Source organism: Panthera tigris, chromosome D3, assembly GCF_018350195.1.
Source record: "Panthera tigris isolate Pti1 chromosome D3, P.tigris_Pti1_mat1.1, whole genome shotgun sequence".
Classification (NCBI taxonomy): Eukaryota; Metazoa; Chordata; class Mammalia; order Carnivora; family Felidae; genus Panthera; species Panthera tigris.
In genome coordinates this window covers 685,247-1,228,370 of record NC_056671.1, presented here as the reverse complement: position 1 = coordinate 1,228,370, position 543,124 = coordinate 685,247, and the positions used below count along the sequence as shown (strand labels likewise).

At 60.2% G+C, this 543,124-nt stretch overlaps 9 protein-coding genes, 2 long non-coding RNA genes, 1 other non-coding gene and 1 pseudogene across 46 annotated transcripts; 9 read left to right on the top strand and 4 right to left on the bottom strand.

Moving 5' to 3' along the window:
* The first annotated feature begins 81,611 nt into the window (after positions 1-81,611).
* On the top strand, positions 81,612-150,373 carry LOC102952551 (splicing factor SWAP). Of its 2 annotated transcripts, XM_042961369.1 has the most exons (18): positions 81,612-81,964; positions 84,581-84,750; positions 85,330-85,461; positions 89,827-89,912; positions 95,073-95,298; positions 96,718-96,830; positions 97,271-97,403; positions 111,854-112,091; positions 113,260-113,391; positions 114,373-114,466; positions 115,382-115,553; positions 121,702-121,932; positions 122,963-123,153; positions 131,584-131,849; positions 138,341-138,466; positions 148,504-148,668; positions 149,869-149,941; positions 150,085-150,373. In XM_042961369.1, the coding sequence occupies exons 1-18, from the start codon at positions 81,747-81,749 to the stop codon at positions 150,148-150,150; spliced, it is 2,832 nt and encodes a 943-aa protein (XP_042817303.1). In that variant the 5' UTR covers positions 81,612-81,746; the 3' UTR covers positions 150,151-150,373. The 2 variants fall into 2 exon arrangements, with proteins under 2 accessions (XP_042817303.1, XP_042817304.1); XM_042961370.1 differs by lacking the exon at positions 81,612-81,964 and having other exon boundaries at positions 84,589-84,703.
* Positions 150,374-155,773: 5,400 nt separating this feature from the next.
* LOC122232608 lies at positions 155,774-164,074 on the bottom strand. 3 transcript variants are annotated; one of them, XR_006209969.1, is made up of 4 exons: positions 163,737-164,074; positions 163,137-163,280; positions 156,108-156,549; positions 155,774-155,969 (listed from the first exon to the last, which is right to left on the bottom strand). It is a non-coding gene; the product is annotated as an uncharacterized LOC122232608 (long non-coding RNA). The 3 variants fall into 3 exon arrangements; XR_006209967.1 differs by having other exon boundaries at positions 155,774-155,950; XR_006209968.1 differs by lacking the exons at positions 163,137-163,280; positions 163,737-164,074 and adding an exon at positions 158,876-159,012 and having other exon boundaries at positions 155,774-155,950.
* MMP17 (matrix metallopeptidase 17) lies at positions 157,988-185,703 on the top strand. 3 transcript variants are annotated; one of them, XM_042962288.1, is made up of 11 exons: positions 164,635-166,597; positions 167,205-167,337; positions 168,082-168,211; positions 168,613-168,896; positions 169,135-169,311; positions 170,860-170,959; positions 171,883-171,965; positions 172,057-172,209; positions 177,360-177,617; positions 178,242-178,438; positions 185,199-185,703. In XM_042962288.1, exons 2-11 carry the CDS (start codon positions 167,298-167,300, stop codon positions 185,373-185,375), a joined length of 1,599 nt encoding a protein of 532 aa, XP_042818222.1. In that variant the 5' UTR covers positions 164,635-166,597; positions 167,205-167,297; the 3' UTR covers positions 185,376-185,703. The 3 variants fall into 3 exon arrangements, with proteins under 3 accessions (XP_042818221.1, XP_042818222.1, XP_042818223.1); XM_042962287.1 differs by lacking the exons at positions 164,635-166,597; positions 185,199-185,703 and adding an exon at positions 157,988-158,131 and having other exon boundaries at positions 178,242-179,798; XM_042962289.1 differs by having other exon boundaries at positions 164,635-167,337; positions 168,139-168,211.
* An 11,273-nt stretch (positions 185,704-196,976) lies between these two features.
* On the bottom strand, positions 196,977-198,248 carry LOC122232648. The gene is made up of 3 exons (XR_006210021.1): positions 197,767-198,248; positions 197,321-197,415; positions 196,977-197,096 (listed from the first exon to the last, which is right to left on the bottom strand). It is a non-coding gene; the product is annotated as an uncharacterized LOC122232648 (long non-coding RNA).
* A 1,813-nt stretch (positions 198,249-200,061) lies between these two features.
* On the top strand, positions 200,062-221,746 carry ULK1 (unc-51 like autophagy activating kinase 1). 2 transcript variants are annotated; one of them, XM_042961601.1, is made up of 28 exons: positions 200,062-200,223; positions 200,579-200,671; positions 200,755-200,796; positions 208,736-208,768; positions 209,098-209,134; positions 209,838-210,011; positions 210,102-210,175; positions 210,394-210,495; positions 211,415-211,473; positions 211,558-211,640; positions 211,898-211,948; positions 212,205-212,293; positions 212,930-213,083; positions 213,876-213,936; positions 214,072-214,161; positions 214,714-214,836; positions 215,550-215,698; positions 215,823-215,909; positions 216,229-216,497; positions 217,013-217,206; positions 217,500-217,609; positions 217,704-217,847; positions 218,234-218,427; positions 218,510-218,682; positions 218,785-218,903; positions 219,111-219,268; positions 219,947-220,082; positions 220,163-221,746. In XM_042961601.1, the coding sequence occupies exons 1-28, from the start codon at positions 200,113-200,115 to the stop codon at positions 220,216-220,218; spliced, it is 3,165 nt and encodes a 1,054-aa protein (XP_042817535.1). In that variant the 5' UTR covers positions 200,062-200,112; the 3' UTR covers positions 220,219-221,746. The 2 variants fall into 2 exon arrangements, with proteins under 2 accessions (XP_042817535.1, XP_042817534.1); XM_042961600.1 differs by lacking the exons at positions 200,062-200,223; positions 208,736-208,768; positions 209,098-209,134 and adding an exon at positions 200,406-200,510 and having other exon boundaries at positions 220,163-221,745.
* A 2,873-nt stretch (positions 221,747-224,619) lies between these two features.
* PUS1 (pseudouridine synthase 1) lies at positions 224,620-234,672 on the top strand. 3 transcript variants are annotated; one of them, XM_042961604.1, is made up of 6 exons: positions 224,620-224,659; positions 225,015-225,246; positions 226,189-226,326; positions 230,073-230,175; positions 232,495-233,186; positions 234,408-234,672. In XM_042961604.1, exons 2-6 carry the CDS (start codon positions 225,025-225,027, stop codon positions 234,435-234,437), a joined length of 1,185 nt encoding a protein of 394 aa, XP_042817538.1. In that variant the 5' UTR covers positions 224,620-224,659; positions 225,015-225,024; the 3' UTR covers positions 234,438-234,672. The 3 variants fall into 3 exon arrangements, with proteins under 3 accessions (XP_042817538.1, XP_042817537.1, XP_042817536.1); XM_042961603.1 differs by having other exon boundaries at positions 224,640-224,677; XM_042961602.1 differs by lacking the exon at positions 224,620-224,659 and adding an exon at positions 224,758-224,925.
* A 5,139-nt stretch (positions 234,673-239,811) lies between these two features.
* EP400 (E1A binding protein p400) lies at positions 239,812-337,904 on the top strand. Of its 16 annotated transcripts, XM_042962446.1 has the most exons (56): positions 239,812-239,908; positions 250,610-250,773; positions 251,514-251,565; positions 253,465-254,825; positions 256,853-256,963; positions 266,587-266,677; positions 268,222-268,329; positions 268,795-269,177; positions 271,165-271,455; positions 272,383-272,568; positions 274,470-274,610; positions 275,063-275,141; positions 275,846-275,895; positions 276,265-276,322; positions 277,040-277,129; positions 279,434-279,541; positions 280,558-280,742; positions 280,986-281,163; positions 283,569-283,705; positions 284,558-284,727; positions 285,034-285,208; positions 285,303-285,439; positions 287,504-287,690; positions 289,182-289,348; positions 290,731-290,900; positions 291,665-291,874; positions 293,688-293,852; positions 295,352-295,507; positions 296,939-297,033; positions 297,494-297,765; positions 301,052-301,254; positions 301,568-301,737; positions 302,963-303,159; positions 306,234-306,345; positions 306,519-306,662; positions 309,893-310,033; positions 310,242-310,325; positions 310,663-310,797; positions 311,016-311,060; positions 311,140-311,293; positions 311,454-311,695; positions 311,805-311,978; positions 313,833-313,969; positions 314,087-314,143; positions 316,558-316,636; positions 316,798-317,049; positions 318,022-318,070; positions 318,145-318,254; positions 322,900-323,107; positions 323,237-323,430; positions 325,046-325,264; positions 327,032-327,227; positions 327,693-327,817; positions 329,703-329,849; positions 334,151-334,228; positions 335,005-337,904. In XM_042962446.1, the coding sequence occupies exons 4-56, from the start codon at positions 253,500-253,502 to the stop codon at positions 335,275-335,277; spliced, it is 9,351 nt and encodes a 3,116-aa protein (XP_042818380.1). In that variant the 5' UTR covers positions 239,812-239,908; positions 250,610-250,773; positions 251,514-251,565; positions 253,465-253,499; the 3' UTR covers positions 335,278-337,904. The 16 variants fall into 16 exon arrangements, with proteins under 16 accessions (XP_042818380.1, XP_042818382.1, XP_042818383.1 ...); XM_042962448.1 differs by lacking the exon at positions 251,514-251,565 and having other exon boundaries at positions 266,590-266,677; XM_042962449.1 differs by lacking the exon at positions 251,514-251,565 and having other exon boundaries at positions 318,025-318,070.
* Positions 302,601-302,731, top strand: LOC122232855. The gene has a single exon (XR_006210263.1). It is a non-coding gene; the product is annotated as a small nucleolar RNA SNORA49 (small nucleolar RNA).
* Positions 337,905-341,249: 3,345 nt separating the features above from the next.
* NOC4L (nucleolar complex associated 4 homolog) lies at positions 341,250-367,989 on the top strand. 2 transcript variants are annotated; one of them, XM_042962463.1, is made up of 16 exons: positions 341,250-341,691; positions 343,106-343,287; positions 361,995-362,115; positions 362,809-362,915; positions 363,194-363,301; positions 363,513-363,662; positions 363,735-363,834; positions 363,949-363,983; positions 364,388-364,438; positions 364,542-364,653; positions 364,889-364,949; positions 365,167-365,277; positions 365,375-365,535; positions 365,907-365,989; positions 366,123-366,236; positions 366,316-367,989. In XM_042962463.1, the coding sequence occupies exons 2-16, from the start codon at positions 343,276-343,278 to the stop codon at positions 366,436-366,438; spliced, it is 1,449 nt and encodes a 482-aa protein (XP_042818397.1). In that variant the 5' UTR covers positions 341,250-341,691; positions 343,106-343,275; the 3' UTR covers positions 366,439-367,989. The 2 variants fall into 2 exon arrangements, with proteins under 2 accessions (XP_042818397.1, XP_042818396.1); XM_042962462.1 differs by lacking the exons at positions 341,250-341,691; positions 343,106-343,287 and adding an exon at positions 361,645-361,780.
* LOC122232863 lies at positions 341,616-341,746 on the top strand (annotated as a pseudogene).
* On the bottom strand, positions 356,095-361,501 carry DDX51 (DEAD-box helicase 51). The gene is made up of 15 exons (XM_042962461.1): positions 361,204-361,501; positions 360,962-361,113; positions 359,889-360,039; positions 359,429-359,574; positions 359,264-359,335; positions 359,067-359,173; positions 358,801-358,909; positions 358,570-358,715; positions 358,203-358,395; positions 358,010-358,125; positions 357,797-357,913; positions 357,520-357,621; positions 357,352-357,415; positions 357,123-357,257; positions 356,095-356,901 (listed from the first exon to the last, which is right to left on the bottom strand). The coding sequence occupies exons 1-15, from the start codon at positions 361,499-361,501 to the stop codon at positions 356,875-356,877; spliced, it is 1,935 nt and encodes a 644-aa protein (XP_042818395.1). The 3' UTR covers positions 356,095-356,874.
* A 22,214-nt stretch (positions 367,990-390,203) lies between the features above and the next one.
* On the bottom strand, positions 390,204-496,759 carry GALNT9 (polypeptide N-acetylgalactosaminyltransferase 9). 6 transcript variants are annotated; one of them, XM_042962363.1, is made up of 12 exons: positions 494,366-496,759; positions 446,432-446,612; positions 431,472-431,638; positions 429,723-429,897; positions 425,814-425,901; positions 425,704-425,741; positions 419,794-419,911; positions 400,291-400,476; positions 397,358-397,495; positions 396,309-396,404; positions 393,323-393,490; positions 390,204-391,004 (listed from the first exon to the last, which is right to left on the bottom strand). In XM_042962363.1, exons 2-12 carry the CDS (start codon positions 446,554-446,556, stop codon positions 390,858-390,860), a joined length of 1,446 nt encoding a protein of 481 aa, XP_042818297.1. In that variant the 5' UTR covers positions 446,557-446,612; positions 494,366-496,759; the 3' UTR covers positions 390,204-390,857. The 6 variants fall into 6 exon arrangements, with proteins under 6 accessions (XP_042818297.1, XP_042818295.1, XP_042818296.1 ...); XM_042962361.1 differs by having other exon boundaries at positions 425,704-425,901; XM_042962362.1 differs by having other exon boundaries at positions 419,830-419,911; positions 425,704-425,901.
* A 27,958-nt stretch (positions 496,760-524,717) lies between these two features.
* LOC122232652 (mucin-1-like) lies at positions 524,718-536,981 on the top strand. 6 transcript variants are annotated; one of them, XM_042962557.1, is made up of 9 exons: positions 524,718-525,097; positions 527,108-527,282; positions 528,611-528,755; positions 529,116-529,309; positions 529,413-529,510; positions 530,276-530,449; positions 533,909-534,210; positions 536,278-536,440; positions 536,533-536,981. In XM_042962557.1, the coding sequence occupies exons 5-9, from the start codon at positions 529,431-529,433 to the stop codon at positions 536,867-536,869; spliced, it is 1,056 nt and encodes a 351-aa protein (XP_042818491.1). In that variant the 5' UTR covers positions 524,718-525,097; positions 527,108-527,282; positions 528,611-528,755; positions 529,116-529,309; positions 529,413-529,430; the 3' UTR covers positions 536,870-536,981. The 6 variants fall into 6 exon arrangements, with proteins under 6 accessions (XP_042818491.1, XP_042818490.1, XP_042818489.1 ...); XM_042962556.1 differs by having other exon boundaries at positions 528,087-528,755; positions 529,152-529,309; XM_042962555.1 differs by having other exon boundaries at positions 528,087-528,755; positions 529,418-529,510.
* Positions 536,982-543,124: the final 6,143 nt, after the last annotated feature.

Below are 543,124 nucleotides of genomic sequence, written 5' to 3'. Positions count from 1 at the left end.
GGTCCACTGGTGCCAGATGGAAAGTAATTTCCTGCAGGTGATGCAACAAGTTTCTCGTGATCCCAGTACAATATCTCGCTAGCTCACCTTGGGCGTTTTCGCCCTGTTGTGGCAGCTTTCTGCTCTAAGCTTTAACCCGTTTACGTAAACGTAGGAATTCCTGAACGTATTTCCCGACAAGCACGTGTGCCAATCAATCATTTGTAAAAATAAGTGTCCTAAACAGAATGAAAGCTAGAACACAGGGCCATCGACGTGTGTTTAAAGAATATGCCCACAAAACAGCAATGGGCATTTTGCAAGAGCACTTTCAAATAAAAAGGTAGGCATAAGCCAGTTCAAGGATTTCCTAAGAATGAAATCTTAGGAGTCTCAAACACCCTCAAAACCATAACATAAAAATTCAATGAAAGTAAAAAGGATACTATTAAACACAGCTTTACGGTTTCCCAAGGGCAAGAGTGAATGCGTAATTAGGAGTGGAATAGAGGCTGGTGGGGGGGGTGGGGGGAATGTGCCTGCAGGCAGCTGCTGCGCATGTGCAGAGGCAGCCGCGTGATTCCCCCGCCCCTTTCCCTTGAGGTCCAGCGAAGGAGATGCCAGGACAGAAGCTGGGAGACGCTGGGAGGCGGTCATCACTTTGCCTGTGCCATCCCCAGGGAAGGACTGTGGGCCCCACCCTCCGGCCTGGCCCCTGACCAGCCTCCCCTGGTCTCCTCTAGCTCTGCCATGTGCAGCCCCGCCCTTCTGCCCTAGCTCCACCCACCGCCTCTAACTCCCACCCTCATGTGGCCCCACCCCTCTGCTCCAGCCAACCCTCTGACCCGACCCCACCTTTTCCCTCTAGCCCCACCCTTGTCTGGCACTGTCCCTCCTCTCCAGCCCCGCCCGCTGGCCTGGCCCCGCCCCAGGCTTCCACCTGGGCTCATGACTTAGCCACATAGCACACCTGCCCAGAGTACACATCTGCCCGGACAGATGGTCTGGCGATGGCTTGATGGCCTTTTGTCTGTTGGGTGGAGCCCAGAAGCCCCCAGTGATGCAAACCCCAACCCTCCTCAGCTGGCGGGATGCCCGGCTCCGGGCCCCCCGGACATCTGGGCATTGTTGTTTCCTCTCCCTGTGGCCCGGTCTCCTGGCCACCTGTACGGAACCCCAGGAAGGGCAACGTCCTCCTGTCCCCCCCTTCCTGGGGAGGAGCCTGCAGGGAGGGAGTCCCTGGAGTTCCCTCCCTGATGCGCCCTCACCCCTGCCCGGTCCTGGTGTGGGAAGCTTTCCTCAACATCGGGACATTGACATTCTGTGCACACAGACAAGTCTGTGGAAACAGTAACGATGACCGATGGGGGTTGAAGCTCTTTTGCCATCAGCAATTTTTTTCTGCATTTCTCATTTTGGCTTCATTTGGCCTCAAACAGGAAGAGTCAAGACAATGAGGCACCATCCGCAGAGGTGGCCTCGGAAGGAGGTCTGGGGCCAGCAGGTGCGACACCGGACTGCAGGCGGTTCCCTCTCCCGGTTACCAGGACAGGGAGTGATCAGGCCTCTCTGAACCTCAGTTTCCCCTTCTGTGTAACGGGCTCTGGGTCTCCCATCCTAACCCGTATCGAAGGTGTCCACCTTGACCCATCTGCACGGCTGCGCCTTCCCCGCCACCCACACCTTTGCCAGGTTAACTGCATTCCATCTCCTGTGCCTCCGCCCCGCCCCGCCCTCTAAATCACCAACACAGTCACTGCCTCGCCGCTGTGGTTTCCCCTGGCACCCAAGCCTCAAGCGCAGGGATGCCAGCATCTAGACAGAAAAGCGGGACTTGGTCACGCTGATGGTGGCAGAGCTGGAGGGCAGAGGATGACCGAGGCCCATGCGGACATGAGCAGCTGCAGCTGAGCCCCAGCAGAGGGAGTGAGGGGTGTGAGCAGAGCCGGGGCACCCCGGGCGCTGGGCAGGGCAGGACCACCGCCAGCCGTCCTCAGCAGAAGGACCCTGTGTGGGGCAGGACCGTGGGGGCAGGGCACCCGGCCAGGGCTGGGAGCCCCGGAGGGGGCTCTGCAGGGAAGCTGTGAAGCTGGAGGGACACCCCTCTTTCAGAGGCGCCGGCCCCCTGCGGTCCCCACCAGCACCCCTGTTGTCAGGATCTGGCAGGGTCCTGCTCTGGGAGCCCAGGAGCTTGTTTTACAGAGCAGAGGAGGGCGGGGGCTCTGAATCAACAGGAAGCCCCTGCCCCCTGCACCCATACACTCCTGCCCCTCTGCCTGCAAGCCCTCCCTGCCCTGGTCAGTGCCTCGTCACCCCTCGGTCTCTGCTCCAGCCCCTCCCCCAGAATCACTCTTATGTCCCCTGGTCACCTACCCCGGGGCAGTCCCCTGCTTCGTCCCCTCAGCACAGCTGACAAGGGAACGTCAGGTCTAGACTCAGGTCCTTGTGCTCAAGGACCACCCATGCCCACTGCCTGGCACACACTAGGTGCTCATTAAGTGCTGGGTGAATGGGTGGCAGTTAATGGCATCTCAGAGATGTCAGTGACCCCTGGGAGGGGGCAGCAGGCCCGCTCACCCAGGGAGGCTTCCCGTAGTGAGAAGGGGATGCACAGAGGGCTGGGGCCCTGCCTTGGGATCCCAGAAGCAACCGGGAGCCCCGCCTAGAGCACCGCAGAGGCGTCCAAACTCTCACAAGTCCCCCACAGCACCTGCGCCCAGCAGCTCACATGGCCTCTGCCCTGGCAAGTGTGGAAGTAACATTTCCCTAGCTGGTGAGTCTGGGGCTGTCAGGGAAGGGGGGGGGGGGGGGGGGTCGGGAGCTGGTGGCAGGAAGTGACTGGTCCCCAGAGGACAGAGTGGGGTCCCCCACAAGGTGCGCTCCTTCACTCCGGCCGGGAGGAGACAGTGACGGGCCCAGAGGCCCTCTCCAGCCCCGTCCCATCTAGTCAGTGAGGTCTGGTCCACTGTTCCGGGTCCCCTGCTGCTGTGCTGGTCCCTCCCACCTGGGCGACCTCAGTGGCCTTGCTACTGCTGTGTGAGATGTCACTCACCCACGCCGAAGTTTTGGATTCAGACGTGCACAAGAGGGAGGTACCAGGACACGTGTCAGGGGACACACGTGCTGGTGGCGATCCTGTCACCACAGTTCAGGGACAGCCGCTGGGACCCAGTGTGGGTCTCTGTTCCCCCCACGCTATAAAGTCCTCCTTCCCGTGTGGATTCAGACCTCCCAGTGGGCTGTGTCCGGAGCTGGGCACAGGGGGACCTGCCCACAGCTCACAATGTGCCAGGCCCCACAACACACAACACCCGTGGCTTTGCAAAATGCACGTGGAATGGAAGCAAACATATTGAGAATACAACACGCACACCGGGTCGAACTGTGTCTAATAAATGGCATGTGCATTAAAGTGAGTTTCCTGTTCAGGGGGCGCCTGGGTGGCTCAGGCAATTAAGCGACTGGCTTCGGCTCACGTCATGATCTTGCAGTCTGTGGGTTGGAGCCCCACGCTGGGCTCTGTGCTGACAGCTTGGAGCCCAGAGCCTGCTTCTGATTCTGTGTCTCCCTCTCTCTCTCTGCCCCTCCCCTGCTCATGCTCTCTCTCAAAAGTAAAGAAGTAAACGTTAAAAAAAAAAAAAAAAAGTGAGTTTCCTGTTCAGATTGAGTTACTTGTTTCCTGGCCACATGCGTGTTTGAATTTTTAAGAATTAAATGTGGGCAGCTGCTCAATCTCAGAAGAGCCTGCGGAGGACAGGCTCCACTCACCCCTGCAGGGCAGCCTGAGCCTTGGCAGGTGCGTGGCCCCCCTCAGCCATGGGAGACAAGGAAGCGGTTCCCCGAGCTGGGGCTTAGGTGGAGAAAGCCCCAGGGCACTAGGGTGGCTGTGCCAGGCAGGACTGTACATCCTCACCACCCCTGAGGCAGGTTTATCACTCCCCGAGGAGGAGGACGAGAGGCTGAGTAGCCTGCCCCAGGTAACACAGCGAGTGAGAGGGGTAGGACTCAGGTCCGCGATGTCTCCACCTCCACGCAGTCCCCGACCAGACCCCCTTGCACGGTCTCTATCAGTAGTGCAGCTCTAAATAAATACAGGCCTGAGCAGGGATGGCTGGATGGAAGGACGGACAGACGGATGGATGGACCAACAAACACCAGCGAATCGTGGTGCCCTGAGGGGGTGCTTGTGAGCCAAGCTCCCCCTGCCTGGCCCTGGGTCCTCGAGAACATTCTCTGCTCAGAAAAAACTGTTCCCCGGGGTGTGTGGAAGCCTCTCAGCCAGAACCTCCTCTCTCGCTCATGGATCTCGAGTCTCAGAAACGGAAGGCACTGCAGGGACATCCCTGTGCTACAGTCACAGAACGGGTAGAGCCGCCCAGTCAGCCCCACCGGAGTTGACCTAGGCGTCTCCTCTCCAGACTCGCTCCGCAAAGTCCCCAGCAGGCCATGCTGCGCAGGATGGCCGAGGCCCCGACCTTCTTCGAGACCTGGGCCGTCCCTGACCTGAGACCCCAGCGTCCTGCCCACAGCTGCCCAATCTGCCGGGGCCTCTCCCCACTCCCCTGATACCTTCCAAACGGTGCCCGCTCCTCAGTGTCCCCACCCCCCACCTGTGGTGTCCTTCCAACACTCATCCCCCTCCGGGAATACCGTCTAGGATTCCTGGATGCCGGCCTGTGGCTGAGGGGCCGGAGGTGCTGGCCTCTGAGAGGTTCCGGTCCATCCCGCTGACCTGGGTCCCAGGGGAACTCCTGTGTCATTTCAGGCTGACACGCTGACCTGAGGGCCCTGGGGGCAGCCAGGACCCAGACACGCAGAGACGCCGGTCAAGACTCAGCACATCCCAGTGTGTCTGCTTACACCCATCTCTGCTCCCCTGACTGTCCGGGGGGCTCACCCTGCCGAGTCCCCTGTGGTCGGCTGGCCAAGGGAGACAGGGGTGGGAGACAGGTGGACAGAGGGAGGGGCATCTCCCTTCCGCCTCCTGTGGCCCAGCCATCTCCAGGGCTCCAGCACCCCAGGCTGTCGGCACCACCTCCCTCCCAGCCTCACCCCTGGGTCATTGTGGCCTCTCACTGTTGCTACTCTCTGGGTGACACTCTGACCCTGTTGGCCACACGGTGCCTCCGTGTCCTGTTCCTGAATCCCTGCGGTGAGGTCCCCTGGCTGCTGAGAGCTGGGAGTGCCTGCTCTGTGCTGACTCACAGCCCAGAGGTCGGAGCCCGGCTCTGCACAGGCCTGGCTGGGGTGGGGAGGGGTTCACCGTGGCACCTGCTGGTTCATACCACAGGTCAGTGCAGGCCACGTGACAACTGTGACCACTGAGCCCAGAGTGAGGCTGGTCCAAGGTCACCTGGGGTGGGGTGGGGTCCCCTGGATGTGCAGGCCTGGGCTTTCCTTACTCATGGTTGTCTGCTTCGGCTGGGTCCGGCCAGGATTCAATACGGGTGCTGCCTCGCCAAGGTGTCTGCCTTGGGCCAGCGGAGGCCACAGGGCCAGACCCCAACCCGGGGGCTGTGCATACTTTCTCCCCACGTCTGGGTGGCACCTGGCCTTCCCGCAGAGCTCCGTGACATGTCTGAATTCCAGTTCGTAAGGCCAATCTATCCTCAGGGCAGCGCACCCCTCCCGGTACCCAGTCAGCCAGCCTTGAGCACAGGCGCGGGCGGGCGAGGCTGGGAGCTTTCCGGGCAAAGGTGATTCAGCAGAGGTGGGCATCACCTGGTCCCCATGGGGAGAGGAGGTCCCTGGGGTCCTGGGCCGGGAAGAGCCCATAGAGGGTTTGATGCCTCTCCACAGGCTGGTCCTAATCTCATCTCAGAGCAGAAACCTCAGAACTCGCAGAAAGAGAACATTCATTTCACAAGAAATCACGGTGATGTCTCTAGGACAGCTCAGAGCCCACGCTAAGGGAGAGTGAATATTAGTGCTTTTTCTTGCTAAATTTTAAAATTCAGATATTCACAAATAATGTCATAAAATGTGCATGTCTTAGGTCAACAACCTCTTCAAAGCTGTTCTTAACTCTGGAACGATGACACAGCACACGAGGGTAAGGGAATGCTCCGTGCACCGGGTTAGAGCTCCCCTTTCCTGATGGTCTGGGAGCTGCAGGGGCCAATTACAGCAGTCAATTAGCTAAGGCTTCGGAGTCCCTCAGGAAAATAAATAAGGTACTTCATGCAAGCTGTAAAAATAAATCCAAGTGAAACACTGCAGTGGAAACTAATGACTGGCTGCCAGCAGTTAGGCACTAAACCGTTAATAATGGCAACTCCATCCTAGTCCCCAGAAAACAGATCAACAAACGTAAACGAACAGACAGGGTCTTAGTGCAGCCGCCTTTCTCATGGGTGGCTTTTTTCGGGTGTGGACCCGTGTGTGGCTGGCTGTTGTGGTGAAAGACACTGACAGAACATTCCAGAAGGTTCCGGGGTCTGCACAGGGGTGGCTGTGTCTGCCTTCCATTTTCTGTGCAGGGGTGGGTCCCAGCGAGGGGCACATGGCAGAGCTCCCCAGAGGGCATCCTGCTGTGTCTCAGGACAGGGTGAGGAGGGGGCAGGAGGGTCTGAGCGGGTCACCCCGCCCGCCCCCGGATCCCCTCCAGAGGCCTCGTCCCCTCCCACCCACCTCCCATCAGAGCCGCAGGCTGGAATGCTCTGAGATCCAGACCTGGAGGGGCAGACTTCCAGGAGTGACATGGAGAGAACAGCCCCTCCTGCAGGCTGTCTCCTCTGGGGCTTCTGTGGTCAGGACCACAGACTCCCAGCCTGGGGAATCCTGCCTCCGGGGCACGGGGCGGAAACTGAACATGAAAACCCGTCATTTCCTCCTGCACAGAATTACTTCACTTTTAGTTTTTGAAGTGTGGGCTCTGCTTGAAATAGACACCTAATTAGATCACCGGAAGAGGCGTCCCAAGCCACAGGATGGTAACAGTGGTTCCCATCTGTCCTTTCCTCCCATACCCTTTGTAATTCGGCAGCACGCTGTATTTACGGTGGCAGGCGAATCGTGCTGCTGAACATTCCTGAGGGACCCAGGGCTCTGCCAGGAGCCTAGGAACCACGGACAAGAAAGGGGGCTCCTGCCTCCCAGGGGCCCAAGTGCAGCCGGAGGAGGGAGTCCACATCAGAGACAGAAGGTGGGGAGCGGGCCCAGGTGGGTGGGGGTCAGGTCAGGAAAGGCTCAGGGCTTGGCAGAGAAGCTCTGGGGAGCGGTCTCCAGCTCGCAGGGGCAGCGGGCAACAGGACGCTATGGAGGCTTTGCTGGAAATGGGGTCCGGAAACACCAGTCCAACGGCATGCTAGCAAGGGGCTGCGACGGCCGCGTGCTCAGAACGAGACTCTCTGCAGTCCCCTAATTTCTCTGTTCCAAATATTCTCAGGCTCAGGAGACTGAAGCGGGGGTGGGAGGGACAGAGATGGGTCCTCAATTAGGACTCTGTCAGTGACAGAACCAATTTCTGTTTTTTTTTTTTAATTTTTAAAACAATTTAAAAATTTTTTTATTTATTTTTGAGAGAGAGAGAGACAGAGCATGAGCAGGGAAGGAGGAGAGAGAGAGGGAGACACAGAACCTGAAGCAGGCTGTCAGCACAGAGCTCAACATGGGGCTCAAACCCACAGGCCATGAGATCACGACCTGAGCTGAAGTCAGACACTCAATGGACTGAGACACCCAGGTGCCCTCTAACTGGCTTTTGAAAGGGGGAGTGTTACTGGTCCTCTTAAGTGAAAAATACACAGCAATACCTTCAGGCATGGCTGGATCCAGGTGCTCAGGTGATCTCCTGTCTCCTTCACAATTACTGTCTATGTGTAAATAGGACTCCCCTGGAGAACCACCTCTGGGGGATGAGGACAGGCATCTCCATCACGGAGGACAAGAGATCCCTCCCTGTCCTGCAAACAGACCTGCTCATAAACAGGGGAATATGAGCAGCAATGAGAATGTGATGACCCCAGAGCAGCTCAAGTCCCCAGCGGCCCCAAGCGGCAGAGCCCCTGACCATCTCCAGTCAGGTCCTCTGTCGACAGCTTCAGTGCTTGGGGTTGCAGGAGATGCGGACCAACTGGGTGTCAGGCAGCAGGAAGCAAGACTGAGCAAGCATTCATTTCCCAGCATGGCAGAGCCCAGGAGAGCGTGCTCCTTCCTGGAAATGCAGGATCAGGACAGGTGTGGTCTGTGTGACCCTGGCCCAGAGGTCCCAGATCCCAGAGGCCGAGCCAAGGGCACGGACATGGTCCCATCCCTCCCCTCACCTCCTGCAGCCTCTTTATTTCACCCGACTTCCTTCTCTTCTCTTAGTCACTGACTGCCCAGCCTCTTCACCATGGAGCTGAACTAAAAGGGTTTCAAACCCACTTCTGGTGTAGGTGTCTCCCAGCACACACCCAGCTGCAAAGGACGACCCTTCAGTGAGGCACAGTCCCGCACGTGGCCCTAACACAGAGTGCTTTGACCTAAAGGGGTCCCCCAACACGTACACGCACTCACGTACACACACTCACACACACACAATGCATAAACACACGGGTGCACCCCCTTTGTATAAACACACGCACACTCTGTTTCTACACGCTCTATGAACAAATGGGCGGGGCACACACTTCGTATAAACAAATACACGGGCGCACACACACTTCCTGTAACAAATGCACGGTGCACACACTTGGTATAAACGAATACACAAGCACACACTTCCCATAAACAAATACACACACAAGCCCAGATGAACACACACACATATACACTCACAACTGTTTCTAAGATGCTTAGAAAAAATCCCAACCCTTGTCTTTGAAAAACAGCAGAGTGTCTTATAATCTCCTGAAGAATTGGTGATTCTGAAACCCTCAATGACAAAGCGGCAGTTTGTAGAGTGCATCTGAAAACTACCATTTATGTGATGTGTCGGTTTTTATAACTTGTGGATCCTCCCAGCACTTCAAATCTCCTTTTCCTACTGAAGAGGCTGTCGTGCCCGTCTGCTGAGGCCCGTCTTCGCCCGGCTGAAGTCACCTGGCTACACACTGCGGGCCACAGCGTAAGGCTCACGACCTCGATGATGGGCCCAGTTACAGTTACAAACAGGGCCTCTCTAATAAATTACTTCAGGTTATAAGGGTACAATTACAGTGTTTTTACTAATCACATGATCAAGATGGGTAATTACGTCATTACGATATGACATTTCATCTGCCCTTGCAGCAGCTGTTCGTGGTCGGTCACGAACTTGAGGGCCTGGGGCGAGTAGGGCTTTGCCTGGGGCGACCTGAGACCCTAGCACTCTGGTCTTCATTTGGATGCTGTTGCCGTCCTGGGGAGGAGACATTCAAGGAGTTAACGACACAAACGCCCTTCCTCTTGGGACTATGAGGACAAACAACTCTTTTTACTCTAATAGCTTCAATTATCCAGTCAAAGCCTGGGTCATCTTGTCCGAGCACTGCAAACAGTGCCACCACACTGGTGGGCCCCGGGCCTACCATGGTGGGATCTTCTGGGGGGTTCTTCTCGGGAGGTGCCCATCCAGCCCTGTTTGCTAACCCAGTGCTAGTACTGAAGACCCGAAGGGGACGTGGGCTGGGGCCAGCTTCTCTGCAAGGGAGCCCCAGACCACACGCAGAGGGGCGCCCCCTTCGTGGTTCCTGATTTTTGCCACATCCCAACTCTGGCAGGAGACGGACGTGCCATTATGGTCCCTTCCTCGTCCTGGACACCAGCCAGCCTCTCCAAACTGGAGGTCCTCCCTGTGAGAGTTCAGCTTTTTCCGTTTAGCACAGCTTGGAGGTGGGCGTCCCATTAGATCAACAGTCCTGGGCTGGCACCCGCCCAGCAGTGACACTGGGGCTTGGGGGCCTGCTCCTCTCCTGCGCACCCTGGGACCCATGTTCTGCCCACTCGTCGTCATGAGCCAACAGCAGCCCTGCCTGGCACCCTTGACGGTTCAGGAAGGACAGGAAGCTTTAGGAGATTAATGTAATGCTGTGGGCTTGCACGGCCTTTCGTCCTGCATTTAACACAGTGACAATGTAATTACATCCTTCATGGGAAATCTCGCCCGTTTTAACAGCTGTCACCAGCCACAACATCACAGTTCCGTGTGCTTGGCTGCGCGTGTCTTTTCTGAATGCGTTTGCAGAAGAGCCCAGCATATGGGTGTTAAGGCCCATTTCACCTCAGCAACAGGACATGAAGAGGGAGGGACAAAAGGGCACCCTGACTCTCGTGAGATGGCAGCTCACAGAACCTGCGCCCACCTGCCCCCCAGCAGCAGCCAGGCCTGGGCGGGGACCTGGGGCTGCATGGGTGACGATGGGACGAGGGGAAGTTACAGGCAGTTGACCTGCCCTATGAACAGGAGCACAGACGCAGGGAGGAAAGTTCCCATGGAGTCACGTTAACCATGAAGATATGCAAGTAGCTTATGTATCAAAAAAAGGAGTTTCCTCTAAGACTCGTCTATACCCGGGATTTCCCTTTCAATGATGACAGCAGATCATTACGTTGGTTCATTTCTGTCCAGGTTTCCCTTTAAGTCCACAGGGGTGTTACTTTCGGGGGCCTTGCCCGGTGGCCAGGGTTCAGGGACGGCCTACGGGTGAGCTACGTGGGCTGCCACGTGGCGATGCTGGTGCTGGAGGGGGTTTCATGGGCGCAAAGGGGACAGATGGCCTTTGAGTCCAAGCTCCCGGACTAGCTGCCTTCGCTCTTCCCTGCTCCTCTGTCGCTCAGTGAGAATCGGGAACTTGACCGTGAATATTTGCCCAGGTCAAGCCATTGTAAAAACATAATTCTTGTGGGACGAAATGATTGATACAAAGGGAATTAACCTATTCACGGGTAAGCACAAACATCTGGGGATAATTCACTCGGAGACTTTCTGTCCATGCACGAAAACATAAGGCAAACTAAAGTGTGTGCACGGGCGAGACCACGGAACTTTCAGACACTCTGAAATTCACCGCGCGTGCAGATGACTTGTTCGGGATGAGCGCCGCCTGGGTGGTCTTCGCGGGTCTGCGGGGCCGGCGAGACACGTCGACGTGCGTTTCACCACGACGGGGACATTCAGGGGCCATTCTCACCAAGACACGTGCCCAGGGACGAAGGGGCCAGCAGGCACAGCCAACTTCTCAGAGCTGCACAAGGAACGCGTATCGACGGCACCGCAGAGGAGAGCAGGCGAGGCAGGGGGTCCGAGAAGCCGCCCACCCACAGTTCCACCATCGGAGACCCCTCACCCGTAGCAATCAACGCCGCATCTCTTAATTTTACTTTGTCTTAGAAAAAGGCACAGATTCAGAAACTGCAACGGTCCAGAGGGTCAGCACGGCCCTCGTTCAAGGAGGACACGCAAATTCGCGACGCGTTCCATATGCTTACGTCACGGAGACGAAAAGCCCAGCGGAGGGCATACGGTCAAGAAGCCCGGAACAACGCCGTCTGGTGACAGCCGTGCCGACGCTTCCCACGGAGAGCGCCCGGTAGCGCGCAGAACCGCGGAATCACCACGTCGTCGCACACTTCGCTAACACAGCACCGTGTCAATTCCGCTTCGGTCGAAAAAGAGCACACGCCTACCGCGTGGAATATATACACCCCTCCTCACACCTAGATGCAACCGTGTTATAAAGCACATTTCACCACCTGCCCCTGTCACTCCACACCCAGCAGAGACCCCGGGTGTAAATGACACATCTGCACGACCCAGCTAGTCTCTGCAGGGCCTGCCATCGAGCGCTGTCCCAGAGTGCGCTGCACGCTCCCGCTTTTGGTCCTGGAGGACCCCAATGTTTTGATATCACACGCTGGGATGTGTGAGTGACCCCACGGCACACGCGCACCCTTCAGCGTGGCCCGGCAGTGGATGTGCACTGTGCACAGGGACACCTGTGGCCTTGTCTCCTGGCTGCACCGTTTCCATCATGGGGTCCAGAGAGGCTCTGGAAAGTTCCCTCTACACCTTCCCTGTCATGAACATCCTGACACAGAGGCTGGACTTAGGAGGGAGTCAGGACCGGGGACCCGAGAAGGGCTCTCAGGCTGCAGGGTCGAGACCCCACGGTCCCGTCCCCCCCCTCACCCCCACCCCCACTACAGTTGTCCACTCTGCTCTCAGCAGGGGCAGAGCCGGGGCAGGGAGGGTCCCCACCTTGGGCTCCAGCAGTGGACACGGCACCTCCTGCTGCCTGAGCGCCCACACTCCTGTTCAGGGTCACGGCTGCGGGTAGCTCCTGGGGTTTTTTCGCAAAGCTCCCACTACACCCCCTGCAACGTTACTGGATCTTGTCTGAATTCCCTTAGACATTGCTAAATTACATTGTTCGCATCAGTCATAACATCGGCTCAAACATACAATGAGTCCGGTTATGGGAAATAGAGAAATGTGCACCTGGGCGCAATCGGGTCTGTGGACTGAATGTCCCGGCAGCCTGTGGTTCTTCTATCAACTGGGCCACTGTCTCCTTCCCTTGATCCTCCCCAGATTCACTTCCCTGCTGGAGACCCCCGCGGGCCTGCACCCAGACACAGCCTGAAGCACCTGCCCCGGACGTCGGGTCAATGAAGGCAATTCTGCCCGAGGACAAGTGACACGAGGCCTTGTGTGCTGGCCGCTCAGGCCTGCTAATTTGGGGAGCAGACCCACTCGGTCCTCCTGCCGGATCCCCAGGGCCACCCCCGTCTGCCGACTGAGCACCCACGCTCACGTATTTGAGGACGCGGGAGTAGGGACGTCTTCTTCCCCAAACAACCTATGTGTATCACGCAGAACAATAAATTCTCACAGGAGTCATGTGTAGGGAGTGACAAGCTGATCCTAAAATTCATATGAAAAGGCAAAGGAAGAGAACAATCAGAACAATTTTGAGGAAGAAAGAGTTGGAAGGATGCTCTAGCCAATCTTAGTAATTCATATAAAATTACAGGAATCAAGAGAGCGAGGTATCGACAAAGAGTAGGAATGTAATTGAGGGAACAAAATCTACAATCCAGAAACAGACCCGCAATACCATGGAAACTCACTCTTTACAAAGTTGAATAGTAATCCCATGGAGTAAGTATAGTCTGTGCAACTAATGGTGTTGGAAAGACTGGACACTCATATACAAATTGAGTATCAACCAGAAGCCTTGTACCTTTTACGAAAACACGGCAAAAGTAGACCACAGATCAAACGTTCCAAAATTGGATTGTGGCGGCGCTCTGCAACTCTTTAAACTTACTAAAAATCCTTGAATGTGTGGTATGTACATTATACCCCAGAAAGGTGTTTTAACATACCCTTGCGCGCTTATTAGAATGGCCAACATCTCAGACCTGTGACAGAGTGCTGCTGAGGGTGTGAACCAACCAGAGGTCTCATGCCCTGCGAGTGATCCTGTGACATGGTACAATTCCAGAAAACAGTATGGCGGCTGCTCAGATGGTCTCTCTCTCTCTCTCCCTCTCTCTCTCTCACACACACACATGCATGCAACCCAGCCAGTTCATTCCCACATTCTCACCGGGGAAACTGAGAGCAAATGCCTACAATAAAAACACCTCTACAGGGGCACCTGGGTCGGTCCAGGGTCCGACTTCACGCCCAGGTCATGATCTCACAGTTTGTGAGTTCGAGCCATGCGTCTGGCTCTGTGCTGACGGCTCAGAGCCTGGAGCCTGCTTCAGATTCTGTCTCCCTCTCTCTCTGCCCTTCTCCCACTCATGCTCTCTCTCTCTCTCTCTCTCTTAAAAATAAACATTAAAAAAATATATTAAAAAAATAAAAAATAAAAAGCAAACACCTCTACAAACGAGCAGCTTTGTTTGTCATGAGCGAGACCGGAAATAACCGAACGTCCAACCCCAGCTCACTGGATCAACAAGCTGCAGTCCGTCCACACACGCACCTGCTCAGCACCAGAGGGCGAGCCACAGATACGCAACTCTATGGATGAGGTGAAAACCCTTATTTTGAGGAAGAGAAGCCAAAGTGAGTACCAATGGCAGGACTCTGTTCACATGACGTTCTAGGAAGTCGAAGTACATCATGGCGACTGCACGCAGAGCACCTGCTGCTGGGCGGCCAGTGGGTGACAAAAGGGAACGAGAGAAGTTGGGGGGTGCTGAATGTGCTCATCACTTTGACTGTGTGATGGTTTCACATGGATACACACTTGCCCCAATTTATCAGCACACGCCTTCTCTTTTAGATGCGTGGTAACTCAGCAGAGTGGGTAGAAACAGAGAACAGAAGCAAAGTGGGAATTTCACGGCATTTCTCAAAAAAGCCAGGTGCCCACAGGTCCAGCCCATGTGAATTGAACAAGCCCACGCCAGGCACAGTCATTCTGACCCGTGATTTCAAGGAAAGTGTTGGGGACAAAAGGGCCGAATTAGGGAGCATGGGGGCCTGCCCAAGCCCCTGGTTTCCCCATGAGTGTTGTCAGAGGGTGCGGTGCTGCCCTCGGGAACAGGCTGTTGGGGACACATACCCTGCTGTGCAGGTGGCCTGGAGAACCTGCCGTGCCCGAGCTTCTGGAAGCAGGACGAGCAAACCCATCATTCACAAACCTGATCTTAAAAGTGTAGGTTGTGGGGGCGCCTGGGTGGCTCAGTCGGTTAAGCGTCCAACTTCGGCTCAGGTCATGATCTCACAGTCCGTGAGTTCGAGCCCCGCGTCGGGCTCTGTGCTGACAGCTCAGAGCCTGGAGACTGCTTCAGATTCTGTGTCTCCCTCTCTCTCTGACCCTCCCCCATTCATGCTCTGTCTCTCTCTCTCTCAAAAATAAATAAACATTAAAAAAAAATTACACTTAAAAAAAAAAAGTGTAGACTGTGCTAAGTGCCTGCCTTCAGGAGGAAAGCCTGTGGAAGGTGTTAGGATGTCCCTGGAAGGGGACGGCCATCTCGCCAGCGCGCCGGAACGAACTGAAGGTCAACCAATCACCAAGCAACAGCACAGCCTGGCACGAAAGGAAGACCCACCCGAACCTAAACCCAGAACTGCTGCAGCTTAAAAACCCTACCCCACCATACCCGGGCGCGACTTCCCTGACTCCTCTCACTCCCTGAGTCACGGAACCTCGCCCAGAACCTTAGTTCCCAATAAAGCCTTAAACTGCAAAAGTTCTTTTTGACTCTAACTCCTATCTTTACCCCGCCCAATGCCTGACACTAACATTTGGTGCCGAAACCCAGGAGAGGTAGTAGCTCGCCTCCCTTGGCTGAACTCCCCCCTCCTCACCAAGCCAGATGCCAACCACCCTACTCTCAAGAGCCTACAGGAGCCGGTAAGTAGGACAGACCCCTCCTTCCCCCCTCCAACTACGGCCGACACCCATGAGAGACGTCTCACAAGTCAGTCTCCTTTCCTGCGCACGCCAAAAGGCCCGCACGCCAATAGGCCCCTATTGCAACGCGAGGCCTTGCCACACCAATGGGGAGTAACGAGTCTAAACCACCTCGATCTCTTACCCCCCTCCAATGTCTGTTAAAACTTCCGGTTCCTGGGCTTACAAGGTAAACTTCTTTGTAACCAATTCATCCCCCTTTGCACTGTAGTCTGGCCTCAATACAAATTAGATAATGATCCTCAATGGCCACCCGAGGGGTCTTTACAATACCAAATCTTAACCGATCTGGACAATTTCTGCCATCGGCTGGGAAAATGGGGAGAAATACCCTACATTATGGCCTTTTGGGACCTCAGGTCTCACCCCCACCTATGTTCCTCCTGCCCCTCTGCATGCGTGCTCCTTGCCCGCCCACAACCCCCCAACGACCCCACCTCACCAACTTCCCCGATCTCAGACCCGTTAGAGGATCTAGCCACGCCGCCCACCGGCCCTCACCCCCCTCCGTACTCCCAACCCCCAGCCGTCCCGCCCTCGCCTCCCATATCATCCCGAACTCATGCTCAGGCCCCTCCCAGTGAACAGACCCCAGCGGCCATCTTACCTCTCCGTGAGGTGGCAGGACCTGAAGGCCTGGTTCGCGTTCACGTCCCCTTCTCCCTCCAAGACTCGTCCGCCACTGAGAAGCGACTAGGGTCATTCTCAGCAGACCCCACCCAATACATTAAGGAATTCCAGTACCTCGCCCAAGCCTACAGTCTCACATGACACGACATTCATGTGATCCTCACCTCTACCCTCACCCCTGAGAAGAGGGAGCGCATCCAGGCCGCAGCCAGAGAGCATGCAGACCAAACCCACGTGACTGACCCCCTATGCCCGTAGGGGCCAATGCTGTCCCGGTGGCCAATCCCAACTGGAACTACCAACATGCAGGCAATGGTCACCGGCACCGGGACCAGATGATCCAATGCCTACTAGCAGGCATGCGGGCAACCTCAAACAAATCGGTAAATTTTAACAAACTTCAAGAAATAATACAAGACCCCCACGAAAACCCCGCAGCCTTCCTTAGCCGGCTCACAGAGGCACTTACCCAGTATACCAGACTAGACCCTGCCACCCCCGCCGGGGCCATGGTACTGGCCACCTATTTTATTTCCCAATCAGCCCCCGATATTCGAGAAAAACTAAAAAGGGCCAAAGACGGCCCTCAAACCCCTATGGCCGACCTGGTCAAGATGGCTTTTAAAGTTTTTAATGGCCGAGAGGAAGCTCAAGAACAACGGCGACAGGCCCGTCTCCAACAAAAGGTACAATTACAAACCCAAGCCTTGGTAGCTGCCCTGAGGCCAGCCGCAGTAAAGCCCTCCGCACCACGGCCCCCTCCGGGGCCTTGTCTTAAATGTGGTCAAGAAGGCCATTGGTCTCGTCAGTGTCCCCGTCCCAAAAAGCCTACCAGTCCATGCCCACTGTGCCAGCAAATGGGCCATCGGAAATCCGATCGTCCTAACCCAAGGGACGACAGACTCGCAACGCCTCCACGTGGCGAGGCTTCACCCGGATTGGACTCTGCCTTCCAACTGCTGGAGATGGAGGATGACGACTGACGAGGCCCAGACTCAGTAACTCCGGTGACCCACTCTGAGCCCAGGGTAAAACTCCAGGTAGCGGGTAAGTCCATCTCCTTTCTGTTGGACACGGGGGCCACCTATTCCATCCTGCCGAGCTACTCCGGCCCCACCACGCCGTCCTCCGTTTTGTCATGGGCATAAATGGCACCCCCTCCATTCCCCCATGCACACCGGTACTCACCTGCTGCCTGAATGGCTTCCACTTCTCCCACTCCTTCCTAGTCATCCCCTCCTGCCCCGTCCCCCTGTTGGGCCAAGACATCCTCAGTAAATTAGGAGCCTCTATACATTTACCAGCTATCTGCTCCTCTCCCTCCCCCACTCATCTTCTATTGGCTGTTATCACGGACGACACAGACCACAGCCTCAACCCACACCCAGACCTCCCAGTAGACCCAATCATATGGGATACATCCACCCCAACAATCACCACCCATCACCAACCTGTCCTCATTAAACTCAAAAATCCATCACAATTCCCGTCTAGACCCCAATACTCAATCTCTCACACCCACCGACTAGGACTGAAGCCCATCATCGATCGCCTACTCAAGGAGGGCCTCCTAATCCCATGTCATTCCCCTGCAACACCCCGATCTTGCCTGTAAAAAAGCCAAATGGCTCATATAGACTAGTTCAAGACCTCCGAATAATCAATGAAGCTGTAATTCCCATCCACCCAGTAGTGCCCAACCCATATACCCTCCTCTCCCAAATCCCCCCATCCACAACCCATTTTACAGTGCTTGATCTCAAAGATGGCTTTTTCACCATTCCCTTACATCCTGAGTCCCAATTCCTCTTCGCCTTCACATGGCAAGATCCAGTCACCTCTCTGGCCTGCCAACTCACATGGACGATACTTCCCCAGGGATTTCGTGATAGTCCCCATCTCTTTGGGCAGGCCTTGGCCAGGGATCTCCTCAAAGCCCCACTCTCCAGTCACTGTACTCTACCACAGTACGTAGATGACCTTCTACTATGTGGAACCTCTTTCGACCACACCAAACAAGATACAGTCCAGATCCTAAATTTCCTGGCTAACCTGGGGTATCGAGTCTCCCCACACAAAGCCCAAATCTGTACTAATACAGTCACGTTTCTGGGAGTCTCACTCACACCTACTACCAAGGCCCTAACCCAGGATCGTCTCCAAGCCCTCCAGACCCTGTCCCCACCTACCAATGCAGACGAAATCCTCTCCTTCCTGGGTCTAGTGGGCTTCTTCCGACACTGGATCCCTAACTTTGCTATACACACAGCAAAGTTGTGTGTATAGCACAACTATATAAAGCAGCCAAAGAAACCCCCCAAGGCCCACTCTCCAGCCTGGGATCGGTCGCAAGGGCCTTCCAACGGCTGGTCACATCTCTAGTCACTCAACCAGTCCTTTCCCTCCCTAATGTTTCAAAGCCTTTCCTCTTGTACACAGATGAGAGGGCTGGAATTGCAACAGGGCTCCTAACCCAACCATGTGGCCCTAAGTTACAAGCTGTCGCCTACCTTTCTAAACAACTGGACCCTACCATCAGGGGGTGGCAACCCTGCCTCAGAGCACTTGCAGCAGCAGCCACTCTAACCCAAGAGGCACTCAAACACCCTACACTGCCCCCTAACGGTACTTTCACCGCACCGTCTATCTGATCTCCTTACACATAAGGCCCTGGCACACGTCTCCCCATCACGCATACAATTGTTCCATCCGCTCTTTATTGAAAATCCTGAAACATCTCTCCAACTCTCCCGCAGACTCAATCCTGCCACGCTACTTCCACAAGTCAACCCCAAAGACACTTCGCAGCCACCCTTCCACTCCTGCACTGAACTTATAGACATTCTCTCCAAACCTCCATCTAACTTAAAGGACCTTCCCCTCACTTCCCCTGATCTCACCCTATTTGTAGACGGCAGCTCACTAGTTGACTGCAAGGGCCACCAACGAGCAGCATACACTGTAGTTACATTAAACCAAACTCTAGAGACCCAGACACTACCCACAGGAACCACATCCCAGAAGGCTGAACTCACAGCCCTCGTGAGGCTCTCCAATTGTCCCAAAACAAAAGGGTCACGATATACACAGACTCAAAATACGCTTTCCTTATTGCACATACACACTCCCACTTAGGGGAAGAAAGAGGATTCCTCACAACGAAGGGTACCCCCATCATCAACGGGCCACTCATAGCGAAACTCCTTGAGGCCCTCAAACTCCCACAGGAAGTGGCCATTGTCCACTGCAAGGGCCACCAACCCCTAACCACAGAGATAGCTATAGGAAATCACAAGGCTGACAACACTGCCAGACAAACAGCTCTCTCTCTCGACCCAGTTCCTATGGGCATCCTCACCGAAGATACAACTCCCGATTGTACCCCAGATGAACAAAAACAATACATGGCCCATCCCGATGCCCACACCAACGCAGGCTAGATCAGGCTGGGCCCCCGACTGGCCCTCCCAAATAGCCTAGTCCCTTCCTTACTAACAAAAATCCACAAAACCCTACACATTGGGCCGGAGGCCACCTTCCGCTTCCTTGAGCCCATTATGTACCACCCCCCACCTACGACAACTGATCACCAAAACACACCAACGATGCACCACATGCACCGCAGTCAGTTCCCAAGGGAGAATGAGGCACCCAGGCCCCACTCATCAGATGCGGGGCCATCTCCCGGGCAAAGACTGGCAAATAGATTTCACTCACATGCCAAAACACAAAAAATTACGGTATCTCCTTACTATAACTGACACCTTTATAGGGTGGAAAGAAAGAAGCCTTCCCCACCTCATCTGAAGGGGCCTCCACAGTGGCTGAGATCCTACTCAAGGACATCATTCCCCAGTTTGGTCTACCAAGAAGGATACAGTCTGACAACGGGCCTGCTTTCAACTCAGCAGTCACCCAACAGGTCTCCAAAGCTTTGGGCATTACTTGGAAACTCCACATACCATACCACCCCCAGTCCTCGGGTAAGGTTGAAAGGGCCAATGGCCTCATAAAAGACCATCTCACTAAACTCCCCATAGAGACTCGGCTTTCTTGGCCTCAACTCCTACCTATAGCACTCACCCGACTCCAAGCCGCTCCCCGAGGACCCACAGGACTCAGCCCATTTGAACTCCTATACAGGTGACCCTTCCTGTTACCCCAACCCCTACCAAAAGATCCTCCTCCTTTGGCTGCCTATCTCCCTTACCTCAGCCTGCTCTGACACCTGATTCGACAGTACGCTGACCTCACTCTACCAGCTCCCATCCATCTCTCCTCTCCCTCACTATCTGTAAACCCAGGAGACTCAGTGCCCCTTCGACTAAGACAAAAACCAACCCTTGCCCCCCGGTGGGAGGGTCCCTACACAGTCATACTCACAACCCCCACGGCTGCTAAATTATTGGGCCACACCCCATGGGTTCACACCTCCAACCTCAAACGGGCCCCCCCTTTACCCCCTATACCAGAAGAGTCGTGGACCTCCCAACCAACCGGCCCCCTCACCCTCAAACTAACCCGACAGGCCCCTTCATGACAGACCCTTCCCCTCGGTTTTCCACCTTCACACTCACAATATTACACGAGCTACAACTCTCCCACTCATCCGACCCCATCACCCTCCCCTTATTTCTCTCCTGGGTCTCCGACTGTTGGCTTCAGGGAACTCTCTCCGATTTCTCCCCCGTCGAAATCTCCTCCTTTACCTTTTTGCTAACCATACTTATATATCATGATGATACTTCCCTTGTTACTCCTTGTTAACATCATCCCCCTTATGCCCTCACAACCCTCCTGTAGGTGGGTTTTTTACCTATCCGAAACTTTTAACGGACACACCTCTATCATACCCTCTACCCCTTGCCCCCTTGTTGGGTGCCAAAATCAAGTCACCTTTGAATCCCCCTCTTTCAACACCCTCCAAGCCTCTACGTGGATTACTCCCACCATTTGCTTTTTATATGACCAAACCAACAAAATATGCTCCCAAACCTCCCCCAACCAATATGGAGGATGCCCCTATCACTATTGTAACATACACTGGCTCAACCTATACTGCTTCACAGGACCAAGGACGGGCCGCTTCTGCTTAAATATGGCAACTTTACCCTTACTGTCCCTGATCCATGGGATACCCGCTGGCAAACCAGAATAAAGGGCAAACTGTATCAGAACGGCCATTTCTCTAACCCCATCTCCTCTTTAACCATCTATCGAACCTATGAGCCCTGAATGTCTCCTTCCCTCTCCAACCTTAAAGATGATACCCAAGTAATCACAGACCAAGAAGACCAGCTCAACACACAACTACAGACACCCCCGGCACAACATCCCTTCTCATGGCTTACGTTAATCAGACAAGGAGCGATCCTGCTTAACCACTCAGGCTTAACCAACCTGTCACACTGCTTTCTTTGTGCATCCCTCCAGCGGGATCCAGTAATAGCCGTCCCATTACCCACCCCCTTTCCCAACACCACTAACTCCATCAACCACCCCAGAAGTCAAATCTCCCTACAGGTTCCCATCCTCACTGAGACCCCTCAAGGCAACACGTCTCACCCAATATGCTACTCCTCTCAGGCCTCCCCAAATTGCCCCTCCTCCCTGCCTATGCCTAGCCACGACCCTCCCCCAGGGGGATTCTATTGGTGTAATGGCACAGCTTATGAACAAATGCCCAAAAATGCTTTTATCTGTCTCCCAGTCACCATCATCCCCCAACTCACCCTATATGGACAGGAAGAACTCCATCAACTCCTCAAATTCCGTCTCCAAAAACGAGCCGTTTTCCTCCCACTAATGGTCGGACTATCCCTGGCCACTTCCCTAGTGGCCGCCAGGGTTGGGACCGGCTCCCTCGCACACTCCATTACCTCCTCCAGGGACCTGTCAGGCAGGCTCCAAATCGCAACAGAAGCCTCAGCAACCTCCCTATCCACCTTACAAAGGCAGATCAACTCCCTAGCACAGGTCACTCTACAAAACCGACGAGCCCTAGATGTCCTGACAGCAGAAAAAGGGGGAACTAGCCTGTTCCTGAGGGAAGAATGTTGCTACTACCTCAATGAGTCAGGCTTAGTTGAAACCAATATAAAACACCTAAAGGAAATCCAAAAAACTCTAACCGCCCGCCCAGGATCCTCACACCCCCTAACCTCCTGGTGGCAATCACCCCTCCTGACTTGGCTCCTCCCCATAGTCACCCCACTAGTTGCTATCTGTGTAATACTTATGCTCTTACCTTGTTTTCTCCGTTTCATACGGAAACGAATTCATGAAGTTTCCCAGGTCGCATTTCATCAGATGGTGGTCCGGCCCTATTCCCGCATTCCAACCTCAGACCCCACATACTATAGCGTCGCCCTTACACTCGCAGGAAGCAGCCAGATCAGATCTGTCGCCCATTATCACCAATAGGGGGCTGGAATGTTAGGATGTCCCTGGAAGGGGACGGCCATCTCGCCAGCGCGCCGGAACGAACTGAAGGTCAACCAATCACCAAGCGACAGCACAACCTGGCACGAAAGGAAGACCCACCCGAACCTAAACCCAGAACTGCTGCAGCTTAAAAACCCTACCCCACCATACCCGGGCGCGACTTCCCTGACTCCTCTCACTCCCTGAGTCACGGAACCTCACCCAGAACCTTAGTTCCCAATAAAGCCTTAAACTGCAAAAGTTCTTTTTGACTCTAACTCCTATCTTTACCCCGCCCAATGCCTGACACTAACAGAAGGGAGACTGGTTTTATTGTATGTGGGAGGCTTAGTTTATCCGTGTCGTCGTGCTGGAGAGCCGTCACTCAGGGCATTCTCCCTGGCAGGGCAGCAGCTAGACCTGCTCTCAAAGGCCATTTCTGGCTCAGCCCAGACAGCTCATCAGCCTGAAGCCAGGCGCTCTGCACCAGGAGCAGGGGACCCTCTGGGCAGTGGTGGCGGGGAAGATGTAGCTGGAGGGGCACAGGCTGGTGGCCCTCAGGGAGCGCAGTGGGGCTCACCCAGGGGAGGGGGGTGGAAGCGGCTAAGCCAGGTGAGGCTCCTGCTGAGCTGCAGGCCTGGGGTCAGATCCTGTGTCTCCTGTCCTCCTGGGTTAGGGGGCTGGCCGGCAGGCTGTTCTCAGGGCTCACCACAGAGTGCTTTTCTAACTGTGGTGGCATCCCTCTGCAACGGGCCCAAACACATCACGTGGCTGCACCCGATGTCAGGCCCATGCTCGTGGGAGCACGGACAGGGTACTTCTGAACGCTTCCCGAAAGTCCTGTAACGTCCTCCAGAACACAGCGCGTGCGGGCCCGGGGCCTCCAGGCAGCTCTCCCAGCCCAGACCCGCCTGTGTCCTCGGCTGGCTGGGGGGTCCCGGCCCTCACTGCCCCATCACGGGGACTTGATGACGTGGTAGGCTGTGTTGCCGCCCTCCTAGGACGATTGGATAAGCACGAAGATTCCCACCAGGTCCGTACAACCTGCCGCAGGCTCTGCGGCCTCGGGGTCCCCACATCAGTCCAGCGCTGGCGAGGAGGGTTAGAAGTCTCTTCCCCAGGAACGGGACGATTTCTCACCGTCTGACGTGTTACCAGCTTGATCGTCCACCCACTGGGGAGGGTTTTTGAGGGGGAGGGTGGGGAGTCCTGCGTCTGAACATAAAAGCCCGTTGCGATCCGATCCCCTGCTGTGGATAAACACGTTGCACGTCACCGTCCAGGAGGAGGCTTGGTTGGGGACAGTATTTTTTCCCACTAACTCCTGAGCAAAGATAGATCATTCCCATAATGCAGTCCTAAAACCTTCATAAGCAATAATTACGTGTTTATTACAGGAGGTGTAAATTGCCCGTTAAGCGTCTGGAAAGCAGTGGAGCCCGACAGCGCCTGGTATCCTCACTGATGCGGTAGGGAGGAGGCTCCCCCAACTTTTCCAGAGCTGCTGTCTCGGTGGGGTGAGGGGCCCAGGCACTTGTAGGACCGGGACGCCCACGTACTCCTGGCTGCCCGGACTGGAAGGGGGCCCTGTCGGTCAGCCATTGCCACGGGGTATGGCATGACTCTCCCCGAAACAGGCCCTGCAACAGCAGCCGTCTGCCTTCACGGGCCTGCAGACCTGCTGACGTCGGCTAACCTGGGCCTTCCTCGCGGGGGTTTCCAGTGGTCTGGTGGGAGCCACTCACGGGTCAGCAGTGGGGCACCTCTGGCCTGGTCTGAACCCACACCACGTGCCTTGTCTCCCTGGGACCGGCGGGCTAGCCTAGGCCTGTCCTTCTCAGGACAAGAGCAGAGCTGTAAGAGGACCCAGGACACATCCAAGGCGTCTTCAGTCTCAGCGTGAAATCGGCCCCGTCCCATCTGACTCCGTCCATCGGCCAAAGCGAGTCGCGTGTCCAAACCCAAAGTCCGGGACGAGTGAGGACGCGGGAGGGACGAAGACCCGAGAACAGCACACAACTGCCCACGTTCGACCCTAAACCGTCAACCTTCTCCTCAAATGAGCTTGAGTCTCAGTCACAGGGGACGCGGGCAGGACTGAAGGAGAGGAGGCTCAAAGTCCAGACGTGTAAAATCCCACGCCATTCTGAGCTGTGCCGGCTACCCCACGCTGCTAGTGAGCGTGTGTGCACATGTGCGTGCAAAACACCCGCAGTCTTCCTGATTTCATCGTACTCTTGAGGAGTGAGTGACTCTCAGGGGTCACTAAGGGAAGGAAAGAGTTTTTGGGTTATCTGGCCTGCATGTAAGTCATGAGAGCAACATTTTCCCTATAGACGACATCGTCATGTTTACAAAAGTTTATAACATCCCCAGGCTGACACCCAGATTATATTCTAATTTTCCCAAACATTCTCAATAACGGTTTTCTGTGTCCGTGTGTTATAGGCAAGTCCTAGCCAGGACCACCATTACTTTGTACTGATGATTCCAGAGACGGGACTCAGCCACTCCTGCCTCCCAATGGCTCTGCTTCGCAGGAGAATGGCAGCCACCAGAGGTGGCAAACAGGTATGACCAGATACCACTGTTTCACAGCCCTCAGGGGAGCTGAGTCCCTGACCCCAGACGGTGTTTCAACTGGGGAGGAACCACCAGGTGAGATGTGGACGGACAGGACACTCACGTGTGCCTATTTTCCCTGACCCTGCGTTTCCTTCTGGCAGGGGTTCCCCTCCCCTTCTGCCCAGTCTGTGTCCAAATGGCAGCGGATCCCACGGCAACCTCCAGCCGCCCAGCCTGTCTGGGAAGGTCATTCTGATTCCCTCCTGTGACCGGTGGCCCCAGGCTGCATCTCCAGCCCAGTAGGCTTCCCAGACTCCGTTCGGGTCCCACCTCTTCCCAGCCCTGCCTTCTACTGCACCTGTTTCTCCTCAAAATTGGGTTGGGGATATCGGTATTGTGACCAGGAAGCTCCCACACCTGCTGGATGTGCTGGCCAGAGGCAGGAAGACACTGAGTGATCAGGTGGGGTTCGGTCAGAGGCCACGCCCGGGCACGACCAAGGCTACTGCGCACACTGGGTCCAAGTGTCCATTCCATTCTAGGCAATAAACACTGACTTTCGTCCTGGACACAAAACGACAGGATATAGGATAAATACCCAAGAGGGGGTGTAGACACCCAAGATGAGGTTTAGAAGGACCCTGCCCAGGTGTTGGCAGGAAATGAGGCGGCCAGAGCTCTGTCACCACCGAGTCAGAGCGGGAAGGAGCAGGTCCATCCCGGGGCTGGCGGAGCATGGGACAGCGTGACCTCAGGGTCACACCTGTGACCTCGGCAGGAACAACGGTCATCGTGGGGCCGGGTCTGTGCCGGACTGCAACCTCCTCCCACCTGAGCCGGCTCCTTCCATCCCAGGAACCACCGCCGTCTTCTAGCCGAGGAGCCCCGAAAGGGTAAACTCGCCTTCGTAAAATTACAGACCCCCACGCTGACAGCAGACCAGACTGCAGTCGCTTGTGTGAGGTTGTCTCCCTCGTGAAATTCTGCTTATCAGGCGTCTCCCGAGGCCCAGCAATTTCTAGCACCGAGATCAGCAGCAAATCCACCGAAACCGGCGTGTATGGGATGTGGCAGGTGTGGTTTCCGGGCGCTACTCCCAGGTAAACTGACTCGAGCCCACACAGCAGTCCAGCCTCCTCCACCTGCCGCAGGAAGGCCCCTCTGGCAGAAGCCTCCTTCTCAGCAGGCGCCTCCCCAAGACGCCCCACTTTCCACCCCACCCCTGCCTGACCTGGAGACACGCACGGCCCCAGAACAGGACCCAAGGACAGACACCGCCCAGGTGTGAATACATTGAGTGCGCTGACCTCCAGGAACGAGGGCCCCGCAGGGGAGGGTGGACGGAAACGGGACGGCGCTGGGGCAGAGGGAGCTCCCGCTGGTGACAGAGGCCTCCTTCAGGACCGTGTCCCACGGGAGGAGGAGACGGTTCCTGAGGGACGTGCCTCCTGCCTGACGGGACACCAGGTGTGTCTGCAGCCGAGCGAATGCTACACTGGAGCCCTGGCCCTTTCTGACCTCAGGGAACATTCCAGCAGCCAGTGCCCGATTTCTCCCAGAATTGTAGAGACAGACGAAATCAGAACACTGATGAAGGGCATTTGTTTCCTTCCTGTGTCCATGTGAGGCCAGCTCCCCAGCGACGTTCTCCAGGCGGCTCTCCCCACACGCCCGGCTCAGAGGCCCCGAGGGGAGCTGATCGCAGCCAGACTCATTCCCACCGTTAAGCAGGATGAGCCGAAGCTCACCGAGCACCCGCTGGGACACACGGGGACCTTGCAGGTACTTCAGGCTGGAGCCAGGAGGTAAGAGCTGGAGGGACTTTACCGAGAAAGCAACCAGCTCAGAGACCAGGCAAACAGGAGTGACGGGCACAGCCGATGGGCAGCCAGCAGTCAACACGCATTTACCGGGGCCCCGTGTGGACCCCGCTCCGCGTGAGAAACGGGACACAAAAATGCCGGATCCACACCCTCAGCGGCCCCACATTATGTCTATAGGGCTAGTTTATGCAACAATAACAAAAACTACCCATATCTCTAGTCTAAAATAACAGAGACTCAGGGCACCTGAGTGGCTCAGTCGGTTAAGTGTCTGACTTCGGCTCAGGCCAGGATCTCACGGTCCGTGAGTTTGAGCCCCGTGTCGTTCTCTGTGCTGACAGCTCAGAGCCTAGAGCCTGCTTTGGATTCTGTGTCTCTCTCTCTCTAGTCCCATCACTCACCAGTGTGTCCCTTGGAGAAATGAACGAGCACTCTGTGCCTCAGTTTCCTCTTCTGCAAACGGAGAATAAACAATCCCCACCTCTCAGGAGGAGGATCTAGGGGGCTGGTCTTGTACTTAAAGTGCCCACGAGCACGGCCAGCAGTTAGCGTTGTTGACGCTGGTTCCTCCCATCTGCACATTGGCCAGGGGAGACTGAGGGTCCTTCTCCCAGGGCTGGGTCTCAGAGGGGACCACAGCAGGGGTCACCACTTCCCGGGCTGCCCAGGGCAGAGACCCGCTCCCAAGGAGGCTGGCTTTGCTCCTATGGCTGTCAGTGGGAAGCCCAGCTCGGTTTACACAGGCTGTTCTGATTCCATGTCCTAATCTTGCTACAGCAGGAAAACCATGTAAGTTTAGAGAGAGATTAGATTCTCTATAAGATAAAGGTATCTTTAGCAAGGAGATCAGACAGAGAGCTCCCTCTGTTCCCTCAGTTAAGAGGTGTCAGCACAGCCACCTTGTGGGGTAGGACAGGCTCTCTCTGCTTCGATCCCATTCGCTCAAACTCAGAATCTCTCAGCTGTGCACACATCGCATAACTCACATCAGAGCTGTGGGCTCCACAGACTAGCTGGGGCAGTGGATGCATGTCATACCGGAATGACGCCACAGCCACGCACTTTCTGTGGGCGGTGATGTGAGGACGCTTGAGAGACCAGGAATCTCAGGTGGTAAACGCCTCCTCCTTCTCCCCGACCCTGTGCCTTCAGGCCACCATCGGGGCCGCTGCTGGACTGACAACAGGCTGCAGCAGACCTCCTAGAAAGATGCTCAGGGTGCCAGGATGGGTAAGTCTACCCAACTGGAGGACCACCGCCTGGATCCCCAGGACTGTGTTGCAGGTGGCTGTTGTCAGGAGGGGACACAGCAGTGCTGAGAGCTTCTGGGGAGCGACGCTAGGAGGAGCTTCACGGGGAGGTGAACCAGAGGGAGGCGGGAGGACGGGTGCACTGAGAAAGGCCTGGGGGTATGGGGCGGCGTTCTGCAGACAGCCATGGAGGACAACACCCTAGTGACTGGGTGATTGGGACCGGGGCTGTTTGTGCAGGTGGGGGGGTGGGGGGGTGGGGGGAGTGGTGGTGCAGTACGGAGCCGGCAGAGAGCAAGGACTTGGGGCCAGGATGCTGGGTGTGGGTCCAGGTTCTGCAGCTCACCACTTGTGCAACATGAGGGGAGCCTCTTCACCTCTCTGCTCCCCAGTTTCTCCCTTCAAATGGATGATGACAAAGAAATACTACACTGAAAGCCCTTAGAGCCGTGCCTAGGCCGGGGTGAGCACCAGTTCAGTGATGGCTGTGATGGTGCCGGTGACAATACTGATGATGGTGACTGTGATGTTGACAAGGATGGCAATAACAACGACAAAAGCACACTATCCAGGACAAATACCACGTCCTGCCAGAATCACCTTCCAGGACAAACTCTGAGACTCCCAGAGACTCCCAGAAATCCCTGATGGTGCTGCTCACTTCCAAATGCAACATGAGGGAAGAAAAAAAAAAAAAAAAAAAAAAAAAAAAAAAAAAACACTCTCAATAAATAAGACAAAAGGCCTTTATAAAAACAGCCATCCTCCTAAGAACAGCAGGAAATGTAGTTAAATAGTCAAAATTCAATTTCTTTTGGTCTAGACATAAATAATGAAGTTTTAGAGAATTATAATTCGAAGTACAATATACTATACAATGACTCTCTCTCAAATCTGATTTTCTTCCTTGTAATTGATTTGTGGGATAGACTTAACTGAGAATAATTATTTACCCTTATAAAACAAATAGTATTTCTGATTATGGACACAAGCTAATGTTCCCACTAGCTCTGCGTCAGAACTCCCTGCAGAGGCACAAACAGCACAGCTTTATCACAAACCCAGGGTCAGGACACACGGCAGCCCACCCCGCCCTGAGGACAAGTGTGCCCACTGCGAGCACACTGTGCCCGGGGTTCAGTGCTGGTCGCCACCAGCCCCAGCCAAAAAGCCATTAGCGTTTGATGCTTAGCGACGTGCGGCCAGTGGAGCTGAGCCCAGTGACCCCCCCCACCCCCGAGGCAGGAACGAGGACATTCCACCCGGCCTGGGGCTGTGGCCGCTCCTTACGGCACCCTCCCCCCACACCCCGCCCCCGTGGCCTTGTGGGTGTCCAACGTCAGTGCGAAGGTCGGACGAGGGGCATGAGGGGCGGAAGTCCGGCAGGCTCGGGTCACTCCTGCAGTTCCAGGGAGGCGGGGGGCCACGTCACCCCAGCCCGTGTCTCTGTAGCTCTGCCCGTGCGTGTAAGTGAATGAATGTTCCTGGACTGGCGCGCGTGAGTCGTGTACGTGCTCGGGTCTAAGTGTGCAGGGGTGTGGCCCCCGGCGTCCAGCGGCAGGAGGGACACACACAGGGAACACCGGGTCCCCCTCCCCGGCGGGGTCCCGCCCGCGGCTCCTCCGTCATCAGGGTCTTACCTGTAGCGACAGGAGCGCCGACAGCGGGCCCAGGCACGGCGCAGGGCAGGTGCTCCCCGAGGTCAAGGCGCACACGCGGCCCCTGCGCCTGGGGCACACGCGGCCTGGGACGCAGGCGGTGCGGGCGGGTCTGAGCCCGCGCATTTCAACTCGCCCCGGGGAGGTGGCCCTGGGCGGCCGCTGGGGACGTCGGGACGCTCCCGGGCCCGTCGTGGGCAGGGACTCGGGGGCCGCGTGCACGGGCTCCTCCACGGACCCCAGGCTGCCGCTCGGTCCCCGCCCCCCGGGGACACCGTCCCCTCAGGCCACGCGGCCTCACAGACCCGGGCGCCATCTTCCTCCCCGGCTCTCTTCCCGCGCGGAGGCTCACGGGAGGCTTCTGGTTGGCGGGCGCGGGTCACGTGGGGCAGGGCGGCTGCAAGGGCCTTCGGGAGAGCGGCGTGGCTTCCACCCTGGACGTGTCCACGTGGGAAGGGAGTGCCGGGAGGCGCGCGGGCCCGTTCCCGTCCGCGCGGGCTTCTCCTGGAGCCCGAGCTCGGGGACGGGACCTGTGGGCCCCCCTCTGCGCCCACCACGCATGGTCCCCTCCCCGTCCTAGTGCACCAGGCCCGGCCCCACCTGCGTTTCTGGAACTTTCTCCCCACAGCCCCATCCAGGCCTAGCTCCCGTGCCGCACCCCCAGAGAGGCTCCCGCACCCCCGCCGTTGCCAGACACCACACCAGGCCCCGAGCGCTGACCACGCTGCACACGGGGTTCACCACGCCCTCCCTCTTCCAACGCAAGATCAAAACGGGGCACGTCCTCGCTCTCGCAGACGTCAGGACCCCAGCAGACGCCCGCCACGGACGCTCCGGGGCAGCTTCCCAACAGACCAAGGCTCCTCCCAGCAGGGGCCTGGGGATACACCTACCCAGTTTGCTCACAGATCTGCGGTGTGGGGGCCCTGAGTGTGCGGCTCCCTCGGCGGGCGTGGCTGAAGTGCCTTTCTCTCAGGGCTGGCCACACTTCTCCTTGACCCCAACCTCACGTGAGCGTCATCGTTAAAGGGCCCGACCTCCGGCCTACACCGACAACGATGATGATGGATGATGATGGACGCTGAGGAGGTCCAGGGTCAGGCCCTGTCTGTCTGTCGGTCTGTCTCGGGTTAGACACCGAGAATGTGGGCTGGGTTCCGGATGAATGCAGGGAGAGGTCTGCAGGAGGGTGAGGGAAAAGCCATGCTGCATGTCGCCAGCAGGTTGTGTCCCCAGGCTCCTGCCTGGAGCCCGGCTCTGCAGGGAGGCGGGCAGAGCCTGGCCCCTCAGCTGTAGCCTCCCCGTCTACAGAAGGGTACGACGGGCTGAGTCAGCCCAGACCCGTGTGAACCCGTCTTCACCAATGACGCACACTTTCTGAGGCCCACGCTGCCCTCTGCTGAAGCAAACAGTGCAGAGGAGGAAGAAGAGCCATGGGTGGTGATGGCAGCTGGGCTACTGGAGGCCATCACCCTGGCCTCTCAGGACAATGGAGCGTTCTGGAGTCAGCCAGCAGAACTAGTGATGCATCTGCTGGTTTGTCCCCAGGAAGGCCTAGGGCAGGGAGGAGCCCACTCCCTCCCTCCAGTGGGATGAGGGGACAGCAAGGAGAGAGGACGGAAACATGCCTGCACCCCGGGGCACTAGGAACACCTGGGCAGATTGAAACTTTTCACTGAGTTCAGCTACTCGCCTGGAGAGGTCCAGAATGTTCTAATGGTCCCCGTTTCCCTCCTGAGCTTAGGTGCCAACACAGCATCATCCAATTTTTCATCCACTGGAGCCACCTGAGCTGAGCTGCAGTCACCCAAGGAGCTGTAATAAATGAGCTCCTTGTAATAAATGCACCTCTTGGAGGGAGCCGTAGGAAGCCCAAGCACAGTGAGCACTTTGCTATAAATACTAATGCTTTCCACAGACCATGTTTAGAGGAAGAGATTTACAGCGCGGGGGGGGGGGGTGTCTGGGGTCTCCACCAAGAAAATAATAATCTGAATTTACAAAATAAACCTAAGGTGATTATCTACATTGCCATCTGTGAGTGGTTGTGTTTACAGAATGTCTCCTCCACGCAGGTGTATCTAAGTTGTTGGGTTTGGAAACCATGTTGTCACTGTGCACACAGAGGGGTCAGTCAGCAAACTTGGGGGTGCTTGGCCCGGCCCTCAAAACCACTTCACTTGGACTCAACAGGGCCTGAACTTTTTGTAATTTACATGGCTTTCAGGTGGGTCAAGTACTGCCCCCCCCCCCCCACCTACTCTCGTACACCTAGCCCTTTCGTAGGTGTACGTGTCCTGTCTGGTCTCAGGGGACGTGCGGGCTCACAACCACTAGTCAAGAGTCCTCAGCCATTCAAACAGGGGAAGCAAAGAGCCCTTGTCTTCAGAACTATGCCCCATCCTGTTAATCATGCAACTGTTAAGACAACTGTTGTAGGGATGCCTGGGTGGCTCAGTTAGTTGAACATCCGCCTCTTGACTCTGGCTCAGGTCATGATCTCATGGTTCATGGGATCAAACCCCACATCAGGCTCTGCACCGACAGCAAGGAGCCTACTTGGGATTCTCTCTCTCAAAAAAAAATAATAAATAAACTTTAAAAAATGTTGTAGTCCCTTCCTTGTCAGGAGCACATTTATGGCAAAGGGAAAATTCATATTTTTTTTGACTTTGCAATAATTGGGCAGCTTTTTCCTTTGCTCTTTTTTTTTTATTCAAGTATAATTAACATACAGTGTTACAAGTTTCAGGTGTACATTGATTCAACAATTCTATACATTACTCAGTGTGTACCACAATAAGTGTACTCTTAATCCCCTTCCCCTATTTTCACATTTTAATAAAAGATATTAAAAAGTTCAGTAAGTAATACAGGATGAGACAGAGATGGTTTATCTACCAGCATCCATCTACCCCTTCCTTCTTGCCATGAGTCGCCCCTCCCAGTAGTGGCACCTCCTTCAGGAGTCCCCCCCCCACCCCCCAGCTGCTCCTCGAAGTCCGATATCCCCCTCTTCCACCCTCCAAGGGACTTATGAAGCCATTCGTGCCAAGAAAAGCAGAAATGAGGGGTGTATATTTCCACCTACACTTCATCATCAAAGAAATTCTATTTGCCAACTCAAAGCACAAAACACATGCTATCTTCAGGTACAGTGAGGACTGTGAAAATTAAACCTATCTAGAGAAAGCCAGAAGCAAGTAGCAAGTCTCTAGTGTCCGGTAGATGCCTTATGGTGAACGCAAGGTCTCCGGGTGGCATTACACAGCCCAACCTTCCAGCAGTACACAGAGCCTCACCGGGACTCCTCGGTGTGGACAACAAAGTTAAAGAAACAAATCAAGAGGGGTGCCTGGGTGGCTCAGTCCCTTGAGCATCCGACCTTGGCTCTGGTCATGAGCTCACGGTCTGGTCTTGGGAGTCCGAGCCCCGCATTGGGCTCTGTGCTGACAGCTCATTGGCTGGAACCTGCTTCAGATTCTGTTTCCCTCTCTCTCTGCCCCTCCCATGCTCACACACACTCTCTCTCTCTCTCATAAACATAAAAAAACAAAACAAAAAACAAGAGGTCTTTGCCATTGTTGTCCAAGGGGACTCTCCTTCCACTCCTACCCTCCCAGGGTGCCAAGAAGGATGAGGATAAAGACGGCCACCTACCCCCTTCTACCCCACCTATCTCTGCCTCCCCCACCTCCCCACTCCTATCCAACCTCCTCCACCTGCTCCTCCTATCTCCACCTCCCCCACCTGCCCCCTATCCCCACCTGCCCCATTCCATCCCCACCTACCCCATCCTATCCCATAATAGTAGAGATGCTTGCTGTCCTCTGAGCCAAAGACCTTGATCACCATGCTGTAGAGATGCAACCCTTCCACCAGCATCCAGGCAAAGGCACTCAGGAAGAAGTAGTGCAGGAACACGGCCAGCACCTGGCAGGGGACCTGGGAGCGAAGACACACAAGCGGACATCTCTCTGGCGGTTCCTGCGTCCAATTCCGGAACATCTGCTGCTCACGTGCCCTCATTTCCCGGCGAGGCAGAGCGGGGCGGGGTCCTGGCTCCCTTTCTGCCCCCCCCCCCCCCCCGCTTTAGGGTTGGGGAGGGTGACTCCGGCACAGCGATTGGTTCAGGAGAGGGCGGGCGATCAGGCGCGGCCAATCAGCATAAACACGAGAGTGCGCAGCAGGATTGGCTGGAGGCGGACACGTGAGCAGCCCGGCCAATGGGGTGGGCTCTGGGGAATGGGCGGAGCCATCCGGGAGCCGGCGCGCGAGCCTGGGGCTTGTCAGCCACGTGGGCCGCTGGCTGTGAGCAGGTACCCGAGCTGGACCAGCAACCCCGACCGGCTTAGGCCGCAGCGGGGGCGCCCCCATCCCATGCCCGTGTCCACAGAGGCCGGGAAGGGGGCGGAATGATGGGAGGGGGGATATAAATTTATATACTACCTTCAAATAATAAAAATAAGGAGAAAAAAGTAAGAGAATTGAAGACAGAAACGGCATGATTACGTCGGGTGGATTTCAGACACCAGGGGCCCTGGGGTCCCCTCCCGGGGTTATGGGAACCTGGAGCCCCTGCACATCTGCTTCCCCTCCCAGGGGAGGGACAGTTGCACAGGCAGTGCCCGCATCACCCAATGCCTGATCCAAATTTGGAATTCCAGGCCCCTCCCAGAGCTGCTGAACCAAAATCTGTCCTAAGAAAATCCTGTTTGCTGATGCATCCAGAGAATGAGGCTGGCACATACCTGGTCCCTCCACGGTACATGTGGTGCTTTTTAGATGCCCCCCCCACACACACACACACCCCTAAACCTGCGAGGAAGGACTCTGCAGCACAGGAGGGTAGATCTCTCCCTAGGCAGCAGCCCCAGGACAGGCAGGTGGTGGCCGAGGATCCTGCTGGATCAATGTCACAGGTGTGTGCCCTCACAGATGGAGCCACAGGCAGGCAGAGGAGACACAGCCAGCTGTCCAGAGCTGGGCCAGCTCCCCTGGAAGCCCGTCTCTGTGGGAGATGCTCCCAGACCTCTACCTCCCGGAAATCATGAAGCCTCAGCCCCACCCCCATTAGCCAGGAGCCCAAGCCCTTCCGACCCCCTCTTGCTGGGCACAGCTGGTCTTCCTCTGCTAATTGTGCTCTGAGCAATCCTCCAGAAGGAATGAGGCCATCCCACTGAGTTCCCTACATCTGCAATCCCATTAGTGAGAACATGAGGGCAGATGTGTGGCTGCAGAAATGATCCTTCATTTGTCTTTCAAGTTAACTCCTGAGCCCCTCGCTGAAGGTGATTTCAGGCAGCAGGACATTGCTCTTTTCCGGCTCAATGAATCTACATCAACCAGCAATTCAGCCTTTCTAGAAGCTTCCCTGACTTTCCCATTTAAAGACTTTCAAAACTGGCTCCTATCCTGGCTCTCTGTTCTCTTTGTTTTCCTCCCCCCTCCTTCTGGATTTCCTTTAGGAGAAATGACCATTCTCCCAGGACACCAACCAGAGGTGCTATCCCTCGTGTCCCTGCCCCAAGCCAAGAGGTGGGCAGTTGACTCAGGCTGTCACTCACTCACATTACTATTCATGAAATGTTCATTTTTAGCATGGATAACTTCAAACCATTTTCAAATCAACCTTTCCTAGCAATGAGTAGTTGTGATTTGCTCCCACAAAGACACCCACAGACTGTCTAAATCTGGTGTCTTCTACATTGAGTGGTGATAGATTTGGGGGAAAAGATATATTTAATCATAAATCCCTCTGTGACTTCGTTTTTTTTTTTTTTAAACTGATGTCCTGAGCTGCCTCCCTCCTCCCCTCTCCCACTCACAGACTCAACTACCTGCTGAACATTCACCAGCCTACTCAGGCCCACCACCCAGCCGACCTCCCACGTCAGACAGAGACAGCTCGCACTTCATTATCCACATGAAAGGGACCCTGAGGAGGGAGCCCGGCTTGCAGGCCAGCCAGAGTCCTGGGCACTGTCACACAAGGACATAATGCTACCTGAGTGTTCAGGTGGTAAATGACAGCAGACACGAGGGACCCAGAACATTCTGCAATCACCAGCACTCCAGATGGGTAGCAGGAATGTTCCAGAATAACAGCTGCAGAACCTGAGCTGAAACTCAGTCTCTAGACACTGTGTTGGTGCTGGGTGGTCCCCCACACTCAGACCCGGGGCCAGAACTTCTTGGATGCTTGCACCTCACGAGGGACATGACAGAGAAGCCTCATACCTTTTCTAGAATGAGGCCCCGGAGGCTGGGCTCAGGTCACTATCAGAGTGGCCCCCTGTGCAGACTTGCCTGAGCCTTTCCCAGGCCTGGTTCCACCCATCCCCCAACAGCCTGGGAGGACATACCGGTCACAGCGACTCAAGAGCATCTCTCTGATAGGTTCTGGCTGGGGCCTGTGCAGAAGCTCCCCTCAAGTCTGGGAAGGACGTCACTCAGAGGGACGCTCCGCCGCGACTCCTCGTGGGGACGCGGACGCAGAGCGTGTGTAGGGGAGGAGAGCTGAGCCCCAGAAAAGCAGAGGACAAGACCCACTCCCACCATGTCCAGGGGCCCACTCTATCCTGTGTCCTGACCTGCCCTGCCAGTGAGCAAGGAGCCAAGACAGCCCCTCCCTGTGGCCATGGACCACCATGGCGGGAGCCACGGCCACCCCAGGAACGCTCAGCACAAGTGGGAGATGAGCACCGTTCTGTGTGAGCCTGCGCACGCCTTTCTCCACACAGCCCACGAGGGCCCCGGGACCCCACATTCACCGGGTTACCCTCGTCCAAGGAAAGCCATGGGCAGAGCTCCCCTGCAGGGCCAGACAGGGTGGCACCCCGAGTCTTACTTGGGGTGCACTCATGCCTGTCTTTGCTCACGAATTCCTCCGGCTGCCCTCTGGGGGGCCTCCCCCCATGGCCACCGCCGTGCTCAGACAGGGAGACAACTGAAAACAGCAACGACTGGCCTCAGAACCCATGGGCCGTGTGTGTGCATGGGTGCGAGTCGGAGGTGCACTTCAGAGACAGCTGTCCTGCCCCCAGACCGTCAGGAGACCCGCAGTCTCCCCCAGCACAGCCTGGAGGAGTGGAGAGGCAGTGCCATCCTTCCCTGATGGGGTGCCGGGGGACGGCAGCCCCCGGGACAAAGGGGCCCTTGCAGGAGGCACAGTCCGGAGGCTCCCCTCAGCCCTCCAGGGCTGTACGACCCCGGAACACAAGTTTCTCGGTCTTTCCACTGCCCCCTGGGACTCTGGGACCCTCCAGGGGGGTCTGAATTCTCAAGCGCGATCCTCCGTGGCTTCCCACACCCTGTCCCGTTGACCCCCCGACTCCAGAGGAACGGCCTGAGGACCCGGGACCGTGGGGTTCCAGCTCACGGTCCGCCCGTCAGCCGGCTCGGCAGCGGAGGGAAAACAGGCACAGGAACTGCTGGGATGTTCGGGGCCAAAACAGAGGAAAAATCCGGGAAGTCACACGGGGTCTGCAATTAGAACAGGCCCCTCAAAACAGCCCAACGTGTTTTCAAGTCACCCCCGCGCCCAGGTGACACCTAGTCCTGAGGTTCTCAGCGGAAAAGGCGCCGACACGGCCAGCCGGTGGAGCAAACCAGAGGGGCCGAGAGGAGGCAGGAGCGAGGAGGGAGGGCGGCTGTGAGTCCATTTTTTGTCTTGGGGCATGAGCTCCCCGGGGACAGCCGTGTCTCTGGATGTGCCCGAAAACCTTTCATGGCAGCCTCGGCCTGCTCCTCCCTCTACCCAAAATAACCCCCTGGACCATCCTGAAGATACGGGACCTGTCCTTTCACGTGCAGTTGGCCACTCTGCCTGCTGCTCCTGGTGGTGCTGGGGTTGCTGGAAGCCAGGGAGAGGGGTGACTCTGAGGTGGCTAGGGGACACGGTGAGGGGACCTGCCAGAAGGAGAGAAACCTTGGGAGTTCTCAGTCGTAATGAGGAATCCTCCCCAAGGACGGACGGGGAGCATTGACCAGGGAGGCCTTACCCACCCTCACCTGGCCCCACCCCATCAAGTGCCCCACCCCCTCTTGTTTGGCCCCGCCTCCTTTCATGGTGGTCTCTCTCCCTGTCAGTGAACCCTGACCCCCCTCAAGTCACATGACCCGACCACTCCAGTCTCTGCTCCTCCTGAAAGCGGTGCCTGTCCCTGCCCTGTCCACAGTCCCCTGCTCATGCTCAGGGCCACTCTGACCTCAGAGCTCCTCTGATGCTCCCACCCCCTCTGGCACCAAAGCCTGACTCCCCAGGAAGTCCCCATCCCAACTCACCATCACCCATGCAGATTTCCATAGGAATTCTAGAATCAGCTCATCTATTTCTGCAAAAAGGCAGTTGGAAGTCTGATTGCCGTTGCATTGAATTTGTAGATTGCTTTGGAGACTGTCGCCGTCTTAACAACAGTAGATTCTGGAATGACACAGCCTTCTCTCTCTGGATACTAAGAGCAAAAGGAATATTCCAACAGCAGTGAGATGGCCTTCACTTACAATAAAGGATGGGCCTTTGGGGAGGCCCAGGGATTCATTTCCAGGAGAGAGTGCTTCATGCAGATGGCTAGGCATCTGACTCTGAAGAATCTGTGAATTAAGGGAAACTTTGGGATTTAAAATAGACACGGACTCGATCCACCCCACCCCCCATATTCCCCAATCTTTCCTGCACTATTCTCTGCAGAGACAATTGGTCAGGTCTACAGGGTGCTTAAGGGTGCAGAATCCTTGACTAGAAACTAGAAATCACGGGGGATTGGAGTGCAGAGAGGTGATGGGGGTGGGGAGGATTTCCCAGTTCTCTCTGCGCTAATGAGGTGGCGCCTATGGAGACAGTATCCAGGGGACACTGGACCATGAGCACAGGCCAATCAGGTCACCTCTCAAGAACCCAGCACAGACTGAACAGCGTGTCCAGCTGGGTGTCTGTCCCTGCGCTACAACCTGAGGCCACCCTGTTCATCCCTCCACCCCAGGAAGGTGGGTCAGGAGACAGAGGTATCTGGGGGAGTCCAGATATCCAGGTATCCGGGAGCTCCCTGCCGCCTGCAGGACTGGATGCCTGCTTTGAGTGAGGCGAGACAGGAGCCCGGGACGTGCTGTGTCTGTGCGGGGGGCTCAGAGGCTGCAGGCCGCCTCAAGGCTTCGAAGCCAGCACCTGTCCTGCTCTGACTGCGGTTTACTCCAGGACTGACTGACAGCACAGCCACAGGAAGCCACGTAGATGTGTCCCAAAGAGCTGACGGTATAAGTTGGGGGAGTCCCTTTTTAATAGCCATGATTAGTGTTCATTATGTGTCTCCTTGAGGTTTGGGGAAGAACATCATTTTAGTTGCGTATAGTATGGGTTTGCTGGAGACCTGAAGACTGTTTTTAAGGTTAGCCTCTGGGGATAAATGTACAGCCTTGCCTGCTGGCCCCTGGGTATACGGGACTCCTTGTCCGGCTCTGGGTAAAGAAGAGAATGGGGAGAGCCCATGGGAGGCATCCCCCGCGCCCTAAGCTGCACCCAGGCTGCTGAGGGGCTCAGGCCCTGACGCCCGGACAATGCAGCAAGCTGTCAGAGCCCAACCCGACAGGTGGGGTCCCAAGCCTGGCGCTGACACAAGAGCTGTGTCGTCCTGGAAGGGTCCTCGCTGCCAAGGCTGTGGCCTCCTTTTTTGAAAAGCAGGAGAACGGCCCATTCTGGAGGGGTCATATTCAGCCATTCATCCAGCTCCTATAATAGACCCAGGAGGATCCTCCCTCCAGCAGTCTCAGACCACGTGGTCGCGGACTCTCCCCATGGAGGGGGGGAGGCGGATCACTTGACAAGGTCCCAGCCAATCAGCGCCCTGCCCTCCCCAGGCACGTGACTGGCTCAGACACAGGGGTGTGGCTCCATCAGGGCCAATCAGGTGCCAAGACACTTGGCAGCAGGGTCCTGATCCCTAGGTGCCTCCCGCTCCGTCTGCCTCAGCCTGCTCCCCATCCTTCCCTCTCGCTCCCTTGTCCCTCATCTCAGCGAGGCCACCTCCACAGCATCGGAGCCAGACTGTCCCTGCCCTCCCCTCCTGGCCACCAGCCCTCCCCACAGCCACTCCAGCAATCCCATATCCACTTTGGCACAGTGACCCTCCAATTCGGGGAAGGTCCTGGATCCTTCTCTGCTCCCCTCCGACCCTTCCTGCCCCACTGCCTCCCCCCGTCCGCTGCCACAGCCTGGTTCCTGGTCTTGCACCCCCCCTGCCCATCATGGCCCTTAGGGTTCCCTTTGAATTTCCATCCCAGCGCAGTAAGAACCCGGGGCCCTGACGTTCTGTTCCCTCCTAAGTGGCATTTGGACTCTCCCCATGACCCCGCAAGTGTACGTGCTGACCTGTCTCCACGCACAGGGAGTGTTCCAGACTGTGCTCACCTGGGTCTCCATCAGCTCTTCCCCGCTGCAGCCAGGCTCTGAGCACCTGGGAGATCACCTGAGGGCTGGGAGGGGTAGGCTCTGCTGGGGCCCAGGGGCGGGAGAGGAAAAGGAGCAGACAGAGCTCTGGGAGACCTCACAGATGCCCTGGGATGGATGGGGGAGCCCCTGAGGAGGCCGCCTAGGGAGGGGAGTGCCCCCCACTCTAGTCAGGAGATGTGAGTTCCTGCCCCAGGGTCCATAGCACTCTCATTCTGCAGGCAAGGAAACTGAGGCACAGAGAGGTTAAATATCTCTCCTGAGGGCACCCAGCAAATGGGCAGAGTCAGGATTTGAACCCAGGGTGGTCGCTTCAGGGGTCTCACTCACCGTGTGTGGAGCTCACAGGCTAAGTGGGGGGCTACTCAGAATGGAAGGGGGGCGCCTGGGTGGCTCAGTCGGTTGGGCTTCCACTTTGGCTCAGGTCATGCCCTCAGGGTTTGTGGTTCGAGCCCCGCATCGGGCTCTGTGCTGACAGCTCAGAGCCTGGCACCTGCTTCGGATTCTGTGTCTCCCTCTCTCTGCCCCTCCCCTGCTTCTGCTCTGTCTCTCTCTCAAAAAATAAATAAACATTAAAAAAAAACAATTAAAAAAAAAAAAGAATGGGAGAGGGTAGGGTGCAGTCCAGAGGAGCAGGGATGGGGATTCTCTGCAGGAAGGGAGGTGGGAAAGAGGCTGTTACCAGCTAGCTGCACAAGTTCACTTCTGTGTGTAAGGAAGTGTCACTCTTCAGACATTTGCCGCGAGGAAGGGAGCAGTCACATGGAGACACTGAGGCCCGAGAGGTGCAGTGATGTGTTTCATGGACAGGTGGGCAAGTGGCCAAAGGGAGGTGGGGATGGGCAGAAAGATGCCCGGGGCCCCCATCCGTGCTCGGCAACACTGAGCCCTGGTCACTATGGACGATTAAATTGCTTACATCAGGGGCGCCTGGGTGGCTCTGTTGGTTAAGTGTCCGTCTTTGGCTTAAGTCATGATCTCATGGTTCATGAGTTCAAGCCCTGCGTAGGGCTCTCTGCTGTCAGCACGGAGCCTGCTTCGGATCCTTTGTCTCCCTCTCTCTCTACCTGCATTCTCTCTCTCACACAAAAAGAAATAAAAAATAAATATTAAAAAAAAATAAATACAGAGGCACCTGACTGGCTGGCCCAGTTGGTTAAGTGTTGGACTTTGGCTGAGGTCATGATCTCACGGTTTGTGAGTTCAGGCCCCACATCAGGCTCTGTGCTGACAGCTCAGAGCCTGGAGCCTGCGTCAGATTCTGTGTCTCCCTCTCTCTGCCCCTCCCCCCTCTCTCTCAAAATTAAACATTAAAAAAAAACTTTTTAATTACATTGAATGTTCCTCAGTTGCACTGCCACATTTTAATTTCTCAGTAGCACCGTGCCTGTGGCTACATTTGTGGCGGCGTGTGGGACAGCACAGTTACAGAGAGTAGGTGGAGGCCCTGGAGAGTTTGAGCAGGAGGACACTGCATGACATATGCTGGGAAGGGTGCCCCAGGCTGCCATGCGGGGAGCTGCAGGGGTGTGCACAGAAGCGGGAGCTCACGGACCTTGTGCAGGAAGGATCCAAAACAAGGCATCAAGGCATGAGAGAACTCCGAGGTAAGATTATTATCATTTTAATTGGGTGTGATCAAATTTAATTTTTTAAATGTTTGTTTACTTTGAGAGAGGGAGAGAGCACGAGCAGGGGAGGGGCAGAGAGAGAGGGAGACAGAGCATCTGAAGCAGGCTCCGCTCTGACAGCACAGGGCCCGTTGTGGGGCTCCAGCCCAGACACCGTGAGATCATGACCTGGCCAAAGTCAGAGGCTTAACCGACTGAGCCACCCAGGCGCCCCTAGGGTTTTATTTTAATGATTTGCATTTGAGAATGAAATACTGATCTGTTGAGTCACCCATGACAGTAAACAGACCTCCCTGATGGGAGACCTCCCTGCTGACCTGTGACCACCGGTGACTGATGGGCAGGGCTGGGCGGGATGTCACGACGACAGGCACCCTCTAATGGCAACTCCTTGTAACTAGCTCAGGGCTGAGGCACAGGTAGCTTTGCCCTCTGTGGTGCATACACGCCGTCCCTGTAGGAGGCAGACATGAAGCAGAAAAGCAGGAGCCCGAGAGGCGCAGACACCCATACGGCTGAGCTCTCCAAGCTCCGCCTCCAAGGGCCAAGCCACACCCCTCTGACCAGCCTGGGAGGACTGGGTGATCTTTTTCAATAGTCGGGTCCTCATAGAGCAGGGATGGTGTCCCCTCAACCTCCCTCTTGTTGAGCTGGGTGGATGCATTCAAGGCTTTTCACTGTTGTTGGAATTATATAAATCTTGGCAGGCTAATGAGCTGGGGCGGGGTGGGGGGGGGGGGTTCTAGGTGGTTTAGTTTTCAAAAGCAGTCAAACAAAATAGGTATATGTTATGCTTGGCCCAAGGCTAACTTTATAATTAAAACAGACTGCAGGTGGAAAAAAAAAAAAGCAAATAAATACAGCAACAATTATGCATGTGCACATGTGTTCAGAGAGGAGATGCAGGAGGTAGGATGAGGCCCAGCAGAGTGATTGCCTGCCAGGAAATGAGCTCTGGGCTGAGGGTGCAGGTCCCAGAAGCAATGAGGCTACAGGAAGTGGAGGTGCGTTAATGTTCCTGCCATGACCCTCAGAAGGGCAGTGAAGAGGGGAGAGATGCCTGGAGTCTTGCAGGAGACAAGTGTTTGTCTCCAGAATTCTCTGCCCTATGTTGGGAGGTAATGTTTCTTCTCCTCTGTCCTTGTCAGGTAAAGATCGCTCAGTGCATATTTAGGTCCTGAAGGGCCTACCTATGAGATGGCCACCAGGGGAGAGGGGCAGTGACTGTGAAATCCGCCCACACACGTGGAAGATCCCTGACCTCAGCCAAGTTGTGCCCTGGGTAATCAGGGATGAGCCCCCCAAAGTGTATGTTACATGAGGTTCCCCAGGTGGTGGCCTCCAGCCACTCCCCCCCCCAGCCCTCTCTGTCCTCCCAGAAGCCCCTCAAAAGTTCCCTCACTCACCTGCCGACTTCACCCCTGTTCCCCTCTCCCCCCCCCCCCCCCCCAGGGTGGAATCACCCTCAGCAGTTCTGTCCAGGACCAAGTAGCTTTCAGGGCCAGGCTGGCCGTTGGTGCTGTCCAGGGTGCTGAACGCCGCCGGGACACCAGGGTGGGGACAGTACCCCCAGCCCACAGGTGGACACGTGTGGGGATCCAATAGCAGAACTGACTACTGTTTTAGTGTTTCCTTCATGCCCTAAATCCAACCGGTAAGAGCTTGAAAATACAGGATGGAGAGATTTTCTGACTAAAATGCTTCTGAGCTGAAGCCTGGGGAGATAGTGCTTTATCCTGAATGTCCTCAGAGACAGTGCAGATTCTGAGACACAGCACATCACCAGATTCGCTCAGAAGTCTGCAGGCTGAAGATCCGTGGTGGTGGGAACAATGCTGATGTGGTTATCAACCCGCTCAGCAAATGTTTATCCACTCCTCCCTATCATAACACTGTGCTGGGCGGACATTCAGGGGCTCGCAAAGAGACGTAAGGTGGGGTCTGAATCTGGAGGGTTAGAGACAATCGTGAGTCAACATTAAGTATAGAATACTAAAGATGAGGTGACACATACTACAATGCTGTCACCATCTAGCTGGTAAATTTAGGAAGTAACCGGTTTTGTCAGGAACTGGCGTCCTGAGAGCTCGCTGCGGAGTCTGGGGTTGAGAAGTGTTAACAGGACACCTTCATGTTACGCCTAGTTTCCTATCACGATCCCACGTCTCCATGAAGGTTAACCTAAGACTTATTGTTGTTACTGGAGCTTTGGAAGAGGGTCATCCATGAGCAGTATTAGCCTCAAGGAAAGGAGAAAAATGTGTTAGTACTTAGTCATAGTGTCAGATAGCAACCATGTTTCTCTGCATGTGTGTGTCTCTCTCTCTCGGCCACATGCATGCAATCTTCTGCTTCTTTCTATGTGCAAATGTTGACATTCTGTACCTCACACTGGCTCTCCCCCATGGACCCCAGGCACTGACTTCTGTAAAGATTCACACTTCCAACATAATGCACGAGCACATAATAGGTAATGTCCTTCCGTCTTGGTTCGAGTCTAGAGTTCTCCATTTGGTGCAGTGATGTCAGCAGTCTGGCTCAGGCCAATTACCACAGTGAGGAGAAGGCTCTGTTGAGAGGGTCGCAATTAAGTGGTTGGGAGACGCCTCTTCCGTGGTGTCTGACTGTTCCGGGGACACTGGATGATAAACAGTGGCTGCACGAGTGAGACATTACCGAGCACCTGCACGTGCCCCTGACCCAGCGTTTTTACGAGTGAGATCCCGTTTCGTTCTTAAAACATCATTGCGAAGTGCCTCAATTTTACAAGTGATTGATATTCAGAGAGAAAAAGTTAATTTTCCATGCTGATTCGCCCGCTAGGTGGTGGGACTGAGATTCCCATCCAGCTCTTTCTTTTAGTGCCATCTGCCTCCTATGCGGCCAGTGACAAGCACAGTTATTAAACCTCTGCTTTTAATGGTCTTCCTAGGACACTTGCAAGTTGTTCTTTTCCATAATGGCATTTCCAAATTGCACTCACAGGTCTCCTTTGTGATTTTTCATCTGCTTTCTTGTGTACATGGATGGCTTGCTTGAAACCCTTTTACATATTTTCATGGGCTACAGAGGGGTAAACAGTGTCAACCACCTCTATGAACAGCATGTTTCTGTCACAAGGCGAGCCAAAGTGTGTGACCCCTGACCTTTGGGAGGAAAGATGAGCAAACACACACACGCACACTCACACACAAACACACATACGAACACACACCCATGCACACTCACGTATACACATTCATACACATATGCACACACATACACACAAACACCCATGCACAGGTACACACACTCACACAAACACACATGTGCATGCTCACGCACATACAAACACACATGCACACACAGCACAATACACATACACACACCCATGCACACTCACACATACACATTCATACACATATGCACGCACATACACAAACCACCTGTGCACACACACACAAATATACACATGCACACACACAAACACACATGCACGCACATGCACGTATACACATACAAACACATACCCCTGGGCACACTCACACACACATACACATACAAACACAAATGCACACAAGAACACAAACACATCCACTCACATGTACACTCACGCAAATGCACATGCGCATTCACGTAAACACCCATGCATGCACACTCACACACACACGCACACTCACACATACACATTCATACACATATGCACGCACATACACACAAACACCCATGCACGTGTACACACACGTTCACACATACACATACAAACACACACCCCTGGGCACACATGCACACTCACGCACACATACACATAAATGCACAAATACAAATGCACACAAGCACACTCACACAAAAACATGCACATTCATAAATACACACTCACACAAACACCCATGCACACACACACATACACACTACATGCACACTCATGCAAATACCCATGCACACACACTCACACACATCCCCGCTCACACAAACACCCATGCATGCACACTTACACACATGCACACTCACACAAGCACACCATCAACTTCGAGGAGTCACCTCAATATCTTTGGTTCCCCTTCATTTTGAACATGCGTCTTCCTCTTCCCGTGTCTCAGGCAGCCTGGGCTCGGGCACTGTGTCACATTTTTCCCGGAGGAAAGGAGCCAACACGCTCCTGCACCCTGAGCTGGGCGTGGCTGCATGGTTTATCATAAAACCCAAACAAGTCAACGCTTAGCTCATAAGAATGGCTCTCTAAGGGCTGAAGGCTACTAGATAGAGGAAAACAAGACACTACTGGTCAGGAGCTGGGTCTTCTTCTGCCCAGCACCACCCAAACTGGCGATAACTATGTGCCCTGTCCAGGGCTGGTCCTGCGTACCTGATGACACCTTAAAAGCAGCATGGCACCCATGTACATAATATGAGTGGAGGAAGTTCCAAGTTCTGTCAGGGCCCAGATTTTCAGGAGCAGGGGGTGGCCACTGCTGAGTTAGTGCTATGGCACCATCACACCATCCATCCATCCACCCATCCATCCATCCATCCATCTTAATCAAGCTCCCACTGTGTGCAAGGAAATGCTCCGTCCTGCTGTCCAAACAAGAGGAAAAGAACTAAAGCTGTGATGATCAGAAGAGGCCAGATGACTACAGGAATGACAGGTCTGTGGCTTATTCATCGCTCATGAGACATGCCATCAGGGTCACTTGCAGGGAGCAACGCCACGTCGAATGCTGCCAGCTGCTGCGCCAGCAGGAAAGACAGTCCTTGGAGGGGTCTTGCATTGGCAATTAAATGCTCTGATTAGACATGGCACGTGTCATTTCCACTCGCAACTCCTTGATCAGAACTAGTCACTGTCCCCACCCAACCACAAGGGACCTGGAGCGCAGTCCTTCCATGCAGAAGGTGAGAACCAGGCACACCTGGCCGACGTCACCACGATGTCCCCTGGGGGAAGTGGGCCTTCCATCACGGCTTCTCCCCTGTGCTTTCCAAGGCTTGTACCTCACTCAGACCTGGAGTCTGGGGGCTGGGGCACCTTTTTCTGCCAACAGTTTGGTCCTAGGAGCCCTCTCTGTGGAGGATGGGGCCTGACATTGGTCCTTCTCTGTATCCACACTCCTGTAAGGACCAGACATGAGTCCATACAGGGCACTCACTGTGACAAAGGCTTTGGCAACTCCCCACCCGCAGTCCTATGCTGTACAAACTCCCAAGCTGCCCATGAGCGACTTTCTTCCTGGGGCACACGAGTGGTGTCAGGCGACTAGGGTGGACGTATGGAAAGATCTTGCAAGGACCGTGGATTTTCCTGAGGCAGGCAGCCCATCTGCAGTGAGACTTAAATGTGTAAGCCCGAAGACTCTGCAGGCTTCACCTTTAATCTGCGTCCTAACACTTGGTATCATGTTTCTCTGGAACGCTAGATTGAAATGTGTCACTTACTCTTTCACCAAAGAGGAGGCCAGCTTGTGATTGAATATCATGGGACCACCTTTCTGTCCTAATTCTCTCCAATATTTTGGTGGAGGTTCAGTGTGGGGTCTCCTACTGGGGTGGGGGTGGTGGTAAAGGAGCTGCTAAGCCCATTACCTCTAGAAGATGTATGTTTTCTCTCGGCTGCACAGTGCCCTTGGCCGATCTTGTACAGGATTAGGTATGTGAAAAGCGCCAGCCACCTAAGAGAACTCTGTTTAGGGCTAATTATTTTATTTTATTCACAACACCCATTTATTTTCCACGAGTGCCGTCAAACTCACACTATTCACTTCCTTGTACACTGTGTGTGTGTGGGGGGGGGGGTAGAACCGTGGCCCGGACAGCCGACACCCCATCTCATTTGCCTCGAGCCTTGGCCAAACGTCTCACACCTCTTGAGACTCAGGGACCTCCTCTGCTCAGTGACCTCAAAACACATGGCTCTCGGGGCCGCGATGAGAGTTAGAGATGGTGTGAGCTGATCCATGTTGGGTAGATTTCCATCTGTCTTCCCCGTGGCTCTGGCCGGAGAGTTATGGCGGCTGGGGCAGCTCACGGGTAATCCAGGACATCTCTTCAGTTAACTTTCCCAAGAGATAAGGTCTTCTTCACCTTCTTTACGTGACCAGAGTTATGAACATAGGGAGGATGCTCGGGCAACAGCTCTGGTTGACTTCATCCCAATGTCCATGTAATCTGTTCAGGAATTGGATATATCATGTTTAAAACCTTTCAAGGCACTGACCAGGAACACTAGCCAGGGTCTTATAAGCTTGCAACATTCAGACAACTTGTAGAAACTCATTTACTGTCATATTCATGAGAAGGATCGGAAGCTGTCCCACTGAAGTCAAGAGCCTAGTAAAGGTGGCTGATATCACTGGCATGAACGATATTGCATGGGATTCTGGAACACAAGGACAAGAAAAAATGTGTAAATATTGAGAAAAGAGAGACATGATTATCCCTATTGACAGAGTGTACGATTGTCTACATAGGAAACACAATTAGTCAATACCACAAATCGTTAGGACTTAAAGGAAAATTCAAAATACAAAAATGAAAGCTGCCTTCATGATCAGCCATAACCAATGAGAAGATTCAACAGAAAAAGTAAGTTTCCCTTTCTACTAGCAGCGAGACCTTTAAGGTATGTGAGTCAGCCTGGTGAACAGGTGAGGGTTTACAAAGGTGCCTGTAAAATATCCCTGACAAGAGGAAGCGGACATTTGTTGTTTCTAAGCAGAGAGCCTCAAAATTATATCGTTCAACGTCAACACCGTTTCGTGGACATTGACAGATGGATTCCAAGTTCATCTTGAAGAGAAAATCCGAGAACAGTAAAGACAAGAAAGGAAGAAGAGAAAAGAAAGGCGGTGACTCCCTCCCAGTGTCAAATATATAACCAATATGTCATATGTACGATAAGTGCAGTTGAAATAAATAGAGCAGATGTATTAATAGAACATAATGAAAAGTCCAGAAACAGACAGAAGCATGTAAGAAATTAATAGACAAGAAAGGAGGTATTTCCAATCCATAAGGGATTGATGGCAATAAATGGTGTGGAGACACTTGTCTAGCATTGTGGGAAAATAGAATAAAATTAATCTTCAACCTCACATCATTTCCAAAAATAATTTAACATGGATTTAAGACCTACCTATAAAACAAAACTATAAAAAAAATGGGACAAAAATATAAGAAGATGTAACCTGCAGAGACAAAAGATCTTGGACAAGAAAAAAACGCAAAAAGGTAAAATAAAAAACACAGAAGCCTGACTACTGCAAAATTTAACATTTCTATAGGACTAGAGATACAGGCAGGAGATTACTCACAGGCTAGGAGAAAACATTCATACAGCACGGAGCGAAGGGTCCACGTGGACCACGTGAAATCACCCTCCTAGAGTAATCTGAGAAGGATAAGCAACCCAACAGAAATTCAGACAAAGAATTTAAACACACACTTCATGGGAAAGAGATTACAGACAGCCAACAAACATTTTAAATGGTCAGCTCAGCAGGAATGAGGGAAAACAAGTTAAAACAAGGGTTTTTCCCACCTGTTTGATTGGCAAAAATGAGAAATGAGCATTACATGGAGTATTAGCAAAGATGTGTGAACACAGGATTCTTACATTCTGTTGGTGAGCATGTTTAACTTTGAATAGCTTTTGTGGAGAGCAACACACACGCCCTGTGGTTCACCAATCCTGCTTCTCAGAGTCGACCCTGGAGGAGGGTTCACACGCGGGCGGGGGAGGTGAGAATTAGGATATTCCCAATAATGTTGACGGAAATAGGAACAGCCTGGAGGGCAAAAATGGAATCGAATGTCATGATAGGGTTAAATTACAGCGTTTGGTTAAAGGATGATGAGTCTGCTTAGTTCTGGCTCACCTGCTGGGACCGGACAGCCTGGGCCCCTCTGTGGGTGGAATAGTGTGATCTCGGAGCAGGGGCATGGAGGAAGCTGCCCCACCTCACGGTGGCGCCCCGAGGCTGGATCCGGGTGGGTGAGTCCTTCGAGATGGTTTCTGCCGTGTGGACGCTTGAATCCCGGGAAAGGACTGTGTGTCCTCCCCGGCTCAGCCAGAGCAGCACAGCGGGCAGAATTGGCGCTGAGGGTTCTCCCTCACACTTCGCTGGGGATTAGCTGACGTTTGTGGGGGTGAGTGGAGAAATGCCAGGGGTCCAGCCCGTGGGACATGGCAGCCTTGGCCAATGTGGCCCTGACCCGCCCATGCCATCGGCGCACTGAAGACATACGGTCCTCTGCCCAGAGTGCCACAGGGGTCCTCAGCCCTCACATCGGGGCTCAGTGCCTTCACATGCCCACGCTGGGACTCAGATCCGTTCCCCCCAAAGTCTGAGGCAGAGAGACTGGTGAGGATTATGGGTTCCTGTGTCGGAGCACATTTGAAATTGTAATGAGCAGGCTTGGTGATGCGTTGAATGTGTTTGATAGCGACAGGAGAAATTACCCCTTTTCGAAGCCAGCTCTGTGCTTTCATAACACGCGTCAGATCAATGTCTAGAAAACAAATACAGTCACCAGGCGACTCGGCAATGCATCCTCGGGGGAAGCCCACCACAGGAAGTGCTGCACGAATTAGCTGGGGGAACCACGCAGGTCTGTCCTCAGGGGTCAGCCAGAAGGCTTTGCAGAACGGACCCCGAGCGCTGATGAGCTACAGGACCAAATAGGAACCTCCCCCGGGCCCCAGCAGGTGGCCCCCACGGGGAAAGAACACAGGGATGTTTGAGCCCCTAAAGCTTTGCTACTCACACCGGGGTCTGTGGACCAGGAGCACCAGCTCACCAGGAACTTAGAAATGAAGACTCAGGCCTCTTCCCTCCACATCTGCCCCTTCGGGGAATTAGAGCCCCTCCTGGGATCAGGGCACGTGATTGACCAGAACAAAGGCTCCATTTCCCAGCCTCCACTGCAGCCTCAGGTGGCCATGTGACCAGGTCCTGGCCAACGCACTGTGAGCAGAGGTCATGGGAGGAACTTCCAGGTCATGCCCTGAAAGGATGGAGGTGAGCCCTTCCTCCCATTCTTCCACTCCCCTAGCCACATGAGGCCAGTCAGCCTGGGGTCACCACTACTCTTCTTGGCCCAGGAGAACCAAACAGATGGGGGATTTTGTAGGGTTTGGAACAATGTAATTGTTTATCATGTGGTGACCACTTAACTCCCTGTGCCTGGGCTTCTTCAGTCGTGAAACACAGATGATAGTGATGGTGATGGTGATGTTGATGGTGACGTGACAATGATGGTGATGATGGTGATGATGGTGATGGTGATGATGGTGATGATGGTGATGATGATGATGGTGATGGTGATAATGGTGATGATGATGATGGTGATGATGGTGATGATGGTGATGGTGATGATGGTGATGATGGTGATGATGATGATGGTGGTGATGATGATGATGATGATGATGGTGATGATGGTGATGGTGATGATGGTGATGATGGTGATGATGGTGATGATGGTGATGGTGGTGATGATGATGATGATGGTGATGATGATGATGGTGATGATGATGATGATGATGGTGATGATGGTGATGATGATGATGGTGATGATGGTGATGATGGTGATGGTGGTGATGGTGATGATGACGATGGTGGTGATGATGATGATGGTGATGATGATGGCAATGGTGGTGATGATGATGATGATGATGATGGTGATGATGACGATGGTGGTGATGATGATGATGGTGATGGTGATGATGGTGATGGTGATGATGGTGATGATGGTGATGATGGTGATGGTGATGATGACGATGGTGGTGATGATGATGGTGATGATGATGATGGCGATGGTGGTGATGATGATGATGGTGATGGTGATGATGGTGATGGTGATGATGATGATAGTGGTGATGATGATGATGATGGTGATGATGGTGATGGTGATGATGGTGATGATGGTGATGATGGTGATGATGATGACGGTGATGGTGATGATGATGATGGTGATGATGGTGATGATGATGATGATGATGGTGATGACGGAGATGATGATCATGAGGGGGATGATGAGGCCTCCTGCTAGAGAGAGGAGGAGAAGTGATGGAGTTGTGGGAGGATAAGGTGTACCTATTACTATTACCATTACTATTATTAATATCTCACACTCCTAGTGACATGGAGCTTTCCCTCACCCAGCAGCCGTCCCTCTTGTCCTGGACACATCTTTATAAGACAGGAGCTGAGCTCTCTTCCCACCTTCTCCTCAGCAGGAGTCCACCACAGGGGGCATGAACGTCCGCTAGGCAAGGAGGGGACACTGTGGGTCCCCTGACCCTGTACTGCAGGCCCGACTGGTCCAGCATCCTGAGAAGACTCATTAACCACGGACCCAGTTTCCTGCAATAGCCCCAGGACCGGTGGTATTCACACTGCACTTGACTAAGGGCAGTCAGGAATAGACATCAGAGGGCAGGTGCTGAATTGCTTCATTACTGAACCACCGACGTGCCCACCTCCTGGGAAGTTTGTGGCTGCCACTGCAAGGGCGGTGGGGCTGGAGTCCCAAGCTGCTGTCTACACTGCAGGCACCTAAGTGTGGATGGGGAGGGCAGAGAGGGCAGAGCCTGCTGATTATTAAGAAGGCAGGCCACCTTTTCTTGCATTCAGTTGCATTCTGGCATCTTCCACGAGTGCCTGCTACCTACGCCTGCAGACTTTTCCGGCAGGTTCTCCCTGTGCATGGGGTTGGGTGTGGGGGCTCCACAGACAGCGCACATCCCTCACCTTGTCTGGTAAAATGCCAAGCAAGTGTCACTGCTGATCTGCCCGTTGCCTTTTCACTTCTCTGTGCTGTTTCCATGCTTGGTGTGCAGTCCATCCGGAGGCTCTGAAACTCGCTTTCTCTCCGGCGTGTCTGCTCTGCTCCCTCCAGCAACCAGTGGAGATTTCTCTACTAAATTGAGCTCGGGACAAAGCTTTGTAAAACCAGAGACTCAGCAGGAGAAAGAAAGTCTAAATAAAATAATGTTCCTGGAAGAATCTCCATTTTAACACATTGCCCAGGATGGAGTCAAGCTGGAGAGATCTGTAACCAGCCTATTGATTTTTGCCCGGAGGTGGGGGGAGCATTGCTGCTGGGGGGGGGGGGGGCATTGGAGCTCTTTCCAGTGTGCACAAGGGGTGGGGGTAGGGGCTCCGAAGAACCCGCAGGGAACAGCGGGCACTCTGCAGGTCCGAGATGTGGCACTTAGTGGGGGCAGCACAGAGGAAGGTGGGCGGACCCTCTGCTCACCTGCCCCCCCTCCTGCAGGGGCTCAGCAGGGGGTCCACATCCAGGTCTGGGCGGGGCAGCCCTGCACTGGGGGATCTTCCCTCCCCAGCGGCCCGGACCCCCATCCTGGTCCCAGGACGGCACATTCCTCCAGAGCCGGTGTGACTGAAGGCAGAGCATGTGTCCCGGGCAGTGAGGGGCATTTGCGCCCCACTCGTCCATCAGCCCTGACAGAGCCCCAGGGAGCTGGGCTCCTATCCCTGGTCAGCCCACTCCCGGAGGGCCTGCTCTGCGGGGGCCCCTGTAGGTCGTTGGGGGAAAGCTCTGCGGTTTGGGGCTGATTGGAGCCCCGGGGAGGCGAAGGGGCCTGAGGATGGGGGTGACTGGAGGCTCTTGGAACATGGGGCGGGGACATCCCGGGACACTTCCAGCACCTACTCCTGTGCTGAGGCCTCCAAGGGGCCCCAGGCCTGCCGGCTGTGGACACGGTTCCCGCAGGACGTCGGAGGGGGGAGGCCCTAGGAGTCCCCTGAGCAGGCTGCCCCTCCCCTGGCCGAGGGCATCCCCCTTCCCGACAGCCCTTCGAGTCAAGGCAGCGCTGAGCCCAGGTCTGTGGTGACAGGTGAGCAGAGAAGCCGGGAGCCTCTCTGCCCAGGACGGCACCCCCCTGCCCCCCCCCTCTGTCTTGGGGGCCGCTCAGGCACAAGTGGGAATAGTCCCCACGGTTTTCTCGGGAGGGCACCCTCCCCCACTCTCCTACCAATCACACGCTATTTGAAAACAAATTCATGAATTAAAACCTTCAGACAGGCTGGAGTCACGCACGTGGCGCCCGACGAATTAAAACAGAAACGTGAAAAATGTCCCCTTATTTCATCCTGTGTCACAGAAATGAATGTGTTGCTCTCAGGCTCATAAATTTTGGGGAGGAGTTTTTGTGAAAATACTGCAAGCCTCAGAGACGCTCTGTGCCCGCACAGCCGGACACGGAGTCACAGCCGTCCTCAGACCCAGAGACACAGGGACCTTCACCCTGTGCGTCTGAGTGGGGCCCCTGGAGCCAGCACCGGGACGCGTGGCATCCGGGAGCCTCCCCGGGACCCCGCATTCACAGAGGAGCTCGTCCCTGCGGGGAGAGGTCTCAGGAGAAACGGAGGAGAACTTGGGGTGTTGGTGGGTGACAGAGGGGTGCCACGCCCTGGAGAAGCCGACCAGAGAGGGTCGTGGTGGGGGGCTTTCCCCACCTCTCTGCATCCTGCCCACCCCTGAGGCACTCAGGCCGTCCCCTGATTGGACGAGGCCCACCCACATCAGGGAGGGCAACCCGCTTTACTGATACTTCACAGCCAGCCTCATCCAGAAACCCCCTCACGGAAACATCGACCCCGGATCTGGGCACCACAGCCCAGCTGGCTCGACACACGAATTCCCCACCACAGACCCTGGCTCAGGTCCTCACTGACCACCATGTCCCGTCACTCTGCTGGGGCATCTGTTTCCAATGTGAAGCACGGGACAGGGCCCAAGGGATGCGGGAGGCAGGACTGTCCCTGGCAGAGTCATGTCCTGGGGGTCCCTGGGAGGGGCAGAGGAGAAACCAGGCCCGGGGAGGACGACCTGGCGCCGATGTGGGCTGGGCTCGTGGTGGGGGGCCACGTGAACGTCTGCCCCTCTGCTGGCCCAGCTCAGGGACCCCGTCCAGGGGTCGTTCTCTGGCCCTGCTCTTAGCTCAGGGCGGGCTTGGCCCCCGTGTCCACTCATGCCCGTGTGAGTCAGGTGTGAGCACCGCAGGGGCTCATCCACCACCGAGGACGGCTCCTGGCGTGGGCAGGGCACCCATCGGAGCCCATCAGATTCAGGCACCGCCACCCGGGACCCGGGGACCCTGGCGGGCTCCAGTCCCCGCTCGAGACCCTGGGACGATGTGGGCATCGCCTCACCACCTCCCGGATTTTCCAGACCCACGAGTTTAGGACAAGTAAGTTCCATTTTCTTTTCTGAGATGGTAAGTATGAGCTCTTCAGAGCCTGTTCTCAGGCTGGACCAGAGACGATGTCCGTGGGGGGTGACGGTTCAGAAGCTCCTGAAACAAGCAAACAGACAAGCAAGTGTCATCATGATTTAAGCATCATGAGGTCCTGACATCATTGCCCGTTTCCTGCTGCTGCCGTTCATGTTTCAGGGAAGACGCCCCCAAAACTGGCTGCAGAGGGGACCCCTGCAGCCTCCGCCTGAGAATTCACTGTGCCATTATCACAACTGCTCACACACAATGAGCTGCACACGGTGTGAGCACGAGAGCCTTTGTGTGCCCTCATTCCAGCGCGGTGTGTTTGCTAAATGTAACGAGCCAGCTCCGCATCGCTCGCTTGGGGGAAATTTTAATAACGTTTATGTCGGCAAAACGAGGGAGGAAATGAGACATCCCGCTTCCCGCCCCCTCCCCCCGTGCTGCCCCAAGCAGCCCCATTCTTCACAATGACGTCAGTAGATCCGGATACACTGAGAATGAAATCCTAACTCCTCCTCGGGACCTGTGACTCAGGACACGCCTCCTGTCCCACCTCCTGCTGTCTTCATCCCCCCCCCCCCCGGGTCCTGCCATGCTGGCCACTTGGGTCCCTGAGACACCTGTCTCTCTGCCTCAGAGCCTTTGCACCTGCCATTCGCTCTGCCTGGAGCACAATTCCTGCCTGTGGGCAGGTGGCTTCTCTTCACCAGGCAGGTCTCAGTCCCAGGAGCCTCCCAGACGACGCTGGATGGAGACCTCTCCCGGGGGGTCCCTACACAGCGACTTCTTTTCATCTCTTCATAGCCCTGAACACTTTGGATTTGCCTCATGTCTCTGTGTGCTCACTTCTCCACTGTCTCCTGGCTGTCCCGGGACAGGAGCTCCAGCCTGGAACAGCCCCTGCCCAGAGTAGGAGCTGCGGCCAGTGATTATTGAATGAATGAATGAATGAATGAATGAGTGAGTGAATGAATGAATGAACGAATGAACGAACCAGGGAGCTGCAACAAGTGATTGTTGAATGAATAAGTGAATGAATGAATGAGGGAGCTACAGCGAGTGTTTGTTGAATGAATGAATGAGTGAATGAATGAATGAATGAAGGAACGAGGGAGCTGCGATGATTATTGAATGAATAAATGAGTGAATGAATGAACGAACAAACGAGGGAGCTGTGGTGATTGTTGAATGAATGAGTGAATGAGTGAATGAACGAGGGAGCTGAGGTCAGTGATTGTTGAATGAATGAATGAATGAACAAGGGAGCTTCTGCGAGTGATTGTTGAATGAATGAATGAATGAATGAGTGATGAAGGAGGGAGCTGAGGTCAGTGATTGTTGAATGAATGAATGAATGAACAAGGGAGATGCTGGGAGTGATTGTTGAATGAATGAATGAACGAACGAACGAATGAACGAAGGAGGGAGCTTCTGCGAGTGATTGTTGAATAAATGAATGAATGAGTGAATGAAGGAAGGAAGGAAGGAAGGAGCCCCGCGGCAAGTGATTGTTGAATGAATGAATGAATGAATGAGTGATGAAGGAGGGAGCTGAGGTCAGTGATTGTTGAATGAATGAATGAATGAACAAGGGAGCTGCTGGGAGTGATTGTTGAATAAATGAATGAATGAGTGAATGAATGAAGGAAGGAAGGAAGGAGCCCCGCGGCAAGTGATTGTTGAATGAATGAATGAATGAATGAACGAACGAATGAATGAACGAAGGAGGGAGCTTCTGCGAGTGATTGTTGAATGAATGAATGAGTGAATGAATGAATGAACGAGGGAGCTGCGGAGAGTGATTGTTGAATGAATGAATGAATGAATGAGTGATGAAGGAGGGAGCTGAGGTCAGTGATTGTTGAATGAATGAATGAATGAATGAACAAGGGAGCTGCTGGGAGTGATTGTTGAATAAATGAATGAATGAGTGAAGGAAGGAAGGAAGGAAGGAAGGAAGGAGCCCCGCGGCAAGTGATTGTTGAATGAATGAATGAACGAACGAACGAATGAATGAACGAAGGAGGGAGCTTCTGCGAGTGATTGTTGAATGAATGAATGAGTGAATGAATGAATGAACGAGGGAGCTGCGGAGAGTGATTGTTGAATGAATGAATGAATGAATGAGTGATGAACGAGGGAGCTGAGGTCAGTGATTGTTGAATGAATGAATGAATGAACAAGGGAGATGCTGGGAGTGATTGTTGAATAAATGAATGAATGAGTGAATGAAGGAAGGAAGGAAGGAGCCCCGCGGCAAGTGATTGTTGAATGAATGAATGAATGAATGAACGAACGAACGAATGAATGAACGAAGGAGGGAGCTTCTGCGAGTGATTGTTGAATGAATGAATGAGTGAATGAATGAATGAACGAGGGAGCTGCGGAGAGTGATTGTTGAATGAATGAATGAATGAATGAGTGATGAACGAGGGAGCTGAGGTCAGTGATTGTTGAATGAATGAATGAATGAATGAATGAACAAGGGAGCTGCTGGGAGTGATTGTTGAATAAATGAATGAATGAGTGAATGAAGGAAGGAAGGAAGGAAGGAAGGAGCCCCGCGGCAAGTGATTGTTGAATGAATGAATGAACGAACGAACGAATGAATGAACGAAGGAGGGAGCTTCTGCGAGTGATTGTTGAATGAATGAATGAGTGAATGAATGAACGAACGGACGAACGGACGAACCGAGGAGGCAGCCAGCGCGTGTGGCCGCCCTTTCAGGCAGCTGTGGGCTGTGGGGGGCCGTGGGGTACACAGCCGGTCACCCCGTGCGGACAGCGGGTTGGCGGAGCCGGGAGCGGGTCCCGGACCCGCCGCTTCCCACCGCGCTCAGGAGGACGGCGCGGCCCAGGGGCCCGGCGCCCCCCACGCTCGCAGGACGGGCAGGTCCGTCCGAAGTGTGTCCGACTGAACAAAGCCAGAGAAGCAGCCGCCGTGGCCACACGTCCTCCTGAACTGCATTTGCAGGCGGGATCCGGGAGCCAGCGACAGATGAGCTCACGCCACGTCGCGGTGACCCCGCTCTGCTCCCCCCGCCTCCGCGCCCCTTCCCGCAGGGGCTCCGAGTGCGTCGGTACCCGCGCCGCGCACAGGCCGCCGCGGCGCCACGGCCTTCCCGGGACCCGCTGTTCCACGCACCCGCGCGTGCTCGGGAACCGGATCCGTGTCCTCCTGGACGCGGCTGTGAAAACCCTGCCCGGAGGGCGTGGCCCCGCGCGCCCACCTGCCTCTGCTCCCCTGCGGCCCCTTCCCCCCCCCCCCCCAAGCCCTCCTGCGTCTGATTGGCCCCCGGCTGGTCGGGGTGCGTGGGGGGTCCCCACTGGGGGCTCTGGCTCCAGCCTCAGGCTCCACTCCCCGGGCGGGGAGGGGACATCTTGTCCTCCAGGCACCTTCCAGCCGCCCTCTCCAGGAGAGCTGCCTCCTTCAGATAAACCCCCTGGGCCCGAAACCACCCGTGTCCTCGATTTCCTCAGCAGACGCTTCGAAACCAAGACCCCCTCCGTCCAGAGCAAACGTCCGGGTCAACTGGCACCGGAGCCCCCGAGATGCGACCATCACCAGGGGCAGCACTCGGGGTACAGGGCTGCAGGAGCCCCTGACAGGTGTGCCTGGCTGGCACAGGTGTGTTGGTGTAACCTGAAGGTCACTGCCCTGAGGGGGACGGGCCCTGTCCAGGTCTCCACTGTCCCCGACCTTCCCCGTGACTCACCCCCAGCACCTGCTGTCCCCACGTTCCTGTCTGCGCTAAGAACAGCCGAGTTCATGGCCCATCCTGAGTCTGCCTGGGGGCCGAGACGTGCGGTGCCCTGGTTAGGAGCTGTCTGAGGGGGACAGAGCTGCCTGGAAGTGACAGTCGCAACTCTGGGTCATCCTGGCGGGACCCCCCTCTTCCCACTGCTGTGAGCCCAGGAGGTGGCCTTGGGCAAATTACAGGTAGGCCCTTCCTCAGACATGTTACTGCCATCTGCTGGGAAACCATCCCTGTGAGGGTGGGACTCTAGGATGACTGATGGGGACTGTTCTGCCAGACTTGGGCAGTGCACAACCTGGCCAACCGCACCTGGCAGCCCTGCCTCCCCCTCCTCCTCTGACCCGGAGCTCCAGTCACCAGCTGACACTGTGTTTTCTTAGATAAAGTTCCCATCCCTTGAATATAATCTCCAGGAGAGACGGGAGTTTGGTGTGTTTTACTCAAGGTTATGCTTTAGTGTGTGAAACGGGGTGTGGCTCAAGCTAGGGATTCACCAAATATGAGTTGAACAAAGGAATGAATGATTGAAGGGATGATTTCTGCTTCCACCTTCCCCTCTGCCCGGTCCCGGTCGCCAGCAGAGCCCGGGGCGGTGTCCCTGGTTTGTGGGCTGCCCCGACCAGACCCAGGGCGCTCGCGCTTGGTCCGGGGGAGACGCTTGGCGGCTTCGTTTCGGCGGCTCCGTGCGTGGGAAGCCGCGTGCGGGCTGAGCTGCCGGGGGCTCGGTCCCACTCGAGCGCAGCCCCGGGAAAACGAGCCCGATGGTCTCATCACCCAGTGTTCGAACAACCGCACGGGCTCCGAGGAGTGAAGATTCGAGCTCAGGAAACAGGCCTCTGCAAAATTCAGTGTTTGCCCCGAGCAGTGACTTTCCGAGCAGGCGTGGCCGGTCTGAGGCCAGAGACCGTTTCTCATCAGCCACAGGAGCGCGGGTCCCAGCGGTGGGAGCAGGTCCCGACCCCCAGATTTCCACGGGGCCCTGGGGACTCAGCCTGGGCTGGTGCAGGGAGAGCCGGCCCCACCCTGTCCTCTGGGAGCAAGGCTCTGAGGGGGCGACTGCGGGGCACGGCTCATTCTCCCCAACCAGATGGGAGCTGGGGCGGGAGCCGAGCTTCCAGCACCTTCCAGACCCAGCCTCTCCTGCGCTTCCCCATCGTCCGCCTGGGGAGAGTCACACGGGGCCTCCTGTCCAGGAAGGACCTTGAGCAGTGTCGGGGCCGGTCCTGGGGGAGGGAGCGAGTGGGCCCTGCCCTGGGGGCCGGCCGGGGGGAGGTAGGAGCCTGGCTGTCCCTGGACAGGGATCGGGGACGCAGCAGCTCCCGCATCCCGCGTGGCTGGTGGCTGGCGTGGGGCCGGTGACTCCCCTCCAGAGTCACCTCGGGCTCGGCCGCTGGGCGCCGGGGCCATGGTGACGGTGCCATAGCAACCCCCACACGTGTCCCCGTGGAGCAGGTGGCATTAGTGAGTTCAGGCTGATTCAGTAGCAGAACCGCCTGGAGAGTCAGGGTCTAAGGCCACCTCCAACGCTGGGACCCGAGGCTCCCGGACGGGTCACGGTGGGACCGGGAAGGAGCCCGGGCCCCGAGCTCCGGCCCCCACCCCCGTGCGGTCACTGCGGCCTCCGTGGCCGTGGGCAGGTGCACGGGACACTCACACGGCCCGGACCTCAGCCTGGTGGGTCGGCAGGGGCCCCTCCCCCACGGAACAGGCTCCCCAGTCTGTGCCCCTGTCCCCCACCCCCGCTTATTCGTGCCCGAGCACCCGGCCTGCGTCCTGGACACACGGTCTGTCGTGGTCGGTGTTTGCGGCTGCGTGAGGTCCCCACCGCCCGGGCCCTCCTGGGACGTGCCCTCCGTGTCCTGGGCGTCACCTGCGCCCGAGCGCACGAATCACGCGCGTCACACTCACTTCTCCACTGCACACGCTTGTCCGTCTGCCCCGTGCGCGATGCCTCCGTGAACACTGGAGCAGGTCTGTCCGTCTGTCCCTCTGCCCCCAATGCACGGACCCCGTGCAGACTCCTGACGTGGGTGCGGGGTGGCTCTGGGCCACGAGGGAGGCAGCTCAGCCTGACCCCGGGCGGGACACTGCAGCGGCCACAGCGCAGGAGACAGGGCCTGTCGCGGCCACCGCGCGGGGACCTGGGTCCTGAGTGAGGGACACGTGGAAGCTCCCGCGGGAACCTCTCCCGGAGGTTCTGGAACTTCCGGAGCCGACTCTCCAGCCCCCAAGTCCTCCCGCCCCAAAACCCCCGACGTGTCCCGGGTACAAAGGGGACCGGGGCTCCCACCTCCTCCCACAGGGGCTAACGCTCCTTGGCCGCTGTTCACAGGCTCCGGGCCGGGGTGGGGGGGGCGTGTCTGACGGGCCCAGAGACGGCGTGGAGAGCGGGGGAAGGCCGCCCAGCGGGTCCCTGAACACCCTGCGGCCTTCAGGAAAGCTCATTCTCCACAGCTGGCATCTGAGGTTTTCCTTTCCTGCACTCCTGTCCCTTCTAGTGATGCCCCTGTCCCTTCTAGTGACACCTGTCCCTTCTAGTGGCACTCCTGTCCCTTCTAGTCCCTTTAGTGACAGTTCCTGTCCCTTCTAGTGACACCTTGTCCTTCTAGTGACACCCCTGTCCCTTCAGTGACACCTGTCCCTTCTAGTGACACCTGTCCCTTCTAGTGGCACTCCTGTCCCTTCTAGTCCCTTTAGTGACAGTTCCTGTCCCTTCTAGTGACACCCCATCCCTTCAGTGACATCCCTGTCCCTTGTAGTGGCACTCCTGTCCCTTCCAGTGACACCCCAGTCCCTTCTAGTGGTACTCCTGTCCCTTCTAGTGACACCCCAGTCCCTTCAGTGACACCTGTCCCTTCTAGTGGCACTCCTGTCCCTTCTAGTCCCTTTAGTGACAGTTCCTGTCCCTTCTAGTGACACCTTGTCCCTTCAGTGACACCCCTGTCCCTTCTAGTGACACTCCTGTCCCTTCAGTGATGGCCTTCCATTTGGGGTTGACCCCTCCCTGTCAGTCACCCTAGTCCGTGTAGGGCCCAGGCCTTTTCCCACATGCGAACTGCGTGCCCTGGGTCACGTAATAATGCGCAGCGTCCCCGGCCACAGCGTTGGTTGGGTTTGGGCCCGTGACCTAGTGTGGCCCAGGGTCCTATCAGGGCGACTGCAGGAGCTGTTGGAGAAGTCAGCGTCTTTCCTGAGAGCACGTGAGGTCACGGGTTCCGCGGTACTGCTGAGGTCACAGCCGGAGGGGACCGTGGGCTGTCAGGGACCCCCTGCCTGCAGGGCCGGAGGTCGAGGCCACACGGAGGAGGGCGGAGCTAAGGACGAGAGAGGGAAAGTGTCCCGATGCCACCTCCAGAGACCCGAATGCCGCCCACCTGGGCCCCTGGCAGATTCCTTCGCCATGTGCGGCCCCGGGGGGCCAGCAGCCCCGCGCCACACTGTCACCACACTAGGAGCCGACCGCTGGCCTCAGGGTGGGGGCGCTCCTGCAGCCGGCTCTGCCTCCCGCCCCCACGAGGCGCCAAGAACACCTACTCCAGCAAATCCCCTCAGAAGTTCCCAAAGTTTACACCTTGCGATTTACAAATCATGGCTTGTGAGTCCCCACACTGGGTACGAACAGCGGGAGCCGGGCCTGCTGCGGCCTGACCCCAGCGAGCGGGTCTGCAGACGCCCGGCCCCCTCCCTGCAGACGCCCTGCCCTCCCCGCAGACGCCCGGCCCCTCCCCGCAGACGCCCGGCCCCCTCCCTGCAGACGCCCTAACCCCTCCCCGCAGACGCCCGGCCCCCTCCCTGCAGACGCCCTGCCCCCTCCCCGCAGACGCCCGGCCCCCTCCCTGCAGACGCCCTGCCCCCTCCCTGCCCACCTGTCGGGGTCAGCAGTGCCAGTGGGCGGAGGGCGGCTCAGCCACACTGTAAGTTCTGGGCGGAGCTGTCGGTGAGAAGTTTCTTCCGTGAAGGGGCGGGTCTTCCCTGGGAGGATCCCGTGCTCTGTCCCGCTGGCACTGGCGAGGTGGCCAGGACAAGAATGTGACCACGGGGGCCGCAGGAGCTGGGGGGGGGGGGGGGCGTGGAGTGACGATGGTAGCACAGCCAGCAGGGGGCTGTGGTCCCAAGCCCTCCCTGCACGTAGAGGCACACCAGCTCTAGTCGGCCCATGCCTGTTTCTAGCGCTTTCCACCGAGGAAGGAAGCCAGCACACCTGGGCTTAATCACCGGGAGAGGAGACTCACGGCCCCCGCAGGGCTCCCGTGCAGGACCGGTGAGTGGGCCCCAGGGTCGCTGGGGGAGAACACCAAGCAGGCACAGTGAGGTCCTCTGATTTTAATCAAACACAGCGAGCCACATCCCTTGACGAGGGTCACTGAGAAGGGAGTCTCCTCTCTCCCTAGGAAGGAGCACAGAGTACCCCCCCCCCCCCCGGCACGCAGGTCCTTTCCGCACAGTGAGCACAGAAGCCACGTTCACCGACAGTGCACGTCACATAGAGCCTGAAATGTGCCCACCAGGAGAAATATTTATACATGATCAAGGAAATGTCACAGAAAAATCTGTTCAATTGCAGAAAACGGCTCCGTCCCTGGCACTGACCCCAGACGGCAGGAGGTGGACGGGCCCAGAGTCACGAAGCCTTTAGGGTCTCCATCCTGCTCACTGGACATGCGATGCCTCCTTCCCTGCTCTGAAGGCCTGTCCTCAGGGGACACGCTTCCTCCCATCTGGATGGCGTCCCTGCCAAGCAATGGAAGAGAGACCCGGTTTGGGAGATGTGACCCCAATCCTGATGTGCCCCCATCCCGGAAGACGGGCACGTGGGCCCTGGCCTGCCTCGGCAGCCCTGCTGAGGACCGAGCACAGACCGGGCGGGCGTCTTCTGGAGGGACCTGCCAGGTAAGGGCTGGGGGCCATCTGGGGATGGGTGTTCGGGGACAGGGAAAAGACACACCTCTGGGTTTGTCGAGTGATGGAGCCACTCAGGAAGAGGCCGATGTCCTTCCCAAGAAAGCTCCTCCCCGGGGCGTGCCTGTGACACCCAGAGCCGAGATTATGCTGGAATCGTCCACGGCTCATGGTGAGCTGGCCAACTCGATCTCCCCGTGTCCAGAAGCCGTGAGGCAGATGTCACTGGGAGCCCACAGTTAGGGGACACGTAGGGGCACCTTGCAGGAGGGGGGTGCTGCAGGTCTCCCAGGACCACAGCGTGGCCCCTGGGGGCTGACATGGCCAGAGGGGACAGGAGGAGAGTGGGGAGGCAGAGCCTAGACCCCAGGAGGTGACAGGGAGTGAGGAAAGCCCGGGAGGGAACTGGTGGGAGGGAGAAGTCCCGCCCCAAATTCGGACTGGGAGGTCTAATGCACATCTGATCGTCTATATCTGATTTGTCTTCCATTTTAGCCCCCACAGCAGGTGGCTCTCAGGGTCCCGGGTCCTCCCTGAATTGCCCTGTGGCCTCACACCCACAAGCCCGCTCACAGGGGATGGAGGGGGCTTGGCCTCGGTCTCTCTGACCCTAAAGTCGGCGAGGGGCCACTTCCCTCCCAGGGCAGGAAGGAGGGACTAGGCTTGTGCGTCTATCGGTCTACGAGGGCCAGCGGCCGGGGCTCCTAGAGAGATGGCTAATTCTGGGGCTGGGGCGGGAAACACAGAAGGTGAGTGCGGAGTATTGGGTGGGGCCTGAGAGTAAGGAAGTGTGAACACACACACGCACGTGCGCACACTGAGGTACACACGTGCCTGTACATACAGGTGCACACATGTGGGCACACACGCACACACACAGAGATGCGTACACACAGGCACACATGTGCTTGCACACCGATGCACACGCACACACTGATGTGTGCAGGCACATGTACACACAGATACACACACTGACGCGCACACACGGCTATACATACAGGTGCACACACACGCACATCTGCACACACAAGGACAAACAGGCCACCTGAGAGAGCCCCCATGGCCAGAGGGGAACAATTTGAACAGCAAAATGAATGAGATCACGTTGCCTTGTAACTGTAAGCGTGAAAGAAACCGCCATGAAGTTGCACGGCATTGAATACCCAGATAAGTGACGGTGGAATCACTTGCTGAGTAAGTCAGTCACAGGGACGGGAGGTAAGCACGGGGGATACAGTTAACCATACGGTACCCGTGTTGCATGTGATGCGGTAGGAAGGCACGTCACCTCCGTAAGCCCGTCGCCTGGTCCCATCGTGAGACAACCATCACACGAATCCCAGCTGGGGGCCGTTCTCCAAAACACACCGGCACGCCTCACACTGTCCGGGTCATGAAGACCCGGGAAAGTCCGAGAAACCGTCACAGCCAAGATAAGCCCGCAGAGACGGGATGCCCAAACGTCATGTGGCTCCTGGACGGGATCCTGGGACAGAGAAAGGAAGGGGGGCGGGAATGAGGAGGCGTAACCAAGCATGGACGTCAGTTACTACTGGCTCCTTGACGGGCACAACTGGAAGGCGCTAATAATCTCAGCAGCTGTGTTTGGGGTGCGTGGGGATCTGTACCGTCTCTGCAAAAATTCTGTAAATCCAAATCCATTCTGAAATTAGAAGTTGGTTAAAAATTACGTGAGTGTCAACAGGGTGGCCGTTGGGGTTGTGGAATCAGAAGTGCAAGCCACGACCTTCATCACGACCTTCGTCACCTCCAGCGTGGAGTTGGACCCGGGCCTGGCGGGGCGGCTCACTCCCCAGGCGGTTGAGACGCGCCCACCGTGTTCTTTTCCTATGTCAGGTTATGTTTTGTTCACTTCCGCCCCAGATTAAGTCTCGTGCGATGGCCGGAGAGAGTAAAACACGGGACCCAGTGCGGACAGTTTCTCTTCCGTTCCTCTGGCCACAGAGCGTGCTGTCGCCCTCACCAGAGGCGGTCTGGACACGAGCACGTCAGCACCTCTCCACGTGTACCTACGTGGGCACCCACGGTAACACCCTCTACACATTGCATACGCATCTCGAGGGTTCTTCCGCATCGTTACGGCCGCCGCGCCCTCGCCGGGGAGAGACTGCAGGGTCCCCATCGCGCAGATGGCCCACAATGCAGGTGGTTCCTTATCAACAGACATTTATTTCAGCCTTTTGTTACAACAAATAAGCCTACAATGAATGTCCTTGCACAGACGTCCTTGTGCACATTACAGCGGTATTTTTAATGCATGCTTCGGATGCTCTGAGAATATTGCCCAATAATTTACTTAATGGATCCCTATTTTTAAACGTTTAGATTGTCTCCAATTTTTCCACCATTATAAACAACACTGCTATGATCATAAATCTTGGCACATACCTCTGATTACTTCCCTGGGATTGGATGAATTTCTAGAAGAAAGTGCTGGGTAAATACATTTCAGCCTTAAAGCTGCTTCAAGCCCATTTTGCAAGGGCTGAGTCAGGGCCGCCCTGCCTGGTAGTGCAGGTTGCACACTGCTCAAGATGCCCAGGAGGGGGCTGGAGGGGGCTGAGGAGGAGCCCATGGTCCACTGGCCAGGTATCTATGTGTCCCCTGGCGCAGGTGGCTTTTTCTAGTCCTCACGAAAGTGCTGTAGGTGCCAGCAGGGCCAGGGCTGGTTGTCAGAGGCCGAGTCTGAAGTCACAGGACCCCCCTGAGAGAAACTAGCCACCTAAGGTTCTGGAGAGCCAGGGGGCAGGGTCAGCTGCAAGGATGTCCGGTCTCCTTCAGGTGACTCTGCGTCACTCAGGGTGAGAGGCAGCATGATGTCTCTTCTGTCACCACCCCTGGGACTGCCCGCCACCAGCAGGAACGGGGCCCCCACTGGTCACCAGCTGACCCATGTCCATCCAGTCCTGAGGGTTTGCCCCTAAATTAGCCGCTGTGGCCCATCCCTGTTCCGTGGCCTATCCCTGTTCCATGGCCCGGGAGCCTATGGACCCCGGGCAGGAGGGTGGGACCCTGGACAGCCAGCGAGGTGGTGGGGACAGAGGAGAAAGTCCCTGCGCCCTACGAAGCGGGCTGAGGGGACCGGGAGGGTGCTCCCGCAAGCCTGGCCCTGGGGCCGCCACCCTGGTGACACCCAGCACGGGGCGGGACGCAGTCTCAGTGGACGCTGTCCCCCCAACCCTCTGGTCCCCCGGGCCGGGGAGCAGTCCTGTCCCCCAGGGGCCAGGTCTGGGCTTGCGTGGAGAGGCCCCCCTCCCGCCTGGCCCGGCGGCTGCCACATCCTCCCAAGTCCTCACGTTTACGCTTTACCATGAGGCCACGACAGGGCCACAGCAGTGGCTCCCAGTCGTGAAGGTCGAGGTGGCCGCTGATCAACAGAGCAGACCCTGCTGGATGGAGACGGGCTTTGGGCAGTTCCAGGACGGGGCTCCGGACGGAGGGTCAGCCCAACCCGGTGGAAAGGCCCAGATGGAGAGGCCCCGGGGGAGCCGCGAGCCGGGCAGATGGGGCGTCCCAGCCGCCTCACCGTGGAGACGGCAGCGGGGGCAGCAGAGAGCGTTCAGCCCCTTTGTCTGGGGAGTGAATGCAGTGACCTGGGGCAGTTTCAAAGCCCCGTTTGGGTAGAAGCGCCTCTTGTGAGATGATGGGCTTTTAATGATCACCTTTGACCCTGTCAGCTCAGTGACTAAATGTATGAGACAGAGAGAGAGAGAGAGAGACTGGGAGACGGAGAGACAGACAGACACAGAAACAGAGAGAGACAGGGAGAGACAGAGAAAGGGACAGAGACACGGAGACAGACAGAGACAGACGCAGAAGAGAGAGATGGGGTGGAAAAGAGACAGAGGTGGAGAGACAGAGACAGACAAGAAAGAGGGGGCAGCACGAGGACTGTCTTCAGCAGGCTCAGGGCACCTGGCAGGACCCCTGCCCTCTGGTCCCGGGAGGTGGGGTCTTGCACGTTAGTATTTCCTTCCTCCGCACAGACAGGGAACCAAGGCACAAACAGGGAACCAAGGCGGAGAGAAGGGGGGAGGGAGGGAGGGGAAGGGGCGGGTGTCTGCTCTACGACACGGAGCCCTCGGACCAAGTGAGGGCGTCTGACCCACTGAGGGGCCAGCGTGAGAAGAGCTGGGGGGCTGAGGCCGGGGATGCACTCGGCCACCGCCCCCCCAGCTTCCTCCCAGTGTTTACAGACCTGAAGTGCCTCTAGCAGTTGGTAAGTGGGTGCCTCATAAGTGCCCCGCATCTGTCACGTGGGAAACAAAGGCAACAGTCTCCTTACAGCCCATGAGTCCGTGAAACAGGCAGAGTGACCTTCTTCTAGGTGATCAGCTGCCTCCATGATGACACTTTGGTCGGGGCAATCTTAGCCCCGACCTCCCAGGATCCTGTAAAGTCTCCTTTAACATATAAATATTCCTTTGGAAACTTCCTTTATCTCTACTCCCCAAGACATAGGTTGGCAATCATCCTCCAAGCATATGGCACCCCTGATGTACGTGGGAAGGGCCTCATGAGTAAGGTCTTACGAGGCAGTGATAAATGACCTTTCCTAACAGCAACGAGCCCATCAGGGTCCTGGAAACCTTGCTTCCAAATTCCTCAGAGGCATCTCCGTGGCTCAGTCGGTTAAGCATCTGACTTTGGCTCAGGTCACGATCTCACAGTTTGTGGGTTCGGGCCCCGCCTCGGGCTCTGTGCTGACAGCTCGGAGCCTGGAGCTGCTTCAGATTCTGGGTCTCCCTCTCTCTCTGCCCCTCTCCTGCTCAAGCTCTGTCTTCTGTCTCTTTCAAAAATAAATAAGCATTTAAAAAACTTTCAAATCCCTTAGAGATTTACATTATGCCTAACCACCCCCAGCCTGAAGGCATGTGATCAGTCACCCCTCACAGCCCCAGTGCCGCTCATCCTGCCCACGGGTCCTGTCCCCAGGCTTTACTAAAAACCAAAGACGTCTCAGGAATTCTTCCTTGGCCATCGGCTCCGGACTCCCACCACTCCCAAACCGCATCACCTGGATGTCTCCTAAGCCGCCCCCACAGGCCCCTCAGGCCCCGTGTCTAAGGGGTGAAGCCTGGCAAAGCTGAGTGGGGGGAGGGGTGGAATCGCTGTGTGCTTCTCGCCAGAACAGCAACTCCACGCCAGAATCGTGGCCCAAGGTCCAGACATTCCTTGAGAAGCTTCCAAATATTTAAACACTGCCTCAGACTAAAACAAAACAAACGCAACAACCCTCTGTGGACTTTGACCCATCCCAGAGTAAACACAAAATTTAGGGAGAGAATTTACAGGTAGATGTCTCTACTCGAAATCCACCTCTGTCCTTGCGTCGGTGGCATAGCGGTGAGTCCACACCCGCAAAGTTCTGCAAACCGACCTCAAAGGTTTCTCAGGACCCGGAATCCACCGTGGGGTACCTGGGTATTCTGGGTGGGCTGCGTGGAGGCCGGGCCTCCGGAGACCGTGACCAGGGAGTTCTCGGGTGGGTTTCGTCCCAGTAAAACCCCACTCGCTCAGATGACCCTAACGCAGGGCTCGCAGGGAGGAGGGCAGAGCCCGGCCAGCCCAGGAGACAAGGTTTACCGAGCACGTAGAGAAAACAGGATCCAGGTGAGGCTTAACTCCGCGTGAACAAAATGCGTCCCCTGGCACCAGAACCACCACCCGCCAGCCATCATTTATATGCTAATCAGTCTCTCACTGCCTGAGAGCCTCAGCCTTGCCAGGATTCCCTTCCTCCAGCCCTTCTGCGTCTGGTGGCAGTACTTGAACTCTGCAAGCCCCAGCTAGTCAGAGGTTCCCGATTCAGCCCACCCCCCACCCTCTGCGAGGCCAGCCTGGCTGGGGGTCACTATCACACACACCTGCCTCTCCGTCCTTGAGGCAGGAGGACAGTGGTTCCCAGAAACCTCCGCCCACGGTGGGGGGGTGGGACTCTCCTCTGTCCCTTCTCGGGGCGCGCCCAGGGACAGTGAGAAGGGCCGAGACTCAGGCCTTCCCTGGGTTCTGAGGCGCCCCAGTGTCTCTCTGCTGGAGCCCCCGCTTTGAAACGTGTTCAAAAACACCACTGAAAAGCTTTCAGCGCTGAAGCTGCAAAGTGCTAGCCTGAGGGAGAACTGCTTTGTTTGGCCCGCTTTCTCTGACTTAAAAAAAGGTGTGTGGGGGAGGGGAGGATCACACAGAAACCAGACTGCCAGCTGCCCCCCCCCCCCCCCACAAGCCCCTGCGCTGGGGCCCCTGCAGGGCCCGGAAGGTCCTCTTCTAGAGGAAGACACCCTCCAGCCCCAAGGCGTCCCCTTCCAGCACCGAAGGGACCTCCTGTGCATCACGTGCCTGGCCCCTGTAGACACCTGAGTTTAATGCTCCTGACTTAGAGGAAAAGACAATTTGAGGGACCCCTGTAACAATCAGGCTGTTCCAGGAAGATGTAAGGACAGCGAGCCAGTCCACAAAGCGCCTGCTCCTTGTGGAAAGAAATCACTCAGGGGTCAGGCTCTGCTGAAGAAAGCGTTTTACTGTTCTATTTCTGTCCCTGATTTGGAGAAGAGTTTTGGGTGTAGTACAGGCTCGTTTGAGGATGCCCTTGGACAAGGGCAGTTTGAGGCCGCCATTTCGACGCGGTCTTTTTCAGGCTCATTTGACAGACAGGAAAGCCTGTCACTTGGCAACAGAAGGAGCCACTCAAAGCTACCACACCTGCTTCACAAACTGCCGGTGGCCCCCACACACTGAAGCGATCATATGTGCCTCTAAATCGAATTCCCCAGCAACATCCGGGGCCAGATGCTTTCTGCAGTGGTGCTGGCCACAGAGGCGGCACGAACAGGTGTTCACCGACTCATCCCTACAGGGACCCTTGGTCCCACCCCATCCCTGGCCCTGGTTTCCAATCTCGACACCCTGCCGGGCTTCCGCAGCGCAAAGATGACGACGTCAGCTGCCCTGATCGGCATCGGGGTCGCCTGGGTATGCCTCCAACACGTCACTGGGGAGATGCCCAGTGACAACGCGGCCTGGGCCAGATTGGCACGCCCCGTGGAACAGCCTGGCAGTATGAACTCGAGCTGAATACCCTGTAACCCACCAATTCCACCCCGAGGCAAATACCAGCGTAAACATGTGCAAACAGGCACGCGCAAGCACGGTCACGGCCCCACTCTCCGAAACAGTCCCTAAAGGAAACTACTCGAATGCCCATAAACAGTAGAGTAGGTGAACACACGATGATGTTATCACAACCGGATATTATTCAGCAACGAGAATGAGCGAACTGGACAAGAACACTCCATGTTACGGACGACTTGACTTGCCAACCTGCTGGGGAACGAGCCCCCAGATCCAGAAGAGCACAGACTAGACAGTTCCATTCATCTAAAGTATAAAAAACAGGCATGATAAAAATCGGGGTGATAGTTGATGTTAAGAAGAAAACAAATCAGTATATCATGGTATATGGAAAATACCGTAATTTTTAAAATGCTTGTATTTATTTTTGAGACAGAAAGAGAGCAAGCAGGGGAGGGACAGAGAGAGAGAGAGAGAGAGGAGAAAGAGAGACAGAGAATTCCACAGGCTCCGTGCTGACAGCAGCAGGCCTGACTCCGGGGCTTGAACTCACAAACTGCAAGATCATCACCTGGGCTGAAATCGAGAGTCAGATGCCCAACCAATTGAGCCATCCAGGCGCCCTGAAAATATCGTAATTTTTAAATGGGCAAAAGATTTTACAGACACTTCACCTGAGAATGTACCTGAACGGCCGGTAGGCACAGGAAAAGCACCTCAGCATTATTAGTCAACAGGGAAATGCAAATCAAAACCAGTCACCCTGCGACCAAGATGCTCTATGCCACGGGCATAATGGCAGAGGCAGGTGGCCAGCCGGTGTCCACAGTGAGCTACACACCCACAAAATGGCTAAACCCAACAGGACTGAGCACACCGTGTCCTGTGGGACGTAAAATGGTACAGCCATTTGGAAAAGTTTGTCAATTCCCGAGAAAGTTCAATATAGTCACCAGATGCATGAGTTTCCTAGGGCTGCTGTTAACAAATGACCACCAACTCAGTGGCTTAACGCAACACGAACTTTCTTTCTTGTAGTTCTGGGGATCAGAAGTCCAAAATGAGTCTTTAAAGGGCTAACAGCAGGTGTGGGCGGGGCTGGTTCCATCCGAGCCTCGGGAAGATCCTTTCTTGCCTCCCACTTTCTAGAGGTCACCACGTCACCCAAATCTGCGTCCCTATTCCCACAGTCTTCTCCCCTGACTTGGCCACTCCTACCTCTCTGTCATAAGGACACTGAGCCCACCCAGATAATCCAGGATGACCTCCTCATCTCTAGACCCTTAATTTAACCACGTCTGCAAAGTCCCTTTGGCCACACGAGGCCACGCTCACGGTGTGTGTGCCGATGCACTGGCACGTTTAACAGGAAAGACGCGGCGGGTGTTCAAGACAACGGAAGATACGGGCAGCTGTGACCAGGCACGGACGGACCGTAACCACGTACCTGCTCCTTAAGGCCCACAGCGCACCTCGGGCCCGGGTGAGGTCTGACCCCCAAATGTATCGCGATGGCTCCACAGATATGATAGTTCACAAATCACTCATTCTCTCTCCAGAGTTCAACCCGAATATAACACCCATCAGTGAGCGAAACGATGCCCGGGAACAATTTGGTAAGGAGTAAAATACAGGGTCTCATATTTTTATTTTTTTAGTTTATTCCCTTATTTTGAGAGCGAGGTGGGGGGAGCAGAGAGAGAATCCCGGGCAGGCTCCGCAATGTCAGCACAGAGCCCGACGTGGGGCTCGAACTCCCAAACTGTGAGATCATGTCCTGAGCTGAAATCGAGTCAGACACTTAATCGATTGAGCCACCCAGGCGCCCCCATAGTCTCATATTTTTAAACAGTGAATCCATACAGTTGGGAAGTGAAGGTGACCGAAGCGTCGGGAATAACACAGCTGAGCCACACCAGAGCCACGAGCCACCTGCCCAGTCCAGCTACCGGCACAGGAAGGGCCCGTTTCACGCTTGCAACGACCGGTGGGAAAGAATACGCTTCCCCATGACAGTTCGGAGCCTCTCACCCGAAAAACTAGATTTCAAAGAAAGGAGAGGTCCTGGGTGAAGGGATATATCACGTATGAAACCAGCCAGAAAAGGGGGGAAAATGGGACACTGTGCTGCTTACTCTGGGGTTTTATTTTTGTGGTTGTTTCTGGACCCAGCAAACGGTGCTCGTGGAGAAAAAGGAAAAATAAGATCTGTCGGTTTGGTGTCCGGGGAGTTGGTATTAATTGTCACGTTGAAAGAGTGCTTTTTCTTCCTGAGCTTTCCAAGCTTCTGGAAATAACACAAGGGGAGAAGCCTGGGGAGGAAGACGGAGAACCGATTATTAAGGGCTAAGTGCGTGACAGGTCTTTTGTCTTTACAACAAAACATCACCAGCCGATGCACACGCTACGGTGTTTGGCACAGCCCCATTTCATCTTCAAACCAGGTTGTTACAATACCGGCTTGAAGGGAGCCTGAGCCACACCGCGACCAAGATGCTCTATGCCACGGGCATAACGGCAGAGGCAGGTGGCCAGCTGGTGTCCACGGCTCCGGTTTGAGAAAACATCCTCCTGAGGAAAACATCCCCCTCCCTGTGCAACATTCCAACTGAAGGGGCTTTTTATTTTTTTTTAATGTTTATTTTTGAGGGAGAAAGAGAGACAGAGAAACAGAGAGAGACGGGCACGAGCAGGGGAGGGGCAGAGAGCGAGGAGACAGAATCCAAAGCAGGCTCCAGGCTCTGAGCTGTCCAAACAGAGCCCGACGCAGGGCTCGAACTCACGAACCGTGAGATCATGACTTGAACCAAAGTCAGACGCTTAACCGACTGAGCGAACAAGGTGCCCCTTGGACAGGCGTTTTAGACGTCTGTCTCCCAGCATGAGCCTCTCAGAGACAGAGGGGCACAGAGGACATGGGTAGGACAGCTGCCTGGGTGGGGAGAGGCAGAGGCCCCGGGGCAGGCCCCCAGCAATCTGCGGCCTCCGACAGGACGACAGGCTGATGAACATCTCTGTGAGACTTAGTTCAAGTAGCATCTTCTTCAGGAAGAGGCCGTTAAGAAACAAAATTCGGGGTCTATCCACCAAGAAGACCTCACAATTGTAAACATTTATGCTCCAAATGTGAAAGCACACAAATATATAAATCAATTAATCACAAACATAAAGAAACTCCTTGATAATAATACCATACTAGTAGGGGACTTCAACACCCCACTCACAGCAAAGGACAGATCATCTAATCAGAAAATCAACAAGGAAACAATGGCTTTGAATGACACACTGGACCAGATGGACTTCACAGATACATTCAGAACATTTCATCCTAAAGCAGCAGAATATACATTCTTCTCCAGTGCACATGGAACGTTCTCCAGAATAGACCACATACTGGGACACAAATCAGCCCTAAGTAAGTACAAAAAGATCGAGATCATACCGTGCGTATTTTCAGACCACAATGCTATGAAACTCAAAATCAACCACAAGAAAAAACTGGAAAGGTAACAAATACTTGGAGACTAAAGAACATCCTACTAAAGAATGAATGGGCTAACCAAGAAGTTAAAGAGGAAATTAAAAAGTATATGGAAGTCAATGAAAATGATAACACCACAGCCCCAAACCTCTGGGAAACAGCAAAGGTGGTCATGAGAGGAAAGTATATAGCAATCCAGGCCTTCCTAAAGAAGGAAGAAAGGTCTCAGATACACAACCTAACCTTACACTTTAAAAAGATGGGAAAAAACCCAGCAAATAAAATCCCAAACCAGCAGAAGACAGGAAATAATAAAGATTAGAGCAGAAATTAATGCTATTGAAACCAAAAAACAAACAAACAAAAAAAGCCAGTAGAACAGATCAAAGAAACCAGAAGCTGGTTTTTTGAAAGAATTAACAAAATTGATAAACCACTAGCTAGTTTGATCAAAAAGAAAAAGGAAATGACCCAAATAAATAAAATCAAGAATGAAAGAGGGGAGATCCCAACCAACACAGAAATAAAACCAATAATAAGAGAATATTATGAGCAATTATATGACAATAAAATGGGCAATCTGGAAACATGGACAAATTCCTAGAAACATATACACTACCAAAACTGAAACAGGAAGAAATAGAAAATTTGATCAGACCCATAACCAGTAAGGAAATAGAATTAGTAATAAAAAATCTCCCAAAACACAAGAGTCCAGGACCAGATGGCTTTCCAGGGGAATTCTATCAAACATTTAAGGAAGAGTTAACACCTATTCTCTTGAAGCTGTTCCAAAAAACAGAAATGGAAGGAAAACTTCCAAACACTTTCTATGAAGCCAGCATTACCTTGATTCCAAAACCAGACAGAGACCCCACTAAAAAGGAGAACTATAGACCAATTTCCCTGATGAACATGAAGGCAAAAATCTTCAACAAGGTGTTAGCCAACCGGCTCCAACAATATATTAAAAAAATTATTCACCACGACCAAGTGGGATTTATACCTGGAATACAAGGCTGGTTCAATATCTGCAAAACAATGTGATTCATCACATCAATAAAAGAAAGGACAAGAACCACATGATCCTCTCAATAGATGCAGAGAAAGCATTTGACAAAATACAGCATCCTTTCTTGATAAAAACCCTCAAGAAAGTAGGGATAGAAGGAGCATACCTTGAGATCAAAAAAGCCATATATGAAAGACCTGGTGCTAATATCTTCCTCAGTGGGGAAAAACTGAGAGCTTTCCCCCTAAAGTCAGGAACAAGACAGGGATGTCCACTCTCGCCACTGTTATTTAACCTAGTATTGGAAGCCTTAGCCTCTGCAATCAGACAACACAAAGAAATAAAAGGCATCCAAATCAGCCAGGAGGAGGTCAAACTTTCACTCTTCGTAGATGACATGGTACTCTATATGGAAAACCCAAAAGATTCCACCAAAAAACTGCTAGAACTGATCCATGAATTCAGCAAAGTGGCAGGATATAAAATCAATGCATCCTATAATCATTGGATGGAAATGATTGCATTCCTATACACCAACAATGAAGCAACAGAAAGAAAAATCAAGGAACCGATCCCATTTACAGTTGCACCAAAAACCATAAAATACCTAGGAATAAATCTAACCAAAGAGATGAAAAATCTACACACTGAAAACTATAGAAAGCTTATGAAAGAAATTGAAGAAGACACAAAAAAATGGAAAAATATTCCATGCTCCTGGATAGGAAGAACAAATATTGTTAAAATGTCAATACTACCCAAAGAAATCTACATATTCAATGCAATCCCTATCAAAGTAACACCAGCATTCTTCACACAGCTAGAACCAACCTAAAATTTGTACGGAACCAGAAAAGACCCCGAATTAGCCAAAGCAATCTTGAAAAAGAAAACCACAGCAGGAGGCATCACAATCCCAGACTTCAAGCTGTATTACACAACTGTCATCATCAAGACAGTATGGTACTGGCACAAGAAGAGACACTCAGATCAGTGGAACAGAATAGAGGACCCAGAAATGGACCCACAAATGTATGGCCAACTCATCTTTGACAAAATGGGAAAGAATATCCAATGGAATAAAGACAGTCTCTTCAGCAAGTGGTGCTGGGAAAAAGGGACAGCGACACGCACAAGAATGAACCTGGACCACTTTCTTACACCATACACAAAAATAAACTCAAAATGGTTGAAAGACCTCAATGTAAGACAGGAAGCCATCAAAATCCTCAAGGAGAAACCAGGCAAAAACCTCTTTCACCTCTGCCGCAGCAACTTCTTACTCAACACGTCTCCGGAGGAAGATGTGCAAAAGCAAAAGCAAAAATGAACTACTGGGACCTCATCAAGATAAAAAGCTTCTGCACAGGGAAGGAAACAATCAGCAAAACTAAAGGGCAACTGACAGAATGGAAAACATATTTGCAAACGACATACCAGATAAAGGGTTAGTATCCAAAATCTATAAAGAACTTATCAAACCGAACACCCAAAAAACAAATAATCCAGTGAAGAAATGGGCAAAAGACATGAACAGACACTTCTCCAAGGAAGACATCCAGATGGCTGACACATGAAAAAATGCTCAACATCACTCATCATCAGGGAAATACAAATCAAAACCACAATGAGGTACCACCTCACATCTGTCAGAATGGCTAACATTAACAACTCAGGCCAACAACAGATGTTGGCAAGGATGCAGAGAGGATCTCTTTTGCATCGTTGGTGGGAATGCCAGCTGGTGCAGCCACTCTGGAAAACAGTGTGGAGGTTCCTCAAAAAGTTACAAATAGAACTACCCTATGACCCAGCAATTGCACTACTAGGTATTTAAACCAAGGATACAAAAATGCTGACTCGAAGGGGCACATGCACCCCAATGTTGATAGCAGTGCTATCGACAACCACCAAAGTATGGAAAGAGCCCAAATGTCCATCGATGGATGAATGGATAAAGAAGATGTGGTATACAGATACAATGGAGTATTCCTCGGTGATAAAAAAGAATGAAATCTTGCCATTTGCAACTACGTGGATGGAACTGGAGGGTATTAGGCTAAGTGAAATTAGTCAGAGAAAGACAAATATCATATGACTTCACTCATGAGGCCTTCAAGACACAGAAGTGATGAACATAAGGGAAGGGAAACAAAAATAATATAAAAAACAGGGAGGGGGACAAAACAGAAGAGACTCTTAAATATGGCGAACAAACTGAGGGTTACTGGAAGGGTGGTGGGAGGGGGGATGGGCTAAATGGGCAAAGGGCACTAAGGAATCTGCTCCTGAAATCACTGTCGCACTATATGCTAACTAATTTGGATGTAAATTAAAAAAATAAATTAAAAAATAAAAAAAATTTTAAAAAGAAACAAAATTCAACCAACCACATTTTAAAGATCCTTCTGTCTCTCTTCAATAATTCAGGATCGGTGGCATCCAGCCAGCAGACAGACGGGCTCCGAGGAGCCGTGCGCAGACTCCCGCGGGCAGAAGGGGGCAGGAACAAGGCAGTCACCCGACACGGAAACGCAGGGTGGTCATCGCATCTGTTACTTTCCTTCAGGAGACGGCAGGGTTCCGTCGGTCAGACCATGTAACTAGTGCCCACCGGGCGACTCCTGACTGACTGGTAAGAGTCCATTACTGGAAGACCCAAAACTGTGACTGTCTTGGTCTGGTGACGCCAGGCTTAGCCTGTGACTCTACCTGAGCTTCTACTCTACCTGGCTTCTTTCTCACGGGGCCTCGAGGACGAAGTGGGCAACACGCGTGCTCGGGGGTGCCCGTGTCCCCACACCCATTGTCGCCCTCTGCTCAGGGTCCCAGAAGGCTCCTCCTGCAAGTTGTCTCCGGGCTCGGGGCTGCTGGCTCCCACCTCGGTCCGGCCGGGCACTGGAGCTGGGAGGAGGGAAGCCCGAGTGTTTCTGTCCTCGGTTTTGGAAGCATCTCCGGCGTCGTCTTCAGCTTCCTCCTGGGGCCAGCTCTCCGAGCCCCTCCTTCGGTCCCAGCCTCCAGCTCCGACCCCCACCGGGCTCCGATGACGCCACCAGGGACCTGTTCCTCCAGCCCAGAGGGTGGCGGGGGCTCTGGGCTGCCTTGCCTAGCTGTCTGCGGCTCTTCCTAGGCCGTTATTATTTGTTCAGGCGGGAAGCTTCCCTCTGCGGAACCACCTCTGTGTTCCCGATCGAACCGTGACTGATAAAGTGCTCAACGAGGGTGAGCTGTTATTTTTAAACACAGCATTTTCAGGCTCACACATTCTACCCCCCTTTGCAGTAATAACGTGTTTCCAGGTCTTCCCCTACCACCTGATGACACATTCAGTAGGAATGAAGTAAAACGGAGCTGTTGTGGCTGGCTGGGCCACCTAATACCTTCTCTGTTAGTAAGAGGATCTTCAATGCATCCCCCTGAAACCCAGCGCTCTCCCGTCTCTCCTGCTCCTGGAGGACCTCACTCAGTTGTAGAGACAGGAAAACTTTCGTGCACACCGGCAACAGACAAGGGGACACAGCGCTCGCGGGTTCTGCCTTGGAGTAGAGGAGCTCACAGGACGAGGGGAGAGAGATAAAGAACGGAACAAGGGCCAGGAAGAACACGCTAGGATTGAGAAGAAAGTGGGCATCGTTTACAGACCACATGATCGTCTATGTCAGAAATCCAAACCGATCTACAGATAAATCATGGAGAATAATGAAACTGAGCAAGGCAGCCGAACACAAAATCGGCTTTTAAAAACTGTATTCCTAGCAACAAACAATTTGCAAGTGAGGGGCCTAACGGCATCGAGGAGTGAAGTATCCAGGAATAAATCTAATTTTTTTAACATTTATTTATTATTGAGAGACAGAGACAGAGCACAAGCGGGGGAGGAGCAGAGAGGGGGAGACAGAGAACCAGAAGCAGGCTCCAGACTCTTGAGCTGTCAGCACAGAGCCCGACGTGGGGTTTGAACCCATGAACCGTGAGATCATGACCTGAGCTGAAGTCGGACGCTTAACCGACTGAACCACCCAGGCGCCCCAATCTAGGAATAAAGCTAACATGCAGAAGATCTTTGCGGAGAAACCGAGAAAACTTTTGAGACTTTTTGAAAGATTTCTGCCTAGTAAAACCAGAGGAGCAAATACTGCAGAGGCCTCAACTCTCCCCAGCAATCCCAACGTAAACAGACATAGGCTTCTGGGAAGAGCTGGGGAAGCTGATGGAAGATTCATTTGGAAATGCAAAGAAACAACCTCAAGATCTTCTCTTCATGCGTTCGTGCTGGTTAGGAGCCCCTAAGCCGATTTCACGAGCAGCAGCAGACTGCACTGCACCCCACCGTTCAAAAACCACGGAGCCCGTTCAACACCTGCGCCCCCCCCCCCCCGCCCCCGGGCACACAGGCTTCAGTGCTTTCGTTTGAAAACACACTTGGGGCCGCATGGACATCCTGGAGCATCAGTCCTAAGATCTCCAGCAGTCTTCTGAAGGACAGAGTACTGTCCTGCCCCCATTTTATAGAAAAGAGAGGCTCAGAAAGAGAACAAGACTAACTCCAAATTCCACTGGAACTGAAATTAGAGTTAGGAATGCAACCCAGGCCTTCGAAATCCCATGCCAGGCTGAGAAAGCCATCTGCACAGGGTCGGGAGGTTCTTCCAGAATCCTCTTGAGGTCAAAGGAGGAGTGGAGTTTGGCTAGGAGCACTGGGGCTTACTCTGCTCTCTGAACCCAAGGGAAAGCTCAAAGCAAACCCAGCGTCCCCGAGACCCAGCACTTGCCTGGACCAACCAGCTGGGACTTACCAAATAACTGAGAGCCATGGTAGGCCCCCCTCAGTGGCAGCAGGGCACCCTGTGGAGCCAGATAGAATGATGGCTCGCTCACGTTCATTCTACTGCGTGCGGGTGCTACCCCAGGCCGTGGGGATGCCTAGATGAACCCACAAACCTCAGCTTTCCTGAAGCTAACGGGGGAGGGGGTGGTGCTGCATACAGGACGTAATGTGGGGTGGTGGCGTGGGCACCCCAAAGGCAGATCGGCAGGACCGAGCAGTGCGAGACACTCTAGCGGGGACACCTACAGCCTGGCTGAGAAAGGGACAGAACTGAGCCCTGGATGGGGAGCCTGCCACATAAAAAGAAAGAAGAGTGACACCCCCAAAGATATCACAAGGGCAAAGGCCCTGAGGTGGGAACTGCTTGTGGCTTAATTTTTAAAACCCTATTAAGGTCTGAATGCGCTATGTCAACGTTACTAGCCGAAAGACTTGTCACTGGTTTGTGCAGAAGAGATGTGGGTGCGGGAGAAGAACGTCCACGTCACTGCCAGCATCAGACCCAGTGCAGAGAGGGCTCTGGGCCCCAAGGCAACGCTTCTGCACGGCAGCCGCTGACAGTCTAGGGTGCACCAGAAGGAGCCACTCTCCTAATGAAAACACAGGTGGTAAAACCGAGGCCCCGGAGTTGGCTCCTCGGCAGCCACCCCGCATCCAGGTGGCTGGTCTCGAGAAGCGGGCCCCCTCCACCAACCCCGACCACTTTTCTCCCACACGAGTCCACACAAAATCCGGTTACTGCGAGGGGCTTCACGGCCTACTAAGCCCTGTGGTATCCGCTGAGGGCACCTTCCGAAGTAGGCGGGATGAGCGAGGGTCCGGGTCTCCAGGACCGAGAAGTTACCAGAACCTCAGAAAGGTGAAGCGATCGCCCTGGACAGGACGTGGCCCGGGCCCTTCTTCAGACTCCCCCTGCCCCCGGACCCCCAGGCCTGGGCCCCGAGCTGCCTGGCGCCCCCAGGCCCTTGACCCCCGAGCTCCCCGCACCCCCCCCCCAGGCCCTTGACCCCCGAGCTCCCCGCACCCCCCCCCCAGGCCCTTGACCCCCGAGCTCCCCGCATCCCCCCCCCCAGGCCCTAGCCCCCAATCCCCCAGGCCCTGGGCCCCGAGCTCCCCGGCCCCCAGCCCTTCGCCTCAAGAGCTCCACAGTCTCAGAATCCCCCGGTTCCCCGGGCCCCGAATCCCCCCGGCTCCCGACCCCCCAGACCCCTGCCCGGGTCGCAGCGGCCGGGAGAGCACAGACGCAGGGAGGGGCCGCCCCGCCGGGCCGCGCACTCGACCTGCGCAGCACCCGCCCTCCTTCCGCCCAGCGCCCGCCGGCCTGATGCAGGTAGCGCGCAATCCGGCGCCGCATTTTCGCCACTGCTCTGGACAATTGTTTGAGAAAACTAACGCTAAACATGCACTGTCCTCTGACCACATCAGCTCCCACCGTGGCGACGCCTCCGAATGCAAAAGGCTAAAGCCAAAATACTTTCTAGCGGTTCAAACGGCTCCGAAGGGTAGCGAATCTGCGGAAGCTGCTCGCCGGAAGTAGGGCTGCCCGTCGCCGGAAGTTGCGCTTCCTCCATTTTGTTGCCCGCTATGGCGGCGGTGTCGAGTTTGGGCCCGGGATGCGGCGCTTTTGACTGAGGGGGTAGGCCAGGCGGAGGCATTGGGGACATCCGCGCGGCGCAGAAGAGGACCAGCCTGGACGCCGGGGACGCTGTCATGTACGGCGCGAGCGGAGGCCGTGCCAAAACGGAGAGGAAAAGCGGCGCGAAGGAGGAGGCCGGACCCGGAGGTGCCGGCGGTGGGGGGAACCGAGTGGAGCTGCTGGTCTTCGGCTATGCCTGCAAGCTGTTCCGGGATGATGAGCGGGCCCTGGCCCAGGAACAGGGACAGCACCTCATCCCCTGGATGGGGGACCACAAGATCCTCATCGACAGGTCGGTTCCTCCCCCCACCCGTCGGTCCTCCCCTTCCCTCGCCCGCTTGATTTCGTCTGATGTTGACTTGATGGCCAGGACTAAAGAGGGTTTTGTGGAGCCAGCGGGGATCCGGGGGACCCCCTCCTCTGTCCTTACATCCCCCTGGTTTTAGAGGGAGGGGGACGGTGAAACCTGCCCTAAGGCACTGGCTGGAGTTGCGTGCCGTGTCTGTCGCCGGAGGGATCGTCTCTGCTCCTGCAGCCCCTCGCGACCCCTCACCCCTGTCACTGGTTCCAGTTGGCCACTCCACGCGGTGGAAGCTGCCGGTGCCTTGGCCTCCCCTGACCCGCGTTGCCTTGGGGTCGTGCGCTGCCTCCCTACGCGCGGCGCTCCCACAGCTCCGTGTGGTGGGAGGACACCCCGAAACGCCGCACACTGAGGCCGCGCGGTTAGAAAACTTCTCGGGCCCCCAGAGTGCGCCTCGAACCTCGTAAGCCCCCGGCGCCCTCCGTGGAGCGCCCATATTTTGCCGGCGTGACATTTGACTCCGTCAGCCTCCCCCCTCCCCCACCCCGTGATAATCTGACTGGTTTGAGTGATTCAGACCAGGGGGCGAAGTTGCCAATCAGTTGGAAGCCAGTTGACTTCGTGCAGACACTGGCTTTGCTCCTAGAGGTAGTGTTCTTAGGGCTGGTTTCACGGTCTCTTAAAACCGAAGGGCGGAACTGGGATATAGATGTGTTTCTTTTCAAATCAAACCCGCTTTAGGTCATCTCCCCGGAGGGTGTTCAGCCGCTTTGGGCAGAGGGGTACTGGGGTCGGGGACATCTAAAGATGTTTGATTTGAAAAGGATGGCGTTACATGGTGTAGGCCGTTTGCTCCCCTCTCCCCCCCATGTTTTCAGTCCCCCTTTCTTTCCTTCTCCTTCTTGGGGTTTTTGTTGGTTTGGTTTTTTTGTTTTGTTTTGTTTTGTTTTGTTTTGTTTTGTTTTGTTTTGTTTTGTTTTTTGCCGGTTTGGCAACTCTGCTTCTGGGGCCCGGACTGAAAAGCTAAGGATGACCAGCCATTTAACTGTGGAATAGTCTCTCCGAGTGAAGGAAGCCCGTCGTTTGATTAAAGCTGGATTCTACAAAGCCCTGGAACGTGACTGTAGGGATGACCTGTGCGCTGGCCAAAAAATGGACACATTAATGACCAAATAGGCCTTTTTCCACCCCTGACATTTCCGTTTGGAGTTAGATCTAGGCAACAGTGACTCTTGAAGGGAGGGCTGCCGGATCGGTCCGGACGGGACGCCTCGCCCTCCTCAAACATGTTGTGCCTTTAAACCGTAGTTTCTATCGAACGAGGTTGCCTGAGCTGTCAGGCGGCTTGCTTTTCCAAAGCGTTACCTGTGCTATTTGTTATGAAAATTTGGTCAACGGTGAAGTCTGAGCTCTTTATGCAGTTTTCCTTATCGTTCTGTACGTGACTGGAGTTAGGCCTTCCGTGAATGGGGAGCAAACGCCACACATGTACATGTGTAATAGTTTCAAATAATGATCTACATTTGTAAGTTAAGGAGGTTTACAGCAAAGTAAAAATAATTTTGCAATTTAATAAAATGCAATAACTTGGCTACTCTGGAATTTTGGCCTTTTTCTTATAAATGTCTTTTTTGTTCTGTTTTTTTAAGTACCTTTTGGTCCTCATGACAAAAGTCAGCGTTAAAAAATTAGGCAGACTTTTGTGTGTGCCTCTGTCTATTTTTTTGCAACTCTAAACCTGAGTGTTTCTGGCTCTCTTACTCTTTGATGTTGCATGTCGACAGCAGCTTCATTGCATTATTATGTGAAAAATACAGCAGAAAGTGCTCTTATTCCTAATTTGGCCCAAGCGCCTCTTGGTCCATGCAAGTAAACACGGATGTGTCTTCACGTACGTTGTTTCCTCGGGGAATAAAGTTCAGAAGCGAATAAGCCACACCTTCTCATAGTTTTGCTCTGTTTCCGGTGAACCTCCTTAAACTGCATGTATATGTCACTGTTCCTATGTATGTGTGTCTCTCTATCACATAACCCAGCACTTATTTCCTCAGCCAAGTGGCTAGGGGGCGAGCCTAGCCAAGATTTTACCTCCAATGGACGCAAGTTTCTTTGGTGAAGATCTCTCCTGAGAGTTCGGGACTAGCAGAAAGAAGCGAGGAAATTTCGACCGTTGGGTTCTTACGGATAGGTATTTATGTATTCGGTTTGTGTGAATGTAAGCTATGATATTTGACTTTCCAGAAATTTTTTTTTTTTTTTTTTTTTTTTTTTTTTTTTGGCAAATGGCATTGAATGGTTGACCAAACCATAAACGGTAAGCTCTGCCAGTGACGTGGATACCCTTTATGCTATTAAAGGATCGTTTACCTTAATTATAAGTTTTATCATATTATACCGAGGAATTTAGACTTTGTTAAGATAACTTGAGTTTAAAAGTAGGTGAGATGTGATTAGCCAAATTAAATATAGACCCAAGAGGATTTTTTATGTTTGTTTCCTTATTTTTATTTCTCTGTTTTAATCGGTAAGTATACATGTGTGAAACGTCGCACACACACCCATCTCGACGTTACCTTCTTTCCGTTGACCAGCTTGTTCATATTACAGATACGATGGGCGCGGTCACCTGCATGACCTTTCTGAGTACGATGCTGAGTACTCCACGTGGAACCGTGACTACCAGCTCTCTGAAGAGGAGGCACGAATAGATGCCGTGTGTGATGAGGAGAGGTATTTAGCCTTGCATACGGACTTGCTTGAGGCGGAGGCGAGGCAAGGTACTGCTCAGGACAAACTTACTTCAAAGCAACACACTTTACAAAATTTTTTAAGTGTTTAAAATTTACTCCCATTCATTTTTTTATACTCACTCTTTCTGATATTATCTTGACAGTACCCAGTGGATTGGAAAAACAGGAGTCTTTGCGTTCTGAGAGGACCTCAGGATAGTTTATATATAGAGCCACAGAGAATTTTCCCAGCTTTTGAGGGCAGACTGGGATTTGAAAAAACAAAAACCAAACTCTTTAATTGTTCTTCTTTAACAGTATCGTATAAACTAAAATTGATGTTCTTGTCTCTGCCTTAATCTTTAATACGGTTCTTACTCCCCAAATTTCTCAGCAGGAAGAAACTTTCCACAAAAGACGCGTATCCTGCTGTCTGTGGTAAACGTGTACTGGCAAAAGTACATATTGATCGATATGAAGTGTGAATTTCTCAAAACGTTTTTGCCTCAAAAAGAGGTTGACAAAAGCGTGTTGTATGCTTTACTGACAGCTGCAACTTTAGAAATGTGTAAACTTTTTCTCCGTAAATTTCCGCCCTTGTTAACAAAACTCTCGTTTTTGTTCAAGAGGAAGAATACAAGCGGTTGAGTGAGGCACTGGCCGAGGACGGGAGCTACAACGCAGTGGGGTTCACTTACGGCAGCGATTACTACGACCCATCGGAACCCACAGAGGAGGAGGAGCCTTCCAAACAGAGAGGTGAGAGGAGAGGGCTGGCCCGGTGGTGGCGCATGGCCCGCGGAGCGGTCACGGCCAGGCAGTTGGGCCATCGCTGTGACACCAAGCACCGTGGGGCCCCGTCTTAGGGTGAAACCGAGCGAAGAGCTAGACAGTGAGTGTCGGGGCGGTGGAAAGTGCGTCCAGACTTGTCCGCACAAGACTTGGGTCTCGTTGCCTTTTTGCTCACTTCTCTCTGACTCGGGTGACTGGCACTTGCTCAGCCTGGATCCTTCGTTTCTGAGCCGGTCACGAGTGCACTGACATTCGTAGGGATTCGTTCTCGGGGCATTAGAAGGACAGGCGTTCATGACCTTCACGTGAACCTGCTTCACAACCCCCCCCCCCAACCAAAATAATGACAAGTTCCAGTAGAAGGACGCCGGTGGAGTCACTTCCCCCCAAACGTGAAAGAGCACAAGGTAGGCTCAGTAGGACCCGCAATATCCACTTAGCTTGGTGTTTTACAGTAATATTTATGTAAAATTGAAGATTTTAAAATCCTGCTTTTCTGGATTAATGCTGGGAACCTTGAATATAAAAAAAAAAAGTGCTGCTAAACACTCGGGACTCCTGTACTACAGACACAGATGTCCTTTGTCACTTCTGTCGGCCCTGAGTCATTTGGCCTCGTATGGTAATCACCTGTTAATTATCGGTGACAGTAACACTAACCGGGAACTTTGGGGCTTGATCACCGTATTCAGGATATTCTGTTTAGAGGGAAGGAGAACTTTAGGGGGCCCCTGGATGGCTCAGTTGGTACAACATGTGACACTTGATCTTGGGGTTGTGAGTTGGAGCCCCACACTGGGTGTGGAGCCTACTTTAAAAAAAAAATTGATAAAAATATTACAGAGAAGGAGAACTATAACTTTAGAAACCTATTCAGATGTTTACAGTAATAAACTAGAATCACGTCATACAGGGACTTCGTTTTAGAGTTAACAGTCTATTATTTGTTTCTCTTTTTTTTCCCAACTTTTTTTTTTTTTTTTTTTTTTTTTTGGGACAGAGAGAGACAGAGCATGAACGGGGGAGGGGCAGAGAGAGAGGGAGACACAGAATCGGAAACAGGCTCCAGGCTCCGAGCCATCAGCCCAGAGCCCGACGCGGGGCTCGAACTCACGGACCGCGAGATCGTGACCTGGCTGAAGTCGGACGCTTAACCGACTGCGCCACCCAGGCGCCCCTATTGTTTGTTTCTCTTTAAGTTACAAACCCCCCAATGAGTATGAAGTGGTTACAGCAGTTTAACGTTGAAACGTGGTCTGCCCTGCGCGCGGTGCGGCTGCGCTGGGTTCTCGCCCCTTCACTGGGGGCGGGGTGTCTCCTTGATGGGACAGCACGATGCAGGGCAGATTCACCCAGATCCACCCTTGTTGACCTTCCCCTTGTCCTGCTCATGACTCTGTGGGCAGCAACACAGTCTCTGTCATAGTGCGACTCTGTTCTACGTGCTTCTGGAGAGACTTTTCCACTGTCATGGGAACTGTGTTGAGTCAAAACTTTGTTAAGGTATTCCATACCTTCAGAAGTTACGGTGCATTGGAAGTGTTCTGGCAGGTCTAAGCGGTGAACACTCTCATTCCTTTATCCGGAACAAGTTACCTATGTCAGGGTTCTGGATGGCTGAGGTTACATTGTCTTCTTTCTGAACCAAGTATGTAAGTGAAGAATTGAAATTTATGAAGGTCAAATGGCTTTTGCAAGATCAAGTGACAAATCCATAATATTGGAAAAATCCGTAATGGTAATTTCTTAACGCTCTGGATTAGAGATCAGCAGACTACCCCCGTTGGCGGGTTTTTGTAAATGAAGTTTCATTGGCACACAGCTCATTTGTTGATGGTGTCTGTGCGGCCTCAACAGCAGGGTTGAGTAGTTCACCTAGAAACCATCTACAGCCAGAAATGCTTACTGTCTGACATTCAGGAAGTTGCCAGCCCGTTACAGGGGTTAGAATATTGTTTCCATGAAATTAAACTTTGTTATCATTACTGAGTTTTAAGACTTTCAACGTGACTTTGTTTCTCTTTGAAGTTTTAGTATGCTTTCTCTTTAACAGAAAGTTCTCTAGCATTATATACTTTTTTTTTCTTATAATCATATTTTCAGGACTTTGCTTTATATGGTGATTAATTTTTTTAAGGGAAGTTGGGCCCGTGTGAAACTTACAGCTTGACTTTCTGAGTTTAACTTATGTTAATACAGATAAAATGCCACGTATATTTTTTTAACATTTATTTATGTATTTTTATCTTTTAAAATTTTTTTTAATGTTTATTTTTGAGAGAGAGAGAGAGAGAGACAGACAGACAGAATCTGAAGCAGGCTCCAGGCTCTGAGCTGTCAGCACAGAGCCTGACGCGGGGCTCGAACCCACGAACTGTGAGATCATGACCCGAGCTGAAGTTGGATGCTTAACCAACTGAGCCATGCAGGCGCCCCAAAATTTATTTATTTTTAGGAGACAGAGCATGAGCCGGGGAGGGGCAGAGAGAGGGAAACAGAGAATCCCAAGCAGGCTCCAGGCTCTGAGCTGTCAGCACAGAGCCCGACGTGGGGCTCGAACCCATGAACTGGGAGATCGTGACCTGAGCTGAAGTCAGTTGCTTAACAACTGAGCCACCCAGACGCCAGTACAATGCCATATGTATTAAACACACACGCACACAGGCATGTGTACCTGCACGCGCGCGCGCGCGCGCACACACACACACACTAGAACTCAGTTTGTTGCCCAATGCCACTAACAACAAAGTTTCACTTCAGTGTTGCATTATTAAAAAGGGTGTTTTTGTTTCATTTTGTTTTATTTTCGTTTTCCAGCACCCTCAATGTGTCTGAATATTCCTTGATTTTCACAGTTACTCTCGTCCTGGCATTTTTGAACATTTTAGGCTCTGTGCTGCTAACAGGCTTTGTGGTGCCTTTGTGTCAGTGTGTCAGCCCCTCCTCCTTCCGCAGCAAATTGTCTTCGGCCTGGTTCGTGTCCTGCAGATTCTCACAATTTTTTATCATCATTCAGTATCTTTTTTATGAAAAAAGATCATTTGAATCCGAGTATCGCGTTGGTTTTTTATCCTGTGCCGCTAAAGCCATTTTCTGTGAAGATGTGTGTTCAGACAGAGCTCTGTGTAACCCACCTGTCCCCAACAGCCCTTTTGAGTCCGGTGCCTTTGTTTCGTGTGCGGCATCACACTAAGGAAAGCCTGCTCAAGAGGTGAAATTTCCATCATTCTGTCATTTTAGGCTACAGTACAAATTGCACGTTTATACACACGCCTTTGGCCCCACGCCCAAAGAGACTGAGATTTAAAGTTGCTTCTCGACATGTTGCAAACCAGTGTCTCTGGGGTCCCCCAGTTGCACTGTCATTTGGTTACTGGACGCTGGGGTTGCTGACCAGAGGAAGTTTCTAGGCCCCAGTGAATCTCCGGTTCTCAGGAGAGAACAGGATACGTAGGCACAAAACGAGTGGACGGCGTTAAATAATTCGTAACGGATTTTGCATCAGCCTTTTTAGGTACAGGGAAACCTGCTTGAAATCCCTCCTTGGCCTTGTAGAAGAATTAGGTTTGGTGGAAAACCTGGAAGTTGTTCATCTTGTCAAGAAGCTTCATTATACGTGGTGAAAACACTTGTTTTGATGAAGATTCGTGTTTATTTAATGTCAGTTTTTGAGAGGAAACCCTAGGTATTGGAGTCCCTTGCAGTGTTGGCTTTTGTAAGTTTTCTACTATGTTTTTGTACACGTCGTTAATCCTCTTGGTGGGTGACGCCCTGAGTGACTGAGGCACGTAGGTACCTTGTTCCGAAAGTCGCAACGTGCGGTGAGTGCCTCGCCTCCCACACGCAGACAGGTGTGCGCGAAACGAGCTGAGTATTTGCGGTAGGAGGTTGTGGGCTTGGGTGGAGAAGCCTTGGCAGCTGCGCTGAGGGCCTGTACGACTCGCTGAAACCATTCGTTCCCGTTGGAATTGAGCACCCGTGCTGTGCCTGCCCCCGCCCCCCTGGGGTCCTACAGAAACCGCTCGGAGGGGGGCTCGCTCGCTCGGAGGGGGGCTCGCTCGGAGACAGGGCTCAGCAGCGCCACCCGCACACAGATCCCAGAGCTGGGGAGGGGGAAGCTGGCGGCGGACCGAGTGCCTTGGTCAGCAGGGCCCCTGGTGGCGGGGGCGCCTGCGGGGGTGGGAGGGTAGACGGGAATGGGTTTCCAGAGGTAATGATAGGAGGGCAGAGAGCCAGGTAACGCCCCTCCCGGCTCTCCCTCCATTGTGTACTGTCTGTGGCTGCCTTCTTCCCGATGGTTGTTCTGAACTTTTACGTTTTCTTCTGACGCAGAAAAAAACGAGGCTGAAAACATAGAGGAAAACGAGGAGCCTTTCGTCGCCCCCGTGGGGTTGAATGTGCCGCCTGACGTGGAGCTGGTATGTTTTCCACTTCACAGCACCGTCCGTCGTGATCCCTGTGAGTCAGGAGGCACTGCTTGTGCGAGACCCCGCTCGTGGTCATGACGGCTAGGTTTTAAGGCCTTCAAACTATTTGTGAGTTAATGGAGGAAGCCCCTCCCCCGCCCCATTTTCCTCTAAAGAGAGAGGGAGGAATCCCAGCAGAATGGCTAGACCAGCGCAGCAGGGGCTTGAGGAACTGGGTCAGAGGCCACGGGGTTGAGTGGCGCGGTTGGCGGTGAGTAGGCTGTTAGCCACATCCAGACATAAAAACGGTCTCGCTCAAGGCGGCCTGGCTTTCAGTGAAGGTGCCTGGTCCCGGGTTTTGCTGGGGTGGCTTTTGTGGGCCCTTGAGTTGTAGGTCTTTACCTTAGGTGTCCTGGGTGCTCTTGCAGCCAGGCTTCCTGTCCCCTGTGATCAGGGCCCTGGGGCACCTCCGGGCTGCCCTGGCAGTCTGCAGCTAGAGCCGGTGGAGTGGAGTCTGATTCACGCTCACCTCGCACAGCAGCTTCAGCTCGAGCCTGTCCAGTTCGGGCTGAGTTGTAACGGGTGTCACCGAGGGTGGCCTGCGGTCCTGGCGTGCTCCGGCTGCTTGATCTGCCGTGTCGTGAGGCCGAGGACCCTGAGCGATACCTCCTGTTCCCGTTCCCCTCTCACAGGCGAGGGAGAGGGAAGGACGTGGCCGTGCACATGGCAGGCAGGGACTCACACCCCCGGTCCCCGTGCTCGATGGGATTTTTGTGTGTTCAGTAGGGACGTTGGGAGTATTTCTGCTGTGTGTGCGTGCTCGGGAGGGATATTGGCGCTCAGTGTGGCTTTTCTGTGACGTCTTCCTACTGGGTCACTAGGGCCGCGGATGCAGGTGTTCTGGATTCTTGCTCGTGCCCTGTGTTCTTCTGAGCCTCCGGGTGGACAGCGGGCGCTGAAGCTGCCCGTGAGGGTCTCATCCTCTCCACACTCGGCCTGTGTTTGCTGCCCTGGTCGCTCGTTTCCGGGTGATGGTGGCCCGGGACACAGAGCAGCCCTGCCCCCACCCCATCCGTCCTCTGTGTGCGCTCACCCTGCCTTTTGCTGCCTTCTTTCACGTACGAGCCACATGCTTTTGGGTTTTGCTGAACGCAGTCACTACTTACGTCTGCCTCCCCGTTTCCAGCACTTACCAGTTTGTTGTAGCTAAAGCTGGAAATGTCCTCTGAACATCTGATATCCTAGGACTTGTATTAATACGTTTTCTGTGTATCGTTATGGGTTGTATTCTTGTTCTGGAACATGCTCTTTATTCTACGCGAGAGACCCATTAAAAGTGGGTTGCTCCCTTACCTATATTTAATGCTGAAAGCTTTTATTTAAGGTTGACTATGTGGAATTTTGTTTATTTTTATGTGAAAGATTATTTTTAAACTTTCATGCAGGTATAAACACAGAAGCGTGATAGATTTTATCGTGTCGTTCACTTCCTATTAGAATACGTAACGGCTGTATATCCTGGGCCAGCGTAAGCTTCACTGAGCTGTTTAATGGTCTGCTGGAGCTAAGAATAGTCGCTCCCCACTGGAGAGCAGATAGTCATTTGCTGTGTTCCCCTTAAAGAGTCCTTGTGATATTGTTACGGCGCAGCCCCTGGAGCGGGAGATGGTTGGATTGCGTGGAAGCCGTTGAGTGCCCGTCGGGGCGCTGGAGGCAGCGCTGTCTTCCTTTGTGCTGGTGTCGCTCTTGGGAGCACTTGTGATTTGGGGGCAGTGGCTCGTACACGCTGCACGCCGTGATGTCCCCATTAGCGGGCGAGCGGAGCAGACAGAGGTGCCTGTGTCGGGGATTAATGCCGGGATCGCCGGCTCGTACGCAGAGAGGGGATTGCTGTCTCCGTGGGCGGGGGTCGCCCTCGCTCGGTAAAGAAAGCGGGCGCCCTGGGGGATTCTTGACGTTTAAACCAGGCTTTTGGATTAGAGCCTAATGAGTCCAGGCTCCGCGGGGTTTGTGTGAAGAGTGAGGAGTAAGAAGGCACGGCGCCGGGAGGTGCGTGCTGACCTTTGCTCCAGATGGGCCGCCGCGGGTGCTGGCCACCGGTTCTGTCCTCGGTCAAAGCCCGGCAGCCGTCCTGGCTCCACCTCCTGCTGAGCCTCTAGACCGCCGCCCCCGAGTGACCCCACAGCGTTGTGTTCGCTTCTCCCGGTGGTTGGGCGTTTTTTCCCGGGTCGCAGGGGAAGCAAGGACCTGTCTCTCCCCGAGTGTGTAGCCTGGCATCACTTGTCCCAGCGTGTGCTTTCGGCCCCGTGTCCCCTTCTCAGGGACCTGCCTGCCCGTCTCGGTCACCTCCCGAGTCCTGCCCACACCCGGAGCACCGCCGGGAAGGCGGAGGGAGTGTCCCCCAGCCCCCAGGACGCTGCGGTGCACAGGGTCACGTGTCACTGTGGTCAGCCGTGGGGGCTGGCGGTGCTGCCCCGTGGGCCCCGGGAGACGCGCTCGTTGGGGCACACTTGGTAAACCAGAGGACGAGCAGGGAAGGATTCGGTGTGCGATTGCCGTCAACGTGCGGCATTTGCGTCTCTGGGTTAGGGCCAGCGCGTGCTGTACCCGGTGCTTTGCTCGTGTTCTCGCTCCGTCATCGTGGTCCCAGCAGCTCTGAGGCAGGGGCGGCTGTCAGCCCGTTTGCACGGGAGAGACGTTGAGGTTTAGAGTGTGAGAGAGTAACTCTGAGCCGCTGAGTCCGGCTGGATCCATGGTTCACATTAGACTGTTATTTTCATCCTAGTTCAGGGCCTTTGTCGCCACGGGATGGGAGTTGGAGCAAAAAGCAATGTGATTTATTTCTGCATTCCCGAGGAGTTCTTGCCTTTTTCTTGGGACTGGTAGGGACTTTCCGCGCCGCTGAGCACATCCGATGTGTGCCGTGCGCGTGTGCTGCTGACGCCTCTCGCAGAATGAACGTATTTATGAAGTCACACGTGTCATTATGTTCCATTGCGACGTCAGCATTTTGAATCTTGTTTTTGGAAGTCCCTTCCCAACCCTAAGATTTTAAAAATATTTTGCTATGTTTGCTACTGTTGTGTCTATCGTTTTGTTTTTACAATTGAAATGTCGTCCGATGTGATGTGTATTTCGGGCTGAGTGAAGTGGGTATTTCATTTTTCCTCCCCTGATCGTAGAGGAGGAGGGGGCCAGCCTAGCTGCTCCCGGGGGCCCTCACCTCTGTTCCCTGAGGTCCCGGCCCCGCACTGCAGCAGCATTTTCCAAGGCTCTTAGGAAACCTTACACTGATGTGGGCTTTCGCACCACGCGTACGATTCCCCCACTGCCCAGTGTCTGCCCGCAGGTGTTAGAGCCGCGTCTGTGTCAGTGTGATTCAGGAGGAGTGAGGACGTGTCAGCCCACCTTCTTGGGCCCAGTCCCTTCCTTCAACCAAAGGTTTCCCCCTTTAAATAGGACAAGCGTTTCTCCCTTTATCAGTCTTCATGACACAAGCATTTATATATGTCCTCGAAATCCCAGTTTATAGTGGAGACGATCGTGGTATTAAACGGAACAGGATTTATGTAAAACTTACGCGACAGAGCAAAGAATGTTTCCAAACCAGGTGTTGGGATCTCATCCACTTGCTCTGGTAGCAAGTCTGGAAGTATGTTCGTAATGTGCTTCGTTTTTCTGTAGTAATGACTTTGCTTTGTAAGCGCTGTCTTTTTATTTATCTATTTCTGAGAGAGAGAGAGAGCATGAGCAGGGGAGGGGCAGAGAGAGACAGAATCCCCAGTTGGCGTGTCACTGTCCGCGCAGATCCCAGTGCGGGGCTCCCACTCAGGAGTTACGAGATCGTGACCTCAGCCGAAATCAAGAGGTGGACGCTTATCCAACTGAGCCACCCAGGCGCCCCTGTGACCGCTATCTTTTTAACTGCCGTGACGTTGTATCATAAATGGGCCTGTTTTTAAGAAATCTTAAACCGGCGGGTTAGTTTGGTCAGCAGAGAATACCTCTCCGTGGAGGGGGTGGATCATAGTTTCCTTTAAAGGTCATTGTCCTAAAGTCATCATTAATGATTGATGTGTGTGTGGAACACGGTCTCAAAGATTAATCTTCTTGTTAGCCAGAGCCATTGAACATTTGCCTCAGGATCCGTACTTCAGGCACAGTGGGCCTTTGACATGGAATCTGGGTGATTTTGGAATCGGTAAATAACCTTAATTGTAGGTACTTATTCTATTTAAGTGTGAAGGACTTTATTCAGGAATTAATCTGGGAATTAAGGCATTTGTATTTTATGAAGGATGTGGTTCTGAAATTACAACAAGCATCTTGAATACTTCGCGCCCATCTTTAATGAATAGTTTCCCGCTTTATTTGCATGCAATTTCCAAGTGTTAATCTCTTCCTTGTCATTACAAGTATTTTTGGGGTGTGGAGTATGGCTTCCAGCATCTGGTCTGACAGCTCTGGTTGTGGGTGGGGAGTGCCAAGCGCCATGCGGTAGAAGTAACTTAGCGGCAGCGCGAGGGCAGGAGCAGGAAACCCAGGAGACCGGTGGCAGGGTCTGATCCTGGTAGTAACCCCTCCTGGAGGCAGGAGCACTCGCTCTGTTCCGCTCTGTTCCCGTGGGTGAGAGCCTCCCTGTCGGGGCCGGACCACACCCACGTGGTGAGGAGAGGTCTAGGGTGCGGGAGCAGGTGAGAGCAGGCGGCCTTCCCCGTGTCTTCGAAAAGGTTGCTTCCGAGCCATAAAAACTAGTCCTAGCTAAGAAGGAAAGAGGGGGGGGATCCCTAGACTCCCGACAAAGTTGGTGAACGGGTCCCCCCTCCCTGGAAAGATGCCTGTGTGCGTAATCCGTATACCACTTCTGAGGGTTCACAGCCCCTGATAATATGGAAGCACGGTGATTTGCTGTGAAAAAAGATTGCCTCGGGTCAGTTCTGCGGCCGCTGGCATGGCCTGCCTTGGCCTGTGAGTCGAGTCTTCTCCCCGTAGAATGCTGCAGAATCCAGAAGCAGACCACGTGTCGTGCAAACGGGGGCCGGGCTCTCCAGCCGCAGTGTTTCTTCTTTCCCATCATCGACGGAAAAACTGGGGTTAGTTCTGTGTTTTAAGTCATGGGGCCAGTGGAAAAGAGGAAAAATTTATAATGTGAATGTGTGTGTTTTTTCATAGCCACCAACAGCCAAAATGCATGCTATCATCGAGCGCACAGCCAATTTTGTGTGCAAACAGGGAGCACAATTTGAGATAATGCTGAAAGCCAAGCAGGCCCGGAACTCTCAGTTTGACTTTCTACGCTTTGATCACTACCTCAACCCCTACTACAAATTCATCCAGAAAGCCATGAAAGAGGGGCGCTACACAGTGCTGGCAGAAAACAGAAACGAGGAGAAAAAGAGTATGTGAGACTCCGTCGTGCGTGGACGCGGGGCCTGTGCGGGGCGGCCTCTGGGAGGGGTAAAACGGCCCTTGTGCGGAGGGGTGGCCGCGGCCTGCACCTCAGCTGCCCAGAGTGTTTGTGCAGCACCCCCCCTCCCCAGCACGGCGTGGTCGTTACACCTGCTCATGCCCCCGGAGGGTGGTGCCCAGCTCTTCTCGACTGAGTCTTGAGAGCGTATTAGATTCTTACCATTCCCGCAGAGAAGTGAACTATCATTAAACATCGATGCTATCAGAACATAATCACCTGGGTTGGAAACGTTCTTTCTCATTTTGCCTGCTTAACATTTCCTGGAGAAAACAGTCTCCTGCTTCTAGAGCGCGTTCTAGCGGTCCACGTGCGCGTGGGGCTTAGGGGCTGAGGTTAGGTTACGCGCACAAAGATGAAAGGTTACTTTGACTGTTACCGTTTTTTTACTCATCTCTACCTCAAGCTGTTGTTTTTATTAACTACCTAAATTTGGGATTCTTACTACAAAGGCCAGTTAACTGTTGCGAATAATATGCGGGACAACAGTGTGTGTGTTAGCCGTTGAATTTTTTTCTGTTCGGCTGGAACATGATTTTCTTTTTTTTTTTTTTTAATTTTTTTTTTAACATTTATTTATTTTTGGGACACAGAGAGACAGAGCATGAACGGGGGAGGGTCAGAGAGAGAGGGAGACACAGAATCTGAAACAGGCTCCAGGCTCGGAGCTGTCAGCACAGAGCCCGACGCGGGGCTCGAACTCACAGAGTGCGAGATCGTGACCTGAGCTGAAGTCGGCCGCTCAACCGACTGAGCCACCCAGGCGCCCCTGGAACATGATTTTCAAGAACAGTTGTATGAATCTTGCTTACAGCTCTCATTTTCTCCACGTTTGTTAGTTTTTTTAAGTATTTGTTGCTGTTGTGTTCCCTTTCATCAAGATTCTAGCCTTTTTTCTAGAAAATTAAAATAATTTGGCTCCAGACTCCAGTAAACGCTGGAGGGATGTTGCCAGCTGGGCCGAGGGCGTGCTCCTTTTTTTCTGCCCGGTGTCCTGCTCCAGGGGTACTTATCACAGGTGTTTGGGGGCAGATAACCAAGAAACGATTACGTGTAGCTCTGCCTTTGTCTGCTTCTGAGGGTTGTTTTGTTTTGTGTAATATTTATTTTCGGGGGGGTGCAGAGAGACGGGGGGAGAGAGAGAATCCCAAGCAGGCTCCACGCTCCGTGCAGAGCCCGATGCGAGGCTTGAACTCACAAACCGTGAGATCATGACTTGAGTCGAGGTCAAGAGTTGGACGCCTTACTGACTGAGCCACCCAGGCGCCCCTGCTTCTTAGTCTTCACGTCCCTTATTTGTACCTTGTCTCACCGTACAGCAGGATCTTGAAATCTGCTTTTGCTCTGCAGAGTCGGGGGTCAGCTCTGACAACGACGATGACGAGGACGAGGAAGACGGGAGTTACTTGCACCCGTCTCTCTTTGCTTCCAAGAAGTGCACCCGCCTGGAGGAGCTGATGAAGGTGTCCGTCTTCTGTGTTTTTTATGCCGTAACAAAGCTTGCGCTCGCTTGGTTTTGGGAGCTCGTCAAGCTCGCGTGTCTTTCGTGTCTTACTTTATCCTCGTCGAGGTGTATCTTGCGTTTTCGCGTTTTGCTCGGTGCTCCCACTTGTGCCGCGAGTGGTTTCGCTCTGCCCATCCACCCGCCCTCCTTTCCCGAGTGGTCTCGGGGAGGGTCGGAGCGTCTTTCCTTGACCCATCCCCCTGGGACTCACGGCCGGCTACACGGAGGGCTCGGCCCCGGCCCGCCCCTGGTGTGCGCGGGCCGGGGCGTCCTGAAGCCCAGACAATGTGTTCCGATACGCCGTGTTCTGCGGCTACTTGAGCCCGCTCGGCCTCGGAAGAAGTTCTGTGGGACTCAAAACACGGGAAATGGTGTGACGTGCATCCTCTCTGTCTGCAGCCCTTGAAGGTGGTGGACCCGGATCACCCCCTTGCCGCGCTGGTCCGTAAAGCCCAGGCCGACGGCCCCGCCCCCGCGCCCCCCACGGCAGACGGCGCCGCGCAGCCCTCCCAGGTGGAGTACACCGCTGACTGTGAGTACCTCGCTGGGCGCCTGCGGCCTGCAACCCGCTGCAGAGCTCACCCCGCGGGCGCGAGACGGGGGTGCGGGGCCGGCCCGGGTGCCATGAGGGGCGCGGGGCCCCGGGCCTGCACGCTCAGCCCTCTTTAGCCCGCGGCCTCATCCCTTTGCCTGTCACCTAATGTTGGCAGATGGCCGCTCCGCGTCCGGCATCAGCTCTGTACCCGGGAGGGTGAAGGACACGGGCAGGGGCGGAAAGCAGGTGCCCGGTGACTTTGTCCTTCTTCAGAGACCTCCCCGGAAGCCGCGCCCGGCGTCTCCCTTCAGCCCTCACAGACGGGGCGGTCTCGCCCGGTGGCCCCGGCCCGCAGCGGGGGCTGGAGCCTGACCTGTCGCAGCCCCGACCAAAGTCAGAGCTCCGTCAGGAAGCACAGGGCAGTGCACGTTGGGGCCTTGCGGTCCTGTCTGCCGCGGTGGCTTTCCCAGAACAGACACAGCTCGAGACTGTCTGCCGTGCCCCTTAGAGGTAGTTAGTTGCAGCTCCTGCCTCTCCTGGCTGTGTGGTAGCTCTTTGTCTGTTTAATTACCTACAGGTTATTAATGGAGGGCAAATCTTGAGTTTCTATTCAAGGAATTATTTGAAAGTATTTGACCTCGGTCTCATTAACAGATCTTTCTAAGATTTCTGTACCCGGCAGTTAAACCCTGAACGAGAGAAGAGCCCTCAGCTGCAGGGATCTGTCTGCTCATTCTTTACCTGCAGGTCTGACGTGAGGGGCCGTCCGCAAAGCCTGCCCCGTCAGAGTCTGGAAAATCAGCAGGAGATTAATTATTCTCTTTCTTTTTTCTTTTTTTTTTTTTTAAAGGAGTGCTTTTTTTTTTTTTTTTTAATTTTTTTTTTTTTAACGTTTATTTATTTTTGAGACAGAGAGAGACCGAGCATGAACGGGGGAGGGTCAGAGAGAGAGGGAGACACAGAATCGAAAGCAGGCTCCAGGCTCCGAGCCATCAGCCCAGAGCCCGACGCGGGGCTCGAACTCACGGACCGCGAGACCATGACCTGAGCCGAAGTCGGACGCTCAACCGACTGAGCCACCCACGCGCCCCGATTAATTCTCTTTTAAGACGCAGGCTGCTCGCTGTTTAAGCTTCTGTAGGCCAGCAGCCGTGCCCTCCCACACCTCTCTTCTGCTGCGACACGCGGCAGTGTGTGTGGCTGGTGCTCCAGTAACATTGGCGATTCGAGTGAACTTAGTGCATGTGTCCTGGAAAAACCCTTTACGGGACTTGGGATGTGCGGCGCTCACGACGGGGAGTGCTGTGTGCACACACGGCCACACGGGTGAATTCGGAGTCAGGAGTGACCCACGCTCGTTCGCCCAACAGGACGTTTCTCGGCGTCCTTGTGTTCCTTCTTCAGTCCTGTCGTTGAATCCCTGTCCGTGTGTGTCCCCTGGACCCTGAAGCTATTAAACGGTCTTGCACAGGAAAGGGATAGAGGCTGGGGGCCGGGGTGACCATCACCTGACCACTGGCTGTGCACATCGCGGTTGTGAGCACGGGTGTGTACCGAGGGCGGCGGTGGCGCGGGACGTCTGCAGACCCCCGGACTGGGCAGGAGGGCCGAGTGGCCGCTCTAGGACTCGTGCTCACTGCGGGGGTCCCAGAGCCCCGTTTCCGCCAGGCCCTCCATAAGGCAGGTGTAACTGCGCTGGCTCCCCGCTTGGACCCATGACCCCTCTCCCCAGGAGGTGCTCCAGCAGGGGGCACCGGTTAGGACCCCTCCTCGGTGAAGTTCTCGTCTTCACATCTCTGGTGCCTCGCAGTGCAAGAGTGACCGGCAAGTTGTGAGACGGTGCATTTGGGGCTCGTGCCTGGCGTTACGTTTGCGTGGGGGGCTGACCTCACAGCTAAACTGTCTAAGCCAGCAGAGACGAAGAAAGAGTCCGTGCCGACAGGGCCCCTAGCTGCTTACACGTGGATTGCGGCTGTGCCAGAGGCAGAGGCCGAGTTCCAGATTTTGCAGAGAAGCGAGAAATCCAGAATGTTTATGGGAAATATCTCGATTTACAAATGTCAGCGATGAACTCGTATTTTGTAAAAATAGAAGGCAGTCTAAGAAAAAACACAGCAAAGTGGGTGCTGCTTGTAGGCGTCCCCCTGCATCCAGCCTCAGCCGTAGATGTGGAAGGGGTCGTGGGCGTGGGGGTAGTGGAGTGTCACGGAGCTCCTCTGTGGAGACTGCCCTCGGCAGTGGTCAGCGCTTCCTAGAGGCTCGGAAAGGGGGCTGGGAGGTGTCCCGATTTCCTGTAGACCCCTCATTACCGGAAGTGAGAGCAGGCTCACTCTCGTGGAGGACTAGGTGAGGTCAGGTGGGAGGGAGAGGCAGGCCGGGCATGGAAATGTGCTCCTGAGGGAAGACCCCCGAAGTTTGGCTGTGCAGTGGGAGGGCGGGGAGGGGGGCATGCCTGCTGGGGAATGAGCATCCCGTGAGGGCCCCTGGAGAGCATCAGCCCTTAGGGTCACCGCAGCAGCCATCTGTCCAGGGTCAGGGCCTCGCAGGGTGGGGCAGGAGGCCTGGATGACTGGACAGACTGATCCAATTTCTAGGAAGAGCCTCAGGCTTGAATTTGGCTCCAGACCAGAATAGTGCCCAGCAGAGACACACGTGAGGGGCCTGTGTTCAGGTCCTCAAAGATGTTTTTTTATTCTGTGCGCAGATTCGGGGGCTGTCTAAAAAATAGTGAGCAACGATGTGAAAAAAATTTTTTTTTTTTTTTGAAAAATTTGAAAAGGAGGCCCAGTAATGGGAAATGAGCCCCATCAGATAGTCTGTGAGCTGCCAGAAGAGAAGAGCTCTCAAGGCCTGACTAGTTGGTGGTTTAAACCAAGTCTGTTGTAAGAGCAGGTCTGGAAGGGGCACCTACAGACCACGTGAACACAAGGTGTGCTCTGGGCCCTTCGGATGGGGTGTCCCCACCTGCCGCGCCCGCGGTCTGGGCCTTCACGGCTCACGCCCAGCCCCTTGCCCTAGCCTGCAGTCTTGTAAGCACTGGTCTTCCATCCTTTGCATAAATTGTAATTAAAAACTTCGTTACGGCAGTTTACCTGGAAAAAATCACTTCAGACAAGATCTCTGCTGTGAAAGCAAACAGGCCCAGCCTGAGGAAAGAGGAGCCTCCTGACCCTCGTGTGCACTAGTGTGCAGGGAAGCCAGGAGCTACGGGGGGGGGGGGGCGGGCACCGAGGCAGAGCCAGCCCGGATGGACGCGGGGGGTGCCCCTCAGCCAAGTGGTGGGCAAGGCCCTCTCCGGGAAGAGCCTTGGGAAACGGCCCCGGTAGAGCCTCTTCTTTTCCCGGCAGTGCAGCGGCTTCCAGCCGAGGGGCCTGGTGGGACGGCGTGAGGATGCTTGAACTGATGGCGAGTTATTTCTCTTAAGCCGACAGACAACGTTATGTTCCACTAATAGAAAAAGTAAGATTAGTTAGGAAGCAGAAAAACTGAGAGATCAGCCACTTTTACAGTCAAGTAGGGAAGAAGTCCACACAAGCTGCTGTGTGAATGATTCGGGAAGGTCACAATGGCCACGCGGTCTTTTTAAAGGGTTTCCCCGGGCCGCTCACCCAAATGGCATCGTGTCTGCACGCTTCGGAGCCCGAGCCCTGGAGAGGGAGAGGCCAGCGTGTCACTTAAACCCGCCTGCAGCACCCGGGAAGACGGCGGGACTGAAGGCGGAGAGGCCTGCGCTTGCGGGCACGTGAGAACCCTGGAGAGATCGAGTCTTGGGATAAAATTGAGGTTTCTGGGTTGTTTGAAGTGTTATTTCACGATACCAAGTTTGAATTCCTTAATTGTCGAGATGAACTAAAGCACAGGTGAAGCCTGCCGGGCGCGCGATTTTGCGACCTGACGGAGAAGCCAAGGGCCCTTCCTGCCGGTATCCGCACCGAGTGCCCCCGGCCACGGGTTTCTAGTCAGTCTCCAGACACAGGGAAGGCAGGAGCTACAGGGATAGGCCTCACAAGCGAGATTTCTAGTGCCGGTGGAAGACCGAGCCGCCCCACGTGTCCCCGAATAGCCGTCGGCGCGCAGGGGCGGAGGGGCGGGCGTAGGAGGACAGCACTGTGTTGGATTCGGAAGTGGGGGGCAGCGTCCCTGACGGGACAGGTGAGAGATGGCCTGCAGGAATAGGGCCCTGGGGGGGGGCGGGGGGGCTCCGTCACCTGCCCATCTGTGCCACCTGGACCGTGGAGGAGCGCAGGGCGACGTGACGCTTGCTTTGAAACTGCATTAGTGTCCCTAGTGAGTTCTTTGCAGGTCCGCAAGAGCACAGTCCCGAGACCGTCACCTCTGGTGTCTCTCCAGGCCCCGGAGGTCCCTGTCGCCGCTCTTCCTGCCAGAGCTCGCCTTCCCCGCCTTCCCCGCCTTCCCGGTGGGGTCACCATGCTCTTCCAGCCCTTTCTATCAGCAAGTGTTTAACAGGCCCCTCAGGGTATGCGCGGCCGGTCCTCGAGACTGGCTTCTTGCTGATGAGAGGTTTTCCTGGGTTTAGGCAGCCTTGGAAGAAGAGGGCCTATTTTTAGGTTTTTATTATTTTTTTCAAATGATCATTTTTGAGAGAGAGAGGGTGCACAAGCGGGAGAGGAGCAGAGGGAGGGACAGAGGATCTGAAGCAGGCTCTGTGCCGACAGCAGAGAGCCGGATGCGGGGCTCGAGCTCACGAACCGCAAGATCATGAGCTGAGCTGAAGTCCGACGCTCAACCAACTGAGCCGCCCAGGTGCCGCATGCCCGTTTGTCTTCCAGAAGAATTTTTCCTAAAATCTCCTTATACACAGATGTGTGAAACTGACAGGTTTTTTCTTTTTTTTTTTTTTTTTTTTTTTAATTTTTTTTTTCAACGTTTTTTATTTATTTTTGGGACAGAGAGAGACAGAGCATGAACGGGGGAGGGGCAGAGAGAGAAGGAGACACAGAATCGGAAACAGGCTCCAGGCTCCGAGCCATCAGCCCAGAGCCTGACGCGGGGCTCGAACCCGCGGACCGCGAGATCATGACCTGAGCCAAAGTCGGACGCTTAACCGATCAAGCCACCCAGGCGCCCCAGGTTTTTTCCATTCGTTAGTCTGACAGTGACTTCCTGTTACTTGGTCATCTCCTGCCCTGTAGCCATAAATCCTTGCTGAAGAGTGTAGTAAATACAGTTTATGCAGGAAGCAGTAATATTGAAACACTGCCCGCTGGTATAGTAGGCAGTTTCTTAAAAATAAAATGCCAACCCAGGTTTTTTAAGTGTTTCATTCTATAAATAACTTAAGTGAATTAAGCCATCTAATGTGGCTAAACGAGACATTCTCTTGCTTCTGCTCTGGTCTTTTTTAAGTGTGATTTTACTGTTGTTCACAGCATTTCTTTTAACTTGCAAAATCATGACCTTAGGTGCTTTACTTAGTCTCCAAACCCCTTTTTAAAAAAAATGCCTTTGGGGGTACCTGGGTGGCTCAGTCATTTAAGCATCCGACTTCGGCTCAGGTCATGATCTTGCGGTTCGTGAGTTTGAGCCCCGCATTGGGTTCTGTGCTGACAGCTCGGAGCCTGGAGCCTGCTTCGGATTCTGCGTCTCCCTCTCTCTGTCCCTCCCCTGCTCGTGCTCTGTCTCTCTCTCTCTCTCTCTCTCTCTCTCTCTCTCAAAAATAAAGATTAAAAAAAAATTTTTTTAATGCTTTTGTTGTAAGTCAAGAGACATAGGAGGAAGAAAGTAAAAATATTATCCAAGATTCCACCACCCAGAAATAAATATTTTTAGCATTAGGTGAGCATCACTGACACAGTGGGCAATACTGAGGTAATTGTAGTGAAGGAGGAGGACAGTGAGAATCTTCTGTCTGAGGACGCACAGGTCATCTTTATGTAAAATATGGATTAGAAATATGGGTGTAGTGGCACCTGGCTGTCTCAGTCACTTAAGCGTCCGACTTCTGCTCAGGTCACGATCTTGTGATGCGTGAGTTTGAGCCCCACATTGGGTTCTGTGCTGACAGCTCAGAGCCGGGCACCTGCTTCGGATTCTGTGTCTCCCTCTCTCTGCCCCTCCCCTGCTTGCACTCTGTCTCTCAAAACTGAATGAACATAAAAAAAAAAATTGAAAAAGAAATATTTGTGTTAAAGTAGAAATAAGCTTTTTAATCTTACTCGAATTTAATAGAAGAACCTATAATCAATAAAGCGTAGTCATTGCCGAACTTCAGATAAAAGTTTCCATACTTGAAGAATTCAGTTCTAGGGGCACCTAGGTTGCTCAGTCTGTTAAGTGTCCAACTCTGGATTTCAGCTCAGGTCATGATCTCACAGTTCATGAGTTCAAGGCCCACATTGCGCTCTGTGCTGACAGCTCAGAGCCTGCTTCCGATTCTCTTTCTGCCTCTCCCCTGGCTCATGCTCTCTCTATGTCAGAATAAATTAATTAAAGGAAAAAAAAGGAATTCAGTTCTAGTGATTAGGAAATAAAGAGGTTGAAATTGTAGATTCCTTTTAAAGCTCAGTTTTTATCTTAGATGTTATTAACTGTGAAACTAGAGGAAGTTAAAATAGTCCTAAAATCCCTTCCCTTCACCCCTCCTCTGCCTCCTGATTTTTGAGCAGTAGTACTGTTTCTGTTGTAAGAGTAAGATTTACGTTGTTTGTGGACCAAGATGCCACGTGGTCGGCCTCCGTCCTGAGTGTGAGGGTCTCGCCAGGGTGCCTCTGCTCCATCCAGTTCTTCGGTGTTGTGTTGTGTTTTTGTAGTTTATTTTTATTTTGAGAGATAGCAAGCAGAAGAGTGACAGAGAGAGTGAGAGTGAGAGAGAGAGAGAGAGAGAGAGAGAGAGGGAGAGAATCCCAAGCAGGCTCCGAGCCAACATCACAGAGCTCTAACACGAACTGCGAGGTCATGACGCGAGGCAAAATCAAGAGTTGGACACTTAACTGGCCACCCAGACACCCCTCTACTCCATTCTTTGACTCTTCTCTTGGCGATTTGAGTCTCGCGGACACACGTCTTGAGGGTCCTGGTCACATGTTCTCGCTCGCTCGAGAAGCACCCCCTCCCACCTTCGTGTAGAAAGGAAAACTTGTCTGGGTATAAAAGTCTTGGGGAGCGTCTTCTGTCTCCGAGCCCTCTGTAAGCTGCCATCTGACGTGGTCTTTCCTACCCTGAGAAGCCTGCATCGGCCGGCCATCGCCCCCGACCGGTTGCGCGGGTGTGTTAGCTGCTTGGTTTTCACTAATCGCTCCTAGACACCATTCTCTGAGATGTCACTGGCACGCGTCTGTGCCCTTCTCACATAGAGAGCAGCTTGGCGGAGGGTTCCGTGCGCAGCCAGCGGGTCCTGGGCTCGGATGTTGCTGTGGAAACGTAGGGGCCGGCTTCTGACCTGGCCTGTTCCCCAGCCGTCCTGGAGTGATCGGCTTCTCATTTCCAGGGAACTGTGTTCTGTCGCGGCCTCTGGTTCCAGGCGGTGGCACAGGAACAGGCAGCAAGCCCAGCTCCCTCTTCATCTCAGTGGTGGTTTTATTTCCTTTTCTTTGTGCTCCGTGGAACTCTTGTCTCCCCAGATTCATCTGTGGCCCGGAAAATGCAGACACTGTGTGCATTCTCTTTATGTCCAGACTCCTGTCTTCGCCGTTCACGTGCGGTGCTCGGCTCCCGGGTTCTGGCCACGGCGGGCCTGCGCACTTCACCTCTCCCTTGCCGTCTCTCCCACCCACGTTGGCAGCCCTGCCCCGACCTTTGACCCGATGCTGTGGCGCTTCCCCCTGGACACTCGCGTCCCGCCTTCTCTGAGCCCCTTTGTCCTCCCTTTCAAGCGCAGCCTTCTCTGCAAAACCCACTCTCTGCTCTCCTTGGATCCTGAAGCTTCCCCAGAGCAGGTGTCCTTCCGCAGTCAGGGACTCCCAGGGCGGAGCCGCCCTGCAGGCCCTCCCTGCGAGCACCTCCACCCTGCGGCTCGGGCTGCATGCTTGAACCACTCCCCGTCTTCACCCGGAACTCTCAGGAATCTGTTTTTATGTCACAGGCCTCCAGAACCCGATACGGGATTAAGAACTCAAAACTTTTTACGTGGGGGTCATTGATGCCGACTTTAAGCAATGGTTGGAGACAGGCCTTTCGAGGTTTCATCTGCCAGAAAGAGAGCATTGGCTTTTAAACACTGGCCTCACGTTCCTGAGTCACGTGTTCCTGTGTGTAAAATCGATTGGTTCAGGTGCTTCTCCAGCTTTACACACGTCACATTCTTTGTCACTGCACAAGCCGTTCGGGTGTTCCTAATCTACTTTGATGACCAAGAGATAAGTCTCCTGTTGGAATTTTTAACACTGGGTTGTCTGGAGGCCATCAGGGGGTAAATAGAAGATGGCTGGGATGCGTTATGCAGTAATAAGTTTGAAAATAATTCAGACACAATGCAGCGATCCAGATGCTTCCAAGTATTTGGAGAGATGGGAGGGCATAATGTTGTACTTAAACGCTGTCGAGTTATGTTGATCACCATGTTGTACCCCTGAAATTAACATAACGTTGTGTGTCAGCTCTGCTCAGAAAACGATCGCTCTAACACAACTGTGGACTCGGCAATGTTGGGGTTGTTGGTTGGCTTGACTGGTTTTCCTGCCATCCAGACTTGAGTGATGGAGAGCCCACAGGTCAGTGGTCAGAGGGCCCTTCGGGACTCGGGGAGGCGGCCCAAGTCTGGGAGGCGAAGCTGGAAGTCTCGGCGTGGGGTCAGCAGGCTGTCGAGCGGGTGAGAGAAACTTGAGATGGCCAGGTCGTCCTTCCGTTTCTCACACTCTGCTCTGTCCTCAGCCTTGAAAATGCAGACAGCAGCGATAATAGCAATTACTGAATTGGGTTGTGATGCCAAGTGTTTGAACTCCTGTAACTCGACCTCTCCTGGGGTAAAGGTTTTCAGTGAAAAGAGCATGACTTTTTTTTTTTTTTTTAATTTTTTTAACATTTATTTATTTTTGAGACAGAGAGAGTCAGAGCATGAACAGGGGAGGGTCAGAGAGAGAGGGAGACACAGAATCCGAAACAGGCTCCAGGCTCTGAGCTGTCAGCACAGAGCCGGATGCGGGGCTTGAACTCACGGAATGCGAGATCATGACCTGAGCTGAAGTCGGACGCTTAACCGACTAAGCCACCCAGGCGCCCTGAGCATAACTTTTTTAATTGTGGGCAGAAGAAAGTTCTCTCATCAAGTAACAGGCTGTGAGATTAATTCTGAGTTCGGGATCTGACTCTTTAGATACCGAAAGAATCTTTATTAGGGTTTATTTTCAGCAGAAGAGGTAGTCGTGTAGAACTTGATAGTGAAACCATCATGAAAGTTGTTTATCCTGACACTGCTCTGTCAGCTGGGTAAGCACACGAGAGGGCAGGGGAGGGGCAGCTCAGGCGGTGCTGTGTGTGATGCGCAGGTCCCCAGGGCATTGCGCGCATCTGCTGCCTGGTGGCTTCCCCCAAAGTCTAGCTTGAATAGAGATCAAGGAACCTGCCTTGTGATTCGGAAAATTGTCTACAGTATTGTATGTTCTGTGCATAGTGTTACAGGGTGGGGCCTTTCCTGGGTCGCTGTGGACCTAAGTCAGAGATCAGACCCCACGAGTGTTTCGGCACGTGCGTACCATCCTGTCCACAGGGTCCACCCGTGTCTCAGAAATCCCTGAACGTGTGGTCACAGAATGGCAGGGAACACGGCGTACCCAAATAGTGGGAGTAAGGGCAGGCTTTACTCCTGTAACTTTTGTATGTGTTTGAAAATACTTTTCAAGGTTGTCAGCCACCGAGGTTGTAAGAGCATTTCTAAACAGCTCTCCAGAAGAGTTTGACTTTTGAAAAACCTAAATTCCAGTTTGTGGAGGGAAGGGAGGTGTTTTAGCTGGAAACTGCCAGGCGTGCGACCCCGTCCGGGTCTAGGTGCACTGCAGGCTGCATGTAGACCCGGCCGCTGCCTGTGTGTGAGACCATGAACCCGGCCAGTGTGTGTGTGTGTGTGTGTGTGTGTTTGTGTGTGTGTCTGTGAGCTGAGAGCGAGCTTCGCCACACATCTTCACAGCCCGCTGCGGGCTGTGGGGGCAGGCAGGGATCCCAGTCTGTACTCCCTGGTGTGAACCACTCACGAGTGGCCCGGTGGGGTGTGCAATTAATGTGCAAGTTCCACTCGGAGCTGGAGATGGGAATTCTGGAATCCTCAAACACAAGCGGGTCTTAAAGCCCTTGAACTCACGAGGAGGGTCCCAGGGGTGCACAGCCAGGGCCATCCACAGGCCCAGTGGAGGCAGCCGGGGGGCACGGCTGCTGACCTGGGCCTGGACAGGTGAGGCACTGAGGTGCAGGCCGGGGGGCCCTCCTCACAGCTGCCGTTCACACACCCTGGAGGGTCACGCTCTGGCATCCTGACGTCTTGTGTCTTGTGTGAGTAAAATAGATTGTTGTTGTTTTTTTTCTTTTTAAGAATAGACTCTCTTCTCCGTGGCACTCAGGAAAGCCATTTTCATTCTTAACGCGTTCACATGGGGTTTGTCTCTCCTGAACTGGCTCTCACGCAAAAGGGATTGCTCACCGGCCCTGTGTTCGAGAGCCCTTCCAACGCTGGGAGCTAAATCTATATGAGATTAAGGTCACATAAAAGATCAGCAAGGTGGCCCTGGTTTTTGCAGGCCGGTTGAACAGAAGGGCTTTGGAAGGTAGGTAGACGTGTCTGTGTGACCGTGCATCACATAGCTCTGTCCGTTTGTGAGCACGTGCGATTCCAGGAAGGAAGCGCGCCAGAATGCACCTTATGCTTCCTAGCAGCTGGATTTTCTTCACACGGCTATGCCGGCCCTCAGCAAATGTAGGTGCTCCTTGAAACTTCTTGCTTGGGTTCATTCGGAGCAGGCATTTGTGGTTCTCGTGCTAATAATGCCATCGCATTTAACTTTCTGCAAAACCCACTCGCTTCTTGGAAATTCAACCTAGAATCCGGAGAACAGCAAGCCTGATAAGGTGTAACACGAGAGTGTGGTGGGGTCCCTTTGGGAGTCTGGGACGTGACGATGGCTTCAGGGAGCATGGTCTTGGGGCACCAGACCTCTGTCCTGTCTGGGGTCCGGTCCAGCAGTGAGAATCTCAGGGGGCGGGGGGAGGCTGTGTACAAAACACACGCGCTCTGATGATCATTTCAAAGGGTCTTTGGCTTTGAGCGCACGTCTCAGAACCTGTGTAATAGGGTAAGTCAGTGTGCCCGCATATCTGAGCTCCAGGCTGCCTTGGAAGGCTCGTGGGGCCTGCTGTGTGCTGGGGGTGCACCGTGTGCTGGGAGTGTGCGAGCTCCTGGAAGCCAGCCGTGCCCCGACACTGCTGGTGCAGAGAATTGCCCCTGGGAGCATGGTCCCACAGGAGGGCGGAGCAGGGGCCTCCGAGTCGGCCTGGGGCGGGGGAGGTGCCGGGGGTCGGACCGTGGGGGCTGGGGCAGGGTGCGGGGCGGGGGGGGGGGGGGTGTCACGCAGGAGACGCTGCGTGGATGTGCCGGCGTCAGAAGTGAGGGAGGGAGGCGCTGCTCGGCAGTGGGGTCCAGAGGTGCCGTGACGGGCGGGGCGTGGGGATCAGACGGCGGTCCGCCGCTACCATCACACCCCAGCGCCACTGTTGGGGGCAGAGGGCAGAAAGGACCCTCCCCTGGAAGCCCTTCACCCCCGACAGCCCTCGAAGCGAGGGTCCAGCCGAAAGGGGAGCCCTTAAACCCAGCGTGGCGCTCGCCGCGCCCCAGTCAGCCACCACACAGCAGCGTCTCGTCGCTGTCGGCGTATCTGTAGATAAATGGAGGTTGTGAGAGTGTTCACTGTGTGCGGTGTGACCGCAGGGGAGCCTCGCCGCACATGTGTCGGGGTGCGGACGAGGGCTGCCCCTGCGGGTCTGCTGGGGACGCCGGCTCGGCACCTCTCCTCCTCAGTGCGACCCCGTGCTGGGGGCCCCGGCATTCAGGTTCGGGCGTGCCGTTCTGTGTTCGGACCCGGAGGCTCAGCCGTGCACGTGTACTTCCCGCTCTGCCTTCACCGGTGTCTTCTGGGGACGCGCGCCCGAGTGAATGGCCGTCTTGCCAGGAACGCTGTTTTCAACACGTTGCTTCAGGGTAACGTGACGGAGGTTCGGGAAAGTCACGTGCACGGTGAGTCTGCGTGTTCGTACTTTGAGGGACGGTGCTCAGTTCCAAGAACTGTTGATTTTCTCTGTCACGCAAAGGACGTGTTACGTCGACCTCGCGGGACGTGCACCCTTCGCCGAAGCTCGTCAGCTGTTCGGTTCTTACCCGTTCACGTGGCTCACTGCTTGTGGCTGCGGATGAAAACCTGCGGGCGCCTGGGGGGCTCGGTCGGTGGAGCATGTGAAGTTCAGGTCATGATCTCGCAGTTGGCGAGTTCGAGCCCCACTTCAGATCCCGTGTCCCCCGTCTCTGCCCCTCTCTTTCTCTCTTAAAAATAAACAAACGTGGGGCGCCTGGGTGGCGCAGTCGGTTAAGCGTCCGACTTCAGCCAGGTCACGATCTCGCGGTCCGTGAGTTCGAGCCCCGCGTCGGGCTCTGGGCTGATGGAGCCTGGAGCCTGTTTCCGATTCTGTGTCTCCCTCTCTCTCTGCCCCTCCCCCGTTCATGCTCTGTCTCTCTCTGTCCCAAAAATAAATAAAAAACGTTGGAAAAAAAAATTTATTTAAAAAAAAAATAAACGTTAAAATTTTTTAAAATTCTAATTAAAAATAAAACCTACTTCGGCTCGTTTTCAGGCAGGAGGCTGACTGTCCAGGGCAGGAGCGGAGTGTGTTCCTTCCGCTGAGACGTGACTCTTCGCACTGGGGAGGAACAGGAGTCCCTTCCCCTCCCCAGACATCGGGCTGCACGTGGGGCGTTCTCTGAGGGAGGTCGGGGTTATTCTCTGTCCTCGCTGGAGCCACATCATCCCCTCCACAGGTGGCTCTGGAGGCTGAGAAGAAGGTCCCCGATGGCTGGCTAAAGCAGGAGTGGGGGGGGGGGGGGTGGCTCCGTTCAGCAGTGGCTCCGTTCCTGCAGGGACGATGTTATATCTGACTGAGGTGCAGGCTGGTTAGGAAAAGCTTCCATCAGAACCGCTGCATCCGTTTGTCTGTCCTGTAAGCGCTTTTCCCGCCGCCGCCCGCCTCGGCCCCTGCCCGCAGTGAGCAGTCTCGGATCGCCCGCCTCCTTGAGACATGACCCCGTGTTCCGTGCGGAGATCACGCGGTCAGGCTATGGGGCCGCGCCTCTTTCTGGGAAAATTCGGAGTGTCCTCGTGCATGTGGAGCGGCGGGTGGTGTGACATCAAGAGGGAGGGACGCGCTGGGAGCCGCGCATGCGTGTTCACGAAGCGCGAGGGTCGTCTGCGGTGGCTGAGCCCACAGCACATGGGGCTGCACGTGACTCCAGCCAGGGACAGGAGGCCGGCTGCTGCAGGGACGCCTCGGGCTGCTGGCCCGAGTGGAGGGGCGCGCAGTGCCGGACGCTTGATAAATGTGCTTGGTTTAAAGCGAATTAGTTGAAAATCAAAGTAAAAGTCTGTAGTTGGAAAGATCTTGTCACCATCCTCCAAGGAAAAGGAAATTAAATCTCTGTGTCGTGAGAACCATTCGCTTATCCCAACAGGATTAGAAGTGATTCTTAATTGGATCATTGAATCGTTGTTTTTTAAGTTTACTTAGTTATCTTGAGAGAGAGAGAAAATGCGGGGGAGGAACAGAGAGAGAAGGAGGGAGAATCCTAAGCAGGCTCCACGCTGTCAGTGCAGAGCCGAACTCGTGAACCGTGAGAGCATGACTTGAGCCGAAATCAAGAATCGGTCGCTTAACCGACTGAGCCACCCAGGTGCCCCAAGGATCGTTAAATTTTCTGTGATTTCGATAAATTTGAATGTTTTTCAAAAAAAAAAAAATGATGAATAAACTTACAGGACTTTTCACTATTGAAACCGGTATTTGCTTACATCCCCAACTTGCTAGGAAGCTGTTATAGGTCACCCGGTGACAGCAGAGCCGGGCACCTGTGTCCCTCGGGCTGTGGTAAATTCACTACAGCGCACCGTGGCGGGGTGGGCGGGGCTGTCTGGCGACCGAGCGCAAGCAGCTTTACAGACGCCCCTCAGGACGAGGGATGCGTGGTGCCCTGAGAATAACCGGGAAAGGAGTGGGTCACTGAGGCCGGCCTCCTGGGGGAGGTCTGCCGGGGGTCCCGCGAGCGGAGGTCGCCAGCTGCTGCAGAGGGGACGTCTCGTGGGCTCGGTCACCACCCCGTCCCTGTAGTCCCCAGGTGTGTGTCTGCACGTTGCCCGGTCCTTCCAAATCACGTGTCCCGGGGGTGGCCTCTCTTACATCAGAGAGCACAGAAAACGGCGTGGGAGCGGACGAACAGGAGTGACCTTGCACCTGTGTTTTCACAGCGACAGTGGCCGCCATGTATTACAGCTACTACGTGCTGCCGGATGGCACCTACTGCCTGGCTCCTCCCCCGCCCGGGGTCGACGTGGCCACCTACTACGGCGCCCTGCCCGCCGGCGTGGCCGTGCCCACCTCCGCCGGAGTGACGGCCGCGGCCCCGCCGCCCCCCGGGACCACGCCCCCGCCCCCCCCAACCACCGCAGAGTCGAGCAGCGGGGTGACCTCCACCATCACCACAAGGTACGCCCACTTCTGCCCCTCGCCTGGCACTTCCGCGTTCGTGGTTTGGGGTTTTTCATCGGGGTTTGTGGAAGATCTCAGGGTCCAGATCCCCGGTTACAGAGTTGATGGCATAACAGAAATTGTCATGTCGTAAACACTGAGAAAATTGATTCCCGGTCAGCACCCCGCATCACCCCGACCTTCGTATCCTTAGCGCCCCTCAACCCTCGTAACCCCCCGTCCTCGGCACCCCACGCTGCCCCGGCCCCTGTGTCCGGTCTTTCTGATGTGCTGACATCTCAGCTGGGCGGTACTAGGGAAGGAAGACCAGTGCAAAGCAAAGCTGCAGTTGTCAGCAAGAAACAGGCTTTTGTAAGAGTTAACGCAAGTGACTCCCACAAGCCGTAGGCAGATGGGGTTCTGGCTGTCAGACCATCGATCGAACCGCTGACCTAAAGTGACAGTGGGCAACGGGGCGGCGTCCAGGTGTCTGCGGAGTGAGCAGGTGCTTTGTTGGGGGCACCGGGTGCCTGTGCTGGAAGTCGACAGAAACTTGGATGTTTCTGCAAAACGACCTGCCTTCTGACTGTGCTAGGAAAGGGGGCGTGAAATGAGAATGTGGGGCTGCACTGCCCACGTTCTCTTTTTAGCTTGAAAAAAAGTCAACGCGTGATTGACTCTCGGCTGCCTCTAAGAATTAGCTCGTGGGGTGCCTGGGTGGCTCAGTCACTTAAGCATCCGACTCTCCATTTCAGCTCAAGTCGTGATGCCAGGGTCATGGGATGGAGACCCGCATCGGGCTCTGTGCTGAGTGTGGAGCCTGCTGGGATTCTCTGTCCCTCTCTCTCTGCCCCCCCAACCCCAATAAAATTTTTAAAAAAAGAATTAGCTCCTAATTGGAGGGAAATGTTAGGGGTGAACTTGTTTTCATGATTTAAAGTCTTAATTTCCATAAAACCGCCATTTTTACCCACTGGCAATGATATTTTGGTCCCTGTTTTAAACCAGAGGACTTTGGTTAGTTTTTGTGTTTGAGGTCACGCTCAGAGCCGCCCCGTGTGTGTGTCACTCACTGCATGTGGGTGCGGCCCGGGACGCTGCGAGCCCTCGGCAGCGCTCTGCGCCGGTGCACCTGCCGGCGGTCTCAGGAGGCCCCCGCACCGTGTGACGCGGCTCTTCTCCGCAGTGCACTTGCTCCCGTGGCGGCCATCATCCCCCCGCCCCCCGACATTCAGCCTGTGATCGACAAGCTGGCGGAGTACGTGGCTCGGAATGGCCTTAAGTTCGAGACCAGCGTTCGTGCTAAGAATGACCAAAGGTGAGGGGAGGAGTGGCGTGTGGTGGACGGACACGGGTGCTCGGCACGTCACTTAGCTTGTCGTCAGTCTAGCTGTGTTCTTTCTTCACCGCGGTTAGTCCTACGTGTTTACATAAATACGTCTTACAACCACCTTGCTGAATTACCTGCAGTTGCGGGGGGGGGGGCTCGTTTGTCTTGTTTTGTTCTTTAAGGAGGAATGTCGAAGCACCCGAAACGGAGCTGGCACCCGTGCTTTTCAAAACTCTGCCATTCAGGGCACCCGGGGGCTCAGTCGGTTGAGCGCCCGACTCTTGATCACGATCTCATGGTTCACGGGTTCGAGCCCTACATCGGGCTCTGCGCTTGGCACGGAGGCTGCTTGGGATTCTCTCTCTCCCCCTTTCTATGCCTGTCTCCCGATCACACCCTCGCTCTTTCTCTCTCTAAAACGAAGAATCTGCCACTCCGCGGGGAGGGAGGGTGAGGCGGGTGATGGGGATGAAGGATTGAGCGCCGGGCAACCCACAGAGGTGTTGTCACTACACTGTGCTCGGGAAACTGCTATGACTCTGCGTGTGAATTAGGTGAAATGAAAATAAAAACTGAAAAAACATGTGTGCCGGGTAAAAAAAAAAAAATACAAGTTAAAAAAAAGGTGTGTGTTTGTAAACCAAAACCGAAGAAGCAGAAAACAAAAGAATCTGCCATGTAATGAAATCCCGTTCCACGCCTCGGGTGTGAACCATCCAGCGTGAGGTGGCGGTTACAACGTTATAGCACGAGTGTAGGCGAGCCCCGCGCCCTCCCTACGCCTCGTCTCCCTTGTCCACGAGGTGGGGAGGGTACGGCCATTGCCTCTGCCGAGGCGGTACCTGGCTTGAGTGGGTCGCCGGAGGGTGTCGGGGGCGGCGTCTGCCGGCGGCGAGCAGGCAGGAGGATCCCTGGCGCCGGCCGGGGCGCGTGCCCGCACGAGTGACTCACCACCCTCTCCGCTCCTAGGTTTGAGTTCCTGCAGCCCTGGCACCAGTATAACGCCTATTACGAGTTCAAGAAGCAGTTCTTCCTCCAGAAGGAAGGGGGCGACAGTGCACAGGTGTGTGTCTGCAGGGCAGGGAGGCTCCGGGTTCTGGACGCAGCAGGGATTTTGTGCCTACGGGCGGGATGCAGGAACGGGCTCCTGAGCCCCTGGCGCGGACGGTCGTGCGCAGCACATGCCGTCTCTACCCTTCCCCGCCTCTCAGAGGTGAAACCGGTGTCTGGGGTCCGCAGTCACAGTCCACTGATGAGCCGCGTGTCCTGAACACAGCACCCGCGCTCTCCGAGCGTTTGATGTTCCGGTGGCTGTTACTTGTAACTGCTTTGGGTGGAGGCCACATGCCATATTTGTACAACGTCTCCTTCCGTCCATGAAACGTAGACGTGTGTGCACGGCTGACGCGGGAGCTGCGTGGTGCACTCCGGGCCGCAGACTTCGTCCTCGGGCGGCCTGCCCCCGGGCCGCGTCCCCACGTGTGACCCTCAGGCCCACCGGACGCTGCTCCTCCTGCCCTCCGAGTGCTGTCCTGTTCCACCCCCCTCGTGACGTGGCGCCCTCACGTTTCGTTCAGACCCGCTTTGGTAGATGGCGTAGGCCTTGCTCGCTGCCCGTGGGTTTCTTCGGACTTCGCGCCTGTGACCGCTCAGACTGAAGCGTATGGCTCACCTGCGGGCGGTGGGCACGGCCCCGAAGGGGTTCTCGGGCATCCGCGTCCAGAGAAAAGGCCGTGAGCATCGGCGCCCGGTCGGTGTTAGAGCTCTAAGACGCGTTCTGTGCTTCCAGAGGGAAAGCCTCACGCATACTCCCCTTTCCGTTCTGCTGTATCAGACAATGGCAGGTCTGAGTTTCCAAGAGTGTGTTCCTTAGTGTGTGTGAGCGGTAACACGTGGTCCAGCGGAGTCTGTCGGTCTGTCCGTGACCCATCCTGGGCGGTTCCTTACCGAGCAGCTCATGGTCACGTTTATTGTCTAGGCTGTGTCAGCACCAGAAGAGGCCCCGGCAGAATCTGCCCCTGAAAAGCCGAGTGACGCCGGGGAGGACGGTGTGTGCGAAGAGTCGGCCGACGCAGGAGGAAGAGGAGGCCCCGGGGGGAAGAAGGAGGCGTCGTCCAGTAAGACGGTCGCAGACGGGAAGCTGGTGAAAGGTATGCTGCTGCCCGTCTTGGCCTTGCGGGGTTCCTTCAAGTTCGGAGAAAGGTGCCTCTGGCCGCAGGGCAGGGGAGTCACCGCTGGTGTCAGATGGTCGTGACAAAGCTTCCGTGCGCCACGGTGCTCTCCTGATTCGGGCCCGTGTGGACCTGAGCTCACGTGAGGTGTCCCCGTTGTGGCAGTTCAGTGAGAACGTTTAGCGTGTTTCAGACGATGTTTCATATCTCCTTGGACTTCTGACAGCACACTTGGGTGCACACTGTCGTACTAGTGAAATCAGTCGTCTTTATTTGTTCAGTGGCACGTCCCGAGGCCTCTACCGGGCAGGACTGCACTCGCTGCGTTTGGTTGCCTTTTGTGTTCTTGGAGTTCTTCATCTAGCAGGACAGATGTGCATGGAAGGAAGCCAGTAGAATAAAAAGCGGGGAAAAGCTGACACAGGCACGTTAGCAAAGAAGTGAGCGGTCAAGTGTGTGACGATGCGTTGATTCCCGCCGTGTGGAGACGAGGAAGCCTGTGGGGAGGAGGGGTGCACGCCGGTGTCGATGGTATAACGGTGGTCCCGAGACCAGGCTGCCGTCCCCGGTGGAGGCTGTGCAGGCGGGGCTTGGAGTGGCGGGTGGGTCCCGGGGAACAGCCTGGAAGGTGTCCATGGCCAGCTCGTGGGCTCCCAGGGGCCAGATCAGAGGAGCAGCTGCATCCAGTTGGGTAACTTTGTGAGGACACTGGGCACAGGACCGCCTGGGGGTGTTGGTGGGACCGCTGGTCAGTCACAGAGCTGCAGGAAGGGGAGTGGGAGAGGGAGTGGGCTCGTGGGGCAGAGGCGGAGGCCAGGCAGGTGCAGGGTTGGGGAGGGCGGCAGGGCCCGGGGGAAGGCCTGTGCTTTGCATTGAGGGGCCTCGTGGCACAGGATGGTGATCCAGACTAACCAGACCGGCCCCGATGGGTGACGGCGGGGAAAGTCGCCAGACCGGACGCGCACACAAGGGTCTTTGAGCCTCTCGTTCCAGGACTTACCTGAGCACTCGTGCTCAGTCCCTCACCCTTCCCGGCCGCCTTCAGACGCTCGTTGAAGTAACAGAGGAACGTAATGAGTAGAGAATAAAATCTGTTGTTGCTACGGAAGCGGGGGAGGCTCTTGCCGTCCACGTTGCGGGACAAGGCAGCCCGCCCAGAATTCCCACCCAGGGAAGAGAGGGACACTTCAGGACTCGGTGGCAGTGAGCCCCGGGGGAGCACACTGTCAGGCACAGAGGCAACAGGCGGCCTGCCCTTGAGCCAGGGCCACCTCCACACCCCCACGGTCGTGTGGCACCTGGGGCGGCAATGTCCCGCTTCCCTCCCACCCGCTGCCCCAGGCCGTCGGCTCCAGACGGGCACCACGGCTTTGACGGCCCTGGCTTGAACCTCAGCGCGCAGGCGCCAGGAGCCAGAGTGACTGAGTACCAGGGCCCAGTGCGGCTGGCGGTGTGACCTCCGCGTAGCCCGCTGAGGACCAGCCTCCACGTGGTAAGACAGTGAAAGCCTGAAAGTCAGACCCGATGAGAAGACAGGTTGAAAATTGTTCTCCTGTCCCAGGCAAGAGGACAGAGGTGGCAGCAAAGCATCCACAGAGAAGAACAGGCAGTTGTCCCCTGGGAAGAGAACAGGCCTGTTGGTGTGTCAGACCCACGTCTGCACCGCAAAAGCCAGATAATTAAGGTGTGTCTGAAATTCTGAATGAGCAGTATTCTGGATGCTATTGGGCACAGACTTTTACAAAGTAGTGAGAGAAAGTGAGGACGATGAGAATGTTTCTTCTTCTTGATTTTTTTTTTTTTTTCTTGAAGATTTTCTTTTTAAGTAATCTTTACACCCAGTGCAGGGCTCGAACTCCAACCCAAGATCAAGAGCCACACGCTCCACCGACTGAGCCGGCCGAGTGCCCCAGTGAGAATACTTCTTGTCAGGAAATTCTCACACGCGGTGAAAACCTCAAATAAAAACCTCATAACCTGGTGTGCTTATGTGGAGAAACAAAAACCGTAACAAGCCTTCAACTCGACAACCTAGAAAGAAACTGTGAAGTGCATCTAAGGAAAGCAGGAGAAGGGAATCCATAACCATGAAAGTGGGAACCGGTGAGAAACTGGTAAAGACCAGTAAAACGCACCTGCAGGCTTCCTGCAGAGAAAAGCGGAGGAAACGCATGACACGTAGTGCGTGAGAAAACAGTCACAGGCGTGTGCAGTACGTGGCTACCGCGTGTAACTGCATTTGAACAAATCTGGAAATGACTGAAAAAATTCTCTGAGAGAGTGTAAATCGCCAAAATCACCTCAAGAGGCGGCAGCACGACGCATGTGTGGGTCTCAGAGAACTTAGGAAGCGTTCCCCGTTCAGTGGGGACCACGGTGCAAACAGGCAGCCGGCCGGACGGAGTCGAGGCCAAGCTTGTTTCCCACAAGAGGGCGTGAAACCTGCGGGACTAAAGCCACTGCCGCGCGCAGGACAAACTGAGGGGTCCGAGCAGCTTGCTAGCGGCCTGTCGGCCCCTCCCCGAGCAACAGGGACACTAATGCCTCGCCACCCAGCCAACGCAGTCAGCCGTGCGAGCAGGCGAGAGCTGTCCTTTGTCTCCGTCCGTAGGTGCTGAAGAAGCATCAGAGTGTCCTTAGGCGTGGCTGGGAGAGCTTCTTTACCGTAATAACTGACTCTGTCTTGGGGGGAAAACATAGGATTCCAGATAAAGTATTAAAATGTAAAAATAAGTTCAGTAATCTAAGCGTTTGAAAAGACTTTCTAAGAGTTGAAGCCGTAAATCATAAGGAAAGAATAGTAGGTCCGATGGGGGCAGGACCTGAATAAAGGTAAAGACAAATGTCAAAACGTCGATCGCTAACAGAAGATAGAGGGTTCAAATCCGTACCGTAGAAAGCGCTCATCCATTGACACAAGAAGACACTCACTGCAGCGAGAAAACCAGAGACAGAAGATATGAAAAGATCGCTCACAAAAGAAGAAAGATAGATGGTCAGTAAATACATTTTTAAAGTGTACCTTCACTGGCAAATGCTGTTTTTTGCCTCTCGGGTTGGTGAAGTTGGAAAGTAAAGCTCAGCGAGGGAGAGGCTGCAGGGTAACGGGGACCCGCGTCGGCTCGGTGCAGCATGGGGAAGAGGCCGCCCGGCGCAGGGGCCCCTCTCTGCGCAGATGCCCTCCCCTCGGAGCCGTGGCTCCGCCGGGTATCCAGACCAGGAGTTCATCACTGGGCTTGCCAGCTTTTAGAAATAAAACCTTGGCAATGGTCGTGGGAGACCGTGTACTAAATTGGAACCCCCAGACCAAGAAATAATAGTCCTAATTTTAAAAATGATCTTTATGGGAATAAAGATGTGGGAAGATGCTGCCTGGGGAGCAGAAGCAGGCTGGAACACGGTCCAGCGTGGCCCCGGTTCCTGTGTGCCCGGGAACCGTGCGGGTGACTTTCTCCCACATCTGCGCTGTGGTGGATCTTCCGTCCCGTCCACCTGTGGTTCCAAAGTTTTCCACAGAGAACGTAATGACTTGTGAAGGCTGACGCCAGCAGCAAAGCTTGTTCCCGTGCCCCCGGAAGTCTGGGGATGGGGTCTCCTCCACGCGCGCTGGCTGAGGACTTGCTGCACCGGCCCGGCTCCCGGCCACTTCGGTGCCCATGACAGCCCCGCAGCCTGCAGCCTGCGTGAGCGGGCCGTGGCCACGACGCAGACGTGCAGAGGTGTGGAGGAGAGAGGCCCGGCAGGCTTCCACCAGCTGAGGCTGGAGGAGAAAGAACGAAGCAGGTGGAAGGAGGCAGAGGCGGGGGAGGGGAGGCTAGCAGTGGGTAGGCCGCACAGATGGAACCCGGGGCCAGAGCCGGGAGGGCCGGGGGTTCGTCCCCACCGCAGGGAGCCATGGGCGGCCGCAGCAGAGTCCTCAGATGCTCAAGTAACCCTTACGCCGAGCAACGGTTTCAGAGCCCTCGCTCTCTGGCTGAGCTAGCACGGGACACTCCTTGGCCTGTTTCGCCTCGGTTTCCTCATCTGTACGTAGGGAGCCCAGGGGCGTCTCTGCCGGGCTTGTGGGTGTGAGGTGAGGCCTGCAGGCTGCCCCACTACTCCGTTTGTCTTAAGTCGGTCGAGAGTCTGTGCCCGGTCACGGGGTCTGGCTGCTCTTTGGCCTTGAAGCTCACATGCGTAAATACCAGACGTCCACAGTAGGCGTCCTGTTAGCACAGAAAGTGTTCCGGAAGCTTTCGTTGTAAAGTCTCGTATTTGTCGATTGCTGACCTTTCGAATTTGGGGTGACAGATGGTTTGAGAATGATCATTGTGAAGTTATTTTGAGGGGCGCCTGGTGGCTCAGTCGGTTAAGCGTCCCACTCTTGACTTCTGCCCAGGTCACGGCCTTGTGGTTCTTGAGGTCGGGGCGAGCCCTGAGTCGGACCGCGCGGATAGCAGATAGCATGGAGCCTGCTTGGCCTTCCCTCTGCCCCTCCCCCACGCACACACGCGCGCTCTTATTCTCTCTCTCTCTCTCTCTCTCTCTCTCTCTCTCTCTCAAAATAAACCATAAAGCTGTTTTGAGATGTAGTACTGTAGTCTCAAGTTAACGAGCAATTTTGATTAACATTTAAGTGAATTTTTTTTGCTTTTTAAGTTTTGCCAACTCTGTTTATTAAAGAGATCGTATCCCTGTAGGCGATAGTTAACGCTGTCGCCCTTGTTTCCTCACGGAGAATTTCAAGGTGTATGAGAGCACCCCGCCCGCTCCCGCTGCCCAGCCACAGACCAGGCTTGCCCCTGCCGCTCACTGCAGCCCACCCCAGAGCGTTTTCGGAGGGGGTCCCCGGCATCGTGGCCTTTCATCCGTAAATGATTTAATGTATCTCCCGAAGATGGGACTGTTTCCAGCAGAAGCACAGTACCACGGTTAATACTGACTCCCCAGCAGACAGTGTTTGTGACCCCTGTGTGCTCTGTTCTCAGGGGTTGTCGTGCATCGGGGCGCAGTGTGCAGTCAGTCTGAAGCTGTTTTCCATCTGACTTACCAGCTGTGCCTTTCCAAGCGTTTAGGATCTGGGGGTGCTCTCTCTGGGGGTGCTTGTGGACGAAAGGGTTATTGGGGTAGTTACGTGCTTCAAGGCCTGCGTGGTTCTGGAGCCAGAAGTGCAGACGGCGGGACCCTTGGGGGCCAGCTGGGCCACCCCTCCCCACCTGCGGTCACCGCAGACGCATCCCTTCTAGAACCTGCCCTGTTCTCTTGTGGAAAATCCCAAGCACGTGTACACACAGCGTGGGTGATGGAGCACGCCCACCGGATCTTGCTCCCCCTCGGAGTTAGCTGTTTGCGCCGCACTTTAGAATTTCCCTTCCTCGTCGTTCACTTGAATGTCTTTCGTGAGTAATAATTCGTGGTTTTTGAGAGTGAAGTAACACAACGCAACCAATTAGGTGCTAAGAACCAGCGTCTCTGTGTGTCTGGAGGAGGGGGCTCCGTGAGTCAGTGTTGAGTGGGTGGGGGGACGGGGAGGAAGGCCCCTTCCTTTGGGCCTTTGTATTTCTCTTACTGAAGTTCCCAAACGTTCTAGGGGAGGACTTTGAACCACCTAAGCTTTCATTACAGTGGGTTGAAAGTCTTGTTACAGCTGCCGAGTGGTCAGAGGTGACGCCCAGCACAGAGCGGGCGCCCGGTAAACCGAAGAAAGAAACGGATCCCGTCACTCGCTTTGTGAGAAAAGGCTGCCGTGTACGGCTGGGAGTTTTTAGAAATACCTTTTTATAGCGGAGCCACATCATACGTCGTCTGACTGGTACCAACTCAGCCACGTGCTGAGCCCAAACAAGAAGGAAAACCCCAAGAGGAAGTGCCCCTTTACCAGTGCAGCGGCCCTGGATGCCGCTCTGGGCGCGTTCCTCGCGAGACGCGCGTGGCGGGCCAGCCTCCCCGCGCCCAGCGTGCACTTGAACGGCCCCCTTTGACAACGCAGGCGTTGCCGCCGCCCCCAGAGGCCCCTGGGCGGGAGACGCGGCTGCACCGGGGAGGCCGCCCCGCAGCTGGCGCTCGCGTGGACGGCGGGGCCGTGGGGGCTCTGCTCTGTGCCTCCAGGTACCTAAACGTGCGTCACCATGTTCACTTTTCCCAATAGCTTCATTTGCTCCAATAAGCTTTGCGATCAAGGCCAAAGAAAATGACCTCCTTCCCCTGGAAAAAAACCGTGTTAAGCTAGATGATGACAGTGATGATGATGAAGAAGGCAAAGAAGGCCAAGAGAGTTGTAGCGGCACCGCAAACACGACCCCGGCAGTCGCCCCGCCCTGTGCGGTTGTTGAGGAGAAGCGGCCCCAGCTAACCCAGGAGGAGCTAGAGGCGAAGCAAGGTTTGTCAGCACGTTTTACACCTTCTTGAAAGGCAGGCAGTAGCACAGGACTAGCCTCCTAAGCCCGCAGCGCTGGGACCGAGCCCCCAGCCGGGGCACGGCAGGACCTGGGGGCAGCTGGTGCTTGGTGCACGCAGAGAGTTCTCTGTTAGAGCGGTGGGCACTGCCCTTCCTGAGCTCCGGATGCAGTGCCCCCGGCGGCTCGTTCTAGAGAGTGCGTTACTGGGGGGTGGGGGCCTTGGCGCTCTGGGGGCCGCCTCGGGTCGAATGCTCAGCCCGTGATCCCGGCTCAGCTGATGGACCCAACTAGGAGATACCCTTTCTCGTGAGGCCTTCTGCCCACAGACAGACCCTTCGAGAGGACGTGGGCCGGAGCTGGTTTCCAGACTGGGGCTCGTCTTCACAGGTCACAGCCTGGCCACCGCCGGCCCCCGACCACCAGCAGTGTGTGGGAGGGCCTCTCACAGCCTCTTACCCCTAAATAGGTTCTGTTTCGCGCTACAGCAGTTAGCAGTTCCTGTCTGTCCTAACTGGTTCCCGGACGTTGCTTTTCCTGCACGTGCACAGACAGGTGACACAACATTTCCAGGTGCCTCCTAAGCAGGCTCGGGCCAGTGCTCCGGGTCCCCTCGTGCACGTACCGCTGCGCACGGAACCGTGTGTCGGGACGTGCTCGAACGCAGCGCCCCTTGTCGGGCATGAGCATTAGGGACCCGTGTTCACGAGAGCCTAAGGCTTTCTGAGGGTTTCATGACTCCGACTCTCCCTGGTGTGGAATCCCATCCACCTTCCGACTTTGATTTTGAGGGTGAAATATTTAAAATCCTAATAGTAAGCATTATGAACTAACTGCCTCACAATTCAGCCTGCCTGATTTGTTTACTTATCGTGAAATTTGTGTCATGTTAATCTTAGAATAACCACGTTGTATCCCGTGACCCTTTGGCTGCTTGTGAAAACTAAGATAGCGAGGAGTTTATAGAATAGCACTTGTTCTAACCATCACTTTGTTTGTCGTTCGTTTCTTAAGCAAAGCAAAAGCTGGAGGACCGACTGGCGGCCGCTGCCAGGGAGAAGCTGGCCCAGGCGTCCAAGGAATCAAAGGAGAAGCAGCTTCAAGCAGAACGTAAAAGGAAAGCAGCTTTGTTTTTACAAACCTTAAAAAATCCCCTGCCAGAAACAGAAGTCGGAAAAGTTGAGGAAAATCCTTTCGGCGTAGAGGTAAGTGAAAGTCCGCATCAGCATCGCGGGTGAGAGTGGGTGAGTGTGGCGTCCTCTGGCCACTCGGGTCCCCGGCCTGAGAAGGGGCTGTCAGCAGACCCCGCTCTTCTGCGGGGGCCGGCGTGCTTCCGCTGTGAGTTTGGGGAAGACCCCGTTAGGGTACCCTCGGGGGGCGGGGGGAACACATTCCCCTGGGGACGGACTCGTCCAGAGCAAGACCTGTGACGTCTCGGGTCCGCATCAGCGTCAGTACTTGAATTAAAAAAGAAAACAAGCTGTGGTCGCTCCCGCCTTTTCTGGGGAGGGCCAGCACCTCTGCCAGTGTCGCCCTCCGTTCCCGTGGGCTCGCACGTCCACACACCAGCGTCCCCAAAGCGTCTTTTGTAGTGGCCTTTCCCTGGCACGTAGAAGCAGTCCTGCACTCTTTCCCTTCGGTTCCCTTGACATTTCTGAGAGCCCAAGGCCGTTATTCAAAATAGATCTTGGCCGCATGCAGCCGCTTGGTTTATTTGTTTTGCGTGGAAAACAGCTCACAGAGTTCAGGCCTCCCCCCTCCTGTTGAAGGCCGAGCCCACGCTGTCCCCCCTCAGGAATCAGTCCGGAGCCCTCAGGCCTGGCGGGCGGCCTCAGAGCCGGGCTCGGCGAGGAGGGCAGGAGGGGTGGGCTCCTGCGGGCTGTCCTCAGACCGGCCTCGAGTGTGCAGAGGCGTGGGGGTGCCCAGGGGGATGCCGGGACACGGCCACCTCCGCTCCTCTCCCTGCACCCCCGAGGCGGGCCACCGGGTGTGGGCCCAGGTGCCCCCAGTCCTGGGCTTCGGGGAGCCACGGCCCTGCGGTGATGGACCCGGGGAGGCCCGGGACGTAACAGAAGTTGTGCGTGTGGCAGGGGAGCGGGCGTAGGGGGCCCTGGGTGCACTGCCAGTTGCCTGCGTTGTCCGTTGTCCCGGTGTCGTTGGTGCGGCGAATAAGAGACTGAGGTAACGGCCACCTGCATGCGTGGACTCAGCCGGTGCCGCTACACGCTCGCGTCTGTTTCCCAGCGACGCTGTGTTGGAATGCAGACTCCGTCCTGGCCAGAATTCCTCGTCGTCAACGCGGTTTTTCTCAGCCTGCCGTGTTGCCTGGTCACGGCCCCCAGAACTCTCTCCCTGTGAGCGCGAGACAGGCTTCCGCGTAGGCTTTTCTCCTGTGTCTCTTTCTACACGGCCTCGCCCACCTGCCGGGTTTCCAGCGTGTTTTACGTCTGCACCACGTACAGATGGGTGTTTACGCTTCCCGTTTGGTCACCGGGTGGATCTTCTTGCGCATCTAGTGGGACAGATTGTGGGTCCTCAATGATGTGAGCAGGAGTGCAGCGGTAGTAGCAGATGGTAATAAACGTCTAACTGCTTTGAAACAGAAATACTTTAATCACCTTGGCAGTTGTCATAACCGGGATTCAACTGGACGGTAATCTCAGCTGAAAGCAGCTTCTGGGGCCAGGTTACCCTGCCCGTGTGTCTGTTCTGCGCGTACCCCAGGCTCACAGGCGGCACGCCCGACCCCCGCTGAGCAGGAGTAGGATTGTCTCGTGCTGGGGACCTGAGCTCAGCGGGAGCAGGTGGCACCCCGGGTCTGTGTGAGCGGACGTGCGCGGGACAGCATGAAGACACCGCCCAGAAGGCCCCGGGCCGGAACCCGGCAGGATTTTGCTGTGGCTCATCTGCCCCAGGGTGTAGCAGGGTCTGCTTTTGCTGTTACTAAAACAGGACACGCACGTGTCCAAAACGTTCAGGTGCGAGGGACAGGTATAAAACGGAGAGGAAGTTTGGTTTCCTTCTTGTGTGCTGTTTCACGATTCCTATGGAAATTTCCATTTCTTACTTTTATTTTAGGTTTTTATTTTGTAAAATAAACATACAGTTTATTATTATAGTTTCTCTTAAAAAAAATTTTTTTTAATGTTTATTTTTGAGAGAGAGAGTGCACAAGCAGGGGAGGGGCAGTGAGAGAGGGAGACACAGAATCCGAAGCAGCTCCAGTCTCCGAGCTGTCAGCACAGAGCCGGACGCGGGGCTCGAACTCACGAACTGTGAGATCGTGACCTGAGCGGACGCCAGCCGCTCAACTGACTCAGCCCCCCCAGGCACCCCTCGTTTGAGCCCTTTTGAAGCCCCCTGTGCCGTGGCATGAAACACGCTCCTCTCGAGTGCAGCTGTCACTGCCCTCCGTCTCCAGGACTTTTTCATCTTCCCAAACTGATTCCCGGCCCCTGGCGCCCACATCTCTGCTGTCCGTGTCCATCAGCCTGGCTGGTCCTGGGGCCCTGTGAAGGTGGGAGTCCTACAGTGTCTGTTCCTCAGGGACCGGCTTCTTCGCTTCATGGAACATTTTTCCAGGTGCATGATGCTGCATCATGTGTGTGCGTGCGCTCCATTTCATTCTTTGTGGGTTCTCACGGGAAAACGGATCTATTTCTGTGTGTAGATTTAAATGTCGCAGTAACAGGACCGGGCCCTACACGTTATCCTGGTGTTTCCATCCTCGAAGAGCTGTTTCTGTCCACATCGGGGTCGTGCTCGTTGAGGATTTCCTGGATGCGTGACTGTCCGGCCTCTCCCACATTAGCCCTTAACCCGGTCAGTGGTGGGCGTGCACACTGTTCCCGGGGCCTCGCTACCGTGACCGTGACCACGGTGCTGCTCTGAGCCTGGGTCCTGTCTTGCACACTCACTTCGGTGCGCGTGTCCGTGGGGCGGACGCCGGACTGTGGAAACGCTTTTAAGTATCTGCTTTCGTGCCCCCGCCAATGCCACTTATCACCAGCCTTTGATCCTCGTCCATCTGACGGGCGGAAAGACGGCATCTGTGAGGGTTAGCTTGTGCGTGTTCGCTGCGGGGTGCTGAGTGACTTCACAGGCCCGCTGGCATCTTGGGCCCCCGTCCCCTCGTTGCCTCCTGGCTGTCTACCTGTCTCTTTTCTGTCACCAGTGTCACAGACGTTTCTCTTTGTCCACCGGAGTCTGCACCGCTTGGAACTCCTTTGGTTTAAGGAGCACGTGGCTGGACACGACGCATTCAGCAAATCATTCACTTTGCCACTCATTGCACAGGCCGCCGTGGAGCCCAGCCCAGCTCACACTTGCACGTAACCGACCTGCCTGTCAGGAGAGGGCACGTTATGTATCTGGGGGTAACCTGAAATGATGTCCTAAGGCGTGTTGATTGACGGGGACGGAGACTAACAGAACGCTAAGTTTTATATAAGTTTTGTGAGACATAAAGATCCACGCAAGTGGTGCTTAGAAATCCCCGTGAACGTCTCACTTTTGGGGTGTGCGTGTGCTCTTAATTCAAAATGAAGGGAAACCGGGGTCTTCAGTTTGAACCCCCCTTGGGTTATGCAGTCATCTGCACAGCGACAGCACATTTCAGGACACCTTCTAGACACCAGCAGTTTGTTCAAGTTAATGATCCTGCTGGGTTTACAGGCTGAACAGGAGTCTGCGAGGAGGTGGGAACAGGAATCAACCGCGCGTGCTGAGCCTCTGTTGTTTCCAAGGCACCGAGGCCCTCCGGAAGGTGACTTAGAAGCCTGTGTCTTACCCAGATGCCCACACAACCCCTTTTGTCCCCCGGGACAGTCTAGCGGGGCACAGAGCAGCCAACACCAGATGAGCCGTGGGTGATGCCTGGGCCCCCGGGAGGCAGAGGGGCGCACGGCCTGCCGAGGGGAGGGGGTGTCTGGGTGGGGCCTTGAGGAACCCTGGTAAGGAGAGTTGATAGGTTGGGGGGACCCCCAGGGCCAGCGGCGCTCAAGTGGCGGCGGTGGGTGCAGTGCAGCGAGGCCCTGACCAGCACCGCGCGGCACGGGGGGCGGGTTGCAGGAGCCGCGTGCTGGGACCAGACTGGGACGCGGACGAGCAAGAGCGGCATTTCCGTGGGAAGCCCGCGGCGGCCACAGCGCAAGGGCAGGACACGATGGCAGTCCGGGCAGCCGTGCCCGAGGCGGGGACCGCACAGAGAGTCCTCCGGGAGGGAGCACCGCCGGTCGGATCAGGGCAGCTGGGTGGCTTCAGGAGAGAGGGCGCGCGCTGCGAGAATGACGCACAGCCGAGGTTTCCACGTGCAGTTTTAGAGGACGCGATTCCGAGCCTGACATCTCAAGGCGTGTGTGGAATTGCCCCGTTTTATGGTTACTGTAGTGTCGTTTCACACGTGAGGCTTTATCTGGAGATGCGAGTTCGTCTGGTTTCGAGCAGTTCGTTGTGCCGCGGCAGGACGGGACTGGCTCGCTACTGAGCCGCTTAGCGGGCAGGTGCTTCCTTCGCTGTGGTTCAGGGACTGAGCCGCGTCATTTCCGGGGTTACTGGAGGGGCGGGGCAGGGCAGGCAGTCTTGAAATTCTCTCCGTTTCTCACAGACACCACTCAGACCAGCCTGTGCACTGCCTCCCCCGTGGCGGCTTGCCCTCTGGTGCTTTTTGCTGGGGTGTTAACGTTCCACCCCCCACGAGACGGCTCCGCTGGCTTGGTGCTGCCCCGCGCACACCGGTGGGCACCCCTCCCGCAGCCCCATGCGCACCCGTGGGCACCCCTCGGCTGCTCGTTGGCTCATTGATTGCAGTGCGCAGGGCGGCCTGGCCGGGTGCCTTCTGCAAGCAGAGCAGGGAGGTCGGGCCGAGGGGGAGGTGTGGCATCAAGAGGTATGTGAGCCAGGCGGTGGAGACAATCGCGTGCGGCAATCACGTGCGAAGCCGTTACTTTCCAAGACACGCTGTCCAGTACGGTGCACGGTGGCCACTCGCCATCCGTGGTCATTTAAACGTAACCTAATAGGAATCAAATAAAATTCAAAATTCAGGTCCTTGACCGTGCTAGCCACATTTCAAGCGTTCAGTAGCCACACGTGGCTGACGGCTAACTGCAGGGGACAGTGCAGAGACGGCGTCCCTACCGCCGCAGCGGAGTGCGGACTAAACAGCTAGTTGTTTTATTGCGTGGCTGCTGTGGTTGCCCGTGTCAGAAACCTGCCCTGCTGCCCCCACGTGGCTTCAGCCGCAGCAGCAGGACGTAGTGGGGCTCACATTCTGAGTCGTGAGGGCAGCGATGCCCCGAGGATTCCTCTCCAGGCACAGCCCCCCGCCGACCGGCTGTGTCCTCCTGCCGCGCCACCCACGGCCCGGGACCCCGCTCCACACTCCACGCTCACGTGGATGTTCTGGACGGCTCGACCTGGGTCGTGTGCTTCTCCCTCAACCTGGCACGATGACCAAGGAGATGGAACGTTCTGGTCTGTCTCCTGCTCAAAGTGAGCCTCCTCCGGTATTCGTGATGGAGGGGGGAGGGGGCACAGAGGGCCGGCGCCCCCACAGTGTCTGCACGGCTACGAGAGCGGCTGCCAGGCTGCGGAGGAAGCCGGCATCCACTGCTCACGTTCTCCTGAAGGGGGTGGCCCGCTTGTCGGGGTCCCTGACACATGCCGACACAGAGCTTGCGCCCAGCACTTGCACCCTGGGACCCGCTGCTGGGCTGCAGGGACTGTGCGGGTGGTGTTTGTTACCCTTTTAGTCCTTCATTCTCAACTCTGATTACTGGGTTTCTGAATATTCTCTTGTTGGTACCTGTAAGCTGAGGTCATCACAGTGAATCCTCTCCATTCACTTGGGCAGAGGCCCCCATACTAAGGGTGAAGGATAATCGTTTTATTAGGATAAGTAGATCTCCTGACTTCGGCTCAGGTCACGATCTTGGGGTCTGTGAGTTCAAGCCCCATGACGGGCTCTGTGCCAACAGCTCAGAGCCTGGAGCCTGTTTCGGATTCTGTGTCTTCCTCTCTCTCTGACCCTCCCCCATTCGTGCTCTCTCTCTGTCTCAAAAAAATAAAAAAGGTTAAAAAAAAGGTTAAAAAAAAAAAAAGAATAAGATCTCCTGAGTCGATTACAAGGAATGTTGAAAATGTTGGCCTGATTACCTGTTGCACCGAAAGGAGCAGTAAACTTCAGGCACAGTGGGGTACCGCGATCACAGAGAAGCAGTAACGATGCTCAGAGGTAGGAGTTCTTGGGTCAGCAGTAGGAATATAAACAGAAACCCCACCCGTGAGCTGCCGGGCACCCTCCCTGTGTCTTGGCGGCCTGGTGCCTGGTGACCGACAGGGCCACATGCTCCCACCCCTCCTTGGAGGGCAGCGCTGAGTGCTGCAGCTCTGTCCCCTGCAGAGGTCCCCCCCGAGCAGGCTGCTGGCTCAGGCCGGAACGTCTGCCTCGGCTTCCCCGGGAGCCCCCTGCCCAGGCTCAGGAAGGACAGATTCTGGTTGTGGCCCCACGCCCACTCGCCTGTCACACGGCCCTGCGTGCCATCCCAGGGTGCCGGCTGCCAGCTCCGTCCCTGGCTTCAGTCTTGCCCTTTGCACAACTTGTGTCCCTAATTTATCGGGAGTCTGAAAACACACCCCAAGCTGGTTTTCCCACTGCACAGCGGCAGAGTTGGCCACCAGCCGGCACACCGGGGCCTGCCCGCAGCAGGACGCGGGGGCTGGGCAGAATCCCCTCATCCGGCCTCTAGAGCTGCCTGGCGTCCTGCACGGTTTCTTGCGTTCTCGGCTTGCAGTGCCGTTTATTCTGCCCAGCGCCAGAGCGGACGCGGGGGCTCTTAGACATGGAGGTGGTTTCCTGTCGGGTGTTGAGATGGGCTCCCTGAGCCAGCACAGGCCGAGCCTTACAGACATGCGGGCATCGCTGCCGCCTGGAAGGCGGGGAGTGAGGACCAGAGCAGGCAAAGCAAGGTCTGTGCCTTCCTCCCAGCGGCTCCCGGTTCCTGAGTTACTAGACGCGCAAGAACCCGCTTAGGCAGGGCACTTTGGGAGCAGGGGGGCTCTCAAGCGTCTCGGGTTCTGCTCACCCAAGGCCAGGTGGGAGACAGAGCCGGGAATGGCCGAGGGGTGAGCGCGTCTCTTTGGATGAGTGCCTTGCGTTTTCTCTTCAAGCCGAGGAAGCAGGATAGCTTTAGTAGGAAGCGCTGTCCTGGTCAGCCTTGTCCCCGCAGAGCACGGGGACGCAAGGAGAGGAAGGGAGCGGTCGCAGAGTTACACCGACCCTCCCTCCCGTTGGGCTGCAGCACGTGCCTGGCCTTGTTCCCAGAGTCTCCCACCCGAATCCGCAAGGCGCACGGTGACAAATCTCAGGGTGCAGGATTCTGTGCGTGTCTTGAGGTGTAGCGTTTAATGACTGCAGGTAAAGGTCATTCAGAGTGAACTGGAGAGTGACCCTGCTCGGGGACCACGGGTGGGCGGCCCCCGAGCGCCAGGACAATGGGAAAGGAAGGTTTCAGGGGTTCCAGTTTTGATGGGTATTTTTTTTTTTATAAATTCGTTTCTTCATTTTACAATTTGATGTGGACAAACTAATGTCAGTGGAAGTGGGATTGCCGTCTCGTGTTTAAAGGTTGAGCACTATTCCGCTGTCCAGATGCGCCACATGGAACCAGGACCCTGACGCCCGTTACAGAGTGCCGTGACATGGGGCCTCGGGCGTGCGTCTTGCACACTCGGGTGGCTGCTCTTTAGAAGAAATTCCTGGAGATGGCATTACCCTGGGTGAGGCTCACAGCTGACGGATCGCCCACCTCCCGGTCTGTGTGCAGGTGTTCTTTGCAGTGGGGATTCTCTGCGTCGGTTCACTTGGATAAAGGCGTTTGTGGTGAACAGGAGTCTGTCGAGCGTAGTCCTGTGCCAACTCAGCACGTGAGGAGCCTGGCTTGTGCCCGGGGGGTTGGCTGGTTAACGATTGCCGTGTGAACTGTGTTCTCCCCGGGGTCACCGAGCCGTGACAGGCGTGCATCACCACACGTGTGCAAGGTCTCCAGCACGATGACTTCGCTTAGATGTGTTGCAGAACCGTGACCACAGTAGGTGTAGTCAATATCCATCAACTCACACAGATACAGGGTGGAAAGAAGGCAGGGTTTTTTCTTTTGACAGAGTTCTTTGAATCAAAGGGATGTCTTTTCATTCAGATCTTCTTTAAAAATTTTCAGACTGGTGTAGAGATTCATAAAAGCCTAATCATAACTGGAGGCTTAAGAATCTCTCTGTTGATGCAAAGTCACAATTATTTATGAAGGAACAAGTGCAGCTCTTTTCTTCGACAGTGTCCTTGGAGCCACGTTCCCTTCATCAGATCCATCACCGCCGGGTGGGGCTGGTGAACGACCATCTGGGGAGACCGTCGCTCATACGCTTGGTGTTTACAGAGCCACCATTTCCCTGGAGACACTGGGGTGCCGTTTTAGAGCCATAAAAAGGGACGTGGTCTTCTCTAGGAGATGTTAGTACATTATTGGTGTGAATAACGTGTGTGAATAATTTCAAGCCCAAGTTGAAACTTTATACATGTGCATTCACAAGTGTCTTGTTTTCCTTGTTAACATCTGGAGATTTTCTTTTGTTCCCAGGAAACCGGTACTGGGCCCTGTCCTCTACTGACCGGAGGCAGACCTCCGCCAACTTCAGACATCAAGCCCCCCGAAGGGGCCTCCAGCAAAAGTAAAGACCCCCCGAGAGAAGAAGAGAAAGAGAAGAAAAAGAAGAAGCACAAAAAGCGGTCTCGAACGAGATCCCGCTCCCCCAAGCACCACTCATCATCCAGATCCAGGCCTCGGTCCCGCTCAAAGGCCAAGCACTGTCTCCCCAGTGCCTACCGGACGGCGCGGCGCTCCAGGTGGGTGCGCAGGGCGCTCGTGGCACGGGTCTGCCGTGGGCGGTGGGTCCTCCGTCCCCAGAGTGGCAGGCCTGGCGGAGACGAGCGAGCGCGGACCTCGTGAGTGCTCGCGTGTGGATCAGCCTGCCAGCCCGCGTGACGTCTTTTCAAGATGCCTTTTGTTTAATTTGCACGGCTCATCGACTACTGACGGGTTTTTAAAAAATGGATTTATTTAAAGGTTAACGGGTCTTAGAGGCGGGCCCGGCACATCGGTTCCGTGTGTCAAAACTCACAGGGGTGGGGTCTTTTCTTTGAACGCGTGGACTCTCCTATGCTAACTCCTGTCGAGTGCATAAATGTAACGGAAGCGATCCGGCCCGCTTGGGCTGTGTGCAGCCCCTGCGTGTGCGTGCAAGGAGGGAGGCCCGGGCGTGCCCGTCCGCGTCTCAGCTGATTTGTGTCCAGACCTCCCGTCAAGAGGCACTGTTTAGCCAGAAGCCACCTTCACAAGGTGTTCGAGAAAGCATAAGATTTCAAGCCACGATACGAACACGACCCTTAACGAGTCACGGTATTTACTGTTTAGTACGGCCGGGGGTTTTTTTGGTCTTGTTTTCCGTTTTCCGTTTGTTTTTCAAGTGGTTTACAGGAGGTTTGGAAAGCAAACCTCTGGTTTTAAAACCTGCGTCTCACATTGCGATCTGTTGGCAAGTGTTGCTTGGACTTGGCTTGCTCTCTCTGGCCCGACGCTCAGGCTGGCGGGGTCTCGTTTGTCCGCTGTAACTGATGCCGGTTTTCCTTTCCAGGGAAATGATGGCTGCGCTGCTCTTTTGATGCTTAAAACGAAGTACGCTCGTGCACATTTGCCTCTGAATATATCCTGAAAACAACCTGCTTTCCCTATTTTTACTCACACCAGGCCTCAGAGGCTTGACGAGTATTTACACTTACTTATCAACAGTGAAATTGCACTTGCCTCCACGATAAATAATTTTGATCCTTGGTGTCTGCGATTTTAATAGTGCTCTAGAAGTTCCGTCATCATACACACACCCCAGACACGCACATTCATATAGGCACACGCACCACACACGCCCATGCAGATACCCAGACACCCACACACCTTGCCATTTTTCCATAAAACGAACAACTTCGCTGACGTGGTTTCTGTGTGTAGACGCCCCCGGGAATTTGTATGTATACAAAAGACATTTTAAGGTTTCTTTTTCGAGAGAGTTCTTCCTGACGAGCCGCCCTCCAAGCAGGAACGGAACGCGCCCAGTCAACTCCTGGCCGGCTGTCCTTCGCGGCAGGGCTCTGACGGTGGCACGTAACTGACTCCTCATCCCTGGTCTGGGGTCCTGTGTGTGCTCTCGGCGGCTGCGGGCCGTGCGCGGTCCAGGCCGTGCGCGGACCGGCCGTGCGCGGTCCAGGCTGGCGCTAGCCTCCAGGGGCCCGAGCGCGCTTGGTGTTCTCGGCAGTGAATTGTTGACATGTGGAAAATAGTGAAGTTGTAACCGAATATTGACGTTGCTAATGAGACGTCGTGATTTTTCCTTTAACTGTCTATCTTTTCAGGCAGGGTTACCCATTACAGACATCACGTCTGCGTAGGACCCGCCAGGCTTGCTTCTTAAGGCTGGCACACACTTGAATGGGCTGTTCCGTACAGACTCCTGCCAGCCCCAAGCGCTCTGTGTTCCCACTCGTGGTAGGCTGCTGCGGTTGAAACATTTTCTCTTACGTGTTACGTGACTGAAGTTTTGCGTAAGATGTAGAAAGTCAAGGCTACAACGCCCTTTTCTAGCAGAAGTGATCTGTATGTTAGCGCAGGGAACGTTTGCGGGCTGGGTCCAGGGACACATTCTGTCCGAGGCATAGGTGACTCTGGGTCCCCAGAGGTGACTCACTCATAGAGGAATCTTCAGTTTTGAAAACCAACACGTTGCTTCTCAGAAGGCACAGTCATTACAACAGCATGGTGTTTAGTGTCTTTTAAATCAACATTGATTAGAGGAGCCTGGGTGGCTCAGTCAGTTAAGAGTCTGACTTCCGCTCAGGTCATGATCTCACAGTTTGTGAGTTCAAGCCCCGTGTCGGGCTCTGTGCTGACCGCTCAGAGCCTGGAGCCTGCTTTGGATTCTGGGTCTCCCTCTCTCTCTGCCCTCTCTCTGCTCGTGCTGTCTCTCAAAAATAAATTTAAAAAAAAATGTTAAATCATAACTTACTGAAGTATGAGATTTTTCTTCTGTTTTTTATTTTTATATCACATTAGGTTCTCTGCCTTAAGTGGAATGAAGAAGTACTCATATGCTTTATTTATTGCCTAAAAATAAGATTCGGCTTTAATAGCTTAGGTATTTTTTTTGTTGGTAATTTTTTTTATTTTTTTTGTTTTGTTTTTTTAATTGATTTTTTCTTTTTAATTTACATCCAGGTTATTTAGCATATAGTGCAATAATGATTTCAGGAGTAGATTCCTTAGGGCCCCTTACCCATTTAGCCCTTCCCCCCCTCCCACAACCCTCCAGCAACCCTCTGCTTGTTCTCCATATTTAAGAGTCTCTTATGTTTTGTCCTCTCCCTGTTTTTATATTATTTTTGCTTCCCTTCCCTTATGTTCATCTGTTTTGTCTCTTAAATTTCTCGTGTGAGTGAAGTCATATGATATTTGTCTTTCTCTGACTAATTTCACTTAGCATAATACTCTCCATTTCCATCCACGTAGTTGCAAATGGCAAGATTTCATTCTTTTTGATTGCCGAGTAATACTCCATTGTATATATATACCACATCTTCTTTATCCATTCATCCGTCGATGGACATTTGGGCTCTGTCCATACTTTGGCAGTTGTCAATAGTGCTGCTACAAACATGGGGAGGCATGTGTCCCTTCGAAACAGCACACCTGTATCCCGTGGATAAATGCCTAGTAGTGCAATTGCTGGGCTGTAGAGTAGTTCTATTTTTAGCTTTTTGAGGAACCTACTGTTCCTCAGTACTGTTTTTCATACTGTTTTTCAGAGTGGCTGCACCAGCTTGCATTCCCACCAGCAGTGCAAAAGAGATCCTCTTTCTCCGCATCCTTGCCAACATGTGTTTTTGCCTGAGTTGTTAATGTTAACCATTCTGGCAGGTGTGAGGTGGTACCTCATTGTGGTTTTGATTTGTATTTCCCAGATGATGAGTGACGAGCATTTTTTCATGTGTCGGTTGGCCATCTGGATGTCTCCTTTGGAGAAGTGTCTATTCATGTCTTTTGCCTATTTCTTCACTGAATTATTTGGTTTTTGGGTGTTGTGTTTGATAAGTTCTTTGTAGATTTTGGATACTAACCCTTGATCTGATAATGTCGTTTGCAAACATCTTCTCCCATTCTGTCGGTTGCCTTTTAGTTTTGCTGATTGTTTCCTTCGCTGTGCAGAAGCTTTTTATTTTGATGAGGTCCCAGTAGTTCATTTTTGCTTTTGTTTCCCTTGCCTCTGGAGACGTGTTAAGTAAGAAGTTGCTGCAGCTGAGGTGAAAGAGGTTTTTGCCTGGTTTCTCCTCAAGGATTTTGATGGCTTCCTATTTTACATTTGGGTCTTTCATCCATTCTGAGTTTATTTTTGTGTCTGATGTAAGTGGTCCAGGTTCATTCTTCTGCATGTCCCTGTCCCGTTTTCCCAGCACCACTTGCTGAAGAGACTATCTTTGTTCCTTTTTTTTTTTTTTTTTTAATTTTTTTTTAACGTTTATTTATTTTTGAGACAGAGAGAGACAGAGCATGAATGGGGGAGGGGCAGAGAGAGGGAGACACAGAATCGGAAGCAGGCTCCAGGGTCTGAGTCATCAGCCCAGAGCCCGACGCGGGGCTCGAACTCACGGACCGCGAGATTGTGACCTGAGCCGAAGTCGGACGCTTAACCGACTGAGCCACCCAGTTACCCCAAGACTCTCTTTATTCCATTGGATGTTCTTTCCCGCTTTGTCAAAGATTAGTTGGCCATACGTTTGTGGGTCCATTTCTGGGTTCTCTCTTCTGTTCCATTGATTGGAGCGTCTCTTCTTGTGCCAGTACCGTACTGTCTTGATGATGACAGCTCTGTAATACAGCTTGAAGTCTGGGATTGTGATGCCTCCTGCTGTGGTTTTCTTTTTCAAGATTGCTTTGGCTAATTCGGGGTCTTTTCTGGTTCCGTACAAATTTTAGGTTGGTTCTAGCTGTGTGAAGAATGCTGGTGTTACTTTGATAGGGATTGCAGGTATTTTTAAACTATAATCTTGTAAGTCTGAAATTAAGGTCATCTTTAGAAGTTTTGATAAGATCACCTCTGGTGTTTGTTTTTGGTAAGTCAGTCTGTATGCGGCTTCTGAATGGGGGCTCCAGGCAGAGGTCTGTGCCTCGCCATTTCAAGGTATCGGGTGCTGGGTCCACACGGCTGCTCGCAGCCTCAGGGCTTCTGCTTGGGGAGGAGCTGGGGATGAGAACGACATTTTCTAAGTCACATTTAACATTGAAAACCAACTCTAGCCCGCCAAATTGGGGCCAAATTTGTAATTCCTTACCGTGTTCCCCGTGGTAAAGTGCAAAGCAGACCAGCGACGGTAATGAGTTTCACGTCCCGCCCCCGCATAAGGTACCCGTGGCTGACGCTGCGCGAGCTGGTGCCAGCCAGCCGTTGGCCGGCCGCTCTCCTTCCGAGGCGCAGACCCGGACCTAGCGGGCGCCCGCAGGCGGGGAGAAGCCCAGGGTGCTGCCCGGGCCGGTCCGTGCGGGCCCTGGTAGCGGGGCGGGCTGCCGTGGGGAGGAAGCAAGGTTTCGGGAGCAGGGTTTGCTCTGCCTCCGTGTGTGAGGCCCTGGTGATTGCCCCGGACACGGCGCCCGAGCTGCCCACGCGGGGTCTGCCTCCTGCACGTGTTGTGGTAGCCACACGGCCCTCCTGCTGGACAGAATGAAAGCGTCAGCGCTTCTTTAGTTAAACTAAAATCCAAGTGTTACCTGATGGAGTGGACCGCCCCGGTGCCGGACGGGCCTCTTTCCCGGGTAACTTCAGGGCTGCCGGTGACGGCCACCAGATCCCAGTGGTCTGCGGCGTGGCCCTGTGTCAGCGCTCCGGGCTTGCGGGCAGTGCGCACTCCCTCGCTCTTCCTGAGTTTCGGGTCTGTTCTGGAGCCTTCCCCGGGGCTCTGGTGCCGCCCTGCCCGGCACCCCTCGTTCTGAAGGAGAAGCATGTGTCTCCGTGTCGCGGAGCCCAGGCCCGGGACTCTCGAGGGAAAACCTGGTAAAATGTCAGGGCGTCTGACTGACCTCCCCGTTGTAATTGTCACATACAGATCTTGGGATGGGTCTGCAAAAAAAACCAACACTGTTTCGTGAGCTGGAGGTGAGCCCGAGCCCGTGACCGCTTACCTGGAGCGGGCTCATTGCGTGGCGGGTATTTTTCACGCACGGCTCAGGGTTTTCTCTGTGATGCCGGAGGGTGGGATGTGACAAGGAACTGATCTTTAGAACGACAGCGTGTGTTATTTGGGAGGTTTTAGTGCAATTAAATTGATTCTGTGTGGAATCCTTTATGGCAAAATCAAACCGCTCCTCATATTATTTTTGACTGGGTTGTCATAGAAACAGAACAAAAAGAAACGGGGTTTTTTGGTCCAGGTTTCTGCTCACCATACGTCTCCCTGAAACGGTAATTTCACTGAATGAACAAACACTAAAACAAGACTCCAAAACCCATCATCACGGGACCCCCCTCGGGGGGCCTTGGCCCCCAGCGCGCGAGGGTCTCGTCGAGTGGCGAGCTGTCGCTGCCCGCGGGCCTGGCTGCCGTGTGCGGCCCGCGTCGCTGCACGGACAGAGCGAGCGTCTCTCCAGGCACACAGAGAGGAAGAATAACATATTTTAACAGGTGGTTTTGCATCCGGAGAATCTCATAGACTTAGATCGTCCCACCCGAATCCCCACGAGAGGCGGCAGGTTCTGGATTGAGCTGCCACGGCCTGTCCTCGGTTCGCGCTGAGGGGCCGGACGGCCGTTGTGGACGGGAGACGGTTCCAGGCTCTAGTTTCGTGGCGCTCTGGCTTCTTCCCATTGCCAGCACTCAGGACACACAGAAACAACTCGCTTGGATTTCACTGCTGTTTTTACGTTTTTCTGATAGAGATGTCAGTGAGCTGAAAATTGCTGAGGGAGGGAGGGTGCACAAAGGCCAGAGGAAGGCCGAGAAGCCGCAGGCCTGAGTCAGCCGTAAATCACCTGGTCCGATCTGGGGTCGGGGAGGATCGGGGCTGCTGACCGTGGGCACCCGCAGCACATACTCTGGCCGCGGGAGTGTTGCACGCTGGTTAAGTTCAGCACCGGTGTGACAGGTGTCCCGGACGGGGGAGCAGAGTCTGACTCCACCTCGGAGTCTGATCCGGTTCCACGTCGGGAGAGTGGTAAGGCCGGGGGAGGGGTGCCCAGAAGGACAGATGGGGTGCTGGCCAGACAGACAGCAGAGCAAAACGCTTTGTCTTCCTCTGCCCAGGTCCCGGTCCCGGTCCCCTCGGAGAAGAGCGCACTCTCCTGAGAGACGGAGGGAAGAGAGGAGCGTCCCCACCGCCTACCGGATGAGTAACAGTCCGGGCGTCAGCCGGAAGCGGACCCGGTCCAGGTGGGGGTCTGTGAGCTCACAGAGTGTGTACAGGAAGTGTGCAGATGGGGCCCATGCTCGGAGGCGGCCCGGGGACACCCGGCAGCTGTCCCTCGGACACTGAGCCCTTCCGGTGTTCTCCTTACTCCAGGACTCCGAGCACAGGCGGCTCCGTCGTGCCGGGGTCCGGTGGCTGCTGGCACGCCCTGCACCGGCCCCCACATGTAGCCGCTGCGGGCCCCACACGCACCCTGCTGACAGGGAAGGGACTGTGGGGACACTGGACAAGGGAAGTGAGGGAATGCCTGCTGCCGCCCAGGTAGCAGGTGGCCGTGGGCCGGTGCTCCTGAGTGTCGACCCCTCAGCCACCACGCCTGGCCCCGGGGCCTCTGTCCCAACCAGCCAGCGTCCCCAGCTGCCCCCCCCGGGGAGGGACTCCAAGGCCCCACACGGAAAGCCCCTGCGTCCCTTGAAGGGCACGCCCAGGCCATCTGTGCCTCCCGTCCAGCCGGGGTGCTGCCCGCTGACCGCTTTGCGTCACTCAGCCTCTTTGTTTCCGTCCTCCCTGGAAGGGAGCGGCCTCACTGGCGTGTCCCTGTGTGGGAGTCTGCAGCCCCGGCTCCGCCAGCTGGGCGGGGAGCAGCACGCCCGACACGGAGGGGCCCAGAGGGGGCGGGGCAGGTTCCCTAACTGCTGCCGCGGGGGTGTGAGTCCAGACACGCGGGGTCCCTGAACCTCCCCGACCGCAGAGCCGAGTGGCAGGTGTCGAGAGCCCGGCGGTCACCTGCTCCCGCCCTTCTTGACGGCACCTGCAGCGGCCGCGGGTCCGAAACGACGTTTCTACCGGAAACCTGTCCCTGCCACGTGGCGGGTTACGTGACCGCTCCGTTCCCTGGTGAGACGTGATCTCTTGCCCTTCGGGCGGCAGTCAGCCGAGGAGCTGCAGGGCTCGCGGGGTTCGGCGGGCGGGCTCGGGCACGCCCGCTCTGTGCGCTTGCGGCTGCCGCTTCGTCCCGCCGGGAGCACCGGGGCGGCGTGGCGACAGTGGGAGGGCATTTTCGCGGGTGCTCCCTGAACGCACGGAATCCATCGTCCCCCTTGGGGGACGTAAAGGGCAAATAGAGGGTCTCAGGTTAATTCCTCGTAACAAAAGATCTCTCCTGGCAGGTGCTTTCTTGCTCTGCCCTCAGATTAACCTTCACGTTAAATGAGCGATCTCGGGAGAAGGCGCTGGTTTTATCCAGAATCCTGAGACCTCGTGTGCTCACTGCAGCTTTAATGAGTCGTACAGAACAAGTGAGGCTCAGCGCCCGGGCCCGACCCCAGGGGGTGGGAAGCCGTGCCTCGGGCCCCGCAGAGGGCATGATGTGCCCCGTGCCCCGGGCGTGTCAGCGCCACAGCTGGACGGCGTCCCCTCCAGCCTGTGCGCAGAGCAGCTGCGGGGCCGCTGCCGTGCATGGTGGCAGGTGGCCGATTCCCCACCGAGCCGGGGCTGCCTGAATCCCGTCCGGTCAGCCAGGCCCAGGGGGCAGTGCCGCCCCCACAGCTGAAGGGTGGCGGCTACAAGCTGATCACTGAGTGCCACCTTCACTGACTCCTGGCTTTGAAATTTTAATTAAATTTTCAGTAGGCAGTCTTTTTTTTTTTTTTTTTTTTAGTTTATTTATTTTTGAGACGGAGAGAGAGAATCCCAAGCAGGCTCCACACTGTCAGCGCAGAGCCTGATGTGGGGCTCAAACTCAAACTGTGAGATCATGACCTGAGTTGAAACCGAGAGTTGGACGCTTAACTGACTGAGCCACCGAGGCGTCCCGGTTTTTTAATAGATAGTCTTAAACTTCCTCCTTAAAAACCAAACAGCGGGGGCACCTGGGTGGCTCCATTGGTTGAGCATCTGACTCTTGATCTCTGCTCAGGTCATGATCTCCTGGTTTGTGAATTTGAGCCCCATGCAATGACAGGGAGGAGTCTGCTTGGGATTCTCTCTCTTTCCTCTCTCTGTTCCTCCGTCTCAAAACAAATTTTATTAAAAAAAAAAAAAAGAAAGTACAATGAATATCCATATGCATGTAACTGCCAGCTCGATTCAGCAGGGCCCACGTTTTTCTTTTTCTTTTTTTTTTTTTACGGTTTTTATTTTTTCTATTTTTTATTTTATTTTTTTTTCAATATATGAAGTTTATTGTCAAATTGGTTTCCATACAACACCCAGTGCTCATCCCAAAAGGTGCCCTCCTCAATACCCATCACCCGCCCTCCCCTCCCGCCCACCCCCCATCAACCCTCAGTTTGTTCTCAGTTTTTAAGAGTCTCTTATGCTTTGGCTCTCTCCCACTCTAACCTCTTTTTTTTTTTTTTTCTTCCCCTCCCCCATGGGTTTCTGTTACGTTTCTCAGGATCCACATAAGAGTGAAACCATATGGTATCTGTCTTTCTCTGTATGGCTTATTTCACTTAGCATCACACTCTCCAGTTCCATCCACGTTGCTACAAAGGGCCATATTTCGTTCTTATTGCCACGTAGTACTCCATTGTGTATATAAACCACAATTTCTTTATCCATTCATCAGTTGATGGACATTTGGGCTCTTTCCATAATTTGGCTATTGTTGAGAGTGCTGCTATAAACATTGGGGTACAAGTGCCCCTATGCATCAGCACTCCTGTATCCCTTGGGTAAATTCCTAGCAGTGCTATTGCTGGGTCATAGGGTAGGTCTATTTTTAATTTTATGAGGAACCTCCACACTGCTTTCCAGAGCGGCTGCACCAATTTGCATTCCCACCAACAGTGCAAGAGGGTTCCCGTTTCTCCACATCCTCGCCAGCATCTATAGTCTTCTGATTTGTTCATTTTAGCCACTCTGACCAGTGTGAGGTGGTATCTCAGAGTGGCTTTGAGTTGTATTTCCCTGATGAGGAGTGACGTTGAGCATCTTTTCATGTGCCTGTTGGCCATCCGGATGTCTTCTTTAGAGAAGTGTCTATTCATGTTTTCTGCCCATTTCTTCACTGGGTTATTTGTTTTTCGGGTGTGGAGTTTGGTGAGCTCTTTATAGATTTTGGATACTAGCCCTTCGTCCGATATGTCATTTGCAAATATCTTTTCCCATTCCGTTGGTTGCCTTTTAGTTTTGTCGGTGGTTTCCTTTGCTGTGCAGAAGCTTTTTATAGGGCCCACGTTTTTCTGTGTGGCTGTCCCCCTCCCGCCTCCCCCCTCCTTTGCGTGTATTCTGTGACAACTCCAGGGCCAACCGTACTGTGGAGGGTTGGACTTGTCTTACTGTGTCCTCGTGGCGGGGTCCGTGGTGAACATTTTGGCAAGAGTGCTACACAGGTGGTGTGGGACTTCCGTGCGCATCACACCCCGCTGTCACATCCCCAGTGATGGCTGTCGGATGGCTTGGTCGAGGCTGCGTGCCCCACGCAGGGGGTCGTGAGTGGGTAAGGTGGCGGGCCCCTGCAGGCGACCTGGCGGTGGCAGTGTGACAGCACAGACGTCCCACTGATAGCCACTCTCCTCTCACTGGCCTCGGCATCCCCGGTGCGGAGTTGGTTCTGACATCGGTGATGGCAAAACGCTGGCTTTCGGATTCCGTCTTTCCTTCTCTAAAGAAGACACACACACCCTTAGTTTCGGTGCCACTGTGGTCTTTGGGGCTCGGGGTTTGCTTTTCCGTCTGTTGTGCACTAATCCGTTGCCAGGACTAACCGGACGGTGACACCATCTCACATTTGGCCCCGCGGTTCTCCAAGCACTTTGTTGCTTTTTGGCACAAGGTACTCCGGGCTTAGCTGGTGCTTTCCCTGCCCCAGCACCGGGGTCGGCTGTTCGTCCGAGGAACCCCGGTTCCTGTTACTGAGTGTTTGGACGTTAGGATACGGTTGCGTTGAATTTTTTGAAGAGTACAAATCATGGGAGTATTTGGCCACGTTGTATCACAGAGCTTCTCAGCAGGACGCCCAGTGTTTTGTTACAGCAAATAGTCCGTGATTCGTCGATTCGTCAGGGGTTTTGCCGTTGAACTCCTCGTGCTCAGCACACCCGTGGGTGTCGAGTGGGGGGAGTGCCCCGCCGTTACAGGCTCCAGTGCACCAAGCGTCACCGGTCCACGGCAGACTTTGGCATCGAAGGGTGCGTGTCTTCATTCCCTGGAGCAGCCACCGGAAAGAAAAAGGAGCTAAAACCCAACAGAGGACATAAACAGAACCTTCAAAAATGACTTGACTGAAAAGAAAGCAGGAAGTGGGCGAGGGCAGGAAAACTGCACGTGGACGGCGGAAACGGGAGGGTCATCGGGTCAGCGTCGCCCTCACGGATGCAGGGCGACTGGACACCAGCTACGAGGCAGAAGCCTCAGGCTCTGCTGGAGACAACGCCTCGTGCTAGGCCGCTGACAGGGGCGCCTTCGGTGTGCACGTAGGTCGGTCACCGAGAGACGGGGAGAGGCACCCGCCGGTCCGGCTGCTGGGGCACACGCCTCTTGATCTCGGGGTGGCGAGCCCCTCGTGGGGTGTAGAGATGTCTTGATGGGGACAGGTGCACGTGCGGCGCTGTGAGCAGAAGGGCCCCGCGGCCGCGCTGACGGCAGGTGCCAGAGGAGCGCCAGGCTCGCGAGGACGTGGCTTCCAACGTGGGCGCTGAGACTGAGCGGAAGCAGAAGCTGAGGCACCCGGGGGCCAAGTAGACAACAGCGTGGATCTAGAAACTGTAAACGGTCACCCGACTGGCTCGTGCAGTGTGCTGTTAGTCCTTGAAGACTCCGACGGCAGAGTGTGTCGTGTGTTTCCTCAGCACGTGGCAGCAAGTGTGGAACTCTTTACAAAGATACGTGGAGGGCGCCTGGGTGGCTCAGTCAGTTAAGCGTCTGACTCTTGATTTTGGCTCGGGTCATGCACTTGTGGTTCTTGGGATCAAGCCCCGTGTTGGGCTCTGTGCTGATGGTGTGGAGCCTGCTAGGGATTCATTCTCTCTCTCTCTCTCTCTCTCTCTCTCTCTCTCTCTCTCTCTGTCTCTCTCTCTCTCTCTCTCTCTCTCTGTCTCTCTCTCTCTCTCTCTCTCTCTGTCTCCCTGCCCCTCTCCCCACTCGCACACACATGCTCTCAAAATAAACTTAAAAATCTGGAAGATCCCCAAGTATTGGGAAGTTAACACCTTTCTAAATTACCCATAGGTCAAAGACAAAATCACAAGAGAAGGTAGGAAATGTTTTAAAACGAAGGCAGTGAACGTGCAGCCACATCTTTAACGTGCAGGTGTGCGTAGAAGGAAGTCAGTAGCGTTAAATGTTTGTGTCAGAAAAGAAGGAAGGTCTAAAAATAACGATCTAATGTTTTCTAGAAACTAGAAAGCACTAGTTTAGCTAGTGCTAAAAAAGAAAGCACTAGAAAAAGAACGAATTAAACCTAAAGGAGGTGGAAGCAAGGAAGTGATAAAGGGGAGATCAGAAATCAAGAAAATGAAAACTAATAATTTTCAAATTCGTGTGGAACTGTGAAGAGCCTGGATAGCCCAAGCGGGTCCTGAGAAGGAGAAGCAAAGCGGGAGGCCTCAGTCCCAGATGCCAAGTCCCATGAGAGCAGCAGTGATCCAAGCAGAACAGACCAGAAAACCCGGAAATGGACCCACAGTTACATGGTCAACTCACCTTCAACAAAGCCGGAGAGAGTATCCAGTGGGAAAAAGTCGTCTCTTCTGCAAGCGGGGTTGAAGAAAAGGGACAGCAACATGCACAATGAACCCGGACTGCGTTCTTACACTGTGCACGAAAATAAACTCAGAACGTATGGAAGGGGCGCCGGGGGGGCTCGGTCTGTTAAGCATCTGGCTCTTGATTTCGGCTCAGGTCATGATCTCACGATGGAGCCCCACGTCAGGCTCTGCACTGACAGTGTGGAGCCTGCTAGGGATTGTCTCCCTCCCTACCTCTCTCCCTCCCTCCTTCCCTCTCTCTCCCCCTTCCTCCCTCCCTCCCTCCCTCCCTCTCTCTCCCTCTCTCTCTCCACCCCCCCTCTTTCTCTCACTCAAAATAAATTTTAAAAAATGGATGAAAGACCTAAATGTGAGACAGGAAGGTATAAAAATCCTAGAAGAGAGGGGCGCCTGGGTGGCTCAGTCAGTTGAGCGTCCGGCTTTGGCTCAGGTCATGATCTCATAGCTCATGAGTTCAAGCCCCAAGTCGGGCTCTGTGCTGACAGCTCAGAGCCTGGAGCCTGCTTCTGCTTCTGTGTCTCCCTCTCTCTCTGCCCCTAACCCACTCGCATTCTGTGTCTGTCTCTCTCAAAAATAAATAAACATTAAAAAAAATTTTTGTTTAAATCCTAGAGGAGAGAATAGATAGAAAACCTCATTGACATCAAGTACAGCCATTTCTTTCTAGACACGTCTCCGGAGGCAAGGGAAACAAAAGCACAAATGAACTACTGGGACCTCATCGATATAAAAAGCTTCTGCACGGCGAAGGAAACAATCAGCAAAACTAAAAGGCAGCCTATGGAATGGGGGAAGATATTTGCAAACGACATAGCGAATAAAGGGTTAGTATCCAAAATCTACAAGGCACTTATCAAACTCAACTCCCCCAAAAACGAATAATCCAATTTAAAAATGGGCAGAAGACACGAACAGACGTTTCTCCAAAGAAGACATGTGGGTGGCCAGCAGACACAAGAAAAGATGTTGGGGCGCCTGGGGAGCTCAGTCAGAGTGTCCGACCCTGCTCGGGTCATGATCTCACGGTTTGTGAGACTGAGCCCTGTGTCGGACTCCTTGCTGGGTGTGGAGGCTGCTTGGGATTCTCTGTCTCTTTCTCTCTCAAAGGAGAAGAAAAAGAAAACCCACTAATTCAGAGAGATACGTGCACCCTCTGCTCGTAGCAGCAGCAGCAGCCAGGCTGTGGCAGGAGCCCACGTGTCCATCCGTCGGTGAACGAGTAACGATGTGTGTGCACACAATGGGGTGTCACTCTTCTACGAGAGTAAAATCTTGCCGTTCGCTCGGATGTCCCTCGTGTGGGATGTACAAAACGAGGCAAGTGGGCAGACACACAGACCCTGAATACAGAGAACAGACCGATGGTGGCCGGCCGAGCGGGAGGGGGACAGGCTTCAGGTCGTGGGAGGAGGAGGAGGCGTAGGGAGTACAGCCCGTGGCGGCTCTGTCGGTGACCGACAGCGGCTGCCGTCGTGAGCACCGCGTCACGTGGGTCCCGTCACCGCGGCCTGGAGCCGATGTAGCTGTGCCATCTGTACTTTGGTTTTGTTAAGGAAGAGGCAGGGGGAGAAACGGGGAAAGAGACTGGGGGCAAAACCGAAGAGATGGTTCTTTGACAATGATCAGGAAATTGGTAAAGCTTTAGATTGATCAAGAGTGAAAACCTACGGACAATAAAAGAATAATGAGGAAATATATATTTTTCTAGTTGACTTGACAACGTAGATGAAATGGACAAATTTCTTGAAACATCCAAGCGGCCACCATGACAGCAAAAAGAAATAGAAAATCTAAGTAATTCTGCCAAAGAATTTATTTGTAATTTAAAACCACAGAACTCCAGGCCCAGACGGCTTTCATCATTAAATTCTAACAAACGTTCAGGGAAGAAGAGATATGCCAGTTTAGAGACGGTCTTGGCAACACGGAACGTTTCGCTCACCTCGTGAGGCACCACGGCCGTGGCTCCTGAAGAGGCGTGTGTGTGGTGTATGTGGGCAGGGTTGCATATGCGCAGGGCGAGGGAGGGTGAATGGGGACAGGGACATGTGTGGCAAGGGTGTGTGTGGACAGGGGCGCGGGTGGTAGGCGACATCATTCGCGTCTCTTCTCCCCGCTGATGGACCCAGCGCGCCCCGTCAGGACTCCACGGACATCTCGCAGGGACTGGCGAGCGACCGGATGCCCGGTCCGTGCGGAAACAGGGGACCCGGAGCGGCCACCACAGTCTCTCAAAAGGACAGGGTTGGAGGGCGTCTGCTGCCCTTTCCAGACCCGCCAGGAGGCCTCCAAGGAAAACCGGGAGCCATAGCCTTACAACGACAGGGGAGCCACGGCAGCCCGTGAGGAGAGGAGAGGCGGCCTGTGCCGGCCCTGAGCACGCGGAGGCCCCCGGAGGCAGGGAGCGGTGAACGTGACCTCGCTGGGGTTAAAAACCTCACTCTCAAGTCGGGGCTGAGGGCGCAAAGAGGCACCCACAGGCCAGGAGACACTCGCACAGCGCCACCCCCGACGAAGGGGGCAGGTGACGTGAAGGACGTTCCATAAACGCAGGCTGAAGCCGCTGCCCCTGGCGTGGCCGCTGCGTGTGGCCCTCCGGACGCTCGCTCGCCATAGACACCTGCCCACGAGAGCAGCTCCACTTGTGATCGCCCAGAGCGGCAACGGCCCGGGTGAGCGTCCACGGGAGAGAGTGGCGGCGTGGCAATGGGCCCTGCACGGTGCTGCGGCAGCGGTCAGAACAACAGCCAGTCTGTGGGCGGCACGGATTGGGCAGGGGCCCCCAGACTCGGAAGAGCCACGCTGTGATTCCACTGGTGTGTGTTTTCATCGAGGGGACGTAGATCAGAGCAGGGGTCCCCTCTGTGGGTGGGAAAGGGGGCCCGGTGACTGGAGGCAGCAGGGAGGGAACTTTCTAGAACGGTGGCTCCTGATGCCGAGAGGAGTCTGTGCGTCATGACGCCCACACCTTGCAGAACGCCGCCAGCAGCGCTAAGACCGTCGTGTGTCTCTGGATGAAAAGCGCACCTCACGTTTTCTAAAAAGAAGGGATTCGGTCATTCCTCAAGCAGGTGCTCTGGAAGTTTCGTCCGCGACATCACGCTGTTGTCAGACTGAGCCTGACTCACGGGCAGGGATCGCCAGCCTGCCTCTCGTCGGCCCCTGAGCACGGCCACGGAAACCGATCCGACTGGGGGCTTAAACCATCGTGGGCGACTGCCACGTGCTGCCACGTAGGTCATCATCTCTGCTGCTTCCTCTGAGGTCCTAGCGCACGCGTGCGGGCGTAAACACCGCACAGAACTTCTGCAAGTTCAGAAAATAGGCGTGCTGGGTGGCTTCGTGTGTGCCTGTCCAGTTGTGGACACCCTCGTCCTTGCTGGCGCGTGAGGCCGCCTGCCCGAGGCCCTGACCCACCGGGGACCCCGCCTCCGCAGCCAAGCGTGAGTCACTGCACCTCTGGCTTTTTGCGACGACAGCACCGTGGGGGCCAGGCGGGTGGGCGCGTGGGCGGGCCGTGAGGCATCCCCAGGTGGGCAAGGGCCCACGAGCCGCTCTGTGCCCCAGAGCACAGACCTGGGACACCTTACACAGTGAAGACAACACAGGTTCCACGTTTCCTGAGATCCCTTCATCCGTGAGGCCCAGATGGGCACATGTGACAGTGTCATGACCACACTTTCCATACACGGTTCTCAAGCACGTTCTCCACCACCCGCCAGCCACCCGTCACTCACGTGTGGCCAGGCAGAGTTTCCAAACAGCCAGTGACCCCCCTTTCTGGAGGAACCAAAGGCAAGAGAGCAGGGACGCTCGGTGCCTGTCCAGACCACAGGCTGCTCTGACCTCCCGCACGTGCTCTCTTCCTCAGTGTGTTTTGGGGAGTGGGCGGGAGGCCGGTGGGGGCTGGGGGGGCGGGTGGGGAACAGGACGGTTCGGAGGGGTGGTGGGGACAGGGATGGGCTCTGCCGTCACAGGAAGCTCAGGGCAGAGAGAAGGAGCGCTTTTGTGCGCGCGGTACCCGGCTTAGAGAATCCCCCGTTTCTTGCTAGAAGTTCTCCAGTCGGCGTGACTGGATAAGCAGCGTGAGCGGCACCGGGTCGCTCTCCGTGGGTGTCCTACGTGCCGAGTGCTGGCCTCTGGACACGGGGTGGGGACAGACCGCCTCCGGACAGGGTGGCCTGCGTTCCCTCCTGGGTGGCCTTTGCTGCATCTGTCTGTCGGGAGTCAAACAGAATGCTCAGCGCTTCGAAAAGGAGTTCGCCCGTGTGGACAGGTCCCTTGGAAAACACTCGAAACTCCTCCAGAGCCCCGGGTGTCTTTGTCTGAACCTGCTTTCCCTACAGGAGCCCCCACGAGAAGAAGAAGAAGAGGCACTCGCGGTCACGGACCGAGTCCAAGGCCGGGTCCCAGTCGGCGTCCCCGAGCAAGCAGTCCGCACGCCGGCACACGGCCCACTCGGCCAGCATCTCTCCCGTGGAGAGTCGGGGCTCCAGCCTGGAGCGCTCCAGGTAACCCCACGGACCCCTGCCCGTCGCCCGGACGGCGAGCGGGAGGCGGGCGCGGGAAGCGGTCAGAGCTGGGGCCAGGCCTCGGGAGCACCCGTCCGGGAGTCCCTGAGCGGCCTGCTCCTCCGTGGCTCTCCCCGACGTCAGAGACGAGAGCGGGCGTGGGGCGGGCGGGCCACCTTCCTCCGATGTGGAGGACGTCCCACGGTCAGCTCCGCTGGGAAAGCCTGTCTTCACATGAAGGCAGCCGTTCTGAAGCCGCCCGACAACGTTGCCCTTGTTCTCACCGGCACCCACTGGGGAGCCCAGCGTGATCGGTGGGGCAGCTGGGCACGGGGGTCCACGGTGTCCCGGCCCCAAAGGCCACCTGTCGCACCACTCGCTCCAAGCCCCAGAAGTCGGGGGGGGAACCGTCACTCCCGACGGAACAGGCCAGGTGATCTCAGAGGTTGTGGCTGTCACGTGGGTGGCCCCGTCGGCAGCACGGGCGTGGGTGTCCCTGTGGCCGTGGCCGTCGGGAGGCGTTTGCCAGACCCGCCAGCTGCCCGTGCACCCAGCGCCTGGGGAGGGGTCGCTCAGGAGGAGGGTGGCAGGCCCTACGCCTCGGGCCCACGGCCCCCGGGCGGTCACTCAGAACCAAGACGGGAAGGAGCGCTGGCCCGGCCGCCGCCGGCTGTGTGGGAGGTGGCGTCACGCCCCAGCGGCCCCAGCGTGGACCGGCCTTCCGGCGCTCCCATCCGGCCCTGCCGTTCGCTGCGTGCGCCTCACGGAATGTGCGTGGAAAATGTTTCCTGAGTTACCTTGCACTTCGTAGAATATTTCAAACGTCTGTAGCCTGAGGCCTAAAAGCAAAGTGTGTATTTATGACGATGACGTGTCTTTTTTTTTTTTTTTTAATTTTTTTTTTCAACGTTTTTTATTTATTTTTGGGACAGAGAGAGACAGAGCATGAACGGGGGAGGGGCAGAGAGAGAGGGAGACACAGAATCGGAAACAGGCTCCAGGCTCCGAGCCATCAGCCCAGAGCCTGACGCGGGGCTCGAACTCACGGACCGCGAGATCGTGACCTGGCTGAAGTCGGACGCTTAACCGACTGCGCCACCCAGGCGCCCCAATGATGACGTGTCTTTTAAAGACACTAGTAGCGAATACGGTAAAATGCTTAATTTTGAAGCCTCTGACCTTTCTCTGTGTTCGCATTAGGGGCGTTTCTCAGGAAAAAGATGGCCAGATCTCCTCAGCAATTGTTTCCTCCGTGCAGAGCAAAATAACTCAGGTAACGGCCGCCGGCTCCCTCCCTCCCTCCCCCGCCCCGTCCCGAGGGGCCCCTGACCCCGCGGCCCGCGGGGAGCCCACTCAAGTCGGCCTCCCAGCCCCGCACGGCAAGCCATCCAGACCCCTGTGTGTCTCCCCGTGCAGGACCTCATGGCCAAAGTGAGGGCGATGCTGGCGGCTTCGAAGAACATGCAGACCAGCGCCTCCTGAGGCCCGGGCTGCGGAGAGCCAGCGAGCGCACAGACCCGTCCGCACGCCGTCCGTGCTCCCCCGGGACGCCCCGGGCCGTCGGCGGTTTTTGTAAATTAATTTTTGATGACATTTTCAGTTTAAGATTTTTGACCAGCAGTCTCTTACCTGTATATTTGTAAATAATATCATGTTTCTGTGAAAATGTATTATCAAATAAAATGGGAGGAAAACACCTTTTCTAGCTAGCGACTGTGGGGCGGTTTCTTCCTTGTTTAGCCTGTGAGTTTGTTTTTACCCTTTGCCACCAGGCTCCCGGTGGGTGGTTCGCGTTGCGGCCCTCGTCTGCGTCCCCGCCCGGGCCCCCCCTTGGCCCGGCCCCTGGGGACCTCTGGACGGTCGACTGGCATCGGCCTCGGGGATGAGACACGGACCTGCTGCCCTGCCTGGGGTCGCAGGCCAGGTCACACGAGAGAGGCCGTTCCTGGGCCGGGCTTGACTCGCCACACCGAAAGGACTCGCCGCCCGGCCGAGGTCCGAGCTTCAGAGCGGTGCTGCCGTCGCTCTGCAGGGGGAATGTTCTGCTCTGCGCGTGCTCCGCCCGCCCTGCCCACGGCCCGGGCCCGGCCGGACGGAGAAGTGGAACTTGTCGGTTTTCTTTCTTCCGAAGTGGGCTCCTTCCCGGCAGCTGCTGCACCAGACGGTGGGGAAGACCTGGCGCGGGGCGGGGGGGGGGGGGGGGCACGGCTGTGTGCGGGCAGGCGTGGGGGAGGCGGGCGCCGCAGCGGGCTGGACCCCGCCATCGTGTGTCCTTCCTGTGTGGCCAGCTTCATGCCGCGCCCTGTCCTCTGTGGTCTGTGTCGGCCTTTGAGACGCCCCTGTGGCTCCAAGGACCTGCCCGGCCCTGCTCGTCTCCCCCCCACTGGGCCACGTGGGGACTCAGCCTGTGGCCCCTGATGGCGGGCGGGCGGCCGCGTGCGGCACCCTCACGGAGGCGTTACGTCCCTGGCCGTGGAAGGGCGGGTCACGGCTTCGATTTTGACTCGAGCGCCTGCCCGCCATCCAGAAAGCCTCCGCCAAACCATCGAGACCCTCCTGCGCCCTCCCTGGGCAGCGCGACCTCAGATGCCCGTCGCTGCTGCGTCGTTTCTGCGCTTCGGGTGACCTGGAGCGGCCGCTCTGACGTTGGTGCGTCCGTTCGGCCGGCCCCTTGGCCGGCTGTTACCCCCCGAGCGTCTTACCTGTTCGTCTTACCTGTCCGCACAGTCCCCTCAGCCCTTTGGGCGTGATTCATCTTTAAGTAATTTTCTTCCAATTCGTCCTTATCTTTGGTTCTGGTTTTCACGTGCAAACACGGCTGTTACCTGTGGCCGTTCGCTTCTTCCCGGGGCCTCCGGCAGGGCCCGTGCGAGGCGCCGGGAGGCCTGCCTCGTCCCTCCTCACTTGTTTGCGTCGTTGGCGTGCAGGGTGCCATTTCCACTCGCGGGAGTCAGAAACCAGAGTCACAGCAGGGAGGTGACCCCCGGGGGTGGGGGTAGCCTCACGGCCAGGTGGGCACAGCTTTGCACACCGCGCCCCGGAGAGCCCACCCAGACAGCCACGTGGCGTGGGTTGTGTGCTTGGGGGACCGTCCCACGCGGGGAAGTGGGAGGACCACGCAGCGTGGCTTCCCGTCCCGTGGGCTCCGCCTTGGTCCGGGGAGGCGCGCGCTCAGGCTGCACAGACGGACGGGGACCCGTGCCGAGCTCGCCCACCGCGTGTCCTGCCACAAGTCCTGGGCGACGGGACAGGCTTCGGGGCGAACGCGCGACCCCTGCCGTCCTCAGGAGACACAGCCAGTGCGCCGGGCCCAGAGCTTTCCCCCTGCACAGATTCTCCCGCGGCTCCTGGATGCGCCAGTAAGAATGTTCTCCGCAGCGACTTCCCACCTGCTCGCCCACCGGCTCCTGAGCCTCGTGGCGCTCGCTCGGCCGCGCTGGTTCCCCACGTGACCTGCACGCTTCCGGGGCCGACCCCCGGCCGCCCTGCCAGGTTCCCGGGTGAGGGCCCTTCGCCGAACCCGCAGCCCCCGCTGTCAGGTTGCACCTGCCGTTTGGTCACGTGGTTACGTATGCTCTCGTGGGGGCGCCGGGGTGGCTCGGGTGGCTAAGCGTCCAAGTCCTCCACTCAGGTTGCGATTTCACAGGTCGTGATCTCACAGTCGTGGGATTGGGCCCCGTGTCAGCTTCTCCCAACTGTCAGGGTTCGAGCTCCGGCCGCAGCTTTCAGCGGGCACGGCGCACGCGGTCTCCGGGAGGTCGCAGACGGAGCCAGCAGGACAGGCCAGTCCCACAGGACATCAGGTGCCACTGCCCAGAGAAGGTGCGCGGGAGGCCGCCTCCGAGAACAGTTGACCCGCCCCGAGACCGCACACCCGGGGCGGGAGCCGGCGTCCACGCAGCAGGCTGGGCGCCACCCCCGGACGGCCTTCCCGAGGTCCAGGAAACCGGAAGTTCTCCCGGCTTCTCCGCCTTCCCGGGGCTTGCCGGTCAGACGGCCTGCACCGTCTCTCTGTCATAAACGCCGTCGGGGCCAGTGTGGGGCGTGCTTCGCAGAGAGGGGCCAGGGGGCATCTGTACGGAGATGACATGGGGACAGCGACCTGGGGGAATGAGGCAGGGCAGTGCTCACTGGGCCCTGGGCTGCCATGCAGAGGTCCTGAGGCAGGAGTGTGAGTGAGGGAAGGAGAAGGCGGAGGTGGGGGGCTCATGTTAGAGGAAAGGGTGGGATTGGGGGGTCTGGGCAGGACCTGCAGACCCCGCGAGGAGCTGGAATCGTGTCCCCAGTGCAACAGGAGGCCCTGTCAGTATCCACGTGGGGAAGGTGGCCCGCTTCCTACCCACGTGGGGAAGGTGGCCCGGCTGCAACCTAGGGAACAGCCTGTAGGAAGGCAGGGTGTGTGCAGAGGCAGGTGGCAGGCGGGTCGCCATGCTGGGCGGCCATCCCAAACCACAGGAGCCCATCCTCGGTGCCGTGTGCCGTGGCCTCGGGGCCGGGGTGGCGCTCTGAGGGAGACCCAGGCTGGTGGCTGCGTGCGGTCCACGCGGACCCGCCAGGACGGTCTCGTCTCAAGAGGACTTAGCTGCCCCGCCTGCAGCAGCCCTCTCCCAGGATGAGCTGCCTCTCGGGTTTGGGTGGACGCGCATCTGGGGGACACCGTTGGCCACACCACAGGGCGCCGGCAGGAAACCCTGAGGCTTGGGTTCCCAGGAGCGCTGGGCTGCCTCCCGGCCGGCCTGGCTCCTCCAGGAACTGGTTGAGGGAGAGCACGTCGCTTTCCCTGGCCCGCGTCGGGGCGCCTCCTGCCCTGCGGGGGAGCCGGGCCCGCACCCTGTGTGGCGTCAATATCCTCCTAGACTTGTGTGACCGTCATCGCCACCCGATTCCAGAACACTCCACCCCAGCCCCCAGATTAGCCGTCTGCGCTGCGTCTCCGGATGTGCCTCTTGTGGACACTTCCCACGTGGACTCGGGCACCGCCCGGCCCGTGGCTCATCAAAGCGTCACCTCCTGTGCGTCCGTCCGTGGCCCGTGGATGCTGGGTATTCCTGCTCTGTGGCCCTTGTGGGTAGCGCTGTGGTGATGCTCACCGGCAGACGGAAGTTCTCCGCCTGGTTCTCAGTTGGGGGAAGCCGTCGCCCCCGTGCAGGGTGGACGCGAGGACCCTCCGAGGAGAGACCGGCGAGGGGCAGGGAGCGGCTGCGGAGCCCCTCGGGGACACAGGGCACGGGGACGTGGCCGGCGCAGGGTCCAGCTCATACTGAGGTGCGGCGTGGGCGTGAGGAGCTGGGACACGATGGGGTAAGGCCTGGGGATCCCAGCTCCCACGACCACGTCACCACGTGTCGGGACCCTGCCCCAGTGACCACTCACCTTCCGTCCAGGCTGAATTGTGTCCCCCAAACCCATCCGGGGGAGCCCTGACCCCCAGCATGGTGGAATGTAGCCGCGTGTGGAGGCGGCGCCCCACAGAGGTGACAGGCTGAAGTGGGGTCACCGGGCAGACCTGTCCCATACATCTGAGTCCCCACGGGGGGCACAGCAGGACGCAGACACGCACGGGCCTCGACCACTGAGGCCACGGGGAGGAGACAGCATCTGCGGCCCTGGGCCCCTTGCTGGCCATCGAGGACAGTCCCGTCCCAAGATCTTCGACTCAAACACAGCGGCAAAGCCCCTTTCGCCACATAAGGGAACACGCTCTTGGATCCCGGGGGTTAGGACTGGGTGTCTCGGGGCCACTGTCCCACACTTGGGATTCACGATTCATCCCCCGCCCTGGGCGCCAGCCCCGCAAGGGCGGGGATCGGGCGTGCAGCCCGAGCCTCACCGCTCTGAGCGCGCGAAGGCAGGGGCCCCGGTCTAGGGCCACCACCGCCCTCCAGACGCCTGTCTCGGAGAGGGGACCTCATTTGAGTAGGCAACCTTTTGCATCCCGTACACATAGCACACTTCTCCTGTTCTCATTTTTATTGATTTTCAGTTACACAAGCAAACCAGAAACAGCTGCTCCTGGCGGGAATGGAGAACAGGCCGGGAAGCCGAAGGCCTTGGCCCGGGGTGCCTCACCGGGTCCCCGTGACAGTGACTAATGAGGAAACCCACCCTGGAGAACCCGCCCTGGCAGTGGGGATGGGAAGGACAGGGGAAGCGAGAGCCGGCGGCCCGGACGGTGCGGGTCACGTGCACGGGCCCGGAGCATCTCCCTCGACTGGTCATGAGCTTGGGCTGCCCAGGCACGGACGTCCCGCAGCCCGAGGCCCCAGGACGAGGAGCCGCAGGTGCAGGTGGCGGGAGGGAGCGCCTGGGGAGCGTGGGCGGAGCTAAGGCAGCTGCCCCTTGCCCTGCTGCCCCAAGTCATCACCGTGCGCTTCGGTGGGTTCCCTCCAGAACTTTCCCTCTGCTTTCACACGAGCGCAGTGGGAGACGGCGACGAGTGAGTGGCCCAGGCGGCAGTGTCACAAACCCCTGGGCTGACGGGGACAACAGGGGACTTCCTAAAGGAAATTGGAGGTGCTGACGCCACAGAAAGGGAGATGGGTGGCAGGCAAGGCTGGATGAAGGGCTCAGAAAGATGATAGAGACCTAGGTGTTCGTGCGTGCGCGTGTGGTCGATGTAAATACATAGTTGTCTCGTGGCTTTTTTCTGATTACTGTTCTCTTAAAAACAATTTGTTTTTTCACTCAACAAACGTCTAAGCGGCCAACTGGTGCACCTGGTCCTAACTCCCAGGCAGTGCAACATCTCCCGGGTGTGTCCCAGGGTGGCCAGCCCAGAGCACCGCCCGCTCCCACAGCACCTTGTGGGTCTTACAAGAGGTGCATGTCTCTCTGGCGGGACACAACACCCCAGGCTGCAGGGACCACAGATGGGCGGGCAGCGCCCTCACCCGCGTCGCGGGCCACAGTGGGCACGACTGACCAGGCCCGCGGCCCTGCTCTAGCCCGTCCGCCCCGCGTGGACGTCCGGGCAGCTTGATGTTAAATCAGTACATCCTGCACCCGTCGTCTCCTGCAAAGACGGGAGCGTTTTTCTAGGGCAGACACCAAGAATGCCGGCCATGGAAAACGTGCTTTTTAAATTTTAATATCTGCTCCCTGCAGTGAGGCTGTACCAGCGGGCCCCCCGCCCCCACCCCAGTGGCACCAGAGTCCCCACTTCCCACACCCTCGGCACATGATGACGTATCAGTTTTCCAACGTCGCCCATCTGATGGTGAAAGCGGCCCCTTCTCGGTGCCTGGACTCCGTCCACATTCGCACACCAGGATTCCGTGGCAGGCTCCAAGAGAAAGCAGCAGCTGTCGTGTGGTAGTCCCCCGGCATGAAGTGACCCCGGCCCCTCCCCCCCCCCCCCCGCAAGCATCCTTGGTGCTCGCTGAGGTCACCAGCCACCATCTGGACCTATCCGAGGAGAACCACAGCCCGCCCACACTCACATTTGTGCTCCCGAGGCCACCGTCACAGCCACGCCTCTTTGCCATCCTCTGGAATGCGTCCCCCCACAGCATCCTGCTCCAAACCCTCAAATGCAGGAAGAACTCTTACACAGGGGTCAATTGCTCTGGCACCCCTTCCAAGCCCCTTGATCCAGCCCTGCCTGCCATCCATCTCCCTTCCTCAGACTTCATCACCTCCCGTTTCCTTTGGAAAACCCCTTCCTTCCTACAGTCTGTGCAGGCAGATCAGCTCATTTCCATCCCCCGGACACATGTTTGGCTCAGGGACAGACACATAATCTGCATCATCCGATAAAAGATGGCCGTGGGCCTCTGGCTTCAGAAAGAGTCTGTCTGTGGCTGGGCTTGCTGAGCTGCAAGGACGTTGGCCGGAGCGGCCCTGCGACATCTTTGCTGCCGTTTGGAGAAATCTTGCCTGAGACTGAAGACAACACAACAATGGAGGGAGAAACTTCGCAGCTTGATCCAGCCCTGCCTGACATCGGTGTGCCCTGGGATGTCCCAATCTAGCAAGCCTCTACATTTCCTTTCCTTGACTAGAAGCAGTTTGAGCTGGTTTCTGCCACTGACAACCAGCTTGTCCCCATGCACGTGAGCAAAACGTGGGGCTGTGCCTGTGAGAGGTCACTGTGTGCCAGGGTGCCTCACCACATGGGATCTCAACTTGTCAATACAAAGGGCTCCTGAAGCAGGTGCAGAATCTCCTTGCTCCACAGGGGCCACAGCTTGGGGCAGGATGGAGAAGTGGAGGCTTGCCTGGAACCCAGCCCTCACCGCCCCCCCCCCCCCCACAACAGGGTGCCGTGGATGCAGCCGAAATGCCTGGGCCTTGGTTTCCCTTTCCATAGAATGGGCCCTCAATTCTGACAGCACTAGCTGTGACTAACCAGATGGTTGGGCAGACTTGTAGACCCAGCAGGATGAGAACTCTAACAAGGGGTGGGGGTGGAGGGTGCATCTGAGCCCCGCCCAAGCCCTCCCCACCGAAGATCCCAGGGGGTACTTAATTTCTCTGGGCCTCAGTTTCCTCGTTTGAAAACTGGGAATAATAGTTTCCCTCTCGTAGAACGTTGTGAGAAGCCAATGAGATTATAAATGAGGCAGGCCCAACCGTGTCCAGCGCACACGGGCCTCGGACAAACGTCAGCACCCGCCTCCCCAGCCCAGAGCCCACAGACTCCCAACCGCGCCCAGACCCCGGGAGACTCGCGCTCCGACGGCGCCCCCGCCCCTCCCACGCTCTCAGCCCCCCACCCCGCCCCCACCCCTTCCTTTCGCGTCCCGAGGGCTCCACCAGGTGTCCGCCGGGCGCGCTGCGGAGGCCGCTTGGGGTGCCCAGCCGTGACCACGAATCTGGGCTCTGGCTCGGGGTCCGCGGGGCGCGCGGACAGGCGGGGAGCCGGGGCAGCCCCCGGGGCGGGGGGGGGGGGGGGGAGGGGCGGCCCCGACCACCGGACTCGGCGCCCGCCCGCGCACCCCCGCCGCCCCGAGACCGTCGGGGGACGCTCGCAAATCTCCTTCATTTCGGGCACCGCAGCCCCAGTGTCCCGCGCTCGCGCCAGGCGTGGGGTGCGACTGGGGTCCGAGTACCTGCGCAGGACGCGGGGCCTTTAAGGCGGTGGGCGGGGTGAGCGCGGCCGGAGTCCATTAGCATACATTAGCATGCCCCGCCCCGCCGCCGGGAGGCGGCGCGCGGGGCTCGGCCGGGCCGGGAGCGGCGCGCAGCAGAGCGGGGCGCTCAGGCGCAGGGGTGCAGGGACGCAGAGCTGCGGAGCGGGGCGCGGCGGCGCGGGGAGCCGGACGCAGGGGCGCGGGAGCGCGGGGACCCCCACAGCCGCGCCGACCGCCCCGCGAGCGTGATGGGGCGCCGCGCCGCCCCCGGGCCCGGCCCGCCGCCCCCCCGGCCCCGGCTCCCGCCGCTGCCGCTGCTGCTGCTCGCGCTGGCGGCCCGCGGGGGCTGTGGCGCGCCCGCGCCCCGCGCGGAGGACCTCAGCCTGGGAGTGGTGAGTGCGCGGCCGGCACGCGGGGTCCCGCGGGCCGGGAGGACCCCGACAGTGCCCCTCGGCGCCTGCGGGAGCGCGGGGAGCCCTGGACCCATTTCCTGGGCGGAAAGCTGAGGCTGGGGCGCAGGCTGAGCGGCGGACGCGCGCGCACCCGGGTCTGGGAAAGCGGCGCCCTGTACCTTCCCGGCACCGCGGCGCTCGCTGCGCGCCGCAGCCGCGGGAGGCAGCGGAGGCTGGGGCTGCCCGGCCGAGCCCTTGCCCGCGGCTCGGAGCGGCCCCGAAGGGGGACCCCAGGCGAGTGGGACGGCCGTCGCAGCCGCCCGGAGCAGCGCGCCCCGCGTGCGTTCCCAGTGGGAGTGGCGGGGGGGGGGGGGAGGGGCGCGCACCCACCACCGAGGAAAGGTCGGGGCTGCGGAGTGGGGACGCCCCGGAAAGCCGGCGGTTGTCGAGTTAGCTCCGTGTGGGGTGTCGGGGAGCGAGAGAACCGGCCCCCAGGCCCCACTGGACGTGGATCTTGGCCCTGTCCCCGGTCCCCTTCCGCCGCCAGCCTTGCTCTGCCTCCCCCTTGGCCCTGTCCGAGCTTGATGGGGTTCCCCTCCCATTCCCAGACTCGGATGCAGCCCCACCGCCGTCCCCAGCGCCCCCTTCCGGAACGCCAGCTGTCCCCCTGCCTTGGGAGCCGTCCTGGGGCCGGCGGCAGCGCCCTCCTCCCACAGCCCTCCCCCTATTCACACTCCTCTGGACCTGGAACCTGGAGATCAGACTTTCTGGGTCTCGCCGCCCCCAGGTTGGCGAGGCCAGGCGAAGGCGCGAGGGGCCGTCGGATTTTTATTTGGGGGCTTCCGCCCCTGCCGCGGCCCCTCACTCCGCGGAGAGACGCGGGGATCCGGGCCAGGGGCCAGGGGCCGCGCCCTCCCCACCCCCGCACACGGCCCACATCCACCAGCGCATAAAGGGCTGTCCTAGAGGGGTGCTGGCCGAGCCCCTCTCCCAGCGCCGTAGACACTTGGAAGCTGCAGGTGGATTTCAGGCGGAGGCATTTGTTGGGGGGGGTGGGGGGAGGCATCCGCAGCCCTGTACAGTTGGCAGGACTTGGCCACAGGTTCTGGCTCAGAAACAGGCTGGGGACCGCCCCCGCCCAGCTGCCCCAGCCCTCGCAGCCATCTGGGACAGCGCAGCCACCGGTCCCGGCTGCCGGCTTCCGGACGCCTGAGGGACCCCACAGTGGGCTTCCTCCCAGCCAAACTGCCTCTGATATTGGGGTGCTCCTTTGTCGCTGGGGGTTTCCTGGATCCCCTACCCCCCCCCCCACCGGGCGCATGATCTGGGGGGCAGCCTGTCGCCAGGTCCGGGCAGAGTGAGGGTAGAACCCAGGCTTCCTAGCTCAGAGAGACCCTGCTGGGAAGGCTGGGAGTCCTGGCCCCGCCAAGTTGGTTTGTCAGACCCGGGGCGGTTCTGAAGTTTTTCTCTGCCTGCCCAGGGACAGCCAGTCGTGCACACTCCTGGCCAGCTAGAGCCTGCGCACCCCCTCTTCTGGCTGCCGGGGTTCCCGAGACCGCCCCCCCTCCCCCACAGCGGGTGGGCAGTCACTGGGCCAAACTGTGGAATGCCGTTGTGGGGGCGTGGGGGTGGGGAATGTGGCTCTTTAGCCTGGAACCCCAAAGACAGCAGGGCCCTGGCATCTGGCCCAGTGGGTAAATAGCCGAGGGTTCTGCGCCTGACACTTTTTTAAGGCTCCCACCCGGGGAAGGCCAGGACCCGCCCGCCTGGTGGAGCAGCCTTCCAGCTTTCTGCCCGTTTGTGGGTGGAGGGCGGTCTCTGGTGGCCTTCTGGGGAATGACACCTCGGAGCCGCAGACCCAGAGGTGCGGGAAGTCTTGGAGATGGGCAGGATTTATGGGGAGGAGGGGGACTCCATCCCGCCCCCTCTGTAGACGCCCGGGGCCGCTGACTCTGGATATTCAGATCTGGGGCTGCCAGTGAGGAGAAGGGCTTCTTTGTAAGTGTGACCCAGCTTCTGCCAGACAGAGTCGAGCCCAGCGGGTCTGGAGCACTGGCTGGTCGCTGGGAGAGGCTGGCCCGGCCCACCCCCAGCTTCAGAGTGAGGACAAAGCCCTGCATTGAGTCCCCTGCGCCCCGCTAAGGGTGGGCTTTCAGGCCGTGCACAGTGGAACAAAAGAGTGTGCTGTGCTCTCCTGGGGTCCGCCGAGCTTTTCATTACTGTGTTTCCAAGTAGGTAACACCCGTAGCAAGACATTCAGGCCATACAGAGGGTCCGAGGGAGAAATTCCCTCTCCCCCGTCCTCCCCTCGTCTCCTAAGGATCCTTCTGGAGGTCGCCTGGGCACTCGCAAGGACTTGGGGACCCGGGCCCCTTATTTGTATGGATGACAGCCTCCTGCCCACTGTTGCGTGCCCGGCTGCTTTCACTTGGAAGCCTGTCCTGGGCGACGTTCCGTATTGGCACGTCGCGATCTGCCCGGTTCTCTGTGCTCACCCCAGCTCGCTCCAGCGCGGACGTCACATCCTTCAGCCGGCCCTGGGCACAGACGTGCGGCTGTTGCCGACGTTCTTGCTAAGCCAGAGGCAGTGCCAGAACCTCCCGGTTACTGCAGCGTGACTGTGGGGGGGACCCAGGCCCTGGAGCAGGGGGGCCGGTGACAGGCGTGAACATCACACATTGAGCGTCGGCAGATTTGCCAACCGGTATGAAGTTTGTGCCCAGGTGCTTGGGTTTCTACCTCCAGCAACAAAGTCCTCGTTGCCCCCAACCACACAGCATCTCGGGGGGGATCGCGTGATCTTTGACAGGCAGGTGACTGGTTTGCGGCTGAGGTTGTATGTGAGGATGGCCGGGAGCAAGCAAGGCCCGTGGCCCGAGAGGCCCCAGAGGATGAAGGGACGGGCAGGACGTGGCCGGACGATGGCAGTGGTGGATGTGAGCCAGGACCGCAGAGGTGCTCAAGCCCCGTGTCCCCCTCCTGAGCCGGGGGCGGATTGTGGCCGGGTGACAGTCACCCTTGGCCTCTGGGTCCCTGCTCCTCAGTGCCAGCACCCAAGGGAGCCCACGGGCCCTGCGTGCGCTCAGGACTGAGGTCACAGACATGGCACCCCACAGCTGCAGCCTGGGACTGCCCGCCCTCCGCCAGGACAGACAGCAGGAAATGGTTAACCTCTGCGTGATTTTGCGCTGAGCCTTCCAGAGGGAAGACTCCTGGGGCCCCCCCCCCAGCATACCTGTGGGGAGTTAGATGTGAATGTGAAGGTCCTAAGGTCCACCCAGCACCGCCCAGGCCCCCAGCCCTGAGGCGTGCCGTCCCCTGGGAGTTCTGGTCCTGGGGCACTCCTGGCCTCGGGGCTGACGGCCAGTCTGAAAGAAGTCTTCGTGTGCTTCTGTGCCGGACGCCTGTGGACTGAGCCCTGGGAGTGTGGACCCCGACCACACCGCCAGCATCTGGCCTGGGGGCTTAGGATGTGTGTCCCCCTCACGCAGGTCCTTGAGGCAGACCGGGTCTGGATCCAGCCCGCGGGCCTCAGTCTCCAGTCTGTGAAAGCGGGCCACTGGGACCTTCACTGGGTGAGGCCTCTGGATTGCTCCCAGCGGTGGGAAATCAGCTGCCTTCCCGTCCTGAGGGGGAGGGAGCAGTGGAGAGGATTTGGGGTTTGGCAGGCGGCTGGTGCAGTGCCTTCCGAGGGTGCTTCGAGCATCTGTGGTTTTTGCCTATTGACGGTGATGAGTTTCCAGTGCGCGGGGTCTGTGCGTCGCTCGTGGAGGGCGAGGGGTCTGTCCCTCATGAGCTGACAGCCTGTGGGGTCTCCCGAGCACCGTCGGCTCTCCGCAGGGACGGGACAGAGTGACAGAGCGGTCTGGCAGGGTGCACAGCCTGGCTCTCCCCACCCCCTGCCCAGAATCAGCTTCCACTGCTGACCGGCTGCCAGCCCCTGCGTGCCTGCCTCCTGTACGCCTTTCTCTGTGCTTCTCTACGGAACTTCCGGAACTTCCGGCTGCCTCCTGCCCCAGGGCCTTTGTGTGTGCCACGCCCACCTCTGTGAACTCTTCTAGGGCTGGTCCCCTGACCAGCTCCTCATTTCTCAGGTCTCAGCCTACTGTCACCCACCAGGGACATCTTCTCTGACAACCATTTAGTTGGCCCCTGTACCCTGTCACTCACATCCCCTCCTAGCAGAGAGGTTACGGGCATAGGCTCTGGGCTCCCGTCCCTGCCCTGCCCCATGCTGGCTGGCTGCGTGACTGTGGGTGCCTGTCCTAACCTCTCTCTGGCTCTGTGTCCCCGTCTGTGAAGTAGGGATGACGATGCTCACCCGTAAGATTAATGCAGCAGGGACTTATTTCGTGGCTACTGTGCGCCCAGCACGAACACCACAGACGATGCCCCGCACCCCCGTCCTCGGGCAGCACTGCCCTGAGGGGCGTCGTAAGCACGAAGCTGGTTAGCGACTGGAAAAGCACTCAGTAGTTGTCCGCTGTTAGGACCACATCTGGTAACTGCTGTCATGCGTGAAGTCGCTTGTTCCCGTGTCCACTTGTGTATTGTTACTGTTCCCCAGAACCCCGTCCGCTTCTGGAGCCCCGTCTGCGGGGAGGGCTCTCCCGGGTCCCCCCTGTCCCCAGAGCGCCTGGCACAGTGAGTGCTCATTCTGGGTGTGTCAGGGGGATGGACAGGCTGTCCCGGCGGGGGGGGGGGCCGGGAGCGTCCCCCTGGGGAAGACGCGGGGTGGGGGGGATCTCCGCAGCCGCCCACCGCCCCTCCCGGAGCAAGCCGGGCACCAGCTCATTTCCCTCCAAGGGGCAGAGCGAGGCAGGCGGAGACTGATGCCAGACCGTGGCTCTGCCACTGGCTTCACGTGCGACCGAGGGCCCAGTTTCCTCAGCTGTGAGCGGAGGTGGTGGCCGCACGCTGCCCCGACCCGGGTGCCGAGCGAAGGTACAGAGGGTGGGCGGGGAGCCAGCACCTCCCGGGCACAGCTGGGCTCTGCTGGACTTACCGTTGGTTATCTGGGTCCTGGGGGTCCTCTAAAGCCACTGCCTGCCAGCCTCCACGTCCCCTGAGCCACGGCACCGTGGCCGAGGTCTCACTGTCTGCGCTCTGCCGCGGCCCCTCTGCAGCCTTTGAGTCTCCGTTTACTCATCTGTACAGAGGGGCTTATGCTCTCCATGCCCCCACCCCCCGCGACAAGGCTGGGGAGGGGGATCCAGTCACAGACGGACCGTGCGGGGGAAGGGCCCACGGGTCAGCCACCCACCACCGTGGTGCCTGGCACGGCTGCAGACACCCGGGCCAGGGCCAGTCCCCGGCACATGGTGGCCCCGCCAGGCTCCAGGGGGTAGTGTGAGCCCTGGTCATCGCAGTCTTTAGGCCCCCACTTGCCCCCTATAAGTGAGGACAACAGCGGCCACGCCGTGGGACAGTGGAGAGGACTACCTGAGACCCTGCACACAGTGAGCGCTGCTTGTCTGCCAGCCTGGTGCAGCCCAGCACCGTCCCTCCGTCCGTCCCTCCGCCCGTCATTCCCCGCCCCCTGGGGCTGTGGCTGCAGGTTCCCACCTGCCCACCTGCCGGGGGCCTCACCTGCCGGGGCCCTCACCTGCTGGGGCCACTCTGGGGCCAGGGCTGTGCCTCCCCGGGAATCCAAGAGTTGGGAGGGGAGTGGGACCTGTTTTCCCAGTAAATGGAGGCACGTGGTATCGCCCGTGACAAGCGCACAGGGAAAGATAAAAAGCGGAGAGGCCTGGGGCCGCTCTAGAGCCCGGAAGCACCATGTCCCGCTAGTGCCTTGCACGGGGCACCGCGGCTCCGGCCTCAGTTTCCCCGCGGGCGTTAATGGCCCAGTTCAGGGATCCCCGGGGGGAGGAAAGGCGCATCTCCTTGGCTGTTGGGGACTGTCCGAGGCGGGACGGCGGCTGCGAGGTTGGGACGTCCCTGCTCTTCCCCTCCCCTCCCTTCCCCTCTCCTCCCCACGGCCTTCTGGAAGGTTCACCTCCGCTGCTGCAGCCTAGTTGCCCTGGAGACGCGGTCGCCGTGACGACGGCGCGGGATGGGCGCGCAGGGAGGGGCGGCCCCGCTCGCGTCCCGGGCTCTGTAGTGATGGGGGGTGCGGGGGCAGCGCGCGTCCCCTGCCAGGACACCCCCCCCCCCCACCCTCGGGCCGGTTCTCAGCTCCCACTTCAGAAGGTAGTGCTGCCGGGGCGGGGCTGGCCGTTTGGCTGTTTGGGACTTTGCCTGTTTTCCCGGAGGTGGAGATGAGCTGGCCGGTGGAGGGGGGGCGCTGTCGTCCTGGCGCCTCCCCAGGGGGGATGGGGCCTTCCGGTTCCAGGCACTTCCACCCGCTGGCCCCCCTCGCTCCCCGTGGCCACCGAGAGCTCCCCGCTGCCCACATCCACCCCCCGCCGCCACTCCCCCCCGCCCCACACACACACAACGGATGGCAGGGGCCATGGAGAGGGGACAGCTGGGGCCTTGAGAGGGGGCTGCCTCGTGATGCGAAGGTCAGGGGGAGGGGTCCACACTGGGGGGGTGGGAAGTCAGATTGAGGGTACAGACCCCCACCCCCAGCCCACACCTGCGAGGGAGGGGGCCTTGGCCCTGTTCCTCTGGTCTGGCAGCTGACGGGGTGGTGAGCGGCAGTGTTCCCAGGGCCCAGGCAGGTAGGGGCGGCCAGCGCCTGCACTCAGCTGCCCTCGTGGTTCTGCAAGTTAGCACAGGCGGCCCCTCAGACCTGAGGCTAAAAGCTGCTTTCCAGCGTTGGCAAACATTCCAAAACCACCTGAAGGGCTCTTGAGGCCTCCGAAGCCTGGAAACGCATGTGGTCTCCTGGCCAGGCTCCCTGGGGCAGGGCAGTGCCCCTCGGGGAAGCTCGGTGCCTGTGGGGGGTGGGGCACGGCTCAGTGCACACACCCAGCTGTTATCCCAGCCCCCGGGCCAGACAGCTGGGGAAGGGGGTTCTTCTCCCAGAGTGCCCCATCCCCCACCCGCTTGGGTGGGCCCTTCCCTGGTGAGGAGGGGGGTTGCCGGCACCCTCATCTGGCATCCTGGACATCTGAGGAAACCCCAGAGGGCTTCCTAGAGGAGGCAGCCTCGTGGTGCTGAGCAACGGGGCTCCTGCAGCCCTGAGGCCCTGGGGTTCCGTAGCTCAGGCCTAGAGTCGTAACAGAGGGCTCTGAAATGCGCGTGTGTGTTTTCGGACGTTGGGAAAGAAAACCGCAGAGTCAAAACTTTCAATAGTCTTTGAATCTTTTCCCGACAACGTGTGTAGCCACGAATACAGGTGTTTAGTGTCTGAGGCTGTCTCGGGTCGCTCCAGTGCCGGGACAGGGACCAGGCACGGGACATGCTCATCCCGCTGGTGGCCCAGCTGGATGAGCTTCAGTGTGTTTGCAGTGATATGAAGGGGGGTCCTCCCAGAGGAAGGGGGTGCTCGGTGACAGCAAAGGTCTTAACCCTGAGGATGGCACAGGCCAGGATGGGGAGGTGGCCCTGTCCCAGCCAGTGCCACCTCCTTTGAGCACAGGGTGTCACTCCCAGGCCCCCAGGGAGAAGGTGCCGTCTAATGAGGCGCGTCCACGTGGGAAGGTGTCTTGATTGCTGTTCATCGAGGACCAGGTCGCTCCTGGTGCTACTCAGCCCTGTCCGACCACCTCAGAGGGGCCCCAGTTTTGCACACACTCTTGGGGGCCTCCAGTTAGGACCAGGGGGTCTGGGCCAGTAAGGGTTTGGGGGGGGGAAGAAACCGAGAAACCTTGGGAAAGACCCTGTGTTTCCTGGAAAGGGAGGAATCTAGCTGGTTCTCTGCAGGTGTATGCAAATTGTATGCAAATCATCAAGGTGGCAGCTTCTGGTCAATTGAAGCCCCTGGGAACTCCAGGAGGGTGAACCCCCTTCCACTGAGCCAGGCCCCCCCTCTGAGCAGGGAGCCTCCTGGCCAGGGCTACAAACTCAGACGCTTCCGAGGGCCTGCAGTAGCATAAACGAATCGAGAGGGTTTTTTAAACATCTACCAAAACACAAATAAGCCTGTAAGCGGGTATCTTGGAGCCACAGGCCTGGGGAGGGCAGGGCTCAGGAATCCCGGACCTCGCCTTCCACCCGCCGGTGGGTTTCCCTGTCCCCCTGCCTGGCGAGTCCCCCCAGTGTCCACATGGCCCAGGCGCTATCGTGGGATTGTCACGCAGCCTAGGAAGTGAGCATGAGCACCAGTTGGCTGTTCAAGACACTGAACCCCAAGGGGGAACTCCCCCCGAACAAGGCAGCAGCGCCTCCCTGTCTGCTAGGGCCCCGCACGGATGGTGGAGGTGACTGGGGCTTGAGACGGGGCCGTACTTGTGTCCGTGCTGAAGGGTCGCCTTGCTTCCTGCCTCCTGCTTGGCTCAGGGAACCCCGACCAGGGCGCTTTCGGGCAGAGCCGTCCCCTGACGGTGCCACGCGTGCTTCTTCCAACACCTGTGTCAGGTGCTGACGGGGCATTTTCCACACTCTGACTCATTCTGTGCTCACATTCCCAGGCGGGGAATCAGCCCAGAGGGCTTGAGTGCAAATGCACAGCAAGTGGCCTCAGAGTCTGGGCTCTTACATGCTGTGAGCGTGCAGCTCGTGACCAGAGTCCTAACACCGGAGCCTGAGGCTATGCTCTTCTCAGTGTGGGTTGCAGACCTTGGGTCTTCGACTCTTGCCTCCCAAGGGCCTGAATTTGGCACATGCCACATGTAATAACCTTTGTAGAATTTCACTTTCTTAAGTGTCCCCTGGGCATCTCCTGGCTCAAGAGAAGTGAGGTGGGGCAGGCTGCTGTGAGCAGTCGTACAGGTCGTGCACTGCTCAAGCTCACCCCTTCTAAGAGGCATCAGGTTTGTTTAGGCGCTTCTCCAGCATCCGCCCGTAAAGTAACTTAAAGAAGGAACACGAGGTGCCTTGTGGGCTGGCGGGGGGCTGGGGCCAGGGTGGTGTTGATCAGGGCTGGGAGAGGCCTGCCCCTCACCTCAAGGGCCCATAGCTCTTCTTGTGGGGCTGAGCCCTCCCCCCGACCCGCTCCGCCGCTCACCCTGCTCTCTCCTCTCAGGAGTGGCTGAGCAGATTTGGCTACCTGCCCCCAGCCGACCCCACAACAGGCCAGCTGCGGACACAGGAGGAGCTGTCCAAGGCCATCGCCGCCATGCAGCGGTTCGGGGGCCTGGAGACCACCGGCATCCTAGGTCGGTCCTCTAGGGGCGCGGGCGACGGCCGCTCCGGGAGCCTGGTTTCCCCTAACTCCCCCCCCCCCCCCACTCCGGGCCCTCTGTGGGGGTGTGGTCAGGGACGGTCCCGCTGTCTCTGGGGGCAGGACCAAGGATTCTTGCCGCGTGGGACCCTGTCAGCGCGCCCCACCCCTGGATGTGGGCACGGTGATGGGCGCGTGTGTGTCCGTTGCACCCAGACCCACCTCCCCCACTACGCGGCCTGCACTTATGCCCGCCCTCGGTCCCCACTGAATCTCGTCCCCTGCAAGCGGCGGATCCGTGCTGCCGAAACCGCCCGCTTTCCACGGGAAACCAGAAACCTGGGGCGTTTATGTGAGCGCCCCGCTTTTCACGCGTTGGGGGCACATTCCGGTTTTGTGGAGGCCCTCCCGGGGGCCGACGGATCACCGCTGTCCCCGGGCCTCTGCAGAGGTGGGCACGCCCGTGTCACCACAGAGCCCGTCAGGTGTGGGTCCCGCGATACCGGACGCAGATCGGGGCCGAGCCGCGCCCGCCCGGCCAGGGCCCCGCCGGTGGCCGGCCTGACCGGTCCAGGCCCTGCCGAAGTTCACACGTGCTCCGAGTGACCCCTGTCCTGGTCCTGCACACACGCCTGGCAGTGAGGCCCCGCCCCCACCCGACCCGGGCCCCCGGGGAGCAGGGCGTGGGGCCCGAGCCCGGTGCCACCTCTAGGGGACCTGACCCCACCCTCCCCCGCAGACGAGGCCACCCTGGCGCTGATGAAAACCCCTCGGTGTTCCCTCCCCGACCTCCCAGCTGCGGCCCCGGCCCGAAGGAGGCGCCAGGCTCCGGCTCCCGCCACGTGGAACAGGAGGAGCCTGTCGTGGAGGTGGGCGGGGGGGGGCGGGGGAGGGTCCTCTCAGCGCTGGAGGCCCGGAGTCGGAAGTCCCAGGGTCACGAGGCCCGGAGTCGGAGGTCCGAGGGTCACGGGGCCGCCGCTTCTGAGGCTCGGCGGCGGCGGCGGCGGGGAGGGGAGGGGAGGGGAGGGGAGGGGAGGGGAGGGGAGAACCCGCCCCCAGCCTCTCGGCTCCAGGGCTGCTGCTGTGGTCCCAGCCTCCCCTCCCCCCACGCGGCCACCGCCCCGCCTGCCTGCGTGGCCTTGTCTCAACCTTTACCTTAACCGCGTCTGCAAAACCCTGTTTCCAGATACGGTCCCCGGGCGGGCGGGGTAACCCTGGGGAGGGGGCGCCGGGCCGGCCAGACCCCAGGCTCTGACCCCGCCCGCCCCAGGGTCCGCACGTTCCCGCGGGACTCGCCCCTGGGCCGGGACACCGTGCGCGCGCTCATGCACTACGCCCTCAAAGTCTGGAGCGACATCACACCCCTCAACTTCCACGAGGTGGCGGGCAGTGCCGCGGACATCCAGATCGACTTCTCCAAGGCCGACCACAACGACGCCTACCCCTTCGACGGCCCGGGTGGCGCGGTGGCCCACGCCTTCCTCCCCGGCGACCAGCTCTCCGCGGGGGACGCCCACTTCGATGACGACGAGTCCTGGGCCTTCCGCTCCCCAGGTGCGTGGGGCTGAGGCCAGGTCCCGGGGGCCCCCCTCCCACTCGGGCCTCAGGGACCAGCAGTGACCCCCCCCCCCCCCCCGGGGCCTCAGCAGTAACTGCACGGAACCGGCCCGTCGAGGACCCGGGCCTCCAGCGTGACGGAAACGCCCGTCGCCTCACGCCCCCTCCCCGCGGGTGCCCCATCCGGTCAGCCTGGCGGTCCCTCCCCTGACCCCCTGGCTCCCCGTGTTCCCAGACACCCACGATATGGACCTGTTCGCGGTGGCCGTCCACGAGTTTGGCCACGCCATTGGGCTGAGCCACGTGGCGGCCACGAGCTCCATCATGCAGCCGTACTACCAGGGCCCCGTGGGCGACCCTCTACACTACAGGCTCCCCTACGAGGACAGGGTGCGCATCTGGCAGCTGTATGGTGAGTCCGCCCCCCAGAGCCGGGCCCGGGTCGCCCCGGGGACGGAGCCAGAAACGCGGGGGTCCAGGCCCCAGGACCCCACGGGATGGCTCTCTCTGTCCTGCTCATCTCCCTGCGCTCAGCGTCCAGGCCTCGCGTGGCCTGAGCGGCTCCCTGACGTGTGTGGGACCAACAAACGGGTGGTCTTCCGCGGGGAACCCCGGGCTGCGGGCGCCCTGCAGGCCTTTGAACAGGGCCTCAGAACAGGGCAGGATCCCCGTCCGGCCCCCAGGTCGCTTCAGGTTGTGGCAGCTGGCACGGACTTGCCCCCCGCCTGTGCAAAGTACATACGTGCGTTAAGGCGTCCGGTCTTTATGACCCGGGAGGTCGGACCTGCTGTCCCCACTTAGAGATGGGAAGGCTGAGGCCGGGGGGCACCCTGGCGGCCGACAGAGCCAGGACTGAACCCAGAGCTCAGGGACCTGCTGTGCTGGGGACGCATCAGGCACTTGCATAGAAGGAGGCCCCACCAGGGAGCAGGCGTGGGCCTGGGGTGCAGGTAGTGGTGACATCCCCGTGGTTCCCATGTCCCTGCCCCGACCCCCGGGTGCCCCCCATGACCCCCGGGTGCCCCCTATACCCCAGTCTGCCCCTCATGACCCCAGTCTTCCCCCCCATGACCCCCGGGTGCCCCCCATGACCCAAGTCTGTCCCCCATGACCCCCGGTTGCCCCCCACACCCCAGTCTGCCCCTCATGACCCCAGGCTGCCCCCCACGACCCCCAGGTGCCCGCCACAACCCCAGGGTGCCCCCCCATGGCGCCAGCATACTTTCCACCTCTCCTAACCCCCCTCCCCTGCTGTTGTGAGCGCCCCGGGGTCCACCAGGCTCTGACATGGGCACTTTCCTACTAGAGTAAAACCTACCACGTTAACCCCTTTGACGAGTACCGGCCGGTGGCATATTGGCCACGTTCGCAGGGTTGTGTATCTGCCCCTTCTGCATGGTTCCACAACACTTGTCACCACCCCCCACCAAAGGAGACCCCACGGCCATCAGCAGTCACCCCCCCACACTGCCTGGCAGCCACTGACCTCCCTTCTGTCCACGTCCACGGCTGTGCCCTCTCTGGACAGTTTGTGCAACTGGGACCACACGCCGTGGGCCCTCTTGTGCCCGGCTGCTCTCACCGAGCGCCCTGTCCGCGCCCCAGGTCCACGCTTCCTTTCTCTTTATGGCCAAAGATTCTGTTTGTCCCCTCGTGGGTGGACATGTGCATCGTTTCCACCTCTGGCTACTGTGCACATTCAGACGAGTTTTGGTTTGCACGCCTGTTCTTGGTTCTCTGGGGTCTGCACCCGGGAGGAGGTCTGGGGGGGGGGGCAACACTCATTGAGCCCCTGGAGGTTAAGGAGGGGTCACGGGGACCCCTGTGTCTCCCCCTCGGGCTGTGATGCTGTGGCTCTGGTGCACATGCAGGGCCCACAGCTCCGCGTCCGGGGGGGGGGGGGGGGTCCCGGGAAGGGAGGGGGCCCTGCCGGGTTCAGTGCAGCCTCCTGTCCCCACAGGCGTGCGGGAGTCCGTGTCCCCCACGGCACAGCCGGACACCCCAGAGCCCGAGGAGCCTCCCCTCCCGCCAGAGCCCCCCAACAACCGGTCCGGCACCCCGTAAGCCGTGGGCCCCTGCCCTGCACGCTGTGGCCAGCACCTCCCCCAGCCATGGCTCAGGGGCCTGGACTCCTGGCGCTCCCGGGGCTAAGCCCTGAGCCACCCTGCCTTCCTTACACTCCTCCGGACGGCGGAAGGACACCCGCCCGCCCTTTGTCCCCGACCTGCGCCCCGTGCGCAAGAACGCCTGTCTGTCCAGATGCTCCTGATGTCCGCTCGCTCCGTGCTCCGTGTCGGCCACTCTGGATGGCGCAAAGGGGACTCGGGCTTTGATTTTTATTACTTGGCGTATAGTTGACAAACCAGAATGCAACTGTCTGAGCAAATGACGGGGGTGGGGCGGGGTCTCCTTAAGGGGGGTCCTTCTGGGGCTTGTGAAGCCCCGCCCCCCCAGAGTGGCTCAGGAACGGAGGCTCCCCCCAGCTCCCCCACCCCCCTCTCTCTGCCCCAGCCCCCACCCTCCCCTCCCCTCCCCCTGTTCGCTGCCTCAGCCCCCTCCTCCAGCCCCCACCCTCCCCTCCCCCTGTTCGCTGCCCCAGCCCCCTCCTCCAGCCCCGCCCCCGCTCTCTGCCCCAGCCCCCACCCTCCCCTCCCCTCCCCCTGTTCGCTGCCCCAGCCCCCTCCTCCAGCCCTCCCCCCGCTCTCTGCCCCAGCCCCCACCCTCCCCTCCCCTCCCCCTGTTCGCTGCCCCAGCCCCCTCCTCCAGGCCCTCCCCCCGCTCTCTGCCCCAGCCCCCACCTCCCCTCCCCTCCCCCTGTTCGCTGCCCCAGCCCCCTCCTCCAGGCCCTCCCCCCGCTCTCTGCCCCAGCCCCCTCCTCCAGCCCCGCCCCCGCTCTCTGCCCCAGCCCCCACCCTCCCCTCCCCTCCCCCTGTTCGCTGCCCCAGCCCCCTCCTCCAGCCCTCCCCCTGCTCTCTGCCCCCAGACCCAGGAAGGATGTGCCTCTCCGCTGCAGCACTGACTTTGACGCGGTGGCCCAGATCCGCGGCGAGGCCTTTTTCTTCAAAGGTAACCCCCACCCGGTCCAGTGAGTGGCTACCGGAGGGATGCGGGCCCCAGACCTGCCTCCTGCAGCCCCACTCCCTCTCCGTGCCCCCAGGCAGGTACTTCTGGCGGCTGACCCGGGACGGGCACCTGGTGTCGCTGCAGCCCGCGCAGATGCACCGCTTCTGGCGGGGCCTCCCGCTGCACCTGGACGGCGTGGACGCCGTGTTCGAGCGCACCAGCGACCACAAGATCGTCTTCTTCAAAGGTGGGCGGGCTCCGCCCGGGTGCTCCGCCTGAGTCTCTGCTGGTGGGCCCCCCCCCCCCCAGCCCGCCTCTGCCCCGGAGGCCCGGCCTGTGGTTTGCTCCAAGCACAGAGCAGGGGCCGGCCCACTCCTTTGTGCATGCCACCGACGCGCGCTTACTGAGCACCTACTGTGTCCTCCGCACCGCGGTAGGCACTGCAGGTACACAGCGGGCAAAACAGACAAAGGTCCCCGCCCTGTTCCCACAGGGGGCACACGATGGGCACCTGCGTGAATGAGGAAGTTAGTTTCAGTTAGGGCTGAGGGAACGTGCTCCAGCCAGAGGGAGCTGCCAGTGCAAAGGCCCCGGGGCAAGAACAGAGCGGCCAACGGGGCGGAGGGAGGGTGAGCGAGGACAGAAGGGCAGGTCAACACCTGAGGGAAGGAGCTGGACTTATCCTCGATGCATGGAGCCACGCGCAGCTCCCACGTGTCTGTCCAGGATGGCGGGTCTGTTGGGAGAGGGCGTCACTGCACCTTCCACACCCGCTCCCTGGGCTGGGGGTGGGGGGTGCGGTCTTGTGGGGGCAGGAGGGACGCGGGGACCTGGCCTGGGGGGTGTTGCTGTCTGTGTGGGGGCGGCGTGCCTGCACCTGTGGGTGCCTCGGGGGCTGTGAGCCTTCCCCGTCTCGGCTGCTGCCCTGACCGAGCTTCCCAGTCCAGCCTTGCGTGGGGTCCCGGGGCCCCTGCTGGCTCTAGGGCCGCTGCCCGAGGCCACAGTCCCGGGTTGGGACCCGCTCGGTGTCATCTTCTGGGTTTGGATTATTTTGCAACATCCGCCCACGGGCTCCTGCATTGGAGTCTCCGCGTGCCGCCCCCCCCCCCTCCCCGCCGCGCCCCGCCTGTGCTGGAACAGGTGCGGCCTGGCGCCCCTTCCGGGGAAGCCCTCACAGCCCGCCCCCTACGCACATCCCGCACATCCCGTGCGGAGGGCAGGGACTCTGAGGCGCGAGCTGGCACTTGTGTTTTCGGGCTTCGGTCACAAAGTACAAATTGGGGGGGGTGTGAAGCAATGGGTTCGTTCTCTGGGCCGGGGGCCAGACGCCCCAGATCAAGGTGCCGGGCCGGTTCCTGCTGAGTCTGCGGGGGAGACCCAGCCCCAGCCCCTCCCGCCCCTGCCTGTGTCTCATCGGGCTGCTCCCCTCCGTGGGCCTCGGGTCTGTGCGTCCTCTTGGTAGAAGGACACCAGTCAGCGGATGCGCCCTCCCCCGCCCCCCACTCCCACATGACTTCCTCTTAACTAATCTCGCGGCAAAGACCCTGTTTCTAAACAAGTCAGATTCTGAGGTTCAGGCGGATGTGAATTTGGGGGAGCATTGCTCAACCTGCAGCAGCTCTTTGAACAAAATTGGGGCGACCGTACCTCTTTGAGGAGGCAAGAATGTTCCGCGTGTTTTTTGAGCTCGTTCACGTCACCTGCCAGCCCCCGGTCCAGGTGGGGCACCTGTCAGTCACCTCTGCCTCTGGTGGGTGTGGTCCCCCCAGAGTCCCCGTCCTCGGGCCGAGTGGCCGTCAGGAGCCTGGCACACGGGAGGGCTCCCTGGAGGCGGCAGCCGTGATTTCAACGTTCACCAAAAAGCATAACAGGAAGAACGGCGCACGTCCTAGTCATCTGTTACAATCGGGAGCCACCCGCACCTGACTTAGCCCCGCGGGGCACCGCCTTTCAGAGGGACAGTCCGCCAAGTAGGCGGTGTGTGTGCGCGCCCTCCCTCCTCCCTCCTCCCAACTCCCTCCTCCCTCCTCTCTCTCCGGCCTACTGTGCACGCCGGCCTCCCCTCTTCTCACGTGACAGATCTTGGAGATTCCTTCCTGTCTCTACACAGAGTCTCCTCGGTCCTCAAACCTGTGTTTTGAAAAATAACGTCCGACTTCCAGGAAAGCTGCCAAAGCAGGGCCTGAAGGCCGCGGGCTCGCCCCTTGTCAGCCTTCCGCTCTGCTCGCTTCCTCGTTTCCCCGCGGACGGTTTATGCCCCTGCCGGCCAAAGAGGGGGTGGCACACGCCCGAGCCTTCCCACCGCGTCTGCCGCCCCCCCCAACACACCCCGGGCGCGTCTGGGGCCGGCGCCCCTCGGGCACGTCACCTGGCAGCTTCTCCCCAGCAGGTTCTGGTTTTGCACGTTCAGCAGGACCGTCCCAGAGAGGGACGCGCTCCCAGCTGCCCTGCCCGAGGCGTCCTCTGTCTGGCGCTGTGCCCCGCCCCCAGGGCCGCGCATCTGCGAGGTTTTCTCCCCTCTAAGGTCACCGGCTCCTCGCGTGGCGGGGAGAGGTTGGCCTCTCCTGCCCCTTGCTTTGTGGGCACGCCTGCCCCCTGTCTCGGCCGTCTGGGGCCCGTCGTGCGGGCTCACCTTTGCTTCACCCCGCCCCTTCTCGGGCACGTCTGCCGTTCCCGGTCTCTGGGAAAGGATTCTTAGAAAATCATGTCTACTTTTAATCATGGCAAAAACACAACATGAGAAGCTACTGTCCTAAGCGCACAGTTCGGACGCGTCAGGCACCTTCACGCCGCGCGGAGCCACCGCCACCGTCCCCCGTCAGGACTTGTCCATCTTTCCGAACGGAAACTGCCCCCCAGCCCCCCCCAGCCCCTGGCGCCCACCGTCTACTTTCTGTGGATCTGGCCGGCTGCCTCAGACGCGTGCGGTCCCACAGCGTTTGTCCTTCGGGACGGCTCGTTTCCCGTAGCCTCGTGCCCTCAAGGTCCACGTGTGTGCCGTGGCAGGTGGCCGCACGTCCTTCCTTTCCAAGGCCGAATGCCATTCCATCGTCTGGATGGACCACGTCTCGCTTAGCCATCGTCCACCGTGGTCACTCGGGTGGCTCCCACGTCTTGGCTGCCGTGAACAGCACTGCTATGAACACGGGTGCGCGAGTACCTCTGAGAGCCTGCCTTCGGCTCCGTGTACCGACCCAGAAGGGGGCGAGTGGGCCCTCTGTGTTCGACTCTGAGGACCCTCCACGCTGTCTCCCACCGGCTCGCGTTCCCAGCAGCGGCGGAAGAGGCCTCCCCCTCTCCACATCCTCGCCAGCACTGGGTGTTTTCGGGTGTCTTGATAGCGGCCGTCCTGATGGGTGTCGGATGGTGTCTCGTGGGGTTTGGATTCGTGTTTCCCTAATTAGTGAGGTTGAGCATCTGTTCATTTGTCTGTCGGACGTTCGAATGTCTTCCTCCGAGAAATGTCTGTTCCGACTCTTTGTCTGGCAAAAGACTTTTTATAAAAAGTTTATTTAGAGAGAGAGCATGCAGGGGAGGGGCAGAGAGAGGGGCAGCGAGAATCCCCAGCAGGCTCCACGCTGTCAGCGCAGAGCCCGACGTGGGGCTCGGACTCACAGACCTTGACATCGTGACCTGAGCTGAAGATTTGGATGGTTAACTGACTGAGCCCCCCAGGCGCCCTTCTGGCAGAACACTTTTAAATGTTCTCCTCCTCCTCCTCCTCCTCCCCCTCCTCCTCCTCTTCCTCCCCCTCCTCCTCTTCCTCCCCCTCCTCCTCCTCTTCCTCCCCCTCCTCTTCCTCCCCCTCCCCCTCCCTCCTCCTCTTCCTCCCCCTCCTCCTCCTCCTCCTCCCCCTCCCCCTCCCTCCTCCTCTTCCTCCCCCTCCTCCTCCCTCCTCCTCTTCCTCCCCCTCCTCCTCCTCTTCCTCCCCCCTCCTCTTCCTCCCCCCTCCCCTTTCTCCCCCTCCTCCTCCTCCTCCTCCCCCTCCCCCTCCCTCCTCCTCTTCCTCCCCCTCCTCCTCCCCCCTCCTCTTCCTCCCCCTCCCCCTCCTCTTCCTCCCTCCTCCTCTTCCTCCCCCTCCTCCTCCTCTTCCTCCCCCTCCTCCTCCCTCCTCCTCTTCCTCCCCCCTCCTCTTCCTCCCTCCTCCTCTTCCTCCCCCTCCTCCTCCTCTTCCTCCCCCTCCTCCTCCCTCCTCCTCTTCCTCCCCCTCCTCCTCCTCTTCCTCCCCCTCCTCCTCCTCTTCCTCCCCCCTCCTCTTCCTCCCCCTCCCCCTCCTCTTCCTCCCTCCTCCTCTTCCTCCCCCTCCTCCTCCTCTTCCTCCCCCTCCTCCTCCCTCCTCCTCTTCCTCCCCCCTCCTCTTCCTCCCTCCTCCTCTTCCTCCCCCTCCTCCTCCTCTTCCTCCCCCTCCTCCTCCTCTTCCTCCCCCCTCCTCTTCCTCCCCCTCCCCCTCCTCTTCCTCCCTCCTCCTCTTCCTCCCCCTCCTCCTCCTCTTCCTCCCCCTCCTCCTCCTCTTCCTCCCCCCTCCTCTTCCTCCCCCCTCCTCTTCCTCCCCCTCCTCCTCCCTCCTCCTCTTCCTCCCCCTCCTCCTCCCTCCTCCTCTTCCTCCCCCTCCTCCTCCTCTTCCTCCCCCCTCCTCTTCCTCCCCCCTCCTCTTCCTCCCCCTCCCCCTCCTCTTCCTCCCTCCTCCTCTTCCTCCCCCTCCTCCTCCCTCCTCCTCTTCCTCCTCCCTCCTCCTCTTCCTCCCCCTCCTCCTCCGTCTCCTCCCTCCTCCTCCTCTTTCTCCTCCCTCATCCCTACTCCTCCTCATCCTCCCCTCCTCTTCCCCCTCCTCCCCTCCTCCTCTCCGTCCTCCTCTTTCTCCTCCCTTCTCCTTGTCTCCTCCCTCCCCCTCCTCCTCCTCCCCCTCCTCCTCTTCCTCCCCCTCCTCCTCCTCCTTATATCTTAAACTTTTTTTTTTAATTTTTACATATGGATTTGAAGTTCTTGGTGATTTCTAAACATTTTGCTTCTGTGTAAAGTCTGACAAAGGTGCGCACGCATGCGTCCGCTTACGGCCCTGACGAGTGCCCTTCCTGCCCTGCCCGTGAGGACACCCCGGCCCGCCTGTCGCAGGAGTGGGTGAGGCGCGACTGAGCAGAGCGGCCTCCCGCGGGCTGGCTGGTGACCCCGTTCCCCCTGTCCTTATGGCGGGTGCCTTGTGAGGACCTGGCTTCTCGGGCTGCTGGCAGGTGGGCCGAGCCCGTGCCAGGCACACAATAGGTGCTCAGTAAATGCTCATGAGGACCCCGGGGTGGGGGGCGGTTGCACCGGGGGGCCGGGCGGGGAGAGGAAGGGCTGGAGCGTCCGCCCCGCGGGGCGGGCCGAGCTCTGGCCCACGGCCCTCTCTCTCACCCCCAGGAGACAGATACTGGGTATTTAAGGACAATAACGTAGAGGAAGGATACCCGCGGCCCGTCTCAGACTTCGGCCTCCCGCCGGGCGGCGTCGACGCTGCCTTCTCCTGGGCCCACAATGACAAGACTTATTTCTTTAAGGACCAGCTGTACTGGCGCTTTGATGAGCACACACGGCGCATGGACCCCGGCCACCCCGCCCGGAGCCCCCCGTGGAGGGGCATCCCCAGCACGCTCGACGACGCCATGCGCTGGTCCGACGGTGAGCCCCGTGCAGCCTCAGGCTCCCCACCTGGGGAACGGGGGTCACGGCGGGCTCACTGGGAGGATCCCCCGGGAGCCGCCGCGCGCACGTGGGCCCCCCACCGCCATAGGCCTCCTGCTGCGTCTCACGCACCCCTGGGCCTTTGCACCTGCCCTGCATCCTGCAGACACTGTCCAGACATCTGCACGCCCCCTCCCTCACGTGCTTCCAGCCCAAACAGCACAACCCTGCCCGGCAAAGGGTAGCATGCATCTCCCTCCTTGCAGGGCCCGCTCTCGGGGGGGCCAGATGCCCCCTGCTGTTCTGTTTCCAAAGCTACATCCCCAACACCTAGAACAGCCAGGCACATAGTAGGGCCTCACTTAACATCCCGTAGGGAGAGAAACCGAGAGGTCGTCTTGTCTATCTCCCTGCATTTCTGCGGCTGCCCCGAGCTTTCCCAGGCGTGGGAGGCCCCAGGGGCCCGCAGACGGCCACTGGGGCCGAGACAGACTATCCGTGGCGTAAGCCGTTCTCCCGCTTCCCTGCGGCCTCGAGTGCCGCTCCCTCGTCGTCCCGCTGTCCAGCCTGAGTCTGCCCTGTGGCCTGCCCGGAGCTCACGCCCCCTCCCCCCCCACCCAGGTGCTGCCTACTTCTTCCGTGGCAAGGAGTACTGGAAGGTGGTGGAAGGCGAGCTGGAGGCGGCACCCGGGTACCCGCGGTCCACCGCGCAGGACTGGCTGGTCTGCACAGACCCGCAGGCGGACCCGGAGGGCGAGGCCGGGACCCACGCCCGGCCGGGACAGCGCGGCCAGAGCCGCTCAGAGGACGGCTTCGAGGTCTGCTCCTGCACCTCCCCCGCCTCCCCTCCCCCGGGGGCCTCGGGCCCGCTGCTGGCGGCCACGCTCCTGCTGCCCCTGACTGCGCTGTGGTCGACGGCCCCCGGCACTCTGACAGCCGCCGGCCTGTGGTGACAGGGCCGATGGGTCGCGGTGGGCCTCAGGGCGAGGACCAGCGCCCCCACCCCTCCGGTGCCCGGACCCACAGTTCCTCAGTGGCCCCGGCCTTGCAGATCCGGACGCACTGCCGGCCCTGAGCAGCGGCCTGGCCGTGCCCCTGCGGGCTGGCAGGAGGCCAGCAGAGGGCGCCGCCCCCCGGGCGGCTCAGCCGCAGAAGAGCAGAAAAGCAACCTACCACCTGCCCTTCCTTTTCTGCCACGAAGTGGCCTGACTGCCATCTGTGAGTTGGGGACACTCTGTCAAGGCCGGGCTGGGGACAGGAAGCGTCCCTGCGGCGAGCAGGCAGCTGGATCGCACAGAACTCAGCTGATGAGCCAGGGGACGCAGGGCTGGGGACGGGAGGGCGTTCGGTGGCCACGCTGCCCCCGGCCCCACCGGCCAGCACAACCAGCCCCGTCTGTCGTCCATACTGCTGCCCCTGGTGCTCCCGCCCACGGGGGCTTTTGTCCCCAGTCCCCGCGGGCCTGCAGCCGGCTGCACAGGGAAGCAGAGGAGTCCCCCAAGCTGGGGTCTCTCGATCCATTTCAAACAAACACGACCTTTCCCTGCTCCGTAAGCTCAGCCTCGGCTCCCTGGTGCACTGCAGGCAGGAGCTGCAGGGTGGGGTTCTCTGGGGCCCGGAGGGGCCATGCGGCCTGGCCCCAGGCGCAAGTGCACTTTGGAGGGGCGGGGGCTTCCAGGAAGGCCCGTGTGGCGCTCGCTCCCTCCCCTGGAGATCCCCGACACCTTCCCGTCCAGCGCGCCCCGACCCTCCTGTCCCTCGGTCCTTATACCCATTTCACAGCTGGGGGAGCCGGGGGCCAGCGGGGGAAATGAGCCTGCTGCCAGCAGGCGGGGCCGGGGCAGGTCTTAGGACCAAGGCTCTGGCACGTTTGCCTGGGGCTCACCGACGGAGCCCCTCCCTGCGTGCACGCACTGCTCAGAGCGGACGTGCAGAACGCGCCAGCACCCATTCTCGGTGAGGCATCCGGGATGCCAGCTGCCAAAACCAGGGAGCCTCCCAACAGGAAGTGCAAGGAGGCGGTTGGGCGCCGGTCCAGGGACGGCCCTCCCGCCCAGAGAGCCAGCGACTGGGAGCTGTGCGGCCCAGCCGGGAGAGACCGCCTTTCCCACGGCCTAGCCTGCTCCCTACGCCTGTGGCCTAGCCCCCTCCCCCCGCGGCCTAACCCCCACCCTGTGACCTAGCCTCCCCCGCCGCTGCCTAGCCACCCCTCCGTGTGGCCTACCCCCACCCCGCAACCTAGCCCCTGCCACGGCCTAGCCATCCCTCCCTGTGGCCTACACCCCCACCCCAGCGCCTAGCCCTCCCTCCCCTGCATGGCCTAGCCCCCCCTGCCCGGCAGCCTAGCTGCCCCTCCCCTGCCCCGCGGCCTAGCCCCCTGCGGCCCTTTCCTTCCTAATGGAAGCCACTGTCGCCCCAGGTGTTAGGCCCCGTGCAGGGAGCGGAGGTCCCTCTGGTCTCAGGGTTCTCACTGGCCCTGAAGTCGGTGCCCGGAGGGCCTACCGGGCCTGGTTACAGCCAGTGCTTCCTACACAGCGTCACCTGGGCCTAGTGGAAATGCAGATTCCCGGCCCCGCTCCTATGATCAGATCACTGTGGGGCGGGGGGGGGGGGGGGGGGAGTGTTAACCCCCCACCCCAGTAAGTGAGACATGGCTTTCCTGGGGGCCCAGAAAGGCTGCCCGGAGTAGGAGGGGCAGAAACAAGGGGGGAGCTGGTTGTACAGTCAGAGGGAAGAGGCAGGCCAGGGCGGGAGCAGCGGGTGTGAATGTCGGGTGGCGGGGGTGGGGGGAGCCCAGGAGGACAGGGCCGCCCACGGGGGATTCCCTCTGAGCAAAACCCCACACACTGGCTCTAGGGAGGGGCACAGGTGTCTGCACGTCTCAGGAGAGCGCAGGCTCCTCCGGCCCCGCACCTGCACCCCTGCCCAACACCCAGCAGAAGAGGCAGGTGGGGAGCCCACCAGGACGCGGATGCGGGGATGTGCGGGTGCACTGCCCGCCCCCCTCACTGGGCCACACGGGGCTGCGTCCCCATCCATGTGTGTGGCAGCTGGTCCTCAGAGCTGGGAGGGGCTCTGCCGGTCCTTCCGGTGGGAACAAGCTGCCTCCTGCTCACCGAGGATGCCCCTCCAGTGGCCCCCCTTCATGGTCCGGCAGCTCTGGGGGCACCTGCCCCAGGCCCCCCAGGTGCACAGCGGCCTGGACCAGGTCCACGAGGCTCTCCGTGCGGGCGGTGGTCTTACTGCTGTGTTGAAGCCAAACGCTCTTTCCAAAAACGTTCCCGCCGGTTCTGCGTCCCGCGAACACAGCGGCGGCAGCAGGGGTCCCAGGAGATCCTGCCCGCACAGTCTCTGCGTTTTAGGGGAATCACCATGCAGACATCCGGAGGCTTGCGTTGAATTCTGGATTCTCAGCCAGTCTCTGTTTTTACCGCGGGCTGTGCCGGTCCTGCCTGGAGAACTGCCCCCCGCCCCAGGCGACCAGCGGCCGTGTGACAGACCCAGAGACCCCTCAGGAAAGGTCAGGGCACTGGCGGCCCAGGTGAGGACGGCCGCGCTCACCCCACATTCCAGGCCCAGGTGCCCGCTGGCGTCCACGTGACGACCACGTGAGCATGGGTGGCAAGTTTACAAAACACACCTACAGGGGTGACCAGGGGCCAGGACACAGCCGCTCCGGCTCCCACCTTGCGGTGGGGGAAACTGAGGCACGGGCTTAGCTCGGGGTGTGTGGCCAGCACCGCAGACGGGCCCGACCGCGCTGCAAAGGCTGGAGGTCTGCGGCCAGGCGCCAGCGAGACGGCGGGTCCCTGCGGTGTGCCCATGCGGGAAAGAGCGAGTCCTGGTCCCACGGGGGCCCCACCTCTGTGACTCGTCCACTCTAACCACCCAGATGCCATCCCGCTGGGGGCGGGGCTTCCCACGAGGACCCCGGCGTTCGGTGCAAACACACAGGAGCGTGGGCCACAGGCCAGACTCAGACCTCAGCTGCACCTTGCCCTCTCCGCCCACTTTCCTGGGAGCAGGTTGGGGGCTTAGGGAGCTCTGGGGGGCTCGTCACCCCAAGGAGTAATCACAATGTATCGTTCTGGCCCCTTTTCGCACTTTACAAATACAAACACAAACTCATTTGGATCCTCTAGATGTCGTGAAGGGAGGGATGTGGTCGCGCCTGCTTTCCAGAAGAGGAGGCCGAGGCTCAGGGAAGGGCAGTGAGTTCCGCGGGCGAGGGGCCTGGGAGCGAAACCCAGGCAGCCACGCTCTGAGAGTGAGCTCGACTCCTGTGCTCTCCCTGTGTCCCAGTGGGTGTGGATATGGGGGGGGGGGGGCACCTGATGCTGGCCCCAAAGATGGTGAGCAGACGTTCCTCCACAGCTCTGGGGACTGAGCCAGCAGCCGCACGAGTGACAGAGCCAGAGCCAGGGCCGGCCAGCTCCTCCCAGCTCCCAGGGCGTCCGCAGGCCCCTGTGGGTCGCAGCCACTGGCCCCCACCGGGAATCGGGCCCTTGCTGGCCCAGGTGGCCCTCCCTGAGCCTCCAAAGGGTGGCAGGACCCTGCTGCTTCCGGACAAATGAGAGAAAACCAAAGCGGACCGAACCTGGTGCCAGCTGCCCTCTCTCCCCGGGCAGGACACCGTGACAGGCCGCCCAAAGCTTGTGGCTTAGAGCAGCGATGCCAATCTACTTCTGTCCTGTGTCTGGTCACCGGGGTGCGGCCGAGCGGGTCTCCCCTGGTGGCTGTTGGGACTTGTGGCCAGGTGGCAGCTGGGGCCGAGGGCGAGAGCTCGAGAGCGGGGGCACGGTGCACCAGTGATGAGACCTCGTCAGGGGGTCGGCGGGCTGGCTCCTGCCACGGTCTCGGGCCACTGAGCCAAGGGAGGGGACAGACCCACCTCTCCTGGGCAATCGAGTGCCGTCTGCATTCTGAGGAAACCACCGTGCCCACCTTGGAAGATCCGACCGGCCATTCAGCTCCAGCATCATGGGGGAAAAACCAGGGCCCCGAGCTTCCCCAAGGCTGTCCCTCCCGACAGAGGACAGGCCACTTTCCACGTACTCAGGCGACGCCTCATCACCTTTTCTCACAAACCTCCCACCCAGTCCGTGCATGGTCCCGGCTCCACCTTCCAGACACGCCCGGATGTGCCCCTCCGCCCTGCCTGGAATGTTCCAGCAGCCCTGACTGATCCCCTGCACCGCACTGGCCCCGGCCTGTGTTCCCCACGTGGCAGCCACGGGGGCCTGTGGAACGCCCACCAGACCGGGCCCCTGCCCTGACCCCCGAGTCCTCACGGTGGCCCTGCCCTCACTGGCCCCTTCCCTCCCGGGGCCGCTCCGTCCAGCCTCGCCCCAGACCACCAGGCCTGCTCCCGCCTCGCTCCTCCTGCGTGCAGAACTCTGTGTCTGACGTCACCCGTGCGGCAACGCCACTCTGAGCGCCCCCCTCCCTGGTCCGTTTGTATATTTATAAACTCCCCCCGTGTCTGGCCGGCTGTCTTTCCTCCTACTAGACCACAACGATTCGGCCGGTCTCTTCCGTGCTGTGGCCCCGCACCTACAACAGTACCTGGCTCACCTGATGTTTGTCGAGTGAATGTACAAGTGACAGATGCCGACTCAGCCGCACGCAGGGGTCCCTCCTCCTGCCCGGCCAGGCCATGGCTCCGATTTAATGAATTGGTCGTTTGATCTGTCGTCCAGGGAGGGGAAGCAGGCGTCATGGTGTTAAGCCTCTGTGGGGGGATTGCGGCCGGGAGAGGCCAGCACCCCGTGGTCAGGGGGTGCAGCGGGAGGGGCCGGCCGACAAGGGGAGGGTAACACAGCGGCTTTTGGGAGCAGCACAAGGGGGAGCGGGGAGAGGGCAGAGCTCGAGGAGCAAACGGCCCCCCAGAAGGTGCCCTGCTGACAGGCTTTCCTTGGGGTGTCGATGCACTGAGACGTGAAGGGGTGATAAGGAGGCAATATGACTGCTCCCCCTGCCTCAGAGACCGAGCGGCCACAGAACGGGGCGGGGGGGCGGGGGAGGGGGCACGGGCAAGGACACTGGCAGGTCCCCGCGACAGCCCACGCAGTGCACGGATCTATCGTGAGGCTCGCTTCTCGGGCACCGGCAGCTCTGTGCACGTCTGCATGTCCCGGGCTGGTGTGGTGTGGGGACGCTGGGTGCCCTGCAAAGGGGACAGGGTGCTGACCGGGTGCCATAACCAGGCACCGGGCGCGTCCCGGGAGGAACAGAGCCCCCAGGGGTCCGCACGGGCAGCCAAGGCTGAGAGCTGACACACGGGTGTCCGTGTGTCCTGGGATCTGCCGCCCGGGAGGCGGCCGGGGTTCCGTCACCCAGGACGGCCCGGGGAGCTCCAGGCCGCGGCAGCTCGGACCCTGAGGCGATCCCAGCTGCCCAGCTCAGGCTGGACTCTGCCCTTCCCGCGGACCCGGCCCCAAAGGCCAGCCTCCAGCTGCCCCTCCCCCACCTGCCACCCCGCCTCTGGGCCTTCCCCTCCCACCTCTCAAACGGTCAGGGGCTGGGAGCCGGTGGCCTTTGCTTCTGCTCCCTCTTCTTAGCCCTGGGCCGCTCACCTGACCGGGTCCTGGGCCACCCGTTCCGTTCCCGCGGCTCCCCCGTGCACTTGCCCACTCCAGGTGTCTGGGCTCAGAGGAGACCGCGCGACAGCAGGTGTTTCGTGTCTGCTGCTGCCACGTGATGTGTCTTTCCAGGTGCTGCAGAGAGAATCAGAGCTCCGTTCCTTGTCCCTCGTGGGGCTCTGCCACGTTTTCTCTGCTCATCCGTGGACGGACAGCGATGGTGGGCGGAGGGGGTCCCTCCTTTTGGCCACGGAGAGCGAGCGGCCGTGGACGTGAACGTTCTGCACACATTTTCGCCGAGACCCCAGTTTCCCTCCCCTGGGGGTTCGTGCGCGGGGGTGTTTCCTCACCCACTCCGTGAGCCCCCTCCCCATCCCCTCCCCACCTGCCGCCCCGGTGGCTCTGCCTGGGGTCGGGGGGTGGGGTCCCCGGTGCGGCCTCCAGGCTGGAGCAGAGGAGTCCCACCCCCCACCCCCGTCCTGGACGCATCGGCACCAGGTGCTCAAAAGCGCAAATGTGCCTAAAGTGGCTTCTGCAGTCCCCGTGCTCCCCCTGGTCCTACACAGGCCCCTGCCGAGCTCCTGAGGCAGTGGGTCTGAGACCCCGGGCCTGCAGGCCTGCCTTGGTCCAGGGAGGAGCAGGGAGGAGGAGATGGGCCCTGTCCCGGGTCGGTCCAGGGCTGTCCGGGTGTGGACTCAACAGCGAGGCTGGGCCGGGGCCGGACGGGGGCTGGGCCGCCACCCCCGTGAAAGCCACGTCTCCCGCAGGTTGATCTGGACCACGTGCCAAAGTTATCACTTGTCAGCGGGGGAACCAGAGAGGAGATGAAAAGGGGCTTTCGGCGGGGGGAGGTTGGAGAACGCGCTTAGGGGTTTGGAAAGCAGGGCATCCGCTAAGCAGTTCTCCGGCCCAGACCCCGGTGTTGTCTCGCGCAGCCCTACACTCGGTCCGCAGGGTGAAACCGGGCGCAGGGACGACCCAGGACCGTCCTCCCCAGGTGCCACGGTCACAACAACCCAAGCACACCCGAGCACACGGACCCACGGACACGGCGAGCAGCCCGGCAAGGAGGACCTCCAGCACAGCACAGGGGCCGGTCACCTCCAACACACCCCAAACGGGAGCTTCGATTTCCAGCCTCCTCTTCCAAATGCACACCGAGGGGCCATTGTGAGCGGCCTGTGGGCTTCCACAGGGCTTCTGTGGGCGGGACAGAAGGACAAGGAGAGGGGAGGACAGACGTGGGAAGGACAGGACTTCCATCCTTGCCCTCCCCTCCCCGAGTTGGAGACGTCTGGCAGCCCAGGGCCCCTTCAGCTTTCCTCTCCTACCCGCCTGGTGCCGAGCAAAGGTCCCGAGGCCTCAAGAAGTGTTGGCCGCGTGCGTCCGGCAGACACACCTCCGCACGTCCATTCACCGCCCAGCCGTTTGCCTAGCACCCACTCCACTCCAGGCGTGTTCCAGGCGATCTCCTCCATCGTGGCCTGGCGGGCCGGGACACAGTGGACGCGTCACAGAAGAGGAGACGGGAGGTGCCCGGCTGACGAGCCGCCATGGGAGGCGGCAGACACGGGGCTCGTCCACACCACGTGCCATGAGGAGAGCGGGCGGAAGGCCACGTGTGCTCTCGTTACAAGACGGTCAAAACAGGGAAAACCATGACTCACAGAGCTATAAAAACGAAGAGGTGTTAAAGATTTTGCCCAAGGAGGAAACCAGGCAGATGTTAGAAAGTTGAGAAGAAAATTAAAAGGCACTCTTGGGGGCGCCCGGGGGGCTCAGTCGGTTGAGCGTCTGACTCTTGATTTGGGCTGAGGTTACGATCCCAGGGTCGTGGGTTCGAGCCCCGAGTCGGGCTCTTTGCTGGGGTCGCGGAGGCTGCTTGGGATTCTCTCTCCCTCTCTCTCTGCCCCTCCCCTGCTTGCGTTCCCTTTCTCTCTCCCTCTCTCAAAATAAATAAACTTAGAAAAAATACTGAAATGGATAAGTACATGGAGGAAAATCTGGGTTTTTCAGTGGGGGTGCAGGGGGGAGATCAGCGGGACACGGTGGATAAGAAAGGATTTGCGTGACTGTCCGTCACGTACAATTTACAGGCTCGTAGGTGGCGCGGGAGCCCCGCACGGAGCACTTCCGTCGGGGCCTCCGGCCGTGCGCCCTGAAGCTCGGATGCCAGTTTTAGAAAGTTCAAAAACAAGCAATACGGCTACATACACACGCACGCGTAGACACATACACACAGGTGCACATTGCACATACGCGAGCGTTGCTTTGCGGCAGCCAGCGAGTGACGCGACTTCGTGGGTGCATCTGACAGACGTGATGCTCTCTGGAAGGCGCCAGGCGCAGTGGGCTCCGTACGACCCACTTTTCCAAAGCCCAAGACCAGGTAACCCTCACCTACAGAGAAACAGGCCACGATAGTTCTCTGGCAGGGAGCGATGAGGGCACCCAAGAGCTTCTGGGGTCCGGGAAAACCCTGCGTCTTGCAGAGAGCACTGGTTACACCGAACACGTCTGTGAAATTATCCTTAGGATCAGTGCACTGGGGCGCCTAGGGGGCTCCGTTAGTGAAAGCATCCGACTTCAGCCCAGGTCGTGATCTCCTGGTTTGTGAGTTCAAGCCCCGCGTCGGGCTCTGTGCTGACAGCTCGGAGCCTGGAGCCCGCTTCAGATTCTGTGTCTCCCCCTCTCTTTGCCCCTCCTGCACTCACGCTGTGTGTGTGTGTCTCTCTCTCTCTCAAAAGTAAATAAACATTAAAAAAATAAAAAAGTAAAAAGATTAGCGCACTAACTGCGGATCAGTGACACCTGAATTAAGAGTTAAAGCAAAGGAACGATAAACACAAAATTGAGGCACTGACCACCTCCGAGGGGCTGAGAGAACTGGACGGGTCAGCGGCGGCTTTGAGGTCGTCCATATCTCACAATGCCTTTTTCTATGTGCTACAGACATTATTTTATATGTATCGAATCCTAATGAGAAGGTATTTAAAGCAAACATATGGGAATGTACAAGAAGTACTCTTGAATCTCTCACACTTAGTGTTTCTCTTCCCTCCGTGGCGAAAATGTACAGCCTTTAGAAAAAGTCTGATGCACAGCCACATGCACAGCACCTAGATTTAAAAAGAAAATTTTAATGTTTATTTAGTTTTGAGAGAGAAACAGAGACAGAGTGTGAGCTGGGGAGGGGCGGAGAGAGAAAGGGAGACACAGAATCCGAAGCAGGCTCCAGGCTCCCAGCTGTCAGCACAGAGCCCGACGCGGGGCTCGAACTCAGACCATGAGATCATGACCTGAGCCGCCCAGGCGCCCTCCTCCAAACGTTTTACAACCAAAGACCTGGTCCGGTCTTTGTCCTTGCAAAGACTGATCACTTACAGAGAACACCCAGCGCTCATCCCAACAAGTGTCCTCCTTAGTGCCCCTCGCCCATTTGGTCCACCCCCCAACCCAATAAATCTTTTAATCTGCGACAGCCCCCTTTTTCCCACACCTTTAACTCGGTGACGGGCTGGGACCCACCACCCTGCGACGGGTCCTGCAGGTAAAGGAGACCGGGGTCACACGGCGTAGACCGACCGGCTCTGGTGGGAGGAGGGACGTCTGGGCTGAAGCCCAAGAGGCGCCCAGGAGGCCCCTGGGGAGATGCCCGCTGGAGCGCCTGCGCTCGGGGGAGGAGCCGGGCCCGTGTGGGCGGGCCCGGGGGCGGGGCCAGTGCTTCGGGGGCGTGTCCAGTGGCGGGCGAGCCCGGCGTGGGCGGGGCCGGAGAGGGGACCGGCTGCCGGGGAGTCCCGAAGGGCCGCACGGGCCAGCTCACCACGGAGCAGAGTGGACACGTCAGGCACACACGTCGGGGCTGCACGGCCGCCTGACTCCCTGAATCACCTGCCGGGTATGCGCGTGTGCTGGGCGCTGATCTCAGCGTGTCGAACAGTCAGCTCCTTGATCCTCAGTCAGGACAGGCCGGGTCACACGTAGTAACAAACAACTCCCCGGAGCGCAGCGACTCAAAACCTTACCGCTTTATTGCTCGCTCCTGCTATGAGGTCGTTGCAGGGGTGGCGGGGGCTCCCCGGGGCCGCCTCAGATGCCAGGGGAAGCAGCTCGGGAGGAGCCGTCCAGAGCTCCAACACGGGGGCTAAAGCATTGCTCCTACTGACAGCTGGTCAGCCGGACCCGATTCGGGGCTCTGACCCCAAAAAGGCAGGAGGCGGGTGCCCACGGGGTGCCCAGCACCCAGGAAGCTGGAAGCATTCCAGTAGATTATGGCCCCATTTTACAGAGAAGAAACCAATTAAAAAGGATGAAAGTAAGTCGCCCAAGGCCCCACACCTGGTTACGGGAAGGGAGGGAGGGAGGGTTGGTGCCGGCCGAGGAGGAGGATGGGTGTGGTAGGCGTGTGGGTTCAGAGCTCAGCTCCCATCCTGGACACCCGCAGGAGAGCCTCGCCCTGCCCTGTCTGAAGGCTGGACTCCCGCCTCCGGACGCTTCTCCCAAGCCCGGGGGCTCTGGTGATGCAGGGCTTGGACCAGGGCCCCGAGGCCTCTGCCCGAGCCCCGGCTCTGCCCAGAGCCCCCATTTCCTCCCCCGAGGCAGCTGTCCTGTGGCATCTCTGTCCACACCTGGCAATGGCGGATGGGTCTCCGGTTCCTGGAGCCGGGTCCCTCCTGGGTGTGGCCAAGCGGAGGCCTGGGCCACAGGGGCCCCTAGTCCCCACCTCCGCTGCCCTCCCAGCACTGAATTCTGCAAGCAGGCCTCCTGTCTGGGCCCCAGCCCCAGCCCTGCCTTGCAGGCCTTGCGAGGCCCCTAAGGTCCAGTGATGCCTCTGGAGTAGGGCTCTGTTCCCCACCGGGATGCTGACTGGCGTTGGGTGACGGTAATGCTTACTTCATCAGGTCTGGGACATCAGACAGGGACAGCGCACGTGACCACTCACACGACAAATATCCTCCAACGGCTTCCTGAGGGCCAGGTACCGATGTAGCTTCTGGAAAATCCTCATGTCTTGGAGTGCTCGTTCCAGTGAGGGAGACACACGATAAACACCATGAGAAGTAAAGCATAAGGTCTGTTAGATGGCAAAAGGGGCCCTGGGAGAAAGGGGGCCTCACGGTCCTAAGTGGGGAGACCAGGACCTAGGGGAGAGCTGGGGGAGGACAGGTCCCTCCCGGCAGAGTGAAAGTTAGCGCAAAGGTCCTGGGGCAGGAGAACTGGCAAGAGCGCCACGGCCAGAGGAGGGACGCACGTGGCGTCCAGGGCCAAAGAGCTGGGTCCTGCTCGGGGCGACGTGGGCTTGTTGGGGGTTTTAAAGAACCGTATGCCTGTCTCCCACCTGGGTGAGGTCTTATGCTGGGCTGAATAATGTCCTCCAAGATTCATGTCGACCTGCAAACTCAGAATGTGGCCTTATTTAGAAAGAAGGTTTTGCAGATGTGCCGGTTAAGATGAGGTCATGTTCAATTGAGATGTTTCTAAATCCAGTGATGGGTGTTCTTACGACAAGAGGAGAAACACAGACCCAGAGAAGCCACGTGGAGACAGAGGCAGCGATGGGAGGGATGCAGTCACAAGAAAGGGACACCCGTGGCCCCCAGAAGTTCAGGAGGGCGCACAGCCCTGCCACACCTCGGTTTAGGGCTCTGGCCTCCCGAGCTGCGAGAGGAGTCATTGTACTTCAGCCTCCAGTTTGTGGTGACTTGTTAGGGACACTCACGCAGGGGGGAGAAATGGCCAGATCCTGGATCTGTTTTGAATCTAGAGCCGACGGGATTTCCAGATGTGCTCGAAAGGGCGGGTCAAGGACACCGGGAGCAGCAGGAAGGGTGGAGCTGGCACCCCACGGGAAGCATCAGGGGCTGCGGTGGGGGTTGTTGCCGGACTGTCAGCCGTGCCCGGGACCAGCAGGGAGCAGCCGAGATGCCCCGGCAGAGGCTGCCCAAGCAGAGGCCCCTCAGTGGGCACCAATCACCATCCCTACCTCGGCTGAGTCCCCACCTAACGACAGGGGAGCTGGCGGGAAGCGCAGGGCGCCGGGGCCAGACGATGCCTCCCGGGCTTCTCTTCCGCCCCAGATGCGGGCCCCCGGGCCTGGCCCGGGTGGGTCTCTGTCGTGCTCGCTTTGTGGCCATTCCCGTAACGGCCAAGCGTAGAGAAACCAAATATCCGTCAACTGACGGTTAAAAACAAAGGGTCTACCCACAAAGGGGAATATTATTCAGCAGGAAACAGGGATTGAGGCCCGACCCAGCTCCCGTGCAGACAAAGCACCACAGCTCACGCGGCACGAAAGACGCCAGATGCAAAAGACTGCGTAGCGTGTGATCCCTCCCACAGAGTGCTCAGAGCAGGGCCACGGACACAGAGGGGGGATTGGGGGTTGTCAGGTGAGCGACTGTTCATGGGGATGGGGTTTCTTCTGTTGGGGATGGAAGTGTTCCGGAGTTCGTGGTGGTGGTGATCGCACAGCTCTGAACATACTAAACGCCGCGGAAATGTTCGCTTTAAGATTGTGAATTCTATGGTATACGAGTCATAACGTACATTTTTTCAGTTTACTTTTATTTATTTTGAGAGTGGGGGAGGGGCAGAGAGGGAGGGAGACAGGATCCCAAGTAGGCTCCTCGCTGACAGCCGAAAGCCTGATGCTAGACTCGAACTCTCCACCAGGCTGCCCCTGTAGTTAAAAGAAAATGGATGGGGCACCTGGGGGGCTCAGTCGGTTAAGCGTCTGACTCTTGATTTCGGCTCAGCTCATGATCTCACGGTCGTGACATTGAGACCTGCATCCGGCTCCTGGCTGACAGCTGCTTGGGATTCTGTCTCTCCTCTCTCTGCTCCTTCCCTGCTGTCTCTCTCTCTCCGCCCCCCTCCCTTCTCTCTCAATAAATAAATAAACCTTTATTTTTTTTTAATTTTTTTAACGTTTTTTAATTTATTTTGGAGACAGAGAGAGACAGAGCATGAACGGGGGAGGGTCAGAGAGAGAGGGAGACACAGAATCTGAAGCAGGCTCCAGGCTCTGAGCCGTCAGCCCAGAGCCCGACGCGGGGCTCGAACTCACGGACCGCGAGATCGTGACCTGAGCTGAAGTCGGCCGCTTAACCGACTGAGCCCCCCAGGCGCCCCAATAAATAAACCTTTAAAAAAGAGTCTGGCAGGGCGCCTGGGGGGCTCAGTCGGTTGGGCGTCCGACTTCGGCTCAGGTCACGATCTCGCGGTTCGTGGGTTCGAGCCCCGCATCATCGGGCTCTGTGCTGACGGCTCGGAGCCTGGCACCTGCTTCCGATCCTGTGTCTCCCTCTCTCTCTGACCTCCCCCACTAGCACTCTGTCCCTGTCTCTCTCTCAATAAATAAATAAGCTTTAAAAAAAGAATCTGGGGCCTCTGACATCGGTGCTGGGTCACACCAGCCCCGTGGCGCACGGACGCCAGACTCACATCCAGGGTCACACGTGCTAGTGGGAGACCCTGGGCCAGTTGGCCCTTGGCTTTCTCACCTGTGAAATGGGGAGGGTGGCAGGACCACCGCTCAGAGCAGAACCTGCCCCTCAGAGCACCTCCCCCAGGCCAGACCCTCGCTCAGGACACGTCTGGGTTTTTTGGGGGGTGGTTCCATGGTACAAGACCACCGGTTCACTGAACCCGGGAGCAGCTCGGTGGCATTTAGCACGTCCAGCGTTGTGCACCCGCCACGTCTATCTGGTTCCAGAACATTCTCCCCACCGCAAAATAAAGCCCTGGGCCCGTGAGCAGTCACTGGTCACTGGCCTCCTGCTCCGGGCCCCGGCAGCCACCAACCTGCCTGTCTCTGCCCTTACCCATCCCACACAGGCCACGGAGTGGGCTGTGCAGCATGTGACCTTTGACCTTCTGGCGTTTGAGCCTGCCAGCGTCCGACAAATAGACCCGTCTCCACACGGTTATGTAATCTGTCCTTCTCAAAAAAGTCTAACCCGACCTCAGATGTACTGCCCGGAGGGATCTTGGTTTGTGGTACTCCTCAGCCTGGAGTTACTCTGTTTATACTATGAAAATCCATGAATTCAGCAACCCACTTGGGGCTAAACAATTCACAGGAGCCCGCACCTGCCTCGGTGCCCGCCAGCACAGAGCGGGGTGCGAAGGCAGCGAGGGTGTGGAGGGCCCTGGGGTGCTCCTGGAGTCTGGCGGGGAGGGGAGGGGGGGGCAGGAAGCAGGTGGGGAGGGGAGGCAGGAGGGGGCATCGACGTAGGCCCGGAGAAACACCTGGACGGCAGGTGAGGCAGCGAGGCCAGGTTGGGAGAATTCTGGGGCTGGGGCCCAGGGCTGGGTGGGGGGGGGGACTCTGACGCAGCCCCAGCCCCTGGCCTGTCCCTGTCCAAGCCCTGTGGTGACTCAGGCCGGCCGGGTTTCTGCATACCTGTAAGATGTCCTGCCAGGCGCGTGACTGTCTGTCCTCCCTCAGCAGGGCGGCTCAAGTCCGAGTCAGGCTGAGTCACCCCTCCAGGCCCTCCGCTAAGGCCTTCTGCGGGACCAGTCCAGGCTTCAATGGGGAGCTGCTGGAGGGTAAGTACTGGAACCCTCCGTGTGGGAGGAGATGCCGGGGGAAGCGTGCGGTCTCCGTGCCCGCCGGTGGCTCAGTCCTTTTTCCTCCAGGCCCTGGAGGACGCTGGCACCAGACCTGCCTGAGGGCCCCGCCCACCTGCCCCCAGCCCGGGAGACCCTCCCTGTCCCCCCCAGCCCCTGCCAGCCACCAGCCTGCTTTCTGTCTCTGGACTTGCCCAGTCCCGACATTTCACGCAAAAGGAATCCTACAAGGCGCGGCCTTTGGGATCTGGCTTCTCACTTCCCAGGATGCTTTCCAGGTTCATCCACACGGCGTCACGTGTCAGTGCCTCCCTTTAAAATGAACTTCATGGGGTGTAACTCATATCCATGACTTAAAAAAAATTAATGTTTATTTTTGAGAGAGGAGAGAGTGAGCAGGGGAGGGGCCAAGAGAGAGGGAGAGAGAGAATCCCAAGCAGGCTCCACACTGTCAGCCCAGAGCCCCACGTGGGCTCCCACCGACTGTGAGATCGTGACCTGAGCCACAGTGGGACACTTAGCCGACTGAGCTACCCAGGGGCCCCTCCTTCGTGGTGAAATGCTAACATCGCAGTGCGTCTTAAGCCATGTGTCCAGCACGACCTCAGTCACCACAGGACACGTCCGTCCCCCCGAGACCCAGGGATCCCTCTGCCCCAGAGCAGGGATCCGGTCTCGTGGTCGCGGTGACCGAGCCCCGCCAGTGGACGCTGACGTCCGTCGGGGTCTCTGTGTCCAGCTACCTGTACTGTGCATGGAGAGTTTTAAGGCTCGTCCACACGGGTGCTGGACTCGGTCTAGACCCTCGGGTTGTTGAGAATATTCCCGCAATTTGTTTTTCCTTCTCTTGCTGATGGACATTCGTTTCCAGCTCTGGGCTGTTAGCTGCAGTGAACCTTTCCTGTGCAGGACTTGGGGATAGGATTTCTGGGTTGTTGGGGAAGTTCATGCTTTGAGTTATAAAGCTACCAGAATTCTCTGCCTGGAGGGACACAGGTGTAGCCCTTCCCTCTGGGCCCGGGTCTGGAGGGGGCTGGCGGGCCAGGCCAGGGCGGGAGAGCCGGGAGCCTCCTTGGAAGCCCTCAGGCTGTCACCTTCCCACCTGTAGGGGTCCAGGAGGTGTAGTCCCACCCCACCCCCTCCCAGCATTTCAGAACCAACACCACCTCCAGAGCAAAGGCAGGGGTGGGGTTGGGGGACATCCTTCCCTTGCTTAAGCAGAGTCTGAAGGCCTGAGATCTAACCTGTGCCCTGAGAAGCTTTGCCTACATTCCCCCGGGGGAAGTCAAAGCCCTTTCCAGAATGAGCTCTGACTTCAGTAGCGCTTCCCGAGGGCAGGAGTCGGCTTGGGACCCGGGGGCAGGGAGGTGCCCTGTCGTTCTGGAGGACTCTTCTAGAAGAAGCTGGCTCCTCTCCATTGCTCTACTTAATTCTCTGTGGGGCCTCTCCCACTTTCCAAGGAGGTAACTGAAACGCCCGGCGCCTGGAGGGGACCCACCTCATCCCTCTCTGCTACCGGAGCCAGGTGGTGAGGGGGTGGTCAGGGTGGGGGAGGACGCTGCCCCCAGGCCCCCCCTCCCCGCCGGCAAAGTGTCAGCCAGGTCTGGGGAGCAGGGAGCCTTGTGGGCAGGGCGGCAGGGACAGGACTTGAGTGGAACTCCTGGTAAGGACGGTAGTGTGCCCTCTCACTGTCCTACCGCAGTGTCATTTGCTAGGCCGACCCGAGGACCGCTTAGCAATTCCAGGCGAGGGTCGGCGCACAGCTTCCCCGGAGGGCCGGGTGGCAAATACGGCTTCGCCACTGCACAGACCATTGCAGTAGCCCTGCAGATGCGGCCCGAAGCAGCCGCGCACAGTAAACAGGCTGGGCTGGGTCTAGATAAGGTGAGGACCTCAAACCACCCGAACGGGTCAGAGGACCCGGACGGACGTCTTTCCAGAGAAGACAAACGAACGCCCAGCGCTCGCACGAGAAGATGCTCATCTTTAGGGAAATGCAAATGAACACCGGGGCGAGAAACCACTTCACGCCCGCTTGGGTGTCTATTTTTAAGAACTCAAAAAATAACAAGTATTGGTGAGGATGGGGAGCGAGGGGAGCCCCCGTGCACGCGCGGCGGGAGTGCAAACTGGGGCCACCGCTGTGGGAAACAGTATGGAGGCTCCTCAAAGGAGTGAAAATAGAAGTACCCGGTGATCCAACCCTGCCACCTGTGTGGACGTGCCCCACAGAGTTGAAAGCAGGATGCTGAGATATTTGTACATCCCTTGTTCACAGCAGCCTTATTCACAACAGCTAAAATGTGGAAGAAACCCCAGGGTCCATCGCCGTATGAATGGACAACGGACAATCAGAATGTGGTCTCTCCCCATAACGCAATACTATTCAGCCTTGGAAAGAGAAAGAAATTCTGGGACACCTGGCTAGTTCAATCCCCACATGAGGCACAGAAATTATTTAAAAGAAAAAAAAAAAAAAAGGAGGGGCACCTGGGTGGCTCAGTCGCACTTGGGTGGCTCAGTCGGTTAAGCATCTGACTTTGGCTCAGGTCATGATCTCACAGTTTGTGGGTTCCAGCCCCGTGTCGGGTCCTGTGCTGACAGCTCGGAGCCCGGAGCCTGATTCGGATTCTGCGTCTCCCTCTCTCTCTGATCTTCCCCCGCTCGCACTCTGTCTCTCTCAAAAATACATAAAACCTTAAAAAAAAAAAAAAACCCTTTTTTTAAAAAAAGGAGATTCTGACACCCGCGACTACACGGACGAACCCGAGGACACGACGCGAAGGCAAAGGAGCCGTCATGAGAGACAAACACCGCGTGACTCCCCATCCGTGAGGGCCTAGAGCAGACAGAGGGTAGAAGTGGGCGCCGGGGGCTGGGGTCAGTGTGGGGTGGGACAGAGCGTCAGTCAGTCCGGGAGGCCGAGAAAGTGCTGGGGGCTGACGGTGGCCGCAGGGCGGTGCGGGTGTCGTTGGTGCCCCTGAACTAGACGCTTGAAAATGGCTGAGATGGTAAATTTGCAAGTTATGTTTGTTTCCTGTTTTTGATGTTTATTTATTTTTTTTTGAGAGAGAGAGAGAGAGAGAGAGAGAGAGAGCATGAGCAGAGGAGGGGCAGAGAGAGAGGGGGAGAGAGACTCCCAAGCAGGCTCCAGGCTCTGAGCTGTCAGCACAGAGCCCGACGTGGGACTCGAACCCACAAACCATGAGATCATGACCTGAGCTGAGGGACACTTAACCGTCTGAGCCACCCAGGCGCCCCCATCCAGCAACCACCTTTACCGGCCTGCTGGGCCCTTCCTTAATGAATTAAATACACCTCCAGTCCCTGATTGGTCCATATTTCTAGGAGAGTTTTTAACTTTTTGAAAATTACATGCGACACCCTGGGAGTCACAGTGACACGAGAATGCGGACTTCCATGTGTTTTAGGGCACACGGACCACCCCACACCCCAGCGTCCGCGACAGACATCACGGACTGATCACAGACCCCTCCTCACTCTCGCTCGCGCCGTAAGGCCCTGGGGACCCACCTCCAGGTCCTTTGAAACGACAGCCACTCGCCCTTCCTCTTGTGGGAGGTGACGGCGGCACTAGAGCCCTGTCTGGGCGGGTGTCATCTCCGCGGAAGGTGGAGTGTTTCTGTACGTTGAGCGAGGGGGTCTTTCTTGGGATCAGTCTGAAACTTCGTTCAACTTCCTTTTAAAGTTTCCTCACTGCTGGGGCTCCTGGTGGCTCGGTCCGGTAAGTATACAGCTCTTGATCTCAGCTCAGGTCCTGATCTCCCAGTTCATCAGTTCGAGCCCCACGTCGGGCTCTGCACTGACAGCACGGAGCCTGCCTGGGATTCTCTCTCTCTCTCTCTCTCTCTCTCTCTCTCTCTGCCCCTCCCCCACTCGTGCTGTCTGTCTCACTCTCTCTCTCTCAAATTAAATAAATAAACATTTTTAAAAAATAAAATAAAATATTCACACACCGGGGCACCCGGGTGGCTCAGTCTGCTAGGCTTCCGACTTCGGCTCAGGTCCTGATCTTATGGTTCATGAGTTCGAGCCCCACGTTGGGCTCTGCGCTGACAGTGCTGAGCCCGCTTGGGATTCTCTCTCTCCCCCTTTCTGCCTCTCCCTCTCCCTCTCTCTCTCTCAAAATAAATAAATCAACTGAAAAAAATAAAATAAAAACATAAAGTTTCCTTACTGTTTGCTGGGTCTCGGGCAGAACACTGGAGGGCAGAGATGGACAGGACCGAGTCCTTGCTTTGGAGACGGATGCGGTGCAGGAGCCAGAGGGGGTGCGGGTTTAAATCCTCGAGCGGCCGCATAGCTGTGTGACATGGGGTGAGTCACTTCACTTCTCTGGCCCTCAGTTTCTCCTCCCTGAGGTGAGTGGGAATAGGGATCAAACCTACCCCCGAGGGTCACTGTGGCTGTGAGAGCCACTTCCTGTAGTGTTGCCTACAGGCAGCCCCTGCAGGCATAGTTCTCGTTCGGACCCTTTGGTAGGAGAGGGCCGCCCCGGACGGAGGGTCAGGGTGCCTGCTCACTCACCCTCAGCTGGGAATGTACGCCCAGGAAACCTTGTGAGTTCTGATCTGGAGGTCACAGCAAAAGGTAGTGAGGGCACAGCTTTGCAGATAAGGAATCTGAATAATGAGGGTATGAGCACCGACAATGAGAGAAGTGACCAACAGGGCCCGAGGAGGTGGAATTGGGTGCCTTGGGGGGCCTCCCCTTGGGGGCTCAGTGACCTGTTCCAAATGCAAAGCCTCCCCCCACCCCAGCCCGCCCCTAACTTCACTGTCCTTCCCGGAAAATCTCTTTCCCAGGGCGGGCTGGGCTCGTGCCCCGGGGACTAGCCCCCTCCGGCAACCCTGTGCCCCCACCCTCTGTCCTGCCTATTCTTCACACTCTCCTCTGATGCAATTTCATGACCTTTTGTGCAATTATCACCCCTCTTATCTCCCCATCTCCACCCACTCCCGAAGTCCTCTTACTCTGCTCCCGCAGCTCTGGGGGGCCTGGGCAACGCAGTTGGTCCTGGACAACGGAGGGAATGGAAAGCGACCCCAGGCGTGCCGTGGCTGACCTCATACTGAAAAACAAGGGGCTTGGCCAGGAGACCCCCTGTCCCTCCCAGCTCTGGTGGCCTCTGGCCGCAGTCCAGTGTCAGGAACCTGTGTGTCCTGGAGCCTGAAGAAGGACCTGGGTGCAGGCCCAGGGTTTCCAGGAGATGCTAAGTGGGATTCCTTCCAGGGGAGCAGGAAGTATGGCTGCTGGGTGGCTCTGTGAAGGCAGTGGGGGGTGGGGGGGGCTGCTTGTTGGAAGCATCCACAGGCTGGTGCGACCACTCGGGGCCATTACTGCAGGCTGAGGGCAGTGAGGGGGTTGTGGGTACTCTGCATTTACAAAAGCAGTAGTTGAGCATAAGAATATTTCACCCTAGTGGCGCCTGGGTGGCCCAGTGGGTTGAGTGTCCGACTTCGGCTCAGGTCTTGATCTCAGGGTTCGTGAGTTCGAGTCCTGTATCAGGCTCTGTGCTGAAGACGTCTTTGGTGTAAAAAGGTGATTTTATTAAAGCTCAGGGACAGGACCCGTGGGCAGGAAGAGCTGCGCTGGGGTTGTGAGGGGTGACTGGTTACATCCTATGGAGCTGAGAGAGGAAAAGTCAAGGGGAAGTTTCTTAAAGGGATTTCGTAGGCTGAAGGAGACCCACAGATCACTGGAGGCCTGGCTGTTGTCAAGCTAAGGCTGTTTTCCTTCTAGCAAAGCATTAGCATTAAGACAGTACTAAGTTCCTGGATGTTAGGCTATTGATAAGATGGCCCTTTTCTCCAGATATTACTAAGATGTTTGTAAACTGATGGAGAAGTTATCAGTTTAACCATTTGTTTTCTGTCCTTTCCTTTGTCCTTGGACAGCCAGGAGTGCCAGAGGATTGTCACACAGGTCCCACCTGAGGGGGGCAGGGCGGGTGTTGCTAGGTCCTGCTTGCTCTCCGCTTGCCTTATGCTCCCTCATCACTTTGACCCTTCCCGAAGCAGCCACTGTTAACAGTTTCCTGTGTGAGAATCTGGCTCTTTGCCCTGCTTGGGCACATCACCTAATTTCTCTGGGCCTCAATGCTCTCATCTGTAAAATGGTGCTATAATAGCAAGTACCTCATGGAATCGTTGTAAGGAATACATGAATGAATATATACGGAAAGACTGGCTCATGGTCAGCCAGGGCTTAGCCACTATGCTATATATTACACATGCATATGTAACCTAGCACTATGTGGTACGTACAGGTACGTACGTATATGTGGTTGTCCACACGTGGAGGTCTGGTATACCCACCCCTTCCAGCGATTTTCTAAAATGACAACTAATAGCCCAGTTCACTGTTTTGCATGTTAATTATAAACTTTGGAGCACTTTACACCTAAGTAGACGTATATTTAGCGCTGTGTCTGAGAATCTGCTGTGTATTATCCCCATGAAATGATTTATCTAACCTTTCCCTCCGATTTCCTGTGTTTTGGTTCCTTTGGCAGACAATTTGTTATGAAACAATATGATTTAAAATGCATCACCTGTAAAGCAGCCCTTCTCTAAGAATTTGTCTTTTCTTTTTTTTGTACTAATTTTATTTCATTTTTATTATTTTTCAAGCTCTATGCCCAACGTGGTGCTTGAACTCATGACCCTGACAGCAAGAGTCACGTGCTCTACAGACTGAAACAGCCAAGTGACCCTCTAGGAATTTATTCAATGCAGCCCCTAGCCCAGGGGCTACACATGGCACGTCCAGCTATTAATGTGCCTGTGCAGACAGCAGGCAGCCGGCGAGGGACGTAGGGCACGGTCTCCCTTCCCCTTCCAAGTTCCCCCTGCAGCCCCCCAAGGGGCCAGTCCAGTGCTGGCTCCGCCCCGGGCCCGCTCAAGCCCCGCCCCCGCCAGGTCCCGCCCCGCCCCACCGTCCACTGAGCGCGGCCTCCTCGCCAGGCCCCGCCCCCACAAGGCGCCGCCCCGCCCCCAGTCCCGCAGCCCACTGAGCGCGGCCGCCCCGCCAGGCCCCGCCCCGTGTTCCACCTCTCGGAGCGCACTGCGCCTGCGCCGGCGTCTCAGGCTCAGAGGCCCGGCGGCCGCGGCTCTTTTGTTTCCCCGCCGGAGTCCGAGCCGGACCCCGAATCCGAGCCCGAGTCGGAGCCGGGGAGGGATCCTCATCAGCGGCCCGGGCTGCGAGCGCCCCCCCCGAGCGGCCTGCGGGGCTGGAGGCGGGCCCGGCCTGCCCGATGGGGCGCGCCCCCCGCCCGCCGCCCCCGGCCCGCGCCGCCGCCTGAGCCGCCCGCCCGCGCGATGGAGCCCGGCCGCGGCGGCCTGGAGGCCGTGGGCAAGTTCGAGTTCTCGCGCAAGGACCTGATAGGGCACGGCGCCTTCGCTGTGGTCTTCAAGGGGCGCCACCGGGAGGTGAGGGGCGCCGGCGGGCCCGGACCGAGGCCCGGCGAGGGGGAGACCCCTCCTCCCCCCCGCACACCTGGGACCCCCCCGTCCCCGCCCCACACCCCGCGACGCTCTTGTCCCCGCCCCACGCCCCCCGGGCCCCGCCCCAGACCCGCGGATTCTTAGGCCCACCCCACTCCACGGGCCCTTCATCCCCATCTCCACATCCGGGGCTCCCTCGCCCTTACGCCTCCCGGACACCTCATTCCGATCCCACACCGGGGGCCTCGCCACCGGCACCGGAATCCCCCCAGGTGCTTACCTGGCCTTCTATGGTTCTGGGATTCCCGGCCCCTGAGGAACCTTTGCGCTTGGTTTTCAGAAGCACGACCTGGAGGTCGCAGTCAAGTGCATCAACAAGAAGAATCTGGCCAAGTCCCAGACACTGCTGGGGAAGGAAATCAAGATCCTCAAGGTGAGCGGGTGTTAGAAGTGATAGGGGAAGGGGGTGCTGGGTGAGCCTGCCTTGGTCATAAGAAACTTGGGTTTCTGTCCTAGGAATTGAAACATGAAAACATCGTGGCTTTGTATGACTTCCAGGTAAGGCTCCAGGCTGCATTCTCGGTGGGGAGGGGGTACGCTACCCTCCCAGGCTGGCCTGGGCACAGCCCGGTCCTAGACCAGCCAAATGCTGGAGACCCTGGTCAGTGGTGGAAGGTTCCAGTCCGGTGTCTCATGTTGGGAGAAGGAGCTGAGCACCTGTGTGTATAGATCTCTGTCTGGCCTGCCCAGGACTACGGAGACTTGATTCTCCATTCTCGGCCCGGTTCTGGGCCCGGGCTTCTCAGGGCACGTTGGGAGGGCCCCACCGCCCCCGGCTGCCTGACTGCCACAGGCCCCAGGGAGCACCCCCGTTGGAGTTACTCTGACTGGCCCAGGTCTGGCTAGCTAGGGCACAGCCCTCAGGGGCTGTCCGGCCCTGTGGCCCTGACCATGGGTCCTGTCCTCGGCGTAGGCAGGCCCGGGGCAGGGCAGTCCCGCCGGCCTGGCCCACCTGTCGGGCCGGCTGGTTGTTTGTTGACATTGCTCCAGCGGCAGGGCATTGGCCAGTCTCTTCCTGCGTCAGGCTGGGGGAGGGGAGGGGCCGAGGGAGATTCCTTCTTGCTGGCAGTTGGGGCCAGACAGCCCAGGCCCGAGCAGCAGCGGCTGGGAGGCGGTCAGGCCCAGCGGGCTCAGGAGGCCTCAGCCGTGTTTCCTCACCGCCCCCAGGTCCCCAGGGCCCGAGGCGGGGCCCCGCTTCGGCGAGCGTCCAGGACCCTGGACACCCAGTTTGGGGACGGGGAACCTGAGGCCGCAGATCTGCGGGCCAAAGTGCTGACTAATGATTTTGAAACCTGTTTACGGAGGCCACGGGACCAGCCCCTGGCTGAGGGGAAGTTCCCAGCCCGGCTGTCTGTGTTTTGGTGGCCTCCTCCCTCCTCCCCTGCTCTCCCCCTCCCCCTTCAGAGCTGGGCCGTGGCCTTGGGGGCTGTGGCGTGACGTGAGGTGACGGGCAGGGCACGGGTCCAGTGTGACAGCAAGTACCTGGAAGCCGGGCACTGGGCACAGAGACACTGTGTCCCGGGGCCAGGAGAGCGGCCCCCCTGCCTTCTCCGCCTCACACCTTTCCTTGTCCCCCCCCCCCCCCCGCCTGGAGCCCCCGCCCTCCTTCCTTCCCCATCCCGGCTGCACCGCACACCTGCTTGTGGGCAACGCTTCTTCCTCTCTTGCTGGCAGTGAGTCAGCTCCCCTGCTTGGAGGAGGCGCTCGCTCGGAGGCCCGTGTGGCCCCCCCCACCCCCCGGGGCCTGGCCTCTGCCCTCACCCCCAGGGTGTGGGCTGGCCCTCTGAGTCCGTGGACTCCACTGAGACACACGGGACCCGAGAAAAAATGGGCTTTTAAAACTAGGTAAGAGATAACTTAGCTAAAAAAAAGATTATAAAGCGGACTTGGGAAAAGGCAACCCCTTTCCCTGTTGACCCCCGTCTTACCCCGGAGGCACCGCCTCCCCCATACTGGTTGTTTCTGGATCTCTCCAGGGACAGAAACGCGTTCTTACAAGCCCCTGTGCCACCACAGCGTCCACGTGCTGTGGGTATCTCAGGGAAGGATCTTTGTCACTCCACAGTGTCCCAATGTATGTGAGAAATTACACCCTTCTCCCAAGAAAATTCCCCCTGAACTCCTGCGAGGTTACTGACCCTAAGCTCACACGCTGAAGCTGGATGACCTACTTCAGTCCTGGCTCTGCCCCTTAAACTAGCTGTGGGTCCTTGGGCAAGCATCTTAACCCCTCTGGGCATCCATCTCTTGCTGTGTTAGAGACGATGGTGTTGTGCTCGCATCTGTGTGCACACTTGCTGTTCCAGTTGTGTCCGTGGGTGTTCCTTGCGGTCGCATTGGTACGATCGCCCCACATTGCAGGGCTGACTTTGCCCAACCCCAGCTGAGGGCACGGGTGTTTTTCCGGGATTCTGACATGTCAGCGGTGTGGGAGAGACTGGCCTTGCCCTCACTTCCGGCCACGTGTGTGTCTGTAAATGGGTTCCTGGACAGGAGTCCCTGGGTAAGGGGGGACACGTGCGTCTGGTTTGGGACAGTTGTCAGATTGCGGTCCCCAGAGGTGGGCCTGGACACGGTGCTGCATTCAGAAGGGCCGGTCTCCCCACATCCTTGCCAGGGGGGTGGTTATCAGACTTGCATCCTGGTGGAAAATGACATGTCCTTGTTTTTTCACTTGTCGTGAGTGAGGCTCAGCATCCCGACGAGTGTGTTAGGAAAACCACCTGTCCTACGCATGATCCCTGTTGGCCTTTAATCACTGAGGTTGGATGGCACTGTGGTTAACGACCGGCCGGCCCCCAGCCATATTGCCTTCCCTGAGCCCAGCTCCTCGATGTACTTTGTGTGACTTAGCTTGGACAGGCTCGTCAGCCTCTTGGTGTCTCAGTGTTACCGGTAAAATGGGACATAACAGCACACCTGCGTCGTAGAATGGTTGTGATGAGAACCTGGGTCAGTTTACATCAGGTGCCTAGATCTGTGGCTGCTGTATAACAGGTGCTATATAAATATTGATTTGTAGGAGCTCTTTATATATGAAGGAAAGCCCTTTTGTGATTGATTACATTCTCTCAGGTTGTAGTTTTGTTTGTGGTCCTTATGGAATAGGGACGTTTGTCAGGCTGATGTGGGTGGGGTGGGGGGGAGGGAGCTTTGGACTGTACTCTGTTCTGAGACACCGCTGACCATGCAGAGGCAGCTGCAGCCTGGCGCCTGGGGCCTTCCATTGAGGCCGCACCTGAGTGATCTATGGTATCTGGACGTGCTCTAGCCCGGGGAGGATGGCCGTTGCAGGAGTCAGGATATAGGACTGTGCCACCCGCCGGGACCAGCCTGCCCAGCATGCCCCAGGAAGAGGGCTGATGGCTACAGGCCTTGCCCTCCCAAGGCGGCTGGTTCCCACAGCTGGACGTGACTCACTCACCCAGGCCACCCAGCTGCAGACAGCCGTCCCACCTCCTGCTGACGTGTGGCCGGTAGGCACCTCTGTCCTGCTTTACTTTAGTGCCTTTCAGGACACTGCCAGTCCTCAGCCTTGCCATCTGCTCTCTGAGAGGCGCCAGGGCCCCGGGGGCAGGGTGCGGGCCTTGTGGGTGCCCCTTGGCATCAGCCCCCGAGGTTAGGGCCTGTGAGTAGGCCTGAGGGTCTGGGCAGTTCTGGAAATGCTTGCAAACTTGTGTTATTGCTGTTTTACCGGTTTTTTTTTTTTTTTTTTTTTTTTGACTTAAAATTGTGAAGCATAATACATCCTGGGCAGTAGGAAACTCAGATTATTATGCTTTATGCAGCATTGGGCAGGACTCCTAGGTGAGGTAAGAGATAGAGTGTGCTCGCCCCAGGGACCCGGCCCCCGAGCTTCTCCCTGCTGTGGGCCCCCGTGGCCCTGCCATTCGCAGGGACCCCTCTCTGCCTGTGTGCTCTCAGCGCCGCGCTGGCCGCCCGGTCGATGCCCTGGAGCACAGCTGCTGCTGGCACACGTGTGGCGTGTCCGTGGGCTCACTGGGTGTGCCGCGGCCAGGGCTTGGTGGTCTCCAGTGGTGTGTGTGCGCTCGGTGTTCTCCGGGGATCGGGCCGGCTCACGCCCCCCTGCCCTGAGTGTCCCCCGGCATTTCCGAGTGGGGGGCGGTCCCAGCGCCGGGAGGAAGGGAGGGGGGGCAGGTGCCTCCAGGGAGCTGCCCGCACACAATGGGCAGCTGGGGAGGCTCCCCGAGGAAGGAGGGGGGGCTGGGCATCCTTCCCTTCTGGTCGCTGTCTGGCAGAACCCCGGGGGCGGCTCTGTTCTGGCTCCCCCGGGCTTTGACCACCTTCCTGAGCGGGGACGGCTGGCCCCTGAGGAGGTAACTAGGTCAGTGCTGGCCCACCCACCTGGCCCAGCCCAGGCAGGGAGTTGGGATCCTATTAAGCAAAGCACCTTAGCGCCCCATGGCGGGGTGGCCTCCTACGTGCCTGGATGCCCGTGCCAGGCTGCTCAGGACGCCTGGCTTGGCTCCAGGGCCTGTGGGACCCTGGCAGGGGCGGGAGAGGGCTCTGTTTCGTCTCCTTTGCACCTCAGGCTGGGGACCCTCACCCCCTTTTTTGGGACTGCACAGGGAGGTAGTCAGGACTCAGTGTCCTGCTCAGCCCTGCCCACCCCAGCCACATGGGGCAGGGTTGCGGGACCCCTGTGTGTCCTGTTTCCTTCCCTCAGGTGGGCTGTGAGGTGGGCAGGACCTGCCTTGGCCTAGGGCGGCAGCTGGCCGCGGAGCAGTGAGGGCACCCGGGGTGGACATGGGGTCTGGCGGGCCCGTGCCTTGGCCACGTTTATGTTTCTTTCTTTTCTTTTCTTTCAAGTTTGGTTTTTTGGGGGGGGGGGGCGGGGAGAGAGAGAATGAGCAGGGGAGGGGCAGTGAGAAAGGGGGAGAGAGGATCAAAAGTGCGCTCCGTGCTGACAGAGAGCCTGGTGTGGGGCTTGAACTCACAAACTGGCTCAAGACCTGAGCTGAAGTTGGACCCTTAACCGATGGAGCCCTTCCCCCCGCCCCGGTGCCCCACGTTTATATTTCCGTATCAACGGGATAACGGGTCTCCCAGAACCAACCTGAAGATGAGAACACACCGGTAATTCGCACCTGCCTCCCCAGGAGGTGAGCTCTCTCTGGGACGTGGCAGTCATCTGCAGCCGCGGGCAGCGATCCCAGTCTTTTCAAGTGTGGGGCCCGAGTCTAGACTGACCCCAAGGAGGTGGCTTGGTGCCTGGAGCCTAGGTGGTCTCTGTTCACCCCCAGGGAGCTGGGGAAAGCCAAACTTAGCCTGTGTGGAGGCCAGCAGCAGTGGGACTCAAGGCAGGCGGCGCTGACCCCTCCCGGCCCGCCGACGGGCCCCCAGCAGTGCCTGGCCTGGACGGGGGCCTGGGCACGGAGCCTGTCTGCAGAAGGGCCCCCCTGGGGGCCGGGAAGCCTGCTGCCTGCACCATCTCCTGGTCCCTGTCAGGGCCAGCGACCGTGCCGCCGGGCTCTCCTGGGACCTGGCTTGGTGTTGGCCCAGAGGCAGGCTGAGAACGAGCTTCCAGGCCTGGGCGTGCTTCCGGGCCTCACCGGGGAAGTGGCCCGGCCTGCGCCAGCCAGTGCAGTTAGGGTGTCACAGGCCTCTGAGGGCCCACCTCCCAGGTGAGGGGACAGATTCCAGCAGGAAGGGGCTGGTCTGAAGCTGTCGTCTGTCCCAGGGTGGTGGGAGACTCCGATGTGGCTCTCCTGGGTCACGCGAGCCTGAATGCCCCACAGTGAGGTTGGCTTGGTGCCCCGCCCTGGGCCCCAGCCCTACTGTGCTCTCTCCCCGCCGGCCCTCTGTGCCCCCTGCCTGGGAGGGCCCGCTGGGGATGAGGCTGACTCCCGGCCAAGGGCAGAGGGACAAAGATCAGAGGGGGAGGAGGAACCTAGGCCTCACTCTGGCCTACCGCTCCCTGACTGTTCCCTGAGGCTCCGTGAGCCCCAGGAAGGCTTCAGAGTGGTCTCGGGAAAAGAGGCCTCCGGGGAGGCGACAAGCTGTGACCCGTGGGGATGGGGCATGCCTGGGGTGGGCAGTGGCCAGGGGACCCAGGGCCCGGGGGGTAGGGTCTTTGGAGGGAGGGCACCTGCCATGACAGTTGGACGCTTGCCCTGGCCGGGGTGTGGGGAAGGGTGGGAGTGGGGCCAAGGCCCTGTGCCGGTGTCCTAGGGTCTCAGGCACCGGGTGGACTCGTTGTGACTTCTGCTGAGGGGACCTTCTTTCCAGGGGAGGTAGTTGCGGGCTCTGGGGCACTCCCAGATTTGGAGAGGGGAGGTGGGCTGGCCAGGGGTCTGCACCTACTGCTCCCGCATAGCCTTGGCATTCCTGCCGGTCCTGATGGGTCACTCCCTGGGGACACCCGGGGGGAACCGATGCTGTGTCTCTGTATTGCCCGTCACTTTGGCCCTGCCTGTCCTCGGTCGGTGGGTGAGTTTGGGGCTGTTCTGAGAGCTGAAGGGGCCTGGGCCTGAGTCTCAGCTCTACCGCTCTGCTGTGTGGCCCGGGGCAGGGGACTTGGCTTCTCTGGGCCACTCAAGACCAGAGTGTTCACGGTGTCCCTGGAGCTCACTGGTCAGTAGTAACTGTGGAGCACGCCCGGCAGGCAGCGGAGGTGGCCACGGTCAGGGTGATGGCAGGCAGGGAGCAGGTGGCCTGAGTGATGCCATCTAGCCCCTCCCTCTGCCCTCTGCAGGGTCCTGTGCCTGGAAGCCTCCCACCCCTCCTGGCCGCCAGTCCCTGCCCACCTGGCTGCCTCCCTCCTGGTCTCCATGTCCCGTCCCGCCCCGTGTGTGTGCCTGAGACTCCCTGTAGTTGCCCAGGGTTATCTCTCCCTTGCAGCTGGCTTGGAAGGACCTGCCTGTGTGGAGAGCCCCGCCCTCCCAGTGACAGGCCTGGGAGCGAGGGGTGGAGCATGCTTGGAACAGGTCCCGAGGGGCTTCAGTGTTGGTCTCACTCTGCGGGTACAGCCCTGCTACCCAGCCGTCCCCCCAGGTTGTCCTTGCCCTGGACACACAGCCCTCCGTTGCAGCTCTGGGGGGGCTTCTCGTTTGGGGGTACTGACCTCAACGTGGGGTGTCACCCAGGACGGCAGCTTGTGTCCCTGCTCCGTGCCCACCTTGAGTCTGTGCTCAGGCCCCGACCCGGCCACAGGGGGGCCGAGCCAGGAGACCATTGTCCCACCAAGCGTGGGTGGGGGGCATCCCTGGGACCTGAGCAGGGGTGGGGGGGGGGGTGGCCCACTGCTGGAGGTCAGGCCTCTGGATCATTGTCAGGTTCCCCTCCCAGAGGCCACTAGAAATGTCCTTGGAGCCATTTCCCTGCCCCTTCCCCGGCACCCCTTCAGGCCTCCCCCCACAATGCTTGGAGGACTTCTGCCGGGTCACAGACTTGCCTCCCTGCACAGTGCGGGGGTGGGGAGTTGGGATTGTGTGTGGAGCAGAGAAAGGGCTTATGCTGTGGCTCCCCAGGCCCAGTGGTGTGCTGGCACCGAGGTCTGGGGGCCTTGCTGCTGGCTGGCAGAGCCCTGGCCTGGGGGAGAGCTGGGGACGGCTGTCTGGGGACAGCAGAGAGGTTAAGGGCCTGCCTGCTTGGCTGACCTGGCTTCTGGGGCCTTGTTACTTGGCTGTGACTTGGGGATCTCAGTGGCCGCATCCAGGTGGAGGCGTCCTGCCTGCGGACGAAGCCTCTGCTGGTGGCACGGGGCCCCGTGGGTGCCGGCTGTTGGGGTCGGTGGTGGGGGCCGTCTGTGCTGGCCTGGGCCTTGGGCTCCTCGGTCTCGTGGGGGTGGACCCCGCTGAGGATGGCAGCAGCGCCCGAGGCCACGGGTGGCTGAGAGCTGAGCCGGAGGCCGGCCTGTGCTGGGCTCAGTGGGCTGGCGCCGACCTCGTGTGTTGGCGTCTCCGGCGCTGGAATCAGGAGTGGCTTCTGAGGTTTGTGGGTCGAGGCCCTCGCACCCTGGCTGTGTCCTTCCTGGGGACCTGGGTGCTTCACTGGCTGGGTAGAACGTCAAGCTGAGCCCTGTTGAAACCTCAGGGCTGGGCCTGACCCTGATGTTGACAGTGACCTGGGCAGTTGAAGGTTGCCCCCCGCCCGCTCACCCACCCCCACCTCTCCCCGGACCCCAGCCTCCTGCCCCGACTTGGCACATGGAGTGCTCTGATTGGCTGCCACTCCTGTCATTCGAGCCCACGTGCAATGACCTCAGAATCGAAACCCCGCAGCCCTGGGGCCCACCAGGCCAGCTGTGCCCGTGCTCGCTGGCCTCTCGAGTGTAGCCCAGCTGGTGTTGAGGGCCTGGGTGCCGGGCGTCTGGGGCTCACTGAGGCCGAGGCGAGCTTCCTGGGGGACTGGTGGGGGGGGGGCCGGGTGGAGAGTGCTCCCCTCCACTTGTCATCGCCTCTTCTGTGTCCTGCAGGAAATGGCCAATTCCGTTTACCTGGTCATGGAGGTGAGTTCCTCCCGCAGGACCGGCTGTGAGGGCGGGGAGGCTGGACCCTGCTGGCTCCTGTACCTTGTCACCTGGGGGTTAGAAGCTGCTTGCACGTCTGTGGGCTTAGGCTTAGGGCCACTACGTCAGGAGCCCCGGCGGCCCTGGCAGGTGCCTGAGGGGCGGTAAAACGCCTCCAGTGACCTCTTCAGTATGGATCGTGAGGGCCGCCTGGCCCAGGAAGGAGGCCGGCAGCACGGGAGCGGGTGTAGGGTTGGGGGGAGGACGGGCGGGGCGGGGGGAGGGTCCGGCCGGACCGCTGACCGGGCTGTGCCACTGGTCTGTTGCAGTACTGTAACGGCGGGGACCTGGCGGACTATCTACACGGTGAGCGGACGCCCCGTGGCCGGGAGGGCCGCGCGCCCCGTCTCACCCCGGCCTCGCCTGCGAGGTGGCCTGATGTGAGCGAGGCCCCCGGGCTCGGTGGAGGTGGCGGGTCCCCTGGTCCCCGCGGCACTCGCCGGGGAAGACAGAAGGGGCGGTGGGCCCCCGCTGGGGGCACAGACGGGGTCGGAGCCGTCGGGAACAGCCTCGCGGGACAGATTCAGTCTGGAAGAGCCCCTCTTGAACGGGGCCCTAAGTGGTTTGTGGAGAGGCGTTGCCTTCCGGCGACCCCCACCCCCACCCCCGGCCCTACAGGGTCCCCGAAGTGCTCGGCCGGCTGGGCTGCAGGGCCCCAGCAAGGCCTGGCTTCCCACCCAGGGTGGTAGGCCGTCACCCACGCCCTCACCCTGGAGGGCAGGCCCTGGGGCTCAAGTGGTAACTGAGAAAGGGCATTAGGACGGCAGCACCTGGCGGCGGGTGGGGCGGTGGCACCGAGACCCCAAGGGGCTGGGCGGCCAATGGGGAGAAGATGCCGGCCCCCTGGAGGCGGTGAGCCCGACCCACCCCGGGTGAGTCACGGGGGGCCGCAGGAGGCACTGCGGATGCCCTGGAGGGCCCGGAGGGGCGCGGAGTGCTGGGGGGTGGGGGGGTGGGGGGGCAGCCCCTCCCCCTGGGCGCCTGGGTGAGCGCCCCCTTCTCCCTGCAGCCATGCGGACGCTGAGCGAGGACACCATCCGGCTCTTCCTGCAGCAGATCGCGGGCGCCATGCGCCTGCTCCACAGCAAGGGCATCATCCACCGCGACCTGAAACCCCAGAACATCCTGCTGTCTAACCCCGGCGGGCGCCGCGCCAACCCCAACAACATCCGCGTCAAGATCGGTGAGGCCGGGGCTGGCGGGGGCCCGGGGCGCCGCGCGGGGAGCCCGAGAGCTTCGGCCGCCCTGCTCACGCGCCCCTCCTCCCCCGCAGCCGACTTCGGTTTCGCCCGGTACCTGCAGAGCAACATGATGGCGGCCACGCTCTGCGGCTCTCCCATGTACATGGTAGGTGGGCCGCCGCCAGCCCCCGATGCCCCTGCCGCCCCTGCTGCCCCTGCGGGGCCCGGCTCCCTCCCGTGGCCGTGGCCTCCCCTCGGGTGGCGGCCTGAGCGGCTGTGCCGCTGTTTCCCACCACCCCCGTGGCAGTCGGGGCACACAGTCCGGTCACCAGGCACCACTTCTCCTCTTGCCCCCGGCGCCGACCCGGACCGTTGACCCCACAGGCCCCCGAAGTCATCATGTCGCAGCACTACGACGGGAAGGCCGACCTGTGGAGCATCGGCACCATCGTGTACCAGTGCCTGACGGGCAAGGCGCCCTTCCAGGTGAGTGAGCCTCAGCTCAGGCGGGGCCGGCTGCTGATTTGCACCCTGACGTTCCCCTCTGGGTCCCGGCTGGGCCGCCAAGGGCTGTTGCCCTGCAGCCTTCCCCCACGAGAGTGCGGCGCGGCCACGGTCACGTCAGGGCCACGGCTGGAGCGCGCGGGTTCCGGAGTGGTCCGTGTGCCCGCGTGTGTGTATGGGCCGAGTCTTGTGCCCTGCCCCCCTGCCCGGGCCAGTGTTGGCGTGATGTACTGTGTTGGCGTCAGGCCCCGGGGCGCTGGGCGCCGCATTTGGTAAGCGGCAGCCTGCTCGGCGGTGGGATTCCAGAGGGCGCGCTCAGGGCTCTGAGCCCACCAGGCCGGGCTGCAGATCCCGCAGGGATTTCACGGCCTGACCAGGCAGCTCTCGCTGTTGCCAGCTTGCCCCTCAGCCTTCTTTGACTGCCTGGTGACCCAGGCTGGCCTGCTGGCTCCCCGCACCCCTCCCTGTCCCTCGCCATCAGCCCCGGGAAGGTGGGGTGCTCTCTTGCTCTCGGCTGCGTGCTCGTCCTGGGCTCAGTGCCTGGCACCACAGTGGTGTGCAGTGGGCAAACAGACGACCACATACGTGCCGGCCAGCCGCTCCCCATGGGACACAGTGCCCCTGGGGAGGGGAAGGCTTATTCTGGGGTCCTTTCCAGGGTGGGGCTCCCAGAGTAGTTAATTTCAAGAAGCAGATCTCCAGTCATACCAGGGGCCTGGCCGCCTCGCTTCTGGCCCGCCTGACACTCCCCGTGTGGTCCCGGTGGTCCACGGCCTGGATGGGGGAGGAGGGGAGCCTGTCCCAGGAAGCCTGGAGGGCGTGTGGTGTTCGGACCAGGGCCCCGACTCTGGCCGGGGGACCTCCCAGGGGGCCTGGATGCTCACGCCGCCCTCCCTCCCAGGCCAGCAGCCCCCAGGACCTTCGCCTCTTCTACGAGAGGAGCAAGACCCTGGTGCCCACGTAAGTGCCCTCGCCTCCCCCCCCCCCCCCCGCCCCCGCCCCAGGTGGGCAGCCGCATCATGCTGTCTCCCGGCCCCGCCGCAGCATCCCCCGGGAGACGTCCGCCCCGTTGAGGCAGCTACTGCTGGCCCTGCTGCAGCGCAATCATAAGGACCGCATGGACTTCGGTGAGCGAGGGCCGTCCTGGCCGCGTGCCCCCCACCCTGGGCTCCCGGATGCCCACGGTCCCTGTCCCGGCAGCACGGGGCCGCGAAAAGCGCGGTTTTGCTGCGGGAAAGCCCCGGGCGGGTGGGGGGCCGGCCGCGACCGGGTCCGGGGTCCCAGAGGGAGTCTCAGGTGGCGCGGAGTTCCATCTTTCCTCCGGGGGCCCCTGGGGCCAGGGCTCTCAGACGCCTCACTCACTCACCCACCCTCCTTCCTGCAGACGAGTTCTTCCATCATCCTTTCCTTGACGCCAGTGCCACTGTGAAGAAGTGTGAGTCCCCCGGGGGCCTGGGGGCCCCCAAGGCCGTGGGGGGGCTCGCGCACAGCTGACTCCGTGCGGCAGGTTTAGAGGGATAGGAGCTGGGGCGCTGCCCTTGCCGCAAGGTGCCCGGGTCCTCTGGGTGGGCGACGGCGGGTTCCGCTCGGTGCGCTGGTAGCTGTGCGCCTGCTGCCGCTGGGCGGGCCTTGGCGGGCTGGGGAGGGAGGGGTGGGGACGGTGCCCGCGCGCTGACCTGTGCCCTCGCCAGCCCCCCCCGTGCCCGTGCCCTCGTACCCGAGCTCCGGGTCCGGCAGCAGCTCCAGCAGCAGCTCCACCTCGCACCTGGCCTCCCCCCCGGTGAGTCGGCCGCGGGGGGCCCGACCCCGGGGTTTGGGGCGCGTGGGTGTCACACTGGGGTCAGAACGGCACCGGGACGCTTGCCTTTATTTCCGTGGCTTTGTCTGATCCGCTCACACAAGGCGCGCCGGACACGTTCTGATGACGGAACGTCGGAGCGTGAGAAGCTGCCAAAAATCCCTTTTAGCCCCTCCCCCCAGCCCTCGCCTCCCAGAGGCTGACCCGCTAGGTGTGGGTCCGTGTTCCTCAGGGCCTCCGTGAGCGCTGGTGTGCGCTCACGGGAACGGGGGCAGGGAGGCCCTGAGTCCTGGGGACCGCCGGGGAGTCCCCGGCGCCTCGGCACGGGGGCGGGGCCGTGCCGGAGGCAGACTTCGACGCTTTATGATAGTGAGCGCGCACGGCCTCCCTTTCAGGCCTTTGCGGGCTCGTGGAGCAGCGGGGGCAGGACTGTGTGTCACTGAAACAGGGTCTCCCCAGGAGCTCCGTGCCAGCTGGGGGCACAGCGTTTCAGAAACCGATGGGAGAAGGGGTGCCCCTGGGGAGGAGAGCGGATCGTCCCCTCCCCCGGCGCCCAGCAGCCCCTTTTCCACCCGGGCCCTGGGGCCGGGTCTCAGTGGCCTCCCCTCTGACCCGCAGTCCCTCGGGGACATGCAGCAGCCGCTACAGAGGACACTGACGTCCCCGGCCGACGCTGCTGGCTTCCTGCACGGCTCCCGGGGCTCCGGTGGCAGCAGCAAGGACTCGTCCTGCGACACAGATGACTTTGTCATGGTCCCGGCCCAGTTTCCAGGTCGGGGGCCAGGGTTTGCTTCATTGTGAGCCTGCGTGCGTGTGCTCGCGACGCTCTCTCTGCCTGTGGGCCCTCAGGGTGGGTTCTGGGAGCCGTACTGCGTCGGCCAGGCAACAGTCCAAGCCAAGTCCTGCCGGTCACCAGTGGGTGGTGCGGACCGAGTGCCTGTGCTCAGGCCCTGCCCTCCCCCCCCACCCGCCACGCAGAGCACCTGCTCGCAGGAGGGAGCTGCCAGCGCAGTCTGAGCACAGGCAGGGCTCAGGCCTCTGGGACAGGCCCGGCCCCTCCCTAAGCCCGCTCCGGGGGTCCCGGTGTCCTCTCATGCCCCTGGACGTTGACACTTCCCTTTTGCTGCCCCTGGCCATCTCATGACTTGGGTCAGTCAGACAACGGGCCCACGCTGGGCGAGGCGAGGAGGACCGTTGGAGAGGTTGATGGGGCAGATGCGGGACCCAGGGTGCCAGAGGAGGGCTTAGGCCTGGACTGGGAGCCGGGGGCGCCCGGCCTGGGCTTGGCTGAAGGCCGGGGTATGCACAGAGCACCCAGGGTCTCCCTCGAGAGCCCCGAGGTCCAGTCAGGTAAAGGGAGTCCCCGGTGCACATCACAGGGGGACCTGGGAGCATGGCTTCCTCCCCCACTTTGTCTCACGAAGCCGCCCTTCCTGGAGCCTCCAGCCACTACTCCCTGGCATTGAGTGTGGGGTCACCCGGGAGCCGGGGTGGGTGAGGTGGCCCAGGGGGGTGGAATGCACACCTGTCCTGATGCCCAGCCTGCCCCGTCTCCCACCCGCAGGTGACCTGGTGGCCGAGGTGGCTGGAGTCAAGCCCCCACTGGACAGCCTGATGTGTAGCGGGTAAGCCCCCTGCCCTGCCCTGCCCCCTAACCGTTTTGGGACACGGACGTGCTGGCTCCGGCCGGTTGTCCTTCTGCCCTGCCCGGGTCCAGTCGGCCTGAGGTGTGTCCCGCCTATGTGCTCTGTCCCCACCAGGAGCTCACTGGTGGCCTCGGCTGGCCCGGAGAGCCGTGGCCGGACCCCTTCTCCTTCCCCACCCTGCAGCAGCTCTCCAAGCCCCTCCGGGTGAGCAGAGGCTGGGGTGGCGCAGCGTTGGGAGTGGCCCAGAGGCACGGTTAGGGCCTCCAGCCCAGGTCTGGCTTTGCAGACAGCACTTGAGTCTGGAGGTCCTGTCTCAGTTCGGGCCTCGAGGACACTGGGCTTCTCATGGGTGGTGGCCCACGGGACGGGGCTGTGGTCGGAGGGATGTAGACCCGGGAGCGGGGAGCTGTGGGGACTGCTAGGGACCAGTGTGGCCACCACCCCGTCCCCATCCTGCAGGGCTGGGTGGGCTTGGGTTCCTAGAGCCCAGGTCGGGAGCAGGCCCAGCCTCACTGTCCTTTGCCTGGCCTTTTTCCACACGTCCCAGTGGCTGGTCCCATCCAGAAGCCCCTTGGGCACAATGTGCATGGGGTGGGGTGTGAACAGTTTCTGCTGCCTGAATGGTGGCAGTGCTGGGCACATGCAGAGGTGGGGAAGCAGGTGGCCTGGGTGGCCTCTGCCCCAGGATGTTTGCGCCTGGGGTTCGACCCGGTGCACTGTCTCCCTCGGCCGCCCCCCTGCCTCTCCCTACCACAGCCGGGCCGGCGCGTTCAGCAGCAGGTGCGGCGGGTCTGTCCCCATCCCAGTGCCCACGCAGGTGCATAATTACCAGCGCATCGAGCAGAATCTGCAGTCACCCACCCGGTACCAGACCGCACGGTGAGTCTAGTCACCCCTCACCACCCACCTCTGTGATTACAGGGGCTCCCCCTAGCGGCAAGGATCCCACTACAGGGTTTTCTCACACGCACAGGTGTGCAGGCTGTGCACTGTGTGACTCTCACCGTCACAACTTACGTTGTGGACATGCAGGTATCCTACATTTATTGGGACAGCTTTCCGGCAGATATCACTATCTCCTGTTTTGTCTTAGAAAGACCGAGATGGAGCGCGTAGGTGAGCAGGAGAGAGGACCAGAGGGAGAGAGAGTGAGAACCCCAGTATCTGCTCAGTGCAGAGCCCGACCTGGGGCTCGGTCTCACGGCCCTGGGATCATGGCCTGAGCCGAAATCGAGAGGTGGATACTCAACCGACTGAGCCACCCAGGTGCCCCTACAAGACCCGATACTGATTTCTCACTAACTCCAGTGAGCACAACAGGAGAAGGCCTTTCTTTTGTAATTCCCAGAAGGCCCTGTGGGCCAGTGTCGTCCCGGCAGGGACTGTGACCTCAGGCGTGAGGATGCCCCCAGGAAACACGGGGTCTCCACTCCCTAGTTATCGCTGTAGGCAGGAGGGTGAGGGGTCCAGTCCTCCCAAAGGCTCCTGGTGAGGCCTGTTATTTGAGTGGAGGAGGACGAGCCATCTGGCCTGGCCGTGACCCTCGCTGCACGTGGCTGGGGGCCTCACCTCATGCCTGCTCGTGCCCCCAGGTCCTCTGCCATCCGCAGGTCGGGCAGCACCAGCCCCCTGGGCTTTGCCCGGGCCAGTCCGTCGCCCCCGTCCCACGCCGAGCACGGAGCTGCCCTGGCCAGAAAGCTTTCCCTGGGCGGGGGCCGGCCCTACACACCATCTCCACAAGGTGAACCTGGGCGCCCTGGCGGAGGATCCTGAAGCGGGCCGGGCATCTCCCCGGGCTGGGGGGGGGCGGTGGGGAGACTGGCTCTCTGTCAGGGCGTGACCCTGGCGATCCCTCTCTCCTCAAGCTGGAATCATCCCCGAGCGGCCGGGCTGGAGCGGGGCGCCCTCCCCACAGGCACCCGAGGTGCGGGGCGGGAGATCCCCTCGTCCAGGTAGGTGCGGCCCTGGCCCAGGGGCAGGAGGGCAGAGCCGGCGCGGGCCGCCTCCCTTCTTACAGTTAGGGGAAGGCGGGAGCCCCGCCAGACGGTTTTCACCATCTCAAGCTCAAGCCTGGAGACCGTACAGGAGCACTCGGGGATTCGGTCTGTGCGCCCACCACACGGTCTGCCTTGTGCACCGTCGGAGCAGTGAGGGTGGAGGGGATAGTTAAGATTGAGGGCCTCACGTACACGCTCCTGCTTGGTGGTGGCGTGTGCCCGGCTGGGTGGCCCCCTCATGGCAGTGACCGGGTCTTGTCCCGTCCCGTCCCAGGCTCCTCTGTGCCCGAGCACTCTCCCCATGCCGCCGGGCTGGGCTGCCGCCTGCACAGCGCTCCCAACCTGTCTGACCTGCACGTTGTCCGCCCTAAGTTGCCCAAGCCCCCCACGGACCCGCTGGGGGCCGCGTTTGGCCACCCCCAGTCCAGCCCCCCGCAGCCGTCCCATGTGCTGCAGTCCTGCCGGCCCCTGCGAGGCTCGCCCAAGCTGCCTGACTTCCTGCAGCGGAACCCCTTGCCCCCCATCCTGGGCTCCCCCACCAAGGTAATGGGGCCCGGAGCTCGGTGGGGACAGGGAGGCGGGGAGGGGCCGGTCCCGGGAAGACCTCAGAGGGTGGCTCTGTACTGAGGACCTCTTCCCGTGCACCTGCACAGGCCGTCAGCGCCCTGCCTGGCAGGGTTCCCAGGGGACGGGGCCTGGGAACGGGGAGCTTTGGGCCCAGAAATGTGAAAGGTGCCACACGTGCTCCGGGACTGCTCTGGGCAAACTACTCACCTCAGCCCTTGCCGCAGTTCCTTCCTCTGTGAGGTGCGGCCAGGCCCTGTAGGCACGGCCGCGGGGGGTCCTAGGGGCGTGCGCGTGCGTGGAGGCGCGGCCACGGGAGGGGGGGGGGCGGTCCTAGGGACGTGCGCGTGCACGCGCGTAGAGGGTGTTGCGCTTCCTCCCGCACGTGCCGGTCTTGTGTCTGCGGTGCAGACCCGGGGGTGGAGGCCGCGTGGGTTCTGGGCCGCTGGTGCCCTCTCGACGGCCCTTCTCTGCACCCTGTCTGCGCCTCCTAGGCTGTGCCTGCCTTCGACTTCCCCAAGACCCCCAGCTCCCAGAACCTGCTGACGCTCCTGGCCCGGCAGGGCGTAGTCATGACACCGCCTCGGAACCGGACGCTGCCTGATCTGTCAGAGGCCGGACCGTTCCAGGGGCAGCAGCTGGGCCCTGGCTTGCGGCCCCCCGAGGACACCAAGAGCCCCTTTGGCAGGTGTGCGGGAGGGACTCCTGCCGTCGCGTTCTCTCTGGGGAGGGAGGAGAGGCCGAGTAGGCCTGTGTGTGGGGAGCGGCCTGCTCTGCAGCTCTTCCCCTGTGACCCTTTCTGAGTCTCACTCTGCGCGTCCGTCCGGTGGGGGACGCTGCCTGCTCCAGGGTGGGTGGAAGACCGCAGGGCCAGCATACGTGCAACCAGTGCTGCGTGCGGTCTGGATGCGGTAGGCTGCGCTCAGGCCCTGGCTGGGCAAGGACCCACAGGCCGGCTCATCCCCGCTGCTCACCCCGCAGGTCCCTCAGTACCGGGCGCCTCACCGATCTGCTCCTTAAGGCTGCGTTCGGGACCCAGGTCCCTGACTCGGGGAGCACGGACAGCCTGCAGGAGAAGCCTATGGAGATCGGTGGGTGGGCGGGGGCTGGGCGGGGGCTGCCCCGCGGTGGGGGTGGAGGCAGGGCGCCCGCAGCAGGGCCCGGAGCGCGGCTTCTCTCTTGCAGCGCCCTCTGCTGGCCTCGGAGGGACCCTGCACGCCGGAGCCCGTGCTGGGGGCGCCAGCAGCCCATCTCCCGTGGTGTTTACCGTGGGCTCGCCCCCCAGTGGGACCACGCCGCCCCAGGGCCCCCGTGCCAGGATGTTCTCAGGTGAGGACCGCGTGGTGAGCCTTCAGGCTGCAGGGGGAGAGTGGTCCACGCGGATGGGTCAGGACGGGTCGGGAAGCCTGAGGTGCTGACGTCCTCACACGAGGGGCAGGGATAATGCCCACAGCACCCGCCTGTGCGGTGCTCTGGGCGCGCGAGCCCCGGGCCACGCGGACGCCCCCAGCTCTGGCTCCTGGACTGGGGCGGGGGGAGGGGGGCGCCGCCTGCAGCAGGGGCAGGAGCCAGGGTGGACGGAGTTCCCGAATGTGAACTGAGGCCAGCAGCCGGAGGGAGGGGCGCCCGGTCGGGGTTGGGAGGGGTCTGGCGGGGAGTTGTGGGGAGCGCGTCCTGCATGCGGGAGTGTCACAGCTGGGTCCCTGTCCCCACAGTGGGCTCCTCCGGCTCCCTGGGTTCAGCTGGCTCCTCCTCTGCCCGTCACCTGGCTCCTGGAGCCTGCAGCGAGGTGGCCCCGGAGGTCCCGGCCCCCGGCCACTGCCGCAGCTTCGCCGATCCCGTCACCGCCAACCTGGAGGGGGCTGTGACCTTCGAGGCCCCCGACCTCCCCGAGGAGACGCTGATGGAGGTGAGCCCCGCGTGCGGCAGGCCCACGGACGGCGGGGCCGGGGTGGGTCGCAGCCCCCACTTAGCTGCCCGCTTCCCCCCAGCAAGAGCACACCGAGATTCTGCACGGCCTGCGCTTCACTCTCGTCTTCGTCCAGCACGTCCTGGAGATCGCGGCCCTGCGGGGCAGCGCCGGCGAGGCGGCCGGGGGCCCCGACTTCCAGCTGCAGGAGAGCGTGGTGGCCGACCAGATCAGCCTGCTGAGCCGGGAGTGGGGGTGGGTGTGCCTGGCGGGGCCTGGGGTTGGGGGAGTGGGGGAGGCGGCCTGGGGGCCGGGGTCTCCGAGCCCGAGCCGCCTGACGCGGGTGCTGCCCTCCAGCTTCGCGGAACAGCTGGTGCTCTACCTGAAGGTGGCCGAGCTGCTGTCCTCGGGCCTGCAGACCGCCATCGACCAGATCCGGGCCGGCAAGCTGTGCCTGTCATCCACCGTGAAGCAGGGTGAGTGCTGGAGGCCAGAGACTGGGCATGTGAGGGTCTGGGAGGGCCGGGGAAATCCCTGGACAGAGAGGCCAGGTGGAGATGGGTGGGAGGGGGTCACCTGGGAGCAGCAGGGGTGGGGGGGGGGGCGGGGAGGTGGGACGACGGCAGCCCCGGGGGTGGCCTGAGCTGACGGTGGCGGTGCCCGTTCCCCTCCCCTGCCCACAGTGGTGCGGAAGCTCAATGAGCTGTACAAGGCCAGCGTGGTGTCCTGCCAGGGCCTGAGCCTGCGCCTGCAACGCTTCTTCCTGGACAAGCAGCGGCTCCTGGACCGCATCCAGAGCGTCACTGCCGAGAAGCTCATCTTCAGCCACGCGGTGCAGACGGTAGGGCGGGTGGGGCGGGCGACGGCAGCGTGGGGGCCGGGTGGGGCATGAGTCGGGGCTGGGCTGGCGCCCTCCGGGCCCGGTCTGGCGCCGGGAGCCCGCCTGGCTTTTGGCCCCAGTGCCGGGGCTCTGCAGCCCAGGGGGCATCCCTGGCCACACCCCTCCGCGAGAGTGACTCCGTTTCCCCAACTGTGAAGCCAGAGGCCTGGTTCTCAAGCTTCTTGGTGGGTGAGTGTTGTCCGGGAGAAGCCGCTGCGGGCAGCCGCGGGAGCCTGGGCCTTCTCTGCTTCCGCGGCTTTGGGGTCTTTCTGCCTCCAAAGAATGGGCTCCGAGGAGGCGGCGGTTCCTGCGAGAACGTGTTTGTGTAGCATAAGTGCGCACAGGTCTGGGGAACTTGGCCTCCCCCTCCCAAGCGGTGACCGCTGGTGAGTTAGGCCATCGCAGGCAGTAGTGAGCACGCCTGCCGAGGGGGCGCCCTGCCCGCCAGCGCCGGCCTTCTTGGGGCGGGGTTGGCCGGCTGGTGGCGCGGGGCTACGCGGGCCCGTCTGGGCCCCCGAGTGGCACCAGCAGCCCTCACGGCGTGCCCCCGGTGCGCGTGCCAGATGGTCCTGGGGACCGCCAGGCCCGGTGTAGGGCTGCCAGGGCAGCTGGGCTGAGCCCCCCGCTTCCCCGGAGCAGGTGCAGTCGGCCGCCCTGGACGAGATGTTCCACCGTCGGGAGGACTGCGTCCAGCGCTACCACAAGGCTCTGCTGCTCATGGAGGGGCTGCAGCACCTCCTCGCCGACCAGGCGGACGTGGAGAGCGTTGCCAAGTGTGAGTGCCGCAGGCCAGCCCCGGAGGGGCGGGGAGAGGCGGGCAGCTCGGGTCCCCTGACGGCGTCTCCGTCACCGCAGGCAAGCTGTGCATCGAGCGGAGGCTGTCCGCGCTGCTGACCGGCATCTGTGCCTGACCGTGGGGTGCCCGAGGGGCCGGATCTCCTGCCGATCCCACAGGCTCGGGGGCGGCCAGCTGGCCGGGCTTGAAGGGACAAGCCTGCGGCCTCGGTGCTGCTCGCTGGCGTCGGGAGAAGGTCGGGGGCTCCCGCAGAGCCAGGCCTCGAGCTGCGCGTCCACGTCCTGAGCTCTGCCGCGGTAGGCTTCGGCGTGCTGGGAAGGCCCCGGGCAACCCCAGTCCAGGCCGGGGCCCCCGCCTCGCAGGTTAGCAGAGCTCTCCCGGCCAGCAGTCACGACTTCCCTTGGCCGCCTCGCTGGCAGCGGGGGCGCGTGTGGCCGGACCGCCGGGCGGCCCCGATGCCCACCGCCGCGCGGAGGACGAGCAGAGGCCCCGAGACCGCTCTACCCAGGAAAAGGTGCGGCCCCCTGGTCCCCCTCCTTCCCCAAGACCACCCACCCAGCTTTGTGAATCACGGAGCACTTTATGCAGGCGGCCCTGGAGCAGGACTGCCCGCCAAGTCCCGCGTGTTGCTGCGGGGCGCGTGTATATACCTATATACATATATACATATATACATAGTCGTGCGAGCGTGTGCGAGCGTGTGCGCTGTGCCTGCTGCCGGGACCCTCTCGGGGAGACACAGACCTCTTATTTAAATGTTCTTGTAGGGACAGACAGTACGAAGCACCGAGCTTTCTGAACCCAGGACAGACGTTGAAGTCTATTCCACTTTACTCCTGAAATGTGTCTTATTTTTCTGCAGCTCTTTTTTTTTTAACAGAAGAAGACAATTTGTAGTTTGTTTTGGAAGGGTGGGGCAGGACGGGCGGGTCCTGGTATTGCGCGTGCGGCGCACACACGTGGGTGGAGGTAGGAGGTGTCTGTCAGGGTGGCCCCCGCCCTGCCCCCCCCCGCCGTCCCCACCCCACCTGACCAGGGGCTGTTTTGTGCAAAGTCTCCCATCCAGCTTTCACGGTGGGTTTTGATGCCAAAGTCGTGTGTGGAGCTCCCCCACCCCCACCCCCACCCCAGGCTGGGTCCTGGCTGCCACTGGGGAGCCCGGGGGTCTTCCTGGCCTGCCCGGCCCTGCCTCGCCCCCCCTCGTCTATATCCTGGAGAGGGCAGAGGAAGCCTGCCGGAGTCCAGGCACCCTGGGTGAGGGGTTTAATGTCTTACATCAAGACACAGACATCTTTGTGTTTCTTTCTTTGCAATACTTGAAATATTGCCACTGTGCTTGGACTTAGAACCAGCCCCGCGACTTGTTCCTCACTGCACGGAACGTGTTCGTATTTATTGCTTTATGGTCGGCTGAGATCCAGGCCACCGGGACGCTGGGGCCACGGGAGGGGACTCGTGGGCGCCCACGCGGGCTGCCAGCGGATCTTGTTCTTTACGAGACAGCACCTGACTCTTGGTCTACTTTAAAAGGAGTTTTGTGTGACCCCCCCCCCCCCCATTTGCATTAAATTGTGTAATACCGATTTAAGGAAATAAACCTTTGGAACTGAGTGGGTGTAGCTGACGGTTGATGTGTCACCATCTCTAGTTTGTGTCACACACCGCGTTCCGGGTGGCCTTCAGGAGCACAGGAGTCTGGCCCTGCATGTGCTGGCTGCTGGGCTCAGCCTGGGGCACAGACCCCCAGGGCTCAGGTGTGCAGATGGGAGTTTGAGGCTGTGTCCATCCCCCGGGCACCAGGGCCGCCTGTCCTCGTCCCTGAGGGGGTCCGGGAGGGGGTGCGGGTTGTGAGGGGAACCCGCGCTGGACTGCTCCCTCTCCGGCGCTCTGATTCCGCCCTGATTCCGGCTGTGCTGTGGTTGGTTGCTTTTCCTTTACGGCTGCTGACCTTCGGCATCATTTCATGTGCTCGATGGGCCGCTCTTAGGATTGCATTTTTAAAGCTACAGCTGTTCTTGTGACTTAAAAATACCTCGTTACCGAAAAGGCTAACCGCAATAAGACATGAAAGCTTGTGGGGAGGTGGTGTCAGAGGCAGCAGAAGGTGGGGCCTGGAGGCCCGGGCCCGGAGGCTCCCTGCAGACCCGGCGGTGCTGGTGGGGAAGGGGGCGGGCTGGCGGGACCCATCCGCTCTGTGGGGCTCCTGGTATGTCAGTAACAGGAAGGAACGCCCAGGGGATTAGGACAGTCATGGCATTTTGTTGCTAAATTAGCAGACTTCAGAGTGCCCACACTCCCCACCAGCCCTCCCTCCGTTTCTCTGATTGTCCACACCTTGGGTGGGTGGGGGACGTGTGGACCTACGAGGACACACGCCATCTCCCTGGGGCCGTAGTATACGTTAGGGCCCACTTGCTGCCGTCCGTCTGTGGGTCGGACAGATGAACGATGATGTGTATCCACCACCACAGCATCACACAGAGCAGCCTCACTGCCCCCTGACCCTCTGTTCTGCCCATTCCCTCCCCCCAGCCCCGGCAAACCCGGTCATTTCACTGCTGCCATAGTTTTGAGTTTTCTAGAATGTCCTGGAGTTGAAATCACATAGCCTGCAGCCTTTTCGGACTGGTTTCTTCCATTTAGTGATGCACGTCTAAAGTTTCTTCACGTCTTCATGGCTCACTTCCTTCTAGCTCTGAATGTGACTCCGTTGTCTGGATGGATCACTTTATCCAGTTCCAAGTTTTAGCAGTTATAGCTAAAACTGCTATAAACATCCCCTGTGCAAGAACCTGGTGGGAAGGGGCGGGCCCAGGAGGGCTCGTCCTGGCGTGCAGCAACTCTGCGGGAAGGACTGGCTCCTTTCCGTCCTGGGACCTCACGTGTCCCTGCACGTTCCAGGCACATGCACAGGGGCCCTTGGCCAGGAGGACCAGGCTCAGGCTAGCCACCGGAGCTGGTGGGGTCCGAGGAGGGAGCCGGTATGGTGGTCTGCTCCCCACACAGTGCATTGCAGGGAGCCTCTCACCTGACCTGTCACGGTGTGCACCTTCTGCCTGCTTCGCTCCTACCGGGACCCCTGGGCAGGCTCAAGGAAGGAACAGGTGCCTCCATCCTTCCCACCCGATGGCCTGGCTGGGGGCGCGCCGGGGGGCTCCTCAGGGGCTGCAGGGGGCACAGCCTGGGGTCTTGGGCCTGCCCCTGAGACAGACCTCCACCTGGTCTGGGTCTCCGTTCCAGCACTGAGAGCCCTTGGCTCACGTGTGGCAGGGAGGCACAGCCTGCAGCCTCTGCATCCAGCCCTGCCAGGTCTCGGTTGGGTTAGTCCTGGACTCCTGCGGATGCCCTCCACCTGGGGCTGCATGGCCATCTCCTCGGTGGTGAGGGCCAGGGTGGGGCCTGTGCCCTCAGAGCTGCTAGAGCAGGGAGGGAGCATTCCCTGCAGAGGGCATCTGTGGGAGGAGGGTAGGGGTGCCCCCTGCAAAGACAGCCCAATGCTTCCTAAAGCTGCTGAGCCACAGAGTTCCCTCCGTCACACATGACCGGGCCCTTCTGTCAGCCCTGGAACCTGGGGGCCCCTCTCTTCCCTCCTGCCGAGGGGGCGGGGGCTGTCCTGGGGGTTGTTCAGCACAGGTGAGCCATCCTCTGTCACCTGCATGAGCTCCTTCTCATCTTCACCTTTAAGCGTGGAGTGTGGTCCAGGAGAGACCCCTGTCAGCAACCACTAAGCCCCACAAAACTACGAGGACGTGTGCATCCGGTTTCTTTCATTGCGGGCAGTGTTTTCAAGGTTCACTCACGTCGCGAGCGTGCGGCCGGTTCTTACGGTTCGCTTTGCACACGACACTTCTTACTTTGTGATGCCCTATTTATTTTGCCGATTGGTTGTTCCACTGTGCGTGCCCCCACTAGAACGGGAGCTTCACAGCTACTGAGCGCCTGGTCCTTCTCTTCGCTGACCCAGCGCAGGCGCTTCCTGCCGCCTCCCGAGCCCCCTGGACCGGAGATGAGGCACCTCCGCCACCGCCTCCAGCCCCCCGCCCCGTCCCCACAGGGCCCTGCTCAAGGTTTCCCCGAGGACTGCGCTCCCTCCCCGCCCCACGTATGCCCCAAGTGCTCCCAACTGTGCCAGAACCAGCCCTGGCGCAGAGCAAACGCCTGCTACCACGGATCCGGGAGACTTGCAAAGTCTGAGGAGGCGCTGGTCTGCGCACCAGGACTGCTGCTGCGAGCCTCTAGGCCAGGGGCTCAGCGGGGGCCCTCTGGGGTCCCCTGGGGTCCCCCTCGGGAACGCAGGGCCCGCGGCGCTGGCTCCCTAGGGCGGGGGTGCAACCGGGATCCGAGCGTCCGCGCCCGCCCTTCTGAGCACCTGTCGGCACCTGCAGGCTCCGAGGAGCCGCGCGCCGCGCTTCGCCCCGCCCTCGGGCCCTGCATCGCCCCGCCCCCGGGCCTAAGCTCCGCCCGGGGGACTTTTGTCCGCGCCCGGTCGCCGTCCGCAGCGCGTTGCACTTCCGCCTTCGCCCACGTGGTCCGGCTCGGGCTCGTTCCGCCGCGCCGTGAGTGGGGCCGAGCGGGTGCGCGTCCTTCTGGTTCCGGCGAGAGTGGCCGCGGCCTCCCGCACTCCGGAGGGAGAGCCGGCCGGGCGGGGCGGCAGGGTCGGGCGGGAAGGGCCGGGGAGGACCCGGGGGAGGGCCGGGGCCGGGCGCGCGCCCCCCGCCGCCCCCCGGTCGCGCATGGCGATCCGAGTCGTGCGGGCGGCGGCCGGGGCCGTGAGGAGAGCCTGCGGACCGTGCAGCCCGAGCCTGGGACCGCGTCTGCTCCGGTAATGACGGCGCGCTCGCCCGGGCCCGGTCTCCAGCCTGCGCCCCGCCGCGCGCGGCCGCGTCGCTCACGCCGTCCGTGTCTCTGCAGCTTGCCCCCCATGGCCGGGAACGTGGAGGCCCCCGCACCCGTGGGCGCCCGGCCGGAGCGCGACCCGAAGGCCCGGGGTGGCTGGCGGGGCGGGGCCAGGATCTGGGAGGAAACGGAGCAGCAGGCGAAGAAGCTCCGGAGCGCCTCGGACGCGGAGCAGCACAGGAAGCTGCCCAAACGGAAGATCGTGCTGCTCATGGGCTATTCCGGGAAGGGCTACCACGGCATGCAGGTGTGCGGGGCCGCCGTGTGCCGGGGACAGGCAGGCAGGTCGGGTGAGTCCCCTTGGGCAGGATTTCGGTTGGAACCCAGGCGGCTCTGAGCCTTGCTCCGTCTCTGGGAGATGCCACGCTGGGGGGCTTTCACGGACCTCCCGGGCGTCCAAGGGGCCCCCTCTGCCGCTGACCATCGTGTGGCCACGGGCAAGCGATTGATTCAAGCTCTTCGTGCCCTTTTCTCATCCGTAGGCGAGGGGGGGCGGCTGGAAGACTCGGCTGTCTTGTTTGTCAGATACATTGAGGGTCAGAGCCTGTGGGCAAGCAGAATTCTCTTTTCTGTGAGAATAGGAGGGCCACCTTGTTGATGTCACAGAGTCCTGCGGGTCCTGGAGTCTGGTTAGGGCAAGATCTGAGGGGCAGTATTATGGAGCTTCTAGAAGTCATGGGTGTCCTTTCCCAGCACGCATTAATCCCAGGAGGTTGTTGTGCAGGCTCGTCGTGTGAACTGAAGGGTTGAGGAAAAGCCAAGGATTCCAAGTCCAGCCCTGGCTGGCAGTGTCCTGGGGTGCGCTTCTCCCTGTGTGTCCAGAGGCCTTCCTCCCTGTGGGGCTAAGACAGGGTGTCCCTCTGCACCCAGCCGCTGCAGACAGATGGGTCTCCAGCAGGAGAGGTGCTGGTTTCGGATCTGACCAGGTGGGAGGAAGCAGCATCTCGGGTGATCCCTGCTGTTGGCTGTTTTCACCTGGCTGCCCGGGGTGGGGCGTTTCTAGAGACTGTGGGTACCCTCCGGTAACTGTCCTACCTGCCATGGGTGGGGAGGAGCTGCGGTGTCCCCCCCCGGCCCACAAGTGTGGACACAGCACACAGGCTCCCTGTGTGGAGCATCGCGGGCCCAGGGCTCCCACCTGTGGGCAGTGACTGAGTGAAAAAAACTGCTTTTCTATTCTTTTCTTCAGAGGAACGTTGGGTCCTCACAATTCAAGACCATCGAAGATGATTTGGTGTCTGCCCTGGTCCGGTCGGGCTGTATTCCTGAAAATCACGGTGAAGATATGAGGAAAATGTCCTTCCAGCGGTGTGCCCGCACTGACAAGGTAGGCACCGTCTCTGCGCCTCCCCCGCAGGTTCGAGCAGCGCCTGAAGCTCCTGGGCGGCGCTTGTCCTTGACTTCACAGCTTCGCGGCTTTCCTTGTCAAGACTCGCGGCTGCGAATGACCGGTGCACAAACCAGACGCGCCGAAATGGAAGGAACTGAGAAGTTCTGGGGTGTTTCTAGTCCAGGTGTGGCTGGACCTCAGTGCTCCCTGCTGCCCACACTTGGTTTGCGTCCTGTTTGTGAATCCTCCTCCCTTGCCCCTGTGGGTGGCGTGGTGGCCACAACATCTGCCTTAGATACAGGTGTCTCAAGCTTGCCAATTCCTGTGGGATCGTAACGTCAGATTTTCTGAAAGGGGAGAGGAAACAGGTGAAACTGGTTTTAATGGTTTTATTTGAGTCCGTATTTCCAAGATAGCCTTCTTTCAACACGTGGTCAATATAAGTACAGTTAACACAGTTCCCATTGCGAGTGTGCGTGTGTGCGCATGTGTGTGCGTTTTGGCAGTGTGTTGGGTGCTCCGTGCTCAGGGCTCATCACCACCACACTGGCCACATCTGGTGGACTGGGGAGCCTCGGTGGCCGTGGCCCGGTGCTGTCCACTCAGTCCTGAGATCGAGTCCCACTCTGTTGTCTCATTGGCTCACGTGTCTGTCGTGGGCTCAGTCACGGCTGGCGTGGCAGCTGTGCTGGGTGGTCTTGTCCTGTCGTGGGACTGGCCTGGGCAGGAGCTCCCTAAGGAGACTGGAGGGGTGCAGGGCGGGTGGGTAGGGCAGAGGGCACAGACCCCAAGCTCTTTGCTGGTAGACGTGAGACGCATAGTGTGCACCAAGCCTTTTGCCCCTGCTCCGAGACCCTGGCCCTGAGATGTCTCTGTGGCTGCCTGAGGTCACCGTGGGTCTGACACAGACACGGGTAGCTCGGGGCCCTGAGCTGCTGAATAATGCCCCCCAGGGTCTCGAGGTACCCAGATCCCCTGGGCTTGCGCGTCAGGCCGGCGGGACCCTGGAACTGGTGCTGTTGAACAGATAGGGGAAAAAGGAAATGGGGCCGCGGGTTCATTTCTTGTAGGTGATGCGGAAACACTTCAGGGTCCTGGACTCCCTTATGGTTTTCCTCTTCTTTTTAACTTTTGCACTTAGGGTTCTCTGGTTGTTTTCAAGGCAGAAAACAGCAGATATTTGCTTGAGCTGACAAAGAGCATCTCAGAGCGTGGTGCCCAATTTCCACTGTTACTAGAGACTGCTTTGTCCGGGTGTGTTTCCTCTTACACTTCGGAGAGCCTGAAGAAACCAAACTTCTGATACTAACATCCCAACACTTGTGCCTCCGGCCCCTGGGATGAATAAATGACGACATTTTGTTGGTTTCTGTTTCAGATTTTTATTTTTTTATAGTTTTAAAAATACTTATTTGTCTTGAGAGCACGCAAGCACAGGAGGGGCAGAGAGACAGAGAATCCCAAGCAGGGTCCGCAGTGTCAGCACAGAGCCCGATGCGGGGCTCCATCCCAGAAACCCTGAGATCCTGAACTGACCTGAAATCAAGAGTCGGACGTTTAACCAACCGAGCCATCCAGGCGCCCCTGATTTCAGATATTTAAATACGTACTTCGTTGAGACGGAATTCACTGCTCACAGTTTGGCTACTCAAAGGGTGCGATTCAGTGGACTCGTGTGTTTGAAGAGTGGTGCAGACAGCCCTGCAGCTGCTGTCAGGATACTCATCTCCCTGGAAAGGAGCCCACACCCCTTGGCAGTCTCTCCTGCCCCAGCAGTGCGTCCAGAAGGTTCTCGTGTCAGCATGTGACTGATACAGAAATGTAGCACTGCGATCTGTTTTCATTCCTTTTTTTTTGTTTGTTTGTTTACTCCGGACTCCTGTCCACTTCCCTGTCCCTGCAAGAGAGCACATGGGGAGGGGCAGAAGGAGGAGACACGGGATCCCAAGGGGGCTCCCCGCTAATGGCGAGAGTCCAGTGTGGGGCCCGAACTCACAAACCGCGAGGTCATGACCTGAGCCAAAGTCAGACGCTTAATCAGCTGAGCCACCCAGGCATCCCTCGTTCCCATCCTTTTTTTTCCCTTAAGACTTTATTTTATTGTAAGATTTTATTTTGAAGGAATCTCTACCTCTAATCTGGGGCTCGAACTCCCGAACCCAAGATCATGAGTCCCATGTGCTTCCAGCTGAGCCAACCGGGTGCCCCTCCTTTTTTCCCCCCCGTTTGCTTGCTTGATTTATTTATTTAAATTTTTTTTAATGTTTTTTTTCGAGAGAGAGAGCGAGAGAGCGCATGAGCGGGGGAGGGGCAGTGAGAGAGAGGGAGACAGAATCAGAAGCAGGCTCCGGGTTCTGAGCCGTCAGCACAGAGCCCAACACGGGGCTCGAACTCCTGAACCTTGAGATCATGACCTGAGCTGAAGTCGGACGCTTAACCGACCGAGCCACCCAGGCGGCCCCAGTTTCCCGCTTTAAACAGAACCTTTGGAGAGTGAGTTGCAGACATTGTTCACCCTGAAATCCAGCGCCCCGGGCACCGCCTCAGTGTACCTGTCGCTCCTGAGAACCCAACACTTGCAGGATCCCACTACCCGCCTGCGTTGGTTTTGTTCCTGATCCAGCACCTAAACCCGGGTTCGTGCCCGGCCTGGCCTTTGAGCTCCCTTTCACCTAAAATGCCTCCTGCACCTTCCTGATGTGATGGCGTTTTGATGAATGTCCTCAATCCGGATTTGTCCGATTGTTCTCGTGGCTCAATTCGGATAAAGGTTCCGGACGGGAACGTTACACTCGTTAGAGTTGGTTTCTTCGCGTGTGTTAAGCCTTTTTGGAAAACGTGATGGGTCCACGGGCGCACGCGGCAGCGTGCGGCGAAGCGGGTGATGCTGGAGTGGACGCCTGGGTGTCTGCACTCGGGTGAGCAGCCCAGAGCCCGCCCGCCCCCCAGGAGCACTCCTGTCCCCTTCCCTGTCCCTGCAAGTTCTGCCGCGTTGACTCTCAGTACAGCTTTTAGGTGAAAGTGCAGCGGGGGGGGGGGGGGGGGGGTGCACATCTGGATCCAGTCATCTGTGCAGCTGGCACCCCTTCCCGGTCCAGTCGGTACCCCCTGGCGCGGTGGTCCCCCCTTGTTGGTGGAGGACCCGCTCCGAGACCCTCGGGTGCCTGAGCCGCGCACGGTGTGAGTCTAGCTCTGCTGGTTGCCGTGCGTGTACCCCTGCGATGGAGGGTGCGCCCCGCTCCGGCCCAGCGAGGGAGGAGCAGCGGTGGCTCGGGCTCAACCAGGACCGTGCTGGCAGTGCGCCGTCCTGCGAGCTGCGTGAATGAACGGGGTCTCACGGCGCCTTGGTGTGCCACGCCGCCCTCCCCGTGGGGAGGGGACACGGGAAGTGCCCTGTGGTGAGGCGAGGGGGCGGATGGCGTGTGCGTGGGCCGGAGCGTGAGCCCCCCGCCCCCGCCACGTGCCCGAGCGAGGGTGCCCGCAGGTGCCCAGAGCAGGGTGGCGGATCTTCCTAGCTTTGCCTCGCGGTCTCCCGACCGAATCGTATCTTCTTCTTCCCCTAGTTTAGGGTCCCATCCGAGGGGGACTGTGTTTCCTACTTGCCTGACGCGGTGCGGGTTTTGTTGGGATTGGAGCTCGTTCGCACCGTTTGGGCAGCTGTGCTGCCGGCCCCTGGTGGGTGCAGCGTCCTTTCCAAAACCGCAGCTTCCGGCCGGCGCCCGACCCCTCTGCTTCCTTTGCAGGGCGTGTCCGCGGCGGGCCAGGTCGTGTCCCTGAAGGTGTGGCTGATCGATGACATTTTAGAGAAGATCAACGGCCACCTTCCTCCTCACATTCGGATACTGGGTAAGCGCTGCGCGTGCGGGGCCCTGACGTTTCACCAGGCTTCCCTGTCCTCCTGAAGGCCAGCTGCGCAGACAGACCCGGAACCACCCTTCACGTGCTGCCGCACACGCCTCGCTTTAACCAAACGCTGCACGTGCAAGTCCAGGTTCGGGGAAGTTACAACCGGCGATTATTCCCTTTTGTGACAAGCCCGGTGGGGATTTTTAGTCCGACTATTTGCTCTTCGGTGGCCTGCACGCGCGGTTCACGTTCGCCCTGGTGCTGGGACGGTTGGTGTCGAACTTGCCGTCTGTTTCTCTTTGTCCTGTCTGTTCTGGGTTCCCCTTTTTTTCTGTTTCTTCTTCTGGACTAACATTTTTCGTAATTCCGTTTAATTAATGATCGTCTTGGCTGCCCCGTCAGCTGTAACTTGATGTGGTTCTTCAGCGGTTGCTTTGGGGCTGAGGGCGGCGGTTGTCAGACTCTGCGGACGGCCGGGGCCGCGCGGCCCCGGGACCTCGGTCTCGGCCGCACGCGCTCCCTGACTGTACCCGCCCTACCTCCCCCGCCGGCACCCAGGCCGAGCGGCCGTGGGGTCGTCTGTGTTCGAGCCTGCCTTGCCGCTTCCCCTCAGCCCACTTGTCGTGGAGCCCGAAAACCACAGCGGCGTGGCCCTGTCCCTTCCCTGGGCTTGGCGCCGATGGGCGTGTATGGCTCCGCCCGGACGTGCCGGCCGCCCTGCGCGCAGCCGGCTAAATGACCGGCCGGTCGAGGTACAATTGCCGAATGACCAGCGGCAGGTTTAAGTATACAGTTGGGAGGTTTTGACGTACCTCACGTCTGCGGAACCTTCTTGGGTGAGACCCGCCCCCCACTGCCGCTCTGCTTCCTGTCGCTGTGGGGTTCTGTCTGCGGAATCAGGCAGCACGCCTGGGGCGTGGGCGAGCGCGAGTCTCTTGGGCAAAGCCGCCGCGAGCTGTGGCACAAACCAGACTCTGGGCGTGAGGCGGCCAGCGCCCGTCGATTGCCGAGCCCGCGTGTGCTAGCGAAGCGGGGCCCTTGTTTGTCGTGGGGGGCGGGCGCTCCGCCCCCCAGGAGACGGTCCTGCGGGTGGCGCCTCGTGGAGCCCATCCTCGCCAGGCCTCCCGAGGCCTCAAACAGCGCGCTTCCGTGGGAGGCTCTGCGGCGCCTTCCACAGACGGGCCCGTTTCGCTAAAACAAACACCGCGTCGCGTCCCGTCCAGTCAGCTTAGTGGTCAGCGCTCCCTGCGTGGCATCACACGGGGCGGCCCTGTGCACAGTGCAGCTTGGCGATGCTCGGTGCGGACGACCGTGAATTTGTAACTCAAATTCCCCCCCGGAGCGGGGCACCTGGGTGGCTCAGTTGGTTGAGTGTCCGACTTCCACTCGGGTCATGATCTCACGGTTCATGGGTTCAAGCCCCGCATCGGGCTCTGTGGGCAGCTCGGAGCCTGGAGCCTGCTTTGGATTCTGTGCTTCCCTCTCTCTCTGCCCCTCCCCCGCTCACGCTCTGTCTCTTTGTCTCTCAAAAATAATAAACAAACGTTAAAAGAAAACCTCCCCGTGGGGCGCCTGGGTGGCTCAGTCGGTTGAGCGTCCGACTTCGGCCCGGGTCACGATCTCGCGGTCCGTGGGTTCGAGCCCCGCGTCGGGCTCTGGGCTGATGGCTCGGAGCCTGGAGCCTGTTTCCGATTCTGTGTCTCCCTCTCTCTCTGCCCCTCCCCCATTCATGCTCTGTCTCTCTCTGTCTCAAAAATAAATAAACGTTAAAAAAAAAAAAGAAAAAAGAAAAGAAAACCTCCCCCCGAGCAGATGCAACAGCCACGCAGACACGACCAAGAACGCGCTGGCTCCCCCACGGGACAGGTGTCTCCCACAGACCTGGCCTCCTCGTCTTCAGGGGCTGCCCGCTGCTTCATCCCATGATCGTTCCAGAGCATCCTGGATCCGTTTTTCTGTGGCTGGGCTTTCTAAGTTTTCTCTGTCTGTCTGTTTGTTTGTTTGTTTTTGCTGTTAAACATGCTGCTGTCTCGGTGTCTTCGCACAGAACCAACCGCTCGTAAGGGGTGGTTTCGGGTCGCGCCACGCTTCCCACCCGCAGTGTCGTGCGTCCTGTGGAGATGAGCCTCCCGCATCTTGACAAGCCCTGGGTTTTAACACATGCCTGTGCTTTTGATGAGTGTGCGTGTGCGTGTGCGTGCGTGGCTGTGAGGTTGCACGCTGGGCGGGTGCAGGCTTGTGCGCGGAAGTCGGGCCGTGTGCGGTCCAGACGCTTGTTGGCAGGAAGTGTGGTCCTCATTTGCCCCTTCTCCCCTCAAGGACTGAAGAGGGTCACGGGCGGCTTCAACTCCAAGAACAAGTGCGACGCCAGGACCTACCTGTACATGCTGCCCACGTTCGCCTTCGCCCACAAGGACCACGACGTGCAGGACGAGAGCTACCGGCTGAGCGCGGACACGCTGCGGCGGGTGAACGCGCTCCTCGCCTGCTACAAGGGCACGCACAACTTCCACAACTTCACCTCGCAGAAGGGGCCCCGGGAGGCCAGCGCTCGGCGCTACATCCTGGACATGTTCTGCGAGGAGCCTTTCGTGCGGGAGGGCATGGAGTTCGCGGTGATCAAGGTGAAGGGCCAGAGCTTCATGACGCACCAGATCAGGAAGATGGTCGGCCTGGTGGTGGCCGTGATCAAGGGCTACGCCCCCGAGAGCCTGCTGGAACGCAGCTGGGGCGAGGCGAAGGTGGACGTGCCCAAGGCGCCGGGGCTCGGCCTGGTCCTGGAGCGCGTGCACTTCGACAAGTACAACCAGCGCTTTGGCAACGACGGGCTGCATGAGCCGCTGGACTGGACCCAGGAGGAGGCGGGGGTCGCGGCGTTCAAGGAGCAGCACATCTACCCCACCATCATCAGCACCGAGCGCCAGGAGCGGTCCATGGCCCGGTGGCTGGGCACCCTGCCTGTGCACGACTTCGACGCCACCGCCCACGCGGCAGCCGGCCTGGGTGCCAAGGTGGGGTGGGGACCAGGGGCTGGAGGCGGGGGCCCCGGGGCCGCCACAGGCCTTCCCTTTCGGGAGCTCGGCCGAGCTTCTAGCCTGCTCTGCACCGGTGTCCCTGTGTCCATCATGCAGACAAGCAAGCTGAGCCCCAGAGGGGCGGTCACGGGGTCACACCACTGCAGACCAGCAGAGCCGGGGCATTGGAATGGGTGGCTGGTGACCCCAAAATGTTGCTTGGTGTCCGCTCCCCGCTCTGTGCTTAGTGACCTTGGACGAAGGCTGTGCTTGGTGGCTGGCCTTCCGATCGGTGAGAGGGAGGTGTCAGGGTGAGCCCTGCTGGGTCCTCAGCACGTGTCTGTTGTCACGCCCGCTCCGGAATGTCCCACCCGCAAGATCCTGCCAGGGCCATGGCTCGGGGGCGGCTCATCCCTGCCAGCTGCATTTAGGACGGGGCGTCTGTTCCAGGCCCTGGAGCTAGTGGGTCTGCGGCCGTAGGTCTCTCCCCTGCGGGTCCTGAGCCGGTGTTCTCGGGGCCGTCATCTAGGCGTCCACAGAAACACTGCTGCGGGCACGCCTGGGGTTGTAAACTGGTGCACGCGGGTGACTAGGCAAGGCGAGTGGGCCAGGTGTGGAAAAGCAGGTGTGCAGGTGGGGTCAAAGTCGTAGCGGTGTCTGCGCAGCGATGGGGATCGGTGGAGGCTGGCCGGCAGGAGCGCCCCTGTTCCGTCTCCCGGCCACCAGAGAGCGCCACTTCGGGTGGGGGGGCGGTGGGCCATCTCCGGGAGAGGGCCGCCTTGTGCGGGAGGGTCATGTGAGGAGGGGCGGGGAGGGCCACGTTGGGAGAGCCCCAAGTTTTTCCAAGAGAAAGTGGCATTCTGGAATTTTAGGTGAAAATTGCCAGTCTAATTTGGCGGGGGGGGGGGGGGGTGGTAGGAGGCGGCGCATGTGCAGATCTGATGGGGGGTCGGGGCGGGGGGGGGGGTGGGGGGGGCTGGGCCCGCCCTCTGCTCGCCCTTGCTGGAACCACCTTTGGCTGCTGGCTGGCTGGACACCTTGAGAGAGACCTTCCACATCCCGTCCCTTGTTCCCCTGGGTCCCCCGCCCCCCAGGCAGGCAGGAGAGGACACGTGTTGGCGCTCCTCCCCGACGGGGCAGGCGGGGGGGAGGGGCCCTGGTGTGGTGTGTCCCCGCGGACCGCCCCGCCCCACCCCCACTTTTGCTCTTGTTCCACAGGCACCCAGCCCCCTGGGAGACAGCGACTGAGGCGGCGGCCGGCCCACGGGTGCAGGGCCATCCTCGCCGACCCAGGGAGCCGCGCCGCGGCCCCGCAGCCTCAGGGTCCCGAGACCTGCGTCAGGTTGGGTTCCGTCGCCGGCAGGACCTGTCGCGACTCTGTTTCCAGCTCGTGCAGTAACCGCTCACACCTCAGCACGGAAAGACACTATTTTTTTAAAGAAGCAGTTTTCTTATTAAATAAGTACAAACTTTGCCTCAGGCACCCCTTGTTTTACGTTTCTGTGTGTTTTGCGTCCGGAGAGGGAGGCAGTGCCGCGTGCTGTAAAGGGACAGAGTATGATGCTGGCAAGCGGAGCCCGGACCCGCGCCGGGCCCTCGGGATGGAGCTGGGCAGTGCGGCGGCGCCAGAGAAGCCGGGCAGGTGGCCCTGACCCTGGAGCCGCCCACACGGCCTTCACCCGGTCACGTCCACCCCAGTGCTGCCCACGCTCCTGCTGGGGGGACTGGGACAGAAGAGGGACAGGGCGGCCCCTCCAGGAGCGTTCCTGGCAAAAGGCCCACCAGTAGCCTTTTCTCTCGTTGGTCAAGAGCGCGTCTCGCAGGCTGGTCTAACTGCGAGGGACACTGGGGGATGCATTTTACCCAGTGGTGTGCAACATGGCACGGAACACAAGTGACCTGTTAGCAAGACGAGGGGGATCTGGTGACGGGTGGGCAATTGGCAAGTCTGGAACAGTTCGCGTGGCGGAGGGGTGCGTTTTGTATGTGCATGCTTGTGTATGTGCGTGCATACGATGCGTGTGTACCCCTGTGTGTGTATGCACAAGCGATTGCGTGCGTGGTGCCTGTGTGTACATTCAGTGTGTGCGTGTATATGATGCATGTGTGCCCCTGTGCATGCACGTGTGATTGTGTGCTTGTGTGTGCGTGCGTGGCGCCCGTGTGCACGTGATGTGTGCCTGCATGTGATGCGTGTGCACTCCTGTGCGTGCACGCGTGATTGCGTGCTTGAGTGTGTGCGCGTGGCGCCTGTGTGCCCATGAGATGTGTGCATGCCTGTGATGTGTGGGGTGTGTGCATGGGCATACTTGGGTGCACAGGGGGGCTGGGCAGATATTCTTGAGGTCTTCTTGAGGGTTAATAGATGGGGTAGTTCGAGTAGGATCAGGAAGACCTTTGAGGATGCTGGTGGCGACCTGGGGAGGCCATGTGCAGAGGGTGAGTGAGGTGTGTGTGGGGCCAGGAAGGTAGTTGGGCCTCCTGCTGCCAGGTGGATGGAGGTGAGCACAGAAGGGAGGATTTGGGGCCGACTTGAGCTCCGTTTGAGCACTGATGAGCTGGGCGATTGACAGATGGAGCCCCCGGGGAAGGTGGGTTTGGAGGACGTCTGGAGGTTGGTTTTAGGCACGTCAGTGTCCCCTGTGATAGCCAGGGTTCTCTACTAAGTCATTTCTGGGGGCAGAAATTAGCCGAGTAGCTACTGGGACCTTGGGTTTTCCTGTGAAAGGACACGAGGTCTTGGTTGGAAGATCAAACCACTAGAGAAGATAACTCCCAGTTGTGACTGCGGGTAATTAGTGGGTGACCCATTTAAACCACCTTGGAGGACTCATGGGTACGTGGTATTTTAAAGTAATCCATACACTTGGGGCAGCAGTGCAGAGGAGAGCGGCTGCCTTCGGTCCCTCGTTCCCAGGGCCTCTGCAGGGCCCCTGCTCCTAGTGGTTGCCGTGGCTCCTCCCAGAGAGCTCTGCACGTGTGAGCCCCTCTGACCCCTCTCTTCACACCGATGAAGGCTTACGAGGCACACTGAACTCTCATCTCGACATAGCGTGGTTTCAGAGACATGAGCATCTGCGTGGTCCTTGCTGGTGGCTCATCTTGCAGACGGCCCCGGTCTCCAGCCTGCTGCCGGGCGTCTGTCCGGGCATCGCTGTACCTCCTTGTCCACATGCGAGTATCCCCAGATGCAGAATCAGTGGTCTGATGGGTCTCCGATGGCCACTTGGTTTTGATAGCTCTTGCCCTCCATGGAAGGTGCTTGACATTGGATCCCTGCCAATATCACATGACAGGAGCTGCCCTCTGCTCCTCCAGAACCCCAGGGGAGCAAGCCTGACCTTGGGGCGAGCCTCTGACTGGGTTGCACGATCCCTGAGCGTGGGAGGCCCCAGGAAGCTAAGGTCAGAATCGGCATAGTCGGTGTATCAGATGCCAGCATTCAGATTCAAGCAGGAAAGCGGTGTTATCCCAAGGACGCAGGAAGGCAAGCACCCGCACCTCCTTTCCCTGGCCTGGCCCCTGGATGAGGGAGGATCCCGGCCGCCTGCCAGATCCCCCGTTGGCCAGCATGTGGGGTGTGCACACGAGTCAGCCACCGGGGACACGTTGGGAAGCCATTTCAGCCGTATTGAGACTGCACACGGGTTTCTGGAGGGGAGGGTGTTATGCTCTGGTTCTGTAGACTTTCTGTACAGGAAATTTGGAGCTTACAGACCGGGGGGTAAGGTGGGAGGCTCAAGGACCTGGATTCGTACCGGACCAGGTCTGGAACGGTTTCCAGAACAATACGGAACTGACCCACTGAGGCACCTTTTCCTCATGCTCCCTCTGGAGGTGGGGGGACAGGAGTTCCCAGAGCTCCCGGCCCACGGCCACACACGTGGAGCTGCTGACAAGCTGCCCAGGGCTTTGGCCCAGGATGAGGGGTTCGTGTCAAGAAGTCACCACTGTCCGCGTCTCCAAGTTGAAGGCAACCCACCACTGGGCCTCCCTTGCAGGGGAGACCCGAGTTCTACGGCCCTGCTGTCAGGTAGCAAGTACGGCCAGGAGCAGCGGGAGGGACGTGGTCACCTCCCTTCTACCTCCAGTGTCACACAGATGCGGCAACAGAAGGGGGCTAACTCCGCCGGGACTCTGGCGGTGGGGGATTGTGGCAGGTACGTTGTAAGTTTCCAGCCTCACCAAGCAGGAGAGCCTTCTGAAGGTTAAAAGAGCCAGACCCCAGGGCGCCTGGGTGGCTCAGTCAGTTAAGCGTCGGACTTCGGCTCAGGTCATGATCTCACAGTTTGTGAGTTGGAGCCCCGCGTGGGGCTCTGTGGCTGACAGCTCAAAGCCTGGAGCCTGCTTCGGATTCTGTGTCTCCCTCTCTCTATTCCTCCCCGACTATTGCTCTCTGTCAAAAATAAATAAATGTAAAAATAAATAAAAATTAAAAAAAAAAAAAAAAAGAGCCAGTCCCCACCCAGGCAATTCAATCTGAGGGAAGCTGTTCTTTTCCATGTGATTCTGGAACAACTAGTAAGTGCAGCTGCCCACTCTTGTCTCCTTTTTGTTATTTTTTAAATATTTATTTTGAGAGAGAGCAGGGGAGGGTCTGCGAGAGAGAAACAGAGAATCCCAAGCAGGCTTTGTACTGTCAGCACAGAGCCCGACACGGGGCTCGAACTCATGAACCATGAGATCATGACCCAAGCTGAAAAGTCGGACACTCAACCGACTGAGCCGCTCAGATGCCCCTCTTGTCTCCTTTTTATAGCCAGATTTTAGTTTTGTTTATTCTAAGGATTTTTAGTTTAATACCAGAGGGCCTTTGCACCTGCACTTTGCCCAGGCACTTTACTGCTCTGGCCTTCATTTTTGTAAATGAATTTTTTACTGAGATATAATTCACATACCATACATGCATCCTTTCAAAGTACACAGTTCAGTAGTTTTTAGTAAATTCACAAAATTGTGCAACCATCGGCGCTACTTAATTTCACAACATTTTCATCAACCCCAAAAGGAAATCGCACGGCCGGTTGCAGTCACCCCCCACCGCCTCTCCTCAGCCTGCCGCAACCACTAGCCTACTTTCCACCTCTGCGGATTTTCCCATTCTGCACATGAAAAAAAAAATTTTTTTAATGTTTATTCTTGAGAAAGAAAGAGACAGAGCACGAGCAGGGGTGGGACAGAGAGAGAGACACAGAATCTGATGCAGGCTCCAGGCTCCAGCCGACAGCACAGAGCCCAAGGTGGGGCTTGAACCCACAAACCGTGAGATCATGACCTGAGCCGAAGTCGGATGTTTAACTGACTGAGCCACCCAGGCGCCTCTGCACATTTTATATCAATGGAATTACACGATATGTGGCCTTCCACGTCTAGATTCTTCCGCTGAGTACTGCTTTCAAGGCTCATCTATGTTGTAGCAGGTGTGCTAGACACCTGCTCCCTTTAATTGGCTGAGTAACAATCCGTTGTATGGACACGGCCACATTTTATCCATTCATTTGGGTTGTTTCCATTTCTTGGCTGTAGCGAGTAACACTAAGAGTATTTGTGTGCATGTTTTTGTGTGGACATGTGTTGTTAACTTTCTTGGCTATACACTAAGGGAGTGGAACAGCTGGGTCATATGTCAGCTCTGTCTTTAACTTGGAGGGGTGCCAAACTGTCTTCCACAGAAGCCGTATCATTTGAGATCCCCGCCAGCAGCGTCCGAGGGTCCCAATTTCTGCGGCCTCGCCAGCACTTACTTTTTCCAGGTCGTCTTAGCAAAAGAAGGGGTTTTGGTCTGGATGATGTTGAGCGAGGAGTCCGTTCTTGTGGGACATATCCACTCAAGTCTTTCGCCTGCTTAAAACTCCTTTGTCCCGGGATGCCTGGCTGGCTCCGGTCCTGGTCTCGGGGTTGTGGGTTGGAGCCCCTTACTGGGTGCAGAACTTAGTTAAAAATAAACTATGTTAGCTAACTTGACAATAAATTACATTAAAAAAAAGGTATGAGACACAGATGTAGTCAATAAACTAATTAAAATTTAAAGAAAGAAGAAACTTTAAATTTTTTTTTAAGTTCAATTTTTTGAGAGAGAGAGAGAGACAGAGAGAGAGAGAGAGACAGAGAGAGAGAGAGAGAGACAGAGAGAATCCCAAGCAGCTGTCAGTGCGGAGCCAGACGGAGGGCTCAATCTCACGACCATGAGATCACAACCTGAACGCAAATCAAGAGTCGGGGTGTCAACCCACCGAGCCATCCAGGTGCCCCGCAAACAAGCTCTTTAAAAATCGTTTGTTTGTTGATTGCTTGAGTTGTGAGCTCCCTGTCTGTTTTGGATCCAACTCGCTTATCAGGTGTATGCTTTGCAAATATTCTGACCCCTGCGATGTGGCGTCCCTTCTCAACAGCCTGTGGAAGCGCCAGCGTCCTGGTTCTCACGACGCGGGGTCTGGGGACGCCGCTCTAGCCCCGCCCACCCTCGGGGCCGAAGCGACGGCTGTGCACGCCGCCACGCCGGTCCGCCAACGGCCCGTCGGCCCGCCCCCCTCCCGACCGCTCTAGCCCTCTGGCCGTCTCGTCGCCTCCCTCCGCGCTACGTCACTTCCGGCTCGCCGTAGCGGGCGCGCCGCCGCTTCCTCCTCCCGCGGTCCCGGATGCGCCTAGCGGAGCGGCGCCGCCTCGACCGCCGCCCCCAGGCCTCAGCCGGACGCGGCCGGAGTGCGGTCCAGCCTCGGGTAGGTGAGGCCGCGGCGTGACCGGGGACGCTGGGGGTCGGGGTCGGGAGTCTTGCGGTTCGCGCCCGGCCTTCTTAGAGCCCTCCCCCGCCAGGGGCGTGTAGTCGGGGGCGCGCCGGGGTTGGGGGGAGCTGCCGGGAGTTGGGGGGGCGCTGGCGCGGGGGCGCCGGGGGTGGAGGTGGCACCGGTTTGGCGCAGAGACGCGATACGCGGAGACGGGATCGCCGGGGGAGGGGCGCCGGGAGTCGGGCCTGGCGGGGGTGTGTGAGGGTCGCCGGGGCTGCGGGAGGGAGCGTTGGTGCGGCGCGGAGACGCGGCCCGCGGTGACGGGGCGCCGGGGTGGGTGGGGGGCGCTGGCGCGGCGCAGAGATGGGGCCCGCGGTGACGGGGCGCCGGGGAGGGGGTGGGGAGGGGGCGCAGAGGCCGGTGGCGGCGCTGGCGCAGGGAGGTGGCCCGCCGTGATGGGGCGCTGGTGCAAAGATGCGGCCTGAGGTGACTGGGCGCCCGGGCGAGTTGGGGGGCGCCGGCGCAGAGATGTGGCCCGCCGTGATGGGGCGCCAGGGCGAATTAGGGGGCGCTGGCGCAGAGACGGCGCCCGCGCTGACGGGGCGCCCGGGTGGGTGGGGACGCCGTGAGGGTGGAGGAGGCAGTGGCGCGGCTCAGAGACCCGGGTGCCAGGCGGGGCGGCTCTCCAGCCCTCACTGCAGGCAGGCCGCGGGGTCCCGCGTGGTCTCAGTTAGCTGTTGGCTTGGCTCGATTTTTGTTTGGTTCTGGAGTCTCCACGTCCGACATACTCAACAAGGATAGGCATTCCCCGGTGCACGGGTCCTCCTGCGCGAGGCGTCCCTCCTTCACGGATGTGGGAACAGGTGCAGAGGGAAAGTGACTTGTTCGAGTCCTTCTGTGGGGGACACCTGGGCCGATGCAAACCCGGCTCATTTGGACGCGGCTGCGCGCTGCGCACTAGCGTCGTCGGAATGTTCGAGGCTCCGCTGTGTAGCCAGCCCACTTGGGCTCCTCAGATGGCTCAGCCTTCTTACCGCCAGGCCTTTGCGCTGGTTGTCCCCCGTGCCTGAGCACTTTTCCACAGAGATCGGGAGCCCTCCGTCTCTCCTCAGATGTCACCTGATCGGTAGAGAAGAAGGGGACAGCCAGTGCTAGTGGGTGCCCATCCCTGCTGTTGTAGATGTTTGAGTCTTTCTGTATTTTCTGATTGGTTTTTGAAGTGACACATGCAATAGAACGGTTTTGGTAACTGTTTTGAGTGGAGTCAATAGAACAAATATGCTCTCTGAACGGTTGCAGCAAGTTCAAAACTATATTTTGAAACTAAATGATTCTGCCGCCTAAAGAGAAGCACAACTGATGTTTTTTTAACGGCACTTTGTTCTGTCCGTGTAATTTTTTTTTTAATTTATTTTTATTTTTGAGACAGGGAGAGACAGAGCATGAACAGGGGAGGGTCAGAGAGAGGGAGACACAGAATCTGAAACAGGCTCCAGGCTCGGAGCGGTCAGCACAGAGCCCGACGCGGGGCTCGAACTCACGGACCGCGAGATCGTGACCTGAGCCGAAGTCGGCCGCCCAACCGATTGAGCCACCCAGGCGCCCCTGTGTAATTTTTTTTAGTAAGATTGTATAATGCGGTTTTATGTGCTTTTGTAAACACAGGGTGATGACACGGTGTTCCCTCCCGGGCTAGCTGCTGGTGGCGCTGCAGTGTTCACGGCCGTTATTTGCTCTCTCGTGTCAGATGCGCCGCGGCTCGTGTGCTCTAGGCCCCGGCTCTGATGTTGTCTTGTCTTGAGTTTATCTTCGCTGCAGCGTATTTTGTCACAATCTTCCAGCTACCGTTTCTAGGTCTTAGTTTCCTCTTACGCCGGATTTAGAAAAAATCCTGTCCTTCCCGTCGCCACCTTCTCTCCTCATTTGTCTTGAACCAAGTTCACTGAAGCTTTTGGCCCCACCTCTCCTCTGAAAGCGCTCCTGTTGGGGTCACCCGAGCTGTGACATTGCCAGGGCCCCTGTGGACAGCCTTTGACCCGGCTGCCCTTGGCTTCCGCCAAACTCTGTCTCCTGGTGGCGCTGGGACGCCACCCTGCTGGTCCTCGTACCTGGCGGGTCGCTGCCTCAGTCCCTCTGCCGGCTCCTTCCCACCTGCCTCGTTTTAAACGTTATGACGCCTCAGGGCAGTCCCCAGGCCTCCTCGCCGGCCTGTACAGCCAGGCGGTCCCTGTGTCACGGCTGTAGGTCCCACGCCAGCATCGCCTGAACGTGCAGCTCCTGCCTGGATCTTCCCGAGCCAAGGTCCACGCCACACTGGCACTCGTGTGGCACCTGCCGCTGACACGCTGTGGCGTTTCATTTGGAGGCAGCTCCACATTTGTGGCTCCTCAGCTCAGGCCTCTGGCGTGATTTGTTTTTCTAGCACATCCTAAATGTGACCTGTCAGCACTTTCGGAGTAGAATTCAAGCCTGGCTGCCCCTCACTGCCTTCTTGGCCACAGTCGCCCCTCTCTTACCTGGGTTATTCCCCTCCCTGCTTTACCTGCTCACCTGAGCTGTTCTGCACTGCAATTTCAGCAAAGCAGCTGGGTGACGTTTTTATTTTGGTTTTTTTTATGTTTATTTAACTTAATTTTAATTTTTTTTAATGTTTATTTTTGAGAAAGAGACAGACAGATAGAGGGGAGGGGCAGTTAGACAGGGAGACACAGAATCTGAAACAGGCTCCAGGCTCCGAGCTGTCAGCACAGACCCCGACGCGGGGCTCTCACTCGTGAACCACGAGATCGTGACCTGAGCCGAAGTCGGGCATTTAACCGACTAAGCCACCCAGGTGCCCCCGTTTATTTATTTTAGAGAGAGAGAGAGAGAACGCGCACGTGCCGTGAGAGAGGGAGAGAGAGAATCCCAAGCAGGCCCCACGCTTTCAGTGAAGAGCCGGACACAGGGCTCAGACTCATGAACCGAGAGATCATGACCCGAGCCAGAGTCCAGCGCTTCACCGACCGGGCCACCCAGGCTCCCCGAGTGACGTTTTAAAAACAAATCAGGGGCGTCTGGGTGGCCCGGTCGGTGAAGCGTTAGACCCCGGCTCGGGTCATGATCTCTTGGTTGGTGAGTTCGAGCCCCGCCCACACCGGGCTCTCTGTTGGCGGCGTGGAGCCTGCTTGGGATCCACCGTCGTCCTCTCTCTGCCCCTCCCCTGCTCACGTGTGCCGTCTCTGTGTCTCTCTCTCAAAAACAAACATCAAGACAAGACAGGAGTCAGACTGTGCATCTCTTTTCTTGAAGCTCTCCATGGTTTCCCGTCTCCCTCGGGAAGAAAAGCCAGAAGTTCTTCGGGCAGTTCATGAAGTACCTGGCGACCAGGTCCTTACTGCTACTTCATGTCCCCCGCGCCTTACTCCTTGTCCCCTGGCCCAGCCACACCTGGCTCCGGACCCGGGCGAGCCCTGGCCCTGTGTGGAACGTCGGGTCCTTACGTGGTCTGACTCTTTCTTTTCAGACGCCCCTCTTCAGACCGGCTTCTGTGGGACTCCGCACCTTGCCCACGTCACTCACACTCACTGTCTTTGTCCCTTACCTTGCCACAGCTTTCTGTTGCGCTTGTCTGCCAGCTACAGCTTCGCGTGTCGCCTGTCCCCCTTCTGGGGGCAGGAACGACGCTGTGTTCACTCTTGTACCCCCAGTGATTCACATAGTGTCTGGGGTAAGTGTGTAATAAATATTTATTGAGTAAACATATTAATGAACAAATTTTTCTCTAAAGCCGGAGGATTTGGCGGGAACTGGGCATACTAGGTAACGAAGGATTCCAGGGGATGCCGAGGAATAGAATTCACATGCTTAGAAGAGGGAAACTGGCTCTTCCAAGAGGGACAGACACACGCAGGAGGTGACGCTTGATGCAGGGAGAGAGGAGGGGGAGAGAGTCAGGTGGGAGGTGGGGGGGCTTGGGGCGTTCAGGGAGAGAGTCTGTCACCCGACCCCGCATTCAACTGAGGTTGAATGTCCGGCCGCCCGTGGCGTCGTCCGTAGCGCCGGTTCTGTGTGCGGGAAGGGAATTCTCTCTGTCCGTCCCCCCGCCCCCATTTTTATGTCCCTGCTCTTGCACGGGAGGGAAGCTTTCCCTCTCTGTCAGGGGGTTTGTGGCTGCCCAGCGGGGCCTCTGGGGTCCGCCACTCGCCCGAGGCTCTGCAGTCCCAGAGACGGGGTCTCGCCTGGCCTGTTTCCTTCCTCAGGTTTTGGCTGCAGCTGCAAGGGGGCAGCCGAGCCTTTCTTCGGGTGGGAGAGCAGCATGCTGCTCGGGGAGCCTGGCTCTGCCCCTCAGCCTCCTGGAGAGGGACTGGGTGCCCGCTGCCTGCAGGGGCCGAGGTCTGGGCCTCAAGTGTTTCCTTCTGGGCTGAGTGTCCTTCCGGCCTGTGTTCTCAGCCCCGCCCACTGTGATTGCTGCTTTATTTCTGGTCAGTGGAATTTTTTATCTTGTTTTGGTGCACCAGGGTAGCAATAAGTTTTTAAAATCATTTATGTACTGAGTGGGAGGGAAGGTCTTCGCATAACCTCACGGCCATTTCACTTGGCTTTCTGAGAGTTTTGACACATGTGGTGTCGTTTCCATAATAGTCAGGAGCCACAACAGCGTCTCCACCCCAGACAGGTCCCCAGCGCTGCCAGCCTACCCAGCCCCTCCCGCCAGCCCTCGGCAGCCACTGGTGTCTGTCCTTTCTGGGCTGGCCGTGTGGACGCTCTCGAGTCGGGCTTCTCTCTCGGCGCGCCGTGCGTCTGCGCTTCATCCGGCTTCCGCCTGTCCCGGAGCTTCTTTCCTCCGATGCTGAGTGGCGTGGCCGCACTTGAGCCGCTCCCCTGCTGAAGGGTGTTCGGGTTGCGGCCGGTCCTCTAGTACAGGCAGCGCGTGAGCAATTCACGTTGCGTGACGTTCGCGCGGCACGGAAGCTCTCACGGGTTGCCGGAGTTGCCCTTCGCTCTTTCCCCCCGTTCTCGACGTCCTCCCCAGAACGAACTGATCGGGTGTCCGTTCCTCCGGGTTTCCTTCTGTGCATTAGAGGCGGGACCACGGTACGCCTGAGGGCGGTGTTTCTCACAAGGGACTGAAAATGGGTGCTTGGGAGGAGGGTGAAAAAAGTATTAGGACAGTGGTTTAGGCCTCACAGAGGGTCAGGCGCTTCAGTGGATATGTGCCGTGGCCGTGGGGTTAAAATTTCACAGGGGGCGTGGGGGGATTCGGAGAGAAATGTCTGAGCAGGGCCTTCAGGGGCTGTGGGTAAAAGGCTGAGAAACGACGGCAGTACGGTGAGGCGGGGGCTCGCACCTTTGTGACTTGTGAGGGGAGGGACTTCTTCAGTTTGTGCGGACTTTTCCTCTCAAGCCGAGCTAGATCCTGTCTGCCTGGGGAGCACGGAGCTCTGTGCTCCGTCAGGTGAAGGACCTCCGCCACTGCCACGACTGGAGACCCTTGGCGTCCTGGCCTGTTAAGTTAGAAGGGACGTGGAGGTCTCGGTCCCCGTTTCCGCGCTGTGGCACTGCGGCACGACGCAGGGAATGCCACGTTGTTTTAAAACTCTGTTTAGCCTGCTTTATGACATTTGGAATTCACATACCTTGGCTAAGGCTAAGAGCCTTCATCGTCGGCTCTGATCAGGGCCAGAAAGAGTGAACGCTTTGTCGGTGTCTGGGACTCCGGTTACAGCCCTTGATTTTTTTCCTGTAATATTTTACTGTGAAAATTTCAAAGAAACACGGAGGCTGAGAGGATTATACAGTAAACTACCAACATACCCATGACCTAGTTTCTGTTAGCATTTTTCTGTGTGTGCTTTATCACTCGTCCGTCCATCCATCTGCCTTTTAAAGTTTTGGGAAGCATTTCAAGGGAAATAAAAGCAGTGTCTACTATGTTTAAGCCTCACCCCCTCCTTTTTTTTTTTTTTTTTTTTTTTTTTAGCTTCCCCAGTGTTGCCTGTTGTATCCTTTCTTTTTGTTTTTTTTATATTTATTTTTAAGAGAGAGCGCAAGCAGGGGAGGGGCAGAGAGAGAGAGAGAATCTGAAGCAGGATCCAGGCTCTGAGCTGTTCGGCACAGTCTGACATGGGGCTCGAACCCATGAACCGTGAGATCATGACCTGAGCTGAAGTTGGATGCTGAACTGAGCCACCCAGGTGCCCCCCCCCCCCGCCCCTTGTTTTTGGTGTTTACCAGGTTACTTAGGGGAGTACTAGCCGCCTGCTAGAAAGCACTTTTCCTGGGGGAGCAGAGAGCAGGGGGCACTCTCTGCAGAGGGACGTTATGGAGAATGGCAGTGCTTTCTTGGGAGAAGAGGGAGGTTTCACGTGGCTGCAAATGGGTGTTTGTGGAAGGTCCTTGTGGCAGAGCTGCTGCTACCGTGGGTTGGGGTTCGGTCTCCATCCTGGCCCTGGCTCTCCTTAAGCTGCTTCCTCACAGAACCGCAACGTGGTGGTGCTTGGATCTCCCAGGCCTCAGATCCGATCTGGCCCGCTCCGAAGGAGTTCCTGTCCTGGCCTGTGGGGGCACAGCTCACCCGGAGCCCCAGCATCCTTCTTCACCCCGGTCTTTTTTTTTCCTCTTTAATTCTTTTTTTTTTTTTTTCCCTCATATTTACTTGGTGTGTGTGTGGGGGGAGAGAGAGAGAGAGAGAGAGAGAGAGAGAGAGAGAGAGAATATCCTAAGCAGGCTAGCATTGTCAGTGCGGAGCCTGATGCAGGGCTTGAACTCACGAATGGTGAGATCATGACCTGAGCCAAGATCAAGAGTCAGACACTTAACCGACTGAGCCCCCCCAGGCACCCCCACCCCAGTCTTTCTTTTTTTTTTCTTTTTTAAGTTTATGTATTTTGAGAGACAGAGCAGAAGACGGGCAGGGAGACAGGGAGAGAGAGAGAATCCCAGGCAGGCTCTGGGCTGTCAGCACAGAGCCTGACGTGGGGCTTGAACTGACGAACCATGAGGTCATGAGCTGAGTCGAAACCAAGACTCGGACGCTTGACTGACTGAGCCCCCCAGGAACCCCCACCCTGCTCTTTCTTTTAAAGAAAAAATTTTTTTAATGTTTTTATTTTATTTTTAAGACAGAGAGCATGAGTGGGGATGGGACAGAGAGAGAGGGAGACACAGAATCCAAAGCAGGCTCCAGGCTCCGTGCTGTCAGCACAGAGCCCGACACGGGGCTCGAACTCACAAACTATGAGATCACAGCCTGAAAGTCAGGCGCCCAACCGACTGAGCCACCCAGGCGCCCCTCACCCTGCTCTTTTTTTTTTTTTTTTAATGTTTATTTATTTTTGAGACAGAGAGAGACAGAGCATGAACAGGGGAGAGTCAGAGAGAGAGAGGGAGACACAGAATCCGAAACAGGCTCCAGGCTCTGAGCTGTCAGCACAGAGCCCGACGCGGGGCTCAAACTCACGGACCGCGAGATCATGACCTGAGCTGAAGTCGGACGCTTAACTGACTGAGCCACCCAGGCGCCCCTCACCCTGCTCTTTCTTAACCCACTTGTGGCTGCCTGCTTGACTCCCTGCCTCCCCTCCGTCTCCCCCCCCCCCCCCCGGTTTTTAGGAGTGTGGGGGTTGGGTGCACATCAGCTTCTCTGTTTGTAGAGAGGCTGCGGTGAAAGGAGCAGCTTTAGTTAATCTTCATTGCCTCGATTTGTTTTTATTCTCAGCATTAACCTTAGTTTGAAATTCAAATAGCATTAAGTGAAGGTCTGACTACTCTTTCAAAGATGGGTAAGGTTAACACAGTCAGGAGCCCCTGTCCTCACATCTCCTAGCCCTTCTCCCCTTTGTCTTCTGTGGAGGCTGCTGCCTGCTTGCTGGTGGTGCGTGTCATCGTGTCCTGCCCCCCTGCCCCTGGGGTCCTCCATTCTTCAGGGGTGTCCTTGCTTGTGGGCCATTTCGGTAGCAGAACTAGATGTGTTTTAAGGGGAAAAGCCGTGTTTATACTGACTCCTGGTTCTCGTCCAGCAGCACGGAGTTGTTCCATTGTCCCCTGCCTTCCCTTTTCCATTGGCGACTGCGTTGTCCTTTCTAGAGTTCCGTTGTCGTTTCTGTTTGTATTGGCTTTTAGGGAGTTCTTCGTCTTTGTTGGTTTAATTTTGCTTTTTGGAGATGTGACTCTTTCACACTATTCTGAAAATCAAAGTGATACACGATGGTGTGCATAGGAGTGTCATTGTCTCCACTGCCTGTCGCTCTGTCTACACCACCCTCGGCAGGTCATCAGCCTCCTTCATTTCTGGCTCATTCTTCACGAGTACCTGTTTTACATGAGCAGACGTTTATGGGACGTCAGTGCTCGTAGACTGTTGTAACGAACAGGACTGGGAACGATGTTTCTCAAGAAAAAATTAGGTATGTACAGATATGTGTGTATCTGGGGGCTTTCTTTGGTAGAAGACCGTGCAGGCAAGATGTATCTGTATGTCTCCGTCTTTTCCTCGTGGGCGAGGGTAGTGTTTCACACCTGGTCTTTTGCACTTTGCTTATCTGACTCCGTGTTAGCCCTGCGTGAACGCACGAGAGCTTTCTCCTGCATCTGGGTGGCCGCGTGGTGCTGCACGAAATGGAGGGACCACATGGATTCAGCCCGTCTCTGAGACGTGGATGGATGTGGAGTTTGGTCCTGATGTTCTGCGTTTACAAATAAAACTTTGTGCGGGCGTGTGGCTGTGTTTTTGTACGGGAGGTGGATACTCAGGGCAAAGCGGAGCGGCGGCCTCAGTGCGTGCACGGGCACGTGCAGGTGTGCGCAGCGGCTCCAGGCCCGTTTGGGGGTCCCGCAGCTCCCCGTGGCCTCCCCAGCAGGCTCGCCGCCTGGCTTCTGAACTGTTCGGTTTGGTAGATGAGAAGTGACGCTTCCCCTCAATTTTAATTGCCATTTTTTGACTAGGAGCGATGATATACAGGTGAAATGTGCTTGAAAAATGCAGCTCCGTATCCTGGAGTTGTACCTGGTTTTACTGGTTTTTCGTAATAGGAAATCTCGTCTCATAAGTAGGGACTGGGAGCGAGTGAACGGAGTCAAACCTGTAGTCCACTACTTGTGAGCAGCCTCGGAGAGGTACTCCGTGTTTTTTTTTTTTTTTTTTTTTTTTTTTTTTTTTTTTTTTTTTTTTTTTTTTAAATTTTTTTTTTTTCAACATTTTTTATTTATTTTTGGGACAGAGAGAGACAGAGCATGAACGGGGGAGGGGCAGAGAGAGAGGGAGACACAGAATCGGAAACAGGCTCCAGGCTCCGAGCCATCAGCCCAGAGCCTGACGCGGGGCTCGAACTCACGGACCGCGAGATCGTGACCTGGCTGAAGTCGGACGCTTAACCGACTGCGCCATCCAGGCGCCCCTGGTACTCCGTGTTTTGGTGGATCTCAAGGGCCAAGTCTAGGCTCTGGTTTTTGCATTTGGAGTGTTGGACTGGTCCTTATTTTTAGCAGCTGGACTGTCTTCTGACACCCTGTGTCTGCCGCTCTGGGTCCTCACAGCCCATAGGGGGCGGTGAGCATGCTCTGTGCGCAGACACGTTGAGAAACACTTCCCTGCAGGAACAGCAGTGCTCCCTGCGTGATGAATGGTGCCCGGCCCTGCTTTGGCCGGGGTGGGGCACCGTGACCATGGCAATAACACTGCAGAGCCACCCGAAGCGGGAGATGGCCCCGGCCGGATCTGGGGAAGCGTGGGGGCAGAGAGGGATGTGGGTTTGGGAAGGCAGCAAGGCTCATGGCTTGAGCTCCCGACCTGTTGAAGGGGAGGAAGGGGGGTTCTGATCCCTAGCCTCCTGGACTCTGGCTGATCCCGGATGGGAAGCTGGGAGTGGAGGGCGGGCAGCGGGAGCCGTTCCAGGCCTAAGCGAGCGGGCTAGGAGCAGCTGCTGTAAGTGTCCGGTCTCCCGGGCCCTCCACCCACCCTCTGAAGGGACCTGGCCCGGGCACCCCTGCCCTCCACTGATAACTGGGCCCAGGCAGTATTCCTTAGAGTGGCATCTCCCTGGTCTCCAGATGTGCCCCTTTATGATGTCATTGCCGCCCTGACAGAGCAGCAGCAGGCACAGATGGGCCCGTGGCTGGCACCGTCCTGCCGGTGGCACCGGTGAGTGTTGCGTGCAGTGGTCTTGAGGGCTTGCACTCGTGGTCTGCTAGCCCGGTGCCACTGACCTTGGCCTCCTCCTGAGCAGTGCCCACGTGGCCCATGCTTCAGGGTTGGCTCCAGCTCTTTCTGATAGACCTTGAAAGTAGACACAGCCGCCGTAAAAAAAAAAAAAAAAAAAAAAATGTTGTTTTGCCATTGGTGGTAGCTTTGTTCTCCCTTGGGGTACCTGTGGCACATTTTGGGGTAAAGCTGCTTTATGTAAGCAATTTCTTTACATTGTAGTCGATTGGCTTTATTTCTGTATCTTGACCATAAGCTCACTGAAGTCAGGATTCACTTTTTCAAAAAGCTGAGATGTAATTTACACGTAGCAGAGTTCACGCTTTAGCACGTGGGCTCTGTGACTTGGGACAAACGTGTTTGTGACCATCTTCACAAATCAAGTGGAGAAACGGATCCACACCCCCAAATTCCCTCCTCCTCCTCCTCCTCCTCCTCCTCTCAGGTCAGCTGCTGCCTCACCTGTAGCCCCCAGGGTCTGTCTAATCTCTGTCCCTTGGTTTTGCCCGTTCCAGGATATCACGTCATGTCAGTGACCTGCGGTACATGATCCTCGAGTCTGGCCGCTCCTTGGCGTCTCTCGACTGGTCCTGGTGTGGGCATGTCACTAGCTTGGTCCCTGCGTTGCTGAGGCTCCGCGTGTGGCTGCTCCAGTGCCGTGTGCCTTTGCCAGGTGAAGGTCAGTGTTTGTATTTGACATGTTTCACTGGATCACTGTGTAATTTATACTTTCAGCAGAGTGGTGGTTATATTACATATCGGTGTCTCGCTCTTTTCACTTAACATGTTTGAACGTTTTTCGTTTTTATTACAGTCTCCATCTAGAACTTGGACACTGGATATTTCTGTTTTTTGGGTTTTTTTTTTACTGAATTTTACTGCAACGAATATTTTTACGCACAATTTAAAAAAATAGGTCAGTTTTCTCAGGAGAGATTCCCAGAGATAGTATTACTGGGTCAAAGGTAATGGGGTCAGATGGGTTGCTTCTGCTTTCCCAGCACCATCGCCCACCCCGTTAGGCATGCTCTGGGCTCTGAGCCCTTTGAGATCTCCACTCCGTGTCCCCATCTGCCTCCCACACCCCCTAGCGGGTTGGCAGGGCGCCTGCTGTGGGATTTAACATCTCGGCCAAGTGGGCCTGGGAGGTAGTTATTTCCATGCGTGTCGCCTTCATTAGTAGTGAGGTTGGATGTTGTCCTTCCAGCTGCTTAAGTACATGTTTTTCTTTCGTGAACCTTTGTCCTTGATTCATTTTTCTGTGGGGTTTGAGTGTTTTTCAGTTTACAGGAGTGCTTTCTGTGATACTGGTCGTAGTCCTTTGTTGTAATTACCCCAAATAGTCATGATTTTGATGATTTGCTTTTGAGTTTTAAACACTTTTAAATTGCGTGTTTTCAAATCCATGTGTCTTTTCAGATACAACTTTACTGCGTTAAGTTTAGGGACTTGAATTCTCTTCAGAGCTTTAGTAAGTATTCACTTTTGTGTTCTTTACATATTTCCGTTTTGACTTTCCTACGTTTGGTAAAAAAACTTGGAACGTTAGCTTGTAAAGTGCTTCATTTATTTTGGTGAACGATTTGTGGTGACACTTTAAATGGGGTTTTCACCACGTGTCAGTGATCCGTTCCCTCTGACTCTTACCTTCCCCTGGTTTTGTGAGTTGTGAGACATAAGAGAGTCTGTTCCTGGCCTCTGTTTTCTCTCACTGCTCACTCTGGGGACGTATTGTAGGGAAGTAAGCGCAACTGTGCTCCTGTGTGCGTGTTGACCCCGTAGTTCTGTCTTTGTGCCGTTTCCGCGCTGGTCTTCGGTGCGTGCTTACGAGGACCAGGCGCAGAAGCTCGTTCTGAGAGCAGCAGGCATGCCTGAGGCCCCTCTGCGGGGCGCCCGTCGGGGTGGCTGCTCGAAGCCTTCCTCCCTGTGACCCTGATTTCCCGTGTAGACGCGTGCTGCTGCTGGCCTGTGATCGTTGGGCTCTGTCTTCAGAGGTGCCCGCCGAGCACAGAGTGCCGTTTCTGCTGTTTAAATAGGCCCTGATTTTCAGCTTCCTCAGCCTTGCCTCGTGTAGCCGTACGTCCTGTGGCTTCTGATCGCATGTATCCGTCTCCTCCAGCCGGGGCCTGGGGCCGTGGGGCACTCCACGCGTATATGCATCTTTGTCAGCTTGATAACTTCTGGTTTATGATGTTTGCATCCCTACTTTCTGTGAGATGAGCTATGAGGACGAGAGGGCCGGCCCTCTTGCTCGTTTTGGGGGGCAGGGATGGAAGGAACACCCAAGAAGCGGGGAGCCAGGTGGGAATTTCAAACCATGGAAGGGTGTTTCTGTGCCTGTGACCCTGCCACAGCAGGAAGCAGACAGCCGCGGGGGGCGGTGGGTCGGGGGGGTGGGAGCTGTGGGTGGCACCCTGTCCCTTGCGGACATAGACTCTCTAGCCGGGTCTGACTTGGGAGCACTTTGGGGTCCCACCTCACCACCTGCTCAGCCCTGTCCTGAGAGGTGACCCCCAGCGGGTGTCTTCCTCTCCCCCAGCACCTCCCTAGTTCTGTGCACGAAGCAGTTTTTGGGTGGGAGCCCTTTGAAGCCATGGTACCGGGCTCAGACAGTTTGCAAACCTCTGAGGGAGACTCTCCCCAAGCAAGGGCCCTAGTGCCCACCGTTCCCCTTCTCTCCCTGAGGTTTGAGGCATCTTCCTGTTTTGTCCTGGCTCCCGCAACAGGTCTGAGGCGAGGCTTTGGCCCCAGGCCTGGGCCCTCTCTTTTAGGAGCTTAGAAGAGACTGTTAGTCTGATACGTAGTGGGTGCTCTGTGTGCTGGCAGTTGATGTAGCCCAGAAGTTGGTGGGGGCTGGTGGGGTGTTCTGTTCTGGTCATGGGGTGATGGCAGCATACAGCCCGCGCCTCTACTCGGCAGCGGTCATGCCTGCCGGTGAGCGGGGCGCCATCCCTCCACCGTGTGTGGGAACAGAGAAGGGCCGCGAGGCCAGGGGAAGGCCTCTGGGGAGAAACGTACCCGTCACCATTGCCAGTGCCGAGTTCAGATCCTGCTTGGCCTCGAGCCGGTGATGCCGGTTACCGTTCATGGTAGCCGGTTGGGATCACCCACCTACAGCCAGGCTGTGCCCTGGCCCTGGGCACAACTGTGACCCCAAAGGACCTGTTCCTCGTCTGTGCTGAGGGACCTCGGCTCCAGCGCCGTCTCTCGCGTGGCTCGACAGGAATCTCAGACTCACTTGCGTCAGATGCCGGTGGGAGCGTGCCTTCAGAATCTCTCTCTGGTGCTGCTTAATGGCGCTCGTAGTAAGTGCCGATCAGACGGTTACACTTGACTCAAGTAACTCGATTTTAACTTTGATTTTTTTCAGGAGAACCTTAAGTTGGATTAAAAAGGGGGGCGATAATGCACCATGGCAGCGGCCCTCAGAGCGTCCAGCACCAGCTGCAGAGGCCCCGGGCCTTCGCCAGCAGTGAAGAAGAGCAGCAGGCCCACCCAAATCCACCCCAGTCCCCGGCCACGCCCTTCGCGCCGTCGGCCAGCCCGTCTGCGCCTCAGTCGCCCGGCTACCAAGTGCAGCAGCTGATGAGTAGGAGTCCCGTGACCGGGCAGAACGTGAACCTCGCCCTTCAGAGCGTCGGACCAGTGGTGGGGGGAAGCCCCCAGATCACGCTCGCCCCTCTGCCGCTCCCCAGCCCCACTTCTCCAGGTTTCCAGTTCGGCGCCCAGCAGAGGCGGTTTGAGCATGGCTCTCCGTCGTATATCCAGGTCACTTCGCCGCTGTCACAACAGGTGCAGACTCAGAGCCCCACCCAGCCCAGTCCCGGGCCGGGGCCGGGCCTGCAGAGCGTGCGGGCAGGCACCCCCGGCCCCGGCCTGGGCCTTTGCAGCAGCAGTCCCACCGGGGGCTTCGTGGACGCCAGCGTGCTGGTGAGGCAGATGAGCTTGAGCCCGTCCGGGGGCGGGCACTTTGTGTTTCAGGAGAGCTCGGGCCTCGCCCAGATGGCTCCGGGCACCCAGGTGCAGCTGCAGCACGCGGGGGCTCCCATCGCGGTCCGAGAACGGAGACTGTCACAGCCCCACGCGCAGTCCGGGGGCACCGTCCACCACCTGGGACCTCAGAGCCCCGCGGCCGCGGGCGCGGCCGGCCTGCAGCCCCTGGCCAGCCCCGGCCACATCACCACCGCGAGCTTGCCCCCCCAGATCAGCAGTATCATCCAGGGGCAGCTGGTCCCGCAGCAGGTGCTGCAGGGGCCGCCACTGACCAGACCCCTGCTGCCCGGGGTCGGGGTCGGGGTCGGGGGGGCTTCGGCCTTTGGGATGACGTCCCCGCCGCCCCCCACGAGCCCTTCCAGGACCACGGTGGCCCCGGGCCTCTCCAGCCTTCCTCTCACGTCTGCGGGGAGCGCGGGGGTGAGGAAGGCTCCCAGGAAGTTGGAGGAGATTCCCCCGGCCTCTCAGGAGCTGGCCCAGATGCGGAAGCAGTGCCTGGACTATCACTACAGAGAGATGGAGGTGTTGAAGGAGGCCTTCAAGGAGTACCTGATTGAGTTGTTCTTCTTGCAACACCTCCAAGGGAACATGATGGACTTCTTGGCTTTTAAGAAGAAGCATTATGCTCCGTTGCAAGCTTATCTTAGGCAGAATGATTTGGACCTGGAGGAGGAGGAGGAGGAGGATGAGGAGGAGGAGGAGGAGGAGGAAGAAAAGTCTGAGGTTATCAACGACGAGGTGAGAAACGGCAGCGTAACAATTAGAGGACCATGCTACGCAGATTTGAGTCTAGGTGACTGTTGTTGACGTGTAACCTACGAGCCCGGGGTGTTTCTAGGATGTGGTCTCATCAGGATGTGATCCGGGAGTAGACCCGAAGGCATATTTTGTTGTTTCCTGAGGTGGGGGGGAGGGGGGGCAGTTCTGGATGCTGGCAGGAAGATGCAGGGTGGCCCCAGGAGCACTGCTGTCCAGAACTGAGCACTTTCATCCAGAGAAAGGTGGTCCCGTTTCCCGAGGGCTACCCTGGCACGACCCAGCCTTCCCCTGTGCCCGGCTGGTGGCATGGGTCTTGGCCGGCACTGACGCTAGAGGTGTGGAGACTTTCTGGCTGCTTGTCGGGGTTTCACATTTTACTCCTACGGGCCCACCTGTTGAAAACCCCACACATGTGGTTTTTATTTTTATTTTTTTAATTTTTATTTTTTTAACATTTATTTATTCTTGAGACAGAGAGAGACAGAGCATGAGCAGGGGAGGGTCAGAGAGAGAGGGAGACACAGAATCCGAAACAGGCTCCAGGCTCTGAGCCGTCAGCCCAGAGCCCGATGCGGGGCTCGAACTCACGGACCGCGAGATCGTGACCTGAGCCGAAGTCGGACGCCCAACCGACTGAGCCACCCAGGCGCCCCACATGTGGTTTTTAAAGAAGGGATTTGAATCACTAGGTTTTTATAGAATACCAGTCATGATTTTAAGTCACTAGGTATATTTGTGTGGTGCCTTTGTGATTAAAACACAGTTGTTACAGCAAAATGAGAGTTTTTCAATTTTTTAGATGTAGTCTTCGTTTTGAGAAATTAAGCAATTTTGTTTTCAATGTTTATGTATTTTTGAGAGGAAGAGACAGAGTGTGAGTGGGAAAGGGGCAGAGAGAGAGAGGGAGACACAGAATGTGAAGCAGGCTCCAGGCTCTGAGCCGTCGGCACAGAGCCCGACGCGGGGCTCGAACTCACGGGCCGTGAGAGCGTGACCCGAGCCGAAGTCGGACGCTGAGCCGACGGAGCCACCCAGGCGCCCCTTCAGGTTGAGAAATTAAACTCCCGTGTGTGCAAGTACCTATCGAGTAGGATCTCTTTCAGATAGTGAAGTTTTCGGGTGCCTGGAACGGCTGCTTAGTGAATCCCCCAGTTGAGGTTTTTCATTTCCATAGTGATCGCTGAGACCCTTTTACTTGTACTTCCTGAAAAAGAAGCTGATGAAAACAGGGCGGTAGCGAGGGCTGCTGTAATGTGCTGTGCTTTGTGCCTTTGTGTTGTGTAGTCTACAGTACGTTGGTGGGACTGACTTCGTTTTATGATACAGCTCAAGTAGTTGAACTCACTGTCAGCTCTTCTCCTGCAAAGAAATCAGCCTTTGCTGACCAAAAGCTGGTCTCTTTGCTCTGCCGTCCTCGTTGAGATTTATGGACGTATCTGTGTGGCTTTGCCATTGTGTGTTTTCTTTTAACACCCTTTCCAGAAAGGACCATTTTTATGTTCCAAAAGTTTATACGACTGTTTTGAGGACGACACCTCTGTTGCCATGAAATAGTGAATTTCAGTTCTCTCTCTGGACTCCAGCGTTGTCCGAAAGGATCAGCCCCCCCTTATCTGTGCTAGCGAGGAAACAGTTCCCTTTTTGCACCTTCCTGCTGAGACAGACGCAGTAGGCCCCGGGGCGGCTGGCACGCAGCGCGGGTCGCCTGTGAGGGTCTCGGGGCTCTGGCGCCCGGACACCGCCTGCCGCTTCCCCGTTGACGGTTCGAAGCCGCAGAGGGTACGGGTGCCGCCCCGCGCTCAGACCGGAGGCGCGCGGCCGAGTCAGGTTGTTACGTGGCGAGTCCACCGTGAGTCAGTTCGGTGTCCTCTTACGGGAGGTAATGCAAAAGCGTTCCATTTTTAAACACCAGACGTCGCCGAGCTTATCAGCGATAAAATTCTGACAAGATTTTGAGCAGTCTTAAAAATTATGTTGCCTTTTTTTCTCAAAATATTTCCTCTCAGGTAAAGGTTGTGACAGGAAAGGATGGGCAGACTGGTACTCCCGTTGCTATAGCAACCCAGCTTCCGCCAAATGTTTCTGCTGCTTTTTCATCCCAGCAGCAACCGTTTCAGGTACTTTTCGATGGTTCTCAAATGTAGCCTCATCCCAGACTTCCCTCCATCCAGATAATTTAACCTTCGATTTACTATTTGCTCTTCAGCATTTTTGTCCAGAGCCCGTTCCTTATTTTTAAAAAGTTAAAAAGCCTTCCTGCATATAAGGTGATAAAATTAAGTTGCATGAGTCAATGACAGCACAGACCTTAACGCATCATCATTTTTTGTGTGTCGACTGTAACGCAGCGGTAGCGCCAGCATGCATGTCATTTAACACCGTCCCGTTGAATGTGTGCTCGGGATTCCTTGTGCGCTGTGTTTTAAATGTTTGGTTCTTTCTTGTGTCTCCTACCTGTATTTTTAAGAGCAGTGCAAAACAGAACAAGAGAAAAAAAGGTGTAAGCAGGTGGTAACTTGATGTTTTCCGCAGCCGGAAGAAGCGCTGAAGGGAGACAGTCTGGAGTCATCGGGACCGTAGGCTCCGCACGGTGTCCACGGAGGGCGAGCTGAGTAGCGTTAGTTGTTTGAGAAGCAGATCTCTCAGTGTGCCATCGGCGATGCCGAGAACCCGGAAGCAGAGATCAGATTCTACTAGGACGGAGTGGGAGTGGGCGGCTCTTGGGTCTGAAAGCACGAAAGTGCTCTCGTGTTTGTAGTGACACTGTTTTGTAAACAGTTTTTTTAGTTTTAAGTTTGCCACAGTTTCAAACGTACGTGTGAGTTGCAAAAACAGTTTTTGGAAGAACTGCCTCTATGTCCTTTACCTGGATTCCCCGGACGTGCACCTTTTGCCCCTCTGTGGTGTCTTCGCTCTCTCCTCCGTGTGTCCGCACACGTTTCCCCCGGAAGTGGGTGACAGGCAGGTGCCCACGCCAGGCCATGCGCTCTTATCCCTAATCCTCAGCATCTGGTAGGGACGTTGTTCCCTTGCTTAACACGGTACAAGTCGCATCAGTGCTACGACTAAGCCACGGCCCGCGTGCAGTTTTTGTCTCTTGCCTCGATGGTGTCCTTTATACAGCGGACTCTTAAACAGTGCAGGGGCACCGTCCCCCTCGCACAGTGGAAAATCCACATACGGCTTTTGACTCCCCCAAAACTTAACTACCGAGAGCCTATTGTTGACCGGAAGCGTTACAGACGATCTAAGTAGTCGATTAATATGTTCTGCGTGTTATGGGTTTTCTATATCGTGTTCTTACGGTAAGCTGTAGAGGAGGAAACCCTAAGGAAGAAGAGAAAACACAGTTGCAGCACTCTGCTGTCGCCAGCAATCTGCACAGACGTGGGCCTGTGCGTTTCAAACCCGTGTTGTTCGAGGGTCAGCCGTAGTGGTTTCACCCTAGTCTTGGGTCATTGACAGTGCTTGGTTGTCATGTCTCCATTAATGTCGTGGCACGTCTTTAATCTGGGCTGACTCCTTGTGTTTTTCTTTCCTTTTTTTTTTTTTTTTTTACTGTTTGTTTATTTTTGAAGCAGAGAGAGACAGAGTGCCAGCGGGGGAGGGGCAGAGAGAGAGGGAGACACAGAATCCCAAGCAGGCTCCAGGCTCGGAGCTGTCAGCACAGAGCCTGACGTGGGGCTCGAACTCACGAATCACAGGATCATGACCTGAGCTGAAGTCAGATGCTTAACCAACCGAGCCACCGAGGTGCCCTGCCGGCTCCTTGGTCTTTCCTGACCTTCACCATTTTTAGTTGAGGCTGGCTGTTTTGTGGAATGTCCTTGGAGAGCAGGTTGTCTGACGTGGGCCGTGTAGTGTTGAGAGGAGTGCCGCAGAGGTGGCCCGTGCCTAGGTCACGGCCGTGTCGGGGCCGTGCGGTCCATGGTCCTGCAGCCGGTGACGCGCACTCTGACCGCTGGGGGAGGACGGCGTCCACCAGGCTTTTGCAGTGGAAGTTCTTCTCTTTCCTTTGGTAAATGGTGAGTAGTTTGGGGAAGATAGTTTGAGACCGTGTGAATATCCCGTATCTCATTAAACTATCTTTCCAAAATCCGCTTTCACCTTAAAGCTTGCAAAATGGATCGTCTAGCTCCATTGTCCCTTCTGCACTTACCAGTTGGCCATCTGCTGTTAACGGTGCGCTTTCTATATTTGTTATGTAGGTTTTTATTTTAATCAGTGGATTATGTCACTGATGGTACTTTTTTTTAGCCTTATTTAATTCAGTGAAACTCGCTCTGTTTTGTCTCTAGTTCTGTTGAGTTTCTAGTTCTGTTCTGTTTTGTTTCCGGTTCTGTTGTGTGGCCACCATGGCGGTCCAGAAACCGCTCTGTCACCCTCTCTGAACCTTTGCTCTCTGCCTCTGTGGTTTTGCCGTTTCCAGAATGAAATCTAGAGGGAGCCCTACCGCATGTGGCTTCTGTCGCTGAGTGTCCACGCTATGCCATTTACCAGTAGTCTTTTCTCGGTTTGTTTATTCGTTCACCCTTTGAAGGACACTTGGCTTGTTTACTTAGCACAGCTGCTGTCACTGTTCGTATCCAGCCTTGTGTGTGTGCGAACCTAGGCCTTTGTGTCCTGTGGGTACGACGCAACCTCAAAGGAGGACTGCGGGGTGTTGCTGAGTGTGGGTTCGATCTCAGGAGAAGCTGCCAAAGTCGCCCGGGTGGGGGGGGGGGCTGTTCCGTGACGCGTTCCTGCCACCCCCCCGTGGCCGCTGGGCCCCGTATGTCCTCTCTGGTCGTGCTGACATGTGTGCAGTGGTTCCAGTTTGTGGGCTCAACTGGCCAGCTGTGTATCTTCTTTGGGAAAGTCTTGGTGTTTCTTTGCCGAGTGTTGTAGTTGAATCGTGTGTGTCGCTGTCGCGTTTGAGAATTCTTTGTATCGTGAATGTGAGTTTCTTGTCAGGTACAAATTTGCACATGTTTTTCTCCTATTCTAAGGCTTATGCTTTTCTTCTTTTACACTGTTTTTCACAGAGCAGAAGTTCTACATTTCGATGCACTGTTTTACCGTTTTTTTAATCTTATGGATTGTGCTTTTGGTGTCGTATCTCAACTCTTGGTTCAGCCTGAGGTCACAGATATCGCCTGTGATTTCTCCTGGAAGTTGTATGGTCCACGGTCCCCTCTGAGTAAAGTTGTGGATGACGAGGCAGACGTACGCAGAGGTTCATTTTTCTGCGTGTTGATTTCCTGTTGTGCCCGGACCGTGTCGTACACCCACTGTTCTGCTTCCCTTGAGCTGACTTTGCATCTTGGCCGAACACGAGCCGACTCTTGTCTGTGTGGGTCTCTTTCTAGACTCTCCGGTCTTCTCTTCGTGTGTGTGTCTTTCTGCCAGTGGCACACGTTGTCGGCCACCGTAGCTTTGTAGGAAGGCTTGAAACCAGTGTGGGTTCAACTTGCTTTTTTCAAAATTGGTCTGGTCATTCTCATAGAAATTTTAGAATCCGCTTTGTCGCTGTCTACGGAATTTAGATTGGGATTGTACTGAGTCTCTTGACCAGTTTGGGGAGGAGTAGTGTCTCCACCGTATTGAGCCTTCCAGTCTGGAATATGCTGTGTCTCTCTGTTTTGGTCATTTTTTGTTTTTGTCTGTGTTTTGTACTTTTCAGCATGCTGATTCCGTACCTATTTTGTTAGATTTGTAACCGAGTAGTCCGGTTTTTCTGCGGTACTGTAAATGGCAACCAAAAAAGAATTTGAGATGTTCCTTGCAAGTGTATAAGAATACAGGTGATATTTGAACCTATGTTCCACAACCTCGCTGAACTCTTTTATTAGTTTTAGGAGCTTTTCTGTAGATTCCGTGGGATTTTCTACATAGAGAATTGTGTCTGCAAAGGAGGCAAGATTTCTTTTTTCCCTGTCTATATGCCCTTTATTTATTTTTGTTTGTTTTGCCTTATTGTCCCGGCAAGGGCTTCCAAATATGCTCTTAAATGGAGCAGTAAGAGTAGACATTCTCACCTTCCTCCCGATGTTTGGGGGAAAGCATTTCGTTTCTCACCGGTGGGCCTGATATTTGCCTGCGGAGTTTCTAGACGTCCTTCACCGGGTGGAGGGTTCTTTATGTCTAGTATTGATCGCGAATGGCTGTTGAATTTTGTCAGATGCTCTTTGTGCATCTGTTCGTGTGATCATGTGATCTTTCTTCTTTGGCCCGCGAGGGTGGTGAGTTCCGTCACATCGAGGTGTAATCTGTTGGAAGGACGTGCGCAGATCCTGAGCGTTAGGGTTTGTGGGCTTTGTCAAGTGCCCGCGTTGCCCACCTCCGCTGGGCCTCCTCGTGCCTCCGCCGTCGTCCGCTGCCCGTTCCCCTCCCCCTCTTCTATTGCTGTGTGTTTTGATGGTCAAATGGCAGGTGATGTGGAGACCTTCGAGCTGGCCCTCGGGCGCCATTGATGTGTTTGCGTCACTCTCTGAGCCCCTCCTTCCTTGCCAGCACAGAGCGTTTAAGGTTCATCCTGTGTATTCCTCGACCCAGCCCAGACTTCGTTTCTGCACGGTTCCGGTTCCCTCTGGTGGGGAATAGTAATTTGGCCCTCAGACGCGTGGGTGCTTCTTGTAACGAGTCCGGCACGATCGAAGTTAAATTCTTTACGTTTGAGATCGTGGGAACTTCTATCAGCAGTGCGTCTTTCCGTTCATGCTTAGCAGAATGGAACGCATTATCGTGTTTATAGACGGGTTGATAAATGTTTGCGTGAGGACGGGGGGATGGGAAGGCAAGGAGTGCCCGTCAGCTTACGAGAAACAGGTGCGGTCTCCACAGCGACACAGACGATTAAGCCACTGTCATCCGCCACCACACTCACTAGGTTTCCAGAAGTGAAACTGGACAGGATCTGTTGACGTAGGTCAGTGGGATTCTCCTCTGCTTTTGGCGGGAATGTAGCATGGAGGTGTGTGGGAACATTTTGCGTGACCTGAAAAGGTGGACACGGGCAGACCCTTTGTCCCGTCAGCGTGCCGTGAGGAGTTCTCGAGCGTCTACACCGGAGACCGGCTACGGTAGCGTTCCCTGCAGCGCTGGTCCTAATCGCCCCCGCCGGAAAGAACCGGACGACCCCCAGCAGGAGCCCGGATCCGTGGATCGTTCACGTTCATACAGAGGAGTGCTGACGAGAGCCACCGGTGGGGAGGGGGGCGGCCGTGGTCCTGACGCCCGTGGGTGTGTGTGGGGCTCAGCCGCACCTTATGGAGCGGAAGGGCTTACGGGAGGTTCTCTAGGAAGCAGAGCCAAGGAGTACCTTGTGGGGGGAGTCTGAGCTGACGGCGTCCCGGGAAGTGCACACTCGTGCACACTCGGCTCAGGTGGCGGGTCCCCGGGCGGGGCAGGGGGCAGGGGCAGGAGCGGCAGTCTGAGCCTCGTGAACAGCCCACGGGAGGTTGCCGTTACTACTCTTTTCAACTGCGTGTGTTCATTTTTCTCCTTTCCCTTCTCCACGTTTTATTATGAAGAACTTCAAACAGAAAAGTTGAACAGTGTTCAGTGAACAGCCATATCCCACTATTTAAATTCTCATCGATTTTACTATGCCTTTAAGGTCACATATGCGTTTTGGGATATTTTTTTGTGTGCGTGATATATTTTGTAATCAAATATTTAAGAGACTACGAGAGGAAGACCAGGGAGTCTCCAGTCTGAATTACAGGTCTCTGAGGCAAATATGACTGCGTGCCTCTGGAAACAGGAGAATGGAGTGTGTAGGAAAAGAGTTGAAATGAAAACACGTCCCTTGTTTTCTTCGGAAAAAACATCTCAGTTTGAGTTTTATTATTTACAGCCAGTAAGTCGTAGAGTTTTTATATTGTCTAATCTGTATCAACCAATGAAACGCTAGAAATAAATTCAGAATTTTCTGTGTTGCATATGTATTAATTTGCTTCCAGAAAATGCCGAGGCAGCGCTATGGGTAAGAGGTGTCCCGTGCACAGTAATACGTACACGCGCGTGTATGCGCGCACACGTGTTCACGAGAAGAACCCTTGTAAGTAGTAGCTCTCAGTGATTTTTCTGTTAGGAAGTGAATAATTGCCCATAATTCTGTCCTTCTGACATAAAGGTGTTGTATGATATACGTCAGTTGATGCGGTGTATTTACTCTCTTTCAACCAACTCTCATGTTTTATTTACTTTCAATTGTTCTCATTTTGACAGCTCCGAACATGCCATCATTTGGAGGAACTGTGATTCACTAAACCGGTTTTCTAAGTGTAGGTTCTACCTTTGCCGTTTGGAAAAAACTCTCAGGCGCAGCATCAGTGAATCAGGAAAGTCTGTCTGTGCTGCTTGCCGTGTGCCATCACTTGGTTTTCCGCCGACAGTGGACACGCAGCGGCCCGGCGTTACTTGGCCCGGCCGGGACAGTTAAGCATTCTGAGAAGGGTTTAAGACGGAGTCTCAGGATGAGTTTCATTATTTGCGCCCAGTTTGAGGATTTTTATAATAACCTGATCGGTTGCCAGTTAAACTCTCCAAACAAATACAGAGTTCTCAGTTTGTGTATTCGTTCGCTTCTAGAAGAACTTGAGGCGTAATTCTATTAGAGCGCAGTTGTTTACAAGAGAATACTATCTCATTATTTAGATTTTTTTAAAGCCTCCTAATTGGAGATTATTTTTCAGTGATGACGGCGTTAGAGAAAATGAATAATTACAGTCCCGTAACCTTACCCTACAGATGCTCTTGATTCTTCCGTGTGTGTCCATATCTTTATGTGTATCGTCACAAGCGTGTAGGTATAGACTGTGCAGAGGTTGGCAGCTTAGCGTGCTGCCACAGACATGCCGTTAGAAAGCACGAGTGCTTGTCCTGTCTGTGACGTCCTCGGTTTCCCTGGGCCACGGGTGAGCCCGGGGAGGCCGCCCATGGAGCCTTGGGCTGAGAGAGCGGGAGCCGTCTCGTCCACAGCCCTCCCCACTCCCGAGTCCTCACCCCATTCTGACTTAGTTTATGGTTGGTTGGTTGGTTGGTTGGTCGGTTGGTTGAAATTGCGTAGAAGTTTCCCCCCCGGGGACTGCCAGCTGCAATGACCGCTTCGTTTCTTCCTCAGAATCACTTGTCTGTTCCTTGCTCGGTGGCAGACCATCTTTTCTACAAGCTGCATTCCTGGTTCCCTCCATTGTTCCGTTTCTTGCCATAGCTTCTAGATTCCCTGCAAATTATGTTGTGTTCTACGGATACAGTCCATTCTGATGTTTTCTTTTAAAATGGGGACTCAGAATTCAGTTCCATCAGAGACCGTCTCTTTTCTCTGTTTTCTGATTTTGTTTTCAAGAGTTCCAATAAATGATTGCTAACTGAAATCAGGTTTGTATTTTAAACACCGCAGCTTCTTTCCCAGTAAAACGCCCGTGAAGACAGCGTAAAAGGAAGCGAAGTCATTCCGAAAGCAAGAGTTGGTGGCAGTGAGGAAGCCGGGACGAGAGAGGCTGGCCCTCCCTCCCTGCCCGGGTCCATGAGGAGCACGGGTGGTTTTGTTTTGTGACGTCCAGCTTTCCAGCTTCTTCGTGTAGACACGCAGCCTCCCAGCACCGTTTTCTGGAGGACTTTCCATTCCCTCTGGGTGCTGTGTAGCCTTGAGGACGTGACCGGGTAGCATACGTGCGTGTCTCCTGGGCTCTGTCCGGTTCTTGTTGTGCGCCACCCTGGTCCCCGGCCCTTTCCAGGGCCGCAGAGTCTGGTCCCCTCGTCTCCTCTCGGGACTGCTTTCGGTTCGCTGAACAGCCCACTCTGCTGTCCAGGGAATTCTTACTCCAGATATTTTGTTTTTCAGTTCTGGAATCTCCATTGGGTTCTCTTAATAGTTTCTTTTTTCTGGTCGAGATTTTTTCTCGTCCTTCGTTACGGTATGTTTTCTTTATGTCTCCGTGCATACTTGTTAAAGCCACTGTGGAATCTTTGCTGCTGATTCCAGTATTTGCGTTACGCGGGGTCTGTGTCCGTGGACTGTATTCTGAGTGTGGCTCGTGTTTCCCTGTTACTTTGTGTTTTTGGGTGATTTTGAATGTCACGAACGACAGGTTACAGATACTCGGGATGCTGTTAGGGTCTTCTGAGGAGCACTGACTATTTAGCTTTCATAGTTACCGTGTTTGAATCTTAACTGTGAAAGCCTGTGTCCCGAGTGAGGGCCCCTGAAATCTCAGTGTGGTTTTGTCGGCCTGTGCTTGGCGTCTTTGTTTTGGCGTTGTCTTAGGAGAAAGCCAGAGATCAGCAAGAGAACTCGGGGCCTCCCTGTCTCCAGCCGTCTCCTGGGGTGATTCCCCCTTCCTTCCTTCCTTCCTTCCTTCTTCTGTGGCCTCCTGCTCTCTGTCCTGGTGGCCTTCAAGCCATTGAGTCTCTGTGTGTCTGGTTCTGAGCTGCTCCGTACGGCACACACTGGGGCCTGCCCTCCTGCCGCAGACCTCCTGGTTCGCTTCCCCGCTTGCAGGCGTCCGGTCCTATCCTCCAGGTTTATGTCTGTCGGGAGTATGTGTAGTCCAGTAGGAAGCACTTGGCCGTTACTGGAGACACAACCCTCTCTCGGTTTCTTTTATTTAACAACAACAACAACAGCATTTTTTTATTACAAAGGTAGTATATGTTCATTGTAGAACGTTTGGAACATTTAGAAAAGTACACACACATAGTACAAATTGCCTGTGATCCTGTCCCCAGACGTAGCCACTGTTCACATATCGTGTGTTTTTCAAATCATTCTTTTCTTTCTTCTCCTTTCCTTCCTTCCTTCCTTCCCACATCTTCACTGAATGCAAATGGGGGTGCTACTGTCCCATTGGGTCAGCCACTGCACCTTTCCCCACGGGAGGCCATGCCCTGCAGCGTGGCTGGTGCGGGCAGCGTGGGGCCCACCCTGGGACAGCAGGCCCCACAGCCCCCGCGGGCCATCATGGGGCCCATGCCTTGTTCAGGGCATGCGTAACTTGGCCTTTAAAATGGTTGGCTAAGTAGAGTGGACAGAGTTGAGTTGTTAAAAAAAAAAATTAGCAACTGGTGATTGGTGAACATCGTCCTTAGCATTTAGCATTTAGGTTGGTGGAGAGATGTGAATGGCGTGGGTGCCCAGACTTGCCTGGTGCCTGTCTTGCTTGGCCAGTAGCTTTTCATTTGAACATCTTAAATCAGCCAGCCCTACGGTGTAGGACAGATGAGTATCAAGCGGGGCGCTAACTTGCAAAAATGCCGTGTGAAGACCCAGGTTTATCGGATGGTTGTCTGTCGAGGAGGGTTTTAGGGTCATCTTCCAGGCGGAAGAAAATCGCAACCTTCCTTTTTGTTATTCAGCTTTTGTTTTTTTGGTGGGGGGTGAGTGATGGCAGGCAGTGTGATGGACAGGGAGGCCGAGCTGTCGCATTTAGGACTGGCGTTTCCCGACACTGGCGGGTCCTCTGCTGTCGCTGTTGGTGCTAAGCCCGCTCGTCTCTGGGGGAGTGTGGCCCTGCATTGATAGGAAACTCCGTTAAAACCAGAATAAGATCTGTCACAAGTCCTTTTTGTCCCTCCAGAGGTAAGTTAGAGCTTGAAGCTACTTGTTACATATAAATCTACGTCACACGCAGTGGGCAGATAATGTGTCGTCAGAGACTAGTGAGGCCAGTGTGGAATAATCACGATAGTTCGGTTTATGCCTGTTCTCTGAGGCACCTACGTGATCAGAATCTCATGTTTTCATTTTCTTTTTCAGCAGCAAGCTCTCGCGGGGGCCCTTGTGGCAGGGGCCGGAAGTGTGGGCGAAGCGGACCCCTTTAAGAGGCAGCAGGCGGGGCCCCCAGCAGGTACGTCCCGGAGCCCGGGCCTGCGCGGCCTCAGGGACCCGTTAGCTTCCTGCCGTGGGAGGTGCAGTGTGACGGCCGCGTGAACGCCGACGCACGTGGCTTGGGTCCGTTTCTTTGTACTTTGAAGGTAATTTTGTTGTTTTGACGACGATCAGCTGAAGAGAACACTCATGTGGCTGTGTGTGTGCGCTGGGGGCGGAGGTGTGCCCGTTGGATTGGGCGTGTCCGTTTTGGTTCTCTGTGCCCTGGCAGGCTCTGAGTCCTTAAAAGGACTGCGGGTAAAGCCGTCTTATTTTTCGAGTCGTTACTCATTTTTTCATACGGAAGTTTTTCTTCCAGTTACAAAAGCCCACATTTTACGTGAAAAAGTCGGGCAGTCGCGGAAGGCGTGACTCAAGTCTGCCTCTGCTGTGGCGGTACGTCCCGCACCCCGGCCACCTGCCGGCGGCGTCCCCGCGTGCACGCACCTGAGGACGTGGAGGCGCGCTCTCTGTGACAGCTGACGACAGGGCCGTCGCTTCCTGGGCCGTCCTGTCCTGCCAGGGACCGCGCTCTCCCTGCCGGCTCTCGCCCTCGGGTGCACGGCGGGTCCTTTCCTCCTCAGACCTTTGCTGGCGCTCCCTTTCGTTACCACCTTTGTTCTTTTACGGTGAGCACAGTCGGACATCTAGTCCCAGATTGTTTTCGACGTGTCCGTCACTGTGTCTGAGGAGGAAACTCCCAGAAAGGGAATTACTCCCTGAGAGTGTGTTGGGGGTACACACGGCCCCACGGCAGGCTCGGCCTTTTTCAGGTCCGTCTGCAGTTTCTGTCATGCTCACGTTTTGACCACTTAAAAAAATTTTTTTAATGTTTATTTTTGAGAGAGACAGAGCACGAGCAGGGGAGGGACAGAAAGAGGGAGACACAGAATCCGAAGCAGCTCCACACTCTGAGCTGTCAGCACAGAGCCGGATGCGGGGCTCAAATCCACGAACCGTGAGATCATGACCTGAGCCAAAGTCGGACGCTCAACCGACTGATCCCCCCCCCAGGCGCCCCACATTTTGGCTTTTTTATGAAGTACGATTACTCCTTTGGTGTTTGTTAATCTGATGGGTGCAAATATCTTTTATTTTTCTGTGGATCTCTTCAATGTAGCTTTTCATGCTTATTAACCGTTCGTGAGTCCCCGTCTGCTCAGCTGTTCATGCTCTTTGCCGTTTTGTGTGTCCGGTGGCTGGCAGTTTTCCCACGAACTTGGAAGAGTTTTCCACGTGGCGGCCACATCAGCCTTTTGCCCGCACGTGTGCAGAACCCTCAGTCTCCAAAGATGTCACTCCCCCTTCGTTCACTCTTGTGTGAGACTGCTTCTAATACTTGCAGAGTTTTAATGAAAAGAAATTCTATTTATCGACCGTACCTCTTCTGGCTTCTGGACTTTGAGTCACATAGAGGAGGGCCTCCCTGTTCAAAGATTATAAAAACACTTACATGTGGTTTTTCTACTACTTGCACGGTTTTATTTTTATATCAAATTGCACCTTTTCTGAAAATTATTCTAGAGCAGTCTAAGAGGCCTCGGCTTGAAGTGGGCCACCAGGGGGCAGTTTTCCAGCACCCGGGGGCGAATGCAGGCGTTCCTCTTCAGCAGCTAATGCCGACAGCTCAAGGTAAGGCCCGGCGCCGGGAGATCTCCTGGCTCAGAAAAAGCGTGTGCAGAGAGGGGTCTTGTGGCCCAGCTTCGGGCCGGGATGCGCGCGGTCATGGCACACGGGCAAGTGGTTCCTGGGGCCCGGCCACTGCTCTGAGCGCCGGTCCGCGCAGGGAGAGTGCTCCCGGCCCTGGAGCTGCCGTCTCCTCGTCCTCGGGCCCCAGACACCTGCGCACTCCTTGATCGCTGCTGCAGTAGGGACCCCGGTGACCGTTCTGTTCCGCCTGATGCTAGCTTGCGAAGGTCGAGCGCCCGTCTTTCCTCTCTCGCGGGCTCACTCCTGCCATTGGGTTTACGGGGCCAAGTTGCCACCGGTCGGATTCCCCGTCGGGAGTGTGTGATGGCTGAGGCGCGGGTCCGTGACGAGCAGCGGGTTGCTCGGGACTCCAAAGTCAGCGCTGCCGGGACTTCTCCTGTCTTGCAGGAGGGATGCCTCCTGCCCCTCAGGCCGCTCAGCTCGCCGGACAGAAGCAGAGCCAGCAGCAGTACGACCCGACCACGGGGCCTCCGGTGCAGAACGCCGCCAGCCTGCACACCCCGCCGCCGCAGCTCCCCGGCAGGCTGCCCCCGGCCGGCCTCCCCGCCGCGCCCCTCCCGCCGGCGCTGCAGTTTGCTCAGCAGCCGCAGGCGGTGGAGCCCCACGCGCAGCTCCAAGTCCCGGCCAAGGCCCAGCCGCCGAGCGTCCCTGTGCCCGCGCCCCCGCCCGGCCAGCTGCCCGCCCCGCCGCCGCAGCCCGTGCCGCAGGCCCCGCACGCCCCGATGCCTGGGAAGGCTCAGATGCAGGCCGCCCCGCTCTCCCAGCCGCAGGTACTTGGTGGGCACCTGTCCGGTCGGTTAGAACAGGAGCAGAAGCTAAGCGTGCTCTGGGTGGGGCATGTGCCACACCGCCATCGCGGGGTCTGCCCGTGGCTCGCCGTCCCGCTCGGAGCCGGTCCCCCGCTCAGCGTCGTCTTACCCGGCTCTGGAACCACAGTCAGGTCGTTGAAACACCAGAGAACAGAACAGCTTTGGTTGCTGGTTGCGGTTTAGTGGGAGCTCAGAGGGCCGCGTGGCCGTCGTCCCGGCTGACGTGGCCAGTGGTGTGGGAAGGGTGCCGTGGGAGCGCCGGCCGGGCCTGCTGCCGGGCCCTCTGCGGTGCTCTGCGCTCCGTGAACCTGTGTGTGTATCCATCGTGCTCCTCCTCCCCTGCGGGTTGCTGTTTCTGAAAAGCGTGTGGTGAACCGCTCACCGTGCCCGAGGGGCGGCGGGTCCCTGAAAGTGAGCGTGAACCACTGGGAGCACTGCGGGGAGCACCGTGGGGAGCACTGCGGGAGCATCGCGGGGAGCACCGCGGGGTGGCCGGTGGTGTTCTCAGGGAGCTGTCTTAGCGTGTATGATGGAGCCCCCTGGGAAGGCTTCCCCCCCCTCTGGCCATTTCCCTTACGAACAAGGGGGTTTCCTTGGTGGCTTTCGACTCAAATGCTTCGTGGCCGCTCGAGGTCGATGGTGAGGCTTGAGCTTGTGTGGAAACGGAGCGACAGCAGTCACGGCTGCTTTGTGCTCGCCGCGGGCCTGCCGCCGCGTGCCGTGCGGAGCCTTCGTCGGCTCTCCTTTCTTTCGTCTGCCGGGCAGCCCTTTGCCGCAGGATCTTTCTTGTCCCTGTTTCGCCATAAGAAGGCCCGAGGGGCCGCGTACCTGGGCGAGATCCCGCAGCCTGCGGCCGGAGGAGCTGCGGTCTGCACCCCGACCGCGTGCGGGGCCTCTCGTGTGGGCCCGCGTCACGGCTGCGCGCGCCTGGTGGAGGAGGGCGCTGCCGCCTGGGCAGCCGAGCCTCCCCGGGCCACCGCTTCCCTCGGAGCTTTGTGCAGGCCAGCCTCCCTGCTTGGTTTGGAACACTTGGTCTCTCTGAGCCGCATGCTGAGGTTTCGCCTGGATTCCGCGACCCGCCCTTGTCGATGAAAGGATCAGCTCCTTACGGACCCCACGGAAATCTGTCCCTTGTGCCCTGGCTAGAGGCTGACGGACCTTCCCTGTGAGGGCCCAAACGGCAGGCGGGAGAACGCGTCAGGCCTGTGGGCCGCTCGGTTTGTGCTGCAGCCTCTTTCCCCCGCCGTGGATGCTGAGTGGCCCCCGAGCACGCACGTGAGGGCCGTGCCCGGACCTCCAGCGCCTTCTCTCCACACGGTGCGGCCGGCGGCGGGAGGACGCTGGAGGCCCGCGCCTGCTTGGGTGCGGTGTTGCCGTCTGTGTCTTCCCGGGTTCCAGCTTGTAAATGTGGCGCGTTGGCAGCCGTCGGCGCTCGGCCCTCTTAGGCTGCGCCGGCGCCTTGCCCGCCCTGCTCCCGGCGCCCCCACGGAATTCCCGCGTGAACTGGGCTTTGTCTTCGGTCCGGGAGGAGGGCCCTCTGGTTGTACACGCTTTGACGTACGGAGAGGGTGTCTCACCCGACGGCCTGCCTGCCATGACAGGGGCACAGGGGATTTGTATTTGCTTTCCAGAGAAAGGGTGCAAGGTGACCACTGGGTAGTTTTTAGTTTAGAAGAATCTTATACAATTAATTCTAAAAAAAACCCATAAAACAGGAGAAAGTGCTAGAAAAGGTAAAAACCAAAAGAAGCTCCCGTGGGATAGCCAGCGCGTGAAAGCCCATCTGTGACCTGCTGCGCGTGTGTGTGTGTGTGCACGTGTGTGTGTGCGCACACGTGTGGGCCTCGTTCACACTGCCGCAGGAGGGGCTCCGGCGTGCTCGCCGATGTGGGCGCACGAGCAGGGCTCAAGTCTCCTCTTCACTTCCGGCCTGTTTTCTGCCCACCAGGCGGTGGCGTCCACAAGACCACCCGTGGACCCCGCCCAGCCTTGTCAGCGGCCCCCACCAGCTGCCTCTTCTACCTCGTCCCTCGCTCCCGCCAGCGGCTCTGGCCCATCGCCAGCACGGGCCTCCACAGGGAACAGACCCTCCTCGGCAGCCAGCAAGTCACTGTCTCCAGTCACCTCCCGGTCCCCAGGGGCAGCCGTGTCAGCACCCCCGAAACCGCAGAGCCCAGCTCAGAACGCCGCCCCGCCCCAGGACAGCTCTCAGGATAAGCTGGCAGAACAGATAGCACTGGTAAGTGCGCTTAAAACCATCTCAAGGTTGTGAAATGTGTTCCAATTTGTGAGGCGCATTTGATCTTAATTTCTAAGGATGCGGTAGTTTGAAACTGAGCGCTTGGTAGTGAGGACGGTCGAACGTAGTTTGTGGTCGCTTAGAGACCAAGGTTACAAGCAGGTTGTCTTTTTTTGCATTTTTAAAAAACTTTTTTTAATGTTTATTTCTGGGAGAGACAGAGTGTGAGCAAGGGGGTTGGGGGGTGGGGGGAGGGCAGAAAGAGAGGAGGACCCAGAATCCGAAGCAGACTCCGGGCTCCAAGCGGTCAGCACAGAGCCTGACGCGGGGCTCGAACCCACTAACCGTGAGATCGTGACCTGAGCCGAAGTCGGACGCCCAACCGACTGAGCCGCCCAGGCGCCCCTCGCGGAGGTCGGCTCGGGAGAGAAGGTCCGTTCTGTGCCGACATCACAGCCTGTGCTCGCCGTGGGCTGCGGGTGAGGGTCAGGAGGGCTGCCCAGGCCGGCGTGGCCGTGGCCCAGCACCTAGTTAGCACTTGCCATTTGTGGGGTGACTAAGCGGTGGTGTCGTTAGACTTCGTCAGGGGAATCTAACCCGTCAGAGTTGGCAGGATGCCGCCGCCCCGGTGCTGCCGGCTGTCCTCTGTCAACCCTGTGGCCCTGTGTGGCCAGTCTTGGGCGATCGGTTTCTCCCCTCCCCGGTGGTTTTGGAGCCAGGGCCAGACGTGTGTCGTGTCCCTCGTAAGCGCTCTGACACGAGCGTCGGCCTGTGCCTTGTGTCCTTGATTCTGGGACGGGGCGGGAGCCTTCGACCCTCGTGTCCAGTCTGGTCTTTCTTGCTGAGGCTTCGTGGACGCGGGGTCAGGATTAGCGGAGTTCGCTTCTGATTGTGTGCCGGACGCCCCCTCCCCTGCGCTCCCGGCAGGAGAACCAGATCCATCAGCGCATCGCAGATTTGAGGAAAGAAGGCCTGTGGTCCCTCCGGCGACTGCCCAAGCTGCAGGAGGCCCCGCGCCCCAAGTCGCACTGGGACTACCTGCTGGAGGAGATGCAGTGGATGGCCACGGACTTCGCCCAGGAGAGGAGGTGGAAGATGGCCGCGGCCAGGAAGGTGGGTGAGGCCCAGCGGCTGCGTGGCCCAGCTCGAGTACGCCGCCGTGCGTGGTGGGGTCTGGACCGGGTCTCGGAGGGGGCCGGCTCCTTCGCGTGAGGAGCGTTTTGCTGTTGTCTGGAAAGCGACTGCCCTGTGGCTTCTTCCCGAGGGGCCAGCGCGGTCTCCCGTGGCTCTGGGATGCGCGGAACGGGATGTAGGTTCCCTTTGTGGCCAGTCTGTCCCAGCCCTTGGAGCGAGGATGCCCGGGGTGAGGCGGGGTGGGCGCCGAGCAGGCTCAGGGTCGGGAGCGGGCAGAGGCTGGTCAGTTGGTGGGCAGCTTGGGTCCCGGCCCTGCCTGGTCTTGTGGTCTGGTGTCCCCCTCCCGGTTCTGGCGGAGGGCGGGTCTCTTCCTCACCAGTTCCAGAGCAGGCACCCCGTCCTGGGGCGCCGCCAGTAGAAGGCAGTGCCGGTACTGGGAGTGTGGACAGGGACCAGAAATGTTAGGTCTCCGCATACGAGGCAGCTGTGTCCTTGCTCACGCGTAAGTGGCACCGGGCCCTGCTCTCACGCTGCTGCATCACCGTCTGTCCCTCAGGGCCAACTGTTCCCTTCTTCCCGCGCCCTCAGGCCTGGGGGGCGGTCCTGTGTGCCCTGCCGTCCACCTCCGTCCCCTCTGCGGTCCCCACGTAGGTTTGGTAGAGGGAACCCGAGAGCTTTGGAAGCAGTGGGATGTGAGCATAAAAGGTCTTGAGTCCCGTTAATGGAATTTCAGAGAAACCTGACTGCTCCTTGGGCACATCTCACAGAGGAGGGTGGGCCTGAGCGTGTGGGCACCGGGTGGATGGGGCAGGTGGCAAGCCACCGAACCCTGCGCTGCGGCCACGTGCTGCCCCTCTCACACGGCCCCGTGCCGAGGGTGTGATCGGACCAGGATGTCGCCCCGAGGAGTCTGTGTGTGGGTGGCCATCTGCAGTGTCCAGCTGGCCCCCAGCTTGGGGTCCCACAGCCGGGCGTGCTCTGGCTCGTAGTGTGTCTGTTTCAGGTTCCTTATCGGCACCTGTACTTTGTTTAACGTTTGTTCGTTTCGAGAGAGAGGGAGAGAGTGCAGGCGAGAGTGCGCCCGCGTGTGAGTGAGCCCACGTGGCAAGCAGGAGAGGGGGAGAGGGAGAATCCCAAGCAGGCTTCACGCTGTCAGCAGAGAGCCTGACGGGCTCGATCCCACCAACCGTGAGATCGTGACCTGGGCTGGAGTCGAGAGTTGGGTGCCCAACCCACTGAGCCACCCAGGCGTCCCTCTCAGCACCTTTTTCGAGGACTGCTGGGATGATGTAAGAGCATTTGTTCTAGAAAGCAGTTTGGGATTTAAAGCAAAAGCCTCGAAAAATATGAATCACCTCCCCCCAGCATGTTTCGTGCCTTGCAATTAAATACATCTTGCCGGGGCGCCTGGGTGGCTCAGTCGGTTAAGCATCCGACTCTTAATTGGGGCTCAGGTCATGATCTCAAGGTTTGTGGGATCGAGCCCCACGTTGGACTCTGTGCTGACAACTTTCTCCCCTCTCTCAAATGACTAAACGTTTAAAATAAATAAGCGTATGTTGCTGCACTTGGGCAGCGGAAGGGATGCTTTTGTTACAAACGTTACTCCACGTTTGGTGGGAAGGTGTGACTCGCATGTCAGATGAAGAAAGAAGGCTGTAACACAATTTGGCGTTCTTTCTGGAGAAGAATAAGCGTGGTTCGCAAACGGCACTTCGTGGACAGTCAGGCGGGGTGTCGGCGGGGTTTTTGCTGGCGCCGCGTGTCCCCCGCGCCCTCGGATCGGACGGAATGTGTGAGCTCCCAGCTGAGAAGTTCCTGCGCTGTGCGGACGCGCCTCCTGGGGCGTGACTCCAGGCTCTCGACCTTTCGTTTGCTAGCTCGTCAGGACCGTGCTGCGCCATCACGAGGAGAAGCAGCTTCGTGAGGAAAGGGGAAGGAAGGAGGAGCAGAACCGATTGAGACGAATTGCTGCCTCGACTGCCAGGGAAATAGAGTGCTTTTGGTCAAATATTGAACAGGTGAATCCTGAAATTTAAACGAAATTTAAGTTAAACCTAACAGCACCGACTGTGCCTTCCGAGCACGCCTGACCGAGTGGCCCAGAGACCCAGGCGGGGAGAGCCCGCGGCGTGGTTGGCCGTGGGCGTGAGCGCACGGGCCCTCGTCTGCCGCTGTGGGTGCCGTGTGCTTCGCGGGGCTCCGAGGGGCTCTGCGGCGCTGCCGGCGCGTCCGTTAGCGTGGGCGCTGTCCCGGGAGACGGCTCCGCCTCGCTTCCCGTCGCGGGCAGCGGGGCTCTCGCCACCCGGTGGGACGCGGGCAGCGGGTGGCTGCAGAGCGCCCGCAGCGCTACGCCGAGACCTCTGTCGTCAAGTGCCTCGGGGGGAGGTTGGGACGGCCGTGCTGTCAGACGCCGTGGCGGGACCTCCAGAAGCCCCCTCAGTGCCGTCTGTGTCCCACTCTTTGCGCCTAGGTCGTGGAGGTGAAACTGCGAGTGGAATTGGAGGAGAGAAGGAAGAAGGCCTTAAATTTGCAGAAGGTTCCCAGGAGAGGTAGGACTCTCGTTAAAAGTCTTCACCGTTCCCGGCGCCGCGCTGGGACCCCGCCGGCCCGCTGCTGGCCGACGTGGCGGCACCCAGGGCGCTTGCGCGTTGGTCTGAGCGTCTGCTCGGCCCGACACTACACGTCTGCCTGCGTGGCCGCTCTGCGGCCTAGCTCAGCGCTCTGAGGCACCCCCGGGCTGGTCCGCTTCTGGGGTGCTCTCAGATTGAGGGTCTGAGCCAGTCACCTGGGGCTAGGCCCGGACACTGGGCTGAGTTCTCCAAGGCACTCGCCCCCGGTGGGGCCCCGCTGTGGCTGCTGGGGGGTCTCCGCGGCACTCGGAAGCGGCTGCCCCGTCATCGGGCACTGGCAGAAGCGGCTGCCCTGGGGGGCGGGGTGGCACGGGCGGTGTGACGGCCCTCTTCCTGTTGATGAGGAAGTCGAGGCAGAGTGGTGGCCTCTGCTCAGTCCTACGGCCGTTAAGATTGTAGAAATCACAGAAGACAGGCTTTGCCACCTAGCCTCCCTGTCCCTCTCCAGATCAGAGACGTCCGGAGAGCGGCCAGCGCACTTTGTAGGTACAGGGGTGCGGGCTGGTTCCCAGAAGAAAGGAGCGGAACTCATTCCTGCTGTATTCCTCCCGTGGGGAGGTGGCAACAGGGTGCAGCCTGCACAGGCAGTGTCAGTGAAAGCGAATCGTGTTCCCTGTCTCTAGGAAAAGAGTCGAGACCTAAGGGGCTTGATGTCTTGCCAGAAGCTTTCCTGGTAAGTTGAGGAGGGCTGCTGTACGGGGTAAGAGTGTGGAAGCCGTGTGCCTGAGACGTGGTGCCTGGGGTTCCTCCTCTTGTCTGGAGAAACGTGGACGCCTCTGTAGTGTGCCCTTCTGTTCAGAGTCGGTTCACTTTGGGGAAGAAAAGTGGTTCTTCTCCTTGTTAGGCTCCCATGGGGTGTTGATCTGGGGACATGGGAAGACGCGGGTGGGACTGTGGGGTTAGTGTCACCTACCTGCTGCCCAGCGCCTTTCCTGTGCCCAGACTGCTTGTCCTGGGCTCACCAGGGCCTTCCCGGGAGCACACGAAATGGACGTTTCTGCTTCGGTGTCCCATTCTTTGTGAATTTTATTCTGTGTTTCAGGAGTCAGCACTGTCTGGAAGGAAAAGAAAAGCTAGCACATCCCTGACCGATGACGAAGGTCTGTTCCCCGGTACTCTCTTCGCCGTCTGTGTGACGAGCCCTCAAACTGTAGGCCGGGGGCATCCTCAGTGTACTCAGGGTGCCCGGTGGCCCAGTGACTTGTGTCACGGGACCAGGCGCCTTGGAGGGTGGGGGAGGGGACGGTGGAGGAGGCAGAGCGCAGGACCTTTTGTGGGTAGTTCGTTCGCGCAGAGGAGCCAGCTGGGAAGGGCGGAAGCTGGTGGAGGGAAAGCGTCGGCTAGTGGCAAGGCCCCGGGGGCTCGTGTGCGGATGGCGGGTGGGCCCGCAGCCACCCAGAGCCTGCCTCTGTTGAGGGTGAGTTGCGGGGTTCACGGAACAGCAGGCTGGGCAGTGGCTGACTGTCGTCTGAAACGGGCGATGACAAACTCAGAGCGACCCCGAGCAGCAGGCTGGTGGGTTCTGCGGCGGGGTCAGCCGACGGACGAAAAGTGTGACGTCGCTCCGTGTGCCGCTGGGGAGGTCTGTCGTGGAATGAACCGGGCTGTGTTTCGCAGCCCGAGGAGGGAGGTGAAGTGCGGTCACTGGGTTCCTGCTCACTGAGGAAGCCTGCGCTCGCTCGCCTACCTCGAGGGGTGGAAAGGCCCAGCTCTCTGCTGGCTGGGTGAGACGGTGGCGGAGCCTGGTAGCGTCTCGTGAGCAGGTGGGAAGACGCGGGGAGGTCTGTTTCCCTGACACCTGGTGGGGGCCGTTTCAGTGGAGGACGAGGAGGAGACCATAGAAGAGGAAGAAGCCAACGAGGGGGCCGTGGACCACCAGGCGGAGCTGTCCAATTTGGCCAAAGAAGGTAGGCCGTGAGCGTGGTGCTGGGGGCGCTCAGGGCGCCGGAAAATGCACGGAAGTGCGTGTAAAATCGTGTGAGACCAGCGACCCCCCAGGAAGCACGCTGTGTGCCGGCGTGGGGGTCCCGCCGGGCAGCCTCGGCCCCGCTCGCCCCTGCCACCTGCACACGCCGCCCGGCTCGCTTGCGGGACCGTGTGTAAATGGCATCGCGCGCCGGGCCTGTCGCTTCTTCGCCCGGCTCCTCTGTTCCCGGGCCTGTCCGGTGCTCGTGTGCCGCTTACACCTCACGGGCTCTCCCTGCCGAGCCGCGGCCCCGGGCGCAAACGTGTCACTGACTCCCTGCTGCGTGCTGCCGGGCGTTCCGCTTGTCCCCCGTTCTGCCTCCGCGCGCTGCGGGAGCGCCCCCGTGGCCCGTGCCCACGCACGGGAGGCGGGTTGGCCGGTGCGCACCACGGTCCGCCGTGCAAGGCCGGCCGGGCTTGGGCTGCGGGTTCCTTCCAAGCCCCTCACGTCAGGGCGCCGGATGCTGTCCCGCCGGGATGCTTCTGCCGAGCCGGCGGGCTCCTTTTACGTTTTGGTTTTGGGCTTCCTTTCTCTGTCATCTTGTGCGTGGTGTTTGTTTATGGCACACGTGCGTTCTTCGTGGTTACTGTGCCGGGGGCACCTCCGTGTGTCTTCATTCTCCTCACGGGACCTTCTGAAGAACAGACATTCTAAATCTTGGCGCACTTGAATTTGTCTGCTTTCAAAAACCCTGTTTTAGCCTCAGGATCACGAGGATGTCTCCCTGTTTGTCTACAAGGTTCTAATTTTAGTTACGTGTCGATGTCTTTGAACCGTCAAGAATAGCATCTGTCCGTTGTGTGAAGACTGCGATTTTTTTTTTTTTCCTAATCCCAAAACAGATCACAGCTGTCCTGGCGCCCTTTGCCAAGCGGGTCCTTGCTAGCTGGTTGTCCCAGTCTGCTCAGCCCACTCCCCTGCCCCGGCCCTGTGCTCCCCCTGAGAACCAGCCCCCCTGCCCCCCCCACCCCGTACCCCCCATGAAAACCGGCCCCCGTCGCCCCCCGGCTCCGTGCCCACCCTGAGAGCCACCTGGCTCCCTCCCCGCATCCTTCTCAGGGCAGCCTCGGCCGTCTCCGGCTGATTTAGGGTACGCCTCTGATTGGCTCATCAGGCTTCAGAGGAAAATTGGTTGGGAATTTTGATCTGAACGTAGTCGAGCCGGCGGGTGATGGCGGAGAACTGCATCCTTACCGAGTTGAGCGTTTCTAACCTCTGATTGTGGCGCGTCCCCGATCTCACAGGTCTTGGTCAGGAGCTGCCGGGCACGTTTTACGATCGTGTGTTTTTTGTTAGATTTATTTCTAGGCGTGTTAACCTTTTTTGAAGTTGCAGCGGGGAATGCGTTTGTCGGCGTCGGGGGAGCCGCGGCCGCGTGACGGGAGGTGACGTGCAGCGGCTCCGCCCGGCTCCCGATCGCTCCGTGGCGCGTTCCCTTCCCCGCCGCGGTGCGACCACTCTTCCCGGGGAGTCTCGGCCCCGTCTTTTCTCCTCCTGCGTGGCACACGGAGTCGGGGGCGGGGGGGGGGGCGGGCTGGTGCCGGGCGCCCTGGCTCACTCGCGGCCCTAAGTGGCAGCGGCTCGCTCCACCGCGCAGGCAGGCGCTCTGGCTCTTCTCGCGTCTCCCCGGTTCCCTTCCCGCGTCCTCGCTGCCGTGGCTTTCTGAGCTCGGTGTCACCTGTAGCTCGGAGTCCGTGTTGGTGCCGCACCGTGGCGCCTCTGCCAGCGTGGGTGGGTCACGGGACCTGGCCGGGGTGGGGGGTGGGGTCCGTTAGGGTGAGCTCTTTGTGCAGAAGGTATCACCGCTGTTGTACCCGCTATTCAAAACGGTTCTTGCTCTGTTTTTGTTTGACTTTTATTTGACGTTTCGTATTTTTATGTATCGCCAGTTATTTTCTATCAATTGCGTTTTTATAGTTACACTTATTGGTTCATAGGTTCTAGTATGTATTATTCTAGAAATTTAAACATTTTTTTACGAATAAAAATTGAGTTTCTTAGTCTCATTTCAAAGATTCTCATTTTTGTAAAGAGAAGTGTCAGTAATGGGCGACAGTTACTCTTTGGAAAACATCAACGTGTCTTTAGAAAGTATGTATTTTTTCCAAGGAGTTAAAGCCGAGAAGCGGAGAACCTGTGAAGAAGGCCCTTTCCCCTTTGCCGCACCCTCCCTCTGCGTCGTCTTCCCAACTGCCTGTCACCCCTGATGTAAACTAACCCCTCTTCTCCCCGCAACCCTTTCCAGCCGAATTGCCCTTAATCGATTTGATGAAGTTGTACGAAGGAGCTTTTCTGCCCAGTTTCCAGTGGCCGCAGCCGAAGCCTGACAGCGAGGAGGCGAGTGAAGAAGAAGGTCTGTGTTCAGCCTTTAAAAAACTGAAGAACTGAGCCTTAAAGCAGAAGCCGAAACACGTAGGGGTTTGAGTTGCCTTCGTTTTCTTTTACTCTGATGGAAGAAAAAGTTGCAAGCGTGTTTGACGTTTAATTTTCTGTTGACGTGGTTCTGTTAAACTTTACGCCGTATTCAGCTTATTTATCTTGAGAGAGAGAGGGAGCGAGAGAGCGAGCGCGTGCAGGCTGGGGAGGAGCAGAGAGGGAGGGAGAGAGAATCCCTAGCAGGCTCTGCACTGTCAGCATAGAGCCCGACACGGGGCTCGATCCCACCAACTGTGAGATCGTGACCTGCGCAGAAGTCCAGAGTCAGCCGCTTGACTGACTGAGCCACCCAAGCCCCACTGTTTTTATTTATCAACTTGGTAAGATTTCAGAATACCCGATCGAGTTGTGAACAGCGTAGAAATATTTTTCTCAGATTTGTAAAAGTCATTATTTTATAGGCTTAGAATTCATCATATATATTCAGGCTACGCTAGTTTTGACTTTTTTTCAGTTTTATTAGACATTCCGAACAAACACACAGGCTGCACCAAAAAAAAGCCTACTTTGTCTTATTTTCATTCTACTTGTTCTGATCCACAGGTACAGATTCCTGTGAGCAGAGAGGCTAGGGGCGGGCAGGACCAGAGGGAGGGCCGGTGGCCGCCTTGCTTGCCGAGTTTCCCTTTCTTGGTGGTGGGGGTAATCACTAAGCCCTTAGATACCCGTAGATCTGGTGACGCCAGCTCCTAGTCGCTACAGAGACCTTCGTTCTCTGTTTTCACGCAACAGCTTTCCAGAGTGGTTCTTCAGCTGGTAGCGTCCTAGGAATTTCTAGCCACGTATTTGGTCGTTGTTGTTAGGTAGTAGAACGGATCAAAGACAAAACGTCTACTGCATCTGAAGTATTTGGATTCTGTCCGCGCGTTCCCTTTTTATTCTTTCCATCATAAAACTCTCGCAGCGGCTACAGACCCGTTTTTCTGTTCACAGATGTGGAAGACTGCCCGGCCGAGAGCCGGAAGGACGTGGTTCTCATCGACTCGCTGTTCATCATGGACCAGTTTAAGGCTGCAGAGAGAATGACTATCGGGAACCCTCACACAAAGGACATCGCGGAGGTGACCGCTGTGGCCGAAGCTGTGCTGCCCAAGGGCAGTGCCCGGGTCAGCCCCACGGTGAGGCACCGAGCTGCCCCCCGGGGGGCGGTGTCTTGGTGAGGCCGAGAAAAGGCTCGCGACTTCCCTGTAACTGTTGCCGCTGCAGAGGTTGGTAGGCAGGCAGAGCGGACGCTGCTCTTGCTTCCCTAGGTCTCCTCTGTGGTCCTCCTATAGGCCCACCGCACGACTGATTTGACTTCACTGCGGAGAAAAGTGTCTAACGGGTAGTTTGAGGAGTATTTGGCCCGTGTGTTGCTGCAGGTGAAGTTGAACGCCCCATCTCTGTTGTATGGCGCGCTCAGAGATTACCAGAAGATCGGCCTGGACTGGCTGGCCAAGCTCTACCGGAAGAGCCTCAATGGTATATTGGCGGACGAAGCCGGGCTTGGTAAAACTGTACAGATCATTGCTTTTTTTGCCCACCTGGCTTGCAACGAAGGTAAGATTTTGTTGTTTTGAGGACCGCGTATTCGCTAAGACCGACGGTGGGCGGTGCGTCGGGCTGGAGGGTGGGGAGTGTGGCCTGTCTTCCCCTGCTCCACTGCCCTGCGCTCCGGTCCAGGACCCGAGAGACCAGGGCTCAGAAATACGCGTCGTCTGAACAAGCGGAAAACTCATTTGCGGTCCGCGCTAGATGGAGCAACTCACTCCAACTCAAAATCTGACACGGTGGTGACGACCCACTGGACCGTGTGACCCCAGTGTCCCCCGCCAGTCGGGATCCGTGCCTTCCCTGGGCTGCGGTGCCTGCACCCCTGCCTCCCGACTGGGCCTGCTGCCTGGCAGTGCCTCTGCTCCCCTGCCTGAGTTCCTCAGGGAGCGGCTCGCGGACCTGGTGAGGGTTCGGGGGCCGGACCACAGCGGAGACCCCGGCCGCTTCCTCGTGCCTGACTCTTTGGACTCACACGTCACCAGTCAGGCCCCGCGGCCTCCGTAGCGGCACGTTCAGGGGCCGGCCCCCCACTCACTGCCCTCCACTCGGCCTGTGGGTCAGGAGCTTTCTTGTCCCCAGCTCTGTGCCTTTGAGGGGGCTGTAGAAGGGCACGTGCCTGGTGTCTGTAACATAGGACGGGGGCTTACATACAAGTGAGTCTGGAACAAACAGCGTGGTGGTCATGGGCACTAACCCCCCCCCCCCCCCCCCCCGCAGACAAAAACCCGTGTGTAACTTTGACTTCCCTAAAACTTCACTGAGGACATAGTTAACCGTTGGTCGGGGGCTGAACCTAGAGCATGAACAGACGACCAACACTTATTTTGTGCCTGTGTTACGCAGCGTGTTATTAACGATAAAGTGAGCTAGAGGAAAGAAAACGTCAAGGACGTCATCAGGAAGAGGAAACAAAGTATCATGTGTGTTGAGAAAGATCCGTGTGTGAGTAGGTGAACCTGTGTGGTTCACGCTCAGTTCACACTCGTGTTGTTCCCGGGTCGGCCGTAGTGTTTCTCTTGGAAAGGAAACGTTCTGGATCCAGACTAAACGGGCTCCTGGATAGCGGAGCAGACGCGTCTTCTTCCTCTTCACGGACCTTCGGAAGCCAGGAGGAGGCTCACTCAATTAGGGAGGTGGCGTCCTGCCGTGGGGCGCGTGGAGACCTGGGGGGGTGCGGGTGTGGACAGGGCTTGTTCCCTCCACTCGGGGCGGTCCCCCCGCCCCGTCTGCCTGGTTGTGGTGCACTCCCCTCACCACCGCTAGTACGCGCCTCTCCTTTGCCCTGTGTTTGGAAAGATTGATCCAGCTCGGTCAGGTTTTAAATAGAAACGGATCGACGTCAGGGCTCCTTCCTTTCTCGCATTAATCGGTTCTGGGTTTTGCCCCAGCTCCGGAGTCTCCAGCTCTCAGGTTCTGATACCCGCTTCCCCCTCAGTACGCCACCTGGCCTCGCTCTCTGGGCGTTGAGGTGAAAGGGGTGTTGGTTACCGTGTTTGTAATAGGAAGAAATCGGAAGCAGACAGCGCTTCCAAAAACGGGCTTTCGTTCCATCGGCTGAACGAACGAACGAACGGATCGGTCGGTCCTTCGCGCGCTCGGCGTTCGCGTGGCGCCTGTGCCGCTGCGGGCGCTGGGCTGTGCGGGAAGGGCAGCAGTGAGCAGAGCGGGAGGCCCGCCCTGGGCGCCTGCAGAAAACCAGAAGCGCAACTGTATTCTGAGTGCGGGTCTCTTAAAAACTCCCGGTTCTCGCGGTGGGGAAGGGCGCCCGGGGTTGACGTGCGTCTCTCCTCCTGGAGCGCGCCTGGCGCAGAGCTTTTGTCCACTTCCGTGATTTCTTCGCGAAGCGGTCGTTTCCATTCTCGTTCACCTTCCTCTTGGGCGGATCTTCTCGGAACCGGAGGGGACGCCGTGCACAGGGCGAGTACCGGTTGCAGACATGCGCACTGCGTGCCGTTTTCTCGAGTCTTCTGTTTCCGCCTTCTGACCTGGTTTATGTTTCGTTTGTAGCACGGAAGTTGGCGTTTGTCACGTACACGTTATTCTAATACTTGAAAACGTTATTCGGAGGACCGAGCGGAAGCGGAGGGTTTGGGGCGGTCCGGCAGTCGGGCCTCTCGTGTCCTGAGCAGGGTCCCCGTACAGGAGAGCTCTGCCCCGCGCCCACAGCACGCTCACTCTACCCGGTCCTCCTTCGGCAGCTCCCTGTCGAGTCTCTCCTGTCCAGGGGCACTGGCTGAGCGGGGGGGGGGGGGGGGGGGGGGGGGGGGGGAGGGGAGGGAGGGGAGGACGCCTGTGCGTGTGCCTGCCGTGCTTCCGTGCTCGGCACGGCGCCAGGTGCCCGCTTTCTGTTACAAAAAAAGGGTGAGGCTTTCTGTTACAGACGAAGGTTGTGTGTCTCCTCTCTCACGTAGGCAATTGGGGCCCTCATCTCGTGGTCGTGAGGGGCTGTAGCATCCTCAAGTGGGAGCTCGAGCTGAAGCGCTGGTGCCCCGGGCTCAAAACCCTCTTGTACGTGGGCAGCCACCGAGAGCTGAGAGCAAAGAGACAGGTAGGTGGGTGGATGCGTGGAGTACGTCGCACAGGAGGGTCTCCATCTGTGCGGAAGGCAGATTTTGGGGTGTCAGGCGAGCCTTCTGGCGGTTCCTGATTTGGAGCCCCCTAAACGCACAGATGCCCCGTGAGGAAAGCCCCCGTGCGAACGGGCACCTTCGTGCCCAGAATCGGGGGCCGTCCCTTCCCTGCTGCCTGCACGCCCCCGAGCAGCGTAAGCCCAGCGAGATCTTGTGCCGCGCACGCCCTGATGCGTGCGTGGTAAACGCTCGCCGGGCTCTGCCGACACGCGGGCCAGCTGCCGGGACACCTGCCCTGTGCCGTCTGGCACCGGATCCTGAGTGAAAGTGTACTAGACGGCACTGTCTTTCGCTGAAGCTGACACACTGCCTCGTTGTCAGACCGTGACGTTGAGTAGTAGTTACTGGAAAAGTGAGTATTCTGGGATGTATTCACGTCCCGTCGCCGGTCGTTAGCTCGTTTTTGAAAAGCCTGTGACGCAGTCAGTTGCGGTGCGGACGTGCGGACGTCCCGTGACGTTCTCCGTGCGGTGTCCCCACGGACGATGGAACGGCTGGTTTCCCTCCGTGGTTCTCCGTGGTGACCCGTCTTCCGGGACCGGTCGTTGACGCCTCAGAGCAGCTTCTCGGGTTGCGTCTGCAGTACGTTCGCTCCCAGAGGAAGAGCCCGGGAGGACCTGTGCCGTGTGCCGTGTGCCGTGTGCCGTGTGCCGTAGCGGCCGGCGGTCCGGAGGAGCGGGGTGGCGGGATGGGGCGGCGGCACGGGAGGCGCCGTGCGGGCCGTCTTCCCGCAGGGGAGGCGTGCTCGCGGCCGGGTTCTTGTGCCGCAGGAGTGGACGGAGCCCAACAGCTTCAACGTGTGCGTCGCGCCCTACAAGCACTTCTTCAGGGGCTACGCGTCCTTCACGCGGGTGCGGTGGAGGTGCCTGGTCATCGACGAGATGCAGCGCGTCAAGGGCATGACTGAGAGGCACTGGGAGGCCGTGTTCACCCTGAGGAGGTGGGACCCGCCCCCGCCCCCGCCCCCGCCCCCGCCCCCGGGTTCTGGTCGCCGTGCCGGTGCCGTGCCGGTGCCGGTGACGCGAAGCAGGCCGGCGGGTGTGGTCGGCCGCACGGGGGTTCCCTTCGCCCTGATGGGCGTGTGGGGCCGCGGGTCCCGAGGCGCCCGTGTCGTCCGGTCCGTCCCCGGGGCGCGCGCTTACCCGGACTCCGTGACCCCGCCGTGCCTTTCCCCTCGCGTCCTCGGGGGCGGCGAGCCCGCGGCCGGCCTGCCGGGCGAGGGCTCAGCCGCGGCCTGTGCTCGCAGCCAGCAGCGCCTGCTCCTGATGGACGCGCCGCCGCACAACACCTTCCTGGAGCTGTGGACCATGGTGCACTTCCTCATCCCCGGCGTCTCCAGGCCCTACCTGCACCCGCCGCTCAAGGCCCCGAGCGAGGAGAACCAGGACTACTACCACAAAGCGGTCATCCGCCTGCACCGGGTGGGCGCCGGGGGGGGGCGGGGGCGCGGGGGCGGGGGCGGCGGGGGAGACGACGGCAGGGAGACGACGCCACGTGCTCTCGTGTCCCGTCCAGGTGACCCAGCCCTTCATCCTGAGGAGGACGAAGAGGGACGTGGAGAAGCAGCTGACGAGGAAGTACGAGCACGTGCTCAAGTGCCGGCTGTCGAGCCGGCAGAAGGCCCTGTACGAGGACGTGATCCTACAGCCCGGGTGAGCGGGCCCCCGGCCGAGAGGGCGCGCGGCCTGCACCCCGTGCCCTCCCTGCTCCCCGGGGTCACGGCAGAGGCCGGCGAGGCACGCACGCTCCGACTGGGCGGCTCGGTCTGTGACGGCCCGAGGGGACAGGTGGTGACCGGGGTGCCGCCCTGAGGCTGCACGTGCGGGTCTCGGTGGGGCTCAGGGGGCCCAGCGGGGCACGGTGTCCCCGTGAGACCGTTGTGCGCGCCACGTCCTCGCCGGCAGCGTCGTCAGGATGGTGTCTGCCTGCAGCCTGTTCTCCCGGGCCGGTTCTGGAAAACCCGAGGCCGGAACGTAAGCGTGCGTTCTTGCGCCCTGGGACAAGGTCTTAGTCCCTGACGGGTGGCATCGGTGGTGCTGCAGGGGAGAGGAGGAGCCGCAGAGTCCTCCTGCCCCGGCCGTGCCCCGGGGACCGGCCACCTTCTTTCGCGTCCGGCAGCTCCTCTCTCGGATGTGACTTCGGGTTACGGAGAGCGGGGTCCGTGGAGGGCGCTGTCACGCCCGTGGCGGGAGACCCGTCCTCCCCTGTGGGGCTCCCCTGGCGTTCCTTCACCGGCAGCAGACGGTGCCCTCAGGACGTCTGGGCCGTGGGCGTGCTGGGCTCGCCCTGGCGGGGTGGTGCCGGTCCTGCCTGCGGACGTGGGAGGATGGCGACTGCGGACCTGGGCTGTGTGTGGCGTGGCTCCTGCTCCTCGTAGAGCGGTGGGAAGTGACTCTTCCTCTTCGTGTCCGTGGACCTCTTTTTCCCTGAATCTGTCCAGTCACACGGGAGGCGTCGAGCACACCTGTGGCCAACCCCACTTTAGCTCCCGATGACGGACGTGCCTCGTTGCACGTTGACGCACGGTCAACCGTTGCACGGTCTGGGGTCCTCGAGCGGGCTCTGAGCTTTGCTCTGGTCACTCGGCGGCAGGCCGGGTCTCGGTTCTTGCCGTCTTCCGGTGCGCCCTCTCCTCGGCAGACCTCGTCTCCCCCCCCTTTCCTGGGGCCCTGCACACCTGCCTGTGTGAGCCTCTTCCGCTCCAGGGCTTTATTTCCGGGGTCCTGGGCCTCGCTTGTGCTTCGGCCTTTTCTTCTGAGATACGTCCCTCGTACCGGCCCTCGCGTAGACAGGGGGCGTCTTACACGTTCCTCTCCCCCTCTCCAGACTCTGCTCTCCGGAGCCCGGCTTGCAGACCGTGTACCTGTCCCTGTCCCTGCCCGGCCGCTTTGCTGGGGCCCGTTTCTTTGTGGCCGAGAACGGCTCGTGTGGGGTTCTGCTGACTTCCAGCACAGCCCGCCAGCTGGCCACATTCTCCCGCGGCCGCTTCAGCTATCCCTTGAGGGATACCCGGTCTCATGAGGGCGTCCCCAGAGCACCTTCTGTCTAGACTTCCCTGTCCTCGGACGCAGTAGCCCATCACCCCGATGCCCACCTGGAAGTCTGGCATCCTCCCTGCCACTCCCTGTCCCTCTGTCTTGTCGCCTCTGCTCCTGGGTCTCTGAGGACCAGCCTGCCCTCCATTCGGTCTCCACGGCTCCTTCCCACACCTCCTGGGGACACCACGCCCTCTTCCTCACCCTGGGGGTCTCCAGCCACTGTGTTTCCCACATGGGCCTGGCCTGGCCTGCGGTTGGCCTGGGTGTCTGCCTTCATGGCTGCAGGGCCAGGGCTGCTGTCCCACCTGGGGGGCGCTTCCTCCCCCGGGTCGGGTGCTCTCGCCCCGGTGCCCGCCCTTGCTTTACGGCACTCGTGACTGTGGGGCGGAAACACGTCAACCGCTGCCCGTTTAGAGTGTCGTCCTCCCCTGGGAGAGGTGGCTGGGACAGCTGTGTGCCCATTCGACCCTCCCTCCTGGCGCTCTGCCTCCCGGCTGGTTTCAAGGGAACGGTAAGTGGCTCCGAGAGTCCTGACTGCCTGGAGGACAGTGGGACGTGAGTGTTCCGGGGGGACCGCTCACCCGGACCTGGTGAGGATGCGCCGGCTGTGCTCCTGCGGTCAGCGGCGTCCACGGCGCCCACACTAATGCCCGTGCTGGTGTTTCTCCCCGAGAGCAGGACGCAGGAGGCGCTGAAGAGCGGGCACTTCGTGGACGTGCTGAGCATCCTGCTGAGGCTGCAGCGTATCTGCAACCACCCGGGGCTGGTGGAGCCGCGGCTCCCGGAGTCGTCCTACACGGCGGGGCCCCTGCGGTACCGCTCCGCCTCCCTCGTCCTCCAGGCACTCGACGGAGACTCGCGGAAGGTCTGTGTCCGCTTGGCACCCGCAGCAGGCGCCCTGTGCGCAGCACCGGGGCTGGGAGGTTGCTTTCGGCGCGCTCGGCCCGCGTTGGAGACTCGCCTTCCCCTGACGCACGGTCTGCGCCCTGGGTCGGCCCGGGAGGGACGAGCCCGTGGCTCGACGGCTGCAGAGGAGGGGCTCCTAGCGCCACGTGCGCTCTTGGGCCGTTTGCGGGGAGCTCAGGGCACCACTACGGGTGCCCGTTGGGGATGCACGCTGGCGTCTCCTAGGCGAGCGCCCGTCACGGGCCGTCTGACGCCTCGGGTGGGTCCTGTGCCCGCACGTGTGTGTTTGCGGGAACCTGGCGTTCTCCGCGTGCCCCCCACCCCACGCGCTGGCGGGGGGGCTTTGGGCTGAGTCCCCCTTGGTGGGGGGCGGGGAGGGGCGTAACCATGCCCTTCCTGTGTGCACTGGGTGTGTGGGATCCATGGGAAGAACCTGACGCCGTGCCTGGCGTCCCAAGAGCTTGGTGTAGGTCACATTTTACCGTTTTCTCTCCCTTGTTCAGTGAGCACTGAGGCCTGCTAGGGGCCAAGCAGTTTTCTGATCACTGAACAGCAGGGAGCAAGACGCCAGTACCCGGCCTGCTTCCATCTTTTGTGTCTGGCTCGCTTCGCCGAGCGTGCTGCTTTCAGAGTTCATCCGTCTTGTGGCGCACGTCAGAATTTCCTTCCTGCTCGAGGCTGAATCGTATTCCCTCTGCGGGTGGAGCGCGGTCTGCTCACCTGGTCGTCCGTTAAGGGACACTTAGCTTACCTCCACGGTTTGCCCGCCGTGAGTCGTGTTACTGTGGATGCTCAAGGAGCAGCTTTGTGTGGACGCGGATTTTGTGTTTCTCGGGCACGCGTCTGGGTGTGCGGTTGTGGGGCCACGTGGCTCCTCCGCGTTTAACCTTTTGAGGAGCGGCCAGGCTGTTTGCACATCCCCCCGTGTGTTTGAGGGTGCGGGGGGCTCTCCGGCACCTGCTGTCCGTTTCCCTTGTCGACGTCGCGATGGGCACGAGGCCGTGTTTCCTCGTTAGAGCACAGGTGAGGGGGTCTGCCCCCAGCTGGAGACCGAGGCCGTGCTCCCGCCTGTGCAACGCGTGTCTGCGGGGCTCCAGACCGAGCGGTGTGGCGCACACCCACCTCCGCTTCCCCAGCGCGCGTGGTTCTCTGCCCGAAGGCTCCCCTTCTCGATGAGGGCTGGCACTCACGCTGTCCGGTCTCTCTCTCTCTCCTCTGCTGAGTCCGTTCTGTTCCTCAGCACTGTCTTCTCCATTCCCACCGGCACTTGAGATGGTCTTAACGACGGGGAAACTGAGGCATGCTGGGGTCCGGTGGCCCGTCTGAGCCTCGGAGTGGCTTCAGGGAGCCTCCCGGGGAGCGTGGCCGCCTGGGCCTGGCAATCCTCTTTGGGATGTGCTTGGGTTCCCATCTTTTTCCTGCCTCGCGGAGCAAAACTTTTTTTTTCCAGGAAGCGGATCTCTCTGTATTTGATCTTATCGGTCTGGAGAATAAAATGACCCGCCACGAAGCGGAACTGCTGTGTAAGAAGAAGGTGACGCGGAAACTCATGGAGGAGCTGTTCGCCGCGCCGCTCCCGTCGGGCAGGCCGGCGGCTCTCAGACTGAAGCCCGGCAGGTGTGTGGCGTGAAGCGCTGCCTCCTCACCGAAGCCCTCGCTTGGGTCCGGGCCGGCCCCCGATCAGCCATCGGGTCGGTGATGTGTCCCCCCCCCCCCCCCCCGAAGGGCCCAGCCCCATCGCCCCTCAGGAGGCATGCTGTGGGTCCACGCGAGGACCCGAAGGTGGCTGGGGATGAGACAGCCACGGGATGAGGATCCTCTCACTGGGTCGCCTGCTTCTGGAAGCTGGCCTGGCATCCTGAGTGTCTGTGGGGGCAGCTTGTGCACGTGGCGTGCGTGGGCAGTCCGTCCCCCTGGGCAGGGCAGGGCGGTGTGGCCCTTTGCTCTCCTAAGAACGATCTGGTGGCGGTTCAGCAGCATTGGGACGTGGGAGGGGACTGTGTGGAGAGGAGGTCGGGGCGGGAGGTCAGGCTGGATCTGCCCAGCGCGTGCTGTGGTGGCCGCTGTTTGGGACAGAGGGTGCACCGTGGGCAGTGTGTGGTCGGGGGGGACGTGGGGGTGGGCAGAGGGCTCCGCCCCTGGCCGCGGCACAGGGACCCCTGAAGGACATCTGAGTGGATTTTGCAGGTGCCGCGTGGCTGGGAGGGCAGGACACGTTAGATGATGAAGTGGAAGCAAGTGGTTTAAGATGCACTAAATCTAGCAAGTTGGAAATCCGCGAAATCTCCTACTGGGGCGGCAGATGAGAAAGAAGCGAGAAAATAGGGAGCTTAGCGAGAAAGGGACCCGTTCTGCAAAACGGCACCTGTTCTCGTTGCCTGTGGTGCACGTGCCTCCCTGGGCACCTGGAGCCCACCCCCCTCCGCCCCCTTCTGTCCCCCTCCGCCCCCCTCCCTTAAATACACGACGGGCCAGCAGAGCTGCCGTCCTCGGGGGCCAGCCCGGCTTTGTTTCGTGGCTTCCTGTTGGCTGCCTCCGGCTCTTGCGTTGCACAGGGGCGTAAGAGTCTAGAATTCGCGTTGTTACGGTCTTCCGGGTAAAAGGGACGTAAAGAACACATCGCGTGTGGTGGCTGTGGGAGAGGTCCCCTGTTGTGGTTTCATCTCCATCGCCTCCAAGGCGCCCTTGCCGCTTCCACTGTGACCTGTGCTGCCTTGTCACTTGACTGTTGGAGGTGGCTCCCCCGAGCCCTGCTCCGCTCACACTGCAAGCAGTAGCGTTGAGGCTTTTGAACGTTAGGTGCACACGTTCACCGTGTCCCCCAGCCTCAGGGTAGACGGTGCCACTTTGTGTCCTGAGGGCGGTCGACGCCTCCCCGCCCCTGCGCTGAACTGCTCGTTCCAGCCGCACCGGGAGTGGACCCTCGGCATCTCGGGGCGGGGCAGGGGGGTGGGGCGCGGGCCCTCCGAGTCTCAGCGGCACACACGCCTTCTCGCCAGGTTGTTTCAGCCAGTGCAGTACGGCCAGAAGCCCGAGGGTCGCACCGTGGCCTTCCCCAGCATGCACCCGCCCAGGACGGCGGCTTCCGCCGCGGCCACCGCCGCTCCGCAGGGCCACGTGCGAGGACGGCCGCCGATTGCTACGTTCTCTGCAAATCCGGATGCAAAAGGTAGGCCTCGTGTGCTGGCGCGCCCTCGGTGAGACCGCGGCTCTCTGTGGATGTGCTTCTTCGGCTTCCCCTGCCCCTCTGCATGGGCGGCCGTGGCTCTGGATGGGAACGGGCCGCCTGCTTCCGCTCTGCGGAGGACCTCGCATAGCTCGCTCGTGACTTTCAGGCTTTTTGGTTTGTCGAAACTGGAGTTTCTCCCCCGCAACCCCCCCACCCCCACCCCCCGAACAAGACATCGCAGTGTCAGTCGAGTCACTGTGGGCGTGCTGACGCGGATGTGCCCTGGAGAAGGCTCTCAGCCATGCGGGGAAGCGTGGGTCCAGGGTTGTGTGTGACACCTCAAGAAGGCCGCTCGTGCTCAGGGTCGCTTCTGTGGCCCGACTGTCGCCGTAAAGAAGGGGCGGGTCGGCTGGCAGGAGGCGACCGTCGGTGTTGCAGCTGTAGTCACTGGGTCCTCAGCGTCCGGCCGGGGCTCACGGCTGCACTCGTGCTGGGGTGGGGGGCGGGGGGTGGGCTCCTGCGGGACCAGCCGACCCCCGGCACCCCGTGTCCTGTGGCAGCAGACCTCGGCAACCAGCACACAGCGGACACAAAGTTAGGGTTCTCTCACCCCGTAGGCCGCACCCCGCTCTCTCTGCAGGGAGGGTTTCTCCCTCCAGAGACGGTAGATGTTTGCTTTGCTCCTTCGAGACTCGGGTTTGAAAACACTGCGTTTCGTGAAGAACCTCTAACGGCTTTGCACAAACCAACCTTATCGATTGCAGTGGCGGCAGCCCCGTTTCAGACCTCCCAGGCCTCCGCCGGCGCGCCGAGACCGCCCGCCTCGACCTCCAGCGCAGCACCTAGCGCGGCCCATCCTGCGAAACCGCGGGCCCCGCCCCCGCCCCCGCCCCAGGCCCCCCCGCACCCGGCCGGGCAGAGCGCGCTGCCTCCGGGGCTGGTGCTCACCTCGCAGGCCCAGGCGCGCCTGCCCAGTAAGTGGCCTCGCCCCTCCCGTCCCGCCGCGTCCGGTCAGCGTGTGTCAGGAGCCTTGCCACCCCCTCTGTCTCCCTGACCCCATGCCCGGGTGCTGCCTTTCTCGCCACACTGTCGTTTCTGGCCCTGAGTGTGCGGGGCCCGCGTCCAGGGCCCGGGCCTCCCCCATCCTTTTGCCCGCCCCCCCCCCCCCGCCCCCCTTCCCCCCACCCCCACCCCCACCGGGTGTCGGCTCTGCTTCCGTCCTGCGCGTGCTCTGCTGCTGTGCCGGTGGCCCCGCTCCTGCTCCGCACCGGCCGGGGGCTCGCTCCCTCGGCCGCAGGGCTCAGCCCGTGAAGCGGGTGGCACCAGAGCGACAGCACGGAGGGCACTGGTGGCGGTTGCCAAAAACCAGCCTGGTTTTTACTCTCGCTTAGTGTCACCTTGAAGCCTGGCATGAGTTAGTGCTCAGCTGAGGCATCTTGTAACGATTTGGTGATGGAAACGTCACGATGTTACTTAATTTCCTTAGAACCGTTTATCGTGATCGGTGTCGTTAACCATTTCCAAATCTTGCACGCGTCCCTGCTCGTTGTGCTGTGGGACGCGTCCTTACTGAGACAGTCGTAGGCATCATCGTTTCTCACACGCCCCGTGAGCACTTGGTGTGTGGGTGCGGCCAGTGTCGAGACCTCTCTGGGAAGCTGGGCGAGGGCACGTCGTGAGGAGACCCCCCGGTTCAGCTAGTCCCTCGTGACGAGGCCTCGTTCCGCTGCCAGCACATAGAGTGACTGTCTTGGCGAGCTGCCTGAGGGAGGGACATTTCTGTTTGTCGGGGCCAGGCGTGCGGGGGGCCGTGCCACAGGAGCTGAGCTCGGGCAGAGTCCCCCGCCGCCCTCCTCTTTGCATGGAGCAGGGCCGGGCGTCCTGTCCACACACACTTCTCTGCGCCTCCTCCTGTCCCTCCTCTTCGCTGCTTTCCGGGGGCAGGACGTTCTCCTACTCTTCCGCTAACTGTTCTCTGTACGGTGTCGCTAATCGTTCTGCCGTGGGCTTCCTTGGGGGCGGTGGTTAGTGTGCATCATCAACCACTGGGGGTCGGAGCCCCGTGCGCCCCGTGCCCGTTCACAGCCCGAGGGCAGCACCTCCCTGAGTTGGGTGCACAGGACTCTGTCCGAGTTACGTTTTCCGAGCCTGTGTTCTAAGCAGTGTCGAGTCTGGCATTTTTCAGTCAACGTTCTGGATCGAATCCTACAGTCTAGTTCCAGTGAGCGTGAAGCTTTATACTTAACGCTACATTTGTGCGACGTATGTATGTCCTCAGATGCGTTCCCCAGTCGTGCAAATGTCGTGGGTGTCCCGGAAGCTAGTTACCAGCTCTCTTACGCTTGCAGGGGCGCAGTCGTGTGCCTCTGTGGACTGAATCGGACACATCCTTCTTCACGTTTTGAAAGTTCTCTGAAGAGGTTGATGTTAGAGTTTCAAAGCGTATTACGAGTAGATTTCTGCCATATTTGACGTTTGCTGCTCTTTCGTTGGTTACGGAGAAAAGTAAAATATTTCTCAGTAGTTTCGTTGTCATATGAATATCTGATTATTTAAAATCTCTACCAGTTATAATTAAATAAGTTAACCATTGAGATCCAACGTTAGTTTTAACTTCTGTTTTCTATAAAAATATTTTCTGAAAGCGTTAGAAAGCAATCCATAAGAGACATTTCTGTGACACCTCAGTGAACCACAGACGGTGGTTCTAGACCACAAGCGGTCGTCAGTGGAAGAGTTGCAAGTTTCCCAGAGGTTTTAATCCCCTTTTCCTCTGCATTTCCGCAGGCGGGGAGGTGGTCAAGATAGCACAGCTGGCGTCCCTGGCGGGACCGCAGAGCCGGGTTGCCCAGCCAGAGACCCCCGTGACGCTGCAGTTCCAAGGGAACAAGTTCACCTTGTCGCATAGCCAGCTGCGGCAGCTCACGGCCGGCCAGCCCCTGCAGCTGCAAGGTAAGGGCCAGCTGCCCGTGGTGACCGCAGACAGCTCTCCTGTCAGCCCGGCCCCCGCCCCCCCCCCCCCCCCCCCCCCCCCGTCCCCGTCCCCGACTGCCGCTGGGATTCGGAGGAGCTCACGTCCGACACCGTAGACGGCCTTCGTGAGTCCTCCGTTGTGGGGTGTTCAGGGCACTGGCCGGGTAACACCAAAGCACGTGCTTGCCTGGAGTTGAGGCACGCTCTGTCGCTGATCTGGGTTTTTTTTTGGGGGGGGGTTTGTTTTTGTCATTGTTTTTTTGATAAAATACGCTCTTTGGAAATGTTCCCCCCCCCTTTTTTTTTTTTTTTTACATTTATATTACCATTTTTTAAGTAAGTTCTTCGCCCAACGTGGGCCTTGAACTCACGACCCTGAGATCAAGAGTCTCATGCTCTACTGACTGAGCCAGCCAGGTGCCCCAAATAGTCCCTATTTTAAAAATCAAAGTAAAAATATGTGTTAGTTTCTAATTTTAGCATGAAATAAATCGTCCTGATGCCACCAAAGAACGAGCGATTTACGTAGAAGTTACCTTCTTTCGTATACAGGTTTTATGGCATTGACTCCCAGACCAAAGCCCCCCAGGCCTTTGTCTGAATGGACGTGTTCCTATGGTAACTTCTCCGTGCAGAGGATGAGGGCTGTAGTCTGAGGGGCACGCGAGGATTAGCCCGAAATTACCACGCGGCAGCAGCTCAGAGTCTGAGTCCCCCTTGCCTGTGGGTCCCGGCCGCAGGTGGCGCCTGCAGCGGCCTCCTGGGACGAGGTGACCCTTGTCAGCCAGGGTCGGGGCGCTCCGTATGGGCGCCGGATGGTCAGGCGCGGGTTGGCAGAGCGGAGCCCCGGGAAATCTGCAGCAAAGACGCTGCTCGATTTGGCTTCATTGGCTCTTCTTTCGGTTTTCCGGCCAGAAGGGCAAGGCTGTCTGGCAACGCCTCCAGCGTGTCGGAGCGCCACGTGGGGCCGCTCCTCCAGAGTAAAAGACGTCAGAAGGAGTCACACAAAAGGCCGGGCGTGGCAAGCCCCTTAACCAGTGAGGAGAGCTGCGGCATTTGGGCCAGAAACCCTTTTTAGCGGCTTCCTCGTCGCGCTTTCCGGACCGGCAAGCACCAGCGTGGGGTCCGGGGGCCGGGCTCGCCCCGTGAATGGTGTGGGTCCTCAGGCTGGTGGCACACACCTTCGTGGACACCTGTTGCACCGCTGCGAGTCAGGAGCTGCATAGATGAGAGGAGCGTTTTCTTGACTTTGAGCAAAAGCGACTTTGCTCCATCTGGTGTTCGTTCATCGTTAACGAGACGTTCTCGTTGTTTCTCTAGTAACTAAACTCTGCGTTGCCTCGCTGGGAGTAAATTTGATTTCGGATTCAGTGTTTTGCTTCATCTGTTCCCCCGTGTTTGGAAGTGAGCGTGGCCGGGAGGGAGAGGCGTGCACGGCCTGCGGCTGACCCTCCCGCCGTCCGTGTGATTGATTGCAGGCAGCGTCCTCCAGATCGTATCCGCCCCCGGCCAGTCCTACCTGCGGCCTCCAGGCCCCGTGGTGATGCAGACCATGTCTCAGGCGGGCGCCCTCAACGCCCTGGGAAGCAAGCCCCCGTCGGGCGGCCCGGGCCCCGCACCCGTGACACCGCCAGGTAGGGTGCTCGGAGCGGGAAGACTTGGCTTCCGGAGCTTCTTTCTGTGCGACTGTGCTTCCGAGGTAACCGGAAGGTGTCTGTGGTTTCCGCCTGTGGCGCCTCCGAGCCCGAGTCCGCTGGTGAGCGTCTCCGGTTTCCACAGACAGGCCGCCAGCAGCCTGGGTTGTTTTCCTGCCCTTCCCCCGCACAGCTGTCTGTGGAGTATGACCAGTCTCCACTCGACCTCAGATTTTTTCTTTCTGTTCTAACGAGAGGCTGGGAATCGTGAGAAATTTTGCCTGTCAACGTCACAAGTATGTTTAGTGAACATGCTTGAATTTCCCCGGGACCGGTGATGGACCAGGATTCAGGCCCTTCTCTGCCTGGCCTGTCCTTGGCCTGCTTCCCCCCAGGGTCCTGCTGTCCTGGACACACTCATCCTCCTGTGGTCTGAGGCGGCCGAGCGGGCAGTCCGGCAGGGACCCCTCCCGACCCATGGCCCTTGTCCCTGCTCAGCCCCGGTCTCTGTGTTGTCTGTGCCGAGACTGGGTGGGGCCTCTGTCCCCGCTCCCAGTCAGGCCCCGTAGTGGGGTCTGGAGGAGACTGCGGGGCTGGTGGCATTTGCGCATCCCCGCCACGGCAGGTGTCCCCACCTGTGGCTGGTGCTGTTTCCCAGGCCTCCCTCGCCTTCCAGAACTCGCTCCTGGCCCCTGTCCCCACAGGGCGGTCGCCCTCACCACTCTCTTGTGCCCAGTGCCTGCCCCTGCCCCTGCCCCATCCCCTGAAGTGGCTTTTTTTTTTTTTAGTTTTTTTTTTTTTTAAGGTTTTATTTGAGAGAGAGGGAAGGAGAGCGTAAGTAGGGGGGAAGGGGCAGAGAGAGAGGGAGGCACAGAATCCAAAGCAGGTTCCAGGCTCCGAGCTGTCAGCACAGAGCCCATCGCAGGGCTCGAACCCGAGAACCGTGAGGTCACGACCCTAGCCAAAGTCAGACGCTTAACCGACTGAGCCACCCAGGCGCCCCAAGGTGGCTGTCTTATCCCAGGTCTCTGTCAGTCTTCGGTGCCCCCCGTGCAAAGTCCCTGTCGGGATGTGCCACGTGGCCTGGCTGACGGGGCGGGCTGGGCTGGTGGGGCGCAGATCCATCCAGCCTCAGTTTGGAGAGACAGGGCGGTGCTGGCTCCCTGCTGGGGGGCATGCAGGCGAACAGAGTCCCAGGGGACGCGTGCATGGTCACAGTGAGGATGACCACGGGTCTCCAGTGTGGGTGCCGCCTCTGGACACCCTGGGGGCTCTCCACACCATGCCGTTCAGCTCAGACGGGGGCCAGAGAGTGGGGGCTTTGCTGACGGCCCCAGAGGATGTGACACACTGCATAGAGCGAGCTGCTGGGGGAGGGGGTCCGCAGAGCCACCGGGAGCTGTTTTCCGACCCGTCCCTCTTGCTTTGCAGTTGGTGCGCCTGGGCGGGTGACAGTCAACCCCCTGGCCACAGGAGAACCTGGCATGGCCTCAAAAGCGGCCTCCCCCGTCGGAGGGCCGGCCCAGGTACGGCGGGGCGGCTGGCGCCCGTGCTACGTGGCTGCCCACGGGCCCCTCTTCGCGCGGAAGTCGTTTCTCAGAAGCTACTTGGGGGGTGGGGGGGGGAGGCATGGTTTTTAACAGTGTCATCGGTATACATGACTTCGAAAGCACATCGTCTCTCAATTTCAGAACTTGATTTTATAAATACGTTTCGTAACAGATGAGACTGGGTCTTGTGATTCCAGAAATCACATTTCACGTTTTTCATGCTCCTCTGTCCGTCTTTTGGGTGTCAGAAATGCTCACCACGTTAGAGGAGAAGTGCACCCATCGGTTCTGCCTCCTTGCTGTTGCTTTTTGCCGCGGGATGGGCCGTGGGTGTCCCCGAGGACTGGCGTGCGGGAGGGACGCCACAGGGCTTGGTGAGACCAGGCACCAGGCTTGCTGCTCTTCAGTGGCCGTTTTCGCCCTGTTTCCCATAAAGGAGGAGAAGACCAGACTTCTGAAGGAGCGACTGGACCAGATCTACTTGGTCAATGAGCGACGCTGCTCTCGAGCTCCCGTCTACGGCAGAGATCTGTTGCGGATTTGTTCTGTGGTCGGCGGAGAACAGGCACCTTGGCTCGGGGCTTCTGACAGCGGTCACCAGAAAGGGGCTGGGCCGGCCGGCGGTCACTCCTCACCCTCAAGCGGTCAGAGGGACCTGGTTTTGACACTGACCCAACGGCAAGCCTGCCTGCAGGACGTCATCGACAGGTGGGGCGACCTCTGTGTGTGCTTGCAGTCTGCTCCCCGAGACGGGCCTCCCAGGTGCCCCCCAGCAGAGCGTGTCTCCCCCGACCCCCCCCCCCGCCCCGCCCCCCCGTTTCGTGGCTGTTGGTGTCTCCACGAACTGTCCCTCGGAAAGTCTGTTGAGAAATTTCCAGGGTCTCTGGCTCCGGCATCAGTCTGTCTCTTGACCTTCCGGGAAGGTGTGTGTCCTCGGGGTGCTCTTTTCTCCCTTGGGTTCCAGGCCTGTCCCCAGGGCAGCGTCCGGGTCGACGTGGGCTGGCCTGGGTGCAGAGCCACAGCACCGACCACAGCCTGGCCGTGGGGGGACTGTCCACCGTGGCAGTGAGGAGTTTTCTCTGTTGTGCTCCCTTATGTAACATTTTACTCAAAAGCCACATGGAAAACGTAACGTTGCTCGACAGGAAGTGTGTGTTTGAGATTGAAACTCAGAAACGCGCTATAGAAGAGAAAACAATCACCCGGATGCTGTGTGCACGGCCCCCTGGCCCCAGCCCGCAACTCTGCTTCCTCCGCCCCATCTCCGCTTCCTCCGCAGCCAGCAGGGGGGCTTGGCCCATTTGCGCTCCATCCCCTGCTTTGAGTGCCTGTCCGGTCCCACCCGGGCGCGAGTCTTCTCTCCCTCCAGCTCTGTCCGTGGGGCCGGGCGCAGGCCTCATGGTCACCGCGTGTTTCCAGTGGGGACGCAGTGACCTCCAGCAGCCTGGCTCGGGTGGGCCGTGCGGTCTCACCACCCTGAAACCCCCCGTGCTCTGCCTGTCCGCCCCTCCCCTCAGAGCCCGCCGGCCCCTTGGCTGCCCTGCCCTGCGTCCGGCAGTGGTGAGCGACCGCCCCGCTGCCCCCATCCTCGTCACACTTCCGTGGCCGGTGTAGTGGGCTCGGGTCGCTCTGACGGGCGTGCGGTGGCGTCTCACGGGGGCCGTGATCTGCGCTTCCCTGAGGACGTGCGACACGGAGCCTCTCTTCGTGGCTTTTTGCCGCGTTCTGCGGAGAGGTGTCCGTTGAGGTCTTTGGCCCATCTGGTAAACGGGTTGCTCATCTTCTCGTTGTGTTTTAAGAGTTGTGTGTGTGTTAGGACCGCAGTCCTTCATTAGCCGTGTCTCTCACGGACATCTTGTCTACGGCTCGTCTCCTCGTGACGCTGGCTTTCACAGGGCAGAGTGTTTGGTTTTAGCGGAGCCCAGCTGTGTCTCCTCTCGTGGTCATGCCTTTGGGGTTGGACCTGCAAAGTCCTGGCCAGCCCCGGTCACCCGGGCTCCCCCTGCGTCGTTCTGCAAGGGTGCCCCTGTCTGCGTCTCCTATTTACATCTACAGTCGGAGCTGAGCGAGTGCCAGTGAAGGGACTGGGTCTGTGTCTAGATTCAGTCTTCCCCAACCTGCACACCTGCAGTCCCGTGTTGTGGAAAGTCTTAAGACGCACACGAGCTAAAGAACGCAGCGAGCCCCGTGCTCCCGGAGCCCGTCCTCGGCAGCTGTCAGCGTCTGCCCAGTCTCGAGTCACCCGTCTGCTGCCCTGGAGCAAGGCTGTCCTGAGACAGGTTCCAGACAAACATGATTTTGTCGCGCTCTGAAAGCAACACGGTCGCCTGATCACAGCTAAAAAAGGAGCCGTTCCTGATGTTGTTAAGTGCGTGTTGAGCCTTCTCATTTTTGGTTGTCTCCTAAATCCTGTCTGTGTAGTTCAAGTCCGAATCTTGGCAGGGAGGTGCTCAGCGGTCGACAACTCTCTCTCTCGTGTGTCTTCCTTTTTTTTTTTTTATTTTAATTTTTTTTTTTTTAACGTTTATTCATTTTTGAGAGACAGAGACAGAGCATGAGTCGGGGAGGGGCAGAGGGAGAGGGAGACACAGAATCCTAAGAAGGCTCCAGGCTCCGAGCTGTCAGCACAGAGCCCGACGCGGGCTCAAACTCCCAAACTACGAGATCGTGACCTGGGCCGAAGTCGGACGCTCAACGGAATGAGCCACCCAGGGGCCCCTGTCGTGTGTCTTCTGATCGGGTTCTGCCGCTTCCTCTTCTTTTTCCCCCCGCCGTGGACTGTTGGTTGAGGAGACCTGGGGGTTTGCCTTGTAGGACTTCGCACAGTCTGGATTTGGCGATGGTTCCTCGAGGTGTAACTGGACGTGTTACTTTGTTCTCTGTCTCGTCTGTAAATTGCTCGATCCAGAGGCTTGATCAAGCAAACGTGGGTTGTTGCTTTGGGGTTTTTGTTTGTGAGAACGGGGATGACCGTGAGTCCCGTTAGGAAACACGGGGTGTGCGACGCGTGTGTTTGCACACGGCTGTTGCTTGTTCCGGCAGCTTTGTCGCGAGAAGGTCTTTGCTCCACTGGGAGTGCTCGGGGGGACTGTGCTGGCCTCTCTGGGGGTTCCGTCCCGTCCTCAGCACCGTGGCGGCATCCTCTCCATCCCTGTGGCTTTGCGGTGAGACTTGGTGTGGGGAGGCGTCCCTCCTCCGGCTTTGTTCTTGTTCGGTGTCGTGCGGGCTCTTCTGGTCGCTGCGTGCCCACGCTGACCTGGGGCCGAGGGTGCGGGCTGTCTGCAGACTGGCCGGCTGAGGTTTGCTTTGGGATCGCGCGGAGCCTTTAGGTCAGGAGCAGACGTGCTAGTCCTGTGGGCTCTTCCGACCGATGAACATGGAATTGCTTTCCGTTGTTTCAGCTCTTTGATTTTGTCCGTCAGGGTTTTGTTGACGGATGGCATTTTTGTTTACGCACACTTGGTGGCAAGTCCGGGACGTTCATCTGGAGCTGCCCTCCCGGCGCGGGTGGCCTCCGGAGGCCGGAGGGGTGGTACGTGGCTGCTCTCTGCAGGGCCCTCTTCCTGCTGCGTCTGGCTTCCCTCCTGGTGGCACGGTGGCTCTACGGGCTCTGGGGGTCACGTCCCCTCCCCCAGCCATCCAGGAGACATGGCACCTGCAGCCCCAGACGGACACGTGCACTTCATAGAGAACGGGCCGTCCCCGTTCCTGCTCCTGCGACCTCGGGGTGCCCTGCACTGCTTGTTTCCGTCCGGGGGGCCCTCATTGGCCGGCCCTGGAGGGACCCACACCCATGGTTGTTGTGACGGGTGGTGTGGGCCAGCAGCCACGTCACCCCCGTGGGGACTACAGTTAGGCACTCTGGCTTCTCTGGCAACTCGCTCTTAGAAGGTTCTGCCCACTTCCTTCTTGAGCCTTTGCTTCCTGAGACAGGTGCTGCCCGGTAGGGACGCTGTGGGCACCACGTGTGATGCGTGTACTTTCTGCTTCTCAGGGTGGTGTGTGTGATCCCTCCGGTGGTGGCCGCGCCCCCCTCCTTGTGGGTGGCGAGGCCGCCGTCCCTCTACAGCCACAGGATGAGGGTCCTGAGGCACTGCCTGCGAGAGCACACGGCTCCCTACGCACAGCAGCTGCAGCGCATGACGGCCCTGCGCTCCCTGCGGTTTCCCGAGCTGAGATTGGTGCAGTTTGACTCAGGTACGAGAAGGCTCCCTTCTGCTCTGCTCCTTGGTTTCGGTTTCGGTTGCGTTTATTTTAAGAGCGTGTGTGAGCGAGTGGGGGAGGGCGGCGAGGGTGGGTGGGGGGAGGAGAGAGAGTCTCCAGCAGGCTCCACCGGCAGCGCAGAGCCCAGCGCGGGGCTCGATCTCACCAGCTTGAGATCGTAACCTGAGTGGAGATCGAGAGTCGGACGCTCCGCCGACCGAGCTGCCGAGGCGCCCCGGCTCTGTTCGTGAGGTGGGGTTCCCTTGCCCTGGGTCGCGAGAGACTCTTGATGGCGTTAATTTCATAGGCAAGCTGGAAGCTTTAGCCATCTTACTTCAGAAGTTGAAATCCGAAGGACGTCGAGTGCTGATCTTGTCGCAGATGGTTCTCATGTTGGACATTTTGGAAATGTTCTTGAACTTCCATTATCTCACCTATATCAGAATCGATGAAAACGCCAACAGTGAGCAGCGGCAGGTAAGGAAGAAAAGATCTTCTCTGTTACAGCTTATGCTTCAGCGTCGTTACCCAGTTTCGCCAGTCTCCGCCCTGGTTTCTCAGAGCCGCGGCGGCCCTTCAGTAGGTCTTTAGCACATACGCGCCGTTACTGGGCGTGTGCGGCCCGCTGGCTGTCTCAGCGTCAGGACAGGCGGCCTGCGGTCACGAGGAGCGGGTCGGTGGGCTCCAGGAAGCAGCGGGGAGTGGAGGTGCAGGCGCGGTCCCGACGCGGCGCACCCAGCGAGCGCCGTCTCGCGCGGCCTGCCCCTCCGTTACTCGCCGGGTCGGCTAAGCGTGTGTTGCTACAGCGGGCACAGCGAGACAGACGTGCTCGCGCGCTCCCGGCGGGCGTGAGGCCGTGCGGCTCTGTAGGAGACGGGTCGACGGTGTGGGCGTGCGCCCGCCCGGGTAATTCCGGGTGGAGGGCTCAGCCCTTCAGCGCCTCGCTCCCCTCCAGAGCGACACGCGCGTCCAGCCGTGCGACGGGCCGGCAGGTCGCGTGTGTGCCGTGGTGCTTGGTGGTGTCGTGAGCGCGCGCTGTCCCCCGTGGGCTGGACGACCAGGTCGTCATCGGAGCGTTTGGAACGGCCGTCGGGAGCACGGGAGAACGTTCCCGAGCGCCGGAAGGCCTGCCGCCGGATCGTGGAACGTGTCGGCCTCTTCGCGTGCTCCCGCGCCCACGGGGCTTTCTGCCTGTGCGCACGCTCGCTGAGGAGGGCCTAGGAGGAGACGCGGCGCGGTGTTAACCGACGAGGTTTTTTGGCAGCGATGTCACAGGTCACACGCGGAATCTCTGGGAAGAAGAGGGGTCCCCGTGGCGGCCTCTCCGGCCTGTCTCCCCGCTCCCTCAGCCTTACTCCGGAGCCTTTTGCCGTGAAGTGCTCCGGCATTGCCTGAGGGTACAGGACCGAGCACACGTCCCTCCCCAGGAAGACTCTGTGTTCTCGTGGGGCCCTCGGGTTGAGCTGACAGTGCCCGTCAGGTGGAGTCAGACGTCTTCCTTTTCGTAAAAAAGCGAGGCTCAGTGTCCCGTGAGGAGTGTGCGGAGAGGTTTGTGGTGAGCGGTGGCCGCGTGCACGTGGCAGGGGCCGGGACGACCAGACGCTGGCTTCTAGCTGGCCGATGTCAGATCGCGCCCACGGCATCCGGCCTTTGCCGGGGGGGGGGGGGGGGGGTCTGACCCCAACATCTCACTTCATCTCAGGAACTGATGAGGAGTTTCAACAGAGACCGGCGGATTTTCTGTGCCATTCTGTCGACTCACAGCCGCGCCACAGGCGTGAGCCTGGTGGAGGCCGACGCGGTGGTGTTCTACGACAACGACCTGAACCCCGTGATGGACGCTAAGGCCCAGGAGTGGTGCGAGAGGATCGGGAGGCGCAAAGACGTCCACATCTACAGGTGAGGGCAGCGGTTGCCGTCAGCAAGCCGCCGAGCCCGGAGCGCGGGAGGCGCGGGGGCAGAAGCGCCACATGGAGCTCGAGCGCACGCTACGGCTCGCACCCCGTGGTTCTGCTGTGGCGTTCGTTTTTTCTAGCGAGTTTATTTTGAGACCGAGCGCGCGAACACGCGCGCGAGGGGAAGGGGCAGAGAGAATCCTAAGCCGGCTCCACGCCCCGTGCAGAGCCCAACGCGGGGCTCCCTCCCAGTGACCCCCGGGTCGTGACCCGAGCCGAAATCAGAGTCGGGTGCTCAACTGGCCGAGCCACCTGGCGCTCCTTGTTTTCTCTAAGGCACTTTTCTGTTCGTGCCGCTTCGTTTCTCTGTGCCCGTTTGCTCAGTTTGTAATCTGCTTGCTCAAGATCGTAACGGAGTTAGTTGTTCCGACGTAACGCGCTGTCCACGCCGTCCGTTCTAAGTATACCCGCCGCGCCTCACCTAGAGGGCCTGCGAGTTTCTCAGTTACCGTCAGGTGTGTCTGTCCTAGGACGGCTGCGGTATTCGTTACCCTCAAACGTGAGTTGTAACCGGCCAAACCCGGGACGGAGGGAAGTGGAGAAGGTCCTGCTCTGTATCTCTAAACTCCCGGCAGCATTTATTATACTTGCGTAGTGACAAGCGTCCGCGTCCCGTCGCACGTCCTAGGCCGGGTGTGCCGGCACGCGACGGCCTTTCTCGGGTGCCCTGCCGCGTGTGTGCCGGCGTGCCTGCGGTGGCGGCCTGTGCACGGTGGTGGCGTGTGCGTGGCGCCGGTGTGCAGCCCCGTGGGGGCGGCCGGCCCGGGACTCGAGTCCGGGCCTGTGCCTGTAGCCTTCGCCGACGCGGTCCTCCCGAGGCGGACGTTAAGGAGCCGTGTTATGCTTCTGAAAGTCAGTGAGCAAGTGCTGCCTTTACAGATCTCATCCCACGGAGATAGAAGCTGACCACGTTTTGGCGGATGTCTCTCCGACGTCTTTTTAACGTTTTCCGTGGCTCTTGCCAGCAGTCTCGTGTGTGAATCCCGTTTCTCTCATCGGCATCGGGAGCCTGTCTCCGTGCTGGTAAACGTCACCTCGGTGCGCTGTGTGCGTGTTGCGTGAGTGACGTTTTCCTGGGTGATCTTCTCCTTGTCATTGGCCCTGCGGCGGTCATTGGCCAGAAACGGGAGAACTGTTTTACTCTCGGTAACCGTCATCCGTGAACGGTCTGGAGCAGTCTTGGCAGCAAAGGTGCAGAGTGTGTAAGAACCGAGAATAAAACCAAGACGCGGTAAGACACGAGTAGCAGACTGTGCTGTGTCCTGGGACAGAAACACCTGGTGCGTAAAAACGGGCTTTCCCCAGAGCAGTGTTGAAAAGTAACACAGTTTTAACCAAAGCCACGGTCGTGTTTGCCTGTATTTGTTGCACGCATGTGCACATGCAGTTGGATGAGGTCAGTCGGTTTTAAAGTACATTCGGAGGGCGCCTGGGCGGCTCAGTCGGTTGAGTGTCCGGCTTCAGCTCGGGTCATGATCTCGCGGCCCGTGAGTTCGAGCCCCGGGCCGGGCTCTGTGCTGACGGCTCAGAGCCTGGAGCCTGCTTTGAATTCTGTGTCTCCCTCTCTTTCTGCCCCTCCCCGCTCATGCTCTGTCTTTCTGTCTCTCTCAAAAATAAATAAAAATGTCTAAAAAAATAAATAAATTTCATTTGGAGGGAAAGCTGGTAGCAGCCAACAGAAATGCTAACGAGGGTTGCAGCAGAGAGGTGCGGGAGGAGGGGAGCAGTGAACGGTGCAGGTGTGAGCCTGTGGGGTGTGGGGGGGGGGCGGCGTCCAGCCTCACGGGAGCCTGTTCATTTAGTACATGCTGCTGACGCTGTGCTGACCGTGAGAAAGGTGCCTGCTTTATGGCCAGAACACCACCCCCAGGGCTAAGCACGGAGGCGTGGAAGTGAGATGGTGGTCAGGATAGTTGAAGGGACAGTATCTGTGGCTTGAAGGGATAATTTTCGCCGGACAGGAAGCTCAGAAGGAAGGAAAGATAGACATATTTGACTGCGGTCAAATGAAAACTTCAGTTTTGGGTTTGTCAAAAGATACCATAGCAAAGCTGATGCCCAGATAACAGACTGGGGGGATCGTTGGCAATCTCATAGCAGACAGAGGGTCGGATAGCTCTGACAAGGTGAGAAGTAAAGGAGCCTTTATTCAAGAAAGGCTGGGGGGGGCAGGGACCTGAGAATCCAAACCAGCCATTCCAGCTGCCCACGCATGTGGTGGGACGGGCTTGGCAGGCCTCCGCCTGTCCGGTGGCCGCCTGTGTGATGGCCGTCCTCGCGCACCCAGATGGGAGGCAGCGCTGGCGAAGCTGCTGGCGGTGCCGGTGAAGGCAGCTCCCACCCGGAGTGGGGAGTGGGGTCGTTGCTCTGTTTGGACAGCGATTTATCGAGGTCTGCCGAGCGGAAGGTTGTGCGTGCCCTCTGTTCCCAGCCTTCCCCTCCAGGGGACCCCTGTGGTGCAGGCCGTTACTGTAGCTTGTTTATACGGCACCAAGTGGGAACCAGCAGATGCCCGTGCCCAGAGTACAGCCGTACCCTGGCCATCAAACAGCCACTGGAACCGATGCGGGGGGGGGGGGGGGGGGGGGCGGGGGTCGTGGGCGGGGGTCGTCCCTGCAGCACGTCACTCAGGAGGGAAGCACAGCGTAGAGAAGTGCGGGGCAGCAGACGCGGCCCGCCGTTGCGTGTGCACGTGACCGTGTGAGCGGCGTGCTCGCCAGGCTGTCGGCTCTGGGGGGTCGGGTGCTCCGTGTGAGGTTCCTCTGGGGGACCCAGGAGGACTTTTCTAGGTGGAGGCTGGAGGGGAAGAGGACAGAAGAGACCGCGGTCACGGAGGCGCGGGACCCTGTGTGGCAGGGGAGCGGACACAGGAGAGGTGGCCTTGGCCACCGTGTTAAGGCGCGCCCCAAGCACGTGCAGAGCCTTCCAGCCCCTGCCGAGCACCCGCATCCCAGCCGCTCGTGGCATCATGCTTCCCGGCGGTCCCGTGCTCATCGTCCGTGTCTGTCTGTCTCGTAGGCTTGTGAGCGGCAATTCCATCGAAGAGAAGCTGTTGAAAAACGGAACCAAAGACTTGATCCGAGAAGTAGCCGCTCAGGGCAACGATTATTCCATGGCATTCCTGACGCAGGTACCCGTCACTGGTGTGTGGTCTTCGCGCCTGCCACCTGGTGACGGGGCACGTGGGTTCACCACGGACGGGTGAGGGGTCGCCGGACGGTTTCCCTGGTGACGCGGTCTGGCGCTCTGGTCAGGCACCGATGTGGGTCCCGTGTTGGACACTAACGTGTGTCTCGTGCACAGCGTACCATCCAGGAGCTGTTTGAGGTGTGCTCTCCCACGGACGACGCCGGCTTCCCGGTGAAGGCAGAGGAGTTTGTCGTCCTTTCTCAGGAACCTTCTGCCACGGAAATCATCGCGCCCAAAATTGCAAGACCTTTCATTGAGGTGAGGACAGATCCTCCTGGAGGTGACCCGGGACGTGCCCTGCCTGCGCTGTGGGCCCCCTCGCTCGGCCCCGGTGCACCCCTCCTGCCTGCTTTCTTTCCATTGCAGGCGCGTGGGCTGGAAAAGCAGGGAAAGGGAGCAGCGGAGAGGGGGGGGCCTCAGGCCCCTGCTGCCCAGCTCAGCAGCCATCCCTCTGCCCCTCTGCCCCTCTGCTCTTCCCAAGCCAGACTGCCTCCCCCAGGCCGCAGCCGGCCGTTCGGTCTGCCCGTCCCCACGGTCTGCAGTCTCAGCCCCTCTGACAGGCGCCCCGTGTGTGCGGGCATAAAACGCACACCTGATTCTGGGGACAGTGCAAAGGAGAGCATAAATGATCTCGTTAATACCTTTTTATGTTGCTTACCGTTGAAATGGTAGTGTCTGTGTATACTGGGCTGAATACGTTTTTAACTTAGCTAGAGGTTTCAGATGGCGCACGCGCTAATGTGCTGCTGTGTAGACCCCTTACAGACCCACTGTTGGGGCCACGTCCCCCACCCACCCACCCCCCGCCCTGCCTCGTGCAGTGGTCTTGCTGCAGCGCCCCTGGGCGCCCCCTCCCCTCGGCCCGTCTTGGGAGGCCGTCCCCTGCTCCCCTCCTTCCTGGGTGTTGGTTTCCAGGCTCTCGACCTCGGAGGGACCCCCGTGTCCTGGGCCTCTTCCCGCCCTTGCCTGCGATGTAAAGTGCACCGGTTCCCCTGTGGGGGCTCTCCGCCTGGGTTCCCATCCTTGTGCCCTTGGTGCCCTGAGAAATTTCCACTTGGTTATTGAGAAGTAATAAATGTGTGTGTTAAATCCTCAAGAGCTTGTAATGGAAGCAAGCGCCCCGCCCCAGGAACCCCCCACCCCCCCGCCCCTGCTCAGAGACAAGCACTGTGTGCGGTTCCGGGAGTTTCCTACATATGATGTCCCCTGCGGGGACACCTTATAGCTCTTCATCTGGGGGACAGATAGATTGACCCCCTTCTTTCAAAGATCGGGGTTATTTGCACAAGGCTAAAAAAGAAAAACAGCATGAAAGAAAATAGGTCTTGTCCATGAGGTAACCGTCTCGGCATTAAAACTCTTGATTGTGTCCTGGGAGAAAAATGAGGCGGGAAAGCATGTGTGCGGGAAACATGGTGTTTGGGGTGCCGTTGGCTTTGGGATGTGTGTGTGCCGCTCTGTGCGGTGCACAGGCTGACGCGCACTTGCTGTTGAAATGTCCTTGTTGAACGTCTTGCTGTGTGTTGGCTGTGTTCTAGGTGGCAGGGATCTAGTGTCGAGTAAAAGACACAGTCTCCCCTCCCCGTGAAGCTTGCATACCGGGAGAGGAGAGACTGAAGCCCGCAGGCTCTCCCTGCTGAGGCGGAGGGCCCTGTGCAGGGCGGCTGATGCCCGGTGAGGAGTGCCACGGGCAGAGGGGTGGCCGGGGGTCAGGAAGGGGGCGAGGGGTGAGGGCAGTGAGGCCTCCCGGCTCTGTGCTGAGTCTGGATCGTGGGGGCCAGGGCACAGGCTGATGGGAGCGGCATGGCCCCGTGAGAGCAGGAGGTACTGGGGGGGCTTTTGAAGGTGAAATGAGCGTGGGGGTCTGGGGGAGGCCCCTGTCGTCGGTGTGCTGGAGTGAGCAGCTGGCACCTTGGGCTTCCCGGCACCTCTCCAGTGGGCGTGGTGCTCTTCCGGGGACTGGCGCGGGAACATGGCTCTCAGTGGAAGTTGTGGTAAAGTACAAGAACGTATGGCAAGTATGCACGTCATAAAGAGCTTGAGAGGGTGCTACAGGGAAGGCACCCCGGGGACCGCCTGCCTCCTCACCACTCCTGTCCCTGAGGGCGGCTCGCTCTTCTGACCCCTGACCACCCTGGTGTCTGTGTGGGCCTGGCCTCTGGTTCTGGGTCACGGTGGTTCCCGTGTCTCCCAGCGATTGTGACGTCATCGGGTCCACTGTGGGACCATGTGACTGTGTTTTGAGCCCTGCATCTGTATTTTCTCCGTGTCTCTTGGCAGACACCCTAACTGCATCTTGGGGTGGGGCCCCTGGGTCATCAGTGAGCATGTGACTAGCAGGTGCCACCGGCAGTTTTCCAGACCGGCCGAGCCGACCTGTGCTCTGTTGGCTGCATGGGACCTGAGGCGTGGGGGTGTCGTTCCGGCCGTGTGCTGGCGGATGTGGGCCGTGTCTCTGGTGTTGTGTCGCTGCTGTCGGCCCATGAATTTGTGGACCTCCGTGTGCTCCCTGGCAGGGCAGGCACTTTTTTGTGAAGTGCCTGTTCATGTCCTTCTCCCTTTTTTGTGTTAACTGGGTTATTTATTTTTCTTAGTGGTTTGTTGGCACTTTTTATGTGCTCTGGGTGAATCTGTAAAATACCTTTGTGCATTCTGTGGTTTGCTCGTCTTTCAATGAGCAGAAACCCTGGGTCCTGAAGCCAACCAGTAGCCCGTCTTTATCATGGTTGGGGCTTAAAAAACATTCTTTTTACCCTGGGTCGTTTTACCCTGGGTTGTCTGGACGTCCTCTTTCGTTTTCTTGTAGGTGCTTCAGTGGTCTTCATATTTAGATGTGCGATCTGGAATGATTTCTGTAGTGTGTGAGGTCAGGTAACATTTTAAACTGCAGATTTTGCCAGATTGCCAAGAAAAGAGGTTATACAGTTGGTAATCGATACCCCGAAACCAGAGACTGTGGGCTCATGTCCGATGCACCAGCATGCCCATCCACACGCACCCCTGTCAGGCGTGAGCTCCTTGCTGTGGGAAGGCGCCTCCTTCCTCTTGCTTGGTTTCTTGATCTGTGGTGATGCTGACCGTCTCACACGCCTGTCGTCTGTGTTACCTTTTCTGTGGGCTTGGTTTTGGCAGCTGCGGCGTAGGGTTGTTTGTCCCCCGTTCGTGCTGCGGAAGGGTTGTCGTTCATCTGAGCCGTGGCCGTGCCGGGTGCCGGTTGCGAGGTTGAACGAGGTGCCCCGCGCTTCTGTGTTCTCAGGGCCGCGGAGCTTTGTGGTGTGGCAGCGCTCGGCCCTTCGCTGGGGCTTGCTGTCTGCCGTGGCCGTGAGCCGCTCATGTTCATTGCCCTCCTCTGTCACGCTTAGTTTTCCGTCACCGCAGGGAGGCTCCGTGTGCGGCACAGGCGTGTCGGCATTTATGCAGGGCCGCTCCTTTTCAAAACGCTTTTATTTAAAAACACCTGAAAGTAATTTAAACGATAATTTCTTTAGGCCCTCAAGAGTATCGAGTACCTGGAGGACGATGCCCAGAAACCCGAGGAGGAAGCGGTGCCAGGGTCGCCCGACGGCGACGGCCCAGGGTGGAAGGAAGAGCCATCGCAGCTGGAGGAGTTAGCAGACTTTATGGAACAGGTCTGGACGCTTTCTCTTCTGTGCTCCCACTCACTTAGTTTCCGGACACCTAGACGTTTCAGCGCTTGACCCTTTCGTGATGTTTTCCGCGGTCACTGTGACAAAGAATGATCCTTTTCTCGATCCGGGTGTTGGCGGGGGGTTATATAAGGACCTTCACCTTTCTGATTTGCTGTTAACTCCGTTCAAAACGTGATTTTTGAAACAGCTTACACCTATTGAAAAGTATGCCCTGAATTACCTGGAGTTATTCCACACGCCCGCTGGCCCGGAGAAGGAGGGCAACGGCGAGGTAAGGGCAGGTGGGCGGGCTTCTGGTCCCACCACCCACGAGGGCCTCGGCTTCGAGGCAAATTCAGCCTGAAGTAAAGTGACTTGCCAGGAAGTCAGGGAATGAAAATCCAACCCACCGGTGTGGAAAGAGACAAAAAGGAAGTCTTGGGAAACCCTAGGGAACGCTTCTCATTCGACCGGAAGTCGCTTGATGCCGGCTGGGTCGGAGGGCTAGGTGTTGGGGGCGGGGAGGGGTCCCGAGAGCCCGCGGCCGGAGAGGGGCTCGGCCGGTGACGCGGCGAGCCGGGCCGCGGCGTCGGGAGTCCCAGAGCCCCCGTGTGCGGTCTCCCCGCCAGGACGCCGTGCTGACCGCCGTGACGGAGTGGGAGGCGCGGAACGCCAGGGCCCAGCGGGAGAGGGAGGCGCGGGCGCTACAGGAGCAGGAGCACGAGCAGCTCCTCACCTACACGAGGGAGGACGCCTACAGTGCGGTACGCGGGGCGCGGGCTGCGGGGCGCTGCTGCCGGGCCGGGCCCTTCTCTGTTCCCGTGGCCGCTGCGGGAGGCCTGGCCCTCGGCTGCAGGTGTCTGCTTCCCGCGGGCTTCTCCCCGAGTGCGGTCAGGGCAGCGTCACCGGCGCAGGGTAGACGGTTGGTGGCCTGTGGCTGCGTCTCGGACCGGGTCGCCCTGAGCCTGCCCCTCACCCGCAGGAGTACGTCTGTGAAGGTGCCGACGGGCAGATGGAGGTCATGCCGGTGAGTGCCGGTGCCCCCGTGCGTCGGGGCGGCCGCCCTCCCAGAGCCGCCCGGCTCAGGCTCTCCCTCCTGTGCGCAGCTCTGGACGCCGCCCACGCCCCCCCAGGATGACAACGACATCTACGTGGACCCGGTCCTGTGTCTCACGTACGAAAGCACGCCCATCCCGGAGTCCAAGCTGCCTCCCGTGTACGTGAGGAAGGAGCGCAGGCGCCACCGCACGGACCCGTCAGGTGCGCCCGCGGCCCCGCTTGGCGTGGAAGCGGGAGGGTGGGTCCGTCTCCGCCAGCGGCTCCGTGGTGACCGCCCCCCCGCCCCGCCCCGTTCCTGCCCCTCGCCCGCGGAGGCGCGGTCTCCCGTCGGCCGCCTGGCTGACGAAGGCCCTCCGTGCAGTCGCAGGCAGGAAGAAGAAGCAGCGCCACGGGGAGCCCGTCGTCCCTCCGCGCTCGCTGTTCGACCGCGCGACGCCCGGCATGTTGAAAATGCGGCGGGAAGGGAAGGAGCAGAAGAAGAACATTCTGTTGAAGCAGCAGACGCAGTTTGCCAAGCCTCTGCCAACGTTTGCCAAACCCGCGGCCGAGTCGGGCCCGGACAACCCCGAGTGGCTCATCAGCGAGGACTGGGCGCTGCTGCAGGTGAGCGCGGGGCCCCTCTGGCCCACGTCCCGTCGCCGTGCTCCCTTGGGAGAGCGCGCGAACCGGCCGGTGGGTCTCGCTGACCCGTGTCGCCTGGGACGTCCTCTAGGCCGTGAAGCAGCTCCTGGAGCTACCTCTGAACCTCGCCATCGTGTCCCCGGCCCACACGCCCAACTGGGACCTCGTCAGCGACGTGGTCAACTCCTGCAGCCGCATCTACCGCTCTTCCAAGCAGTGCCGGAGCCGCTACGAGAACGTGCTCATTCCGAGGGAGGAGGGCAAGGTGAGCCGCTCCCCACCCCCCTTGCACCCACGGGACTCCGGCCCCCGGCTCCGCGCAGCCTGGCGAGGCGGGTCGCCTGCGCCGTCCCTGGCGTGCACCCACGGCTCTGCCTTCACGGCCGCCATCGGTGCAGGCCACGGTCCCACACCTGGAAAGTTCCGTGTGCCGTCCGCAAGCTTGGCCCACCTTCGTCTCTTTTCCTTTCCTTTCCTTTCCTTTCCTTTCCTGAGAAGGTGTCGGGTGAACTCGAGAGCCTTTCTTTGGCTCCGTCGGCTCTACCTCAAGAGTCTGTCGGTGTCTTCCCTGCCGTGTCGTTGCCGTGCTCCCACCGGGCCCATTGGCTGCCACGGTGGCAGGACCGGCTCTGGACCCCCGTCCCGCCGACTGTGCGTGGCACGTGCGGAACGCACAGCGGCCAGGTGCTTGGCGTCTTGCCTGAGAAGCCGGCCGTGGCGGCGGCCTGACCTCTCCCCACCCTACCCCCAAGAGCCGGCTGTGCGGACGAGCGTCCGCCTACACGCTTTTTCTCGTTCCTTGAGCCGAGCGGGCTTCTCTCCGTCATCTGCTGTCTTCACCGCCTCCCGTCTTGCCGCTCGCCCGTTCGCCTCCCGTCTGCCTCCCTTCCGGAGAACGTCCCAAGGCCCGCGCCCATGCTGACCCCACAGGGCACGTGCAGCAGAGGCCCACGCGGTCCTCGGATGAAGGGTGAAAATCACTCTATCGTCTCCGTGTTCGTTTTTCCAGAAACGTTCGTCTCAGGGCATTCGTTTGCTTTTTGTTTAAGAACAGAAATGCAAGCGTTTTTCACAGCACCTGTGGTGCCTTCACCGACGAGACCTCGCACAATCTCGTGTCTGGTCTGACGTGTTGGAAGCACTACAGCCGTAGCGTTAACGCGGGAAACGCGATGCTGGCGCTTTGTTTTCCTTTGTCACACGTGAAGTTAACCCCTAGGAGAAGACAAAACACCTGTCGGGCACGAAGGTGACGTTCCGAACGAACCGTAGGCAGCGTGCGGAGGGCCGCGTGTGGGGCGCAGACTCCGCCCGGAGGGTGGCGCTCACAGACGCGGGGCGGCGGCGGCGGCGGCGTGTCGGGTGGAGCCGGGTGGGGGCGGAGCCCCTTCACCACCTGCCACGGCCGCTGGTGTTCTCGTGACGTACCTGGTCCCCAGCCTGCTCTGCCTTTCTTCCTTCCCCGTACGGTGACGTGGGAGATGAGGTCCCGCGTTCGGGGCCTTCCCGCGCCCGTCTTGTCGTTCTGGCTTTCCTCTGATGCCGCCCTGCTCGATTTAATGGCGTCACTCAGACGACGCAGGGAGGTGCCCGTGCACCGCGTCTCCCAGCACGGCGCTTACTGTGTAGGGGTCTCGGTTCCCGTCCCACACGCTGTGTGTGACTCCCGGTGGCAGGGCGGTCGGAGCCTGGAGCCGCAGAGGACGGTCCCAGGGAGCCCTGCTTGGTTTAACTGTGGGACACGTGAAGGGGAAGGTCGCCAGCCACACACGGTGCCGGAAGCCCCCGAGGACAGGCTCAGACACCCGCACGCGCCTCTCCCCTCTGTGCGTGCGGGCGGAGGTCTGCCGTGGGGGCAGCCACACCGGCCCCGCCTCACGCGACGCATGCGACCGCGGGCGCCTTGCCCAGCGGCCATCCCAGCGGAAGGGGAGTCCTCCCTCCGCGGGGCTCACACGAGCGGGCGCGTGGAGAGGCCTGGAGAGGCCTGAGGACCCGCAGCCGGCGGGTGGCAGTGCCGCCTCGGGAAGGAGGACCCACGCGCGATCTGGGAGGCCTAGCGCCGGGCCTCCGAATCAGCCGCCGCCCGCCTGACGCGCTGTCCTCGATCTTGTCTCAGAGTAAGAACAACCGTCCCCTGCGCACGGGCCAGATGTACGCCCAGGACGAGAACGCCACGCACACCCAGCTGTACACGAGCCACTTCGACCTGATGAAGATGACGGCCGGGAAGCGGAGCCCCCCCATCAAGCCTCTGTATGCTCCCCGAGCTCGCCTTTCCGCCCGTGACGGAGCCAGTGTGCGCGGCCTGCCGCGAGCATCCTCCCGCAGGCGGTCCTCGCTGGTAACCGTCGTCTCCTTTCTGTGCTGCAGGCTCGGCATGAATCCCTTTCAGAAGAACCCCAAGCACGCCTCCGTGTTGGCAGAAAGGTATTTTTGTATCTGTGACGCGTTTTCGTTATGTGAAACGTCTTCGTTTTCACGTTCCCTTCGACTCAGCACGGTCAGTGAATCGTGCAGACGACGCGTCCGGGCGGCGGCTGGTCATCTCCAGCGACTGCCCGCGTGGCGTTCCCGTGACAAGAGTCTGTCCCTGCCTGCAGCCTGCGGGGTACGCTGGCGGACGGGCAGGGCAGCGGTAGGGGCTTTGTCCCCTCTCAGCCGTACCCGCCTCTATCCTGGTATACGTCGTGTTCTGCCCGGAAAGTACCCCGGGCGTCGGGGCGAATGTACCTGCTCTGTGAGTGAGCAAAAGAGAACAAAGGACGGACCGGAGGGGGTGGGCAGGGGCGGTGAGGCCAGGTCGGGGTCTGCGTGCGGCTGTCCGGGTGTTCGGCGCAGGCTCCCCTTGCTTTCCGAGCGTCGGACGGTTTACGACGAGGGAGCATGTGTCTAGATGAAGCCTGGGTGCCCACCTGGGCCCAGCCTTCCTGGTTGTCCAAGCGACGGTCTGCAGCATACCACGGGCCCTGCTTCCTCCTTACCCGCTGTCAGCGTGGTCCCGAGCTGGCCCGTCTCCCCTGAGACCCCGGCAGCCCGTCCTGGCCGCTCTGCGGGCCTGGCCTCCGCAGGATGCTCCCCGCCTCCTGGTCCCGGGACGGTTTCCCTGAATGTCCGCATGGCCGGTGCCCGGGCCCCCCCTCGCACGCCACCTTTCCCCCCTTGCCGACAGTCAGACCGTGGTCCTTTGTGTTTCTTCACAGCGCAGACCGCCTCCGCCTTCTGTACTCGAGTTGTGTAGCGCCCGTGTGTCTGTGGACGTAGGGGTTCTGGGGTCTGGGTTACAGAGCTGGCACACGGTACGTGTTTGTAGATTAAATTAGCGGATTGATCCCCGCGACGGACCATTTACTGACACGCTGTGTGCCTGGCGCTGTGCTGGGCCCAGCGGTTCGTCAGCGAGCAGAAGGGCACGTTCTTATCTTGTTTGGTGTGCCTGCAACAAACTCAGACTGATCTTATGGAGGTGGAAGGTCTGTCCCACAGACAGACGGCATGAAACAGCCCGGCAGAGGGGACCGGGGGTGCTCCTGCTGGATGTCGCTCCGATGCGAGGGCATGTCAGGTCACCCATCGTGGGGCTGAGGGAGACGGGTTACGAGGCAGGTCTGCAGGACGAGCACGAGGGGGCCCGGGTGGCTCCGAGGTAGGGGAGCGGGGCAAGCGGGGAGGTGGGCAATTTCGGGGGCGCCCGGGCGGACGAGGCTGTTCAGTGTGAAAGCCCGGCTGGGGTGAGGCAAGCACTGGCCTGGGGGTCTTGGGGGCTCAAGTTAGTTTCTGTGTCTGGCTCAGGTCAGAGGAACGGGCCCCGTGTAGACAGGGCTAGAAGGTGGGGGTGAGGGGAGAGGAGAGGCCGGCATGCGGGCCCGCAGCTGGCTGTCCTCTCGGAGTCTTGTGGCAGCGGAGGGTGAGGGTCCGCAAGGAGCCGGGGCCGGGCCAGCGGCCCAGGGGAGGACGAGCTGTGGGGGCCCCGCCTGGAGCCGGCTGGCCCGGGGAACCCTGTGTGCAGGAGGGACCACCGCCAGAGGAAGGCCTAGGTGATCACGTGAGAGCAGGGGCAGGGCGGTGGGATCTGGTGAGACGTCCCGAGCGGGCTGGCACGAGCATGGGGGCGGTGAGGGGCTGACGTGCAGGGGCACCCGATGGGTGCGGCACGGCCCGGGCCCTGCTAGGGAAGGCCCAGAAACGGGGAGGGCGTCCTTGAGGCTTGAAACAAAGCTGGACTCTCTGTGACAGCAGGCGTCGAGGAGATGGGGAGGGAATAGTAACTGGGGGGCACCCCCCCAGGAGCAAGGGCTCAGGATGGGGAGGGCTCTGAGGGGGCCCACCCTCCCCCTGGGCTCCCCTGGGCTCCCCTGGGCTCCCCTGGGCTCCCCCTGGGCTTTGCCGGTCAGCTTGGAGCCATTGGGAGGCCAGCCGGGGGTGTGGGCAGCGCTAGGCCCTGATGTTAGTTGTCGTGGACACGGGGACATCTGGAGGGCTGGAGTGGGGCCTGGGGACACAGGGCTACTGATGGCTCTGCTGGTTGGGGGAGGGGAGGCCCGCCTGGAGCAGGTGGTTAGCCGTGGGGCGCACGCACACGTTTCAGTCCCCCGATGTACCAGGCACTGTACCGGCTGCCGCTGTGGTAGAGCAGACCTGCCTCCTGGAAGGTTCTCTGTGGAAAGGGAACGGGAGACGTGGTCTTGGACGACTCCTGCAGCTTTTTTTCTTGCGAGGGGGCTTGGCCAGAGCGGCCTCCTGGCACCTGGCTGCTCAGGCGGTGAGAGCCCCTTGCCTTTCTGGAGTACTCCGCTCCCCCCGAGCGTGTCCGTTTATCTTCGTCATCTGCTTTTGTGTTTCAGCGGCATCAACTATGACAAACCGCTGCCTCCCATTCAGGTTGCATCTCTTCGAGCAGAGCGTATCGCCAAAGAGAAGAAGGTGTGGATGCCGGGGCCCCCGGGTGGGGCCAGGGTGGGGGGCGTGGGGGGCGGGCTCCTCCCCACGGCTCCGCTCCTCTCCTCTCCTCTCCTCTCCTCTCCTCTCCTCTCCTCTCCTCTCCTCTCCTCTCCTCTCCTCTCCTCTCCTCTCCGCCTCTGCAGGCGTTGGCCGATCAGCAGAAGGCGCAGCAGCCACCCGTGGCACAGCCTCCGCCGCCCCCACCGCAGCCGCAGCCCCCGCCGCCCCAGCAGCCACCCCCGCCTCTGCCCCAGCCCCAGGCAGCGGGTGGCCAGCAGCCCCCAGGGCCACCGGCCGTCCAGCCGCAGGCCCAGGCGCAGCCCCAGGCACAGCCCGCGCAGCCCCCGCCGAAGGTGCCCCCGGCCATCACGACAGTGGGCAGCGCCGCCGTGCTGGTGAGGGGACACCTCTCCCTGGAGACGGGGTCGGTGCGGAGGGTCTGTTTAGACACAAGCACGGCTTACTCAGGAGGTGGAAGGCCCAACTTTGCCCCGGCGGGAGCGTGCAGCCACAGGGGGCGCCCTCAGCCGCGCTCCTCCCGCGCTGGGCTCCGTGGCTGGGCTGTCGGGCAGGGTGGGAGGTGGAGGCAGCCGGGAAGTTTGGGGCTGGGCCGAGTGAGGTGTCGCTGTGAGGGCCCACGGAGGCACGGGGACCATTGGTGTCACCACGCAGACTCCCTTGTCCCGACCCTCGCGCCTTGCCTCGGTGCCCGTGTGGGCGTGTTCCCGCACACACGTGCGCACGGGTCTCCGGTGCCCGTCAGGGAGAGGGGTACAGTGACGCACGGAACAGGGAAAGAAAGGCTGACTCGTGATCCCACATGTCCTGTGCTGCTGTCATCGTGCTCCGGTATGCTCCTCACCGTGTGCGCCCACGTGGCCTGTCCCCATGCGGTGTGGACACTGGAGTCACACGTGGGGAGAACGCCTGGACCTTTTCGGGAAGCGCCACTGCCGGGCGTGGGGGCCGTGGGTCCTCGTCTGTAGCTGCGTCCGCTGTGGCGGGCTTGTCGCGTGACCTGGACGGTTCCTCCGTCAGAAAGCTCACTCGCTCACGGAGCCCCTGCTCCCGTGGCCCCAAGGGCACAGCGGTGGGTGGTCCAGGAGGGACTCTGCGTGTGGCCCTTGTGACAGCAGTCTGTGGGGAGAGAGTGGGCAGCAGCTAGCATGGAGCCTCGGGCTTGGCGATGGTGGGGGTCGGGACGGCTGGTGTGGCCGGGGCCCCGGAGGAAGGGGGCAGGAGTCGGCCGTGGGGCCGTGGGGCTGTGGAACTAGGCACGCGTTTGGATGATTCCGATGAAGTGGAAACACTCGGAGGTTTGACGCAGGGAAGAATTTGTCCTGAAATCCAGATGCTTTTGCTTTCAGCAGGCGGGAGCCATTAAAACGTCCGTCACGGGGACAAGCATGCCCACAGGTAAGGGGTCAGAGATGCCCCCATGAGAACTCCCTGCATCCCCGTGCTCCTGCCTCACAGGTCTCTCCCCTCAGGCACAGTGAGTGGAAACGTCATCGTGAACACCATCGCGGGCGTCCCTGCCGCCACCTTCCAGTCAATTAATAAGCGTCTCGCTTCACCGGTGGCACCGGGAGCCTTGACCGTGAGTTGTCCCTGCGCACGGGTACCTTCGGTAGCACGTGTGACTTAGGACCCCGCGGAGCTTGTTTGTATTTATTTATTGTTTTAAAGTAATCTTTACACCGAATGTGGGGATTGAACTCACAGTCCCAAGATCAGGGGCTGTACTGACTAAGCCAGGGGTTGCCCCAAAAGTTGTTTGCTTTTTAAAGAAATATCCCAGTGGGGCAGAAAGTTCCGACCCAGCTTGAATTTCCTAAGATGATGTAAGTGTTCAGGGAACGGCGTCTGCGGTGTGCTTGCTGAGGGCGTGTGTTGAAATCCCTGTAGCGGTTGTGGGAGGAGAAAGGCGGGTCGTGAGGCTGGGTCGCAGACTCCACTGACGGGGGCGCCTCATGTACCGTGACAGATTTGCTTGGGGGGACGTGGGGCCTCAGAGGTGGCCACTCTTGGGGGAACCGTACAGGTGGGCGTGCGAGGGCCAGGTGGGGTGCGAAGCGCAGGAGGCGTGGTCAGCTCGTGGGGCGGCCAGACCTGTGCGTGGGAAGCGGGCAGAGGGAAAGCCGTGGGGCCGTGAGACCCTCTGAGCGCAGAACCGGGAGACCTTGCACTCACCAAGACACACGCCGTGTCTGGCCACCTCCTTGCCCCTGGTGCTTCACTGTAAATGACAAAAATAAGCGAGACTGAGGAGGCTCGACTTACATCTCCGTTTCCAGTTTAGTCACGTATCCAAAGACAGCACGTGCCCTGCGCGAGCAGTGCCCTGACAAGTAGAGTATCGTCCCTCTTGGTTTTGAAAGTGTCTCCTACGAAAGGTGCTGCTGTAGTGATCGAGACAAGGTGGCGGTGGCAGGGCAGGTACAGCTCCGCAGAATGGGGTACCGAGTCCCGAAAGAGACCCACGTGCGCATGGGCGTTGGTTTCCATGGAGAGCGCCAGGGGGTCACAAGGGGAGAGCCTGGTCTTCTCGACGAGTGGCGCTGGGAGGCCTGCGAGAGCACGAGCCGGGCCCCCGCCGGGTACGAGGAGTCACCCGAGGTGATGGTACACCCAAACGTAAAACCCGAAACAGAAGGACCCGTACACGGAAACCCTGGGAGAACAGCTTTGCTCCCTTGCTTTGGACGGAGACCAAAAGTTAGCCTTCATGAAAGTCAACATCTGGTGCTTGAAATATATTAAGAAAATGGAAAGCTTGGAAAATGCTTGTTGGCCACGTGTGATAAAGGTCCAGTTTGTGGATCGAATGAGGAGTCTGCAGTAAGAAAACAATTTCACACAGCGGACCACAGATCTGAGCAGTCACCTCCCCGAAGAAGAAGCAGGGACAACAGACGTGGACAGGGGTTGGACGTTGTTAGTCCTCAGGGAAAAGCAGGCGAAGGGCCCAGTGAGGTGTGCCGGCGTGTCTCAGCGCGGCTTTAGAAACCAGACCTGGCCGCCCGCCTGGAGCTCGCGCTGCTGATGGCGGGGTCTTAGCGTCGTGTGGGAGATGCGGGGAGGCGGCCTGCCGCACAGCCTCGCACCTCCACGCCTAGGATTTCCCCCAGGGAAGCGAAAGCACGCTTCTGCACGGAAAGCCTGAGTGTGAGTGCGTGCAGGGGGCTTCGTTCATAGTCACTCGGAGAGGAAGCGACCCCAGGACTTTCGGCCGTGAATGGATGGGAGGGCCCGCTGGCACGTCCGCTCCCTCTAGGAACACCCCGCCGTGCACAGTGGGCTGCTGGCCCGCGTGACAAGGTTTGCCAGTGAGCAGCATTTCAGAAGGCCTCACGTTTAAGTAACGTGGGAAAGGCAAAACGGTAGAGACAGGAGACAGTACGATCCGTATCTAGATTGCGGTGGCTGCTTGGCCACATGCACCTGTGAACGCTCATAGGTTCGTATACCGGAAATGGGAGAGTTGTACTGTCTGTGCTACGGCATAAATGAGAAGGTTTTCTAGCGTGTCATTTAGGATTACTTTACTTATTTTTCTTCATGCTTTGCAATAAAGCACTTTTGATTTAGCGTCTTAATAAATAACAGCAGCCAGTGGCTGGGCGTGTGGCGTTACGAATGTCCTGCGTGGCCAGTAGCCTCCTGGTGTGAGGGTGGACACCCAAGTCGTTGCACTTGTCCTGTTTTGAAAAAGACCCGTTTCTACGTTTGACGTTTATAGGAGGTAAAGTAATCCATCCGTGACGTGTTTCTTGAGTAGCTCTCAGAGACGAGATGCTCTTTGTGGCGACGTGGGAGTAGAAATTGGAGTCCCACGCGGCGTACTTCCCAGGGCTCGGAGAGACCTGCGGCGGGACCGCCCAAGAGGGACGGGTACCAGGGAGGCCTCTCTGAGCTTCCAGAGGACGGGACGACGTCGTCCACGCACGCGACTCTTCGGCACTGGGAAGGCGTGTACGGGGCCCGGCGGGTGGTTCTGTTCAGGGGGCACAAACAGACGTCTGAACGGAGGCAGGGATCCCCCTCCCAGAGGGGCCCTGCGCGCTCGCACCGTGGGACGCTGAGCTCACCGGTCTTAGGGTTTGTGTGTCTGGCTGAAGGATATGGGTTTGTTCGCCGGCAGCCGGGAGCCCTGGGAAGTGCCCGAGCAGAGGTGTGCTCTAGGACAGTTCCCGTGACGCTGCGTGTGTCGCAGGATGGGACCCGAGAAGAAAAGGGCAGAGGGAAGACCGGCCCAGAAGTCCAGGGACGGGCTTCTGTTTCTGGTAATGAGGTCCGGCCTGTTACTTAGGCTGCTCTCTAACGAAATGCATCAGAACCGTCGGATACGGAAGACTCGTCGTCTCTTTAAAAGTTTTAAGGAGCTGACGAAAAACGTATCGGGGCAAAGTCTGAGGAGGAAGAAATGCAGAGAAGCTGCACCGACGTGGTGTCTGCCTTGCGGTGCCTCTCCCCCGTGTCGCCGGACAGGGGACCCCGTGTGAGCCTGAGGCTCGCTCACCCCTGGGGAGTCTGGACGGAGGTGCCGACCCCGTGGGCCGGGAGCCCGGCGGCTCTTCCCGGGACGCGCAGCCGAGCCAGAAGTGAACCCCAGCTTCCCTCCGCCCTCGTGCTGCCCGCAGGGGCGGCGCAGGGCGGGGCCTCTCTCCCTCCAGAGTTGGGGTCCCAAGTCTGCCCTCCGTCAGCCGGAGGGTAGTAGTCAAGTTTTAGGGCACAGTTGTGGGTTTCCAACTGTGCAGGGGCTTTGGCGCCTGTGGCCCCCACACCCGTCCGAGGTTCACCATAGAGAACGTCCGGGAAGGAGAAATGCGGTCACCAGGATTGAAACAAAGAAAAACTCTGGTAACGGGTACGGCGTGTTTACACACAGTTGGGAGCATTAGCCGGAAGAGGAGTCCCGCCCGGCGCCGTGTGGGCGACAGCAGGGAGTGCGCGAAAGCGCGCGCGAGGCCGCCGAAGACCGACCGGGAGCCTGTGGTGCAGCGGGGTCCGGACAGGGAGGAGGGCGGGCAAAAGCAGCATTTGAGGATGCGAGTTTTCCAGAACCGAGCGACGGCACCGACCCGTACTTACGGAAATCCCGACCCGTCCCCGCGCAGCCCGCCGTGGGACCACGGGACGGGGCCCGCGCCCGCACGGGGCCGGCCGCAGAGAGACGTAAAAGCAGCCCGAGCCCGGCACGCCGCCTCCGGGGGCGGTTTCCTTCTCGCCGGCCGTGAGGCCGGGAGCCGCTGGGACGACAGGATGCGCTAGTGGCGGTGACGCCGCCTCTGGTGTTCCGTCTCTTCCGGGAAAACTTAGGAGAACGAGGGTAACGTGGCGTTCCCAGACGAAGACGGGTCCCGGCCGGTGGGCCCTTGCCGGATGAAGCCCGCTTGAGGCAGGAGGCGGCTGTCGACAGACGGAAGGTGTGAGGAGCGGGGCGGACGCCGGCCCGACTGCGACTCCGCGCGGGGCCAACAGCAGGGACCACGCGCGGGGACAGCGGCGCGTGAGCCAGCGGGGGACCGAGGGGCCGAGACGCTCTGCGGTCCCTCAGGAGGAGCGCGGGTGTGCCGCCGTAGAGGAGACTCTAGCAAGCGTTCACGGGGTAATTGTAACGGAGCCACCAAAGGAATGCGAGCGTGACTCCCGTGCTCGGGAGGGAAGAGCAGCAGAGAGAGACGTGCTGTGAGGGAGGGCGGGAGAGCAGGGTCGAGGCGCGTGGAGCCGGATGGCCGCCCGGGAAGCACAGCGCGTGGTGCCGGGACCGCGCGCGGGGACGGGGACGGGGCGGCCGTCCGCACCGCGGGGCCGGCAGGGACCAGGGGAGTCGGTGGGGCGTGCCCACTGCTCGTGGCGGGATGCGGGCGGCCGTGGCTCCGAGGGTCCGCGTGTGGGGCGCGGGGAGCGGCAGCGCCCGTGCGGGGGCGGGAGAAGCTCGGTGTGTCTGGGGAGTGAGCGCCGTCGTCTGGAGGCTGGCCCAAACCTCACAGTGTCCCGGGGACGAGAGTCTTTGAGGACAGCGGGGACGGGAGCGCCGGCGTCTCAAACTGGTTTTCTGTGGTTAACCGACCCGCTTCAGTGGAACTGTCTCCGTCGGCACGTTCAGCCCGTCAGGCCGCGGAGATCCGGAAAGCGCTCCGTTTTCTTGGGTTCGGAGATTGGGGTCCTCCGCCTCCCACGACCGAGAAAAGAGAAAAGTGCCGAGTGACCTGACGGCCTCCCCCCGTCGCCTCTTGCAGACCTCTGGAGGCCCTGCTCCCGCCCAGGTGGTCCACACCCAGCCGCGAGCGGTCGGCTCCCCGGCCACGGCCCCGTCCGACCTGGTGTCCCTGGCACCCACCCAGAGCGTTCGCGCGGTTACCTCTGTGACAGCCTCGGCCGTGGTCACCACCAGCCTGACCCCGGTGCAGACCCCGACCCGGTCTCTGGTGACTCAGGTGTCCCAAGGTAAAGGCGGGTTCGGTTTCCCGTGTGACCCTTCTCACCGTCAAACCGAGCCGGGACCTCGAGCGGCCGTTTGTCACGGGAGGAGGGGAGGGCCGTGTGCGCGCGAGGTCTGACGGAGCCCCTCTCCAGCCGCAGGGGTGCAGCTGCCCGGGAAGGCCATCACGCCCGCACACTTCCAGCTGCTCAGGCAGCAGCAGCAGCAGCAGCCGCAGCCGCAGCCGCAGCCGCCGCCGCCGCCGCCGCCCTCCCAGGTGCAGGTCCCGCAGATCCAGGGCCAGGCCCAGTCGCCGGCGCAGATCAAAGCTGTCGGCAAGCTGACCCCGGTGAGTATCTTGCGGGGAACCGCACGCACGCCATCCGATGCCTCGCCTTGTCGTTTACTTCCAAGTGTGTTTTGCACGGATCCGCTGTGGTCTTTGGGGGAGGCGTGCTTGTCTCGTCTTTAACAACCACTCTCCGTACGGCGCCCCCCCCACGGTCGTGTGAGCGGCCTGGTCACAGCGCTCTGGAGACGTGTCTTCCCGCTCGCGTTCTGGCGCTCCGCGCCGCAGTTCAGGCTCCGAAGTAGAGGTTCTGTCCCCAGCCAGAGAAAATGGTGACGCGTAGCGCATGGGCGGTGTGGTTCCTCAAAGCGATTTGAGTCCTGACGTTCCTGATTTTTGCCGCTCTGCACCACCTGTGCAGTCGTGTACAAAAATACGTTCACTTTGAAGGGAGATACTGTATCTGCCACATTGGAAGAGCGCCATTGCTTGGCACGGGTAGTGAGTAGAGAGAACTGCTAGAAACAAGACAGTGTTTTAGAGTTCCAGCTAGTTCCCGGGCCTGCCACAGTAAGTACCCGACCTTGGGCCTGCCCTTCTCGCTTGCAGAGGGGCAAGAGGGCATGCCGGAGGGCTGCGGGGGGGGGGGGGGGGGGGGGTGTGCAAGCCCTCAGCCGAGGCTCCACTAGTGAGGCCCCGGGCGCACCAGAGAAAGGACGAGCCACCTGATACGGCATTCACGCTCGATCATAGCCCAAAGGCCCAGAAGTGATCCCAGAGAAAGCACTCAGCTCCTGTCGCGCCAGCCACGTGTCAGGGGCTCTGTGACTACCGAAGGGGACAGCCCGGGTCTAGAACGTGGCTGTTACTGCAGAAGTCTGGGGGACGGCCCTTAAATTAGAAAGTTACTGGGCCCAGCTCCCTCTCCCCACCCCCCCACGCCCTCCCACCCTCCCCACCCCCACCCCCACCCCCACCCCCACCCCCCGCACTGCCTTCCCTCCTCCCCGTGTCCTGCTTCTCCCCAGGACACGGCCTGCCCACGGCTGCCAGGGCCTCCCGATCACTCACTTGTTTGCCTGTGCCTGGGCGCAGCCTGCCCTCCCTGAAGTCGATTTCAGAGTTGTTGTCGTTGTCCCCATGTAGACACAGATCTGATAGGAATTACACAGCATAAGTTCTCTAAAAAGAAAATTGGCTCCTTAAAATAGTTTTTGGGCTGTTTTGGCATCTTGATGTTTTAACTTAAAGGCATGAGACTTTTTTATCAATTGTATTCGTTTGGAGACACTTCGAACAAAAAGTTGAGAGCTGATGCACGTCTCCTAATAGACTTTAGAAGTTCAAAAAGGATTATGATTTAAAGGCTTTAAAAATTTTATAGGCTACAGATTTAAGGTCACTTGTTTGCGAGTGACAGAAACCAAGAAATCTTGCTGTGAATTCACTCATCTGTCAGAATTACTGTTTCTGGTTTGCGTCGATAATGCTAGTTTTTAACAAGAGAACATTTTTTAAAAATGTCAGAAAGCCCCTAGATTGTGGTTTGCATATTGCGTATTAGCAACTGTCTACCTCGGTGTTTAACGGATAGTTCAACGGTAACTTGAAACCAAGATTTATGGATTTGGAATGCGGCTAATATTGATGAAAAGCTACTTTATCTGGGTTTTAGGAACATCTGATCAAAATGCAGAAGCAGAAACTGCAGCTGCCCCAGCAGGCCCCCCCACCGCAGGCCCCGCCAGGGCCCCCACAGCCCGCCACACAAGTGCAAGTGCAGGCCCCGCCACCCACGCCGCAGCAGAGCCCCCAGCTGGCCACGGTCACGGCCCCGCGGCCCGGAGCCCTGCTCACGGGCACCACCGTGGCCAACCTCCAGGTGGCCCGGCTCGTAAGTTCCAGTTGATACGTTTGTTTTTCCGAGGCAATGTCTTTGAACGTTTACGTGGACTGTTACTGCTTGCTCAGGCCGACGCTAGGCGTTCTGGCGGGCCTCCTAGGAAAGCGATAGGTGCGCTTCCCTCCCCACGCCGCCCAGAGCTTTGGCGGGCGGGGCAGCTGGAGGAGGCGGGGAGTGAGCCAGACGATGCAGGGAGGGCCAGGCTCTGTTGGGGACGAGGCCCGTGTCGGGAGGTGGGCGAGGCCTGAACACCAGGCTCTGGTGTCCCTGTGCTCTGTCGGCCCAGAGACGCCGGAGGTTTCTGAAGGGGAGCAGAAAGTCGCAGTGAAATCAGCATCTGGGAAGAGGAGTGAGATTCGGCAAGAGCGGGTCTCATGTGCTGTGGGCCAGACACTGTCCCATCAGGCGAGCCTGTGTCCTGCTTGGGGAGCCCCGCGTTCTGGCCCTAGTGACCGCTAACGGCAGGGACCCTGCTCCGGGCCAGGTGCCGCCCTAGGCCCTGGACCTCTCACGTGATCAGTGCTCGCAGGCTGCTGCTGAGGCAGGAGTAGGGCGGTTTGAGTGTGCACTCAACTGTGCAGGTGTGCAGACTGAGGCCCACAGCTCAGGTAACTTGCCCAAATCGTACTGCTGGTCGCCTGCCACTGGGCGGCTCGGGCTGGGTGCTCAGGCTCTGCTGTGCGTGTGCCTCACGCCTGCTCCAAGGCCGCAAGACGGGTGGGAGTGGACGGGAACCGGGAAGGCAAGTGTGGTTCTGCCTGTATTCACAAGAAACGTTTAGTTCAAACAAGAGTGGGGATCACGTGCGGTGGCCAGGGTGTAGGGAAGGCGGCACGTGCCCCCTGCAGGGTCGCCGGAGGGAGATCGGCTCCGACTCTGGGGGGAGTTCCAGTGATTCGGCCAAAAACTGCTCGCCAGTTTACCTCGGGGACCTGTGTCTGTTCCCTCTAAAGAACTAGTAGGAGGAGTACCACGTGCCGGGCGCACAATCCTGTCGTTTCGGGCGTGTTAGAGGAGGGACGTAGGCCCCCCTTAACTGGGGACTTTACCAAATAGTGCAGTGGCGTCCCACTCGTTGGGACAGCACGCAGCTTTGGACGATGATGTGGCAAAAGGCAGAGAAACCGACCACAAGCTACGTGCAAGTCGTCCCGCTTGCACACTTTCGCAGCAAGTCACGAAGGTGAGAACGTCTCGTGGGCTCAACGCTGGTTTTCACACTCACGTGTGTGTAGGTTTAGGGTTAGCCGAGTGCTTGCACGGGTAAAGTGGATCTGTCTTCCTCTCCGAAGATGCAACATAATCGACGAGCACTCGGTAGCGGCGTGGTGACTGAGTAGCAACAGGTGGGATCCGTGGGAGAGCTTTCTGGAAGAGTGCGGCAGGGGCCACAGGAGGGGGCGGCAGGCCGGCCTTCAGTCGTAGCGGAAGGAGCGGGAGACGGCTTGTGTAGCAGACGCTGCAGGCCGGGGCTCCTCCGGGGAGCGGGGGCGGAGAGGCACAGGTGCGAGCTGCGTGGCAGGGTCTGATCGCGAGTGTGGGTGTGCAGCACGTGGGGCTCATGGAGCCCCCGTCCCCGCGCTCGCCGGTGGCGGGTCAAGCGTAGATGAGCCCACGCCTCCGTATGTTCCTTCAGCCGACAACCACTTTTCGCTTTGTGAATCGTTTCCCACCGCTTGGCCTCTTGTGGGGAAACGTTTGCACAGACGAGTGCCGTCCCGAACATCTCTGGACTCTCCCATTATTTTCATTGTTTAGACCCGGGTTCCCCCTTCGCAGCTGCAGGCGCAAGGGCAGATGCAGGCTCAGGCGCCCCAGCCGGCCCAGGTGGCGCTGGCGAAGCCTCCGGTGGTGTCCGTGCCTGCGGCCGTGGTCTCCTCGCCGGGTGTGACGACCCTGCCCATGAACGTTGCCGGGATCAGTGTGGCCATCGGGCAGCCGCAGAAAGCTGCAGGTGCCTGTCTTGTGCGGCCCCTCGTCCCCCCGCCCCCCCCGCCCCCCCCCGCCCCCCCCCGCTGCGCTTAGAGCCTCGAGCGGGGCCAGCGCGTCCTCTGGCATGATGGCCACCCGCCCTGCCGGCTTCCGTGCTGGACGCCCACGTCAAGCATGTCAGGGCAATGCACCTTCAGCCGGAGTGCCCCTTGGCGTCCCAAGTACAAGGCTTGGCCCTTCATTTAACCGTTAACGTTCTGAGCTCCCCGTACCTTTACGTGAACGTTCTCATGAGCCCAGAAACCACGTAAGCGTACCCGTGGGGTGGCCGTGTTTGTCCCGCACAGATCCCGCGTGGGGTTTTCTACAGGGACGGCCGTCCGTCTGAACCACCCGGCGGCTCAGGGAGATGCAGGGAGCTTCAGGGAAGCCCCGAGACCCGCGCCCCTCCTGAGCTCTGTGACTAAGGACTTGGTCGTGTTCGCAGGACAGACCGTCGTGGCCCAGCCCGTGCACGTCCAGCAGCTGCTGAAGCTGAAGCAGCAAGCCGTGCAGCAGCAGAAAGCCATCCAGCCACAGGCTGCCCCGGGCCCAGCGGCTGTCCAGCAGAAGGTACCGGCTTCCTGCGGGGATTCTCCCGCCACCCTATCTCCACGCCGAGCCGGGCCCTGCCGCCGGGCACGGCGCGCGCGTGGGACGGGAGGGTGCTGCGCGCCTCGCCTCGCTGCCTGACGACCCCGTGCCCGTGCACTCAGGCTGCACGGGGGGCTCGGGGTAGGAGCTGCTGTGAGGCCTCCCCGGGGAGAGTGTGGTTACGGGACGGGGACCCCCGGGTGCCAGGAGCCTGCGGGGAGCCGGGAAGCGGGCTGTGGAATTGCACGGCTGGGGAAGGGCCGGAAGGATTCAGGGGTGGAGGTGTAGCTCTCCGTGTGTGAGTGCCTGGCCCCCCGGTGTACGGGACGGACCTTGTGCTCAGATGAGCCGGGCGGGGGCTGTGTCCTTGTGTGTTTGTACACGCGTGCGTGCGTGCCGTGAGGGGAGTGACGGGCTGAGGGGAGAGGGGCCTGCCGGAAGGAGCGCTGTCAGCGTCTCGCCGACTCACAAGTGTGCGAGCACGTAGCTCTGAGCGGATTCGGGTCCCCAGGCCGTGCACCGTGCAGGCGCCCCACTGAGAGGAGGCGAGAGTGAGGTGCTGGGCTGCTGTGCGTACTCACTGGTAGCTCGCAGCCCGACGTGTGGGCGATGACACGCTGGTTCTCCGGGTGCGTGTCAGACCCGCTGTTTTCCTGCACGGGAGCGGCTGTCGCCGCGGTGTCGGATTTCAGGGCAGGGCTGCGCGTGTTACCCAGAGGAAACTGAGGCTCAGAGAAAGGAAATGACTTGCTCAGAGTCGCAGAGCTGACCGTCGGACCGCAGGGTCCCGCGTGCGGCACACGTGTCAGACGGACGGCTCTTCCCGGAGTGTCGCCGTCCCGCTTCCAGGGGCCTGCTGGGGGCGGAGACCCCGCCCGCCTCTGACCCCGTTGTGTCTGTGGGGACGGCAGAGGGAAGGGGCCGCGCCGGCCAGGGGCGTGGTTAGGGCGTGCCAGGGCAGACACGTTCAGGAGGGCAGAGGGGGTGGGGGGGGGGGTTGGGGCTCGGGCAAGAGCCATCCTGGCGGCAGCCGCTCCACGTGCCAGATGTGTGCCCTCGGGACCTCTTGCCCCTTCCTCCCGGGTGGGTGGAGCCGTTGGCCTTCGAGAAAGGTGTGTCTCGTTGGTTGCAGAGCAGTCAGCACACCCACCGCCGGGAGCCGTGTCCTCCCCTCGGAGGAGACCCTCCGAGTCCCCTCCCTGGTCCTTTCGGGCCATCCTGGGACTCGGCTCCATAGGCGTGTAGGGCGGGGCCGCTCGCAGAGCCGGCCACGCTGGGAGGCACTGGCGCCAGGATGCCGAGGACACCGTGGTCGGGCCTGTGTCATTGTAGGGTTGGCGTACCTTGGGGCGGGGAGGGGGGGCGGGGGGCCTTAGCTGTAGCGTCGGTCTGATGTTCGTGTGGCTCGAAAGACTAAAGAATACCGTGGGTGGCCACGGCCTCCTAAACCAACCGTGTAGACTGTGTGCACGGCCTGGGGAACAGTCCTCGCTCCTGGCAGAGAAAACTAGAAATGAGATTAAACCTGCAAAGGTCGTGCGTGTAGGTTTCTCGCCCTTTATGCCAAGTGGTTTTGGGTACGTGCCCAGATCGTAAAATTAGATTCAGGAAATCATAGGCGGGTGTTTTTTGTATCGTGGTCAAGTTCACTCACTGACGTGAGGAGCGGACACGACGCCAGGCGTACAGACGGTGTAAAGGTGAGCCCCAGCGTGGTCTCCCAGGGGGCTTGGGCACGGCCGGTGACACACAGGCGGGGCCGTGCCGGGAGCATGGGCCGGGGGTGCCGGGGGCCCTCCCGGCTGGCCCCGAGGAGGCAACGCCTGGCCTCGCCTGGCTCTGACCTAGGGCCGTCTCTCTCCAGATCGCCGCACAGCAGATCGCTGCTCAGGGCCAGCCGCAGAAGGTCACCTATGCCACCCAGCCAGCCCTCAAGACCCAGTTTCTTACCACACCCATGTCCCAGGCCCAGAAGCTGGCCGGGGCTCAGCAGGTGCAGACCCAGATCCAGGTGAGCGGGAGCGCGTATGCGGGGACCGCGCAACACCGGGCGCGCACGGGCTGGTCGGATGCGTGGGGCGCGGAGTGACCGCCGGCGGATACCCCGAAGGCCGCACGGTGGGCCTCTGCTCCTCGGAGGTGGCCGTGCCCTGACGCGCCTCGCTGGCTTTGCCGCCTGTGGGGTCGCAGCGGTGTGGCTTGGGGGCCGTGCTGAGGTCACGCTCCGGGGACGTCCTTCGTGCCTGTGAGGCTCCTCCGGGAGGTAGCGGTCAACTTCCTGCTTGACGCATCCGCACGCGCCATCACTCGGCTGCCGCCGGCCGTGTGGGCCGCTCCTGGCTTCGCCGCCGGCCCGTGGCTGCTTACGGAAGGCGGCAGGAGCCGCAGAGACGCGTGCCGGGCCTCAGCAGGGGGGCTGCTTCGCGCACGTGAGCCGCGCACGCGGCCACCCGGGGTGGGGGAGCAGCGTCGTGGGGGGTGCGCGTCCATCGGGCTTCTGCAGCGGGCCCAGCCCCCCGGGCCTCCTCCTGGCCTCGGCCTGCCTGCGTGCCGCCGTGTCCCTCCGGCGGCTGCCGCGGCTCCGCCTGTCAGGACCCCGTGAACCGGCGGCTCTCGTCTTCTGTGAGCCGCTGCCCGTTCCGGTGCTCTCCCAGCGCTGCTCCCACCCTGGCTGTTAGCCCTCGGGGCTCTGTACTGTTGCCGTCGGCGCCCGATCTTTGCACTCACGGCGTGGTGTCTCCGGATGAGCGAAAGTTCTTAACTTTAACGTACCGGGACTCGTCAGTCTTCCTGTTTCTGAATGGCGCTTTCTGTGTCTTGCTTAAGAAACCCTTCCCAGACGTCCCGACGTTCCTTTCCCTTATCTTCTACAAGCCTCGTAGTTTTTCATTCACACTTAGGTTTTTAACCTTGTTGGAAGTGTTTTTCCAGGTGATAGACAAACAGGGATTCGTTTGCATTTTCCCATCAGAACACCCTGTTACTTTCGGCACTACTTTTCCCCCGATCCGTCGCGGGGCACTGGCATAAACGGTGCCTTCTCCAGCACCGCGCTCTGCGTCCGTCCCTCGGGCGTAGAGAGGCTCGGCATCCGGGAGGCAGACCCCCCACCTCGTCCCGCTGGTGACATCCTGCTGCGCTTGGCTCTCTGCGCTTCCCAGCTCGAGTCAGCTGGTGAAGTTGACACGCCACGGCCACAGCTGTTGGAATTCTCGCTGGAACCGCTCGCTTTGGCACACGCACGCTAAAATTAGCGGGGTGCAGCATTCCTGGACTCTGTAGACGAATCTGGGGGAAAGCTGATGTCTCTGCAGCCTCGACTGGAGATTCACCAACGTGATGTGTCTTTTGTTGTTTAACTTCTTTAACGCCCTTTAACTAGGTTTTCTGACTTCTTCCCAGGAAGGTCGTATCTCTTGTATCGGATTTGTTCCTGCTTAGTGAATATTTCTGATGCTTCTGTAGTCCTGTGTTTCTGAATCTCTGTTTTCTGTCTGTGCCTTGCACAGTCTCTGTACCTTGACCTTTGAATCCGGATGCCTCCATCAAGCCCTGTTCCTTCGACAGTCCACCCGTGGTCTCCTGCGCTTCCTTTGTCCCCCGGCACGTGGCCCGCACAGGGTGGTGGCCGGAGCCTTGCTCTTGCCCCGCCCCTTTCTTCCTGCTTTGTTGTGCCGGTGAGGCCCGCAGAGGCCCCGACGGAGTGGACGGGAGGCTCGGCCATATCTGTTCACGTGATCATCTTTGCAAGGTCTGATCTGTTAAATCATCCTTCGTGAGAGCAAGACAATTTTCTTCTTCACCTAGTTTGCTAGAAATTTTGTTCCCTTTTTTTTGTGGCGTTTTAAAAGTGTTTTTAGAGGCGCTTCTTCCCTTGGTGATCCCTCCCAGTCTTGACGCCCCGGTTCTGTCTCTGTGCCCAGGACTCCAGATTCACACCTGCAGCCGATTGCTACTCCTGTTCCAGACTCTGGTCCTAACCGCCTTTGGACAGGTCCCCGGAGACGTGTGGCCTCTGCGGGGCCTTGGCCTCACGTGACCTTCGGCCTTGCCTGGGCCAGACCCACAGCAGCTGTCCTTTCTTGATCTCACACTCCAGACCCAGTCCGCCAGCGATTCCGGCTCTCTGGCAGTGTCGGGCACGGTTGTCAGGCCATCCTGTCGCTGGGTCAAGTTTACTACTTGGGTTGCTCCAGACTTCTGCGTCCTTACCGATGCCTGTTCTGTCAGTTACTGCACAGATGTGTTAAAAGTCTCTCGCTCTGCTTGTGCGCTTCTCCTTACGTTTTTTTTCCATTTTTGCTTTTTTTCTTTTTTAATTTAATGTTTATTTTTGAGGGAGACAGAGCGTGAGTGGAGGAGGGACAGAGGGAGAGAGGGAGACACAGAATCTGAAGCAGGCTCCGGGCTCTGAGCTGTCAGCCCGGAGCCCGACACAGGGCTTGAACCCACAGACCGTGAGGTCATGACCTGAGCTGAAGTTGCACGCTTAAACCGACTGAGCCACCCAGGTGCCCCTCCGTTTTTGCTTTTTATATTAGATCCCTTATTAGCTACATTTAAATTAAGGATTTTAATTTTATGTCTTTGCTGCTGTTGTTTTGGTAACTGTGTTTATAGTAGTTACCTTCTTGTGAGCCAGCTCCTTGAAGCCCGTCTTTGGGATTGCTTTGAGCTCTGGGTTGCAGGCCGATTCCTGCTCCTGCTGGGCTCCCGGGGGCTCCGCCAGGGCCACATCCGCTGTGGCCTGAGGGTCGGTGTCCCTCAGGTAATGTCAGTCGGGTTCTGCGCCTGGGTCCCCTCCCCTGCCAGCACCAGGGCCTCGGGTGGTGCGCTTCCTCGCAGATCCCCTCCCGGTGACGGAACCACAGGGGGGCCTCACTGACCATGGATCTGAACTCGGCCCCTTCTCTGCCGCGCCCCTGGCGACCGTGAGAATCCCCCGCGGGGCCTCCTCACGGAGCACGTGCTCTCAGGGTGAGCGCCTCTGCCCGTCACTCTGGGTGCCACCACGGCCGCGGTTTGGGACCGGGACTTCCTCGCCTCTGTCGAGTTCATGGACGCATTTAAGATGTGTCCGTGTCACCCACGGGGTCTCCGTGTTTTCGTGGTGTGCCCACGGAGTCCCGGCCCGCTGTGTGCAAGTGGGGCCCTCATCCAACTGCCTGAGTCTTTGTTTCCAGTCAGCGCTGCGGAGGACTTGGGCGCGTTCGTTGTCCCAGAAAATCCCGTGACGATTTTTAATACAGTGAACTGGTGTGTGCTCTCCGCATAATTTCACGTTTTATAATGAGAACCAGCATTTACTTGGAGCTCTGTCGTTTACAAGTGTGTCACGAAATTTCACATTTGCTCCAGAATTGTCTCAGAAAAGACTTAACTTCATCCCTGTTCTATGAGTTAGAGACCCAGGCAGGAGTGTCCCGGCCCGGCCCCCGGCAGCTGCCCACTCAGGAGCCTGATCTGCCTCTCTGAACCGACAGCCCCGGGTAGACCCAAGTGGCCAGAATCCTCTTTCTGCCTCGGGACAGCCACATACGCACATGGCGAAACATTTGTGAAAGGCAGTGGCGGGGTGGGAAGCGGCACTTTGTCGGGAAGGGAGATCTCAGTCGTGATCGAGAAGAAGATGGCAGCGTGATGAAATGTCGGTGCATCGTGAGAACAGGCTGAGCCTTAGCTGCAGTGGGGGTGCCCTCCCGGGACATTGCCCAGGCTCGAAGAAGGGACTCTGTGAGAATTCTGGAGACGCTAAACTATTTCATTCTCTCCTCGATTTACTTCTCTTACATGAACTCTCCCATACAAACAGTTCTTAGTAAAAGAAAAAACGTGGCTGAGACACGAGACCAGGAGAAGCTGCTAGTTAGACCCGCTTGCAGCTTGCGGAGGCGGGCACGGTCCCCCTGCAGCGTGGTAAGCGGGGTCTCTCAGGCTCCAGGTGAGCAACCCGAGAGGGGCTCTTCTGGGTCACTTGGACGCTGTTCTGTTTTTGCTTTTTTTTGTTGTTGACATTTACTGACTTTTGAGAGAGAGCGAGCACGCGTATGAGCATGAGAGAGGGACGGGCAGAGAGAGGAAGACAGGATCTGAAGCCGGCTCTGCACTGACAGCCCCGACGTGGGGCTCAAACCCATGAACTGTGAGGTCAGGACCCGAGCCGAAGTTGGACGCTTAACCGACTCAGCCCGCCCCGGGCGCCCCTGTTTTTGCTTTTTTTAAGAGCTGAAGGAAAGAAAGGGGGAGAAAAGTCTCTTTCTGTGCGTACGTGCTTTTGAATTCTACATTTGGCTTTTCTTTGTTTTGTCGAAGGTTGCCAAACTCCCTCAAGTCGTCCAGCAGCAGACGCCCGTGGCCAGCATCCAGCAGGTCGCCTCTGCTTCCCAGCAGGTAGGACCCACAGACGCACAGCCCTCTGGGGGGGTGTCACGCCAACCTCTCAGTAAACTTCATGTTTTCCTTTAGGGGGGTTCTTGGTTTTCGTTGTGAGAAAGTAGAACGTTGACAGAACCACTTTCGATTTTCATAATTCAGAAAAAATTCACTTCGGGGAGGATTCTTGAAACCCTTAGGCCAGCAGGACAGAGCTGAACGTACGTGTTCGGGTCAGAAATCAGGGGTTTATTCTAGGGTCACTGCTTCACCGGTGACTTCAGATGCACCTACAGGCCGAAGCCCCCATACCTTAGTTTTAGGGAAACACTGAAAGAAAACTGCTCGCAGTGACTTTGGGTCCTAGAAGGGTAAGGACTGCTGGGGACAGTGGTGACCCTTGTCACCTAACCATCAGGCTCCTGCCTTTGTATCTGTTGCTACCAAATGCGGCCGTACAAAGCAGTGCTTTAACAAAGTATCATTCGAAGTCACGCGGGCGTGTGGATTTCAAGGAACCAGCTGGTCTGAAGAGCTGATCCCGCCACCAGCGCCCCGTCGTCAGTCTTCGCCTGAGAGCAGCAGTGGTTTCATTCGGTGGCTTTTTTTTCTGCTTTTGTGCAGTCGGAAACCAGAGTGCATCCTTGGATCCGTCACGTGGTTTCACGTTTCACAAAAACACTGGTGCTAATTAGGCCTTACACCCCCTCCCCACCCCCGAGAACCTTTTGTCGGTCACGTCGCTAGACCTGTGTTTTCTAGGCCGCGCGCGTTTTCTAACTGTTCTGGCTCAGGCTTCCCCGCAGACCGTGACCCTCACCCAGGCGCCCGCGGCCGGGCAGCAGGTGCAGATGATCCCCACGGTGACGGCGACGGCGCAGGTGGTGCAGCAGAAGCTCATGCAGCAGCAAGTTGTGACGACCGCGGCGGCCCAGCTGCAGAGCCCCGGCGTCCCCAACCCGGCCCAGGTGCCAGCCAGCTCCGACAGCCCAAGCCAGCAGCCCAAGCTACAGATGAGGGTCCCCGCCGTGAGGCTCAAGACGCCCACCAAGCCTCCGTGCCCCTAGTCCCGAGAGCGGGGCGGCCTCAGGGCGGGTCGCCGTGCACCGCGCCCCCAGCCAGAGGCGGGTAGACTGTCTGTCGTCGAACCCGGGGGACGATGTCATTTGAGATGTGCCGCACCTGCGGAGTTCTCCTTGAAGCGGAGCAGCGTAATCCTTTCCTCCTGCTGCGCCGCCCCCGCCCCGTAGCGTGTCGCCGGTCAAAAGAGTGACGGTGGCGATTCTACCTTCCGGTTTCTCCTCGAGAGCAGCAGCACTGGGTCTCGAGGCCATTTAGAACCTCCGTTAGCGCGCCGTGTCTCACGCATCACGGTAGCCGCGTGGAGTGCGCGGTGGGTCGTAAAACACTTTCTGAAGCTGAACCGTGGTCTCCGACCGCGTCTGCCTCCGCGCGGGGCTGCACACCTAACTGAGGACCCGCTCCGGTCCTGGGAGAGGAGACAGACCGCCTGACGCAGCGCGGCTCAGACCCGAGAGGCCCAGGGTGCTCTCTTCTCTCCCTCCTGAGAGGGGGCCTGTTCGGACGTTTTCGGGACGTTTTCACCACCGACCCCCATCGGAGCACATTCGTGAAGTGTTCCCACGGTGTCGGCCGGGTACCGTCTCCGGTGGAACTTTCATTCCAAAGAGCGGCCCGTGTGGCCTCCCGCAGGCCCCGCCCACAGCGTGACCGGTTTCCGTCCCGGCACTTCCAGGACACTTCCCGCTCGCGGAGGAAGCCCGTGCTTGGACTCCGCGCGCCGCGGCGGCTCCGGCAGGCTTTGTGAGGCTCCGGTCTCGGACTGGTTTGGGGCCCGGGGGGCTCAGTGCGGGCGGGGGCCCGGTGAGAGCAGGGGTGCCTGGCATCGCCCCCCTCGCTTTCCTGCCCGTCCCGGGCGTGGTCTGCCGCCGCGGGAGACCTCCTCGGAGACCTCCTCGAGCACGGTGACTTCTTCGCGAGCCTGTAGGCGTTGCCTGCCGAAGCGGGCGCGGTCCACTCTTCGCCCTGGGCTCGCGGCGGGTTCTGTTGCCCGCCGTGCCGGGGGCTCGTCCGTGAGCGCCTGCGCTCCTCGCGGTTCTGTGGAAAGCGGAGAACCTTCTGTGCAGTATTTGGGGGCGAGGGGGTGGTACAGCTGAGGGGCAAAGGGGAGGCCCCGTGTGTGCCTCTGTGTCGTTTTTGTACTACAGCGAGAAAGCAGGAGTTTTTGCAGTGGGCTCGGTCGGCTGATGACCTGCGCTCACCTGGCCGTTTTCACCCCAGCAGAAGCGCCCCCCGCTCGGGGACCGCCTCTCTGCTCTGTCTCCGTGCCTCTTTTATGTTACTCGGTCCGGGAAATCCGGTTGTCTTAGGTCTGTGTGGGCATCCCGAGGGCTTTTACCTGCTAATTCCGCGTGTTCTCCCTCGTCGTACCACTTGAAGTGACACAAAGGAAAGCGGCCCGTGTGTTTTTGTTTCCGTTCAGCGTGCGTGGACGGTAGCACGGGGGCATTTACCGAAGCAAGGAGGCGGCTCGTTGTTGAGCTCTGGGTGGGAATTTGGAAAGGGACTTAGCATTTCGGTTAACTCGAATGGATCCAAAGAGTCCTCCACTCTTGCTCTACTCTTGTTTTCTTACAACCACGCTTGTCGGTTCAGGTGTGGCAGGTGCCATCAGGAGGGACCACAGGGTGCTGCTGAGGGGATTCCTGCCCCTCTTCGTCCCCAGCCGTGCCCCAGAGCCCCCTCGTCTTGTCGCAGCTCCTCCTTCGCACACCCGGTCCGTGTTCCCCTCGCCCTTCGTGGCGCTGGCAGTCTGCCGCTGGAGCAGGTGCCGGCTGCACCTGCTGGAGCGTCCCCGAGGCGGGGCTGCCCGGGTGGCGGTCCTCTGTTGGTCTGGACACCAGGAGGGAATTCGGAGCGTCGCTCACAACTGACCTGGGGTTCAGAGCGTTCGTGGCGTGGAGCCCCCGCCCTTTTCTCAGTGCGTGACAGGAGTCTCCCGTCTCTCAGGGGGTCTCCTTCGCGGGTCCCCTCGCGCAGAATACAGAGCAGGAGACGTGTTACTTCTCTTTTCCTTAGACGTCACCAGCAGCCCCGCAGCCCCCAGTGGTCATTCCGGTAAACCTCCTCCTCCCGGTGTGTAGTTTCTCGGTCTTCTGTCGTGAAGGTTCACTGTCCGTGTTTCAGGACTGAGTATGGGGTGGGGGGGGGGGGGGCGGGTTGCGCAGACCTCAGGTGGTTCTGTGAGCGGAATCCCGCACCGCCCGGGAGCCGGGTTCTTGCCTGGCCCGTAGTGACCGAGAACGACGGCAGCCAGAGCGCTGTCACACTCCACCCGGCCGCCACGGGGAGCAGTTCCCCATATTCTTTACGAAGAGACGTTCGCTCCAGTTAAGGGCGGGAGGCTGTGGCTAAGACCCCGTGGGGAGCGGGAAGCCGGACCCCACGCTTGGCCGGATTCGGTGCCTGTTGAGGCAGGGCTTTCCCGTTTGAGGTCTCCACCATCTTCCGTTTCCTGTGTGACCAGACAGCTGTTGTGTTGTAAAATATAAAGCAAGAAGACTGAGATTGTAAATATTTTGTAAACATGACCATTTGTACTTGAATAGTAGGATTTTAAAAAGGGCACCGGTATCCCGCCAAACAAAAGGTGTAATAAAATGACCTTTTTATATGTTTGCTCGTTTTCTCTTTCATAGAAAACTAGTATTCTCGTTAAAATAAGACGCTAGCCGTGTTTGTTACATCTGTGTGAAGAAGAAACAAAGGAAAACGCGGGATCGGAGGCAGAGGCCTGCCCGCGCCGCAGAAGGAGCCGAGCTCCCTCGGCAGTTCTCAGAGAAGGTCACGCTCTCTCTGCGGAGACCGCGCCCACTGGCCCTGTGCGCAGACGGCCCGCACGCGTTACTTTTCTTTATCATCTCTTTTGCTTTTAGATTACCTTTTTTTTGTCGTAGTTAAAAAAAAAGTTGCTGATTACAAAAAATACCTACTTTTTTATAAAAAACACGCACAACTTCATACAAAGCTCAGATGGTTATTTTTGGTATCTTTTCTTCCGCTGCAGAAGCGAGGGCAGGCTCCTGCGGTGTCACCTGCATCCGCAGACCTGGCTGGGGGAGGTCACGGGGACCTACGACCCTTTGCCAAGTGCCTGCAGGTGGAGGGGGGCTGGTGGTGCTCGGGACCTCTGTGCTCCGTGGCTGTGATGGTCTGCGCTCAGGCACCTGCCTAGCCATGTGATGGGGCCAGTGACTTCACTCCTCAGGGTCTCGGTTTCCTCCTGTGTCCCCCTCTCCCGAAGCGGTTGTGACATCTGGAAAGCACTTAGCCTCCGGCACCCGCACCCAGTAGATGATTTCATTGTGATTACTCTCGGTGGACAGGACCGTGTGTTTTCCGAACCGTTCCTCACCGTGGCCCTGCGATCACGTCTTTGCCAGCGGCACAAAAGCCTGCAGGTCTCGGGCCACAGCTGGCCCCAGGCCGTATTTCCGGGTGCATTTGAGGTGGAGCTGGGGCCACCAAGTACAGGGATTCTGCTGTCTGGCCGCAGCAGGGAGCCCCTCCCACGGGTCCATTTGCCACCACCTCCAGTGCGCGGGGCGTCTAGATTCGGTTTACCGTGAAACACGCCCCGTAGGCTTGCCCGCGGGCCACCTGACTCCGACCAGCTTTAGAAGGCTCACTCGGGTCTCTCTCTCAACTAACCTCCTGTCTGCCGTTCAGATCCGATGTCAACCCCTGGCAGCGTGCTTCCCACGCTCCACGTTAGGGGCTGTGCTCAGGGGCCCGTGGGAGACAGGAGACCTTCTGTCACAGGTTCTGGGCAGGAGTTCTCTCCTCCTCTGTCCTGGGCCTGCAGCGTTCACACCCTGAAGTAAACGAATCTTGCAAAGGTCCCGTCTGACCGGGTGAATTATGGTACGTGCATTCTGCGAAATGGAGTGCAGCCACTAGGAGCGAGGTAGGGCTGTATAATCTGGAAAGGAGAGGTCCCTCCACGGGTCGGCCAGTGAGAAGGTGCAGAACCGTCTGTCAGGACGGAGCTGCTTGTATGCCTGGATGTGCCCAGGATGCCCCGAGCTGGCGTTAGCCGCCTCGGGAGGGAGGGGGGTGAGGTCGCTCAGGGATAAAGGGGCGCCTGCCATCTGACATACCCATTAAGGTGGTTCAGGCAGTTTGCCAAGTACACGACTTAGTCGGTTTTTTTTTTTCAACGTTTTTTTTTTTTTTTTTTTTTTTTTTTTTATTTTTGGGACAGAGAGAGACAGAGCATGAACGGGAGAGGGGCAGAGAGAGAGGGAGACACAGAATCGGAAACAGGCTCCAGGCTCCGAGCCATCAGCCCAGAGCCTGACGCGGGGCTCGAACTCACGGACCGCGAGATCGTGACCTGGCTGAAGTCGGACGCCTAACCGACTGCGCCACCCAGGCGCCCCGACTTAGTCGTTTTTGAATAAGGCTCTAGAGGGGCGCCTGGGGGGCGCAGTCGGTTGAGCGTCCGACTTCAGCTCAGGTCACGATCTCACGGTCTGTGAGTCCGTGAGTTCGAGCCCCGCGTCGGGCTCTGGGCTGATGGCTCGGAGCCTGGAGCCTGCTTCCGATTCTGTCTCTCCCTCTCTCTCTGCCCCTCCCCGTTCATGCTCTGTCTCTGTCTCAAAAATAAATAAACGTTAAAAAAAAAATTAAAAAAAAAATAAAATAAATAAGGCTCTATAAATCGCATGCTCCCCATGTGCCCCCACTGTTCAGGAGCCTTCACGGGGCAGGTCCCCACGTCCTTGCCCGCCCCGTGAAGCCCCCTGTGCTGGTACACAGCACACGTACCCTTCTGCTCTGGGGACGGCCTATATTCCCCCGAAGTTCACCTTACCGTTCGGTCCTCTGTTGTCAAGTGTGTTTCGTCTTCGAGGACCAGCCCACACAGAGCACGCACGCCTTCGCTCCTCCCCAGAATGTTCTCCAGCTGCACCTTGTACTGGATACTAGGATTTGTGGTTTCCCCAGCAGCCCTGCTGTTCTGTTCTACCTCTGCTCAGAGCGTTTGCTGAAACTTTGTCACTAGTGGTGAGTAGAGGCCCGTCCCTAAGGAATGTAGTGAGAAAAGACCTCATGACAAGGGAAGGCAACCAGGCTACGTGACATCCCTCACGGCCCTATAACATGAGACCACCCCATCAGACTGTATGTCCGTATGTTACCCATAGATGAGAGACAAATCGAAAATGCATAAAAGACCACATGTGGCATTCAGGGCTCAGTTCTTCGGGTATGAACCCAGCTGGGGTGCCGACACCAATAAAGTTGCTTCCCGGAAAGAAAAGCCTCAGAGTCACGACTCTCTGTGCGAGAATCCTGCTACAATGGTGGAAGTTTTGTTTTGTTTTTTTTTTAATGATCAACAACTTGGCTCTTTCCTTCAAGAAAATCAAAATCAATGAGTGGGATGGGTGAATTACTGGTTTAATCAGATGATGTCTATTGAGTGCATACTACACGCAGTTTGTTGTCTCTGCCCAGAGCTATAGCCGTGTGCAAAACAGAAAAGGAGCTGGCCTTCTAGCAGGCCAGACGTGACCATGCTGAGCGGCAGACCTCTGGATTTGCAATGCTGGAGCTCACCCAGTCTGCAGCGGAGACGTCAGTCAAGGCTTCAGGAGCGAAGCCGGGACACGCCAGACGTTGCCCTAGAGCAAAAGCTGTGCTCGCGGACCTCCGGACCCCAGGCTGAGGCGCCTCGCCCCAGTCGAGAAAGCAGGCACTGGAGCGCCCCTCCTTTCCTCCGCTGCCCGGCCTCCTCTTCTGACTGGGCTCCGGCCACTGCCGTATGACCGCCCCCGCCCACGTCCCCTAGGGCAGGGACGAGACGTGCGTGGTCTGTGGCAGACAGTGACCTGAGGATGGGCTGGCTGGAGGGCCGGGAGCACGTGACGAGGGCTGCAAGCTCCGGCTCGCGAACCGACCAGCACGGGCACGGGGACCGAGGGAGACCGGAGGAAGAGGAGCGCGCAGGAGCCGGATGTGAGCCGCGCAGGCCCCGCCCCTTCCCGGGGGGGTGGTCCTCGCTTTCGCCCCGCCCACTCCGATTGGCCCGTGCTGCGCCTGCGCACTGGGCGGGCCGGCACGTTGGGTTTCGTCCCCTGGTCGGGGCCGCTGGCGCTGTCACCGCGCTCTCTTCCCCCGCCGGTAGTCCGCGCCGCGGTGACGCCTCCTACCCGTGGTGTTGACCCCGCCCCGGTGAAGACCCCTCCCGTGGTGGCGACCCCCTCGGGTGACGCCCCCTCCCGTGGCGGTGACCCCCGCCCCGGTGACGATCCCCTCCCCGTGACTGCGCCCCTCCCTCCCGGGGCCACCGGCTGTCTTGGGGCCTGTCCTGCCCACTGGGCCCACCCGGGGGATGCCGTGGTCACGAAGGCGGTTTTCCGCGGCGAGCCTTGTCCACTGCGGTTTTCCCGAAGGTGGGAAACTCGACCCATAATCTGCGGTCGTGGGGACCGGTTCGCGCCCTCCCTGAAGGAAAAACGCTTTGGCCCAAGGGCCGCGTGAACCGTCCTTCCTCAGAGAGCGGGCGCGGCGGGAGGCTCGCGTGCCCCTCTCGGTGCTCCAGGCGCCGGGTGTCCGGTGCGCAAGGGGGCGCACTGCGGGGGCTCCAGACCACGCTCCCACGCCCCCGCGGGTCAGAGCGCTCCCGGGGGTCACCCTCCCGCCGGGCAGGACCCTAGGGCCTCACACCCGACCTGCTTTCCCGGGGTCCCTGGGGTCCCTGGGGTCCCAGCACTGCTTGCGCGCTGTCGCACACGCCTTTCTGTGCCCTGCGAGGCTGAGAGCCGTGCGCTTTGTTCCTTTATATTATGAGTCTCCATCCAGCGTTCACATCACAGGCACAGACCGAATAGAATTTTCCCCGTAAAGATAGGTAACAGGGGCGCCTGGGTGGCTCAGTTAAGCAACTGGACTCTTGATCTCAGCTCAGGTCCCGGTCTCAGGGTCACGAGTTCAAGCACCTCGTTGGGCTACTCGCGTAGGTATGAGGCCTACGTAAAAAACAAACAAACAAACAAATACAGGAAAGATAATGGGATGCCGGGTACTTCTGGGCGAGACTGTCCGCACACCTGGGGCTGTGGATACAAACCCAAGTGACCCAATCGTAATACCAAAACTGAAATAGAAACGGCCATTGTAACAGTTTGATCGTGATTTTCAGGAACGACCCCTTAAGCACTGTGAGGTACCCCACATTCAACCAGGAGAACAAAGTGCTTTAAGGTGGTTGTTGGTCCCCAAGGGCTGTGGCGCCTCCCACTGTGGGCGGCGAGTGCGGAAGGCCTGTGCTCAGCTTCCTTGCAGCAGAAGAGCAGCCCGGCTGCGTTACCCGCGTGTCTCACTGCAGCTGCCCCAGAAGTGATACGTGCATTTCTGGATTCTTTTTTAACTACTTTTAATCTCAACTTTGATTTGCCAAAGTCATTTTGTGTGTGTGTCTTAGAATGAAGCATATTTTATTTTATTTTATTTTATGTATTTGTTCTTAGAGAGACAGAGCAAGCATGAGCAGGGGAGGGGCAGAGCGAGAGAGGGAGGCACAGAATCCAAAGCAGGGTCGAGGCTCCGAGCTGTCAGCCCAGAGCCCGACGCGGGGCTCGAACCCACAAGCCGTGAGATCATGACCTGAGCCGAAGTCAGACGTTTAGCCGACTGAGCCACCCAGGCACCCCTGATGGAGCATATTTTTAAGTGAGATTTTAAATGTTGTGAAACACGTCCTCATAACAAGATTCCAAGCAACACGGAAAAATCAGGGTTCCTCCCTGTGCTCTGTCCTGCCCCATCCTCCCACCTCCTCCCCTGCTTTTTCTTCTTACTTAGCAGTAGGTGTGTGACGTCTGTCCAAGTCAGGACATGGATAAACAGCAGTCCACGGCAAGGGGGCACCGTCCTTCTCACTCAGTCCCCGCTGGCGGGGTTTCATCTGGGGCCTGGCCGGGGCCACGCCAGTCTCTCGTGGACGGGATCCCGTCAGCGGCAGCTGCGCTGGGACCATGGGTCACAGGGTAAGCATACTTAGATCTTACGTTAGTTGGTATTGACACGGTATCTCCCGGAAAGTCACAGCGGTTGACATTCCCGTGCGCGGTGCGGGAGGGGACCCTTTACCTCCTATCTGCTGCGCTCTTTGCCATCCAAAGGGTGAAGGGCATCCCGCTGCTGCCGTTCCTGCTTTTCCCTGGTCGCTGGCTAACGTCCCGGTATTCTCCCCTGCCTGCTGGTGAGGTTTTGTTTCTTTACTAATTTGTAGGAGCTCCTTGTGTATTAGAAATATTGCCCTTTGCAGCCATTAATAAAATGATGCATGTATTTTCCCCCTAATATATATATATTTTTTTTTGCCTTGTTACTTTGTTTAGAGCACCTTTATGTAGTTTTTTCCTTTATGGCATCGGAGTCTCCCAAGAAACCCATGTTTACTAAGAAAGTTTTCATCATCTCAGGATTATAGAAATAGTTTCCTAAATGTTATTTTAATAAAGGTTCTCCTTCGTCTCTCCCTCCCCCCTCCCTTCCCTTCTCCCTCTCCACCCCTTCCTCCCTCCCTCCCTTCCTTCCTTCCTCCCTCCCTTCCTTCCTCCCTCACTTCCTCCTTCCTTCCTTCCCCCCTCCTTCTTCCTTCCTTCCTCCCTCCTCCTTCCTTCCTTCCTTTCTTCCCTTCCCTTCCTTTTCTTTTTTCTTTTCCTTTCCTTTCCTTCCCTTTCCATTTCCTTTCCTTTCCTTTCCTTTCCTTTCCTTTCCTTTCCTTTCCTTTTCAACAGGATGTTTTATCAGTTCCCTTTCTATGGTCTGTTGCTGACATAGAACAAAAGCTATTGATGTTTCTGTGTTTCTCTTGATCCCAAGCACTTTACCAAATTCTGTTATTTTTATTTATTTGTTTATTTTGAGATAGAGAACAAGGGAGGGGCAGAGGGAGAGACAGAGAGAGAGAGAGAGGGAGAGAGAAAGAGAGAGAGAATCCCAAGCAGGCTCCGCACTCAGTGCAGAGCCCAACCCCATGAATCTGGGATCATCACCTGAGCCAAAATGAAGCGTCAGACCTTCAACCAACTGAGCCACTTAGGCGTTCCTCCTCCTTTTTTTAATGTTTATTTATTTTTGAGAGAAAGAGAGAGAGAGACAGAGAGAGGGAGACACAGAATCTGAAGCAGGCTCCAGGCTCTGAGCTGTCAGCACAGAGCCCGACGCGGGGCTCGAACCCACAAACCGCAAGATCGTGACCTGAGCCGAAGTTGGACGCTTAACCGACTGAGCCACCCAGGCGCCCAGTTTTTTTAAGTTTATTTATTTAAGTAATCTTTACGCCAAATGTGGGGCCCGAATGCACGACCCCAAGATCAGGAGCTACACACTCCTCCCGCGGAGCCAGCCAGGCGCCTCCAAATTCTGTTATTTTTATAATTTTTGATCTCTTAGGTCTTGTAAGCATACAATCATAGCATGTGCAAATAATGATAGTTTCAGTCCCCGCTGTTCAGTTTTTTCCTTTTCCTCACTGCGGAAGCCTCTGCCGAGTGTTGGATGAGAGGGTGAGACCCGCACGGTCTCTGCGCTCCCAGTTTAGCGGAACTAGTGTCTGTGCGTCAAGAGTAACGAACTCGCTGTGGAGCTTGGGGAGCTGGCTTAAACAGTGTTTCGTGGGCATACATGTTATTGCGAATTTTTTTTAGGACTGGCTGCTGATTTTATAAACTATCATTTTGTCATCTAGTGGTTTTTAGCTTTAAAATGGGCGATAAAGTTAGTGAGTTTCCTGACATGCTAGTCTCTTAAATTTGGGGCCTCCCTCCCCTCTGAGGACAGCATACTGTTCCGTTCGTGTCTGCCGGGCTCCATTTACTCATTTCTTAAAGCAGTTTTTATATCCATACAGATGCACAATTTGTGGGTTTCTCGCCATGAGACTCTTTGTTCGGCACCTGCTGTCTTCCAGCCGAGCCCTTGGGAGGGGGGCAGTTGGGTCCTGTGGTCGGTGTGGGTTTGTGTTTAACTTGGAAACAAAGCGCCGGACCATTTCCCAGCGTGGGCGTCCCTGTCGCACATTCTGAGCAGCGGCGTCCGAGGGCCCGGCTCCCCCGCTGCCCTGCCGCGCTGTGAGGTCGGTTCGGGCACGTCCTCGGGACCCGCCGGCTCAGTGTCTCCTCGCCCTCCCAGGCCCCACCCACACATCTTTCTCTGGTGAAGTGTCCGTTCTAGATTTGGGGCGACGAGTTGTGCGGACTCATCCCGGTGCTCAGCTCACGGCGGCAGCACGCGGCCCCCTGGCGTGGGCAGGTGCCCTCGAGGCCTCCGTCCCCGCTGCGTGCGCTCGGCCTCAAGGCCCGCTCCTCGGTCGGTCGCTGGGGCAGGGGTGACAGCCTTCAGCGCCCGTGCCAGGGTGCTGATAAATACCACGGCCCAGGGCTTTTTTTATTTAGGATGACGTTCGCTTGTTGGTAATTCTTCGCCTTCCAGGCGTCCTCAGCCACACGAAGCGGGTTCTGTTCTTGTATTTCCCCGCGTGAAGTGCTGTTGGACTCGGGGCTAATTTGCTTTCCAGGGTGCGTTCCGTGCGAAGACCCCGGACAAGAAGCGGTTAATTTTGCTCTGGAAAGACTCTTCTGTTTGCCTGACTCTGAGAAGCACACGCTGGGTCAGACACGCAGGTTCGCTCAGGTCACGATGTGCTTCCGAGGCGTGGACACTTGCAGTGTGTGTGCACGCGTGGTCCCCCTCCCCCCCCGCTGCCCCGTGGGCGCACTCGGGTGACTGCGGTGAGGGTGCCCGCGGGTGACCCTGCCTGGCTCCCAGCAGGGCCGCAGCACAGCTCCAGGGCGGGCTTTCCGTCTTTGCAGCCCCCTGTTGTTCCAGAGCAGCGTGTCCCCCGAAACCACCAGGTGGCAACTCACTTCTGTCTCCTCTTCAGTGAGGTCCCGCCGTCTGGGTGTGAAATGCAGGTTTTGCTCAACTTTGAGAAACTCTCTTTTCCCCTTTTCCCCCTCCCTTCCCTTCCCACATTTCCCCCCCAGGTGCTCCCGTTGCTATAGCAACCCAGCTTCCGCCAAGTCTTTCTGCTGCTTTTCATCCCAGCAGCAACAGGTGCTTCTCGGCGCCCCCCTCCCCCCCCCCCCCAGCCTGCCCCCCGCTCAGATCGGGGGTCCGCTGAAGCCCGGTGCTTTCCAGGAGTCCGTGCTCTGAGGTGAAACGGGGCGTCTGGAGGGCACTCTGTGGGGTGAGTCAGGTTCTCTTTTCCTGCTGCAGTGGGGCGGGGGGGGAGGGGTGTCTCCCATGTGTCAGCCCCCGTCTGTCGACCTTGCAGCCTGAATGGTTTTCATCCTCATTTGCTCATCTGATGCTTTTGCCTTGTTATGCTTTTTCTGTGACCGTCCCCTCTTTGTGATAGATTTTCCTTCTCTCTCTTCCCCCTTTGTCTGCTTTTTAAAAAAGAAGTAAATTTTGGGGGTGCCTGGTTGGCACAGTCGGTTGAGCACCTGACTCTTGATTTTGGCTCAGGTCACGATCCCAGGGTCATGGGATCGAGCCCCGTGTCAGGGTTCATTCTCTCTCTCTCTCTCTCTCTCTCTCTCTCTCTCTCTCTCTCTCTTTCTCTCCCCCCCCCCCTTAGATACAAGTAATCCATCTGTCCATCATCTATCAGGCATCCCCATCCTGCCTGTCGACCCGCCTCTCCTTGTATCTGTGTGTCTCACCTCTTTTCAGAGTCCGGTCACAGAGGCTCAGTCCTGAGCACCGTATGCACGGCTCCCAACAGGGTGTTTTCCTTGCACAACAACAGGGCTCTCAGCGCCTGGCAGCTTTGTGCAGCTTCCCTGCTGTCGGGAGACCCTCTGCAGCCGGTTTGTGTTCAACCCAGGACTCGGCCGGGGACCGCAGGGGCCACGGGCGGGGGGGTTATAAAACCCAGATCCCTCACTTTCTGTGGACTTTTCTTCTGCTATTCACGAATCGCCAAGTTGTCTGTGCGCGAGAAAGGGCTCGTCTCTGCCTTCAGACCCTCTGCCCTGTCTTTTCAGATCTTGGATGACCGTGTGTGAAAAACTGGAGCTTTATTTGTTTCCAAAACATTTGTGATGCTCTCGTGTTTTACTCTGCTTTTCTAAGCACCAGACTCGGTGTTGACATCAGGTTTTGTGGGGGGTTTTTTTGGTAATGTTTGTTTATTTTTGACAGCGTGAGCGGGGGAGGGGCAGAGAGAGAGGGAGACACAGAATCTGAAACAGGCTCCAGGCTCCGAGCCGTCAGCACAGAGCCCGACGTGGGGCTTGAACTCGTGAACCACGAGATCACGACCTGAGCCGAAGTCAGTGCTCAACCGACCGAAGCCCCAGGCGCCCCAACATCAGTATTTTTGACGTTTTACCCTCACACTTGTTGGCGGATAGCGACGGTTCTTGCGCAGACGCTGCTTCTAAAGCCTCGCCCGGTGCGTCGGTCTTCAGCAAACGATCAACAGTCACAAAACCAACGATAAGAGTTTTTTGTCCTTTTTGGCAAGTTCAGAAGCTAATGTGGAGTTTTTCTGGAATTTGTACTCCATCGGCTGGTAGATCCAAGCTGTGAAGTCTGGTTCTTTGTCACAGACGTGGACGTGACCGTAGGCAGAGGTCCCTGGGAGTCCGTATGAAATGTGTCAGCACACGTTCCCCTTGAACGGCCTTGTAACCGCACACCCAGGGGCCCCAGGACCTGGGCGTGCGACTCCCCCCCGGTGCTAACAGGGGTGCCCCGGCTCACCCGCAGGAAGCAGACGGGCCTTTTCTACTCTTCAGTTCATCAGGTGTGGACAGGTGACTCCTGCGGGCTGGGGCCAGGGCGCCCTGTTTCGGGGATAATCGGAACCTGTTCGTTCTTACTGACAGGGCGTCGGTTTAACACCATCCTGATCACTTCGGCCCGTGGGTGCACTGCAGCGACAGACGCGATGAACACGTTTTCTGGAAGGCCACACGAGCACGCAGAGTGGCACTACCTGGGCCGGCCGGGGGGGCCGGGGGGGCCGGGGGGGCCCCAGCTCTGCGTCGGTCAGCGCACCCACCGAGCAAACCTGCGGCCGACTCCCGCTCCCCTGTCATACCCGCGGGCTGGGGAGTCGGACCGTTCCGCGACAGGCACCCAGGCCACGGCAGGTCTGCTCTAACGGAGGCTCCTCCCAGGGGCTGTCGTCTAGACGGGCATGGGCTCCCCGCCCGGCCACCGCTCTGTCATCACAGCAGCCCGCGCTTCTGACGACAGCGTGAGCATCGAAGCCGGAGCCTGGCCGGCCGTCTTGTGCTGTGATTGGCACGGGTGACACAGAGCCTCCTGAGACCACGGCAGGTGGCCAGCCACCTGGGGACGGGCCTCCAGCGCTGGGGGACTTCCGGAGCTGCTCCCCGAGGCTGGTGCTGACGGCCCCCGGCAGGCGGCGGGACTGGGGCTGCTCCAGACTCTGCCAGACGCGAACTGGGTTTTGGCAGTGGTGCCTTTGTGCCTCGTTTGTTTCCCGGGCCACGTGTGCCGGCTCGTGATGCTCGTGCTTAGAGTGTATCCTGCGTTCGGTTAAAAGCCAGACTGACGAGAATCCTCGTGTACTTTCCTACCTCTCTCCACGTGGAAGCATTCTTATTTTCTCTAGAACGATGTTTCTAATGCTGTTTCCGCAGTTCACGTGGTGTCAGTGTGCTGTGAGGTAGGGGTGCGGCTCCAGAACCCTCCGCTCTGGCTGTGGGCACACCGCTTCCGGAGTTTGCTTTGCGGGTTGGGTGCCGTGAGGTCGGTCGGGCGCTCAGCTCAGCCCTGGCGTTGCCCAGCAAGCCGCTGGCCGGTGTGTGAGCCAGGTCCCCCGGGAGGCTGGGGGCGCCTTCCGGGATCAGTTCCCGTCCACAGAGGCGCAGCGGGGAAGACACACGGGAGCTGTGGATGGTTTGGCCGCCTGGACGGGAGGGCCGTGTGGTGGCAGAGAACAGAGATGCGTGTGTGGGGGGGGGGGTCACTGAGCGCGAGGAGGCTGCCCTGGGGACGGTGACACACTGATGTGGGAGGCAGGGAGCGGGCTGGGGGGACGGCAGACCTGTGGGGCAGACCCCACGGTCGGCCACGGGCAGAGGTTAGGCACCCCGCTTCTAGAAATTACCTGTTGTTGTGAAGGTAAAATAAAATCTTTTAAATTGGCTACTTTGAGAGCTTTTGGAATTGGAACAAGCGCTGCAGAAATGACTTTTTAAAAAATATGTGATCGTGTCATAGAAGAATTCAAATTTTTTTCTTTACCGGTTTCAAGTGCACAGCTGGGGCAGGAAGCACACCCACACTGTTGTGCAGCCGTCCCCGCCACCTGTCTCCGGAACGTTCCGTCTCCGGAACGTTCCGTCTCCCACACTGGAGCCCTGTCCCCACTGAGCACCCCTGCCCCCTCCAGTCCCTGGTGCCCACATTCCCACTTCCTGTCTCTGTGAAGCGGGTGACCCCGGACACCTCGTAAAGGTGGGGTCACACGGCGTGTTTCCTGTGATGGCTCATGTCACCCGGTGCTCACGGCCCGGCCCTGTGGCTGCAGCTCCAGGACGGATGTGCCGGACAGGACAGCCAGCAGCAGCACGACCCGTCCACGGGGCCTCCGGTGCAGAACGCCGCTGTGGCCCCGGCGTGGAGGACAGACCTGGCCCCGGGCCCCAGTGGCGCATACAGAGCCGGTCGTCACCGCCCCGCCCCCGCCATCGGGCCACACTGCCCCCTGCTTGTGCTGAAGATCCGTGTGCCTTCCAGGGTAGATCTCATTGGTGAAAGTTTTCGTTATCAAGCAGTCAAATGTTTAGGGCCACGGGGCAGCCTTTGGTGGAAGCTTCTAGCAGAACAGGAAGCACAGTGAGCTGTCCGAGCAGCAGAGTTGGCTGATGTCGTGAGCAAACCGGCTACTTCCTGGACGCGGCCCCCGCCGGCCACTTTGTCTGGTCCACGCTCAGCTCCCCGTGCGGACGGGCAGCCTCGGTCCCCAGAGCTCAGGACGCCACCGCGGTGGCCCGGCCCCCAGACGCTCCCAGGACAAAACTACAGAGCAGATAAAGCTGTAGGAGAAGGCTCGCAGCGGGCCGGGCAGTTTGATGAAGCTGTTTGGAGAGGTCTGGAAATGTTTGCGTTTCTTCACTCTGCCCGACTGGGGCAGAAGAGATCGTCTGAAAAGTCGACCTGTGCACCTAGCTGGTGGTCACCAGCCAGCTCAGGTCCAAAGGCAAGGAGGTGACTCCAGACGCCCCTCTCTCCTGTCTCTCCAGCCCCTCCGGGCTTGGCTCCCCGGCCCCTGTTCCCTTCTCCCTGCTGCCTCCTCTCTGCTCCGTATTTCTGCTCGGTGCTCTGCCCTATGGCACTTGTGGTCACGTTTAAGCCTGGGAGCAGGGGTGAGGTAGGGAGGGGCGCAGAGGCTTCAGGGGCTCGTGATGATTCTTTGCTACTTGGACAGAAAAGATGTGCTTAGCTTTACCTTCGAGGAGTTAGTTCCTTAATGTGCCCCATGTTCAGAATAAGTCCCAATTGCAGAGGTGAGTCTGGTGAGGACAGTCGCTGGGGCCGGAGCACTTGGTGTGGGGCAGGTGGGGGCACCCCGCTGGCCGGGGAGCCAGCACAAATGCACACACCGCATCCCGTACGAGGAGCGCGGGGCGCCTGTCCTGGGGACACAGAGAGAGCCGGGCCGCGGCTGTGCAAGTCCAGACACGGGGGATCGCCAAGTGCACTCAGTCAGGAAATAGAAGCTGGGGGGTTAGAATCTCGGAGATTTCGAAATAACGTCAAGGTTGTCCTTCTGATCCTCTAATCAAACAAAGTGAACACTGCACTCAGTTTTTAAGTGATTTATCCCGGGTCATGCGGAGAGTTGGAGGAGAAGCTGGCATTTACACCTAAGCATCAGGGCGCCTGGGGGGCTCAGTGGGTTAACCTCTGAACATCTCAGGTCATGATCTCGCGGTTCGTGGGTTCGAGCCCCGCGTCGGGCTCTGTGCTGACAGCTCCGAGCCTGGAGCCTGCTTCCGATTCTGTGTCTCTCTCTCGCTCTGCCCCTCCCCTGCTCACACTCTCTCCTAAAAGTAAACATTAAAATAAATGAACAAACCAAAATATCACCGCAGTCAGGGTGTGCATCTGAATACCGCCCTCCCTCCAGTGCATCTCAGGGTATAGAACGACCTTCTTTTTTCTTTTTAACTTTATTTATTTTGAGATAGAGAGAGGACACTAGTAGGGGGAGGGGCAGATAGAGAATCCCAAGCAGGCTCTGTACAGGTCGGCGCAGAGCCCAAGGCGGGGCTCGAACTCACGAACCATGAGACCACGACCCGAGCTGAAGCGGACGCCCAACCGCGACCTTATTTGCTATCGGCGGCGAGGGAGCTCTGTGAGTGTGTGCTCGCGGGACTCTACACTGAACACTGCGCTCTTTGCGTGCATTTATGTGCCCTCTCATACACTGACACTGTTTTAAGTATCTGCACACTATGTTTGTAACATTGTAAACAAAGCTAGAAGAAAAGATGTTACGCTCTGGAGGGATGCTGTCACGCTGGCGTTACATAGGTGTGATACGACTGTTTTTATCAGCTTTGGGATACTGCTGAGTAGATCTCTTTTGCTAAGATTTCACTATGAGAACATGTGCCTTGAGTAATCTGGGATTTTACCTCCTGAGAAGATTTGTTTGTTTCTCGATGTCGCTGAAGTACGACCTTGTCCCTACATCTATGGTGATATTGTAGATACGATCTCTTTGTGTAGAGACACATACTTCCAATACGTTAATTTTTGTCAAAGGTTTTCTTTGCTTTAAAGAGTTTAATACTTACTTTCAAATATTCAAATGCTAAAACCTACTCATGATCAAAACATACTTCGTATGATTTCAATTTTTAAAGTTTCTTTGACGGCTGGGACTGTAGTCTGCCTCAGCGAGGGCTCCACGTGCGCTGTGGCTGGGTGTGGCGCTCCTGGCTGGTGGTGTCACGGGGTCCCGAGTGTTCTTGCTGACCGACGGTCGCTCTCCCTCCTCTGCCTGCAGGAGGCAGGGGTGTGGGGTGTGGCACCCCTTCAGCAAGTGCGAGGGAAGTGGCTGGCAGTGCCTGCGGGGCGGGCACCGACAACAGCACAGGCTGGCCCTGGGAGGCACCCCCCTCTCCCCCAAGGTCCACGGCACACGGTGGGGGGCGGGCTCCCCGATCGTGAGGCTCGCCTGTGTCTGGTCAGCGACAGCAAACACAGAGCGTAGGAAGGTTAGGGCTGACGGTCATCATGACGTGCAGGTGACGCCACACAGGGTGTGAAGTCTGCGGTCTGGGAGCGTCCTGCTTTTCGTTAGGGTTTTGGGGTTTCTCGGGAGCCTCTTACGGCAGCTAGTTATCCAGAAATTGGCTTACATCTGTCCTGAGAATTTGTAATCTTAAGCAGAAATTGAAAACGCATTAGAAGACTATTCCAGTGCAAACAAATCCCCTTTGTGAAGGTCGGGCGTGTAGTTTGTATTCAATTCTTAGTGAATCCTTCGGGGGTGTTCCAGGAGACTATTCACGAAATGACATTTTGGTAGTGAAGCCAAGGCAAACTCATCGGAAGGAGGCACGAAACGATGATGAGACCCGTCGCAGCACCTCCTGAGAGAACCTGCCGGAGAAAGCATCTTGAACGTGGACTCAGTCACACAGGGTGGACCTCGGGCCAGTCCTGCTGTGGAGCCAAGGCTGCGTCCGGGTTGTGCGGTTCCTCTAGGATTGTTCGAGACTGGATGGGAACGTGGCCTGGGGCTGGGAGGCCGGACGCGCGTGTGCCTCGTGGACTTAAATAAAGAGCGGAATTTGCAGCAGCCAGACAGACATGCTTTATTAAAGGGCTTTAAAGTTCAATTGAAGGAACAAATTTGAGAACTTAACAGGAGATTTTTCATACGTTCGGGGTTAAGGAAGGTACAAGACAGTGAATGAACTACACGTGAGCTTTAGGTAACAGATCTGGGTAGACCCAAAGAAAATTATTTAAAGACGCAACGTTTAAGAAGGTCCGGCAGCATTTGTGACGCAAACGACCGGTGCAGAGACCCTGGGGCGAACGGAGGTGCGTGTGCTGGGGGTGTGAGCAGACAGGCTTCTGGAGGATTCCGCGAGCATTCGGCCTCCGTCTGCAGCATCACGGCTGCCGCTGCTCAGAGCAGGTCCCTGGGACAGTCGCACGGGGCTGGAACACGGCTCCCGTGTCACAGTGTCCACGCAGAGGGTACAAACCTCTCAGAGGCACGCCGCCCGGGCCCCACGACCTGCGGAGAGGAGAGCGCCCCGGGGCCGGGCCGGGCCGCGGGGCCGCGTGTACTTCCTGCTGCATCAGGAGTGCCGAGTCGTGGCCGAGGACGTTCCCGAGAATCACGTTTGTCTCGTGCGTTGGGTCGTGCAAGGCTGCAGGCTTTGGAGGCGCCGGAAGGTAGGGAGGTCTCTCCTCTTCGGTGTCAAGTGTCTCCTGTAGGTTATTTGCTCCCGAAGCAGACGTGCAGGGCGTGCTCGGGGCAGAGGCTGAGCCCGGGCTCCGGAGCCTGACGTCCGCCCGCCGTCAAGGCGGAGCTTCTCTGGGCGCCCGGTCCCCAGCGTGCAGCGTCCGGGGGCCTTCACCCCGGCGTCCAGACCCATCGGAGCCCCGGAGACGCCCGGGGCTGGTGGACGGAGCTGGTCTCCCGGGCGCTGGGCCCCCGGCATCACCAGCAGCCCCCGAAGCCGCAAACCCGGTGCGGATCCTTAGCCTTTCACAACAGCAAGGCCCCCGGGACGGAGAAGCGTGGGCCCTCGGGGACGTCCCGTGGGAGGGGGAGGCCTGAGCAAGGCGCCTCGTGTCCTGCCCGGCCAGCAGTGTCTGCCGGACCCAGGCACCTGCCGACACGCTCCCGGACCGCGGACCACGGCGCACGGGCTTACGCTGGGGCCTCCGGGCCCTTCAGGCTTCCTGGTGGAGGCAGCCCACGGGGAGAACTTGCCACAAACTCGTCACTACTCAGCCGCAGGTCTCGAGGAGACTTCAGGTCACCTATGGCCACCAGGTCGCTCACGCTGGGCTGGTATCTATGTGCCTTGTCCCCGCCCCTAAATACCTCGCTGTGGCTGCACCTCGCCCACTGGCTGTGTGGCCCGCCCAGTCAGGGTGCGGTCACCTGCCACCCGCACGCGGCATCTACGCGCACCCGACTGCGGCTGTCACAGGTGCAGGTACAGCGTTTCCCGGGGAAGTCTGATAGCCAGACATGTGGCCTTCTAAAGGCGCGGGGACGTCCCGTGCAGACACGGGTGGAGCTTTCTGGCCTGGGACAGGGACGTGGGTCTGTGTCAGGGGCCGCGAACGGAGAGAGAAGCGGCGGTTACACGGGGCACCGTGTGCGAGTCCACGGGGAAGCGACAGCTGAGAGCCACATCCACACTTCCTGCCGGTCACTCGGTGTCCGTGGCCCCTTGTGTGCCGTGACCGACGGAAGCATACCTCTTCTTAGAGCACGCGTGGCTAAAGACAGAGAAATGCACAAATCTTCGTCTTATTACCGGGAAAGTAACAGGTCCCAGATTAATCACAGTGAAACTCATCGCGTCTTGAGATCACACAACCACTTATTTCACAGAGATCGAAAAGCTTCTGACCCAGAAACGTGGCCGTGGGTCAGAACGGCATCTCCCCCCGCCCCCATCAGAGGCCTTGGGGGAGGACGCCACACTGAGGACCCAGTGAGGCTCAAAAACACCCGCTGGACCAGCGCGACGTGGCCCCTCTGGTCCTCCGTTTGCAGAGTGGGAATGTATCCACTCATGCTCCTTACCCTTAAATACTGTACATTAGGATTGCACTCGAGGATGAAGTGATTTTTATCTTTCAGTCAGTGGGTCATTTAAAACAGCGAAACAGGTGCCTGGAGGGCTCAGTCGGTTAAGCGCCTGACTCTTGGTTTCGGCTTAGGGCACGATCTCGTGGTTCGTGGGTTTGGGCCCCGTGTTGGGCTCTGTGCTGACAGCGTGGAGCCTGCTTGGGATTCTCTCTTTTCCCCCCCTCCCTCTCTGCCCCTCCCCCACTCGTGCTGTCTCCAAAATCAACGACGCAACCACGCAAAATGGTTGAGGATCCGGTGACAGCCTCCCTCCCGAGTTCTGATGGGAGGTGGCGGTTCGTGCGGAGCCCCGTCCGTGCCCAAGCGTCATCTGTTGGCCACGTCCGCGTCTCCCGAGCCAAGAGCATGACTTACGTCCCTTCCCTAGTGCCCGGTCCACCCACTATTAGGTACAGACGAACGTGAAATCGGGCAGCGGGCGCGAGCCTCACTGCGTGAAGGAAGAGACACCCTGTGGGTGGGAGACGAGCCCCCGGGGAGAGGTCTCCTGAGCCAGCCTGGCCTCGTTTCCCTGGAGTCAGGGGTCTGTCCACGAGGAGGCCCAGGAAGAAGCCCCCATCGGCGAGGCTGGCTCCGGCCCACGGGCGACTCACCCGTCCGTCCTCGGGGAAGCGAGAGCCGTCAGGTGATTCGGACCATCGGTCTCGCCGCCACGCAGGCGGTTCTGGTGCCCGTGGTGGCGGTGCCCCAGGGTGGATGTCGAGCGCCATCCGGCTCCGGCCGTGGGCGAGGCCTCAGCCGGCTCAGCGGGTCCCTGGCGCAGAGTGAGAACACACGGGGCTCACAGGCCCCTCCTGGCCCTGAGCACGTGCGGCCTGGCGTCTCTGGCATCTCTGGGTCGTGCCGGGGGTGCCGTGTGCAGCACATACAGACGCGTAAGCTGGTTCTGCGCGGAGGACGCTGGTTTTTGTCTCTAAGGGGTACGACGCGTTTAGCTGGAGATTCCCAGCTTGAGTGCTTCCTACCCCTGCCACACGCCCCCCGTGGGCAGCCACGCAGCCCAGCTCTGCTCCGGTTACCCTGCTGATTCCTTCGGAACAAAGGACTACAGCCCGACCCTGGTTTGTAAGGTTGTTTTAATTTCGGCAAACGAACCGTGGAAACAAACCCTTGGCACAGCAGCGGGTCAGCGCTTCTGAAGCAACAGAACGTCGTGGCGCGACGGGCTTACCCCGCTCCCGCGTGGTGACTGACGGGAAAGTGCGTGTGGTCTGGTCCACGCCGACGCCACGGGGATGCAGGCACGCCACGCTGAGACGGCGCCAGGAGACGTCACACGCCAGCCAGCCCCCGAGCCAGGTGCCAGTGCGGGACGCAGGGCAACCTGTGTGACGCGGGATGGCGGGCACCGTGGGGACCCAAGTGGCTCGAGGCTAGACCCCTGAGGCCGCCCTGCCAGCTCTGGACTGCGGGAACGGTCCTACTAAGCCCTGCTTCCAGAGAGCACCGTGCACAGAGGCCACCGAGCCTCCCCCAGACCCTCACCCTGGGCCCGGAGCCAGGCCTGCTGCAGGGACTGTCCTGGGGCCGGGCACAAGGCGGCAGCGGGCGGGGGGACAAGCGCCCTCTCGGCCGGTCGCTTCCTTGGAAATCCGAGAAACCTGTCTTCTGTTCACATACGCGGCAGGCGGCGCTCAGGATTTTTCAGAAAGGAGGTGGCTAAGCCCAGCAGGTGGCACAGGGTGGGAAGGGGCTGCTCTGCAGCGTCCTCTGAGCGCGTCTAGGCCGCCTTCTGTCTTCGCTCTTCCTGTGGAGGGGAGAGGTAGAGACTCTCACGGTGCCGGCCCCCCGCCCCCGTCCGCGGCCCCGCCCTGGCGCCCCAACCCTGAGACGCAGCACCTCCGGATGCTCGCTCAGGAAGTGCGGTTCTGGACCCGGCCCCCTTCCCGCTCTCCAGCCCTCCCACCCCCTCCCCCGCTCTCGCACACGTTGTCAGATGCGTGTCGCGAGAACGCCACGGCCCCTCACCTTGACGGCCTGCTCCAGCTGGGACAAGGCCTCCTCGTAGCGAGGGACCAGCGGCCTCAGGAGCTCGCCGGGGATGTCGTGCCGCGCCAGCTCCGGTGCCCCCGCCTCGGCCAGCATCCGGAGGAACCTCCTCTCCTGCAGGCCAACGACGGGAAGGGGTCTCAGCCTCCCCTCGGCCACCGGCCGAGCCCCCCCCACCCATCCCCCGGCAAGCGCCCCGCAGACTCACCTGCACCTTGAGCAGCAGCGTGAAGGCCTGTCCGGTCCTTCCCGCGCGGGCGGTTCTCCCGACCCTGAAACCGAGCACGACCACCTCGAGTGCTGGCCCCCAGGGGTGCCCCGGGACGGTGGCTTCTCTCCGGGGCCCTTCCCTCCAAGGCCACGGGACAGGCCTCACCGGTGCACGTAGGTCCGCAGGTACTGGGGGGCGTCGTAGTTGACGACCAGCTGCACACCCTGCACGTCGATGCCTCGAGCCATGGCGTCTGTGCTGATGAGGCTGGGAAGCGCGAGGGGCTCAGACCCCGCCCGAGGCCGGGGGCCCCTCTCCCTCCGGCCCTGCGGGGGACGCCGCCACCGACTCCAGAGGGGAGCTTCCTTTGGGGAAGTACGCCCCGGACGGCCCAGGCCGGTACCTGCCGTGAGCGTCCGCTCCCCTCCTTCCGGGTACTCACAGCCGGATCTTGCCCTGCTCGAACTGCTTCAAGACCACCTTTCTCTGGCCGGGCCCGCAGCGGGAGGAGAACTCGGCCGCCGTCACACCTCCGAAAGCCTGGACTAGCAGGAAGAGCCTGGGCGGGAGAGGCGGGAGGGAGACAGGTGGGCAGGGCCCGGAACCCGCCTCCCCTCTGCTCCCCTCTGCTCCCCTCTGCCCCCTCGGACCTCACCTGTGTGAGTTCTCACGGGAGTTGGTAAAGCAGAGGACCCTGGAAAAGTTCATCTCCAGGATCAGGTGCAGGATGACCAGCGGCTTCGTGCGGAGGCTGCAGGGGACGTAGCAATGCTGCGGGGACGGCACGGGGTTGGCCCCGCCCCAAGCACCGTCGTGCGCCCCCTCCCCGCCCCGTGCGCCCTGCTCACCGAGAGCCCTGCGGGGAAGGTGTACTTCCCGCCCGAGTCCCCGTCCGCATCTGCGTCTTTGGGGCCCCCGCGTGCCAGCCCCGTGGAGAAGAGCCGGGGCTGGTGGAGGCCCAGCTGCTGCAGCTTCTCAGGGTTCTGTGTCAGGGTGGCCGAGAAGAGCAGCTTCTGCAGCGGCATCTGAGGGCAGCAGGTGCTGGAACGGGAGCGGGCGGTGGGCCGGCGACCTTGGCCCAGCCGGCACACCTGCTGAACCTGGCCGCCCGGGACACGCCGAGGCAGAGCGGGTCCGGGAGACAGAGGGGAACCGCGACGGGACCCACGCTCAGGGTGGCCCCACCAAGCTCAGGGCAGAGTTCGCTGCGTGTACCTGGCGGCAGTGGTGGCCCGGAGCTGCCTCCTCTGGAGCAGAGCACAGGGGTCCTTGGCGCTATCGCTCGGGAAGGCCGCCTCCACCACCCGGGGCAGCCAGGACTGGTGCATGCTGTCGATCATCCGGTCGGCCTCGTCGATGACCTAGGAGAAGCAGGACGCCTGGAGTCTGGTGGCCGAGGTCAGTGTCGGCTCCGAGCCCGGGCCTCCCTCCAGGCGCCCGACGTACCAGGAAGCGGAGATGCCGGAGGCTGAACCCCGGGGTCTGGTCGATGTGGTCCACCAGGCGGCCAGGGGTGGCCACCACCACGTCAGCCAAGCAGCGGAAGCCGTCTGCTCTGTGGAGCGGAGAGCGGCTCAGCAGAAGCCCCCACGCCGACCCCCAACACAGGGGAGGCCCGCAGACAGCCAGGCTTTCTGTTCTCACGGGGGCCGGACGGCTACGATGCGGCCGCTCCCTGCTCCCCAAGGGGCCCACGACCCATCAAGACCTACGTCCTCTGAACAAGACTCTCCTGCTCCTTGACCAGCGATTTCTGCCCAGTGATCAGGGCGACACGCAGAGGAGTGGCGTCCGTGTAGACGTTGAACACTTTGCTCACCTGGGGAAGGAGCGGCCGTCACCGACCTGGTACGGAGCACCACAGTGACAAGGACCCCGAGTCTGACTTCAGAGCGTGGGGTGCACATACCTGCTGGGCCAGCTCCTTGGTGGGCAGCACGACCAAGGCTCGGACCTGGCACACGGCACGACACAGCAGGGCCTGTGGGGTGGGGTGGGGACAGCCACCGGCCTCAGCAGATCCGGTTCCCTGTCGGCCGAGCCCCCCTCCGAGGACGGCGGTCCTCACGCTCACCTGTACCACGGGGATGACGAAGGCCAGGGTCTTCCCGCTGCCCGTTGGGGCAGACACGCAAAGGTCGCTGGGCCGGTAGCCGCCTCTGGCCACCAGAAACCCGTTAGCTGTGCTCTCCAGGAGAGCGGGAATCACCGCGGCCTGGACTGGACAAGGAGGGACGACAGGAACATTTGTGCCGGAACCACCAGAATCGGCAAGGCACCGAAGCCTAAAGGAGACTTGTCCCCCATCTATGACTTCCAGGCTGGGCTGTTCTCACTCGAGGACGACACCAGAGCCTCTAGGGACTGCCAGGCCCGGGCGGCCAAAGATGCCCGAATCCCAGACCACGCTTGATGCTGGCCCTGCCCAGGGCCCGTGTTGTCAGCTGCTGTGCCACGGCCTTGCCGCTACGGCTCTGGTGACTCTGGGCGAGGAGGCTCTTGAAGGCACCTCCCCCTCCCCCCACCCCGAGCACCTGGAAAGTAGGAGGAGATGCCATGTGCCCGCAGCTTCTTCTGCATGTCAGGATGGACGGCAGGGATGTCCTCGATAGGCACCGAATCTTCGGTGACGCTCTTTCCGACACAGCTTGGCTCAGCCAACCACGAGGGCAGGAAAGGCTGGACCTACCGGAAAGAGAAAGGGGCCAAACGAAGACTCCAGGGCCCGCGGGGTTAGGGGAACAAGACCAGTGGAAACTAAGGACTCGCGACACTCAAACCGAAGAGGCCACAGCAAGGCAGGCCCCACGAGCCTTCTAACGCGTCTCCTGGCATCTCCCCACCCCCAAGCCACCTCTAAAGGAATTAAGCAACGCACACCAGAAAGTACCTCTCCCCTGAGCAAGGTCACCGGGGGAGCTTCCTCTCACACCCGCGGTAACGTCCACACCCTGAGCCTGGCCTGCAAAGCCCTCCGTGACCCGCACTCACCTGCCCCCAACCTCCTATCGCTGCCTGAGCCTTAACCATACAAACCTCGTTTTACGTGCCACAGCTCACTGCTGCCTCAGGGCCTTTGCCCTGCTTTCTCAGGTCCACCTTACCCAGGCTGCCCCCTGTCTTCTGATCACAAGTCAAGGTGCACTTCCACACTGGCACTGACACAAATGCTCCCCCGCGCACCCTGGCAAACCTACCGTTTCCTTCTTGGTAATCACCATCACCCAAAAGCTCTGTAACCTACTAGCTACTTCTTGAAGGCTTGCGCTAAGATAGCTATTCCTTAGATACGTCCACCAACTAAAAGAACATGTTTTAAAACACTACTGCGATGCAACCCAGAAACCCATTTAAAACGTTTACCCGCAAGTTTCACTCTTAACTTTATTATAATCACAAGCAAAATTCTGAGCTGACATAGAACTCCAGGCACCAAGAAGAAAACTGCAGGACAGACGACTGAAGTCCAAGCCGTTCGCTTGCTGAACAGGCGCGACCCTCGGAGCTACCCCACCAACACGGGCCGGATCCGCGACAGCCGCCAGACCCCGACTCCCGGCCGCAGCAAAGCCGTGGAAGACTTTCCTTCCCACCCCGGGCCGCTCACCTTTGGCGCCCTGCTTCTCTCAAAGCCCCCGAGCAGCAGGGCGTGGGCTGGAGGTCCCGAGGCCTCTTCGGGAGGCCGTTCTCCCGAGTCCCCCGGCGGCCCCGCGGCCTGGGCGCTCTCGCTGCTCTCCCCGGGCGCCTCCTCGCCGCTCCCTGCGCGGCAGAAGCGGACAGGGGCGGCGCGTCAGCCCCCCACCCCCCCCGCGGACCCGGGACCCCCGTCCCCGCCCGGCCCGGCCCCACCTGCGTCCGCGTCCTCGCCGTCCACTTTCCGCCGCTTCCCCCGCGGCGCCTGCGGGCTCCCCGGCGGCCCGCCGCACTCGCGCCTCCGCGCTCTGCGCGGCCGCCGCCGCCGCCGCCCCGCCGCCTCCGAGTTCTGCGCGGCCCCCGCGGGCTCCTGCTGCTGCGGCTGCTTCCGCCGCTGCCGCTCTCGGGCCCGGCACTGCAGCCGCTCCAGCAGCGCGCGCGCCCGGCCGGCCGCCCCGGCCTCCGGCCCGGCCGCCTCGGGGCCCGCGTACCGCGCGACGTGGAAGAGCGCCATGCCGGCCGGCCGCACGCCTCTCGGCCAGACGCGCGGCGATGACGCCAGAGGCGCGGGGCGGGGACGTCGTGCGGGAGGCCTCGGCGCGGGGCGGTGACGTCAGGGGCGCGCCGGACGGTGGCTTGAGAGTCCGTGCGTGCCGCGTGGGGCGGCGGCGGCGGCATGGAGCGGGACCCCGGCCCCGGGGGCGCGCGCCGGGCGCTGGGCCGCCTGCTGGAGGCGGTGCTGGCGAGTCGCCGCGAGGCCAACGCCGTGTTCGACATCCTGGCCGTGCTGCAGGTGGGGGCGCGCGGGGCGCCGCGGCCGGTCCCGGGTCGGAGGCCTGGCAGGGGGCGCGCACGCGGGCCGACGGCGGGATTCCGGGCTTTCCCGGGCGTCCGCTCCCGTCTCGCGGGGCTCCCAGGTCGGGGAGGGGGTGTCCGGTGGGAGGGTAGCGTCGCGGCCCTGAGTGAGGAGGGAGGGCCGGCCCCCTGCGACCTCCGTGTCCCTGCAGTCGGAGGACCCGGAGGAGACCCAGGAAGCGGTGCGCGCGTGCAGCCGCCTATTCGGGGCCCTGCTGGAGCGGGGAGAGCTGTTTGTGGGCCAGCTGCCCTCCGAGGACACGGTCATGGCAGGTGAGCCTCCCGCAGCGCGTGCCGGGTCCAGGGCCTCCTCTCTGGAAGGGCTGGAGGGAGGCTTTGTCAACACGGGATGACCTCACACGGCCTTACCTTGGGTCAGGGGAAGGGCACAGCAGGGGCTCCCTGTGGGGAGGGACCATTGCGCCCAGAGTTGGGGTGGGAGAGTCCGTGTGTGGTCTGTTTAGAGCAAAGGTTGAGTGTGCTGTGCTTTTTCAGGGTTTTTGTTTTGTTTTATTTATTTTGAAAGAGATAGCATGAGTCGGGGAGGGACTGAGAGAGAGAGAGAGAGAGACAGAGGGGGAGAGAGGGAATTTTAAGCCGGCTCCACGTTATCAGTGCAGAGCCGGACGCGGGGTTTGAACTGATGAATGTTGAGATCACGACCTGAGCTGAAATCAGGAGTTGGGCACTCAATTGACTGAGCCACCCAGACGCCTGTTTGTTTTTTTGGGATCACTTGTAGGATCTGATCCTGTTTAACGTGGGCAGTCGGGGTTACGCGTTCCCACCGCTGGTTGTGTAGGTCTTGGGGTGAAGTGAGGCGAGGAGGGTTTCCCACCCCGCACCAGGTCTGGGGCCACGGTGACCCGTTTCCGTTCACTTCCGGGTGGGGCTGCGCAAAGAGCGGAGGGGGGAGAGCTGCGTCCAGCCTGGTGTGTGTGGTCTGACCACCCTGCTCTGCCTCAGGGTCCCAGGGGGCGACGCGGAAGTACAAGGTGTGGATGAGACACAGGTACCACAGCTGCTGTAACCGCCTGCGGGAGCTTTTGGCCCACCCCTCCTTTGAGGTCAAGGTGAGTCAGGTCGTCGGCCTTGCCTCTACCCTGCGCGTTCCCTGCACCCCCAGCCGCCAGGCTGCACACACTCAGGCAGGGGTGAGGCCGCAGGCTTCTGCGTGTCCGCGCTTACCTGAGGACGTCTGGTTTTCTGTCTGCTGGGTTTTCTAGCGGCCGGTGTTGTTCTGCGTCCCAGCGCGTAGGGGAGCGTTGTCTTGGGTGCACTGAGACTTAGGTGCCGGGGAGGTGACTTGTGGTCCGGGCACCTCAGCCACTCCCTCGCCCGCTTTCCCCAGGAGCTGGCTCTCAGCACGCTCATGAAGTTCGTACAGCTGGAGGGAGCACATCCCCTGGAGAAACCCAAGTGGGAGGGCAACTACCTGTTCCCTCGCCAGCTTTTCAAGGTGGGGGCACAACGGTGTCGGCGGGGGGGGGGGGGGAGGGGGGGGGGCGCCGAAAAACCTCTGGGCACAGCCGGGATGGGCCTTCGCTGCAGGTGGCTCCGGGAAGTGCTGCTTCTGCCACACCCTTTACCCCGGGGGGCGGGGGACGCTGTGGGGTGTGGCGGGCTCCCCGGGTGGGCCCACCGACCTCACCTCCCTGCCCGGCCCGCAGTCGGTGGTGGAAGGCCTGCTGTCTCCGGAGGAGGACCACTCGCTGCTGGTGTCCCGGTTCCAGGAGTACCTAGAGCACGACGACATCCGCTACCACACGATGCAGGCGGCCACGGGTGTCGTGGGCCAGGTGGCTGACAGGTACCCCGAGGTGAGCCGGGTCCCGTGTCTGGGGGAGGGGTGCGCCGGGGCCGCGCCCGAGCTGATGCCAGGCTTTCGGCAGGTGCCGCCCGCTTTCTGGAACCACGCCTTCGCGCTGCTGTCTGCCGTGAGCCTCCCCTGCCAGGAGATCAGCTTCTCCAGCTTCTATGTGAAACACGCTGGTGAGCGTCCCGGGGGGCGGGGGGGGGGCGGGGGGGGCGGGGGGGGCGGGCGGGGGCACCCTGTGAGCCGCCGCCTCTTTCCCGCACGCCCTCTGACCCCTGCCTTCCCTACAGAGCTGTCGCACAAGTGGAAGGTCGCTCATCTGAAGGTGAGACGCTCCGGGGGGCGCTCTGGGGACAGGGCCCTCTCCACGCGTAGGCAGCACGTGTGGGACCCAGAATTTTCCCGGCTCACACAGCCTCGAGGCTCCCTCACGGGGACGGGGGTGGGGTGGAGGCCGCCGGAACCTGGCTCCCAGGCTCTTAGCGGGCTCCCGGGTGCCGGTGTCGTTGCCGCGTGCGGCCCTGGGTGCGCTGCTCACCGGCTCCTCTGTGGCCGTGTTCCGGGTGCGCGTTTCTTCTCGCTTTGCTGGAACTTCTCCAGTTCTGGGTTTCTAGTTCTTACGCAGGGCGGGAGGGAGGCCGTGAGTGCCGTTTCCCCTTCCGGGGTCCGGGGGCTGGGGTGGGGGCCTTGTGTGCGGCCTTGACGGCACCCCCACCCCCTCCCCCACAGGAGCACAAGAAGGCCTTCCAGCTGATGTGGCTTGGCTTTCTCAAGCACAAGGTACTGGCGGGCTGGGGGGCAGGTCCCCCGGGTCTGGGCCGCTCTGGCCCACGTGGGTCTTGGGGTGAGGCAGGTGCACCCACCGCTGCTGCCTCCCCGCCAGCTGCCCCTCAGGCTGTACAAGAAGGTGCTGGTGATCATGCACGACGCCATCCTGCCCCACCTGGCCCAGCCCACCCTCATGATCGACTTCCTTACCCGCGCCTACAACGTGGGTGAGTGCCGGGCTCCCTTCCCAGTGGGCTGGGCTCCCGGAACTGGGGCTGGAGCAGCCCTCGTCAGGGCCTGGCCGGTCGGGGACGTGCATGCTGGAGCCCGAGTCCCCTCCCGTCCCCTCCCTGGCGGGACGGAGCCGGGCGCCTCCTGCTCTGTTGAACTCACCGGTGGGGGTGGGGGGGGTGGGGGGGAGCAGGCCTCGTTGGGGCTTCTCAGCCGCACGTTGGTCTGCAGGGGGCGCCATCAGCCTGTTGGCCTTGAACGGACTTTTCATCCTGATTCACAAGCACAACCTGTGAGTGTCGATTTGGGCGCCCGCCTGTGGGTCCAGCCGTGCGTGTCTGCCCCTCCTGTGTCCTCTCCCTGTCCTGGGCTGGGGGTCTGCTGGGCTGCCCTAGGGGAAGTTGAGGCGTGACAGGGCCCCTGGGAGCCATGATCTGTGTTTTCACTCCGTGTCCCCCTCCCCCCCGCCCCCCTGGCTTGCGTGCCACTCCTCACCCCTGCACTCCCAGCGAGTACCCTGATTTCTACCGGAAACTCTACGGTCTCCTGGACCCGTCTGTCTTCCACGTCAAGTACCGGGCCCGGTTTTTCCACCTGGCCGACCTCTTCCTGTCATCCTCGTGAGTGCCGGAGAGGGGACGCGGAGGGGCTTAGACTCAGAGCAGGGGCCGGGAGTCTGGGCGACTGGGGGTCACTCACGTTCACCATCCCGCCCAGCCATCTGCCCGCCTACCTGGTGGCTGCCTTTGCCAAGCGCTTGTCCCGCCTGGCGCTGACGGCGCCCCCCGAGGCCTTGCTCATGGTGCTGCCCTTCATCTGCAACCTGCTGCGCCGACACCCCGCCTGCCGCGTGCTGGTGCACCGCCCGCTGGGCCCCGGTGAGCGCGTGGGGGGGAGGTGCTTGGGGACCTGGGAGGGGAGTGGGGGGGAGCCTGGAGGGCGTGGGGACCTGGGAGGGAAGTGGGGGGTGGGGGGAGTCGGGGCTTGGGGACCTGGGAGGGGAGTGGGAACCTGGGAGGGGAGTGGGGGGGAGCCTGGGGGGCGTGGGGACCTGGGAGGGGAGTTGGGGAGGCTGTGGGAGTGGGGGGCCCTGGGAGGGGAGTTGGGGGGGAGCCTGGGGGGCGTGGGGACCTGAGAGGGCTCAGAGACCTGGCAGGGGAGTGATGGGGAGCCAGGAGGGTGGGGGGCCTGCCCCCAGCAGCCAGAGCTCAGGAGCAGGCTGTGAAGCAGGGCCCGGGTCTCGCTCTAGAGCTGGATGCCGACCCCTACGATCCCGCAGAGGACGACCCGGCCAAGAGCCGCGCCCTGGAGAGCTCGCTGTGGGAGCTGCAGGTGAGCTGTGCGTCCCCCCCTTCCCCAGCTCCCCTGGGGCTGCCGTGACTGGACGTGTTCCCGCCGTGTGGTGCCGTCCGGGTCCCCGGGCTGCCCTGGGGAGAGTGTGGTGACGGCCCGCGTGCCTCTCCAGACCCTCCAGCGGCATTACCACCCTGAGGTGTCGCAGGCCGCCAGCGTCATCAACCAGGCGCTGTCGGTGCCTGAGACCAGCATCGCACCCCTGCTGGAGCTCACGGCGTTCGAGGTGAGGGCGCGGGGCTGAGGCCTGGGCGGCTGGGGTGCAGGGGACGTGCGGCGTGGGAACACCTGTCCGTCCCTTGCAGGTGTTCGAGCGGGACCTGAAGAAGAAGAGGGGCCAGGAGTCGGTGCCCCTGGAGTTCCTCCCGGCGCAGGGGCTGCTGGGCCGGCAGGACGATCTCTGCGCCCAGCACTTCACGCTCAGCTGACCCTGAGCGCCCGCTCCCCGCCCCCACCCGTGGTTTTGTAGGAGAGAGATGGGGGTGGGCCGTGGGTGGCGGGGCGGAGTCCGGGGAGCGCCGGCCTGTCTTCTGACTGCTCCGGCGGCCGGGTCTGCAGGCTGGTGGTCACAGTGGCGGCCGTGCACGGAGGGCGCCTCGTGTCCACCCGCGGCCCCCCACGCCTGCCCCCCGCCTCTCCCCTCCTCCGGAAGTCTCTCCCTTAGCCGGAGCCCGGGTGGGCGTGGGGCCAGGGTGGGGGTCGGGGGCTGCGGCCACACGGGGCTCTGGGTGCACTGGGCGGTGGCTTCTGCCAGTCCTGTGTGACCCTGGGGCCCCTTAGGTCCGAGCGTCTGGGCCACACCCCCCTCCCTGCTGCAGCTGGACTGTGACCTGGGAGCGACAGTGAGGGTTCTCTGTCCTGGTTAGTCGTGGGCAGCACGGAGCACAAGCCACCTGTTCCCAGTCGAGCTGAGGAGGACCTACCTCTTTGTCCCGTGCTGCCCGTGGTCCCAGGTGCGCGGTGGGCGTGTCTGCCCCACGAGGGGCAGTTACGGGTGGAACCACCTGAACGTCGCGGCCCCCAGTGGCGTGGGTGCTGGCAGCTGCAGGCCGGTCGTTTGCTGTGTTTCCGGGTTCTTTCTTCAAGGCCCCGTTTCTGCCGGGCTAGCTTGGTTCCCCTCCGGCGTGAGTCCAGCTTCCTCTTAAAAAGCGTCTTGTTTAGGGAGAGAGTCACGTGAGTGATAGCCGCTCCCGTGGGTTTGGGGGCCTGGCGGAGATGCAGGTGTGGGTGCAGAGCCGGGGAGGGGGCGTCCCTGGTTCTGCAGCCTCTTGCCTGAGCCCCCCCTCCCCGCCCCCACGGGAGCCCTCGGAGTCGCAGCAGGCAGTGGTTTGGCCGGCTGGGTCTCTAGGGAGCTGCCCCGGTGGCCCAGGACCCTTGTGTGCCTGGTGGGGACGCTGGGTGAGGGGTGAAGGGGTGCTGCTTCTGCGTACACCTGTGTGGTTTCAGGGATGCTAGCGCCCCGTCCCCTGGTGGTACCGTCCTGGCCCCATCTCAAGTCCGCTTCTGCCCCCGGGCCTTTGCGCTGCCTTCTCTGCAGCTTTGCTCTCTGCTCCTGCCTGCGGACCCCAAGCCGAGGGAGGCCTCAGGGAAGCCTCTGCCCGGCATCCTGTCGGTAACAGCTTCGGGCATGCACGTGGGGCGCCGCCTGTTCACGGCCCCGCTGCCGTCGGTGCCCCGTGGACGGTCCCTGCCACCCTTCCCGGAGACCGAGGGAAGCTCGTCACGACCTGGTCCTCATCTGGTCCCCGGGGCCCGGGACTTACCCGGCACAGAGGAGGGGCGCATACACGTCTGTGGTAGAAGGGCCCGGGGGTCCTGAGCCGCCTGCTTCCGGCAGGGTTCGGCACGTCCGAGGCCGTCCCGGCCCCAGCTGAGCCCCGGCCCGGGGACACCGGGGGGCAGCCCTGGAAGGGCTGCGGCCTCACGCTGATTGAGAGAGATGTCATCCTGTTTTTTAAAGTAAAACTACAGAACTCTCATCAAGCAGGTTTTCTCGATCGTTGCAGCATCGTGTGCTGTCGGTAGCCTTCCTCCTTCCGGCGGGTCCGGGGCTCACCCCTGCACACCCCGCCCGCGACACCCCCTCACCCCTGCGCCTGGGCAGCTGCGCTTTGTGGTGTTTCTCGACCTCTGGGCCCCATGGCCCCGTGGGCAGGTGGCTGAGGGGATGCAGGGCGGGGATAGATGGAGAAGACCGGCAGGGAGGCGCCCCTGGGACCTGAGCACCTGATGGCCGTCAGGGCCGGGCTTTCAGGGGCTCGAGAACCGTCTGGGATCTGAGTACGAGTGCCAGATGGGGCCCGGGGTCTGCGTTTGCAGGGGCTCCCAAGCCGGGGTGGGGGCACGGTGACCGGAGGTCTGCAGGCGGCGCCCCCTGCGCTGAGGGCCCTTCTCCCCGGCAGCTCCCAGCCCGCGGCCCCGGGGCCTCCGTGTCCTCCCGTGGAGCCGTGTCCCGCCCTGACTCCCTGAGGCGCTGACGGCCGGCGTCGTGCACTTCAGTGGTCCGAGTGCCGTCGGCTCCGCGATGGCAGAGCCGTGTGCCTCGTCCCCTTGTCCACGAGTGTCCCGGCGCCCGGGACGGCGGCTGGCGCCTGTGTGTTTCCTCCAGCTGATCTCTCAGAACCGGCCTTCCTGGGGGGCCTGGCCCGAGGCGCTGTGGGTTCCCTACAGCGCAGAGGACTCTGTGTGGGGCCTTGGGGGGAACTGACTGGGACGGGGACGGGGGTGGGGGGGGCGGCGGGGAGGAGCGAGCGGCTCCAGGCTGCACCGGGACAGCAGAGCGGTTATTTCCTCTCCTGTGAACCGACTGCCTTTTTCCCAATTAAGATGCAGTTCTGGTTTTGTTTCTCATTTTTAAATTACAAACGCAATGCAAAGCTAATTATGAGTTCCAGTGATACTCGGGCTCTTCCCTGCGAACCTCTCGGCCTTGGTGCCTCTCTCCCTCCCTCCCTCCCTCCCTCTCTCCCTCTCTCTCTCTCTCTGTCCACCGTTCATGCCCTCAGGTGCCAGCACTGCCACCCCAGGTCCCCGCCCGATGTTGACCCTCCTCTCTCTGCTATGAGCTCCCCTGCCACTCAGCAGTCCTCCCTTGCTGTGCTCCCTCTCTGGTGCCCACGCATTCGCCTGCCACAAGCCCACGGCAGCCACCCTCGCCCCAGGAGGCCACCCGGCTGGGTCCGCACGAGTTTGTTTGCAGCTGGGGACATCACACCCTAGCTTGAGTCAAAAGTTTTTAAAAACCAATTTTGGGGGGAATTTGAAATGCACACTAAGTACCTTTTTAGTAGAAGTGTGTTCTATGCAATATTTGGGATGTACTTATCCTGAAGATTGAGAAGAAACCCACCTGATATAAATGAATCATTTTAAAGTGTATGATTCGGTGGCACTTGGTGCATTTACGCTGTGTGACCACCATCTGGATCCGGTTCCAGAAATTTCTTTCCATCACCTGCTTCATAATTACATCCGTGGAAAGACGGCATCTGAGAGACCAGCCCCCGACAGCGCCCCCAGGAGTCCTGCGTGGTGGGGTCTCCGCCATGCCCCCCACCCCCCTTGAGGATGGCCGGCCACTCCAAGCCGGGTCAGCCCTGGTCCTCGGGCAGGAATCCAAAGCCTCGGTGGACGCCGGGCATCGGGCCAGGGCCCCTGGGCTGTGGCTCTGTGTGGGGAGGAGGTCCACGCCGCTGCCCTGTCTGCCGTGCCTCCCGGTGGCGCGGGGTCTGATGGAGCGTTTAACCCGGGCCGGAGTGAGGGCTGGCCTTTGCCCGGCTTCCGGGAGGGACTCGGGCCCCGAGTGCCCTGTCCATCGGGGGTCCACGTGCAGGTCATGGCGGGCTTTGGGCCGCACGGCATCCCCTCTACCCCCGGAGGGACCGGTAGCCACCTGGCTCCGCAGCCCCCCGTAGACGGGACACCAAGGCGGGAGCCCCCCGGTTGGCAGTGACCCGTGTGCACTGTCACACATCAGGGCCGGGGAGCTGAGTCTGTCCAAGGCCCCAGTGGAGGACCCCGCAGGTGCGTGTTTGGGGGCCCCCTGGGCCTTCCCCTGGCTGGTGTTACCCTGTGTCCCTTCCCTGCAGTGAACCCTGATGGCGAGAAGAGCTGCTCTCGGGGAGTTCGGGGGTCCTCCTAGGGGGTTGTCCAACCTGAGGGTGTCTCGGGGACCCCGGGCTGGCCGTGGGTGTCAGAAGTGACGGGGGCCTCAAGGACCCCAGGCTGGCCGTGGGTGTCAGAAGCAGAAGGGGGGTGTCTTGGGGACCCCGGGCCGGCTGTGGGTGTCAGAAGGGGGGTGTCTTGGGGAAATGGGTGTGTATGACTTTGGGAGGTCCCTGAGAGGGGTCCTGCACTGCCTTCCTCACAGAGCGTTAAGGGGGCAGGACCCCCACGATGGGGGCTCATGAGGTGATCAGGCAGAGCAGGGCAAGGGACGCCTCCAGGGTAGGAAATGTCAGAGGAGGGGCCGTGGATGGAGCCTCCAAACCAACGTCCAGGCCCTGGGGGCAGCAGGGCAGGGGAGGACCAGCGGCCTCCTGGACGTCCTCAGGGCAGCATGGTGGGGCTGCTGGGGGTCGGGCAGGACAGGCAGTGCAGGGGCCACTCGGGGGGGTCCTGAGTGCCGCGGGGTGTGTGACCCTGACTCCAGGGTCAGCCCCCTCAGACGGCCTGCCCCCCACTGCATCCCTCCCCTTGGGGGAGCAGGGGCCTGCCGCACCCCAACCTGGCCGGTCAGCCACCCCCCGGTGTCAGATGCCACGTCCCTCTCCCCGGCCCGTACGTCCCTCCCTGACACCACCCACCCCAGGGGAAAGGAGGCCCCTGACCCACGGAGACCCCACTCTGCCCGGTTCAGGACGGGAGCTTAAAATGAATGCACCTCTCTCTGCAGAAATGCAGGGGTGAGGCCCGTGGGGAGCTGCTCGGGGAGTTGTCGCCGCACCGCCCGCGGGGCCGCCGCCCTCCTGGTCAGTGGGCCGCGGATGCAGGGCCCTCCCGCCCGTGAGCATCTCGTGGCTGAAGGCCCCGTTGGACCGTCACGGAGGCCGGTGTTGACAGGGCACCTACTGTGTGCCCCGCAGTGTCCTTCCGTCAGGTCCTTGCGGCTCACGCCTGGCCAGCGCTCTCAGTGGCGTCTCCCTGTCTGTCTGTCTTAGTCTCTCGTGCCCTCTCCCCCCGAGGAGGCGAGTGGGGCTGGGCGGGGAGACGCTGAAGTCGTGGCGCCCGTGCGCCGAGATGCCTGCTGATAAGCGCCACGCTCAAGCACTGGACGGGCACGGAGCAACTTCTCGGCGACCAGGTGTCAGCCGGCTTGCTTCCTGAGAGCTCGGTGAGGGTGACGAGCGTGGCACACGTCCCCACCGGCAACCCCCCGGCCTCTAGGCGAGGAGGTGGCCGGCAGCGGGGTGGCGGGGGCTGCGGCCTGGGCGCCCGCCAGCCTGGGACGCGCCCGGCCCTCCAGCCTCAGCCGCCCCAGCCTCACGGCGGACCGTGCCAGGTGCCCCGGCTGCACGGAGGGCCAGAGTGACTGCTGTGGCTCGCGGCCCCGTTGCAGTGGTCACGGGAAGATGAGCTCACCCGTGCCCGAAAGGCCATCCACCGAGTCAGGCGGTGGGTCTGGCCTGTGGCTGGTGGCCGGCCAGCGCCCGGCCGGCGGCCTCTCTCCCCGGCCCTTTGCGACCCTCGGCCGCGCGCCTGGCTGAGCGCCTCACAGACAGCTCCCGTCCCCGCACGTGCCGGTGAACTTGGCGGGCAGGGGGAGGGGCCGGCTTTGCGCGGGTCTGGGGGTTCCCTTGGGGCCGCCTGCTAGGCCCGCGCTTGGGCTTCTCCTTGGAGCTGGCTCGTCTCGCAGGTCGCCTCGTTACGGAGAGCCGCACAGACGCCCGGATGACGCTCATTCACTGTGTCGTGTCTGTGTGAGGTCCCCGCGACCTCCGCCCCGGCCGCGCTGACCACGACGGGGCGGCTCCGGAACCCACGCTGCGGCCCCACCCGCCCTCTGCCCGGGGGAGCGCGACGACCCAGCGCGGCCACGTCTCCTCCTCCGCCGGCTGCAGAGCGTCCGCTGCCCCGTGTGTCCCCAGAGTCACGGTGTTGACCTGTCATTCGGGACGGATCCCTTTTGTTTTGACCACGGAGAACCTTGCTGGTGTTTCTGAGAAGCCGTGATTAATTTCTAGTATTACTGGCCACGACCGACTCTTGGGAAGTGGATTAAATACCAGATATGCAGCGAGGCGTTTGCTTCCAGAACGTGGCAGGGCCTGGGACCCCGCAGGCGGAAGTGACGCTCTGCGGTGTTTATGAATTTTTTATTACTTATTTTTGTTTTATTTTTTTGAGAGAGCGAGTGAGCAGGAGAGGGGCGGGGGGCGGGGAGACAGAGAATCTCAAGCGGACCCCACACTCGGCGCAGAGCCTGACGTGGGGCTCAGTTCCACGACCCTGGGATCGTGACCTGAGCCAGGATCCAGGGTTGGACGGCCGACCGACTGAGCCACCCAGGAGCCCCTGAAATTTTATTTTGAAGTTTATCTACTTACGACTTTCGTCTTCTCATTGAGGTGAAATTCACACGGCACGAAATCAACCATTTTAACGTGTGCTGAAAATTCAGGGGCCCCCCCGGGGGGGCTCGGTCAGGTTGAGCATCTGACTCTTGATTTTGGCTCAGATCGTGGTCTCACGGTTTGGGAGCTGGAGCCCCGCCTGGCGCTGTGCGCTGCTGGCGAGGAGCCTGCTTGGGATTCTGTCCCACTCCCGTCTCTCTGCCCCTCCGCTGCTCGCCCCTGCTCGCAAGCACTCTCCCTCTCTCAAAACAAATATACTTAAAAAAAATGCTTGAAGTGTGCGATTCAGAGGCAGTGAGTTCATTCGACGTTGTGCAGCCATCACCCCTATTGATTTCCCAGAGATCCCGTCAGCCCTGCAAGCAAACCCCACAACCGTTCGCCCTCACGCCCCGCCCCGGCCTCCGCCCATCCGCTTTGTCCGCACGGACTTACCGATGCCGGGTGCCCATCCACGCGGAATCACACGGTGTTTGTCCTTTTGCGTCTGGCTTCTTGCCAAAGCTCATCCGTGTGCAGCAGGTGTCAGGGCTCACTCCCCGCTGGGGCTGAGCACCCACTGCGCGCACGGACCACAGCCGTTCACCGCTTCATCCGTTGGCGGGCATCCGGGTTGCGTCCACCGTTGGCGTCTGACCGGTGCCGCGGGCACGCTCGCGTACAAGCATTGGTTCGAAGGCCCGCCTCCTCCCTGGGGAACTGCGGGGGCACGTGGTCACCCGACCCCAAGGTTCCGAGGAAACCCTACACTGGTTTCACAGCAGGAGGGTATTGGGTTCCGATTTCTCCACATCCTCACCAACTTCTGTTGTGTGCTGTCTTGTGACAGTAGGTTCCGGTGAGCATTTCCCTGGTGACCAGTGACATCGGGCTTGCTCTTTCCTCTTCGATGAGTGTGGGTTGGACGAGGCCACCCAGCTTCTGCAGAGTCTCTTGGGACTCACCTCCGGGTCCTGAGCCGCTGTGGGACCAGGGGGTCCCCAGGCCACCCTGCCACGTGCTCCTGACGGCGTGGAGGAGTTGGGTCTGCGTGAGGATACAGAGATGGTCACCAGTACGCGGCGGCTCCCGGCCCTGCCGGTCCAGCCCCAGCCGTGGCGCACACCGGACCCGCCCAGGCCGCCCCGTGTTCCAACCCCCAGAGACCAGGGAGACGATAGAGTGATTGTCGTTGCCTTAAACTCCGGGATGGCTTGTTACGCGGCTTAGATGACCATACCCGTGGGCTTGAAGCGCTCGACCTCCCGCCAAAGGGCAAGGATCCAACACGAAGGCAGGAAGATGCTGGCCCCTGGCAGCACTGTCTTCTCCCCAGGGGTGACCCCAACCCCCTCACTGTCCCTGGGGTCTTGGGGGTGCATTTTGGGAGGAGGGGGTGGCATTGAGCTGAGAGCTAACATTATTTACACGCCATGGGGTGGCCACACGAGCTAGAATGGATCCAAGGACCCGTATGTTCAATGAAAACAATTCCTGGGGTGCCTGGGTGGCTCAGTCGGTTAAGCGTCTGACTTCGGCTCAGGTCATGATCTCGCGGTTCGTGGGTTCAAGCCCCCCGTCGGGCTCTGTGCTGAGAGCTCGGAGCATGGAGCCTGCTTCCGATTCTGTCCCTCTCTCTCTGTTCCTCCCTGGCTCATGCTCTGTCTCTCTCTCAAAAATAAACTTTAAACACACGCACACACACAATTCCCAAAGGGTCATCCAACAACAGCGAGGCTCCCAGCAGACCTGTGCGAACAGCCCTCCCGCGCACCGTCTGGGGCAAAGTCGAGTTTTTGGAGGGCCAGCTCAGGCCCCGGCCTGGGTCCCACGGTGGCAGAGGCCTGGCCACGCCACGGCCCAGAGCCGGTGTTCGGAGGGTGGGGTGAGGCTGGGCCCCAGGAAGACCCCATCGTCAGCGCCTCTCAGGCCACGATGGGGCCAGCGAGCCCGCCACACCAGCCTCCCCGCGCGTCCCAGCCCCTTGGGAGCTTTGCTGTGCTGTCCCGGCGTCGCTGGGGTGGGCTTGTGGCCGGCGTGGACAGGGCAGAGCGTGTGGACTTGGAACCCTGGCTTCCTGCACCTGCTGGCCACCGAGCCTCGGCCCCCCCACCTCCCTGTACTGCGGGGCGCAAAGAGTTCTTGCCACAAGATCTCTGCCGTCAGGGAACCCGCGGCCCTCAGGCTGCCGTCGGCTCTCGGGGAGGCAGATGCTGAGACAGGAAAGGGGTGCAGGGTGGGCAGGGGGGCTCAGACCCCACCGCTGGGGGCCCTCCTCCTGCACGAGGTGAGGTGGTCGGCTGGTCGGCCTCCTGGGGCTGGTGGGGGGGGGGGCGCAGACCTTGGGCCACGCCCACACCACGGTCCTCCTCCTGCACAGACCGTCCTTCCCTTCCAGCCAAGATCGGAGGATCCCTGTCCCCGCAGGGAGGACCATCCCCTGCCAGACCACCACCGCCCGGCCCCCAGGAGCCTCGTAACTCGTCAGACGGAAAATGTCACCTGGCGTTTCCGCTTGGTGTGTGTGATCAGGCCTTCGGCTTCTCCCCAGCCAGGGAGGCCGGGTTCACGCTCGTTTAGCCGTTTAGCCCAACAAACAAAATCGATGCGTTCTCATAAAACACTGCTGGCGACCGCTGGCAGGCAGAGCTCTCCGAGGGGCCGGTCCAGAGGCTCTGTCTCTGATGGAGGCCTGTTCAGCTGGGGTGGTGGGGGGGGGCCCCCCAGCTCCTCCTGGAAGGATGGCCAGACACAGCGGGCAGGGGTGAGGGGAGTCGTGGAGACGTTCCGTGATTCTTCCAGAAAGGCGGCATTGCACAATGCGAGCCGGCCCTGGAGCTGCCCTGGGGGTGGTCACAGACCCCACTCGTGGCCGTGGGGCCGGGGGCTTGGGGACCTGTCTGGGGGCCATGGGCGGAGGCTGCTGGCAGGCGGGTGGGAAGGGGGCGAAGGCCTCCAGGGCTGTCTCCCTCGGTGCTCGTTCATTCAACAGACACTCGTGCGCACGCCTCCTGTGTGCATACCGGTGTCCCAGGAAGTGGGGGTACACAGGGGGCTCGCCAGACTCCTGTCCCGGCCCTTCTGGGGCTCGTTCTGCGGTGGAGGGGACAGATGGTGAGGGGACTTTAGTTAGTCTGGGGTTCTAGAGGCAGTCAGCGCCCTGGAGGTGGAAAGGGAGACGAGCCTGCCAGCAGGGCTGTTGCGCTAGACAAGGGGGCGTCTGAGCAGAGCTGGAGGGTGAGGGGGGAGACCCGGGGCTGTGGGGTGACGGGGAGAGGGCTCCAGGAACAGGCTCGCCAGCGCAAAGGCCCTGGGGCAGGAGTGTGCCTCGGGCACCAGAGACCGTTGCGGAGGCCGCTCTCGCCAAGAGCGGAGTGAGGAGGGGTGGCAGGGAGGCGGGGGCAGAGCCCCGGTCCGTCTTGCTGGCTTGGACGCTCTTTCTCAGTGGGGTGAGCACCGTCAGTAGGCCGGGACGGGCGCACCTCAGCGGGCTCAGCTGGGCGGTTGTGAGGGCGTCTTCCGTGTGTGTCGGCGGCACGGCTCGCTGAGGCTCTCGGAGAGGGTCCTGGGCGCGAGCTGCCCGGGCGGGGGTGGGGGGGTCGCGTCTGCTGCTCCTGGACCAGGCTGTGTGGGTCCCCGCGTCTCCCGGGGCTTGGCCCCGGGCGGGAGGGCGGGCGGCCTCGGTTTGCAGGCTGAGCCCGTCGGCCGCGGGGAGGGCGGCGGAAGCTCTGGGTTCTTCTCTCCGTCTCTGTGGGTCCCGCAGCCTCCTGGAGCCAGACGGGCTGGCGGCCCGGGGCGGGGTGGGGACGAGGCCCTTCCCGCCGGGCTCCCGTCGTGCCGGGTCAGGGTCAGGTCGGCCGTGCAAGACGAATTCAAGTTCTCCCCCCATTTTTCCGGGTCAGGGAAGGCGGACCCCCGGGGCTCCAAGCTGCTACCCGGGTTTGGGGAGCTCGCCGACACCGACCACGGGTGCCGCTTCCGGTGTGCGCCCTGCCCCGGCCCCTGTCCCTGCAGGTGGCTCTGGCGCCCTCCCGCGGGGGCTCCTGACCCTCGGCGCCCGTGACTGGGGGCCCCGCCCTGCGGGCTGCGCGGCCAGGAGCCTGGCTCTCCGCGTCGCAGGGTCAGCGCTCCCTGGGCTGGGGAGGCCCGGCCCCGGCTTCCCCTCCCCGCCTCCGCCCCTGGCTCCCACCCTCCTTCCTGCACCCGCTCCGTGCCCAGAAGCCGACCACAGGGCGGCCCCGGAGGAGGGGGGGCGAGAGGAGAGCGAGGGGAGGCCTCAGGCGGGACGCGTCCCCGCCCCAGCCGGGGCTGCCTCCAGGCTCTGCGCCCAGGTCTGCCTCTGCGGGGTGGGGAGGTGTCCTCCGGGGCCACCGTCACCGGCTGCAGGCCCAGCCGGGCGGATGCGGGCGGTTGGAGGCCGTGACGCTGGCTACAGGGGCCGCCAGAGAGCAAACACGGTGTTGTGACGGTTGGGGTGACGGACTCGGGGCGGACGGCAGGGGCAGCCAGTGGCCGGGGCCTGGGTCTGGGCTTGGAGCCCGGATCCGGGCCGGCGGGGGCCTCAGCCACCCCCTCCCAAGCCTCGAGTCTCTGCTCCTGTCCCCACGAGGGGCCCGGGCACACCGGTGACTGACCCCTGAGCTTCCACTCGTGGCCCTTCCCTGGCCTGCTGGTCCCCGGCTGCTGGGAGAACCTCAGCACCACGCTGGATGCGGGGGGGCCCTCCGCTCGGGGTCAGCAGGCCTCCGCCGGGGCTGGGACTTGGGGGCCAGGAGGGCAGAGGGGCCCCCTCAGAGGAGCAGCGGACACGCCCCTCGAGGCTAGCCATCCACGGTGCCCACAGACCGACGGCTTACGGGGCTGAACAGAAATGTCTCCTGTCCCGGCCCGGAGGCCAGAAAGTGGGGTGTCGGAGGGCTGTGCTCCCCCCGGGGCCCTGCCCGTCCCGGCCACCGCACGGCTCCCCTCCCTACAGGGTCACAGTCACAGGGATTCGGCCCACCCACTCCGGTCCCAGCTCATTTTAATCTGGCCGGTTACACAGAGACGGAAACGCCATGGAGACGTCGAAACGCCCAGGGTGCCGGTCGGGGAGGGATTGGGGTTGTAGACGGCAGAGCCACGGCGACGGCGTGGGCAGAAGGGCCGTAGCGAAGGGCGGACGGTCGTCCCCCGGATCCTCCTCGACGGCCTCCGCGCGGCGAGCGGGACACCCACCTGCACCGTGTGGCTTCCCCGGAGGACGCTCCATGGCCTCCATCTCCGTGGCCTTGGCGCGGAGGGACAGGTTTGGCTTTCCACACGCAGCACGTGGCGGGACCTCTGTCTCAGGGTGTGGCGCAGCCTGGAGGGCACAGGAGCCTTGGAAGGGAGCTGGCAGGCTCGGGGAGGACCCCGCGTGAGCCAGCGTGGAGGCTTCGTGGAAGGTTCTGGCTCTCTCACCACGGACACGCGGGACTGGAAGGGCGCGTGGTCTCCCTATAATTTGCTTCCGAGAAGTAAGCGGGAGCCCACCTGCGGACCTTACGCTCTGACGCGGGACATCACAGGCCGTTCTAGGCCCGTGAAGGGCATCCTATGCCCCCACGAGCGGGGGTGACGACAGTGAAGGAAGCAGTGGGCTGGGGGGGTTGGGATGCCTGCCTTCCCGTTGAGGGGGCGGCTCCAGGAGGGTGGCCACAGGGCAGCGGTTTTCCGTCTGCGGCTTAGGTCCTCGTGGCTGGGCAGGGTCCTTGGAGCGTCGCGGTCGCCCTCGGCTGGTTAGAGATGCGGACGTGCGGGCCCCGGCAGGCTCCTCTGCCTGCCGATTCTGCAGGGGCACACGAGGCCTGTCTCAGGGCCCCCTGGTGCGCGGCCCTCCCCCAGTCCTGTCCGGTCCTTCACGGAGCTGGGGGGCAGCGGGAGCCGGTCCCATGCGCCATCAGGCACAGGCAGCGGTGGGAAAGCCTCCTTTGGGGTGTGGCCCTCAACCCGGGACGCTGCCCAGCACGTCTGTGGCAAGGCTTCCTGTGTGTCTGATGCAGGGGTCTGCTGAGCCCCCCCCCCCCCGCCGTGCTTCTGGGCCATCGAGGGGACGTGGCTGGGCTTGAAGGGGGGTGCCGTGGACGGAAGGACAGTAGGCTTCCCGAGAGGACGCCCCTGCCAGCCCGCCCCTCATGTCTCTTTCCAAAAGGACAGCAAAGGCAGGGGGCCTCTGAGTCTCTGAGGCTCGGAGCCTTCCACCGGCTGGGTGGGGTGGGGGCTGGGGGTGGGGGTGGGGAGGCTGGCAGACCTGGCTGGGCGGGGGCTGGGGGAGAGACTGAGATAGTCTGGTGTCCACCCCCAGCCCAGATGGGGAATTTATAGACCAGCTTGGTGTTTGATGAGCACAGAGCCCGAACGCGTCTCATCAGTCAGCCTTACTCTGGAACTGATTCCGCGCTAAACTTTGTCTCCTTTGTCCCGGTCAATACCTGGGAGCGACTAGGGGCCGCTGGCTCCGCGGCCTGTCTCTGCTTGGCGTCCAATCTCCCGTGTTTAAAGGTGCAGACGCTCTCCCTGCACGATGGAAAGTGCCATTAATTAGCCTTTCTGATGGTTACAGGAATTCTTAATCACACACTTATGTTCTTGGGTTTCTGGGCCGGGCGCCTCCCAGGCAGACCTCGAGCTGCACCCATGGTCGGCGGCGACGGGACAAGAAATGTGATTTCCTTTCCAGACCTCATGACCTCACGAGTAAATTGCCGTCAGCTGGTGGGACAGGCGATCGATCAGCCCTCCTGTCTCCTCGATGCTGCCTCCGGCTCAGAGGGGAGCGTGGGGGCTGCCCGGTCGTCCTGGGCCGGCTCCCGGGTCCCTGTGGATCCGCACGTGTGGTGAAGCCACTGGCCCCCGGACCCGATCACAGCCACTCTCCCGACACCACCCACCCAGGTCCTTTCAACACCAAGAGTGGGAAAGTCTCTGGGCAGATCTGGTTCCGGGCGAGCCCAGGGCCGTCCCGAGCCCTGTGACCACGGCCTCTGGAAGAACGACCTGGACAAAGAGGAGAGAGGCTGCGTCGCGGCCGGGGTCGTGGAGCAGCCACAGGGACGCGGGCAGCGGGAGGTGCATCGCTGCCCCACAGACACATTCACGGAGCACCTGCTGGGTTCCTGGTGCACGCGCGAGGCCCGCGGGAAGGCCAAGGACAGGCCACAAGGGGCAGTCAGCCCCCCCCACCCAGAGACTGACCAGGAAATACTGGGAGAGCCGGGGGCATGTGAAATACTAGCTATGCCTGATGGTCGCCCCGACCACTTTGCACGGGCAGCCGTGTCCCCGTTTGGACGACTCCTGGGCGTTAACAGCAGATCCGGCCGCCCGGCCAAGGGCGGGGAGCTTGGGCCAGCCAGGAAGGGGGTCAGGACAGGAGACTCTGCCACCCGGGGTGTCTCACGTAGGGAAGTCCACGGGGCCTCCCCCATCCCCTCTGTTCCTGGATGTGACAGCATGTCCACCCGGGGCCCTCTCTCCACAATCCAGAAACCTCCACGGCCTTCCAGAGAGACAACAGGTGGGACAATGGGGCAGCCGTGAGGGTCGCCTCCCACGCCCTGCTCGGAACCACGGGGTGACCACGCCGTGGACTGGCTTAACCAGCATCTGTCCAGCCCTGTTTTCTGTTCTCTACTATTGAGCCAACAAGCTTGTCAGACTCTCTTGCAGCGGGAGGTGGCCACGTGAAACACGTACCCCTGAGACAAAACCAGAAGTCTCCTGAGGACGTTTGGGAAAGCCTTTGTCCTTCTGATATACACCATTGCTTTCTCCTCCTTCCTCTTCCTCATTTGCATTGCCTAGAAAGTATGTGTGATGGTGGGAGCTGCAGCAGCCATCTTGAGGTCACCAGGAAAGGGTAAGGGAGTCTGAGACACTTGGTCCTGATCTCCTGGAGGCTCTGAAATGCTTCCCCAGGGGCTAAGTGTGTGAGAAAAACGGGTAAATAGCTAAACGCTGTCTCGTCAGGTTCCCCGTTTCTCCCGGCCGAGAGAGACTGACCGTCTCTCCCACAGTGGGTCTCTGCTCTCCTTGGAAAGACACTCCCATTCTTGCACAAGTAAGACCAGGTTTCTGAGTCACAAATGACCAAAAGATGGGGTTTTGTGTGGAAAGGATTTGTCAGAGAAAGAAAGTCAGGTGCAGGAACGCAGAAGCCAGAGGACCTGGCTCTCTGCTTTGTTTTCTTTCCGCCGAGTTCTACCAGAACGTCAGCTCCGTTGGTGGACACAGGCCCTTTATAGTTTCTTCAAACAGGGAGGTGGATCCAAATGCCAAGTGAAATGAGCCCATTAAGCAAACAACGAGCAGGAAACACAAGGTGTCCGTTGACGCTGTGCTGTCGATTGATGTAAATGCTGGGAAAGGAGAGAACACATCCAGAGCTCGTCTCCAGGAGAAGTTGTGTGTTTTTGTGGAAATGGCTCGGCTGGTTCTTGGGGCTGGGCCTCCCCAGGCGCTTACACATTTAAGATGGTGGCGGAATGGCTCTCCGAAGCTGGGACGGGGGTCCCAGCTGGACGCCAAGCGCCGCGAGGCGGTCCCCCAGGACGCCCGCAGGTGGCCGGACGGCGTGCACCCAGGTCCCGGGGTCCCCGTAACAAGCGACCACAACTTGATGTCTTCAGACAACAGACGCTTGTCCTGTCACGGCTCCGGAGGCCACGAGCCCAGAGCCAGGGTGTGGCGGGGCCGAGCTGCCCCTGAGGCTGTGGGGGAGGGTCCGTCCTGCCGCCCCGATCCCCCGGCATCACCGGGCCCCCGTGTCCTTGGCCTGTAGGCAGATGCTCTTTTCTCCCCGGCCGGTGCCAGGACGGACGCGAGGCTTCGAGGACGGGGCTCCTGCCCGCTGCCCCCAGCGGCTGCCTGGCCCGGCGTCTGTTTCCACGCCCCGCGTCGTCTGGGGCTTTGCGGACCCCGGTTCTTGTGGAGATCGGGGGCCGCTGGCCTTGCCGGCCGCATGGACACACGGTCCCAGACTCCGGGCTCACGGCGCCGGCTGAATCCCCACAGAGGCCCAGAAGCGGTGCGGCCGTGGGCTGTGGTCGGAGGCACCGGGGGCTGGGACCCACGTGTGCGCTCACAGCGGTGGCGGGGAGCACCCCGCACACCGGAGCATCGCCGCGGCAGGCCGGGCGCCGAGGGCCCGGAAGGGGGGGCCACTGGAGGGTCCGATGAGGCAGCGGACAGGCGCGCACGCACCACACGCGCTGGCGGCAACGGGAGACGCCGGGGGGCCCTTCTGTGCTTTGCTAGCGTGCGTGGCTGCTCGAAGGGGACGGCAGGCAGCGCAGAGGGGGGGCGGTGCGGGCGGGTGCGGGAGGACGACAGTACCAAGGTGGCCGGAACGCCCGGTGAGCCCACCCCTGGGCTCCCGTAGGAGCAGCGGCGACCTCTGAGGGCCGCGTGCGTCGGGCGGCCGGGGCCCCCGAGCCTGTTCGAGATGCCAGTGACGCAACTGTGGGGAGAGCAGCCGCGGTCTGTGCGCTGGGACGTCCCGTACGCGGCACACCCGGGCACGGAGCCTCCTCCTCCGAGGTCTGATCAAGCCTGCCCGTTTTTCCACGTGACTTTTCCACTAAGACCTGGAGGTTCTCTGTATGTTTCGATATGGTTCTTCACGGTGGGTAGGACGATACCTTTTTGCTCTAAGAAAAGGGGTGCGGATTCTGGCCCCAGCCGGCTCAGAACCTCCGGGGCTGGCTATTTTAAGTAAATAACATAGCCATCATCTTACTGTGCAATTATTAATTATAGCTATATAATTTTTTTTAATTTTTTAAATGTTTATTTATTATTGACAGAGAGAGGCAGAGCGTGAGCAGGGGAGGGGCAGAGAGAGAGGGAGACACAGAATCTGAAGCAGGTTCCAGGCTCTGAGCCGTCAGCACAGAGCCCGATGCGGGACTCGAACTCACGGACCGCGAGATCATGACCTGAGCCGAAGTCGGACGCTCGACCGACTGAGCCACCCAGGTGCCCCTATAGCTATATAATTTAAGCACTCTAATTATTAGTTATTGGCAATAACTATATAATTAATACGTTGCTAATTTAAATAGTTTATCTCATTTATAGCAACAGTTAAATCAAATTAATATAATTGCTATAGATACCATAACAATTATAATTCTGGGAAGATGATGGAGTATTATTTTCTTACTATAGTTAAAACAGAAAAGCAAAAATAAGACGTGAAAAATCTGATGCACTGTGGTGTTGGGGTACGTTTGTTTCGAAACCTTTCAGCATGCACGTACGAACACATTTCATTCACTAAGCAGAATTACGCTTTATGCGGTTTTGAAATAAGTTTTTCTTTGTTGAGGTATGATTTACATCGGATAAAATGCGCATCAAGAAAGCGTTTTCTGACTCTTATTCATTTCGAATAATTTCACAAAGACACCGGTGCACCTCCCCCTACACACACACACCCCGCCCCTGCACGGAAGAAGTGAGCCCAGCCTGCAGGTGCTCTGGGCGCCTTGGCCTCCGGCCTGGCCGGTCCTGCCCCCCTGACCTGTTATCACAGGCCCCCCTGACCTGAAACGCAGGAGCCAGCCTGCCGGGGGGACGGGGTGTCCGTGCGGACGCTGCCCCCCCCCCCCCCCCACCGGACGACACCTCAGAGGCGGGTCCTGAGGTTCCAAAGGACAAAAATCGGAGCCCGCGCGGCTGTTACCTTTGAGAAACGAACCCAGGGTATCAGTCCCGAGCCCGCGGCGCGGCCGGGCTCCCGGGTCCACAGTGAGCTTGTAAGTGATCCGCGATCAATCAGTCGCAGAAGACGGATCGCCCTGTTGATTCGAATTAGCACAGATAAGCCACTTAATTTAATCTTAAAATGACTATCAGCTGCTTAAAACAGCAGAAGAAATAACAAACCAGGCTTCCCGTCCTCAAGGCTGTCCGTTTAATTAACTCCGGCCGTCGGGGGAGGCCGCTCTTACCGCGAGAGGAAGCGCCCGCCGGCCGTGCAGCGGCCGTTCGGCCGGGGCAGGTTTCCGGGGCCCCCGCCTGGTGGCCGGCCGCCCGCCACCCCCTCCTCCGCCGCCCCTGCTCTCAGACCCCCGGGCTCCCGGCAGCCCCCTCGCCTGCTTCCCGGGCCCGGCGCACACCCGGGCATCCGTGTCCGACCGCCGGAGCCACGTGCGTGCGAGAACACTCCTCGAGCGTCGAGGCCCCGATCGCCTCAGCGGCTCTGGGACCTCCTCATCACCCTCGCAGGCGTGACGGACGGACACCGGCCCGCCTGACCCTCGTAGTGCCAGCGCGCCATCGACAAAAGCCGCGAAGCTGTGAAAACAGGCACTAAATGGCCCGCGAGGACCCTTGTTCGCAGGCGACAGCCGGGTGAGAAGGCGGGTGGGGACGCGCGGCCGGCCGCTCACGGCCGCGCCGCTTGGGCTCCCTGGGGCGGATCGCAGAGCGTGTGCGGGCTGGATGCCCGGCGGGGGCGGCCGGCCACACTCTGCTTAGCGCCCGGTTCTTGGCGATTGCGTCACGTGGAAATCGCGCAACGCGGCCGTCACGGGAGAAACCCGCGGGGGGTCACTCAGCGTGGCCCTCGTGGCTGTCGCACCTGCCGATCGGTCTGGGCACTGGATGCACGAATGCCGGTGCGTGTTTCCTTCTCACAGTTTGCAGCTGGCGGTTCCCGTGGCGTCAGTGTCCTCTGTAATGCTACGGACTCTATTCTGCGCACTAAAATACCTGACTGTGGTGCAAATGGCTGCCAATCCCCCCCCTTTCCTCCTCCCCCCAGGGGGAGGCGTCATCCGGGCCTCGGAGCTGGAGCCCCTCTTCCCCATTCTCGTGCAGTCTCCAGCGCGGACATCTTCCGGACCAGGATTTGCAAATCTGACCTCTTGCTCTGCCGCCCTTCCGGGGACGTCGGACGTGCACAGGCGTGGCTGCTCCGGAATGTCGGGCAGAGAGTGGGAGGCCACGGGGATCCACGTGGGGGGGGGGTGTCAGTGTATACACACGAAAGCCGCAGCCCCACTCAGACGTGTCCGGCCAGCGCCGGCCGGTGCCCGGCGAACGGCGAACGGCCGGGCTTCGGTCCTGCAGTGTCCCCGCGATGCTCTGTGCGGCCAACAACTCGCCTCACGTCTCTGAGATGGGAGCGTGGCCGCGCCCGGGGCCGCCCTGGCGCAGGACCGCACACAGGTGGCGGACCCCAGCAGGTGCTTCTTCTCTGGAGCCCACGTGTCTGAGAGCAGGCTGTCAAGCGGGCGGTTGCGGGGCCGGGGGGACGTTCCGTTCCAGTCCTTCTAGCTTCTGGTGCCGCTGACTCCTGGGCTGGTAACGCGCCCCTCCCGTCTCTGCCTCCGTCTTCCCCGGGCTTCTTCCTCTGCGTGTCTGTGTCCCAACCCCTCCTGCTACAAGGACCTGTCCCTGGGTCAGGACCCACCTGACTTGCGGGCTCTCATCTTTACTAATTGCACCTGCAAATACCTTATTCCCAACAAGGTCGCCTTCCGAGGTTCCAGGTGCCCACGATCTTGGCGGGGGGACCTTCTCACTGGCCGGTCCACGGCCACGGAAGGCATCGCTGAGCCAGTTGGTGGCCGTGGCTCCCGAGCCTTCTGACCCTCGCCTGGATCCCCCCCACCGCCCTGCTCTGGGGCTCCTGTCGCCCTGGGCTTTCCGGGTGGAAAGTGCCACCGTGCAGAGGCGCAGGCCCCTGCCATCCCCAGGCTGCCCTCCAGGCTGTATCGAGAGCCCCGCCTGTGGAGAGCCTCACCCCTAGAAACCAGTCTGGTGAGACGAAGGTCTGTGTGTGCGGGACAGGCCGTCCAGAGGGCCTGGCCACCTAGTGGTCGGGCTCCTGAGCCGGCAGGCAGGTGACGCGGCTCCCGAGCCGGCTGTGGGCGCCTGTGATGTGTGCCCGGGGGCGTGGCTGGCGATCAGTCGCCCTCACCTCCTCAGTGCCCCGGGGCTGACCCTCGGGTGGACTCAAGACCCAGGCTGAGGTTCGGGGGAGGTGCACATGGCAGGCACCCGCACCAAGGCAGACCTGCAGACAGGACGCCTCCCCGTGGCTTCTAGGTGCCGTGGGTCACAACATGGGTGTTGAGGGCAGCTGGGACACCGTGTTCCTGGTGCCCAAACGTGTGGGGGCCTCCCCGAGCTCCTTCGGGGGGTCTGTGAGTCTCGGGACCAGCACTAAACCCCTCCAGCTGGAGGAGCTCGGGGCCCAGGGCCGGCACGACCAGGAGGCGGCCATGGCCGGCTGTCAGGGCACAGAGAGCCCGTCTCTGCCCTGCTGCCCCCCTGGGCTCTGAGGAGGGGCCCTTCCCCCCGGAGAACCACGCCCCCAGAGACAAGGTTGGGGCTGTGTGGGATGTCCTGCCGCCTCCTTTCCCAAGCCTCAGGGGTGCCCCGGGCCCGTCCAGGGAAACACGCAGGCCCCAGACACTGTGACGGCCCGTCCAGTGGATGACGGCCACCAGTCGGGGAGCCACATAAGAAAGCCACGACAGCAGGCTTTTGGAGACCTGGCGACCCCAGGAAACGGCAGCCGTGTCAGGCGTCAATGCAGGGATGCAGAGACCAGCCGGGCCCCTGAGACCGGTCGCCCGACCCCACTCCCGCCACTGCTGTGCTCAGGCCGTGGGGCCAGGGTGGCGGCTGCGTGGGGACCGGGCGGCCGTGGAGCGAGCTTCAGGCTCCACGTGCACACGAAGCCGTGTGTGGCATCGACGGCTGGTGCCGACGTCCACCCGGGCCACGGAGCACAGGCGTCCTTCTCTGGGCCCGGCTGGGGTGGCGGGGGTGGGGCTCTTGCCGCCTTTGCCTCCCACGTTTCCCCCCCCCCCCCCCGAGCGAGCAGGGGAGTGAATACCCTGGTGAGTGACCCAGGCGGCCCCACGGGGAGGGGCTCGGGAAAGCCTTCCGGGTGCGGCGGGCGTGCGCACGGGACCCTCCTGCGTGGGGCAGGCTCCTTTTACCGACGTGACCGGAATCCCGGGTGAGTGTTCACACGGGCTGGGGCCCTGCTGGGGCCGGGGCTGCGGGACTGATGGGGCGTCTGGGCGGTCTGTGGGGGGCCGAGGTGAGCCCCCCTTGCCGCGCATCCTTCCAGAGTGCAGCCGCCGGGCCCTGAGATAGGCCGGTGCCCGGACCCGCACGCCCCCCCGACTTCTTGTGCCCGCAGCTGCGTCTGGGACCCCCGGACCGGACCTGTGGGCGCTGGAGGCCCGAGGAGGAGGCCTCGGGCCCCCAGGACCCCCCCATCCCGTTTCCTCTTCCAGGCAGCCCCTCCTTTGGGGCCTCTGCTGCAGGGGAGGGTGGCGGAGGCTTCCGGGCTTCTCAGAAGAGTCGTTCGTCTCTGTGTCTGTTGGGTCCCTGGACAGGCCTGGGTCCCCACCGTCCCACCTCACTCCTGTCCTCCCTGCTCCCCCTCCTCGTTCCCACTCCCCTTCTCGTGCCCCCCCCACTCCCTGGGCCCCTCCACACCCTCCCGCGCCCCTACTTCCCTCTCCGCTCCCCTACCCGCTGCCCTGTCCTTCTCTTGGGGACCGCACCCCCAGGCCAAACCCCTGCTTCTCACAGGATCCACTCACCCAAAGGGCCTCAACCATAAGTGAAGATTCACTGAAGCCATGAACGTTTTTATTGGAACTAAATTGATGTACACGATCAGTTCAAGAGCGGAGGGAAGGGAAAAAGCCTCTGTGTGTTCACTGCTCTTCATCAGAAACATCTGCATATGAACAGCCTCTCCCGGAGCCCCGGTGGGTTATCACCAATGAACTGTCTTAAACAAACAACATGGGTTTTTTCTGAATTCGCTGCAGAGCTGATTTATAACTGAATTGATGGAAGAGGCGGGTCCGCTGTTAAGTTTCAGCAAATTCTGTTTGTTTGTTTGTGTCTTTGCCATTTGAACATGACTGTTGTTTAAAAAGAAAAAAAAAATTCTAGGCAGCCAGGCAGAGGGGAGGGGACACCGGCTTGGGGTCGAGCAGATCTGAGTATGAACCCCTAGACCTGCCCCTGGGCAAAGTGTGCGTCTTGTGCCGAGTCATTTCAGTCCTCCGAGGCTCCGTTTCCCCGTCTGTAAAATGGGCACAGAAGTTCTCGGCACTACCGAGGGTTGTTGAAAGGATGTAGTGGGATTGTAATTCTAAACCTATGTCTCCCTCCTCTCCTTCCTCCCTCACCTTCTTCCTCCTTCTTCCCAGAATGGGCACTTTCCCAAGCAGGTGGGGAGAGGAGATTTCGTGGCCGTGCACCTTCTTCCCTCCAGCTTGCAGACTCACGCCTGATTTCATCGCGGGCACCGCACGGCGGGACCCCGGGGGGTGAGGGGGTCACCTGTGCTGGAGAAGAGTCCCTCTGGCTGCCAGCCCCGGGTCGGCGCCCAGACCCTTTCCTGCCTCCGTTCTCCCTGCTGGGCTGAGAGGCGCCCACGGTCCCGGTCCTGAGATTCCCCGAGTCGTAGCTTCTGGGAGGCTCAGCCGAAGGGGCCGTCGGTGGGAAGCCGGGGGTGCAGCGGCCGGGTGTCCTCTCCCATCTCTGATGGGGGGGGGTGCTCCCATCGCTCCTTCTGTAGCGTCAGCCCCATAAGTGGCCGGGCTCCTGGGTCCCTTCAGCCGACAGAGGGTGCGTCTCCAGGGTGCCCTAACACCCTGGCCGAAGCCTCAGCACCTCCCACCCCTGCATTAAAGTCCCTGTTTGATGGATGGGCTCCTTCCTGGGGCAACCGGGTGGCCTCCACCACAGACCGGTGTTTGAAAAGCGGACAAAGAAAAATTTTTGTGCTTTAAGGCAAAGGAAGTGTGAACTAGAAGTCAGGGTCTCAGGGGACTGCGTTCACTTCAGCGCAGCCCGTGGATGGTGCGAGAGCTCCTTCTGAGTCCAGGGGGGCGGTGGGGGCCGGGGGACTATGCATCACCAGGAGTTAGAACGCACAGGGATCTGCACGGGGTGGGGGGACGCCCACAGCCGCGGCCACAGCCGGGGCCACGCTGTGACCGCACAGCTGTGCGGGAGCGTCTCCACAGCGCCCCCACAGGGCATGGGCTGTAACAGCAGCGGTGGTCGGCGGGGCCGCCCTCCTTCCTCCCAGCCGGTGACCTGGTGGGGCTCTCTGGGTCCAGTCAGCCCCCTCCCCGGCCCCAGGATCCTCGGGGCAGGCCTCGGTGGGGGGGACACAGCTCTCACCAGGCAGTGGGGGCAGAAGTGAACGGAGGTGAGGGAGCTCCGCGGCCCTGCCCCATGGAGAAGGCGGTCTCTCCATCTTGGTTAGGGTAGGCCAAGGGCCTCGCCCCGCCGTGGTCCTGCTGCCTGTGGGCCCAGCTCGGCCCCGCCGACCCTCGTCCTCGTGCCGAGGCAGGAGCTGGGGGCCAGCCAGGACCCGACAGCGCGCTATCAAAACTCGCCGCCTCCCGCAAGGACGGGGTGTGGGGGGTGCTTGTCGAGACACCTTCTGCGTCCCGTGGGCTACAAACCCTCACGCTGGCGGTTTCGATAATGCACGGTATGCAACAGCGAGTTTTCTGGGTTTCAGCTGAGATACTTTCTATTTTGAACCACAGGCAATTAGCTCGCTCTGCCCGCCAAGGGCTGCTACCATTTCACCTTCAGTTGGGAAACTTCTGGATGTGTGCCCAGGTCTTTGGCTAGAGGCTGACTCTTGAGGTCTCGCTCGCTGCTGGCTTTTTGCCTCCATTATGGTCTTACAATTTGGGCAAGATCTGAGACAGACAGAGGGGGCTTTTTGGGGAGTTGGGTGGGAGCTGGTAGAGTTCTCCGGGGAGAGTGGGGAGGTTGGGGCCGGCCAGGGCTTCTTCCCACAGTGGCAGGAAGCAGGGGACGGGACCCAAGGAAGGAGCAGAGGAGGACGGGGCTGGGGTGGGGGGTGCCCAGGGGGCAGGTCAGAGCCCCCACCTTCCCCAGAGACTCAGAGCCTGAGAGGTGGAGAACGAGTGTGGTCTCACGGCTCCGAGCCCCCCGGCACTCCCAGAACAACTTTCCGCTTCAGAAAGACACTGCGGGGAGCGGCTGTGACGCCTTCCCCGGAGGGGCAGCCGGGCTCCCCGCCCCCCGGAAGGCTGACTGCCTGGTCCCAGCTCGGCGGGACCAGCTAAGTCCTGTGTGAAGCAGCCCGGGTGTCCGGGAACCCTGCTCTGGGCTGCTCTACAAGAATGGCGGGGGGGGGGGGGTTTGGAAGTCTCCAACACAGCCACAGTTTCTGCCCCGGGGGAGACCCCTAGGCGCCGGGAGACCGCAGTGCGAGGGCTGTGCGGGCGTCGGTCTGGTAGCTGTCCCCACGGCTGGGCGACTGAGGCCTTCCACCCAGAATGAGGGCGCTAGTGTGAGGTACTGGTAGTACTGGGGAGCGGCTAGTGTCGGGCGCACCTGCTGCTGGGCGTAGCGGGCGGTGGCTCTGCTGGGGGACGGGGACGGGCGGGGCCCTGTGATGTTCACCGCAATCATTAAGCGCCGGCCCGCCCAGAGACGGCATCTCGGAGCCCCTGGGACGGCCCCGTGGGGCGCGTGCTCCTGCTCAACTCTGGCCCCGGGCGAGAGGGTCGCGCCGGACCATACAGAGGCAGGTGGGTGCGGCTGTGTGCCAATAAAACTTTATTTATAAAAACAGGCACAGGGCTGTGGGTCGCAGTTCGCTGACCCCCGCCTTGGAGCAACAAGGCGGGGGGAGGCGCCTGGCCCCGGGCGAGACACTGGAACAGGGGCCCCGACCCCGGACGACCCAGCCGCTAGAGTTCCGGAGGACAAGACCAGCTCTGTCCTGTTTGACCCGCTCGGCGCTGGATCGGGGCGGCAACCGGCCTCCTGGTCAGCACTGCCTGGGGCGTCGCCGGGACGGCCGCAGCCGCGTCCCCCCGCCCCCAACCTCGGAGAGGGCTCTGCTCTGCTCTTCTGGGCTTTTCCTTAGATGGCCAGAAGACGGGAGGAGGCCACGGTCCTGCCCGGCCGGGACGGGAGCTTGGGCCACCCACGGAGCTCACGGGGGTTATTTCCGCGACGGGGGCGGGGGGGGGGAACGTACAGGGGGCTTCATGCAGAAGAGGTGGCCGGCCCGGCGGCCTGGACAGGAATACCGTAGAAAAGGCACGTGATTCCGAGGTGGGCTTGGCTTCGGGGTCTGTGCTCCTGCTGGGCCGGCCGGTCCCTGGCACCTGCCTCCGGAGTGCACAGGGGGCCCCCGCGGTCCCAGGGACGCGGCCCAGCAGGCGGCCCGACGCCCTCCCCGGGTCCTCGGGGTCTGCATCCGGGAGGGCACGGGGCGGGGCTGGCGGTCAGTGTCGCCCGCGCTTGAGCCAGCTCCTGATGGTCCACTTCTGCCCCGAGCATCTCTGTACCACCAGCCGCAGCCCGAAGTTGGCGTCCTTGGACATTTCCACCTCCAGGCACCTGCCTGTGTCTCGACTCACGATAGGGCCGCTCTGCCAGGAGGGGAGACAGGTCAGCATGGACGCCCAGGGGGCCCGTCCCGAGAGCACCTCGGGAGCGGGGCGCTGACCGGCCCCATACGGGTCACTGCATGGCCACCCAAGACTCTGGGGTCTGTTTCCCATTCCTCTGTCCCTCCTGGTCTCTCTGTCCCCTCGTGGTTCCTCTGTCCCCCCGCCTCCAATCCCTCTGTCCCCCTCTGGTCCCTCTGACCCCTCCACCTCTCTGTTCCCTCCCATCCCTCTGTCCCCTCCTGGTCCCTCTGTTCCCTCCTGGTCCTCTGTCCCTCCACCTCCAATCCCTTTGTCCCCCTCTGGTCCCTCTGACCCCCCACCTCTCTGTTCCCTCCCATCCCTCTGTCCCCTCCTGCTCCTCTGTCCCCTCCTGCTCCGTCTCCCCACCTCCAATCCCTCTGGTCCCCTCTGGTCCCTCTGACCCCCCACCTCTCTGTTCCCCCCCATCCCTCTGTCCCCTCCTGCTCCTCTGTCCCTCCTGGTCTCTCTGTCCCCTCCTGGTCCCTCTGACCCCCCCACCTCTCTGTTCCCCCCCATCCCTCTGTCCCCTCCTGGTCCCTCTGTCCCTTCCTGGTCCTCTGTCCTCAGGCATCTTCACCCTATCAGCTGTGTCACCTGCCTGCCTTGCTCCTGGGGTCCAAGGAGTGACTAGCACAATGGAGACAGGGCCCCTGAGACAGGGGGCTCCCCCAAGTGCGTCCCCACTGCCTGGCATATCCGATCTGCCCACAGGTCACCCATGCAGGCCCTCTGGTCTCCCAGACATCAAGGACCCTGGCCCAAGCCTGAGGACCTCAGGATTGTACACTGTGTTTTCCTTTCTTTTCCAGACAGCTCCTTCTCGCCATCCCGACCCCAAACCCAGCCTCCTGGGGACCTCTGACCCTTGCTGGCTCCGCCCCCAAAACCGTGACAGCTCACCCCTGCAGCCCCTCCGGTCACTGAAAGTCCCAGTCCCCGAGGCCCAGGGCAGGGCTGCCAAGGGTGTTTATTTGTCACAGGGCTGCCTGGTGGGAGCGGAGGCAGGGAGTGTGTGGGGTTGGGGTGGGGGCCGAGACCAGGGATGTCCCCTGGAAGATGCCCGCTGTCAGGTGGGAGAGCCCGGGGCGGGGCGGGGCGGTGGCGGGGCTGGGAGTGGCTCCCCGGGCCCAGAGCCTGGCTACCAAGTACCAAGGGCAGAGAGTTCTAGAGAAACAGGTCAGACGCACCAGGCCCTTGCCCCCAGGACCTGGCGCTGTGGCCCGAGGGTCCGAGCAGATGTGAGTGGTGAAGACAGGAGAAGCCAGAGCAGGGTGCCCTCGACCGACCAGGGGACAGGTTTGGAGACCGGGAGGCCAGACAGCGGGCTAAGGGAAGAGAGGTGTGGCCACAAGCCCAGGAGAGGCTGGAGAGGCAGGAAGGAGCCCCCAGGGCCCTCGGCACCTGACCTCAGACGCGAGAGCATGCACATCTGGGGCGTTCAGCCGCCAGGGGAGACGGCAGAGATTTAGGACACAAATGGCTTTGAGGGAGAGGGGTCGGGGGCACTCAGCAGGGCTGGAGGGAGGCGGGGTCTCCAGCAAGTCCCAAGAGGGCGAGTCCTGGGCTGATGTGGGTGGAAACCTGGACGCCAGAGAAGGGCGTGCGGTGTTTGGATGGACGCATGTGGGGTGCAGGGGGAGCGGGGGGCACAGAGGGCGGGAGGGGCTGCGGAGAGGGCCACACGGTGGAAGGCAGCCGGACAGAAGTGCCAGCGGGATTCGGCCCAGAGCCGCCCGGGGCTGGGAGGCCCCCTCCTGCCCCTCCTGCCCCTTCCCCGGGGGCCAGCTGCCCGCGGCTGTCGTTCTGGGCCAGGCAGCATCCCAGCCGGTGGCTGCTGTCGGGGAGGGGCCTGGGCCGGGGTCCCCAGGGCTGGGGGGGCGGGAGTCCAGGCTGCTGCACCAGGCAGGGAGGCCGCCACTGACTCGTCCGCCCCATATGTTCTCGGGGCTGGAAATTCTAAGCCAGGGCCCAGCAGGGGCTGATTTCGGCAGGGAGTCCAGCCTGGCCCCGCTTGGCCAGGAGCTGCCCTGAGGGCTTCCCGGTGGCGGTCACACCCCGTACCCTCCGGGAGGCCAGAGGAGGCGGGAGCTTGGGCAGCCACAGTGCTGTGCCCAGACCGGCGGGCCCCTCCCTGGCTGTGTGGCCAGAGGTAGGTCACCAGGGGGAGTGGACCCGGGAGCGGCCGATCCAGGACCCCTGTGCCCTCACAGCTCCTCCCCCGCACCCGGGCCCCGGGGGCAGGGGCGGGGGCAGGGGGTGCCCGGTGCCCTGCCGACCTGGGTGAAGTCCCACAGCCGCTGCGCTGGCCGGGCCACGTCCTCACACGTTTTCAGGGCGGGCACGCGGCTCCTGCCGTCGTCCACCAGGCACTTGGAGTCGGGCAGGAAGGCGGTGGAGCCCAGGGGGCCCAGCTGCAGCAAGCCCTCAGCGCTGTAGCGCACCAGCTGCGGGAGGACCGCGGGGACGGGCTGGGTGTCAGGGAAGGCGGGGGGGCGGGCACCGGGCGAGCCAGACGCCCCGCTCCCCGGGCCTCCCCCCCCCCCCGCCCCCGTTCCTTCCACCCACGCCCCCCGCAGGACTGCCTCAGGCCCCCTTCCAGAACTGTGCTCGGCCCTCAGCTTCCCGGGGCCCCTCTCTCGGCCCAGAGGAGGGAAGCTCACACGTGCCCTCAGGGCGCACCATCTGCCCAGAACCACCAGGGGTGAACGTTCACTTCCGCGTGGGGAGCGGCCCCAAGTTCACGTGCGCCTGGGTCCCACTTGTTCGCCAAACACCACGAAAGTAACAACCAAACCCTCAGGCCAGGAGCCAGTTCGTAGATGCCTGGCATTCCCCAGCCGTGTGGCCCTGGGCAAGTCACGTCACCTCCCTGCCTCCGCGTCCTCGTCTGTACACAGGAGGTCGTGACAGCACCTGCCTGGCTGGGCTACCGGAAGGATCCAGGGGGCACGACACAAAAGTGCTTCAAAAGCAGCTCACGCTCAGTCAACAAGCAGGTGCTACGGCTGCGTCTCTCTCCCCTCCCTGCCCCGTCTCTTCCCCCTCATGCGTGAGCACGTGCACATACAGGCACACGTGTGGACACGCACAATGCACACATATCTATGCATGCACGTGCACACATGCACACACACACCCACGCGCACACACACGTATACGCATGTACACGCATATACACACACGTGTACACACGCACACACATGCATGCACGCACCCACACGCGTACACACGTGACGCACCCATGAATACACACACATGCACACACGTACACGCGCACAACACACTCATGCATGCACATGGACACATGCACACACGTGTACATACGCACACCCATGCGCACACACGCACGCACCCACCCATGCACACACACGTGACACACCCATGAATACACACACGTGTACACACACACCCATGTGCACATGCCCATGTGTACACACATGCACACATACACATGTACACACGCACACACACGCGCTCGTGCATGCACACGCACATATGCACACACGTACACACACATGTACACACACACACCCATGCACATGCACGCACCCACACGCGTACACATGTGACACACCCATGAATACACACACGTGTACACACACCCATGTGCACACGCCCATGTGTACACACATACACATGTACACATGTACACACACGCGCTCGTGCATGCACACGCACATATGCACACACGTACACACACATACACACACGCACCCATGCACATGCACGCACCAACACACGTACACATGTGATGCACCCATGAATACACATGTGCACACATGTACACGCACACACTCGTGCATGCACATGCACATATGCACACATGTACACACACCCATGCACACGCACCGCCTGAATGCACTGCGGGCCCCCCCCCCCCCGAAGGCTGTATTTTCCGGCACAATCTTATGGAACACAAGCTGTAATGCTGCCTCCCGCCCCGCACGCTCCGTAGCTGTGACTTTGACCCCTCCTGTTAAGGGTGGGGACCTACAGTCTCCCCGGATCTTTCTGGGGAGCGAGTGGACACCACGGACGTGCGGTCTGACTCCTGAGGCTGGGTGTAAACGGTCGTGACGCCCCTGTTCTCGTGGGGTGCTTGCCCTGGGAACCAGCAGCCTGGGGAGAGGCCACGTGGGGAGGCTCCGAGGTCCTCCTGAGCTGACGGCCGGGCGAGCGCCGCCCCAGAAGGGGATCCTGCAGCCTCGCCATGGCCTGGCTGGTGCTGTGCGAGCCCAACGGCATGTGTGAGCCCCGCCAGGAGGGTCGTGGGGGCCACGTCGTTTATGGTGTCCCCTCTCATGCCGCAGGACTTGCTGGGGAAAACTCTGGTCCACTGATCCCCTCCGGTGGCTCCTCGTCGGGCGTGTTCAGAGACGCCCAGCGGGACGTGGCCCCTCACATCGGGCGCCAGCCGGGGAACAGGCCAGCGGACTGGATTTCCTCCTGAAGGCCACGCCTGCCTCCCGGTGGGTGACTGTCTTGTCTCAATCCCAGCTGCTGCGGGACGAAGCTGCAGGAGGCGGCCGGGGGCACCCACGCTTTCCGCTCCAGTGCCACAGCCCGCCACGAACCGCCGGGGGCCTCGTGGACACGACAGCTTCTCGCTGCCCAGGCCGGCGCAGGTCACCGCGAGGGTCCCCCGGACGACGTCTGAGAGCGCGGCTGAGACTCAGTGCCTTCGGGGGAGCTGAGGGTCATTTGGGGAAAGCACCCTGGGGTCTGGCTGAAATAGCAGGAACATGCACCAAACAGAAGCACTGCCTTCGCCAGCAGCGGGTCCCCTCGGGGCCAGAATCCCCGGGCTCTCCGCCGGGGCCGCCTCGTCCGCATCCCCAGACCTGCCCCTGTGCCGCCTGGTGCCGCCGGCCCGGGCGCTGGGCGTCGGTGTGCACGTTGCTAAGTCCCCCCAGGTGATTCGGGCTGGAGCCCGGGCTGAAGATCACGTGGGAGGAGCTCAGCCGGTAAGGACCAGTGGGGACCGCGACACCTCCCCGGTTCTGCCCACGCCGCGGTCCGCACAACAGCCCCGACAGGTCAAGTACCTTTAGGGTCCCATCTGCTGGATGGGGAAACTGAGGCGAGGGAGGTGACGTGACTCGCCCAGGGCTGGTTTGGCTGCAAAAGCCCTGGTCTCGGTGCACCTGGGGCGGGGGGTTCCCTGAGGGTCTCCGCGCTGCCCGAAGCCTGGACCCAGCCTGCCGCGACCCGCCCCTCCTGCACGCACCTCCCCCCGTCGTGGGGTGCAGCCGCCCCTCGCACCTGAGAGGACATCCCGTGGCAGGGGTAGAGGATCGCGTGGTCGTCGTCTTCCGCTCCCTGGTCCAGGCAGTAGCCACTGGCCTTGCTGTTTCTCACCTACAACCAGAAACCGAAGGAGAAACCCCGCTGTTGGGGGGTCCCAAAGGCCAGCGCGAGGCCGCCCCCCCTCCCCAAGGGGCAGAGAAGTCTGCTCTGCCGGAGAACGCGAGCTCCAGGAACAGACAGGCCAGCCCGCACCGTCCACCCGGGCACCCTTCTCGCCGCGCGCTGAGCGCGAGCCCAGGGCCAGAGGGCGCGCGCTCCTCCCACACGGGGCCCGGGTCCCCCCGGAGCGGCAGACGCCCCGACTGAAGGGAGACGGCCCTCCCCGCCAGCACAGACCAGGGTGACGGGACGGGGACACGGCGTCCTCTCGCCAGCTGTACAGAGCTGCGTGTGCTGGTGCAGGCGAGGGCCCGTGCGGCGGGCGCGCGGACCCACGTGTGTGTTCTGTTTGCACTTATGTGCGTGCTCTGTGCATACGAGCCCGGCTACGTGCGTGTGGATGCATCGGCCGGCACATCTCCGTGGTCAGGGAGCACCCGCTCGCCTGACATTTTGTGTCAGCGAGTATCGTGCGTCTCCGTGAGCGCAGGCGGGCACCTTTGGGTGTGTGCCCCCGAGGGAAGGTGTGTCAGTAGCTCGCTGTGTGCGCACGTGAGCCAGACTGTGTGCAAACGTACCCTTTCAGGTCTCGCGCACGTACACGTACGAGTGTGCAGACGCTAATGCACTCAGGGGTCCGCGCTCGTGCACGTGGATGTGTGTCCACACACACGTGTGGATGTGTCTGTGCACACGTGCGTGCGTGCACGTGTCCCCGTGTCTATCCTGTGTGCTTCCGTACGCGTGCGTACCCGCGTGAGTCTGGGCTCTGACACTGCTCTGCGCACGCGTGCACGAGAACCCGTCTGGGCACCGTGCTGGCTGGTGGCGGGCACGTGGGCGCGCGTCCGGGCGGGGAGCCTGCCCGACCCGCCCGCGTGGGGCCCCCCAGGTGGAGGCGGTACCTCTCCGTACGTGAGGGTGTCGTTGTAGGTCCGCATCTCCGGGTACACGTTCTCTAGGTACCACTGGAAGCTGCGGCATTTCAGCCTCTGGCGAAGCGCCAGCCGCTCAGACACGTCCCCGAAGTCCACCCCTGGGTTCTGCAAGGCGGGAAGCGAGGCGGGAGCTGGCCGCGTCCCCGCCCCCCCCCCCCCGCCCGTGACAGACAGGGGAGCGGCCCCACCCCTCAGGGCTTGACCGGCGGCGGCCCCCCGGCCCTCCCAGGACCCGTGCTGGCCCGGCTGTTCCCGAAGGGGAGGGCCTGGCCTGTCCTGCCTGCTGGAGACCAGCTCCGGCCGGACAGACGGCCACGGGCGGTGCGCTGGCTCGTCCCCTTGGCCCCCACCCCCGCCCCCTGCGAGACGACCTCTGAGCCCTCGGATCATCCCGCCTGTCACCGAGCGTCTGCCTGGGGTTTGGGCCCGACGGTCTATGCCGCAGGGCGATCTCTGCGGGGCTTTGGGCCGTGGTGGGCTATCAGTGTGACCTACGGACTACGGTCAGCCGTGCGGAGGCTGGCTCCCGCGTGGACAAGCCCCAGGCTTGGGTTGGTGTCCCTGGTTGTTGACCCGCCGTGCATACCGCCACACGGCGTTGCCGGGAGGGGTACGTGCTGTCTACACGAGCCCTGGGACTCTGTGTTCTCTCGCTGTAAGAAACCATAGGCTGAGCAGCACAGCTTTTTGGAGTTCTGGGTCCTTCTGGCCGAACGTCGAAGCTGAGGGTGGCCTTGGGGCCCCCGACACCGTGACAGGCACCGAGCCCTCTGTGAGTGGGTCTGGGAGAGTGCCTTCCCAGGCCAGGGTGCCCGGGGCTCCAATGCCAGCCAAGCCCGGCGGGGAGGTCGCTGCCCAGGGAGAGCCCCTCTCCCTCCTCCACGTGGTGGCCGTGGCCACAGAGGAGCCCGTCACAGCCTTCACACGAGCAGCAGGTGAGTCCGGGCAGGGGGCGGGGAGCGCGGGGCTACAATGAGACGGGGGAGGGCGTCTGCCAGCCTCTGGTCCGGAGCCGTGGACCCCGCACGCACGCGGCCTGCAGGCCCCATGGTGACAACGCCCAGGTTCCCTTTTGAGGGGTGATGGGGTGGTTTCCTGAATGGGGTCCCTTGGTGGAATACGAGGGTTCATAAGGGACTGTGTGCCCTCCTTCCATCTCTGATAAACGTGCGTGTGTTTCCATGGTGTCCCTCACGTGGCTGGAAACTACCGCTCGAGGAGCCTCCGTGCCCCCCACCCCCGTCCCCGCCTGGGACAGGGGCCTTGTGAGCAGGTGGCCCAGCCTGCCCCTCCAGCAGCGTCACCCAGACTCTGGGCACACCCTGTTGGTTTGGGAGGTTAACTGGTGGCAGTGAGAAATGCACGTCTCGGAGATCGGTGGTGTTTCTGCAACTTGTGTTACGTAGTGGGCGTTCTACACGTGGGCAGATAATCACACACACACGTGTACACGTGGGTGCAGGCTCATGACTCGAGATCTGGCGCTTACGGTGTGTTTTTCACAAAGCCGTGTCCGGGACGGGTGTCCCCAGGGCGCCCAGCCTCGCACCCTCCGGTGGCCGGGGAAGCCACACGCGAGTGAAGGCTGGTTCCACAGCTGATGCGCCGGGACCGGCGGCCTAGACATCGCCCCACGTGAGGGGCAGCCTCTGCTGGGTACCCGCCCTCATTACCGTCACAGAGGCCGGGGAACCGGGTCTTCTGGGTTTTCAAGAGAAGCCAGAATACAGGCTATTTACGGGACTCGGTTGACCACAAAGTAAAAACAAACAGCAACCCCTAACTAGATGTGGGTCGAAACTGCAAGGACCAAAGAGACAGGAAGCAACCCAGGTATCCGTGGACGGTGTCCGTGGACAGAAGGACGGCTAAACCAACCATGGTCCATCCATACGTGGAACGTGACCCGGCCACGGAAAGGAAGCACTGATACCCTGACACCCGCCACACGTGGACGGACCTGAGAACATGGTGCTCCGTGCAAGGAGCCAGACACAAGAGGAGAAGTGCCGTGAGCCCCATTTACGGGAAGGAAGCGTCCGGAACAGGTAAATCCCGGGACAGAGCAGACGGCCGGGTGCTGAGGGCTGGGGGGCGGCAGACGGGGATTAGCTGCCTACCGGGTTCCGTGATTTTTTGGGGGACTAGGCAGGTGGGTGGTCGTGCGGCACTGTGGGTGTGTGCGAGGCCCCAGAACTGCGTGGTTTAAAAGGGCTAAAATGGAGGGGCGCCTGGGTGGCTCAGTCGGTTGAGCGTCTGATGAGACTTCGGCTCAGGTCGTGATCTCGCGGTTTCTGAGTTCGAGCCCCGCGTCGGGCTCTGTGCTAATGGCTCGGAGCCTGGCGCCTGCCTGGGATTCTGTGTCTCTCTCTCTCTCTGCCCCTTCCCAGCTCATGCTCTGTCTCTTTCTCTGTCTCAAAAATAAACGTTAAAAAAAAAGGAAGAGTAGGGACACCTGGGTGGCTCAATCAGTTCAGCGTCCGACCTTGGCTCAGGTCATGATCTCACAGTTCGTGGGTCCGAGCCCCGCCTCGGGCTCTGTGCTGACCGCTCGGAGCCTGGAACCTGTTTCGGATTCTGTGTCTCCCTCTCTCCCTCTCTCTGCCCCTCCCCCGCTCACGATCTGTCTCTCTCTCAGAAATAGTCATAAACAAAAGGCCGCAATGCAGACCCTATACCGCGTGTAACTGGCCACGAGAAAGCACAAGCAAACGGCACGCAGGGTGCAGCGGGGCGGGCGGCGAGACGGGGCTGCACGCGCTGCCAGAGCCCGCGTCCGGCGAGACCCCGTGCTTGTGCGTCTGCACGTGGGCCCCGGGTCCTTGCCGGCATCACCACGGGGCGCGGCGAGGCTCGCTCGCAGCCGCCGGCCCCCCCCGCCCCGCCGCGCCCCGGCTTACGGTCATGGGGATGTTCCAGGCCATGTACACGTGGGACTTGAAGCTGTCCATCCACACCTCCGCTGCCCGCAGGGCGTTGCGCTTGGCGTAGTAGTCGATGTCGTTGTTGTAGGGCTTCTTGCTGCGCTCGATGTGGGCCACGCGGGAGCAGGGGAGCACCTCCATGCTGCCGCCACACTGCCACACCTGTGGGGACACAGCACGGCCGCCCGCGGGCCCGGGACCACGCTCCAGAGCCCGCTCCGGGGAGACGGCCTCCCCCTCCGGGTCTCCCACCACATTCGTCTCTCCTGCCCCCTGCCCCCCTGCCCTGTGCTTGCTCCGTGCGGGGGTGGGGGGGGGACTGGCCCGGGGGCTTCAACACGAGCCGCTGCCCCCCCCCCCCCGCCAGAGGAACAAGCCCGCAGTCCAGTCTGGAAAGAGCAGGCCGACCATCCAGACACCCTCGATCCACGGTGCTGGCCTCGCAGACGCTGCCTCAAGCACCCCAGACACACCCGGTCTCGGCCAAAGAAAGCGTCTTACAGCTGCTTCCCGGAGCGCAGGACTCCCTGAAGTCCCTAACTGTCCCCAAAGACCCTGACCCGCGGGCGCACCGTCCTCTCCTCGTCTGTCTCAGTGCACAGCCTGACCATCCAGACACCCTCTTGGGGCTGCCGCTCACTCACTACAGAGCCGAGCCCTCGTTTGGGGAAGGTGACGGGGGATCCCTGCCTCCTCCCCTGCCCGACTTTGCCTTCAGAAAGCAGGGGAAGGAGGGGGGACATCTCGCAGCTGAGGGTCCCCCTCCTGACACCCCACACGGCCGCAACAAGTCATGTCCGGGCAGGTGGGACGTCCTGTGTGTGGGGGGAGGCTGGGGGTTCCTCACGGGTTCCCAGCACGCGGCCAACAGTCTCCCCCTGCTGGGCTCCTAGCCCGCGGGGGACCCACGCTCTGCCCGCTGCACAGAGCCCAGCGGACAGCGCCAGCTCCTTCACGCTGACGGTGGGGACCCTGCCCCCAGCGCCTGGTCCTGGGAGGCTGCAGGGCAGCGGGGAGGCTGGGGACGCAGCTGGACGCCTGCTGAGCCAGGAATGTTCCAGAAGGCAAACGGAAGCACCACAGTGGGAGCCTGGCGGACCTGCAGGGACGGTGCCGTGATTCCCCCCCCCCCCCCCCCGGGCCTTCTGCAGCCGCCATCACTGTGCAGCCTGGAGGGGCCTCCGTGCCTCAGCTGGCCCCCGGTGCTCCCGGGGCTCCCTGCCCCCACCTGTCTCTCCTCTGCTCTCCCCACGGCCCCAGGGCCTTTGCACCTGCGAGCAAGCCTCTGCTCAGATGCCTCCTCTTTGTGGTCCCCTCCTCACTCTCTGACGTGACGCTGCAGCCCCTTGGTCCCGTCACCCCTGGTCTGTCTGTCCCTCTGCGGCCTGCGCTCCGGGACCACGGCCCCACCCGCTGCACTCAGAACAAAACGGGCGCGTGGTCAGCACTCAGCACAGGCTGTTCGATGGATGAATGAATTCACGTTCAGGAATCTGTTAGCAACCGCCAGACCTGCCCAGCAGAACTTTCTGCGGGGACGGGCGTGTTCTAGATCGGGACCGCCGAAAGGTGAGCCACGGCTGCGCCCGGCCACTGAGCCCTTGAAACGTGTGCGGCTGGTGCGGCCACCCTGGATGGCGCGGCCGCAGGACAGGATGGCGGGAAAGGCCCCGCTCGGTCTGGTTCAGTGGCCTCAAGCCTTAGTTACGTGAGGGCGGCTGGACACAGACTGTCGCACGCGGGGCTTTGTGGGCGAGCTCAGGGCCCCTTCAGACCCCCGTCTTTCCTGGGCAACATTCGGCCACGGTCTGTCTCCTCCGCTCAGAAAGGCGAGAGCGTTTCCGGACGGCGGGAGCTGGGGTCATTCTCCCCGTCCTCCGGGCTGGGCCCCACAGGGTGCTCAGGGTTGGGGGGCGAGGGCCGCAGGTGCCTGAGGTCAAGGGGGCATCTGCAACCTTCCCCAAGCCGCTGGACGCGCAGGCACACGCCCGCCTGGCATCCCAACAGCACGTGGGCTCAGGGATTTCGGGGTGGAGGGGGGACATCCCCACTCGCTCTGCAAGCACCCCAACGGCGGAGGAAAGGACAAACGCCCACCGACCGGGCCTCACCCAGGTCGGCGTGCTGGCGCACAGCCCCCATCCCGGACCCGGCCGTCAAATGTCTTCTCTGCATTGGAGCCGCGGACGACCCTACCGAGGGCGGAGACCGTCGCCCGAGCCCCCGAGTGCGTGACTCGCGCACACCAGAGGGGGGCAGAGCGGCCGAGTGCCGGGTCCCAGCTCGGGCCCCAGGACACCCTGCTCGGGCCTCAGCTCCCTGTGCCCTGGCCACCACCACGAGGACGAGCCGGGGCCGGCCCTCCGGAGAGGGCGCGGTCGGCCCACAGCTTCGCGGGCTAAGGAAATGGCTCCTAAGCCGCAGAGTCTGAAGGGAGGCTCCCAGCCGGGAGCTACCTGATGCAGCCGCGAGGGGCGGCTGCACGCGGGGGCAACGCAGCAAACCCTAGTCAACACCTGCTGCCCAGGACAGGCCCCGTTCACGCCCGCTGACCTGGCGTCCCGGTCCACGGCAACTCTCGAGGGCGTCCCGGTGGACGACGAAGCACGCGGTCGCCTTGCTCTTGTCGGAGGCCTGCGCGCCCGTCACACTGGTAGGTGTGCGTCCGAGAGAGGGCTGCACCGAGGGGCCGTCCGCCTCCCCCACAAACACTCCCGGGGACATCGCCTGCAGGCCCCAGCGAATGACACGCTCCCCTGTGCCGAGTGGAGGCAGCGAAGGCCGCCGTGGGGGGTGAAACCCCCCCCGGGAGGCTCGCCCACGCCCCCAAACCAGGTCAGAGCGACAGGAAGTAGGCAGGTGAGCTCGCCCGGGGTTCTGGGCATCACCGGATGGACAGCTTCTGTGCGGGGCAGGAGCCAGGTAGGGCCGGCGGGGGCACTTCTACGTGGAGGTGACGGGGCCAAGGCTCCGGTGACATCATGGACCCCACCTTCCCACTCCCCTGTAGCTAGAGGAGGCCGTGCCAGACGGTTCTGGCCAACGAGACGAGAGCAGAGGTCTCGGGGTGGGGCTTGTAGGAAAGCTACGGCTTACCCTGATTAGAAAAAAAAGAAACAGACTCAGCTGCAGGGCCCTTTGCCCTTCTTTCTGGATACGGACGTGAGGTCTGGAGGAGTGGCAGCCACTCTGTGGCCGGGAGGCAACCATCGTGAGGCTCAGGGTCTATACAGCAGGGCCGGCCGGCCGGCGGAAAGTTAGAGACGTCAGCTCCGTGCTTCGTGAGAGAGGCGGAGCCCCCCATCTGCTCAAGCCTCTGTTGGTGGGGATCCTGTCGCCGTGTTCCTGACTGAGGAGGCTGGACTAGGTGGTGCCGGGAGGACAGAAAGCCCAACGACCCCGTGTCAGTGCGGCGCAGGGTTAAGTCCGGTGGAAACAGGGGTGGAGGCACCGAGAGGTCAGGAGACGGGCCGGGGTCACGCGGCCGGCTCGTGGTGCGGCAGGCAGCCTGGGCTGTTGCGTGAACCCCTCAGCCCGGAGGCGCCACGGATCTGAGTCACACCCGCCTGTGCCTCCACCGGTAATTATCTCCGTCAACCCTGCCAACTGCCCCCCACACAGAACAGCAGACGCAAAGGGGGGACCAGGCGTCAGGTCGGCAGGCAGCCGTGCAGAGGGAAGGAGTGCGGGGCGGGGGGACCTCAACCCCCCGCATCCCAGCTCCTCGGACGTCCTACCGGTGCCAGAGGGCGCGTGGTCACCGTGGAGCGGTCGGACCGTCCCCGCCGTGGCGGCGCACCGTGGGCCCGCGGGGCTGGGACTGAGACCCGCCGCGGCCTGGCCGCCACGTCTGCCGCGGGCCGGCGCTCTCAGAACGTTGGGAAGCCAGGAGCCGCCTGCGCGATTCCCCGGTGCCTCCTCGCCCCCCGAGCACAGTCACCCCCGGGGGCTTCGCCCGCGTCCACGCGGCTGCGGGAGGGGGGCGTGCCCCACAGCAGTTTCCGGAGACGCCCTCTGGACCCTGAGCTCATTCGAGGTGCCAGGAGCGCGGCCCCAGCCCTCAGGGCCCTAGGCTTCTCGGCCAGCCCGCCCGCCTTCACCCGCGCTGAGCTGTCCCCGTGCAGTGAGGCCGTCGGCCCGGCACGAGGAGCACCGCCTCCGGAGAGCGGCTGTCACCCGCCCTGTGCTCTGGGTCAGAGTCTCGGGGGCCTCACGCCCGTCCACTACGCCACGCACGCCCACGTGCACACGTGCACGCTCAGCCCTCAGTCCCTCCCGTCTGTGACAGCCCCCCCATGGAACGGGCCACGGTTCCACGGGGCCGCTCTCCTGCCCCGTGGCGAGGCCACTCCGGAGGCCACGGGGCCTCCGCTTTCCAGGCGGGGCGGGAGCCCCGTGCCGACGCATCCGGAGGCCCCCCGCAGACCCGTGTGCTCTCAAGGCTTTCTGTGTCAGCTCCACGCAGCATCGCTGTGGCCTCCGTGGGGGAGTGGGGGCCCCCGACTCACAGTTCACCCCGCGGGCCTCACCACCTCCCTGGGAAGACCCACCGAAAACGTCGGTTGCAGGCGGAGAGGCCCCCGTGGCCAGCTTTGGCCACGCTGGACGGCTGGGGTACAGCGGGAGGGGGCCCATGGAGGGCGTCCACGGAGGGCGTCCACGGAGGACTGCCCGGGGTCGAGACAGGCAGAACACACGTGGCTCCTGGGTGCTCAGCATGGCCTGGGCCATGAGCGGTGCGGGCTCTCCTTCATCAGTGTCTGCATCACAACGTCTGAGAAGCACCTTGCGGAGATCGGTGTGGGCAGGGTGGGGGACGGGGCGGCCACTGTGTCGGCCACGCTCCCACCCACGGCTTGGGCACTCCCGACCCCTTCAAACAGATGCTGGCCCCGAAACCAGGCCAGCCCAGCAGCCCCGAAGTGCAGGGACAGGCCGGGTCGTGGGTGGGGCTGGGGACACACCCGTCCCAGGACTGTTCAGAAGGGAGGGCTGCTCCAACGGGGTGTGGGGAAGAGGGGGTTGATTCTGGAGTGCTCAGATGTTCGTGGCCGTGACGGGCTCGTTCAGAAGGGGGCCGGTCCCGCGCCGCGTGGACGAGGCGGGTGGGGAGATCGGTCCCTGATTCTGTTGCTGCGGAGGGAAAAGCCAGGCCTGTGTGTGAACCTCGCCTGCTGGTTTTCTGTGTCTGATGACGTGACTCCTGGGCCTCGCTGTCCTCAGGGTGGAGGGACCGTCCTCCTGGACTAGCCGATTCCCAGGGGCAGCAGACGGCCTGCCCGAGGGGCTCCCTTGGCGTGCAAACCACCCGGCCCAGGACAGCCTCCGGCCCAGCCTCCTCCACCCTGGCCTCCTGGCCCCGAATGCCCCCCGTGGCCTGGCTGCCCCACCTCTGGGCCCCCGAGGAACACCCTCTCCTCAGAGGCAGCCGGGCCCTGACCTGCCGGCCTTACCACACCCAACGGCCGGCAGCCGGCCGGGGGCTCAGACAGCGGGGCCTCAGGCCCGTTCCCCAGGTGGTCGCCTCACACAGGCCCCACTGTCGTCCCACAGCTGGGGTGAGGAAGGTTCCAGCCTCTTGCAAAGTCAGAGTGTGCTGCTTTGAGGCTGAAGACGCGGGCCGTGGAGGGGCCCTCCCCCGGGGCGTCCTCGCCTGGCTCTCTGGTCCAGCCCACGAGAAGCACACTCGGGAGAAAATGCTGCACAGATGCCCTGGGCCTTGCAGGCCCGACGGGGCCCACGTCTTCCAGCCACTTTGGCAGAACGGAGGTAACGAGGTTTCATCCGCGACCTGCCCAGGGTCCTCATCTCTTACTCGCGGGATTTGCGGGTGGCACAGCACAGGCTTCCAGGGACAAAATAATTCCTTGCTCTGGGTGGCACCACCGTGTGTGCAGACGCAGTCAGCGTCTAAATTAAGGCTCCGTGGAATGCGTTCCCGGGCTCTCCGATGTGACTTCAGGCAGGAAGGACTTTGTGAGCACGGTCCTCAGCACCCGGTGACACTGTTTCTTTAGTAGCCACCTTGCTGAGACTGTTCGATAAGCCCACCTAAGGAGACACCCTTCCCCACCCACCTGGCCATCCCCATCCATTTGTTCACCTGCCCTCCCCTGCACCCACCCACCCACCCACCTGAACACCCATCCACCCGTCCACCCCTCCCTCCCTCCCTCCCTCCATCCATTCACCCACCTACACACTCATCCATCCATCTCTCCATCCATCCGTCCATCCATCCATCCCTCCATCCCTCCATCCATCCATCCATCTGTCCATCCATCCATCCATCCATTCACCCACCTACACACTCATCCATCCATCTCTCCATCCATCTGTCCATCCATCTATCCCTCCATCCCTCCATCCATCCATCCCTCCATCCATCCATCTGTCCATCCATCCATCCATCCACCCACCCACCTGAACACCCATCCACCCGTCCACCCCTCCCTCCCTCCCTCCCTCCCTCCCTCCCTCCATCCATTCACCCACCTACACACTCATCCATCCATCTCTCCATCCATCCGTCCATCCATCCATCCCTCCATCCCTCCATCCATCCATCCCTCCATCCATCCATCCATCCATCCATCCGTCCATCCATCCATCCCTCCATCCGTCCATCCATCCATCCCTCCATCCATCCATCCATCCATCTGTCCATCCATCCATCCACCCACCCACCCACCTGAACACCCATCCACCCGTCCACCCCTCCCTCTCTCCCTCCCTCCATCCATCCATCCATTCACCCACCTATACACTCATCCATCCATCTATCCCTCCATCCCTCCATCCATCCATCCCTCCATCCATCCATCTGTCCATCCATCCATCCATCCATCCACCTGTAGACCCATCCACCCGTCCACCCCTCCCTCCCTCCCTCCCTCTATCCATCCATCCGTCTGTCCATCTGTCCATCCACCCATCCCTCCCTTCATCCATCCATCTACTCACCCACCTACACACTCATCCATCCATCTCTCCATCCTTCCATCCATCCACCCACACACCTATCCCTCCATCCCTCCATTCATCCATCCGTCCACCCACCCACCTGTCCATCCATCCATCCGTCCGTCCATCCACCCGTCAGTCCACCTGTCTGTCCACCCATCCCCCACCCGTCCATCTGCATCAGTCTCTACAACCAGCCTGACTATCCAGGCACTATGCAGAGCTCTCTTTTTAAGACAAGGGGGTCAGAACGAGATGTCCACGCCCGGCCTCCTCGCCGAGGCCTTCAGACAAGAGGCTGGAAGCCCCAGAGGCTCAGCTGAGACCCAGCCTCACAGGCCATCTCACCTGGTGCAAACCCAGCAGGTGCCCGGCCACCGTCTTCCTTTCGGGCAGCGCACAATTTCCCCCTTGAACAAGCAACCACTTGTAGTCACTCAGGAGACGACTGCGCGTAGGACTTTTAGAGATTTCGCATCTGAACCTACTTTACAAGATTTACAATCAGCTCGGTGCCCCCCCCCCACAACCCCAGCCCGGGTCCAGTGCTGCTGCCTCTCTCTTGTCCCACGAACCCCTCGCTCTGCAGGAACGATCCAGCTCCAGGGGCAGAACAGACTGGGTTTAGCTTTGGAAAGGCATCTCCCAGGGCTCAGCTGGGCTCAACGCATGCATTTCTGACAAGCAAACGTCTCTCCCTGGGACGGTCTGTGCACACACACATATGCTTTCGAACAGCTGCTTCCCCGCTCCGTTCCCTGCGTCAGACCCACAGACACTCCGAGTGGGGCTCTCGTTCCAAGCTCCTGCCGCTTGTTTCCGTGAACGTGTCAAACGCTTCAAACAAACAAGAGAGAAAAAATAGCTTCCTTCCTTCTAAACGAGTGGTTCTCAAAGTGTGGTCACAGGACCAGCAGCAGCGTCACCTGGGGCGCCCCAGAAATGCAGGTGGCCGTCGGCTCCAGACCTGACCTGCGGAGTCAGAGGCTCTGGGGCCAGCCCCACGACCTGTACTTTAACAAGCCCTCCGGGGGGTCCCGACGTGTGCCGGGGTCCGGGGGCGGCTGCGCGAAGTGCGCGAGGCCTCTGTCCCCGCCTCCGCCCTCTGACCACCTTGCACACTTGGTGTCACCGTGTGGCCCAGAAGCCCCGTCCCTCGGACACCACCCGAGGCTGCGGCTGTGTGGTCCTGCACTTCCTGTCCTCAAGCGGAGGTGAGGCTATACCTCTTAGGTGACGGCCCCCGCGCGCCAAGCCCCCTGCAGCTGGACGAAGTGATGGAGGGCTCTGGTCAATACCACGGACGTGGGACTCTTCCCTGTCCGCTCTGGACACGCGGAAACGGTGGGTAGGCTGCTTAGGAGTTAAAAGCATCCGTGGAAAACCACAGTTAGCTCCCCACCGCTCGGAAGGAGCAGAAGCCCGCCGGCCGGAGTGGGGCTGGCGCCACAGGGGCAGGACCCTGAGCCTCCCGGAGGGCCGGGGACCGGGTGTGGGGCCTGGGGCCGGGCCGGGCGCCCCAACTGTGAGCGGAAGCTGACACACCGGCTCCGACTGCCCCCCGGGATGCAGCCAGACACGGTGAGAGACGAAGCAGAGACCGGAGCCGGCGACTGTGTGACGGGGGGAGCCCTGGGACGAAACCCCAGCCACCCAGTTTTGAGCGGAGGCCTGGGGTGGGGGTGGGGGCAGGCACGCAGAAATCTGCGACTCCCGTCCAGGGACGAGTGAGCGCGAAGGTGCCGTTCCCGCGAAAGGGAGATCTCCACACAAATGTACGGAGCGCACGCGGAAAATCCGGTTCCGGAAGAGTCACCTACCAACCCAAGACGGGACTTCGGGAAAGAGAGAGAACCGGCAGGAAGGTCGTAAGCAGACGGGGAGGACTGACCGCGAGGACTGTCGGAGCCGAAGGAAGGAGGGAGAGCGTCCATCGGGAGAGGAGAGGAGGTTACGAGTTACGGCCAACGGTCACGGAACAGCCACGTGTGAGAAGCGGAACGCGCAGAGACACGACACGCGCTCGCGGAGATGAGAAACCACAGCTACGGAAGTGGCCTGGGTCGCCGTCTGGACACGGCCGGAGACACTGGTCCCTCACGGGGACGTGACTGAGCGGGGCACCCAGGAGGCGCGGCCCAGCGGCGAAGGGACGGGAAGTGGGGGGGCCTGTGCGCGCCCGGCAGCACCCCGACGTGGGGGGGAGGCCTTCCCGCCAGCGGTCAAGGGCGGAGGCGTGGGGGGGGTGGTGAGGAGCCGCGGTCTGCTGTGTGAAAACAAAACAAGAAAGATGACGAAGATCCATCCCTCAGGGATTCAAGCCTTTGCTGTGGAAACGTGTCAGAAGCAGCTGCGGTCAGACAGCTTCTCGGACGGGCCAGAGACGAAGGGGGACAGGCGTGCTCACGAACGTCCTGTCTGCGAGGGGCCGCGTCTGCATCACACGGTGCAGGTTAAGACCAGCTGGAAGACCAGGAACGGCGTGGAAAAAACGGGCAGCGGCCGAGCGTTCGTGCTCGTTAGCAACTGAAAAGACGCAGAGTCAGTCAACGCAGACGCTCCCTCCGTGTCCGCCTCGTTTGCCACAGGTAAAAATCACTCACTCAGGTCCCGGGGCCCCGTAAGCCCCGGGCAGCCGTCTCTCGCACGCACCGCTGGTGAGAGGTCACACGCAGACACACGCACTCACACGCATGCAGAGCAGCGGGGCGCAGGGAGGGAGATCTGGCAAGTTCTACAAAAGCCACAGAAACACGAAGTCCGTCTGGCTCAGCAGGTCCACCTCTAGACAGCCCTCCGGAGGAAACCGCGACCGGAAGGCGCACACGGGGACACGGACCAGCGTGCGGCACAGAGCGGCGAGCCGGCGGACGGGGGCGTGAAGCCCGGTGGGCGCCGTCCTGACCCGTGGCCGCGGAGGACGGCCCCGGGGACGCCCCCCGCTAGTGCAAGGCCCGGGGCCACGTCACGGGTGTGCGAGGGCACGTGGGGACGATGCTCCCACGTGTGCGACGCGGCTCCGACGAGAATCACCCGGGCTGCGGTCCGGTTTGCCCACCCCGGCGTTTTCCCTGATAAAAGCTGCTTTTACGCAGGAGAGGAGAGGGTGTTCCGAAACGCCTGCACAAACACGGGCGCTCACTGCCTGTCTGTTGTGTCAGGCACAAAGCCCCCCGGCCCTGAGTTAGGGTCACATCACGCCTGTGACAGATGGGGAAACTGAGGCTCGGAGAGAGGCCTGGCCAACGCACACGAGTCTCGAGGGGTCTTCCAGAGACCCCATGTGAGCAGTGGGGCTTTTCCACAAATATGTTCAAGAGGACAGGGGCGTCCCCCCGCCTGGAGGCCTGCTTCCTCCGTCCAGGGGGACCTTGCCCTGTGGGCTGCTGGGCATTGGGGGTGCGTCCCCCCATGACCACTACCTTGTCAGGCAGACCCGCCCACTTGTAACTAGGAGAAGCCCTTCCTGAAGGCGGCGGGACGGGGACCTCACCGCCCGCCCTCCCCTCTGCCCACCCCCTGCCCTCCCCTCTGCCCGCTGCCCCCTGGGGAGGTCTAGGACCGGCCCGGAGACACCCTGCGACGCCTGACGGCAGGGCCCCCTGCCCCGAGCGTGGACGGCGTGGGCACACCTCCCTGGCGCCCTCTGCTGGGAGACACAGGAGCTCAGATAAATGCCCCGTGGGAAGACGTGGGGACACCCGACCCCCCAGCCCCCAGACGGTTAACGCCGCCGCACCCCTCAAAGGGCCGGGCTTTGAAGGTGCACTGACGGCCCCCAGGGCTGAGGGGGCTTTCCTGTAACACCCTGGAGAAGTGGCGAGTCTGAGAGTTTCAAAACAGCGAAGCAAACGATTTCCGATTTCTGTTCCGCGGGAGGCTTTCCCAGCCCAGACCCAGGCCGCTGGATTCTGTCTTGACCTTTATTAACCAGATGGACGCGAAGGATTCATTTCCCCCTAATGGGCTCTCACACTCTCCTCGTTAGCGGAAGAGCAGTTGGCATTTTTACAGTCACAGAAATATACCTTGGCCCCGGGACCCCAGAATTACTCCTCTAAGCGGGCAGAACCGATGACACGTGCTGCACGGCCACCCGTGCCAAGGACAGATCGGAAACAGCCACGGCTGTGAGGTCCACCTGTGCGGGAAAGGCAGCGGAAAGGCCACGGGGCCGCCTGCGGTCTCTGCCACGAGGGCCATGCTCCCGCCCCAGGGCCTTTGCACTTGCTGCCCCTCGGCTGGGAATGCCCTTCCCCGTAGCCGCACGGCTCGCTTCCTCTCCGCCTTTACGCCCGCTCGGACGTGGCCTCCCTCCCCTGATTGTCCCGTATAAAATGACAAGCCCCCATCCCTTCCCCGTGCATGGTTTTCTATGGGTGCCACACGCGTCCCCGTTTAAGACCCGTGCGTGCTCTGTCCCCTGCGGAGCCCCCAGCATCTAGCGCGGCGTGGCAGACACCCGCGAGAAGTTGCTCAACAAACGAAGCGCTTGCTTTCTCTGCCGTGCCCCCCACCCCGGGCTCCAGCGTCTAGCACGTCACAGGGAGGCCCGCCCTCCCCTCCCCTCCCCTCCCCTCCCGGGGGCCTCCTGTGCCCACTCTACAGACGCACCGGCACTTACACTGGGTTGCGCACAGCAGGGAACGAGGCAGCCGCGGCCCCTGACTATTCCAGCGGGTCGGGGAGCGGGAGGCATCGGTGGGAGGCGGTGGGCAGAGCCAGATCGTGTGAGGAAGAAAGCACCGTGGGGCTGAGACCAGGGTCCAGAAGCGGCAGGGGCCGGAAGGACTCCCCGCAGAGAGGGGCCAGCCTGGCTCGGCCACGGAAGGGGAGGGTGGGTGGGGGCACGTGGGGAGGGGTGCTGAGGGTCACGGGAGGGAGTTTGGGCTCGGCCCTCAGGGTGAGGGGGGGCCCCGGGGCTCCCTGGGCTTCTGAATGGAGCGGATAAGAAGGGGGACGGGGCGAGGCCAGGTCGGATGCGGGGCGCCAGGCAGCTGCCACAGACCCCCCCCCCCCGCCCTCGGGCCGCCAGCACCTCCACGGGGACAGACCTCCCCCTCCCCCCAGCCGTCAGCACCTCTGCAGGCACAGACCGCCCCAGCCGCCAGCCTGCCCACGGTGGACGTCTGCTCTGGGGATACGGACGGAGGGCACCTGGTCACCCTGCGCCGGTCTCTGGCCCACGGTGGGTGGGTTTGTGGGGAGACCCTGCTCTGAGGTCCGGGACCGGCAGGCCCCCGGCCGGCGGCAGGGGTAGGCGCAGGCGTAGGGCGTGACCCTGGCCCCCAGCACCGGGCCTCCCCGCCGGCCCCCTTTCACGTTCCGTCCTCCCCTCTCGTGTTCCCAGTGCCCCGCATCTTGCCGGGGCGTCTCTGCGTCCTGGCAAGCTACCTGAGCCCCGTCGGCGACGAAAGTAACAACACGGATAAACGTGCGCGTCCACACTGCTGCCTGCCGCACACCTGTACCCCGATTTACGCCCGTAGTTACCTCGTCCCCTCCCGCAGCGGACCGCACCCCCCCTCCCGCCCCCGCGTCTGCCCGAGTCCTCCCCGCACGGGCGGGACCCTGCCCAGCCCCCACTTTACAGAGCGGACACCGGGGACGTTGGGGTCCCAGCCGCGGTCACGGGGCCGGGGGGCCAAGCACAGAGGCTTCCTCCATCGCCACAGAGGCTCCTGTCTTCCTGCCACGGTAACGCCCCCCTGCGACGCCCTGTGGGCGTCACCACCAGTGAGAAGCCACCCAGGTGAGACCGTGCCCGTCCCTCCTCCGCCCTCTGACCGTCAAAACCAGCAGTGGCTGCCGGCGGTTTCGGGGGGGCATGTCTCGCCCACGGGACCGGGGGTCTCCCAGGCTCCACCACCCCCCGTCTCCTTGTGTTTACCAAGCGTGCGCCCCGCTTCTGGATGCCCCCTCCCTGCGGGCGCTCACCACACGGGCCCAACACGCCCTCCGGCCTCTGCGGGGCGACCTGTTCCCGGCCGGGCGTCCCCGTGCCCCGGCCACCATGCTGTGTGGTGCTCTGTCCTCTGGCACAGTCCCCTCACGGGACTCTCCTCCTTTCCTGTTCTCTGACCTGCCCGATTCCCAGGGGGGACATCCCGTGCTGGCGTCCGAGACCCCGTGCGGTGACATCCAGGGACAGTGCTTCCCGCCCTCGTGCCGAGTTCTTGCTCAGACGGGCCGGGCTCCCGGGGGCCACTGTCCATGCAGAACCTGGCTCCTGGCCTCTGGGGACCCCAGCCTCAGGAGAACGCAGTCGCACTGCTGGGGGGAACCGGGCCTGCTCCCCCCCCCGCCCCCCATCTCTCTGGGGGTATGGTTGTCTGCCCTCCCCGGCCCCTGTGGGCCCCTGAGCCTGTTTGTCCACCCAACCCAACCAGCCCCGCCGAAGCCAGGGTCCAGCTCCTGCCCGGGCCTCCTCCGGCCTCAGGCTGACATCCTCTGCCTGCCCCACTGGGCTTGTGGGGCTCCCCTCTGCCCCCGGGAGGACCCCGGAGGGACTGCTCGGAGCCTGGGGGTCCTCAAGGCTGCGGGAAGCCTCTCCCTGAACCAGACTCGGGAATCGTGTGCAAAGGTTTGGGGTCCGTTGATCGGCACAGCTGAGAACAGTCAAAGGCGGAAAAATCCGCCGCCACATTAACCTCCGGGTTCCGTTCTTAACACGTGTGACTGAAGGTCGAGTGTACGTTTCTTATTCCAAACTGGACCGTGTCAGGGAATTAAATACAGACGCAAACGATCCCGAAATGCTTCAGAGAACTTGAGATTTGGTGTAAGTTTAATTTATTAGATACACTAGCGTTTTTTAAGCACCTGGGGGAATTTCCGCTGTGGTATCAGGCATTCCAGGCGCTTAAAGGGAAAAGTAAATACGTTATATTTATAAGTGTCATTTTAAAAGGTTCAAGGGAATTTAATTAACTAAAGGCAGAGAGGGAACTGATTGTTGTTTAATGGCATTCAATCCGTTCAACCCGAGTTAATCAAACATTAATCAAAGAAAACAGGGAGGTGAGTGTTCTCTCTAATCTCAATCGATTAGACTTATAACCATAATGATATGAGCCCCCAGGTTTAACTTAAAAGCTTAAGGCAAATAGCTTTTGAAAAGTATAATTTCAATAAACCGTGTAGAAAATTTTTAAAACTCGCCTGAAATCATCCCCGCGAATAACAGGTAAAAGTAAACAACCCAGAATCCCAAACCAACCAGAGCTCAGCTCAGCCCAGCTACCGAGCCCGCCGAGCCCCCGCCGGGACATCCCGGCCCTGCTCCTGGGCGCGGGGTGCCCGGCAGAGCGGGGGACACGTATGCAGGCGCGCCAGGCGGGCTCGGGGCCCCAAAGCGGCAGGCCGGCCGGGGGCCGGTTCCCAGAGCAGGCGCCCTGGGCAAGCAGCGTCCGCAGCCCCGAGAATGTGCTGGAAATGCAGATTCCTGGGCCCCGTCTCGCCCTGTGGAGTCCAAATCCCTGGGGTGGAGCCCAGGGGTCTGTGTTTTAAGGAAACCTCTAGAAGATTCAGGTCGGAAAACCGCAGCCTGGGAACCTGGCCCTGCCCTCGGCCCGCCGGCCGGGCGAGCTCCCAGACAGAAGTTTACGGAAGCGCGGCCAGTGGGGCTGTGACTTCAGGGTGCCATTCAGTGAGCCCCGAGGCGGGGTCCCACCCGAGAGGACCCCATTCCCGAGCCACCTGAGCGGAAGCACTCCACAGCTCGGACCCAGGGCCACGGGAGCCAGAAACCCCGCAGGAAGGTGGAGGCGCACGTGTCCCGGGCAGGGAGGGCCGGGGACGGAACCCCAGGTGCGCGTGGGCCACGGGGGAGCAGAGGCCGGGTCACGACCGGGCAGCCGGCACTCGGGGCCCAAACCCCGCACCCCGGAAGCGGGCTGGCTGTCAGGAGCGGCCCCGGAAAGCCGGCCCAGCCCCGCCGGGAGCAAAGCCCTGCACGTCAGCCTTCGAACGCGCCCTCTGCTCCGAACCAAAACCCAATTTTATTTTATTTTTTTCAGACTAAAACGAGGCGCTGGACAACTGTTTCCCCACCGAACTTTTAAAAAGCCAACACAGCGGGGAAGCCACTTTGGCAGAGGAGGCCACGGCCCCACGAGGGCCCAGGGGTGGGGCGGGGCCGGCCTCTGAGAACCCCCCCACTCCAGGCCACCACCCTGCCCGCCCACGGCCCCTCCACCCTCCCAGCTGCTCAGGCCCGAGGGCTAGTGGGAGACCGTTTCAGAGCCCCCGCCCCCAGCAAGCCCTGCGTGCGCTCCCCCGAGAACGTACCCGGACGACACGGGATCTCGCCGTCCCCTCCCCGGTCCAAGCCTCACCCCCCTGCGTTATCCCAGAAGCCCTGGCCGCCCTGTTCCGGCCCTCACTCGCTCCACCCCCGAGTCGCAGGGGTCAGGGGAATCCCCGAAACGTGGAAGCGAAGCCTCTACCCAGAGCCTCCCGTGCCTCTGGGCTCCCTCAGGGCAGAAGCCAGGCTGCTCTCCCTCCCCCACCGCCCCTCGGCTGCACGTGTCGCATCCGGAGCACACCAGGCACGACCCTGCCCCAGGGCCTTTGCATCTGCCGTGCCCTCTGCTTGGAACACCCCTTCCCCTGATCACCCGCAGCTGCCTCACGGCACCAAGAGGTCTTTCCATAGACATCCCTTCTGACGGGGGCGGGGGTGGGTTCCTGACTGATGTCTTTAAAACTGCCCCCTCCCTTGCACTCCTACCCCCTCCCCTGCACTCCTGCCCCCTCCCCTGCAACTCCTGCCCCCCTCCTGCTCTCCTGCCCCTCCCCTGCACTCCTGCCCCTCCCCTGCTCTCCTGCCCCCTTCCCTGCTCTCCTGCCCCTCCCCTGCACTCCTGCCCCCTTCCCTGCTCTCCTTCTCCTGCCCCTCCCCTGCTCTCCTACCCCCTCCCCTGCTCTCCTTCTCCTGCCCCTCCCCTGCTCTCCTACCCCCTCCCCTGCTCTCCTGCCCCCACCCCTGCTCTCCTGCCCCCTCCCCTGACTCCTACCCCCTCCCCTGCTCTCCTGACCCTCCCCTGCACTCCTGCCCCCTCCCCTGCTCTCCTGCCCCTCCCCTGCAACTCCTGCCCCCCTCCTGCTCTCCTGCCCCTCCCCTGCACTCCTGCCCCCTTCCCTGCTCTCCTTCTCCTGCCCCTCCCCTGCTCTCCTACCCCCTCCCCTGCTCTCCTTCTCCTGCCCCTCCCCTGCTCTCCTACCCCCTCCCCTGCTCTCCTGCCCCCACCCCTGCTCTCCTGCCCCCTCCCCTGACTCCTACCCCCTCCCCTGCTCTTCTGACCCTCCCCTGCACTCCTGCCCCCTCCCCTGCTCTCCTGCCCCTCCCCTGCAACTCCTGCCCCCCTACTGCTCTCCTGCCCCTCCCCTGCACTCCTGCCCCCTTCCCTGCTCTCCTGCCCCTCCCCTGCACTCCTGCCCCCTTCCCTGCTCTCCTGCCCCTCCCCTGCAACTCCTGCCCCCCTCCTGCTCTCCTGCCCCTCCCCTGCACTCCTGCCCCCTTCCCTGCTCTCCTGCCCCTCCCCTGCAACTCCTGCCCCCCTCCTGCTCTCCTGACCCTCCCCTGCACTCCTGACCCTCCCCTGCAACTCCTGCCCCCCTCCTGCTCTCCTGCCCCTCCCCTGCTCTCCTGCCCCCACCCCTGCTCTCCTGCCCCCTCCCCTGACTCCTACCCCCTCCCCTGCTCTCCTGACCCTCCCCTGCACTCCTGCCCCCTCCCCTGCTCTCCTGCCCCTCCCCTGCAACTCCTGCCCCCCTCCTGCTCTCCTGCCCCTCCCCTGCACTCCTGCCCCCTTCCCTGCTTTCCTGCCCCTCCCCTGCACTCCTGCCCCCTTCCCTGCTCTCCTGCCCCTCCCCTGCAACTCCTGCCCCCCTCCTGCTCTCCTGCCCCTCCCCTGCACTCCTGCCCCCTTCCCTGCTCTCCTGCCCCTCCCCTGCAACTCCTGCCCCCCTCCTGCTCTCCTGACCCTCCCCTGCACTCCTGACCCTCCCCTGCAACTCCTGCCCCCCTCCTGCTCTCCTGCCCCTCCCCTGCACTCCTGACCCTCCCCTGCAACTCCTGCCCCCCTCCTGCTCTCCTGACCCTCCCCTGCACTCCTGACCCTCCCCTGCTCTCCTTCTCCTGCCCCTCCCCTGCTCTCCTGACCCTCCCCTGCACTCCTGCCCCCTCCCCTGCTCTCCTGCCCCTCCCCTGCAACTCCTGCCCCCCTCCTGCTCTCCTGCCCCTCCCCTGCACTCCTGCCCCCTTCCCTGCTCTCCTGCCCCTCCCCTGCACTCCTGCCCCCTTCCCTGCTCTCCTGCCCCTCCCCTGCAACTCCTGCCCCCCTCCTGCTCTCCTGCCCCTCCCCTGCACTCCTGCCCCCTTCCCTGCTCTCCTGCCCCTCCCCTGCAACTCCTGCCCCCCTCCTGCTCTCCTGACCCTCCCCTGCACTCCTGACCCTCCCCTGCAACTCCTGCCCCCCTCCTGCTCTCCTGACCCTCCCCTGCACTCCTGACCCTTCCCTGCAACTCCTGCCCCCCTCCTGCTCTCCTGACCCTCCCCTGCACTCCTGACCCTCCCCTGCTCTCCTGACCCTCCCCTGCAACTCCTGCCCCTCCCCTGCTCTCCTGCCCCCTCCCCTGCACTCCTGCCCCCTTCCCTGCTCTCCTTCTTCTGCCCCTCCCCTGCTCTCCTACCCCCTCCCCTGCTCTCCTGCCCCCACCCCTGCTCTCCTGCCCCTCCCCTGCACTCCTGCCCCCTTCCCTGCTCTCCTGCCCCTCCCCTGCAACTCCTGCCCCCCTCCTGCTCTCCTGCCCCTCCCCTGCACTCCTGCCCCCTTCCCTGCTCTCCTTCTCCTGCCCCTCCCCTGCTCTCCTACCCCCTCCCCTGCTCTCCTTCTCCTGCCCCTCCCCTGCTCTCCTACCCCCTCCCCTGCTCTCCTGCCCCCACCCCTGCTCTCCTGCCCCCTCCCCGACTCCTACCCCCTCCCCTGCTCTCCTGACCCTCCCCTGCACTCCTGCCCCCTCTCCTGCTCTCCTGCCCCTCCCCTGCACTCCTGCCTCCTCTCCTGCTCTCCTGCCCCTCCCCTGCAACTCCTGCCGCCACCCCTGCTCTCCTGCCCCCTCCCCTGCTCTCCTGCCCCTCCCCTGCTCTCCTGTTCCTCCCCTGCACTCCTACCCCCTCCCCTGCAACTCCTGCCCCTCCCCTGCTCTCCTGCCCCTCCCCTGCTCTCCTGCCCCCTCCCCTGCTCTCCTGTCCCTCCCCTTCTCTCTTGCCCCTCCCCTGCTCTCCTGCTCCTCCCCAGCTCTCCTGCCCCCTCCCCTGCTCTCCTGCCCCTCCCCTGCTCTCCTGCCCCTCCTCTGCACTCCTGCCCCTCCCTGCTTCATTTCTACCTTTGGCGCTTCTCGCCAAATGACACACTTCTCTTCTCTTCTCGCCTCCTCCCTGGAAAGTGAGCTGCAGAAAAGCAGGATCTGTTCCATCTGTTGGTTCCCTCTGGAGCTGCAGGTCTGGCATACAGCCGGCGCTCACAGCGCACGGTAAATGAGGCCCAGCTCCCTGCAGGAAACTCGGGCTCTGGGGAAGGGGCTGGGAGGGTCTCTGGCTGGGAACGCGCTGTCTGAGCACATGGGATCTCCAAAGCCACCTGCTCAGATACGTCGTGTTCTGGTTCTGGCCGTTCACACTCTTGCACGTCCTGCCCAGGGTGCCGTCCCCGAGGGGACGTGTGCCCCAGCCACCGACATTCCCCAAAGCACTGGACGAAGCACCCTCCCACGGAGGCTAGGTTGGCCCTCAGCTTCGGGCATCCAGGAGGGAATGAGCTCTGCTACCCCAGAGTCCCTGACCTGCAACCAAGATTCTTCCAGAACTTTCCATCAGTTCTCCAAGCTGCCAGACAAGGAAGTTTGAAAGCAGAGGGGCCACTGGGGTGCGGGGAAGAGGGTGGCAGGGCCGGGGGCGAAGCCTCACGGATCTCAGTCACTCCCCAGGGCAGCTCGGGGCCTCCCTCGGGGGCTCCGCTGCCCGTGCAGCCCCATGTCCTCCCCAGTCCCCAGGGCCTTTGCACAAACTGCCTCCACGTCCACCGGGAACAGCCATGGTGGCCTCAGGTGCCCACGACCCGCATCTGCACCCCTGCCTCCCACATCCAACCAAGACGAGCACAGAACCGTGTGCAGGGCACGCAGGACAGCTCGGGGGGCGGGTGTCCCGTCGTGGACACTCGGGGTCCCTGTGCCGAAGGACCAGATTCTGACGTTTCCGAGCACGCGTCAGTGCCGCACGTTCGGCGGCAACAAGTGACTCAGCAAACGAAACCAACACGAAACACCGTCCTTTGCTGTCGCGTTCGACAGGCGCCCCGTTCCTCAGTCCCGCGCCACCGTGGGTTCTCGCGACGACTCCCGGTTCGGGGCCTTACGTCCCACGGACCCGTAACCAGCAGCGCACGGCCCGGCCAGCCCCACCGCCAGCACCCCTACACCCCCGTTCCCAGGGCAGCCCCGGGCACCTACCCTCATGCCCAGCTCGATGTTCTCTCCACCATATACCTCCATGCCTGGGTCCAGCAGGCCGATGTCCCCAAAGTACTCCCGGTCCACCACGAACGAGCAGCCAATCATGGCGGGGGTCCTGGTGGGGGGCAGAGACGGCACGTGAGCAGGTCACAGGTGCGTAATCCTGAGCCCCTGGCTGCCCGGCAGCCAGGAGGGCCCAGGACACGGGCAGGCCCCCCACGGGCTTGTCTTTGCATCCTTCAGAGCCTAGTGAAGCACCCGGCACAGACCAAGTCCAAACGCTAACTGAAGAACGTCGATGGGTGACAGAAACCAGCACTCACCTCAGGCAAGTTAGTGCAGGGAATTTTAAAGAAACCAGTTTTCTCAGTGAGTTGTCTGGTCGCCTGAACGTCCCCAGGCTTGAGCCACTTGCCTGTCTCCTTCATCATGTTGTCCTATCTGTACGCTAGGAGTCGGGGCTGCAACAGGCAGTTGCCTAGGTTGTGCCCTGCTCCCCTCGATGGAACCTCACTGATATCAGACTCTCTCTAAATGACATACCTTGAAGTTGTAGAGTGCGCAACCTGTGCAGCTGTGGGCCACAGACTGCCATCTGTTCCATTATTTCTGTAATTACTTACAGCTACACGTTCAAAAAAACGTCAGTAAACGTTGCCTTGTCTTAAGAAACTGTGTCTGTGAAATCACGCGCCTATGTGCTAGCTGTATTTTTTCTACCCACAACAGTGGGTCCCTGGGAAGTGGCCTCACAGGTCACGATGACACAAAGCCGTGGCGAGTAAGAGGACAGCGTCACCGTGGACAGTATCACACGTTCGGTTCTTCACGCACGCACCATTCGTTCCTTCATTCGGTCGTGAACTGAGGACACAGTGTGTGTGTTCTGGGTGGCGAGGATAGAAAGACAAACAGAAAACGTATCTGTAACAAGAAGCAGGTCCAGATGCTGCTGGAAACCGAGACCTTCTAAGCTTTTGCTGAAGGATTTGGTCTCAAACAAAGACAAGGACGGTCTGCTGGCAGGCTGAGCGACTGGAGCCTTCTGGGCCCTAAGCGGAGCCAGCAAAGGGTTCCGGTTGTCCTCGAAGGGCCCCAGGCGGCTCTGGCGCCGGGGTGGGGCCGCCTCCCCCGGGGCCGCCCCCCTCGTCCCCTCCCCCCCCCCCGCCCCCCGCTGCTCCTGCAGGAGCACATCCCTCTTCGGCAAAAACAACACCAAAACTTGGTCTCGGTCACAATTTAAAAGAAGCACTTCTGCTCAGCGACTGGGGAGTCAGAAGTCAATGCCCGTCAGTCGTCCCAGAATAACAGGGACATTAAAGAAACGATTGTCCTTTGACTTATGCAAACATTCAATCTGTCCTGTCGTTAGATTTTGGTCACAAATCTAACGGCAACGAAATTTTAACGCTGCCTTTGGCTTTTAATAGCAAGCGTGTGACGGGCCGCGCTCACCGACGTGCAGAGTCATTTCTCCCGTTTTCTCAACAGCCGCGGAAAATCTCAGGGCGCTCTCTGGTGAATCAAAGCGCCAAATTCCCTGCCAAGTCTATTATAGCCGGTAACGATTTGTTATCCTTGCTCAGAGTTCCAAAATAGACTTAAGATAAACTCACAAGGTGACGGGAGCAGAATCCGTGGGCGTGGGGTTTACCCGCACGCGAGATTCTGCTGTGATTACGGAACGCGGCAAGGCTCGGGATGCTCTGGCTGAGGGGCTCCCGGGTTTCGGGCGACGCCGTGGGGCGTCCTCGCATCGGGGTCGTCCCGGGGCGCGCGGTGCGTGCCCAGGGACTCCCCCGGGAGAGGTAACAGGCGTGCGAGTGCACACGTCTGCAGCAGACACACGGACACACACGGACATCCACGCCCCTGAGCCGTGAAATTCTGGAGCCCCAGACAAGGGGGGGCTGATACAACGAGGATCCCAATGCGCCCTCTGGCCTCCAGGAGACCGACAAGGGTCAAGGTGAGCCAGCGTGCCCCGGCACCTTGAACAGCACGTGCTCGCGGGCTCGGCCAGGCAACGAGCACCCGTCGCGCCGGGCACACGCTCGCTGAGCGAGCACAGGCACCTGGGAAGTGCGCCACGGGCTGCGACTGGGCAGCGACTGGGAGCCACCGTGCACGCATCTGGCACCGAGGGCAGGCAACGTGACGCTGGGCGGTCTGTGGGGACACTGGACGCCGGGCCCTGAATCGGCGCCCTCGGAAGAGTCTGAGGCAACGGCTAGAGCGCCAGAGAGGCCCACGCGCTCCGAGAGGCGGTGGGGGGCAGTGGGGACGGCACGGGCGTGTGCAGCGAGCGTCCAGCCCGGCTCGGAGCTGCCGGCCGTGTGGCCTCACGGGGCTGCCCACCGCCCCGTGCTCAGCCTCTCTGCCCGCGCCCCTGCGGAACCCGATCCGCACGAAGCCGTGTCGCGGCCGAAAGGAGCTCGGCCTGGAGGCCGTCAGCCTGGGGGCTGGAGTGGGCTCGGGGGACGGGACGGGACCCAGTGACCGAGCCTGTGGCCGTGGGGAGCACCCAGCACCCCGGAAGCTCCTCTCCGGAGACCAGCAGAAAAGTCAGACAGGGAACGGCTGCTGTTCCTCCCGTGTAGCTAGAGAAGTGACCACGCGTGTGCGGTGACGTGCATCTGTGTGTGTCTGCACACTTGCGCGTGTGTGCGTCTGTGGGCACTCATGCCAGTGAGAATGTGTGCACAGGTGTGCATGAGTGTGCAAGCATCTGTACACTCCCGTGTCTGCGTGGTTTTGTGTGCACAGGTATGTGTGCATACGGATGTGTGTGCGGGCGTGCAGGTGTGTGTGCAGCTGCGTGTGCATGTCGGGGTGTGCGTGCACGGAGGGGGTATGTGCGTGTGTGCTCCTGTGCAGGTGTGTGTATACTGTGTGCGTGCAGATATGTGTGTGTGCAGCCGGGAGTGCATACCTGTGTGCTGGTGTGTGTGTGTGTGTCTGTGTGTATAAGTGTGTGTGAGAGTGTGCTTGTGTGTGTGTGCGGGATTCGGGTCCTCGCCGCCACACCCCTGACTGTGGGAGGGGCAGGGGGCTGCGAGTGGCCCCCCAGCCCCGCCCTAAGCTCCCTCCACGGGCTGGAAGCTGGCCGACACCCGCAGGGCCCTCACCGTCCCCCAGACACACGGGTGGGACTCTGGACGGGTCCTGGGGACGGGAGGCCCCGCCCCGCGCAGGGGTGCAGGGGCGCAGGGGCTCAGAGCCTGGGACGCGGGCGGGCTCCAGCACCGGGGCGTGTGCACAAGTCTCCCCCAGAAACCCAAGCCTTACAATTTCCATCCCTTCTTCTCTCTCCCTCGAGCTTCGAGGGTGAGGAGCGGCAAGAAAATTCCTAAAGTAAACCCTCCGACACCAGCCCCTCGGGTGCGGAGTAAATTCCCGGCACGGCTTTCGACGTGGACGTGCGAGCTGTGTGCTTCGGAGGGGCAGTGGCTCTTCCGGCCAGGACGCGGGAGGCGACAGACCAGCCCGGACCGGCCGCCAGGCCCGTGGAAGCCAGCTCTCCGGTCCGGTCCGCGGCGAGGGGCGCCTCCCGCAGGCAGCCGGCCGTGCGCGCTTCCCCCGGAGGGCCTGCCAAGCGGGAGGGCCCGAGGGCGTCCTCCCGGTGGGGACCGGGACGAGGCACGAAGGACCTCGAGGCTGCTCGCCTGCACTCCGCGCCTGCGGGCCCCGAGGTTCCGTGTCCGCGTGCGCCCTCCTTCCGTGAATCTGTACTCCGGTGCGTGAGGCCAGTCGTTCCAGAACCCGGGGGACCCGCCCGACCCTCCGTCACCGACCTGAGCCAAAGGCCCTGGCCCCTGACCTCCAGAGAACATCGCCCCGAGCCCCCAGTTCAGAGCCGCTGTCCAGCACCCCCGGGAAGCCGGTCACTTCTCCTCTCCTGACGGCGCCTCCCTGGACGGTCCTGTGAGCCGCGCCACACAGCGTGGCCGCTTCCGTGTCCAGCGTCTCTGGCCCCGCCCAGGGGCCCGAAGTTCCACGGTGCCGTCACTCGTAGGACAGCTCGTCCCGTTCACTCCGGGACGCGTTCCGGCAGCTGGGCAGACGCCAGCCGGTTCACCTGTCACACCTGATGACACGTGGGGCGTTTCCGTCCCTGAGAACGACGGGGCTGCTGTATGCGTCCGCGAGAGTCTCTGCATGGACACGGGCTCTGGTTCCTTCCCGGCGGACGGCAAGACGTGCTTTCTACCTTTGTGGAAAGCCGCCAATGGCCTTCTGAGCTTTGGCCGACTCGCTCTGCCTGCAGCCTCGCGTGGGTGTCCCGCGGGCCCCGCGCCCTCCCCCGCGCCCAGCTGGCGCCTCTCCTCACTCCGGTTCCTCGGCTTCCCTCCTGACCCCCCGACCCCCCGACGGGGTGAGCGTGCTGGCCACACCCACCTCCGTTTGTGGAGAATCTGTTTAAAGCTTCACCTGGAGTTTGACCTCGGGCGTCCAAAGCTCTCAGGTGGTGCTAGGCAGGAGCCAAGTTCGACAAGACACCGTCTGGCCAGAAAATCCCGCTTCGGTGCAGCCCAGGGCGTCCAGGGGCTGCCGGACCTGGGGTCTCTGAGCCCTGAAATGCGAAACGCTAGGCCCCTCTTCTGCTCCTAGCTGGGGAACGCCTAGTGCGTTGTGAACGAAGAAAAGTAACTTTCAAGCCGCTCTTCCTGGCTCCTGGCCCGTCGGTCGGCTTCTGGACGCTCGGATGGCTCTGGGCCCGGTTTTGACGGCAAAGGCTCCAGAGCCCCAGCTCCTGCTCCTTCCAGCTCCCAGGAGCGTCGAGGGCCTGTCTCTGAGAAGCGGCCGTGGGGACAGAGCCGGGCCCCAGGCCCCGAGGGGACTGCTGCTCCGCGTCCGGGGACCCCTCGTACGGGGCGCCCCTCCGTGCTGGCGGTGCTGTTTTCCTCAAGTCACGGAGGTCGGGGCTCGGGCCGAGCTGTCCATCCCTGCTGTCCGCTGACTTCACTGCTGGACGTCCAGGCCGTGCGGGGGCCTGATTTAGCGCCCGTGGCTCTTTGCCAGCAGGGGGTGGGGGCCCGGAAGCCCCCACAAGACCCTCCCGAGGGAGAGAGAGCTTCCGAAGGCACAGTGACACGTGGTCTCGGCCACTCCCACGCACAGTGACCCGTTTCAGCAGGATTTCGGCAGGGACGCGCCAGCTCGGACAGACAGGAAGAGGGACGGTTCCCAGCCCCTGAAATCTCAGACCCCTGTGGGAGGTCTGCAGAGGCTCCGGGGGGTCAGCGGGTCCTGAGATGGACATTCGTCCCAGGAAACAGGCCCCACGGCTGCGTCCCCAGGACCTGGTCACGGAGCGCGGATTCCCAGGGGCTCAGCACCCCGCAGCCGATGCTGCAAACATGAGCCAGCGCGAGCAGGTGGCGGAGGGCCTGGGGGTGATGGGGAGCGAGGGACTGGGGCCTCTGGAGGCCCACGCCTGTCTACACGGGGCCCCATCCCGGCCGCGGCCAATGGTCGCCTCGAGAGAGTGTGAGCCTTCCCACCTGCCAAAGGGTGCTGGATTTGTGTATCTTGTGCAAAAATCTCTCTGCCTTCACGTCTGGGAGCCGACCTGAATACGTGCATGCATTTGAGGACAACTGTGGGCTCTCCGTCTGAAGCCCTGTCTGCAGAAACCGGTGACTTCTGCGCAGCCACGCTGCCCGGCTCCTCCCGTGTCCCTCCAGGCTTCTCGGTCCCTGGTGCCCCGTCACCTGTCCGTGTCTGCTTCTCCCCCACGGGCTCCTCCTCTCTGCTTGTCTGCTCGGTCTCCCTCCTTCTGTCCCCACCCGACCCGGTCGCCACTCAGGCCACATGCCGGGGGTCAGCCCCCAGGCCCCCGAGTCCCGCCCAGAGCACCGGCCCCCCGCAGCCCCCGCACCCCCCCGCGCCCCGGCCCCGGCTCACCTGATGGGCGCCGCCTCGTCGCCGCGGTCCAGCCAGTCCTGGGGGGGGATGATGTACATGCACCAGAGGCCCCAGTTGTAGCCGTGGGCCGCGCTGGCATACTGCTGTACCTCGAACGTGTCGTACTTGATGTTGTCGATGGCGGGCAGGACGATGCGCCGGCGGTCCTCCTGGATCCGCGTGAGCGCGGGCTCGGCCCTGCGGGGGGGAGCCACACGCCTGTGAGGAGGGGCGTGGGGGCGGGGACCCCACCCTGTGCCCCAACGAGGGGCCCGCCGCCCACAGGCAGGGTGACATCAGGTGACCGCCGGCCCACGGAGTGCAGGTGCCACGGATTCCCCGCCACAAGTCTGGGGGGGGGTGGGGCCGCGGACGTGCCCCGCCTGGGGTCCTGCCCTCCCCTTCCCGGGCTGCCCACAGCCAAGGACTGACACCAAGGACATAAAACCATCTGGGCCCGGGATGCGACACCCCTGAAGGGCAGGCCTGGCTCCAGAGCCCCTGCAGGTCGGCTGGGCCGGCCACCGGCCAGCCTTGCAGCTCAGCCACGCCCTCCACAGAACCCCACTCCCCGCCCTCCTTCCCTGCTCTTGTGGAAGATACATTCGCTCACAAACATGAACTGGAGGACCGAGGAAGGGCCGTGCCCTGTTCTAACAACGGAATACATTCATAAGCTTAGAAATAAATCCACGCCTCAGGGAACTTATGTTGGAGGGGACCAGAGAGGTTACCGGGTACTTTAATGCAGTGCACAACCTACACAACAGCATGTGGCAGCCCCGACGGGGTCGGGGGCCAGGCATCAACATAGAAGTTAACGTATGTTAGAAGGTGACAGGTATCGCGTGGGAAGGACAGCAAGGCAAGGGTAACTTGGGGTTGCAGTTTTAAATAGGCGTCTGCGTAGGTTGCCCTGGGCAACGACCAGAAGGAGGTGGGCAGCCGGTGGGTGCCAGGGGGATGGGCGAGGACACAGCCAGCACGGGAGCCCTGGGACGTGCGCCTGGGGAGCAGGCAGGTGGCTGGACTGGAGAAGTGGGGGCAGCATACGCGGCGAACCCAGAGAGCGGGGCACCAGGGGCGCTCGGGCGACCTCTCTGGGCTGCAGACTCTGTGCCGCGATCCCCGCGGAAGCAGGCTTCCCCCTTGGAGGTGGCCCATCCCCGCGAGGATGAGACGCCACCAGAGCCCAGCCTCTGCGCCGGAGTCCAGCTGTGGTCGTGGGCCGCCTGCTGCTGGGGGACCAGGGCTGGCGCCGTCGGGGGGGACAGGAGGGCCCGGGGTGAGTCGCCTGGTCCCACCTGGTGACAGGTGCCGTGTGGCCTTCTTCCCACCCTTCTGATCGAGAGCCGGGTATTCAGCTGCCTTTCGGCTTTGCGAGGAGGACTAATTAATTAGTGTCAGCAAAGTGCCTCAGAGAAGCAAAGCCCTCTGCAAATGTCACGTCTGCTAACAAGGCAGGATCTGTGTGGAGGCGACCGTGGCGGGGAGGGCGGGCGGCGGGGGGGGACTATTTGCAGATGGATAGCTGGGTTTTGGGTTGTGGAAATTAAAGTCACACTGGTTTAAAGTTGCGTCTGATGTGACAGCTCCTGGCTCTCCCAAATGGCTCCTTGGGGGAGCTTGCGATGTAGCGGAGGGAGGAATGGCCACCGAGGACGGCTGTGCAGTGCACAACCCACACAGCACTGGGGAGCGGGCCTCGGTGGGGGGGGGGGGGGGAGACAATAATCCGTAATTAACGGCAGAAGGTGATTACGCCTGGTGGGAGGAGGGCTGCCTCATGAGGGTGGGAGAGCAGAGAGACGCGGGGGCCAGGAGGCTAAGTCCAGCAGAAGAGACTTACGTCTCTGTGAAACGTGCAGGGTCAGAACCAACCCTTGCCACAAACGCGCGGTCCTGGGGCAGCTGGGATGCTCCTGGAGAGGGGAAGGAAGAAGGTTCCATGGCCCGCGGGACGCCGAGCCCCTGCTGGAGCCAGCTGCTGCTGGCAGGAAAGCACGAGCTCGGAGACCCCGGGGCGCGAGGCCCTCCCAGACAGCTGGGGCCCCGGGGAGCACGCACAGCAGGGCTTGTGCAGCTGAACCGCACAGGCTCAGGACTTCATCCACCCCGCCGTCCTCAATCGGCACATCCCCCCGTTTCCCTCCCGTGGGATCCCGGCGAATGTCTTACGTTGGCTTCGCGAAGCTTAAAAATATGCACCGGGAGATTTGATATAAAAATCGTGAATTTTACGGGGCGTCTGGGTGGCTCAGTCAGCAAAGCGTCCGACTCTTGATTTTGGCCCAGGTCATGATCTCACGGCTCACGAGTTCGAGCCCCACGTCGGGCTCTGTGCTGAGAGCTCAGAGCCTTCTTGGGATTCTCTCTCTCCCTCGCTCTCTGCCCCTCGCCTGCTCGCGTGCGTGCTCTGTCTCTGTCTCTCTCTCACACACAAAATAAGTAAATAAAATAAACTTAAAAAAGAATCCTGAGTTTTACTTTGTATTGAAATGGGCACGCTGGCCACCCTGGGCTGACTTTTCCCTGCGGCTCAGCACCCCCCCATCCCCCATCCCCCCTCCCCCGGCTCAGTGAAGGACCCACCCGCTACGGTTTAACCTAAGGGTCTTGAGAGCAGAGCATCCTGCATGACGAGGGTGGCCCTAAATCCAATGACAGGGGCCCGCCTGTGAGACAGAATAGAGACACGCTAGGTATGAGGACAGAAGAGGCCAGAGGACGAGGCGGGACCCTCCCCGGGTGCCTCCTGGCGGTGAGACACCTTGTGTCCCAGGATTTGGAGTCGTGTCTGCTGTTTGAGCTGCCCGGGGGGTTGCGGTCACTGTTCGGCAGCCCCAGGACACTGACACTTGGGGTCGGCCCTCCCTCTGCCCGTGGGCCACTCCCGACACACACACCCCGTCGTCTAGAGCGTCCCCTCGCCTCCCAGGCAAGCACCGATCTGATCCGGAGGGTCTGGAGTCCGTTGCCGGCAGCGGCTTCCGCAGTCCGGGCAACAATCCCCGCACCCCAGACGCGCTCCCGGCTCCCGGTTTGAGACCAGGAGACAGGCACGCCTCCCCTGCCCCCGCCCCGCCCACGCCGTGTTGGCAAGTTGGACTTCTGACCCTGACTCTTGTTCCCTGACCTAGAACATTCCCACCTCCCAGCTACCATAAGGTCCTCACTCATCTGCTCAGGGCCTAGCCGCCAGACGAGAAGTTAACAGCCGGCACTTTCCAGAAAACTCTCAAGCACTTCCCGCTGCTCGGCCAAGACACCCACTGTGAGGATGTTGGTGCGCCACCTGCCTCGGGTCGGCGAGGTCTGGGCCACCCCCGGGTCCCCCCTGGCTGTGGATAATTCGCGGGACAACTGACGCCATTCCTAAGGCATCGCTGGCCGCCTCGGAGATGGAGAAGGTGTCGGGGGGCCCAGGCTCCACGCCCGGCTCGCATGGGGACCCCTGGGTCGCACCCGAACACCCTAGGCCACGCAGACCTGCACTTCGTGCAGCTGGCCCAGAGGCCACGCTGAGCATCAGGCCTGCAGGGCAAGCACAGGCCCAGGGCCAGAGCCCGGCCTTCCCGCCGGGGTGCGGGGTGGAGGTCACACGTCTAAGTCCCTCCCTGGCCGAGTCCCCTGCAGGTGTCTGGGTTGGAGGCCCACTTCACCCCCTGCATGGTGACGAGAGGGTCTCACGGGGGATGAGAAACTGCTTCCAACTCGTGCCCGGTGCCTTGGGCAGCTAGCCTTGGACAGCACGTGCCCACAGCAAGTGCCCCAAAGGCGTGTGTGCTCCCGGATCCGAGCCCACACCGGCGTGCTCGTGCTATGCCATCCTGCTGGCCAGTCCCAGTCCCTTTGGGAGCGAGGTGAGGGCACGCACAGTCCTCACGTTCAAGCGTCCCGGGCCGTGTGCCCCACAGATCCCCTGGGCCGGATCCGGATGCCGGGGGCCCCCAGGCTCATCCTCCCGGGCTCCTGAAGGGAGTCCCTAAAGCCAGCGCCCCCCTGCGCCCTGCCCTCACCAGCCCGTGCCGAACTCCACGTGGGCGTCGAAGAAGCCGACCACGGGGGCCGTGGCCGCCTTCCAGCCCTGCAGCCGTGCCCGGATCAAGCCTTCCCGCCGGCTGTTGCGAACGATCTTCACCAGGCCCGGGTACCTCCTGTTGACGTACTGGTCCAGACTGGTCTTGAGCTCCACTGCAGGGACACAGAGACGCCTCATCGCACCCACACCTCGGGAGGGCTCTGAGATCGCCCCAGGTCGGCGTGGGCAGGCTGGGCCGCTGCGAGCCCCGGGCCCGTAGTTCGCTGCCGTCGAAGAAGGCCTGCCGTAGCGGGTTGTGACTCAAGGGGCTGGGGAGACTGCAGGGCCGTGAGACCCCAACCCGTGTGGCTGGCACTCCAGCAGGGGGACAATAAACAGAAGACGGCCAAACGGGACCGACTGGACAGAGGCGTGTGTCACCGGGACGGGAGGAAACAGGACTGATTCACTCAGCCGTGAGAGGGAGGAAGTCCACAGATGGACGGATGGGGGATCACGGTGTGGTCATCCACACCGTGGAATATTCAGCCGCGGCCAGAGGGAAATCCTGACCCCTGCCACGACACGCATGAACCCCCAAGGACATGACACCCAGTGAAATAAGCCAGACAGAAAAGGACAAACACTGCGTGACCCCACTTCTCCAAGGCCTCCAGGGTCGCTGCATTCATAGAGGCAGAGGGTGGGGTGGGGGTGCCAGGGGTGGGGGGAGTGGAGGGGGTGAGTGTTCAGTGGGGACAGGGCTCCAGGGTGGGAGACGGAACGCTCTGGAGACGGACGGTGGGGAAGGCTGCACAACAGTGTGGGTGTGCTTCCTGCCCCTGAGCTGCACACTTGCTGTTTAGACGGTTAATTTTATGCTATGAGAGCTTCAGATCGATAAATTATTAAAAAATTGATGAAGGCACGGACAAAAACAGGAATCGACTTGAGGAAACTCCCAAAGGTAACAACCTGCAGCAGGTTAGGGCCGCTGGGAGAAGAGAAGGGGGGCTGCTGCTGGCGGCTGGGCAGGGGCCACCCCCCACGCCTGGGCCCCGAAGACACCTGTCCCCCGCATCACCGACCCTACGGGACCCCCCAGGGAGGACAGCCGGTCCTTCCCGCCCCATCCTGCCCTTGGAGGGCTCTGGAGGCATCCCCCAAGCGTCCCCTCCGCAGCACAGAGGAGAGGCCACCATGATGCGCCCACGGGGACCTCAGTCTGGGGGCTGCCCGTGGCAGGCTCAGGCTTCTCGCTCTGCTCCCGCCCGGGAACCGGTGCCTGGCGGGTGTGGGAGGTGGACGGGGGCCCCCGCCCGTGAGCACCAGCCCTGCTTCTCCCCGCAGACCCTCGCTGGAGCACAGGGCCCTGCACGCATAAGGAGTGACAGGTGAACTCGGCCTGTTGGGCTTTTCTGGACAACGTCTGCGGGGAACGAACAGAGCCCCGAGTTCGAGTCCACCCAGAACCTGGAATGGGACCTTATTTGGAAAGAGGGTCTCTGTGGATCCTGAGAAGAAACCCTCCTGGATTTGGGGTGGCCCTAATGCAAGGACAGGTGTCCTCCGAAGAGAGGCCCCCAGCAGGGAGGCCACGTGAAGAACAGGCACAGGTGGGAGGGTCGCGTGAAGGGGCCCTCGGAGTCCGGAGAGGGGGCGGTGGGCAGGACGCTGGCCTGGCACCTCCCGGGAGCGCGGCCCGAGCTCCTGCAGGCCATCGGCGAGCCTCGCAGGCCCCACTCACCGCTGTCACTGTTGTCGTCCACCAGGATGACCTCCTTGAGGAGCCGCGAGGGCGTGCGGTTGACCACGCTGTGCACGGAGCGCAGGATGACAGAGAGGGCCTCGTTGACGAAGATGAAGACCACAGAGATCTGGGGCAGGTCGGCGGTGTGGGTCATCTGTCTGCACCTGCGGGAGACACGGTTCACGGGCACCGGTCAGCGTGGGGCGCGCCCCCCTGGCCGGGTCTAAATCTCACACCCAAGGGCAAGGCCGCAAGCGGGGACGCCCGGCCTCCGGAAGACGTCTGTCAAAAGGCGCGTGTGCAGCTCCGAGCCTCAGCCCTGCACCGGGGTGATGCTCTGCAGGGGTGCAAACAGCCGCTGAGTTGCTGCGGACGAGGGGTCTGCAGGGATGGCCTTGTCGGGGCTGAAGGTCACAGCCTCGGCCACACATAAGGACAGAGTAGCACAAGGGGGGGGCACACACAGTTCTCCCCAGTGTCTTGTCTTGGAGGCTGGGGTGGAGTGGGGTCCCGGAGGTGGGGTGGGGTCCCGGGAGTGGGATGGGGTCCTGGGGTCCTGGGGTCCCGGAGATGGGGTGGGATCCCGGGGATGGGGCAGGGTCCTGGGGTCCCAGAGGTGGGGCAGGGTCCCGGGGGTGGGGCAGGATCCCAGGAGATGGGGCGGGATCCTGGGGGATGGGGTGCGGTCCTGGGGTCCCAGAGGTGGGGTGGGGTCCTGGGGATGGGGTGGGGTCCCGGAGGTGGGGCGGGGTCCCGGAGGTAGGGCAGGATCCCAGGGGATGGGGCGGGATCCTGGGGGATGGGGTGTGGTCCTGGGGTCCCGGGGGTGGGGCAGGGTCCCGGAGAGGGGGTGGGGTCCGGGGGGTGAGGTGGGGCCCCGGGGACGGGGCAGGGTCCCGGGGAGGGCGAGCAACATCTCCTTCTTCCTTGTAACTGGATGACGCCCGTTTATGGGGAGTCTGAGAAGGCGAGGGGCTGTGATGTCATGAGCGTCGTGGAATAAAGTCACAAGGAGACAGAGGGAGACGAGCGGGAGTGCAGTGGAACCGTCAGAAACACGCTGACGGGAGGAAAGAGACAACCAAGTAAATACGAAATAAACCCGGGAGGAAGCCAGCCAAGTGCGTGTGCCTCCGAGCTTCGTGTAAATACACCCGGTCCCTTCTGATGGCAGAGGCCACTCGATTAAGGTGGACACACCCATGCTCCCACGCCCACACTCCACAGCCACTCACACTCGCACACACTCACACACAACCCGACTTCCCTCCTGCCCAGTAAGTGCAGGCTGGGGCCACCAGCCTCTCCCGGGCCGGTGCAGGCCCAGCGCACGGCTGGAGCGACCGAGCGGTCTGTCGACGCCACGTGGACGCAGCCCAGGTGCACAGCCACGAGGATCCGTCACTCAGGAAAACGCCATCTGATGAGAAGCCTTCACCCCACTTCTCCTTGGAGGAGTGACGTTGCAACGCACGACTTTTATGAACTCGCACGATGGGTCCGACACAAAAGACAGCGGAGGACGGAAATTCGTCTGGGGGTGGCAGCTGGTGGCAGGAGGCACGGGGAACGGAGGCGTGCGGTGGGCTGAGAGGCCGGCCTCCCCGCACCTGCTCCCTGCCATTCACCGTCCTCCCGCGTGGTGTCCCTCACCTGTCTGCAGTTCGGGGTCCCCCCACCGAGAGCGGGCTCCTTCTCTGCCCACAGCCCGACAGCATGGAGCTGGGCCCGCACGCACGAGTCCCTTGGCACAAGTCTGTGAACACGTGGACGCCCCGCTCGCGGGCCCTGACGTGTGAACGTCCCCTCCGTCCCAGTTGAGTTCGTCCCGGCTGCTCCTAGGTGTGGGGGAAGCCAGGGCTGCTTTCTCTGCCCGTGCAGGGGATCTCTCAGGTGGCCACTGGGTCAGGCGTGGCTGTCCCAAAGCAGTGTGCTTTCACAGAGAAAGGGGAAGGGGTGGGGCCACTGGTGACCCTGGGGGGTCTGAAGACTAGGCGGCCAGGGAGGAGCTGTGACCGACCCCGTGGTAAGTTCAGCTCTGCCTTGTCAACTTGGCCGTGTAACAAACACCACCGACCGAGGGGCCTAAGCCACAGGTATGTGCTCCTAACCATCTGAAGGTGGGAGCCCAGGTCCGGGGATAGGGCGGGTCTGGGTGCAGGTGTGGAGGGGGGTCTGGGTGCAGGTGTGGTGGGGGGTCCGGGTGCAGGTGTGGTGGGGGGTCCGGGTGCAGGTGTGATGGGGGACCGGGTCCAGGTATGGAGGGGGTTCCGGGTGCAGGTGTGGAGGGGGTTCCGGGTGCAGGTGTGGAGGGGGTTCTGGGTGCAGGTGTGAGGGGGGTCCGGGTGCCGGTGTGGAGTGGGGTCCGGGTGCAGGTGTGGGGGGGGTCCGGGTGCAGGTGTGGAGGGGGTTCTGGGTGCAGGTGTGGAGGGGGGTCCGGGTGCAGGTGTGGAGGGGGTTCTGGGTGCAGGTGTGAGGGGGGTCCGGGTGCCGGTGTGGTGGGGGTCTGGGTGCAGGTGTGAGGGGGGTCCGGGTGTGGCAGGGCTGGCTCTTCCCAGGCCTGCCCTGGGCCTATAGACGCCATCTTCCTGCCTTGTCCTCAGTGGTCCAGCCCCGGGTGTCTGTGTCCTGCTTTGCTCTCCCTGGGGACTCAGTCGGACGGGGCAGGCCCACTGGGGACCCCACTTCACCTCATCACCTCTGTAGGGTGCTGCCTCCACACACGGTCGCATCCTGCGTTGCTGGGGTCAGGGCTCCCCCGTGTGGGTTTTGGGGGACACAGCTCAGCCCATGAAAGACCTAAGGATGGGGAGGAACCAGCCACGCGAGGACTGGGCGACACGGGGCCCCTTTCCGTCCTCCAAGACGCTGACGCGGCCGCGAGTCGGGGGTTTATTATGGCGTGGCGGTGCAGGGGCGCTGGCTCTCGGCCCCTCGGCCGGTGGGGGGCCCTCCGAGGTGCCTTCCATATGCTGTGGACGTCCCTGCCAGGCAGCCCGCTCTTCATCGTGCGTGTGGATGGCGGCCACTCACCTCAGAGCCATGCCGCCTTCACGGGACGGGAGCGGTCCCGCCGCAGGCTCACGCCCCTGCTGGTTTCTGAAACACACACGGGGCCCATAGGCTGCAGCCACTCTGGGGACAGCACAAGCCTCCCAGGAGAGCGGGCGACAGAACCTTCCGGATACACTCTCCATTCTCCGCCGGGCAGGTACATCCGGCAGGAACAACCCGTGGGGCGGAAAATCAACCAAACTGGCCCGAGGGGGTTCGCCGGGGCGTCGTGGTTTTGGGCGCACTCGGCCAGGGGCTCAGAGGACGTGGCAGGACCCCGCGGGAGCCCCTTTTCGGCTGCACACCTTCCTCTGTCCCGGTCTCCAGCGCTGGGGAGGCGTCTCTTCTCCAGGACCCGCGGGAAAGCCCCCTGGGTCTCCTCGGCTGACCGGGGACGCGCTGCGCTTGGGCCAGTCGCTGTGGCCCGAGGAAACTGCTTGGCTTACGCTCGGTTCACATCATTTCCGGGGTCCCAGAGTCAGGAAGGCGCCTCGCCAAAACCACCGTCCAGAGCCGGGAGCTGGTCCCACGGAAGACGAGGAGCCCGCGGCTCTGCTGACTCCCAGGCTGCCACGCCGGGGCTCCCTCCCCGGATTTTCCCTCTGCGCTCCTGGCGGGAGGAAGGCGCCCTACTGTGCTAACGGCTCGTCCCGTGGACTTCCACGCTGAAGTCTTCCCAGTGGCTGTGGGTTGAAAGGTGCCAGCCTCCTCCAAAGAAGAGCCCGCGAACGTGATCTTTGGGAATAGGGACTTTGCCGACGCACTGACGTTATGGATCTCGGGGTGAGGACGTGCCGGGCTTCGGGTGGCCCTGATTCCAGGGACAGGGGCCCATAAAGAGAAAGGCAGAGGGAGGTCTGAGTCGGCTGGGCCTGCTGCCGGGTCTGAGCACACGCCACCCGGCGGGAGGCCGGCACGCTGTGGTCACAACCCAGGCTCTCCGGGCGGGCGTCCCATCAGGCAGACAGACGTGAGAACGGGCGGGTGCCAACAAACACAGTCCGCCACCTTCGCCTCCGACGGGGCAACCCAGGAACGAGGTGCGCTGGGGCGTCGTCGCGAGTGGCACCTGACCGCCGTGAGGAGCAGGGAGGGGCGGGGGCGCACGGCCAGGGTCAGATGCGGTCTCTGCTCAAACACCGGGTGAGCAGAGAGAGAAACCATCTGCATGGAACACACGGGAAGAGAGGACGCGGCGGGGGCGGGGCGGGGGGTCCGCGGGGAGCCTGCGTGGGCGTCGGGACAAGGCCTGGGGCCAGGGTAGCGCACCCCCGAGTTTCCGGCTGACGGAGGAAGATGGTGCTCTCAGCTCGGGGCCGGGCAGCCTGGGGACACACGCTGCTGGGCTGGGTCGGTTCTCTGGATAACCTGAGGGCGCTCTGTTTTCTGGACTGCGCTCTGGGGGCCTGAGGTGCACGGGGGACCCGCCGTGTCGTGGCATTCACCGGGTCATCTCTCCGCCTTTGCCTCTCTGCCTCAGAGACCACGGTCTGGGAGGAATTCTTCCCATGAAGGATGGTGCTTCTTGAGATTCTTTCCGCTTCGTTCTTCCAGCAAGAGTAAGTCCCATTCGGGGACTAGAAAACCGACAGGTCACATCTGTTACAGGATCTGGTGCATCCAGGTGGCCTTTGTAGAAATGGTCCATTGATCGTGGTCACGACGATTGTAAAACACGAGATAGATTAACACAGAGCTTGGCAAACACGGACACTTCTAAGCCTGGGTGTGACAGAAACTAAGCCGGCATCATCTCCTGTGCGTGGGCCGTCCCCTCCCTGAGCCCAGTAACACCCACGTATGTCTGTGAGTGACTGCAAGATAGCCCGGGGAGGGGGCGCACAGCTGGGGGGACAGCTGGGGGGGACACAACTGGGGGGACACGACTGGGGGGACAGCCAGGGGGAGACACGGCTGGGGGACATCCGGGGGGATGTGACTGGGGGGGTAGCGGGGGATGACATGACTGGGGGGACAGCCGGGGGGGCCCCGGCTGGGGGGACAGCCCTGTGGGGCACAGTTGGGGGCCGGCTGGGGGGACAGCTGAGGAGGACATGACTGGGGGGACAGCCAGGGGGGACACAGTTGGGGGTCAGCCAGGGGGATGTGACTGGGGGGGTAGCGGGGGATGACATGACTCGGGGGACAGCCGGGGGGGCCCCGGCTGGGGGGACAGCCCTGGCTGGGGGGACAGCCCTGTGGGGCACAGTTGGGGGCCGGCTGGGGGGACAGCTGAGGAGGACATGACTGGGGGGACAGCCAGGGGGGACACAGTTGGGGGTCAGCCAGGGGGATGTGACTGGGGGGGTAGCGGGGGATGACATGACTCGGGGGACAGCCGGGGGGGGCCCCGGCTGGGGGGACAGCCCTGGCTGGGGGGACAGCCCTGTGGGGCACAGTTGGGGGCTGGCTGGGGGGACAGCTGGGGAGGACATGACTGGGGGGACAGCCGGGGGGGACACAGCTGGGGGACAGCCAGGGGGATGTGACTGGGGGGTAGCAGGGGGTGACATGACTGGGGGTACAGCCGGGGGGGCCCCGGCTGGGGGGACAGCCCTGGCTGGGGGGACAGCCCTGTGGGGCACAGTTGGGGGCTGGCTGGGGGGACAGCTGGGGAGGACATGACTGGGGGGACAGCCGGGTGGGACACAGCTGGGGGACAGCCGGGGGGGTGTGACTGGGGGGTAGCAGGGGGTGACATGACTGGGGATACAGCCGGGGGGGCCCCGGCCGGGGGGACAGCCCCGGCTGGGGGGACAAACCTGGGGGGCACAGTTGGGGGCCAGCCGGGGGGGTGCATGGCTGGGGGGCCAGCCAGGAGGGGACATGACTGAGGGGACAGCCAAGGTGGGACACAGTTGGGGGACAGCCAGGGGGATGTGACTGGGGGGGTAGTGGGGGATGACATGACTGGGGGGACAGCTGGGGGGGCACAGTTGGAGGCCAGCCGGGGGGTGCATGGCTGGGGGGCCAGCCAGGGGGGACACAGCTTGGGGGCTGTGGGGGGGGCACAACTGGGGTGACAGCCTGGAGGGGGGCACAGCTGGGGGACAGCCTTGGGGAGGGGACATGGATGTAAGGACACCCTGAGGGAGGGACAGCTGTGGGGCCAGTCTGGAGGGGGACATGACTGGGGGACAGCCCAGAGGACCACATGGCTGTGGGGACGCCAGCACCCGCCCACGAGGCCCGTCCCGCCCCGCCAGGGCTCCCAGGGTGGGGTGCAGCCACGCCGGCCTGCCGCGCACCCTCAGGGCAGCCCGGGGCGGGGGCGGGGTGCCTCGAGCGCTGCGTGTACTCCACGCTGGCCCCCGTCACGGGGCAGGGACGCTGGCCCCACAAGGACACAGGCAGGACACCGTGGGCCTGGTCTCCATCCAGGGACTTGAGCGGGCAGTGGTGAGGGGGCCCGCAGACAGTCGCGACCCCCGCAGGCGTCCGCGGGACGGAGGCAGCTAGTGCTCCCAGAGCACGGGGCCTCCCCCGGGGCCACCGCCGCCTCCCCACCGCGCTCACCCGCACTTACGCGTCTCGCCCGTCGCGGACACGCACAGCTTGCGAGTTGTTCGAATTAGAAGCGTGCCGTGCATGCCGCTCGTGTCGGCCCAGCACAAACCTGCATTAAAATCATCTCCTTTACTCACAGCGCGACCCCCCACCCCCGACACAAAGCCCGTGGAAAACACTGAGCACACAGAAGGCGCCGTCATCCAGCACAGGCCCGGCGCGACGGCTGGTGAAGCGGTAAAACCCGCGTCTACCGCGTGGGAGCGTGACCACGACCTCTGTCCGGGGGCTGCAGCTCCCGGGGCTCTCCTGCGTCACCCGGCTCTCCTTTCCCCTGGGGACAGGCCACATGTCACCTGAGGCAGGCTGCCCTCACACCCGGCTCCTTCCACCAAGCGCGAAGCTTCCGACGCCGCGGGACCGCGGCTTCTTTCGGGACCGCGCGGCCGAGCCCTGACTCGGGGACCCTGCCGTGTGCTCCTCCACGGGTGGCCCTGGTGACTGTCACGTGCTTCTGCTCTCCACGCCCCCCGCCCCGTCTCTTGTTCTCGCTTAAGCCAGTTTGAGGTGGGTTTTCTGTCACTGGCGGCTGAGGGGGTCCCGACCCGGCGCCGGCCCGAACGCTTGCCGCGTGCACCATGGGGACCTGCTTCCCTAAGGTGCGGGGTGCCGGGGGGGGGGGCGGCGTCTCACTGCCCCCGTCTCGACAAGGCTCCATCCACGGGAGCTGGGCTTTCTTGGCACAGGGCTTCGTCCCCAGCCCGCCCTCAGCCAGCACGCAGACAGCCCCCGCTCGGGCCTCCCCTCCGTGGGGGCAGGGAGGGTGACGCCTGCTAGCCCCTCGGCTGAATCCTCGGCCAGCCCGGGGCCTGAGACCAGGGCGTCCCCACAATCCTGAGAGGCCAGACGCTGGGCAAGCCAAACGACACCGGAGTAGAGAGGAGCAGACGAGCATCCCGCCCTCACGGTTGACAGGGCAGACGGACAGCCGGCCCAGGGAGGGGTCTGCAGGGACTTCCAGGAAAGTTTTCTCTATTCTTGAACAGAGACAAGACGCAGGAACATGTTTGTTCTAGCCCGTGGGGAAGTGGACCTGTGATGATGTGATGCCCGGAGCTGCTGCAGCCACGTTGTGACCATGCGGGGAGAAGCCCCACATTCTGGATGCGGCAGAGCAGAGAACTGGGGAGAACCTGGGTCCCTGACTCTGTCAGCCGCTGCCAGTCAAACCACTGTGGACCCTGACTGCAGACTTGTCCTGTGAGGTCAGGGATCTCGTCATCATGCAGCCACTTCTGGCTGAGTTGTTGTCTCGTCTGAAACTGTTGTCATCGACAGAGAACATCCGCTCTCTCTAGGGGGACCCCACTCCTCCCTGGAGTGTCATTCAGCCCGTGTACCCCAAACACTGTCACGCACAGTCAGGCGCCGTGGCCACCCGGCTCACCAGCGTCCCCGAGCGCCTCTCTGCACGCAACGCAACGCCAGGTGCTCCCACGCGGAGTCACCAAGAGCAGGAAGCCTGTTTTTAGAGCCCCGAGCTACCACGGAGGCAATCCGACCGCCACGCGTGGGCGCTCTGGGGGCCGCTGGCGGCCGGCCTACAGGCTCGCGACAACCCCAGGCGGCACCAGCCTCCGCCGGACCCCCCGCAGAGCCCCGAAGGCCCTCAGAGCCCGTCCCCACGCGCCCCGTCCAGGTCCGGCCTCTGAGTCCACGAATGGGAATGTAGCTTAAGTGGGGAATCCGCTAAGCACATGGGCGCCCGGCCCACGGGGTGGGGGTGAGCGCGAGTGCCTCAGGTCCCCGCGGCAGAGGGCTGGGCTTCGTGCCGCGGCGGCTGCGGCTGAGACTTCACACCCCCACCTGGAGCCGGAGAGGCAGGAAGTCCTTAACCGCAGAGACGTTTCTAGGAGGATTTATGAACCCACAGAGGAGCGGGGGTGGTGCCGAGGCTCTTGAAAGCCTCTTCCGAGGTCTCGGGGAGAACGCGTGGCGGGCACGTCCCCGCCGGCCTCACAGGAAACGGGGCCGCGGCAGCGACACTAATGGAGATTGATGGGGACGCCCTTTGTGCCGCTGGAGGAATAACCGCAGGACGGAGAGGGAATGAAGTGTGGCGTCCCTCCCGGCGGAGCAGCGGGCTTCGCCTCCTGACATCGGGACACGTGCGTCTCCTGCCGGAGGTGCCGCACGCACCCGGGAGGCTGCACCTTCGGAAGCCGTGACGGATGCTTCTGGGAACAGCCGTCTGGAGGCTCTCGGAGGTGGGTCACCCGAGGAGCGTCTCCGCCTCTTGGTGGACGCCTTCCTGCTCGCGGCACCGGCCCGCTGTGTGTGACCTGCTCCCACCCCCGTCCCACCCCCCTGGGAACGCCAGCAGGGACACGGAGTCCCGGACGAGCGAGGCCGCACTCCTGCTGAGGGGACACAGAGGCAGAGCGGCCCCCGCGAGAGCAGCACAGGACAGCCTCTTGTCTTGAGGTCCTGTCTTCCCCAGACCGAGTCCATCCGTCCGTCCAGGCAGCCGGCCGTGAGACCTTCCAGAAACCTGTATGTGTGTGCCCACACGCGTGCACACATACGTGACACGCACACAAATTCACGTGCACACACACAGACACCATCTCCCATAGAGACCCAGGCACACACCACGGAGACGGGCGGCCCGGGAAGGACACTAATGGCTCGTATTTATTCGAGGTGCCTGTTGGCGGAGTTGAGCGCACACACAGACCACACTCGCTGTCGCACGCACCCAGGCCCGGACGTGCACAGTCAACGCAGCCCCAGCACCTCCGGCCGTCCCAGCCGTCTTCGCAGAGACAAGGTCCCAGGGCCAAGACGCAGCCCGTGTCCCCGGCTGCGGGGCACAGGCTCACCTCGCCGTGTACTCACAGACGGACGGACAGGCACGCCGTCCTCAGACCTCACGGCAAAGGCTTTGGAGGCTACAGACTCGCATGCAAACACCCACGTGTCAGAGACAGGACACTGGACACACAGAGACCCCTCCCACGCCCCTCCTCATACCAGGCAGGGGGGGACGGTCACAGGGCTCGTGGGGTCACCACCCGGTACCCTGATGGGTACCATGTGGCAGCCTGGAGGTCTTCACGCACCCGGTGAGAGAGCCGGCCGCGGGGTCACCGAGGCCTCTGCAAATCACCGGGTCACAGGGAGTGTCACCGAGGTCTCGGTGAGAACACGTGGCGGGCACAGCCCGGCCACAGGAAACGGGGGCCGCGGCAGCGACACTAATGGAAGTTTTGGAGGACGCCCTCCGTGCCGCTGGAGGAATAACCGCAGGACGGAGAAGGAATGAGGTGTGGCGTCCCTCCCGGCGGAGCAGCGAGCTTCGCCTCCTGACACGGGGTCACGTCCGTCTCCTGCCGGAGGCGCCGCACGCACCCGGGAGGCTGCGCGAGGCTTCGGCGCCCAGATGCACGGTCTCCGGGGCCTGCGGCCTCCAGCCCATCCGGTCTCTCCCTCGGACACCCCCAGGGGCTCGGACCCGCCAGGGGCCAGGCGCAGAGCGAGGGCTCCGGGCGGGCAGAAGGGAAGCGTGTCTCCTTCGGGCACTGACTGCCTGGTCAGGATGCCGCCCGGCCCGGAGTTCCGTGCTCCCCGGGGAGGCAAGGAACCAGGCGTCTCTCCCACGGCTCACCCCGCACGCTTCCGTGATGACGCCCCGGTTTTCCCCATCTCCTTGTCTGAGACCCCTGCCCCCTCTCACAGACCCTAGACACTCAGAGGGGCTGGGGGACCAGGCGCAAGGTACCTCTGGTTCTCCGTCCACTAGATACGACTTATTAGAGTTGACAGCCAGGCCATTCGCAGCTTAGTTAATATGCACGAAGGCTCTGCAAACACATTGGGGGGGGGATGGGGGGGCATTACTGCACACGATGTAGGACAAGCTCGGGCACGGCCACTCATTTTTATGATCCTGTTTAATTTGGATTTGCCAGTCTCCCTTTTATTATCCCGTGGGCCAGTCTTAATAATCAAGATCTATGTTATGTGCTTTGTGGCATAATTAAAGCTGCTGCTTAATTAGAAAAGCTACCTACCTCCAGACAAAGAGAAATCAATAACATATCTAACGGGAGAAAGCGGGTGAGAACTTTGCTTTGAGAGTGGACAGATCTGTCGGGCACGCGTGCACACACAGGCACACACGTGAACACACGCAAACACACAGGTGCATGTACACGCGTGCACACAGGTACACGTGCACGCAATGCACACAGCACGTGCAGACACGTGCACGCGTACGCACAAATACATATGCGCGCGCACGCATGCACACAGTCACACATGCACACGCGTGAACACACAGGTGCACATACACGTGTGCACACAGGTACACGCGCACAACGCACAGGCATGCACACACAGACGCACACAGCACATGCAGGTACACGTGCACACGTACACACACAAATACGTATGGACACGCATCGACACATAACACGTGCACACGCACACCTGCACACACATTAACACGCATACACGTGCACACACAGGCACACTTGCACATGCGTTAACATATACATGCGTGTACACATACACAGGTACACATGCACACAATATACATGGCACGAGCAGACACGTGCACGCGTATGCACAAATACATATGCGCAAGCACACGTGCACACAGACACACACGCACACATGTGAACACACAGGTGCATGTACACATGTGCACACGGGTACACGCGCACAATGCACAGGCATGCACAGACACACACAAATATGTATGGACACCCATCGACACATAACACGTGCACACGCACACCTGCACACACATTAACATGCATACACGTGCACACACAGGCACACTTGCACATGCGTTAACGTACACGTGTGTGCACATGCACAGGCACACAGGCACACAAACGTACACCCAGTAACACATACACACACGTACCACGCACGTGTACGCGTGCACACACAGGCACACGTGGGTAAGCACAGGCACACGTGCAGACACACATACGCGCGCACGCACACACACTCCCACATCCCACGTGTGTTTCTCGTGGCTGCACCTGTCAGAATCCAAGAGCAAGGCCGTTTCTCATTGGACGGATGGGCCCCACGGGGCACAAGGCCATCTAGGGAATCGAACTGTCTACTTCAGGGAGGCGGGGAGCTGTGCCCTTCCAGTCGGAGTGTCAGTAAAGTCAGGTTTCTATCAACTAAGGCGTATTGTAAATGGCGGCCCTTTGAGAGTCTGCCCTGACGTCTTCTGCGACGTGAGGCTGGCAGGGAGCTGATCGCTCCTGTCGGTTTTTATTTTGGCAAACGGAGGCTTCCTATAGGGGGAGTCTCTGCCACTCAGGGAAGGGCGGTGGGTCTCAGTCCTCAAAGGGAAACCCAGAGGAGCATCTGCGGCTCAGGCAAATCCCAGCAGAGTGAGAGGCCAGAGCCAAGCGTTTTGGGGACTCAAGGGTGTGCAGGGATGAGCCAGATGGAGCAGGGAGAGCCCTTTCAGCTTTAAGAAGCAGGAAACAAAATTCCAATTGATTAAACAAAAGATTTATAAATGTGTATGTGTATGCGCTAGTTTACTACAGAACCTAGAAAACTTTTCATTTGTTTATAATTTATTGCAATGCTAGCTTCAGGAACAGCTGGATCCAGGTGCCGGGACGGTAGCACTGGAACCTGATTCCTCCCCACCTCCCAGCTCTGCCAAGCCCTGCACTGCATTTGCCCTCGGGGTTCACGGGTGGGTTGTGGGAACTCCCAGCCTCCCTTTCATGATAATAAGATGGCTACGCTCCCCAAGTTCCCATAGTTGCAATTTTACTTTGACTGAAAGGCCTGATTTTTTCCCCAATGGCCTGAGGTAATTCCAAGGTGCACTCTGATTGGACGGGCCCAGACCACGTGACAGCCGCGAGCCAGTTGCTGAGGTGGTGGACACAATGCTCTAATCACCTTAATCCCAAATCCTGTGATCTGCCCCGCAGCTGGAACAGAAAGTCCCCTGTGCGAAGGGGGAGCTGGTGCCCAGAGAAAGACAACTGGATTCCAGGGAGGCGGACAACAGCGTCTGTCACACACGCTCCCGTCTGTCCGTGTCCTGCTCTGACGGTGGATGATGCAGCAGGACCACCAGGAGAGCCTGCCCCCAGCCCAGGGCTGGCCACGGCAGACGGGGGTAAGTGTCCTTGACCCCCTGGGCTCCCTTGCGGCCACAACTGCCACCAGATGAAGACACAGACAAGGACAGGCTTCCTAGAGTCTCTGGTGGCTGAAGTCCCCGAGGCTGCAAGTGCCACGATCAGATCGGTGACATGGGAGGTGGGGGCCACTCCTACCACGTGCACAGGAAAGGCCTGGCCCTTGCCAGCTCCTGGGAGGTGGCTTCTGAGCCCTTGGGACATCCTGCCTGACGAGAGCGTCGTCGCCTATGTGGGATAGTCTATGCTGCGGAGTGATCTATGCTGGAGCCCTGAGCCACAGCACGGCCAGACCTCTGGGGACGGGGACTGAGGTCGGCCGGCCAATAAAACCCCGGACACCAGGGCTCGAATGAGCCCCCTGTTGTAATTCTTCATACGTGCGGTCACTCGCCATTGCTGGGAAAATTAAGTGCTCCCCTGGCCCCTGCCCTGTTCTCCATGATGTCATTCTGTCCTTTAACAAACCGCACCAGGCGTATAACAGCTTTGCCGAGTGTGGTGAGTCCCTTCAGCGAGTTGCTGAGCCTGGGGTGGCTTCGGGGGGGGTCTCTGAAAGGCACCGCGGGTGCCCAGCTCAGAGCCAAGAACAGCGCCCAACTCCAGCCGCAGGGCGAAGCCTGACGGGCAACTTATTTAGGTCCTGCTCCAGAGGTCGGGGCACGCTGGGGGGCACTCAGGACTACCACGCGCACTCACGCATGTGCACACACACATCCACACGTACATGTACACACGTGCACACTCAAACACTCACAGCCACACTCTCAGAGCACAGACTGGGTACGTGGCAAACCTGAGTCACTCAAGCCCGTGTCTGTGACTTTGTCACATCCGGACGTCCCCCGCGTCCTTCACTTAGCATCCTTCTTCAAACTGGCCTGTTTTACACTTAATTGCATTTTTTACTCAAACAAAGAATCGTTATTCCATCTCACAAGAGGGAAGCCGGCCTTACTCATGCTGAATCGATGGTACCCTCGAACACAAAACTGTTCTCGCCCGTGGCTGTGGCTGAGGCCGCGGGAGCGCGCGCGCTCCGGGCCTCCGCCCTCCGGGGCCACCCAGGAAGGGGGAACCTCTCTGGTACGAAGTCACAAGACAAGCAGGAGAGCCGGGCAGGGAGCTGTCACCGTGCGTGCGGCTCCAGAGAGCAGGCCGCACCTAACGTCCTTGCCGCAGCACAGACGCACGGGTTTCGGGAACCGCACGGCCAGCCCCGCGCAGACGCGCACGCCGACACCCAGCGCCAGCTCACCTGGGAGACCTGCGCTCGGGCACCTCACCCTCGGAGCGACTGACGGGGAGCTGCGGCCACCTCCGCCGTCCCCGGATCCGCCGCTGCCCCACCACGTGCGCCAGCGGGCCCCACCCGTAACCACGCCCAACGCGCACCTGCCCACGCTTCCTCCCTCCGGGCCGGCGGCCCTCCCACGTCTCGCGGGGCTTCCCGGACGGCCTCCCACCCCAGGGCCTCTCGACACAGCCCAGAAATGCTCCCCGCCCCCTTCATGGAGTTTCCTCCAGGGCCCAGGCCCCGCCCATCACCAGGACCCCCACTCTGGGCGCCGCCGCTGTCACCACCACCCCTCCCCCACCCCCGGCCCAGCCCGGGCCTCAGCACCTCCCCGGGGAGTCCAGGGTTCCCTGCCGCCTGCCCCGCTTCTGCAGACGGAACCACAGAAAGGAGCCGGGCCGAGCCTGCCTTTCCTTTCCAGGACCCAGGTGCCAGGCTGGCGGGACTTTTTTCACGCAATGACGTCCGCTTAATATGGCATTTTGTTCCAATTTCGTCCCCGCCAAGGCACCTAACGAGCTTTCAAACAGGATGCCGCGCTTGTAGACCGGGGCTCAGTCCTGAGAGGCCTCAAGGCCAGGCCGCAGCCGGCGACAGATGTGGGGGGCCGGGGGCGGGAATAGGGGACGCCTTTAGATGGTGGGGGAGAGGGGGCCCCCACCGCAGCGACGGGACCACAAGCAGTGACGCAAGTCCAAGCCGGCTTTCTTACACCTGCGCGCGTCTGTGTCGACAGAGACACCAGAAGGCGGCGCGGTCGCGGGTGTGGCCGACTCCACGTGCCGGGTCTCGACCCCGTGCCGCCTGCAGGGCCTTGAGCGCACACGTCGTCGTGCTCCGGGGGCCGCAGCTCGCGGGTGCGGGGTGTGCGGGAGCGGTGCCCGGGAGGAGGGCCGCGAACTCACTTTTTGGGCCTGTAGTCCGGGATGGTCCTGTCCAGGGAGATGCGGTCGCTGAGCTGCGCGTTGTACCCGTATTCTTCGTATTTGCTTTCTGTCTCCTGGCTGTCCTCACGCAGGGTGGCCGCCATGCCGCCCTGGCCCAGGCCCCCAGGCCCCTCCACCAGGCCGATGGGCTTGGCGAGGCCTGGCGGGAAACGGGAAAGGAGGGCGGTCAGCCAGGCCCCGGGACCCCCGTGCCCTCCCGCGCCCGCCCCCAGCCTCCGCTGGCGGCCCCTTTCTTTCAGGCCGAACTTGGCAAATCCCCTGCTCGCTGAGGGACCCTGGCGCTCGGAATTCAAGGAAAGTCTGTTAACTTTAAAAATTAAAAAATAAATAAATGCTCACCGACCCTTGATGTCGTGGGTCTTTCTGACCTGCACACAGTGGGACGCTAGCTGGGTTGAGTACCCGCAGCCTCCCGGGAGTCCCAGAGCCCCCGACACGCAGGACACCCGCCGCAGGACCCTGCCTCCAGCGCTGAGCTGGACGGAGCTGACCTGGGGGGCCAGGCGGGAGACGCGGCCTATGGGCGGGGCTTCGGGGCCACCAGGCCTGTGTGCTGGTGCTCGTGGGCTACCGAAGGCTAGGCCAGGGGCTTGTTCTTCTGGAAGGTTCTTCTAAGTGGCCACTCCTGCCAGAGGGGAACGCGGCTCCGAGGGAACCGGACCCCAGCGCAGCACCCACCGCACGCGTGGGGACGGCACCCTGGCTCTCCGTGGGGCGGGGACCCCGGTCCCGGCCCAGCTGCGCGGACTAGTGCGCAGTCCCGCCTCGGCCCAGATTGCAGACCCCAGGGAGGGCCGACCCCGAGGCCACACCTCGGGCAAGGGGCTCTTCTCTGCGCCACTGACCCCCTGAGGTTTGTTACTCAACGAGACCCCCCCAGGGGCGCAAACCGAAATCCAAGCTGTACCCGCCCTCCAGTCCGGCCCCATCCCTCCCCTCCCCACGCTGCCGCCCTGCAGGGGAGCCCCAGGCCACAGAACCTCGGCGTTTTCTGGAATCCTCCATCATAAACCGGTTAACCACGCAGGACGGAAGGGTACGCATTGGGTGTAAAATTGAAAAATTATGTGACACATAAATCATTTCCGCTTCTTAGTTTAATGTGGTAAAAAAATACATATAATCATGCTATTTTTAAACGTCTGTGCTGCACCGCATTTTCCGCCTTCAAAAGTCTGTAAATAGCCACCTCCCAAAGGCAGATGTGCCCCCAAACCTGAGGGGACAGCAGTGTCGCTGCTCAGGGCCAGGCCCAAGGGAGGGGGGGCTGCTGTGGGGCGTGGAGGACCCAAGGGGTGGGGCCTGGAGGTGGGGCCTGGCAGGGGGTGGGGCCCAGGGGCGGGGTGGGCCCACGGTGAGGGCTGGACTGGGCTAGGACTGGAGGAGAGGGAGAGAACCAGCCTGTAGGGTCAGGCCCTGAAAACTCACTGGGCTTCTTCACGTCACTTTTCAAAGTCACTTGTAAAAGTGAGGTGCACACAGGTCAGAAGATTCAAACAACGTAGAAAGCTCTGGAAAGACCATTTCCTGTGCCAGCCCCACTCTGCAAAGAACAGCACTTCTCTGGCTTGAGCTCTCCGCTCTGTCCCCGCACATGCGCGGGATCTTACGGTCACTTTCCCCGGACGCCTGCAGGTGCACGGGCGGGGGGGCGGGGCTCAGTCCACCCACCCGCCCTCCTCCCGTGGTCCCGGCTGTGGCATTATTCTCGGTGATGCTGGGGGTTGCCTTTGTGACCTTAAGAGGAATACTTTCGGCTCTATTTCTGGAAGCGTCACTTTAGACACAGCCTGCCGACTCCCTAGCGGGTTAAAGGAAAAATTAGCATTCTCCCGGGAGTTCTACTCAACGGCTCTAAGTTTCATTTACACATATATTTCTCCAGTTATACAGACTCCTAACCGTGTACGAATAAGCTAGAGGTCCGCGGCACGAGCTGTGCCTCGTTAGCAGCCCCGTAGTTATCATGCGCTGAAAATTTTGTCAAGAAGGCCGTTTGCATGTTGTTGTTCTGACAACAATAACAATTTAAAAATAAGACGATGAATAACCCCCCAAAAAAGAAATAGCTATGCCATCGCTCCCACATCGTCCGAGGTCACTTATGGCATCTCATTTTGTTCGACGAGCGTGACCCAGCCCTCCCTGACTGGTCTGTAGGTTGGTTCTAAAATGAGGAGCGAGCCCGCATTCGCCACCTGCTCGCTGCAGAGGGGGCCTCAGGCGAGCCCCCCGACCCGGTTTGTGCCCCTGCCCCACCGCGAAGAGCTTTCAGATGTCAAGGCGTCATCGCTTGCCTTCCAGACGCTATTAATTTCCAAAAATGTGTGCATTTTGGTAGGCTCGGATCTTGACTTTCTGTCCACTTTTTAGGTAGCAACAATACACAGCGTGTGCCCTGCGGACACAGGAACTCGGCCGGCAGTCACATGCCACCACGTCCCCGGGCCCCAGACAAGAGCACCTGCTCCGGGGAGGGCGGCGGATTCCAAGGGGAAGGGAGGCAGGAGGCCTGTGACACAGGAGAGCGCGTGACCGCCAGCGGTCCGTAAAAATCCGTGAAATTTGCACAAGGCGTTTCCGCGGTTTTGGTGCTTTTACAGAAAGTGAAAGAGGGATGTCCCCGTCAAGAGGGAGCACCCTGAACACCGACGTGGGGTGAGGCGCCAGGGAGCAAGGCCCTGGTCACGTTTCCATCAACCTGCCAGTACACAACCCAGTTTTACTGTGTTTCTGTCAAAGTCACCTCGCCGGACATATACCTTTGACTCACTGGCCAGCACCCGTGTAACTCACGTGTGGACGAGCCCACGTGCCACACGCGTGTCCCCGGCAAGGCACCGCCCTCCGCGCTCACCGTCACCAGACGGTCTCGGCAGCAGGCCCGGGGCGGTTTGAACAGCGAAACCAATAAAAGCACGAATGCATGAACAAGAGGCTCTGGCAGACCGTGAACAGGACACTTGTCTAGGGTGGGGGCGCCGGGGCAGGGCCATGCCTTATGCCCCCGGGCCGGCCTCAGAGCTCCCGCCTCCACCGCGAAGACGCCCCAGCACTGATTTGGGTAGAAATGAACCCAGAGAGCGCCAAAGCGGCATCCCCAAACCATGTGAGTGAGTGAGCCCCGGAGTGTGAGCAGCGCCTGAGCTCCCGGCCGCACCCCTGCCGCCCCGTCACCCCGGCCCTGGGGGGCGGGGCTCCTCGGAGGAACGGGGGCTGTAGTCCTGGGGGCCTGGCTGGGACACAGACAGCAGGGGCCCACGCAGAGCAGCAGGTGCGCAGGTGTGGGGTGGGCGGAGCACTGGCATCTCCAAGAAGCTCCCAGACATGCGGATGCTGCCTTCCAGGGACCCCACTTCTGCGTGGCGCGGGGGCTCCCGGCCTTCTGTGGGGGTGGGTCATGTGCTGCTGGTCCCAGCAGGAGTTTCGTGTGGAACCCGCCTGTGGCTCCAGGTAAGGGTTCGGGGCTGGTCACTTCTGGGCCTCGCCCCGCGTCTTGACCCCTGACCTCTGAGCAGCCGCGGCAGCTCCGAGAGGCTGGCCCTGGGGGGCACGGCTGGGGGGAGACAGTCAGAGCCACCAGCCCAGTTAGGGCTCTGCCTGAGCCGGAAGGTCTGTTAGAGCTCCGCCAATTAAAAACCTGCGGATGTGATTTAGCTTTTAAGGAGTCGTGCATATCAGTGCTCCCTGTGGGGTTGCCGGGACTCTCGTCTTCCCTCTTTCTGGGATGCCTGGTGTTGACTCACGTTCTCTCTCACAGATCCTCCTGGAGAGGCAGCGTTGCTTGAGCCTCGGGTAACGAGGGCAGACGGAACCGGGAGGAACTTGTGAAGATGGAAGGTGGCCTGTCATTGCTGGGGGGCCAAGGCCCGAATTCCACTGAACAGATGGCCGACAGCCGGCCGAGGCCCCCGGGGTCTACACCTAAAGACACGGCTCTGTCCTCACATCTCCCAGAGTTCTGGCTTCCGAGCACCCCCACTGGGCCTGGTTGGGGGTGGGGGCAAAACGTCCTTGTTCCTGCTGCCGGGCCACCAAACGCATGACCCACAGGCCCGGCAGCCGTGTGGGTTGAATCATGGCTGGGCCCTGGTGCTCCGGACTTGTGGCCGTGGCCTTATTTGGAAAGGGGTCTCTGCAGAGGTAATTACTTAAGATGAGGTCATCCTGAATTGAGGCGCGTCCTAACCCAATGGCTGGGGTCCTCATAGGAAGAAGGGATTTTGGACACAAACGCACACAAAGAGAAGATGGCCAGGGGACGACCGAGGAAGAGCCTGGAGGGACGCGGCCACGAGCCAAGGAGCACACGGGGCCACCAGGAGCCGGACGAGGCAGCACGCACCCTGGAGGGAGCCTGGGGAGGGAGCAGGGCCCCGCCCCGCCTGGACCTCAGGCTTCTGGCCTCCAGCCGTCCGCTGTTCCAGCCGTCGCTGTGTGTGGTGCTTTGTCAGGGCAGCTCCAAGAGACCAGGGCGCAGACCCACCGCCCACACGGCCACCCAGACCTGCGTCAGCTGGGACAACCGGACACACTGACGGGAGCCGTACATCGGACAGCGCTCAGCGCAGCCCATCTCGGGCCACCCTCCCGGGCAGATGTGGGTGCGGATCACAAAGGCACCTCCTCAACCGGAGTGAGAGGTGGTTTTTCCTGTGAGCAATTTTCCACTTCCTCCTGTAGCGGAATGGGAGCCCCAAACTCTTGGTTCCATCCTTGAATGCGATGTGATTTTGACAACAATGGGAAATTTGCATGCGTCAGCTCGGCCTTTGAAACGTCTGTCCAAGGACTTCAACGCAAACAGAAGCCACACAGAAGCTACCCGTGACTCTGGGACTTCCGCAGGTCACAGGCTGGTGGGACAGCTGTCGGTGGTTACACTGGCCAGTGGCCGATGGGGCTTCCTCTGCTCCCCGTGGCGGGCCCTACACCACGTGCTTTTCTCACCGCATTTCCTAGAGGGGACCCCTGAAGCTCACAGTGGCTGCATGGCCTCCTACCCGCGTGCTTTAAACTTTAAAACCTGAAAGAAGAACTTTATTTTACTTTTTAAAGTTTATTTTGATTTACTTTCGAGAGAGAGACAGACAGATGGTGCGTGGGGGAGGGGCGGAGAGAGAAGGAGAGAGACACAGAATCCCAAGCAAGGCTCCTCGCTCTCCGTGCGGAGCCCATCGTGGGGCGGGAACTCATGAACCACGAGATCGTGACGTGAGCGGAAATCAAGAGTCACACACTTACCTGACTGAGCCACCCAGGCGCCCCAGAGAATTTTAGAGGGAACCAGTAACGGTCAGCAACTTTCCACTTGGCCATCGCGGATATTCGTTACAACGACCTGTTCCTATCGGCACCGTTCCAGACGGTGTGGCCTCGCCTCGCCTCGCGGCAGCAGGGCCAGGTGCTCTTGGGCGAGCCGCAGGTGTGTGAGTTGGACACTCCCCCCTGCGCAGGTAAAGAGGCTCCCCCGTCCGTGGGGCCGCCCCTCCCCGGCCCTTGGCCCTCCCAGTCGGGCTGGAGACGAGGACGACGGTGCAAACGCCCACGGCCCGTGTGGCGGGAGGACGTGGAGGGTGAGTTCGGCCATATCACGGCGCCCAGACTGGAAGCAAGTCCTGGCTGCGGGCATCCGGGGGACCCCTTTCACATCCAAGAGGGGCCTGATGCCTTCTCAAAAAGTGAGCTTCCAGCAGGCATTCCGGAACCTTCTTCAGGTCGGCAGGAATCCCACGATGACCGAGCCCTCCCCGGCTTCTCCAGTGTCTCGGGCTCCGGTGACCACGCTGCCCTAGGAGAGGCTCAGCGGGACGCGCCCGCTCTCAGTCCTCTGGCTGGAGAAGCCCACATTCTGCTTTTGGCTTCCTTGAAATTATTGCCAGAAGTGTCTCCCCTGTGATTATATGCAAAACCCAATTATAATTAACAATTGCCTTCTGAACCACCACGCAAGAGCCTGTCGAACGGATAGATACACGTTTTGCTTGACACGTCCTGCGTGTTTGCACGTGTTTGTTAGCTCGCGTGGCTCCAGCTCTCCCGGGGGCCAGCCCCCTCCCGCACACGGTGTGGTCGTCACCTATGCAGCCCACTGTCCCCACCCAGGTTCCCGCTGGACACAGAGCGGCCGACGGTCGGTCGGTGCCTCAGTGGGTTAAATCGCCAGGAGAGAGCGTCCAGAACAAAGGGTTTGAGGGCCGGTTTTGTCTACACAGAAGGAGGCCTCCCACTCAGGTGCGCTCCATCCTGGAGCAGGTGGACGGGAGCCCGGCCGGCTCGGGCAGAACGGCCAGGCTCGGCAGGGGCCGCTTAGACAGTGGCTCTCCCAGGGGTCCAGACGGTCGGGGCCTGGGTGGAGGCGACAAAGCTAGGCCCCTGGCCAGGAAAGCGAATCATCAAGGTCGGAGAACCCACAGCTTCCAGAACATTCTCTGCTCTGGGGCCCTCGCTCCGTGAGGTGGGTTTGGCCTCAGAAGCAGGGACCTGGCTTTTTGGAGAAGGAGCTTCCTTCCAACGCAGGGCTCCTCCCGCTTTATTCTCCTGGGGTCGCCGGAGGGGAGCGCATGCTCCTGAAGAGCTCAGAGGTCACTGCTGGGGAACGGTCATTTCAAGCTCCTGTCGTGTGACCTGAGGGAATGCGCTTTCTGAGCACGTGAGGTAATTTGGAAGCCATCGCGGGGAGGAGATGGCTGTGCCTGCCCCCCCGGAAAGCGCCTACTCACACGTGGTGACCCGTGGGGCCCCGGCGGCCGTCAGGGGCGCACTGGGGCTCCCGGCTGTGGGACTGGGGCCGTTGCCCAGACACTTTCCCTCGATTCACGAGACCGGGGACGCTGTCCCTCGGCACCCGCGTCACGGGGCCAGGGGTGGGCGCCCCCGTGCTCCAGACCTCACCCAGCCTCAGACACCAGATCTTCCAGGCTTTCCAGAGAAGGCAGCAAGACAGAGCCACTCTGCATAGCAGCAACCCAGCCGCGGTCCGGAAAAACTAGCATTAAGGTACCAAAGGTCCGTATCTGTCAGCACAGGTGTGGGACACTACATGATGGCTCCCAAAGATCCCCGGAACCCGTGGCCGCGTCGCCCTGGTGGGAAATGGGTCTTGCAGATGGGATCACCGTCAGGACCCTGAGACGCAGAGGGTCCCGGGTCGTCCAGGAGGGACCTACACGCCACAAGATGCCCTTAGAGCAGAGAGGCTGTGGGAGGCAGACAGCTGTTTCTATGGACGGCCCGGGCACTTCATAAAGAGCCGCCGACACAGAGGCACTGAGAGGGGCTTGGGGCTCAGAGCGAGTCTCAGGGGCACTGCCCCCCGGGGCCCCGGAATTCAACCCGAGAGGTTTCATGTGCAAGCCTGAGCTCCCAGCCCCTTCGGAAGGGTCCAGCCTGACGGCGCGCCTGCCCCTTACACAGGTGCAGGCGGGCAGCTCCCCGTCCCCCCCCCCCCGTTTTGCACGGCTGCCTCGAGGTTGAGAGGTTGTGCCCTGGTTTAGACGGCTGGGGAGGGCGGTGGGTGGAATGGGGGCCCCAGGAGCCGGAACCCACGAGTGTGGCCTTATTTGGAAATGGGTTCTTTGCAGGCGTAACTAAGGTAAGGACTTTGAGATGAGACCGTCCGGGATTCAGGTGGGTCCTAAATTCAACGCCAAGTATCCCGATAGTTCAGAGAGGGCTCAGAGAGGCACACACGCACCAGAGAAGTCACACGATGACGGAGACAGATGGAGTCAGGTGTCCCCAAGCCAAGGATTGCCAGGGGCCACTAGGAGCTGGAGAGATGCCTGGAACAGTCTCCCTCAGAGCCTCCAGGAGGAGTCAACTTTCCAGCACTTGGATTTCAGGCTTCAGCCTCCAGAGTGTGAGAGAATGAATTCCTGTTGTTTTAAGCCACCGCATTTGTGGTCACTCGTTACAGCCGCCAACAGGACACTCACACGGGGGGAGGGAGGAGGGGGAGGGTGTGGGAGGGGAGGGGAGGAGAGGAGAGGGAAGAGAAGAGGAGGGGGAGGACAGGTGTGGGAGGAGGAGGGACAAGGGGAGGTAGAGGGTGGGGGAGGGAAAAGAAGAGGAGGAGGGAGAAGGTGGGGGAGGGGAGGAGAGGGAGGGTGGGGGAGGAGAAGAGAGTGAAAGGAGGAGGTGGAGAGGGAGCCGAGGAGGGGAGGGGAGGGTGGGGGAGGGGAGGAGTGGGAAAAGAAGAGGAGGGGAAGAGAAGAGGGGGCAGAGGTGGGGGGAGGAAGAGGGGGAGGGGGAGGGAAGGGGCGACAGAGGTGGGGAGAGGAGGGAAGGAGGGGGAGGAGGGGTTGGGGAGGGGGAGGGAAGGGGCGACAGAGGTGGGGAGAGGAGGGGAGGAGGAGGAGGAGGGGTTGGGGGGGAAGGAAGGGGGACAGAGGTGGGGGGAGGAGGGGGTGGGGAGGGGGAGAGAAAGCAGGGCAGAGTTGGGGGAGCAGGGGGAGGAAGGGGAGGAGGGGAGAGGTTCTAGGTAAAGGGATCGTGGCAGACACTATGGATGCTTGGCCAGCAGTTTGTTTGGGGTAGAAATGAGTTCAGCTAAAATGCTCGCCTCCCCAGGCTGACCTTGCAGCCAGGGGTGGCAAGTGACCAAGATCTATTTGCTGGGTGAAATTTCTCGGAAATGTGTCTAAAAGGCACAGACTTGGCAGGTGTATACGTCTGTTTGCCTTTGTCTGCGGTCCTTCCCCCCTTCTCCTGCCTGGAACTAGGACTCGATGCCCAGAGCTGGAGCAGCCACCGTGTGACCACGAGGCCGAGGGCCACACAATAGGAAGGGAGAGGCTAGAATGAAATGGGGCTGGGCCCCTGAGGATGGCCTCCAGTCCCCTGGGCTCGGCGTCCCCAAGAAGAACAGGCCCCACACAGTCAGGACCCTGTGTGCGGCCCCAGAGCGAGGGAGCCAGGCTGCCCCCCCCACACACACACACACAAGGACAGGGCAGGCCGTCCAGGGGCCTCTTCCAGCCCCCTCCCAGAAGAGTGACTTCACACCTGCCAACCCACGCCTTCCAGACGGGGTACCTGGCGAACGTGGGCGGCCGTGAGTTTTCAGCTCGGGAGGAAGCGCGGCTTTCAAGCTCGCAGCTTGTTTGAGTCACGGATTCCATCTGGCACCGTGACTCAAGCCAACATTCCGAGAGGAAACGGCCCATGTGGAGAGGCTGCCGGTCACAAGCTAATCTGAGGACGAGGCAGAGGGTAGGGCCTGGGGGGGGGGGGGGGCGGGGGAGGCTGGGGGGGCGCACGCTCAGCCGGCACCCAGGGGCTCCCAGGGGCAGCCCACTGACCCACCACCCTGAAATCCACCAGGAGCCCTGGGTCGGAAACACCAACTGCTAAAAAGCAGCGGATCTCTGACAAGAGGGGGAGACACTGTGCAGACAAATGAGAAAAAAAGGGAGAGGGTGACGTGAGTGTGCTTCTGGGGGTGGGGGAGGGGCTGTCCTGAACACCGCGAACTTGACATTTCAAGGACACGGGGGTGGGGGGCGCGGTGGGGGACAGAAGTCAGAGGTCCGGAAAGCCCCCTAAGTGGGGCACACGGCCCCCCTCACAGCCCGGGAGCCTGGAAAGGCAGGTGCAGGAATCCCGTCCCCCTGACGTTCCCCGCCCGTCACCACGCATGCCTCGCGCGCCGGGGCACCAGGGCAGAGACGGGACCGGCTGCCGTTGGCTGTGGTGCCCGCACTACCCTCACCGTCGGTCTCCCGCTCCTGAGGTCGCCCAGCACGTGGGGACCCCGCGGTTCTCGGTGGAGACACCACCCGTCACCTGCCAGGCTCCGGGCCGTACCCTCTTGCACCCTCGGCCTTGGCGGCGGCCTTCACGGGGAGGGGGGTGGAGGTGGCGGGGAAACGGGAGGGAGCAGAGCACCGCGCAGCCCCCGGCCCCCCTCTTCCCCGCCCTATGAAAATGTAGGCCAGCCCAGCACGCCCGCTATTAATTCTGATGGCTGAGAAGCCCGCTTGGCTTTGCGGCCGAGGTCCCTGCCCCGGCTTCCGCGCACCCCCTCTCTCCACGCGCGGCGGCTCCTTCCATTTCGGACGGTCTGTTAAGGCTCCCTGGGGACCCCGGCCACTACCTGGTCAGTGGCCAAAGACGGACCGCCCTTCTGAAACTGTGAAGTCATGACTAGTGTGCAGAACGTGGCAAACCTGCGAGACATATTCTCCCTGAGCCCAGTGGAGTGTCCTAACGTGAATATTTATGGGGCCGAAGCACACGAAATCAGGAGTGGCTGGAAACACCTGGCAGAACGGATTTTCGGGCTCCTTCGGGCACTTTGTAGGCGTGTGGAGCGTCACGCGGCCGCCCCGTCCCGCCCCAGTCTGGGCCCCCCGATTCCTGAGGAGCGGGCACGGGGACACTGGGGCGTCCTGCCGCTCAGCGGCCACCGAGGGAAGCTGTCCGGAAGGTGGGAGAGGTGGGGTCCCCACCCTCCCCACAGCCACCCGAGCCTCTGAGGGGTGCGCTCTGCCTCCACTGGGCTGGCTTCTCTGCTCAGATCCCAACCGAATCTCCCGGGAAGTGTGGTCCTGTGGGCCCAGCTCCGCCCTGGGGGTCACGAACAGGAGGAACTCCAGGGCCTGCGCTCTGGGGACGGCAGTGGGGATGCAGGGCCAGACCCCAAAGAGCCGAGAGGCCGGCTGGGTCTGTCTGGGAGCCCCTTTGGCCGAGGACAGAGGATGCGGCCCCTCCTTCACCTTGCCTCCCGACCTCCAAGGGCAGGACTGCCTGCCTTGCTGGCTCCCGCAGCCCCAGGACCTGGTCCATAGTAGGTGCTCACCGAGCGCCTAAATGTGAGAGAACGCATGCACGCAGGAACGAATGAATGCAGACATGAATGAATGCGGGAACGAATGAATGCAGGGCTGAATGCCCGCCTGGGCTGCCAGAAGAGACACCGCAGACTGGGCGCTTACACGCCTCTGTTTGTCACAGCCCTGGAGGCTGGGCATCCAGACCAAGGTCCCGTCTGGTTCCCGGTCAGAGCCTGTTCCCCGGCCGCCTTCTCGCCGTGCCTTTAATGGCTGTCCCGGGTGCGTGTGTTCAGAGCCAGAGAGGGATATGCCGTCTCTTCCTCTTCTTACAACAGGACCCCCCGCCCAGGACCACCTCCAGCCCCATCACCCCCCAGAGACCCACCTCCTAAAGCCGTGCCCTCGGGGACAGGTCTCTCGTGTGGGAATCTGGGGCACAGATGTCCAGCCCACTGCGTTCCACCTCTGCCCCCCACTCGCGTCCTCCTCTCACGCAGACCGCAGGCCCCCGAGATCTCAGTCCCTCCAGCACCAACTCTGCCGTCTCGACTCAGAGCCCGTCTACACCTCGCACCCGCACCTCCCCAGACCCGAGCCCACGGGGCAGCAACACATCCCTCACGGCTGCGGGGCCAGGCCCAAACCCTCACCCGTTCCTGGTCCAGCTCACGTCCCCACCCACCCACCCCAAACAGAGCCAGAAGGTGCTTGGGTGAGCTCTGCTTGTCAGCTATGGCCAAGCCGCCAGGATTCAAACCCCACCTGCACCCACATCCCAACTGTGGGCAAAACACTCAAGTCGTGTGAGCCTCAGTTTCCCCACCTGAGCTAAGGTGCCGGTGCCTCCCTCACGGGACCCACACTCCCCTAGCGGATCCCCTCAGTTCCCCAGAGGCCCCTCCAGCCACCGGGCCCTCGGTCGTGGGCAAAGTCCCGGGCTAGAGGAGCTGCCCTTGACGTGAACAAGACTCGACCTCAGCTGGTCCTCACTGAGTGCCCGTGACCCCGCAGGCCCCAGGCCGGGGAGAGAGAGGCCAGAGCCGGGTGTCCGCCCTTCCAGCGGCCGGCAGGACCTCCGGAGAGAGGAGACGGAGAAGGTCTGGAACCTGTCCGCGTGATTTCTGCGGGACTCAAACACCTATGCCGTCTTCTCCCGTCGCGTCCCCGCACAGCCGTTCTGGAGGTCGGGAAGGAGCCCGCCCTGAGTTCCGCAGCCCTGGGACAGAGAACACGCCCCACACCCCTGTGCGCAGGGCGGCAAGGGCTTCTTGAGGTCGTGGGCAGTGCCTATGGTCGCACGTCTCTGCCCCCAGAGGGGGCCACCCTTCTGGGCCACACTGGACGTGAGGCTATCAGACCCACACTTGTGCCTGGCAGGCTATTTGCCCGCACGTGGGTGCATTCGGGCCCGACTTGCCTTCCCGGCCTTCTGCCCTCCTCCAGCCACTCGGGATACTTGCTTCCCTTCCTCGACACTTGACTTTGCTCACTGTGCAAGGTCCTCTCCCTATCCACCCCTGCGTCCACTCTCCCGCCCGCCCATCCATCCATCCCCCATCCGTCCATCCATCCATCCAGTGAACAAATATTTAGTAAGAACCTGCTTCGTGTCAGGCATCGTGCCATCCGTTTGTCCCAATACCACCCAATCTCAACTCCTTGCCTTCCTTTGTGTTCGCTCCCATTTCTGAGGACCAGCTATGTGTCAGGCACTTTGCCAAACACTTACGCGTTACCTTATCTAATTTCCTCAAAGTCCTCTTGCAGAAGGATAATCGTTCCTCCCAGTTCACGGATGTGGAAACCACGGCTCAGGGACACGAAGGGACGGCTCGAGACCATCCGACTGGGGTTTGGACCCGGGTCCACCTAACTCCCGGTCCCGCCTGACCTGCCCCCTCAACACAGGCCGCTCTCTCGTGCTGCTTCGAATGTCGGCATTGCCGGTAACCGGCCGCCTCCCGCCTGGCTGGAAGCTCTCAGAGGACGGCGCGTGCTCTGAGCACCGTCCAAAGCTCCACGCCGACAGCTTCTGTGACAGAAGCGTGAGCTGGAGAGGCCACTCCCTGGCGCCCCGCCCCAACTTCCCCAGGAAGCCCGGGCACCGCGCATTTTCCGGCAGGGTGGGCCGCGTCACAAACAGGGTCGGCCCGGAGGTGTCCGGAAGATGGGTGCACCGTGGGTTTGCAGGCTGGGCCGCGTCAGCCAGTCCTGCTGAGCGGGGACCACACGTGGGGCTTGTTCCTCTGCCCCCATTCCGGGAGCAGTGCCGCGAGACAAACGCGGCTTCAAGCCGTCTCGCGGGTGAAGGGACCAGAAGCGAGGAAGAAAGCCGACCGGGGCGGTGAGGGCTGGGGTGGCTCCAGCTCCCAAGTGGCCACCTGGCTCTGCGGCCCACGTCACCACACCACACTCTCCCTCCTCCCAATTAAGATAAGCGCGCTTGCTCCGTGCCCACTGCTAAGTGCTCAAGCACACAGAGTATTAGCAGGCATTTTCCACAATCTGCTCGGAAGAGTGTGAGAATGGTCCCTGCATAAGCCGGGCCGTTCCTCTGAAATAAAATCAAGGCTTGCTGGTTTCAGACGGGGGCTACACGCAGAGCCGATCTGACCAAACTACTCCGTGGAAAGTAAAAATAGTTCCCTTTCTTGCCGTCAGAGGCAGGAGCTGTGATACCGGACGCTGATCTAAGCTGGTGTCTTCGTCCGCCTCTGGGGAGGCATACGGGGCAGGGACCCTGGGGATGTCACGGCTTCTGTGGGGGCGGCGTGGTCAGGGCCCCGGGCCCTCGGTGGTGCACACGCACCTGGCTGCTGTTACCACCAGGTGTGAGGAAAACGCCTAGGACAGAGGCCCAGCCAACAGCCTGGACCCTGTGAGCAAGCCCCCGTCCTGGTGGAGGCCGGGAGGGGCCCGAGGAGGGCGCCCCCCCCCCTGGGCACGTCCCCCGGGGGCCTCCCACCTGTCATACCCGGATGGAACCGCCCTGGGAGGGGGGTGGAGGCAGGAGACAGGCGCTTGCCCCCCCCAACCCCTCCCCCGGCCCCTACAAAGTGGGCGCCCCGTCTGGTAAACACTGACCACCCACCCCCATCTGGCAGACCAGCCCCCCGGTGTCCGCACTGTGGGACGTCCCTATTCGGAGCCCAAGGGCACTGACCGAGCACCACCTGACACGCTTTCTTCCCAGACACCCGGCTGAGGCTGTGGCCCCGCTTTAACAAGAGGGGAAGGAGGGAGCGTGGTTTGTACTTGCAGCCTCAGCTGAGGACCTTGCTTCCTGCCTCCCTGGGAAAATGGAAGAATCGGAAGAGAAACCCAGGTTCCCGCCCCGTCGGCTGCCCCTGAACTGGCCTGTGGCTCTGGGGTCTCGTCAGCGTCTCGCGTTCCGGACGAACACCGCCCCCACCCCGCTGCCTTGGTGCCCTGCCCCTCTGCGGCACTGACCTGTGCACCCCGTTCTCAGCGAGGGGTGCCCCCAGGGGACACCTGGCAGCACTTGAGGACACTGTGGGCGTCACAACCGGGGCAGGGGTGCCCTGGCATCGGGCGGGCGGAGGCCAGCGGTGCTGTTCCACATCGGGCACAGCGCGTCCGCGTCCAGAGCTGGGAGGCGGCCCGCGCGGCGACTCGCCTGGCCCCACACGTCCCCGGTGCGGCCGAGAGTCCCTGCTTCACCGCAGAGCACGGCGCCTGCCGCGTCTAATTCCCCTGCACCCGCCCCCTCCGCTAAACTGACCTCATCGGGTCACCTGCCCCCGCGAGCCAGCGGCAGGACTGTGTGAGGACCGTGGCCTCCCGGAGGGAGAGACCCCAGGAACGTGTGCACAAGCTCCGCCAGCACCTTGGTCCTGGACTTCCAACCTCCAGAACCGTGAGACAATGAGCTACTGTCACACAGGCCGCCCGGTGGGTGGAGGTCGTCACGGCAGCCCGGGTGGGTGCCCGGGGCGCCCAGATGGGAGTCTCCAGCACCCCCCCACCCCGAACCTGCTTTCCAGCCATCCCGCCAACGCACTGGGCACACGCTGCCCCAGGACCTTGGCACTTGCTGGGCCCGGAGCATGTCCCGCCCTCACCTGTCTGACACCAGTCAGTCTCTTCCTGAGGCCTCCTCTGGGCACCCGGCAATGACACCGGTGTCACCCGCCAGCTCTGCCCTTCCCCCTTCCCCGCCTTATTTTGTTTGCTCCTTAGCGTTTGTCAGCAGAGTTTGCCCACTGTGGTCGGCAGACTAACGGGTCCCCAAAGACGCTCACGTCCCAGTTCCAGAGCCTGGGGATGTGTTCGGTTGTGTGGCGAAGAGAGTAAGGTCGCCGACCAGCTGACCTGGGGCTGGGGAGGTTGTCCTGGATTATGCGGGCAGGTGGGTGTGGTCACAGGGACCTGACAAGTGGAAGAGAGAGACAGGGAGGGAGAGAGGAGGGGAGCAGTAGAGGGAGACTGCGCAGGGACGGGGAGAGGTGTGGAGGGAGACGGGGGTGGGGTGCAGAGGCCCACACTGCTGCCCGTGACGGAGGAAGGGCCGTGGCCCCAGAAGCAGGTGCCTGGACACTGGGACCCCCCACCCCCCGGGCCACAAGGAGCCAGCACTCAGGACGTCCCGCCTTTAGCCCCGAGAGGCCTCCGGAACCAAGAGAATTGCTATGTGCCGCGTTGAGCCTCTAAGTTGTGCTAACTGGTTTCAGCAAGAGGAAATTAAACCTGCTTATCCTTGTGTCTCCCCTCTGTCCTCACAGGACACGCGAACCGTGAGGGTGGGGTCCACACGTGGCCTTGCTGCTGCGTGTCTGGTGCCCGGAGCTCTGCCTGGAACACGGCACCGAGAGAGCCGCCAGCTGGGACCCGGGCGGCAGGCCATGGGCGGAGCCACTGTGGGGTCACCGGAGCCACTGCACTGCCCCAGCGGACCTGGGCACACACTTGGGACTGACCCTTCAGTGCATTTTGAGCAAAAACTCTGGCCTTCCTGGGAACACCTTGCAGATGTATTCTTGGAAGTTTGAGGTTTACACCATGAAAAATATTATTTGTGTTTACGTGAAAAGCAGTTGGGTTTTGGCTCGCGGTTTTGCCTACACGGACGCCACACGGGTGCCGGGCATTTCCCCCCTCCCCACCCCAGCCCCGCAGGTCCTGCCCTGGGCTTCCCGTCGTGGACGTGAGGACCCCAGCCTGCTGACCGCCAGATGCCGAGGGGCCCGCCGTGTGACCAGCATACCCGGGCGTCCAGAACAGGCCGGGTCAAGCCATCCTGCGATGCCTCCCTCTCAGGGCCAACGGCAGACTGACATGTCCACTGCGACCCCGGGGGGCCCTCGAGGGGCAGCAGAGGACCCAGCCCTCATCCACAGCAGCCAAGAGGCCCCCACCGCCTATAAGAAGGTGTCTGTCAGTGACTCTAAACGCCTGGGCTCCTGGACCTCTGTCCGGGAGAACCCACATTTCTAGAACGCCCCGTCTTCCTGTGGGCAGCAGGACGCGCCCGCAGTGTGGAAAGCGTCAACGCGCTACCTGCAAACGTCGAAAACCGGCCGGGGTCTCGGCAAGCCTGCCTTGAGGTCTCTTCCCCGGTTCCCGCTACTAATCCCGGAAGCTCACAGACCGGCCGTGACCCCAGCCGCTCCAGACCTCCCTGTGTCGTCCAGGCAAGGCCGCCCACCCACTGCTAAGACCCCCACAGCCAAGGCGTCTCCCCGACCTTCCTCCCGGAGCCCCACCCCCACCCCCCACGACCCCTACGCCCCCGCCATCTCCCCTGCCTTCCCCCCACACACCCCTGCAGCCCACGCCCCTGCCTCCCCCTACGCACCCCTGTAGCCCACGCCCCTGCACCCCCCGCCTCTCCCCACTCACCCCTGCAGCCCACACCCCCGCGCCCCCTGCCTTCCCCCACGCACCCCCACAGCCCACGCCCCTGGGCCCCCAGGCTGGGCCAGCAGCCAAGCCCCGCTTGTAACCTGGCCGCACAGGGGATGCTTCTCGAGGCCCGCAGGCCTGACGCCGCGCATGCGCACTGCCCCCCTGGCATGCTGCCAGGCCCTGGGGCCGCGGTTTAAGGAACGATTTGCCCTTAGCTTATTTACTAAAACATGGAAGGCCGACAGCTGGGGTCTCTGAGTCCCCTGGGAAGGCCCACGTGGCCGGTGCGTCCTGACCTGACGACTACAGGTGCTGCCTGCAGTGCGGGGAGCCTCTCGGGGGGGGGGGGGGGGGGGGCGGGGAGAGATGCTCCCAGAACCGCCCCGCGGACAGCAGGCTGAGCGAGAAGGCATGGAGTGTGGGAGCTAGCATCTCCGTCCTTGATTTCTCGCGGAAACTCCCTCTTTCCCATTCTCAGTGTCCTGTGCTTCAGGAACCCAAGCTCCAGGAGAGACGTAAAGCTGAGGCTCCCCCGAGGGTGGGCAGAAAGGGCCAGGCTGCTGGTTCAAGCCTCACCTGACGCCAGCCACTGAATCCGGCAGTCCCAGGGGCCAGCGAGTCCTACTGGAGTCACGTCTGTCAGGATTGAGTTTTCCCTTGAAAATCAAAGATCTCAACTGAAGCCAAAACTGATAAGCCTCCCTCGAGGCCTGAGGAGATGGAGAATGCCACGGTGACGTCCCCAAGTCCACGTGGCTGACAGGTGCCGGGGCCCGACGGCAGGATGTCTCCCACACCACGTCTGCAGTAGTGGCTTCTTTAGTTTCTTACTTGTGTTCCATCAGACGGTGGCAGAAAGGCCGGAGAGACCCTCCCTCCATCCGTCCCGGCCACCTGTCCGCGACCCCGGGGGGGACGCCGCCCTCCCAGACCGGATGCCCTCGCGGTCAGCCGCTCAGCAGCCCCATTTGTTTCTTAAACAGGTGACCTGTCATTACCAAAACTAGGAAGCCTGTAGCGTCTGTCCAAAGTGTCAGCCCGCAGAGAAGAAAACCAGCGCGGCTGTGAACGCCCAGCCCACAGCCGGAACAGCTGGAAGTGCCCGCCACGGCCGGGGGCGGGGGGGCGGGGGGAGGCGAGCGTGTCTGGAGGGGGCCTGGCGAGGGCGGCATGGAACCGAGACCCCTCTCGGTAGCCTTGGAAAGGCGACAGTCTCAACGGCACCTTCCCGGTGGCCGTAGGATCCTGCGCCTTCCACAGAGTGGGTTGAATCGTGCTGGGCGCGGGGGCGGCCCCCTGCTCAGGCCGGCTCCTCTGGCCTTGCAGGACCCCTCTGAGGACGGAGTGGCCGCCATCCCCACGTCACGGGGAGCACGCCAAGCCCCGGAGCAGGTGAGCCACTTCGCCGAGGGGTGGAGCAGGCCCTCGGGGTGACACAGGGGTCTCCACGGGGGTGATTTTGCTCTGGGGGACACTGGGCGACATCTGGACATTCCCCGTGCCACAACTGGGCGCGCAAACCGGCCTCTGGTCTCTGCTCAGCCACCGATGTCCTGCAGGGCACGGGCAGGAAAGACCCATCCGAATGTGACAGTGCCGGCTGGGGAAGGCCTGGCAGAGGCCGCACGCGGACCCCCGGCCGCCCGGCCCCTCCAGCCCCTGGGGAGGCCCTGGTCTTCTGCCTGATAACTGGCAGGGCCTCAGCCTCGTGCAGATCTCATCTGAGTCCCAGGAGCCGAGTGAGACCTCGGATGTGCTTTCAAAGCCAACCAGCTAGACAGAAGGACGTGCCCCCACCGCCTCGGGTGGAGGCCAAGGGCCAGGCCCTCCACCCCCCGTCCTGGCTCCTGGACGTGTCGCCGTCCCCGCCTCCACCACCACGCGGCCTCTCCTCCCCGTCGTGCCTCTCTGCCTCCTACAAGGACACCCTTGTCCTTATAGGTCCCTGGACCGGGGCCCACCCTGCTCCAGCGTGACCTCAGCTGAACTGAGCACCTCAGCAAAGACGCTGTCTCCACAGAAGGCCCCATTCCGAGGGTCTGGGTGGATGTGACCTTGGGGCGTGACTCAGCCCAGCGCCCCGTCCACCCGCCCACTCTGCATCGCACTGCATTTTGATGGCGTTCACCCCTGCCTGACCTGTTCCTCGTCAGCCTTCCTCCCTGGGGCACCTGCGTCCCAATCGCTTACGTCTCCTGACTTGGCATCAGGAGCATAGCAGGTGCTCACTAAACACGAGGGGAATGAACAGCCACATGGGTAACTGAGTCTGCCTTCACGCAAGGAGGGGGACCCTCGGCTTGGAGAGGCTTCTCTACACACGGCCTCTGTGGCCTCCAGCGTGCGGGCGGACGTCACGGGACCGTCCCGGGAAGGGTCTGCAGTGGCCCACGGTGTGAGAGCCCTGCTGCCGGCCAGCACTGCCTCCCGAAGACAGGCCGCGGTCGGACGCGGGGCCACACCGAGGTCATGCAGCTACGAGTGCCTTTCAAACAACCGGGGAAATGAGTTTCTCCTTTCTGGGAATGGCAGTTAGACGGCAATTAGACGTGCTGGGTGGTTGGGAGACCGTCTCGGTCCTGGCGATCCTGGACGGAGTTCTGGGAACGGAAATCCTGCTGGGATGGAGCTGCCAGGGACCCCTCTCGCTGCCCTCCTCTGGCTCCCGGCTGCTTTCCCTTCCAGGGTGTCTGGACCCTGTGGGAGCAGGAGCCTGGTCCTAAGACGTGGATCCCGCCCTGGAATGCCTCCAGGGGGATGTGGAAACATACAGAGACTTATTTCTGTCGAGTTTCCAGCGAACGAAGGATAAACTGTCTTTTCAGAAAGCAGGGCCTTTGAAATATGCAGATTTCAGAGCTGAATTGTAAATGCAATCACTTAGCCCCGCACCTCCTGAGCGGGGATCATCACCAGCATGAATTATTCCTAGCAGCGCGGCTGCGGGGTCTCCGTATGGAGCCAGGCCTGGTGAGGTCCACGTTTATCACGGGATGGAGCGTCCCCGCGTCTCATTCCCCCAGACACAAAGGGCCAGGTCTGCCTGGAGCTCAGTCCTATGTCCAGGAAGCGGCCTCAGCTGTCCTGACTCATCGGTGGCTGGACGGGGACCAGGGCCGGCCCAGCAGGCTGAGATGCACAGGCAGAGGGGAGGGAAGAAAGCAAAACCAAGTGCTGTTCACCTGCTCAGAGTGATGAAAGGTAACCACCACAGGCTGCCGTCAGCACCGTGCCCACGGCAGCTGGGAGGCGGGAAAGACGGTTCCCACCACACAGCCGCAGCCCCGTCCCGGCGTCCCGAGCGTCCTGCGTGAGGCTGGGCTCCAGCTGGGAGCGCTAGGGGCAAAAGGCCAGCCGATTACACGCTGCTGCCCTGCCAGGACCCTCGATCGCATCCCAGACAAGCTACAGCTGTCTTCCCGGCCGCGGCCACTCGGACAGCTGAGGCCAGCGGTGCAGGACGTCACGGCTCACAAAGCAGGTTCGGGAGGAGGAGGCCGGGCAAACGCAAGCTAGGAAGGTGCCTGGAACCAGCGGGAAGCCATCTGGGGAACTAAAACTCACCACGAACAGGAAAGCTTTCTGTGGAACGCACGCCCCCTAACAAGTGGAATGTCCTGGAACGTTTCCAGCCCGGACTTGCCTATGTGCACAGAAGAGCCCGGAACCCCTCCCGAGAAACACAGGGCTCTCAGGGCGGCTGTGCTGGGGGCGAGGGGCGAGGGGTGTCCGGGGGGACAGCCAGACACTGGGCGCTCTCCCCAGACCCCAGCCACCCCCTTCTCCGCACCCTCTTCTGTGGGCTCTTGCCATCCGATCCACTCGTCCTTTTGTGACGCAAACAGTAGGGGGGCGGGGGGGGGGGTGAGACCATCAGGGGCCTCACGTGGCTTCTGTTCTAGCAGAGCCTCTGAAACCCTGAGCCGGGCCTCCGAGGGGCAGAGAGCACGTTCTGACCACTCACCATTCAGAGCAGGTGGGGAATCTTCGGAGAGCCTCCCCAAATTCAGCCTCTCGGCCGTGATATCTGCCGATCGCTAAGGCAGACACCACGGTGGAAGACGGGCACACCTCTGTGCGTGTGTCATCTGCGGCCACAGGCCCAGGGCAAACGTTGGGTAAAAATCCAGCATCACCACCTCACCCCCACCCCCACAGCCTCTGTGCAGCTCAACTAGGGTTTTAGTATTAAAACGCAGCGCGGGGCGCCTGGGTGGCTCAGGGGGTTAAGCGTCCGACTTCGGCTCAGGTCATGATCTCGCGGTCCGTGAGTTCGAGCCCCGGGTCGGGCTCTGTGCTGACAGCTCGGAGCCTGGAGCCTGCTTCAGATTCTGTGTCTCCCTCTCTCTCTGCCTCTGCCCCCTCATGCGCTCTCTCTCTCTCTCTCTCTCTCTCTCAAAAATAAACATTAAAAAAAAGATTTAAAAAAACCTCAGTGCTCTCAGATTGTCAGTCGGATTTTTGCCTCCTGATCAGAAATCTGGGACCCCGCTGCAGTGGGCATGTGCCCCTTAGCCCTTGACCACCCGCTTCCCCTCGGGACACAGTCTGCCACAGACCAGGCTTCCCAAGGCACAGCCACAGTCCTGGAAGGACCCACAATCCGGACAGGATTTGGGGGAAAAGAAGGACATAGGGTTGAACGACACCGACTCCCGCCGTGAGACAGATTCCCTTTTCCAGACGGTCTGGATCACCCGTCTCTCCAAGGAGAGAGTCTTGGTTTCGTGCTAATATGTCCCTGCACGTGTCTTTCACTTGAGAATCTCCCGTTTCAGGAAGAGAGAGCGGGCTTGGGCTCAGAGCCCCGTGGACGTCACGGCCTGCACGGTCTCGTCATCGTCGCTTGGTCCCCTCTGCTTGTGGGTGTGGTGCTGATGTGCACCTGTGTTTTTAAACACATTTACTTTATGCAAAACCAATGAATGGTTTACAGGAAGGTCCGCTCACTTGCTCATTCCACAAACGTCTCCACAGCACTAGGTACACACACAATGCGGCCGGAGACCCCGGGTGTTAGAGCCGCGGGCAAAACAGACAAAATCCCTCAGATGAGTCGGGGCCGGCGTCATCCACAAATACGGTGTAGACAGAGCCGGTCACGCGTGCGTTGCTGGAGCTCGAGAGGGAGCAGCGTGGAAACCATCTCTTCCCCAGACGAGCGCGAGCGGCCCGGGGCGCGGGCAGAGCTGGCCGGACTCTCTGGCGGGCTCTCGTGTGCCGTCCGCACAGCGGGCCCACGCTTTGACCCCTGACTGCAGGGTTTGGGCGGCAGTGGGTCGGGGTGGAGGGACTGACGCGTGCACTCTGCACGTTAGAAAGTACCTCCCTCTAAAGCAGCCGGCCCCCCACAGCTGGCAGCTCCCCGCCCGGCCCAGCTCCGCCCAGAACCGTGGCCCCAAGGGTCGGAAGATCGCGTCCGGGGGCAGGAAGGAGCAGGGCAGCTGGGTGGTGGGTGGTGGGTGGTGGGTGGCCTCCCCTATGCAGGGAGGAGTCCTGGCCTCGCTGCACACGAGGTCTGAGGTCTGCTGGCAGGTGACTGCCTTCACCTGGGTCACGCCCACGACAACAGAGACAGAGCCGCCCGATGTGGCCGGAGCTCGGGAGAATTCTCCTGCCCTTCCCATCCCCCAGGGGCTGGCTTGCAGACCAGGCGGCCGACTGGGGACATCTCCCTCCCTCTTGCCACCAAGCTTAGAGGCTCCCAGACACCGCGTTCATGAGACTCCCTGTGCCGGTCGTACCCACAGAACCGTGGATGTGATTTAAGATATCCAGAAGGATGATTTCTGGCTATACGCATTTTTTTTCTTGCCTTGAGCACTGAATTTAGAAGCAACTCGCATGCACATACAGGATGTGACTACATTGCATTTCCTTAAAGAATATTTTCTCCCAGGTCCTGTGAATTTGGATCTATGTACACCATTTGTTAGGTCTTTGCTGAGGTCCACAGGACATCCTGAGTAAAGGTCACCAGAGCGGCTGAAGAAAGGGTGTGGGAAGAATGTCCTGCCTCCCGGCCCCACTCCTGGGACACCCCTTCCTTCCCACCAGCCCCTCTGAGCCAGGAGAGGCGTCTCCAGGAGGCAGTCAGGGCAGAGGAAATATAAGTGATACGTCATTTTCTTTGGATTCCTTCCTCTCCTTTCCACACTCGGTGGAGACTCCCAGGAATTATTTCCTCTACATTTCCTGAATCTGAAGCGGACAGGCAGCCATGGGGGGCACCGCCCCTGCCCCCTGTGTTCTTTAGTGTCCTTTCACACGGGGAGTCGGGAGTCGGTACCCGTTTGGAGGGCTAAGCACTGCTTTCAAATGGCTTCTCGTGAGCAAATGTCAACCCTGTAGCGGCCCCTCCTTAGGGACCAGCCTGGGATGAGGGAAGCACTGTCTGTCTCGTCATTTCCAGGAACAAATACTGAGTGACTCCTGGGTGGGACACCTTGTGGGGTACACGGCCTCGAAGTGGGGTGTAAGACCCTCATCAGAGGAGAGCAGGGAGGGGAGACAGGGAGAGAAAGAGACAGACAAGGACATAGAGACTGTGACAGAGAGAGACAAAGAGAGGGAGGGAGAGGGAGAGGGAGACACAGGGAGAGAGAGAGGGAGAGAGACAGAGACACAGAGACAGACAGACAGAGACGGAGAGAGGGAGGCAGACAGAGAGAGAGCCGGTGGCACATTTGGAGAAAGAGGTGGGTGAAGAGTGGAGGAAGGGGAGAGGGGAACTGGGGACACGGGGGAGGCCGGGGTCAGCAAGGGGGTGACACTCGCGTTCCCGAACCACTCCCCTTGTCCCGCTAGCGTCGGGAAGGTCAGTCAGAGGTCCTGGGCTTCTCCGCCACCGAGAACCCTGGCTTCTTCTCACCTTGAAGGGCGAGGTGAGAACAGCCCACGGTGCTGAGCCGGCCGTCGCGATGTTACACAACCCGACGTGCTGCCAATGTTTTTATATAATCCTCCGGCTCTCCCCATAAAACAGACCATAACTCCCTGGCAAATACACTTCAGTAAAGCTACGTGCTGTCACGGGGCACGGCTCTTCCGGAGGATGAATCACAACATCGGAACGGCAGTAGCAGTTGGACTAAACTTTTCTCCCCTCGTGGCTGCGGCTCGGTGGGAGAGATCAGAAAAGCCACACGGCTCACTCCCGAAAGGCACCTCTGGGGGAGAGCCACGGGTCCTGGGGGGAGGCGGCCAGGGGGCACTTGGGAGGCCAGAAGGATGCTTGGCTGCCTCCCAGAAAGCGAGGGAGGCTGCGGACGGTCCCCTCATCCCAGCTGTCACCGAGCCCCTGGGTCGCAGGGTGCGCTCCCGAAGGAAAGGCCGAGAAGCCCCCGCCCCCTGCGGGCAGGGAGCCGGGGCAGACCCCCGGCGGTGCGGGCCCGACACCTCCACCCAGAGCCTGCTGCCGATGCCTCCCGACCAGGCTGGCGGAGCTGCTGGTTCACTTGCAGGACAGCACAGCACAGGCAGAAAAAGCCCACTAATGAGGCAAACACACAAACTTCTGTCCTTCCTCCTCGTACCTCAGCACAGAGACCGACCAGGGACCAGCACCCACTGTATTCGGCCCGCTGCCGCCCAAGGTGGAAAACACCCATTCCTGCCAGCTGCGGCCACCGGCCCTGACCCTCAGTCACACTGACCCTCAGTCGCACTGACGCTGGGCTTGCTGACGAAGAGCCCAAGGACTGTGGGCTCCCACGCACCGCGGCCCAGGGTCCGTCTAGGTGACTGACACCTGCCAAGCCCCTGCTGCTCCCCTGACTCAATCTGTCCGCGAGGCGCCAGCCCCCGGCCTCATGCTTGTCCCACAGCAGCACTATCTGGAGGGAGCCCCAGGCGTCCCCAGGACGGGAGGCTGGACGGGCCCGGGGTCATAGGGAGGCACCTCTCCCCACCGGCGTCAAGGAACGCCACGCCGGCAACCGCCGAAGGGCAGCACCACCCTCCCTCCAGTGCCCGCGTCTTCCAGGAGCGAGAGGGGTGACGGCAGGCGAGGGCCCCCCGCCCCCACAGCTGCTGGAAAAGCAGAACCTGCCCCTCACCCTCCGACCTGGGCACTGCCTGCTCTTGAAGCAAGTCGTACAGCTTCATTAGAAGTTCTCTCAAGTTCTCTCAGGGAGTAAGTTGGAGACGTCACATGTGGGCTGATGGGGAGGGCTCTCAAGCGTCCACTGGGTGCGTGCGTGAATGAGTGGTCACCCGGGCCACCGCTCTCTGCTAAGGGAGCCCTTCTCCTCCTACCCAGCCTCCTCCAGAAGCAGCACGGAAGGAGTCTGACCCCGGCCCCTGCGGGGCCATCAGGCCCCTGGGGTCGGTGTGGGCTCCAGTGGCCGGGACACGGTGCGGTGTCCAGAGAACTGGGGACAATTCCCCGCCCTCCGGTCCCTCTGTCCGGCCCCTCTGTCCCGAGACGACGCTGCCCGGGCTCACCATTCAGCTGGTTGTAGACCACCTCCTCCAGGTGGTCCAGACGCTCCAGGATGGCCTCGCGGTCGGCGAGCGCGCCCGCCTTGGCGTGCCGGCCGCGCACCCGGCGGTCGGCGCTGCGCACAGTCTGCACCAGCCCCTCGGAGCGGTCCTGCAGGCGGCAGTACACGGAGAAGACGATGATGCCCACGAACACCAGGATGTTGACCGTCAGCAAAGTTTTGATCTTCCTGGCCACCGCCATGAGCGCGGCTGGAAGCTGGGGGCGGCCTCACCCGCGGGGCATCCCCGTGGGCCCAGCGGCCGCAGGAGCCTCCGCCTGGCCCGCCGCTTCGGGGACCACGAGCCAGCCCGGCTGACCGCGGGGCCGCGGGGGAGGGGGGTGCTGTGGGCGGGGGCTGCGGGCGCGGCGGGGGAAGGGCGCCGGCGGGCCGGGGGGGTGGGGGGGAGTGCTGCGGCAGGGGGGCCGGGGGCTGTAGGCCGGGGGAACGGGGTTGGGGGGGGAGAGGCCCGGGGCTGCGGGCGGGGCGGGGGGCTGTAGCGGGGGGTGGGGGCTGCGGGCCGGGGGGCTGCGGGCTGACTGCGCGCTCCGCCGCCCGCGCCCGGGAGCTGTCCCTTCAGCACCACCCGCGCCCGCTCAGCGCGCCCGGCCGCCGCCGCCCGGGGTCCCCGCGCGCAGGGGCTGCCCGGGGCCGCGCGCGCAGGGGGCAGCCGGCATCGTCCGCAGAGGGGCGCGGCCCCGGCCCTGGGGCGGTGGGGGGAGGAGGGGGGCGCGGCGGGCGGGAGACGCGAGGGAAGCGCGGGCCGGGCGGGCGCTCCGGCGGCCGTGCGGCTCCTGCCCGCCCCGCAGCCACGGCGCCGGTGCGGAGTGACGCGGCCGCCCAGCTCATCAGCATGCACGCGGGGCCTCCGCGCCCGCCCCCCGCCGGGACCGCCCCCCCGCCGGGACCGCCCCCGGCCACCTCGCGGGGCGCAGGGTCCCTGACGAGCTCCCGCTGCCCGGAGCGGGCCGGCCTGGCGGGCGGGGCGGGGCGGGGCCGCGCGCTCTGGACGCCCGCACCAAGGGCAGCGCGGACGCGGTGGGGGGGGGGGGGGGCGGTTGCTGCGCGCGGACCCTCCTTCCCAGAGCCCTCGCCCCAGACTCAAAACCTCAAACTTGACCCGAGGAAGAGGGGCCTTGGGGAATGCCTGGTCAAGGCCGTGATGTCTGCGTGCACGGGCCTGGGGCGGGGGTGGGAGGTGCCTTTGTAGGGAGGAGGGCGGGCGGCAGGGTCAGAGCCACCTGCTTGGTCTCCCCGGTTCCCTAGGCCAAACTGAATCAACTCCGGGCCTCCTTCCCCTCCCCCTCTGTGGCGCTAAGGGCTGGGAGGAGGAGAGTCAAAGCACCGCGGGACCGAGCCTGAGATTCAGCGGGACCCGGGGTCCCCACCGGGCTGAACCTGGAAACCCACCAGGAACAGGAAAAAGGCGCAGATCCCTAGGCGTCAGGTTCTCCGGGTCCCGGTGCCCAGACCTCAGGGGAGAGCAAACCTGGTTGCCCCCACCTCACATCTAGCCCCACACCCGCATTTTTACAGACAAGACAGCTGGACCATGACAGGCAAAGACACGCCCCCCCGGGGAACTTGTGAGCACCCCCAGGCAGAGGTTCCTGTCTGCTCCACCCGCGTCCTGCTGCTCAGTAGGTGTTCGCTGAATGGATAAATGATGGAACATTTATTAAGAGCTAACTTGGTGCTGGGTCCCCAATATACACAGATGGGTAAGACAGGACACGGGGCTTCAGGGAGCTCTGGCTGTGTGTGTACACGTGTCTGTGTGCCTGTGTGTGCATTTGCGTGTGTCCGTGTGTTTGTTCATGTGCCTGTGCATTTGTGTCTCTATGTGTGTCCGTGTGCATTTGCAGTTGTGTGTCTGTGTGTGTGTCCCTGTGCGTGTGCATTTGTGTGTCTCTGTGTGTGTCCATGTGCATTTGTGTGCGTCTCTGTGTGTGTCCGTGGAGAATGTCTGTGTGTGCACTTGTGTGCCTTCTGTGTCTCTGTGTGTCAGGGGACAATACGGTTTTCTGGCTCTTGGTCCGGAAAGAGCTCCCTGAAGCCCCGTGTCCTGTCTTACTCTCTTCTCCAACGCATATTTCTTGACCTCAGGCAGGCCAGCCTACCCAGCTTGGACATTTTGTGCCTCCTGGTAGAATCTGGTGAGAGTGAAAACACCCATTTCTCCTTGTCCTCATCAAAACTATCTTTTCTTCCTCAGGACATTTGTCTCAAGAAAGTCAGAGGACCACCATCAGGAAAGAGCCGCTCCTGGGCCTTGCAGCCAGCTGTCTACGGGGTGTTTACCGTATAAATCAGTTGTTCTGAGAGGAGCCTGAGAATTCAGTTTTTAATCATCACTCCAGGAGAGTCTTACGATGCAGCAGGTTTGATAAACACTGGTCTGTTTTTGATAAATAGCCAATCCCATGTCCCTTCTTAGGAAATACTATATTTTTCTGTTTATAAAATGCCATGTTGTAAGATGTTCCCCAATTTTACAAGGATAGCTTTCAGAATAATAATACAAAAAGCTAACATTTACACCGTGGTAAGATTTTTCCCAGGCACTCTTCTGGTTCCTTTATGGCTGTTAACAGATTAAGACGGACAGCAACCACATTACCACGTAAGCTGGTATCGTCTAATTTTACATATGTAGAAACTGAGTCACCAAGAGGGCCAGTGCCTCGCCCAAGGTCACATGGATGGCAAAGAATTTCTGGGATTCAAGCCCAGACAATTTGGCTCCAGAATCAGATTTATCAGCCTCTGTCGCTCAAGAAAAAAAATCAAGTACTTTTCATTATATGTTTATTGAAAGTGATGTTAAAGTGGTTTTGCAGGAGAAAACATTATTTTGTTCATGTAAATACATTGTACTGCGTTCTGAAATTTATCAGGAAAGGGTACATCCAAACTATGTATCAGTATTTGGCTAAATATTTCATTTGAGATACAAGCACGTTGAAGATGTGGGGTTTGCTGCAGAGAGGGGGTGCATCCGATCCGACAGCCCGGCAAACCACGTCTGATGTGCAGTCACACCGAATGCTCACCAGGAGGAGTGCCACAATAACGTGGGTGGGAGGCAGTGACCGTGGAAGAAGCAAAGCCACCCCGGGGCAGCCGTGCTTGAGAATGCACACGTGCACACTGCCCACGCACGCCTCCCTCCGCCACAAAGCCTCAGCCTCCAGAGGTGTCCCTGGACAGACAGACAGCCCTCCAGGAGCCCTGAGCGGGTCTGAGGGCCAGAGTGCCCTTTGCCGGTACAGAACAAGCCCACCGGGTCTCACAGGTGTCCTGTGGGACGGCATCGATGGGTCCTGGGGGAGTGGTGCGAACCAGACCTTGAGGGGACACTGTTGGCACAGGCGACAGGAAGACGGGGGCCGTGGAATGTAAACTAACACCAGTTTAGGGAAATGCCAGGCTCTTTAACGTCAAAGAAGTCACACTGTGCCGAGAGCTCGGCCTTGAGACAGCACTCAGATCTGAACAGAATTCCCTCCGAGCTGGGCCACAAGTTGGGTCCCAGACTGGGCTCCAAGCTGAAGTTCGGCACACCCCAAAGTGGGTCTCTCGCGTCTCACGGAGAGAAGGGCGTTTCTCTTTCGCAATCGAGCCTCTGTTTCCCGTCTCGCGCATCAGTCAGGACAGGCCGGGTTCTGCTGAGGTAACGAGCAATCCTCAAGTCTCACGTGCCGCGACGATGCGAGGCCACTTCTCACACATGCCACGTGTCCCCGACCAGACGCCGCGGGACCAGCCTTCTGAGAGCAGCTCGAATGTCCCGACGGCTGTGCCGAAGAGCGAGGGAGAGCCTAGGAGGGCCTCGTACTGGCCGTTAAGTGCCCGGCCTAGACGTGGCACCTGCCACTTCCACTCTCACGTACCGGCTGGAAAGTATCACGCAAACTCCGCAGGCAGAACAGCGGGGGTGGGAGCGGACTTCCGTGTACTTTGGTGAAAACGCCATCATCTGCACGGCAACCCTCCAACCAATCAGGAGTTCGCTCCAAACTCACCCCAACTCCCAGATACCAGGCTGTGCAGGGAAGCAAGGCATGACCTTTATCACATCAGAATTCAGGGGCGCCTGGGGGGCTCAGTCGGACAAGCGTCCGACTCCGGCTCAGGTCATGATCTCGCGGTTCGTGGGTTCGAGCCCCGCGTCGGGCTCTGTGTTGACAGCTCAGGGCTTGCAGCCTGCTTGGGATTCTCTCTCCCTTTCTCTCTGCCCCTCCCCCTACTGTCTCTCTCCCTCTCTCTCTCTCTCTCTGTCTCTCAAAATAAATAAACTTAAAAAAAATAGAATCTAATGCAACCATCGTATAGCAGAGAATCCGAACGCAAGCAAAGACTGTAGGGAACCCGGTTTCCACCAGATCACCGAGGAGCCGTGTTTCGGCCTCTGCCTCACATCCCTGAGCCAGGAACGGAGAGTCGAGACCCCGCGTGGCGGCAGTTTCTCTTTCTGGAGGCCCCGGCCGGACGCTGCGCCAGCACAGTTCTCGATCCGTAACTGGCCTCTGGAAACCCCATCCACGGCTCGGACCCGCGCTGCAGACAAAGCAGTGGCCAATGATACCCAGAACCCCGGCTCTGATCCCCTCTTCCCTGACTCTGACATAGGCCACCAGTCTGACCTTAGTGGCCCCACAGAGTCAACAGAGATGCCTGTGGACTATTCGTCACCACAGACCCCCTGCCAGACGCCCCCGCGTGGCAGCCGGTGGCCCACAGGCCACTACCTCTGCCGACGGGCATGTCAGTCCCGGGCGGGTGATGCGGTTCACGGCGTGCCAGACGTCAGGGAGGGCGACGGGTGTCCAAATCTGGAGGCCAGGCAGGTCCCAGCAGGTCAAGGGGAGGAGAGGTGGTGCCCGGATGAGAATGTGCTCGGCGGGGGGGGGAGTGTGCATGCGTGTGTGTGCGTGTGTGTCTGGTGGTGGGGGGCATGTGCAGGTGAGGTGGGGGCGTCTCAGAGACATCGCGAGATCAGCGGGGCACGGCCAGGATTGAACGGAGGCAGTGACGGCCCCGGGGCTGCCGTCCGCCCTCCCGGTTCTGCTGCTTGGAAGCAAACCTCCGGTCTGAAGGTGTCCCAAGCGCAGGACCCCCACCTGGTGGCACCAGACTGCCACCCGCACCTGACCGGGAGGCCACGTTTCCAGGCCACCTGACTGCGGGGACCGGGCAAGGAAGGCATGGGCCCTGCCCCGTGTCTGGGGCCCAGGGAGGACCAGGACGGGAGGCCCCGTGCGGGGTCCCCGCTGCCGGCAGGCCGGGAAGTGGCACGACCTTGGGTCTGGGCCTCCTCAAAGGCAGCCGGCACCCCCGAAGGGCAGCACGTTAGGGACACGAAGCCACCAGCAGCGGCCGAGAGAGGGCTTTGATTTCCCTGTCTGCTGGAGGGGGAATTAGCTCAAAGCTCACAGAGAACATTTCGGCTGGACGCTCTGCCTTCTGTCAGAGGAAAAAATAGCCATCAAAATGGTTTTCATTTCCCTCGACTCTCAGGCCTGCCCTCCTTTGTCTGGGTCCCTTGACAGGTTTCCGATCACCCAGCAGGACCTGAAAATCCACTCCTCGTGGCTTCCGGGGACCGTGGCTCCCTGTGGGCTTACCGCCCAGACTTCGTGAGGCCCTGTCCGAGCCGACGGAGACCCCCACGCCCCCATCGGGCAGGCAGCGTCCGGGGCAGCCCCGCTCCTGTCTGGGGGCTTCTCGCTGGGCTGCCAGCCCCCGGACCCCCAGGACAGACGGCCCGGCCTGTCCGACGGCTAGCACGCGGGCGAAGCCTGACCGCCAGGCAGGATCCCACCGCCCCCCCGGGGACGAGCCGGGCAGCTCTGGCCAGTGTCGGTGCCGCGGTCACAGCCGGAGGAAGTGGCCTCAGAACAATCGCAGAATAAGATCTCCATATTTTAGCTCTATTGCGTGTAATAACGATCGTAGGTGTTTAAGAGGTAGGGCGTGACGACGTGATACGTCTTGGACGGATCCCGGCAACGGCACCCATTCCCCGCGTAGTCACCTCTCTGTGCGTGCAGGAGAATAAGGGAGGTGGCCCTCAGCGGATTTCAAGTTCACAATGCAGTCCCGGTCCCTGCGGTCCCCGTGCTGGACGTGGGACCCCCAGAACTCACCCACAGCTGGACGTGTGCCCCTTGACCCGCCTCTCCCTGGCCCCGGCCCCCAGCCCCTGGCCCCCGCCGCCCTCCTCTGCCTCCGTGAGCTCGGCTTTTTCAGATTTCACATATGAGGCCGCGCGGTCCTGGTCCTCCGGGCTTGGTCCACGGAGTGTAACGTCGCTCAAGGTTGTCCGTGGTGTGGCAAACGGCACAAGTCCCCTCTTTCTAGAAGTTGAGTAATATTCCATCGCGGACCTGAAGGCACAGCCCCCACGTTCTCTTCAACACGGTTCTATTTTGTAAACTGTGTATAAACACACAGACGCTGCTCCGAAAGCACATGTCTGCTTGCTCCCCACAGCAACCCCAGGGGAGTGCGGCCGGGGGGCGGCCGTGGCTCCCCTTCTTGCGGGGGCTGTCTGGGGCGGCCACCCCTCCTTCAGCCTCACTGCAGGGTCCGGGCTCGGGCTGGCACCGGGCGGGGGCCTGTCAGACCTGCTCTGCGCGGAGCTGCAACCCTGGAGCTGTTGGCCGTGAGGTCAACGTTACCGAATCAACAGTGTAGATTTGAAAGGTGTCTCCAGGGGCGTCTGGGGGGCTCGGTCGGTGGGGCGTCCGACTTCGGCTCAGGTCGTGATCTCGCGGTCCGTGGGTTCGAGCCCCGCGTCGGGCTCTGTGCTGACGGCTCGGAGCCTGGAGCCTGTTTCGGATTCTGTGTCTCCCTCTCTCTGACCCTCCCCCACGCTCATTCTGTCTCTCTCTCAAAAAAAAAAAAAATAAACATTGAAAAAAAGTTTTTAATTGATGAAAATTGATGCGACCAGAAGCTAATAGGAATCTAATCCTGGTTTTTCCCCTAAGAGCTACGATTTAGTATCCACTGCTCCAGGATTCGCAGTGACTTTATAGAGCATGGCTATCTCTGCCCCCGACACAGAGGGGCGGATTGCGAGGACATCATTTCAGCCCCTGGATCCAGCTGTGCCTGAAGCTCTGGGTCCATCACACAATCCCCACTACATAAATCGATGCATTTTCTGTTTTGGTTAAGCTTGTGGGCTGGGTCCCTGCTGCTTGCTAACAGAATCTTCCACAATAGCACAAAACACCAGTTGTACCAGGAGATGGCTTCTTCGTCCTCAGGCGTGGTCTCCTCTGGAATCACAGAAGGATTTTTACTTGCCAGGGACTCGACGCTCGGGAACTGAGAGCGGCAGGAGGGGTTGCTCGGGACCCAGGCCACCCCCCACCCCCTGCAGTGGAGGTCCCTCTCCGACTCTGGTGTTCCGTTGACCTCCCCAGAGACAGGCCACAAAGCAAAGCCGTCTCGAGGAGAGATTTATGGCGGTCGTTGGGACACACGAGAGGGCTTGCAGGCAAGGCGCCCCCACCGCCGCCTTTCCATTTTATTTAGTATGAAGGAGCAAGCTGTTCCCAAACCACATTTACACATTCCTCGCAAATCAGACGTCGTGCAGCGCCTTCTGGGACGGCACAGGGGCGGCCGTGCTCCTGGCTGTCCTCTCCCGCGGGAACCGTCAGCCCCCACGCCCCCCGCCCCGAGAACCCGGCTGGGGAGACCCGCTCCAGAGTGCGGGGTCGACTCACACTCTGCGACGCGTCCCAGCACCAGCCGGGGGCCCCCGTGAGCCTGTGACAGTAGATGAAGGGATACCCCAGCTCCTCCAGGGCTGAGACCCCCCCCCACCTGCTCAGCGCCCTGCCCGACACAGAAACCGCGTGCGACCGAGTGTCTGGAAGAAAACCGCGGGCTCCCCGACCTTCACCCGCGGCTCCTGGGTGCCTCCGAGGGGCAGCTCCCCGGTTCTTGCACAACTCGCCCCTGCTTACGACCAGCTCGGATGTCACGGCCCCCAAGCCCCCCACGCCCCGGCCGAGCCCCCACATCCCGCCGTGCGTGAGGGTCCTCAGCTCGGGAAGGCGGGGCTCCTGTTCTCACTTCTGTGCCTCCCGTTCACGCCCGGCCTCCGAGGGCAGGGGGTGCTGCCCGCACCTGGGGGGGCCGCCGTGATGTGTCGGGACCTGCCAAGGCGGTCCCGTGTCCCAGGCTCTGCCCGAGGGGACGGTGCCGCGGTGAGCCTCTGACCGGGCGGGCCCTCGGGCCAGCGGCGCAGTTTCCCATCAGCACACAAGGACGACAGCGCACTGGCTTCGCGGCAGCGGGGACCCGGCAGGTCAGCAGGCAGGCGAGGAGAACCGTCTGCAGGTGCCGCCTGGTCTGCGCCCCTGCCGGGGGTGAGGCCTTCGGGGCAGACGGGCACCACGGGCACGCCGGTTTAAACAAACCATCCCGAATAACCTGCAACAGCCTCGTTTTCAAAAATAAATCTGAGCCGGCGTCAAGGTCTCTGGGGCCGGAAGCGTGGGCTCCTCAGATCCCGTGAGCTCTGGCCTGGGCCTGTGCCAACCTCACGACTATATAATTTAATCTAATTGATCAATTAAATCCAAATAATTTTTAAACAAGCTGTAATAACAGTTATATAATTTCAGCACTACATATAATTTTCTTAACGACTTCACCAAAGGAAATTGCTCGCGGGGATTTGCCGTCTGCCTCGCGGAGACTGTCATCTTTGAGGCGCGAGGGGCCTTGGAAGCAACCTGGCCTCCGCGCTCAGGGCCCCGGGCAGAGGAGGCAGCTCCCTGGAGGTCTGATTCGGGGGCCCCTCTGGGTCAGGTCTCAGCGTCAACGTTCGGAGGGGTTCGTCACCCGGCCTCGCGGGGATCTTGGGGTTCTTCCCGGCTGCTCTGGTGCATTCCGCATCAGCCGTCTATCGCCCAGCTCTGCCGGGGAACGAACAACCCCCGGAGCCCAGAGGCCTGCCCGGCACGTCTCCCCCTGCTCGCTGGTTGGCCGGTCGGCTCCTCTGGACTTGGTTGAGCCTACGGCGGATCTGCGGTCAGCTGTGGGCGCCGTGCGCGTCGGGGGTGCCGGTCCGGTGCTCGCGGTGAGCACAGGCCGCTCCAAGCTCTGTCTGCACAGAGGCCCCCGCCTGAGGAGGCGCACCTCAGAGTGCGGGAGCCCGACGTGCCGGCCATGAGGCCCCGAGCGCAGGACCCGCTCCTCCGCCACGAGACAGCGGCCCAGCCGGTGGACTCTGATCCGGAAGAAGGCGGGCAGACACGGGACTTCCCGGGAAGGCACGAGCCGGACAGAGGGCCGGAAAGCACCAGGCGGGGACAGAGCCAGAAGTGTCCGGGGCCTGAGCTGTCGAGGAGGGTGCACCGCAGGGCGTCCCTCCCGCTGAGTGAGCGTCACCTTCTCGGGCTCCAGGTGCTCTGCGCGTGAGCCAGACCCCGCGGGGACAAGGCTGGCGGCTGCACGTTGGAGGGCGGGGACAGTGTCTGACCCATCCTCCAAGACCGCACACCTTGGGAAGCCATGACCCCAGAAGAAGGCAGAATGTTGTGGTCAGAGACAGAGACAGAGAGGGAGACAGAGAGAGAGAGAGAAGGAGACAGAGACAGAGAGGGAGACAGAGAGAGAGGGAGACAGAGACAGAGAGGGAGACAGAGAGAGAGGGAGAGGGAGACAGAGACAGAGAGGGAGACAGAGAGAGAGGGAGAGGGAGTTAGACAGAGACAGACAGGGATACAGAGACAGAGAGGGAGGGAGACAGAGACAGAGGGAGACAGAGAAAGGAGGAGGAGACAGAAAGAGAAAGACAGAGACAGAGAGACAGAAAGAGGGGGAGAGACAGAGAAAGAGACAGAAAGAGAGACAGAGAGAGAGAAAGGCAGAGAGATAGAAACAGAGACAGACAGAAATAGAGACAGAGAGAAAAAAAGAGGGAGAGAGACAGAGGGAGACAGAGACAGAAAGAAAGACAAAGAGACAGAGATAGAGAGACAGAGAAAGAAGAAGAGGGAGAGAGAGAGATACAGAGAGACAGAGACAGAGACAGACACAGAGACAGAAAGAAAGAGGGAGGGGAGAGACAGATACAGAGATATAACATAGAGACAGAGACAGAGATGGGAGAGACAGAGAGAGAGGAAGGGGGAGATAGAGACAGAGGGAGACACACACAGAGATAGTGAGAGACAGAGAGAGGGAGGGAGAGACAGAGAGAGAAAGAGACAGAAAGAGATACAGAGAGAGAGAGAAAGTCAGAGAGATAGAAACAGAGATAGACAGAGAGAGAGACAGAGAGAGAGAAAGAGACAGAGGGAGACAGAGACATAGGCAGAGAGAGCCAGAGACAGAGATAGAGACAGAGACAGAGAGAGGGAAAGAAGAGGGAGAGACAGAGAGATACAGAGACAGAGAGAGACAGAGAGGGACGGGTGCGGTCACCAGAAGCAGAAGGGACAGCTGTCGGCTGCAGAAACCACAGCGCTCCGTGTGGAGTCCTGGGTGCCGGCTGTCCCTCCGGGTCACCTGGTGGCCAAGGCCGAGGGAGGTGGCTTCGCTCCCAGCCTGGCCCACGGGGGAGGGCCCTTCCTGAGGCTCTGTCTCCTTTTATCCTCTCGAGGGCCTGGGGGGCTCTCAGAGCACCTCGTGGTGAAAATCCCAAGATCTCTCCTTAAACGCAGCCTCCGAGCCTTCCGTTAATTCTCTGTGTAAATGTTCCCGCAGCTGCCATTACCGGCCTCCGTGGAGCCGGGCTCTCCCAAACCAGCCCCAGTTTAGTTCGAGCGTCAAACGCTTTGCACAGCGGCCTGCTGCGGCTCCCACCCAGCCAGGGAGGGCCGGGGTGCCCCCCGAGCCCGGCGGAGCCCAGGCCTTGGAGACGGAGGGCAGACAGCCCGGGAAGCAGGCAGAGACCCCGGGGGCCGGAGCCCTGGGAGAGACGCCGACCCGCCTTCCGGGACGAGGCTGGCGGAGGCTAAGGGTCTCGCTCCCAAGGCCCCTCGCGTTTTGTTCTGTCCGTCCTGCTCCGCGCTCCAGCTCACAGACGCTTTCGAGTAGCCCCAGTTCGTCTGTTTTCTTGAGCCCACCAACACTTGCTTCAAAACCTTGAGTCCTTTGCCAATATTTGGAAATCAGAACAGTTCACATTTAACAGGACCTGGGATGTCTCTAGAAGTGCTGAGAAGTGTGGCCACAGATGTGCTCCCGTTTCCTCATGGAAAAGTGGAGAGTGCTGAGCACGCAGTGCTCCCTTCGGGAGCACGTTTCCCATCTGGCCCACATCAGGCACTTCTTTTACTTCCCTGGTCTCTGGACTTGCAAATTTGGAATCCCTTTTTTAGACCCCTGACTCCTCGTCAATCATTCTACGCCGGGAACAAAGTGCAACCACCATCACCACCATCACTGTCACCATCGTTACCATCATTACCATCATCACCATCACCACCACCACTATCACCTCCATTACCGTCGGGTCATCATCACCACCATCACCACAATCACCATCACCATCATCACCATCATCATCATCATCACCATCACCATCACCACCACCACCATCATCACCATCATCACCATCATCATCACCACCATCACCATCACCACCATCACCACCATCACCATCATCACCATCATCATCATCACCACCATCACCATCACCACCATCACCATCATCACCATCACCATCACCACCACCACCATCATCACCATCATCACCACCATCACCACCACCACCATCACCACCATCACCACCATCACCACCATCACCATCATCACCATCATCACCATCATCACCATCATCATAATCACCACCATCACCATCACCACCATCACCATCATCACCATCACCATCACCACCACCACCATCATCACCATCACCATCATCACCATCATCACCATCATCACCATCATCATCACCACCATCAACATCACCACCATCACCACCACCACCATCATCACCATCATCACCATCATCATCACCACCATCAACATCACCACCATCACCACCATCACCACCACCACCATCACCACCATCACCACCACCACCATCACCACCATCACCATCATCACCATCATCATCATCACCACCATCACCCCCACCACCATCACCATCATCACCATCATCACCACCATCACCATCACCACCATCACCACCATCACCATCACCATCATCACCATCATCACCATCATCACCATCATCATCATCACCACCATCACCATCACCACCACCACCATCATCACCATCATCACCATCATCATCACCACCATCACCATCACCACCATCATCATTATCACCACCATCACCATCATCACCATCACCATCATCACCATCACCATCACCACCACCACCATCATCACCATCATCACCACCATCACCACCACCACCATCACCACCATCACCATCATCACCATCATCATCATCACCACCATCATCATCATCACCATCACCACCATCACCATCACCACCACCACCATCATCACCATCATCACCATCATCATCACCACCATCACCATCACCACCATCACCACCATCACCACCATCACCATCATCACCATCACCACCATCACCATCACCACCATCACCATCATCACCATCACCATCACCACCATCACCATCACCACCACCATCATCACCATCATCACCATCATCATCACCACCATCACCACCACCACCATCACCATCATCACCATCATCACCATCATCATCATCACCACCATCACCATCACCACCACCACCATCATCACCATCATCACCATCATCATCACCACCATCACCATCACCACCATCACCACCATCACCATCATCACCATCACCACCATCACCATCACCACCATCACCACCATCACCATCACCACCATCACCATCACCACCACCACCATCATCACCATCACCATCATCATCATCACCACCATCACCACCATCACCATCATCACCATCATCATCATCACCACCATCATCATCACCATCACCACAATCACCACCACCACCATCACCATCATCACCATCATCATCACCATCATCACCACCAGCACCATCACCACCATCATCACCATCACCACCATCATCATCATCTTCATCATCCTCTTCATCACGATAATCATCATCACCACCACCACCATCACCTCCATTGCCGTCGCCATCACCTCCGTCACTGCACATACACACACAGAGATTCTCTCTCCCTCATCAGACTCATTTCTTGAACTCCGACCCCTATGGGAGCTCTGTCACTGCACCCAAGTGCTGTTGGCCTATACAGAATACAAGTGAGCACAACCGGCTCAGAGCTGTGGGTAGTACCAACGAGCGGGGGCGGGGTCGGAACCCGACGTCAAGAATGCGCATCTTGCACGGGCCTAAAGATGTGTGGGTGAGGCTGGCCCACGCCAGCTGTGGAAGGATCGTCATCCGTTTCTCTGACGCCCTGTTCCTCGGCCGGGCCAGCACCCACTTCTGCTTCTCTTAGACTGCTCTCCGGGATTTCTCTGAGGAGCCACCTATCCTGCATCTTTTGATGGATATGAGGCAGACCCCACCCCCCAGACCCAGAAACGGTCCATGGCTCATCTGGTCAGTTAGCATATTCCACACCTCCGGTCCCAGGGTTGGTTTGAAGTTGGACACATGGCCCAAGACAGGACAAGATTCAATTCTTTGAGTTGTTGCTGTGTGTGTGTGTGTGTGTGTGTGTGCGCGCGCGTGTGTAAGCCTGGAAGATGGTGCTCTTTTCCCAGAAGTTTGCACCCCCGGCGGGATGTGGCTGAGGAGGTTATGGGGACCACCTTCGCTGGCGACTGGGGCCTGGCTGAGAACGGAGAGCCCAACAGAGGATAGGCCACATGAGGGACCCTGGGAAGCACGTGAACCCCAGCACCCAGTTAGCTGAATCTGCTTTCGTGACCAGTAACTCTTCTCTTATTGCCATTTTCAGTTGGGTTTCTGTCACTCGTTATGAGCAAAATAGTCTTGGCATATTCGTATTCGTTTCCTTTCCTGGAAGATGTTTCCGGAAATGCCCCGGCCCCACCTGGCTGCCGCGGGGCTCGAAGGTCACGTCATCCTCCCAGCTTCAACTTCCTTCTCCAAGAAATGCGAGGAAAGTGAGGTAACACACACGCTGTTTGTCAACCGAGTTTCCCCCTCGGAATAAGAGAGGGGTGGACCCTCAAGGGTGTGGGCCCCGCCCTGCCCCCACCCCGTCGGCTCTAGGCCGGTCCTCTGGTTGGGATGATGAGCATGCTCTCCCTGCCCTGGTGCCCACCTCACCCAGGCGGTCTGTTCTCAGAGATTGCCATCCAAGCACAGCCACGCAAAGGGCACCAGTCCCTTGAGAGTTCAGGCCAGGGGAGTGGGGTGGCTTCCCCAGACATCCTGGCACAGCCCTAGAGGCGGGCATGAGGGGCAAGACGAGGAAACCATCGCGGCCCCTCTGCCAGGGAGGCCTGCCTGACCATTCTCCTCCCTCAGCTCAAATGACCAAGATACCCTCTCAAAACGGGCTCGGCAATGCCCACAGGCATTGCTTTTCCCATTGCTTTGGAAGTGCCGGTCCGAGGCCCATCACTCACCGGCTGGGTGATCTTGGACAAGTGTCGGATTTTCTCATCTATAAAGTGAACACGAAAATCCGAAGGTGAAAGCTTGAGAGCGAGAGAGAGAACCGTTAGATTCTGTTCCCACAGGCCACACGCACGGGCCGCGGCGAGAGCTCTGACACAAGCGGGAGCTGGCCAAGGGCTCTCACTCAGACCTCGCCTCCTGCCAGGTCGCGATCGCCCCTGTGGATGAACAAGGCAGGGGTTACGGCGGTGCCACGGGGAAACGGACTCCCAAAGACTGACCGAACCACAGACACTGCAAATAATGACACGGGAGCGAAAAGAACCCAGAAGCCCCGTCCCTCCACGCGCCGCCACGCCCGAGTCCCCACGCCGCAACCGAGCATCTCCATCCCTCCCCTGGTCCTGCGCAGCTGCTCCCTCCCCCCTCCCTCCCCCTCTGTGCTCCTCCCCAAGGCCCCAGCGGGGCTACAGTCCGCATGCTCTGACACACTTTCATTTCCTGGCGCGAGAGACGCTGGAGGGGACCGGGGCCACTGACAGAACAGCTGCTGTGTGTTCCTTCCCAGACTGTTTGTCAAGCGGGTGCCTGCCAGTATTTCCACACGTAGCATCTCCAGCGCCGTGGGTCCAAATGCTTCCTTCCCTGCCTCCCCCTCAGTGTGGACGGGAAGAAGGAGGTGCGGCAGGGATAGAAAGAAATGAGTAACGTGAGAAGAGTGTGGGTCTAAAGCGGGTTTGGGGCCTCAGACCCCTGTGCTACCCCGATGGTTAGCCCCCCGCACCGTCTGCCCCTGGAGAAGGGGGCAGGATGGCGGCAAACAGCACGAAGCCTGGCTTCCCCTGAGAGAGATGGTCTTCCCCTGGGTCCGTGGCCCTGCTTGACAAGCAGTGATTAACACAGCAATCCTGGGAGGGAATCAGGAAGCAGCCCAGCCTCTGAAATTACTTTCTGCTAAGCTCCTCTCCCCTCTCCAGACGGCCACCCGTGTCCCGGATGGAGAAAAGGGGGCGGCTTCAGCTGCACTTAGAAATATCTGTCCCAGGGGCGCCTGGGTGGCTCGGTCGGTTAAGCGTCCGACTTCGGCTCAGGTCAGGATCTCACGGTCCGTGAGTTCGAGCCCCGCGTCGGGCTCTGTGCTGACAGCTCAGAGCCTGGAGCCTGCTTCGGATTCTGTGTCTCCCTCTCTCTCTGCCCCTCCCCTGTTCATGCTCTGTCTCTCTCTGTCTCAAAAATAAATAAACGTTAAAAAAAATTTAAAAAAAAAAGAAATATCTGTCCCACTAGCTCCCCCGCGGGCTGGCTTCCCTTTGACAGGCTTCGAGTGTCTCCTCGAAGGTGTGACCGGATTTTCCCAAAACACACTTCCCTTTAGCAACCCAACAAGCCTCCCAGGTGTAGAATGCGGCCTCGTAAGGCTGTGCCGAGGAGCCTGGGACCCAGCCAGCTGGCATCCAGGGTGGAGAGGGGGCCGGGGCTTGTGGTCCAGCTCTGAGCATCAGCCCGGCTTTGGGCAAGAAGCAAGCCCGGGACGTGTGCAGTCGCATGGCAGAGCTAGACACACAGCTGGACTACGTTTCCCAGACTCCCCAGCTGCAAGGTGCAGCCATGTGACCGAGTTCTGACCAATGGCATGGGAGCAGAACTGATGGGCTTCCCTCCCAGGCCCAGACCGGATCCAGGCTCTGTCCCGGGCTCTGTCCCCATGGCCAGCCGAGTACAGAGGATCACGGCGCTCAGAGGAGGAAAGAGCCGCGGGACCCTCAGGCACCTGGGTGGAGCCTACACCTGCCAACCGGCCCCGATGACCTACATTGAATAGTGACATGAGTTTTTAATGCCGAAAGTAAACGTTCTCTGTATTAAGCCTCCGAGATTTCATAGTTGTATCTGTCCCCACAGCTGGCATATTTTGCATTTGTTGATATAATTCCCCAAGTCAATATTTGGTCGTTGGTCGAGACTTTATTTGCGGCAAATAACGGAAAACCCAACATGTACGGGCTTGAACAGAGTAAATGGAGTTTATTAGCTCCTGTAACTGGGAAGTGAGGGGCAGGCGGGGTCCAGGCATGGCTTGATCAGGGATCCAAAGCCGCCCAGGGAGTGCGTGCCTGTGTTGGCACAGCCCCCTAGGCTGGCTCTGAGTCAGCCAAGCCCCCGTCTGTGGGGGCCGAGGGGGCATCTGGCCACGACCGGCAGGGGCTGTCGTCCGGAGTTCTTCGCATGTCCAGGGGGACGTGAGCCCCCACTGTCCAGGCTGAGGCGCACTGACCCCTGAGCTTAGAGCCTCAGAGGGGAGGAGGAGTGCACCAGCCACGCTGGAGAGTCGTGGGGGCACTCTCGCTGGCCCCAGGGAGCCGGGGACACAGACACGGTGGGAGGGGCTGTGGGAGATTCTGGCACGGTCCACCTGCCCTCCTCCTTTCGGGAAACGGCGGCAGCCTGCGCGTGCACGATCCCAGCCCGGCCCGTGTGCTGCCGGGAGATCCTTGTTCCGCGTGGGGGGCGAGTGCGAGGCTCTCCGGTGACAGGTCTGTGAGCACGTCGCTCGGGGCTGGGTGGGGGGTGCTGTGCAGGAGCCGCTGAGCCAAGTCCTGGGACAGCAGACACGGGGGGCGGAGGCCCCGCTCAGCCGCGTCCCTGAGTCCCTCCCGCCCTGGGCCGTGCGGACAATTCCGCACGTCCCTTCTCTGCCTGCTGCTGCGTGGCTTTAACATCGGTTGTGGCCAAAGGAACGTGGGAAATACAGACCTGGTTCCACGGACAGAGCGTCTTCCTTCTCTACTGCGGTGAAACTTCAGATTCATCTGGTTTGCTGAGTTTGTGACCTTACGTGACACACACACCCCCCAGGGCGGTCTGGGGCCAGGCCGAGCCTAACGAATTCCCTGAAGTCTGGTCGCAAGATCCCGCCAAGGACCCCTCCCCTCATCCCCCTCAATGCCCTACTGCCAACTAAAAATAACGATGGTGGCACTTCCCGCCGTGGACGGTGAGCATTTCGCCAGGCTCACGTGAATTCTCTCAATCTTACAGAGCGGTGAAACATAGCTTCAGAAACTGTGGCTCGTTTCCCGGGTCTCTAACGTACAATTACTAGGTGAAAATAGGGCCACGTCACGTGGTCTGGTCTCCCCACGTATCTAAAAGCACACGGAGCCCCCGCCCTGCCTTTGGGCTTCCTGGAACCACCACTGGCAAACGTGTGGGGGCCCTGCGAGGCCCGCGCTGCAGCCCCACCCCTCCAAGCAGGGGGGAAGGGGCCTGGCCTGAGCACCTGCCGCCCCCACAGGTCACGCTCGCAAGCACGCTCCCGAGCCCCGAGCCTCTGCCCGGCCCTGCTTCTCTCGGACTCTCGGGGAAACCTTTGGAGAAGAGGCAGGAGAGAAGCAGCAGCCGCCCAGCCTCCGCAGAGACAGACTCGCAGCACAGCTTCTGCTCGGCAGGGAATGTTCCAACTTCCGCGGGAGCCGCGTCCACCGGCGCAGCCCCGCCATCTGGAACGTTCTGACTCGGATCCACTGGTGTTTACTTTCTAAAACTTTGCATGGCTGGGGCCTGAGATGGGGAGCAGCTGTGTGTGGAAAACACGTGCTTCCTCTCATATGCCGCGGTGACGCGTAACAGCTTGCCTTCAGTCTTTTAAAAAACACAAACCAAAAAAAGAAGGAAAGAGAGAAAGAGCGTTGCCAAGGGCTCCCCTCCTGGAGGAGAGATACTGGTGATTCTGGAAGAACGGAAACGGCCCTGGAAGGGGGAACGGCCGCACACAGGTGAGCTGGGTGGTGCCGGTCGGTGCAGAGGACACGGCGGCAGGTGCGTGCCGCGTGAAGGGCCTTCTGCGCGGGATCAGGGGCCCCCGGCCGGCAAGAACCCCACACGCATCTGCCCGGGCTGCTCTGAGACGTGCAGGCCAGGGGAGGGGGCGGAGGTCGTGAGTGGGGAGATTGGGGTCTCAGCTCCAAGCTGGCCCTCTGGCCCCGCGTCTGTCCAGGCCGTGTGGGGAGTGGTGGCAGCCCGACTAGAACTCACTCATTAGAAGCCGCATTAACCCAGGAAATCTGACGCTGGGGGATGGCCAGATGAGCCTCGGGGCGGAGACCAGAGCCTTGGGTCTCGCCAAGCCCCCCTCTCCGACCCACCTTGACTTTCACGTCTCTCTGGCTCCCTCCGTGCCGAGCCCCCAGACCCACACTCCATAAGGCTTTGTCTCCCTTAAGTTGCCCCTCTCGACCCCTCACATGGCAACAGAACCAAGGGGCCACAGCCCCCAGGTAAAGACTACATTTCCCAGCCTGCCTTGCAACAAGATGTGGCCACGTGACCCATCCTGGCCAATCAACTGTGGCGAGGGTGATGCCCAGAAGGCTGGGGCAGACATCCTCCCTTCCCGGGTGGAGAGCCGTCCCTGGGACCCCACAGGTGTAGAGGGAGAAGGAAGACATATCCAACGAAGGAAGCTGGACGATGCCAGGAAGGCCTCCCCCACCGTCAGAGATCCTGCCCAAGCCACGGCTGGCCTGAGAATTGGCCCACCCGGACGCACATGAGCCAGAGAACGGTCGCTTCAGCACTCGTCACCCATAGGTCTGTGTCTCTCAGCCAACTTGATAGAAATGCAATCCCGTGACTATCTGCTGAATGTCTTTCTTTCCTGACGGACTGGAAGGCTCCCTGGAAAATCTCCAGATACAATGTTTGTTGAATGAAGGAGGGAAGGATCAACGGGCAGACGGTCCACACAGACACTGGTGAAACAGACTGGTTCTCTGTGGTCCCCTCCGTGGGGAGTGGGCCCAGAACAAGGGATGCACACCCAACTCGGAGAAGTTGTCAGAGCCGAGTGAAGCTTCTGTCTCTGGTCTTGACACTGAACTGGATACGTGGCCATTTTCAACCCGAATCGCCCAAATCGAGGAGCCAGGAAGCTCGGCTTCAAGAAAGGATTCGTCAGACAGGACATCTTCTGTGTCACCCGGGACAAAGCGGTTTAATTGTTTCCATTATCCCTGGGCTTTTATTATCCTGGCTCCTGATCGTCTCCTTTAATTAAGCCGTAATTAAGTGACCAGGATGCTTGCCTGGTGTTAACGAACACGCTCTCAGGCATGGCTCGGCCAGGGGGCCCCAGCGGCCAGCAAGGAGAATCCTTGCGTCTCCTGACCTCTTCTGGTCCTTGGCTGCTGTGAGGGGACGCTGTCACCAGGAGTGCACCGGGAAGGAGCAGAACCGGGCGGCAGTGGAGTGGGGGTGGGCTCTTCCCGCCCCACCCCCCCGTGTCCGGCAGGTGGAGGTGACTGCGGCTTCCAGACACAGGTCACAGCGACGACCGGCTCTCAGCTCCAGAGACTCGTCTTCCCTTGTGTCTAGCTAGCCTCAGCCATGTGTCTGACCCGGTCCCTTGTGTCATAGACCCCTGTTCCTTTTGCCTGATGAGAACCTGGTGGATGTCCCTTCTGCTGGTGACAGCATCGCAGCCTCCCTTGGGGAGCGGCCCCCCCCCCCCCGCCAGCGTCAGTGCCTCCTTATCTGCTTGCAGGGCGGGCCTATGACTGTCCCACCCCCTGGCCCAGTGACGTGCAGGACAGGGGACATGACCTGGCCAGGCGAGGGCAGGTGTGATCCTAGGACCTCTGCAGCCACTATTCAGAGACCGGCTTTCAGGGGCCACCTCGTGGAGAGAGCCAACCCAAGAGAGGACAGGGCTGAGAGCTGGAGAGAGAAGACTTTGGCAACACGTTTGTGCGCCTGGGTACAGCCGAGCCTGAAGCTCTGGCTGTCTTTGAACTTTGAGTTACATGAGCCCTTGGGGCTGCACCCAGTCTGAGCTGAACCGCTCTCAGCTGTAAGAGAAACATGGCCCGCTGTGGCCACAGCAAGCCAAGGGCCCCACCCGAGGCTTTCCCCGCCACGGGAACCTGAGCGGGAGGAGAGGTCCACTCCCAGGAGCAGGCCCGGCTCCAGATGCTGAATCGGCAGCGGTCTGAGCGGGACCGGCACGGGGAACCATCGCTCCTCCCCTGCCGCGTGGAGGCGCTGCAGAGCGTGGCCCCCGCACAGTCCCGTGGACCTCGTGGGCTGCTGGTCCAGGTCCCCCAGGAGGCTCTCGCGGCGGCCCCAAACTGTGGCTCCGTGCTACCTGGGAAGGAAGCTGCCGAGACGCCCTTTCGGCCTCCAGCGTGCTGACGGAGCCCTGCCTCCCTCGGCCCCGCCCGGGCCTCCTCGGGGGGCTTGGGGTCACTCAGTGCATCTCAAACCGCTTAACGGCTCGGAACAGCAGCGATCATTTCCTTTGGGCACCAATCTGCATCTGGGCACTTAGTAGGAACGGGTCATCTCTAAGGCACCGGCCGGGGCAGCTCAGACGGGGCCTGTCGCCAGTGCACGCGGCTGGCAGGCCGGCGCGGGCTCCCTCGGGGTCTCAGCCCACCGCCTCGTGGCCTCTCCGTGGGCCGCTCGGGCTTCCCCGCGGCAGGGAAATGGGTTCCAGATCCCAAGGTCTCAGAGACAAGTGTCACCTGTGTGACTTAGCGCCAAAGGTCACGTGAGGTCCTTCCCATCACTAGGAACCATGCGGATTCCAAGGGAAGCGACGTGCCCCCCACCCCCCCCCCCCCCCGTGAGAGGCCGTCACCGTCACAGGTCAGAACAGGAATGTGCTGGGCTGCACTGTTTGCCCAAAACACACCATGGAGTCCTACCCCCAGTGCCTCGTATGTGTGACCTGTTTGGAGGCAGGGTCTTTGCAGACCATCACGTTAAATGAGGTCACCCGGTGGACCCCGATCCGCATTGACCTTATCAGAAAAGATTAGGACATAGACACAGAGGGGTGACCACGGGAGGACGTGCCGGCCCGTGCACCAAGGACAGCGGCCTCCAGAGAAGCCAGCCTGCCCACACCCGACCTTGCATTTACAGCCTCCAGGACCGGGGACTTGGCCACGGCAGCCACGGAAACTCATACGGTCGCAGCCACATCTGGAAAACGCGTGCTGCACCGGGTGTCCCGCAGCCTCTGACGTCGGGTCAGAGAGAGAGGGCAGAAGCAGGAGGAATCAGGATTTGCAAACGCTCAGCGCGGCCCTGGGGGGGCAGGGTCTGGGGGCAGGGCCGAGGGGGGGGGACGCGGCGGCCAGGTGTGACCCCCGACCCTGCGCGCTGAGCTGGATGCCCCCGCCCGCCCACGCCCTCTCCACGCGCTTTCACGCGGGCCTCTGGAAGCAGGTTGTCTTTGCAGATTGCTAAAAAGCTTCCACGTGTGGAAGTAAGTCCGGAGGTGACTCTTCTCCCAGAACAGCCGCCCACCCGTCCCCACACAGGCCTCCGTCTTAGAGGTCCCAGGTTCCAGACGCCTGTGGCCACGTCCTCCCCACACGGAGCCTGGAACGCACGTGGCCTGAAGGCCGCCCCATCCTACCCGCCCCCGGGAGCCTGCGCAGAGGCCCCCTTCACAGCCGGAGGCCCCGAGCGACTCCTTCCACACAAAGATGGCCCCACCCCAAGGTGGCCTGTTCTGTCCACCTACACAGAGAAGAGCCCAAAGTTTCTCTGACCGCAGGTGGGACGGTCCCCTTGGGCAGATGTCCCGTCACGGTGTGCGGGTGAAGGCAGCCACGGGGACAGGGAGGGCAGGACATTTGGCCGGATCACCCCGGGGACAGCCTCAGCGGGGCCACCAAGTCTAGGCCCGGGACACCCCCTGAGGGCGCCCTCCCTCCACGCACCGCTCGCGCCCACGGAGGCCCCCTGCAGGAAGCGCTGGTGCCTCGAAGCCGGTCCTGCAAACGGCAAGGCGGATGTGTGACTACCCTCCTCCTCGAATCGCGGGCGACTGCACCGGGGCGACACGTGATACTTAGTTACCGGTGATGGCACCTGGACTAAAGGTAATAATTACAGACGAAGCTGCTTACTCAGCCCTGCCCGAGAGGATGGACAGGCACGGGGGAAGGAGCCGCACAAAGGAACAGTAAGATTGCATCCGGAATATTCTGCTCCCGCCTCTGCGGGCAGATGACAGGCTGTGACACCATCTCTCTACGCGGAGGGGCTGGCGCGGCCGCCTGGCGACACGGCTTCCTGACAGGCGGGCCGCAGGACGGACGCCTCCGGGCAGCACGGGGCCAGCGGGCCCGCTGGGGTCCCACGCCCTCAGCTCTTTCAATGCCCCCCCCTCACCGGGACTCACCCCTTCCGTCTTCCGGGTGCCACGGGGCAGTGGCCCTCCCGCCAGGCGGCCTGAAGTCCGATTTGGGCTCTGCTCCCGGGTAGCCGTGTGTCCCCAGGGTAGCGTGGCTCACACCTCGCTGTCCCAGGGTCCTCTGTTGTGAGACGGGTTAGTAGCACGGCCTTCCTCGTGGGGTGTCATAAGCGTTAAATGATCACGTAGTTAGGACTTGCTCGGGAGGCGCGCAGGGCGGTGAGGCTCTTGGAGTGACGCCGTGGTGGCGAAGCCGCGGGGCTGCCTCTGTCCACACCCACGAGTCTGCAACTCAGGACGGAACCTGGTCCTCGGTAACAGCCTGTTCGTGTTGGCCCCTCACTTGTCACGAATGCGCCACTCTGATGACACTGACATAAGAGGTCAACAACAGGAGAAACTCGAGGGGGTGGAATATGGGAACTCTACCGTCTGCTCAATTTTCCGCAATCCTAAAACTGTTCGGAGGTAGCCAAAATCTTTGGTTTTTTTATAAATAAACCCAAAAATGTGAATTTCACTTACTCACTACAGTTCCTCCCATGCTGGTCTCCCCACTTTATGTCTCACGGCCCCTTCCCGCCTGGCCACTTTCAGCGGATAGCTTGGTTCCCATCCTGACTCAGTTTCTCCCCAGCGTGTGGGGGCCAGTGAAGCAAAAGGGGACACCTCCCTGCAGGTTTCTGGGAAAGTTTTTTGTTTTTTTTTTTCCTGACAGGTTCTGTCTCTTCTTCCTGTTCTGAATATAGATGCAATGCTTGGAGATACAGCAGCCACTTTGTACCCATGAGGTCAAAAAGACATACACTAAGTATGATGGAGCAGGAAGTGAGTCTGGGGTCTCACCGACATGCTCTAGCCGTTGTTGGAGCCTTACGCTGCCTATTTGTCCTCCTTTGCTTAACCTACTATGGTCAGGTTTTTGTTAGATGCCGTTGAACATAATCCCAAATAATGCGTTCTGCCTTTGGGACTAGCCCCCTCAGGCCTACACGCCAAGGCAAACAGGTGGGTGGCCTTGTGCCCACACCTTGGCCTCAGTGTCCCAGCCCCTGACGAGCAGCCAGGCCAATGCCAAGGAACCCCCATGACTTAGGCTTTCATCCAAGTAACGGGATTACTAAGCAATCAAGATTCAGCGGAAGAATCAAATGGACTTTCTACAGCGGGAGTTCTGCAGAGCTGGGGCGTGAGGGGGCTGGCATTAGTCCATCTGGGAAGAGAAGGAGCTACGTTCCCGCGTGAGCTGGAGAGCCCCCTGCTCAGCCTGGAGACGCTTGGGCCCCACCTCTGAGCCATCCAAGAGAGATGCCATCCAAGGGGCCATCCGAGGGGCCCAGGGCAGAGCTGGCAAGTGGGTCTGTGTGTGAGCAACCTGCAGTGTGGTGTCCTGGGCCCCTGAGCGCCCCCCCCCCCCGTCTGGGTGGTGCAGCGATGAGCGAGTCTCCCGTGGGCACCAAGTCTGTGTGCCTGTGCCGGTGGATGGGCATCCAGCCCCACTCCCCCTTAATTTGCTTGATCGAGGCAAAAAGGACTCTTTTCATTTTCTGGAAGCATTTGTGTGTCTCAGCCCCCCTGCTGGGCCCAGGCGCCCGGCCACGTCATGAGTGCAGGCTTCTCACTTTCTTTCTCAGGAGAAATTTCTTATTTCAGAGCATCTCACGGGGAAAGCAGGGGGGGGGGGTGGGGTGGAGGGGGCTGACCTTGAGGTTCTGAGGCCAGTTCTGTGACAATGACTTCAAGAAGCCAGCTTTGCACTAGGGCCGGAAGGCGCTGCCAGCAGGAGTGTGGATGTCCCACGTCCCTGGCAGCAGGCAGGGAGTGGAGGAGGGGCCTCCCAAGGTCACTGGCGAGTGGCAGAGGAATGCTCCTTCCCGGCCCAGGAGAACTTGGCCTCACACCGGCTGTGCGGAGCGGCGGCCCACGCAGCGGTCCACGGCCCCCGGGGGCACCGACGTGGGTAGGGGCACCAGCCACCACGCCCACAGGGCACGGAGCAGGGGCTCGGCCAGCCAGGATTCTGCCTCCAGTTCCAACACTGGCTCACCGTGAGCCCCTGGGCAACTGGTTTCTTTTCTCCCAAGCTCAGTTTTTCATATAAAAATGCTACCGGGTATCAGCCAGGGATTGTTCAGTCACTGAGAACGGCGGACGCCCCAACTGAAATTGTAGAAGGGCGCATATTGACAGAGTTGGCCAAAACGGCTGGGGAGAGCGCGAGCTTCAGGTACATCTTGATCCAGGTGCTCCCGCAGTGTCATTGAGACCAAGTCTCTCCTGGCTCTGTGTCCAGGCCGCCTCTTCGCTCCCGGTGACAAGTTGCCACCAGCAGACCCCCAAGCGCTCGGGACACGGGGAGCCTCCTTCCGGCCACAGCACAGAGCTCCGGTTGCGGCTCGTTAGCGCGACTTGGGTCACATGGCCGTTCCCGGCCAATCAGATGGCCAGAGTCAGGAGCCACTCTGATTGGCCGGGCCGGGTCACGCGCACGCCCGTGGCGCCCGCGCCCCCACCCTCCCCACTGGACTAGAAGGGGGTCGCAGGGGCTCCTGTCCCAAGTTGGGGCGCGTTTCTCGGAGGGGCGCTGTGGGGCTTTGGGCTCCTCACCCTGGCCCCTCGCGACTTGGTCGGTCAGCAAGCCCCCAACCCCCAAGACCCCGGCCCAAAGCCCTATGGGCACAGGGGGTCCCCCGGGCCTCGGGCTGGAGGCCGTGCGTCCTGCAGAGCACCTGTGCAGCAGCAGGTGCTGGGTCCGCGGGCCAAGTGCAGGCGCAGCGCACCCCCCACCCGCCCCCGCCCGAAGGCAGCAGCTCACCAAACCGAACCAACCGGAAACCTCAATCATTTACTGAACGTTTACTGCTGACACCCCGTGGAGATGGAAAAAATGAAAACCTGTCCAGCGACCCAGGTTCCACCTGCTGTACCCGGTCCAACCTCTGCTTTCCAGGCAAATAGGACAAGGGCTAGCCTAGCCCTCTTCAAATCCAGCCCAGGCAGAGGCTGGTTGGGCTGGTTCCCGTCCTCTGGCGGGAAAGGCCAGGGGGTCGCCAGCCCCAGACCTTGAGCCCCAGGAGCAGCTCTGGCTGCAGAGGGATTTGCAAATGAATCTAGAGGGCCTCCGGGAAAGCAGCAGACTGCCCGGACCCCCACCGCCTGGCCCTTGCGGGCAGAGGAGACTTGCCGGTAAGAAAGGGGATTCCCATCTTACACGAGCCTTTCCTGGAAAACGAGGAGGGAGGTCTCCCCAACCCCCCTGACCAGGCCAGCGCCGCCTTGATGGTAACGTGGACACGGTGACCCCAAACCACGCTTCTTTCTAGATGACAAGGCCTAATCTGGATGGACACGCTCTGGCCCCGGACCCAGGTGAGTGCTCTCAGAAACAGAAGCCCAAGTGAAAAGCAGCTGAAATAATGAGGGTTAATGATCTCTCACCCATAACTATGGAAGCAGGCTGGCTGAGGGTGGGCTGATGGGCGGCTCGGGAGCGCTTCTCGGGGACCGCCAGGCGGCCGCCGTGTTCTTGCAGCCCAGCCCAGCCCTGAAAGCCTCAGGGAGCCCCTCACTCCTTGTCTCCTGTCCCTTCTTACAAGTGCAGTCTCCCAGCAGCCGCTGGCAGTCTCTCCCTGAGCCCCGCCAGGCAGGCAGGGTGGCCTGAGGGTCAGCACCCCCCAGCCGTTGCAGGATTGGCTGCCCCGGAATGAGGACCCCCGGGGCCTGGGGAGAGCCTGCCTCCCCGAGCCCGTCGCTGCCGCCTGAAGCCAGAACAAAACTAGGGAAGGTTTCCTGGGAACCAGCAGCGTCGGCCACCTTTTCGCCAACCGAGTCCGCTTGGCTCAGCACCTCAAAGGTGTGAGGGCGGGAGGGGAAGGCCCAGGGCAAGCCCGCAGCGGCACGGTGGCTGCACCAGGAGGGCGGTGACTACTCCCGAGAAGGCCGTCCTGGGCACCCCGGGCCCAAGCCGTGTAGCCTGGCCCTGTCACTAGTCGCACTGTCTGTCTCAAGCCGCAGAATCTGCACAGGGTCCCTGAGGCAGGTCCCCGGGGATGTCTTGTGTCTTCCCTGGACGCCCGTCCGCCCAAGTCCCACCCACTGCAGCCAAGAAGAACGAGGGCCCAGAGCCCCGTCCAAGTAGCAAGGGGGGTGGGTCCTGCTGGTCACTCTGGTCTCCCTGGGGATGCGTCAGCGTGCAGTGAGAGAAGAGTGTCACTCAGTAAGTGCCTGATGGACCGGTGCACACACACGCGTGCGTGCACACGCACACACTCCTACACGTGCGTGCACACGCGCGTGTGCACGTGTACACCACAAACATGCGTGCCCACACATGTGCACGCGTGCGTGCACAGGCACACGCACATGCATGCACGTGCGGATCACAAACATGCACACGTGTGTGCGTGTACACGCACCTAAACACATGTATACCACAAATATGCATGTCTATACACATGTGCACACACGCATTCACAATACATCGCAAACACGCACGCGCACATGCATGCGTGCATGTGCAGATCACAAACATGCACACGTGTGTGCGTGTACACGCACCTAAACACATGTATACCACAAATATGCATGTCTATACACATGTACACACACGCATTCACAATACATCACAAACGCGCGCGCACACTCGTGTGCACGCACATGCACATGCATGCGTGCATGTGCAGATCACAAACATGCACACGTGTGTGCGTGTACATGCACATAAATACACATACACCACAAACATGCAGTCCGTACACATGTGCACACACATTCACACATACGTCGCAAACATGCACGCGCGTGCACACCACACACATGCACATGTGTGCACTTGCATGCATGTGCCTATCACAGACATGCACACATGTGTGCATGTGCCTGCACATAAATACACGTACATCACAAACATGTACATCCATACACATGTGCACACACGCATTCACACTACATCGCAAACGCGCGCGCAGGCACACGCACACACTCACACGTGTGCACGCACATGCACGTGCATGCATGTGCAGATCACAAACATGCACACGTGTGTGCGTGTACATGCACATAAATACACATACACCACAAACATGTACGTCCATACACATGTGCACACACGCATTCACACATACATCACAAATGTACACACGTGCACACTCACACAGTACACAAGCCACCCACCAGTCAGATCTGGCCTCACAAAAGAAGAAGCTAATTTATGTTTCCAATTATAAATATAATTACGTTTCTGAATCCATTAGCAGGACTGTTCTCAAACACATGACACGCTGTGTGGCAAACAGAGATGAGATTCGCGATTGCGGGCCAGCCAGCGCCGAGAATTTTAATTTCTATTTTCCTTGAAATTCAACACCAAATAATAACAGTGCCGCTTCAACGGAACACATTTCCACATTCAATTAAAAGAGAAGCGATCATTCTTAGCGGGACCCCTGGGGCGGCGGGGCCTGAAGGTCACATGACCGAGCCGCAGGGAAGGAGGAGGTCCTCGGGGCCCGGCCCCTCGGGGAGAAACCCTCGAGCCGGGAAGGGGACGGCCGTCAGCAGTGGTGCACACGCACGGGGCCCCCGGGGGTCCTGACCCGCGTCGGGCGGCGGTCAGGACGTGTCTCTGGGCTCAGGCATGACCACCAGCACCCAGTGGAGAGAGAGGGGCTGGCTGGTGGAGCCCGGGCTCTCGAGGCCACCCCGTCGGCCAGGGGACGAAGAGCGGGCTTGGAGGGTGCTTCCAGCCCACGACCCCCAGTAGGAAGCTGGGACCGCGTTCTGCGGCCCGGAGAGAGCCGTGGCCGGCGGCCCTGAGGGCTCACCCTCCCTGCGCTGGTGGGGAAGGGGTGGCCGGCCTGGAAGCCTGCCCGCTGCTCTGCCGCTGTCCACCCGGAACGCCTCCCTCAGAGCCCACTGCCCGCTTTCACGGGGCCGCCTGGTGCCCCTCAAGCTCCGTGGGGGTGCGGGGACGGGGGGACATGCCGGCCAAAGTGAGTCTCAACTATCACCCCTCCCTTAGTGCGGACGGAGCCGCGCAGGGCTGGGGGGTTTAGGAGGCCAGCAAGCAGCCGCCCCCCCCCGCCCTGCCCGGGACACACGGCAGCGACGACACGTACCCGCCCGGGAGGCCGTGACCGTGCACACACGGGCCTCTCTCCGCCGCTCTGCGGATGCGGCCCGGGTTCTCGGCTCCCCCCTCCCCCCGCCCCGGGACCCGGCCTCCGCCTCCGTGTGGTTAGTCGCGTGTTAACCTGACGAGGCCGCGGTACCCACCGTGGCATGAAAACCAGCCTAAATGTTGCTGCAAAGGGACTCTTCAGGTGTGAGTCACGTTTTTTCAGTTGTGGTAAAATACGTAACATAAACTTTAGCATCTCAGCCATTTTCAAGCGTCTAGCTCAGGGGCACCAACGACACCCGCACCGCCCTGCGGCCACCGTCAGCCCCCAGCACTTTCTCGGCCTCCCCGACTGACTGACGCTCTGTCCCACCCCACACTGACCCCAGCCCCCGGCGCCCACTTCTACCCTCTGTCTGCTCTAGGCCCTCACGGATGGGGAGTCATGCAGTGTTTGTCTTTTATGACGGCTCCTTTGCCTTCGTGTCGTGTCCTCGGGTTCGTCCGTGTAGTCGCGGGTGTCAGAATCTCCTTTCGGGGCTGAATGATACTCCGTTGTGTGTACGCACCACATCGTGTGCATCCGCCCCCCGTCCACGGACACTGGGTTGCTTCCGCGGTTTGGCCACTTGAAGAATGCTGCTGTGAACGTGGGTGTGCAAATCTCTTGAAGTCCCTGATGTCATTCTTTTGAGTGTGAACCCCGACGGGATTGCTGGGTCCTGTGCTAATTCCGTTTTTGTTTTGTTTTTTAATGTTTGTTTTTGAGACAGAGAGAGAGAGAGAGAGCGCGCCAGTGGAGGAGGGGCAGACAGAGGAAGACCCAGAATCCGAATCAGGCTCCAGGCTCTGAGCTGTCAGCACAGAGCCTGACGTGGGGCTTAAACCCACAAACTGTGAGATCATGACCTGAGCCGACGTCAGACGCTTAACTGACTGAGCCACACAGGCACTCCTAAATTTTTTTAATGGTTGGATTTATTGACTTCTTATTTTTATTTTTTTTAATTTTTCTTTTACATTTATTTATTTTTGAGGGACAGAGAGAGACAGAGAGTGAGCAGGGGAGGGGCAGAGAGAGAGGGAGACACAGAATCCGAAGCAGGGTCCAGACTCCTAGCTGTCAGCACAGAGCCTGACGTGGGACTCGAACCCACGAACTGTGAGATCGTGACCTGAGTCGAAGTCGGACGCCCCACCGACTGAGCCCCCCAGGCACCCCATGTGCTTTTGAGGAGTCTCCAAGGGGCTGCCCCGTTTCAAGTTCCCCCCAACAGTGCGTGAGGGTTCCGGCTTGTCCACACCCCTTAAGACAGCAGCCGTCCTGAGGGGGTGCGGTGGGGTCTCACCGTGGCTTGTATTTACACCTCCCTAGGGATGAGTGTGATCAACTTTTCACGTCCTTACTGTTCATCTGTTCGTCTTCTTTGGAGAAATGTCTGTTCAAGTCCTTTGTCCATTTTTGAGTCAGAGTGTTTGGGTTTCTGTTGTTGTTGTTGTTGTTAGGCTTTAGGGACTCTTCCTGTGTTCTGGGTATTAATCCCTTATCGGGTATGTAACCTGCGAATGTCTTCCCCCGCTCCGTGCGCTGCCTTTTCACTCTCTAGACCGTGTCCTCTGATGCACAGGTTTTCGTCTTCGTGGATCCCAGTCCGTCTGTTCTGTTCTGTTCTGTTCTGTTGTTGCCCGAGTGCTTGCCGTCATAGCAAAGTCATCTTTGCCAAATGCAAAGCGTGAAGCTTTTCCCCTGGGTTTTCTTCTCGGGGTTTTATAGTCTTACATTTAAGTCTCTGATCTATTTTGGGTTAACGTGTGGATATGCTGTCAGATGAGGGCCCGGGTTCTATCTCTTGCCTGAGGGTACCCAGCCGCCTGGTGCTCCTTGTGGGAAAGACCGTCCTCTCCCCGTGGAGTGGTGTTAGCACCCTGGTCAAAAGCAATCTGACCACAATGTGAGGATTTATTTCCGGGCTGTCTGTTCTGTTCCGCTGGCCTCTGTGTTTGTCTTTATGCACTGTTTGGGTCACTGTGGCTTTGTAGTCTGTTTTGGAATCAGGAAGTGTGAGGCTTCCAGCTTTATTGTTCTTTTTCAAGAGGCTTTTATTGGGGGGGGGGTTGCTATTCAGGGTCTATTGAGGTTCCACATGAATTGTGGGACAGAGTCTTCTATTTCTGGGAGGGGGAACGTGATTAACATTTAACTCAGTGAACTTTGAGTAAAGCAGATTACCTTCCAGAATGTGGGTGGGCCTCACCTGATCAGTCGAAGGCTGAGAGAGAAAAAGACCGAGGTCCCCAGGGGGAGGGAATTCTGCCTACAGACTCCAGGCCAGCATCGGCTCCCCCCTGGGTCTATGTCCTGCCGCTGGCCCTGCAGACGTGGGGCTGGCATCTCCACCACTGCCCACACACACCCTCCGGTCCCATTTCTCTGGAGGACCCTGAGGAATGCGCCCGGGAACCCCACCATGGACGAGGCGGGGCGGTTTGTGCCAGGAGCACTAGGAGGCTGTTGGAGGGTTTGGTGTGGGGGGAGTGACGTCCCCAGCACTTGCTCTGGGCGCTCCCTGGAGGAGGAGGGAGGGGCGGAGAGAGTGGGGGTGGGGGAGGGGAAGACAAGAAGGAAGAGGGCGCAGGAGGAAAGAAGGCGGGGTGGGCAGCGGCTGAGCCTGTCACTCCGCAGGCGGGAGAGGACACGTCAGCCCAGGAGGAAACTCCGCCGTCACCGAGGGGGTCAGGCACCCGGATGCCAGCAAGGGCCCCACTGAGGTGTCGTACTTCGCGGTTGGCGGTCAGCACTGTAGGTGGGACAGGCCAGTCCACAGCCACCTGCTCTCACGTCTAGTGTCCCGGGTCCCTGGTGCTCGCTTGGGGTGAAACTCAGCCTGCCGTGCGGCCCCACGACCCCGGGCCTGCCGGCCTTGCCCTGGGGCGTCTCTAGGGAAACCAGGCTGAGCTGTGGGACCAACAGACCTGTGGGGCCGCTGCCCGGGGGGCGGGCGACAGCCCCAGATATGCAGGGGGTAAGGAATGTATGTGTCCCACCAACAGCCTCAGAGGCACCGTCCTGGGAGTGGGTCCTGCCCCAGCCCAGCCTCCTGACGGTGCAGCTGCATGGGACCCCGGCCAGCACCCCCTGCCCAGCCTCTCCTGAGTCTCTGGCCCGAAACACCCTGTGAGATACTAATCGCCCGATGCCACGCAGGCCGCTAGCTCGGTAGGCTGTTACCTTCGGTTGCATTCACCGCCTCAGGTGAAAGTATTTCCCTTTGTGCGTCTGAGTCACCCTTGGTCGGAGGGACCCCAGGGCACGGGGCCTTGTGCCCCAAGTTTCGGAGTCTGGACGGAGAGCAGGACACTTGCCTTTTTTATCTGTAGCCTGTTGTGCGCTGAATTATGTCCCCTCAAAATTCGTATGTTGGAGTCCTGACCCCCAGAACCGCAAAAGGTTCTTTTATTTTCTTAAGTTTATTATTTTTGAGAGAGGGAGAGAGAACTCTCGAGTGAGGGACAGGCACAGAGAAAGGGGGGGGCGGGGAAGAGAACCCCAAGCAGGCTCCACGCTGTCAGCATCAGAGCCCAACATGGGGCTCGAATCCATGACGTGTGAGATCGTGACCTGAGCCGAAACCAAGAGTCAGACGCTTAACTGACTGAGCCACCCAGGCGCCCCTGACCTCAAAAGGTTCTTATCTGGAAATGGGGTCGTTGCAGTGGGCCCTAACCTGATACCACTGTGTCCTTATTAAAGGGAAATCTGGACACAGAGACACAGGGAGAAGCCCATGTGGCCAGAGGGCGGGGACAGGAGGGATGCGGCCATGAGCTAAGGGCACTGCGCGTTGCTGGCCGGGAGCTGGGAGGGCCAGAAGGACCTTCCCCTGGAGCGCAGCCGTGGGGGCCCCGTGACTTCAGACACCCAGCCTCTGGAGCCACAGGAGAGTAAATGGCTGTAGGTCAAGGCCCCCACGCTCCGCTCTGTGTGCTGTGTGCCTCCGTCCCCGTGCCGGCAGGCACAGCAGGGTCCCACTTGGGGCAAAGAGGTGTGAGTGGTGGAAGCTTCCGGAGCCCTGGAGTGGCAGAGCCCATCCCCCTCCCCGTGTGCCTCAGTGGCCCGGTCAGGACTCGCTGCTCAGCTTGTCCCCTGGAGGAAGAACACAAGCCTGCGTGTTGGAATAAGCTGTTCTAGTGAGAGGCCGCCGGCCTGCGGGCAGCGCCCTGCGCGGACGCCTGGCCTCGGTGACTCCCGCACCAATACCTCCGGGATGCGGAAAAGTCCAGCAATAAGACTGGCCAACTAGTGGGAACCGTCTCTGGTCATTAGAATCGTGCCGTGACAAACGGGACGGGCAGGACACAGCGCATGTTTAGGAGAATGTTCTCAACTACCGTGGGGAGTACACGCTCAGCTCTGTAAACTCAAGGAGCACAGTTACTCAGAAAGCCTAACGGGCGGAACCGAAGCCGACTGTGACTTTCCCGGGGTTGTAGCCTGCTTCTGTTTGTTTCCACGATAAACATAATTTACTAACATGATCCAGAAAGAGTACGCTTTACTTTTAGGCTCATCAAAACGCAAGGAGTAAAAAGGTCACCAGGGTGGCTCGGTCGGTTGAGCGTCCCACTTCAGCTCATGTCATGATCTCACGGTCCGTGAGTTCGAGCCCGGTGTCGGGCTCTGTGCTGACAGCTCAGAGCCTGGAGCCCGCTGCGGATTCTGTGCCTCCCTCTCTCTCTGCCCCTTCCCTGCTCATGCTCTGTCTCTCTCTGTCTCAAAAATAAATTAAAAAAATTAAAAAAAAAAAAGGTCACCAGGGTGCACCTGCACACACACCCCTTCGCTGAGCCCCCAGCGCCCCTGCCGCCCCCCAAACAGCCCCCGCCCCTCGCTTCGGGCAGGCTCAGCAAAGGCCGCAGGACAGATGCCGCCCATCTTTATTTCTAGGTCATTTAAGAGCCTCCTAAAATCTACTAACTTCCAGGCTAAAAAATCATTAAAAATCAAATGAGTTTTCCCACCGATAGAAGTCGAGATCATCTCTCATTCTCAGGGAGACCAGAACTGAGCGGTGGCCTCTCCTGCGGGGACAAGGCAGGGAGGGGCCGGGACGCACCTGCTCTCCTGAAGGAGAGGAACGCCAGCACTTAGCCCAGGGTGGGTCCGGAGCCTTCGAGGACGCGCCCAGAGGCACATCCCGCAGCGGCCAGATCTGGTCCCTCTGCACCCAAGTTCCCTCCGGCAAGTCCCAGCCTCCCCATCCCAAGGGGCGGGGTCCCGAGACCTTCCCGGGGGCAGCGGTCTCCACAAGCATGTGCACGCGCAAAGCAGTGGGACCCCATGGGGCCAGCCAGACACCTCAGGGCCCCCAGTCCTCACCGGGCGCCCTCGGGCCTGGCGGTGTGGCCTCCCTGCTCCGGCCCCTTGTCGTTCCCCCTCGGGGAGTCAGTCAGCTTTTGCCAATGACGCTTTGTGACACGTCACCCCCGAAACCCAGTGGTTGTCAACAGGCCTCCTTCAGTTCCAGGGTTGGAAGGCCGGCAGCGTGGATGCTGGTGGACCCAGCGGACAAGCCGAGCTCAGGACCCCGCGCCTCGCCTGGGTCGGAGCAACCCGGGGTCCGTTTGCTGTCTCTGGTTTAACCCTCAACAAAGGGGTCCGGTGAGACCCCTGCCCCTGCTTTCCTCCTTCCCTGGGGAGGGGCCGTCAGGGAATGAGCTGTGCGTGTCCCACCACCTCTTCCTGGCCAGGGTGGCCTGGCCCTGGGCCTCTGTCCCCCTCCCTCCAGCTCTGCCTGTGAATTTCCACACGGCAACGACACGCACCCTGGTCCGGACGTCGTGGGCTCAGCGTCAGGACGCATGTGCCCGGGTGGTGGCCACCGAGTGACGTGGACAGACTGTGTGTGCTCTGTGAGCCAAATCGGCGGTAATTATTCCCTGTGGCAGATCTGGAGAAAACACCCTCCAAATTATCGTTGCCATTTGGGTACTAAAATGAACGATTTGAAAGAGAAAGGCTGGTTATCCAAGGGATACAGGAGTACTGATGCATAGGGGCACTTGTACCCCAATGTTTATAGCAGCACTCTCAACAATAGCCAAATTATGGAAAGAGCCCAAATGTCCATCAACTGATGAATGGAGAAAGAAATTGTGGTTTATATACACAATGGAATACTATGTGGCAATGAGAAAAAATGAAATATGGTCTTTTGTAGCAACGTGGATGGAACTGGAGAGTGTGATGCTAAGTGAAATAAGCCACACAGAGAAAGACAGATTCCATATGGTTTCACTCTTATGTGGATCCTGAGAAACGTAACAGAAACCCATGGGGGAGGGGAAGAAAAAAAAAAAAAAAGAGGTTAGAGTGGGAGAGAGTCAAAGCCTAAGAGACTCTTAAAAACTGAGAACAAACTGAGGGTTGGTGGGGGGTGGGAGGGAGGGGAGGGCGGGGGATGGGTATTGAGGAGGGCACCTTTTGGGATGAGCACTGGGTGTTCTATGGAAACCAATTTGACAATAAATTTCATATATTAAAAAAAAAACAAAAAAAAAATGAAAAGATTTACATAAAAGCAAAACAGATAGTAAAATATTAAATAAAAATGTTTCTAATAGAAAAAAAAAAAAGAAAAGAAAGAGAAAGGCTGGTGAGTGAGCAAAGCCCTGAACACGCTCACCGATATTTCGTCTTCAGAGGAGCAAACCGTGGGCATGTTTGTTTATATCCCGTCCTCTTTCTGGCTGAGGCCTCGGAGCCTGGAGCCTGCTTCGGATTCTGTGTCTCCCTCTCTCTCTGCCCCTCCCCTGCTCACCCTTTCTCAAAAGTAAACATGGAAAAAAAATTTTTTTTAATAAATAAAAAGAAAAAAAAAAGAAAACTCTCCCAGACGCCCCAGAGCCCAGAAGCGCGTCGCGCAGCCGCGCTCAACAGCAAGGCAGTAAACGAGAGCCACGGCTTCTAGAGGGCTCGTCGCTGCCCCGGACAAAGGGGGCAGGACCCTCGGCAGGTCCCTGCTGAGACGCCCCCCAGGACACGGAGCGTGCATTCCCCAGTGTGAAGGAACTCAGGACCCACGAGCCCTTCCTGAAGGAGACTGAGCACTGGGTCCGTGGGAGGATGTACCCAGAGTGATGCTGGACTTGCGGTCACAGAACGGGGCGTCAGCGCTGTCAAGTGGGACCGCATAAAAAGACGGATACGGCCAACAGGAGTCAGAGGAGGAAGGACAGAGGAAGGCAGAAGGAGCATATTGATGAAAGGGAAGGCCGGGTATCTCCTTTTCCACGCCCTCTCCGGGCACCTGCGTGGGCTCAGCAGCCCGGAAGCTCCCCCGACCCCCGGGATTTCTGTGGGGACCTCATCGCATGGGCACCTGCCTACCTGAGTTCATTGGCACACGAACCCTTTGGGGAAAGAAGCCTGCATTTCTGTCTTTGTGCTTTTCCGCACTGATTACATTCTTTGGGAGAAAATGCTTTCTTGCACGAAAACAAGAGAGTACCTCTCTCCAAAGGAAAAATACGTGCCGGAAGCAAACGTGCCAGGATTTTACCAGCTGTTACTGCTGGGCCATGACAGTCCAAATGCGTTCCTAGCGCTCCCCACCCCCCAGCCCTCCCACTGTGTTCCCCCGTGGGCCTCTGCGTGGATTCACCCCAACCCAGGAGTCTACACAACAGCAGGGATCACCCTCCGCCGAGGGGGCCAACGGATGCCCTTCTGGGTGCAGGCGAAGTGATCTGGGGGCCCCGAGACATGACCCCCATTAGCTGCAGATGCCACCCTGCAGGGGCGACGGGCCTAGGAGAGGCGGTCGAGGGGAAGGTGAACTCAAGGTCTCAGCCACCCCGGGCACGGGCCCCAATCTGGGGAGGGAAGTCGGGTGACAGTAACACTCCCACCACCCCAGACTCGGAGCTCGACACCCCCGGCAAGCGGGGTCTCCTCGCGCTCAGCCGGCTGTGAGCTGCTCAGCAGTTTGAACCTTTCACTCCTGACCAGGCCCAGTGTCCTTTCTCCGGTCTCCCTCCTTCCTCTCCTCCCTGCAGCTGCAGGGTCACCCCCCCTCCCCCATGGGGAAGAACTCCCGCCCTCCCAGTGAGGAGGGTTCATGCCCCCCCCCAGCAAGGAGGAGTCACGCCCCCCCTGAGTGGGGAAGGACCCCCGCCCCCTCCACAGGACAGCAGGGCGGTTGGAAACGAGCCCTCTGCTGGGCCTCCTAAAACCGTGGGCAGGAAGAGGCAGGGGCGCAGATTGCCCCTAACCGCCCTTCCGGAAGTCCGATGACTTGGCCAGAAGGGCAGCCGGGAGCCCCCCAGCCCCGGGGCAGCAGCCCTGCACAGGTTTGGGTGAGAAACCGGTTTCGGGTTTGCACCTGTCGGTGCGGCCCCGCGGTTGGAGCGGTTCCAGGGCCCCTGCCCAGCGCTCCCGGGCCCGGCCGCCACCGAGCTAATTGCTTCATAACGGATGTGCGAGAATAGTCGGCAATCGGCACAGGTTCTCTGTCCACAAGTTGAGATTTGATGACTTTTTTATCACTAAATTAAATTCCTTCTCTTGCTTGTCTCCTTACATTAAATCTCTTTAAATCTTAATAGAGTGCAGCCTCTCCCTGCAGCTCAGGCCACTGATAAGGCACGTGGGCTCTAGAACCCAGGGCTGGAGGGGCGGAGGGGCGGGGGTGGGCAGGCGAGGAAGAGAAGGAGACGGCCGGCTCCGGAGGCTGGAAGGCCCAGGGGCGGAGAGGCTCCTCGAGCCCGGATGATTCTTGCAACTCAGAACACAAGCTGGGACACCACAGACGTGGCCAGAGGCCCCAACGGTGCTCCTGCCCGCCTGCACCTGGCCCCACCCGGCCCCACCTGGCGCTCCTGGGCCCAAGCAGTTAGGCAGAGCCCGGCTCCCCTTGTCTGCACTCAGGCGCCACCTTGCGGTGGGGCGCTCCGGGGCTCGTCAGGTATCCGCGGGGCGTGCAGGGTGTGGGCCATCAGGAGCTCGCTGCAGCAGGCGTCGCAGCGCGTCCGGAAGCCCGTCTGCAGATGCGAAGTGTTTACTCCCACAAGCGACGAGGGCGGGGCTCGTTCTCAGTGCGTGTCCGTTTGATCTTCTTGAAAACCAGGCTCGGGGCTGGGGCGCAGTGTCTCGGCAATCACGCGCTCCCTGGCTCCACGAGAGCGGTCCGGTTCTCGCACGCACGAGGAACTCACGCACGGAGAGCGCGTCCCTTCTTCAAGCCTGCGGCAGCTTCGGGAAGTTGGCTCCAGTGCGCTCCCTGGGAGGATCCGGCTCTGCCACACCTGGACCCGGACCCCATGACATCTGCACCTGGACCCACACCACACCTGGACACGAACCCCTTCCACACCTGGACCCAGACCCCCCTCCACACCTGCACCCGGACCCCCCCTCCACACCTGCACCCGGACTCCCCTCCACACCTGCACCCGGACCCCCCTCCGGACCCCCCTCCACACCTGCACCTGGACCCCCTCCACACCTGCACCCGGACCCCCCTCCGGACCCCCCTCCACACCTGCACCCGGACCCCCTCCACACCTGGGTGTCCGCAAACGTGAACCACGACGGCGGCCCCGCGTGCGGAAGGGAGAAGACGGTGTGGGCTGGGGTGGCCGCCAGCAGGGATGCAGAGGCAGGCACACGGATCATGGTGCAGAGGAGGGGAGGGACCCCATGGACTCCGTGGCGGGGGGCAGTGGGGGGTCAGATGCGCTGGCGGCAGGAGTCTAGGCGTGGGGCGGGCCACGCTGCCCAGAGGAGTCAGTGTTTGGGACCGGGGAGCAGAGCCAGGCGGGGGGCGCGGGGGATGGAGGGGAGGAGGCGGGATGTGCACAGTGACCTGTCAGAGAAGCCACCGTCACCGCCCGGGGAGGTGGACAGCCGGAGCACAACCGTGTCCTGGCTGGATACTGGTGGAGCGGGAGGAAGGAGGGAAACATAGTGGGGGGCGGGGGGAGCCCTGGCGAGGCGATGGAGGGGGGGGGCGCCTGGACCCGTGAGCGGTGCTCTTGTCAGGACAGGATGTGGAGTGTGCTGGGGCGGTCACTGCCCCCTTCTTGCAAACAGAGCCCTGGTTTTGTCAGGACAGCGAGTGCCCAGCCCCGAGGAATAAATCATGGTTTATTTAAGCCAATCCTTACAACAGGACTCTATTTCCCATTGCCGGATGTGCACTGTTTCAAACTTCTCTGGAGCAAAGGCGGTTACGTTCATGAGGAAGTGTGCTGACAGATTCTAGAAAATTTACCCCGACAGAGGAAACCACTTTTCCGCTCGGTCCCCTTCTCCTGCCTTAAATCTCACTACAGGAGAGTGTCAGCTCTGGGGCTGTGGCAGCTATTTTGTGTTCGTGAGGCAAGCATGCTGAGGAAGAGGAAATGCAAGCCGGCTGGCAGAGCCACCGGGCTGCCTCACGGAAGGTGGGGCTGCTCCCGTTGAGACCTGTGTGCGGTCTCATTAAAGCCTGGGCTCGCTGGTATCCAGGGGTGGGGTGAGAGGGGCAGCCTGCCCTGCGTGAAGGCAGCGAGGGGTGAATTTCCAGGAGGGAATTCAATGCCAGTGACAAAGTCCATTCTTGTCACCATTATGCCCCAGTCTACTCACTGCCGGTGACCTCCCCTCCCCAGTCCCGTGCCCTGCCAGTTTTACTGGCTCGTCACCATCGGTCGGGTTTCTGTTCTGGGCGTTGTCGTGGACGTCTTTCCATCTTACAGCCGTCATGTGTTCGGTAAAAGCAGGAACGGGGCTGTCTAGTGAGGGTTCCGAGGAGAGAAGAGGTTTGAAATTGTCTCTCTGAGCTGAACTGAGGTCCCTGGTCAGTGCCAAGAGCCCGTCAGGTCGGCGATCACGAGTGTGGAGCGGACCTGTCTCTGCTTCTACGTGACTTTCTCCAGCGGCCGCTGGGTCCCTGGGGCAGAGAAGGGGACCGGTAGGAGCGCATTAGTCCCGGTCAGCTTGCGAGGATCGGGACGTGGGGTGCTCTTCCCAGACCACCCGGGGGCGTCCCGCAGCACGGAGGGCAGTGGGGCCAGGCCTACAGCACAGAGAGAGCCCACGACCTGGACGTGACCAGGGGCCACGAGAGGAGCCTCGGGAAGACACATCCCAGGGGACAGCGTGTGCGAGATGGACCGCGACAGTGAGTAGGTGCAGGCCTAGCCCGTGACTCGGAGAAGTGAGGCGAGAGCCGGCCCCTGGCGTGGTGAGGTCAGGGGCACAGCTGGCCCTCTTGCGCAGCGAACCCCCTTTCGGGGGACCCTCGGCCCACAGAGCCAGGGACTCCCTCCCACGTACAAGGGCAGCCTGCGCACCAAACTAGGCCGACGGCGGAGCGCTTTTTCTCCAGAGGCAGCCTGGACTCATTGTGCATGTGGAATCGGTTGCAAGACATATTTCTCCCTCTTGTGGATCTACTGAGGGACTTGGGCTGAGGAATTTGTGATCTTTATAACATTCATTAAATTCTTACTTTTCACTCTCACCGTCTCCTGGGACTTGGCCCTATTTCTTTTTCTCCGGCTTTCTCTTCAGGAAAGCTAGTCCCTGTACCCTAACCCGAATCTCATGCCAACCCAGAGCCCGTGCGCCCCGCGTGCCCCTTCCCAGGCAGCACCCACCGTAACCAGTCTGCAAACGGATGCAATGACAAGTTGGGGACCGTGCCACCGCGGTCCTGCGCCTCCTCGCAGACAGAGGGCACAGCTCGACCCAGCCCCACCCCACCCCACCGCGGGAGGGATGACCTTGGGTCAGGGCGGCAAGGAGAGAGCCTTTTCCTCTGAAGGTGCCAGCGGCCCGCTACCAGCAGGGGTGCATTGGCAACATAATGAACTCACCGGGGGCTGTGCCCACAGCATGCCGGCTGCAGACGGAACTGGAGAGCTCCGCCCACACCCGAGTTCCAGCATCCCAACGTGGCCCAGGACTTCAGGGAGGACAGACAGCCGCCAGCCCAACCACCACCTCCGTCCCATACAAACCATCATGCTCTAACACAGGGCCACCTCATCTGCCCCGCGGCTGCGCCTGCACGCACGAGTGAGGCGGGGGTCCATGGGTCACCTGGGAAACGGGTCTGGCTTGCTCTCTTGGCATTTCCGAGTTGAACTTCCACCCCAACGGTCTCGAATGCATCTGTGATTAATTATCAGAGGGGAAGCCACCCGCTCAGTACAGAACATTGTCCCTTCTGTTGAGCTGAATGGTCTCCGGGGACCCGACCCCAGCGTGCCCTCTACATCCCCGGGATGTACACCCCGTCCCGCCTGCTCAGCCCTCCCCCGTCCCCGTGAGACCCCGCTCCCCTCTCAGCTCTCCCCCTCCCCTTGAGATCTCCCACCGTCCTGCTCTGCTGTGTCCGTCCCAGTGAGACTCCGCCCCCTGCCCAGCTCTGCCCCTCCCCTGACACCCCGCCCCCTAGCTCTGCCCCTCCCCGTAAGCCCCTCCCCCCGTCCAGCCCGGCCCCTCCCACTGACACCCCGCTCCCCCAGCTCTGCCCCTCCCCGTGAGACCCCGCCCCTTGCTCAGCCCGGCCCCTCCCCGTGAGACCCCGCCCCCTGCCCGGCCCCTCCCCGTGAGACCCCGCCCCCCGCCCGGCCCTGCCCCTTCTCGAGAGACAGCTCACCACCGGGACCACCTCCCAGTTCACAAAAGTCTCGTATTGGAGCATCCGCCCCAGGGGTTCTCCAGGCTGCTAATTCATTCCGAATCCTTTGAGGAGAACAAAAGCAGACTTGGGGAAAACGTGACAAATTGCTTTCCCAAAACTCGGGAGAGACCAACAGAGCGCCGCCAAAGGAGGCTGTCAGAGGCTCGCAGCACCGGGGTTTCGCTTCTGAGAAATTCCCCTTCTTGCTCAGAAAGCTGCAGTCGTTATTTCTTTACTCCCCGGTTTTTGCCTTTTGGTATTTCAGAGTGAAATGCATTATCCAAATGAGCCCCCTTTTCATTGACAGAAAACACAAAGTGACATCAATTTCCGTGTTTAGAGTGGAGGAAAACGCGGCTCCCAGTGAGCGCAGATAACCACCGCCCCCCTGCACGGGCTCCCCTCTCCACAGTCACAGCAGAGACGAGCGGGACAGGCCAGAGCCACGCGCCCTCCTCCCGAGTGCGAGGGACAGAGAATGTCGTCCACACCTGCTCACTCATCGGCCCCTCGTGGGGGATCAGCTGTCAGATTCGCTCACACCTGGGTCTGGCTGCAGGGTCAGGGCCCTGGGCTGCTGCCTGGTGCCCACTCCTGTGAGCCCTCCGTCTGGGCACCGGCTGCCCCCGCGTGGTGTCAGACGCAGCAGAACCCCGAGGGACTGCTACCACATCTAGTGCCAGAATGCGGAGCGACAGGAGGAACCGGGCCCCACCTGGAACCACTGGGCTTGAGCCGAATCACCTGGCCACGCCTAGCTGTGGGGGGGGGGGGGGAGGCTGGGAAGCCTGTCCTTCCCACAGGGGCCACGTGCCTGGCTGAAGTCACAACGCTGCAACAGTGGAGGAGGGGAGACGGATATCAGAGACCACGTCAGACGATGGAGGGGTCACTGTCCATGGAGCAGAAAGTGAGCCCAGACCAGGTTTGTCCGTCCTGCTGCCGTAACAGAACACCACAGACTGTGAGTGGGGCCTCATCAGCAACAGACATCGATTTCTCTCCATTCTGGAGGACAGAAAGTCCAGGATCAGGTGCCAGCATGGTCACCTTCTGGAGAAGACCTTCCTGTGGGTCACAGCCAGGACCCCTCGCTGTGCCCTCACAGGGCAGAAGCGGGGAGCACTGTGCAGCCTCCTTGAAAAGGGTGCCGATTCCCTGCACGGGGCTCCACCCTCCAGGCCTCGACACGTCCCGGGGACCCCACCTCCAAAGAGCATCGCCTCCACGCACTAGGACTCATTGGTACGAATTTGGGCGGGCACATTCAGACCACCACAGACCAGACCCCGCAGGAGGGGGTCTCCGTGCCGGAGCGGGGCTGAGCTGGTGTGCAGGAAGGTGGTTGGAAACCCAGAGAAGCCACAAAAGTGTAAGTCGCATCCCCTCCAAGCCCAGCCAGCCCCCAGCCCCCCAGCCCCTTCCAGCCTCAGAGTCCTCAGATGCCATTTGGGTGGCAGTCCTTTCCGCATCCTTCCTCTGGTGCAGCCCCACAACCGAGGGAGCCCTCTCCCCTGGGGCAGCCCTCTCCCGAATTAGCTAATTGCTGTCTAGAGAGTGGAAAACACATTCTGACCACAGAGGATGTTCTTTCCCGCCTTTGACAAAGCTCTCCCAATGTGGCGGGCCAGGCTCGCCTTAGCCTAACGCTAAGCCCAGGTGCAGCCGGCCACAGTGGGTGGCTTGCACCTGGCTCTGCTCCTTTGCCCACCTAGTGTCCCCCCCCTCACACATTCCTGTGACACCAGCTCCCTAGGGGCCAGGTGAGACCAAGCAAAATCACAGCGTTGATTTAGGGGTGGGCAGGACTGTTGTTCGGGCCCTGTAGGATGCCCTGGCGATCTCTTGGACACCATGAAAACAGGGAGCCCCCTCCGCTGAGCTGTCACCTGGCGGGGTGTGCAGGTGGGGGGCTGGGGGCCAACTGAACCCCCGCTTCAAGTTCGCTGGAGAAGGAAACCAACCTAGGAAAAGAGCAGCGTCTTCTGACGTCCTCGGAGGGCCTGGAACCAGTCACAGGGAAGCCTGGGGCTTCAGCTACCTATGCAAATGAGGTGAGCTTTTACTGCCCAATTCTTAAGCTGCTCTGAGTTGTATTTCTGTCCCTTGTGGATCACAAAAGCTCTGTGACCTCAGGACTTCCTGCCTGTGTGCCAAGAGAGAACTCCTGGCTGGCCAGGAGAGCGGGAGAACAGGCCGGTGTGGCCAGGGGCGTGCCCAGACCACAGCCTCTGGCAGAACCTGCCCCCTTCCAAGGGGTCCCCCGCCCAAGGGGACCAGGGGGTGGCCCCACACCAGCGGCACGCGTGCATGGGAAAGACGCATCCAGATGCTGACCCAGGAAGCTCAGAGGGCGCAGGACCGGCTGCAGGTGCACAAACCTGCCGACCCACGTAGGCCCCAAACTACAGCACGGAGGAGGCTCCGGAGGCCTGTCAGACAGGACTGTCCTTACTGCCAGGGGCCTAAGTAAAACCAGCAAGGTTACAGGCTTAGGCCATGGGGGGGGGGGGGACCCAGCGGCGCGGAAGCCGGGCCTCGACAGGGTGAGCAGAAGGGTGCCGTGGGCCCCGCTCTGCCGCTCCCGGGCGCCAACCTCCAGCCGCACCCCACACCACGCGAGCTGGTCCCGCCGCAGCCCTGTTATCGGCCCCTGTGTCTGCCTCCCTCGTCCGGGAGATGGGAGGTGCTCACTGTCAGGGAGAGCACGTGACAATCATGAGAGGTGCCACCCCCACTCTGGCCTGGGGTGGACAGCTGGACAAACCCCCACAAATCCCCCTCACGCGGGGCCCCGCCCGCCCGCTCCCACTCACACGGATTCCACCGTCCTGGAACGCCAGGTGCATGCGTGGTCGGCATCCCCAAAGGTTTGCTTGACACCTGCCATGCCCACTGTCTCTCCCCTTGACTGGCCCGCCAGCTCCGGTCCATAGACCCCGAACCGCAGGACCCTGCAGGCTCAGAGAAAGTGCTGAAGAGGAGGGGTCATGTGGTGGGAAGTGGACCTCGCAACCCTCATGTCCTGGGGGGGAGCAGAGATGACAGATGGCTTCCTGGGGGAGGAGAGGTGGGTGTCCTTTGACATGAGCAAGAGAAGCAGAGGAGGTGGTGCAGCCCTTCAAGACGTGTACATGTGTGTATATGGGTTCTCTCTCAACCCCCAAATTCCAAAACTAGGTCATGACTCCCCATATGGTACCCCAAACACACATGCATGCACACAGGTACAGGTATACACGCACACATATACACATACACACATACTCACATGCACACACACATATACACAGGTATGCACAATATACATGTACATGCATGCGTACAGGTACAGGTACACACGCACACATATACACATACACATACGCACATGCATGTGCACAGGTACAGGTATGCACGCACACACATACGTGTACACAGGTGCACACACATAGATATGTACATGCATGCACACGTGTGTGCACATATACGCATATATACCTATACACACATGCATACACACCTACGCTTGTACACCCATGTGCATGTATCTCTGTGCGCATATGCACGTGTGTATGTGTGCACATATACATGTACATGTGTGCGTGCACGCACATATATGTACGCACAAATGCATGCACACACATACACATATGCACACAATAGACGTGCACCACACATACACATGCATGCATGCACACACAAATATACATACAAACACACATGTGTGTGCCTGGTACACATGCATATACACATACATACACATGCGCACCTACACACATTCACAGCAAATCAAGCGACCTCTCAGGGGGAAAAAATCCACTTTAAGATAATCTCTGCCTATGTGGGGGAAGAGGCCAGTAATTTTAAAACAGCAGCTTCAATTACAAACAAAATGAAAGGGCTGCCCAGAGCCCGCTGCTCCTGGATCAGGATGGGGTGCCCAGATCTGCCCGTAGACTGGCGTCCAGCTTTGTGGGAAGCTGGTGTGGACGAGGGTGTCAGCTCTGCTGGGAAGACCACCTGGTCAGGACCTGGGCTTTGCTGGCTGGCTTTGTCAGCCAGAGGTCAGGGGGCATCGGGCGGGAGGTCAGGTGGCATGGAGCTGGAGGTCAGAGGGCATCAGGCTGGAGGTCAGGGAGCATTGGTGGGAGGTCAGGGGACATCAGGAGGGAAATCAGGGGCATCGGGCAGGAGGTCGGGGAACATCAGGCAGGAGGTCGGGGGGCATCGGGAGGGAGGTTAGCCTGCTGTCTCATCTAGTCAAAGAGGAGTCTGATCGGAGTCGGGGCTGAGGGCCGTGCCCGGCACATCCTGACACTGGGCTTGGAGACGAGGACCCAGGGCCCAAAATGGGGGACCTGGGGCTTGAACCCAGTCTGACCCCGGTCTGGAAAAGGGGGTCAGGAGATCAGGAGACAGAGACAGAGAGACAATGAGACAGAGACAGGGAGATACACAGAGACAGAGAGAATGGCCTGTGCCGCTGACCCTGAAAAGCACAGGTTTCCTATGAAGAGGCCCTCCCGGTGCCTCCCGCTGCACTCCAGATCAAAGCCTGCCCTTCACAGTCGTCCGACCCGCTGTGTGTGGCATGGAGGGCCAGCCCGCCACCCCACCGGGCCCTGACCTGCGGCAAGGTCATGGCTGGGAGGTAGTCCAGGCTGTGGGGCGCTGTTGCCATCTAGTGGGCATGTGTGGTTCTGCCGGCCCTGGGAGCCCCGCCCCTGCTCTGCAGGACCTGGAACCCCGCCTGCCTCTTTTGGACGCCTTACCTGTGTGTAGGTTCACACCTCACTTCCCACAGTTCATGGTCAAAACAGTAAGTGACAGCGGTGACTGCTGTTCCCTAGAGTGGAGGCCACATCTCCACGCCCGTCCTGTGCCCAGGGCCCAGTGCACCCCCTCACACCCAGGCTCGGGTCCCGTGCTCTGCCCTCACCTTGACAGCTTTGAACAATACTGGCCAGGCATTTCCAGACCACCCTCAGTCTATTTGGGCTGCTCCGATGCTCCCTCGTGATTCTCTGCGGTGTGGCTTTGGGGATAACTGAGCAGAACTAAAGCACCTTCTCACTGGGGCATGCTGACGACGTGACCTTGACCCCAGGGCTAGGCCTCCTCGTCTGTCAGAAGTGACTCACCCAGTCAGCCCACACTCAAGTGGAGGGGCTGAGGGCTGTGACTCCAGGGCCTTCACAGGGCCCATGACCCCTGCCGCGCCTCCAAAGGGGCGTGGCGGCCGCAGGGCCTCCAAAGGGGCTGGTAGCTCACCCGGGTCCCAGAGCCGCAGGGAGAAGGTGGCTCTCCACCCCACAGGTGCGTCACCTGGAGAAGGCACAGGGGGGGCTGAACGCAGCTCTGACACATCCATTCAAGACCCGGGTGGAAACAGGAACAGACCAGGGGGGAAGGGGAAGAACAGGCTGCCGGTGTCTGGGGATGACCTGAGCGGGAGCCCGTCTGGGGCTGGAGGCTGGGAAAGTCTCCTCAGACACCTCCCGGCAACACAGAGCAAGCCACGCATCCCAGCCTGGGGATGCCCCTCCTGCCAGCCCTGACCCACCTGGATGAACCCCTGGAACAGCCCCCATGCCCCGGGTGAGGGTCTCAACCCCCCATCTTCAGGCCAGGGCACGCACACCCTGGGTGAAGAGCGCAGCCGAGTGCCCGTGGGTCTGGGGACAGGACTCGGTCTCCCAAGTGGCCAGGCTTCCACGATTTCTCCCCAAGGAAAGGTGAATCCCGAAGCCTGTGGTGGTTGCTTCTAACATATGCAGCCTATCTTCCCATGTCTCATCCCCCAACAAATAGATGGTTCTGTGAGAGGCATGAACCCTTGGACATGGTCAGGCTGAAGCTCCTCCCAGGCTGAGGGTCCACCCAGGATTGAGGCTCCTCCCAGGCTGAGTGCTCCTCCCGGGACTGAGGGTCTTCCCAGGCTGAGGGTCCTCCCAGGCTAAGGCTCCTCCCAGGATGAAGGTTTCTCCGAGGCTGAGGCTCCTCCCAGGACTGAGGGTCCTCCCAGGCTGAGGGTCCTTCCAGGACTGTGTCTCCTGCCAGGACTGAGGCTCCTCCCAGGACTGAGAGTCCTCCCAGGCTGAGTGCTCCTCCCAGGACTGAGGCTCCTCCCAGGCTGAGGATCCTCCCAGGCTAAGGGTCCTCCCAGGACTGAGGTTCCTGCCAGGCTGAGGCTCCTCCCAGACTGGGGGTCCTCCCAGGACTAAGGTTCCTCCCAGGCCAAGGCTCCTCCCAGACTGAGGGTCCTCCCAGGACGAAGGTCCCTCCCAGGCTGAGGCTCCTCCCAGGCTGAGGCTCCTCCCAGGCCAAGGCTCCTCCCAGACTGAGGGTCCTCCCAGGACTAAGGCTCCTCCCAGGACTGAGGTTCCTCCCAGGCTGAGGGTCCTCCCAGGCTGAGGCTCCTCCCAGGCTGAGGCTCCTCCCAGGACTAAGGCTCCTCCCAGGCTGAGGGTCCTCCCAGACTGGGGGTCCTCCCAGGACTAAGGCTCCTCCCAGGACTAAGGTTCCTCCCAGGCTGAGGGTCCTCCCAGGCTGAGGCTCCTCCCAGGCTGAGGCTCCTCCCAGGACTAAGGCTCCTCCCAGGCTGAGGGTCCTCCCAGGCTGAGGGTCCTCCCAGGACTGTGTCTCCTGCCAGGACTGAGGCTCCTCCCAGGCTGAGGGTCCTCCCAGACTGGGGATCCTCCCAGGACTAAGGTTCCTCCCAGGCCGAGGCTCCTCCCAGACTGGGGATCCTCCCAGGACGAAGGTCCCTCCCAGGCTGAGGCTCCTCCCAGACTGAGGCTCCTCCCAGGACTAAGGTTCCTCCCAGGCTGAGGCTCCTCCCAGCCTTGCCAGAGCACTAGGAGCCGTGTCCGGTCTGTCCGCTAGGTGTCACGCTTGGCCGTGCGGTGTGCTGGCGCCCCGGGGGCAGGAACCGCGTTGGGCGCCCGCAGGGGCGGACCCGCTGGGCTTGGTCACTGCTGGCCGTGAGCTGGAGGTCTGACGGGCCCCGCCTCCACGGGCACACGCCCTACGCTGTCAGCAAGCTCTTCCTGTGGGGCAGCCATCTGCTCACCTAAGCCCCGTGGGTTACCTGCCCCGTCCTCCGACATGGGAGGGGGAGCCCCCGGTTCCCTCTGTTAATCCAGTCGGGACCAGGCGTGAAAACTGGGTGCTGTGGGCCCACTGAGCACTGGCGTCCACTGGCGCCCTCCAGGTGCCCAGGCCGTGAACCGGGCCCACGCTCCGAGCTTGCCAACCTGCAGGCCTGTCCTCGCAGCCCGCAGAGGAGAGACAAGGACAGAGGCAGGTGCTCTGGGGCAGCCCTGGGCGGACAGAGGAGGCCGGGGGGCAGGACCCGTGCGCTGCTGGCCAGCAGGTGCGTGGTCTGTGTCTGGGCACAGCAGGCGAGAGAGCCCCAGCCCGCAGAGCATCCGACGTGCACCCGGGGAGTGTCCGGAGCCGGAGCCTCCCCAGGGGCTGCAGACCCTCACATCCCTGCTCTGCCTCCCGCGGGCTGCGTGACCACGGGGGCTCATCAGCTGCTCCGGCCCCACGACCTCCTCTGCGGGCAGGGGCCAGTGGCATCTACACCACAGGCTCACACCCTCGCAGCCCTGGAGCCCAGGGAGCCTCTGGGAGGAGCGGGGGAGGGGAGAAGCCTCTGCAAGCACCTGCCACGCCCCGGCACCCGCGAGCCTCCCGAAGCCCACGAGGGGGCAGACGTTCCACGTGGACCTGGTGTGGGCTGCAGAAGGTCCACTGTCCTTGTGAATCTGGACATGGTGGTCATCTCCATGCAGAGGGCCAGGCATCGGCAGGGAAAACGGGCTATTTTCATCGTTTCCTCTTTTGTATTGCTTTAAGGAAAATGTTTTAAACCAAGTCCAGGTACTGCATTTTCAAGAGGACGTCATCAAGGCAGCCTAGGGGCCGTGAAGAGGGCGGACAGCTCACACTGTGCCCCCTCTGGGGCCAGGTCCAAGCCACGGCTGCAAAGCCCGTCTGCACGCTGGCTTGGGCGTGCGCTTGGTCTGCCCTCTAAAAGGTCAGACCGGCCCGACAACTTAGGGGCAACCTAGGGCGGCTGGGATGACGCTTCCACGTGAAGGTGCCCCCCTGAAACCAGGCCCCGGGGAGCTCCCAGCCGTCAGCCCAGGGAGTAGCCATCTGGGCGTTGGGCCCGGTCACACTTTCCGATGATGGGTTATCTCGTTTTCACATTTGCTCCCGCCTGGAATCTACAGCAGAGGGCACCAAGAACAGTGCCTGGCACACAGTAGGTGCTTAATAAGCGCTTGCGGCAAGAACTCCCTGCTCCTGTTCTGACCATGAACCTTGGGTGACCCTTAGCAGCCCGCTCCTGTCCCCTCCCAGCCTGCAGCCCATTCCAGGAATGCCCTCTCGGCCTGCAGGGTGGGCAGGTGACCTCAGGGAGGGGAGGAACACTACGGGCCAGGAGCAGGCAGCCCGCCCACAGGTCCCTGAGGCCACGACCCTCGACCGCTGGCTGAAACCGGGTCAGATAACATCCAGGGTGATCTAGTCACGTAAGCTGGTGAAGCTGGATGCCTGCCAGCAGGTGGGGGAGGTTCCCGGCCGAGTTGCTTCACCCCTGGGGGTTTGCAGGGCACGTCCCTGTGGTAGGTGTGCAGGGCTGTGGCTGCATCCAGGCCAGCACTGGGGACCGGACATGGGGAGGGGATACGGGAGGCAGGAGAGGAGCACAGACAGACGTCCCACTGGCCTGCCCCTTCCCTTCCCCCTCCCCGCCCACCTCCCCTCCCTCTCATCACCAAGGGGCCATAGTGGAGGGGTGCCACTTGGTCTGGCTCTGAGTATATTTTGCAAATAGACCCGACAGGATTTTCTGACGATGAGACACAGAAGGTGAGACAAGACCGAATCAAGGATGACCCAACCCACACCTTGGGGAGCCATTTCCTGAGATGGGGAGGGTGGGGAGCAAGGGGTTCTGAGGGATGTGCAGGAGCTCGGTCCGGGGTGTGTTAAGACCGCGAGCGCTGAGCTCGTGTTTTGCAAGAGCAGCGGGGACGCTGATGTAAAGTGGAAACACAGAGCTGCCTCACAACCGCCTCAGTGGAAGGGGCCACACCAGGGAGGGCCCGGAACGGGGGACGGGAGCGCCTGGCCTGCCGACCACCATCCTTCAGGACCCACTCTGTTCAATGGCACAGCAAAATTAGCAGAACAAGGAGTCCTTGCCTTGCATTTCGCAAACGACGTGAAGGGAACGCATTCCCTCCATATTTTAAAAACCCATTCCCAGGGGCTCCTGCGTGGCTCAGTCAACCGAGTCTTTTATTTATTTATTTATTTTGAGAGAAAGAGAGAGAGCACACAAGCAGGGGAGAAGCAGACAGAAAGGGAGAGAGAGAATCCTAAGCAGGCTCCACACTCAGCAGAGCTGAGCTCGAATGGGGCTCGATCTCATGAACCACGAGATCATAACCTGAGCGGAAATCAAGAGTCTGTTCCTCAGCGGAGTCACCCAGGAGTCCAGAGCCTCTGACTCTTGGTTTCAGCCGAGGTCATGATCCCAGGGTTGTGGGGTTGAGCCCCGCGTCGGCTCCGAGGTGAACGTGGTGCCTCCTTGTGATTTTCTGCCTCTCCCCTGCTTGCACACACTCTCTCTGAAATTTAAAAAAAAAAAAAAAAAAAGCTTGTAAAATTAAAAAGTAGTAAAAGTTTAAAACTGAGCTCGAGTTCCAAGTAGAATGGATATACATTTAAAAAGACCTAAGACTTTCTTTTCACCCCCCAACACCCTACCTACCGCAGTGCCAGCGACCCTCGTGCCCGCACTGCATGGTCCGCGCTCGCAGGACCACCAGGGAGGAGAAAGCCGCAGCCGGCGCTAGCCGAGCCTGCGCTCGCGCGCGGGGGGGAGGGGTCATTGTCCCCACGGTCCCCTGGGAGCAGGCACTTCACCACGCGCGGCCCCAACCGGCTCGCCTAATCTGTGCAGTCTCGCTGGGCTGGGACAAGTGCCTTGTGGGGCAGAGACTACAGAGCCCAACATCAGAGCGCCGGCAGGGCTCGCTCCTTCTGGAGCTCTGATGGAAGCTCGGTCCCCTCCCGACCCTCCCAGACCTCCCAGCCCCTTTCGGCCCCTCCCAGGCAACCCCCCTCGCTTCCAGCGCGTCGCCACCTTCCCACCTGCTTCCAGCCCCTCCCAGCATTCCCCGCCCCGCTTCCAGCCCCTCCTTGTCCTCCCAGCCGCTCCGAGCCCCTCCCCCTCCCCTGCTCCCAGCCCCTCCCACCCGCTCCCAGCCCCTCCCAGCCGCTCACCCCCTCCCACCCGCTCCCAGCCCCTCACCCCCTCCCACCCGCTCCCAGCCCCTCACCCCCTCTCCCCTGCTCCCAGCCTCTCTCAGCCCCTGTTGTGGCCCATCCTTGGTGTCCCTCCCCTCTCTGCCTCCATTGCCATGTGGCCCGCTCCCCATGTGTCCTGTCTGTGGGTCTTTTCTTGTAAGGACCCAGTCATTGAATCAGGGCCCATTCCACTCTTAACCAATTGCATCTGCAAAGACCTATTTCCAACTAAAACCATCTTCTGAGGTTCCAGGTGACATGAATTTGGGGGTATGCTATTCAGCCCACTGCAGCACCCCTGAAATGGAGAGCCCAGCCGGGTCCCCACGGGAAGCGTGCGGTCAGCCGGGCCTGAGCAGGTGTCCTAGAAGCGAAGGAAGGAGAGAAGGCAACAATTGGGGCAGTCCTGGAATACTGCCTGTAGGAGGCAAGGCTGCATCTGGCCTTCCCGGAGAAAGGGCAGTGCGGGTAGAGACAGGAGAGGACCCCTCACAGCAGGGACACCCCGGGGAGAGTGGAAGCCCTGAGATGGGAAGTGGGCCAGGCTGCGGGCACGGCGAGGAAGGTGGGGGTCCAGGACACCCTCCAGGAGCAGCAGGTCAGTGTCCGTACACAAGGAGAGTCCAGCCCAAGAGGTCGGGCCACAGTGACAGGAGGCTGGCCCCCCTCCACGGTCCCCATCCTGCTTGCTGACCCCACAGGCAGGAAGAGACGTGGTCTGTGACCCCCGAGCCAGGAGAGGGACAGTCCTTGGCAGCAGGTGACGGGCCGTCTAGGCTCCTGACCTTCCCTGCAGCCTCCCTCCCGCTCACTCTGCCCCTGAGCCCCTCGAGCTGCCCCCGCTGCCCCCCACTGCCCCATGGGGCATACACGCCACCAGGTGTCACCGCCTCCTGCTCTCTGCCTGGGTTCTGGCCCCTTCCCAATCCTGCGGTCCCCACGCCCTCCCCACTGCCCCGGGAGGACTCCCCACAGTCCTGCACCAAGAGGCCCAGATGGTCCCAGCGTCTGCCTCTCTGGGCTCTTGTCCACCTCGGATTCCCGTCAGTGCACCTGAGCCTCACTGGTCATGGCCTCGGGCAGTGACTCCCTCCCAGGGCCCTGCCGGACCTCGGGGAGCGGGCGGCGACCTCTGGTTGACCTCGTCCTGGGTCCTAAAGCCCCATCAGTCGTGGAGGAGCACAGGCGGCCGGTACCGAGGCCGGGGCACCCCCATCCTGAAATGGAGGCAGGGGACGAGAGCCAGAGCCGGAGAGCGGGAAGGAGACGGCACGAGGGCTAAGCCGGCTTCCTCGGCCGTCGTGCTGCCCTCCCTCGAGGGCCATCAGGGAAAGGAGAGGCCGCCCCGGTGCCACGCGTGTGAGCGCGTGAGCGCTGCGCCGTGACCCCCGCCTTCTCGCCCCCTAACTGGAACAGAAGCGCCGCCAAGCGCGCGCTGGCGGCACAGCCACCGCCCGTCCCAGCTGACGGGGCTGCACGGCGGTCACAATGAGCGTCCGGACAACCCGCCGGCAGAGCGGCCTTCCCGCGAGACTTCTGCATCTCGTACCCGCAAACTGTGTGCCGCCCACATTTCGCAGCAGCGGACGCGGAAGTGGGAGCAACGTGCAGACTGAGGTGAGGTGGCCGCAGGGGGGCTGCGCTCCCGTGAGGGGGGTCGTGAGGCTGGTGGCGCGCTCTCCCCGCCCCTCCCTCACCTGTCTGCTCCGTGGGAAACCTCTGTCCCTTCATTTACTGGAGGAGGCAGGGACTATTATGGGTCATGTCACCGCCGTGGCAACCGCGTGGTCTGAAGCGCTGGGAGAGGACAGACGGGAAGCGACGGGGACAGTACATCAATGGGTCTCGACGTGGCTGCACAGAGCCGGCCGCTGGGACGACTCGGGCTGGGGGGTTGGGGGGGCGGTTAATGCAACCCCACCGGAAGCTGACCCCAGGCGGAAAGCTGAGGAGGTCGCGCGACACGTGGGCCTCCGCCCGGCCGGGAACAAGCAAGCCTCCTTCCGGGGACTCTTGCCGCCCCGCCCCTCCCAGGCCCCGCCCCGCACGGGGACGCGGTGCCGCCCCGCCCCCCCAGGCCCCGCCCCACACGGGGACGCCCTGCCGACCCGCCCCTTCCAGGCCCCGCCCCACACGGGGACACCGCCCCGCCGCCCCATCGGCACACTGCGCGTCTCTGGTGGGGCAGTGTCCACCGAGGCCCCAGTGTCCCAGCAGCTCCCCGCCGCGTGAAACATCAGGAATAAAACCCACACGTGTTATAAAATCACTAAGGACTCTTCAGTACAAGAAGGTCCGTCCCCTGTCCCGTTCTGGGGACACATCGTTACCCTCCTGCACCGGGACGATGGTCTTTCCCAGTGACGGGAGTAGCAGCTGACACCTCCTGAGTCTGGCCCGTGTGCCCGGGGTTAAGTGTGCAGGCGGAGAGGCCGACGAGGGGGTCCCGTCGTTCTCTCCACTTCGCAGAAGAGGAACAGCCCCCGAAAATTAAATAACTTTCTGAAGTCGCAGTTAGTGGGGGCAGAGGGCCGCCCGGTCTCCGGCTGCCGCGGTCCGCGCGTGGACGCCCCCGGCCGGGGGTCCGGACCCGCCTGTGGCCCCGAGCTCGCTAGCTGTGCCCAACTCCGGGCGGCCTCTGTGAACCACCGAGCTTTTGGGAACAGCGCCCAGGAGAGAGTGGGCCTGCCCGGCTCCCCTCCTGGTCGGCTTGCCCCCAGCCCCTGGCTGGTTCTCTGCCGAGGGTCCCAAACAAAGCACGAGGCAGGAGGCCGCCCCACGGGTCGTGATGCCTGGTGCAGGAGCCGCCAACTTAGCGCAGGGCTCCAGGGTGCGGCCCGGGGGGGGGGGGTGGGGGGGGTGGGGGGGGTGGGGGGGGGGGCTGTACCCGGAGACCCCGCCCGCATGAACTCACCAGGACCTGGGCTTCCCTGGCAGGAAGGTGAGGTGTGTGTGCTTCCAGCCTAGTTCCTTTCCTGACACCATGGGGCCACGACCTGAGGTCCCCAGCGAATCTGCGGAGACCCACGCCCCCCCCCCCCCCCCACCGCGGGCAGCGTCCACGTCGGCTCACACCTGGGCAATTTCCAACCAGCCCAGGGGAGTCGGTGGGGAGCCCCCATCCCGCTGTTGCAGGCTGTCGCTGGGGGTCTAACAACTTTTCCTCAAATCTCAGATATTATTTCCTCTTTGTGTCTAGTCTTGCATCTTTCGTACCTTGTATCTTCTCTTGTATCTTGTCCAACATCTTTTCTCTGTCCCTAAGTGTCCCTGCTAAAGACACCTTTCCATATGGGATTACTAGAGCTCTTCTCTCTCTGGCAAGATTGAGTGATCTCTGTGGCCTCTCCAGTGGTCCCCCCTCGTGGCCCCCCTACCATGGCCTCCCCACGTGGCCCCTCCACGTGGTCCCCCACGTGCCTCTCCGTAGTCTGGGCAGCTGAACTTCTTACATGCCAATTCAGGGCTCCCAAGAGGGTAGGCATGGAAGCTGCCAGACCTTCTGAGTCGCCACAGTGTCACTCCCGCACCTTCCTTTGTTTAGGGGACTGTGTCCTGAGAGGCTGAATGTGCCAGGACCCAGGGCCCCAGACTGACCTCGAACCCTCCCCACTGTCCCTCCCCTAGACTCACAGGTTTTCCCTGCATGCCTGGGATGCGGCGGTAACACGACCGACCGGGCTTCCGGAGGGCTGGGTTCTGTTTGGCGAGCTCTCCAGACACGGGTGCTCGCCAGGAAGCTCCTTCTGGCTCAGCTTTCCTGTAAACAGACAAGAGGGAGGAAAGCAACAGGCTCAGGGAGGTGAGTGCAACCACATCTCCTAAGGGGTCCCTCAGCACCCTCGACTCTGGCCAGATCCTAAGTGGGAGCCTGGCGAGACATCTCGGGAGCCCGGGTGGGCGGGCGGTGGGGTGCTGCAGACGGCCGCCCTGGGGTCTTCCCGGATCGAGGGCTAACTCAGAGGTGACCACTCGGAGCCCTCCAGCTCCCTGCACAGTCTGGTGGGCGCACGGGAAGGACCCGCCCCGAACGTCCTGCCCGCCCAGCCCCACTCGCACCCAGACGCTGGTGCACACACATGCACCCACACCGGCACGTGCACAGAGCAGCAGGCTGTGAAGCACTAAGTCATGCAGGTGCTGAAGCAGGAGTTACACGGGGGACCCCGGGCAGCCCCCCTGCCACACCAGTGCCCCCTGCCTGCTGCCCAAGGGCCCCTCCTGCCAGCCCCAGCCAGAGCCCCAGGCCCGACTTCGGTTGGTGCCGCTTGGATCGTGGGCTCCGCACAGGGGAGGGCGGCCGCCAGCTCTGAGGCGCGACCCAGTCAGCAGAGCAGGACCAGGGTGCGTCCCCTCCCGGCATGACTGGCCCAGAGGGCAGAGGTGGCTCTAAATGGGGACACCGGAGCTGTTAGCAGAAGACAGTACAGATACGGCCGGGTAAATGCAAGGGCTGTCCACGGGCCACAGCACGAGACAGGACGGCATGGTGCCCCCAGGAGCTAACGAGGCTCCAAACTGCCTCTGGGTGAGCACCGCTCGGCTCTGACGCTCGCTGTGTGACCCGGGGCAAGTTACTCACCCTCTCTGTGCCCGTTTCCCATAGGTAAAATGGGGGTAATGACATACGTACGTCTCGGGGACGTGTGGCTGTGCCTCTGTGTCATTAGCACTGCAGCAGAAGCTTCCTCTGACCAAGGACAAAAATCCATGTGGCGGATCCAGGGGGCCGAGGCCTCAGACGCTGCTGACCCCCAGAAGACCCCGGAGAGACCTCCTCCTGACTGGGGCGGCTGGAGAGGTGGCAGTGGCCTGGGGTGGGCAGCCCCCAGGAGCATCCTCCAGGCCTCAGGCCTGCTGGTCCCAGCTGGGTGTTCCCTTTACACCTAATTAGATTTCGTTGTAAAGAGATAAAGGCTGTTACTTGGTATCAGCACATCTTCCTCTGCAGGACTGAGTTCCTGAGAGAGGAGACACAGGCAGGGAGATGAGGGAAAGAGCCGGCATGGGTAGACTCCGGAATAAGGCCCTGACAGGCTCAAGTTGATTCTGCAGCCCGGTAAAATTGAGTGCAGAGGGAATTGGGTTTGTGCCCTGTTAAATGTAGCTGCCTCTTGCTGTCTATACCAGGAGCTGTTAAAATGGTAATCGTTAGAGATGTATGGAAATTGTGTGCGAACAGACCGGTGAACCATCCTGGGGCGCAGGCTTCCTCTGCGCACGCAAAACGGCATCGTTGTTCCTAATAACATCATAAACACCTTGCGTTTGTAATGTAAGCAGAATCAAGGCTCCCGGCAACGTCTCCAAGCGAGGGGTCACTGGGGCTTCTGGGGGCTCCGGAAGCAGGCCCTTGGGCTGCCGGTCCCGGGCAGCTGGTGGGCTGTGGGGTCTCACGTCCCCCAGCCTGGGGCAGGGAGCGGGGGCTGGGGGGGGCGGGTGCTTCACGTCTCCGCATTCATCAGCCTGGACCCAGGACAGGCTCAAAAGAGGACTTGCTTCTCCCTCGGGACAGAGCCCAGGGGACTCTCGAAACCTGGAACCCTCGCTCCTGCCCGTCCCCACCCCACCCCACCCCGCCCCGTCAAACCCCCTCCGCCGGGTCCCACCCCAATCCCCTGTGCCCATCCCCCAGGCCCCATCTGCCTCTCGTTGTGTCTGACGGATGTAGGAGTAAGGAGTTCTGAGTCTTCCCGAGAAACAGCCCTGTGCCCACTGTCTCCAAAGCAGTCTCGAGAGGCCGACCCCACTCACGCTTGGGAAGCGCCCCAGTCCCGCTGGGCTGGGCTGTGCCTCAAGCCACCGCCACCGTGATCCCACACGTCAAAGGTGCACCCTCACTCCCTGTGTGTCCAGGGTGGGGCGGCAGAGTTCACGGGGCGGGGGGGGGGGGGCACCAGGAGCCCCGGCTGACACACCTCTCGGCCACCAGCACAGGAAACCCCGTGAAATGGCCTTTAAAGGTCACTGGCCAAAGCAGGTCTGGAACAGGAGGCCGGGTTCTCTGTGCACGGCTGGCAAGGCTCACAGGTGTGCCTTCCGGATCACTTAATTCTGCTCACCGTCCCTCCTGTCTCCCCGGCGGGTCGGCCCCATATTTCAGCCCTACAGAGCCAGGGCCTCTGGGGGATGCCTGCTTGGGAGGCCCCTTTCCGGGCCTACGAGGGACACCTCTCATCTGAGGTGGATTCCTCCGCCCGCTCCGTGTCTCCCGCAACGTGCTGCTGGCGCCTCCGGCGTCCCAGAATGCACGTGGGCCAGCCGCGGCGTCCAGGGGGCCACCCGCGGCGTCCAGGGGGCCACCCGCACCCTGTCGGATCTGGCCGGACTCGGGGACCTGGAAATCTGCCAGCGTCCCGGCGTCGGGCGGGACGACGTTCGGAGCCTCGTCCTGTCTCGCTCTCACTCCACGCTGGCAGCTCCCGTCTGGTCTGGCTCCTTCTCGCATCTTGGCCAACGCAGGCGACGGCCGCGGGCACCTTCCTCCCCGCTTTTCCCAAGGGCTGCCATCGTGCCGGGCCTGCGGCCTGGCTTCCTCCCTGCACGTGGGCCCCTGCCACGCGGTTCTCGCGGCGGGCAGGGCGGCCTGCGCCCCGCGGCACCGAGTGACCCCCCACACGTAGGTGACCTGGCACGGCAGGGGCTGCTTCTCACTCCAGCACGGCGGGCCCTGGGGGGCTCGTGCGCTCAGGGGCCAGGCAGGCGGCCGCTCCCGTCAGCACATTGTGACTTTCTACGGAGAAGATAGGGAGGGAGGGCTGGGATGCTTGTTGCAAAGGGCTCCCTTCCGCACAGGACAGCGCGAGGGACACAGAAGACCCGCCGGGAGGCGGCCGCCTCGGCCCCGCGGTCACAGGCTGCAAGGACTCCGACCACCCAGCTGGTGTGGGTGTCCAGGTGCCACTGTGTCCGGCGCCCTCCTTCCTTCCGGTTCCTCCCCGGGACGTCATGGGAACAGAAACACGCAGGGTAGGCCTGTGGATTAAGTTTCCTCCAATATGCTCAGAATTTCGAACCCCCGTCTGCATCCCGTAGGACACGGAGACTGAACCCAATAGATACGTGTGCGGGCGCCTTGGGTGGCTCGGTTGGTTGAGCGTCCTACTCTTGATTTAGGCTCAGGTCGTGTCCCAGGGTCGTGGGTTCGAGCCCTGCATCAGGCTCTGTGCTGACAGCAGAGATTTTCTCTCTCTCTCTCTCCTTCTCCCTCTCTCTTTCTTTCTCTCAAGATTAAAAAATGAATGCATGTGGAACACCCGATGTCAGCTGAGCCCCAGAAGTTGGTTTCTGCTGGGCTGACTGGATTCAGCCTCTGTCTCCCTGTTCATTCAACAGACATTTACTGAGCGTCTGCTGACCCTGGTCGGGTGCAGCCGCGGGGGGACTGGGCACGCACGGAGAACCGCCTGCCATCCCGGCACAGGGCAGGGAGGCAGAAGGCAGTGCGGGTGCCGACGGATGCCATGGGGACCGATACGCAGGGGAAGGAAGGCGGTGATGGCCCGGAGGGGGAGAGGGAGCCAGCTACTCGCACATCTCGAGGGAAAAGCATCCCAGGCAGAGGGAACAGCCAGTGCCAAGGCCCTGAGACAGAAGCACTTGGAAGGTCGAAAAACCAGAAGGCATGGCGTGGCTGGAGGAGAAGGGGCACCGGGGGGCAAGCAAGCCAGAGACGGCGGCAGGAAGGACTTTGCTGGGGTGTGAACAGGCACTGGGCTGTGTGAGAAGTGAGTAGTTGTGTCTGGAAGCTGTCCATTGCTGTGTAGCAAGCGACCCCAGACCAGCAGCTCCCGTGCCTGTATCTGCTGGGACTACCGGGTCCTCTGGCTCAGGGTCCCTCACGGGCCGCAGCTGGCGTCGGCGGGGCCGAGGCCTGTCTGAAGACTCCACCGGGGAGGGACCCCCATGCGAGCTTACGCACAGGCCTCGAAGCAGGATTCAGCCGGACACCATCCTCGGTCCCCTGTCTGAGGGCCTCTCCCGGGGGCCTCTGTCAAGGCGGCGGCTGCTGGCTCCAACAGACGGAGGAAGCAGAGCAGGAAGGACAGACAGACAGGAGCCAGAGTCTTTATACCCTAACGTGACTCCCATGGCGTTTGCCTTCTGGTCATCGGAGGCGAGTCCCAGCCCCACTCGGGGACCAGCACCAGCCAGGCCCAGGCAGCAGGAGCATGGGGGCCGGTGGGTGTCCTGGGAAGAGGCTGGATTTGCACACTTCTTTTTTTTTTAATATGTATTCATTTTTTGAGAGAGAGAGAGAGAGACAGAGTGTGAGCGGGGGAGCAGCAGAGAGAGGAAGACACAGAATCCGAAGCAGCTCTAGGCTCCGAGGTGTGGGCACAGAGCCAAACGCGGGGCTGGGACTCACGGACTGTGAGATCACGACCTGAGCTGAAGTCAGACGCTCAACCGACTGAGCCACGCAGGCGCCCCTGCCCCCTTTTTTTCTTTTCAATGTTTATTTATTTTTGACAGAGATGGAGAGAGAACCCCAAGCAGACTGTGCTGACAGTGCAGGGCCTGGTGCGGGGCTCAAACCCACGCACGAACTGAGAGATCACGACCTGAGCCCAAACCAAGAGTGTGGATGCTTAACCGACTGAACCACCCAGGTGCCCCTGGATTTGCACCCTTTTTGAAAATGCTGGAAAAAACAGGATCTTTGGGCCAAGGGACCAAGAGAGACGCCTTGGTTTTCGGCCTAGTGACGGGGCCGTGCCGACCTCAGATGGGGCTGACCAGCCCCACCCACATGGGGCCCCTCAGCAGAAGAGGGAGGTGAGGAGGGAGGGGGTAAAAACCCAAGACCCAGAGCCCCCAGCGCAGACACCTCAGGGCAGACGCCCACCCAGCGCCTGTTAACTGCAAGCCGTCCCTGACCTGTCCCTGACCTCCAGGCCACAGTCCCTGCAACTAAACTAGCCAATCGCTGCATGATTGCAGCCGCTTTGCCTCGGAGGCGCCCGGGTCCCTGAACCCGCCAACCCTCCCATTTAATCCTCTTTAAGACTGGAGGCAGTGGCAGGGCCAGTAATCAGGTTAGGGACAATATCCCACTGCTCAGGGCAATGGTGGGGGTGGGGTGCCAGAGACTAGGTCCCTGCCCTCTGTTCACCCGGACACGGCGGCTATCCTGCTCTGCCCGTGACCGTGACCGTGACCGAGAGGGGATCTGGGGCCGACAACTGGCTTCCTTCCGTACCTTCCTTGCAAAATAGTCCCGGACTGAGCGCCGAGTAGAGTCACAAACACCTCGAAGACGAGATTGCAGGGAAACTGAGGCACCACAGCACCCTCTCTGTTCTCCGGAGGCCCAGAAAAGCAGAAGCAGCCCTCGGCCAGAGCAGCAGTCCCTGAGGGCCGTCACCCAGGAGGAAAGCCTTTTGTCCTTGGCGCCCGTGTGCCCGCTGGCTCCTCCCCACCTCCCTGTTCTGCACGCCTGCTCTCCCTCACTGGTCACCTCCTTCCTGGACCGCCCGCCCAAAGCCTCCCGGTGACGTCTCAGGGCACTTGCCCCCCAGACTGACTTGTAATGAGCCTCCCCCTCCCCAGAGTGAAAGTCCCGGGGGGAGACTGGCCTGTGTGCCAGTCACGTCCCGACTCCCAGGATGGGAGTGAATGGGGGCATGGGGGCATGTGGGGTCATGACAGGAGGAGGAGGTTGAGGAGGTCGAGCATGGCAGGAAACTCCCGCTGGGCAAGGTTGGAAACGCATCCTGAAGCCATTAGCACCTGTTCATGGACGCGTGCCCAGCCGCCCACCCTGCCCCGCCCGGCCCGGCCCCTCCGTCTGTCCTGTTGGCAAGCGGCTGCTGACCTCTGCACCCTGCGTGAAGAGTCGGCCCATCCACCGCCCGTCAGGAAGCGAAAGGCGGCCCGGAGAGGCGGGGAGCCCCCGAGCTGTGGCAGCAGGGACGTAAGCCCTTCCTCTGTGGGGCTTCTTCCCTGTTTGGGGGTCTGGGTGCCTACAGAGGCTCCCGAATTCTTCCCTACAGCTCCTGGGTGACAGTGCCCAGCACAGGAGGAAACGGAAAGTGAAGGAGCCTGGGGGGTCCTGAGACCCCCAGAGCAGGGTTTGTCCCGTCCACACCCTGGGCCTGGAGAAGCCACAGGCGTGCTATGGACCGGGGACCCAGAATCCCCCTGTGCTGGGGCGGCGACCACCAGGTGGCAGTGTGGGACCGTCCTGCCCACCCCCGCCTCTGAGCCCTGGCTCTGGGCTGGATGCCAAGGGTTTGGAGGGTCCTCCGCGCTCCGTGTGGGCGCTTGGTTAGAGACCTCCCACACCAGACTTCGGGCAGCAGCGGCCTGAGGCAAGCCAGGCTGACGTCCACGTCCTCCTGGGCCTGGCACCCAGCACACCTGCTCACACCTGGGCACACCTGGAACGACGGCCAGTGTCCACCTGCTTTTCTCTCTGCGCCACAGACCTTGTGCTGGGAACCGCGTCTCCACGGGGAGAGGCCAGCGTCCTGCTGAGGCCGCTCTGACAGCCAGCTGCCCCCGAGAGAGGAGCTTGACCCCAGCACGCAGCAGCTCCCCGCCCCCCGCCGGCCCGGCCCAAGTTCCTGACACAAGTCAGCGTGCTCGAGGTTCTGCGCCACCCCCTCGGTGGTTGGTGGTGCAGCCGGGGGTAACGGGAGAGTGTCTGCCCCGAGGGGCCTTGGGCAAGTCGCTGCCCCTGTGCGCACATCTTCCACGTCTGCGCCCGTCCCACGGAGCGCCGTGCGGTAAGTATGGATGTGTGTCCTGAGTCGGGTCGGATGGTGTCTCCCCAACGTGCGTGTCCCCTGGGGTCCCAGACCGTGACATTATCTGGGAGATTTTGCAGACGCGATTGGTTAAGATGAGGTCATCCGGATGAGGGTGGGCCCTGAATGCGACGAGCGAGCGAGTGAGCGAGCGAGCGGCGTCTTACCGGAGGAGGAAACAGAAGCACAGAGGAGTCACCGCACGAAGCCAGAGGCAGAGGTGGAGGGAGGCATCTACACACGGGGGACAGCAAGGCCACCGCAGCACCGGGAGCCGGGAGGGACGGGAACAACTGTCCCGGAGCCTCCAGAGAGAGCGAGCCCTTGATTTGGGGCTCTGGCTCCATAGCGGCGGCCGGGATGCGCCCACCAGTAAGAGGGGCCTCGTGAGCCTGCTCTGCCACTCGTCCCGTGCCCACGAGGACCCTGCCACTCGACTCCGGCAAGACGAAAACGTGGACTTTGAAGCAGCAACGATAGACAGTCCCACCTGCTGCTGTGAAAGCACCTTCGTCCTCGGGTGGGGGGGTGGGTAGATGGAGCTGTTCTCGTGCCGGTGGGCACAGCGCCTGGGTCCTGCCACCAGTGGGGGAGCCACGCCCCGGACCAGCGCGTGGGGCGCAGGCTGCCCGGTTTCCCGATGCCCTACACGAGCCCGTATCCCAGCGGGGAGGCTCGGCCCCTCGGGCAGGCGGCCCCTGGGGCCTCCGCTTCCCGGGCGCACGGAGGGCCCTCGGCCGCCACCTGCGTCTCCAGAGCCAGCAGCTCAGAGGCCGCCCCCCACCCGCCGGGAGACGTTGCCAAGTGGGGCCCAGGGGGCTGGGCTGCAGCTGTTTGGGGGCTTTTCTTCCAGAGCAAGGCCTCAGAGCCTCAGAGCCTCACTTCCTCCCTGCTGTTGGGCGCCTCGCCAAAGGCATTTAAGAGGAGGCCCCGCCTCGCGACCTGCCCCCACCTCCACCGAACAGAGTACGGTTGTTCAGTCTGGGCCCAGACAGAGCCCCGCGGCAGCCGGGGGCCGGGCCCCGCGTGTGTGCAGCCGTGCGCTCGGGCACATTACCCACACATGGGCACGCTCGTGTGCACAAGAGGAAGGCCTGCCTGGGGCGGGTCTTCCGAGGTCCGGGGTCGGGGCAGGTCCCGTCCTGCGGGCTCCCAGAGTCCAGGGCGGAGGCTTCTCCCGGGGTGGGGGAGGGGTGGCTGATCTGTGCTGCCCCCAGGGCCTGCCAGAACCCACAAGTCCCCCTGCACAGGTCTCCCCCGGCTTCCCTGGCCTCCCCGCCTCCAGAGGCATCTGCCTCTCTGGGGAAGCTCTGGCTGGAGGAGAGAAGGAGAGGAAATAGAGAACCCTCCAGAGCACGTGCGGGTTACAGCATCTTCCAGAGGGCTCCCTTGTCCTGTCCGCAGCCTCCAGATCCCTGCGTCCTGCCCCAGCCCCCGGATGGCGGTGACAGCAGCCCTGTTCACCAGCAAACACTCCCCACTATGTGCTGCCCTTCGGAGTAACTTGATAACCTGCGCCGTCACTGCCGGGATGGGCTAACCATCGTGAACAATAGTGATTTGCCACATTTTTCGCGTTACACTGCTGAGCTGCGGTCCTGGCTTGAGGAGGGGCTGGCAGAGCCGGGGGAACCCTGAGGGCTGAGTCATTAACGGAGTGATTAACAGTCCTCAGCCTGGTGGCACGAGACCCCAGCCGGGAGGGGGGGGGCTGGCTTCCTGAGGTCTGAGGGTGGGGGCCCAGCTCCAAGCTGGCAAGGCATCGGGCGGGGGACTCCCGGAAGCTGACCTGAGGTCATGGGGCACCTCTGTCTGCCCTCCTCCCAAGCCGTGAGCCCAACTCCCCCAAAGGCAGATAGGATCCAGTGCTGTGCTTGGGGTATTCGGAGAGCACTTTCTGAGGGTATCTTCCCCAGACGTGTTCCAGGTTTTGCCCCCAAAGCTGCAGGCTGTGGAGAGATGCTGGGATGGGTCCTTCCTGGATGGGCTGGCGTGTGGCTGGTCAACATGGGACCCACCCTACTGCCCAAGCCCTTCTCCACCTTAGGCCACCTTGCTGTTCGGGAAACGCTTTACGGCCGCATCTCCCGGCCCCCCTGCCCACCGGCTCCTGTGCTGACCGCCCAGTCTTGGTGGGCGTCCCCTCCCGGGTCCCCAGCCCACAGGGGGCTGGAGGAAAGAGTGCTCCCTGCCTGTCGCTTCAGGAGAGGTGAGGCTCCCGGCTCTTGCCTGTCTCTGGGGGTCCCTCAGCCTTGCCCGCACGTCTGCAAATTTTCGTGTATGACATTCCTTTATGTGAAGCCTGTTTCCTGCTGGTAGCCTGGGAGATACAGCGGCAGGAAGCGAGAGGGACCTCGCCACGGCCCCCGAAGACAGCCGTGAGCCCAGACGCACACGGGCCAGAGGCGAGAGGTGCTCCCGAGTCCTTTCCCTGAAAACCTCTCAGACGCCGGCTCTGCTCAGCACCGCCCACGCCGTGCCGTTGGCAACAGCACCCAGCGCCCACACGGAAGCCGCACCATCACCACGGCAACGCCCACCGGGCACCGAACGCAGTGCCGTGGACCGGCCGTGTAATCTGTGGGGCCCGGTGCAAAACTCAAAACGTGGAAGCAGTGCCGTTACAGGCACCAAATGAGAGGGGTTTTTTTCCTTCCACAGCCTTCCTCCCTCCGTCCCTTTCTGCTCACAGAGGGTTTTCCACTCGGTATTTGATGCCGTTCTAACTAAATAAAAAATCGAAATTATAAGCACGAACTGTGCTGTTCCGTTACCCCCTGTGACGCCAGTTTCAAATGCACGCGACAGAGCCTGTGATTCACAGCCAGTGTCGCCGAAACCGCGTGCTTCGCGTCGTGCGGCTGGTCCCCGAGGGTGCCTCGACCTGCCACAGGGAAAGCACACACCCGTCCAGGGAAAGTCACAGGAGGAACGGGTCCCCCAAAGCTTGGAGCCTATTGTCAGGCTGCTCTCTGGGGGCTGTTGCCAAACAGCGAGATTTGATAGGAAATGTGAGGTCGGGCCGGGCCGGCAGGTCAGGGCCCGGCTGCCTCTGAGGAGAGGGTGTTCCTCGGGGGCCCAGAGGTGGGGCAGCCAGGCCACGGGGGGCATTCGGGGCCAGGAGGCCAGGGTGGAGGAGGCTGGGCCGGAGGCTGTCCTGGGCCGGGTGGTTTGCACGCCAAGGGAGCCCCTCGGGCAGGCCGTCTGCTGCCCCTGCGAATCGGCTAGTCCAGGAGGACGGTCCCTCCACCCCGAGGACAGCGAGGCCCAGGAGTCACGTCATCAGACACAGAAAACCAGCAGGCGAGGTTCACACACAGGCCTGGCTTTTCCCTCCGCAGCAGCGGAATCAGGGACGGTCACTCCACCCTCAGGACAGCGAGGCCCCCGGTGCCCAGCTGACGAGAGGGAGAGCCCCAGGCCTGGGGGTTTCTGTGGGACCCGCGTGGCCCCTCCCGGGCGCCCAGAGCCCAGCCCCTTCAACGTGGGCCAGCCCTGGGACCGGACAATCGCCAGGTGCCCCGAGAGTCTGATGGCTGGGGCAGGAATAGGGGGAGTCGGATTAGGCATCTCCCCACAGACCCACACCACCACCCAGAACGGGTGGGCGACCCTTAAGGAATTAAGTCTCCGCACCGGCCACGTGTGGTTCCCGGATCCGGCACTAAGTCACAACCTCCTGCTAACACCCTGCCCTGCAGGGGGAGCCCCCAGTCCTGACCCTGACCCTGACCCTCGCCCTGACCCCTCCGCCCTCGCCCAGGCCCCCGTTGGGGCGGCCAGCCAGGGTCTGGCAGGGGAGATGGTGGTGGAGAGCCTGTGCCGGGGAGGCTGGGCCCACACTGCCTTGTCCCGTCGACCTCGTCACAAAACAAACCCCGGGACAACATCACTGCAATGGTCACGACTTCGGCCAGGGAGCGTTCAAGTACGGCGAGGTCCCCTTCGGGACAGGCTGGTGCCGGTGCAGGGCTCTCGGGCCGTGGCTTCGGAGACGGGGTCTGGATCAAGGATGGAGCCAAGGAACAGCAGTGCAAAGACCCTGTGGTTGCAGGGGAGTGAGCGAGGGGAGGCTGTGCCCTGAGAGGCCGCGGCAGGAGACCACAGGTGCACCTCGACCTGGAAATGCGCGGCAGCTGGAGGGGGTGTGGGTGGGCCAGGGCCTCCCGGAGCTGCTGCCAGCCCATCCCCCCCAAGGGGCTGGGGTTCACGGGCACAAGTCACAAGGCCGTTGGCTGCAGGGCTGGGAAAGCCCTCTTTCAGCAGCTTCTGCTCTTGTGAAACAGGAAGCGAGGTCTCAAGTCGGCGGGGGCGGGGAGGGGGGGGTGTTCAGGGGAGAGGAGAGCCGGCCTCCAACACAGCCCGCAGCCCAGAGAGCTGCCTGGAGCTCTGTGGCCGTGAGCCTAAAGCGAGACCAGTTGGCACATCGCTCCTGTTTCCCTGCAGTGACTCAGCCGAAAGAGGCCAAGAACAGAAAGAGACCTGGATTTAACCAGAGTCGCCGATTTTCAGCAAAGCAGACGCAGGGTGTCAGGACACAGGAGCGGCAGCAAGCCCGAGTAGGAGCCCCGAGGCCAGGCTGATGGGGTGCAGCCTGGGGACAGGAGGCGAGGGTCATTCGTGGTAGCGGGACCCGTGATCCAGGCGGGTGCTTGAAACAGGTGTCGAGGGACCCAGAGGATGCCGGAGGGTCACCACCGTCGACCCTGAAATAGGGCCAATGGGGGCTGCCCCTGCACACGGGGGAGTGGGGACCCGGGAGCTGTGCCCCGTGGGACGTGCCCAGGCCAGCGCGAGCCCAGCTCGGGGAGGCTGCTCCAGGCCCCGTCTGGCCGCACCTCGTGACACTAATCATTGTTGGGGACACAGGGGCTGCCCTGCTCCTGCCCGTTCTACCAGGGAGGTCCCGTCTCCTGGCCCGTAAGGGTCTGCGGGACAGGCTGCTGCCGCCCGCGCTGACGGTGGAGAAACGGTGGGGGTAGGGCGTCCTCAGAGCCCAGACACTCCCCAGGCCCTCCTGGGGTCCGAACAGGGCAAGCGCAGACCCCATACCCGCGACCTCGGTGCCTCCACTGACCTGATCCTGGTGCACATGCGGAGGAGACAGCATAATTCCTTCCCTGTCACCTGCAAAGTTGGGGGGGTCACCAGGACCACTCCATTTCTGACTCGTGTGAAATATGCGTTCACTTCGCTGTCTGTCTCGGGTGCGAAATCGGCTGCCTCCGTGGCCGGGGATCCCCCAGGCTCTGTGCTGCTGTCCTGTCTGCAGAGGGCCGTTTGTGGGCTTTGTGGGGGGCGTGTGAGGAGCTGGAGAGGTGGAGGGCTCAGCAGGTGACAAGCCCGCACCCCATCACCGGGGGTCTGCAGAAGTCCTGGCTGGCATCCCGGCTCAGTCTTGTCGTCTGGGCACCCCTTGGCCACTGACCCATACCGGGCCGGGCACTGACGTGTGAGCCACGCACGGGACTTCGGGCTGTCCCAGGGGCTGGCCCGTGTCTGGTGGGTCAGGATCTGAGGCCGTAGACAGCTGCTCCTAGGGAGGGAGGCGGGTCGGGAGAAGACAGCAAGATATGGCCCCCCAGCCCATGAGGGCCCCGGTCAAAGCTGCTGCGCTGTTGTCCCCAGCGGACCCTGGAGCCTGCTGGGTGGCTGTCAGGATGGCCCTGCACACTGGGAGGCACAGCAGGGGGTGGTGAGTCCTGTCACTGAACCGTGCCCCCTGAATGCCCACCAACACCCTCAATGCCCCCCCGTGCCCTGCCAGTCCCCCCCTGCGTGCCCACCAACATGCTCAGTGCCCCCCATCCCCTGCCCATCCCCAGACAGGGTGCCCTCTGCCTGTGGTACCAGGTCCCTCTGAACCCCAGAGGCTCCAGACTGACGTGGGATCCCAGCGGTGGCTCCCACACAGGGTCCTCGAACGCTCACCGAGTCCCCAGCCATCACACTCCTGTCTCACAGCCACAGTGCACAGAAGGGCACAGACTGGGTCTCCCTGCAGGTGCCCATGCAGCCGGCCCACCCACCACCCAGAGCCACAGGCCCTAGAAACAGCCAATAAACGCTCCTCTTGTCCTAAACCCCCCAGGACAAGTACGGTCCGCCAGAGCCCCAGAGGGACTGATCTCCTCCTGGAGACGCCTGAACCCGCTGGCCCAGCTGCTCAGGGGCCCCGCTGGACGTGGGGTGCCCCATCTGCCCTGGCGATGTTCCGGCACCCTGGCATCCACCACACGCTGCTGGCCCCAGAGGGCAGGGGTGGCCAGGAAGGCAGACCGGCCTGTGTGGGAGCAGCGGAGCCTGGCGTCAGAGGCCACGAGGCTCCCTCGCGGCGTCCGCTGCTGAGCACGCATCGATCAAACACCGGGCAAGACGCCCAAAGTACACACGACCTGCGTCTACCCAGCTTGGAGCAGCACCAGTACCCCCCAGGAGGGACAACTAGCCACCAGGAAGGCTGGGTTTTCAAAGCAGGCCACCTGAATGGGCTGATGTAAGAGGTTCTGAGCCCCCACCCCACTGCGTGGACACCTCCTGGCAGGGAGGGTACCGAAGGCCTGCAGTGCAGGGGTAATCAGACCACCCCGGGGGGAGGCCCCCAGGAGCTGGGCCAGGCCTCATTGCCCCTGGGAGCCCAGCCCCCAAGGCCTGTGTCCCCCCCCACCCCCCAGAGGCAGGAGAGTGAGACTGGGAGGGGCAGGGGCGGGGGCATCCTGACCTCGCCCTGGGGCCAGAGGGGAGGAGGGTGAACCTGGGGGGTGGGCAGCCGGGGCAGGGAGGCATCCTGACCTCGCCCTGGGGCCAGCCTGCAGGGCCATGGCCACCCCTCCCCGGGAGGCTCTGGGGCCTGCCCCTACCCCTCCTGGCCCCAGGACCACATCCGCTCCCTGGTCTCCAAGTGTCTGAATAGAGAGCATTTCCCAGTGTGTGGTCTCTGGGGGTTTCTCCAGGATTTCATTGATTTTCTACAAGCACGCAGCCTGAACATGCTCTTAAATGGGAGGGACTGAGAAAGCCACGGGCCAGGGTAGTGGGAGGGGAACGAACGTGGCAGGGGGAGCCTAGGGGCCGCTGCACACCCGCCCCTCCCCCACCAGGTGACCCTGTGACATCAGTGAAGGCAGGGAGCAGGGTGGGATCATCCACGGGGCGCTCGGCCACTGAGCACGCTGGCCCCCAGGGACAGGCGGAGGCCGGGCAGGGCCACCTGGGCAGCCCAAGGCACACGGAGGACAGATGGACGGCTTCGGAGGTCAGGCCCGGGGGTCCCCAGACAAGATGTCCACGGCCACCGGTCCCTCCATCCCCTCCCCGAGACCCTCGGGTCCCTGGAAAAGGTTTCCAGGGCTGCAGCCCCCCAGCTACTGCGGCCCTCGGGGAGCAGGTACGGAGCATGGAGGGAGGGACCGAGGCCCGGGCTCGGGGTCCCCAGCGCCGCCTCTGAGGGGTCACCCCCAGCCACTCCCTCCACGAGAGCTACACGGCACACTCTTCCACGGCACGGACACCCGCTTGTTGTCTCCACGGAAGGCGCCCTGACTCACTTAAGTTTTCACCTGTGGGCTCGTTAACCGTCTGGGGACTCCGGAGGGCCCTCTTCTCGCAGCCTCGTTGTGTCCCTCCTCCCCTTACAAAGACCCCGGTGCCTGGATTCAGGGCCCACCCTGATCCCATACGACCTCATCTTAACGGGCATCTGCGAAGACCCGCTTCCGGCCCCTGGCCTCCGGCTGCTCCTCAGCCCCCAGTCCTAACACGGCCCCTCCCCCAGGAATCCTTCCCGGGTCACCTCCCCTGCTCACCCCTGAAGCCTCGCAGGCCAGTCCTCCTGGCTCTCCTCAGGCCCCTAAGGAGGCACCAGCCACCACACGACACACAGCTTGGCTCCCCTGGGCCACGAGGCCCCGTCTTGCTCATCTCTTGTGGGCCCAGTTCCTGGCACGGCGGGGCCAGCCGTGTGCCCCACCGACGTCTCGGGGTCCCGTGTGGAGGGCTGGGGACTCCAGGGAGGGCTGGCCCCAGCAGCCAGGTTCCCGACCGACCGGCCTCTCACCAGCCAGCAGCAAGAGGTCGGGCAGGGAACTGAGTCCCGGAATCCCCGCGCTGACTCAGGAAGTGCGTTCATCTGCAGTGAGTGGGGCTGAGCCGAGCAGGCCCTGTTACTCCCCCAAAGGGGGATTTGGTGAAGCCGGGGAGACCCGGGGCCGGTTCGCCACGGGCCCCGGACGGCCAGGCGGGGGGCGCCCCACCCGGCCTGGCCCTGCCCCCAGCCTGCCGGCAGCGGCCCCGGTGAGGGCGAGCGGGCGCCCAGCCCCGGTGGTCAGGGGCCCCCATCCTTGGCCTGCGTGGGAAGGGTTAAGGAGACGTCCGGCCCACAGCGTGGGGGCCCGGGGCCCGGGGGCGGGCCTCCAGAGACGTTCCTGAGGACTGCGGCTTTTCTTCTGGGAGACGGTGTGTGGTGTGAAGGGGTCCCCAGAGCTGCCTGCTCCTTGGACCCCCCCGCTTGGCCGGGCCCGCAGATCCGCACGGGACCCACGACCCACCTCCGATCTCTGCTTCCTTCCCACTGCCCGGGAGCCCCCTCCTCACCCCTGCCTGCCCCTGAAGGCATTTGCCCTTCTCTGAGGGACAGGGGTGAGGAGCCCGAGGCGGAAGCAGGTCTGGAAAGCCCAGCTTCACAGAGACAGTGGGAGAGGGCTGAGGCTACCCAGGGCTCCTCCCCGCAGATACAGGTGTCCGTGGGGCCAGGAGAGCGCTGGCTGCAGATGGGCGGCCAGCGTCCCGGCAGGGTCCCCGGGGAAGCCGGAGACCCTGGCCCCTTCGTGACAGCAGAGGCCGGTGGTGGGAGACAGGGGTCTGGGCAGCGCTGCCTCGGGGAGCAGGTGGGGCA

Excerpts from the sequence above, each read along its gene's own strand:
- GALNT9 (XM_042962361.1), bottom strand. The coding sequence starts at position 446,556 with ATGGCGGCCACCCTGCGTGAGGACAGCCAGGAGACAGAAAGCAAATAC. Across the intron at positions 400,477-419,793 it reads ACATCGAGCTGGGCATGAGG|GTGTGGCAGTGTGGCGGCAG; the intron begins GTAGGTGCCCGG and ends GTGTCCCCACAG. Across the intron at positions 396,405-397,357 it reads ACACCCTCACGTACGGAGAG|GTGAGAAACAGCAAGGCCAG; the intron begins GTACCGCCTCCA and ends TTCTGGTTGTAG.
- LOC102952551 (XM_042961369.1), top strand. The coding sequence starts at position 81,747 with ATGTACGGCGCGAGCGGAGGCCGTGCCAAAACGGAGAGGAAAAGCGGC. Across the intron at positions 96,831-97,270 it reads GCCTGGAGGAGCTGATGAAG|CCCTTGAAGGTGGTGGACCC; the intron begins GTGTCCGTCTTC and ends CTCTGTCTGCAG. Across the intron at positions 114,467-115,381 it reads AAGGGGGCGACAGTGCACAG|GCTGTGTCAGCACCAGAAGA; the intron begins GTGTGTGTCTGC and ends TTTATTGTCTAG.
- MMP17 (XM_042962287.1), top strand. The coding sequence starts at position 157,988 with ATGGGGCGCCGCGCCGCCCCCGGGCCCGGCCCGCCGCCCCCCCGGCCC. Across the intron at positions 167,338-168,081 it reads GGAGACCACCGGCATCCTAG|ACGAGGCCACCCTGGCGCTG; the intron begins GTCGGTCCTCTA and ends CCTCCCCCGCAG. Across the intron at positions 170,960-171,882 it reads AACAACCGGTCCGGCACCCC|ACCCAGGAAGGATGTGCCTC; the intron begins GTAAGCCGTGGG and ends CTCTGCCCCCAG.
- PUS1 (XM_042961602.1), top strand. The coding sequence starts at position 224,837 with ATGGCGATCCGAGTCGTGCGGGCGGCGGCCGGGGCCGTGAGGAGAGCC. Across the intron at positions 230,176-232,494 it reads TCCTCACATTCGGATACTGG|GACTGAAGAGGGTCACGGGC; the intron begins GTAAGCGCTGCG and ends TCTCCCCTCAAG. Across the intron at positions 233,187-234,407 it reads CAGCCGGCCTGGGTGCCAAG|GCACCCAGCCCCCTGGGAGA; the intron begins GTGGGGTGGGGA and ends CTTGTTCCACAG.
- LOC122232652 (XM_042962557.1), top strand. The coding sequence starts at position 529,431 with ATGGCCTTTAAAGGTCACTGGCCAAAGCAGGTCTGGAACAGGAGGCCG. Across the intron at positions 529,511-530,275 it reads ACGGCTGGCAAGGCTCACAG|GACAGCGCGAGGGACACAGA; the intron begins GTGTGCCTTCCG and ends CCTTCCGCACAG. Across the intron at positions 534,211-536,277 it reads GTCCCACGGAGCGCCGTGCG|GGCCACCTTGCTGTTCGGGA; the intron begins GTAAGTATGGAT and ends TTCTCCACCTTA.
- EP400 (XM_042962447.1), top strand. The coding sequence starts at position 253,500 with ATGCACCATGGCAGCGGCCCTCAGAGCGTCCAGCACCAGCTGCAGAGG. Across the intron at positions 310,798-311,015 it reads GGGAGGACGCCTACAGTGCG|GAGTACGTCTGTGAAGGTGC; the intron begins GTACGCGGGGCG and ends CCTCACCCGCAG. Across the intron at positions 323,431-325,045 it reads CTGTCGGCAAGCTGACCCCG|GAACATCTGATCAAAATGCA; the intron begins GTGAGTATCTTG and ends TCTGGGTTTTAG.
- DDX51 (XM_042962461.1), bottom strand. The coding sequence starts at position 361,501 with ATGGCGCTCTTCCACGTCGCGCGGTACGCGGGCCCCGAGGCGGCCGGG. Across the intron at positions 360,040-360,961 it reads AGAGAAGCAGGGCGCCAAAG|GTCCAGCCTTTCCTGCCCTC; the intron begins GTGAGCGGCCCG and ends TCTTTCCGGTAG. Across the intron at positions 359,575-359,888 it reads CATCTCCTCCTACTTTCCAG|TCCAGGCCGCGGTGATTCCC; the intron begins GTGCTCGGGGTG and ends CTCCTTGTCCAG.
- NOC4L (XM_042962462.1), top strand. The coding sequence starts at position 361,664 with ATGGAGCGGGACCCCGGCCCCGGGGGCGCGCGCCGGGCGCTGGGCCGC. Across the intron at positions 361,781-361,994 it reads ACATCCTGGCCGTGCTGCAG|TCGGAGGACCCGGAGGAGAC; the intron begins GTGGGGGCGCGC and ends GTGTCCCTGCAG. Across the intron at positions 363,835-363,948 it reads CTTCTATGTGAAACACGCTG|AGCTGTCGCACAAGTGGAAG; the intron begins GTGAGCGTCCCG and ends CCTTCCCTACAG.
- ULK1 (XM_042961601.1), top strand. The coding sequence starts at position 200,113 with ATGGAGCCCGGCCGCGGCGGCCTGGAGGCCGTGGGCAAGTTCGAGTTC. Across the intron at positions 211,474-211,557 it reads AGCAAGACCCTGGTGCCCAC|CATCCCCCGGGAGACGTCCG; the intron begins GTAAGTGCCCTC and ends GCCCCGCCGCAG. Across the intron at positions 218,683-218,784 it reads CTGCTGAGCCGGGAGTGGGG|CTTCGCGGAACAGCTGGTGC; the intron begins GTGGGTGTGCCT and ends GCTGCCCTCCAG.